Source organism: Lissotriton vulgaris, chromosome 4_1 (genome assembly GCF_964263255.1).
Source record: "Lissotriton vulgaris chromosome 4_1, aLisVul1.2, whole genome shotgun sequence".
Classification (NCBI taxonomy): Eukaryota; Metazoa; Chordata; class Amphibia; order Caudata; family Salamandridae; genus Lissotriton; species Lissotriton vulgaris.
The window spans coordinates 2,058,641,125-2,059,152,240 of NC_141691.1; the positions used below are offsets into that span (position 1 = coordinate 2,058,641,125).

Sequence of the window (511,116 nt, forward strand, 5' to 3'; positions counted from 1 at the left end):
GAATGCCATAGTTTGACGTAAAGTTGGGCATAAGAACATCACAATGAACCCATTGGGAATAGTTGTTCATTGTAAAACTAACTGATTTCTTGGAGAAATCAATATTCAAGCAAGGGGAAGCTCCCTAACTGCTTAAGCCGGTTTTCCAAGAAATCGTTGTGACGTTTGGTACGGGTGTAAGTAGCCATGCCTGTGTTTGGTTCGTATGGGCTATGCCTAAATATGGGTTTGATTTCTATTACTATATTAGGGCATTGTGAATTATACCTATATAAGGGCATGAATCAGGAAAATTCACTCGGAGCCTAAAACGCCACACAACACCCACTCCACTTTATTATGTATGACATTACTAAATTTTAAACACATAAAAACATATCTAAACATGATGTGTTAAAAACCTACCCAAAATACATAAAAATGCATTAGTACTGGTTGTACACGAAAAGAGCATTTGTGCTGTACACATTTATAGGCGACCGTGCGAACGTGCAGCGGTCACGTGCAGCGGGCGCGCCGATTGTGCGCCGAAGGCGCGCCATAGGTAAGCCTGTCTGTGCCCGTCCGCGCCTGGACCGCGCCCAGTGCCAGACCCCCTGGCCCCCACCGACGGATGACGACCCGACTGTCCTACAACGCCACCGAACTCATCGCACTCAACACCGGCGGGATCCCTGGATGCTACCGAGCCACCCCGAAGCACACCCATGGACCCTTCAGCTGCAACGCCTGCAAGTTCACCTGCATCCGGACCTGCCCCACACCAGCACCCGCCAAGCCGATCACCAGCAGCAACCACCTCAAGTGCATCCTGATCAACACCCGCTCCGTCCACAGGCATGCCATCGAACTCTGGAACCTCCTCGACACCACAGCTCCTGACGTCGCCTTCTTCACGGAAACCTGGATGAACGACTCCTCAGCGCCCGACATCGCCATCGCCATCCCAGAGGGCTACAAGATCACCCGAAGGGACCGCACCGCCAACCAGATGGGAGGAGGCATCGCCATCATCCACAGGGACACCATCCACATCACGACCAACACCAACGACACCCTGAAAACTGCCGAACACCTACACTTCCAGATCCGCACCGACCCGAGGACCACCCTCAGAGGCACCCTGATCTACCGACCCCCGGGACCACGCACACAATTCAGCGAGGACATCGCCGACTTCATCACCCCACATGCCCTCCCCTCCGCCGACTACATCCTCCTGGGTGACCTCAACTTCCACCTGGAGAACAACAACGACCGCAACACCATCACCCTGCTCGACAACCTCGACAACCTCGGACTCAAGCAGCTGGTATCCACCCCCACCCACCTCGCCGGACACACACTCGACGCCATCTTCTCATCCAGCAAACACATCGCCTTCAGCCACGCCACTGGACTCCACTGGACGGACCACAGCTGCGTCCACTTCACCTTCAGAAGAATGACGATCCACCACCACCAGCAACCGGTTGCTCGAAGAAGCTGGAACAAGATCACAGCCGACCAGTTCGCCGCGTCCCTGAGCCAGCACCCCCCGCCAGCTCAGCGAACCCCAGCCAGGCCGCCGACAACCTCAGGAAGTGGATCATCAACTGCGCGGACGAACTCGCCCCACTGAGGACCCCGCCTAGCAGACCTGGCAGCAAGAAGGCCCCTTGGTTCACCGACGAACTCAAGAGCTCCAAGAAGAACTGCCGAGCCCTCGAGAAAGCCTGGAGAAGGGAATCAACACCTGACAACATGACCGCCCTCAAGCTTGCCACCCGGAAGCACCACCAACTCATCCGAGCCACTAAGAAAACTGCATTCAAGGACCGGCTGGACAACAACGCACACAACAGCAAGGAACTCTTCAACATCGTGAAAGAGCTCTCCAACCCCAACGCCGGAAACAACGACATCACCCCATCGCAAGACCTCTGCAACTCCCTCGCCTCCTTCTTCCACAACAAGATCGCGGACATACACAACAGCTTCAGCACTCAACCGACGCACGCCACAACCGAACCACCGCCCCCCACCACCACCCTCCGCACCTGGACTCCGATCAGCACCGAAGACACCATCCACATGATGAACTCCATCCACTCCGGATCTCCGACCGACCCCTGCCCTCACCACGTCTTCAACAAGGCCGACGCGGTCATCGCACCCCCACCTGCGGGACATCATCAACACCTCCTTCGACACCGCCACCTTCCCAGAGAGCTGGAAGCACGCCGAACTCAGCGCCCTACTAAAGAAACCTACAGCGGACCCCACCGAACTCAAGAATTACCGCCCCATTTTGCTCCTCCCGTTCCCAGCCAAAGTCATCGAGAAGACCGTTAACAAGCAGCTGGCCGCCTTCCTCGAGACGAATGGATCCCTGGACCCCTCACAGTCTGGCTTCTGAGACAACCACAGCACCGAGACCGCCCTCATCGCTGCCACCGATGACATCCGAGCCCTGATGGACAACGGAGAAACAGCGGCCCTCATCCTCCTAGACCTCTCCGCGGCTTTCAACACTGTCTGCCACCGCACCCTAGTGCGACGCCTCAGCAACGTCGGAATCCAGGAGAAAGCACTGGAATGGATCATCTCCTTCCTCGACAGAAGAACAGAGAGTCCGCCTACCACCGTACAAGTCAGAGGCCACCGAAGTCATCTGCGGCGTCCCTCAAGGATCCTCGCTGAGCCCCACCCTCTTCAACGTCTACATGAGCCCCCTCGCGGCCATCGCACGCCAACACAACCTCAACATCATCTCCTACACTGACGACACCCAGCTGATCCTCTCCCTGACCAACGACCCCGCCGCCGCCAGAGCCAACCTTCACGAAGGGATGAAAGACGTAGCCGAGTGGATGACGACCAGCCGCCTGAAACTGAACTTAGACAAGACGGAAGTCCTCATCCTGGGTTCCTCGCCCTCTGCCTGGGACGACTCCTGGTGGCCCCCCGCCCTGGGCAGTGCACCCAAACCGACAGACCACGCATGCAACCTGGGCTTCATCCTGGACTCCTCCCTCACCATGACCAGACAAGTCAACGCCGTCTCCTCGTCATGCTTCAACATCCTGCGCATGCTACGGAAGATCTTCCGGTGGATCCCCACCGAGACAAGGAAGACGGTCACCCAGGCCCTCGTCACCAGCCGACTGGACTACGGCAACGCCCTCTACGCCAGAACCACCGCCAAGCTCCAGAAGAGACTCCAGCGAATCCAGAATGCCTCAGCCAGACTCATCCTCGACATCCCACGACACAGCCACATCTCCGGACATCTGAGAGACCTGCACTGGCTCCCCGTCAACAAAAGAATCACCTTCCGCCTCCTCACCCACGCACACAAAGCCCTACACGATCAAGGCCCCAGCAACCTCAACAACCGCATCAACTTCCACGTTCCCAAACGACGTCTCCGATCAGCCAGCCACGCCCTCGCCGCCGTCCCCCGCATCCGGAGAACGACAGCAGGAGGAAGGTCCTTCTCCTACCTGGCCACCAAGACTTGGAACTCCCTTCCGACCAACCTGCGCCTGACCCAAGACCACCTCTGCTTCAGGAAGAAGCTCAAGACCTGGCTGTTCGAGCAGTAGCAGCACTCCCCCCCCCCCTAGCGCCTTGAGACCCTCCGGGTAAGTAGTGCGCTATATAAATGTCTGTGATTGATTGATTGATTGATTTAAAGCAATGTGTCATTTAAAACATATAGATGACATTTGAAATGCTATCCGAATGAATCACGAAAATACATTCATTAAATGGCTCTGAAATACAGAAGAAAAAAGTTGAGACCATTTCATGGCAGAATATAGAAACTGTTTGAATGTAGACACGGTCAAATATTGTCTCTTAGAAGTTTTCAAGTAATTCTAGTTCTACTTTTAGCAGATTACATTGTGCCAAACAAGGAAAAAATACAAATTTGGAAAACAAAAATTTATCATAGGAAAAAGAGTTCCAAAGTTAGGACTTTGTTTTGAAAAAATGAAGGTCAAATTCAGAGTCTTTCAGAACACTGCGTGGCAACATCAAAATTCAGTGTTATTCATTGGAGAAAACATCAAATCTTCTAAGTCTGAAAAGAATTTGCCTACCATTGTAGGTGAACGTTGGATTACCTCGTTACGAAGATCAATCGCACATAGATGTGAAGCATCGCCGTCAACGTTGGTCACATAAGCAATGTTCGAAGTAGATGATACCAGTGTGCCTTTCGCTTCTCGTACCTCACCGTCAGCATTTTGCGTCTGTGGGATCTCAACGAATGTCGTCAGCAAAATTGGTAGCCGTTGGGGACAACACAGTGAATGAGCAGTCACTGGTCCAAGCAAAGTATCAACATCCATTGGCATGACTGATGGGAGTGTCGGACAGATGTCCAGCACGCATTCTTCTCTGCCTAGCAAGCAGCGCAGAACTGGTAAGATGCAATCTTATCAAATTGGTCTGAATGATAGAAACCATGTGGTATTCAATTCTCTTAAACAAGTTAATCCCAAAATTTGGAGTATGCGCTCACAAAACTTCATCGCCAGTAGAGTGTTCTCCACGGTGAACTGGGTATCGCTGGTGATTTGGCTTTCCATATCGGTGCAGTAGGAGCAAAAATAGTATACCTGTTGCACGTCCCAAAATGAGAGGCAGTCGCCAAACACAGAGTGCACGAAGTTTGGAAATATTCCTAGGACTGCTTCAAAGGGTGGCAACAGTCCTGAAAAAATTGTCCTAAATACATGTACAATACCACTCATATCAGATATGTTTAAGATATGACCTAACATTTCTGAGAAATGTATAGGGCAATTTGTGGATAAAAGGGCATGTATCTATGCTGAAGTCCTTGCGACTTGCAGATCATACGTCTCTTTGGTCGAGGTCAATGGCAGAGTTTTTTGTGGAAGAATGGCTTTCATGCTGCATAAAGTAATAATTTGTATAGAAGAGATGTTCAGTGAAGGCCATAATGGTGACTCCCGGTCTGTCTTGGTTTTCGGAAACAATACTTGCATACAGCAAGTGACCCTGAATGACACAGTTAAGAGATAGGGTATTCCTGGCAACATGCCACAGCAGCTGTGATCATTCAACATAATGTAAGTTCCATTAGAAAGTTGTCCAAAAATGAGATAAATCACCGCAGCTGTTGAACCTTGCAGGTGGCAGGATAAGTTGTTCGAGGAACGATCGCAGGCCCCATGTAAATTAATACCCTGACAAAGGAGAGAACCGGTTAGTGTGTTTTCATAAGTTTTTACCACTAAGAAACACTTTTTTCCCCCCACTCCAACATCTGTGTGTGTATGGTAATTCCCAGGATGTCTTGATGTATTCTTTACCCAACCTTTCATTAATGCCTGCTGGTATATGTTTTAAGCAATACTGAAAATGGAAAATTGCAACAGGCAGAGTGATTGCACCGTGCATGATCCATTCTTTTGCTGCTTTCTCAGAAACAGTTAATGGCAATCTTTCCAGTCTTTCAACGCTCAGCACTGTATAGTCTTCTCCTCTCTGTGCCAGTTTGATCTGTTTATCTGTGAGATTAAACTCAGAAAACAGCGACGTGGTGTTGATTAGACGCACATAGCTTGAATGTAAGTCTTGTAACGTCCAGCCCAATAGCAATATAGAACACAATTGCGACTGACCATGTTGCAACATGACCATGTCCTGTTCCATTATGTCTATGGCAGAGGATACTATGCTGTACAAAGAATATATCCTGGATGACAGAGTCATTAACCCATTTTCAACTACAGAGTGAGATTTCTCTAAATTAATATGATTAATTTCTCGTATTCGTTCTGCAGTATCTGCTTGCATAATCTTCCACGCTTCATTATATATAGCATAGATACCGGCGTATATAAAACGTTTATGTAGCGGTTTAGTAGGTCCTTGTAAGAAGTCCCTCAGATCAACGCCATCTTTAAGTAAAGATAAGTGTTGTTTTACTTCCTTTAGTGTAGATTTTTATAGCCACTCAAGGCATGGTTTCCCTACACTGTATTATGTTACTATTCCTGGATGCTGTCTTTGAACATATCTTGGATTTGCCCTAGTGAATGTGAACCCCCTTGTTTTATTCAGGAATATATCTTGACAAGTGTTTGTGTCTGTAGGCCAGATTAACCATTTTTTCCAATCTGGATTTGTTTTGTTGTGATGCAAAATAGTATGTATGTCGACCACCCCCTCTGAAGTGTTGTTACTATTAGGTGTACGTGTAGGTATGGACGGATTGTTTAAATCTTTTATCTTGGCTAAGCCAAGACAAGATGTCTGTTGGACAGCGTCATTCAAAAACATTATTTGCTCTGGGATGATACAGGCTCGAAATAAAGCTTCTATCCCCTGTACCTGCCAGTCTTTTGTGCCCCCGAATGTTTTTGTCTCAATGTTGTCTTTCCAAAAGTCAAAACCTAATGTAGACAGCTGAGCATAAAAGTTTGCAGCATAAATTTGCTATGGTATTTGTCTACATACTTTTCATTCCTGTCTTATTAACATTTTTAAAGTAAAATGATTCTGGATTTGAAACATTAAAACTTGAAAAGTATGGAAATTTGTCATCAAATGTTTTTGAGCTACCCATTGGTGGCGTAGGACAATGTTCCCATTGGTTATAAGTTAATACAGTTCTAGGGTTTGCAAATTTGTGCATGAAATGATGACCATAGTGATTATAACAGTACATTTGTTCACAATCTGATGAACCTTCTAAGTATTCATGATTTGTACATTTTGCAGACATTTCTAAGTCTGATATCATATTATTAACAGTCCCAATCATCAGAAAAGGTACTAGATGAAAAAAAAGTCACTCAAGGAAATCTTGAATTGGTGAGGAATCTTCAACAGCTCTGCAGGAACAAAGATGCCATAATCAGTTCTGTCCTAAGCTATACCACCAGGTATAGAAACGGCTGTGATGTTCACTGATGACAAGTCTCTTTGTTCACAATGAGATGATTTGTGTGGCTTGAGCAGTAAGTTGATGTTCTTACTTGCTGTGTCCTTTTTAACATATCTTTCATTTATCAGCATTCCCAAGGTAAATACAAGAGTCAACCAAAGTAGAAGGAAAAGTACACCCAACACAATCGAAAGTTCAATCCATGGTGAAACTAGATAAGTCTTTTCCTGGTGATGAAAACGTTCTGTTGCTTGTTCTTTGAAAGTTCTTTTAGCTGGCGTTTTTTCAGGTTCGCTGGGATCCTCTGAAAAAGTATCAAAGTTAATGAAATAGCCAGAGGCAGTTCTGTCAATTGTAGGGATTACATCCGGATTCGTTGAAATCGGTGGAACCACTTGATCCCTTGTTACGTTTGTATAGTCAGTTGCTATTTCATTGTAGACAGGCATTTCTTGGCAAACTGTTATTTGGGTCTCAAGAGGTACAAGTTCCATAGCTTTGTTGCTTAGTCCTTCTTTTCGCACTGGAGATTCTTCAAAGGTGATGATTCTTTCAGTTTGAACCTCTTGGATAGTAGCTAGATTAGGGCATCTGCTACATCTTTGGAGTCCACTTGGCCTACTACTTATGATCGGCCACATGATGTGGTTTGACCAGTTAGATGGACACAAACTTTTTTTTCCTTTTTACCAGCAAGGGACGGAAGTATCACTGTTCTTGATCCGTGGATGGCTTGGCTCAGTTGTCTGTAAGAAGGCCCAAATTCCTTTTTGTCCGCAATTTTTTTCTCTAACTAGATCCCCAATCTTTGGAATCCTGACAGGCCATGCTGGGACGGATGTTTTTTCTTCAGTGGTTGTTGGCTTCAGAAACATGTTACTTGGCTTTTTCTTATTTCATTTATGTCCTGCAAAACAGCCAAACGATCTTTGATATCAAAGGGTTTTAGTTCTACCACTGAAGTGTGACAATCGAGGTCTGACACAATCATTCTGGTACCAAAAAGGATTTCATATGGAGTGATTATCCCTAGAGATTTTCTAGGCAGAATATTAAGACTACATTGGACACTTATTAGTTGTTTGACCCACCCGTCCCCCAAGCCTAATACCCTAGCTGTTATAGATTGCCTTACGTCCCTTTTTTTTTCTCCACTACTGAATTTCCCTCAGGATGGAATGGACTAGAATACCGCAATGCAACACCCAATTTGGCCATGACCTCCTTTTAAGCTTTTGAGCTAAACACAGGACCCTGGTCAGAATGTAGTGTACCGACTGCGTATGTAACGATAAAGACTCACAAATCTTTTAAAACAGTTCAAGCATCAGCCGAGCACTGAGGCCACTGCCAAGTGAATCTTGAAGATGAATCCACTGTGACCATGATATATTTATAGTTGCCATCCCTCTGTAAGGGACCGTAGTGGTCCAGGTTACCGGAGGCTAATGGTTTATCAGAAATAGCAGGGGTGTCTGCGCAGGACGTTTCACTGTAGAGACTTTCATCTTTTGGCAGATTTCACTTTCCAAAACATAGTTTCTGGTCTGTTTCCTCATGCGCGGCCACCAGTGTCTTTGTTTTAATAATGACACTGTGGCGGAAACACCTGCTTTTGCAGAGGCAAGATCTTCATGTGCTGCTAAGATTAGTCCTAATCTATGTTCCATGTTTGCAATTACTCTATACCCCACTCCAGGGATTCGAGCAAACTGAACATTACTCGCATCAGTTATGTATGAGTATTTCAGTGGAAGGCCTTTTGGTAATGTTTTACCACTGTCTTTGCTTGAAGCATTGACAGCTTGCATTATTTTGCAGTCTATATTAGTTTTTAAACGAGTGATTGCAGCTACGGAAGCCGTTTGTACAGCTGCCTTCGCGGCTTCATCAGCCAATGAATTCCCTGCAACGTGAACGCCATCACGTTGATGACTCAGTGTATGTATCACATGAACCTTTTGTAGTTCTTGTCGTAACAGAACTACCTGTTCCCAAAGCAAAGTATGCTTGATTGTGCCACCTTTTGCATCTATGAAACCGTTTTGAATCCAGTTCTTTAAGTATTTATTGTTAGATTGAACACATTAATAGGAATCGCACACAATAAGTGTGGGGAATTCGCGATCAATATTTTCAAGCCCCATCTTAAATGCTTGTAGTTCAGCTTGCTGAGCTTCACAATCTCCTAGAGATTGAGTTTTAGTGACCGTAGGTCGGAATTTGCCATCTCGCCAGCGACATTTAACAATCGCGCACGCAGCACTATAAGCTTGTTTACCCCCAGTAGCAGGCTGTGCTGATCCGTCAGTATAAATTATACATTCATACTTTTCTAGAGGCAGAATTTCAGTAGGCAGAGGACATTCTTGTTCGTATTGTAGAAATTCTTGTGTTTTCAAATAAGGGTCAAAAACGTATTCAACGTCTGTTGCAGCAAGATAATTAACCCATTGTATCCACCTCAGATGTAAAGCCTTAGCATTCGGAATGCTCACTTTTGTAACTGCCCCTAAGGCAGGTACAGGAGTAACAACCATTATGTGCTTACCCTGTGCGAGTGCTCTCTCTTTTGCTACGGCAGTTTGAAACATTGTCAGAATTTCTTCTGTTGAAGTGAATTTCATTTCTGCTTGTGTGTACAAGTGTGATTTGTAAGCTATTGGTACTTTTTCTCCTTCGTTAAAGGTTAAGAATGTGAATCCACATTGTCCTGGAATGATTCGGATCACTAAATTGCGTACTTTTACGCGTGCTTGTAAATGTTTTGTTACAAACATGTCTGTTTACAATGAATGCTAAATTTCTGTACGTTTTTGAGTCCAATTAACTGTTTTGAAATCAGGTTTGATTAATTTGTAGAGAGGCTTAACCCTTTCTGCGTAATTTAGAATGTAAGTTCTTCCAAAATTTAGGAAACCTAGAATTGATTTCAGCGTTTTTGGAGGTTGGAGCAGCACACACTTTTCTAAAAAGTTGTCTGCCAGGCTTTTGCTTTCACCTGATAACTTGTATCCTAGAGAAAAACGTTGGGGTGGGCAGTTCTTGATTTTTTTAAAGTTGAATTTATACCTTTCAGAGGCGAATCCAAGTATAATGGTATTCACTCCGTTCAAGTGCCGGTCCAAGTCATCGTCTGTTAGATAGATGTCATCCACATATGATAATGCCTCATCATCATAGGTTTGTAGTAACTCTTGTTACCCTTGTTGAAAGTAACCCAGGACTAATCTTGAATCCCTGAGGGAGACGACAGAAGTGACGCTGTGTCCCCATAATTCAAGGCGCTGACGCCGGTAGACGCGGAATTGACGCCGCCATCTTGGGAAGGCATCAAAAACAACAATGGTCCTAGACCTATTAATTATACAGATTGACTTAAATCAATAGTCTCAAAAATGTTTAGGTAGAGCAACCACAGTCCATCTGCTCTATTGTACTAGAAAAAACTTTTTGTACCACACAAAAACCTAAACCACCAACAAGAGATTACTTTTGATTTATTAACTTATTCATCATATTTCAAGATATTTTTTATGTTTTTACAGTTCATATCATACACAGATATTTCATTTCATTTCCAAATTGATAAAAACACAGAGGTTGCCCGAGAAAAGATTTGTGCGAAAGAGGTGATCAGAAGTGTGAAAGCAAGTGAACGGAAAGGAAACAAAATTAAAGAGTGTAGAAACAACTATTCACATTATTTACAAAGCAATAACAGACTTTCTGCTCAGTCATATTTGGACCCTGGCCAACTGTTTTGGAGTTTTTTAGAGCATTCTTTAATTAGACATATGTCTGGAAATTATTTTGCACTATATACAGTTCTTAAGTTGGTCCAAGGGTAATTAGGGATACTGTCGACGTTTCGACTCGTCTTATGCCCAACCGGTGATTTGAACCTTGGGATTGCGAGTCTTCATCCGGACTGGAGAATGAACGTGGGCAACCAAGGGATAATAATAACCCTAAGGGAGATAAAATTGGCAATTACTAACTTAGGTGGATAGGTTTTTTAAGCTTATCATGGCCGTAGCCAGAGTGAGGTATATTCTTACCCTTCAATAGAATGAAAAACAAGAGGAAGTGGTCCTGAATTCCAACTTTCCTATCGGTACTCCTTATTGTGTGGATTCCATTGTCACCACATCTTGATGAGGATTCAAAGTTTCATACAGGCACCATGGTAAAAATTACCTGCAATTAATTATACCTGTATCAGTATACAGTACACTAGATTAAATTAAGATTCACCAGTGGAAAGAACAAGGATTTAATCCAAACCGATTTACCTTAGAGAATTGGGATAATTCGCAGATTCTAGATAGCTCCAGTAGTTGAGTCAGGTAGATTTAAATAGAGACAAAGAATAGTCTCACCAAACATATCCAGCATTGGAACAAAGAAAGATAAAATGGCAAAAAATCGGGTGTCAACCCCGTTTACCTTGTCAGCGCATTGGCGTGCTCAGAGTGGGGTTGCCTATTCCTCGGTTCGAGATTCTATACACTGGAGGAAGGGAGAGACACAGAGTTAGATGTCTCCCTAAACGTTACGAGCAGCCTGGGGATTCAGGGGCTGGAAAGACGTAGTCAAACCAGAAACGTCTTACCTGTCTGCCGGTGATTGCAGCCGGTCAAACCTCGCCTGTTCCGTGGACGCCGTTACTGACCCAGCGCATGCGCATGTACTTAAGCCTCGCGCCTCTGCCAGTGCTGGACATAGAGAGCGGACTACATGTTTAAAACCGTGTAGCGGAATACACCTGTTCTTATGCTTGGCGTGCTGTCAGCGGCCAGTGAATGTGAATAAAAATTAATTGTGCGCATAGTGCAGGTCATTGTGAAAATTATCAAGTCAATTAAACGATGACAAAATTTTTTTTAAACAACGACATTTTTGGAATTATTAACGCATCATATACAAGCATTTGTCAGGCTCCAATTGAGTGAATTGCTGGTATTATCGAATAATGTCCTAGGACGCCATACTGTAAAGGTCAGCTTCCAGCAAAGAGACAAACAAAGGACAACTCGCACATCATAGCCATTCCAGTAAACAGTTTTCAGTTTACAGTGCCGGTAACCAGATTAACAGGGCCTAAATCGATTGGATAGGCAAAATCGTCTGATGACACACAGTATGGTTAAGTTTTCCATAATTATGCATACAATGAAACACACTTTTTTGTACTTATAAATGATTAACAACATGACTAGATACACATACAGTCCTGCATGTTTCTCAAGGGATGAATGCATACGTGCATATAGTGTTATTCAATCTGAATGTACCTTGGGGAAGTAATGTATACATAGACATGTTCCTGAACACATTGGTACTCATATTTCAAGCAGGGCTACTTGTCTATTCATTTCCTCAAGTTCGTTGAGTCCCTTGTTGACAGTGTTAAGCGAGTATATCCACTTACATTCCCTTCTGTTACCTCCCACCTGGATTATGCCAACAGTTTATATGCGGGGGCCCCTCTATACCAAATTGAACGTCTCCAGGTGGTGCAGAACGCTGCCGCAAGATTGATTGGCAATATCCCTTACAGACATCCTATCTCAGCGTTTCGTAAAGAGCTTCATTGGCTGCCTATAGCCAACCGTATTAAGTTCAAAACGCTCATCCTCGCCTTTCGAGCTTTGAATGGAACTTGCCCAGATTATTTAAGAAAGAGACTGAGATTGTCCCACTCGGTTAGGGATCTCCGTTCCAACAATCTGCGCCTCATGTTTGTGCCAAGATTCCGTCGCACAAGAATGGGTGGTAGAGCTTTTGCTGTCCTTGCAGCCAAATATTGGAACAGTTTACCGGTTGGGCATAAGACGAGTCGAAACGTCGACAGTATCCCTAATTACCCTTGGACCAACTTAAGAACTGTATATAGTGCAAAATAATTTCCAGACATATGTCTAATTAAAGAATGCTCTAAAAAACTCCAAAACAGTTGGCCAGGGTCCAAATATGACTGAGCAGAAAGTCTGTTATTGCTTTGTAAATAATGTGAATAGTTGTTTCTACACTCTTTAATTTTGTTTCCTTTCCGTTCACTTGCTTTCACACTTCTGATCACCTCTTTCGCACAAATCTTTTCTCGGGCAACCTCTGTGTTTTCATCAATTTGGAAATGAAATGAAATATCTGTTTATGATATAAACTGTAAAAACATAAAAAATATCTTGAAATATGATGAATAAGTTAATAAATCAAAAGTAATCTCTTGTTGGTGGTTTAGGTTTTTGTGTGGTACAAAAAGTTTTTTCTAGTACAATAGAGCAGATGGACTGTGGTTGCTCTACCTAAACATTTTTGAGACTATTGATTTAAGTCAATCTGTATAATTAATAGGTCTAGGACCATTGTTGTTTTTGATACCATTAAATGCCCAGGTCCATACCTTATGGGTTACCCCATTTTCTTAATGGTTATCTTGGGAAGGCAGGCACGGAGGGTAGCGGTACAGCTTCTCGACCACTCCCACCCTCCTGTCATGTGTAAAAGCAATTACGCATCTCGTCCGCGCAGCGGGCGCGCCGATGGCGCGCCGAAGGCGCGCCTAAGGCAAGCCCGTCTGCGCCCGTCCGCGCCTGGCACGGGCCTAGGGCCAGTCCCCCTGCCCTGGTCGTGAAAGAGACCCGCGTCTGTTGGACTAGAGAACAGCTGCTACAATTAGGAGCGGGCTCCTGTTCTATATCTGAGCGCTGCTCCCCTAATGATTTAGATGGCCATTCCTTTAAATGTTCCCATTGCTTCCTATCTCTCCCCCCATGGCGCGAACGCGTCCGTCCTCTACCCGCCGCTTTGTCATCTTGTCTTTTAAAACTTGCATTGATTAATTGCCGATCCCTCCCCCGTCATGCCAATGAAATTTGGTTGACCCTTACTAATCATAGTTGGTATATACTATTCCTTATGGAATCATGGACTAAAGATACCTCAAACCCGGATATCTTCTTAGCCACCCCCCCAGACTATCGCTTTTTGGGCGTTAACCGGGAGGGAAAGACAGGAGGTGGTTTGGCCATCTTGTTTAAAACCCACCTGAATATTACTATTAAGAAAATCACCAATATTGGTCTGATTGAAGCCATTTATTTTTCTGTTGCTGATTCTGCCGCAGTCTACCTTACCGGCATCCTAGTTTACAACCCCCCAAAAGCCTCTCCCTCTGCCCTATCACAACTGGTGCACGTCATCACGGACCTATCCCTTAAGCACCCACACTTTATAGTTTTGGGTGATTTTAACCTCCACGTTGACGACCCCACCGGTACCCAAGCCACACGTTTTCTTGACTCTCTCCAGAGCCTGAGTCTGACGCAACTCATCCATGGTCCGACGCACGTAGCGGGCCACACATTAGACCTGATTTTTTCCAACCTCCCTGGGACCATTACTCATCCTTCCCTCCCCCTCACATGGTCCGATCACTTTTTGCTTGCGTTCGACATTCCTATCCCTCAGGCACCTATCCCGGTGGAACTGGGTTCAGACTATAGAAGAAAATGGCATAAGGTCACCTGTATTACCCTAGAGCCAATATTCAGCTGCCCTTGGAGTCTTGCTTAGGAAATATTGATGCCTGTGTTACTAAGTTTAACATGACCTTATCGGCTGCGATCGATGAAATTGCTCCTTGTACATCTATGTCATCTGCAAGATCCCGCCCATCTGCTCCTTGGTTTTCAGATGCTCTACGTAAAGAAAAAAGCCATTGTAAAAAACTCGAACGTAAATGGAGACTTACGTATGACTCTGAGGCAAAAACTATCTACAGAACGGCCCTTAGGAAATTTACTAAATCAAAAAAACTGGCCATGAAAGAGTTTTTTGCCTCACAAATTAAAGACGCAGACAATTCGGTAAAAACACTGTTTAAAATTGTCAAGGATTTTGTAAAACCCCCTGCTATGACACCTAATAATCTTGCCAGTCAGTCTCTTTGTAATGGACTATCAGACTTCTTTCAAGAAAAAATTGACAAAATCGCATCCTCCTTCCCTCCAGCTGGAGCTCCTGACCTTTCCCTTTCCCCGGTTGCAACTAATCAGGACACTGCTCCTACATTAGTGGCCTTTAAGGATCTCACTCCTAATCTTGCACGTAAACTATTATTACAGTGCAAATCTGGTTCCCCTTTGGACCCGGTTCCCTCAAAAATTATGAGTGAGTTGTCTACCTTACTGTTAGAGCCACTCACTTCCATTTGGAACGCCTCTCTACAACTAGGCCAATTCCCCTTAGCCTGGAAGGAAGCTTTGCTTGTGCCCATCTTAAAGAAATCTGATGCCGACCCCACGCAATTCAGTAATTATCGGCCTATTTCTCTCCTTCCGAAACCTGCGAAGGTTTTGGAAAAGGCAGTCCAACTACAACTAGCAGAATACCTAGAGACCAATTCTCTTCTGCATGACTCCCAGTCCGGCTTCCGTACTGGATTCAGTACTGAGACCGCACTGCTAGAAGTATCGGAGACTGTGCGAGAGTGTGTGGACAAGGGCGAGGAGGCCATGTTGGTCCTCCTCGACCTATCCGCCGCTTTCGATACGGTGTCCCATAAAATCCTTCTTGACCGAATGGAGCAGATTGGATTGAGCGGCGTTGCCCTATCGTGGTTGGGTTCCTTCCTCCAAGGACGATCACAGAGGGTTCTTCTCAGACCTTTTGAATCAGAACGTAAACCTCTGGTACGCGGAGTCCCACAGGGCTCAGCGTTAAGTCCTTTGTTCTTCAACGTTTACCTAGCCCCGTTGGCCAAGGTAGTAGAGGCATGCAGAGTCAGAGTGATCTCTTATGCTGATGATACTCAGCTCATATTTTCTTTTAGCGATCACTCTGACTCCAGCCTCTCCAGTTTCCGCCACTGTCTTGGCGAAATCTGTTCCTGGATGTCCACGAACCACCTGCGACTTAACACCGATAAGACGGAGGTTTTTGTTTTTCAATCAAAAAATGGCCATCCCACCTTCACTATGGTGGCCAACGATACTCAACCCCCCCCCTACCCCGGTTCACTCTGCCCGCAACCTGGGGTTTATATTTGATGATACGCTATCCTGTAGCTCTCAAATCAATAAGGTCACTTCGGTTTGCTTTGGTAAATTAAAAATGATGAGGAAGATCTTTCCATTTTTGCCAATTGAGGCACGCAGAACTGTCACCCAGGCCTTAATTACCTCCCACCTGGATTATGCCAACAGTTTATATGCGGGGGCCCCTCTATACCAAATTGAACGTCTCCAGGTGGTGCAGAACGCTGCCGCAAGATTGATTGGCAATATCCCTTACAGACATCCTATCTCAGCGTTTCGTAAAGAGCTTCATTGGCTGCCTATAGCCAACCGTATTAAGTTCAAAACGCTCATCCTCGCCTTTCGAGCTTTGAATGGAACTTGCCCAGATTATTTAAGAAAGAGACTGAGATTGTCCCACTCGGTTAGGGATCTCCGTTCCAACAATCTGCGCCTCATGTTTGTGCCAAGATTCCGTCGCACAAGAATGGGTGGTAGAGCTTTTGCTGTCCTTGCAGCCAAATATTGGAACAGTTTACCGATTGATCTTAGATTTGTTCCATCTGAAGCGCTATTCCGCAGACGCCTGAAGACTTGGTTATTTTCATCTATTTAGATTACTTCCTCTTCTCCTGCTGACAGTTTTAGCGCCGGGACACCCCCGTTGGGGGTAGCCGTGCGCTTTACAAAATCCGTAAATAAAATAAATAAAGCGGTTGAATACCAACTTTCTGGTGCAATGTTTTGACAGAAGAAACCGTTAGAAATATCTAATGTGGTTTTATATTTTTTATTTTCAATGTTATTCATTAGTGCTGCACTGTGTGCATTTTGTACTGCAAAAGTTTTGCAACAAGAGTTTAAATGTCTGTACTCCAAAACTAGACAATATTTATTGTCTGGTTTGGAGACAGGAAACATAGGATTTTTCATGGACGCTGTGCATGTTTCAATCACCCCTTGGTACTCAAGTTGATCTAAAATCTCCCTGACCTGTTTTTTAGCTTCTTTCTTAACTGAGTACTGCCTTTGTGCAGTTGGTTAAGTTTTCAATTGGATTTTATGGTGAGAGAATCCTCATCCCATCCAACATGATTTTTGTATAATGCAGGAGCCTGGGCAAAATGAATTGGAATGTGTTTAGAGAAGGCTGACATAATGATGTCTTCGCCATGTGGGCACTTCCTGACAAATTCAGTTGGCCAGTCTTGTTCAGCTAGAAGAATGTCATAACCCTGAGAGAGTCGCTCCCAAAAGGGTGCTCTTATTTTTCCAGTTATGCCCCCCTCCATCCGGAGTGTTAATTCATATAACTTATGTGGGACACTGACCCTGGTATCTGCAGTTTCAACTTGGATGTACTCATTCAAGTCCACTGTCTCCAGATGATCCTTCAAGTTCTTGCGAGCTATGGTGACTTTGGGTGCGCTGTCCAACATATTTTGAGCCCATTCCCCGTTCCTGAATTGTGTCCTCAAGATCCTCGGCATATCTGATTTTTAGACCTGCTACCTTCTATTTGGTGAATTGAGTTTTCCTATTTTTATGGAACGTGTTGATCGTCTTTGGACTTCACATGTTCTTCCTTGTGTTCTGACCGCCCTCTTCTTTTCGATTTCAGTGACAAAGTCTGGAAGGTACGAGAGGAACATGTATCAGTATCTTGATATCTATCAGGTTTTCTCAAATTATCCCTGTTCCTGAGGTTATACCTCCTTTTCCGATGGCTCCTTTTGAGGGGTCCTAACTCTGGATTGAGAAAGCTTCTCTTTAGAAGTTTGTTTAGTGTTCTCCCACTTCTTTTTAGGACTAGTAGAAGTGTTTTTAATAAAGACCTTTTCAGGTCTTTCAGTCAGTTGGGGTTTCACTGGTTTACCACCCAAACTGTCTCTGCCTAATTCTTCATAGAATTTTCAATTATTCTGGCCAGTTCCTGAGGAAGCTCAGTTACATCGAATTCCCTTAACTTTTGGCGGATCGCCATTGAAGCTGCTTCACCTTAAATATTAGCTAATATTATTGTTGGGACTTGTTTGAAATCTTTCAGTAATTTCAAACCTAAATTTAAAGCAGACTCTGCCCCGAATTCATTTTGAATCTGTTTCAGGACGTCTGTCGCAGTCCTCCAGGTGTGGTGCGATCCCCATTGGTAAACAGATTGTTAGAATTATGTGTTTCTCATGAGTGGTGGAATCAGGAAATACTGCTTTGATTTGAGTAATTTGTTGAGCTATCCAGAATGGAATTTGTTCCCATTTTGGGGTTAATTTACCAACAACTGAATGCCGAGTCTGTGGTGTAATTTTATTTGTGTTCCCCTGGTAAGGGGTGTGTTGTGGAATCCTTATAGGAGGTTGGACTGTTAGAGTCTGCATGACATATTGAACCAATTGTCTATGGATTTTGATTAGTTGTTTTAGTTGAACTAATAATTCCTCATCTGACATTTCTTCAATGGCAGGATGTGGTGTATGGCTGGCTAATACCGGCCATGTTGCTCATGGTCTACCTAGTGCACCGAGCCTGGTAATGTTATTTAAATGTTTTAGGGTGCCTATAAACCAGAGCGCATGCTCATGGTATGTTAGTGGAATTTCAATATCCTCAAAAGAAATGTATTCCTCTGGTAGTTCATCTTCCTTGTAGAAGTGAAACACTTTAGTTACTGGATTTGCTTCAGGGAAGATAATCCATGAATAGAATACCTCTGTCTGATGATATTCATGTGCCTCTATCACAAAAATTACCCTATCACCTCATGATGATAGGCCATTTCGTATTAGTTTTATAGTGAGGGCTTTCCTTAAATTTTCTGGAATGCTTATAGCATCCTCGTCGGCTTCATTAAGGCCTGTAAAGTTTAAAGCTGCTATGGCTGCATCTGCCGCATCTCCACTGGTTGCGGTGTTGTCACCATTAATCGACATTGTTTAATGAAAGTTGCAAAGCAAGTTCCAAGGAAACAAAGAGAAGGTGCACAATATTTTGGAACACTGTATCCTTCAACGTTGAAAAACCAAAAACTAATTCATAGGATTTTTTGTCCTACTCAGCTATGGTGGATATTATCCCTTTACCAAATCCAGATGTCTATTGGAGTATTTTACTGTTCAATAAAAGGTTTATTGAACAGTCTTCTTTCTCCTGCAAGAGAAGTGAACTGCTCACTCATTATGCGGACTGCAAAGTATAATGCGTACAGCGTACAGCGTAAACAGTAATATGAAATATAACTGTAAGAGCATTGTATGGTTTCTAAGCCATATAAAAATACTTACATAAATACACAGACTAAAATACTCAACTGGTGCTTCTAAATACGCCTACCTCGATGTACCTAACCTAAGTCTAGTATGCTGGAAGAAGTAAGTATTGTGTAGCATAGGTTTTAGTTTTCTTTGCCAATAATCTACCAAAGGTTTTTCTAGGTTATAATCAGCTCCATACCTTAGTTAGAATGAAGGAGGTCTGGTATATCTGTCTCAGGACTCGATTTCTCAACACCCCGCAAGGGGAGCCGGAAACACTGGAGTTGGATTCTCGGCAGGAGAAGAGCAGTTTTCTGATCAGTGCGTCAGCTGGAGAGTCGACTTCCTTCGCCACTTGCTGGAGTGAGCTGCGTCAGGCAAGTAGATAGTCAAACTGCTCCGAACCACCTTAGTTTGCTATAGCAAGTGAAGGTATATTTATACCTTGAAGGTGTTTAAGAATGCCATAGTTTGACGTAAAGACGGGCATAAGAACGTCACAATAAACCCCATGGGAATAGTTGTTCATTGTAAAACTGAGTTCTTGGAAAAATCAATATTCAAGCAAGGGGAAGTTCCCTAACTGCTTAAGCCGGTTTTCCAAAAAATCGTTGTGACGTTTGGTACGGGTGGAAGTAACCATGCCTGTATTTGGTTTGCATGGGCTATGCCTAAATAAGGGTTTGATTTCTATGCCTATATTAGGGCAATGTGAATTGTACCTATATAAGGGCATGAATCGGGAAAATAAAATGCCACACAGCAAGGGACTGTGCTGTGTCTAGATTCAGAGTCACCGTCACTGCAGAGAAAAGATTCAGAACTAGAGATTTAAGCTGCAGCGCAGAGGACCAATCACAATGAACCACACTGCACTTTACACTGCACTAGACATCACCCATAGGGAATGAGCACGATGTACTGTACAATATACTGCCCTAGACAGTACCTAACTGGAAGGAGCACACTGTACTGTACAATATACTGCAATATACAGCTGCTACATGGGCCTCGTGGTCTCTCTGCAGAGTGAAACAAACAGCACACTTAGCTGCTGGACAGACTGCACACATGTGTTTCTAGGAGGTGCCTTTAGTTTTGTTTTCCGGTGCTGCTGACACCACCACAAGTGACTGGACCCACTGAGGTATCAAGCTGCAGCCTTGTTTTTTGTTTTTTACTTGCGCACCAGAAGCCAATCAATGAGCCGCCCTTGAGCAGAGAACTGAAAGACATCTCCCTTGTTTGTGAAGACAGTACGTTGTGCAGGCTGCACGGCATTGTGTCTCGAATCCTGCAAGTAGGCCATGTACCCCTCCCCCTCTTCAGACCCCCAGAAGCCTTGCCAGAGACACTGCTCTGTGGAGTTGTCTTCTTCTTCCCTAATACTTCTAATGCCACCGGCAGCAAATACAAGCGTTGATCTACTTCCGGAGCATGGATCTTAGTTTTTGCAACAATAAAGTAACATCGATCACTTGGTCTTACTATGAATATATCCTAGTGTAATAGGACAGTTTATGTTTCGCTCAATTTCAAAGCTCCAAGAGGTGGGATTTTCTGAACAAAGTTGGAACGAAATGTGATTTGTGTGACCTACAGACATTTTCAGTCGGCGAGTACCGAATGCAAGGCACAGAGTGTGAGTCGATGAACAAGTCACGAAATATATAACTCTCTTCATCTAGCTATTGATTGTACTAAAAGCAAATGAATGTGGTGTCCTGTTATGTGAGCTTTAAATAATGTTTCTGTAGTAGCTTATATCGCACAATAACTCACAATCCACAACTTCTTTAGTTAGCAAAAAAGGCCACTTTATTAAGACAGTTGCAAAGTATACTTTCTCAAAACACATTTTGCCATTATATGATAAAGCAAATCCCCAAGCTTATCTTAACCTATCTCCAAAAACATAACCCCCAATGTTCACCCCTAAGCAAACCCAAAGAACTGACTCCTGTTGAGAGATCCCCCTCATTCTCATTTCTTTTCCACGTGACTGTGTACCCCACCTCCCCCCTACCAGTTTTAAATGGCTAAGAGAAAAACCTGTCTTATCGTGGCACAAAAAGCATGACACCTCTGGCAGTAGCCAAGGCTAAGTACGCTTGCCCCATCTGGGACAAATGTACCCCATCCTCACGAAAAATATGCCCCTCAGTGCTATTTATGTTAGAGTAAAATAGAACCTTTATTCCAATGCCCTCACAGTAAAGTCTCATGGTTCTATTAAGCTTTTGTCTTGCCTTCTCCAGAGCTGCATGGATTCTTGCTCCTCTCCAGTGCAGCCTCGTTATGAATTCAGTCCAGATCACTGTGGTGCCTTCCCAGTTGGACTTGATAACACCCAGATCCAGTTTCATTAATTTAATGAGAGTCAGGCCAGATAGGTTGACAAGATCATTCTCACCAAGGTGAATGACAAGCCAATTCGGAGTGCCTCCCCCTAAAACACATCTGAGACAACATGGGAAACAAACACCCCCCCAACGCATTCCCCCTTTACCCTTCCATACCACCTCATGACTAACACTTGTAAGTCCAAGCGATCTCCCACAAATCCGTTTCTCAGCGTAAACAGCAGCTGACTTTAAGAAGGAGTGTCCTACTAGCCATGCTGTAAATTTCAAACTTACAGGCCCAGGAAACCGACCTAGGTAGAAAAACAAACATTACCACGGGGACAAGCGATGCACAAAAATCATTTATGAACATATTTTTCGCAACATTTGGATTTCCATCTCCCAATCCTACGTATGTCTGACAAGACCACCCTAATATTGAAGCCTCCATGGCTGCCCTAATACAGAAGGTGCGTGTGCCAAATTGTAGCGGATTCTACCCTAAACTAATAGGCACCTTCCTAATCACCGCCAACAGCTGAGCAATGGAAATCTATCGCCCATGCTCATTGCAAAATATGCTTCCTGATGTGGAAAAACTAGAAGCTTTGAAAACCTCCCATTCCCCCACAGGACAGCACGCCCCCACTCGCTCCTGTTCAAGAAAACCCATTTTCCCCCAATTGATCCGTCTTGGAAGCCCTCAACCAGATTCTCAACCTGTGCTCTTCTATAAAGACTTTGTCACTGCTTATGCCCACCCTATGGCGCAAACCTAGTAACTCAGATGCTCTGAATGCCCCAAAAAACAACCATACAAAACATAACCTAAACTTGCGACACTCAAACTCATTGTAACAGCAAGAAGCAACTTTAACAACATCCTTTGCAACAAATCAAATGTCACCAGCTGACATAACGGCTTGCTACCAGCATGTTCCCTACTTAAACCTTCAATAACCATTTCACTAACACCCCTCCCACCGGGTCCCTCCCCCACCTTAACTGCCCATAAAACAAAATCCCAGCCAATTTGCCAGAAATAGTTGTGTGGGAAAAACCTTTATCTATCAGGTGCAACACAAAACCTAACAAAAACTGTTCATCATCCATCATCCTCCCATGCGCAACAAACGTGTTACCATATCTTAAGAACTCGTTCCAGAATTGTTGATAGCTTCTTCTCGTGGAGGCTGCTACTGATTTCTCTACCAATTCAACAATTCTCATTCCCCCCACTCCCAGACACACTGTGGGATCTGAGTCTTGTTGGGTTCTGCTCCCGGAGCCAGCTTGCGAAATTTCGCCCACTGAAAACGAGACAGAGCATCCGTTGTACAAATATTGACTCCTGGAATATGTCTCGCTTTAAAAACAACGTTAAGCTGCATACATTTGATCATAAAGGCACGTAACAACCTCAGAACTCTCTAATTCTTGGCCTTTTGTTTATTGATCAATTCAACCACAGCTGGATTGTCAACATTAAACAGTTCTGGTCTATTCTGGAATTCCTCTCCGCATACATACAATGCCATGAGTAACGGAAAGAACTCTAAGAAGGCGATGCTGCAACCCTGTTGTAGCCAATGCACTGGGCAACCTTCAGCGTACCAACTCCCCTCCCAGAATACGCCAAAACCTTTCGCACCAGACGCATCCAAGTAAATCTGAATTTGCTAAATCATGTCTTCATCTGCTAAAAACAAAGACACACCATTAAAGTCTGCCAGAAAAGATCGGCCCTAGTGGCTGCTGAAATACCCACTCTGTGGTGAGGGAGATAGGCCCATGACATGGACATTCCCAGCCTCCTACAGAAGGTTCACCCAGCCCTGACCACCCTACATGCAAAGTTTAGGTAGCCCAACAATTTTTGCACCTTCCTGAGCTCCAATTTACGCTCCTCAATCACAGATGACATAAATGCTGAAATATCCTGTACTTTTTCCGCTGGTAATCTTGCTACCATCTCCATAGTGTCAATTTCAATTCCCAAGAAAGTCAGTTTTGTACTAGGACCTTCAGTTTTGTCCAGTGCCAACGGCACACCAAGCTCCTGAGCCATAATCTGGAAAGAGAGCAAAGCCTTTTGACATTGTCCTGTGTTCTGAGCACCAATGAACAAGAAGTCATCTAAATAATGACAAATGGGGTTGTGCCCACTAATGTAAGTAAAACGCCACTGCAAAACAGTGCTGAAGGTTGCAAACAGTGCACATGATACAGAAGACCCCATGGGAAGAACTTTATCAACATAGAATGCCCCTGAAAGTGCATGCCTAACAGCTCAAAGTCAGAAGGATGAATGGGTAATAGTCGAAAAGCAGATTGTATATCACTTTTAGCCAATTGTGCAGCTCTCCCCACTGACCTAACCAACCTCAAAGCATCGTCCACGGAGGCGTAAGACACACTAGCATCTGTTTGTGATATGAAGTCATTAACAGAGGAGCCCTTAGACCATGACAGGTGGTGTATCAAACGGAACTCCCCAGCTTTCTTTTTAGGCACTACCCCCAGAGGAGAGACAATCAAATGGTGCATTGGACAATGAACAAAATGACCAGCAACTCTGTCTGCTTCTACCTCCGACCATAACTTCTGTTGAACAACCTGCAGAAACTCCTTAGCTAACTTCAGATTGTCAGACCACCTGCTCTGACGGGGACCCTGGTAGCCTATCTTAAACCTGACCTTGAAACCCCTAAATAATCTGGTGGCAGCCTCAGTGTCTGGATAGTCTTCCAGCCAGTTTGCCAATATCTCCCACCTAATTGGGGTATGAGCTCTTTGGTACAAATTGGAAAGCCTGACCTCTTCCCCTCATCCCTACGCCCCCTTCCATGATCACCCCATCTCTGACCAGCGAAACATTGTGTGAAGGGTTGTTTGCTACCACATTGGGAGTACTCATGCTTCTACCTGCAGAATTGCCTACTGCAAAAACCTCTGTTGAAGTTCCAACAGGCCCCGAAAACAGTTGTCTGACCCCTGCCACTAAACCCCGCCCCAAGCTGGGCGGGACGATACTGAACGGGCTGATAAGATACCTGCAAGCCACTTGCAGTATGAGTGGTAGCAGGAGGCTGAGAAGACGCCATCCATTGTAATCACAACTCTGAGTTCACATCACCCCTGGGTCTGTCATTAAAAACGCTCATGCGAGCTCAAAACTCCTCATCATATGACAACCCAGCATAACCCACAAAATAACTCTGAGCTTTCCTTATGATATCCATGTACTTAAACATTGCTACCTCTCTATCCTAAAGTTTTTCACAATAAATGCTAGCGTAAATAAGAAATGCAGATGTCTAGTTCTCAATAGTTTTTACAGACCCTAAGTCTTCTGGCCAATTCCCATTCTTCCTCCTTTGAGCCTTCTTTGGCCTATGTATACCGATGTAACAACTTAAAAACATCCACAAATTCATGACGCCAAATTCCGCTTTTGGTCTTCTCTGATAAATGAGAGCCTTATGGCATACCAATCCCCATGTAAGGTAATTTCTTGTGGATTTTTTTATCTTCCTCTGCTGTCCCTTTGTCCTCTTTTCCCACTTCCTTGGCCTCCTGACCACCTTTATCAGAGTTGCTCCCCACCCTTACCTCCTGAAAATTACTTTGATGAACAGCCCCAGAGTGAACCCTGTCCAAAATCTTCTCCCCCGACCCCAATGGACCTGGTTGATTTCTGGGGTTGATCCCCTTGTTGCCAAACTGATCACCATCCTGCCTTGCCTTTTAGCAACTGAGCCGCTATCTTGTGGAAGTCATGAGGGGCATCCTGTTGGTGACAGGTAGCTGTAGATTCCTGTACCATTGCTTGGTCTGTACTTGACTTCTGCAAGAGACTAAGAACACTGTTTTTCCCAATGCACCTCTCTTATCCCTCACTGAAATCAAAAACTCCTCCCCCTTGTCCCCACAATCCCCTTCTCTCATTCACCTTCTTCCAGGTCATCACTGTCTGCATCCAATATCAATGGTTTGCCATATCCACCATAATTTGCCCCACTTCCCCCCAGCAATTCCCCATCACCAACCCCTCCATCATAAAACTGCCAGTGAATATATTTTGTAGCGGTTGTTTTGGCTGTATGCAAAGGGAAATCCACTCCAGATCTCCCTCCTTCCATGCACCCCCCTCACAGAGCCGCAGCGTGCTCTGTCCGCAACTTCCTTTTGCCAGTCGCTTTCTTCTTTGCGGAAACTGGCACCTTGCTTCTCAAGCCGCTCAGACCTGCCAGTTCTGTGTCACCTGATGTACCCCCTATGCCCACACAAACGTCACCATGTAATGTAATGTAATGTAAAAATTACTTATAAAGCGCGCCATTCACCGGACGGTTTCTTGGCGCTATTCACTTTATTCAACAAGAGGCAGGGAGCGGGGGGAGAGGAAATTATGAATAAGTGCCATGGAAGAGGTGGGTTTTTAGGAGAGATCTGAAATGAAGGTGAGAGGAGGAGAGTCTCAGTTCCAGTGGTAGTGAGTTCCAGAATGAGGGTGCCAGAAAGGAGAATCTGAGACCTCCGTGTTTTTTGCGCTTGAAGCGGGGAGTTTGAAGGAGCGCAAGATGAGAGGAACGGAGGTTCCTGGAGGGGGTATAAGGGTGCAGGAGGGAAGAAATAAAGGAGGGACCGGTGCCGGCTAGAGATTTATGAGTCAGGCAGCCAACCAGGCAGCCAACCATGAACCTCTCTGGACGTACCACCATTACCCACCCAGACCCACTGACCCCCCCTTGGGCTCCTGCACAACCTTCTGGAATGGCCCTCCCAAGCGCAAAACCTGATGACCATCTACTATTGCTGGGCTGGCAAACTGCCGAGCCTCTTGACCTATGCCAGCCTCGTGTGAAACCAGGGACCCTGCTTCATGAAAATGTTGTGTCCAAATGGGCAGCTGCAATGCCTCCGCACCGCCCTGCACACTTGCCTGCATAAATACTTCACCACTGTTAGAAGCCTGGCCTGCCAGAAAGCACTTAGGGCCAAGATGACACTCCCTTGTGGCACTATTCCTGTCTGCCCCCACTGGAGGGGCCTCCATGGGCAAAGCTGGGGGATATCAACATTGTAACGTTATTTTTTGCCAGAAACCTTCGCGGGAGTGTACTCAACAACTTCCCAAAGTTTCATGGCGATCGGATGAATGGTGTAGTAATGCATAATTCTGCCCATGCACTTTTAGCAGCTGAGCACTAGCAGGCAACACCAAACCCGCTTGCGCAGCTACAGGAGAATTGACCTGTTCCTGCAGCTGACAGGGTGAAACAGCTGCTGCCTCGGGATTCTTTGCCCGCCTTCCCCTCGTGCTACTCATGTCCCGGCACGCAGTCCGGCCCAGGGCGCCTCCCCTCAGCCTACTGGCCTGGCCTGCCCCCTCCTCCCACCCACTTTAGCGCGCCGCCCGCCTACAGAGAGACGAGCTGCCTCACATACCTGCTCAATCTCAGGGGCCGCCTCGGGGGGGGGAGGGGGGGGGGAGGCAACAAGCTCCTCCAGCCCCACATTCTCACCTTTTGCCGGCACCACGGGCATGGCAGCCGAGCACTCCTCTTCTTTAAGAGTCCACAGGCTGACTTTCGTTGTGAGCACGCAAGCCCCACCCATCCCTCGCCCGGTACTCCGGGCTTCAGCAGGACATCTCTGCCAGCCGCGCAAATCACCCGGCCTCCCACGCTTCCTCATTTGCAGACATCTCGACACCCCAAACAATAAGGTGAGTGACGCAGTAAAAGGGGCAGCCGGATGCAACAAAATTGAAGTCCCCTCCTCCAGCCTCCCTTGGGTACAATGACTTTCCCACCCTGCCAGCCTTCTATTTATAACCTTCTCCTTGCGTGCCTCCTGCCGCCATAAATTGCCCCTGTCGACACCGCTCCATTGTGTGAAACTACCCAGGGGGAGACCCGCTCGCACCCAGCTCCCCCTGAGTCCCTCCTTTTAGAGATTCAGAAATGCAATCAGTCTCTTTCTGTGTTGTATAGGAACTGAGAGACTGAGTTCAGTATGTCAGTAACGGGAGGGCGGGTGCGTGATCAGAAACATGGCTAAAAAATAACATTCACAATCAATATTTTGTTATACTGACCTGCCACATTTAAATAGCACTTATAACACCTGAATAGGGCCTTGAAGCACTTGCCTCCATAGCAGAATAATACACCATTTAGGGTATGTGCTTGGAAAGCTGACACGGCTAAATCGCTGACCCAGCAACCGAACCGACCCCCTGTCACAAAACCGGCCCCCACCCCCTCCATCCTACGAGGGGATTGCCCGGTGCCCGGACTTACCAGTCCGGCCCTGTTGTGCTTAAGAACCACCAACGTGCAGTTACAGCGTGATGGTGGATGAAGAAATGTGAGAGGGAGAGAGAGTTGCACATTTAATGGTTTTCAGCAAAGTCGTGCACAAGCTGTCTCCATCTCAGCCTATCATCAGCACCACCCGGTGGCACTCCTGACCTCTCCGCACCAAGACGCCCTAGCTCAGCCTGGCAGTCAATGGGCAGCACCTGAATCTTGGCACAGATGAGCTAATTCAACAGAGGGAAAATTAGAGCTTAACTGATGGCTCAAAGGTTGAAATCAGCTCAGGGGTACATGCTAGTGTGGTTAAATCAATAGTGCAAGTAGTAGTCAGTGGTGGTGTTGCAAGCTCCATTGCTTGGTTTTACTCACGTTAAAGTGTCACTTAAAGTATTGCATATTTAGCAATGAGATGTCACTCATGCGTTCACCGAAACCAATAAAATGTCACACATAAGTGATGTGAAAACTTGGCAGCTATGCGGGTCCCACAGTGCCCTTCCATTTCCGGTGATTTGCAGCACTTTTAGGATCTTCTTACAGTTTCTTGTTGCACAAATGGGTGTAATTTCTGATATGTATATGTTATCTTTGCCTTCATTGCTTGATTTTGCTTGCAAGAAAGTGTCACTCATAGTCATTGAAAGTCACTAGTAATTATGCAAACATTATAAAAACATCACGCATAAGCAATCTGAAACTCTGGCAGCTATGCTGTCATGTGTGTGACACTTGGTCTGTGTGTTTCGTAGAAGGGTACGGATTGGATGAACATGTAGTCAAAACAGCTAAATGAGAGTCACTTTACTAAACGGTGACTGCCTTCTGCCTCTACACGCAGAGCAATCAATTGTGCACCAACATGCACATCCATCCATAATCTTTACTTGCCCAGATATCTACAGGCAACTCTGTCCACAGCATGCACTATACAATAGTCAGATGTTCCACCCCCTCCCCGCATAAAAAACTACAAAAACACATTATCTGGAAAAATATATATTCTTCTTACGGAATGCAAGATCATGTAAAATGTGAAACGTAAACAGGGACTGCATCATGGGAATGGATTACCGAAAGAAAGGCCAATGATTGGATGTACATGTGGTCTGAACGCCTTCATGAAGAACAAACAGGCACTCTGGGAGGATCTCACTGCCTTAGACCTCACGCTAGATCTCTCAGTTGTGCTCCATAATGCACACCACAGATAAAGTGAACTCATTATCCTGACACTTAGAGGAGACTCCGTACACCTTGTGGCTATCTGAGCTTTCTCTATTCCAGTCGCTATCTGAGCTTTCTCCATAAGCACTAAGAGACCTGCAGGTGATTATGCGCTACATAAGCGATAGTTATCAACACATAACATATACGAAAGTCACATGTTGAATTGAAATAAACTCCAGAGACAACTCTGGTAAACATTCATATTTATATGGAGCTAGCTTACCCGTTGCGCGTTGCTGCGATCTCAGAAGAAAGGAAATTTAAGGAAACTTGTTATGATAACATTCAATTTACATTGTGTCATTTTTATTGAAACTTATTCATTTTAATATGGAAAATATTTTAAAGTGTCGTTTTAATCCTGTTTATTTATTCGAGCGCTTGTGGATACACAGTATTTTTTGTTTTTCGGTCTGGTGCGTACACGAATAAATCAGAAGGTTTTCCGATGCGTGAGCTGGCCACATACAGTTGTCCATGTGAGAAGCATCCTTACCTGGGCGCTCCCGAAGCGACCCTTACCAAACTGCAGACAATTCAGAACACAGCCGCCCGGATTATCACTAACACCCCGGCCAGATCATCTGCTAAACCCGCCCTCAAACTCCTCCATTGGCTCCCCATAAGGGAGAGAGTCAAATTTAAGGCCCTATGTCTCGTCCACAAAACGCTGCATAACCAAGGGCCTCCGGTCCTCAATAATTTTGTCACCCCCTACAGAAACTCTAGATCCCTCCGTTCCAATGCAGAAAACCTTATCAACACCCCTAGATTCAGGAAAACCCGAACAGGAGGAAGACGTTTCTCGGTACAAGCCTCCCGCCTTTGGAATTCACTTCCTCGTAATCTACGACTTGAACCTCAATACCTGCGCTTCAGGAAGCTGTTAAAAACCCATCTCTTTCCCTAAACCTGTGCACCCCCCCTGACTCTGTTCCTCCACCCTCCCTTTCTTCTATCTCAGCTTCTTGCTCCGCTGATTTGGTGAATTCAGGGTTCCTCAGCGCTGGGATACCTCCGGGTGACTATCGCGCTTTATAAAAATAAATAATAATAATAATAATAATAATAATAATAAAGCACTGATTCTCCAAATGTAGTCCAAATGCTTGCAGCGATTGTCCTTGTGCTTTGTTGATGGTCATTGCAAAAGCGAGTCACACCGTAAACTGTAAACGTTCAGTATTGTAAAGATTATGAGGGCCCTGGGGAGCCGATATTTTTTTTTGCCAGAAACCTTCGCGGGAGTGTACTCAACAACTTCCCAAAGTTTCATGGCGATCGGATGAATGGTATAGTAATGCATAAAGGACAAACAGACATACTTTTGTTTTTATATATATAGATTCAAGAGTAAGTAAACAGGACCCACATTGATTACCTGGTTTAAGCTCTGAAAGATCTACCTGGGGTCGCTGTGCTGAGGCTAAACATCCAAGCTGCACCGCCTGGCTGCTTCTGTGCGAGTGATCTGACAGTCTCAGTCTGGACTAGTAAAGTAGACCCATGGGACAAAATGCCAGTGAGAACCGTTATATGTGTATAAGCTGAATAAGCTGAATGGGTGTTTTGTAAAGTGAGGGAGACTACACACCTTTAAGCTTTCAGCAGGCAAAGTTGTCATAAAAGGGACATCAACAGTATAAAAAGCACCCGAAACATTCTGTAAAACAGGTCAACAAAGAGCCAAAAACTGGCCAACACCAACTTTGGCAAACCGGCCCTTCTGGCCCTGAGAGATTACCCTAAAAGCCAGTCTGTCTCAGGATTTGATGACAGGGCCGAGCATAGAAGCTCGCTCTCAAGAGCAGTATGCCGTGAAGATTATGTCTGTGGGTCTCTGCAGACACTTTGATTGTTGTTTCGGACGTGCACCGGAAACAATTTATATAAAACTTAACAAACTGGACAGTGAGGAGGTTTCCATGGTAACCACAGTCACCTGTTGTCTGTGTTTGGATCACACTGCCTAGAGATTTAAAAACACAAGTGCTGGTGGTACTTAAGCCAGCTGAAAGCAAAATATATGCATGAAAGCTACATTTGAATGCAGTAATTTGCACTAAATTGGTATGCAATAACCCCGGACGCAGTTCAGAGTCTGTCTGTGGGTATTTGCAGACACTTTGATTGATGTTTGCAGACGTGTGTCAAAAACAATCTATATTAACTGAAATGCATTGCTATAACTTCTAATGTGTGGTACTTGGAAGCTCTGCCCATGGGGCTGGGTGGTGGAGGGAACTGCAACTACACCATCCTCAGCCCTAGTCCTGGGCAGAAGAGACAGAAGAGCGGGAAGAGTCTCTCTTTGAAGGCGGTCTCAGGGAAAGTGTAGAGAAGCTCCATGGAGTCCGCATTGTGCAGGAACAGGCTCCCCTCCTCGTAGTCCAGATACATGCCCAGCTTCAGGGGCTTCGCGCAAGGGGACAGAGGGGTCTCAGGGGAGGTGAGAGCCCAGTACTGACCATCGCCCTCCTCCCTCTCAACAGCCCAGACTCCTCCCTTAGGTGACCATGTGATCTGTCCCTTCCTCTCCACAGACTCTGCTGCGACCCCCACAGTCCATCCTTCTTCCTGAAGCAGTTGCACCTCCCAGTAGTGTCTGCCTGAGGTGAACCCCTCACTCCCCAGCACACAGGGTTCATAGGAGGTCAATCTCTTGGGGGTGTCCGGCAGGGGCTGTCGTGTGTCTGTCCATGTTACTCGTCTCCCCCCCTCAGACAGGAGGAGCTCAGGATGTGCTGTGTCTGGATCCAGAGTCACCGTCACTGCAGAGAATAGATCCAGAATGAGAGATTTAAGCTACAGTTCAGCGGACCAATCACAAAGAACCACAAAGTAGTTTAAACTGCACTACACAGCACCTACGAGGAAGAAGCTCAATGCACTGTACTGTGGAAATTGAAAATAATTGCATTTAGTATGAGCTGAAACTGTCGCAGGGTTTCTGCTCCTACACAGAACTGTGCACAGAGACCCCGGACCTCAGTGAATTGTGGTGTACCAAAAAGCTCACCTTCGTGCCTAGAAACCCTAACCAGCTAGCATCAGTGTCACATTAGCTCTTCGTCCTATAGCAAAGCAACCAATGATTAGACAACCCAAAACATGCGACTTAGGTTATACTCAGGAATGGTGGGAAGCAAGAACACTCTTTCATTATACTCTCATACCAGTCCACAACAGGAGTAAAAATAAAACACGGGAAGGGTTAAAATTTTTCTTTTAACAACATGCTCTAAGATGCAGTATCTTTGCTAACATAAGCAGACATATGATTAGAAATAATATGATCAGCATTGTTACAATTCCATAAAACACAAAAGGAGAAATCATATTATAATGATGGTGAAAATAGGTACTATAGCGCCTAGTAAATCACCCTCCCTAGCTAGGAACAATGTTTTATAAACTAAAGAAGGCCTCTTAGGCTTGTTTGGGGGACCCCATACCTCTAAGATCAGCAGGGATGAATCACATCAGGATCTGCAAAAGCTCTTTCTCTCTGAAAACAGAAATCTTCCAAGTGCCTGAAATCATGCCTACAGTGTGATATTAAAGGCGCCAGAATCATATAGGCTTGCAGCTGCATATATGTTATGGCTAGAATGTGAGCCGATAAGCCCGGACAACAGCTACCTTGTTATGATAACCTTGGAGGCTTTAGCACTCAGTGTGCAGACTAGAGTCACAATGTAAGTCTAGAGATGCTGAAAACAAACCAGTCTCATGTGAAGCATTTCACACACCCTAACTCACAACAATATATATGCAGTGTTGTGTGCAAAAGCAGCAAAAAGGAAAGATGGCGTTTAAACTTCTAATAAGCCTATGCTAACTGAACAGTGTGAATAACAAGGCCCAGCCCACACTACAAAACCATCTTGGTTGTGGCATACATTTTTTTATCCTTGTGATTCTCCCATCTTCACTGTTGCTTGCCTTTCTATTCTGCTTGAGTCATCATCTGTAGTTAACTCCTTCTGTACTGAGCTGGAGCAATGTATGAGCTTGGAAAGGCCTCTAGCTGCTAGACTGCACCTGTTTGAGAATGCCACTGTCCAACATGTCTTACTGACGTAAGCAGTTTTGTCTCCCCTCCCACTTTGCTGACTAAGTGATATCCATCTTACATCCATGTTAGTCGATAGCTATTCCTGTGTATGCTTGTACCTTCTATTTTGAAACTACATGCTTACTCTGCAACAATGTGTATAAAAGGCCCATGGTTTCTGTATTCCATGTACTGCCTCCCACAGCGCCTGAGCGTGTTGCATTGATGTAGTCCCACTCATGAGTGATTAATAAACTTGTTAATGATATTCTAGCTTCCGTGCTAATCTCTATTTTGTTGGTCTAAGGACCCTTGGACAGATAAGGGTGACCCCTGCACTGGTGTGCCCCTAAAAAGGTACATGTCCACAGTTGGTGCCCGACTCTTGAGGCTCATCGGAGTCACTGCCATCCGAAGGAGTGGTCTTGATGGAGAAATGGAATCTTACTGAGGAGACGTCCTGCATGAGGAGACCCTTTATCTGTGCAGATTGAAGTGCTTTTCCAGTTTTCCGGAGTTGTCCCTCGGTGGCCGGTCCCAACTTAGATCTCCTTTGGCGCAGGTTTTGCAGTGACCATTTGCTCAACCAAGAGATTGGCAGTTGGAGGTTGGAGACTTTTGTTTGGTAAGGCCATTGTAGCAACTCTCTTGATATTGGATTTGCTTGGCCGAGATTTTGGTTTGGTTTGTTTGTTTATTGCAATAAATATAGGCTGGTAATGTGGAGATTTCTCTCTACTTTGGGATAAGTAATATTTTACTACACTTTGCTAGCATGCCTGCTCTTAGCACACTTCGTAGGTTGTTTTGCTGTCTTGGTGGTAGCAAAATGGACTTAGAAACTATTTAGCCGGCTCCCTTAGAGGGGACACCTAATCGATACATGTATATTAAATATGATATTTCTTTCATAATGTACAGTACACTGTGGAACAAATATACGAAAAAGGATCCTGATCTACGATGGCCAGTAAATAGGTTATTTGATTTAAAAAAGATTCTGTATGTTGAGCAGTGTTTGTTTAAGCGAAAGAGTTGACAATATATGTTTGATCGTGTACGAAAGTGGGAGAAAGGAGTGCATGAGAGAGTGAGGAGAGAAGAAGCTATAGCAGAAAAAGAAAAGCACAAAACGATAAATCAAAAAGCATTGGAATTGAAAAATAAGGAAATGAAGGAATTAAAAGATAAAGAAGATAGGAAGAATAATTCAGAGGTAATTGGCCAGTACCCTATTAGACGCCCCATTTATCCCATATTTAATAGACCTCAAGATGATTCTATTTTGTTAGATCAACCTCCACCCCGTATAAATTCCCTAGTGCCCCTGAGAATGAAGGTTCGGATGAAGAGCTTTTGTCTTCAGAAAAAAAAGATGAAGATAAGCAAGTTGGGCGGAAGACTCTCTCTACTTTAACTACTGAATGCACGGCCACTCTTCGATCCGCTGCTCTTAAAGCAGCTCGTGGGAGTGCCTCCACCCCAGAACTCATAGCAATGGTTCAGCAATGGACAGATTTTGAGCAGTTATAATTTGCAGAGACGTTTACTTGGGAGTAATACTCAGTTTTAGAAAACATGCAGGTGCTCTAGAGCCCTCTGATATAAATTCTGGATATAAACAGTTAAGTGATGGTGCCTTTCTTTCTTCACAGGTGTCCGATCTAATTAGGTGAGTGGTTAAATTGCGAACTGACGCATTCCGTTTGTGAGAGGAGAAAAGGGCAGCTGGTACAGCTACAGTTGAACAAACAGTTCAGATTCCAGCTTGGCAAGAGGGAGATACAGGGACAGATAAAGACACTAGTGATACTGTGATTACTGTAAAACCGATACATGAAGCTGCGCCTTTGTATGTTCCTCCAAAGGGAGAGGGAACAAGTGACGATAAAACTTCAGATAATGCGAAGGGATATTTTATTTACAATTGGTTCTTTACCCCTTGGAGTAGAGCAGACGTTATGGCTCTTAAAGCTGCTTTGCCTGATCCACGACAAAATCTGGCCGCTTTTTATAAAGAAGTAGAAGGCGCTATTAGCTCCTGCACTATGACATTGCCTGATATCGACATGTTTTTTAGGACTTATTTTACCCCCAGATCAGTGGAGCTCAATTCGGAAGGTAGATGATAATGTAGCCTATGGTGATACTTGGGTGCAATTAGAGGGAATCAATGCTGCTAGAGAGCCTGCGCAGAAACCACAACAGCTGATATTAGATTTTCCTAAATCTATTGTAACTAAGTTGAAAACTCTTATACCCCTAAGAAAATAGATTGGACTATGTTAGCGTCTTGTAAGCAGTAGCAGATTAGTCAGTTTCTGATTTCTTTACGTGATTCAAAGAGACATTCCATGACTTTAATCAGCAGTCATTCACAGATGACACGAGCAATCATCTGTTCATTGACAGACTTGTCAGTAACATGTTGCCAGAAATAGAAAGTCGCCTAAAGGCCAGCGAGAGTTCATGGACTACGTCTTCTCCCGTCTCCCTTTTGACTATGGCCCAGTATTATGAGCTACAGGGAATTGGAAGCAAAAAGCAGGGAGGATAAAAAGGTTAAGGATCTAAAAACAAAAGTTATGGTGGCTCATGTCTATGGTCCCTCACTTAGAAGTGGTGGTAGAGGTGGACGTGCAATGTTTCGCCCTGGTGTACCCCCTTTTTCTCGAGCAACTTGTCTTCTGATCAGTGTGCTTATTGTAAAGAAATTGGACATTGGCATTCTGAGTGCCTCCATTTGCGAGGTCAGCAGTATCAGTGGGGTGGAGGAAGTATGAGAAGCCACCCAAGGAACACAGGAAATAGGGGAGACATGGATAATTGTACCAGGATTGAAGCAGTTGAACACAATCCAAATTCTTTTAATACCTTTTATAGACGGAACCAATACCAAATGTCTGATTATTCGGCTGATGGTCCTAAAGATTCTGATTATGCCTAGGATGGGGTAAGGAACTGGTTGAGGTCCCTGTAGATCAGAGGGGTCCCTATGTTGATGCAAACGTCTTAGGTTCAACTGATCAATTTCTGGTTGATACAGGAGCTACCTGTAATGCTCTGTCTAAACAATTGGTTCCTAGTGCTCCCCTGTCTGGCACATTGATAACATCGATAGGATTCGATGGGACACCTTCCCTTTGCCCCATGTCACAGCCACTTGCATTTGGTCTTGATAAATGCACTGCAACATGTCCATTTCTGCTTTCCCCTAACACGCCGGATAACATTGTGGGTATCGATATGCTTAAACATTTTCGTGCTACAATTCTTTGTTTTCCCGAGGGGACCCATGTTATTTTAAATGATAACTATCCCGTGGGTGGGAGATCAAGTCTTATTAAAGAGGATATTGCATTTGCATTGCTACCTAGTACTTTGCGGGCCACATCAGATACTGATGTGGGAAAAATGGTGAACCCACCAGTACATATTCAATTGACAGAAGGTGCTTCGTTGCCTCGATAGCCCCAATATAAAATATCACTGGAAGGCAAGGAAGCACTGATACACATTGTCTAGGATTTGATTAAGGTGGGGGTTGTGGGAGAAGTCCCTTACAATACCTGTAATAGCCCTATTGTTCCTATTTTGAAAAAAGACACTGATTCTAAAATGTATAGATTCATCATTGACTTTCGAGAAGTCAACAAGATTGTAATTCCCCAATATCCAGTAGACTCTGACATCAAAACACATCTTACTATGGTTCCTCCTACATTCAGTGTGCTTGATTTCAAAAATGCATTTTTCTCAAAACCTATTCATCCAGACAGCCGTTATTTGTTTGGCTTCACTTCGATTATTCAGATTTTGTAGAGCTCCACATGGGTATACAGAGAGTCCTAGTATTTATAGCCAGACATTGAAAAGACAGCTTGATTCTTTCCATGTACCGAAAGGTTTGGCTCTTATTCAATAAGTCGATGAAATCTTGTTAGCTGCTGATACCCCTGAGCAGTGTGAGGAAGGACTTGCCTCTCATCAGCACAAAGTCCCTCGGAATAAATTGCAATATTCTAGACAGCAGATTACCAACCTACGTCACCTTCTGTCTAAGGAGGGACGTACACTCACACCAGACTGCATTCAAGCTATTTTAGACACACATTTACCACATAATCAGAAGGATGTTTGTGCACTGATTGGCCTTACTTCTTTCTGTAGGCAGTGGATCCCTAGCTTTTCTCATATTGTTAAACCCTTGTTGGCCCTTTTGACTAAAGACACTCCAATGCCTCTCCCATGGACTACTGAATGCCTGCATGCTTTCCAATAGTTACGTCAAGCTCTTTGTTCTGCACCTGTATGAGGAACTCCAGACTACACTAAGGCCTTCACACTCTATGTACACGAGATTGGCGGTTGCGCTCTCTCAGTTTTAACACAGACACACAGTGATAAGCAGCGCCCTTGTGCATATTTCGCAGCTGTACTTGATTGAGTCGCCAGTGCGTTGCCTAGATGATTTCGAGCGGTGTCCGCGACAGCTGTGTCCATTCGTCAAAGTGAGGGAATAGTATTGTCACATAGATAGCTTGTGCTAGTACCCCATTCAGTTGCTCTTTTAAATCAAAAGAAAACACAACATTTGACTAGTGCCCGCTTGACAGGATATGAATTGACACTTTTGGCCTCTCATATCACACTGAAAAAATGTTTGACTCTGAACCCTGCTATGTAATTGCCATTTTCAGCCATTCAGTCTCAGTCACAAGAGTTACATGATTGTATGAATCACTGACAAATTATCGAAACTACAAAAATCGATATACAAAATTATTGTGTCCTAAATATCGATAAGAAGTAAATCGACACTCTATATATAACTATGAAACAACTTAAACATCGAATAAATAATATCTTTGAACAAAAAGATCGACCCCATAAAAATCATACACACACATATCGAATTTAAAAATATCAACAGTTAAAAATAAATATAGCACATAACAAAAATATTGAAAACAAAAATATAGACATAAATATTATCGACACAACCAAAATATCGTCATCTCTAAAATAAAAATAAATAATTATTAAACACACTAGAACTTTAAACTATTAAAAATACACTCATATAACTAATAATAAACATACCAAACACACTTAAAAAATATCTTTCCCTAAAAATATTATTTAAAAATATTAAATAAAGGAAAACATTTTACACAAACACTTTTAAAATATACACATTTTTAAATTAATAAAATACATTTTTAAATGCAATACAACTTCTAAAATCACTTCATAAAATAAGGAAAAGACAGAAAATCTCGACATAACAATTTCACATACAACTAACATAATTAGGTTACTCAAAAAAATTCAAACTAACCAATAGAAACACATTCAAATGTATCTGACCAATGACAAACAAAGATTAATTAAAGACACACTATATAAAGAATTAAACTCAATACTCTAACACAGCAGAAAAAATTCAGCAAGAAGAAACTCTGCAAAATTCTGGACAACCTTTAAGACTAATCTGATAACCGACACACTACAGATAACAAAAAGTAAGTAATCATATCTTTCTAAATAAAATGTAAAAGCACATGTAACTTCCATTTCATACTCAAAACTTAAAAACTAAATTATATTTCTATCTTTTTATATTTCCACAACAGATTCAACTTTAAGAAAAATAAGAACATTTTCTACCAACTAAAATAACAAACTGAAAAAGTAAGTATACTAAATTAACTTTTTTTACACTAAGGAAAAGCAAAATAAAATGCTGAAATGTTATAACCATCAAAGAAACTCCTAGTTTACTTCCAACATTGTCAGAAAATGTTTAAAAGAAAGAAAATCTAAAAAGATTGTTTAAAAATATCCAACTTCACATATAAATACAAATCATAATATAAAATATACTTTTATTTCTTTCCACAGACCACTTAAAAAAGAAAAGACGCAATATATCAAGAAACCATCAACATTATATACCAAATAAAGAACACTTGGTAAGTAAATGCATGTACTATTATTTCTCTAAAAAATATAAGAATGTTAAAATTAAACTTGACTAAATAACTATCATATTTTTTAAGAAGTTTATAAAATTTCTATAAAATAAATATAACTTATTAATAATAGAATAGAATATCCTACAAAATGTTAAACCAAAATACACATGTAAACATTCACTAAAATATACTTTATTTCCACAGACTACTAAAATACAGAAAAGCATCAACCAAAATAGAGAATTCTACATTGCAAGTCAACTAAATTATAATTGGTAAGTACATAACATCAGTACATATATTGTAAATTATTCCTATAATATAAATACATTTTCTCACAATATTTAATACATGATTTCCAGATTTAAGAAATCCACAATGACTGAAAATGCAAAATTTATTACATCTCAGAAAGGGAAACTTTTGTTATGTATATGGGGTATATTTATACTCAGGAAAAACAAAAAGACCTTAAAGTAAACTGGAAATGAACTTTGGGCCCCATTAGGATGACAGGCGGACATCGTCCGCCCATCACCCTATCGGAGAACGGGACCTCCCGCCATAAGGGCGGGGGTCCCGTGGGGGGAATTAGGATGTGCCCGCCTCTGTAGCGGGCACAACCTGTAGTTTAAGTATTGTGGCGGGCGGTGCACTCTGCACCGCCGCCACAATGCTAAAAATGCTTTTGCACATTTGCATATGCAAAGCGGCAGGCACCGCACGGGTCCTGCCGCCTTGCATATGCAAATGTGGGGGGGTATGGTACCCCCCATGTCCCCCTCCACCTCTTTCATCACATGGGGGCCCCGCAGGGTAACCCCGCAGCAATTGCCGCCTGCCTTTCCGTGGCGGCATTGCCGCCGCGGAAAGGCTTCTGCATATAGCCATTGTAATATGGCTGGCGGTGTCCATTGGATACCGCCACCATATTGATCTATTACCACCGCGGTCGCAAGGCGACTGCGGCGGTAAAGCGGTGGACGGTCTTTCCGTCCGCTGCTGTCCCCTCTGCCCTCCTAATCTGGCGGGGGGAATCAGGACATGGATGTCGGGCGGATTGCCTCCGCCAGTCCCTAAGTATTACTCAAACAAATGTTATAGGCGTGCAACAACCAGAGAAACAAGTGCACAACTGAACACAACCATCCACCTAATATCTCAGAAATAGAGGTTAGATCTACTATAGAATATATTAAAGAATTAAGCAGCACCTTAGAACTACCACCAACAAGTGTAATACTTAAAGAAATACTACCTACAGTACCTAGAGAAGCAATAGGTCAATTGCCAACAATAGCATCTATAAAAAGAACTATAGCTAGAACAAAAAAATCCACAAGATCAATAATACCAACACCTAAAACTTTTGAAGAGGTAATAATTCCACCTGACCTTACCATAACTCATAATGTTGAACCTTTCATCTTCTACGATAACAACAATAAAGATAAAAGGATAATAATGTTTGCTACAGTAAACAACATTAAACAATTAAAAGAGAGTCAAAAATGGATGATGGATGGCACATTTACCATATGCCCTAAACCATTCTATCAATGATATACCAAACATGGACAATACCATAACACTTGCATACCATTTATCTATTGTTTGTTACCAAACAAACAAACTTCAACATACACAGAAATATAAACAAAATAAAAGAAGAAACAACAGACTTCTTTCCCCTAAAAATAATAATAGACTTTGAACAAGCCATGATAAATTCCATCCTTTAAATATACCCTCACACATCCATACAAGGATGTTATTTCCACTTCAACCAATGTCTATGGAGACATTTACAAAAATCAATACTTAGGGGCCCATTAGCAGGGGCAATCCGCCCGCCATCCGCACCTAAATACCCCCCCCCATATTAGGATGACTGCAGGACCGCGGCTTAATATGGTGGCGGTGTCTGTTAGACGCTGCCAGTCATATTATGATGGGCTGCTTTAGATGCCTTTCCGCAGAGGCGATGATGCCACGGAAAGGCATTCGGTCTTCACTCTGCAGGCCCACTCTGGGCCCCCAGAGTGAAGGAGAGGTCAGGGGTGCACACGGGGGGTACCTGTGGTACCCCCCTGTATTTGCATAGACAAAGCTGCAGGCACGGCGCGGTGCCTGCCGCTTTGTCTATGCAAATGCATGAATGCATTTTTAACATTGTGGGGGGCAGTGCTGAGAGCACCACCCGTCACAATACTAAAAATGCAGAATGTGCCCGCCACAGTGGCGGGCACATCCTAATACCCCCCTCGGGACCCCACCCTTATGGCGGGCAGTCCCAATCCCCGCTTGGATGATGGGCGGACAAAGTCCGCCCGTTATCCTTATAGGCCCCTTATTGTTGAATATGCCACCAACATCACTTTGGCATACCAAATAAAACACCTAATAGCCCTAGCATACGTGCCAATCACCAACATGGCTGAGCACTATAACCTTTTAGTAGAAAGTCCATTCTAAACAAAAAATGAACAAAAACTAGCTTCCCTTCTCGATTATTTCAAGGACACCTGGGTGGGGAGACTACGCAGGTCAGGCCACAGACGCCAAACAAAGTTCCAAATACTTTGTTGGAATGTATATCGACCAACCCCTAAAGCAAGAAGCCAAAACAAACAACGCAGGGGAGGGTTGGCATAATGTCTTCCTGTCTTCAACTGGCCGAATAACTCCTACACTACACAAACTCCTAATGGCAGTACAAAAAGAACAAAGTTTTCAAGAATTAAGAATGGAGCAATCTGTCTTACAATTAAAACCTAAACTATCACAACAAACTGCCCAAATGTACCAATATTTACAACAACAAGTACAACCTTATCCTACAACAAAAGGACTAGAATACTTAAAAATTATTGCCAAAACACTAATCTAACAATACAAACCATATAAACTAAAAATAAGCCTAAATGTCCCTAAAATATAAACACACACATTTCCTTTACAAAAATTACACATTTATTTTGTCTAATACATTTAAATATCTTACAATATGTAGGCAAAATAAATATGTAACTAAACAACAACTGTATAAAAATAGGACATTTCCCAACCCACAATAAAATTATTATAAAATCACCTACCTTTCACAGCAACGTAAATAGCAAATCCAACTGGTCCAAAATAATCCAGGTAATAATAAATCCACATGAAAAAAAACCCCAACAAAATGCAAAAATACAACTGTGCCAAATCCATCGAACATCCCAAAAAATCGATAATCCAGAATCCATCAAAAACCCGAAAAGGTTAAAAAAGAATAAAAAACGCTCCAGGAAACCTGAATAATAAAGGAAGTGTAAAATAAATATTAGTTGAAACAGACTAAAATACACTTCCTTTAAATAAAAAAACGTTCCCGGAAACGAAAAGGCTGTATTCAAAAACCGAGAATAAAAAAAATAAACATTCCCACCGACAGAAAACGTAAAACTATACATTATTAATCAACACTACATACATATTGAAAACAAAAAGTAACTAAATACACACAAACACAATAACTCCAACTAGGCAGTAAATCGAGAAAACACAGAGAAAAATTAAAACGTAAATGACCAACTACAAACATCCTAACTCTTAATACACAAGTCCACACACCCTAAATAAGAAACTACTACCATCGAAACATACTTAAAATAGTTCAAATAAAGAATAAAACTCTTACCTTCTCTGACGCGAAGTAGCTTCCAACCGCGAGCTTTAATCTTCCCAAATGACAAAAAAAGACTAAGGGGGTCATTAGGATAACGGGCGGACTTTGCCCGCCTGCTATCCTCGTGGTAATCGGGACCGCCTGCCATAAGGGCGGGGGTCCCGTGGGGAGTATTAGGATGTGCCCGCCACAGTGGCAGGCACATCCTGTATTTTTAGCATTATGGTAGGCGGTGCTCTCTGCACTGCCCGCCACAATGCTAAAAAAGCATTTCAGCATTTGCATAATCAAAGCAGCAGGCACCGCGCGGTGCCTGCCGCTTTGATTATGCAAATGCAGGGAGTACCACAGGTACCCCCCGTGTGCACCCCCGTCCTCTCTACTTCACTCTGGGGGCCCCCTGCGGGCCCCCAGAGTGAAGACCGCATGCCTTTCCGTGGCGGCGAGACATCTACCAAAGCCCATTGTAACATGGCTGGCAGTGTCTAATAGACACCGCCACCATATTAAACATTTTCCGCCCCGGCCAACCAAAGTTAGCATTAACCGCGAGGATTATCATGCATTTAAGATTATATGGTACGGCTATATCATAGAACAGCTATAAGGACATGGTTCTGAAAGCTGCAGAGGGGCTCAGCTCATGCTAGGGCACCCTCTCACATAAAACCAAGCACTCTGCCTCCAGGATTGTTAAGGCCTGCCATAGATTATTATGTGTCTATATATAAGGTAGATATAGATATACTATATCTAAGTAAGGGGTGATTACACCACCTTACCTAAGCTGAGTGATAAGCCTGCGGTGTCAGTTTAGATGGCCAGCCAGGGGTGGCATAATACCTGCTGCAGCCCCTGATAGGCATTGGATGCACCTATGCCCTGGGTACCTATGGTACACTATACTGGGGCTCACAAAGGTGACCCAATATCCAATCAGGTATGTACCTAAAGTACATGGTATCAATTTAGAGAGAGAACAGCTGTGATGTCGGTCTGATTAGCAGGCCCACAGCCACACTAAAGTCGAAAAACCAGAGAATCGCAGCAAAAAGTGGGGGTGACCATAGGAAGCAGACCCTACTCTCCTAAACAACCCGCCCCCCCAAATGTAGGGACATTAAACTAACCTTGACCAGTTGAGTCTTCATGTTCTAAGTGGAAATATCTGGAGAGTCCATCTGCATTGGCATGGTCAGTCCCAGGTCTATGTTCCACTGTAAAGTCCATCCCCTTTAGGGAAATGGAACACCTATGCAGTTTGGGAGTTTCACCCTTCATCTGATTTAGCCACAAGAGGGGCTTATGGTTTGTCTGAATCTTGAAGTGAGTACCAAACAAGTATTGCCTCAGCTTCTTCAGGGCCCAAACCACAGCAAAGGCCTCCCTCTCAATAGCTGACCAACGTTTCTCTCTAGTGGTCAGCCTTCTGCTAATAAAAGCTATTGGCTGGTCTTGACCATCCTTATTCAATTGTAAAAGAACTGCACCCACACCCAATTCAGAAGCATCTGTTTGAACAATGAATTCTTGGAGTAGTCTGGACTTTGCAGAATAGGTGCAGTGCACATGGCCTGCTTCAGGTCATCAAATGCCTTTTGACAGCTTACTGTCCACTGAACTTTCTTTGGCATTTTCTTGTAAGTTAAGTCATTAAGGGGAGTTACAATGGATCCATAGTTCTTTTTTTTTTTTTTTTTTTTTAAATTTTTGAAAACCTTTATTGTGCATCAAGAAAAGAACAAATACGGGCCCACAACCACCAGGCCGGCCACAGATACTCATGAAGCACCAGTGCATGCAATACGGCGACACAGTAATACATCATTACCATCAGCAGGTATTTAAGAGTTACACTGTAAAAAGCTGTGATACCATGTCCCAGGATCAATGAAGGTTAATTTTAAATTTTCCTTGCAGCTATTAAATTCAATTTGTACTTTTTCTTAATCATAAAAGAGAAATAGTAGGCGAGGAAGGCAGAGTCCGTGCAGGTGGAACATGACATTCGCTACAATTCACCACGCAGTATAACAACCCAACAGTCAAGTCCCCACCCAGGCAGCATGGCAGCTAGAAGTATATGCAACAAGGGTATCAGTCCTAACATCCCACCCAGTGTTCGCCGCCACCCATCCCCTAGTAGGCCTAGACACGGACCCAGACAGAAGAAAGAGGAAAAACAAAAGTGAAGAGAAAAAATGAGGCACCATAGAAACTAAAACTAGAAACTAAACTTCTAACTCCCCACCCTACACGCATGCAGAGGCTACGGCCTGCCCCCACCCCAGCAGTGTGTCTGTCGCCCAATAAACCCAAAATATAGCGAGAAGAAGGAAGAAAGGAAAGTAAAGAAAGAAAAGAAAAAAGAATGCTATAACATCCAAAATATAGAGAGTGAGAAAAGAGCTTCCTAATCATCAACTCTCAAAAAACACAAATGAGTCGGGAGGAGGATCAATTCTAGATGTTCCCGGTCCCCCCAGCCACAAATACATCCTCCACCCTGAATGTAAAGTACAGTAGCAAACATCAATGCAGATACAGGAGTGGAAAGCCAAATCGCAGTGTGCGTCTAAAATAGATGCAAAACAGTCCCAACCCCGTCTCAACCAGCCAAGAAGCCGATAGTAAAGAAAAGCAGCCTAGCCCTGGCCCGATCTTGGATGCATCCCCAAATACACTCCCCGAGGAAATCCCGCCCCCTCTGAAACAAAGAGACAATATGGCCACATAGAGAATGAGAGTGACTCAGGAGCACAAAATGGCCGTCGAGAATCACCATAAAATCCATTGTCCGTCATAGAAAGTTCCTCCGGGACATACGGAGAGTATGGGCTCCTCAATAATAAAAGTGAAGGCCACGAAGAAGGAGCCATCGAGGGGGACAATAGTTGCATATACAGGTCCCGAGTCACTCGCGATGTTGAAAGCAACAATGAGGCAAACCCCGGAGGAAGGGGAAACAAAGTATCCCAGGCGGGCCTGTCGGACGGCCGGTCGCGGGCGCCAGTAGAGTCTAAAGCAGGCACATCTTCCCTGTAGGCAGGAGGAAGCACTGTATCCCCACGAGGCTCCGGCAGAGGCAAATCAAAGCTTTGTTGGGTCCAGACATTGCGCCCCTGTCCCAGATCAGACGCCATGTCGTCCAATTTCTCACCCAATACGTGGTAGCCATTGTACATTTCTGTTCGGAAGTCGCGCAGGGCGATCAGGATAATTTCACAAGAAAGTGGTGGCTGCAGCCCCTTCTTCTCGATCCCCCGGGAGGGTGCTTGTGAGCCGGACCCTAGCGCAGGCGGGGTAACACAATCCGCGGGCAGGGATGGGCGCTCTCCCCCGTGCCACGAGGCACCAAACAAAGCCATGGTCCCGAGAGTCCAGAGTAGTCGCTGGGACGGGTGCGGCACGGACGGGCGCCCAGCCAGAGCTCAATATCACCAAAGTTAATGCCAATCGAGCACCCGCCACCTAGAACTGCCTCGCATCAGGCTGACACATCGAGACAAGGAAGCAGGCAGCCGATGCCGAGCAGACATGGCCGAGCGACCCATGCCGCACACCTCCAGCCCCAAACAAAAGATTCGTACCTTAAAAGCGTCTCATCCCAGCAAGCACTTTCAAGACACAGCTTGCGATGGACCTCAACAGGCAGCGCGGTCAGGATTATGACCCGTGAGAACGACACCACTATTCAAGTCCTCGGCGCCTAGCGGGTAGTCCGGCCGCCACTAAGCCTCCGAGGCACGGCGGCGAGCGGCAATGCAGGCGGGTCCAGGGCTGCAACCAGCTTCACAAATATCTCCGGCCGCCGGGCAAGCCGAGATTCCGGGGAAACACGAATGAAGTCAGCACTGCATCACAAACGTTCCGCCGCCAAGAACCACCAGGATAGAAGTCAGGATATCGGTGCGGAGGAAAAAGGCTGGTGGAGCCGGGAGCCTACAGGTCTGCTCCGGTCGCCATCTTGGCTCCTCCCTCAAGATCCATAGTTCTTAACAAACTTCCTGTAGTACCCGGACAGGCCCACGTAAGCTCTGACCTGTGTCTGGGTGGTGGGAGGAGTCTAGTCCTTTATGGTCTGGATCTTGCTCTCCAATGGTGGAACCTGACCTCCACCTACCAGGTGGTTCAGGTATACAACCTTGCTCTGCCCTATCTGGCCCTTAGTAGCCTTGATAGTTAGGCCTGTCTTCTGCAGGGCCTCCAAAACATTCTTCAGGTGGATCAGGTGATCTTCCCAAGTGGAGCTAAAGACAGCAATGTCATCAAGATACGCTGCACAGTAGCCATCCAGACCTGAGAGGACTTGGTTCACCAACATTTGGAATGTGGCAGGTGCATTCTTCAGACCAAAGGGCATTACCACAAATTGCTAATGACCTCCTGGGGTTGAGAATGCAGTTTTGGCTTTTGCATCGTCAGCTAGTCGGATCTGCCAGTAGCCAGCTGTCAAGTCAAATGTACTCAAAAACTTGGCAGAAGCCAATCTGTCAATGACCTCATCTGCTCTTGGTATTGGGTGGGCATCCGTCCTAGTGACAGCATTGAGGCCACTGTAGTCCACGCAAAACCTCATCTCTCTCTTGCCATCTTGGGTGTGAGGTTTAGGCACAAGGACTACAGGACTGACTCAAGGGCTCTCTGAGGGCTCAATTACTCCCAACTCCAACATCTTTTGGACCTCTGTCCTGATACAGTCCCTGACATGGTCAGGTTGCCTGTAGATTTTACTCTTCACAGGCAGACTGTAAACAGTGTCCACCTCATGGGTGCACCAGCTAGTCTGATTTGGAGTCAGTGAAAATATATGTCTGTAGGACTAGAGAACTTGTCTGCAGTCCCTCTGTTGCTGATCAGTGAGGCTGCCTGCCAAGGCTACACCATCAACTGATCCATCATCAGGGTTCTGAGAAAGCAGGTCTGGGAGAGGGTCACTCTCCTCCTCCTGTCCCTCATCTGTAGCCATGAGCAAGCCCATGTCTGCCCTGTCAACATATGGTTTCAATCTGTTGACATGAAGCCCCCTTTGGGGGCTCCTGGGAGTTCCAAGATCAACCAAATATGTTACCTCTCCCTTCTGTTCAACAACAGTGTGGGGTCCAGACCATTTACCTTGGAGTGCTGCTGGGGTCACTGGATCCAACACCCACACTTTCTGCCCTGGCTGGTAAACAGTCATTACAGCCTTTTGGTCATGCCAGGCTTTTTGGAGTTCCTGGCTAGCCTCAAGGTTTTTGGATGCCTTTTTCATTTACTCAGCCATCCTGGAGGGGAGACCCAGTACATAATCCACAATGTCTTGTTTAGGCTTTTTGAGAGGTAACTCCCATCCTTCCTTCACAAGACAAAGGGGTCCTCTCACAGGGTGCCGAAACAGAAGTTCAAAAGGGCTATAGCCAACCTCCTTCTGTGGGACCTCTCGGTAAGCAAACAAAAGGCAGGGCAGAAGGATGTCCTATCTTCGCCTAAGCTTTTCAGTTAAACCCTTGATCATGCCCCTTAAGGTTATTTCAACTAGACCATTGCACTTTGGATGGTAGGGTGTGGTGAACTTGTAGTTCACTCCATACTCTTTCCACATAGCAGTCAAATATCCAGTCATAAAGTTAGTACCTCTGTCTGAGACAACCTCCTTTGGAAACCCCACTCTTGAGAAAACTCCCAGGAGGGCTCCTGCCAAAACAGGTGCTGTTGTGGTCCTTAGGGGAATAGCTTCTGGGTATCTGGTGGCATGATCCACTACCACCAGAATAAACCTGTGCCCGGATGCTGTTTGGGGATCCATTGGTCCAAGTATGTCTATCCCAACTCTTTCAAAGGGAACGCCCACCACAGGTAGTGGGATTATGGGGGCCTTTGTGGTGCCACGTGATTTGCCACTGGCTTGGCAGGTGACACAGGAGCGACAAAACTCCTTGGTGTTTTATGACATGTGGGGCCAATGAAAGTGAGGGACAAGTCTGTCCCAAGTCTTGTTCTGTCCAAGTTGTCCTGCTAAGGGAATATCATGGGCTAATGTAAGAAGGAAGCCCCTGAATGCCAAAGGTATGACCAACCTCCTGGAAGCACCAGGCATGGGGTCTCTAGCCTCTGAATACAGGAGCCCTTCATCCCAATACACTCTGTGAGTTCCATTAGCATTCCCAGCAGCAGCCTGCTGTCTGAGAGGTTCAAGAGAAGGGCAGTCCAACTGCGCCTGCCTCAGATCTGCCCTTGAAGGTCCCCCTGTCCCAAGAAACTCAACCTGATCAGGTTCAAGCTCTTCTAGGACAGTTCCTTCATGGGTCCCACACTCAGCTTCCTTGGAAGGCGGATCCTCATCCTGAGGCTACTGCTCTTTCTCTTGGTAGGCAACTGATCCATTAACACAGGATCCGGGCCTGTTCAGTTTTGCACTTTTTGGCCTGTGACATGGTCACAGCAAGGACATGTGCGGATATAACTAGAATTTCTACATGAGTCCTATACTCCACTTCAGACCAGACTGAAGATTCCAAGTCATTGCCAAGCAAACATTCTACAGGGAGGGCTGAACTAAGTGCAACTCTTTTGAGGCCAGTTACCCCTCCCCAGGAGAAATTAACAATTGCCATACTATGAGTGGTAGTGACATTGCTTGCATTGGTCACTAGGTAATTGTCACCTAGTATGATCTGTCCAGGGTCCACAAAGTTAGGTGTCACCATAGTGGCACATGTGTCCCTGTTGGCCTGAGCCACTTTGTTATTAATTAAAGGAGTCTGTCTGTACTTGCCCAAATTACTCAGGCTCACAGTAGAGGACATAGCCATATCCACATCACAGACAAGAACAGCTTGAGTTGGTATTCTGACTAGGCCAGAATCCATCTCAGTTCCCAGGGTCAACCCTACTACACCCTTCTGTTGAGAACCACCACTATTAGCTGTACTAGGGGTAACAGTTGCCTTAGGGGCAATGGTGGTTGGATCTGCCTCCTTCTTGGTGCAATCACTGGTCCAGTGAGTATTTACCTTACATACTTTGCAGCATGGTTTTTTAGGACCTTCTTTCTATTTTGCAGGTTGGGAACCCCCACCATTAGAATCTTTTTGGGGACCTTGAGAAGACTTCTGGCCTTTTGCTTTCTCCCTACCCTTTTGGTCTTGCTTCTTCTGATCACCACCTTGGTTCTGTACCTTCTGCTTCACCCTGGTTCTGACCCACTTGTCTGCCTTATTTCCCAATTCTTGGGGAGAGGTCAGATCAGAGTCAATTCGGTGTTGATGCAATAACTGGTTCTGGCAGTTGTTAAGTATTTGTTCTCTCATGATCAAATTATACAATCCAGTATAGTCATTAACCTTACTGCCCAGTAACCAGCCTTCCAGAGCCTTAGCAGCACAATCTACAAAGTCAGTCCAGTCCTACGTCTGTGTCTTATGGGTGTTTCTGAACAGCAACCTGTACTGCTCAGTGGTAGGCCACACCCATCTATCAGAGCACTCTTCAGGACATAGTAGTTGTCAGCATCCTGTTCACTTACTGTCAGGAGCTTATCACTACCTTTGTCTGCAAAGGAGAGCCATAGGATTGCTGCCCACTGATATTGGGGGACCTGCTGTACTTTGCAAGCCCTCACCAAAGCAGTTATCCATTGTAAATGTCATCCCCAACCTGATAGGGAGGGACAATCATATTCAGGTGTCTATGGTCATGAGACCTTTCCTTATCTCTAGGTATATTGCTGCCACCAGTGGGTTCTAACCCACTTAACTTTTTCTCTCTTGCAAGAGCCAGGGTCTCTTGCAAGGGCAATTTCTTGCTTCTAAGATTTACTTCCTTCGTCCTAGCCTTTTGCTCTCTCCTCTGAGGGTAAGTCATTCTCCTTAGAGCAAAGGCATCAGACCCTACTGAGTCATCAGAATGCTCAGAGCCACTGGACAGTGACCTGTGCCTTCTGTGTCTCCTGGTAGGCCTACTTGGAAAGGTAGGAGGGGGCCTACCAAGGCCCTCTCTACCCCCAGATAGTCCTGTGTTGCCCAGGATAGGTTCATCAACCTCATCCTGTTCAGCATCCACCTCCTCATCAAATAGTGCAGGATCTTCCCCAACATACTCCTCGGTGGATGGATGGCCCCCCCTTTACTAACTTGGTTATCTATTTCTGATTTATTATTTATTTATTTATATGCTTATATAGCGCAGGATTCGACCCCCGGAAGGGTATCTCCGCGCTTGGTTTTCCGTAAGTTCATAAAAAGGGCTTTAGGGAGGCACAAGGGTTTATGTCATCAGAAACAAGTGTGTTTTTAGTGTTTTCCTAATCACAGAATAGTTAGCAGTTTGTCTCAGACTGAAGGGAAGTTTGTTCCAGAGGGTAGGGCCCATATACGAAAGTGCAAGGCCACCCTGCCTTGCCTTTCTGATTAAGGGAACCTGTAGCAATAATTGGTTGCTGGATCGAAGGGACCGTCCAGGTTTATATGTGCTGAATTCTTCGACCAGATATTGAGGGCCTATGCCAGAGAGGCTTTTATGTATGACACAACACATTTTCAATTTAACCCGCTGGCAGATGGGCAGCCAGTGGAGTTTTTCCAGAAGAGGGCGATAGGGAATTCTAGGCGGGACATTAAGGACCAGCCTTGCCGCAGTATTTTGGGCAACTTGCAGTCTGCTAAGCACATCCTCATTAGCAGATAAAAAAAGACCATTAGAATAGTCTAACCGACTGATTACAAGGGCCTGGACAAGGGTCTTTCTGTAAATGTCCGACAGGAATGGAAATACGCGTTTCAGGAGTCCAATTACCCGAAAACAGGATCCTGTCACCTGATTTGCGTGTTCTTTTAGCAATAGTCCCTGGTCCAGTCGCACGCCTAGATTCTTCACTGCCTGTTTAGGACAGGGGACGGGTCCCAAGTCCAAAGGCCACCAGTCCGGTGACCATAGGAGGGGGGCCTCCCCAAAAAGCATGACATCGGTCTTGCCCTCATTACATTGTAGGCATTTGGAGGCCATCCATTCAGACTCCGCTCTCATTCCTTCAGCAAAAGCGTGTTTGGTAGCAGGAGTAAGGGTCTAGAATGGAAACAGGAGCTGGGTGTCGTCAGCATACGACACTGGAATGAATCCATATGCTCTCACAATGTCAGCCAAGGGGGCCACATACACATTAAATAATGTGGGGCTTAGGCATGAGCCTGTGGAACCCCCTTGGTGAGTTCCCTAGAGATGGAACGATGGTAGCCCAAACTGACACTTTGTGAGCGGCCTGAGAGAAAACTCTCAAACTAGGACAGAGCCCGACCTCCTATCCCCACCTCCTGCAGACGACCAAGAAGAATATCATGTGATACCGTGTCGAAGGCTGCCGACAGGTCCAACAGCACCAGAATCATTGAGCCTCCTCTATCCTGTGCCATCCTCATGGTATCTGTCACAGAGAGGACAGCTGATTCTGTGCTGTAGTTGGGTCTGAAACCTGATTGCGTGTGGTCCAGCCCTCCCTACGCCTCGATGAAATTAGACAAATGGGTATTCACATGCTTCTCGGTTATCTTGCTCAAATACGGCAGAATGGAAATGGGGCGGAGGTTGGATAGGTCTGTCCAGGGTAAGGCCGAGTTCTTACGGATAAGATTCACTACAGCTTTTTTCCATTCTTGGGGTACTTGTCCTTCATTAAGTGAGAGATTAATCACCGTCTGGATCATGGGGAAAAGTAAGTTGCCTAGAGAGGCCACCATCTTGGCGGGCAGGAAATCTAAAGGGGACCCTGTTTTGATGTGACTTATCAAAGAATAGATATCACCTTGACTGACCTCCAGAAAGACAGTGAGTGTGCCTCCATTATATGTACGTGACAAGGGAGGGGTACTCTTGGCGCAACCTTTGAGGTTTGTAACTTTTGTTATTTTATCATAGATCAACTCTATGTTGTTTTTAAAGAATGAGGAGATATCATCGCACAGGGATTGAGAGGAGTCGTCCGGGCTCTCACAGGCTATAGGTTTCACAAAAGTCTGTAAAATCCTTTAGAGTTCTTTGGAGGAGTTGCCCGCTTCTGCTAATTGCGAAGTAAGGCAGGTTTTCCTAGCTAACCTTATGTTTTTATGATATGAGGATAAGGCAGCAAAGTATTCCTTCCTACCTTCCTCAGAGTAGTTTTTTCTCCAAGCTTTTTCAAGTTTCCTACATCCCTGTTTCTCCAATCTAAGTTGATCAGTGTACCAAATCTCCTGCTTGGATGAAAGTCACTGTTTATGCAAATTCATTGGAGCCAACAAATTGACTGCCTCAATAAGGGTAGTGTTGAACTTAACTAGGGCGGACTCCACATTGTCTTCAGCTAAGATGGTGGGTTCTACATATACTTTCTGTAAATTGTCCAGTGTCACCTTATGCCACTGTCTACGCCACTGGGGCGGAGGAACAGGCTGTTTATTAGGTTTGTGCAGGCCAAGGAGGGAAAATTCAACCATGAAGTGATGTGACCAGTTTACTCGGGTCGAAGGTCGACACAATATTTTGGGACAATTAGAGAAAATTAGGTCCAGAGTGTGGCCTCCTTTGTGTGTAGGGCCACTGTTCTGTATTTGGAGTCCTAAGAGAGCAAGCCAAGGTCAGAAAGCAAAGACAGCGTCTCAGGGAGGTTAGGAAAATCTAAATGGATATTAAAATCCCCAAAAGAAGGAAATCTTCATTAGCTTTAAAATACGGGGCCAAGAGTTCGGTCAGAGATAGAGTAAAGCCCGTGCTCAGCCCTGGAGGGCGATAGACTAGTGTTCCCTTCCAATGAGCTTTGGAAGCTGAGCTAACCTTGAAGATCAACACTCCCATCAAGGAGCAACTTCTTTGTTCGATTATAGAAACCTTCAGTCCTTCTTCGTATACTATGGCAATGCCGCTCCCAGTTTTAGTCGGACGGTCAAGCCTAGAGATTTTATATCCAGCAGGGATCCCCAAGGTGATGGCAGGGACCGTATGCGGTTTTAACCAGGTTTCAGTTAGGAAGCAGACCTGAGGTTTTACCACAGTGATGATGTCCCAGAGCTCACAATGATGCTTGGGCAGGGAACGAATGTTAAGTAAAAAACATTTCAAACCATTTTGAACTATAGTCCCCCCTATGTTACAACCAGATAGGGTAGCAACATGAGATGTCTGAAACCAGCAGTGAATACACGAAAAAGGGCCTTCTGGGCATGGCCAGGAATCACGAACACAACCCATTAAGGGAAAAGGTTGCAGGATTCTAAGGGCTTGGGCTGTGTACCTGATTCGGCGGTCCACCATGGAGTCAGTGCTAACTTGAGCAGCGTCCATAGCCCCTAGCCACGTCCAGTCACGGACGGGCACAGACAGGCTACTCTTTGACTACTCTTTGGCGTGTCTTCGTCTCTCCTGCGAGCGAACGCTGCACGCTCGAGAATAGGCGAGGGCTAAATAGCCCTGGAAATGCACAGCTAGAGCTCTAACCGCTCCAGTGAGAAACAGGAAGTGCCTGGCTATCCCTGACCCGCCCTCCGCGCAACGGTACTGGCTACCGCGTCGGACCGGGGCGGACCGGAGTGGTGATCGAGCCCAGGCTTCCTCAGCTGCCCTGAAGGTACTGTCCCCCCCTCTCAGTTCAGGTTAGGGAGAAGGTAATTTGCAGCAGCGCAACTCGATATAGCGCAGTACAAGCTAGCACACATAAACTTTTAAATCAGTTTCCAAATTAAATTGTAAAATAAGCAACAGAATAAAACGTTTTTAAAATTACTCAGGCACAGCATAAAACATGATTTAGGCACCTCTGGTGAACAAGCGGGTCGGGGAAACTCTGCCACAGTCACCCTACCGATGCATTTTCTGTATCATGAGCCACTAAGATATCTACCAAGTGATTGAAGGTTGGACTCTGTCCTTGTCTCAATTTTCTGAATGCGCACAGGCTTCTACGCTCATTAAAAGTGAATGAGTCATACTTAGAGGGCACCCTCTGGGTGTCTTCTTGAAGAGGTCCACTAGGGCCTGCTTCCAAGGACATTTTCTAGTGAGGTGTGGTGTGTGCACCTACCTACACTGAATGGTTTCGTACTAGAACCTCTCTAGGAGTTGTAGTCAAGGTGTGCTATGCCCTTTCCTCTACAACTGCTAAGCTCAGTAGAACTTAAAGTATTAGAAGAACTTGATTTATATGTACCTACTGGTACCTTAATGTGATCGTTCAAATTATATCTTAAGATTATATGGTAAAAGAACAGCAAGCTCTTATCCCACCGCTGCCACCAATGTGAGAAGTTAGCCTGGCATATGATGTCCACTATTCTAGTGGGCACTTTGCACCAGTCTAAACGACCCTTATTGATGGTGGTTATAAAGTCAACCTTATAGACAAGCTATCCTAGTGGTAGCATGGACCAGCAGTGTTAGGCTAAAACTTCAGAGAGCATGTAAAGCAAGCTGTTTTACCAATTATAATCCCTTGAGTATCAAATGAAAGGACACCACACAAGGTATATATCAAATATATATGTATTTATTTCTAACACAACCCCTCTGAACTCTTTATTAGGTCAGAGATCGAAATACATCACAAGTTACTCATAAAGCATACTACAATTTGCACAAATACTGTTCTGCCCTAGGGGCCTTAAAGAAAGAAGTTACAAGGTTACGGATTTAGGGCATTTCCAGATGGACTATGACAAAACCCCTTTAAACTAGGACACTTGGATAGTCAATACCCACGGGAGCACCAGAGTACTTGAGTTGCCTCACCCAGGGAAGCCGGGGGCATAGGTGTCTTTTAATGTCGGGTTTTGTCAATGCTTTCAATGGAGATCTGCAAAAGAAGTGCTGCAGGCGGCCAAAGGAAGTGTGTCCGGGTAGATCCAAGGGTGGATCGAAGAACTGAAAAACATAAAAGCAGAGGGGACAGAGTCTGGGTCACTAGCCAGTAACCAGGAAGGAACCAGGAAGGAACTAGGCGATGTTGTGATGCAATTGGGTAAAGAGGTGAAGCTTGTCTCTGCAGTCACGAGGACCAGGAGCTGTTGACGACAACCAGGATCTGGATCCAGACTGTCCCACAAAGTATTTAGTTGACTGCGGTGTCGGTATCCAGACTGGACCCAACATACCTTGGCAAACGCAATCCACGCAGGAAGTTAAGATTGGCTTCAGGTCAGACCAGCAAGGTCTGGGGAGCTTCTCCTTTGTAGGGAAGCTGGAGCAAGCCTGGAGCAACCAAGAAAGCAGCTTAGATTCAAAGGTTCGTCTTCAGAGGGCTCACAAGCCAACGGGCTAGCAACTAGGAAGACGAGTTGAGCTGAAATGCAAGAGCGGCCCCCATGCAGTATTTGTGGAGTGTGGAGGGCTGAACTTCGGTGCAAATGGCGCTTGGGTCTGGGGCTTCTCATACCCCAATGCACAACTGCAAGGGTTGCTCGGTAGTTGCACTGTTAGCAAAATACAGAATGTCCAGGGTGTCCAGTTCCACATCTCTCGTGTCCGCCATGGGTCTCAGCTTTGCTGTGGATGTGGGTGGAAGTCAGAGAAGTTTGAGAGTCCAGTTCTTGAGTCGCTGAGTCTTCGGGATGGACCTAAGAAGGGAGTGGTTACACCCCTTTCGCTTTGTCCAGTTTCGTACCAGAGCGGGGGCTAGAGTGCCCCAGCAACTGGTTTGCACAGGGCTATGCATGGAACACATTGCGTGCCCCAGGCAGTGTCTGGAAAAACCTCTTTCCATTCAACACACCCTGCCCCAATACACTACAGGCTGTCTGGGGAGGTGCTAGCATCTCCCTCGACAGGAAACCTATTGTCCAGGCCTCCCTTGCTGGAGTTTCCCACAGCTGCAGGAGATCAGACTCGTGTCTGTGGCAGCAGCATCTATTTTGAGTTCCTGAGTCGCTGAGTCTTCGGGATCCATCAGGAGCATCGACAAAGCAGACCGGCAAGTTACTGGTGGTGTCTGTTTGCACAGGGTGGTCACTCCTTGACCACAAGGGAGATGTCTTCAGTCTTCTAGTCGGTATTGAATGTTGAAGGTCCAAGAGTTTTGTTTCAGAGTTTCGTTCCAGGATAATCTAATGTCTCTAGACACAGTTCCTATCTTTATACTGATTTTAGGGGCTGGATTACTTGCTAAGTCCCTCTTATGGGTGGGCCTGAGAAGGGGGTGTTTACACCTCTTTCCATTTGTCCAGTTTCGTGCCATAGCGGGACTGGAGTGCCCCAGCAAATGGTTTGAACCGGGATATGCATGGAGCACCTTGTGTGCCCCAGGCAGTGTCTGGAAAAGCATCTTTCCATTCAACCCACCTTGCCCCAATATACTACACGACAGGAAACCTATTGTCCAGGCCTCCCTTGCTTGAGTTTCCCCCAGCTGCAGGAGGTCAGACTCGTGTCTGTAACAGCAGCATCCATTTTGTGATGCTGAGGCTCTGTTTAACTTTAACCAGGTAAAGCAGTAACATACATGTCTTTTCCCTCTAGAAGGATGGAATGCTACCCCCGCCACCACAATTGGCGGCGCGGTAGTATTCCAAAGTGTTTGACACGTTACACGATATGTTTTGATAAAGCCAAACCGAAGTTAGTATTATCAGCGAGGTTTATAATGCACTTAAGAGTAAATGGTATGGCTATATCATAGAACAGCTATAAGGATATGGTTCCAAAAGGTGCAGAGGGGCTCAGCTCATGCTCGGGCACCCTCTCACATAAAACCAAGCACTCTGCCTCCAGGATTGTAAAGGCCTGCCATAGGAGTTTATAACAAGAGGGAGAGGTCTTTTTGATAAGGGCGATATCCACTCCTAATGAGTGATAGGACCAACCACAGCAAGTGCCCTAAAGTATGAGTGAGAACAAAGAAGGCCGGGCTGTTCCTCAAGCTACAGGAATGTATGTGTCACTGAAGTGTGTAGGATGTTGTAGGGTCTCGTGGAGTCCTACAATTGGGCATCCATTTTGTTGAATGTAATGCCTTCACACACCCTTTCAGGTGTCATGCTTCATCATTGGGGCTGCTCCTCTTTGGGTCGGCGGTGCAATACCCAACGGGTGACACCTCAAAGAGGGGCTCTTTGGTGGAGATCTTCTATCCAACTGCCGTCAGGTGAAATGCGGGTGTGGGGCCAGTATAGCGTAGACTTGTAGGTGTGGGTTAAAATAAATCTAGGAGTACCAGGATCAAGTTCATTCTGGGGGTCCCCTGCTCTAATTAAAAATGTAATACTAACTGGTACTCGCTGGGAAATTATGCTCCCAATTACGAGTCTCGGTTCAGTTAGTGCTTATGATTCCAGCACTAACTGAACCGAGACTCGTAATTGGGAGCATAATTTCCACGCGATTACCGGTTAGGATTGCATTTTTAATGGTTTAGTGTATCTGCGCACTTTCTCACTGCTGTTCAGTGTTAAAGTGAAAGTGAATCTGTTGGTAATTGTAATCGTGGATTGGTGTTTCCATGATTGACATATTTGATTTACTAGTCAGTCCTTGGTACCGTGCACTGTGTGTGCCCAGCGCCTGTAAATCAAATGCTGCTAGTGGACCTACAACACTGATTGTGCCCCCCACATAACCAGCCTGTAAAGGTACCTCAGATCTGCCACTGCAATATCTGTGTGCAGCCTAGTAATGCGATGCCGACTTGGCAAATGCACTGATTTGCTAGGCCCTACCATTTTCTTTTCTTACATATTAGTCACCCCTAAGGTAGGCCCAAGGTACCCCTGTGGGCAGGGTGCAGTGTATATGTAAGGGATGACATGCCCTGGTGTATGTGGCATGTCTGGATAGTGAAATACTGTCAATTTCATTTTTTCACTATTGCAAGGATACCTGTTCCCATAGGATAGAATGGGGAGTTTATTTATAACATCTTATAAACATAACTACCCCCTTGGAACAATGTAGAAAAATACAGTTTAGTATGCCTGAATTCAGAATATTAAAATGCATCTTTTAGTGAGGATGATTTTTACATTCTGTGTTTGAAAATACCACTTTTAGAAATTAGGTGTTTTCTTGCCTAGCCATCCAGTGTGCCTCTGCTGGCTTTGGGGTGACTGGGGCTGGGGAGAAGCAGTGGCTCCAGAGAGTTTGGATGGGTCTGGGCTGGGCTGACTAGACCAGTGCTGCATTTAGAGTAGGGGAAGGGGATTTCCTTTCCCCTGAATATGCCTGGTCTGCCTCTGAAGGACTGGGTTTTCTAAGACCCAGCGGTGCCAGGGATAACACCTAAAACCTTCATGGGTAACCTGTTCGGCGTACCAATAACAGAGACACGGGACACTTCCTTCGGCGTCAAAGATTCGAGGTTTATTACTGCAGGGAACAGAAGTCACAAGATGTACAACAAGTGTAGGTTCGTGGAGCCTGATTCGATTTGCAACTGTGGATCGCTCCTTTTATACAGTTTTCTCTCATAGGTTAGCATGATACACAAAGGTTTACAACTTGGTTCCCATCGTAAAGACCATAGGGGATCGCTTTCATGTATTCAGGGCCCGGAACATAAGTACAGTGGCATTTGGTAGTTCCCAACTGTAAAAGCACCTCTTCTCACCATAAGTACATTCCAACCAGCAGTAAACAAATCGAGGAAGAGGCAGAAACAGGTGCAGAGGAAGACAAATACAATGAGCAGAACGAAAAGGGTGTAAAAGGGGTGGTATCGGGAAACACGAGCTGCAGGCATCAAAGGGGACGTGCCTAATGAGATGCACAACTAAGACAGTAGACCGGCACGGCAAGATGAGCCTCGAGCGGGGCCATCTGCCTTACAGTGCCATCCCCCTCATCATAAAGACACTTTCAAAGGAAACGTGTCTTCCGCAAGAGTCTTGGGAATCCCAGGGTCGCGAAGCGAACAGCGTCCGTTCGCTGGCTACTTGAGGGCAAGAGACAAAATGGATGCCGTACCTAAGATGGAACCCGTGGGTTCAGATGGAGAAACCCACGAAACAGACGAACGGTTTAGGCTAGCACAGCGAAAACGCGTACACCCACTAAACTCGTCATTTGCGGTTTGTAGATACTAGACTCGACCATATTCGTGCGAGTCGAAAACATCACTTACAATTGTCACGGAACCTCACCTCTGACAGTGCTCTCTCTACCTACTGCCAGGAAACCGCTCCAGAGAGGGCAGAACTGGTTCTCGCTGGGCAATGAAACTCTCTGCCTCCAGAGAATTAAGGATTTTGAGTTATAAAAAATGGGGCAGAAACTCCTAAACTTTAGAACTCTTTTGGTCCCTGAAGAAGAACTGGAGAAGCTGTGAGGAGGAACTACCACTTTGCTGTGTTGGCTTGCAGTGGCTGCTTCTGTCTTGGGCAGTGAAAGGACTGGACTGAACTTTCTGCAACTTCTTTAATGAGTATCGCCAAGGGCATGAAGTAGAGCTGGCCTCCTGTTTGAAGTCTCTGGGACATCAAAGACTTCACCAACCTCTGGGTACCACTCCTGGAACCAATGTTTCAGTTGCCACAGAGAAGGATGGCACCACAGACCGCACCATCTACATCTCACAACACAACCCTGGTCTCACTGGCGACAGGCACGGCCACCACCAAGCTGCTGCTTGCACTGTGACCTGATTACCACACTCCACACTGCCACGCTTCACTTCGCCATCCTGGTCTCACCAACACTGTTGCTGCTGTTGGCTTCGACACCCATGACCGCATCGTGGCTGGGGGCACCACTCATAAGTTTCATGACGCACGCCTTGTTCCACATAGCTATCTAGGCCAACCGACACCAGCTCACACTAACTGGCTCTGTTGCCTGCACTGCAACCTGACAGCACTGCATCGAGCACCGTTGCCCTGCACTGTAAGCCTTGGTCTCACCAACACCGTCTGGATGATTGTCACTGAGCTGCTGCTGCATGACCCGCTTAGAGAGGACACCGCACCCTGCATTGCTTCCAAAATCACTGCACCACATGGAACAATGTACTGGAGGGACCACTGTACAGAGAGAGTAAAGTGCACAAGATACTACTAGCAAGAACACAGTACTGTTTGCAACACTGCTCTAAGAGCGCACTGCCCATGACAGTACAATGCAGAAGACAGCGCGAGCAGGAACACTGTACTAGAGAGCACACTGTACAAGACAGTGCAGTGCACAATTATATCCTAACGGCTAGGGCGGTGGATCTCAAATCTGGGGAACCGGGTTCAAGTCTTGGCAATGAAGCTCAAAATCCTGTGATTCTGGCTAAATCACTTATTCGACCCTGTGCCTAACAAAAATAAATGTGTCCTTGTGTGGGCAACTGGTGCTCATGTAAAGAGCTCTGATACCCGATACCTTTGGGTGTCGTTTGCTCTATATAATACTCCAAAGAAGACAGCATTAACAAGAACACGGAACTAATTGAAACAATACCCTAGAGCGCGCTCTTTAAATGACAGCACACTGCATACAACAGCACGAGCAGGAGCAATGTACTTATGGAATGCAGCACTAGAGAGCACACTGCACAAGACACTGAAACTAGCAAGAACACTGTATTCTATGGAACACTGGACAAGACAGTACAGTGCACAAGACAGCACGATCAAGAACACTGCACTGTATGGAATATTGCCCTAGAGGGCACACTGTACAAGACAAGACAGTGCATAAGATAGCAGTAGCAAGAACACTGCACTGTATGGAGCAATGCACTAGAGAGCACACTGTACAAGACAGCACAGTGCATAGCAGAGCACAAGGAGGAACACTGTACTTATGAAGCACTGCACTAGAGAGCACATTTTACAAGAAAGATAATTCAGATCAGTGACTGGCCTAAGAGGAATGGCTTTGGGATGTCTAGTGGCATGGCCCACTACTACTAGGATGAACCTATTTCCTGAAACTGTGGGATGGTCCATGGGGCCAACAATGCCAATCTCTACCCTCTCAGGTGTCCCCACCACTGGCAGTGGTATCAGGCTTTGCCTCCTGCCTTGACACTGGCTTGGCAGGTCACACAGGAGCGACATAACTCCATCACCTTCTCAGACATCTTGGGCTAGTAGAAATGGTTGACCAGGCTCTCCCAGGCCTTGGTCATTCCCAGATGCTCAGCCAAGGGAATATTATTATGATGTCAGTGTATTTGCATATCTTCCATCTTAATTGTTCTGTAGTAGATTGTAAGACGAAGAGAATTCCATAGTGCCCGTTGAGCGTGGCATCTTGGAGAGGACTAATGCCGGGTTGTTTCTCCAATAAAGCTTTGCCAATGAAGTACATCTATTGGAGTATTGGTGTATCTTTCCATCAAAACATTTGGGTGATGACTTGAACTCATGCCTAGGGGAGGAGGTCACAACCTGGGTGGTCTTGCTTTTCGACCACTTCAATTATGAGGATTTATGGGAATGCGGAGGTGATAACTATTTATAAGTCTATGCTATCTATACAGAGTCTATTTGTTTGCTGGAGTCTATGTGTTTGCTACGGATTGCCATGGAGTAGGCAAGTATTTGTGTATTTGTTTTAAAGCACCTCTGCTCACCATTGGGACCCCTGCTTGAGGGCTTTCCATTGGCAAAAGCAGTAGAACATCATGCCGTTTCAGATTGTCGGTTTCATCAGCAGCATAGCTTTGTGGGTAGGAGGAATGGTGTGCAATCAGGGAGGAGAATCACTGGAATGCAGTGTCATGTCGCCCAGGAAGATTGCAGTGCATTCAGGGTTGAGGAGCACCAAAACACACATAATGCCATTTTGTGTGGGCTGGAAAAGCGGTTTTGCTGTCTTGATACCCAGCTTTGGCAGAAGTTGCATCCGGGGAGTGGTGCCGATGGTGATTGGCACAGCTTTTTGATGTTGGCCGAAGTTCTCTGTGGGGATTGCTGCGCTATCGGAGATCGGCACACCCTTCATAATGTTGAAAGAGGTTTCACCTGAACGGACTGTTTCAAGGCGCTGCAGGCACTACTTTCGGTGATATGCACACCTTACAGAGAACGCATTTATCGTGTTCTTCTACTTCATTTCAGAAGACTTGAGCAGTATTTTCTTTTACGGTGATCTGCACACCTAAGTTACTTTATCAGTCCACATTTTCATTTTAGCCTCATAATGTTGTAAATTTAGCCGTAGGCATGTGGAAACGTGTGCAGGTGTATTTACGGTGATGTGCACACCAATGTTCTTTTGTTCAATAATTCTGTACCATAGCAGTGTTTATCTTGGTCCCTGTTTAACCTGTATCCTAGCTCTTAGGTATAATTCAAAGTATGGCTGCACATAGTAATCACTGCTTCATTTTTAGGTCTCGCCTATGCAGCATGCATGCGCAGCTCTAGGAGGGCCTTTCAGCCATCGGTCTTCACTTTTCAAGCACTGCACTTGTGCTTGTGGCGGCATCCACCTTGCGGGAGTGAGCAGTAGTGCGCCACAAGCACGAGCGCAGTGCTTGAACAGTGAAGACTGATTGTTAGGTCTCGCCTATGCAGCGCGCATGCACTGCATAGGAAAGAGACCTATTGCCATGGATTGCCTTTTTCAGGCTAAAACGTGCACGCGTTCCATTGCCTTCAATGGCAACGTGTGCACGTGTGGCGATTGCCTTGCCATATGGCGCCTGCCAGCTCCCGCAAGTTAAACACCATACATGGACTTCCGGCCGCGTGCCAGTGACACCCCTTTGAGTGGTGCCCACAGCATCGCTTTAACTTTAGCTGCCACGGGCCGTGCTTTTCTTTTTTGCGCTTGTTGTCTATGCCGGCGGCCAGCTTGTGGCGTTATTTCCTGCTTCCCTTACGCTCACCGTGCTTTCGGGCTCGTTTGTCTTCCGGTCTTTCCCAGTCTTAACAGCTGCAGTCGCTGCTTACCCTTGGCAAGGTCTGAAGGTGATGGTACAGCCCATTGTATCCTGAAACTGTTGTCATGCATTAGGTGAAGGAGAGAGACTCTGTTGTATGGTTGTCCCAAAATATTAGTGTCTCCCAAAACGATCTATGGTGAAGGCGGGGGATGGGGAGTTGTTGAATGGCGAGTGAACCACGTAACCTATTTGAAAATGTTGCTTGTTTATCATTGCTGACATTTTCTCATGTTTGATCATTTATTCTAATTGGGAGTGCTGATGTTGACCAGTTTAGTTTATCCGAAATGGGATATGCTGCTGGGGGTCTAATATTTATTTTGTAAAGTAACGAGAAAAAAAATGCAAAACTTTGAGTCACACTGTGTAGAAGCCTGTACCTTTAGAAACAAGTTTAGACAACCCACATACCGTAGTGAGCACCCAATGGGACCAGATTTAAAACTGTACATTGTGGATCCAAGAGATGCGTTCTAATCCCGGTTTCCACTCTCCGCCAGATCTTGAAATCCTGAGCAACGTTTCGATCCTGTGCCTGCCCCCTTTACTTTCCGAACTGTGAGCAGATAATATGTCTCAAATGAAGAGCTCCGCAAATGTATGCATACAGACACAGATAACGCTGTCCTAATTTTAAAATAAAACTACCTTTACTTCGTTTTTGTAAAATGAATATTTTTATAGTCACTCGTTAAAAGCCTAATAGTTAAAACCTTTGTAACTCTCAACTGCCTCTAAAGCTAAAAGGGCACTTTAATTCAACAATTGGCGTTTTACAAACTAAAATCCAACAGTTCCTGTCGATAATGTGTCTTTGTTTGCTTCGATGTTTTATTTACACAAGCTGTGCACACACTATCAATAAAAGGAATACCAAAATATTAGAGTGAAGATTTACGAGAGCTTGATAATGCCTTCTTAAATGATTTCATTTTACAAAATCTAGTTTCAAAAAAATAAAAAGGTCGTGAATGTATGAGGTCGGTTTTCCACCGAACCTTCGAAGAATTGTTACGTATAGAGGCAAATATTGAATGTACTATTGGACGCACATCCAGCTATGACACCCGGTAGATATAAATGGTTCATTTTGTTTCTGCCTTTGGATAGCTGTCTCTCGTCGTCATATGAGAACTGAGCAGTGCGAGGTGATTAACAAAGCTAGCGTAACTCGGTAGGTTAGTGCATCTGCTTTTGAGATCTGCGCGTATAACGAGGAGGCCGTCTTAGAAATTCATCCTCACTAGCGTAAAAAAAAGCAAGTAAAATAACTGCTGATATTTATAACTTTAGGAAACCGCAAATTACTGTAGAAGAGGTATAAATGAATTTATGTTTTGGCGCAGTTCAGTGACTCTAGGTTACAGGGGGTTTCAAAGCCGGCTCTAGGCTCATGGTGGCCCTGTGCAGGGAGCGTAGGTAGGGGCCCCCGGAAGAGGGGGTCCGGACGGGGCGGGACTAACCACATACTACTTTCTCTTACCCTATATTATCAGATTATCATTTAAATGAATTATGAGTCAGGCTCACTTTGCTCTCAGTGAGGTCACTACCGAACATAACAACTTTATAAAGCACCAAGGGGAGAAAGATGACCGCAGCCCATTTCAAATGTTTCTGATTCGGTCTCCAAATAGAAAGTCAAAAATACATGCTACAAATATAGACGTGTTAGCCAATCTCCCTCTTGAAGAATGTTCCTGAGTAAGTGAGTCCCTTCCATTTAGAAGTGATGATACACCACCTATTCATTCAATACCCCAAAATTCAGGATTGGATGCAGTTCTTTCTCTTTCTTTTTTACAAGGAAAATGTTGCTAACAAACCCCGCTGAACTCCAATCCGCTCTTATACAATTGTATTTTTTATGCACAGCAGTCTGCTCCACCATCTGCGTCTTCTCTGAAACTAACCATATTTTTTTTATTCTCTCTCCTGCAATGGCTCTGCCACATACTCTATTCTGAATGCCCTTACTGCTTCCAAAACCTGTGGGTCCAGGCTTACTTTCTCCCATTTCCTGTAAAAGTGGGCATGTCTTTCACCCTGCATTAAGGGGGATATATGAAAGGTATGTTTGCTGCTCTTCTCATTAACTCTCCTTCTTGAAATTGTGGATTTTGGGAGAAGGTGAAAAAGTGGCTGTTGATATTCCTTGCCTTTAGTCAGGGAACTAACCATTGCTCTCCAGGCCACTTCAAAAACATAAACACTTCTAATGTCCCATAGATACTTCTGCAAAGAGACAAAAATGTCCCTACCAAAAACGTAGATATTTATTTGAGTAATGTTTCCCAAAACGTATACCCTGTGCTGCTAAACCCCCTTCAGGTGAAGCCAGCAGTGTACACCCGCTGATCTCACCTGGAAGCCTTTCCAGACTCAGCCACGACGTGATCCCAATTAAGAAAACAACAACTGACAACACAATCGGAAACAAACTGTTTAGGGTTGGCTTACAGAACCAACCATTGTGGTGACACATGACAGGAACAGTCTTACTCTCTCTTCTCAAAAGCAGGCAGGCACTGATGGAGCAAGGATTCGCACGTAAAGCGACTTGCTCCCACTCATGAACCTCGTCTAATGTATAATCATATTAATCCAACTGTTCGTCATTTATTTTGCATTTTTCCCCACACGCGGGTGTCCCCACGCCACGAGGCTTGCCTGTGTGTCTTTTCCATACTAACAAAGCTTGCACTAGAAGAAATGGCTGCTTCGCTGAAATTCAGTCTGCCCATGCGTCGGTCATACCCATGTGATGTGACGCACTCGCATTCTGGAGGGAATCTGTGCTCATGCGCACTGTTGCAAACATGGCCGCTTGTCTCTCATCACGCTCTACGCTTGCTACTGCTGCTTTAGCCTATCTGTCTTTTCGCACTAAACTTTAATACTATAGAAGTTATAAAATAAGGGGTGTGTTTAATTTTAGCCTGGTATACAGTGTGATCATTTTTATACATGATTCTAATTTGTTCTCGCTTACTTTTCATGTATCGCGTCTCTGGGGCTGGGAAAATCGGGAGTGGAGCCATACTTGAGGCTCTGCTGGGCACCGTCATGTGACCAGGGAGAAACCCTACTGCGCAGAAGCTGAAACAAGCCAGCTGGCTCCTGAAGCCCAATGCGCCTGAGAAAGCTCCTCCGAGAGACAGAATCTCACCTTGAAAGAATCAACACTGTTGCTACCTACTATGAACTGCATTGTAGTACTGTATTTTCTCTGATGGGAATGTGAACCCAAGGGGCGGATAATGAAAATTAAATATGTATTATGTGAACTCTGAATTCTAGGAGGTGACAATGTCCAGGCCACCTCTTCTGACCAATCGTAATGTGGGAAGCTGTCACTTGCAACATTGGTGGGTGCTCTAAGGGTCCCCAAACAGTATAACTGCCCTAGTTTAGCTTAGGAAAATTGTCCGACTTGTCCGAGTAGCAGACCTGTCACTGACCCTACGAACTCTATAGGTGATCCAATCTTGAGTGCTGCGGAGCACTCTGTCCATACTTTCCACAAACTCCTAGGGGTGGAAATTGTCTTAAGTGCTGGCGAAGCACTTTGATGGGAAATTCGAAAATCCAAACGGGGTTACTGGCGGATTACTTGCAGAAAAGGGTAACGCAGGCGTTGCTCCTGAAGCTGTGGGTGTTGGTCGTACCTTGGTGAGCCCAGTCCTGATCCCAAATCCAGAGGGGTATCCTGTCCTGACTGTCCGTGAGCTGTACCTGCTCGCCTTCTGGCATTCCTTTTTCTGAGGGTCCTTGTCCCCGTCCTTCCAAACTGACCCGTGGCCAGGGTTGGTCTTCATTCTGAATTAGGTAATTATTAGTCTGTGGGTTTACGTCTCTCTCTCTCTCTCTCTCTTTCTTTTCTTAATAAAGCACTCTTGCACATGATATTGCTCTATTATCTTGAAAGCAAGTTATATGCTATTGTCTATTAGAATTGTTCCACTTTTCTCCCCACCAGTAGGAAATTACCAAACTGTCATATTTTTAGTATGTTCCCGTTTTACCCTTCCCCTTAGTATGGTTGCTGTGAACTTAGTAAGATAGCATAATAGCCTAGATAAATGCTATAGGTCCCGTTCATATTCCATGTCCTAATATAAACTTGCAGTGATTAGTTGGTTCCTAATACTCTTACCCATAGGGTTCACGTATACTCAAATGGTCCTTGCTTTAATTCATGGTTATATTTTGGTTGTGATCCTAATGCTTGACGTATTACTTTGTATTTTGCTAATTTTGACATATTCACTTTGAAATTCTTATATAAACTATTAAACTTATCAGGTGTCTGTGGTCATTTTGCGCATAGTGTGGACATATGTATTTTGGGTTATAAAGTGTATTTTTCTTCTAGGACCCCTGTTACCTTTTCCCTGCTAGCTCCTGATCCGTCTGGAGTAATGTGCCTGTGGTAAGTCAGGTACATGATCAGCAGTGGTGTGAAGTCACCCCCCCGGATTACTGATAGTAGCGTGTAGAAACTCACCCGGTTCACGCCAAACGCGAGTCATTGGTTTAAATGCGCACGCCAGGGCCCAGTGCGTGTGAGAATCGGGAAACCCAGTGACCCGGGTGAACTGCGCGCTCTATCAGTAATTTTCTGGTAGCAGAGGATGGTTAGGACTAGTTAAACTAGGTAGACAGGATAGGTAATAAACGAACCGTGAGGATAAAAATGTGCTGCTAGATTTTATTGTATTGGTTTAAATTTTTGAAATGTTTTAAGGATTTATATGACTATATGTATGAATTTTGCATTGCTGCTATAAATGTTACATGTTGCATTAACCAAGAACTGTTTGTAAGTGTTCAGTGTAGTCCGAATCCCCGGGGAAGTATATAGCTGACGGTGAGTAGAATCCGATCAGCTGGAAAAGTCACTGGTTTGAAGTCATTAGTGTAGGGTGAATAAATACCTGGAAGCACTAATTAGGATCTTTTGTATCTGTATAATTGATAGCCACGCAGTCCTTTGTATAAAACTTCCCTTGTGATATCACCTAGAAAGGGTCACATGTGGGAGGAGTAATAGGGTCTCCGAGGCTTGTCTGGTAAGTAAGATAGTTCGCTGGTGAAATCCTGGCTCAATACATATCCCCGACTAAGGTGGATGAGTCAGAAGAATAACGGGTTCTATATTACTAGTGTGAAGGGTCAGACAAAGAAGTCTATCCAGAGTGAATGAAAAGTAGACAGAAGTGGTTTACTTGTAGTGAAAGAAAGTTTTTCTACTTATTTAGAACACTCAAACATAGTGGCAGACGTTGTGTGTTAGTTACTAAGTTTTGCGCTCGAACTTTGGGAAGAGTTAAAAGTTTCCGTTACCTTGTGAAGGAGGGAGTCGGGCGGGAAGCTGCTCTGACGTCACTCCGTGCCGCGCTGGTATTGGTCAGAACAGCGGGTGTGTAGTGAAGCCGAATTTGCAAGGGAGGGGTGAGTGCCGGAGCGTGAGACTTGGTCTCGCGAAAGGCCGCGCACCCATTGGACAAGGATTTTTGTATTCACAGTGTTGATTGGTGTCTACAAAATAAAAGTCGCGCTAGCATTGGAAGTGCCCGAGTAAACAAAATTAATCAGGCCGAGTTAGAAGCGAGCCTGGAAAGGCACATGTGGTATCCTGAGTTCTTACCTAATCCACAGAACTCAGGCTTCTATAAGGAACAGCTTATACGAGGTAGACCGCACATGATGTACGGAATAAAGAGAAAGATGTCATTCGCTGACAAGATAAAGAATTTCTTTAAAACAGACAAACCCATTAGAACGAGAGAGGGTGTGATCATTCCTCCACCAAATACTCCTGCTTCTTACACGATGTTTGAAAAAGGGTATCATACCTGTGTATGGCTAGAGAATTGGGCAAAGTATACTGCAGATGACGGAGTTCTAGCATTTCCTATTGATGGTACCTTTAATGGTAGGATCCTGTTTAACTTAAGGACCCGCATGAATGAATTGCATCCCAGACCCAGATTGACCCAGTACGAAGCCTTAGAAGAGTGGGAAATTGAGGCTTTGGAGAGAGATAGACCCCGGATGGACAAGGGAGTGAGTAAATGGTATCCGAGGGTCCATAGAGAAACCAAAGAGCAGAAAATGAAACAGTGGAGACAAAGTATGATGACGGAGGGATTGTTTCCAATGATGGGAGTATTAGAACAAAGAAAAGGAAAAAGCACAGAAAAGACCCATCACTTAATGCCCGTAGGGGACTCAGAAGATGAGCACCTAGAAGATTTATTGATGAAAAACCCCCCTCCCTATGCAGCCGAGTCTGAACCTTTAAGTTCACCGAACCCGTTTGCCAAGTATCCCAGATGTCGGAGGGATAGCGAGACAGATGGAACGGGTACAGACAGTAAAACCAGTGAAGGGGATGGGTTTTGCAGACCTAAATCCACGGTCCCGAATTATCAGCCGTTTGGAGAAGGACCACCACGATTGGTTACTCCAACTGCCCCAAGTATTTACCCTCCCTTGGTACCTCAAGTATTGCATGATAATTCCGCAGAAAAGGTTTTACGAGAACAAGAAAAGGAAGCCCTGGCCAGGCAGCGAGATGATTTAGTCCGAACCATAGCCCAGATACATCCCCACCCAGACTCCCTGACTATCCCAGTAACCATTGGACCCGCTATTCCTCTTTATAGGGATAACCTGGTTAGTCCTCATCCTCCTGTTATCTCTCCAATAATGCCTACTCCTAGCATTCCACCCCCGAGAAAGGAGGTATTCATAGATGACGATCAAGAAAGTGAATGTGAGTCAGTGGTTCTGATGGATATGCCCATTAGGGAACCTAGGACTAGCATGTCGGGGGTAAGAAGTCAGACTAGGCCAAAAGAAGTGCTGATTGAAGGTGCATCTGGGGTTAGGAGTGCCACAGTAGTGTCCCCAGAAGAATTAGACAGATGGACCAAAGAGTTGGAGAAAGAGACCACTCCCCAATCCAGACCGTTAGAGATCTATAAGCTAAGGATAGAAATAGAAGAAATGATGGCTGGAAACGTAGGATTAGAACGCCTAAATTCGTACAGTGAAGAAGAGCTACTGTTTATCAGTAAGAATCTTACCCGAAAAGCTAGATTGCTCCATGAAAGGATAATGGACACAGCCACAGAAATGGGAATCGATGTCAGTCGCTCCAAAATCCTTCAGAAACCCTACAGAGTAGACTTTTCGGACAAAGACTTAGAAAGCTTGAACACGGGGGGAAAGCAGATCCAGATAAGAGAATTATTAAAACTACTGCAGAAATGGGGAGAGGTAGGGAAATGGAGAACCCGGTGGGCAAAGAAAAAGGAAGACAGCAGGGCTAAGTCCCAGGCTTCAGAATTCGTGTTAAAGGAGGTAACCCCGACAGAAAAATTATGTCCCATGAGAGACGTCCCGGGAGGAAAATATGTCCATGTCCCTTGGTCCAGACAGGATATTGTGTCATTTACAAATGACTTCCCGAAACTACGGGAAAAACCCGTTGACTGGTATCGACAGGTTGAACGCTTTATAAAAGTTCAGAAATGTCTTCTGAAAGACCTAGATGGGTTTTTCGACATTGTGGTGCCTGTAGATCTGTGGACCGAGTGTAAAATAGAAATTGATTGGCCCAATGAAGAATATCCCAGAGATGAGAAAACAGGAGCTCCCTCACCTGATGTAATGAGGAAGTATGATCAGGTCATACAGTACCTCAAGAAAAAGGTGCCCGCAAAGGAGACAGATTGGACCAGAATAGATAGAACCACCCAAGAACGTGATGAAACTGTACATTCCTTTTATGAAAGGTTACTGCAAGTATTCAAAACTTACAGTGGTATTGATAATGTGGACATGAAAGATATGACCCATTTCAGTTACAGATTCGTGTTAGGATTAAGGCCTGAAATATCTCAATGGATTCGAGACAATAAAATAAGTTGGCAGGGAAAACCCATAGATGATGTCCTGAAATACGCGAAATACTGTGAAGATGAAATCGAAAATAAAAAGAAAGCCCTCAAGGAGAAAGTAATGTGGGCACAAGTAAAATTGGCCGAACAGCAAGAAAAACAGTTAAGTAAATTGAATTCCAATAATAATGTCCAAAATGCCACTGCTGGGGGAGGAGGGAAGCCCCGGGCAAAATTAAGTCGGGAAGAGGCTATGAAAAAGTTCCCCTGCCACGGGTGTGGCCAGTTAGGGCATTGGAGAGACGAGTGTCCACACCTGCAGGCCGGTAACGCCCCTATAAATGGTTTAAATCCACAGGTGCAGAAAGAGGGGACGAAAAGGAACCAACAACCGGTAAAGCTACCTCCAGTACCTCGCGCTCCTAGGCAGAATTACAAGAACCAGGGCCAGCAGAATGAAAGGGCAGAAATATGGGAGGGAGAGAATGGAAGCAATGCAGCAATTCCACAGTACCTGTTGAGTGATTCTTTCCTCTGTGATGAACAAGATTGACGGGGCCTGAGGGGGGAGGACAAGGAGTGCGTGCTTGGCACCTCCTTACCGGTAGACCAGACTGGACCATACATTGAAGGGAAGGTTGAGGGAAAAGACATCACCTTTCTGTTGGACACTGGTGCTACCCGGTCCACTGTGAGAACAGTGGATGTTCCTAACCTACCCCTCTCGGGAGAAGCTATCCAAGTAGTGGGTGTCTCAAATCAGATAATAAGTACTCCAGTGACTGAGCCTATGGAAATCTCCATAGGAAACTTTAAAGAAATGCACAGATTTGTGGTCTGTGATTCCAGTCCCGTGAACCTGTTAGGTCGCGATTTGTTGTGCAAAATGAACTGCACCATCTTTTGTTCACCAAAGGGTGTTGAAGTTCAGACCCCCGATGAAGATGGTTTGTACAAACTAATGTTAGTACGACCTGATGCTGATATTAAAACGATGTCCATTGAAGACTTACCTGAAGAGCTTCAGTTAAGAGTAGTTCCAGAAGTGTGGGATTTCTCAGGAAAGGATGTAGGCTTAATGGCAAATGTGGACCCAGTTAAAATAGCAATTAAGACAAATGCAATATACCCCAAAACGAGGCAGTACAAAATGAGTGCAGAAGTAAAAGCAGGAGTTGCAACTGAAATTACCCGATTGCTCGAAGCAGAGATCATAGAAGAAGCAATGAGCAGTCCCTGTAATTCACCTATCATTGGGATTAAAAAGCCTAGTGGGAAATACCGAGTAGTGCAGGACCTGCGCAAGGTAAACCAAATTGTTGTACCTTGCTGTCCCATTGTACCCAACCCTGCAGTGATCCTGTATCAGATTCCGTGGAACGCAGAATGGTTCACTGTCATTGACCTGTGCCATGCATTATTTTCCATCCCATTGCATCCAGAAAGCAAGTTCCTTTTCAGTTTTGAATTTGACAGCCATATCTATGTCTGGAATCGTGTCCCCCAGGGGTACACTGAAAGTCCTTCGATTTTCAACCAGATATTAAAGAAATGTCTTGAGACCCTAATATTGCCCGGAGAGTCCGTTTTGGTACAGTACATAGATGACCTTTTAGTGGCATCCAAAACTCAAAATGACTGTGTCACCGACACCATCGCCTTGCTGAATCACCTAGGAAAGGGAGGACATAAAGTATCCCCTGACAAATTGCAGTTCTGTAAAAACTCAGTGAAATATCTGGGGCACCAGATAGAAAAGGGGATCCGGAAAGTCACCACAGAGAGGATCAAGATAATTAAAGCAATGGACCTACCCCGAACTCAAAAAGAGGTGAGGATGTTTCTAGGAGTTGTTGGGTACTGCAGTCAATGGATTGTGGGCTTTGCAAACCTAGCCAAACCTTTGATAAAAATGACCAGGAAAGGAGTGGAAGACCCGGTCGGTTGGGACAGCAAAAGCATGTCCGCATGGGTAACGTTGCGAAATTGTCTATGCACCGCACCTGCATTAGGTATGCCAGACTATTCCAAGCGGTTCGAGCTATTCTGTGACACCAGAGAAAATTGTGCACTCTCGGCCCTGACCCAGGAACATGGGCTGGTCAGGCGTCCTGTAGCATATTTCTCAGCTACTTTAGATCCAGTGGCTGCTGGATTGCCCGGATGTCTGAAAGCAGTAGCTGCTACTTGTGTCAGCCTGGAACAGAGTGAAAATATTGTAATGGGACATCCTGTCACTGTGTATGTTCCACACTCTGTTGTGATCCTACTGACAAGAACCAAAACCCAGTATCTCACACCTAGTCGGCTGACTAAGTATGAGAGAATTTTGATTGGTGCTGAGAATGTAACTATTTCTCGGTGCAATGCCCTAAACCCTGCAACTCTGTTACCTGTTCCCCTGGATGTAGATGACGAAGGTGAAATGGAACATAATTGCATTGATCTAACAGAATTCAGCACTAAGCCCCGTCCTGACATCAGAGAAGTAGCATTACTTGATGGGGATCATACAATGTTCGTGGACGGCTCATGTTTGAGACATGAGAGTGGGGGTCTGTGTGCTGCCTATGCTGTTGTCACGTTGACAGACACCATAGAAGCATCTTACCTATGCGAAGTGAAATCGGCCCAAGTAGCTGAGCTCATCGCCCTGACCAGAGCCTGTAAGAGGGGAAAGAACAAAAGAATAACTGTTTACACCGACAGTCAGTACTGTTACGGGGTTGTTCATGACTTCGGCCAACTGTGGTTACAAAGAGAATTCATGACTTCCTCAGGTACCCCTATCAGAAACGGAAAGGTGGTACAAGAATTATTGGAAGCTATTCAATTGCCCAAAGAATTGGCTGTGGTCAAGTGTGCGGCTCACAGATCGGGAGATGATGATGTGACAGCCGGCAATAGATACGCTGACCAAATTGCCCAATTTTGCGCCCGGCACAAAATGTCCCTCCAAATTGGGTTGTGGGGTGGACACAGCTGCCAACTGATGTTGTTTGATAATGTGCCAACATGGGATGAATTGAAAGACTTACAACAGTCAACAGGCAGGGAAGAAAAGGCTAGATGGAGTGAAAATGACTGCAGAATGAGGAATGACGGTGTGGTGGTAGATAAAAGTGGAATGCCCGTGCTACCCGACAGTCTGATAGATCCCATGGTCCGAATGATACATGAACCAACACATATGGGAAGGAATGCCATGTGTCGTGTGTTTGACAAGGTGTTCTATAATTCAAGGTTCAGGAACCAGGCGGAAAGGCTTTGCCAGAGGTGCCTAGTCTGTCAGCAATTCAATGCAGGAAAGAGGACTGTAGTAGAGCAGAGTACCATCGGTAAGGCAGTAGGTCCCTTTGTTAGAATGCAGGCAGACTTCATAACCATGCCCAACTGCAAGGGATATAGATATATCATAGTCATAGTTTGTCTGTTCTCCAGGTGGGTGGAGGCTTACCCAGCGAAGAAAAATGATGCCCTAACTACAGCCAAGCTGTTGCTCAGGGAGTTGATACCTAGGCTTGGGATCCCAGAAACAATTGAAACGGACCAAGGTGGGCATTTTGCCAACGACGTCCTAGAAGAGCTCTGTAAGGCCTTTAAAATGAAGCAAAGATTGCACTGTGCCTACCATCCCGAGGCATCTGGGGTGGTTGAACAGATAAATGGCACGCTAAAGTCCAGACTGGCGAAGATGTGTGATTCCACCAAAATGAACTGGACAGACGCTTTGCCCCGTGTGCTGATGAGTCTGAGAAGTATTCCAAAACTAAAAACTGGCCTGAGCCCCCGTGAGGTACTAATGGGGAGAGTGATGCGACAAGCATGGGTACCTGGAAACAAACTGCTAAGCATTACTGATGATTTGGTGCTAGAATACTGCAAGCAGCTGGGTGACCAAGTGCGTTCTATCTCCCACCAGATTGGAGAGACAGAAGACGACTGGCCCAAGACTCCAGCACATAAGCTACGACCAGGCGATTGGGTGGTGTTAAAGAAACACACCACGAAGAGTTGCCTTGGACCAAAGTGGGGAAAGCCGAGACAAGTGATTCTTGTCACCACTACTGCTGTGAAGTGTGCTGGTGTACCGAAGTGGATCCATGCCAGCCACACAAAGCGGGTAACCGAAGAAAACGCGACTGAAGCTGAAGGCAGCACCGCTGAGGAGACTCCCGAGGAGAGTCCGGATCTTGCTGACATCGAACTGCCAAGCACAAGTCGAGACGTTGAATGGTATCCCGCCGACGACCAAGTTCATGATCCAATACGAACCAGGAAATATTCCTACCTAGACAGTGAGTGGGATAGTCCAGGTGAGACAGAACTAGAAGGAGAAGGTCAGGTCAACAAGACACACATCACACCTGATCAGGAAATAGGCCAAGTAGGGACAGATCAAGACGTCGACGCTCCACCTGAAACTCAGGAGCCTGGAAAGGGACAGGTAGTGGTAAGGGCTGAGGTTCATGCGGAAGACAGTGAAGAGAACGAAGTGCATGAATCAGAGCAGATAGAAATAGATGAACGTGTTCAGGAATCAGACTCCAGTTCACCTAACAGCAAAGAAAACCTACAAAGCGAACCTGAACAGGACCAGCTAGAGGACCAGGCAGAAGAAATAGATGAAAGACCTGGAACTAGTCAGACAGGGAGGGAAATAGACTCTGTCAAGCACCAGAAGAAAAATAAAAGAGTGCACGAGGAAGGTCAAGTGTCCTCAACTACTAAGAGTCACAGAAACAAAAGTACACCCAGGTACGTCAAAAGGCTAAGACTCCGACTAAAAACTGTCGAAGAGAAACTGAAAGACCGTGAAAGGGCTGAAAGTGAACGAAAACCAGCCCGAGGCAAGTTTCTGAGAAAAAGCGACAGATTGAAGAAACAGAACAAACTGTATCGGAGCCCCGAATGGACATACCTGGTGCTGGAAGAAATTGATGAGCCCCATCACAGTGGGAAAAGTGACGAGGAGTCCGTCACTGATCAGAGTTCGGACGAAGACCCTCCTTGAGACAAACCAGAGCGAAGCCTTGCATAAAGAGAAGAAGAGGGGTTGCAAAAGCCACCTGTAAGCTAAAATGTCTGATTCAAGCGTGACTGGGAGATCCAGATGTGGGTGTCTTAAAACTTGCTGTAAGATATGCTTGTGTAGTATAGCAATGTTAATAGTAATGTGGATAGGATTAACCGTCTTTTTACCTTTTATGATAAGTAAAAATCCAAACCTGTCCCCTACCGAACCTGAAATATTAGACACAGACGTTGCACGGACTGCAGAAACTCCACGGAGCTTAGGACGACATGACACTCTAGATAGGCAAAGACACGCACGACAGAATTTAGAAGCATCAGATGAGGGTGAACTGCACTTTCACAAGATGAGAAACCGGACGCATTTAAATGTTTTTGCTAACTTGCTAGTGCATTATGTAGAAGCTATGGAAATAGAAGACTGTTATGTCTGCATGAAGCTACCTACCTCTGTAGCTGAAGGTGTGACATATCACCACTTACCCCTAACCTATGGAATTTCCTGTAGTATATTAGCTAGCTTGTTTTATAGAAGCACTTTACAGTACTACTATTCAAATGCTGACGTAGTGTTTTCTGAACTCCCTATTAGAGGACATCTGAACCTTGTACATATTAAAAGTGACGTAACCCGTTATATGGGAGAATACTTCCTGACTATAGGTGACATAGACTTAGATGAAGCACGACAAGAAAATCTGACCTGTTCTTTACAAGAGCAGGAAAAGATGTTCATAAAAATGGCAGATAGAAGAAGAGAAAAGTTTCAGAAGAAAGCAAATGATGAAAAGGATAGAGTCCCTAGGTGGGCTGAGCACATGGATAACACCTCTCAAGGCGAAGCTAATCCTGCTTTGTTGCTGGATTTTGAACGGAAAGGAAAACTTTGTCTCCATAGAGAAAGGACAGAATATTAAAACAATGTATTCATTGGTTCCAGCGAGTGTGAACATAATTATAAGGTAATTGGAGGTTGGGGTTTCAAAAATGGGTCAGAACCTGTGTTTCCCGGAATATATTATATATGTGGGAACAAGGCTTATTTCAAATTGCCGGATCACTGGTATGGAAGCTGCTACTTTGGCATTGTCTTCCCGAAAATATACCATGTGAATAATGCTGCTGGAAGCAATGATGAAGACACTAATGGCTTAGTGCGTAGAAAACGTGAAAGCGTAGGTGAAATTATAGGTGATATCTTTAGTGCACTGATACCTGGAATGGGGGTAGTTCTTAACACTCATAGAATCTGCAAGTTATCTACAGTAGTGGATCGGTTATCTACTGACACTGCTGCTGGATTCCTGCTGGTCAATACTGAAATGGTTGCGATCAGATCAATGGTTTTGCAAAATCGCCTTGCTCTTGATACCTTATTGGCAAAAGAGGGCGGAGTCTGTAGAATGCTGAAGGCGCAACATTGTTGCACCTACATTCCTGACAAAAGTATCGAATTAAAACAATATGTGAAGAACATTACTAATTTGGAAAAAGAGCTCAAACCATTAGAGGTTGACAGTGCCTGGACGAGACTGACTGGAGGTCTCTCCTCTATAGGTAATTGGTTTTCTAACCTAGGTAGAAACATCCTGTGGAAAATACTGATGCCAATATTTGGAATAGGTGTGATTGTGTTAATAATTTTCATCTGCTGCAAATGTCAAAAATGCAAAGGAAAAACTGTAAACAAAAGAGGGGTGAAGAGAAACATTGATGAATTAGAATTAGAAGAATTAGGGAATGAAATCTACAAAAAGGTAAAGAATCACCACTCCCATAGAGAAGCTGAAAGAAAAATCAATAATAAGTTCGTTGAAATAGAAATGAATGATATGGAAGAATGAAAGTTGGCATCTGTTTCCTTTGTAGTGATGATAGTAAATATCATCAAAGATGGGATTGATGGAGCAAGGATTCGCACGTAAAGCGACTTGCTCCCACTCATGAACCTCGTCTAATGTATAATCATATTAATCCAACAGTTCGTCATTTATTTTGCATTTTTCCCCACATGCGGGTGTCCCCACGAGGCTTGCCTGTGTGTCTTTTCCATACTAACAAAGCTTGCACTAGAAGAAATGGCTGCTTCGCTGAAATTCAGTCTGCGCATGCGTCGGTCATACCCATGTGATGTGACGCACTCGCATTCTGGAGGGAATCTGTGCTCATGCGCACTGTTGCAAACATGGCCGCTTGTCTCTCATCACGCTCTACGCTTGCTACTGCTGCTTTAGCCTATCTGTCTTTTCGCACTAAACTTTAATACTATAGAAGTTATAAAATAAGGGGTGTGTTTAATTTTAGCCTGGTATACATTGTGATCATTTTTATACATGATTCTAATTTGTTCTCGCTTACTTTTCATGTATCGCGTCTCTGGGGCTGGGAAAATCGGGAGTGGAGCCATACTTGAGGCTCTGCTGGGCACCGTCATGTGACCAGGGAGAAACCCTACTGCGCAGAAGCTGAAACAAGCCAGCTGGCTCCTGAAGCCCAATACGCCTGAGAAAGCTCCTCCGAGAGACAGAATCTCACCTTGAAAGAATCAACACTGTTGCTACCTACTATGAACTGCATTGTAGTACTGTATTTTCTATGATGGGAACGTGAACCCAAGGGGCGGATAATGAAAATTAAATATGTATTATGTGAACTCTGAATTCTAGGAGGTGACAATGTCCAGGCCACCTCTTCTGACCAATCATAATGTGGGAAGCTGTCACTTGCAACATTGGTGGGTGGTCTAAGGGTCCCCAAACAGTATAACTGCCCTAGTTTAGCTTAGGAAAATTGTCCGACTTGTCCGAGTAGCAGACCTGTCACTGACCCTACGAACTCTATAGGTGATCCAATCTTGAGTGCTGCGGAGCACTCTGTCCATACTTTCCACAAACTCCTAGGGGTGGAAATTGTCTTAAGTGCTGGCGAAGCACTTTGATGGGAAATTCGAAAATCCAAACGGGGTTACTGGCGGATTACTTGCAGAAAAGGGTAACGCAGGCGTTGCTCCTGAAGCTGTGGGTGTTGGTCGTACCTTGGTGAGCCCAGTCCTGATCCCAAATCCAGAGGGGTATCCTGTCCTGACTGTCCGTGAGCTGTACCTGCTCGCATTCTGGCATTCCTTTTTCTGAGGGTCCTTGTCCCCGTCCTTCCAAACTGACCCGTGGCCAGGGTTGGTCTTCATTCTGAATTAGGTAATTATTAGTCTGTGGGTTTACGTCTCTCTCTCTCTCTCTTTCTTTTCTTAATAAAGCACTCTTGCACATGATATTGCTCTATTATCTTGAAAGCAAGTTATATGCTATTGTCTATTAGAATTGTTCCACTTTTCTCCCCACCTGTAGGAAATTACCAAACTGTCATATTTTTAGTATGTTCCCGTTTTACCCTTCCCCTTAGTATGGTTGCTGTGAACTTAGTAAGATAGCATAATAGCCTAGATAAATGCTATAGGTCCCGTTCATATTCCATGTCCTAATATAAACTTGCAGTGATTAGTTGGTTCCTAATACTCTTACCCATAGGGTTCACGTATACTCAAATGGTCCTTGCTTTAATTCATGGTTATATTTTGGTTGTGATCCTAATGCTTGACGTATTACTTTGTATTTTGCTAATTTTGACATATTCACTTTGAAATTCTTATATAAACTCTTAAACTTATCAGGTGTCTGTGGTCATTTTGCGCATAGTGTGGACATATGTATTTTGGGTTATAAAGTGTATTTTTCTTCTAGGACCCCTGTTACCTTTTCCCTGCTAGCTCCTGATCCGTCTGGAGTAATGTGCCTGTGGTAAGTCAGGTACATGATCAGCAGTGGTGTGAAGTCACCCCCCCGGATTACTGATAGTAGCGTGTAGAAACTCACCCGGTTCACGCCAAACGCGAGTCATTGGTTTAAATGCGCACGCCAGGGCCCAGTGCGTGTGAGAATCGGGAGACCCAGTGACCCGGGTGAACTGCGCGCTCTATCAGCACCACCTCACATAGTTACACATGCGTGTCGTGTCTCGTGTCGTGAACATAATATGGCGCAGACTGAGACAAAAACCAATACCATTCAGTACTATTGATGACTACGCTGCGCTGCAATGTTATTAACAGTACACACTCATCATGATAAATCATATTCATTACTATACTAGTAGGCAGCTCAACTGGGAAGACAGGCAGGAGTCCAGGCGATTATTACAAGTCATTAATATAAATATATTTTGTGAGCACAGTCTCAGTCTCACCGGCGTTAGTCGGACTCTCGGGGAAGAGACTGTTCTAGTGTCTCTATCGACGATGATCAGGCGACAGGAGGAGGAGTCGTTAATTTATTTCTTTATCTGATATGATTTTTAATTCTTCTACACGATGTGACGGTGATGAGCTCAGTCGGAGTCGACGCACCGCTCACAGTGACGCACTCTCCCAGTGAGGCGCCGCGGGGCGGAACATGACGTCGTGGCTAAATTGCGCACTCCGCACAGCGCGCGGGGGCTGTCCCAGGGCCGTCACGTCGTCATAGGGTAAGATTGACGGCCCTGGGACCCAACTGCTGGCTGCTGCCTGGGCAACTTAAGTGAAACCAAACCCAACAACTAAACAACAACAGCGCTCACGCGCGCCGTCGCTGCCATTGCCTGGTCGGAGGCCGCCAAATCCTGTCAGGGGGCCGCCACTGATAGTTCCGTATCGGCCGATCTGAATCCGATCCTCGGCTCGGTCGGGCGTCGTGGCGGCCCCTCGGGTTTGGCGGCCCTGTGCAAGTGCACAGTTTTATGGAACTGCTAGCTGTATACGAGGATCCAGTTGCTTGGTCCGAGAGTATACCCATATACATTTTTTAATAACAAACCACATCCCTTTATTAAAGTAGTTGTTTGGATTGTGAGTTTGTCTTTTAATAAATAACCCTTCTTTTTGGTGATACCCACACAATTCTCTGGACACTGCTATGCTACTCCAGAGGTTACCTCAGGCTTGAGGATGGCATGCAGCACACTAGATCACCCAATGATAAATGCCATAACGTCTATGTGGGGCAGAGAACAAATATAAACCGCACAGCACAAAACATAGCGTTTATGAGGGTTATCTAGAGAACCTTTTTGTAACATAGTTACAAGTGTCCTAGTCCTTTGTGATAAGCATAAATGTTTGACCCTCCACTGGAGAAAACAACAATTTTCTTCTGAAACCCTCACCCACTAGGATTACCCCTTGGTGGCATGCTTCATCATCGGGTCCATCCGTTCCGCTGCGGAAAGCGGTATGATGCGACCTACAAACTACGTGGGAGCACTAAATGTATAATGATAAAGACAATGTTTAGAAATAGAAGTGTGGGGGGTTTAAATGTAGGGTGAAGTTTAAAAATACCTGGCTAGTGGGTATGACTAATTTAATCTGACCCCTAGACGGTATGTTTAAAAAGGGTGGGAGGAAGGAAAGGAGAAATTATGAGTCTACTTTCCTACAAGGTCTACTTGTTTCTAGCCATGCCCCTATTGGCTTATTATCATTACCTAGGGAATCTAATTCCCTGGGTCCATTCCTGCTCTTTATACTTTATGCAAACAAACTTGCAACTAACTCCCTGGGCACACTCCTGCGCTTTATACTTTATACACACAGACTTGCATTGTTAGTAACATATATTTAATTACCACCTTGTTGGTGATTCACCTGATCAACAGTTATTCAGTTGATATATTAGACGTTTGGGCACTGCCTCGTGGTTCCTCCGGGGTAGAGGGGAATTAGTCAGGTTGGCATGCAGAGGTAGAACTTTGGAGGTAGTGCGACTACAAGTTCCCCTCTCCCTGGACCCATGAGGCAGTGCCCAGATGTCTTATGCATTAGCTGAATAAATGTTAATCAGGTGAATCACCAACAAGGTAGTAATTATTTATATTTTACTAAGCATGCAAGTCTGTGTGTATAAAGTATAAAGCACAGAAGTGTGCCCAGGGAGTTAGTTTAGGCCAATAGGGGCACGACTAGAAGCATTTTGACCTTTTAGGAAAGCATAATTTCTCCTTTCCTACCTCCCCCCTTTTTTAAACATACCATCTAGGGGTCAGATTAAATTAGTCATACCCACTCTCCCCTCAGGGTGTTTTTTGTTTGTGCAGTGGTGGCTTGTGCACAGACTGAAGTTGGCTCTGCTGATTACATTACTCACAGGTGAAAGGAGCTCTTTATGTAAGGTTTAATCTGACCACACATTAGTATAAAAAGAAATTAGTATAAAATGAAACATTTCAGCATTTCTACGCAGAGTACCCAGACATTATGGGAGATTATGGGAGGCCTGATTGGACCATGAGTGAACCGACATTTCTAAAGGGGTTGAGCAAGCATAACCTGATTTCTGCAGAGAACATCCTATGTATTTATTTTGTTGTTACATTTATTTGTAGCTGATGGAAATCTTCTTGACGCTTGTGAGTGTGCAAAGACATCTGGCAGGCTGGTCGGCTTGAGGGTGCAGAGGAACACACCTCAATTAGAGCATACTTCCACACTGATTCACCATGGCTGCTAAGGTTTCAGATTTCTAACTGTGGCATTTTCATGATTTCACTTTAATTATGAGTGACATTCACGCAAACTGACTCTGCTTAGTTTTCAGTAGTCTTCTGTGAGCGCACTTTAGTTCAGAGACTTTCTTAGAGTTTCTTGTTGCTCAATGGGTGTAATTTCTGATATTTATCTTTCGTTTGTCTTCATTGCTTGATTTTGTTCGCTAAAAAGTGCCACTCATAGTTGTTGAAATGTCACTCATAATTACCCTTACATTATGAAAATGCCACATATAGTAATCTGACACCTTGGTAGCTATGCCCCTTCTGTTCTCCATATTGCTTGGTTCCTGGCCCACAAGCAGCCAAAGATTTGAGTGTGTCTGGCTCCATCAATTCAATATACTGGCTCGTTAAGCCGTCTGACATCCCGGGTATGATACGGGACATAGTATGCTGCCACTCGCACTTTTATTTTCACAAACCGTAGGCGAGGTTCGGCTCCTAGGCCGGATTAGGCTGATGGTGCCTGGGCCAGCGACGAGTACCTCTCTGTGCCAAATAATTCCGCCCTTCTGCTCTTGCATACGGCTATGATTATTCGTATGGTCGCGTACGGGTAGAGTGTGATATGGTGAAGGCCTATGGTGTTTGAAACTGGGGAAAGAAATGCCGAGGGTGCCTGCATAGAAACTGATTCTAGGCATCATGGGATTTGTAATCTGACCTCAAGTACCCTTTTAAGCTGCGGGCAGTTTGTAAAAAAAACTGACATTTTCTCCTTGTGTATTTACTACGTCCTAATTGGTTACTCAATACTTTTAGATTATTATAATCATGGGAAAGACGTTTCCTATTGAGGTCAGATCATCCTCGTTGCAGCTCCAATTTAAGTGACATTCCTCAGTAACTTCTCCACAGAGATTTTCTTTGTGTGGTTTTTATGGCTATGCCCAGAAACAACCATAGTGCGCCTCTTCAATCCTCTGAGGCGGGGATGGAAGATTTTAATCCTTTCAATGTCCTTCAGGAAACCGTAGAAGACCATATTAAAGAGCCCACTGTCTCCAAAGGGTCTGTTTATCGCCCAGGGGCAAAACATAACGCTAAAGTTCCTTCTGCATCAGCATCCTCTTCTGGCAAACGGGTGAAAGTAAATCCGCCATCTCCCACTAATCCATCCCCATCAATCTCTATGGAGCTTCTCCTTGAGGAAATTCGTGCTCTTAAACCCCATATGGAAGAAACTAATGCCCGATTACAAAACTTGGAGTCTACCTGGACGAGCACTGAGCAGAGAGTCGGTGAATTGGAGAGTTGTGTCGATTTGGTACAAGAACTCACAAATCAGCTCCCTAGTATGTCCAACGAGATAGCTCATCTCAAGCAGCAGATTGAACAGTTAGAAAATCGCAATAGGCATAACAATTTGCGCATTCATGGCTTGGCCGAAGGTCTTGAAGGTCCAACTCCGATATAATTTTTTAAGACTTTCTTACCAACCCTTTTGGGGCTCCCTGACAGTCCAGTTTTGAAAATTCAGCGTGCGCATCGTCTTGAACCACCTTCTCGTTCTGCATCATCTTTTTCAAAACCTAGAGGTGTTATCTTGTATTTTTTAGAATACACCGATTTGCCTAAAGTTCTCCAAGCTGCTAAACAATGTGGAGAGATAACTTGGCATGGATCTAGTCTATTTTTTGCTCAAGATTATGCCAAGATAACTGCTGATCGTAGGAAAAGATTCTTGGAATTGAGGCCAGACCTACGTAGTTTAAATGCTAGATATGGCTTGTTCCATCCGTGCCTCTTCAAAGTGACATATAATAACAAGACAACAACATACGAAGATCCTGATTTACTTCAACAATTCTTGAACAGTTGTAGAGTAGAGTCCATGGAAATTCCTCGGCCATAATGGACTTCTTATTCACTGTTTGATAATGTTTGTTTCTGTATTGTCCTATTACCCCCCTTCCGTTTTGTATCATTATTCTTTTATCTCTTTCCATTTGTATCAAGTGATTCCTTAGTGATATCATTATGTTTTTGCCCTCTGTGAACTTTTGTTGTTTCAGTAGACCTTTGGTGTATTTTGTTGCATAACCTTTCCCTCTCCCTCATTTCCTAGGTAACTGGTCTGTGGTCCCTCATCATCTTTCATTACCTTTGTCTCTCCTGGGAGCTGCTCTCCTCCTCGCGGTCTCGTTTTGGAGTCTTCTGTTCGGCGTTCCATTTCCCTTATGTGGTACCACCACCCCTATTCTTATCATTTTCCCATGGTATATCTTTTGTTGCAATATCTTCTCATTGTTTCTTTTTTCTATTTTGTGTTTTCATGTTTTGTTCTATCTCTACCCTATTTCTATTGTTTCATTTTATCTTTCTCCTGCTTTCCTTTCTTCTTCTCCTTTCCTTCTTTTCTGTTCTTCTTTCTGATCTCACTTTCATCTTTCTACCTTACTGTATTTTGGTCTCTCCTTTTTCGTTGTTTTATTTCCTTATTTTTCCTCTTCCTCATTGCATTTTCTCTTCCTCAATACATTTTCTCTTCCTCATTCCATTTTCTCTTCCTCAAAACAGTTTCTCTTCCTCATTGCATTTTCTTCTGCAGTTACTTCTGGTTTGTCTCTTTCCTATTAGTATATAACTCTCCTCCTCTTACCATGTTTATGTGCAATTTTGAAATGTAGATGTCTTTACAAATAATATCCTGGAATGTTAAGGGTTTGGGTTCTCCTATTAAGCGACAACGTGGGTTGTCTCATTTAGCTAAATTGAAAGGTGACATAGTGTTATTACAAGAAATACATATTAAGGATGTTGAAATTGCTAAACTCCTCGTAACTGGGTTGGTCATGTTTTTGCTTCTCCTGGTTTAGGGAAACGAAATGGTGTTGCTATTCTTTGTCTTAAACGTTTGGATGTCCAACTCCTGGGTCAAGATAACGACTCTGAAGGCAGATGGGTCGTAGTATCCTTGTTGGTTAATAAAATTCCTCTAACTATTTTCAATCTTTATGCCCCCACTATACAGGATAAATTGTTTTGGCCTCAGATTCTCTCCTCATTAATGCAGTATACTGATGATTACTTTATTTTAGGTGGCAATTGCAATCTGATTATGGACCCATTTTTAGATAGGAAATCCAATTCACATTTCTCTCCCTCACCTGTTTATACTCAATTTGCCTCTACCATATCTCAAAGGTCTCTTGTTGACTCTTGGAGACTTTGCCATCTTTCTTTACAAGAATACACATATTTTTCTCCTGCCTATTCTTCTCAATCCCGGATAGATTATATTTTTATCTCCAAGGCCTTCACTCAACACATTGTACATTCCGATATTGGTTCGATCTTAATCTCTGACCACGCCACTATTTCGTTAACCCTGGATTTACTCCCTCCCACAAGAGGTGCCAGGAGATGGAGGTTTAATAACGCTCTTCTCCTAGACTCTAAATTTACATCAGATTTCCTTGCTTTTGCTTCCTTGTTTTTTGCCGAAAAAGAGTCTCCCCAGATATCCCCTCAATTGTTGTGGGACACTTTTAAAGCTGCCTCTAGAGATTTCATTATTTCATTTGGTGTCAATAAAAGATGTTTAGCTACTCAATCTATTCAATTACTTTCCACTCAAATTAAGCAATTAGAACATTCTTACTACCTCTGTAACAATCAAGCTGATTTAAATAAACTAATTCAAGCTAAACTCAATTTTAATAAACTTTCTACTGATTCTGCTAATCTATATCTCCTTAAATCTAGCGCTAAATATTATAGTGCACAAAATAAAGCTGGTAATCTACTGGCCAAATATCTCAAAATTAAAAAGGAACGAATGAAAAAAGATTTTATTGTAACCTCTTCCAACATTACCATACATAAAGACGAAGACATTTTAACTGAATTTAATAACTTTTATCTGCATCTTTATACCCCGGAATTCTCCTCTTTATCTATTGATATTGATCATTATCTAAATTTGCTTCCCTCTCCTTTGTTACCAGAGGTAGACTTTGCCTCCTTGGAAAACGAAATTCTACCTAAGGGTATTTTACAATCCATTAATGTACTTAAGAAGGGAAAGGCCCCAGGACAATATGGTTTCACCATAGAATTTTACTTACATTTTTCTACTCTACTAGTGCCTAAGCTTCATCAATTATTTTCCTTTTTTATTGAATCTAAGAAATCTGAAGGTTCCTTCCAAGAGGCTCTGATTTGTCTCATCCCCAAAGAGAATAAAGATCATACTTTATGCAAGAATTATAGGCCGATCTGCTTAATTACCTTACATTATAAAATATTTGCGAAAATTCTTGCTCCTTATCTCGATAAAATCTTACCGCTATTAATTGGTAAAGAACAATGTGGTTTTATTAAGGGTCTCCATCTTTCGGATAATACACGCCTCTTTTTCAATGTTCTCAGCAAAACCCATTCTAAACATTCATTAGCGGCTGTTGCCTTAGATGCTGAGAAGGCATTTGATAGGGTTAATTGGCAGCTTATGTTCTCAACTCTCACTTGGTTTGGTTTTGACTTGAAATTCCTTTCTTATATTTCATTATTATATTCTTTCCCTAGATCTTTTAATTTAGCTAATGGTCTTGTTTCCTCTTCATTTTCTCTGTTTAGAGGTGTCTGCCAGGGTTGTCCTCTTTCTCCCCTTCGTTTTATTTTGGTATTGGAGCCTTTTATGACAAAAATTAGAATGAATAATGAAATTTCGGCTTTCGCCTATGGAGATAAACAATTGAAACTTTCTGCTTATGCAGATGATATTCTCCTTTTTATCTCTAACCCCCAAACATACTTCTTATATTTCTCTCGGAAGTCTCTCACTGTGCTTTAGTCTCTGGCTATAAACTTGCGGGCCCCAATAATGAAGGAGAGTAGGGGGGTGCACACGGGGGATACCTGTGGTACCCCCCTGCATTTGCACAATCAAAAAGGCAGGCACCGCGCGGTGCCTGCCGCTTTGATTATGCAAATGCAAAAGTACTTTTTAAGCATTGTGGCGGGCGGTGCTGAGAGCACCGCCCGCCACAATGCTTAACATGCAGGATGTGCCCGCCACTCTGGAGGGCACATCTTAATAACCCCCATGGGACCCCCACCCTTATGGCGGACGGTCCCTATTACCACGAGGATGGCGGGCGGGCAAAGTCCGCCCGCCATCCTAATGACCCCCTTAATGTTGATAAATGTGAGATTTTGCCTCTCAACGCATTCTGTTTTCATTCTGATTTTTTTTACTTCCTCTTTTCATTGGAGCCCCACTAAAATTAAATATTTAGGTTTATGGTTTACCCCAGTGATTAAGGATACTGTAACGTTAAACCTCAAAAATCTTCATACACCTTTGACAGATTCCACATCAAGATAGCACCCCCTGTTTTAGTGTTTTTATCTTGGTGGGGTAGACTGGATTCTATAAAAATGATGTTAGTTACAATTATCTTATTTTTCTCTCCAATCTTCCGGTCAATGTTCCCAAGTCCTTTTATAAAACCATCTATTCCATTCTCTCATGATTTTTGTGGCAAAACAGGAAAGCTAGGATGTCCTTCTCCAAACTCAAATGCCCTAAACATATGGGTGGTGTCAATTTCCCGGACTTCTCCTCATTTCATACTTCATTTTTTCTTATTCACTCTGCTTCTCTTTTTTCAAAGTGTTTGCTTGACAGCATTTCTCAGCCATTATGGGTCGAGATTGAATCTTCCTTCTTCCATCCTTTCTCTTTTGAGCAATTCATTTCATTATCACATATCCCAAACAGAATGAATCTCCCTATTCTTAAAAACTCTAGGAAAACCTTCTCCCCTCTTTTTCTAGGTGGACTAGATGATCGTTCTAGTTTCTTGCAATCCCCTGTCTGGTATAATCCTCTTATTAAAACCAAAAATAAGACTCTTTTTTGGCAAGACTGGCAGGATCTTGGACTGTCTTGGACTCATCAACTTTTTCCAGACGTTAATTGTATTCTCTTCTCCTTACTTCAATCTCAATTTTCCCTTCCACCTTCTTTCCACCACAAATATAACTTATTATGTTCAGCTGCTCAAGATAGCTATGATGTTCTCTCGTCTTCCACTCCTCGTACCAAATCCTCTCCTATTACTCTCTCTTTTCTACACTCCTCTGCTTCCGCATCTCAAATCTACAAAGCATTGCGAGAGATTTCTATCACTCGTGATGAATCTAAGATAGAAATTGCCTGGGAATCAGATTTAAAGGACTCTTTTTCCGTCTTAACTTGGCATAAAATTTGGTCTAAAATAAGGAAATCCTCTAGGGCGGCTAATACAACTCAGACCTTATTTTTTATTTACAATAGACTTTTGATTACTCCTGCTAAACTACATACCATTGACTCCTCTATTCCCTCTACATGTTGGTCATGCTCTGCTGCCGTTGCAGACCTTAAACATATGTTATTCACATATCCGTTAGTCCATACATTTTGGTCCAAAGTCTGGCATCAAATCAAAAAGATTTTCTTCACACATTTTCCCTTCAGCTTGTCACGGATATTTCTCGGTAGCCTTGCTGAAATATGGTCTCAAACTACTACTAACACCACCATTGTTGACTTACTTATAGCTGTTGCATTTCAGCAAATTACTAAACAAATTACTAAATCCTGGAAGGATACCTCGAATGTCTCCTTTCAAGCTTTGTGGTTTGGAATTTGTTACAACCACAAGTTAAGTAGAGCCTACGTTTACCCTATTACTCTCGCCATTAAAAGAGATTTGTTATAGTTCCCTGTTACAAATGTTTTGGATTTATCTGCTCAATCCCTCCCTTTGGTTTCCCCATGCAATGAAGAAGTTCCCAAACCGTCTTGATATGCATAATTCTTTGTTTGATTTTCTGTTTTATTTTAATTTCTGTATACATTTTGCAAATGTCTATTAGAGAATTGTTTATGTAACTGTTATTACACTTGATTTCTGGTTTCATTACTGTTTTTGTTCCTACTTCCCCCTTTTTCCTCTTTCCCCTTTCTCTTTTTTATATTCTCCTTTCTCATGTGAATAGTATATATTTATCAACACATTTTTCCACTGTTATTGTATTTAACTACTTCTATTTTGTACTTTAACATATAATACATTTTCTTTAAAACCAATATATATTTGCCTGCAACCTTGGTTCCCAATGGACAGCCCATTGCTGATGTATATAAAGAAAAAAATAAGGGGCAGATGTATCAAGCATTTTGCGAATCGCAAAGGCCGAAATTCGCAGAATTTTGGCCTTTGCGACTCGCAAAAGCCATTTTAGCATTTTTTGATATGTAACAAAAAATCGCAAAATAAGGAATCGCAAAAAATTATTTTGCTTAAGCATTTAAGGAATCGCAAATTTTGTGATTCCTTAAATGAGATGTATGTAACTTTTTGAGATTACGAATTTGGGTTAAGAAATCGCAAATTACCACCAACGTGTAGTTTTTTTAAAAATGCCCTATTTGGCATTTGTGAGGGTGGCATGTGACGCACATACATGCCCTTAGGGCATGTATGTGCGCCACATGCGCACACATTTAAATTTCAGGGGTGCAGCAGGGTGTCTTTGAGACACCCCTGCACCCTTGAAAAAATTCTCAAATTGCGATTAGCAAATTGCGAATTCGCAATTTGAAAATTATTTCACAATCTTTCCTATGGGCCTCCTGGCCCATAGGAATGCATGGGAATTATTCCTTAATAGCAATTTTGTACTTACATTCCATTTTGCGATTTCTAAATAGCGATTCCTTAAAAATCGCTATTTAGAAATCGCAAAAACGTATCTTGATACATCTGCCCCTTAACGTCTGGAAACTAGGGGTCATATTTACAAGGTAAGTGGCGAAGCCTGTCGTTAAGCCAAGAAGGCTAACGACACGCTCTGTCACTTTAGAAGCGCAGGGCAGCACCATTTTTATAAGAATATGGTGCAGCCCTCGTTTCCCCACTGTGCTGGCCCTAAATCAGGCTGTCTAGTGCTAACGTAGGCACCCTTGCATCATAGTGCAAGGGTGTCTGCATTGCAGGGGAGACCTTCCTGCACATAAACAATCTTTAAATGCTGTTTTGTAACTTTTATGTGTGCTGCTCAATGCAGCACACACAGCAGTTGCAAAACGTAATTTTTTTTTAATGACTGCTTATGTGCTGGAAGAGGGACCTTCCTGCACGCTTCAGTTCACTCACATGCCGTTCGACTTAGCGTCGGCTTCGAGTGTTTTTCAACAAATTATGGTGAAATTTCTATAGGGAGAGGAAAATGTTGTCTATTTTTAAGACAACATCTTGGTAATGGAAGAAACTGTGGAAAAACATAGCATCACTTTAATGAATGTCTTGAAGAAGTTAGGGGAGTTTTTGACTGAACAGATAGAATACTTAGGGTACACCATATCCAATGGCATGGTGAAACCCATGCGATCCCTGTTGGATGCACCTACTGAGAAAGATCAGCTGCTGTCGTTTTTAGGACTCATAGAATACTATGCAAAGTGTAAAGATAATTTTGCTCACAAGATGGAGGATTTGAGAAGATTACTGAGTAAATGTGAGAGGTTTACGTGGGAAAAGAATAAACATTTGTGTTTTGACTACATCAGAACTGCAATTTGCAATGCCGAGAGTTTTGCTTTGTTTAACAACAAATTGAAATGTATACTCACTGTGGATGCCAGTTCTACAGGATTGGGGATAGTACTGTCTCAGTTGAATGGGAGACAGGAAACGACTAGCATTTGCCTCACGCACCCTCACTCAGACTGAAAGGAACTACTCAGTTATAGAAGGAGAGTGTATCTGTGAGGATTGTCTTCCATTATGCGTACTGATCACAAACCTCTCATTAAGATCTGGTCTTCTGATGGAGCAGGTAAGAGATTAGATGGGTTGCCAAGTCTTGCAGCTCACCATCAGGAGTATTTTTACACAGTGTAATTTGTGCAGGGTTGGAGGTATGTGCAGGCAGATTGCCTATCTAGGTTGCCCCTGGCATGGGAAATTTTGGATGGTGTGGCGGTGAAGAATTTTCAGTCAGAACGGGCAATTGCCTCTATGAAAGATGCAGTAATCTGTGGCTTAGGTGCATTCACTATGACTTAATGGGAAGATGAAATGGAGTTAGATCAAGTTCTCATAGAGATCTGTATTTTGATTCAACGTGGATCAGTCAGTGAGGCCGTACTGCATGAGTTGTCAGTGTTTGGTCTCAACGTCATTATGAGGGGGATCATGTTATCCATCCAGTAGGTTTGCGATGCAAGCTATTTTATTTAGCACATGAGGGTCACTTGGGACAAGGTTTGACTAGTAAGAGACATAAAAGTAAGTTTCTGTTGACCAGGTCTTGACAGTCAAGTCAAAAGGGTGTTGAACGGTGTGGTATTTGTAGGTAGAGTTAGAAGAAGAGGTTACGAGTAGGGTGCAAAAGAGAAGGAGGGCATATTGAAGATCCTAGTAAGCCCTGACATACCATTTGTTTGGAATGTATTGGCCCCATGGTGGAACTAGCTGCATAGTTGAGGTTTTCTGTTGTAGTGGTTGATGTATATTCACTAAAAGCACTATTTTAGAGTTGGAGGAAATTTTCGTGAAGATGGTGTTCTTTTGGAGTTGGTAACAGATAATTGTACCCAGTTGACTTTGCACAAAATTACAATGTTTTTTAAACAGTATGGGATCAGACATTCACGCACCTCATTATATAATCCACAGGGAAACGGTTTGATGGAAAGGGTCAACAGATTATTTAAGGGTACCATACAATTGGCCTTCACTAATCAGTGTGGCATTTTGTGCAACACGTCACAGTGTTACCCAAAGGGTTCCCTTGCAAGAAATGCGTGTATGTTTACCTGCCACCAAACTGGTTCCAAGCTGGTTCCAGTGCGTAGCTATAGCTTTGCCGCCCACCACTGTGGAAATTATCCTTTTTAGGTGCCAACCGGTGCAGGGGTTCACCCTTATCTGTCCACGGGTCCATAGACCAAGACAAGAGATTGGCACGGAAGCTGGAATTCAAAATAACAAGTTTATTCACTCACGTCCATACAAAACCCTCACGTGTTCCAGGAGGTAGTACTTGAATACACAGACCATGGGCCTTTTATACTAAGTTTTCTGCACTGGTAAGCATGTAGTTACAAATAGGAGGTACAGACCTACACAAGAATAACTACCGAAAAACATGGGCAAATGGCAAATCACTTAGTCAGCAAAGTGGGAGGGGGAGCAGGAGTGCTTAGGGCAGCACTAAGATATTGACAGTTGAGTCTGAGACCAGGTGTTCTGGCAGCTACAAACTCTTTAGTTTGCATATTGCTTTTAGCTGAGTCAGGAGTTTAACTAAAGTAGACAGCACAGGCAGGGAAAAAGACGAGCAGCAGAGGATGGAAGAATTACATAGCTGACAAAATGGATGCCACAAACAAGATGGTTTCAGCTTATGCTAACAGATTTTATTGGCAATTTCCACACCACGATCCCTGTGATTGCCTCACAGTGATGGTGATAGTCCACGATGAGAGGGGAGCAGGAGTGCTGGCTACAGATGACGAGTGGGGGTTTGGAGGGACTTCACAGACGACGACGAGAATTACAAAAAAAATAAAGGAAAGCTAACCTTGCGCTCGCTGGTGCCCCCAAAATCAGTGCGCCTGGGGCATACCACCCTCCATCTTCCCCTAGCTGTGCTACTGGCTGGTTGAGAGAATGGATAAAAAATGGAGGTCAAGGTATAATACAACCCATGGGAGAGGAGCAAATCAAACTTGTGGTAGGTGATTGGGTCAAAGTAAAGTCAGGAAGCATAGCAAGATGTCTCCCTAAACTGAAAGTGCCTTTTCAAATTGCTAAAATGGGAAGTTTTTTGTGATTTTGGAAAAAGACGAGAGGTGGAATTTTAGAAATGTTGCATTGTACCAGAAAGGGGGACAATGTGTGAAGAGAGTGGAAGAGGGATACTCTGGCACTGTGTTCATGAGGGATGAGGAAGTGGAAAGTAGTGGTTGTGGAACAGGTGTTGACCATGTTGGGAGAGGGATGGTTGGTTAAGGTCTGACAGTAAAACTAGATTCCGGAGACCTCCCACATATCTTGAGGACTATATTGTATCTTAGTCTCAGGTTTCTTCCTCTCATTTATTTTATCAAGCTTTTTGTTCTTTGTTTCTTTTGATTATGTATTTACATTATTCGTTTCTTCATATATATATATTATTTTCCTTTATCTTTGAGGGAAGGGAAGGGGATGTGTTATGATGTAAGTGTATTTGCATATGTTACTCACTGATTGTTCTGTAGCAGATTGTAAGGGAAAGAAAATTTCAAGAGTGTCAGTTGATCCGCGCATCTTGGAGAGGACTGATGCCAGGTTGTGTCTCCTATGAAGCTTTGCATATGAAATACATCCATTGCAGTATTGGTGTATCTTTCCATCACAACAGATATCAATGGATGATGTTAAGGAGAACTTCCTGTACTCCTGAGGGACCACCAGCACCGTTCAGGAGTTGGCACAGCTAAGGGGTCAGTGTGCGACCCTGCACTCACCAAATGGGTGACCAGGTCTTTCCACAGAAACAGCTGAAGTTGTAGCTGGTGGAGTTCCACTGAACCTCTCCGTGTGGACAACAAAATATAATTACATTCTTCACAACTCTATGTACCTTTATATTTCTTAATTTCCTCTTCAGGTTTCCAAATATTCACAATTTCTCTTTCCTTTCTTTTCTTAATCTCTGACTCTGGACTCTCAAACGTCACCTTCTTACACCTGGAAGGACACACAGATCATTTTAGTGTTACAGAACGCTAAGAGGCTACAGGATCTGAAAAGACACAGCACAAACACCCTGTTATTTGAAATAAAATACTGCAAGTACAAGAACACCTGTAGAACAGCACTTGGTGTGTTTCTATGCACACACACAAACACCAGCAGCTCTGGGGGCATCCGAAAGTGTCATACATCATCCCTTCCACTTTGAACGTGTTTGGTACTCTTTTGTAAAATGCACACGTCATTTTTCTCTTGTAACACAGTTTGCTACCTCTTACATTTTGTTTGCTTTAGATACTTGCACAAGTACCACCATTGCCTACGTAATGTTTGTTCTTGTGTTTAAGTGCCTGCCATTTATTGCAATATTATACCTCTACTGGTACTTTGTACGCATTTGTAACTTGCACAAATGTCACTTTTTTCCTCCTGTAATGCACCGTTTGCTACCTCTTGTATTATGTTTGCTCACAATTGTCACTTTTGCCTCATGTAATTTACGCTTGCTTTTGTAATTTGTTTACTTGTAATTTTCTCCTCATGTATCATTACTATTCCTATTTTGAAGCGCTCTGACACCTTCGGGTAAAGTCTGCGCTATATAAAAACGCATAAATAAATACAAAAAAATAAAAAAAACCTTGCAGGGACTGGCACCCTATAATACAAGCTTCAAGATCTCGGAGGAAACTGTAAAAAACTCAGCTACTAATCTTTCTCTCCTCCTCTCGCCATTTCCCTTTCTGTCTATTTGTCTGATTTACTGTATAACTCTTTCTTCTTCTTGGACATCGCTTTGTGTTCCTCGCTCTCTCTGTCCCTCTCTGTCAGAAAGCTCCAGAGATCTCAAAGGTAACTGTGGACATTGTCTGTTACTACAAACACTCAGACACACTAACTTTTTCAGCCACTCTAACAGCAAAATCGTAATTGTGCACAACTACAGTTATTACCCTCACACTCTATCTATCTCTGGCTCACCATGTGTATCTCTCCCAGTCCCACTTTGCTTCACTGTAACTGAATAATACTTGTCACTACACACATGCATACTTTCTCTCTGTCCCTCTTGCTAACACTCTTGGTTTGTTTGTCTCTTTCTCTGATAGATCTCAAAGGCTGATCTGAATAATCACATACACTCCATCTCTTTCACTCCCCCTCTCTCTCTCTCTTTGTATAAGTATATGTATGTATATATATATATATATATCCCAATCTTCTACTCACTTCTGCAATATCCTCCATATGTTAGTCTCACTCTCTCTCTTTCTCTCTCTCTCTCTTTTGCTTTTTTCCCTCTCCCGGTTAGACCTCATGTAAAACCTCAGTAGTGATGTGGATTTGTGTCTGGTTTTGTGGCAATTCCTTCCATTTTGCTAAATGCTCAATGTATCGGGGTAAAAGATGTATCAATTTTCCGTACCGATTTTTTGTTAAAGGGTTTAGGGTTAAAAAAAACTCGTACTTTTGCACAATGCACCTTACTGTATCTCCCCCATAAGGGGTGGGGAACGATACTATGTCTATCATTTGGGGTGCAGTTCTTGTGCACTTTCCCCTTCCCTTCCATGTTCAGGATAGGATGGCTATACATAGCAAGGAAATTTAAAAGTTGATCTTTATTATATTTTAAGTTAGTCCAGAACTCTTACACATTCTCGATGTCTTAGATACTAGGTTTACCTTATTGTTAGCTTTATTTATCTCGGACATCCTTATTTTGCTTTTTTTGTAGTGGAGCAGATGCATCAGGCACAAGTGATACCAGGAGCTTGCACTAGATATACTGTGCTTGTTGATAGAAGTGTGTGGTAATGTGGAAACAGATGGCACTAGGCCCTTCCCAAGGCTACATTATTTACTGCACAAGCACAGTTCTTTTTGTTTTTTCTTTGGAGTATTTTATATTATTAATACCTGTGGATTAATGATTTAAATGGTTCTATTCATAGGGGTGAAGGGGGTAGGACGTGCCCCTGGGTGCCAAGTCAAAGCACCTGTTATTGAAGGGAGGCTCCGTATGTGGGGAAAGGGCTACCTCACTCAACAGACAATCCGGAGTGGGCCGGGGAAGAGTGGAAGGGGGTGTAGCATTAAAGAAAAGGAGCGTATAGATAGCGGACAAACTTAGGATAATGGGCTATGTGGCACCAAGTTATATCCAGAGGCCAATGTGATTTTTGGCAGGCTCTATACTCTCAAGGGCTTATATGTAACTTTTCAACATAGTTTGTGCAATTGGAAAATAGAAATATGAGAGAACATAGCAGACTTTTTTTTAAGTGGTATAATCCGACTGACGAATGTCACAACTGCTGAAGGTAATTTCATGTAATGTTAATGGTTTTTTAAATGTACAAAAAAGAGGAGCCGTGCTAAAATGTCTAGAATCCTTCTTCCCGCAAGTGATTTTTTTGCAGGAGACTCTAACTCTCCCAACTTGACATTCCCCAAGAAATATGCCCAAGCATACCTTGCTTCGGCCTATGCTGCAGTGCGTGGAACGGGTATTCTTTTTTCTACAGAGCCCGATTGGGTGGTGGGCAAGGTGATTCGGGATGAGGGAGCCTGGTGGATTTGGATAGAAGGCGAAGTTAATGAGATAGCTGTCACCTGCTTAACTGCTATGGGCCAATCGGAAATGACTGTGTGGGCCTGAAACAGGTATATGACTTGCTGTTGAATGCGCATGGGTATATAATTATGGGAGGAGATTTTAACTTCATACAAGATCTGTGCCTGGATACCTCTAGCAAGGAAAAAAGCAATTAAAACCGAAAACAGACAGGCTTTTAAAAATTATAAAAGAGGATTTTGCCTTACTAGATCCATGGAAGGTAGATCATCCAGGCAGCTCTGAGTTCAGGTCCTACTAAGGGAGATTTAAAACAGCATCCCGTTTGGATTTTCTTTTTATAAGTATTCATCTTACAAGGGCAGACTCTCTGATTCTCTCTAACCCATTCTCAGATCACTCTCTAGTTTCCTTGGTAATACACACGCCCACCCCCAAGAGAAAAAATAACAGGTGGCATTTTGATAAAACATTACTGTCTGACCAAAAATGGATTGATGAAACTCGCAATTTCAATACGTGTTTTTTTTAAGAAAATGTAAAAACGGCACCAGGTTTTATGGTGTGGGAAGCTTTCAGGGCCACATTTAGGGGTCGGGTGGTGCCCTACAGGGCCAAACTTCACAAAAGGAGGAAACTTAAGATTGATGGATTCCAGGAAGGAGTGGAGCGGGCTAGGAGAGAACTTTTGGGTAGGCCAACCGGGGAACTAGAAGTAGAGGCACTCCAGCAGGAATTACTATGGGCAAAGGAGGAGTTCAAAAGGAAATTGCTGGGAGTAAAGCTTCTGGACAGAAGGCCCACAAGGAGAGCCAGCACATCAGCAAATTCCTAGCCTGGTCCACAAAAATGCACCAGAGCAAGCAGTCTATTCCACAAATTAGAGATCCCAGTACTAGATGCCTGGTGAATGATAAAAATGAAATTGCTGAAGTTTTTGTGTCTCATTTCAGTAAGATCTATGCGGACGTCCAGATAGTTAGCCATCAGGCTCTTGTGGACTACTTTAGGTCAGTCCAGTTTCCTACGACCAGCGAGGAGGACTGTATGCACTTGAGTGAACCAATCACAACAGCAGAATTCAGTGAAATCATTAAGAAATGGGAAATGCGAAGGCAAGTGGTAATGATGGGATCCCTATTGAAGTTTACAAGTTATTTTTAGAAGAACTCGCTCCGTTTCTGGTATTGCTATACAACCAAACAATGGCCGGAGTGGGGGTCTCAGATACATTTAAGTAGTCAGTTGTGATCTCTATTTAAAAAAATTATAAGGACCTGAAAGACCCAAGTTCTTACCGCCCAATAAGTCTACCAAATGTAGACTACAAGCTTTTTATGAAAATGTGGGCGAACAGGATTGTGAGATGTGCGCAATATCTGGTACACGCAGATTAAACAAAGTTTTTGCCTGGAAGATCTATGGCTGCAAATACTTTTTATCTGACCCAGGCCATCGATTAATTTTTTGCTAGTTAGGACGGTGCAGCCCTTTTAATGATGGACGCAAAAAAGGCATTTGATTTAGTGGACTGGCAGACCCTTTTCTTTATTTGGGGGAGTTTGGCTTTCCATGCCGTCTGATTGAGATGCTCAGGAGAATTTATAGGGGAGCTATCGCAAAAATCATCATACATTCTGTTCTGAGGAGGTGGGAGAAGTGGCAATAAGGTGGGGTACGTGCCCTCTTTCCCCCCTTTTATTTTCACTCTTTATTGAGCCACTAACTATATAAATTTGTTCTTATGTATCAATCCAAGCTCCCCTGGTAAGAATGGCTAAAATCAAGTTGATTGCCACCAATTTGATCCTGTATCTAAGCCCAGAGAAAAAAAATATCCAGAGAGCGCTGGAAGAAATCCAGGCGTTTATAGAACTAGGGGGTATGAGGTTAAGCAGTCTGAAACTGAGCTTCTCCTATTTAATGTATCAGGAATAGAGTTTTCCAGAAGAGTTACAATTTCTGCCTCTAAAACATATTAGATACCTAGGCTTGTATGTATTCTTCAACTCTTTCCTCTGAATTATGGTACAACATTTGATAAAATAAAAAATCTACTAGGAAGATGGGCACTTTTACCTCTTATCAATAATAGGCAGAGTCTCTTTGATAAAGATGTCGATCCTTCCCCTGCTGATATTGTTATTCTTAAATCTTCCTTTAAAGATACCAATCTCATATTTTAATGAATTGGATAAGGTGATTCATGAGTTTTTCTGGGCTAAGAAAAAACCTTGGATTAAGTTATCTATTTTACAATTGGATGTAGAACAGGAGCGTTTTGCCTTACCGCATTTAGCTACTTATTACCAAGCTGCATTACTTAGCTTAACAACTCAGCTATCGGCCCCTGATTTGAATTTTGATAATTTTCTAATGGATCTTATGTTAACAGAGAGTGCAATTAAGCTACCAGCATTCCTGCATACTGCAAAGCTACCCAAAAAGACAAGATATAAGATTGTGAATACACTCTTAAGCCGCATATAGCGGTTTAATAAAAAGTATAATATTCCATCATGCCATGCATATTCCTCTATTTATGACTGTGAGTTATGGGGCCTTAAGCTCTGGTAAAAGGATATTCAGCACTAAAATATGCTAGGTTTTCATAAGCTATGGGACTTTTACAATGGTGCTAATTTGTTGTCGTGTCATAAATCAATCTGAACCTCAGAGCTGCGATCTTTGGTTTAGCTTCAAGCAGATTACATGCTTTCTCTCGACCAATTATACAGGAATTAGGGTAATTTAAAAGCAGCCTTTGAGGTAAATGTAATTGGCATGGGTAGTTGGTACAGGTTACTACACCAGGAGTTGAATAAGAGCCTGGTGGAAACAATGCTCCCAAAAATTGCGCAGGAAACCAACTGCTGGTTCAATAGCCAGGAATGGCTACGAGTCTGTGAGCTTGGCCAGAGGACTTTAAGGGCTGCCAATTTTAAAAGAATGGATTTCCTTTCTAAATGGTTGGCCTATTATACTCCCTCCGGACTCCATCAATGGTTTCCTACAACACCGAGTGACTGATTTACATGTAATTTGCCTGAAGAAGGAGATTGGACACATACATTTTTTACTTGCCCGAGATTACAATACTTTTGGGAGGAGGTGTGATATGATATGATATGATAAAGGGGATTTGTAGAGCGCACGTTCACCAGCGGTTTCTTGGCGCTTAAGTGGAGGGGCTGAGGGGCACAGCAGTGTGACGGAATTAGTTGTAGGCTAGGGAGAAAAGCCAGGTCTTAAGTGACTTCCTGAAGTGGGCATAGGAGGGGAGAAGGCGGAGTTCTGGGGGAGGGAGTTCCAGAAGAATGGGGCTTGGGAGGAAAATCTCAGGCCACCATGCTTCTTGCGTCTAAAGAAGCAGAGGGACAGGAGATTGGAGCCGGAGGAGCGTAGGGCACCGGAAGGGACCTAATGGTGCAATCAGGAGGAAATGAAAGAGGGTCCCTGGGAGGAGAGGGCTTTGTGGATCAGGCAGCCCAATTTAAAAAGGCTGCGCTGGGCCACTGGGAGCCAATGGAGGCTCCTAAGGAGGGATTTAGTTTGGCTGTACTTGGGCTGGCCATGAATAAGCCTGGCTGCTTGGTTCTGGACGAGTTCGAGTCGGTGAGATTGGTACGTAGGTATACCAGCATATAAAGAGTTTGCATAGTCAATGCGGGACATGACTAGTCCCAGGGAAACCTGGACGAGAGCTTCACGTGACAGCAGTCTGCTAATTTTCCTAATTCGGCGCAGGTGGAAGAAGCAGACGGAGACCACTCAATTAATTTGAGACCTCATGGAGAGGTCGTTGCTGATGGTAATGCCTAGGCTCTTGACCGAATTGACAGGGGATGGAGGGGGACCAAGGGAAAGGGGCCAGAAAGTGGAGTTCCAGGGGTTACCTAGGGGCCCCGTGAGGACCAACTCAGCCTTGTCGGGGTTAAGTTTGAGCTGGTTAGCATTCATCCAAGTGCTGATGAAGGTCATGGTGGATTGGACGTTCTCAAAAAGAGGAGGGGGAGGGGTCAATGGTAAAAATGAGCTGCAGGTCATCAGCGTAGTTAAAAATGACCACTGATCCTTTCTGGAGTTCGGAGATCAGGGGAAGGATATACAAGTTGAACAAAAGGGGGGAGAGGGAGGAGCCCTGAGGGACTCCACAGGTGAGTCGTTATCCTTCTGAGGTGAAGGGGGGGAGGCAAACGGCTTGGAAGCTGTCTTGGAGAAAAGAGGTGATCCATCTCAGCAGAGGACCCCGGATGCTGGCGCTCTCGACCCGATCGAGGAGAACAGCGTGGTCGACGGTGTGGAACGCCGCAGACAAATCCAGGAGCACCAGTGCTTGTGAGGTGTTCTGATCGGCTCCCTTTCTGAGCTCATCATGGACGGCCAGCGCAATGGATTCAGTGGAGTGTTGAGGCCTAAAGCCGGCTTGGTGGGGGTCCAAGTAGTGGGCGGATTCCACAAAGGTACTTAGGAAATTTGCCACAAAGGCCTCCAGGATTTTTGCCAGGTAGGGGAGAAGTGAAATTGGGCGAAAGTTTAGGTTTGGCTTTATTTGTTGGTTTTTCCTCTGTAGCTGGTCAGGTTTCCATATATAGACAATGTGTTTTTTCCTAGCCATAGGGATAGCCAGATCTTTAATATCACAGAATTCGAGATCTCAGAAAATCCCTACATTGGCTCAGTGGCTACCTAAGCTGGAAAGGACCTATAGATTCAAAGAGGCCTACATGAAGAGGATTGGAGCTCTGCTGAGATTTGGATTGACCAGGGAGGGATATGTGGCAACCACGCAAACAAACAACACTAGGTAATTTAAATGATACGTTATATACATTTTACATCAACAGTTAGTAACCTCTACATGCTTCCAGAATAGTTAAAAGGCGGGTAGTCCCCAGGCGATAGCATGGGGTACAGAATCAAACTAATTATGAAGTTCCCCTTCTCAACAAATTAAATGAAATTACATAGGTCATTAAGGTAGGGGTTACCCTTTACTGCCGAGCTGCTATGTAGAATGCTGGTTTTGCACATCATGTAAAATGGTATAGGAATTTGCGCTTTTTTTTTTACACGTCCTAAATATGAGACTTGATATTTTATAGATTTTATCTTTTTCTGTATATCCTGTTTATCATATTTGTCGTGTACAAATGGATGATGACATTTTATCTATTTGTTGTCCGGTTTTAAAATGAGATTGGGGATTTTGGAATTTTGTCAGTTTCTTGTATCTTGGTTAATATGCCTGCTGTGTTTTTACGCTCAAAACAAAAAAGAGTGGAATCTTTGGATCGGTGCACCTTAGAATCTCTGAATACCCTGCACTTTCAAATACCAAAGATCTTGTATCTTGAAATCTTTGAAGTCACACACTATGGAACATCCAGAGTCATGTTCCGTGGAATCTCTGCATTTTTGCACCTTGTAATTTCTGGATCCTTATACGTAGGACAGACCCTTGAAATCTTTAAACAGATAAACATTTCACTCATTTACGCCCTGTATCCTAGAGTCTCTGGGATTCTGCACGTTAATTCTCAGGGTCCCTGTACCTCTGAATCACTGGGACCGGACAGTGGACTCACTAAAGTTCTGTACCTTGGAATTTATCAAACCCTGCACCTTGCAGGCTCTGATGTACTGCACCCTCAGGACTCAGAGGTCCTGCACACGAGGACTTGCACCTTAGGGACTCTGAGGTCCTGCACCTTGGAGTCTTTGAGGTGCTTTACCGTGGAATGTCAGAGGTCCTGCACCCTGGAATGTCGAAGGTCGGGCACCTTGGAGACTCTGAAGTCCTGCAACTTGGAGATTTGGAGGTCCTGCAACTTGGAATGTCGTAGGTCCTGCTCCCTGCACTATGGACCCTGGTGCAAATTCTGTTTATGGGCATCTCATTTTAAGGCTAAGACGTTTGGATTGACTACTTTTAAATGGCTGCTTCTAACACCTCCCAAAGATGGAGCCTCATCTTTTCATCATTTTAGAGTTACTGGGACCCTGCACACTGGACTCACTGAAGTTCTGCACCTTGGAGGCTATAAGCTCCTGCACCTTGGAGTCTATGAGCTCCCACCCCTTAGAGGCTCTGAGGTCCTGAACATTGGAGACTTTGAGGTCCTGCGCCTTGGGGACTCGGAATTCCTGCACCCTGAGGACTCTGAGGACCTGCACACTGTGGACTCTGAGATTCTGCAACTTGGAGACTCAAGGGTCCTGCACCTTGGATCCCTGGGGTACTGCACCTTGGAGTCTCTGAAATCCTACAATTTGAACCCTGCTGCAAATTTGGTTTGTGAACATCTAATTTTGAGGTAGGGCCTTTAGTTTCACTACTTCTTGCTGGCTGCTTCTAACACCTCCTTACGAAGGATCCTCAACTTTCTTCTATTTCTTGTTGCTGCTCCCAGGTGGTGTTCTCTGAAGTATCAGAGGATTAGGCCCTCTCTTAGGACCCAAATTGCTTTCAGATTACCATAAACTACATGCACCGGATATTCACTCCAGGACTTCTCCAATAGTGAAATGGTTCCTGGCTGGGTCTATTTTGGTCACCTCCTCGCCAGCTTCCTCTGCATCGCTCCCTTCACCTCATTCCATTCCTGTTCATCTGCCTTTGTCTCTTCTTCTACCTCTCTTTTCACCTCCTCTATCCTTCTGAATATGTCAGTCCCTATCTCTCCCCCACGCTTCTCTGATGCCAGAAGTGAGGGTTCTAGACACTTTAAGAGGTTTGAAGATTTATTTGATGCTGACTACTGCGGATGGTGTGGACTGAAGAGAAGTAATTGTGGGTCAAAGAAAGGTTTCTTACCACCAGAAGCAAATCTGAAGAACAGAGTTGGGTTCATGAGGAGTGGAGGAGCCCTTTGAGAACTGGAGAGATATTACAAAAGAATGATTACTAATAGAAGTAGGCACAAATTGAAAAAGTATTTAGAGGAATTAAAATCTACATTGAAGGAACAAAGGGCCTGATTTAGAACTCAGGAAATGGGTTAATCCAGCGCAATGGTGTTAGATATGCCATCTGCAAAAATCTAAATCCTATTCGATTCTATGGGATTTTGATTTCGGCAGATAGGCTAGTTTTCACCGCTGTGACGGAGTAACCCAGAGTTTTCCGCTGAGTTCCAGCCCTAAATCTGAGAATCTGCGGAACAGCGCAGAAGCTAAAAAGTTTTCGTTTTTTAGAATGGCCATTGGACCTATTTGTACCTGTATTTCGGACAATTTGTGAATCAGAGACAGGTAGGAGCCCCTTTCTGTGCACAGTGTTCTAGTACATGTAGTACATTTTAGTTCAACTGCGAATTTCAGAAGTTCAGAGTAGAATCTATTCCTTCATGCACATCTTTTTGACACTGAAAGTACAATTTATATTGTTGCCTTTTCTAACAAGCGCTCCACTCCACACATTTATCATTATTGAAACTTTTTTATGCTCTCACTGTGGCTGAAACTAACAGACACACTTGCAGTGTTGGGCAAGCATAAGACTATAAAAGTAGAGGTTTGCTTTCAATTTTAATAACTGCTCTAAAGTCTTCCCCTTGTGGAAGCCCTAGTGTTAATCACAAGCGGTTGAAAAGTGTTTCGGCACAGCCTTCTGAACATAAAGCATCTGTATACCTTTGTCTCAGCTTGAACAATTGAAGTACTAGTCTTTCTACTATACCCAGTAATCCAGAATTCCACTGTTTGTCTTCATGTATCTCCCATTTTAATTTCGAACATGCTACCCTTAGTGGGTGGAATGTTCTAATAGTCTTATACCCCTCCTGCCTTAGGATTTAACAGTTGTTACAGGCTGCTCCCTCATTATAGGCCCTCACCAATAGCTCGGACCTAAATCAATCAATCAATCAATCAATCAATCAGGTATTTTTGAAGAACACTACTCACCCGTGAGGGTCTCAAGGCACAGGGGGGGAGGCTTCGAGCAGCTCCGTGGTCATCAGATGAGCTAGGTCTTGAGATTCCTTCTGAATAGGTGCAGTGTTGGGCTTCATCTGATGTGAAGGGGGAGTTTGTTCCAGGTCTTGGCCATGATGCAGGATAAGGATCTGCCAACCGCTCTGACCCTTTGCATGCTAGGGACTGTGGCAGGGCAGAGGTTTCTCTGTAGGCGTGTGTGAGCAGCTTGAAGGTTATTCTTTTTTCTACGGGGACCCAGTGGAGGTGGCGGAGGTGTTGGGTGATGTGGTCATGTCATAGTCCGGTCTGCTGGTGATCAGTGTGTCGGTGACGATCTTCCTGGAGTCAAGGGGGGGGAATCCATTTGAAGGTCTTGCAGAGTATGCGGAGGGTGTTTCATCATGTGAAGGATACAGAGTTGATCTGGCGGTTCATGGTGACGTCGGGTTCCTTGGTGAGGGAGAGGATGAGCTGGGTGTCATCATAGAATGAGACTATGATGGGGTACTCAGCATCTGATATCTGTAGATTCGGAGAGGAAGGGTGGGAGTATTAATATTTGTATTCCACCTGAGGGGAAAAATCTAATCCAGTCTAAGGCGGTTTCCTGGATGCCGGCATTGTGGAGTCTGGAGGCTAGTGTGTAGTGGGAGATGGTGTTGAAGTTTGCTAAGAGGTCTAGGAAGATGAGGGCTGCTGTGTGACCTTGGTTTAGGATGGAGCGGATGTTGTCAGTGGCGGCTATGAGGGCAGTTTCGGTGCTGTTGTTGCTGCGGAATCTGGATTGAGAGGTGTCGAGGATGGTGTAGGTTTCAATGAAGTTCGCTAGCTAGGTGTTGACGACTTTCTCGATGACTTTGGTGGTGAAGTGGAGAAGAGAAATGGGCCTGAAGTTCTTGAGGTCTGTTGCGTTTGCGGAGGGCTTCTTGAGGAGGGGTTTGACAACAGCGCATTTCCAGTCATCGGGGAATGTGGCGGTCTCGAGGAAGCAGTTGACCGCTTGTCGTACTTCAGGTGCGATGATGGTGGCTGCCCCATGGAAGATGTGGGGCGAGTAGGGGTCAGTGGGTGCTCCAGAGTGGATGCCTTTCATGTTCTTTGTGGTGTCTTCTGTGGTGAAAGGGGTCCAGGTGAGAAGGGTTGGCTGGATGGTGTCGCTGGTGAGGTTGGGTGTTGGGTAGGTACTGTGGATTTGGTTGTCGAAGTTGTCATAGAGGGGGCGTGGCTAGCCGAGCAGCGAGATGGCCGCTCTCTGAGTGAGCTCCGCCGGCTACTTTTACTAATCCTTACCTGATCCTGTTCCTGGTGACTTCGGACCCCCATTCCTTCGGGGTTCTGCTCCTAAGACCAGGCTGCTCCACCAGCCCGAGTTTCGAGCGCGGGGGCGGCTGCCCTCGGAAGCAGGACCGAACTCCGTTCTCACCGACCGGCGGACTGATCCTGTCCCCAGCCGGAAGTTCCTGCTACTGGGCGTCGCTGGGCGCTGTGGGCCGCGGCTGCATAGGCCCTGACCGTTCGAGGACATCCTGCCGGGGAAGAATATCGCGCCACTACAGGGGCGCTGCCGGAGGCGGATTGCGGCTGTTCCCCCGCTGCGGCCGCCGACGGTTGCATCTGGTGCGTGGCCACGGGGAGGAAGCGGAGACCGGAGCGGCTGATCGGGTGCTGTTGCGCCGCGGTGGGAGCGATCCCGCGGCTGCCGGAGATCGCGCGAGCGCCGGCGGCGCCCGGTGGGGGACAGAGTAACCGCGCCTGCACCATCCTCGCCATTGCAGTGCGGGAGCGGAGGTGAGCGGGTGCTGCTGCAGAGCTGGGAGTTTCAAACGGTGGAGTACACTGGTGAATGGACGCGCCTGGCCCCCCCGCTGCTCTAAGACACGGCAAACCTCAGCACCACACGCTTGAGCGCCGACTTGCAGCCCTGATCCCCTGAAACTCTTGAACTGCACTTTCTTAGGTGGGTACCCGACCATACTGCCAGCGCCCGCCATTTTGGACCGCGTGTAAGCCCTGGCTACGCGCGGACGACTTTACAGCGATTTCCAATTAATGCTGAGTGGAAGTAGTCTGGAGCGCACTGGCAACACCTGAGCAGCTGAGGTCACACAGAGCGCTTGATAGCTGAGACGCATTGAGGCGCTGCCCCACTACGGAACTGGGGGATTACTCTGTTAGCGGCGATGGGGAAAAATGACGCCAAGCAGTCAAAGCTGAGCTTTGATAATAGAAAACCGCCAAAGACGACGACGGTGGAGACTGATGGCGGCGCAACGTCGTCGCAAGGGGGTGCCCAGGACATAGATTTTGGAGCCCTCATCATGGAGGTGAGAACCAGCTTGAAGAGCATTGACGCCAAGCTAGACAATATGGCGGCACAACTCGAAACCGTGAAGACGAAAGTGGACACTCACGAGAAAAGGCTGGACTGTCTCGAGAATAGACAAACTGAGTGTTGTGAATTTCAGCAACAGGCCAAGAAGCACATCACGGCACTGGAGCGGGAAATGGACAGCCTGCGCGCCAAGTCGGACGATTTGGAAGCGCGTTCCAGAAGATCCAACGTTCGCATTACAGGCATTCCTGAAACTACAAACACCGGGAAGATGGAATCGTATGTGTCAGACCTACTCCATGAACTGTTTGATCCGGATCTGTCCCCGGTCTTCACGGTGGAGAGGGCGCACAGGTCCCTTGGGAAAAAGCCCCCGGTGGGCGCCCCACCGCGCCCAATTCTGGCTAAATTGCTCAACTACCAAGATAGAGACGTCATTCTACGCCTGGCGAGAGAGAAGGGTACAATCACACATCAAGGGAATCACATTTCCTTCTACCCGGATTTCACCCCACTGGTACAAGCGGCACGTAAGGAATTCCTACCGGCGAAGAAGGTCCTACTGCAAGCTGGAGTGCCCTACTCACTCTTATATCCGGCGAAATTGAAAGTCCATTACGATAACACCTCTCATTTCTTCACTGACGCCAAATCAGCCCTCAAATTTGCCAAACACATATGTGCTGGGGCCAGGAGAAAATCGCCACGACTGGAGGGCGCCTCGGAGCAACTCAGCGACAACGACTGAAACCTCTACAACGCTCATACTGCACGGACTCTGAACTACTTGTCCCGCTGGGGCTGGGGGACCTGATACGGTCTTCCGTGAAGGTATGCTCCTGCTGGACTGGCTCCTGTTGGGTAAGTCATTGAGCCGCCTTTGTGCTACCTTTTGCTGCAAACTCCATACCTCCGCTGGGACATTGGTTGACTCTGTCACTGGTGGATTACTGGAGGGGGGACGCTGTCGGGTCCCAGGGACATAACACTTTGACTGTAGCCACCCTGTGTATGCGGGGGCGTTAGCCGAGCACGCCACGCCTCATGGGGTGCCTCCCTTTCTTGTTGCTGTTGGGGTACTTCCACGCATTGCGTGCAGACTTTTGGGTTCTATCACGACCTGTTTGGGGGGTTGCTGAGGGTGGGGGGTGGAAGGGAGTTAATCCAAAGTTGCGAGTTCCTGTTTGTATTTGGTGCAATGTACTACTACGATTACTTATGTGTTCGCGTGCTCAGTCTGCAATTATGGCGTCTGGATGCCTGGGGGACCTCATGGGGCGGGGATGTGGGGTTGGGGCTTGTTCCGATTGGGTACTTTAATGGGGGGTATCAAACTCTGGACTTGGAACATTAGGGGCTTGGGGGACTACAAGAAAGCTCGCTTACTGCATGGAATGTTGTCCAGACACAATGTAGATGTATGCTTCCTTCAAGAAACGCATTTGAATGTCGCCCCATCAGCTCGACTGAAAAATTCCAGATGGGCACATGTTTATTCTTCCATCTATTCCAATTATGCGAGGGGGGTCGCCATACTCATTCGTAGGGGGCTGGATTGGCGGGAGTACTCCCAGGTGCGGGATGAGGAGGGTAGGTATGTCCTGCTGCATGGGTCATTACAGGGGCGACAAATTGTCCTAGCTGCAGTCTATGGCCCCAATGTGGACGATCCGGATTTTTTCAGGAATGTTTGGGCGAAAATTGTGTTACTGGACTGTCAGTCGGTGGTGTTGGGAGGGGACTTCAACACTGTGTTGAATGATGACATGGATCGCAGAGGCGTCAGCAGGCCGCAACACACTAGAACGCGCCAGGCGATATCTGATATAATGAGTGAGGGACTGCTGTCTGATGTATGGCGTGCCAGGAACCCGGGAGCGAAAGTGGGGACCTGTTACACCTGCCATAAGGATGCATGGTCGCGGCTAGACTTCTGGTTGGTGTCTCCCGAAGTCGCGACATGGGTTTCAAAGGTTGATATCATGGCTAGATCTTTGTCCGACCATGCTCCATGTATGTTGGAACTGCACCCCCCAGGAGCTACACATAAGGCATTCCAGTGGCGCCTCCCTCCACACGTGCTCACAGACCCCGTATTCGTAGAAGAGATAAGAGACGACATAACCAATTACTTTGCTGAGAATGCGGGTTCTGCCTCATCTGAGGCCATTGTGTGGGATGCCTTTAAGGCTGTCATCAGGGGTCAATGTATAGCGCGCAAGGCAGGGGTGCTGCGTACCATCAGGGATGAGCTGGCTAAAATAGAGGGGGAGTTGAAAGCCCTGGATGTTGAGTTCAGTTCTAACCCGACGTTGGACACTGCAGGTGCTCTAAAAGCCAAACTGCTGGCCTTTAACGAGGAGGCGGAGCGGGAGGTAAAGTTTCTAGGGAAACAAGCAGAAGCGCGCAGGTATGGGGAGGGTGATAGGCCAAGCAGGACCCTTGCTAGACTGATAGCTCCCCGCGCACAATCACATTTTATACACGCTATCTATGATGCCACTGGGCGCCTTGTGGTGGGCCAGGAGGCGGTGTTGAGCGCCTTTGCAGACTTCTATGCTACCCTGTACACCTCACGACAACCCACTACACCGACATCGCTGCGAGACTTTCTTGATTCCATAGCACTAGTATGGTTCAACAACAACCATAGACAATACATGGATCTCACTGTCACAGTACAAGACATCGCCCAGGTGATTAAGAGTATGCCGGCCAATAAGGCTCCTGGTCCGGATGGACTGACCACCTCCTTCTATAAAACATACGTAACTGAACTGGCGCCGAGACTACATTCTGTATTTGTCGAGGCTCTAGAATTGAATTCCCTCCCAGACTCTATGCGCGAGGCTCTGATTATCACGCTCCTCAAGCCGGATAAGGATGAACAGCAGCTAGACTCCTATAGGCCCTTGTCCCTTATAAACGTTGATGCTAAAATATACGCAAAGGTCATCGCAGATAGGTTACAGCCGATGTTGCCTATGATTGCGCTCCCAGATCAATCTGGCTTCATCCCTGGACGCGCGACCTCGCATAATCTCAGGACGATCTTTTCGGTCCTTCACTATTTACACCCGTCAGTACAGGCAGCAGTGGTGTTTCTAGACGCCACCAAAGCCTTCGATTCATTGGAATGGCCCTACCTCTTCAGTGTGTTAAGACGGATGGGTTTCAGTCGGAACTTCGAGACCCTGATAAAACTTCTTTACATGGCACCAAGGGCCCGGGTGAGCGTCAATGGTCTTGTCTCTGAGCCATTCAGTATAACACGAGGCACTAGGCAAGGCTGTCCCCTATCGCCGCTCCTTTTTGCGATTGCGATGGAGCCGCTTGCGGCCAGAGTCAGACAACACCACACTGACAGGGGCATCGGATTTAGTGCTAGAAGCTTACTGATCTCGCTATACGCGGACGATGTAACTCTGTACGTCCTGAATCCCAAAGATAACCTGAGCCCGCTACTCCGGGAATTTGTCCGATTTGAGGGCTTAGCGGGGATATCAATTAACTGGAAGAAGTCAGTGGCCTTCCCCCTGACGGAGAGCACTGAACGCCCCGCTCCTGACTACCCCCTCAGTTGGGAAACGGAAGCTGTCAAATATTTGGGCATCTGGATTAGCCGAGATGTGCAGGAGTTGTGGTTGATGAATTTCGGTAGGGCGGTGGACTGGTTGGAGGGGAAGGTTGAGTTCTGGAATAGACTACCGCTGTCTCTAGTAGCGAGAATTGCATTGGCTAAAATGGTAGTCCTCCCCAAATTCTTGTATTTGTTCGTAAATGTGCCACTGCCTATGACAGCTTGCTTCCACGCCCGGGTCCGCTCACTGCTGCTTAAACTGGTGTGGGCTGGAGGTCAGGCCAGAATCTCCTGGGACCTACTCACGCTTCCGCTCAAGCAGGGGGGACTTGGTGCCCCAGATTTGAAACTTTATGCCCTTTGTGCACAAGCCCAGTTCCTGCATTTCTGGGCATTCCCTACCCCTTTCCAGCCACATGTGGCGGTGGAACTGGCCGTGGTCGCCCCCTTGCCATTACGAGTGGCACTGTACGGTAAAGTTACGTGCCCGTCGCGCGAGGTAGACACTGTGGAGATGGTCCGCTGGTCCTGGCGCGAACTTCAAAAGAGAGCCGGTCTCTCCCTGCTTTATGCACCAGCTATCCCCCTGAGGGGCAACCCGATGCTGCCGTGTCTGACAGCCAGAGGCGACGTCCTCACTATCCTTGGTAAGCGGCTTTTTACCTTTGCGGACTTATATCCGGATGGTACTTTTTTCGAGATGCCTGCCGAGGGAGCCGATCAGACCTGCTCATTTAGTGACAAATTGCTATTTCATTCCCTTAGGGAGTCTTGCAAACAGATAGGGCCGTGCTTCCCGGAGGAACCCTGCACACTTGCCGCCCTCCAAAACTTGCTTTCACGGCCTTCCCCCAAGAAACTGGTGTCCAGGTTATATAATTGTATGCAGGAACAGGCGCCGGCGACGGTGGCCGCGGCCAAAACTGCTTGGGCTGAGGACCTGGGGGACGAGCTGCCAGACGATGCATGGGAGTACTGCTGTGCACAACTTACAGCCCTGTCCCCAAATTATCGTCTGCGGCTTATCCACTTCAAATTCCTACATAGATACTACCGCACTCCGACTCTACTACTCCGAATGGGTGTCCGCGAGGATGCCAACTGCTGGAGATGTGGAAGTGCAGAGGCGTCCTTTCTTCATATGGCCTGGGACTGCCCCAAGCTGACTACATACTGGTCAGAGGTCTTCGCGGCCATGAATCAAATCACCCAAAGGGAGGACTCACCTTCCCCGCTGCTGGGTCTACTGGGGTATGTTAAAAACACTGAGCCCTGCGATAGAAAGCTGCATGCCTTACTCCTTTTGTATGCCAAGCGACAGATCGCATTGCACTGGGGCAGACCGGCCCCCCCCTCGCTTGAGAGCTGGATTAGAGACGTGACTTACGGCCACACGCAATTAACGCACTATTGGGAGACCATGCCCACTGCTTCCAGACCCTCTGACATATGGGGCCCATTCATACAGTGGACCGCAGCACGCCAGAGCTCTGACTCCCCAGGTACCTCACGTGATACGGTTGTTTCAGACGACATGGGCTGAGGGTGCGCACTGCGTAGGTTGAGTATGGTGATCCCGAAGTCCCGCGCTTACACTGACGAGCCCTGACCGGACACACAATGTGCGACTACTGCCCACGCTGACTCGGGTCGAGCCCCTGGCCACCCCGCGCCCCACTGGAAGTCTTGTGTTCTAGCCTCTATCCCTAACCCCCTCCCCCCCACGTCGCCCATACTCCCCTAGTCTGTACTTATCCGGACCAGGTATCCTTACATTCTCGCCCTGTCTGTGCTGGCCTTCTACCTACATGTCCTGAGGCTGGCCCATATGACCTTGTTGTGGACTGTAGTGTTGTGTGGATGTTTTGTCCATGTACTTGCACCTCTGTTTGTTGTGTTTGGTTCAGCTTGCTGGGGGGGTTTGTTGGGAGAAAAAATGGTGCTGACAGACACATCCTTTTCTTGTGCAGTTGTGACGGGGGATTAACCGCTACTTACTTAGGAGCGGCCTCGTTGGCCTTCAATATCTTTCAAATGTCGACAGCACTATGAGAAAAGTAAGACCGTTTACTTGCTGAAGTGGTACCGCGTATGCTCACAATTCTGTTGTGTTTAATGCTTACATCTGTATGTTTTGCCCGGCTGGGTGCAGACCACCGGTCTGTCTCTCAATGATCTCTGTATGAACTTCCTGATAGCGGCCTGCCTCCGGGTTGTTGGCGTGACGCAGTGTACATCTTCCCTATCATTTGTTCAAAATAAATGTCTTACACCAAAAAAAAAAAAAAAAAAAGAAGTTGTCATAGAGCGTTTTGATCTTGTGGTGGAAGAAGGAGTTGAGTTTGTTGCAGAGGTCTTGGGAGGGAGGGAAGTCAGTATTTTTACTGTTGGGCCTGGTAAATTGTTGTATGATGGCGAAGAGTTCCTTTGAGCTGTGGGAGTTGGAAAGGATTCTGTCTTGAATGAGGTTTCTCTTAGTTGATTTGGTAAGTTAGTGGTGTGCCTGGTTCAAGCCATGTAGGCAGATCTTGCTTCTGTTTTTTTTTATTTTTCCTTGTTTTCTCCAGTCATCTGCAAGATCGCTTGGATTCTAGGAGGCTGTGGTGAACCAGGCAGCTTTCCCGTTGTGTCATCTGGCGGAGGAGGGGTAAGAGTGTTGGCGCAGTTGGAGATCTATTGGTGGAGGTTATTTGCTGCTCTGTTGGCATCTGTCATGTTAGGGGGAGGAGAGCAGCTGAGGGCAGAGGTGAGGTGTTCTTCTGTGATATTGTCCCAGTTTCTGCAAGGGAGTTGTGGGTGCGCTTGTGTGCAGTGGGTTTCAAAAAGGAGAAATGGACGCAGTAGAGGTCCGTCCAGAGCGGTTCCATGGTGTGACTAAAGTGAATGTTGTTTCCTCCAGTGAAGGTGGGGGTCACAATTCTGTCCTGTCGTGTGGGTGGGGTTGGAGATGAGTTGCTCCAGTCCAATGTTGGTGAGGCTCTCTGGGAGGGCAGTTGTGTTGGGATCACTGGGGTTGTCTAGGAGGAATTTCAAGTCTCCAAGCAGTATGTAGTTTGTGGAGGCAAGGGTGAAGGGAGCGATGCAGGCTGCAATGGCATTGGTGAACAGGGAGCAGCGTTGGTCCAGGTCTCTATAAGATAGGCGACGATAGGCGAGTCGGTGTTGAGGAGGTCCCAGAGTTCTACGGTGTGTCTGAGCAGGGTGAGACAATGAGGAGGATGCAGCTCAGGGGCTTGTTTACTGTGGCATCTCGTGGGTTGGGGGTGGCTGTCTGGGTCCGAAGGCGGGTGATGGTGCAGCAGCAGTGTCGTCAGGAGAACAGGCCTTGAGAGGTGCTCAGTGGCGAGAGCTGGCAGTTGTTGTTGTGTCCAGGGTTCAGTGTGTGGAGAGTGCTGGAGTCGTAGCAGCGGGGGACCAAAGTCCCTGGCGCTGGTCGCTGTCAGGTCGTGGACGGGCGCAGACAGGCTTTGAGTTTTGAGTACTCTGGGACTGTGGTAACCTTGATGTATTTTCTGTAGACAAAGGTGCTTTTCGTGGACACCGTCGTGTTTCCCTACTCTCAGGGGGTATTTTCATGAGAATGGGAATTTGAAGAGCCTCAAGGTTGATTTTTGAAAACTCAAGTAATGTTCTTGAAAAAAAACAGTTTGCAAAGACTGTGGGTGTTTTGAGAACAAGCTGTGGGGCCTCAACAGTGAATGATGGGACAGTAGTTACAAGGTGGTCTTCATATAATAATTGTATGAGGTGGTATTGCTCTGGCAGCAGAGTGGATTTGTGTGAGCCACATTGCAGCCAGACCTGCTCCGTACACGCTGAGAGGAGAACAATAAACCAGCCTTACCTGTCCAGGGTGCTTCTGATATCCTGCAAAACAGATGAACAAGAAGGAGAACATCAGTTTCAATGACAGATTTTAACTCTCTGGCAGCAGTGTAGATATAAGTTGTACAGTTCAGGGTAATATAACCACACATGCAAGTATCTCACCCAAGGAGACACTAGGGTGACGATCCGGCAACACAACCCACACAGTTTGTGATATTCTGAATAGGGTCACATGACACAGCACAGTTTGTGATAACCCAAATGCGCCCACAAGATAACAGAGTTTTTAAATTCAAATTGAGAGCAGACGACAGTACAGTCTGATATATTCTGAAAGCTTCATGTATTATAGTCAAGAGTTCCTGAGATCAGATGGCATACCTGCTAAAACTCTTGCATCACTAGAAATAATTGGTGATATACCAGAGAAACAACTAGTAACCATACTCAAAGTATACCACGCCAAAATACTTCTAAAGCTCTTATACAGAATTAAATGTACACCTGTAAATAAAGAAGAATTTTGGATAAAGCACAGGATAAGACCCTGAAGCCTCTTGTTTCTGTTAGAAAACGTCTATCCATGCAAGCTGCAACACTAGAACTGTGTATAACCCGTACTCAGGAAAAAGCTCTATGGTCTCCTATACCAGGGGGTTTTCACTCAAAATAGGAGGCTATTAATACTCTCTGAGAAGTGGTCACGCTTAAACTGGAAAAGCTTCAGTCATTAAATTATGTTCTATGTAAAAATGTGGACTTTGCTCTGAACTGTTCTAATTTGAAGAGCAAATTATGAAATGAATGAGCTGACATAAATCAAGTTAGGAAATCTTTAAGACCATAAGGTCTGGATAAACAGCACTGATTACTAGAAAGCATGACACCTATTGTTGATACAGCTGTACCAAAGTATGCAGCCATATTTCACAATGTTACTGTTCTACAGAAAACCTTCTTTCTTTATCTGTGCACACATGGTTTGCCGTTAATTAAAATAAGGGAAGGTGGGACGTGCTAGTGGGACTGACCAAAACTGCAGAAACGGCAGTCTAAACAAGTTAATGCTCACTCTATTTATTTAAGTTTCATTAATAACCAAATGAAGTAGAAATGTATCACATGTGTTAATTTAATGATATTTCAGCTTAGGAATAAAATTCTCACCTTCAGGATATCCCATGCTGGCCCCTCGCATTTCTTCTCTAGATCTGTTATCAGGGCATTAAGAGAAGTGATTTGATTGGACAGTTTGGAGATATTTGTATTTTCTTCCATGGTATTTGTCTTCTCCATCTCCTCCAGTCTCTTGTGCAGTGTCTGCTCTTTATCTCTCAGGAGCTGGTGCAGCTCTTCAATATCAGGCGTAATTTTCTGCTTCTCAGCTCGCATCTTGTTCTGTCAGCATCAAAGAAATGATGGTTAGGCTCTGTGAAGCTTTCAATGAGCACTATCATATGTAGTGTACAGGGTGAGGAGGCACAAGGCATTCTTACAGAAGCCCACAACACTAGGGCTGGTGCCATATTTATGGACGCAGGTGGTGCTAAGCTAAAGCTATGCTTGAAAAGGGTGTTTTTTTGCAGCTGCACAATCTTGCTGCCTTCCCTTCTATTTGTGGCTCCCACCTTCCACCAATTGTTGAGGCGTGGCCCGTGCAGGTAAGAACGTTGGCAGGCTGGAATTCAACATACGACGACGAGGGATACCTTAATATAAAAAAACGTATTTTTCTTTTTTATTACTCGCTGAGCCAACGCGCATGCAACGTCTGCGAGACTTTAGTAAGGCGCTTTTAAAAATGCCCCCAAAGGCTTTTCCAGGCGGATTGCCTACAGTGCATGTGTGTGGGGGCGTGCCCATCGCACACCATTTGGCAACCTGTGAACCTCTATCCGCACTCATGCTGGTTTTCTTGCAGCCGGCATCAGACTTCAAACACTTCAAAGGAATCCGCTCCCTTGCCCCCGCCATTTCTGGCTTTTCATCTCTTCCTCCGCATCGCTGGCTCGCTCTGCACATTTTACACTTTTTTGCTTGTGTTCTGTGAAGTGGGTGCACACAGAGAAAATAAGATTAATTTGCTCTATGCCAACTTTGCAACCAGAATCATGTTTGGTTTTCAAAATCACTACCTAATTTTGGAATAAAAGTTAAATATTTCATTCAAAGTGCGTTGGCAACAGTTAAAAAAAAATTGCTTTCTGGCATTAGTATTTCATTAGATTTGTGGATTCCTTGGTGGCCGCACGGATCTGGCAATAGCTTACCAGCCACGAGCTGAAATCCTAATAGCGTTAGGGGTGCCATTAGGCTGGGTACAGAAATGTGTAATGTATGCCTTCTTTCTCCTACTGAAGAAACCAAAGGTCTTTCAGAAATTCAAGAACAGCCTGCAGTGACAATTTCCCCATGTGCGTTTCAGCACCAGCTGTACACTACTTCTCTTTTCTCAAACAGTCGATTTTATTCGGTACCTGTTTCTGGGTCGTTTTTTACTCAAAATACTTGGTAGAAGGAGGTGCGGGCGTTTCCAGTCCTATTGCCCATCCCTCAGCATTATTTTAAACTTTCTGGAAAACTACTTCTTTTTTCCTTAGATTAATAGAACCGCAAACGTTTAGCCTCCTGCAACTGTTCGAAAAACCTCCAAGCTACCTTAAAACTAGAGGAAATGACTCAGGTACTGTTACTACGCCCTGACCAGGTGTGTTTGCTCCTTGTAATGTCAGGAGCTAGAGACAACCTACCCTATTAGGGCTACATAAATCCTTCATTCATTCGCTCATCCAGTCATTCCTTCATTCACTCACTCCATCATTTGTTTATTTATGACCAGTTCATGTCCTTCGTCAGGAGTCTCAAGAGGGTAGGATTTAAAGTGGGCAGGAGCCAAACCCACCCGGATGCTGAAGTCCTGTGAAGGCATGCCAGGTGATGTCTTGGCTGTCAGGTAAGAGGAGGAAGTGACTCCCGCTGATGACTTTCATAATATGTTTCGACTGAAATGGACCCCTCATTGCAGTTGGGTCTTAATCAGGTGCATTCTTGTTTGATACATCATAATTCCATGCCTTTGGACTCTCTTCTTTCTTAAGAGAAGGGCTTCCCGGTAGATGTAATCTCTGATGAAAGAGTCCCTGGACTCTAGACCCTGCTCTTCCAAGGCGATGCTCTTTTGAATGGGAACATGGTGTCCTGCAGTGTCTCTCCTGCACCATACTTAATGTCATGTCAGATTTCTATCCCAATGAAGAAACCACTGAACCCATACCGTTTAATACTGTCCTACCTCCTCGACTACGGAACTCCTGCATACTCCAGACATACCACGTCCTTTGGGATTCTACCAAAACCGTGCAGACCCTTCAAAGTTAAGAAGCTAATTAGGATCCTGCCTGTAGGCCAGTAGTCTCATTAGTTTATAAAAGGAGAGAAAGTTGAGGTCAGCGGTCAACGCTACCTTTCTCAGAAACACCACAACACTGAAGTATGGAAAACGTGCATTAAACAAATGCAAGCCAACGAGGCCACATATCAACATACATACAAACAAGTAAGGAACTTAGTCGCACGCGCCTGGCCTACGAGTGCCCCATAGCGCCTTTTGTGACTTTGCACATCAAGTTAGTTTACATATCGGTGTGAATATTCCCCAGACGTTTAACCTATTGAATTCTGCCTGATCAGCAGATTGGTAGGGCCGGCTTGCCTTGTCATGTTGTAAGAGACCCGCACAAGGAGCCCTCATGCTGGCCTCCCATTAGTCGCCTCCCATTCCATTCATCAGTTGCACCAGGGGTCTCCTGTGAATCTATTTGTAGAAAAAGCAAGTGGAAATCTATGTTTTTAAATAGACCAATGTTGCTTGCACCTGCTGCTGTTGTACTCCACACTTGTTCTCTACTCTGTAGCCACGCTTTGCACTCGCTTAGGACTTTTTATCATAACTTTTTTAAAATTCTCTAATGTTTTTACGGTTTTAAAATTCTGTCTATGTTTGGAACGTCTGCAGAAGTTGCATTATTTATTAAACACTCGGGGATGGGCCATGGGTGGGGAAGGTGTTATTTGCTTGCCTGATAGCCAATGGCAACCTTTCTACGTCACAGGTGGGCAAGCCATCTCTGTAGTGTAGTGAATCAGCCCAGTAACATATTGCGAGTTGTGCAGAAATAGTTTGGGCGGTGAAACAGCGAGGACTTTGTGCCGTTCGCTCATGATGTCCCATATCAGCTGCAAGTAGCTCTCCCAACCATGATGGTTGCTGTGCATTCTGGTACAAACATGCACTTTTGCGTGTTCCGTTGTGTGCCCAGAAATACAAGTACCAGCATGCAATGGGAAGCACACGGCTGTATGAGCTTTTTATAGCTGACACGAAACAACCTAAAATGTGCACTGTGTGTCTGAAATTTGAAGTTAGAGGGCCACACTTTCAAAGGGAGTGTCTGGTCTTTGAAGTGCGATTTTTAAAATAAGACGCGCTGCCGGTTCCTCGTGTTTCAAAGGCAGACACCTGTGTGGAGGGTACGCTGTACTTTGTAACCCCCAAAGGGGCACAGGGCACTGGCGTATGCTTTAAAGCATGACTCACTACTTGAGTAGACCTGGCAGGGCAGTGTATCACTTCGTTTTACAAAATATTAAAGAGATGAAATGTTTCTTTCTGTGCCTGTCATTGAAGTTTTGTCGGGGCTTTCCTTTGATGACCCCTCCCTCGCCGAGCCATGCGCCTTCTGTATCCAACACCCCCGACCACTCTGCCCCTTTGAAGGTCTGAACATCTGGTTTTTATAGCTTTAATGACTAGAGGACGTCCGAGGCCCCCACTGGAAGCGGCGCATTTTTTATTAGGTTTCGCCTGTTTTTTAAAACTTGTTTTGCTGCGATCTGCGCCAGGGAAGGCTCAGTGACTCAGCCTCCTGCTGTCAAGTTTCTGTTTTACTTTCTTATGGAGTTGTATGCAGGGTTTTATCTTCAGGCTGTTGGTTCTGTAACAGTAACTAGGAGGCTTCCTTCTAAACCGGTCTGAGGTGGAAGCAAATGTGTTTCCTGGCACATCGCTTTATGTCTCTGTGCTCCAGTTTTAATATGTCGACTGGCTTTGGAGATTACAGAAAAAAGCTAACCGTCTCGCAGTAATCAGAGCTATATAAAAATTAAAAAACTTCTGTTGTGTCTATGCCTTTGAGAATGTTGCATTGTGTGCACTTTTTGTTTGCCCTTTCTTGTTGTTTTGAGACATGGAGAGATTACACTGTTTGCCCAGAGTTACAAGATGTTGAGCGGAGCCGACAGTCAAACATGCTGTCCCAGTTACAAAGTCGGCAGCTCTGCTCATTAGAGCATACTCCCTCGTCCAGTTACTCCTCCTTTTATCTGTCTGGAAATACTTACAAACCTGACAGAAATGTCAGACTTCAGACTACAAGCAGAAAAAGTGCCTTGAATGCATGGGCATGAGATAAAATAGGTCTTCCAAGGGCCACAAATAATATATTCTTAAGCAGGGATACGAAGGGCACTGCGATGCCTGGAGTGAGCGCATGCTGTTTGTACGGAAATCATACTTAGCCAGTAGCATAACAGAGGTCATTCACTGTACTAAGGCAGTTTATCAGCTTTGCCAGGTACTTCACCCCAAGCACCATGTCACCTCTGAACTAACGTCTCTTATTTTCAAACCAGCCTTTCAAAATTCCCATGTGTGGGCATTTTCTTTTGTTACTTGCAGGGCAATATATACAGAAACGCGCAATAAACTGGTATGAATATAAAGGCCTGGCGTCATCTAATCTGGCGTTCAAACTTGTACATCGCCTTGGTATAACACTATGTGCTGCCCTGTGTTCTCACTGCAGCACAAACCTTGGTTTGTAAACAGGCGGTCACAGGAAGAAAAAAATACCACTGTCTAGGTGCTCCTAGCTCCTTTTAATGGTAGGGAATCTCCCCCAACCCTGGTGTCCGGTGTACCTTCTAAAATATTTTCTCTTTAACTGCCTGGCAGGTTCAGGTGTATGAAGCAGAACTCTGGCATACATGTTATGAAAAATGCATCGTAATATTCTGTTCTTTCAAGTAGGAGGGCGGAGTCTCCATTTTAACTTGACTCCAAAGCAACCCCAGCACGGAATTAACACAACCACACACACAAACACACACAACCACACGCACAACCACACACAACCACACACACAACCACACAACACAACCACAACCACACACACACACAACCATACACACACTCAACCAACCCCACACACAACCACACACACAAAAACACACAACCACACACAACAACATACACAACCACACTATCAGTGCACACTTTCACCAGGCTCAGAAACCATCAGTCGTCAGTGCACAATTTCACTGGGCACAAACACCACCAGCCGTCAGTGCACGCTTCCGCCAGGCACACACCACCAGCCGTCAGTGCACACTTTCACCAGGCACACACACACCACCAGCCGTCAGTGAACGCTTTCACCAGGCACACACACACATCACCAGCCGTCAGTGCACGCTTTCACCAGGCACACAACACCTGCAAACCAGATCAGTTCATTTAACGGCACGAAATATGATGATTCTTGACTTACTTGAGTTCTGCCTTTTTAACAACTATTTTCTCTTCAATGACAGCTTTTACTTACAACTCCAGGGCACCGCAATGGGTGAAAAATTTGCACCCCCGTATGCCTGTCTCCTTATGGGAGCAGTGGAGCAACACTGGCTATGGCAAGAGAGACCGGAAGATATCGCCGACAACATAATCATGTTGGGGCGATATATAGATATATCCTTCTGATATGACAAGGAACAGAAAACAAACTCAGAACCTTCATCAAATCTCTAACACCTAATCAGTGGGGCATTGACATTACATACAATATCTCAAGAAGAGAAATACAATATCTGGATTAATCGATCTATGTCGAAGATATGAAGCTGCACACTAAAATTCATAGAAAACCAACGTCATCCAATTCTATTCTTCATGCCTCAAGTAGCCATCCCACACACACAATCAGGAATATTCCGGGAGGCTGATATAGACGGGCCCGAATGAACTGCAGCTCAAATGAGGAATACAAAATTCACTCGGACAATATAACACAACGCCTCACACAAAGGGGCTATAAGGAGCCCAAATAAAATTCTTGGAAACTGAAAGATCAACACTGTTACATAAAAACCAACCCAAAGAAAATAAACAGGTTATCCGCTTTAATAACCAATACAACAATGGTCAGTATCACATTCGCAAATCGCTAAACAAACATTGGCACCTCTTGAAGTACAATCCTACAATAACCTCTGCAATTCATGAGAAACCACAACTAGGTTTTTCTAGGAGCAAAAACCTGAGAGACATTCTCTGCCCCTCCTTTCTGAATATCAAGCCAAAACCTAAAACCTTTTTACAACAACCTAGGGGTTTCTTTACTTGCACCAATTTCTCAATATGCAAACTTGGTAAATCTAGGACAAAAGAAGTCCTCATCAATGATCATTAATATAAAATTGAGGATTTCATCAACTGCGAAAGCACCAACGTGGTATACTTGATAACATGCCCGTGTGGACAGAATTATATTGGAAGCTCAAGCAGACCTTTGAAAGTACGCATTCAAGAACATTATCGGAACATCCATAAAATAGACACACGACAACCTCTGGTTGACCACTTCTTAAAAACCACGCTCATCAACTGAGTTTCTCCTTTGTAGGTCTCAAAAAACTGAAATCACATAAACGTGGTGGAAATCAAGAACTGCACCTACGGAGAGAAGAAAGCTCTCTGATCATCAGAATGGACACAGTGGAGAAAGGACTGAACCAAGAACATGAGTGGCACCACTGGATTTAAAACCAAAGACTGTTTTGAGAATTGTATCACCATTCCTAGCATCCCAAGTTCAGACAAATCAGTGTTACTTTAAAAAACATACTACCATCTAGATCTCTCTAAATAAACCTTTCTAATGGTTAAAAACCATGATCATATATGCCGAACCAAAATAATTACTTTAGAAACCCTTGAAAATATTTGAGTGTGCATAGATAATAATACAATCTTGGAATGAGCAAATCCCACTAAAGATATACTATCTTTTAAATCGAGTGGCCCCAAAAATGACATTGCTTCACTAATCCTCAATATAAATACAAAATTAGGGAGGTGCTAATAAACATAAATATAAGATCTATGTCTTTCCTATACTATGTTAAAGGACAAAATGTTTTTTTTTAGCTTCTGTTGTAATATCTAATCATCCTTAGTGATTATACTAGACTAACAACCCTAAAACCTTACCCCTCTGTTTAAACTCAAAATCGAAACATAAAACCCTTCCAAAATGGCCGATCGGCAAGCAACATTGTAAATGTACTACTGAATGTCTGCCTTCTAAGTTTCCTACTTCGAAATATGAGCCGTTCTAAAATTCGAATTGATCCTCAGTTTTGAAAGGGAACATAAATGTAATATGTTAACGTTCCCTGATAATTACACTATTTTGAGGCAAAACACACTAAACCTTGGAAAATCTGTTGAACAACCATGTTAACTTCTTCATGGACGAACTTCCGGGTCATCTGACCCAAATAAGCGTGCATACACGTAGGATTCTCCACTATGGGACCGCTCCATTGCGTTCGGCGCCTTACAGGGACGCTCTGATTCTTCGGGAGATTTAACTCCAAGTAAGTCCTCCCAAAACTTAGAACTCTTTTGCACTTTAAAATCGAGTGCGCTCACAATTCAGTCCCGTTTCTTAGTCCCTTTTTGTTTTGTTATAGTAACACGTACATAGAGTAGCCACAAATTTGACTCGCGCTATGCGATTACAACGTTTGGCTAAAGCAAGCAAAAATAAATAAGGACGTTTAAAAAGCTAACTGCTTTACTCCGCCTTGACAATAGGAACAGGGATATTGCAAAGTGTTCGAGAATAGCTACTTTGGCGCATGAGCATTGTATTGTTCTAAACAAAAACTCTCAGTTTTTCTGGAAGTTTTAACTCCTAGTAAGTGCTTTTATTATTTATTTATTTAAAGGTTTTGTAGAGCGCGTAGTAACCCTAGAGCATCCCAGCGCTAAACCTGAATCTCAGAGGGTTTCAGCAATTGAGGGAGTTATGGGTGAGGAAAAAGGAGGGTCTTTAGTGATTTCCTAAACTGAAGGAGATTGGGTTCTAATCTCAGTCTTCTTGGGAGGTTGTTCCAGTGTTTGGCCGTGTGGACCGAGAAGCCGCGACCACCTGCCCTGGCTTTTTTAACTCTGGGGACTGTTATGAGGTTTTCTCCGCTGGACCGGAGGGCCCTTTCTGCTTTATAGGGGATGATGAATTCCTTGAGGAGGGGAGGGCCGTTGTTGTTAAGGGTTTTGTGGGCCAGACAGAGAGCCTTGAAGGCCACTCTTTCTCTGACTGGGAGCCAGTGGAGAGACTTGAGGGCTGGTTTAGCAGATGATCTTGCTGGTGTACCGGTCAGCAGGCGCGCGGCGGCGTTTTGAACTTTCTGCAAGGTGTTGGGCGTGGCTTCAGGAGCTCCCAGATATATTGCGTTGCAGTAGTCCAGTCTCGCCAGAATGAGGCCCTGAAATAGAAGTTTCTTGGCGTTCGCTGGGAGCAAGGGGAAGACCTTTCTGCAGGCTCTGAGGAGTCTGAAGCATATTCCTGCAGTCTTTTTTGCCTGTGTTCTAAAGCTTAGGTCGTTTTCCATCCAAACGCCTAGGCTTTTGACCTCTTCCTTAGGGGTGGGGGGGTCACCCAAGCAGTCGGGCCAGAGGTGAGGCGGCAGGGAGGGCCCTTTGTGGCCGAGCATCAGTATCTCGGTCTTTGAGCCGTTTAGCTTTATTGAGGAGAGGTTCATCCAGCGGTGGACTTCGGTGAGACAACTGTGGAGGTCAGAGGGGGAGTGACGGGGGTGTGAGAGGGTTACCACCAGCTGGGTATCGTCTGCGTAGTTGATGATTGATACGCCGAACGGACTGACCAGTTTCTCCAGTGGGGCCATGTATACGTTAAATAACGTAGGGCTCAAGGATGAGCCCTGCGGTACTCCACAACGGAGGGGGATAACGGGTGAGTGGCTGTCGTTCTCCCAAACTTGGAAGGAACGGCCTGTTAGGAATGATTTTAGCCACTTCAGGGCCGTACCCCTTACTCCGATTTCTCCCAGTCGTTGGATTAGGGTAAGATGGTCCACAGTGTCGAAGGCCGCACTGAGGTCCAGGAGGATCACTGCCACTGATCCTCCCGTGTCCAGAATGCTTCTGGCCTTCTCCACTGCTGCCAGGAGGGTGATGTCAGTGCCCTGTCCTGGCCGAAACCCTGTCTGGGAGACCCCTAGTAGGTTGTTGCTCTCCAGGAATAGTGACAGTTGTTTGTTCACTAACTTCTCCGTGATCTTACTATTTCCTGGGAGAAGGGAGATAGGTCTATAATAGGAGAGGTCCTGTGGGTCTAAAGAAGGTTTTTTTAGTAGGCCTTTGACCGCTGCCGCTTTCCAGCTGGGGGGTACTATGCCCTGCGAGAGGGAGGAGTTGATCAATGCCGTGAGGGGGAGTGTGATGGTGCTAGTCACTTTTTTCAGGAAGCGGAGGGGTGCGGGGTCGAGGGGGGACCCACTTTTGACTGAGGCCAGTGTTGCCTCAACCTCTACCGTGGTGACTGGACCAAAGGTGTCCAGGGAGTGTGAGGGGCTATCAAGCGGATGGGTGGGATGGGTGGTAGAATTAGTACGATCCCAATCCGTATGCCCCGGTTAGGGGGGGGAATGGCTAAGAGAATTTTTTTTATTTTCTCGTCAAAGAAGGTAGCGAGATTAGTACATTCTAAAACCTAGAACTTTTTTGCGCTCTTAAATCGAGTGCGTTTACAATTCAGTCCCGTTTTACGGTTTCTTTAGTCCTTTTCGTTCTGCTATAGTAACATGTGCATAGAGTAGCCACTAATTTTGATTGTTCTATGCGACTACAACGTCTGGCAAAACCAAATCAAAACAATAGCGACGTTTTAAAATTAGCCGTTTATCGTAATGACTGCGCCTGGGCAATAGGAATGCAATATTGCAAAAGTGATCGTGAATGGCTTTTTGGCGCATGAGCACTGCATTGTCTTGCACAAACCTTAAATTAATAACGGTGTATACTATCTTCTTTCATTGAAAACATGTTATTTTCGAGCTTCATACAAAACTGGAGCCCAAATGGGCCGTATCTCCCTCACTCAGTTTAGACTCAGATGGTCTGTTTTTGGCATTGATGTCTCTTGTTCTAAATGTATTTTCTATTGAGAGCTGAAGAACTCTTAAACCTGTGTGCTTTCTTGCCTCCCTGTGTTGTTCCCCGTTCTTTCTCTCGCCATGCCATATGAGTACCTGCTTATTCAAATGCCTCCTCATAGCAGTAACATCGAATATGTGAATAAAAAATGAACAAAGAATGTATGGACTGCATGTAAATAACTAACACATGTACTACGAAAACGCCCAAGCCCAAACTTCGAACCATTAGAAATACTTAAAATCAGCACATATATCAAACAAAAAAATGGAACATAGTGAACACTTTTTCCTTTAATAGAAGAGTGTAATTCTCTATTAGCTCAGACAAATAGTGATACCTGATGGCTATCACCACCATTACTGAGAGCAAAACTAGTGAGACTAATGGCATGTTACTAAATCAATATGGAAAGGAATGTTATAAAAAGCTATGCTTTTTTTTTAGCAAGTAATGAATCGCTTAAAAGCAATGTCGTAATATTGTCATTTATGATGTTTTGAAAAATATTTTTGAAACATTACAAAATTCCCTTTTCACAGAATATTGAACTGTAATATGATATATATTTTTTTACATATTGAAATATTTAAGGAATTCTATTGTGACATATATTTATTTTGATGCATACTAGAGAATCTAACAGAATGACACTAAGTAATTGAACTTAGGTATTATTTCATTCTCTTGAAGAATATTTTTGTACACTTATTATCCTTCTGGTGCTGGGTGTTTCGTCTTTATCATTCCTCTATTCTTCCATCTTTCCATTCCTTTGGGAATTTTTCTTGAAATCTAGAAAATTAATCATACACACCATTCCCTTTTAATAATGTGTGACTTGCTTAAAACTTTTGTTTTTTTACACCCAACTTCCTAAGTTAAAAATCTGCACTTTGCTCTTGAGCTCTATAGTATAATCTACACCACTATTAAAAGAGAACACTCCCAACTCAGTTGACTTTATTTCTCATTTCACCTGTTCCTGCACTTTTTCGGGTGTTTTTTCCACCCTTCACTTCTCCTGGTTTGGGGTCATTATTTCTGTCACTACTCTTATTTATCTTTACAGCCTTGAGAAAGCCCTGGCGCAATACGCCACAGAGGGCGAAACACGTGTCGGCTGTCAATGTTCAAACTTGCATCAATAAAATTCTATCTTTCTTAAAAATTGGATTGAGCCCTTTTTGAGTGAAAATTTGCACCAATGACCACTGGATTCAACCTTAAATAGTACTTTATTTTGGAAAACATACTCTCTCTATCTAAAACCTTTTAACTTTCAAAACTCTAAAAGGTCCAGAGTTTTTGAGTATGTTGCCACCATTTACATAAAACTTTTTGTGAAAACAGATATAGTCCTGGAATCCCTGGATCTTTCATGCTCAGCTGTTACATACAACACCAGCCATCAGTGCACACTTTCACCAGGCACACACACCACCAGCCGTCAGTGCACACTTCCACCAGGCACACACACCACCAGCCGGTAGTGCACACTACCACCAGGCACACACACCACAAGCCATCAGTGCACAATTTCTACAGGCACACACACCACCAGCCATCAGTGCACACATCAATTGTTAACGCATCCACAATTAACTATTGTAGCAATCGCCGTATGGCGCACTTTACTTTTAAACATATTAATCTAAAGCGCAGCATGCCACCATTGCTACAAAAATAAATAGAAATCTTTTTGGCCTACAATTTATAGACTTTTGTTGCAATTGGTTTTGCGATATTTAGCAATGCCAATAGCTCATACTTAATTATTGCGAGACGTATTACTTTGCAAATGCTTGTTGTATTTAAATGTCCCCCATCATCGTATGTCAAATCCTCTCCACCTCACCCACCGCTCTTACGTATACAGGGCGTGCCTGCAATTCAAAGGAAAGATGGATGCTGAAAAGCAGCGAATCAGCGTTCTCTGTCTGTTCGGGAAGCGGACAAGCTAATTGACTGTTAAACTCTACTGACATAAGTGTTAGACTGAGGCGTGTATGCAGATGTGGTAGATAAAAAACTGTTGCATGTTCAGTATTGGTAAAACAATCCAAACAGCAAAATACCTTAAGAATAGCATTGCAAATATTGAAGCCAAAATAACTTCAGGGACACCCTCTAACCCTACATAAGCATGCATGTCCATGTCTAGCTCTCCCAGGCCTTATGGTAATTCTGTACAGCTATTCAGGTTCCTCCGTCTGCTGTGCGACAACTGCCAAAACTTCCTATCATGTTTATTCCTTCCTAAATGTGCTTAAAAAGGAACCAGTCAGCATGGCAGACGTAAATACGATTATTAGTAGAAACCTCACAAGTGACGGGAGATTAGACGCGCCAAAAGCAATTCACCAGCCTGACTTCGTAAGCCTCTATCACAGTTCTGCGCACCTCCCATCAACACAGCTCATTACTGGGCTGTGCATTTCCCGCCCGGCCACCACCACTGACCTGTGCACTATCCACTCACACAGACCACCATGGATCTGAGCACTGGCCACCCACACAACCCTCCTCGGAGCTGGGCACTGCCCACACACACAAACAGCCCTCCACTGAGCTGTGTACTACACACCCACATAGCCCCTGACTAAGTTGCATTTTCACAACTACACAACCCCCACTGATATGTGCACTGCCCTCCAACATCCCCTAGTGAGCTGTACACTGCTCTCCCATAAAGCGCTACACACATTACCCACAGTGAGCTGTGCACTGCCCGCCCAACCAGAACTCAACTGAGGTGTGCACTGGCGACTCACACAGACCTCCACTAAGTTGTGCACTGACCACCTCCATCCCCTACTGAGCTGTACTGTGCCCACCCGCACAGACCCTCATTTGGTTGTGCACTGCCCATCCACACAGCCCTCCACTGAGCTGTGTACTGCCCACGCATGCAGCCTATGACTGAGCTGCATATGTTCCACCCATACTGCCCCAAATGAACTATGTTCTGCCCAATTACATTCTCAATGAGCAGAACACACCCCATCCACAAATACCCTCACTAGGCTGTGTATTGCCCCTCCACACAGACCCCAACCAGCATCTAGTGCATTGAGTTGTGCAGGACCCACACACAGCTCCCCACTGTGCTCTCTACTTTCCACTGACTTGATTGAGGAGGTATCCAGGCTCCCATTTTACCTGGACCTGTCCTCCGACCAGTCTAGACCCTTTCAGACCCAGCTGCATGCTGTGTATGTGATAAACATGCCTCCTATTTCCACTGCCAATCACCCCGCTTGTTGTTACAACTCGGTTGTTACAACAACTGCGTTGTAACAACAAATACCATTACCCTGCAAGTTGTAACAACAACTTGAGGAGAGGGTGCTGGATGTTGGAATAGTATAATTTACTTTTCAAACTCCAGGCTGTACGGACAGTAGGGAAGGTGTTGGATTCACCCTCTCTATTGTGCTAGTTTGCATTTTTCGCCCTCTCTCTTGTGCCTTTAGCCTTTAGCATTTCGCACTCTCGTTTCTTTGCCAATTGCTTTTGCTTTTCTGGCATACCTCTGTTGCCTGCCTTCCAAAGGCAAGCCCAGTTTGCAGCCTTACAAGCCTGGACCGCATGCAGCACCAGGAACCCTGGCTCTATGCCCCCACTCCCCAGAGCTACACCGCTCCAGGAGAAAAATATCCAAGACCAAAGGGACTGACGTCCTAAATGGTTCCAATACTGACACAGCCACATCCCTCGACCAGAGTGTCAGGAACTTTAACACATGGATCAAAAATTGCGCAGATCTCCCCCATCAAAGACAGCAAACATAGAAGATCCACAAAACAGGTCCGCTGGTACACTGAAGAACTCAGAGCAGCAAAACACATCTGCAAACCACAGGAAAGAATATGCAGCACTAGCGAGGACACCACAGACAGAACCTCCTTCAAGACCGCCCTGAACCTCAACCACCAGCTATTGAGGGAGAAAAAGAGAACAACCCTAGCTGCTCACATCGACTCCAGCTCCAACTCCAACCTTGCCGATGTCTTCTACAACAAGATCTCCACCAACTATAAAAACTTCAAACCCCAGCCCAAGCCTATAGACTTCCTCAACCTAGGCACCCACGCCGTAACCAGCACAGAATACTATTTGACCACATGGAACCTGCTCAACTCCTAGGAAACCGCCATCATAATGAACTCCATCCACTCATGGGCCCTTGAGGACACCTGCCCACACCACATCTTCAACCGGAGAAGTGGCAAAATCAGCAATAAACTCACCTCACTGCTCAGCACCTGGATAAGCAAGGCCATATTCCCAGAAGACTGGAAACACGCCAAGGTAAAATCTGCATTTCTTTTTTAGATCTGCTATCAGGGCATTGAGAGTTGTGATTTGATTGGGCAGTTTGGAGATACTTACATTTTGTAGCATGGTAATTTTCTTCCCCACCTTCTTTAGTCTTTGGTACCGTGTCTGCTCTTTATCTCTCTGGAGCTGGTGCAACTCTTCAATCTCAGACTCAATTTTCTGCTTCTCAGCTATCATCTTGTTCTGTCAGATTGAAAGAAATGATGGTTAGATTATGGGAAGATTTCAATGAGCCCCGCTGTATGTAGTGTGCAGGCTGGGGAGGGAGGGGGGGCACAAGGAGAGTGGACAGAAACCAACAAAACTAGGTCCTGTGCCATATTTAGGGGCACAGGCCATGCTAAACTGAAGCTAAGAATAATTAACGTGTTTTTTGCCGCTGCACGCTCTTGCTACTTTACCTTCTACTGTCTTAGTTCTCTGCTCCCACCAGTCCATCCATTGGTAGTAAAGATGGATGCTGGACAGCAGATAATTAGCACCCTCTGGGGCATGATTACAAGCCCCTATCGCTACCACAAAGTCACTCTTCAGACGTTGTGGTGGCGATAGGGGTATCGCCTCATTTACAAGGCAGCATTAAGCCACTTAACCTTGAAAAGAAGGCACCCTTTCACACAATACTTAGTGTGAAAGGGGAGCGCAATGGGTGTTGTGGTGTCCTTTCCACCGCGACACCCACTGATTTTGACGCTGCAACCATATTTACAAGGGTGGAGCAAATATGGGGCAGGCCCAAAGTTAAGACCAGGGAAAACGTTGTCTTACCCTGGCGCAACGAGTAGAAATGTTTCATTTCTCCTCATTTTTGCTGTTTCCATGAGTGCTGCATTGTGCAGCACAGATGGAAACAGCACAATTCCATTGATTGTTTATGTGCAGGGAGGGAACACTTCCTGCCCATAAAGAATAATAAAAAAAATAACATTTTGCAACTTCTATGTGTGCTGCATTAATCAGCACACATAGAAGTTGCAAAATGTCATTTAAAGATTGTTTATTTGAGCAGGAAGGGAGACCTTCATGCATGTAAACAATCTTCCCCTGCAACGCAGACACCACTAAGCAGCTAAATTTAGCGCCAGCACAGGGAAAACGCAGGGCTGCACCACAATTTTGTAAATATGGTGCAGCCATGTGTTTCAGAAGTGGCGGAGTGAGGCGTTAAGCCAAGGAGGCTAACCCCGCGATCCACCACTTCTATTGTAAATATGCCTCTCTGTCTGTTCTGGGAGCGGGACGAGACAAGTGACTGTGAGACTTTACTTACATGAGCGTTAGACTTAGGAGTGTATACAGATGTGGTAGATAAGAAACTGTTGCATGTTCAGTATTGGTAAAACAATCCAAACAGCCAACTACCTTAAGAATAGCGATACAAATATTGAAGCCAAAATAAGTTCATGGGCACCCTCTAACCCTACATAAGCATGCAGGTCCCTGTCTAGCTCTCCCAGGCCTTATGGTCATCCTGTACAGCTATTCAGGTCCTCCATCTGCTGTGTGACAACTGTCAAACATCCTATCATGTTTATTCCTTCCTAAATGTGCTTGAAAAGGAACCAGTCAGCATGGGAGATGGAAATACGATTACTAGTACAAACCTCACAAGTGACTGGAGATTAGGCGCGCCAAAGGCAATCACCAGCCGGACTTCATAAGCCTCCATCATAGTTCTGCGCACCTAACACCAACACAGCTCCATACTGAGCTGTGCACTGTCTATCCACCCAGTCCCCACTGCCCTCCAAAGAGCTGTGCACTGTCCCCCACACAGCCTGCCCAACCAGCTGTGCACTGAGATGTGCACAACCCACCTTCACAGCCCCCTCTAAACTGTGCACTGCTTCCCCACCTAACCCTGAGCTGTGCACTGCCCAATCACATCTACCCCAAGAGCTGTGTACTGCATACAGCCCATCACTGGGCTGTGCGCTACTTACCCACCACCCACCACTGACCTGTGCAGTATCCACTCACACAGACCACCATGGATCTTTGCACTGGCCACCCACACAGCCCTCCTGAGCTGGGCACTGCCCACACACACTCACATCCCTCCACTGAACTACATACTACCCACCTATATAGCCCTCCACTGAGCTGTGTACTAGACACACACATCCCCCACTGAGCTGTACAGTGCACCCTAACAAAGCTCTGCACATATCCCCCACAGTGAGCTGTGCACTCTCCGCCCAACTAGAGCCCGATTGAGCTGTGCACTGCCCACTCACACAGCCCTCCACTGAGCTGTGTACTACCCACCCACATAGCCATCCACTGAGCTTGGCACTGCCTATCCATGCGTCCCTCAACTGAACTGAGCACTGCCCAATTACATTCCCAGTGACAGTATACTGCCCACCCTTACATACCCTCACTAGGCTGTGTTTTGCCCAACCATGCAGACTCCAAACAGCACCTACTGCATTGAGATGTGTATGGCCCACACACGGCTCCCCACTGAGCTCTTTACTTTCCACCCACCTGATCCAGCTGCCTTCTTGTTATCTTACTGCGCTGTTATCTCACTCCGATCTCTCTCTTCTTCTGTCTTTGCTCTAGTGCATGTATCTCGCTCTCTTTCTGTGTCTTTTGCCTCTTTCACTTCTCACCCTCTCTAATATGCTATTTTGCATTTCTCACACTCTCTTTTGTTCCTTTTTACATTTTTCACTCTAGCTTTCTGCCTTTAGCATTTCTCACTCTTTCTTTGTGCCTTTAGCATTTCTCACTCTGGTTCTGTGCCTTCAGCATTTCTCTTTCTCGTTTTATAGATATATTCTCTAACTAGTTTTTACATTCAAGACAATATTAACAATGGCTACATTTTATATGACAGTTTCCTAAATCACAACACTCGACCCATCAGTGAGTATTGCATCCATTGTAAAGCATTATACATGTAAGAAGACATGCAGTTCTCTGTCTGTATTGAGGCCTCTGTCAACAGTTCTTAATTTTATCAACTTTCTTGACTCAAGTTTCCTGAGAGCTAATGTCCTCTTGCCATCCTTACTCACCCGGGGACTATCCTCAGCAATTGCAATGCCATGACATTTGAGACAAATGAGTTCAGAAGCAGCATGTGTAGAATTGTGATGCACAGCCAACGGATAGTTTGGATTTCCGTTGCGTAAGGCTCTTATGTGCTCTTGAATCCACTCTTTTAATGGGCTGATCGTACTACCTACGTAGATCAGACCGCAATGATAAATAATACAATATACCACAAATTTGGTATTGCAATTAATGAAATGTCGTATATAGTGGACCTGTGCAGTATTTTAGCAGAAACTGAGTCTTTTGTCTGCCGCATATTGGCATACATTGCAAAGAGTACATCTAAAAAAAACTTGGGATTTTTAGGAAGCCAACACCCACCCTGGCGCAAAGTTGTACCTCTATTGTAGGTGATTCTAGTTTTTTTGTGATGTATTTTGATACGCTCTGATCTAGAGTCAAAAGATGCCAATGTTTTTGCAGTATCCTGAAAAGATTCTTGCTATGTGCGTTGAATTCTGTTATGAGAGCCAAATTATGCGATTGTTGCTTCTTCCTTGCCTTTGTTTTTAGAAGTGATTGGCGTGATTGCTAATGAATTTTGAACTCAGCCTGGTCCAGGACTTTTTTTATCATATCCCCTAGTTGTAAATCAGGCTTTCATTCCTTCCATTTCTTTCCTGAACACTGTATCATTACTGTAATTTCATCTGAAGCGTGTCATTTTTCCAAGGTGGATGGCATCTACTATATGCAGACAGCGTGGGCCTGTATAGGTCCTGTGTAGGCCTGCAAAGACTGATCTATACACTCCACTTGCATGCTACACAAAATGATTTCGTCATCAATTGAAACAAGACCAAGGTGATGCTGGTTACAGTACCTGGCATCTTGGAGCGCATGGCCTAGAAACACTAGAGGAATACAATTACCTAGAGGTGTTGCTAGTTGACAAGTGTTAGAACTGGCACCTTGGCGTGAGTCTCCCTTCCACTTTTTGCTGATGTGCCTCAGATGTTTTGCTGGTATTCAACGCTCAGGGCACTGCGCCACGGCCAATCCGTGCCGCAGTGCAAGTGCTCCCAATGTAAAGTGTATACGTGTAATTGATTTCAATGATTGGCTTTTTGGAGTTACTGTTAGTCCCCAGTAAAGTGCACCAGGAGTGCCAGGACGTGTAAATACCGATACTGCTCGTGGCCCTGCTGCGCGGGTTGCGCCACCCACAGAAGCCGCCTTGTAAAGCGTGTCTAATGTCTGCCACTGCAGAACCTGCGTGCAGTCTTGTACTGTCATGCCGGCTGGGTAAGTGCATACACTTACCAGCCTCTGACCCTTCCCTTTACTTCATATCAGTCACCCCTTTGGTAGGCCCACGGGCAGGGTGCATTGTAAGCACAAGGTAGGACAAGCCCCGATGTGCATGGCATGTCCTAATAGTGAATTGCAGCCATTCTCGTTCTTCACTATTGCAAGGCTACCTGTTCTTGTAGGCCAGAATGGGCTGCTGGATTATTACACCCTATAATCCCAGTAGACTCAGGGAACAAGGTAAGAAGTCAAATTTAGTATGCCTGAACTCAGAATAATAAAATACTTCTTTTAGTAAAATTTATTTTAATATCCTGTGTTTGCAAATGCTACTTTTAGAAAGTTAGCATTTGCTTGCCTAACCATCTCGGCCCGCCTCTGCTAGTATGTGTATGTGCTGTCTGGTTTGTGTGAGTGACAGGGCTGGGAGAAGACAGGTGGTGAATAGGAAGATTACACCAGGATGGGTGTGGGGAGTGCCCCTTGACTCTGAATGTTCCTGTGCTCTGCCACCTTAATGCTGGCTCCGCCCCCCTGGGGACCGGCTGACGCCTCTGCCCTACACCTTGTAAGAAGAGAGGGGAAGATCGTCAACAGAGTACTCCTGGGCTGTACTTGTCTTCACAATGCTGGCTCAACCTCCTGCGGAGCGTCAGCGGGGCATGCCCTGCTCACTGAAAGGAAAACCCAGACTTCGCAAAATAAAGTACTCAAGAGCTGAGATGGATTATGCAAAGGCCCCCCTGGCCGGGAAAGACAAAAGAAACAGTGTATAAAAAGAGGAGCTCAGCTCCTACCAAATCAGAACCAGTTTTGACCATGACGAACCTCTGCCTGACTAGAAGGACCAAGAGAAGCTGAGGAAAGGAAAGCAGTGGTGCCTTGCTGAGAACGGAGAGGAAAAGACCAGAGAGGACTTTGAAGACTTGTGCCTGAAACGATCTCCAAGGGCTTGATCTCGAGCTTGCCCCCTGACCTGAACCCCAGGACCATTGGGTTCAATTCTGCCTGTGCCCGTCTGCTGTTGGGCCCTTAAGTTCTTATTCCCTCGCCGGAGTTGTGACTCAGTGCTTTCGCCCTCCCAAGGTCGTGACAGCCTTGGATCCTGGCCGCCCCACCGCAGAGAGCCCCGCTCAAGCCTGAATCGCTCTCCTCTTCAGTGCTGGGCCGCCTGCTCTCCTGACACCTCGCCTGCTACAGAGCTCATTGTGCGCCTCTCAACTTCTCCTGCCGGAATCTGCATGGAGCGCATCTGATAGCCTCGGACGGTCCGGACTGTCTCGCTTTGCCCTTCTGCATACCAATGCCCGTGCCGCACCTCAAGAAGGCCTTCCGTACAGTGGTACCGGAGGCCCGGTGCTGCACCTGTCTGCCCGAGAACAGGTACGACCTGGTGTACTAAGAAGAAGTACGTCCCGCAGGCCTGAACGGCTCCAGACCCCGGATCGCCGCAACCCTCCACCGTCCCGTTCACCCGCCTCGGACCTCAAGGGGACTTCGAGCCGGATGAATCCTCGGAGAACCGCCGGCCTCGTGCCGAGTCTACCCTCACCTGAGGCTGTGCCTGAAACACCTCGGACACCCGCAACAAGGTACACTTGAACTCGATCCCGAGTTCACATCAGATCCAGGGTCCGCAACGTTTTTTTCCCTGTCGTCCATCATTCATCAATGGGTTGCTTCACCAGCGCAGAGCGCGCATCGACCCACAGCGTACTTTGCTGACAAAGAACACTTAAGAACGTTTTGCCTATTTAAATCTGGTGGCCCCAATTGCTAAATGTGTATGGTCTTGTGATAAATCTACAACTGAGTATTTTTATATAAAGTCTACGTATTTTTGCTACAACCTTACGACTGGTGTCTGTTTGTGGTGGGTCATTATATTTACTGTGTGTGATCATAAATGCTTAACTGACTATCGTCCTGAAGATTAGCCTTGTCTGCTCGCGCCACACTACCTAGAGGGTGAGCAAGGGTTAAATCTAAAGGAGTAGTTCTCTTACCCTGACTAGAGGAGAGGGTCCCTGTTTGTCACAAGTGCATACCTGTGCCAACCAGAGACCCCCCGAGTCTAACAATTTGCCCGAACAAAAGCTCTGATGCACCACAAACAAGCAATGCCTTGACCGCCACTTTCAGCATCCTGCGCAAGAATCAGAAAAGCCCAACACTCCATGCTCTCCTAAAAAGTCTTGGCTGCAACACAACTCTAACCTACGGCAGTCTGGCCTCATTCGGTCATGACTTGGCCCAATTGGACAAACTCCAAACAAAATCTTCAGACTCCGTGTTAAACCTAGAGCCGAGTTCCTCTCCAAGTCCAATTTGGCTGTAATTCGGACTAATGAGGTAATCAATAAGGAAACAGGGGGATACTGTCAAATGCTGCTTTCAATTAAAAAAAGCAGAGCCCAACACACTAAATAACAGTCTGTGGTCTCCAATTGACAACATGAGTCACAGTAAGCACAGCAACAGCATTAGAGAACACCCGGACCAATCCTCAGTCAATCTGCACCTCGGGAACCTCTGGGCCTTACCACTGTCGCACACAGCCTTACAGAACACCCAGACCAATCCTCAGTCAATCTGCACCTCGGGAACCTCTGGGCCTTACCACTGTCGCACAAGGCTTTTAACAAACCAGTTAATTCGACAATGGCCAAAATGTCTCTTCTTCAAGATAAAGAAGAGTTTGTGAGAAGAGGTCATTCTTGGATGGTCATTAATGGTTACTCGAAGCTAGAGCAGGCGTCTTACTTAATCTGCACATACCCGCTTCACCGGCAGCTAAAACTGCTGCGGTGTGGCCTGGGCTGCCCACCCACACTAGAGGAAAGTCCAGCATGGCTGTCAGTCGGAGATAGAAACTGCTGCCTATGCAGCTCAAGCAAGGAGAACCTCCTGCACCTAACCTGCATCTGTGCTAAAATGGCAGAGGAGGGGAGGTGCCTCCTCAAACCTTCATTATAAAGCAAAGGGGCTGCGCATGCAGGTAGGACATTCTATCCTGTTTAGAGCCCAATGACCAGATTCTGGCTTGTCACTTTGTGACATTTCTAAACAAATGTGATCAAAAACTACTCCCATAAGTAATTGAGTGCATCAAGGCATAGTCAGACTTCAGTTTTTAACATACTCAAAAACCTTGGCCAGGCTGCTAACCGGAGAGAAAACACCAACATTTTAAAAATGGGCTATCTTGGCACCCTGGTGTTCTCTAAAAGCTTCCAGACGGGACATGAGCACTTGAAAGATGTTCATTTGCACATTAGGGGCCAGATGTAGGTAATTCCGATTTGCCGACTATTAAATACCGACTCATACCGAATCAGTATTTAAGAGTCGGTAAATTGGAAGGAGGCAGATGTAGGTAAAAAATTTCCGATTCTGTAAGAGTCAGTATTTACCGATTTTGTAAATACCAAATCTGTATTTCCCATTGATTCTATGGGCCTTGAAGCCCATATGAATCAATGTGAAATACAGATTTGGTATTTCCAGAATCTGTAAATACCGAATCCTGGCAGGGGGAACAGGGTGTCACTTTGACACCCTGTAGCACACCAAATTCAGGCTTGTGTGCCATGTGGCACACATACATGCCCTAAGGGCATGTCTGTGTGTCACATGGCATAGGTGTACATGCACAGATGTGCATGTACACTGGAATTCGGTATTTTACCACCCAATAGGATTGGGTGGTAAAATAAGAAATCCTAAGGGCCTGTGGCACTGCAAACTGTGCCACCCACATATGGATTTTCAGAATCGGTATATTAACCGATTCGGTAAAATACCGAAGTGGTGAATTTACATAATCGGTAAATATACCGATTCTGTAAATTCTGACCCACCTACATCTCAAAAGCAAAATACCGGTCGGTAACGGCCGAAATCGGCCGTTACCGACCGGTATTTGGCTACCTACATCTGGCCCTTACTGCTTAAAAAGCATCTTCAGCCCCACGCTCCTGAATATGGCTGTGATATGAGAGTCAGGTTGCCAGCCGGGGAACAGACATTAGCATTCAATCCATGCGCATCCATGGGGCCCAGGATCTTTTTCTACAAAGAACGAATGCTCGAATCTAAAGATAGCTGAGTGACTTCTTTTATACTCTCAAAGCAGCCCAACAGCTTCTCTTAATCTGCACACTTGCACTTTTAACTCAGGGTACTGGGTGTACCCTGGACAAGTACAGTTATCCAATTAACAGATGGAGCGATCAAAGGAACCAAAACTGATTTAATGAGCCATTTGCAGTTTCACTGTACCGGCCGTGTGTACTTACATGTGCATGGCTTAATCTTTGAGACAAGGATATGCTACTGCATGATCAAACAGGTAGCCGCACCTGCTGACGGAGTGGGGCCACGTGTCCATCTCCCCGACCGGCAACCTTCACGCAACCCTCCCTCTTGGGAGCCAGCCAGGGGAAGAAGCCCACCCGCCTGCTGCTGTGGAAATGTGCTGGGCTGAGGGGGGTGACGACGTGACGCGCGGGGCCTTCAGACCTGCTGGGGACACGAGCTGCCGGGGCCGCTCGGCCTTCACTCTGCTGGGTAGGGTGAAGCGCCTTCCGCCAGGTGTCAGGCCCTCGAGGTGGACGGTCTATGCGGGGTGGAAGCGCTTTGCTTGAAACAACAGCTTAGACTGGCCAAGCAGTCCATCCCTAAACGGACCGAGAGTGCCCAATCGATCAGAGTACGGCTGGGGCATCAACTGGCAGGCCACCCTGCGCAGAGGGTATGCTGGCTTAGCGTCCCTGCCTGCTCCCGGGGCCAGCAGACTCACAGAAAAATTACCATCGGGAAGGGGATGAGAGGCAGGTGTGTACCCGGGCCCCTGGGGGCTCCAGCGGGCGGGCCTGGGTGCGGCCTTCCCCCGCCTCATCATCGTCGGACCTCACGGAGGTCTGACTGAGCAATCTCAGAGAAAAAGGGCAATCGGGAAGGGGCTGAAAGGCAGGTGAATACCCAGTCTCCTGGGGGCGTGACAGGCAGGCCCGGTTCTGCCTTCCCCTGTTTCAGAATCAGCTGACCTCAGGAGGTCTGACTGACCCTCTCCCTAAAAATCCGGAGAAGATTACCCCCCTTTCTTATAATCTATGCACACGAGGTTACAGTGGAGACCCAAGGCGCAAAATTACCTGACCTCCTGGAGCCCTCGTTGGGATCAGGAAGGTAAATGAACCCTCATCGGGACTTCCAGGGAAGTCTGGCCATCTGGTCACCCCATAGGAAAGCATTGCCACTGCGCCTTTCAGTAGGCCGGGTCACCCCCCCTTGCTCCTGCCGCTACCTGCTCCTGCCGATCCTGCTGGGACTCCCGCCCGCCTGCTCCTGCCGCCGCTGCCCTCCCTGCACCGGAGCGACCCAGCCACAGCTGAGCCGCCCGGCCGCCAGTTTTTCCCACCGCTGACCCCCTGCGGCTCCGCCCACCACCAGCCCATTCGCCGCCCCGCTCCCGCTAACCCAGCTGACCCGCCCTCCCGTCCCCCTACTTAAGGGGTCACCGGGTGTGCTCGGGAGTGACCACTGCGCCTTTCAGTAGGCCGGGTCACCCCCCTTGCTCCTGCCGCTACCTGCTCCTGCCGATCCTGCTGGGACTCCCACCCGCCTGCTCCTGCCACCGCTGCCCTCCATGCACCCGAGCGACCCAGCCACAGCTGAGCCGCCAGCCCGTCCCCCTGCTTCTGATGCCCCCAGAGCGACCGCGCAGCGGACGCCCCGACTGAGCGCCGAAGGTGCACCAAAGGTAAGCCCGTCTGCGCCCATCTGCGCCTGGACCGCGCCCAGTGCCAGGACCCCTGGCTCCCGCAGACACCTGCCCACCCGCCGGACCTACGACGCCACTGAACTCTACGCACTCAACGCCGGTCGAATCCCGGGCTGTAATCGAGCCACCCCGAGACGCACCCACGGACTCTTCTGCTGCCACTCCTGCAAGTTCACCTGCATCCGGACCTGCACTACACCAGCACCGACCAAGCCGAGCACCAGCAGCAACCACCTCAAGTGCATCCTGCTCAACACCCGCTCCATCCACAGACACGCAGTCGAGCTCTGGAACCTGCTCGACACCACAGCCCCAGACGTCGCCTTCCTCACGGAAACCTGGATGAACGCCTCCTCCGCGCCCGACATCGCCATCCCGGACGGCTACAAGATCATCCGGAGGGACCGCGTCAACCAGACAGGAGGAGGCATCGCCATCATCCACAGGAACACCATCCGCATCACGACCAACACCGACGACACCCTCGCACCCGCCGAACACCTGCACTTCCAGATCCACATCAATCCCAAGACCACCCTCAGAGGCACCCTCATCTACAGACCCCCGGGACCACGCACACAATTCAGCGAAGACATCGCCGACTTCATCAGCCCGCACGCCCTCCTCTCTGCTGGACAACCTCGTCAACCTCGGTCTCAAGCAGCTGGTGTCCATCCCCACCCACTACGCCGGACACACACTCGACCCCGTGCTCTCATCCAGCAAGGACATCACCTTCAGCCACGCCACCGGACTCCACTGGACGGTGCACAGCTGCGTCCACTTCAGCTTCAGAAGGACCACGATCCACCACCACCAGCAACAGGTTGCACGCCGAAGCTGGAACAAGATCACAGCCGACCAGCTCGCGACTTCCCTGAGCATGAACCTTCCCACCAGCGCAACAAACCCAAACCAGGCGACCACCAACCTCGCGAAGTGGATCAGCAACTGCGCAGACGACATCGCCCCTCTGAAGACCCCGCCTAGCAGACCCGGCAGCAAGAAAGCCCCATGGTTCACCGACGAACTCAAGAGCTCCAAGAAGAACTGCTGAGCACTCGAGAAAGCCTGGCGCAGAGACCCAACACCGAACAACATGACTGCCCTCAAGCTCGCCACCCGAAAACACCACCAACTGATCCACGCCACCAAGAAAACTGCATTCAAGGAACGACTGGACAACAACGCACACAACAGCAAGGAACTTTTCAACATCGTTAAAGAGCTCTCCAACCCCAACGCCGGAAACAACGACATCACCCCTTCGCAAGACCTCTGCAACTCCCTCGCCTCCTACTTCCACAACAAGATCACAGACATACACAACAGCTTCAGCACTCAACCGACGCATGCCACGACTGAACCACCGCCCCCCACCACCACCCTCCACGCCTGGACCCCGATCAGCACCGAAGACACCATCCGCACGATGAACTCCATCCACTCCGGATCTCCGACCGACCCCTGCTCTCACCACGTCTTCAACAAGGCCGACGCTATCATTGCTCCCCACCTGCGGGACATCATCAACACCTCCTTCGACACCGCTACCTTCCCAGAGAGCTGGAAGCACGCCGAACTCAGCGCTCTACTAAAGAAGCCATCAGCCGACCCCACCGACCTCAAGAACCACCGCCCCATCTCGCTGCTCCCGTTTCCTGCAAAAGTCATTGAGAAGACCGTCAACAAGCAGCTGGCCGCCTTCCTCGAGACGAACGGATCCCTTGACCTCTCTCAGTCTGGCTTCCGGGCCAACCACAGCACCGAGACCGCCCGGATCGCAGCCACCGATGACATCCGAGCCCTGCTCGACAACGGAGAAACAGCGGCCCTCATCCTCCTAGACCTCTCCGCGGCCTTCGACACTGTCTGCCACCGTACCCTAGTGCGGTGCCTCAGCAACGTAGGAATCCAGGAGAAGGCACTGGAATGGATCATCTTGTTCCTCACCGGAAGGAAACAGAGAGTCCGCCTCCCCCCGTTCAGATCAGAAGCCACCGAAGTCATCTGCGGCGTTCCTCAAGGCTCCTCGCTCAGCCCAACCCTCTTCAACGTCTACATGAGCCCCCTCGCAGCCATCGCACGCCAACACAACCTCAACATCATCTCCTACGCCGACGACACCCAGCTGATCCTCTCCCTCACCAACGACCCCGCCACTGCCAGAGCCAACCTACACGAAGGGATGGCAGACGTAGCCAAGTGGATGATGAACAGCCGCCTGAAACTGAACTCGGGCAAGACGGATGTCCTCATCCTGGGATCTTCACCCTCCGCCTGGGATGACTCCTGGTGGCCCCCCGCCCTGGGCAGCGCACCTAACCCAACAGACCACGCACGCAACCTGGGCTTCATCCTGGACTCCTCGCTCTCCATGACCAGACAAGTCAACGCCGTCTCCTCGCCGTGCTTCAACATCCTGCGCATGCTACGTAAGATCTTCTGGTGGATCCCCACCGAGACCAGGAAGACGGTCACTCAGGCCCTCGTCACCAGCCGTCTGGACTACGGCAACTCCCTCTACGCCGGAACCACCGCCAAATTCCAGAAGAGACTCCAGCGGATTCAGAACGCCTCAGCACGACTCATCCTGGACATCCCCCGTCGCAGCCACATCTCCGGACACCTGAGAGATCTGCACTGGCTCCCGGTCAACAAGAGAATCACCTTCCGTCTCCTCACCCACGCACACAAAGCCCTACACAACCAAGGCCCAGGATACCTCAACAGCTGCCTCAACTTCTACGCTCCCACACGCCAGCTTCGATCGACCGGCCACGCCCTCGCCGCCATCCCCCGCATCCGAAGAGCCACCACAGAAGGAAGGTCCTTCTCCTACCTGGCCGCCAAGACTTGGAACTCCCTCCGGACCCACCTCTGCCTGACCCAGGACCACCTTGCCTTCAGGAAGCAGCTCAAGACCTGGCTGTTCGAGCAGTAGCGGACCCCCCCTCCCCTAGCGCCTTGATACCCTCCGGGTGAGTAGTGCAATATATAAATGCTTTGATTGATTGATTGATTGCGTACGACTAGATGGCAGAAGGGAAAGGCTCTGTGCCTCAATGAAAGAGTGGTACAGGGTATGCAGGGTATGCTCAGACGTGAGTTCCTTGCTCACTTTGCCACTGGATTCAAGCAAGCCGGGCTGAAGACGGCTGTTATGCCAGAAACCGGTCCTCGGAAGCTTGCTTCCGGTCCAGGGAAGACATGGCTTGGCAGTTCGGGCTGGACTGTTCCCATGAGGCACAGGGTCAGACTGATTTGCATATAGCCATGTTTGAACTGGGGTGGCAGAGTAGGCTAAATAATGGTGATGGATTAAACCCAGATCTTTTGACTGGGTGTGAGTGTTTGATTCAGATGCTCCGTCCATCACCACCCCCTTTTGTACCGCTTTTGGCCGCCATAGTTGTGGCAGGATATGCTCAGACGTGAGTCCCTTGCTCACTTTGCCACTGGATTCAAGCAAGCCGGGCTGAAGACGGCTGGAATGCCAGAAACCGGTCCTCGGAAGCTTGTTTTCGGTCCAGGGAAGACATGGCTTGACAGTTCGGGCTGGACTGTTCCCATGAGGCACAGGGTCTGGCTGATTTGCATATAGCCATGTCTGAACTGGGTTGGCAGAGTGGGCTAAAGAACAGTGATGGATTAAACCCAGATCTTTTGACTGGGTGTGAGTGTTTGATTGATTCAGATGCTCCGTCCATCACCACCCCCTTTTGTACCGCTTTTGGCCGCCATAAGTGTGGCAGGGTATGCTCAGACGTGAGTCCCTTGCTCATTTTGCCACTGGATTCAAGCAAGCCGGGCTGAAGACGGCTGGAATGCCAGAAACCGGTCCTCGGAAGCTTGTCACCGGTCCAGGGAACACATGGCTTGGCAGTTCGGGCTGGACTGTTCCCATGAGGCACAGGGTCAGACTGATTTGCATATAGCCATGTCTGAACTGGGGTGGCAGAGTGGGCTAAAGAACGGTGATGGATTAAACCCAGATCTTTTGACTGGGTGTGAGTGTTTGATTGATTCAGATGCTCCGTCCATCACCACCCCCTTTTGTACCGCTTTTGGCTGCCATAAGTGTGGCAGGGTATGCTCAGAAGTGAGTCCCTTGCTCACTTTGCCACTGGATTCAAGCAAGCCGGGCTGAAGACGGCTGGATTGCCAGAAACCGGTCCTCGGAAGCTTGTTTCCGGTCCAGGGAAGACATGGCTTGTCAGTTCGGGCTGGACTGTTCCCATGAGGCACAGTGGCAGACTGATTTGCATATAGCCATGTCTGAACAGGGGTGGCAGAGTGGGCTAATGAACGTTGATGGATTAAACCCAGATCTTTTGACTGGGTGTGAGTGTTTGATTGATTCAGATGCTCTGTCCATCACCACCCCCCTTTTGTACCGTCAATGAAAGAGTGAGCAGGCACCAGGTCATGGGGGACTAGAGTTCAGGGCCCCAGCTAGGCCCCAGCCATGGAGGCTGCGGGGGGCCCAACGGTCCCTCCAACCCAGATCCCGTGGACACCTTGACAAGCAGGGGAGTCCTGCATGGAAGCAACGGACCCATGTCCTGGGTCCTTGGTAGAGCAGCAGGCCAGGGAATGGGGGAAAGGGCCCAGGGCCGGAGCACCCAAACCTGGGACCGACGGGGCCCTGGACCCAGCCGGGCCTCCCAGGACCAGAGGCGCAGGGGACGCCTCGCCAGGCATTCCGGATCCTGTCCCTGGCACCCTGCCACGTGTTAGGAGTGGGGTGGGAGGCCGCCCTCCTCGGGGCCCTCGGGGACCCCGGCAGGAGCTCCTGAACCCAGCCAAGCAAGAGGAGGCTCCCCAGGCACAACGGAACCCCCTGCTGGGCCTTTGGCAGTGCAGCAGTGAGGTTCTTTAATTTCGACTCCATCTTGTATTCACCGCCATTTTGTGTTGCCCCCACAGAGGCAGCTCGGCGAATGAAGTGTCTCTGCCCTTTGAACTGCAACATGTTGAAAAAACCCCTCAGTCCTCATTGCGCAACCAATTTCAGAAACCAGCCGGCCTAACACATCCTTGTCTGGACTAACTAATCCCTGTATCAACTATTTGTTCGCCTTTAGTATTCTTCTCTCGCCATATCTTATCCATTGGCCTTCGCTATTCTCTCCTTGTATTATCCTATTTCACAACCTTTCCTTTCAGGCACACAAACATGTCCTGCCATTTCAAAACTGAACTATGGGTACTATTATCAATTAACTTGTGGGGTTGGGCAACTTACAAGATGCAAGAGAAGGGCATTCTGGTTACACAATACCTTGTTTTCAAACTCTTCCTATTGGTTGAAACTTTGTGCAGTGGGAGTGTGTTTGTATAGGTGTATTTTTGCTATAAAAGACTGTGAGCCACGGAGTAAAGTGGCAGTCTCCTGAGAACCTACTTGGTGTACTTCTAGGACAACTGTGCTTAGCTGCAGCTAATAAAACTTGGTTTTCTACGCCCAACAGAGTATTCTGTGTCTCTGTGGAACAAGGCAGGTGAACTCGGAGATTTCAGGCGTTCAGGCTGGAGGATGGGTCCAGGGCTGGAGCATCCGACCCATGGCCCGGCGAGGCCCCTGGACCCAGCCGGGGCTCCCAGGCCCAGAAGCGCAGGGGAAGCCTCCCTGGGCCCGCCGGACACCATCCCGGGCACCCTGCCATGCAGCAGGAACTAGGACAGAGCCTGGGATGGGGAGGCCGCCTTCCCCGTGGCCCTCAGGTGCCCAGGACGGATCTCCTGAACCCAGCCAAGAAAGGGGAGTATCCCCAGGTACAAAGGAACCCCGTCCCAGGCCTTTGGCAGAGAGGCAGGCCGGGGAAAGGGGCCCAGGGCTGGATAACCCAATCCGGGTCTCAGCGGGCCCTTGGACCCAGCCAGGGCACCCAGGCCCTGAGGCACAGGGGAAGCCTCACCAGGCCCGACAGACCCCATCACGGGCACCCTGCCACACGGCAGGACCAAGGACGGAGCCCGGGGAGTGGAAGCCACCCTATCCGGGGCCCCTGGGAGCCGCTGAACCCAGCTGAGCAGCGGGAGGCTCCCTGGGCATGACAGAACCCCTTCCCAGGCCTTTGGTGGGCCGGCAGACAGGGTCCAAAGCCAGAGCACCCGACCTGGAGCTTGCGGGCCCCTGGACCCAGCGGGGGCTAACGGGCCCAGAGGCAAAGGGGAAGACTCCACAGGCCTGCGGGACCTCGTCCGGGCACCCTGCTGCACAACAGGACCGAGGACAGAGCCTGGGGTGGGAAGTTCACCCTCCCTGGGTCCCCTGGACCCAGCCCAGCAGGGGGAGGCTCCCCGGGCCCACCTGACCCCATCCAGGGCTGGGGCAGCATCCTGGCCTGTCCAGCTCCCTGCTGAGGACCGCTAGGCTGGGAGGGGTCCCAAAGTACCATGTCCCTAGTAATCTGGAGGAAGGCTAGTCCCCCTTTCTGGTAATCTGTGTACACCGCAAGACTGAGGGGACCCTAGGCGCAGACAAGCCCAACCTTCCAGAGCCCTGGCTTAGATCAGGGAGGCAAATGAGCTCTCATCAGGATTCCAGGGCGGCCCAGCCATCTGGTCAGCCCATTGGAAAGCATTGCATGTGACCAGATGGCCGAGGGGAAAGATGCGACCAGATGGGCAGGACCGAAATGACTCCCATCTGCCCGCCTGAGCCTTCATGGTAGGGCTACCGCCTGCCCATGCAGGGCTCGGAGACTCCACTTCCCGGGGACTCAGAGACCCCATCTGTGCCTCAGGCATGGGGAGGACCACCGGAGCTCTCGCCCCCAGATGCCTGGGGAAGGACGGCCCGGGACATGAGTCCGCCCCAGGCACTTTACCACGCAGTGGGACGGAGGAGGGAGCTCCCGGATGGAGGGGAGGTGTTGTCCGGGCATAGCCCATCTGGTCCTCGGCAGAGAATTGCCAGCCGGGAGGGGTGTGCAGGCGTACCCTTGCCCCTAGTAATCCAGAGGAAGGCTACCCCTCTTTCTGGGAACCCGCGCGCACCGAGAGACTCAGGGGACCCTAGGCGCAGACATGCCTGACCTCCTGGAGCCCTGGTTGGGATCGGGGAGGCGAATGAGCCCCCATCGGGACTTCCAGGGCCGCCCGGCCATCTGGTCGCCCCATTGGAAAGCATTGCATGCGCCCAGATAGCCGAGGGGAAAGGTGCGACCCAATGGCCAGGACTGAAATGACTCCCATCTGCCCACACAAGCCTTCGTGGTTGGGCTCCCGCCTGCCCTTGCAGGGCTCAGGGGCTCTGCTCCCCGGGGGCTCAGTGACCCCAGCTGGGCCTCAGGCACAGGGAGGACCGCCGGAGCTCTCGGGCCCGGACGCCCAGGGGAGGACTGCCCGGGATCCATTGAGCCCATCCCAGGCACTTGGCCACGCAGTGGGCTGGAGGAGGGAGCCCACGGACAGAGGGGAGGTGTTGTCTGGGCATAGCCCATCCGGTCCCTGGCAAAGAACCACCAGCCCGGGAGGGGAGTTCCGGCATACCAGGCTCCTAGTAATGTGGAGGAAGGCTACCCCTCTTTCTGGGAACCCGCGTATACCGAGAGACTCAGGGAACCCTAGGCAAGGATATGCCCGACCTCCTGGAGCCCTGGCTGGAACCAGGAGCCAAATGAGCCCTCATGGTGACTTCCAGGGCAGCCCGGCCATCTGGTCGCCCCATTGGAAAGCATTGCGTGCGACCAGATGGCCGAGGGGAAAGGTGCGACCAGATGGCCGGGACCGAAAGGACTCCCATCTGCATACCCAGAGCCTTCGCTGTATGTCTCCTGCCTGCCCACACAGGGCTCGGGGGCTCTGCTTCCCGGGGGCTGGGGGCCCCGGCCAGGCCTCAGGCACGGGGAGGCCCACAATAAGCTCCCGGGCCCGGGCACCCGGGGTAGGACTGCCCGGGCCCCATGGAGCCCGTCCTGGGCACTTTTTCACACTGTGGGCCGGAGGAGGTAGCCCCTCGGACGGAGGGGAGGTGTTGCTCAGGCCCAGCCCATCTGGTCCCCGGCTAGGAACCACCAGCCCTGGAGGTGTGACCCAGCATACCCTGCACCAAATACATCGGAGGAAAGCTACCCTTCTTTTTGGGAACCCGTGCGCAACAAGTGATGTATGGGACCCAGGGCGTGGACCAGCCCGACCTCCTTGAGCCCTGTCTGGGATCAGGAAGGAGAATGAGCCCCCATTGGGACTTCCAGGCCGGCCTGGCCATCTAGTCGCCCCATTGGAAAGTTTTGCGTGCGACCAGATGGCAGAGGGGAAAGGTGCGACCAGATGTCCGAGACTAAAAGCAGGCCAATCTGCCCGCTCAGAGCCTTTCGCCGGAGAGCTACAGCCTGCACGTGCCCGTGCAGGGCTCGGGGCTGTGGGTCCTGGGGGCTTAGAGACCACAGCTGTGTCCCAGGCAAGGGGCTGTCCACCTCCCTGGGCCAACATTGTGGCTACTGGGCCCGGACGTGCAGGAGAAGTGAGCGGGCAAGTGGATTTATTTAGTCCTGCCTATCGTAACCCTACTAATCAACAAATGTCACAGAACACTAGGCCAGAACTGCAGAACACCCCTAGGAAGGTAGAATACTCTCCAGAAGGAGAAACTCCATGAAGGATTAACATAGCTCAGCTAAAGACTGAATTAAAAAAGAGATAATTGAGTGAAATGTGTGATTCTACTTTTAGGACACTACACCAGAGACGTGCTGATGTATTTAAGCCGGGAAGCTGTCAGGATAACACAAGAGACATATGCTAAGTTGGAGAGGCTGGCAAATAAATGTGGTGGATATGATCTGATCTAAAGGAAGAACCTGAGGAGAAATTCCAGGAGGCTAATGGCTAACAAGGAGATTAAGGTTCTGAAAGCAAGAGGGTTGAGGACACATGTGAAGGAGTTGATTGGGAGCATCAGAGAATGGGAGATCTGGAGAGGTTTGGGGGACAGTGGTCTAAGGAAGATTAAGTTAATGGATGAACCTCAGAGGTTAGAAGAAGAGAAGGTCACAGAAACAGAGGTAAAAGGGTACCCTTACGAGAGGTGAAGGGAGGAGCTTTTATGCATGTCCCCTGGTCCCCTGGTCTCAAGAGACAGCAGTCACGTATATTGCGGCACCTACTTTTAAGGCAAAGAACAAAGTGGTCAATAATCATCTGAAGATATAGATTCCCCAGAAAGAGATAGATTCAGCCAAGATTTTTAAAACATGACATGAAGCCAAGGAATCAGTATGTGCCTATTGTGAGCATCCGAAGCAGGCTTACAGAGAGCACAAGAGAATGAATGACCCAGTGATAGATAACTTAGTAGGGTTTGTGGCAACGTCTGTTTATACTAAGTTTGCTCAGAACATGGGAGTGAGAGTCATAAAAACATTAAATATGAATGATGAGCTAGATGCTCCTAATAGAATGAACATGATGGGCACTTCAATGTCGTATGGAGGAAGGTTACCAGGTAAGGGAAGAGTAAATGTTACCATTGTTATGATAGTTATTGAAAAAAATACTCCCATGTCACATTTATAACAGGGTTAGAAATTGGAAAAGAGAGTGAAGCTAGAATCCTGACCTTCTTCAGGTTGAGCCCCAGATGACCGAGATGTGAGGGATTCCACAGTGGCCTCAAGTCCCAGCAAACCCCAAGTTTGCAAAGGGAGGAATGTCCCAGGTGTCCATGGCCCCAGATCAGGCGCAAGCACGACGTCCCCAGTTCCAGGAAAATCCCAGATCACAGACAACAGCCTTCCAGCTGCACACACTGCAGGCTCCCCTTATATTTGTATGAACCTGCCCAAAGATGGTGCCTGAGGGGAGAGTGATATTGTGTGCTTAGCGCAATCCTTCATGTAGATCAGAGTGGCCCATATGTTGAAGAAGAGGTCAGTGGTCATCCTGTGTCCTTTTTGATAGATACTGGAGATACTCATATGACCGTAAGGACCGTTGAGGTCCCTAACCTACCCCTTTCGGGAAAAAAGATCCAAGTTGTTGGCATTTCAAATAAGTTGCATATCAGCAAGGTTTCAGTCCAAGTGAGGATTGGCCTGTTAACAGATACACATCAATTTGTTCTTTGTGATACCAGTCCAGTGAAGTTGCTAGGACATGATTTAGTGTGCAAACTAAACTGTATAATTTTTTGTGCCCAAGATGGAGTTGACGTCATTAGGAATGACCTGCAAGATAGTCAATGGAGGACAACTCACTGAATCCTTCCCAGTGAGGACTGGAGTTCTTTGCTCTTATCTTTTCTCTTCCTGCTGGCCACAGACTGGATCATGAAGACATCCAGAGCAGGGAGAAGAAATGGGATCCAGTGGAAACCTAAGATGCAGCTCAATGAAATGCACTTTGCAGAAGACCTGGCCCTACTCTCCCATACCCATCTGCAGATTGACATTGTGGCAGCCACACCCGCACAACTTGGCCTCAACATCCACAGGGGAAAAATCAAGATCCTGAAGGCTAACACTGCCAACACAATCAATCAATCAAGATTTGTAGAGCATGCCTGCTCACCTATGAAGGTATCCGGGCACAGAGTTCTTGCAGGGCTTAGTCAAAAAGTCAGGTCATGAGTCCCTTTTTGAATTCAGAGGGAGAAGGTGACATTCAGAGGTGAAGGGGAAGGCGTTTCCAGGACGGGCAGTGAGGTAGGAGATGGAATGTCCTTCACTGTAGCAACGGCAGATACAGGGTGCGTGCGTGAGGGAGACAGAGCGCAGGTGTCTTGAAGTTCAGGCAGATGGTTGAGGTATGCTGGTCCCTGATCGTGGAGGGCCTTGTAGGCGAGTGTCAGTATGTGTGGGGTGATGCAGGTCCGTAGCGGTAATTTGAGGATGAGTCTGGCAGCTGAGCTCTGCATTGTCTGGAGACTCTTCAGGAATTGGGTGGTAAATCCAGTGTAGAGTGCTTTGCCGTAATCCAGCTGGCTAGTGACTAGGGTTTGAGTGACTATCTTTATGGTGTTGACTAAGAGCCACCTGAAGATCTTGTGGCGCATGCAGAAGGTGTGGAAGCAGGAAGCGGAGACTGCTTGGATCTGGCATTTCATGGTGAGCTTGCTTTCCAGGATGATGCTGATGTTCTTGCTGTGTTCAGTCAGTGGGGGCTTGGATCCGAGTTCAGCGAACGACCAGGTGTCATTCCACGGGAAGGTGTTGTTCCCCTTGTACATGGTGAGCTTCAAGCAGTTGGTCTTCATCCAGTCAGCATCCAGTCAGCATCACTAGACATACAGTTGTTGAATTTGGTTATGGTGGTGGTGGAGTCTTCCATGAGCGAGAGGATGAGCTGGGAGCATAGGATATGTTAAGGCCATGTATTATGACGATGTCGGCCAGGAGCGTCATGTAGATCTTGAACATGGTGGGGCTTAGGGATGAGGTTTGAAGGACACTGCACATGATGCGCTTGGGTTCTGAGATGTAGGGTGGTAGGGGGCATCTCTAGGTGCATCCTGTGAGGAAGAATGCAATCCATTTGAAGGGACTACTGCATTCACTCCTATAGGTGATGCACTTGATGAGGTTGAGGCAGTGTTATAGACAAGCAAGGAGGCAGAGATGCCGACGCCAAGGTAAGAATCAACAAAGCAAGGCTGCCTTCATTCAGCTAAAGAAGATCTGGAGCTCCAAGAACCTAACGCTGCAAACCAAGATCAGCGTAGTATTGGTCTTTCTGTGTGGAGTTGAAACTTGGAGACCAACAGTGAACAGCACCAACAAAGTCCATTCCTTCACCAACACCTGTCTGAGGATAATCCTCCAAATTCGCTGGCCAAACACCATAAAAAACAACAACCTATGGCAGAGGACTTTTCAAATCCCTGCCCATGTAGAAATCATGAAAAGACACTGTGTGGGATAGGTCACATCCTCCGCAAGCCTGCATCAAACAACACAAGGTAAGCCCTGATCTGGAACCCTTAAAGGAAAAGAAGAAGGGCAAGAAACATCCAGCTCTGAGGCCTTGAGGTGGACTACAAGGAATTAGGCTACACCTGGCATCAGATTGAAAGAAAAGACCAGGACAGAGATGGCTGGAGAGTCTTGGTTGATGGCCTATACCCAGGGAGGGATAGTAGGCATATGTAAGTAAGATGGAGTTGCGCTGGAGCCCAATGTGGCAGATGCTAAATTTAAAAAATGTCCTGAGTCTGTAGTTCGACTATTTCAGTCCTTAGCACCAAAGACCTTCCCCTTGATTTGAAGGAGACAGTAAGAGAAGAAGTATGGGAATTCACAGGCAAGGAAATCGAGAGTATAAAGGATTCAGCCCCATTGCGAGACAGATTTAGGTTAGACGCAGTGTATCTAAAGACTCATCCATATACACTGCTCCCCAGATGCAATTGCCAGAATAGGCTCAGTTATTGAGAGAATTATAACATAGGGAATACTGCAAGAAGTCATCGGGAGCTCATGCAACTCTCCAATCTTGGCCAATCTGGCTATACAAAAAGTGAAAGAAAAAATGGAGGATAGTACAGAGCCTGAGAACAATTAACCAAATTGTAGTTCCATGCTAACCTGTGCTAACAAACCCTGCAGTGTCCTATTTTTAATTCCCCCAGAATGGAGTGGTTCACGGTCACTGATTTCTGTTATGCCTTTTTTTCTATTCCCTTGCATGAGAAAAGTCGATATCTTTGCACTTTCCGATTTCAAGAAGACTCTTGTGTGCTGTCAAGCTCCTCAAGGGTATAAGGAGATTCTTCCCTACTTTAATCTGGTCCTCAATGAATCAATCAGGTTTCTTATAAAGCACAACCTCTCACCCGTAAGGGTCTCAAGGGGCTGAGTGCGGGGCGGGGAAGTGGATCTGAAGTTCAGTCGAAGAGCCAGGATTAGAGAGCCTTCCTGAAATGCGGCAGCAATGGTGATTGTCTGAGGTTCAGAGGATGGGAGGTCCAGGACTTCGCAGTGAGGTAGGAGAAGGATCTTCCTCCAGGTGTGGTCTTGCAGATCCATAGAAGGAGAGGTGGTGGTTCAGGTATGCAGGTCTAGCATTGTGGAGGCATGTGTGAGGAGCTTGAAATTAATATGTTTGTTGGTAGGTAGCCAATGAAGGTCTATCTGTTGGCCATTGATGTGGCTGCAGCAGGAGTTGTTTAGGATGAGTCTGGTGGAGGCGTTCTGGATATTCTACCGATTCTTTAGGAGTTTCTGGTTGTTTCAGCGTAGAGTGTGTTAACATAGTCGAGTCTGCTGCTGACGAGCGCATTGGTGACTCGGTGGGGATCCACTTGAAGATCTTATGAAGCAGGAGGATGAAACAGCGTTGATTTGGTGGTTCATTGAGAACGAGGAGTCCAGGATGATTTCCGAGGTTTTGTGCGTGGTCTGTGGGTATTCCGAGCACTATGGGCCACCAGCCGCCATCCGAGGCGGAGGGTGTGAAGCCCAGGATAAGGACTTCAGTCTTGTCTGAGTTAAGCGCGAGGCAGCTATCCTTCATCCTAAAAAAAAATCTTGAGGAGCTGCAGTTAGCATGTAGTTCTACCTTAGTACATTATATCAATGACGTACCCATTCCATCAATGACAGAAGAGGCTCGCAGACAGGACACTATTGCCTTGCTCAACTACCTTTCTCAGAACAGCCATAAGGTTTCCCCAGACAAGTTACAATACTGTCAGAGAGAAGTCAAACATCGGGGACACCAGATAGAGAAAGGAGTTAAGAGAGTTTCTCATTAGTGAATAGAAGTTGTCCTCAAAATTAAATTTCCCACTACACATGTAGGAGTGTAGGATCTGCTTCTTATAATTACACCCACCGTTTTTGACTTAGATTGACTGGGATCCTGCTATCCAGAACCCCAGTCTAGCTGCTTTCTCCTCTAAATTGATTGCCTGTACTTTAGGTACACTCCAGATTGGATTCTGGGGTACCCTTATCAGTCCCTAGCATATGGTATACTATGTACCCAGGGCATAGGTACCTCAGAGGCCTCTCAGGGGCTGCAGCATGTATTATGCTACCCCTGGGAGACCATTCAAACTGACACCACAGGTCTGCTACAGCAACCTGTGTAAGGTGGTGCAGGCACCCCTTACTTAGACATAGGTTCACTATATCTATCCTATATAACTACACATATAAACCTATAAGTCACCTCTATGGCAGGCCTTAATAATCCTGAAGGCAGGGTGCCGGGTTTTATGTGAGAGTGTGCTCATACATGAGCAGAGCCCCTCTGCAGCCTTCTGAACCTATTCTCTGAGGTTGTCTGTGATGCAGCCAACCATATATGTTTAAGTGCATTATAACCTCGCAGTAAAAGCTAACTTTAAAACGGCTGCATGGAAACATGTTGTGTTTGGTGTCAAACACCTTGGAATCCTACCTCCACACCAGTAAATGATGTGGGAGGTGTGATTCCACCCTACTAGAGGAAGAAATATGACAACCCTGGTATTGCTGGTACCAGCTTTACAGAACCTGGCATCACAAAATGGATGCTGCCAGTCACAGACACGAGTCTGCCCTCCTGCTGCTGAATGAAACTCGAGCAGGGGATGGCTTGAAAATAGGTTTCTTGCCACAGGGAGGTGTGACCACCTCCCAGACAGGCTTTAGTGTATTGGGGCTGGATGGGTGCACTACTAGAGTGCTTTGATGTCTGCACTAGGGGCACATTTTGTGTCCCTGTGCATAGTTCAGCTCAAACCGGTTGCAGGAGGCATTTGCTCTTGCTCTGGCAGGAAACTGGACAAAGGACATGGGTATAGCCACCCCTCTGTCCTGACCCTCCCATAGGTGGGTCCCCAGAGTTTGTCCCACCCCTTCTTTGGGTATAAAGTAGGAATCCCTCACTACAGGAATTTAGATTTACCTGGATGAAACTCTACTACAGAAACCATGTACTTCGACGATCTGCACTACACTGGATGACTGAAGAATCTATCTTGGATTAAAGGAGTTACTCCCCTTTAAGGCAGGCACCTTAATCACATCTGACGGGTTTGCATCTCCCGAGCTCCTGAGGACTCTGAAGCTTTCTGGAATACAGGAGGTGGGTTCCCAAGTGTCCCTGAGGTAGAGTCCTCTCTATAATCCTGGGATCAGCATTCCTCGTGTGGGCCATGCAACCCGTACCCCTGTGCACCGTGTCCCTTTGTAGCAGGAAATGCTTTTTTGGCGATACTTGTAGTCCTGAGCCTGAGCAGTAATCCTACAAAAGATTTCCAGCTTACACTCCACGAGTGGTCCGTGGGATGGTATTTTGTGATTCAGCTCGAGGTCCCCTCGCGAACTCTGGTCCGTTGGTCTGTGGGTCCCTGTGAAGGCAACTTTAACTTTCAGTGGGCTTTCCTGGTTGCTCCAGATGTGCCCTGACTCTCCATCGCTTGGATAGTCCCAAGGACCTTGCTGGTCCTCACCGAAGCATCTTTCCTCTACCAGCGTGGGTTGCAGTTGCCAAGGTTTGTTGGTGTTCGATCCGGACACTGATCCCCCCAGCACTCAACATTTTTGTTGGGACAGCTCACCTTTGGACTTTGGTCAATGTCGACATCTCCTTGTACCCGTAGCTGCAGAGTCAAGCTTCACCTCTTCTCACCTGAAACACCCCACATTGGTGGGCATTCGTCCATCATGCCCTTGGTCACTGTGAAGTGACCCAGACTCTATCCCCTCTGCTTTAAGGTTGTTCTCAGCTCTGATCTCGGCTTGGATCACACCGGACACTTCTCAGCTTCCTGGCAGCAGCACTTCTTCGCATCACGCCATTGAAATTAACTAGCGTTTCCGACACTACTTGAACCTTATGCACCGGCTCCTCTGGGATAGGTAAACAGGTACCTTGGTACTCTCAAGAATGCTGACCTTAGAACCTTCTGTGATCGAAAGGGTTTGCTTGAAGTCCTCTCCTAAGTGTCCTTAATCTTTAAAATTCCAACCGCGACTTTCCCATAGAGTTGTACGGAACTCGTGGCTGTGTTCTCACACTGTGCATGTCCTCCATGGTTCCTCTGTGTCACCACCTTGGGTGGTTCCTTTGGGTCCCAGTGATTCTACGTGCTCTAGACACTGTGTCTAGTCAAGTCGGGGTTGTTATACCACTTTCTTTGTATATGGTTCGGTTTCTCCCTGGAGCCTGCTGTGTATTGTGCTATTTACTGTCAATCTAGAGCTTTAATATTGTGTACCTTGTGCTCTAATCTCATAAAGAGATTAGTAGAGAGTGTTTAGTAAAAAATACATATTTTTATAACAACACGTGTGCGGTTCTCCTTTTATTTGGTCATTCAGGAGGTTATGGTTTGGTAAAACAAGCAAGTTCTCGAAAGCCACGAATTCAGTCTTGAGCTTGCCGCGCCCAAAGCAAAGAAAATAGGTGCCACTAGAGCTATTTTACATTTTTTTAGATTACAGTGCCTTCCGGTAGCCACATATGGAGCTGAGGTTTGGGGGTTGGGAAGAAGCCCAGGTATCCAGCGGGAAGAATGTCGATTTTGCAGGAAAATACTGGACGCCCCAATCTCATCTTCTGAATTTATCTGTCATAATGAATTAAACCTCCCCTATGTATGTGATTTTATCAGATCTAGACCAGCTCTATTCTGGGTCAGTATTTGGAGGAATGATTCAGCCACTCTAACACAAAATATTATAAAGGACTGTTTAAAATGCGACCATGGCATGGCGATTCCCTGGCTTTCTGGAGTGTTAAAAACATTGAGTGCCGTGGACAGAGGCAGCCTCTTCTCTGACCCTACTAGGATCGAGCCAAAGGACAAAATTGAGGTTAAACAAGCACTGTACGCACTTTATAAATCTGAACGAATGGGAAGAGAATCATCAAAATCAACTGTTGTAAAATACATGGGGAACGAATTATGTAGGCAACCACTCCCGCACTATCTTACCCTACCTATGACCAACTGGGAGAGATCACTTCTGTTTCGCTTAAGAGCGGGTTCTGTGAAATATCTGTTGGCCTTCCCTCTGGGCTATCAACATAGCACAGAATATAACCCCTGTCCGTGTGATGGTGTTAGCACACAAGATGATCTGCACTTCCTATTCTTCTGTAAATGTTTTTTAAAATATATGAACTGGAAACATAGACCCCTCTCGTTGGGGGAGTGTTACCTATTGTTGGTCTCCCTGGACTCAGATGAACTAACCTTTCGCACTAGCACGTTCTTGAGACTGATAACACGAGTTCGTAAAATGATGGAAAACCCCTGAAATTAGTTTTATCAAAATTGCATTATATTTTTAATCATGTATTTTCTGATGTGTTATGTAAATGAATTGTTTTTATGTGGTACTTTTATGAATTTTATGAAATTCGAATAAAGGTCTTTTGAACTTTTTTGAAAACAAGTTGTTTTACATTCCTTTGAGACTTAGCCTGAAAGCTGCTCTCCATAGCTGCCACTAGGATAGCTTTCAATAAAGGTTGTCTTTAACCTAATCATCAATAAGGGTGGTTTGTACTGGTGCAAGGTGCCCACTTTAATTAGTGTAAGCGTGTAAGGGTATACTCAGACGTGAGTCCCTTGCTCATTGCACCATCAGGATTCAAGCAAGCCGGGCCGACGACGTCTGAAATGCCAGAAACCGGTCCCCGGAAGCTTGTTTCCTTCCCAGTGTAAGAATTGGCTTGGTAGTTTGGTTTGCCCTGTTCCCATCATGCACTGGGACAGGAACAGACTAGTTTGCATATAGCCAGGTTCTGAGCTGGGATGGTGCAGTAAGCTAAAAAACGGTGTTGGATCTAGCCCTGATCTCTTGACTGGGTGAGAGTATTCTGCTTAATTCAGAAACTCTGTCCATCACCACCCCTTGTTGTTAAACACTTTAATTAGTGAACAGCATATACCAGGCCAACTTCTCACATTGGTGTGCAGCGGTTGGGATTCAAGTTTGCCATTGTTTAACCAGATAATCTAATTGAGTGACTAACTAAAAACCACCAAAGGTATTAGGTACATATAAATCAAGACTAGAATAAAGTAAGTTCTACTGAACTTAGAGGTGGGTAAGTCAATGGTCTAGCACACCCTTCCTCCAACTCAAGAGAGTTTAGTAGCTCCCACTAGGTTAGGTAGGTGCCTACACCACATAACACTAGTATGTCTTCTAGGCCAGAAGCCAGTGGGCCTCTGCTAACTAAGTATGACCATATCTCAATTCAAGAATTGAGAACCATGTGTACAGCTAGAAAACTGAAGAAAGGAAAAAACCCAGGCACTCAACGGCTCATAGAGGCTTTGCTTTTAGATGACCTCAGAAAGACCCCAGGGTCTGATGAGGCAGGCAGGTTGGGTGGGACAGCAGAAGAGGAAAGGCCAGGAAGTGAAAACTTCTATGACCTGGACACTGACGCTGGCCAGGAGGATCAAAATGATTCTAACCTGGACAATAAAATTCTTACTGAAGGTGAGGGAGAGCGCCTCAGTGGCCCTCTCTTTATCCCACCTGGAAGGGTTAACAGTTTACCAAGAAGATCAAGATCTCCTTCTCAGGAATCTAATCATTCTGGTTCTTCTGTCAACACCGGAAACCTAACTTGTCTAAACACGAACGACAAGCCTTGGCACAGTTGGCATCAAATGATGAGATTACTATATGCAAGGCCGATAAGGGTGACACCCTCATCATCCTCGATACCAGCTTCTACTTAGGCAGTATAACCACTCATTTACATGATGATACTCTGTAGTGTAGTTCCTATTTTCCCTATAGGCCCTGCGCATTGGAATAACATAAATAGCAGTGTAGACGTAGGACTGAGGTCTTCTAGGTCTCTACTGACTATGTTAGACTTAATTTAGGTTTGCGCCAGATAGCTCAGAGGTCACTGGAAACTTTCTTGACTGAATAGGAAGTGATCAGCTTCCCTGGCTCAGACAAGAAGGAATTCAGCTTCCGACAACCGCATAAACATGACAACTTTGCTCCTCAGAATAAGAGTCAATCTCTAGAGTCGTGTGAAACAATAGACAGCTATTCCACTCAGTCAGTTGTGCAGATTTAATTTCACTAGGGAGAAGAATGAATTGCCACAATTGCAAGACTTGTTATAATGAAAAGTACGTACAGTAATAGGAGTATTACGAAATAATACTGTAAAATCATTGATATGGTTTCTTAGCCATAAGATAGTTAAAATGAATAAAATATATACATTCATATATACATTGGCTAACGACCTCAACTGATGCTTCTAACTACGCCTACCCCGGTGTACCTGACCTAAGCCTAATACGTGGGAGGGAGTAAGTAAGTAGCAGTTTAAGTTAAGTTGGTTTTGCCAGGAGTTTGATTCAAGAATTCTGTCTAAGGGTTTAGTCAGCACCGTACCTCTGGAATAGAATGTAGGAGGTCTGGTATCTCCCTCTCAGGATCCGATATCCCAGTCACCCGCAAGGGTAGGCTGGAAACGCCGGAGCTGGATTTTCTCGGCAGGAGAAAAGACAGCGTCTTTCTCAGCGCGTCAAAGAGGAGGGGCAGCGTCCGTGGGCTTCTCGCATCTGCTGGGCTTTCTGCAAGGGGACAGCTGTTCTGCTCCAGTATTCACCACCACTGTGTGTTTGCTTAAGGCAACGTTGGTATATTTATACCTGAAAGGTGCCGAGTTTGACGTAAGTTTTTGGACATAAGACGTCAATAAAGATGTCACTAAGAACTGGTCGTTCTTACAGTGCTCGCAGGAGTTCTATTACTAATCAAAACAAAGCAAGCGGGGCTTTCCCAGGTTGCTGGGGCTTTGGTATGTCGAAAGAACTTGGTGTGCTCTCTAGGAATCTAAGGAAGTGGCTTCTGCTGTGTCATGGGCTGCAGAGGAGAGTTACTGAAGTATGGCTCTGATTATTATGCCATTATAGGGATATTAATTGATTATAGCCGTATAGGGGCATAAGGTCACAATATTGATCGGGCTCCTAGATAAAACACATCACCCACTCCACGAATTTATGTCCATCAATTACTAAAAACTTAAGCAATAAAGATGCACGTGTATTCCTACCCAACCCAAAATACATTTTGCATATGAAATGGTGTATACGAAATACATGAAAAATGATAATAGGTACTGTACGTTTTAAGCAGAGTAATCATTCAAAAAAGTTTGTATATATTCAGTTGAACGATTTTGCGAAAAATTACATATGAAATGTCTCTCAATACAGAAAAGAAGGGCAAGACTATTTCATCATATATAAATACAGTTGCTGTAAAATGTGCTAGAGGCTGAGGTAATATATTGTCTCTAGATCTACTAAAAATAGAAGCTCTGTTCTTTATGAATAGTTCTACTGTAAGCAGAGTACCAATGCCAGAAATGTACGGGGCAATTTGTTGATAAAAGTGTATGTATCTCTGCCATTGTCCTTGCAACTTGGAGATCATACGTCTCTTTTGATGACGTGATGGGCACTGTTGTCTGTAAAAGCACAGACTTCATTCTGCTTAAAGTATCAATTTGTATAGAAGAGATATTCAACGGGAGTCAAATCGGAGCCTCTGAGTCTCCAGGGCCGTTTGGATACAATGCTTGCATACAGCAAGTGACCATGGAACTGACGCTTAAGAGATATGATTTCCGTGGCACCAAGCCACAACAGCTGTGATCCGTTATTAGAACGTAACTCCCGTTAGAAAGTTGTCGAAAGAATGGCTCTATCTGTGTTGCAGGTGTGCCATGCTGGTGGCATGAAAGGTTATATAAAGTCCCCTCACAGGCCCCATGCAAATTAATACCTTGGCACAAAAGTATACCGCTTAGTGACTGTTTACACTCATTACCACTAAGAAATACATTTTTGTTGTTGTCACTATAACATGTGTGTGTATAAGGTAATTTCCATGATGACTTAATGTATCCTTTACCCAACTTTTCATACTGGCCTGCTGGTATATACTTTAGGCAATTTTTAAATTGGAAAGTTGTTATCGGAATAATCCTGTGTATTATCCATTCAATGACCGGTCTTTCTGACATTGTCAATGGTAATCTCTCAAGTTTTTCAATGCTCAGGATTGTATAGTCTGCTCCTTTTTGTGCCAAGCTGATTTGTTTATCAGTAAGGTTAAAGATAGAAAACAATGACGTTGTGTTAATTAAACGCCATGGCACATAGCCTGAACGCAGGTTTTGCAACGTCCAGCCTAGCTGTACAATAGAACGTAATTGGGACTGGCCATGTTGTAACATTAGCAAGTCCTGGTCTATTATATCAATAGCAGATGATACAATACTGTCCAGTGAATATATTCTGGAGGACAGAGTCATTAACCCATTGTCCACAACAGAAAGTGATTTTTCCAAATTAATACGATCAATTTTTCGTATTTTCTCTGCTGTCTCAATTTGAGTCACTTTCCATGCCTCGTGGTAAGCAGCGTATATACTGGCCGCTATGAAACATTTTTGACGCTGCTTGCGTAGTCCCATTATGAAATCGCGCAAGTCAGCACCATCTTTAAGTAAAGACAAGTGTTGCTTAATTTGTGCCAGTGTGGATGTTTTTAACCATTCAAGGCATATTTTCCCTACACTGTATGTTGTTACTATCCCTGGTTGTTGTCTCTGGGAGTATCTAGGGTCTGGTCTGGTCATTTTTAACCCCTGTATTTTGTTCAGGAATCTGTCTTGACAGTTATTTGTGTCTGTAGGCCAGATTAACCACTTTTTCCAATCAGGATGTGTTCTGTTTTCATGTAAAATGTTGGATACGTCTATTTCAACATCTGCAGTGGTGTTACTATCAGGTATTGGCTTTGGAATAGACGGTTTGTTCAGTTATTTTATCTTAGCTAGGCCAAGACAGGTCGTTTGCTGAATTGTGTCATTCAAGAACATTATTTGTTCTGGGATCATGCAGGCTCGAAATAATGCTTCTAGGCCTTGTACCTGCCAATCTTTTGTACCTCAGATGGTTTTTGTTTCAATGCTGTTCTTCCAGAAATCAAAACCAAATGTAATCATTTCTTCATAAAATTCTTCTGAATATATCAATTTAGTATTTGTCAGCATGGTTTTTGTCCCTGTTTTATCTAACAGTTTATAATAAAATGTTTCTGCATTACTTGTGTTAAACCCTGAGAAGTATTGGAATTTCTCATAGAATGTTTTTGAGCTGCTTTTAGGCGGAGTAGCACAATGTTCCCATTGGTTATATTTCAAAACATTTCTAGGTTGAGCAGATTTATGCAAATAGTGGTCTGCATAATGAGTAAAACAGTACATCTGTTCATATTTCAATGAACCTTGCAAATAATCATGTTCTGTAAATTTTGCTGACAAAACTAAATCCAACATCATATTATTTATACTTTCAAAGTCCCAATCATCAGAGAAAGTACTTGGTTTCACAAAGTCACTTAAAGAAACCTTAAATTGGTGAGGATATTTCAGGATTTCCACCGGGCCATAGATTTCGTAATCTGTTTTGTCCCAAACTACCCCGCCGGGTATTGGAATGGCTGTGACATTCACTGATGATAGTTCTCTTTTCTCGATGTGAGATGATTTGTGTGGCTTCAGAACTAAGTTGATGTTCTGACTTAGTGTGTCCATTGTACTGTATTTTCCTTCAATGAATTTTCCCAAACAAAGTACCATGATGAGCCAAAGCAGGAGGAAAAGTACACCTAGCACAATCCAAAATTCTAACCATGGAGAAATAAGATAGGTTTCTTTGAGTTGATGAAAGAGTTCTGTTGCTTTTTCTTTAAAAGTATTTGTTGCTGGCGTCACTTCAGGGTCGCTTTGATCTTCAGAGAAATTATCGAAATTGATGAAGTAGCCAGATGCAGTTCTGTCGATTGTTGGAATTGTTTTCTCCATTTGGCTTTCATTTGCACATTCTGATGCTACATCATTGTAGACTGGTGTTTCATGATGAACTGTTTCAATTTGGGTTTCAAGAGGTACAAGTTCCATGGCATTGTTGTATAGTCCTTTTTTATTTACTGCAGGTTTATCAAATGTGATTAGTCTTTCAGTTTGAACCTCTTGGATACTAGCAAATTTGGGTATTCTGCTATTTCTTGGGAGTCCACTGGGCCTACTACTTATGATTGGCCACATGATTGCGGTTTTACCAGGTCGATTGATACAACTCGGTTCTCCTTTTTACCAGCAAGGGGCGGTAGTATAACTGGTCTTGTTCCGTTGATTGCTAAGACAGGTACTGCTTTTCTGTAAGAAGGCCCAAATTCCTTCTTCACCGCTATTTTCTCTCTGACCAGATCCCCAATCTTTGGAATCTAGACAGGTCTTCCTGGGAAAGGAGGTGTGTCTTCAGTGGTTGTTAGCTGTTGTTTTAACTTTATGTTGCTCAGGGCTTTTCTTGTTTCATTTAAGTCTTGTAAAACAGCCAAATGATCTTTGATGTCAAAGTCTTTTTTCTTATCTTCTACCACTGAAGCATGACTATCTAAGTCCTGAACATACATTCTAGTTCCGAACAATAGTTCGTACGGGCTGAAACCTTTTAGAGAATTTCTTGGCAAGTTATTAAGACTACGTTGGACACTTGTTAAATGCTGGACCCACCCATAACCCGAACCTAATACCTTTGCCGTTATAGATTGCTTTATGTCTCAGTTTTTTCTTTCCACTACCCCGTTTCCCTCAGGATGGAAGGGACAAGAGAACCGCAACCCAATGCCCATGCTGGTCATGGCCTCCTTATAAGCTCGAGAGCTAAAAGCGGGACCCTGGTCAGAATGAAGCATGGCTATTGCGTATGTGCCGATAAAGACTCGCAAATCTTTTATAACAGTTCTGGCGTCAGCCGAGCGCTGGGGCCACATCCATATGAATCTCGTACAGGAGTTCACTGTGACCATGATATATTTATAGTTACCGTCCCTTTGTAAGGGACCACAGTGGTCCAGGTAAACACATGCTAATGGTTTATCTGAGATGAGAAGGGGTGTCTGTGCCGGTCGCTTCACTGTTGATACTTTAATTCTTTGGCATATTTCGCATTCTAGCACGTATTTCTTAGTTTATAATCTCATGCACGGCCACCAATATCTCTGTTTTAATAATGATATTGTGGCGGAAACACCAGCGTGTGCCGAAGCAAGCCCTTCGTGTGCCGCTGTAATTAGTCCTAACCTCTGTTCCATGTTTGGAATTACTCTATCCCCCACTCCAGGGATTCGATCAAAAGGAACATTATTTGTATCTGTTAAATATGAGTACTTTTCTGGAAAGCCTTTTGGGAGTGTTTCTTTATCATCTTTTACTGACGCACTGACAGCTTGTAATATATCGCTGTCAATTTTTGTTTTTGACCGGGTGATAGCAGCTACGGAAGCCGTTTGCACAGCTGCCTTCACGGCTTCATCAGCCAATGAATTCCCCGCAACGTGAACGCCATCACGTTGATGACTCAGAGTGTGTAACACGTGAGTCTTTTGTAGTTCCTTCTGTAAAAGAACTACTTGTTCCCAAAGCATTTTGTGCTTGATTGTGCCACCTTTTGCATCTTTGAACCCATTTTCAACCCAATTCTGCAAGTATTCATTATAAGATTGAACACAATAATATGAATAGCACACTATAAGTGTGGGGAATTCGCGATCGGTATTTTCAAGCGCCATCTTAAATGCTAGTAGTTCAGCTCGCTGAGCTGTACAATCTCCTAGAGATTGTGTTTTAGTGACCAGTGGTCTAAATTTTCCTTTGAGCTAGCGACCTTTAACAATCGCGCACGCAGCACTGTAAGCTTGTTTACCCCCAACCGCGGGTTGTGCTGATCCGTCTGTATATATGATACTTCCGTATTGTTCTAGAGGCAGGATTTCAATTGGCAGAGGACATTCATATTCATATTGTAAAAATTCCTGAGTCTTTAGGTTAGGATCAAATTCATAAACTACGTCTGTTGCAGCAAGAGAATTAACCCATTGGATCCATCTTGGATGCAGAGCTTTAGCATTTGGAATGCTCGCTTTAGTTACCGCTTCTAGAGCAGGTATAGGTGTAACGAATATTATCCGTTTACCTTGTGCTCGGGCTCTTTCTTTTGCTACGGCAGTCTGAACCGCAGTTAGAATTTTTTCTGTTGAACTGAATTTTATCTCAGCTTTTGTATACAAATGTGATTTGTAAGCTATTGGTACCGTTTCTCCCTCGTTAGAGGTCAGGTATGTGAATCCGCATCTTCCTGGGATGACCCTGATTACAAGGTTGCGTGTATTGTCACGTGTTTCTAATTTTGTTTTAGCTAACATGTCTGTTTGCAGTGCTCTCAAAATTTCTGTGTGTTTTTGAGTCCAGTTGATTGGTTTAAAATCAGGTTTTATCAGTTCGTAGAGAGGTTTAATCCTCTCTGCATAGTTTAGAATGTAACTTCTTCCGAAATTCAGAAAGCCTAGAATCGATTGTAAGTTCTTCAGCGTTTTTGGAGATTGGAGTACAGCGCACTTCTCTAAAAAGTTGTCTGCTAGGCTCTTGCCTTCACTTGATAATTCGTATCCTAAGAACAGGACCGTCAGATGGGCAATTCGAGACTTTTTAAAGTTGAATTTGTAACCCTCTGCTGCGAACCCAAGTATTATGGTTTTCACTCTTTTCAAGTGAGTATCCAAGTCGTCGTCTGTGAGATAGATGTCATCGACATAAGATAATGCCTCCTCCTCATACATTTGTAGTAACTCTGTTACTCTGGCTGAGAATATTCCTGGACTGTTCTTGAATCCATGTGGGAGCCTACAGAAATTTTTCTGTGACCCCATTATTGAGAAAGCGGTTAGGTACCTGCTTTCTGGTGCAATATTTTGACAAAAGAACCCATTAGAAATGTCTAATGTTTTGTATTTTTTGCGAACTATGTTATTCATTAGTGCCGCACTGTGCGATTTTTGTACAGCAAATGTTTTGCAACATGAGTTAAGGTGTCTGTAGTCCAAGACTAGACGATATGAATCGTCTGGTTTGGAGACAGGAAACAAAGGATTGTTCATTTGAGAGGTGCATGTTTCAATCACCCCTTGGTATTCAAGTTGATCTAAAATCTCCCTGACCTGTTTTTTAGCTTCTTGCTTAATCGGATACTGCCTTTGTGCAGTAGGTTGACATTTTAACTGGATTTTGTGAGGAGGAGAGTCCTCATCCCATCCTACATGATTCTTATATAGTGCAGGTGCTTGAGCTACTGCCCATTTTCTAGCATATATGTATTTAGTATGAATTGGAATATGATTTGAGAAGACAGGCATAATCATTTCTTCGCCATGAGGGCACTCCCTGACAAACTCTGGGGGCCAATCTTTCTCAGCTAACAGGATGTCATAGCCTTTTGAGAGGTTGTCCCAAAACAGACCCCTTATTTTCCTAGTCTTATCTCCCTCTATACGCAGTGTTATTTCGTATGTCTTATGAGGTTCGCTAACTCTGGTATCTGCAGTTTCCACTTGAATGTATTCATTCGTGTCCACTGTCTCCAGATGACTCATCAGGATCTTGCTAGCTATGCTGATTTCCGCTGCGCTGTCTAGCATTGTCTGTGCCCACTCTCCGTTTTTCAGTTGTGTCCTCAGTATTCTCGGCATGTTCGATTATTCTAATACTGGCTACCTTCTTTCTTGGAAATTGTAATTTTTTACTTTGAGCAGGTTTCTTGTCTTTGGACTTGATGTGCTCTTCCCTTGGTTCTGATCGTCCTCTTCTTTCCGATTTCTGCGAAAAAGATTGAGAGGGACGTGTATCAACACTTTGATATCTATCAGGCTTTTTCAAGTTATCCCTATTTCTAAGGTTATATCTTTTCTCAGAGGGCTCCCTCTGGGGAGACTGGTGTTCTCGGTTCGGAGTTCTTTCTCTTTGCAGAGGAGACCTTCTTCTGGACTGGAAAACTTTTTCTTTGGTAGTGGATTGTTTATTTCCATCCCAGCTCTTTTTAGGAATGTTCATATTATTTTTAATAAATATTTTTTCAGGATTTTCAAGTAGTTGGGGTTTTACCGGTTTACCACCCAAACTATCTCTACCCAATTCTTCATAGCATTTTTCTATGATTCTGGCAAGTTCAATTGGTTGATCTGTTATATCTGTTTCTTTCAATTTCTGGCGGATCGCCACAGATGCTGCTTCTCCTTTTATGTTGGCTAATAATATAGCCGAGACCTGCTTGAAGTCTTTCAGTAATTTCATACCAAGAGTTAAAGCAGGTTCTGGACTGTATTCATTCTGAATTTGTTTTAGCACATCTGGTATTACCGCCATTGACGGAACACCATGTGTTTTTGTGTAAATGGAAGCAAAGACTGTACCCCAAGTGTCACAGTCCTCCACATGTGTTGCGACCCCGAAGGCAGATAGTCAGAATTCTGTGTTTCTCAATAGGGTTAGTATTCGGGAATACTGCCTCTATTTGAGTTATTTTCTGTGCTATTCAGAAAGGAATTTTTTCCCATTTTGCGGGTGTTTTTCCAAGACATGATTGTATGTTCTGTGGTGTGATTTTATTTGTGTTCCCCTGATGAGGGGTTAGCTGGGGAATATTGACAGCTGTTTGGACTGTTGCAGTCCTCATTACATATTGGACTAACTGTCTGTGAATTTTAATCAGTAATTTTAGCTGTGCTAAAAGTTCTTTGTCTGACATTTTTTCGATGTCAGGATGTGGTGTGTAGCTGGCTAGAACCGGCCACGTTGCTCCTGGTCTACCTAGTGGACCGAGCCTGGTGATGTGATCATTATGTTTTAGGGCGCCTTTAAACCAGAGCAGGTGCTCTTGGTATTTTAATGGGATTTCAATCTCCTCGAAAGGAGTATATTCTCCCGGGGGTTCCTCTACCTTGTAATAGTGGAACTCGTGTGTTGTAGCGTTTGCCGCTGGAAAGTTTATCCATGAATAGAATACCTCTGTCTGCCGATATTCGTGTGCCTCTATCACGAAAATGACTGTACCGCCTTGTGCTGTCAGTCCGTTTTCTATAAGTTTTAGAGTTATAGTTTATCTTATATTGACCGGAATAAGGATAGCATCCCGGTCATTCTGTAGGACACTTCTGTCATCCTCTAGGAGTTGATTTGCTAATATAGCAGCATCCCTTTCATCATCACTGTCTGGCATTTTACTGTCAGAAAGGTTTTTGTTGCAGATCAGGTTTCAAGAAAGCAAAGATTTAGTGCACAATATTTTGGAACACTGTATCCTTCAACGTTGAATAAACCAGAAACTCTACATAGGAGAAGTGTGGCTCACTGGTTAGAGGAGGCAGACCTGGAAGCAGAGGTCAACCCGGGACCAGGGTTCAATTCCCGACTCGGCAGGGTCTTGAGTCCTAAAATGTCCACGGACTCGACAATTCTCGCTCCGGTGCCTACTCGATTCACGGGACACACTCTGCGACTCTGGGCAATAGCTTGCTTAATCTCCACAATGGCCCCTCGCGGTGGGATGCCTGGCTTTCACCTTGTGGATACCCTGCCGGGGTTATCTCACAGGGGAATACCAGGACGGGTTCCCTAAGCAAGCGCTTAGATACCGGGTCGGTGATTTGCGCTATATAAATACATGTACATTTACATTTACATAGGAATCTCTTCCTACTAAGTTCCGGCGGATTTTAACCTTTCACCCACTCCAGACGACTATTGGAGTATTTACGGGAGAAAGGGTCTGTGTGAAAAAGCACGACTGAGTTACTCTAACGTCTTGCGTTAGTTTTATCGCCTTACCAAACGTTGGGCGCCATGTAGTGTAGTTCCTATTTTCCCTATAGGCCCTGCGCATTGGAATAACATAAACAGCAGTGTAGACGTAGGACTGAGGTCTTCTAGGTCTCTACTGACTAGGTTAGACTTAATTTAGGTTTGCGCCAGCTAGCTCAGAGGTCACTGGAAACTTTCTTGACTGAATAGCAAGTGATCAGCTTCCCTGGCTTACTTGATAATACTGTAAAAGCATTGATATGGTTTCTTAGCCATAAGATAGTTAAAATGAATAAAATATATACATTCATATATACATTGGCTAACGACCTCAACTGGTGCTTCTAACTACGCCTACCCCGGTGTATCTGACCTAAGCCTAATACGTGGGAGGGAGTAAGTAAGTAGCAGTTCAAGTTAAGTTGGTTTTGCCAAGAGTTTGATTCAAGAATTCTCTCTAAGGGTTTAGTCAGCACCGTACCTCTGGAATAGAATGTAGGAGGTCTGGTATCTCCCTCTCAGGACCCGATATCCCAGTCACCCGCAAGGGTAGGCTGGAAACGCCTGAGCTGGATTTTCTCGGCAGGAGAAAAGACAGCGTCTTTCTCAGTGCGTCAAAGAGGAGGGGCAGCGTCCGTGGGCTTCTCGCATCTGCTGGGCTTTCTGCAAGGGAACAGCTGTGTTTGCACGAGTTTGACGTAAGTTTTTGGACATAAGACGTTAATAAAGATGTCACTAAGAACTGGTCGTTCTTACAGTGCTCGCAGGAGTTCTATTACTAATCAAAACAAAGCAAGCGGGGCTTTCCCAGGTTGCTGGGGGTTTGGTATGTCAAAAGAACTCGGTGTGCTCTCTAGGAATCTAAGGAAGTGGCTTCTGCTGTGTCATGGGCTGCAGAGGCGAGTTACTGAAATATGGCTCTGATTATCATGCCATTTTAGGGATATTTATTGATTATAGCCGTATAGGGGCATAAGGTCACAATATTGATCGGGTTCCTAGATAAAACACATCAACTATGTACATGGAAATCGATTCTGACCCTACTAAAGAATTCAAAGAAGTTCTTCAAACTCTCATTGACCGTGCTGTACTTTCGGGAATCATCTCAGAACGTGATAACACTTTTCTACTCAAAGATCATCCTCAAACACCTTATCTTTATATGGCCCCAAAAATTCACGAAGATGCCTTAAGACCTCCATTCAGACCAATCGGGAGCACTCGGAACTCCATTCACGAGCTGATTGGCACCTACATTGACAAACATCTTCAAGCCAGTGTCACAGCAAGCCAAGCTATATTCAAGACACCACAGACTTTCTCATGAAAATGAATAACATCATAGTGGATCCCCAACAATCAGTTCTTTTTCTGTGTACTATCGATGTTAACTCATTATACACATCCATTCCCCATAATCTCGGCCTACAAGCCATGAAACTTGCCCTGCTGAACCCACAAAAACCGGTGGAGCTGCCAGTTTTTCTCATGGAACTGATGCAATTCACTTTATATCATAGCTACTTCAAATGCTTGGAAAAATTCAACTTTCGGCAGTAGCCTTGGGGAATTGCGCCGCTCCGGCATACACCAATTTGTTTATGCACCAATATGAAACAGATTACATTCTGACGAACCCAGATTGGTAAGGAAATCAACAGGTCTACTATCTATATATCGATGACATCTTTCTCATGTGGATTGGTACAGAAAGTCAGTTCACTGAAGCTATTGGTCATCTCAACGCAGTTATTGAACGTATACAATTCACTTATACTATCAGTTCTTCAGAAATATCTTTTCTAGATGTCAATATCAGAATTGTAAACCACAAGCTGGAAACATCCATTTACACCAAGCCTACTGATTGCAATAACTACCTGCATTTCACAAGCTTCCATCAAATGAGCTTGAAGAAGCACTTGCCTTATTCCCAATTACTAAGAGCCAAACGCATCGCATCTACTGAGGAATTGTTCAAAAGGGACAGCTCTAAGATCATTACCAAATTCACCCAACAAGGTTACTCTAACAGCATTATTATAACAGAAGAGAACAGAGTACTATTCAAAGGTCGCACTCAGCTTCTCACCAAAAAAGTTACAACAGAAGTCGCAGAAACACGATGCATATTCATCTCTAAATACTCTATCTACAGTACCAAAATCAAAACAATCAAACACTGGCAACTGCTACAACTCGAACATGATCTATCAGAACCAGCCTAACTTGGCCTACTAACGATCTAAATACATCCAATAAATGCTGAAGTCAAGCAATACCACTGTTACAATGTTCAAGGGTACTATTCCATGCTATAATTGTGGCAATTGCAACAGCATCATACCTGGTAACACGATATTGCATCCCACACAAGGAACACCCATTCATCTTCAGGTGAATGCCACGTGCGATACTACCAATGTAGTATTCCTACTCAAATGCCCGTGCGGTTTACCGCACGTGGGTAAAACCAAGCTCAAAATCAAGGTCCGACTTACTGAACATCGCAGCAACATCCGGATGAAAAATCTAAAATCAATAGTGGCAGCACATTATGTCAAACTTGCCCACAATGTTATTCAAATCCGGTTCCTGATATTGAAGGTCGTCAAGAAAACAGAAGGCAGAGACAATTAAAAATTCCTTCTGCAGCGTGAACTGTATTGGATGCACAAGTTAAATTCTCTACACCCGGAGGGTCTCAATGAGACGAGAATTTAGCATTTGCCTTTGAAATTCACTGTATCTGTTTGCGTCTCCCTGTATCTGATTTCTCTCTTTTCTTATACTCATGTTTTATGTGTATTTTTCCAGTGATTTTCTCAGCTCCACTCTACTTTTTTACGCCCTGTTACCACCTGTTTTTGATCTACTCATTGTTCCTCCTGATCCAATCTCTGCGTTTTCTTGTCTGCCCTTTGATTCCTCATCACATATTGTAGCTCACTGCTCCATTTTAAACACATTTTTCTGCTCCTAGTGTGTCCCTACCATTTGGTTACTTGTTTTCCACTCGCTACTTTTCCCTCTCCATTCCTCATCTTTTTTCTGGTTTTTCTATTTCTTTTTCTAATTCTTTCTCTTCAAGTTTCGATTTTCTTGTTCAGCACTGTTCGTTTTTATAGTAACTCATTCATTTTTTGTCACCTGCTTCATACAGCACCCTTGCTTATCACACCTTGAAGACAATTGTAACTTTATTTGTGTCACTACAGACGTGAACACTGCTCCCTCAGTTCTCTTTCTGTTACTACTGTTTGTTGCATTTTAAACACCACGTGACACTTCTTTGGATTACTCACACAACATTGCCTCGCCCGGACGCTTAGCATCTTGCATGTTTCTTTACGTTTAATTTGCGATAAGCTGCAGATATTCCAATATCGCAAAGCAAGCGTTTTTCTGTTACACGTTTTATATGTGTATACTCAGCTGACCCCTCTCGCCACGTTGCACATTCACCCGCCTGGCTCCGCTTGTTTCTAAATCCCAGTTAACTTCATTTTAACACCTTTTTTTAACCCGTCATGAGTTTCCCCTTGATTTATAGCACTTTTCTATTCGTTTTTATCACCTTCCATTAATTAGGATGCCACCACATGAACATATGGGGGGCTCTTTTGGCCAGTTTATCGTTCCGGTAGACCTTCCTTTTCGGGCTTACTTCTCACTGATGATCGCATCTTCGGGCCTTTCACTCGTTTATTTACCACAGCACCACTTCTTTAATGATACATTTCTTTGCATGAACTGTCTTTTTATTCTTTTTTTCTTGTTTACTTTTCATCACTCTTCGCACAAACTCTATGGTCAGCTTCTTTCTTCTAGTTTAAGTACCCACCAATCACACCCGCGTTGGACCACTCACATGCTTAGTATTTACCTAGATGCGTTCTTTCAGGGCCTCTTTTTATACATTTTCTATTTTGTTTATTTTTCAGACATATTACCCCGTGAAGAAGAGCTACGGCTCGAAATGCATTGGGGTTGTTGGTAAATTTGCCAATGGATAACCCACCATGATTACATAATGTTGTATGTAATAAACCTGCAGCAACTTTTCCCAGTCTAACACTGGTGTCTGTGTGTTATTTGCGGGATTTTGGGGCGGGGTGTTCTGTAGACCTGATGGGACTATGCGGCTGCCCGAGGCCATCCTGTGGCCTTCAGGAGGGTGGGCCCTTAGTCCCAGAGGGCTTCCCCCCCCCCCACCTACTATGGTTCCTCTCCTCCCCAGGCAGGAGGCGCCCGGCTGGAGGGTGGGTGGGCTAGTGACGCGAGTCCGGGGCGGCAGGCAAGGCAGGCAAGGCGAGGGGTATATAATATCCCCTCGACATTTTACTAGCCTCTTTGCCACTCCGGACGTTGCTCATCTGGTCTCTGGACACTCTTTTACCCTCCCTACCTCTTACTCTGAGTGTCAGCGAAGGGGGGAGTACCTGGGGGAACTTTAATGTGTTGGACCACTCACATGCTTAGTATTTACCTAGATGCATTCTTTCAGGGCCTCTTGTTATACATTTTCTATTTTGTTTATTTTTCAGACATATTTCCCCGTGAAGAAGAGCTACGGCTCAAAATGCATTGGGGTTGTTGGTAAATTTGCCAATGGATTACAGACCACTATCGTGATCCTATTGTTTCTACTGTACAAAATTACCTAAGGAACTATGTATCATATGACGTAATAGGATTAAATACTTCAGGTGGAAATAAAAGTATACATTTTCATCTAATTGGATTAACGCTTTATCGACTTTATAAGAGACCAGCAGCCCGTCCCGACGTTGTCCGGGTATTAATTGCTGCCGGCCGATTGTCATGCCCATTGGTCACACCCCTTGCTGATTGCCTCGCACATTGGCCACGTCCCCAGAACAGAAAATATTGCCCAATAAAAATTACCATTACAAATGCCTTAATCCTAATATTGCAGCGCCCTCCATAATCTGCAGGAGAGTTGTTTCTATCTCTGGAGGTCGCCAGTCCAGAGTGCGTTGGAAGGACCCAGAAAACCACCTGTTTTGTAGCAGTAGTATATTGTTTTGTAGGATTTCGTTTTGAAAGCATTTCTTATCTTTAACAGGCCTGTGAAACGCTCCGACTCACATTGCACTGCTGATGCACTTAAGAGTGCGCGGTCAGCAGTGTGTGAACTCGAGTTTCCCTACTTTATTTTTCCTTGCAATATTATATAGCACGAACTCGACAACATGGCATGAGCACAATTTACATTGCACAAGAACACATTCATTTGTGGTAGGCATGGGGAGACAAAGCGATTTGCCTGGAATCACAGGCTGTTGAGCTGATGGAGCGATTTGAACCTAGCTCCCCAGCTCTAAAGTTTGCAATTCTAGAACTTCTGGCGAGAGGTGTGTCTAAAAGTGTATGTCGGTGCTGGCCATCAATGAGAGAGACCTGTGCATTTTTCAAATGGGTGGTGAAAAAATATGTGTATGTTTCTGGAGATGTGGGCCGCCGTGCCACCAATGTACTTACCGGGGTAGGGATAGTCCCTTTCTTGCTATTTTCGTGGAGGCGGGCCTTGTGTCCGGATGTGCATAGTGCGAGGCCTGTGCGCAACAGAAGTGGAAAATCTCCAGTGTGCGCTTCAGGCGTCACCGGAAGTTAAGGCGAGATTAGATTTCCTGCACAATGGACCCTGTTTGCGCTCCTTCCGGCCCTTGGGAATAGCGCCATGCCTGACCTACATACAGTAAAGCAGGTGCACGTCACTTGGAGTGCGGGGCAAGCACATCCGGAGCTGGAATGTACAGAACCTGGGAAGAAAAGACAATGAAATATTGGGCACAACGCCCACGCCCCCAGCACACGCCCACAGCACAACGCAGACACGCCCACAAGGGACTACTTTGCTGGCACAGTTCTTTTTCCTTTTAAATGTATATGGTGGGCGTCTGCATAGCCTATGTCCTTCTGCTGCAACTGCCCTTTCCAACGCTGTATTGGGTGTTGTGATTGGTGCAGCGGTTATTGAGATTACCCACCTCAAAAGTTTGGGCTCTCTCTGTTTATAATATTAGTATGGATATGGATTGCAATTCATTTTGCCTACAGACGTGCTCACGTTTATATCCTTACACTCGTAAGGCTTTTCATAGAGACTTCTGTAGGGACCTCTGCTTCTCATAAGAGGAAATCCTCTTATGATAAGAAGTGCCAACTGCTTGAGTTTGAGAGAGCTAAGCTCAGAATCAAGAGAGAGCTATTGGCCTTACGTTAGGGAATCCCTGGAGCTTCAGAAAGCTTCAAAAAGGTTGGGGCTAGAGCCCCATGGTGGCAGCAACAGTATCGCTAGAGGTAGAGAACCTACTCATGACAATAGGAACCTGAACAAGATTGTCCCTCCCTACCCAGTGTGGATGACTTCCACAAATGGATAACTGCGCTAGAGAGGGCCTATAAAGTACAGAAGGTCTCTCAGGAGCAGTGGGCAGCAATCTTGCAGTTCTCCTTTGCAGACAAAAGTAGAAAAGGTAGATACAAGCTCCTCACTGTTAGAGAAGAGGATGCTGAAGATTACAACGTCTTGAAGAGTGCACTGATTGGTGGGTTCGGCTTAACCACTGAACAATTCAGGATTAAGTTCAGAGATACTCAGAAGGCACAGACTCAAGACTGGGTTGACTTGGTAGATTGTGCTACTAAGGCTCTGGAGGGCTGGTTACGTGGCAGTAAAATATGTGATTTTACAGGTTTGTACAATTTAATTATGAGGGAGCAGATCCTTAATAATTGTCAAAATCAGTTGCATCAGTACCTGGTGGACTCTGATCTGACCTCTCCCTAAGAATTGGGCCAGAAGGCAGACAAATGGGTCAGAACGATAGTGACGCAGAAGGTTCAGAACCAAGGTGGTGACTCCAAGATGCAAGAATCTAGAAACTCTGATTAGGGTGGGAAGAAGGGTAAAGACCAGAAGTCTTCTCAAGGGCCCCAAACATCTGCATCTGGTGGGGAGTGACAATCCAACAAGGGAAAAGGCAAGAAGAACCCATAGTATCAAATCTGTAAACAGAAGATTCATTGGACGAGTGATTGTACCAAGTCAAAGAATTCAACTCCAGCCACCATTGCCCCTAAGGCAACTTTTCCCCCTATGTACAGCTCCAAGTGGTGGTACTCGGAATAAGGGTGTAGTAGGGTTAACCCTGGGATCTGAGGTGGACTCTAGCCTAGTCAGAGTTCCTACTCAGGTTGTGTTGATACCACAACCTGTCGTAGGGGTTCCCTTTGAGAGGGTTGGGATTGAAATTGTTGGTCCCATGGATCCTCAAACTTCATCTGGGCACAGATTTCTACTGGTGGTGGTGGACCATGCCACTAGATATCCGGAGGCAATCCCACTTGCTACCACAGCTCCTGTGGTAGCACGGGCCCTCCTGGGAATCTTTTCCAGGGTGGGTTTCCCTAAGGAGGGAGTATCAGACAGAGGTGCAAACTTTATGTCTAGTTACTTGAATGCTATGTGGGAGGAGTGTGGAGTAAATTACAAATGTATCACCCTGTGAGGAAGAGCTTTCCGGGACCTCAGCAATGGAACACTTTCTCCATTATCTTTCATCATCTCTTCTCCTGTATTTGCAGAACTTGCCCGAGGAGTGCTGGTTCTTTAAGGCGTCATGCTTCCCAGGTCCGTTGACTGGGTCACGTGGTGCAGAGGACTTCAAATTGGAAGTCGTCAGAGAGAGCTTGCGTTCACTGGGACCAGCGGACGGAGAACGCCAGGAGAAGACGCTTGCAAGGACCTATCTGGTGACCCAGTGGGACAAAGCAGGAAGCCTTCAAGGGGAGCAGAAGACTCACCAGTCGAGAAGAAGAACCGGAGCAGGACGGGCCCAGCCGAGGAAACAGACGGGCAGCGAGACCCTACCTGGCAACGCGAAGACTAAAGCCACGGCCCTGGAGGGACGTGGCTACACAAGGTACGGTGTGTTTCAAAACAACAAGGGACCCCAAGTAAATCAGCAAAGGACCTCAGGGAGCAATTTTTTTTTAAAACAACAGCAGTCCCAAGCAACACAGGATGAATCATACAAATTAATACAGACACAATGGATTTTGTATTTCAGTGACTTGTCCAGCCGGACAATGGTCATCAAGTATATTTACTTCATAGCACAAATTAGAAAGAATATCCTTCAACAGTCTCACGGTGTGGGGCACAAGCCTGTACCTCAATTACACATAGACACTTTAGTACACTCAAAGTGAACAGGAAAGGGCTTTTAGGCAAAAAGCTAAATTGTTCTTTAAATCATAGTGTGAACAGATATTCTAAGATGCGCAATTACATCAACATCGTACATGGTATACACACTGTATATGGCACATGAATTTGGTCGACGGCGTTTCGATCCCACATTTAAATCACAGGGATCATCATCAGGACATTTCATAAATGCCTAATAGTTACAAGCCTCTGAAACAGGGGTCTCCAAACCGGTCCTGGAGGGCCGGATCCATGCCAGATTTTTTGGATATCCCCATTGAGATACATGTAGTAATTTAAAAAATCTGGCATGGATCCGGCCCTCCAGGACCGGTTTGGAGACCCCTGCTCTAAAACCTAAAAAGGAGAAGTGGGGAAAGGAGATGTACAAGAGATTATGAACTGAACAAGAGTGATTTCAATCAGTTTCAACGTGGTGGTCAGTGCTTAAGGGGTGTGTATTTAAAAAGCAAGTTGATGCACAAACCATGAAGATTACCGCTGTGATCGTGGCTCCCTCACTGCGCCGTTACCGTTTCTCACCGCGACGCAATTTTAGAACGTTACCACCTCGCGCTTTGGCACGAAATTAAGTGTTGGCAATTATCCTACCAATTGACCACATTGACTAATGGTTAGGACTGCGGTAAATTCCCATTTCACTGCGGACACTACCCCTTGGAATTGCTACAATCACGATCACACCAGTTCCTCGAACACGTGGAATTGACAATTTTTCACCATAACTTCTTCACAGCAGTAGACTCCCACCCACGGGTTCTACTGTTAGTCACATTAAGACAATGTCGATGCTCTCATTGTTCCCCAAACACAGTCCCTCGGTCCCCACGATCACGGCGGTAATCTTCATGGTTTGTGCAAGGCACAGGAGTGGTACAAAAACATTTTATTCCATTTAAAAAAAAAGAAGACTTTCTACTTAGATATTTGCATTTGGAGCTATTGAGATTTCTACTGCTACTCGGAGATTTGCAACCGTGTTTTCCACAATTTTACATCTTTTTCTGACATTCATCTATGGATTTTCAATTGTTTATTTGAATCTATCTTTAGCATCTTTCAAGGACACTACCGTTGGAGTTCTTCTTCTGCTGACGTTCCTCGCTCTTCACTGGTTTTTCAGAGTGCCATTGGAACTAGCGTTGTCAAGCAACTCCCCGTGTCCTACATACGAACTTCCTCACGTTTTCGTCACCACGTCACAACGTCATGTACCACGTCACGCAAATCATCATCGTGTCATGTAACATAGTGTAACGCCATTTTGGACCAGGTTAAACGCTGCCATTTTATTTCAACGTGGTAGAAATATTGGATAAAGTCAAGTGTACGGAAATTTCATTTATGTTAAATTCAACGCCGATGCGCACGACTGCGCATTATATCGGATAGAGTCGGGTATATAGAAATTTCATTAATATTATATTCAATGTCGATGTGAACTACTGCACACTCCTCATTCATTAATTTCAGAACATTAACATCACTTACGCGCCGATGCACACGGTAAAAGAGAACTTTATTGTTACAAAAAAATTACTTTAACCATCATTTTGGCAATTGCATCTTCCTTTTAGTTCAACAACATTTACTTTTATGATTTTTACTCCGAGATATTGAAACTTTGATTCATATATTGTTATTGTGTATATTACATGCTTTTGAAAAAAAAACTTCAACAATCTCATTGTATTGTTTTCTCACTATTCACATAATATGTTTTGTGACATTTTTAGGGGGTAGTTTTTGTTTTTATAAAATTATTATTATCTACCATGCAATTTGAACCCCCAGCAACGATTTTACAGTGTAAAGGTGAGCCTTCCATTCCATGGAAAAGATGGAAGGAGAAGTTTATAATTGACATTAAAGCTATAGATGGTGAGAGAATAGGGGAATGAAAGGAAAAAAAAAATTCTACATTGTTTGGGTTCGGAGGGACAAGCTGTTTTTAGAGCTTTGCCTATAGTTCAAGGAGATTTAAGCCTTTATGATGAAGCACTTTTATGTATGGAAACAAGATTTAAATCTACAACCAGTTTGGCTCTCAATAGATACAAGTTTTTACATGTGCACAAAGCGAGTCAGAGTCATTTGACGACTTTTTAACTGCTCTCAGGTCTCTTGCTGTTTTGTGTGAATTTGGTGGTATGACTGACGAAATGATTAGGGACCAGATAATTGTGAATGTTAGAAATAAAAAGACACAAGAACAATTATGTTTTTTGGGTAAACCTAATTTACATGACAGTATTGCTAACGCAAAAGTCATTGAACAGTCTGAAAAGTGGATGAAAACCATTGAGGATGTAACTGTCAAAGGTGACAAGGGCAATAAGTGCATTGATGAGGTCTGTGCCATGAACAGTTCTACAAAAAATTATAGTACGAACAAAAGTTCTGATAAGTAGTGTGTTTTAGATGTGGTAGTGTCAACCATGTGGCTTCTTTTAAATTTTGTCCTGCAATAGGGAAAGAATGTACCAAGTGCGGGAGAATAGGACACTTCGCCAAAGCATGTAGAGATGATAAGAAAATGAAATAAGGGAAAAATCTGTAGTAAAATTGGAGAAGTCTCTTTTGTGCGTTGTACTCATGTTGCTGATACAGAACGCTCTGAGGAGAAAGGAATGGTAGTTTCTGTAATAGATCTTTGTGCTTTAGAAGGTGAAACACTTAATTCTCCTAAATGTGTGGTACAATTTTGGGGGAAAGATTTGGAACTTATGGCAGACTCTGGATCTTTGTGGACTATTATTATGGAGATTTACTTTAATGAAAGATTTTGTGGACATTTTCCATCAAAGATATATGTTCTCCAGACATTACTGCTCAAGGTTTTGATGGGTCTTCCATAGATTTTATTGGTTTTGTTGCTTCTGAAGTAAAATTCAAAGAAAGATCGTCTTATATAAAACTTTATGTTGAAAAAAAGGTGTGAACGTGTTGGGTTGAAGAGACCAATGGAAACTGAATATTATTTTAAACCCTTGTAACAAAGAACCTGTCATGGTTGTTGAGGATAAAGAAGTTTTTAATCCTATTGAGGATGAGTTTCCTGACGATTTTTCTGCACATTTAGGAAAACTCAAGGTTTTACTCATTTGATAATACTCAAACAAGGTGCGTCCCCTGTTAAACAGAAACTTAGAAATGTTTCCAATAATGTAAGAGAGGAATTAAGTAAAGCTTTACAAGAAATGTTAGATGGTGGAGTGATAGAAGAGGTGGAGTCATCGGAATGGGTTTCTCTGATTGTTTTCGCACGAAAAGCTGATCATTTCTTGAGAATATGTATTAATCTTAGAGCCCTCAATGCTAACATATTAGTGGATTGCCATCCATTACCTAATATAAACGAAGTAGTTAGCATGCTAGGTGGTGCCAAAATTTACTCTACTCTTGACCGTCGATCTACATATCATCAGATTTTGCTTGCCAAAGAGTCACATGACAGCTTTTATTACACCCCAAGGTCTGTACCAATTCATTCATAAATCTTTATTTTGGTAATATTATCACCATAAAAGATACACAAGATACATTTCATAAATATTAAAACAATAAAACATTTAAAACATCACAATTCATCCTAGTGCGTGGAAATTTTACAAAATACAAAGTTCCAGGTTTTGCAGTACAGTTAATGACCAGCCTTAAGGCTCTGTATCCTCAGCGGCCACATTGCACCTAAAAATTTGGCTACAGCAAAAACAATGTGGTCAGTCATGTCTGTTTTCAGTACTCTGAACGCGGCCCAGCACTCCGCAAACCCCAGGCTCCTACATATAGGGACAATCCATTTCTTGCGGGGAGCTTTATAGGCCGGGCAAAAAAAGATCATGTGGAGCTCTGTTTCAGTGGCCACTCTACAAGCCGGGCATAAACTAATAGTTGGGTCTCTCCACTTACTAGTTAGAGCTCTTAGTGGGAGGCTCCCATGCCTCCACTGCAGGTAGAGTTTTCTGAGTAATACAGGATAGATTTTTTCCAAGGCTGGTTCAAAACTGTAATGATCCTTGATACATAAAAATGAGTCTGTAAGTGACCCCAGTGTTGCCTGTCGGCAGAGTGCCGCTAGTTTACTATCATAATAGACCTTTGCCAGCCTTTTTCTGGAAATTCATGGACATGCCGTCGAGGGATCAGACCACAGTGTCGGTAGGGCTAGGCCCTCTAGTTCAGTTTTGATGAATTTTAGCCATTTAATTTTCCCAGCATTAGGCATGGCTAGGACCTCTTGTAGACCCTGCCTATAACTGATCAGTTCCGGGACTGCCCACAGCCTCCGCCAATAAACCAAGGGACGCAGTGCCAGTTCTTCACTTAGTGGTCGCAGCCCTAAATCTAGCCTTAGCGGGACAAGGGGTGTACTGGGCGGGAGTCGGGCCACCAGCCTAATGAACTTGTTCTCCTCTTTCACTAGGTCTGGGGAGACTACGTGACCCCATAGCTCACAGCCATACATGGCAGCACCCCTTGCCTGTGCCTTGTAAACCTGGAGTGATGGGCCCATGGGTTTGATAGATGACCTGTTATTTCCTATTAACCTCAAAACCCCTCCCGAGTACTGGGTCAATTTAAGTAGTGCTTTCTGTTGGTGTGTGCACCAAGTCATTTTTTCATTTATCATGACCCCAAGATACTCAAAGGTGTGTACCCTTTCAAGGCTGGTCTGGCCAATGGTAGGTGTAAATCGGAATTTAGGTGGGGAATTAAAGACCATACATTTTGTCTTTAGGGTGTTGATTTCTAAGCCATGTTCCCCACAAAAATCTACAAAACCATTTAGGACACGCTGTATCCCCATTGGGGACTTTGAAAGCAGCAGGGTGTCATTGGCGAACATAATCGCTGGCACCCTGCTGCCTGCCAGCTTGGGAGCGTCTAGGTGGGAATTCCGTTGAGGTGAGCGATTACCCCGTTGACGTAGAGGCAGAACAGGGTCGGTGCAAGCACGCAGCCCTGCCTTACCCCCCTGTCAACGGGGAATCGGTTAGACAATGCCCCATCCTTACCGCACCTCACCTGAGCAAAGTTGGCAGTATGGAGACGAATAATCATCTCCGACAAGCCCCTCGGGACCCCCAGTTTAGCCAGCACCTCCCATAGTTTTCTGCGGGGGACCAGGTCGAAGGCCACCCTCAGGTCCACGAATACAGTGTAGAGGCTGCCACCCTCCAGCTGTACAGTTTTCCAGAAAATGAGGGCAAGCCGGAAGACCTGGTCTGTGGTGGGGATCTTTCTTCTGAATCCCGCCTGAAGTGGACTCAGAATATCATGATCCAAGATCCAGTCCGACAGACGGTCCAAAAGTAGCCTGGTGAAGAGTTTCTGAGAAACATCTATCAGGCTTATTGGTCTATAGTTGGCTGGGAGCAGAGGCGAACCCTTCTTAAATATAGGCACTATCTCTGCCCCCAGCCAAGTTGGGGGGATCATCATGCCATTCAAGATTGCATTGAACAGCATCCTCAAGTACGGGGCCTTTTCAGCCGCGAGACCTAAAATTGCCATATTAAGTTCTCCCAGGGTAAACCCATCCATGTGGGGAAGGGTTTCAGAGGTCCGGTCCATTACAGGTACGGGTGAGTTACCATCTTGGCTCTGATCGTGCGCACTGTACAGGGATTTAAAGTGGTCCTCCCACACAATGGCAGAGATATTTGCATTTACTGCCGCTAGTGGTTCAGCCGAACCGTGCTTGACGATCTGCCAGAATTTGCGGGCATCATGGACTGCTAGGGCAACCATCATTTCCGACCAGTTATCCTGATCCCATTCTATTTTGGCTTTGCAAATGGTGGCCTTGTAGGCCATCCATTTATCCCTGATCTTGCTAGGAGTTTCCAGTGTTTTGAGAGACTCCAGGAGGGCAGCCTTTGCTCTTCTGCAGGCATCATTGAACCAAGAGGCTCTTTTCCCCTTGACCTTTTTCGTCCTGGCCTCCAGGTTCAATACTTTTGCTAGATTGGTACAGAGCTCGGAGTGAATGTCCCCAAGCGCACTGAACTTATCGGGGGTGGGTGACTGAGGAAGGAGATCCCTGACTTTTTCAAGGGCAGGGACCACTGCCTCATATAGCCTCTGAATGTTTTGTGGGTTCTGCACTAATTTTGGCCATCTAATTCTGCGTCTGTTGCTGGTTGCAACTAGACCCTCTGGGGATGTTGAGTTTTTATCTTTGTTTGCTATCTTGACACCATGTACAACCAGTCTCAGTGACAATGCATTATGGTCACTGTCGGACCTGCTCAGTATGTTAAAGTCCCTCACTTTGGCCCAATCCTTGATCGGCACCAGGATATAATCTATCCGCGATTCGTGCCCTGGTCTGTTGAAGGTATGCTGGGGTGGGATGTCTCCCTTAACACGCCCATTGCAAGCCCTCAACAAGTGGGATAGGGTAAAGGATAGTATTTGAGTGACTAAGGGTGACCATGCTTTTACAGGTGGACCCGGCATGGTGGGTATCTCCCAAAGATCATCCTCTTCATTAGTCACCTCTTCCTTGTAATCCGGGAGGGGCTCAAATTGGGTGTTAAAGTCCCCCCCAATTACGAGTGATGGACAGAGGGTGGTGCGATCAATAAATGCAGATAAGTCCTCGATAGTTCCCGAAGTGCCCGTAATGGCAACTGGTCTAGAGTATACGTTTATTAATGCTACTCTCGCACCAGATGCCCACTCTAGGACAACACACTGCAAGTCCGGTGAATTGGTTTCGAGGTTTCTTGCCCTGCATCCCAGATGCGAGCCCACCCAGATCGACAGACCGCCAGACGGTCGGCCCTTCCCACCCCATTTTGCTACTGTCTCAAAGGTTGCATACCCTATACGGGAGTGTTGTTCTCTAGCCCACTTTCCTGGAACAGGCAAATATCCTATTCCTCAATGAATTCCACCCACTCTGCGGAATCCAACTTATTGGCCAACCCAGCCACATTCCAAGAAAGTATCGAGAGTGTGCTCGGTACCCCCTTCTCCTCGGTGGGATTGAAAGGCTGTGTACGCCTATTTATCCTAGACTGTAGTTTGAAAAGGACCACACCTTTGGTGCCGGAAAACAAGTTACGTTGAGGACCTCAGGAGAGTCTTTATCCTTGTTGGTTTGACCAGCTAGGAATGTGCTGGTGGTACTATCTAGATCTTTCACATGCTCAGTGGGTGTGCCCCCCTCAGAGTGATCATCGGCCTGCTTGTCCATATTCAATTCAATTCAATTCAATTCAATTCAGAAATTTATATAGCGCGCTAGATACCCAGAGGGTCTCAAGGCGCTTAGGGAGGGGTGGGGAATTATTTGTAGAATATCCAGGTTTTAAGTTGTTTTCTGAAAGCTAGGTGGTTTTGAGTGAGGCGAAGGTGAATGGGAAGTGAGTTCCAGGTTTTAGCCGCCAGGTAGGAGAAGGATCTGCCTCCCATGGTGGTTTTGTTGATGCGAGGTACAGCAGCCAGGGCTTGGTTGGAGGAGCGTAGTTGGCGGGAGGGGGTGTAGAAGGAAAGTCGTGTGTTGAGGCATTCGGGTCCAAGTTCGTAGAGGGCTTTGTGTGCGTGGGTTAGGAGGCGGAATGTTATCCTCTTATTGACGGGGAGCCAGTGGAGGCTTTTCAGGTGACCAGAAATGTGGTCATTGCGCGGGATGTCTAGTATGAGTCTGGCTGAAGCGTTCTGGATGTGTTGGAGTTTTTTCTGAAGTTTTGCGATGGTACCGGCGTATAAGGTGTTTCCATAGTCCAGTCGGCTTGTAACCAGTGCGTGGGTGACCGTTTTTCTGGTTTCGGTGGGGATCCAGCGAAATTTTTTTTTGAGCATGCGAAGAATGTTGAAGCAAGAAGATGAAACGGCATTGACTTGTCTGGTCATCGAGAGTGAGGAGTCCAGAATGACGCCCAGGTTCCGTGAGTGGTCCGTCGGGATGGGTGCTTTTCCGAGAGACTCTGGCCACCAAGAGTTGTCCCAGGCAGAGGGGGAGGTGCCTAAGATAAGGACTTCAGTTTTGTCGGAATTCAGTTTCAGACGGCTGTGCTTCATGCACTCGGCTACTTCTTTCATTCCTTCATGCAGGTAGGTTTTGGCGGTGTTAGGGTCTTTGGTTAGAGAGAGGATCAGTTGAGTGTCGTCAGCGTAGGAGATGATGTTGAGGTTGTGTTGCCGTGCGATGGTCGCGAGGGGGCTCATGTATACGTTGAAGGGGGTGGGACTGAGTGATGATCCTTGTGGCACGCCGCAAATGACTTCCGTGGCCTCTGACTTGAATGGTGGGAGGCGGACTCTGGGTTCTTCCGGCAAGGAACGAGGTAATCCATTCCAGTGCTTTTCCTTGGATTCCGATGTTTCTGAGGCGGTGTAACAGGGTGTTATGACAGACTGTGTCGAAGGCTGCGGAGAGGTCGAGGAGGATGAGGGCGACTGTGTCTCCATTGTCCAGTAGAGTTCGAATGTCGTCAGTTGCTGCGATGAGTGCGGTCTCAGTGCTGTGTTTGGCTCGGAAGCCGGACTGTGATGAGTCGAGGGATTTGTTAGTTTCGAGGAAGGCGGCGAGCTGGTTGTTGACAGCTTTCTCAATGACTTTGGCCGGGAATGGAAGGAGCGAGATGGGGCGGTAGTTTTTGAGTTCGGTGGGGTCCGCTGTGGGTTTTTTCAGAAGGGCGCTGAGTTCGGCGTGTTTCCAGCTTTCCGGGAAGGTGGCGGAGTTGAGGGAGCAGTTGATGACATCTCGGAGGTGGGGTGCGATGCCGGAGTCAGCTTTGTTGAAGATGTGGTGAGGGCAAGGGTCTGTGGGGGATCCTGAGTGGATGGAGTTCATCAGGCGGATGGTGTCCTCAGTGGAGATTGGGTTCCAGTCATTAAGGATGTTCAAGGGGGGTGAAGGTACGGCAGAAGGTTGGGTGGGTTGGTCTCCGGGTTGGTAGTCGAAGCTGTTGTGGATATCTGCGATTTTGTCGTGGAAGAACAAAGCTAGGGAGTCGCAAAGGGCTTGAGAGGGAGTGATGTGGTTGGAGTTGGCAGTGGGGTTGGTAAACTCTTTGACGATGTTGAATAGTTCCTTGCTGTTGTGTGCGTTGTTGTCAAGTCGGTCTTTGAAGGCGGCTTTCTTGGCAGTCCGGATCAGTTGGTGGTGTATGCGGGTGGCATTTTTGAAGGAATCCTTAGCGCTGGTGTTTTGGTCTTTTTTCCAGGCCTTCTCAAGGGAGCGACAGAGTTTCTTGGATTTCTTAAGATCATCGTTGAACCAAGGGGCGTTTTTGTTGCCAAGTTTGCTTTGACGTTTTTTCAGGGGTGCTAGGAAGTCAGCGCTGTTGGTTAGCCATTGAGTGAGGTTAATGGCTGCTTGGTTGGCGTTCGAAGAGTGGGCAGGGGGGTTTTGAAGAAGCGATGAGGAGATCTGGTCGATGGTGATTTTGTTCCAGTTTCTTCGCAGAGTAGGTTGGGGGTGGTTGTGGGTAGTGGTCTTTTTGTAGACAAAGTAAACGCAGCTGTGGTCCGTCCAGTGGAGAGCAGTGGTGTGACTGAAGGAGATATGCTTGCTGGAGGTGAAGATGGGGTCGAGTGTGTGCCCTGCAATGTGGGTGGGGGTATTAACAAGTTGTTTGAGTCCGATGTTGGCGAGATTGTCCAGAAGGGTGGTGGTGTTGCAGTCGATGCTCTTTTCCAGGTGAAAATTGAGGTCTCCCAATAGAATGTAGTCCTCGGAGGGGAGGGCGTGTGGGGTGATAAAGTCAGTGATGTCTTCACAGAATTGTGCACGGGGTCCTGGTGGCCTGTAGAGGAGGGTACCTCTGAGTGTGGTCTTGGGGTCGGTGTGGATCTGGAAGTGAAGGTGTTCGGCGCTAGCAAGGTTGGCGTCAGAGCTGGTTGAGATGCGGATGGAATTCTTGTGGACGATAGCGATGCCTCCTCCTGTTTGCTTGGTGCGGTCTTTTCGGATGATTTTGTAGCCTTCCGGGATGGCGATGGTGATGTCTGGGGCTGAGGAGGCGTTCATCCATGTTTCTGTTAGGAAGGCGACGTCCGGAGAGATGGTGCCTAGTAGATTCCAGAGGTCGATGGCGTGTCTGTGGACCGAGCAGGTGTTGAGCAGGATGCATTTTAGGTGGTTGGTGTCAGGTCTCTGTTTGGTGTTAGTGGATGAGGAGTTGGTCTTGGTGCCGTCAAACTTGCAGGAGTTGCATGTGAAGGGTCCATGAGTGTGTCCAGGAGCGGCTTGGGCGCAGTTGGGGAATCGACCGGGGTTTAGGGCTAAGAGGGTGGAGGGGTCGTATGTAATGCGGGTGGGGTGGGTGGGACGGGGGCCAGGGGGTCATAACGCTGGGCGCGGTCTAGGCACGGACGGGCGTAGACGGGCTTACCTTTGGTGCACCTTCGGCGTGAATGGGGCGCGGTCGCTGCGCGTGAACGCTGCGCGTAGGTCCTACTGACATAAGTTGGGAAGTGGAGGGGGGCGGAGCGAGGGAGGGAGAGCTGGGAGGCGGTAGCGAAGGGGGAGGGACGGGCTGCAGGCACAACAAAATGGTGGGCTCAATAACAACAACAGGACGCTATGCGAGTGCAATGAGAAGTAACAATCAGCAGCGCTGTGCACACAGGTCGGGTGCAAATCCAAACAAACAAATGCGAGGTCTCAAACAGCAGCGCTATGAACACAGGTCAACAATTAATATTGTAAAGCCCTGAAAGCAATGGTAAACGAGAGTAAGCAGCGCAATGCACACAGGACCAAATACCAGCAATGAACTACGCAATGCGGAGCGCTACGCTGGAAACTGGGCGCTGAATCAAAAATGAAAATGGCAGTGGATAGGCAGCGCTACAATACCACAGTAGCGCTTGTAGGTCGGTAGGTGGGCAGGAGCAACCGCTTCACGTGGAGTTCAGCTGGTCACAGAGGCTCCTCAGCCGAGTTGTTCCTAGTAATTCGTGGGTGGGAGGGGGAGCTGGGAGGCGGTAGCGAAGGGGGAGGGACGGGCTGCAGGCACAACAAAATGGTGGGCTCAATAACAACAACAGGACGCTATGCGAGGGCAATGCAAAGTAACAATCAGAGGCGCTGTGCACACAGGTCGGGTGCAAATCCAAACAAACAAATGTGAGGTCTCAAACAGCAGCGCTATGAAGACAGGTCAACAATTAATATTGTAAAGCCCTGAAAGCAATGGTAAACGAGAGTAAGCAGCGCAATGCACACAGGACCAAATACCAGCAATGAACTACGCAATGCGGAGCGCTACGCTGGAAACTGGGCGCTGAATCAAAAATGAAAATGGCAGTGGATAGGCAGCGCTACGATACCACAGTAGCGCTTGTAGGTCGGGAGGTGGGCAGGAGCAACCGCTTCACGCCCGTGATTTGTTTGCAGTCTCCGGGTAAATACGGTGCTTGATGTGTAGCTAAGCATAACGGGGAGCAGTGTGAATGTGCCAGTGTGTCAATAAACCTATGTGGTGTTGGTGATGCGGGTACATGACAAAGTGAGGGGTCAAGCGGAGAGCTGTGTAGGTCTACCGGGAATGAAATGTCAGTTGCACTATGATGAAGTCAGTCCACATCCTCGAGGCATCCGAATCTATTGTGGGTGGGGGCCCCATTCCACCCTCCATATGTACCTTGCCAGTAGTTGGAAAACCCACCCTGCACACAGTTTCGTGCCGGCATCGTGTTCCAATTCCAATTTCCCCCAATATGGGATTGCGGGCGCGGGGGATAGAAATAAGTTAGTGATCTAGTTGCGATGGGTGAATTGGCTCCATAATTGCTCCATGAGTGGATAAAATGTGCAGTATTGGGATCTTCAAATGTGACTATAACACAATCACTCGAGATAGATTTGTGTGACGTGCCTATCCAAGGGACACGTCGCGCCATGAGAATTTTACTTCTCAGGTGATTGGGTAATGGTCTATTCACATTGAGCCAGTGGGTGACCTTATTTTTTAAAGACCCGAAATCCTCCTGCTGTTGGTACTGAATTTCTGGCACCCCCGTGAGGACTACTACGTATGGTCTTACATCTGGGGGAAGATCAGCATAACCCCTATGACGATTTTTGGAAGATTTTTGTCTCTGTGTATGAGTATTTGGCCCTCGGGCAGCCAGTACTTCCGGAGCTGATGCAGGTGGAGCCGGCATCTCGTTTGCACTACCCGCTACTCTATTGTCATTGGTGATTAGAGGAACCTTGTGCCGGGGCTTGGGAACAGGTTTAGTTATCGGGGGTACTGGTGAGGTGACAACCACTGCTGGGGGAATGTTGGTCACTGCTGGTTGGCTAGATGGTTTGTTACCGGGCATAGTCAGAGTGGCAAGATTTAGGATGCTTTTTTCGGCCTCGAAGAGCTGGGTTTCTATACGGGAAAGTCTGAGTTCTAGAGGGGTTAGCAATTTTTTTAACGTTTCCCACACAATCGTTAAGAATTCAACATCCTTCCCTTCAATCATACAAAGTGGTACCCCATCATTCTCACTTTCAATTACAAGGTTCTCGTATTCCCCCATCGACTTCACTGGACTGGAATCAGGAGCTGGGGGTAACCATTTACCACAGGAGCAAGTAGGTGGGATGGCTGGGCAAGTACCTGAGAGGGTAACTGGGCCTTTGCGACCGTAGCCTTTTTCCTGGAATAGGCGGTCGTGGTGTTACGCTTACTTTTTTGGTTGGAGCCCTTTGGGGGGTTAGTGGGGTTTCTCACACTCCTGACCTTGCATTTGGTAGTTGGTGGTATTTCCATGGGGGGCTCAACTACCCCTCCCACCCTGAGCAGTGATGTGGGGGCTTCATGTTGAGATCCGGCTTCCTCTACTAAGACTGAGGGAGGCAAATCTGGTTGATGATGGATAACTGCCTGTGTAAAGTTTGGTGCTGGACCCAGATTGCGGTCCGGTGTTTTAGCAAAAGCAAAGTGTCCCAGAGAGGATTTCTTGGCGTTGTCCATCTCTTGAGATAGCCTTCTAGCTGCATCAAGTTCAGTGGATACCCTATGCTGCATCTTATTGATCTCCTTGTCTATATCAATGTTGGTTCTGGTGATAAAATCATCAAGTGTTCCATTTTGCAGCTTCCCCTTAGCTGTCCTGCTTCTGTACTCACGTGTAGACATCGCACTTAGTCCTCTGCGTGCACCACTGGCAAATGTAGTGTTGTCAACAATGGGAGTGAGGCCAAGGGATATAGCCCAGTCCGGTCTCTCACGTTCTCGAACGGAATCAAAAGGCCCGCTCTTTGCCCGGTCTTCGCCCCGGTCTGCGTCTCGCATGCGTCTCACGGTCCGCGGGAAAGGCGGGGTTAAGTAGGGAGTGTTGGGGGCGGGAAGAGACACCAGCTGCGCTGTGATCTTCAATGCGCTGTGGATGCTGGGTCTCGCAGTCCCGTCCTGGTCCCCACAGGCGGAAAACCCTTGTCAATAGCTCCTGGAGCGGAGCTCCTCCGGTAGGCGGCAAACAGCAAACAGGCAAGTGGCAGGCAGGCAACGGCTGAGCAAGCAGCACCAGTAGAGCAGGGTCCGTGAGCCGCTTTATGCCTGCGGGAGTGCTGGGGGTGGGAAGAGACACCAGCTGCACGGTGATCTTCAATGCGCTGTGGATGCTGGGTCTCGCAGTCCCGTCCCGGTCCCCGCAGGCGGAAATCCCTTGTCAATAGCTCCTGGAGCGGAGCTCCTCCGGTAGGCGGCAAACAGCAGACAGGCAAGTGGCAGGCAGGCAATGGCTGAGCAAGCGGCACCCGTAGAGCAGGTCCGCGAGCGGCTTTATGCCTGCGGGAGTGCTGGGGGCGGGAAGAGACACCAGCTGTGCTGTGATCTTCAATGCGCTGTGGATGCTGGGTCTCGCAGTCCCGTCCCGGTCCCCGCAGGCGGAAATCCCTTGTCAATAGCTCCTGGAGCGGAGCTCCTCCGGTAGGCGGCAAACAGCAAACAGGCAAGTGGCAGGCTGAGCAAGCCTTTTGGATTGGCATCTGCAGCTTCTGTTTTCCAGAGATCCATGTGTCATCTTTTTAGAAATATGCAATTGTTTGTGAAATGCTTTCAAGATGACTAATATTGTAATCGGATAAAGAGACACACACAAAGCATCTTAGAAATGTTTGTAATGTTTTGAAAGAGCATGGTTTGACTTTAAAAAAAAAACAATTGCAAATTGTTTCAAGATTCAGTGGAGTATTTAAGGCATACATTGTCTAAAGATGATGATGTACCCAAAAATGGTCTTGTTGAGGAGATTTTAAAAGCTCCTGCACCGGATTGCAAACACAAGCTACTTTCCGTCTTGGGATTGTGCAAATATCACAGCATTATTGTGGACTTTGCTTTTTAAATGGAAGCTCTGAGGGAATTGACAAAGAAGAATAAAGAGTTTGTTTGGGGAGAAAGGCAACAGAGAGCTTTTGACAATATTAAGAAAGAAATGATTGCTGCTCCTACCTTACAACCTTCGTGTATGAACAAGACCTGTATTCTCACGGTTGATGCAAGTCTTTATGGTGTGTTTTGTCCAAACATGCTGGGAATAAAGAGTGGAATGTGGCATTTGTGTCCCGTACACTTAATATGACAGAAAGATGTTATGCAGTCTTTGAAAGAGAGTTACTAGCATGTGTGTGGAGTGTTGAGCATTTCCGTAATTATATATAGGGTGCACGTTTTGTTTTGAGAACAGACCATAAACCTTTCGTTTCAATCTTATCTCCTGGAGAAGGACACAATGCTACAGCTCGCATTGCCAGGCTGATGTCCCAGTTACAAGAATATTTCTTTTCAGTGGAATATGTATTGTGAAAAATTAACGTGACTGCTCATTGTCTCTCTAGGCTTCCTTGTGAAGTAAGAGAAGAATGCGAAATTGAAGAAATTGTTGCTAATGTCAGTGAAATACTTTGAGGAGTTTCAGGTTGATATCAGAAGAGATGTGGAAAAAGGTGATGCAAAATGATGTAATTTTGTCTAATGTTATAAATTATATTAAAGAGGGATGGCATGTTAAGTCTAAAATTTAAGTTGAACTATCTCCTTACTCGAAAGTTTCCGATGAGCTTGTTGTTAAAGGTGATTTATTTTTTTGTAAGGGTAAGTGTATTCCCCCAGTGTCCCTTTGTGATCATATTTTAAGTGTAAGTCACAAAACTCATTTCGGAATGTCTTCCATGAAAAGATTGATCAGAAATGTGTTTTGGTGGCCAGGTTTGGACAGGTTTGGGGACAGAGTTGTGAGAGAGTGTTATGAGTGTGTGAGTAGCGAAAACATTCTTAAATGTAATGCTGCTCCCCTCATACCAGTTCGTTGGCCAGAATTTTCCTTGGCAAAAGGTAGGTTTTGATATTGCTGGTCCATTACATTTTTTATCTCAGGATTGTAGATTTAACCTTGTTATGGTTGATTACCACTCCACATGGCTGGAAGTGAAGTTGGTTCCTCATGCTAATTCTGAGACAATCATTTCATTCTTTAAAGAAGTGTTTGCTCATGAAGGTTATCCTGAAGTTCTCATTACTGACAATGGAGTGCAGATGAAATCATGTGAAATGTCAGATTTTCTTAAATTCTTGAACATTCGTCACCTGACTACTACGTTGTATAAACCGCAAGGTAATGGCCAAGTGGAGAAATATAATAGAATAGTTGTGGTTGTACAGGATAACTCCTCAATCTACTACTGAAGTTTCACCTTTCTCTTTGCTTAAAGGTAGAGAGCAGGTTTCTAAATTGTGTCCTTGGTGGTTTAAAAAACCTGTGAAGAACCAAAGATCAGTAGTTGATAAAGAGGTAGTGGCAGGAAGAGTATAAAAGTAGCAACAAGTAAGCAAATTTGGGTATGATCTTTGCATGAAAGGGAAAGAGCCTAGTTTTGTAGTAGGTGAATGGGTCTGGATACGTAAACCTGGTATTCTACTCAAGGGAGAAGCTAAGTTTGTAAGACCAATGAAAATTATAAGATTTAATTGTAACAGCATTGTTACACAAGATGGTAAAGTGTGGAATGCCAAACGTATAGCAAAAAGTGTCAATGTGTAATATTCTGTTACCAATTGTAACGTTTCTATTGTGTGTGCCTCTTCTTAAGTGAAGAGATGAGTTATATTACTATTTATATTTTCAATATTTATTCTTATTTTCATTACATTGTTCCTTCCCCTTTAAGTATTTGTAACGGTGCGAGGCGGAGCGCTACCGAGGAATGGTGGTCTCCCATTACTGATCCTTTCGTACCTCCTTCCTTACAGACTGACCCCTGGGATACAGGACTGGACGACGTGGAAGAAGAGCACGGCGCCTTTAATTGGGCGTATTCTGAGGAGGAGGCGACCCCTCCTCCTGTATTTGTCGGCGAGGCCAGATTGGATAAAGAGCAGGAAGTACGGACAGAAGCGTGTGACATCACCCCGGAGGAGGAGCAGGCGAGGAGCGGCGTCGGAGAGCGGTTGGAGAGACGCGGAGAAGTCGGTAAAGAAGGACACCGAAGGAATTCCGAAGAGCAGGCCGAAAGAGACGACCCCCACGGAGAGCCAGGAGGCCAACGACCCTGTGAGCCGCCGTGCCACTCTCCCGGGGGAGGAGCGTGGCTATCCCAGGTACGGGACCGTATGGCGGTGTGGGTGGGAAGACGGCGTGCGTGTAAATAGTGTATAGAAAACCCCGTCTGTGTTTCCTCGTACCCCCCCCCTCCTCTTGTGTTCATTACCCCGCGCTTATACCTCACTGTCTGTACCCTCCTCACTTCACCGGAGACATAGTAAAAGAGTTTATCACTGGTGAACTTCCCCACTGCACACGGCCCCAAGGTGCAAGCCCCCAAAAGACTGTCGAACTAACGGCTCCCTCTCTGTTGGTCTTCCTTTGCATGGGCTCCGGAACAACGAGACCCCCCATTGACCAGACCTGGAGGACAAGACCAGAAGACCACAGACCCCGGAGAAGGAGAACGCCACGGTTCAAAGACGGATCCCAGTCAATTTGCTAGGGAGAGACTAACGTTTAGGACCAGGAGAACTTTGCAGCCAAACCCTAAACGTCCTATACCAATAAAACCCTCCTTACTCCCAAGACCTGTTGTCCATTCCGTTTCTGATTCGATACCGGGTTTGCCTGTCAGCCCTGTCCCAGAGCCTAATTTCGGTCCTACGGTTAACCCCTCACCCCTACACCCGGTCACAGTATTTTATATACTTATGATTGTGGCACATGCGTTCCAGTTTGACTTGATTCTTAATAGAAGGTCTATCCATTCATTCTGCAACTGGACCTGATGACAGCAGTACTGTGCCTTCTGGACTAAATCTTACACTACACTATCTTTGCTTTTTGGATCTTTTTCATTCTTGAATTTTACAGTTAGGCGCAGATGGGACATACTTTTGCCCTGCCTTCTCTTTGCCTACAGAGAGGTTCCTCAGATGGTTGTTGGTTAGAGCCCTTTTGAACTTCTGTTTGGACATCCAGTTATGGGTAGTCCATTATGTCTAGTGAAGGAGGGATGGGAGTTACCTATCAAACCCCCAAAGCAGGATATTGTGGACTATGTACTTGGTCTCTACTCCAGGATGGCTGAGTACACGAAGAAGGCAACCAAAAACATTGAGGCTAGCCAGGAATGCTGAAAAAACAAAATGTAACAATGGGTCAGAAGAAAATTAGTGTAGCTATCAAGGTAACTGTGTGTATATTGACAGGACACAATCCCTGAATCCAAGGTTTTCCTGGTGAAAAATATGTTCCCATCAGATACCCTTCCTGTGCCACCCCACATCATTTGGGATCCTTCGCCCGAAGTAAGTGGAATCGAATCCACTGTGGATTAGGTAGATTGTGTCCAAATCGAATGTGAAGGATTTTGTGATGTATAAATGAAAACTAAGTGGTGGTATCAGGGGGTACTAAAATTAGCAGTGCAGAAAGTGCTCTCTGTAGCGTGTAATAGAGTGAAATTAATATTGGGTTGTGGGAGTGGAAAAAGAGTTTTATTGGGATCCTACCCACACCCAAGACTAAAAAACAGTGCCAAGTAGTATTAACAAATAACTACTGAGGTATTTTTCTAGGTCGACATGTTTCTGCAGTTTGTGGTTCACAAGATACCCATCTGCTTCATCAGGACCTTTATGATTAAATGCTACTGCTGATAGACGTGAAACAAGTGTATAAAATCCTATCACCTGGAATAGCCGGTTGAAATGATCCATTTGGACACCAAGGGACAAACAGACATATACACAAATAAAAATACACACAGTTAATAGCGATAGCCACAAATGCACAGAGAATCTCTCATGTTGTTAATTATGCTGCCAAGTAATATTGGTCAGAGGTTGTTTGAGAAATCAACTACATGGCCAGGTGGAGACATCCTGGTAATGAAAAAGGTTGTAACCACTCACCCACGGTCTGGGGAATGAACTCTCCACCTCACCCGGCTACAGCTCAGGTACAGAATGGAGCACCGCTCTAATGAATGTGAAAAGAAAAGAAATTATGAAAGAGGAAGAGTTCGCTAGAACTACATCGGAAACACACATTTTTTCAGCCTGTTAACTCCACCGCTATTTTGAGATTCAGTCCGGTGCAGGGGAAAAGGTATGAACATCTCAATTTAGCTTGTTTGGTATTCTAAAAGCAACTGGGTTGCGTGTATACTTTGGAAGATAGTGCTGCATCGCTTCGTTGCAGAAAAGCGAATACCCGACTATGTCTATCTTGTATATGGGCAAAGTGAAAGATCGACTATCTTAAACATGCAACAAATGGTTCTCCCTCTGAGATTGGAATCCCTTAGTAAATAGAGGCGTTAGGCATAGCCCCTTCCTGCGTATTAGTCCTGTGGCCCCCGCCCGCTTACCTGTCCGTCGGTACTCCTCGCCTTCCTCTAGGCTGACAGTGGGAGGTACCGACCGGGCAGGAAGCGGAACCTTTAAACCAATCCTCATTGGTTAACGTGGACCCACGTGACGCGCGTCGTCGCGTGCGTCTGGGAACTACAAAAGAACCGGGAAATGTAGTTCGATTAGTCTAATTCTCGATCAGAAACCCACGTGGCGGGCATAAACTACAAACAAACTGGGAGTTGTAGTTCGCTTGTTATAAGCCGCGCCCTTGATTACAAAAAGCCGTTTTTATGACAAAGTATGGCGTAGTAAGTTATGACTAAAAAACGCCTGATCTATTAATTAGTTGTTTGTTTTTTTGAGCAGAGAGTGCTTATTATGAAAAGTAACACTTTGCGAACCGGGGTTACAAGTGAAGTTTTTTTGTCCCATATACCCACGGACTGCACCGCAGTTTGAAAGTGTGGTTTAATTGGTTGTGATTGATTGATCCACTTTATTCGCCATTGGGTTCTGTTAAAATGTTCAGGAGGGCCACTAGGCTTTTATCATTCAGGACCCAATGAATAGCTTACATCTGTTCTTATTCTTCATCTCCATGATCATAAAATAAACAGTTGGAGGATGGTAGAGCAGTAAGCATATTGGAATCTCTGCCCTATTCTCGCTCATAAGTACAGACCTTCAACCCTGGCTCCCACATGTTCCATGGACAATAGCCTATAGCGACATCCACGGGATGTTCTCATTCAGACCTGTTACATCAGTATGGAGTTTGTATACCCATCTTTGTTCTCTTCGATGTAAGAAAGTACTGATATCTGTTATGTGTTTAGGAATTATTGGCTGTTCCAGCACCGTCCATTGTAAATCTGTTGGAGCATGTTGAGCCGGGAAACATCCTTTACCACGCAACCGGTACAACGCGGTATGTAACAACGTGGTTTTAACAACGCAAGTCATTATGTCGACTTGCACTGGAGGGCGCTCTAGACTAAGGAATAGTGTGAATTACTATTCCAACACCTTCCCTACTGTACGTAGGCTGGAGTTGGAATAGTAATTTGCACTATTCCTAAATCCAGCACCCTCCAGTGCAAGTCGACATAATGACTTGCGTTGTTAAAACCACGTTGTAACATACCGCGTTGTAACGGTATGCGTGGTATCGACATACATCCGTTGAGCCTCTAAAAAATGTTTGGTCATTCGTGTTGTCTGTTTATTGCAGCGTATTGAGCTCTTATGCTCTGAGATCCTGGTCTTTATTTTTCTCGCGGTCATCCCCACATATTTTTTGTCGCAAGGACAGCTGATTAAATATATGAGGTTGGAACTATTACAGTTCGTGAACCTCCACTGTTCCCACGGATGTTCTGTCCCAATATCAAGTGTTGTGGATTTACGGGTCTGGGGGCATGCTGCACACTGTCCACAAGGGTGGTGTCCAATTACAGCAGGCATGTCCCACAGAGTGCCTCTTGCTTTCGGGGCATCAATCTTGGGTCTTGTATGGACCAATTTGTCCTTAAGGTTTTGTCCCCTTTTGAAGGCAAATAGGGGAACAGGTAGTTTATCCTTGCCTGTATTAAGAATGCCCCAGTGTTTCTTGACGATGCTGGTAATTTGGTTTGATAGTGTACCAAATGTCGTCACACAGGTCATTCGTTCTGTCTTTTGTTTAGGAGGCATAATTTCCAATAAGCTAGCTCTGTTATTGTTTTGTGCTCTTTTTTTAGAACGATTTACCAGTTGTTTCGGGTAATCTTTGTCCAAGAGGTCTTTTGTTAAATTTTTTGCATGTGTTGCAAACGATTCCCTATCTGAGCAGTTTCTCTGTATGCGCAGAAACTGCTCATAGGGCAAATTATCCCTAAGGGACTTAGGGTGGCAACTGTGATAATTTAACAAGGAGTTACGGGCCATAGGTTTTTGATAGAGCTCCGACTTTAAGCCATCCACTGTGCCAATGATCATAAGATCTAGAAAAGCCAATCTACATCTGTCGAATTCCATGGTGAATTTGAGGTAACGATTTTTTTGGTTCAGCCACTCTTGGAATTCTTTTAGTTGGGTTTCATTCCCACGCCACACCACAAGGATGTCATCAATGTAACGTTTCCACGCCCGCAGACACAAAAGATGGGGGTTAGTGTCTGCGAGCACGTGCTGTTGTTCAAATTGGTGCACGTATAGATTAGCGAGACTAGGGGCAAAAATGCTGCCCATACTAGTCCCGCTAATCTGTAGGTAAAGGGAGTCCTCAAAGGCAAAAAAATTCTCCGTCATGGCCAATGTGGCCAGGGTCATGATGAGTCTGACTGGAGTTATGGAGTTTAACTCCCGTGATAGTAACAAGTCTTCTATCACCTGTAGAGTCTCCGTCTGGGGTATAGACGTATACAGACTTTCGACATCAAATGACACCAATAAATCTGTATTGATGTCATATTCGATGTCGGGTAGCAGTCTTAAGACATCTTTGGTGTCTTTTAAGTAAGAGAGCATCTCTCGCACCATAGGTTGCAGGAACACATCGACGAAGGTCGACAGCGGTTCCAAAAGCGAACCTATCCCAGATATTATGGGTCGGCCCGGTGGTGGACGTTGGACCTTATGTATTTTTGGTAATTGGTAAAAATACGGGGTGACCGGATTGGATACTTGTAGGTATTGGCCCTCTTTTGGAGTCAGCCAGCCTTCTGCTAGAGCTTCCTCAACGATATGAACTATAGCATTGGTAAGTCTAGCTGTCGGGTCTTCCTTGAGCTTTCTATACGACCGACCGTCGTTAAGCTGGCGTAAACACTAATTCCGATATGTTTCTCAATAGAGAAGGTGTACCCATACACCAGCGATACTTTCTGTCCCACAACCCAAAAAACTGGATACAAAGGCGGGTCCAATTATGGGAGCACTAGCTCAGATGGAGTCTCTAGTGACTCCGATGGATCAAACACCAGTGAGGACATAAGGTCCAACGTCCACCACCGGGCCGACCCATAATATCTGGGATAGGTTTGCTTTTGGAACCGCTGTCGACCTTCGTCGATGTGTTCCTGCAACCTATGGTGCGAGAGATGCCCTCTTACTTAAAAGACACCAAAGATGTCTTAAGACTGATACCCGACATCGAATATGACATCAATACAGATCTATTGGTGTCATTTGATGTCGAAAGTCTGTATACGTCTATACCCCAGACGGAGACTCTACAGGTGATAGAAGACTTGTTACTATCACGGGAGTTAAACTCCATAACTCCAGTCAGACTCATCATGACCCTGGCCACATTGGCCATGACGGAGAATTTTTTTGCCTTTGAGGACTCCCTTTACCTACAGATTAGCGGGACTAGTATGGGCAGCGTTTTTGCCCCTAGTCTCGCTAATCTATACGTGCACCAATTTGAACAACAGCACGTGCTCGCAGACACTAACCCCCATCTTTTGTGTCTGCGGGCCTGGAAACGCTAAATTGATGACATCCTTGTGGTGTGGCGTGGGAATGAAACCCAACTGAAAGAATTCCATGAGTGGCTGAACCAAAAAAATCGTTACCTCAAATTCACCATGGAATTCGACAGATGTAGATTGGCTTTTCTAGATCTTATGATCATTGGCACAGTGGATGGCTAAAAGTCGGAGCTCTATCAAAAACCTATGGCCCGTAACTCCTTGTTAAATTATCACAGTTGCCACCCTAAGTCCCTTAGGGATAATTTGCCCTATGGCGCATACAGAGAAACTGCTCAGATAGGGAATCGTTTGCAACACATGCAAAAAATTTAACAAAAGACCTCTTGGACAAAGATTACCCGAAACAACTGGTAAATCGTTCTAAAAAAAGAGCACAAAACAATAACAGAGCTAGCTTATTGGAAATGATGCCTCCTAAACAAAAGACAGAACGAATGACCTGTGTGACGACATTTGGTAAACTATCAAACCAAATTACCAGCATCGTCAAGAAACACTGGGGCATTCTTAATACAGGCAAGGATAAACTACCTGTTCCCCTATTTGCCTTCAAAAGGGGACAAAACCTTAAGGACAAATTGGTCCATACAAGACCCAAGATTGATGCCCCGAAAGCAAGAGGCACTCTGTGGGACATGCCTGCTGTAATTGGACACCACCCTTGTGGACAGTGTGCAGCATGCCCCCAGACCCGTAAATCCACAACACTTGATATTGGGACAGAACATCCGTGGGAACAGCGGAGGTTCACGAACTGTAATAGTTCCAACCTCATATATTTAATCAGCTGTCCTTGCGACAAAAAATATGTGGGGATGACCACGAGAAAAATAAAGACCAGGATCTCAGAGCATAAGATCTCAATACGCTGCAATAAACAGACAACACGAATGACCAAACATTTTTTAGAGGCTCAACATGCTCCAACAGATTTACAATGGACGGTGCTGGAACAGCCAATAATTCCTAAACACATAACAGATATCAGTACTTTCTTACATCGAAGAGAACAAAGATGGGTATACAAACTCCATACTGATGTAACAGGTCTGAAAGAGGACATCCCGTGGATGTCGCTATAGGCTATTGTCCATGGAACATGTGGGAGCCAGGTTTGAATGTCTGTACTTATGAGCGAGAATAGTGCAGAGATTCCAATATGCTTACTGCTCTACCATCCTCCAACTGTTTATTTTATGATCATGGAGATGAAGAATAAGAACAGATGTAAGCTATTCATTGGGTCCTGAATGATAAAAGCCTAGTGGCCCTCCTGAACATTTTAACAGAACCCAATGGCGAATAAAGTGGATCAATCAATCACAACCAATTAAACCACACTTTCAAACTGCGGTGCAGTCCGTGGGTATATGGGACAAAAAAACTTCACTTGTAACCCCGGTTCGCAAAGTGTTACTTTTCATAATAAGCACTCTCTGCTCAAAAAAACAAACAACTAATTAATAGATCAGGCGTTTTTTAGTCATAACTTACTACGCCATACTTTGTCATAAAAACGGCTTTTTGTAATCAAGGGCGCGGCTTATAACAAGCGAACTACAACTCCCAGTTTGTTTGTAGTTTATTCCCGCCACGTGGGTTTCTGATCGAGAATTAGACTAATCGAACTACATTTCCCGGTTCTTTTGTAGTTCCTAGACGCACGCGACGACGCGCGTCACGTGGGTCCACGTTAACCAATGAGGATTGGTTGAAAGGTTCCGCTTCATGCACGGTCGGTACCTCCCACTGTCAGCCTAGAGGAAGGCGAGGAGTACCGACGGACAGGTAAGCGGGCGGGGGCCACAGGACTAATACGCAGGAAGGGGCTATGCCTAACGCCTCTATTTACTAAGGGATTCCAATCTCAGAGGGAGAACCATTTGTTGCATGTTTAAGATAGTCGATCTTTCACTTTGCCCATATACAAGATAGACATAGTCGGGTATTCGCTTTTCTGCAACGAAGCGATGCAGCACTATCTTCCAAAGTATACACGCAACCCAGTTGCTTTTAGAATACCAAACAAGCTAAATTGATATGTTCATACCTTTTCCCCTGCACCGGACTGAATCTCAAAATAGCGGTGGAGTTAACAGGCTGAAAAAATGTGTGTTTCCGATGTAGTTCTAGCAAACTCTTCCTCTTTCATAATTTCTTTTCTTTTCACATTCATTAGAGCGGTGCTCCATTCTGTACCTGAGCTGTAGCCGGGTGAGGTGGAGAGTTCATTCCCCAGACCGTGGGTGAGTGGTTACAACCTTTTTCATTACCAGGATGTCTCCACCTGGCCATGTAGTTGATTTCTCAAACAACCTCTGACCAATATTACTTGGCAGCATAATTAACAACATGAGAGATTCTCTGTGCATTTGTGGCTATCGATATTAACTGTGTGTATTTTTATTTGTGTATATGTCTGTTTGTCCCTTGGTGTCCAAATGGATCATTTCAACCGGCTATTCCAGGTGATATGATTTTATACACTTGTTTCACGTCTATCAGCAGTAGCATTTAATCATAAAGGTCCTGATGAAGCAGATGGGTATCTTGTGAACCACAAATTGCAGAAACATGTCGACCTAGAAAAAGACCTCAGTAGTTATTTGTTAATACTACTTGGCACTGTTTTTTAACCTTGGGTGTGGGTAGGATCCCAATAAAACTCTTTTTCCACTCCCACAACCCAATATTAATTTCACTCTATTACACGCTACAGAGAGCACTTTCTGCACTGCTAATTTTATTACCCCATGATACCACCACTTAGTTTTCATTTATACATCACAAAATCCTTCACATTCGATTAGGACACAATCTACCTAATCCACAGTGGATTCGATTCCACTTCCTTCGGGCGAAGGATCCCAAATGATGTAGGGTGGCACAGGATGGGTATCTGATGGGAACATATTTTTCACCAGGAAAACCTTGGATTCAGGGATTGTGTCCTGTCAATATACACACAGTTACCTTGATAGCTACACTAATTTTCTTCTGACCCATTGTTACATTTTGTTTTTTCAGTATTTCTAGGGACCATAACAATGCTAGGTCAATAAACATTTCCCTCACATGCCCCCTTATTGTATTAAAGCTAGCCAGGAATGGCAAAAGGCCTGGCATGACTAAAAGGCTGTGCTGACTGTTTACCAGCCAGGGCAAAAAGTATGGGTGTTGGAACCTGCGGCCCCAGCAGGCCTCTAAGACAAGTGGAGTGGCCCTCATACAATCATTGAGCAGAAGGGAGAGGTCACCTACCTGGTGGACCTTGGAACTCCCAGGAGCCCCCATAGGGTGCCCCATGTGAACAGACTTAAACCATTTGACAGGACAGACAGGGGTCTGCTCATGGCTACTAATGAGGGACAGGAGGAAGAGAGTGATCCACTCCCTGACCTGCTCTCACAGAACCCTGATGATTGTTCAGTAGATGTGTACTCACTGTCCAGCAGGAAACTGAGTGAAGGAAGGTCCTCAATCAGTTCAGCCATATGTTCTCACTGACTCCAAGTCAGACTACCTGGTACGCTCATGAAGAGGACACAGGTGCAAGTCTGCCTGTTAAAAACAAGCTTTACAGGCATCCTGACCATGTCAGGGACTACATCAGGACTGAAGTCCAGAAGATGTTGGATTTGGCAGTGATTGAGCCCTCCGACAGCCCTTGGGCTTGTCCAGTAGTCTTGGTACCCAAACCTCACACCCAGAATGGTAAGAGAGAGATGAGGTTTTGTGTTGACTCCAGGGGTCTCAATGCAGTCACTAGGACTGATGCCCACCCAATCCCTAGGGCAGATGGGCTTATAGATACTTTGGCCTTAGCCAAGTTTCTGAGCACATTTGACCCATCAGCTGGCTACTGGCAAATCAGATCAGCTGAGGATGCAAAGCCAAAAACAGCATTTTCTACCCCTAGTGGGCACTACCAATTTGTGGTGATACCCTTTTGTTTGAAGAATGCACCTGCCACTTTTCAGAGGTTGGTGAATAAACTCCTTACATGCCTGGAACCATCTAGTGCTGCTTATCTAGATGATATTGCTGTCTTTAGCTCCACTTGGGAGGATCACCTGGTCCACCTGAGAAATGTTTTGGAGGCTCTTCAGAAAGCAGACCTCACTATCAAGGCCATCAAGTGGCAGATAGGGCAGAGTCAGCTTGTATACCTGTGCCATCTTGTGGGTGGAGGCCAAGTTCAACCATTGCAGAGCAAAATCCAGACCATCATGGACTGGGTTGCTCCAACCACCTCAGGTCAGCCTGCTTGTGCCTGACTGGGTACCAAAGGAGATTTGTCAAAGGTTATGGATCCATAGTGACCCCTTTGAATGACTTAACTTCTAAGAAAATACCAAAGAAAGTTCAGTGGCCAAAAGACACTTGATGAACTGAAGCAGGCCATGTGCACTGCTCCCATTCTGCAAAGTCCTGACTATTCCAAACAATTAATTGTACAAACAGATGAATCTAAGTTGGGTGTAGGGGCTGTGTTATCACAATTGAATGATGAGGGTCAGGATCAGCCAGCCCAGTAGCTTTAATTAGCAGACGGCTGACCCCCAGAGAGAAATGTTGGTCAGTTATTGAGCGGGAGGCCTTTGCAGTGGTTTGGGCTATGAAGAAGTTGAGGCCATACTTGTTTGGCGCTCACTTCATTGTTCAGACAGTCCATAAGACCCTCTTATGGCTAAAACAGATGAAGGGTGAAAACCCCAAACTTTTGAGGTTGTCCATTTCCATACAGGGGATGGACTATACATTCGAACATAGACCTGGGAGTAACCATGCGAATGCAGCTGGACTCTCCAGATAATTCTACTTAGAACATGAAGACTGAGCTAGTCAAGGTTAGTTTAATGTCCTGACGTTGGGGGGAGGAAGGGCTGTGCAGGAGAGTAAGATCTGCTTCTTATAGTTACCCCCAACTTTGTGCTGATGTTTCACTGTTTTCGACTTACATTGACTGGGATCCTGCTATCCAGGACCCCAGTCTAGCTGCTTTCTTTTCTAAACTGATTGCATGTTCTTTAGGTACACTCCAGATTGGATTCTGGGTATGCTCATCAGTCCCTACTACATGGTATACTATGTACCCAGGGCATAGTTACCCCATAGGCCTCTCAGGGGCTGCAACATGTATTATGCCACCTTGGAAGACCATTCAAACTAACACCACAGGTCTTATACTGCAACCTGTGTAAGGTGGAGTATGCGCCGCTTACTTTGATGTGGGTTCACTATAACTTCTATTTCACTACACATATAAACCTATCAGTCACCCCTATGGCAGGCATTAACAATCCTGAAGGCAGGTTGCTGGGTTTTATGTGAGAGGGTGCTCATGCATGAGCAGAGCCCCTCTGCAGCCTTTTGAACCTATTCTACTGGGTTGCCTGTGATGCAGCCGACCATATATGTTTAAGTGCATTATAAACTCGCTGTAAATGCTAACTTTAAAACGGCTGCATGGAAGCATGTCGTGTTTGGTGTCAAACACCTTGGAATCATACCTCAACACCATTAACTGGTGTGGGAGGTATAATTCTACCCTACTAGAGGGAGAAATATAACAACACCGGTAATGCTGGTACCAGCTATACAGAACCTGGCATCACAAAATGGATGTTGCCTGCCACAGACACGAGTCTGCCCTCCTGCTGCTGGACGAAACTTGAACAGAGGACGGCTCGACAATAGGTTTCCTGTCACAGGTAGGTGTGACCACCTCCCAGACAAGTTTTAGTGTATTGGGGCTGGGTGTGTGTACGACTAGAGTACTTTGATGTCTGCACTGGGGGCACATTTGGTGTCCCTGTGCATAGTCCAGCTCAAACTGGTTGCAGGAAGCATTTGCTCCTGCTCTGGTGCAAAACTGGACAAAGGACATGGGTGTAGCCACCCCTCTGTCCTGACCCTCCCACTGTTGGCTCCCCACAGTTTAACCCACGTCTTCCTTGGGTATAAAGTAGGAACCCCTGGCTACCAGACTTTAGATTTACTTGAACGAAGATCTGCTATAGAAACTAAGTACTTTGTTGATCAGCACTACGCTGGATGTCCGAAGAATCTCCCTTGGAGTAAAGGAGTTACTCCCCTGCAAGGCAGGTACTGTGGAAATCGCAAATAATCTTTGTTCGCATAAACTAAAACCATCTTGTTTGTGGCATCCATTTTGTCAGCTATGTGAATCTTCCATCCCCTGCTGCTCGTCTTTTTCCCTACCTGTGCTGTCTATTTTAGTTAAACTCCTGACTCAAATAAAAGCAATATTCATGCTTAAGAGTTTGTAGCTGCTAGAACGCCTGGTCTCAGACTCAACTGTCAATCTCTTAGTGCTGCCATAAGCACTCCTGCTCACCCTCCCACTTTGCTGAGTAAGTTATTTGCCATTTGCCCATGTTTGTCGGTAGTTATTCTTGTGTAGACCTGTACTTTCTCTATTGCTAACTACATTCTTGCCAGTGCAGAAAACTCTATTTAAGTCACTACCTCCTGGAACACTTGACGGTGTTGTTCGGACATGATCTCATTCATGAGTGAATAAACTTGTTATTTAATATTACAGCTTCCATCCTAATCTCTATTTTGTTGGCCTAACGACCCGTGGACAGATAAGGGTGAACCCATGCACTGGTGGGCCCCTAAAAAGGCTCATTTCCATAGTTTGTCGCCCGACTCATGGGGCTCATCGGAGATGCTGTCGTCCGAAGTAGTGGTCTTGACGGAGGACAGGAATCTACTGAGGAGGTATCTTGCACAAGGAGACCTTTCGTCTTTGCCGATCAGCGTGTTTTTCTGGTTTTCCCTATCTGACCCTCCAGGTGGTGGCTCATCCCGACTGAGATCTCCTTTGGCGTAAGTTTTTGCAGTGACCATTAGGTCGACCCGGAGCTTGGAAGGTGGAGGTTTGAGAGTTTGATTTGGTAAGGTCGCTGAAGCGACACTCTTGGTTTGGATTTGCTTGGCCACGATTCTGGTTTTGTTTGTTTGTTGCAATAAACAAAGGCAGGTAATGAGGAGATTTTTTGTCTCTACTGTTAATATACTTGGGATAAATAATATTTGAATATAATATTATAGCTTAATATTTTTGGCATGCCTGCTCCTAGCACACTTTGTAGAATGTGTTGCTGTCTTGGAGGTACCAATATGGATCTAGAAAGTAGTCAGCCGGCTCCCCTAGAGGGGACACCTAATAGGTTTATGTATATTAAATATGGTATTTCTTCCATAATGTATAGTACACTGTGGAGAAAATATACGAAAAAGGGTCCTGATCTACGATGGCCAGTAAATGGGTCATTTGAATTTAAGAAGATTCAATATGTTAAGCAGTGTCTGTTTAAACGAAAGAGTCTACAAGATATGTTTGATTGTGTACGAGTGTGGGAAAAAGAGGTGAATCAGTGAGTGAGGAGAGAAGACACTATAGCAGAAAAAGAACAGCAAAAATGATATATCAAAAAGCATTGGAATTGAAAAATAAGGAGATGAAGGAAATAAAAGATACAGAAGATAGGGAGCCTCATTTAGAGGTAACTGGCCAGTATCCTGTAAGGCGCCCCGTTTATCCCTTACTTAATAGACCGCAATATGATTCTATTTTGTTAGATAGACCTCGGCCCCCGAATAAATTCCCCAGTGCCCCTAAGAATGAAGGTTCTGATGATGAGCATTTTTCTTCAGAAGAAAAAGATGAAGATAAGGAAGTTGAGCGAACAACTCGCTCTACTTTAACTAATTAGCGCAAGGCCACTCTTAGATCCGCAGCTCGTAAAGCAGCTTGTGGGAGTGCCTCAGAGCAGTTATATTTTGTTGAGACGTTTACTTGGGAAGTAATACTCAGCTTTAGAAAACATTCCGGTGCTCTAGAGCCCTCTGATATAAATTCTGATTATAAACAGTTAAGTGATGGCACTTTTCTTTCTTCACAGGTGTCCGATCTAATTAGGCGAGTGGTTAAATTGCGCGCTGACATATTCTATCTGTGAGAGGAGAAAAAGGCAGCTGGTAAAGCTATGGCTGAACAAACAGTTCAGATCCCAGTGCGGCTAGAAGAAGCTACAGGGACAGATAACGACACCAGTAATCCTGTAGTTACTGTAAACCGATGCGTGAAGCTGGGCCTTTATATGTTCCTCCAAAGGGAGCAGGAACAAGTGACGATAAAACTTTAGATAATGCGAAGGGATATTTTATTTATAATTGAGTGTGTACCACATGGAGTAGAGCAGACGTTATAGCTCTTAGAGCTGCTGTGCTTGATCCGCGCAAAAATCTGTTCAAAATCCAGTCGCTTTTTATGGAGAAGTAGAAGGAGCTATTATCTCCTTGTTCAAAACAGGTAGCGTGGTGCAGACCGGGCGGGCCAAACTTCGGAGGAAATATGTAAAGCATCCGAGCAGCATTCACAGGCGACACACCCGGCAGACTCCACGCCAGATTGAATGAAAAATAACTTGTGTATTATACCAAACACAGTAGGATGCAATCACAGTGGTGAACACGGAGCCAACTGGCACAAGGTTGTCATGTACAGGGGGATTATTTACAGGGCAGGGCCAATTGGGCCGCTGCCAGAACCATTACAAGGTACAATTAGGGTAAATGTAAAGTCCATTAATAATAAGCATATGCCCGCCAGTAACCTCAGGCAAGTTTATACACCTAGCATAAATCACATTTGCACTCAAGCATGAACAGAAGGCATGAATCATGTAGGCCTCAACATACAGCATAGGGAATAAACCTGTGAGCACCGAGGCATCATTATTAGGATAAACGCATTAAGCATAGATGCATTATATAGACATCATGGCATAAAAACAAGATGCGTCTCATTAGGCGTCACCACATTAGATCTTGTACAAACTCCTTATACCTTCAACCAGCAACGTAAGCATTAGGCACAGCATGAGCAACACCGTGGGCATAGCATTAGCATAAAACCTGCAATGAAAACATCATGGCATCACAATAGGCAAAATCACCTGCAGTAGGCATCGCCATGAGCCCGAACACCTCAGGCCTTATCAATAGGTAGGAAACACATTATACTTCATACCACCACAAGGACCTAGGGCATCTCATTAATATGAACATTAGGCCAGAACATTAGCATAATGGTGCACCCCTGGTAACATCACATTAGTAGTTGGTGTGGAAACCTGTGGGCATAAACATTAGGCAGAAGACCACATTAGGCATAAAACGTATTCATCATGAGGCAGAAATCCTTAGGCAGCAACCTGAGCATAAGGGCAATATACAGATCGCATAGGCCCATTATGCATAACCATATTAACATCCGAGGGGCATAACATCATGAACATGGTGCATGGTCAGCAGGCAGAACATCAACCACCTGAAGGAAGTAGAACAAGGCTGCACACAGTACCAGTGCAATCAACATGGTGGGTTAGCCTCTTGGCGCCACCGTGCCCTGGGAGCCCTAGGTGTAGCACTCACGAGGCGCTAGGAGGCATGAAAGCAGGGACCCACACAATAAAGTAGCTCCTTGGCAGGACAGTGCTGCAGACGTTAGCTCCTCACTCCTGGGCAGTCAAAGGGCTCACAGGGCGCCATAAAGCAGGCAGAATAGGAGTGTAACACTCACAAGGTGCCGCTAGGCAGTCAGGTAAAGCGCTCTTCTTTTCCAGGAGCTAGCCAACAGGCAGGGCACAGTTGTGGCGCTCACGAGGCGCTAGGTAGGAGAGCAGCAGGCACTACTGGGCAGGATCAGCGGTCAGTGGGCACTCATTTGAACAGAGTTGCAGTTCCTAGGAACCGCCATCCTCTGTAACGTGGCACTCCTCCTGCTACAGCAGTCTTTACTCCAGCAGCGGGCTCTCACTGGCCCTGTGGACAGCAGAGGGGGGACAGATGGGCACAGTGGCCAGCACACAGGCTCTCCTGGCAGTATGTCCCCTCATAGTCAAGTCCACGCTCAGTCTGAGCACATGGCATCCCAGCTCCGCTATTTATACACCCCTCATCCCACCTACGAGACAGAGCTGGAAGCTTCTAGAAGGTTCCCTGGGGAAGGTGTAGAGCGCCCTGGGTGTGAGGCTTCCCTCAAAAAGCTGGGGGTGCTGGGAAACAAACAACTAGACTGGTAACCCACCTAAGACAGGCTTGCACCATCACACAGCAATGGCATCCATTTCAAAAGTGACATTTTACACAATGGGCAACATAAACCTGCGTACACCATTGCGCAGTATTTATTATTTCCCACCTTAAACATCAAACGTACATATTTATTGTGTTTTCTTTCAAACCACCAATTCCAAGTTAGCAAAAAAACTAGGGGGAAAGGCAAAAAATTTCGGGATGACCCTGCAAGCTGGGTCAAGCCCAACACTCCTGCACTATGACGTTGCCTGATATTGACATGCTTTTTGGCCTTATTTTACCCCCCGATATATGGAGATCAATTCGGAAGGTAGACGATAATGTAGCTGGGTGCATTTAGAGAAAATAGTTGCCGATAGAGAGCCTGCGCAGAAACCACAGCTGATATTAGATCTTCCCAAGGCTATTGTAACTAAGTTGAAAACTCTTATACCCCCTAAGAAAATAGATGGGACGAAATTAGTGTCTTGTAAGCAGAAAGCGGATGAGTCAGTTTCTGATTTCTTTACACGATTCAAAGAGAGATTCCATGACTTTAGTGGGCAGTCATTGACAGTTGAAACAGGTAAGCATCTGTTTGTCGACAAATTTGTCACTAACATGTTGCCTAAAGGCCAGCGAGAGTTCATTGACTACGTCTTCCCCTGTCTCTCTTTTGACTATGGCCCAGTATTATGAGTGTCAGGAAATGGAAGCAAAAGGCAAGGAGGATAAAAAGGTTAAGGATTTAAAAACAAAGGTTATGTTTGCTCAAGTCCATGGTCCGTCATTTAGAGGGGGTGGTAGAGATGGACGTGCGATGTATCACCCTTGTGTACCCCCTTTTCCTCGACCATCTTTGTCTTCTGATCAGTGTGCATTTTGTAAAGAGATTGAACATTGGCGTTCACAGTGCCATCATTTGCGAGCTCAGCAGTATCAGCGGGGTAGAGGAAGTACAAGAGGCCACCCGGGGAAACACAGGAAATAGGGGAGGCATGTATTATCGTACCAGAATTGAGGCAGTTGAATACAATGCAAATTTTTTTATTACCTTTGTTAGGCAAAATCAATACCAAATGTCTGATTATTCGGCTGATGGTACTAAGGATTATAATTATGCATAGGAATGCCTAGGATGGGGTAAGGAACCGGTCGAGGTCCCAGTAGATCAGAAGGGTCCTTATGTCGATGAAAACTTCTTGGTTTCTAGTGATCATCTGGTTGATACAAGAGCTATTTGTAGTGTTCTTTCTAAACAATTGGTTCCTAGGGCTCCCGGTCTGGCACAACGATAACTTCAATAGGATTCGATGGGAAACCTTCCCTTAGACCATTGTCACAACCACTTGCATTTAGTCTTGTTTATTTTACTGCAACATGTCCATTTCTGCTTACCCCTAACACTCTGGATAACATCATGGGTATCGATATGCTTAAACATTTTTGTGCTACAATACGTTGTTTCCCAGAAGGTGTGTGTGTCCTTTTAAATGACAACTATCCAATGGTTGAGAGGTCTTCTCTTATTACAGTGGATATTGCTTTGGCATCATTACCTAGTACATTGTGGGCTACATCAGACACCGAAGTGGGTCAAATGGTTATCCCACCAGTACATTTTCAAGTGCAGGGAGGTGCTTTGTTGCCTCGATTGCCCCAATATAACATTTCTTGAGAAGGCAAAGAAGCATTGATACACATTGTTCAGGATTTGATCAAAGTGGGGGTTGTGGAAGAAGTTCCTTACAAAACCTGTAATAGCCCTATTCTTCCCATTTAGAAAAAAGATTCTGATTCCAAAGTTTATAGATTTATCATTGACTTGAGAGAGGTCAACACGATAGTAGTACCCCAATATCTGGTAGTCTCTGACATCACAACACTTTTTACTATGGTTCCTCCTACTGCAACTACATTCAGTGTGATCGATTTGAAGAATGTTTCCTTCTCGAAACCTATTCATCCTGACAGACATTATTTGTTCTGCTTCATTTTATATAATCGCTCATTTAGATCTTTTAGAGCTATACACGGGTATTCAGAGATTCCTAGCATTTATAGCCAGGCATTGAAAAGGCAGCTTGATTCTTTCCCTGTCAATATGCCGATGAGATCCTGTTGGCTGCTGATACCCCTGAACAGTGTGATGAAGGAACACTGTTATTGCCATAATTTCTTGCATCTCATCATCACAAAGTTTCTTGGAAAAAATTGCAATATTGTAGACAGTAGGTTACCTACTTATGTCACCTCCTGTCTAAGGAGAGACGTGCACTCACACCAGACCGTATTCAAGCTATTTTAGACACACCTGTGTCACGTACTCAGAAGGATGTTCATACACTGATTGGTCTTACTTCTTTCTGTAGGCAGTGCATTCCAAGCTTTTCCTACATTGATAAACCTTTATTAGCTTTTGACTAAAGACACTCTGATGCTCCTTCCATGGACTCGTGCGTTGCCTGGGTGTTTTTTAGCGGTAGCGGAGACAGCTGTGTCTATACGTTACAGTATGGGAATAGTATTGTCACATGGATTGCTTGTGCTAGTACCCCATGTGCTAGTACCCCATGACGCCCTTTTAAATCTAACGAAAACTCAGCATTTGACTAGTGCTCGCTTGACAAGCTATGAATTGACACTTTTCACCCCTCATATTACACTGAAAAGATGTTTGACTCTGAATCCTGCTACGTTATTGCCATTTCCAGCCACTCAGTCTCAGTCACAAGAGTTACATGATTGTATATCCCTTATTGAAGAACAAACAAAGGGTTGTGTTGACCTACAAGATATGCCCCTTTCCAGTGTTGATGGGGAATTGTGGGTCGAAGGGTCCTGCTTGAAATTGCCTGATGGCAGGACATCAGCTGCTTACGCAATTACAACACTTCAGACAGTAGTCGAGACAGCTCGCATCCCACAGACGTCAGCTCAGGCAGCTGAGTTGATAGCGCTAACAAGAGCATGTGAGCTTAGTACTGATCAGTTTGGTAACATCTACACCGACAGCTGATATGCTTTGGAGTGGCTCATGATTTTGGGCAACTCTGGAAGGAAAGAGGCTTCCTTACATCACACAGGACACAAATAGTGGCTGGGGAATTAGTACATAATCTCCTTACTGCGTTGACATATCCTAAGAAAGTAACAATTTTTAAGAGTAGCGCACACAAGAAAGTGACTGATTTAATAGGACAGGGCAATGCCTTTGCGGATCACACAGCCCATGAGACTGCAATGCAGCGAAGTACTACATCTATGTATGTGGTCAAGTCACAGGCTGAATGTTGGCATGATGCCAGGCAAGAGGTGCTGGAAATGCAACGATCTGCCTCTGCTGATGAATTAGACCAATGGTCTAAGGAGGGAACATTGGATGAAGAGGGCTGTTGGAGGAATAAAGAAATGACCACATGGAAATTGCCTACAGCCTATTTATATCCTATGATTCACATGGCACATGGACCGGCACCTGTTGGAGCATCCTCAATAGCAAAACTACTTATGCAAGTTTGGGATCATCCAGATATTGCCGGCACAAAAGATAATTCAGGCTTGCCTGATTTGTCTCCAGTAAAATCCTGGAAAGGGAACACAAACTCCAACAGGAGGATTTGCAATACCAACTGCACCTTTTGAGGTTCTGCAAATGGATTATATCCAGCTTCAACGATATAATAACCTTAAGTATGTCCCAGTAGTGGTCTCTGCCTTCAGTAAGTGGATAGAGGCATACTCTTCGAAAAATAATACAGCTCTCTCTACAGCAAAAAGTCCTCTGAAAGGAGTTCTTTCCTGCTATGGAATTTGTAGGGTCCCTTGGAATGACAACGGACCCCATTTTATTGGGCTAGTTGTTGAGTATGTCTTGAAAGGATTGAGGATTAAGCAGAAATGTCATGCTGCTTCTCACCCACATTCGGCAGGGCTAGTGGAACGTTACAATTCTGCCCTAAAGTTAAAGTTGGCTAAAATCCAGGCTTTCACGTCTTTGAAATGGTCTGATGCCCTAACCCTAGCATTGCTATCTATTAGATCGATATCACATACACAATCTGGCCTCACACCGTATGAGGTGGTTTTTGGGAGGCCAATAAATATTTGGGGTATTCCTAAGCCATGCAATATACATGATGGTCCCCATGTGTTGATGAGTGACTATTTGTCACAGTTGACTGATAGTTTGCTTTCTATTCATCAACAGGTCCGAGAAGCTCTTCCTGACAGGTCTCAAGGTGACGGTCATGATCTGCGGCCCGGTAAAGGTGAAGATGTTCCAGAGATGGAGCTGCTTGTAATCTCGGTGGCGGGGACCTGAGCAAGTTCTTCTGGCGACCAGAACTGTAGTCCGAGTGACCAATCGGAAGAACTGGGTCCATTCTACCCACTGCAAAAGGGTGCCGTCCGCCTTGGTGGAACCTGCTTTGCTGAAAGATCACTGTGATATCCTGAACACCGAGAGAGGCCGTGCTGCGTCACCTAAGGTAGTCTTCCTGGACAGCACGATCCCTGGTACATCGCAATATTAGCTGGGACCCCGAAAGAGAGACACTTCATTGCTGAAAAAGACTGGTTGAGTCCCTGTCCTGGGTAGTGAAAGCCTGAGTAGCAATGGGGGGTTTTCTATTAGTGATTACTCATCTCAACCTCAGTGAAGAAACCAATGTCTGCCCAGGACCTTAGTGTGTTATCTGTTCTGTTGTCCAATGTCAAGATGAACATGCCTACGGAGGAGAAATCAACTACTACAAGACTTGTTATTGAAAGAGTATGTTCATTATTGGACTCTCTTCAATTATTGTTCTGATTGCTACAATCACATGGTTGTAGAGGGAGTAACTCCTGCTAGAAAAAGACTGACTGTCACTACTCCTGTCCCCATTGAGCACCACTATTTTTCTCTTTCCAATCATGAGCGGCAACATAGGAGATCTCACCTCAACAATACGTTCATTCAAATGTTGCATCACACCCACAATACTACGAATACTACGAACTGTTGGGTATGTGGAATGATACCAGCTCATCAAAAGACGGGAGGAACGCCTCTTATTCCTCTGCCCTTTTCCCATAATGGCTCCTGCAGAGCATGGTTTGCACTGCTTAGGGCTTTCCTAAATTGCTAATATTACTGACACCGGTGTAGGAGAACTCAATGCTCAGCTAAATAAGTCTGCTATCCTGATAAAGGAGACCCACAAGCCAAAGGAACTGTATGGGGCTGGAAAATAATGACAGCCCCATGTATATTTGTTGCAATCCTTTTTACCTGCTGTATCCAATGTGGCCCGGTGCTCTGTTCCCTATGTGCTTCTACTTGTACCTCATGAATACCAGTTAAATGAAATGTCACAAATATAAATGCTCGCTTGGCAATGGGCCAATAAATTACTGAATTAATGAAGATAGATGTGCAGAATGTTTTCCGTACTCCCTCAAAAGTATAGGAAGATGTCTTCGGCATATGCTTAAAGGGCCATCTGTGGAAATCGCAAATAATCTCTGTTAGCATAAGCTGAAACCATCTTTTTTGTGGCATCCATTTTGTCAGCTATGTAATTCTTCATTCCCCTGCTGCTCTTCTTTTTCCCTGCCTGTGCTGTCTATTTTAGTTAAACTGCTCACTCAGCTAAAAGCAATATGCATGCGCAAGAGTCTTTAGCTGCCAGGTCTCAGACTCAACTGTCAATCTCAGTGCTGCCATAAGCACTCCTGCTCCCCCTCCCACTTTGCTGACTTAGTGATTTCCCATTTGCCCATGTTTGTTGTAGTTATTCTTGTGTAGGCCTGTACCTTCTATTTGTAACTACATGCTTACCAGTGTAGAAAACTCAGTATAAAAGGACCATGGTCTGTGTATTCAAGCCACTACCTCCTGGAACACTTGAGGGTGTTGTATGGACGTGGTCTCACTCATGAGTGAATAAACTTGTTATTTGATATTCCAGTTTCTTTGCCAATCTCTATTTTGTAGGTCTAAGGACCCTTGGACAGATACGGGTGAACCCCTGCACCGGTAGACTCCTAAAAAGGTTCATATCCATAGCACCTTAAACGCATCTGACTGGTTTGCATCTCCCGAGCTCCTGAGGACTCCGAAGATTTCTGCCACACAGGAAGTGTATTCCCAAGTGTCACCGAGGTTGACTAGTGCTCTCTGCAATTCTGAGACCCGCATCCTTCGTGGTGGCCATGTAACCCGTACCCCTGTGCACTGTGTTCATTTGCAGAAGCATATGCTTTTTGGTGAACCCTGAGGCTGTGCTTTGTGCTACTTTTAGTCCTGACCCAAGCAGTAATCTCACCAAAGACCTCTGGCCTATACTCCACGAGTATTCTGTTGGCTGGTATTTTGTGAGTCAGCTCGAGGTCCCTCGCGATCCTTGGTCCGTTGGCCTGTGGGTTCCTGTGAAAGCAACTTTAACTTTCAGCGAGCTTTCCTGGTTTCTTCAGACGTGCCCTGACTCTCCATTGCTTCGAGAGTCTCAAGGGCCTTGCTGGTCCTCCCCGAAGCATCTTTCCTCTGCCTGCGTGGGTTGCAGTTGCCAAGGTTTTTGATTTTCAATCTGGACACTGACCCCCCCAGCACTCGACATCCTTAGCGGGACACCTCACCTTCGAACTTTGGTCCTTGTCGACGTCTCCTGGTGCCCGTGGCTGCATAGTCAAGCTTCACCTCTTCTCACCTGAAACACCCTACATCGGTGGGCCTTCATCTTTTCGTGCCCCTGGTCACTGTGAAGTGACCCAGACTCTGTCCCCTCTGCTTTCAGGTTCTTCTAAGCTCCGATCCAGGCTCGAGTCACACCAGACACTTCTCATCTTCCCGGCAGCAGCACTTCTCCGCATCACGCCATTGAAATCAACTAGCGTTTCCGACACAACTTGACCCCTATGCACCTGGTTCCTCTGGGACAGGTAACACGGGTACCTCAGTGATCTCAAGGGTGCTGGCCTTAGAACCTTCTTTTTTTTTTTTTTATTCACAGCACATAATGAAAACTTGAACAAAAGCAATACATATATACCATCATAATCTTTACATAGAGCTATACAGAAAGGCTTGACATATAAACTAAGAAAAAAAATAAAATATCAAATCAGAGAATATACAAAAATTCAAATAAAAAAAATATATATATATATAAGAATAACATAAAGTCCCTGCAAAGAGGGTTTTAAATAAAATTGTCCCAAATTTTATCAAATTTAAGCATAGATCTGGTATCCCTTATTCGAGTTAATCCAGCTTCCATGTTGTGGATTTCATTAACCAGGGACCATCACTGCATAATCTGTGGTGGCTGTGGCGAGATCCATGCCCGTGCTATAATGAGTTTGGCACAGGATAACAAAATAGTAATTAAAGCTTTTTGAGGTAAGGTAATACTATGTATATCTAAAAGTACAGCCGAAGCTGACAGTACTGGTGGTCTTGCTATTTTAAATTTCAGAACCTTATCTAGATTTACCCAAAAGTCCTTCAATTGCGGGTAAGAAAATAACATGTGCTCTATATTTGCACCCACAGTATCGCATTTGGGGCATTTGGTACGATCAGTATATAATGAATTTGAAGACCATTTAAGAATCACTTCTGGGGTATGATATAGCAAACAAGAGGTTTTGAACTGTTGCAATCGAAGGCTAGCTGAATGAACCAAACTGTTTATTTTAGATAGGGAGTATGAGATCTGATCCGGATAGATCGTAGTTCCAAGTTTAGAGCTCCATTTCTTGCTAGTTTGGAGCAGTCTTGTTTAACATAAGAAATTAAACAGTTATAGCCAGTGCTTATTATTGATTTATTTTTAGAGGAATAGAGGCAATCCCAGATATCAGATTCTGAGACGGTTAAAATTTTCATCCGCGTATCAGACAATCATGTATCTGGATATATTTAAACCTCATAGATTCTGTCAGATGATACTGATGTTTTAGTGTCTCAAAATCTAAAAAGCCGTAAGTACCATACATGTCCCCTATGGTTAAAATACAGCGGGTTGCCCAAACACTAGCCCTACTATCATTAAATATCCCCGGAAGTCCTGGGTTATCCATAGCCTCAATTTTTAGTGATAAAAAGAGGTTTTACAAAAAAGCATCGTACCAAACCAGATCTTAGCAATGTCTCGAGCTGTCTTAAATTTAACTCTTTTGTAAAAATTTGGATCGTTCAATCTAAGCAGAAACATTCTTGCATCTAAATTCAGCATTATAGTATAAAAAAAAATTATTAAGCTCAGGATTAATTAAGGAATGAAGGCGCCCTATAAAAGTTGCCCAAAAATAAAGTTTAAAGTCTGAAAAGCAAAGACCTCCCAAATCAGTAGATCCTTTTAATGAAGATAAACTTTTTCGAGCTTTCCTATAGCCCCAAATAAAGCTGCTAAATATTCCGTCTAGCTTTTTAAAAAAAATATTATTCAGTGCCAAAGGAATTGAGCGGAAAAGATAAAGACATTTCGGCAGGATCTTCAGCTTAATTAAGTTTATTCTGCTTATAATATTTAATGGTAGGTTGTGCCATTTTTTAAAAAGCTGCTTAGTTGATTTGACCATCACATCATAGTTAATGGGAATTATATCACTAATCTTAGATGAGATTTTAACCCCCAGATAATTAGCTGCCCTACAAGCCCCCATAGTTCCCCCAATAATTTATAGTTAACCACTATCTGAGTTTTATTCGTATTTAATTTGTAGCCAGAGACATTGCCAAATTTTTCTGCTTCAACCATGATACCCTCTAGTGCTAATGTGACATTTGATGAATATACCGCGATGTCGTCCGCGTATGCCGTAATTTTCAAGCAATGGGGTCCGGAACTAAATGGGATTATCTTGGGTTGAGCCAGGAGTGCTGATAGAAATGACTCCATAGAGATTGAAAAGAGCAAATGAGATAACGGGCACCCCTGGCGAATGCCACGTGCGATGGAGAAAGCAGAGGATAACAAACCTGAGTAACTGATTTTAGCCATAGGTTGATCATATAAGGCCCGGATCCAGCTGACTATGTTACCCCTGAGACCAATGAAAGACAGCACAGACCACAGATAATCCCACCCCACTCGGTCAAAAGCCTTTTCGGCGTCTAATAAAATCATGCCGAGTGGGGAGTCTTCAGTTTCTGCAATGTCAAAGGCTGTGATAGCTGTATTGATGTGAGTTGTTGTATCTCTGCCCAGTACAAAGCTGTGCTGTTGTTCACTAACAATCCCAGGGATAATCAGGGCCAATCTATTTGCCAACACTTTGGCGAAAACCTTCGTATCAGAATTGATCAGAGAAATTGGCCTGTACGACCTACATTCCTCCGCCGGCTTATCTTTTTTTTAAAAGAAAATTATTTTTGTTATATTCCAAGAGTTCGGGGCTTTCCCAGTTAACCCTATATGCTGTGTAACAAGGAGAAAAAGAGAAATTATTTCTTCTATACAAATTTTATATACTTCCAAAGGAATTGAGTCCTCCCCTGAAGCTTTCCCTGTTGGCAGAGATATAATGGCATGTCTCAATTCCAGCTCGGTAATATCATCCGAGAGATCTTCTGAGCCTGGTAAATTAGATTTTCCCTTAATATTACTTTCTAGGTATTTTAATATATCAGATGTAAGGGGTTGTTTCTCCAGAGTGTAGAGAGTATTATACTAATCTCTGAATTGAGTCAAAATCTGTGCCGGTTGATTATACATAGTTTGATTTGTACCTTTAATACATTTGATACGAGTCTGGGCTCTGTCATCTGCTACTTTATAGGCCAATAACTTACCGATCTTATCCTCTCCTTCATAGCACACAATTTTGGTCTTAAACATTTTGGCACCGTTTTTTCCATTAAAGTGGTTTTCAGATTAGATTTTAATGATCCCAGTTTTAGTTCTATTTCTAGAATATTGGTAGATCGTAAACAAAGCGCCTTAGCCAATAAAATTTCGTATTCTCTAATATCTGCTATTAATTTTGTATTATCTTTCCGACGTTCAGAATTCTGTTTAAGAATATATTGTTGCGCATGGCCTCTAATACTAGCCTTACATGTGTCCCAAACACAGGGAGGCAGTATGAAGATTTATCTTGATGAACTCAGACAAATGAAGTTTAAGTTGAGAGATATAAACTGTGTCTGTCAGTAGATAGCGGGGGAAAGAAAACAATCTGGTGTTATTTTGACCCTCATAATAGCTATAGGTTAGTAAAATGGGGTTGTGATCCGAGGACACCCGGGGGCAGATTTCCATAAAACTGTTCTGAATAATTAGATCTGTTGCCCAAGCCATATCTATCCGCGTACAGAGTTTATGGGAAGCTGAGTAAAACGTATGACCAGGAATATCAGGATAAAGAGAGAGCCATACATCCTTAACATTGTGTACCCTGCTTAAATCTAAAATGGCAGCCCTAACTTTATGCATGCGTTGAAAAGTCCCCGGTCTAGTAGTATCCTGTTTGTAATCAATAATGCAATTAAAATTCCCCATCATGATTAGTTAGCCCTCCAAACCCAATAATTCCACATTTAGTTCATCAAAAACAAAAGCTTCATCCCTGTTAGAGCCATAGATTCCACATAGTACATATTTACAATTACCAATACAAACTTGAGCGATCACCCATCGACCCAATTTATCGGTGCCAGATCTGATCGTTTCAATTCTAGATCTTGTATCCTTTAATATAGCAACCCCCCCTTAGAGAGACCATTTGAGAAGAGCAAACTATAACCTCGTAGCCCAGCTGATTAAGTAATTTTCTGTCTTTATACGATATGTGTGTCTCAGATAGAAAAATTAACTGAGAATTGTAAAGCCTTAGTTCTTCAGGTATGAGTCTTCTTTTATTCTTATTATTTAGGCCGGCTACGTTCCACGCTACACATTTTAATGTATGCATTTTTGTGGATAATCTAAATCACTTATGCCATACTGTATATTATAAAGCAATGAAAATAGACAAACAAAACAACAGTGCAACCCTTTCAAGTTTAAACTTTTATCATAATGTGCTGAATTTTTAGATATTTGAACCCTTCCCAAACCACCCGACCCTCGGAGAACCTGGGCCCACCCCCCACCTCCCTTCTCTCTCAGCCCAGAACTAAAGGGAGCCCCCTCCTTACCTGCCGCTGTTCAAAGGGTGAGAAAAGAGAACAAGGGAGACCCTACTCATGACGGAACCAGGGTAATGTGTTTATCCAAAGAACAGTGGTTCCTGTGGCATAATTACTTGTACAATTTTTATTTAGTACAACAGCTTAATAGCACTTTTATTTATCAGAGAGGGGTTGGCAAAGAGAAAAGCACACTCATGCCGTTCAAAGGGCAGCACAGAACACAGTAGCACGGGGCTGTCGGGCCACCCACTCTCCCTCGTTTTTTTTTGTCTCCATCTCCTAACCATCGTATGTTTGCTCAAAATCTGAGCGAACAAATATAGACATATTCTCATATTTTATAGGAGAGTTGGGGCGTGCTTTAAGAGCTACTGCCTCCCTCAAAAGAAAATATCCCAAAGTAAATTATAAAAGGCCTAGGGTATTTACTATCTCTCTTCTTCTGAAATGGGGGGAGACGGTGGGCTCTCTGAACCTGAGAGTCCCAATCCCAGTCAGCTAGATCAGGTAGAGTTTTCTTTAGTAATGCCTCCACATATCCCCTAGCATCTGACCCTTCCACACCCTCCGGTACACCAAAAAGTCTCAAATTTGATCGGCGTAGACGATTTTCCAAGTCCTCGACCTTCAACTGTAGTGCCAGAATCTGGCTCTCATGTTCCTTTAGTGAAGTCTCGGTGTGGGCTGAGCACTCTTCAATACCGACTACTCTCTGTTGAAGTTCTTCTATTTCCTGTGATATCCCGCCTAACTTGGAAGTCATTTCAGTCAGTGATTTCTGAAGTTTGGTATTGCCCCCCCGTAGTTGCAAAAAATGTTCTTGCCCCTCAGCACGATGGTTAGTTAAGGTACGTAGGATAACCTCAAAAGGGGACATCTCAGAGCAGTTTTCCTCAGAGCCATCTGGGATGATATTGCAGGAAGAGTCGGAAGGCATATAAGTAGATGTGTCGGGGCCATGGCAGGATGGTTCAAGGCTTACAGGGGGGATTACCAGTGTAGAACTAGTTGTTAGACAGGTCGGGTTCGAGAGCAGGACAGAATCTACATCGAGGGCTAATACTGGCACCGGCGCAGAATGAGCTTGGGGTGAAGGATAAGTGCCCAACTGTTTTTCTTGAGATTCATAAGCAGAAAGGGCAGAGCCTGAGAGTCGAAGAGTCATACTCTTCACTAGTCCCTTAGCCTGTATCCATTTTCTGAGGGGGCTATTATCCAAATTAAGATTTTTTTTTTGTAGTTGAAGCAAGATTAATTAAGGATAGACCTTCTGCTGGCGTTCTTTTCCCTTTCTTGTTCTTATTTTTGGACTTTTCTTTGTTTAGCTTTGCCCCTTTGATCTGCCATTAATTTGGCTATTTCTGCAGCAGTTCCGCCCCTTGTCTCATGCTCTTCTCCCTCTTCGTACTCGTACTCAGAATCCTCGGCAGAGCAGTCTTCTTCAACCTCGCCTTCAACCTCATCATCCCGAACCACAGCCCCCACTGAGGGTAACACAGTCACGATTGTTGAGCTGATAATGCTTTTCCCCATAGTAGTCCCCGGGGGATTGATTGAATCCAATTCCGACAAACAGCTACCTCCCTTACGTTAGAACCTTCTTTGTTCCAAAGGATTTGTCTGAAGTCCTCTCCTAAGTGTCCTTAATCTTTAAAATCCAACCGCGCCTTTCCCATAGAGTTGTACGGAACTCGCATCTGTGTTCTCACACTGCACGCGTCCTCCGTGGACCCCTGTGTCACTACCTTGGGTGGTTTTGTGTGGTCCCAGCGATTCTACCTGCTCTAGGCACTGTGTCTAGTCAAGTCGGGGTTGTTATACCACTTTCTTAATATATTGTGTGTTTTCCCCTTGGAGTCCACTGTGTATTGTTCTATTTACTGCCGTTCTAGTGCTTTAATATTGTGTAACTTGTGCTCAAATCTCATAAAGAGATTAGTATAGAGTGTTTAGTAATACATACATATTTTTATACTAACACTTGTGTGCCTTGCTATCTCAAAGCGGGTGCAGCGATTATGTTGAGTATCCAATAAACAGAGGGAATTGTCATGGGTCACCCATTGATAGTGATGGTACCACATTCAATTAAGATCCTACTGACCAAGAAGGGTATGCAGCAGCTAACGAACAGCCGCCTAACCCGCCATGAGAGATGCGTTTTGGCCACACAGGCCCTTAGGCATTGTAATGTTCTGAACCTTGCCAAATTGATGCCCAATACATATGAGGAGGATGAGACTGAATTTACTCACAACTGTGTTGAAATGACCAAGTTATGCACAAAACCAAGACCTGACATGCTGGTACATGTCTAAGAAGTGTTTAGATATCACGCGATCAGACTTGAGAGAGTTACTGTGATAGTGAGCAGATGCAACTGTTTCTTCTGTCTTAATCCCTATTGGATGAGTGTATGAGAGCACCGCACTAATTTAGTAAATTATGTTTTGAAATTAAAGGGAAGGCCGTCGCCGACTGGATGAAGAGCAGCCGTCTGAAGCTGAACTCGGACAAGGCGGAGGTCGTCATCCTTGGATCCACCCCCTCAGCCTGGGATGACTCCTGGTGGCCGACCACACTGGGAACAGCACCAACACACACCGACCACGCACACAATCTAGGATCGATCCTCGACTCCTCCCTCTTAATGGCCAAGCATGTCAACACCGTCTCCTCCTCCTGCTACAACACCCTCCGAATGCTCCGCAAAATCTTCAAGTGGATCTCGACCGAAACAAGACGAACGGTGACACAGGTCCTCGTCAGCAGCAGACTGGACTACGGAAACACACTCTATGCAGGAATCCCAGCCAAACACCTATGACGACTAAAACGCATCCAAAATGCCTCCGCCCGACTGATCGTCAACATCCCCCGCCGCAGCCACATCACCCCCCACCTGAGAAACCTACACTGGCTCCCCGTCAACAAGAGGATCACCTTCAAGCTCCTCATTCACGCACACAAAGCACTGTACTACACCAGACCAGCCTACCTGAATAGCAGACTCAGCTTCCACAACCCCACCCGCCAGCTCCGTTCCGCCAGCCTCGCTCTCGCCTCTGTCCCCCACATCCAGAGAATGACCTCCGGCAGCAGATCTTTCTCCTACCTCGCCGCCAAGACCTGGAACACCCTCCCCACCCACATACGGCAGGCCTAAGACCTACTCACCTTCAGAAGACTCCTCAAGACCTGGCTCTTCAAGCTGTAGCAGCACACTCCTCCCTTCAGCGCCTTGGGACCCTCACGGGTAAGTAGCGCGCTTTACAAGTACATTGATTGATTGATTGATTGATTTCTCCTGCTTAAGATGAGACCCTTTCCCCATTCTACGAAGGAGAATCTTGCCCAATTTTGTATTAAATCTTGCTGTCTACTACATACAGGCACCATGGCAGGGTATATGTTGCTGCACCAACTACCAATGTGTTTTCTACGTAAATCACAAAGAGTTCAATAATGCTCCAGGCATTTGCTAACAAACAATGCCCACCTCTCAAAACCAGCCCCCCACTATAGTTTCAAATATAGCACAAGAACATAAGAGATGAGAGAGGCAATATTGTAAATGCAAACATTCATAGGGTTCTAATCCCACAGAGGATAAAGGACAGCGATGACAGTAATAATCATCTTGCTGTACTTCATTTACTTGCTAGCTTGCTTATGACTAAGTGCAGTACTTGCACTCATTCTGAGGAAAGCTTTATAAAGTAGAACAGTTTCTGTTATCTAAAACTGGACTACTTTATTTAAGTTATTGCCTCCAATTGCCACCTCGGTTGCGAAACAGGTCCAGTGGGGAAGGGTCAACAAAGTCCTGGCAAGGGACTATACTGCTTCCGATCCAGAATAGTTTGTGCGCAGCCCCTGGAGGTGAGACAATTCAAAGGGCCCAGGCACAGGGTTGCACACTGACAGAGGGATGCCCAAAATATGCTCCTTACATATATAGATTTGGTATGTTGTTGCAAATTCGAACTGTGTTTCTGCAACTTGTTCCTGAATAGCAATTTGGGTTTTATACGTAGAAAAGTGCCTTTTGCATTCTTCTAATCAAACCTTTTGCTAAGGCAAAGGCCTTCGCACATCTGGCCTAAGACTCTTAAACAAGAGAACATCTTATGTAAGCTAGAGAAAATGGTTGTGAGAGACCAGGTTGCCAGACATGAGTTGCTTGAAGAGTGAGATAAGTTATTAGGAATCATAGACCCGTTAACAGGATGCGATTATCGTAGCTACATCACCAAGGAGCAGAAATAAAGAGATAAAGCTGGGGATTGCTCGCATATATAGCTAATCCTATAAGAAAGGCTCCTCAATGGTAATGATAGGAAATGGTGAGAAGCAACCAGTTACAGGGAGAAATACAAGCAACTTTCAGGGACTATTATACACAGCTATTTGCTGTGTCGGATGCTCCTGATTCTCAAGCATTGCATAACTATGTCTCAGTGGATAAGGCACCTAGACTGACCAGTGAGGATGCAGCCTTCTTGGGTGGTGACATATAGATTTAGGAAGTGCGGGTTCTATTACAACCTGAGCCAGAGTAAAGGCCCCTGGGTCCCATGACCTGCTAACTGAATCGTATGCAGCTTTTCTAGATGATTGGCTTCCATATTGACAGAGTTGTATAATGAATCTAAAATACTGGGCTAACTCCTGCCAAAAATGGGTGAGAGCTCACTCCGCCACCCCAGTTCAGACATGCCCATATGCAAATCAGTCTGACCCTGTGCCTCATGGGAACAGTCCAGCTCCAACTGCCAAGCCATGTATTCCCTGGACCGGAAACAAGCATCCTGGGATGGGTTTCAGATTCATAATCCTCATCAGCCAGGCTATCTTGAATCCAGTGGCAAAGTGAGCAAGGGACTCACGTCTGAGCATACCCTGCCAACTTAGGGCGAACAAAGCAATACAAAAGGGGATGATGCACGGAGCATTTGAGCAAATCAAATACTCACCCCCAGTCAACTGATCTGGGTTTAATCCATCACCATTCTTTAGCTCACTCTGCCACCCCAGTTCAGACATGGCCATATGCAAATCAGTCTGACCCTGTGCAAAGGGTCAAGGCTGATTTACATTTGGCCATGTCTGAACTGGGGTGGTGTGGAGTGCAAAAAACAATGGATTTAGGCCCAGATCTCTGTACTGGGGTGAATGTTGACATTGTTCTGCATTCTGTCCATCAATTGTTGTTTTTGCATTTGTCACCCCGAGTGGGATGGGTATGCTCAAACGTGAGTCCCATGCTCTCCACACCACTGGAGTCAAGCTATCCTGGCTGAAGACAACTGATAGCCAGAAACCGGTCCTAGGATGCTTGATTCCAGTCCAGGAAAGACATGGCTTGGCAGTTCGGGCTGGACTGTTCCCATGAGGCACAGGGTCAAGGCTGATTTGCATATGACCATGTCTGAACTGGGGTGGTGTGGAGTGCAAAAAACAATGGATTTAGGCCCAGATCTCTGTACTGGGGTGAATGTTGACATTGTTCTGCATTCTGTCCATCAATTGTTGTTTTTGCATTTGTCACCCCGAGTGGGATGAGTATGCTCAAACGTGAGTCCCATGCTCTCCACACCACTGGAGTCAAGCTATCCTGGCTGAAGACAACTGATAGCCAGAAACCGGTCCTAGGATGCTTGATTCCAGTCCAGGAAAGACATGGCTTGGCAGTTCGGGCTGGACTGTTCCCATGAGGCACAGGGTCAAGGCTGATTTGCATATGGCCATGTCTGAACTGGGGTGGTGTGGAGTGCAAAAAAACGATGGATTTAGGCCCAGATCTCTGTACTGGGGTGAATGTATGACATTGTTCTGCATTCTGTCCATCAATTGTTGTTTTTGCAAAGATTTCTAAGGCCTGACCTCTGAAGACTGCACCATCTGAAACTACAGCCCTGTGGATTATCTTGCTGAAAAAGAACTAAAGAGTGGACTCCCTGGAAACTATAGGTTAAAAGAGCTCATCTGGAACATCACCAACTAAATCTTCACCTCGGAGAACCACCAGTGGATTTGTAAGGGTGTTGTACTAGTGGATGGTACAAGTGGATGGTGCCTAATGTCAATTATCGGTGGGAATTTCTTCGTATTAATGAGGTCTCATTATTAGACAGGCATTCACATTCAAGTTTGAGTATGTTTGTTTTAGGATTGCCAACGTCTCTGTCTTTAATTAGTGTTTGTGGTCTAGATAGGATTCGGTTATTCCTCTAATTACTGTTTTAAGTGTTTCCCATGATGTGCACCAGCCCGCCTCATGAAACAATCACTGGCGATGGTTTTCCGCTGCTCCAACAGTTCTTCTAGACTCACCTAAATCTGGAAATATTCACCAAAGGTGGATCTGAACTGTTTGAGCATTACCTGAGACCTATTAAGAACAGGAAATGCCTCTGCTCTCTGATCTCAGCTGGACTTCCAGTTCCATAAGGCCCATCTAGGAGAGGAAACAATCACTGATGTTGGATCAGTTCTTCTAAACTCATCAAGAGCTGGAACTATTCACTAACAGTTTACTTCAACTTATCCATCAGCTCTACAAGCCCCATGGAGAACCAAAAATAATCACTGGTGGCGGATACAGCTGATCGAAGCATTACGTGTGACCAATCAAAACACAAAATAATAACTGTAAGTCGCAGCTGGTCTTCCAGGTCCACAAGACCCATCAGGGGGGAGGAAACAATCACAGACATTGGATCTCATTTCTTTTAACCTGATTAAGAAGTGGAAATAATCACTGATAGTGATTCTCAGCTGGTCCAAATGTTCCACAAGCCCCATCAGTAAATTTCATTATTCCCAGTTAGAACTGATTTGAGGCGTACATCTCTTACCCAAGGAAATAAATCCAACAGCCCTTAGAATCAGAAAACTGACCCTGCATCTTCACAAGCCTTAAGCTCAGAATCTCACCCCCATAAAAGTCACCAAGCTCAAATCTTAGCAATAAACGGTCAACAACACAATATTGACAACAATAACACATTGCCATCTCCAAGCATATTCTGTAGTTTATTACAAGCTGATATTGAGTACACGTCATCAATATTGCAGTCAAGATTCTAGAATCAAGATTTATTCATGTTGATATTTTGGAGCTCAGATTATGACTGCAGAACAAGTATAAATACACAAAGAAAAATGTATATACACATTCCCCACATGGCTGCATGCAAATATGCAGTCTCCAGGGGTACCATTAGGTCATTTTCTAAGAGGAGTGCTTTAAAGGTGTGACTACACGCCCCTCTACCCCTGCAGATCATGAGGCATATTTCTGCCTAAACAAAAATACAGCATGTCAGTGCATAACAGTATGTATTCAATATCTGGTGGACACACATTAGGTGTGCACCCCATTGTTTTCTATTCACTGGATTGTTTGTGAGTGGTACGCATGGGGCTGGCCCTCGTGTGGTCCTGAAGAAGAGCTTTAGGCAAAAGCTCAAAACTTGTCGACCCAGTACTTGGGACGCCATACTCATTACAGTTAGGTCTAGTATTACCTCTTGTTTGAAAACATACCGACTAGGAGCTGGAATAAAATATTAGCTCACTAGCTAGATATTTTTGGTTTAAATCTTTTATTTAAGTTTTAACACAATAGACATAGGACACATCAACAACACGGGCGTGCATGTGGTCGCCCTGCCAAGAACAGTTATCCCGCCTCTCCCCGCTGGCGGGGCCCACTGAAGCTGCGTAGAGTGTGTCTTTGAGAGCTGGGGAGGCCCCGCAATCGAAGTGAGGCGCTAATCCGGTCCCATGAACATCCAACCATCCCACCCCCTCCCCACTCCCTCCCTCCTCCCACTCCCATTCCCCCTTCCCCGGTGTGGTAAGTGCGCTGATACCAGTTCCCTCAGTGCCGGTAGGATAGGTGGCGTTCAGGTAGGTGATCGAGGTTCCCCTTGGAAGTCGCCTGGAAGCCTGAGCACCTTGAGGTACTTTGGGCAGGTGATTTCATTCAACTCCTCTGATAGGAGAGAGACGAGGGGTTGCCATGTATCGAGAAATGTGTCCCGTGTTTGGGTATGGGAGGCCTGTATCTTCTCCATGCTCATGATATACCACAGGCGATGGAGCCACCCCGTGTGGGTAGGTTTTCTAGGGGTGCCCCAGAGAGATAGGATATGTTGGGTGGCTGCCCTCATCGCTAGCCCCATCTGTTTACCCCTGATCGATTTGAGAGGGAACGTGATGGCGTTGGGAAGGCCAAGGAGCGTGTATGCCGGGAATCGGGGAATTTTGGTGTCAAAATGCGTGTGGAATCTCTTGAGCACTTCCTCCCAACACCCCTGAACCTCTGTGCCTTCCCATAGGATGTGAGTGAGTGTCCCTTGTTGCCCGCACCCCCTCCAGCACCCAGGGTCCCTGCGTGGGTTGCCTTGATGAAGCCGTGCCGGTGTGAGGTGCCAGTAGTACACTATTTTCACCGCTGCTTCCTTACTGGATACGTTGCGGGCGGTGTGATGAGCCCTGAAGTATATGTCCTGCCACTCCCTATCTGTGAAGGAGCGCCCCAGTTCGCGTTCCCATCTAATCTGTCCCGCCGAACGTACAGCAGGGGGAGGTGGGCCAAGCATCATGTATAGGTCAGTGATTGCGTGTCTGTCCGTTTTTTTCGTGTGGAGCCATTTTTCATAGTCTGTTAGGGGTCTGCTTACGTGAGGTTGCACATCCTTCTCTGTGAGCTAGTGTCTGATCTGGAAGTATTGGAAGCGTTGTATTTGTGGGAGTGTGTAGCAGTCTTGCAAAGTGCGAATTTGCATGCAGCCCTCGGGGTCGAAGAGATCGCCGGCTGCTTTGCATTCTGATTCCCGCCACTGCGAGAAAGACCCGGGGGCCAGTCCCGGAGGGAACGCTGGGTTCTCAAACAGGGGGGACATCAGGGACGGGAATGTTGTAAGGCCTTTCGGTACCGCTACTTTGTCCCATACCTGCATTACTGTCCTCGTAATGGGGGATTTCTTGAGGTATGAGGGCCTGTCCTTGCGTCTCAGGAATGGGATTTTCCATAGGGACATCTGACCCATGGCTCGATCTTGAAATAACCACAGTTTTTCCGATTCAGGCCTGCTCCATTCTAGGAGGTAGCGAAGTTGCGTTGCATGAAAGTAGCGAAGTAAGTCAGGTACGCCGAGACCACCGTCCGCTGTAGTCCGCGTGTTTAGGTCTCTGCGTAGACGTGGACGCTTACCTGCCCACACAAAGTGTGTGATGGAGTCCGGCAGTTGTTTGAGCACGCCAATCGGGGGTGTTACCGGAATGGTCTGGAATAAGTACAAGACTTTGGGGAGCAGGGTCATTTTTACCGCTGCCACTCGTCCTAGCCAGGAACGCGGTTGACGGCGCCACCTTGCGAGGTCCCCCTTGAGGGCAGCCAATAAAGCCGTATAGTTCCCCTCAACTGTTTGGGTTGTGCTCTGGGTCAGAGAGATGCCCAAGTAGGGTATGGACATCGGAACTCGAAGGTCCCCATATGTTTGGTGGCCGCGCCGCGATGCTTTTGCATTCTGACCCAGAGGAAAGATTAGGGATTTCTCCATGTTCATCTTGAACCCCGATACCTTCCCGAAACTCTCTATTTCTGACAGGAAAGCTGGTACACATGTCGAGGGGTTCTCTAGGGCCGCTAGGACGTCGTCTGCATACAGGCTTATGGTCTGCTGTTCCCCGCCAAAACGGACGCCCGTTATGGACTTGTTGTCTCGGATTCGTTGAGCTAAGGGCTCGATGTACAGAGCAAAAAGCAGGGGTGAAAGAGGACACCCCTGCCTGGTTCCCAGTTGGATGTCTAAGGGTCTCGAGCGCACCCCATTAACCGAGATCCTGGCCTGCGTGGCGGCATAACAGCTAGCAACCCACGTGCGGAACCGGTCTCCGAATCCGTAGCGCGCCAGGACGGCATCTAGATATCCCCAGTCCACCCTGTCGAACGCCTTCTCGGCATCCACCGACAGGAGGACCGCTTCGGAGTCATTGTAGTGGGTTTTATCAATGACATGAAGCAGTCGCTTGGTGTTGTCCGCACACTGTCTATTGGGGATGAATCCCGCTCGGTCCGGCTCAATGATTCCCGGTAGGCACGGGCCCAGTCTGGCAGCCAGCACGCTTGTGAATAGTTTTAGATCGAGGTTAAGGAGGGAGATGGGCCTATATGCTTTGCACTGGGATGGGTCTTTGCCCGGTTTAGGGATGACTACGATGTCAGCGTCCAGCATGTCCTGAGGGATAGAGCCCCTGCCCTGGAAGGAATTGAAGAGTCTGGTTAATAGCGGTGCGATTTGGGGGCAGAAAGCCTTATAGAAGCTGGCCGAAAAGCCATCCGGGCCCGGGGCCTTCAGAGGCTTGAGACGCGCGATCGCGGAGATGACCTCCTCGGTTCTGATGGGAGCTTCGAGGAAGGCCCTGGTGGGTTCATCCAGGGGTGTTATCTCCATGTCACGGAGATAAATGTCGGTGGGTGTCTGTTTGCCCAGCGGTTCCGCCATGCACAGCGAGGCATAAAACCCGTGGAAGGCTTCTGCTATTTGGACATCGTTCCGGGTGACTGTCCCATCTTGGGCATGGACGGAGGATATTTTCGCCCTCAGTGTCTTAGCCTTGATGCAACTCACTAGTAGGCGCCCTGTCTTGTCCCCCCCCACATAGTACGTATGGCGCAGTCGCAGGCCTGCGTATTCTGCTCTATCCAGATCTAAACTGGCGAGCTGTGAGGTTCCGTGACAATTGTAAGTGGTGTTTTCGACTCACCCGAATATGGTTGAGTCTGGTATCTATGAACCGCAAATGACGAGTTTAGTGGGTGTACGCATTTTCGCTGTGCTAGCCTAAACCGTTCGTTTGTTTCGTGGGTTTCTTCATCTGAACCCACGGGTTCCATTTTAGATATGGCATCCATTTTGTTTCTTGCCCTCAAGTAGCCAGCGAACGGACGCTGTCCGCTTCGTGACCCTGGGATTCCCAAACTCTTGCGTAAGACACGTGTTCCTTTGAGGGTGTCTTTATGATGAGGGGGATGACACTGTAAGGCAGATGGCCCCGCTCGAGGCTCATCTTGCCGTGCCGGTCTATTGTCTCAGTTGTGCATTCATTAGGCACGTCTCCTTTGATCCCTGCAATTGTGTTTCCTGATACCACCCCTTTTACGCTCTCTTCGATCTGTTCGCTATCCTCGTCTTCCTCTGCACCTGTTTCTGTCTCTTCCTTGATTCGTTTACAGCCGAACGGAATGCACTAATGGTGGGAAGATGTACTTTTACAGTTGGGAACTGCCAAATGCTACTGTAATTATGTTCCGGGCCCTGAATACATGAAAGCGACCCCCTATGATATTTACTGTGGGAACCGGGTTGTAACCTTTTGTCTGCCATGTTATCCTATGACGAAAAACTGTATAAAAAGAGCGATCCACAGATACAATTCGAATCCGACTCCGTGAACTTACATGCTATGTACTTCTCGTGACTTCTGTGTTCCCTGCAGTAAATAAACCTTGAATCTTTGACGCCGGAGGAAGTGTCCCGTGTCTCTGTCATTTGTACGCCGGAACAGGTTACCCACGAAGGTTTCAGGTGTTATCCCTGGCACCGCTGGGTCTTAGAAAACCCAGTCCTTCAGTTGGGCCCTGATCGCCTTAAGCTGTCTCCATATCCTGGGAGCCCCGGTCCGACTGTGAGCTTGCTCGAGTTCAAGCATTTGTGCGGACAAGGATTGCTTCTTTTCCTTCCGAGTCTTGGGTTCTGCCGCGGCCACCGAAATCAGCTCCACCCTCGCTACCGCCTTAAGTGCCCCCCATACCGCAGCTAGGGAAACCTCCTGAGTGTCATTGGTCTGTAGATATTCTGTGATGCGGTCATGAAGCCTCTGCGTCACCCCTTCGTGTTGCAGGAGGGCGTCATTGAGGCGCCATCTACCTTTCCGTTGAGTGACTATAGGGGTTTGCATGCGCAGCAAAAGCGCATGGTGGTCCGACAACGCCGCCGGGAGCACCTCCACATCACCTATCAAGGAAGACACGTCCGTACTGCCGAAGAAATGATCAATGCGTGCGTATGTGCGGTGTACGTGGGAGTAGAAAGTGTATCCCGGGGTGACGGGATGGTTTTTGCGCCATAAGTCCACGAACCCCTCCTCCGACATCCAGTGGCTCCCCTCCTGTGTGATCGCCCCGGCAAACCCCTGTCGGTGGCCGGACCTGTCAATGTTGGGATCCATCACCAGGTTTGTGTCTCCACCCACCAGTATCGCCTTAACATTAGGTTGCAGTGCGTCTGCTAGTGCCCCCTTGAGGAATGGTTCTTGCCTGGTGTTTGGAGCGTAAAGAGAGCCTACAACCATGTCCAGCCCCCCTATGTGAAGTGTGTGGGCTATGAATCTCCCCCTAATTTCAGGCACTTTGTCCCCTACTGTCCCCTTAAAGTGACGTGCCACCAGTAAGGCCACCCCTGCTTTCTTCTCTAGGAATGAGGAGTAATGTTGGATTGGGAATGCCCTTGAGCGCATCCTGTGCCAGTCCTTGGAGAGTAGGTGAGTTTCTTGGAGCAGACAAATTTCCGCACCTGAGTTTTCTAAAAAGGACAGGACAGCCCTGCGCTTAATAGGGTTGTTAAGCCCTTTCACATTTAAGCTGAGAACCTTCAGTGGAGGACTAGCCATTCAAGTTCAGTAGAATCCCTGTTCATTCGATGGTTAGGTTTCTAATTCTGGTATTCTGGAAATTGTGGAACTTTATGTATGCATGTACAAACTCACTCAAGATGATTCCAGACCCTTTTAACACACACCCACTGGTGCACAAGCTCACCCAAATGCACATGTGCACTCATAAATCCTTCCACACTCGAACAAGCACAAAACTATAGAGAGACCGGTACAAAGAGACACACATGAAAGTGCACACTCACAAAGAAATGACTCGACTCACACAAAAACACACACACACATATACATGCAAAAATCTTTGTTACTATGCACATACAAACATACCAACAGACACATGCACGCACGTAACAGACACACACCTACATGCACACTTCCAGCCAGATGCCTATGGTCCATGCATACTCACTCTGACACAGACCATGTAGGTATATGATTACTACATAATGGTTGGGAGGTAAATGCTTGTTTTTGATTCTTTGACTCCCCGCCCAGTACATTTACCTGGTAGAGGCACGACCTAGGCTTGAGGTTGAATCATTGGCCTCTCTGCATCTCTAACCTACAAAGGCACAAGCACCAGCCTGAACATACACAATGACAGATCTATAACTCCACAGGACTCACAGCCACCACTCACCCTCAGGGTGTGATCTTTCTCCTCCTCCTGGAGTTTAGACTCCAAAATGTATTTTCTTTCTCCCCTCAGAAGGCACAGCCAGTCCAGGAGTTCCATCTGTGAAGAGCAAAGCACACAAGTGACAACTGTAGATCTGTAAAGTGTAGTTGTTCATACAATAATAATCACCCCATGATCATCTAGACGTGCAGATTAAAAGTACCAGCTACACATTCACTGCTTAATCAGCAGACACACTTATAAGGTTTAGCCACAGGTTCCCAAATCAGAAGCAACAGCCGCACCAATCCAAGCCACAGATATACTGATGTTAAGTCCAGATTGTAGGTACCGGCCAGGTGTTTCCAGACCATAGGTACCAGGCACACACATCCAGACAGAGGTTTACAAGGCGCTCATATCCATATTAAATGTCAAGGACAGTCTAAGTCTAGGTGTAAGGGCAAAAACAGATATCTAGATTGGCCCTGAAGATGTCACAAGTCATGTCCTCAATCCTTGATGCCCCTCTCTCTACTTGCAGGAGTTTTGTGTGTAAGACGGCCTCAGAGCCTGTCTTTTTATATCAATTTCCTTTCAAGGAACCCATTACTATTACTACACATTACAATGGGGCAAAGGCAGTGAGAGAAGAGGAGGCATTAGTCTGTGACCGGCAGGCTACAGCCATTGAAGGGTCTGTGAGAGAGAACCGGCAGCAGCCCCAGAAAGTGCAGGCACCAGCCTCATGCAGAGCCTGTGCCATGGAAGAGGCAGTCATAACCAGAGAGAGCAGAGGCCAGTCCCATACAGGCACAAAACATAACATAGCATGTATTTGTAAAGAGCATGATTACCTGTAGGTCTCTTGGCGCTGAATAACAGATGTTTATTGCTACCCAACTCAATTGTACTCATTTTATCAACCTCAGATGGATGAAAGACTGAGTGGAGCCACCAGGATTTGAACCTGTGACCATGAGGTCGAACACACGCCCCTGCATTGGCTGCTTTAGTCCACTGAACCACCAGACCCGGCTACAAGAGAGAAGACACAGGTCCACAGCAACCAGGCATCAGGAAAACAGGCAACACTATGTTAAAGTGTCTGCCACAGGAACAGGCTCCACCCCTCAGACAGCTTCTATAACAGGGCGGCAGAAGGAACGAGGGCATAGCCACTTTCTCCTTACAGGAGCCTTCAATAAGGGCCACACTGTGGAACAGGCAATCTCCATCAGTGTCTGCACCAAGGAACAGGCAGACTAAATGGGAGATTAAACACTATCCTAGTACAGGGCTAGCAACTTGGACCTGGCAGATAGAGAGAGGGGGGGGGCAGCAGCCTAAAAAATCAGGAAGTAAGAGGCAGCCACAGCAATGATGCAGAGTGTTTGACAATGAAATAGGAAACAGCGCGAGAGAGCAAGCACTGGCCCTAAGCACAGTCTGTTGCAACAAACAGTCACCAGCCTCATGCAGGGTCTTCTACAAAGAACAAGCTGCAAGAGTAATAAAGCAGACACCAGCCTTATAAAGTGTTTACAAAAGGGAACAGACACCGGCCTCACAGAGTGCACCCATTCTTTGGAATCAGCACAATTGTAAAAAGCGAGACGTGCACCCTCCGCATGCTGGGTCTGTGACAAGGAAAATGCAAAGCAAAACCAAAGGGGATGATGGACGGAGTGTTGAACAATGCAAACACTCACCCCCAGTCAACTGATCTGGGTTTAATCCATCATCATTCTTTAGCTCACTCTGACACCCCGGTTCAGACATGGTCATATGCAAATCAAAGCAGTCCAGCCCGAATTGCCAAGCCATGTCTTCCCTGGACCGGAAACAAGCATCCTGGGAACAGTTTTGGTTTCATCACCCTCATCAGCCAGGCTATCTTGAATCCAGTGGCAAAGTGAGCAAGGGACCCACGTCTGGGCATGCCCTGCCAACTTAGGGCAAACAAAGCAAAACCAAAGGGGGTGATGGACAGAGTGTTGAACAATGCAAACACTCACCCCCAGTCAACTGATCTGGGTTTAATCCATCATCATTCTTTAGCTCACTCCGCCACCCCAGTTCAGACATGGAAATTGCAGACACTCACAGACAAATAGTGTAGTCTTTGACCTCCTCCTGAATAGAACCTAGAACAACTCTAAGAGGTCTCCAAATACTCACGGAAACTTCCAGATAATGTCATCAAATGTCCTGAAAACACCAGTGCCACAGTTTATAGAAATATGGCACCAAGAGGCAGAGCACAGTGTAGAATCTTGACAAGAGGAAAGGTTGATGGGTAGAAAGAGGAGAATTGGAGGGTGATGAGAAGAGGGTGTGAGGGCAGAAAAAACAAGAGTAAGAGAAACAAAACAAAGAAAAAGACAAAGGAAAGTGGTGGATAAAATATGACTAAAGGAGAGAAGGTGATGAAGATGGTGTGACAGGTGGATGAAGGAGGATGATGATGATGATGAAACAAGTAAAACAGGAGGAAAGTGGGTGATGGGAGTAGGGGGATGAGCAGTAATAGCACGGAAATCATGCTGTAATCTCTGTTTGGAAAATTTAGTAAATGTGACACAATTACCTTTAATTACAATTACCCTTTTTCCTCCCAAATTGTATTCTCAAGGTGAGGAATCTTTGCCACTTTATTTTGACTGAAAGAGCTCCCTCATACACACAGGCAAATAAATATTTTAGTACATAATGAGTTTTGAGTAGTTTTAAAGGGTTTTATTCTCTAATTAAAGATTAAAATTCTCTGATTCTTCATTCATTAGTGAAATATGAATCAGGTTGCAGAATTGATAATAGAAAAACTAAGTTAGTGCAGCGCATAGTACTATGTGCACACAACGCGTTCCAGAAAGGGTAGGATTCCTATTTGAAAAAATAGGCAGAGTGGGCGTGGCCAAGATTGCGATCTAGTAGGTCGCACGTCTCCGGGGCGCCTCACTCCTGGCCTTCCCGCCGGGCCATTTTTTAGCTTTTAACACCAGCACGATAGCCAACAGCAACGGCAAGGTTAGTGCCAGTGAAGAGGCGACCTGGTACATGGGAATATCGGGTGCTCCGGTCCTGTTTTGCGCCTTTGGACGGACTGGAGAAACAGGCCACAAAGTGAGAAAATGGCACCTGGATGGCACAGAGAATAACCTGCCTGCTGAGATGGCACCCTGAGACCCCTAGTGGGCCGAGTGGGGGTGCCGGCGACAGAATCACATTTCAGTAACCGGATACCTGAAAATAGCACTCACAGCGTGCATTTGGCCGGACGGCGGTGGGGAGCGAAGCTAGCGATCCACCTACAGAGACTGAACAGCCGGTGGGGAGTCTTCAAGAGGTGTGCTGCGGGGGCCTGGCGTGAGCGGCCTCCGGCGTGGAGAGGAGCGGGTGGTAGCCTCCCAATGCCAGCAGTTGCAGGAGGGGACAGAGCAAGGAGGGCTTCCTCGGCTCACCACCCGGAGAGCGCAGAGACAGAGGGTGCCTGGACACGTGGGGAGCACTGAGGCCTCTGGGGTTCTCTGCGGGACTCCTCTGAAAGCAGAGCTGGGTTCCAGCGGCGAACACGCCCCAAGCAGTCTCCCCATCACAACTGACGCCGGGTGAGTATCAAGGGGCTGCTTAGTGGGCCTCCGGTTGTGGTTTTGATGTTGGGACTGCTGGTGGTTGACAAAGTGGTGGGCCCTGCGCCCGGGCCTTCGCCAGCGACTCGGACTGAGGAGCAATAGCAGAACTACGAGGTGAGGAGGGCTGAGGTGGAACCAGAGCAGTGGTGGAGCAAAAGGGAAGCACTTACCCGGCCAGGGCAGTCGCCTGGTGCTGGGACGAGACGCTGGGAGGAGAGAGAGGGGGGCCTTGGGGGAAGACGCATAGGGGAGCCGGCGGTGAGGCTCCCCCAGCGCTGCCATAAAGAGCCATGGTCCTGCTGTCTACGGGGCCTAACGTCAATGGAGAAGTGTGTCCTACCAGCGGGCCCCCCTGACCCAAGTTACCTTGAAGCTGGTCGCAAAGGCCGACCAGAGCGGGAGGCATGGAAGGCCCAACGCAACTGAGTCCCTGCAAAGTGGATTTGGTGCCAAGAGAGCAGCGGCTACTGGAAAGATGAAAGCTGTGTAGTGCCGGAACACAGAGCAGACTTGGTATGGCCCCCTGAGAGAGACAAGAGGCTAAGAATCGAACTGCTGCCAACATCTTCCACAGTGAGCAGACACAGAGTACTGAGGTCGGCTTGAGCAAAACTGAGGAGGCGTCATGTGGGGCCGTTGACATCCCTTAGGGAAGAAGAGACTGCAACGAAGATATATTTCGGAACTGGGCCTACAGCGATGTACAAGGGCTCTCTGGGCCGAGAGAAGTGCGGGGGAACTGTCACCCAACCAAAGCACTTGACTAGTGGCAGAACGTAGAATCGGCCACAAGGACACCGAACACCCATCCGACCAGAACACTCTGGAGGTAGAGAAGCAACGGGGTGGCCACACACACACAAGATTGGCCACTGGGCGAGAGTGGGTGGCTGTCAGAGAGGGGTAGACTCTGCCGCAAGGGGGCAGACACTCGGGCAGAGCCTTCGGCTGCCGGAGACAGTCAGCATTGACTACACCCGCCTACCAGGGGGGGCCACACCTGCGACAAGAGGGTCCTGCGCTGGGAGTGAACTAGGAGACGACCACCCGAGACCCCAGAACACTACCAGCGTAAGAGGGTCTTCCTCAACAGACGGGGTGCAACGAGGGGGCTGTTGCATTGAGGGTTGAACACGGAGGTGGGGAGGCAATGTAGCCAAACGATGGTGATCAGCTACCGGATAATACGGAATTTAACTCGTCTTCCACTAAAGGAGGAGTGATATACAGCCAACTCCATCGTGGGGTTCTTGGGGTTGCCCCCCCCCCCCTTGACAAACGACCCGGTGATGGCCTCGATGAGGAAGAAAGGAGAAAGATCTTTGAAAGACATGCTCGCTAAAGGTCCCCTTCCCGGGGACAAAGAAAGTAGAATGTCCACTAGTCCGAAAACACCTGCGGGTCTGGACGACGGAGAGGTCTCTATTACACGCTCCTTCCCAGAGTCGCTCTTCAACGTTCTCAGAAAGGACTTCAAAACACTTAAAGACGAGGTGAAGAGCGAAGTACAGGAGATCCGCAGCAATTGAGGACCAAGAGGTAACCAAGGGAGAAGAAATCGAACAACTCCAACAAGAGGTGATCCGTCAGCGTGATCAACAACTAGATCTGCAAGCACACATGGAGGACCTCGAGAACCGCTTACGACAAAATAACTCAGACGTGAGTCCCTTGCTCACTTTGCCACTGGATTCAAGCAAGCCGGGCTGAAGACGGCTGGAATGCCAGAAACCGGTCCTCGGAAGCTTGTTTCCGGTCCAGGGAAGGCATGGCTTGGCAGTTCAGGCTGGACTGTTCCCATGAGGCACAGAGTCAGACTGATTTGCATATAGCCATGTCTGAACTGGGGTGGCAGAGTAGGCTAAAGAACGGTGATGGATTAAACCCAGATCTTTTGACTGGGTGTGAGTGTTTGATTGGTTCAGATGCTCCGTCCATTATCACCCCCTTTTGTACCACTTTTGGCTGCCATAAGTGTGGCAGGGTATGCTCAGACGTGAGTCCCTTGCTCACTTTGCCACTGGATTCAAGCAAGCCAGGCTGAAGACGGCTGGAATGCCAGAAACCGGTCCTCGGAAGCTTGTTTCCGGTACAGGGAAGGCATGGCTTGGCAGTTCGGGCTGGACTGTTCCCATGAGGCACAGGGTCAGACTGATTTGCATATAGCCATGTCTGAACTGGGGTGGCAGAGTGGGCTAAAGAACGGTGATGGATTAAACCCAGATCTTTTGACTGGGTGTGAGTGTTTGATTGGTTCAGATGCTCCATCCATTACCACCCGCTTTTGTACCACGACGAAATAACATTTGCGTCCAAGGAGTCCCCTCGAAAACGGAGGGGCCGAATGTAGCCCACTATTTACAGGGATTGTTTAGCAACATTTTGGGGAGCCACAGAATTAGGCTGGCCAGATGGGCCCCAGCTCCTCTCCGGACATCCTTGCCTTCCTACCAGACTTTCCTCTCAAAGAAAGAAAATTGTGGGAAGCCCAGTCGAGACAACCCATAACTTATCAAGGGCACTCTGTGGACCTGTACCAGGACCTGGCCTCCATCACCCTGCAAAAGAGGAAGGCTTTCCGAGAAGTGACTGCTCACCTGAGGGAAAAAGGAGTGGTGTACTCCTGGGGCCACCCCTTCCATCTGATCTTTAAACTGAACGGCAAGCTTCATCATCTCCGATCTCTTCAAGATACTTGTTCACTGCTTGGATTGGAACATCGAGCCCCGTAAGAACAGTCAAACGCAGACCTGGTCGAGCAACGACTGGCAGAAAGTGGGCCGTAGATGCTCACCCCTCCCAGAAAGACGCCCAAACTCGAACACTATAGCACAATAAAGATTGGCAGCTCTTGAAACAGTCCAGAAAGAAACCACTGCGACGGACTACTCATGATTCCTATGACAGGGTTTGATAAGCATTGATATCGCCAAGGATGGGGGGGGCAGGGGGCCTGGGATGATTGGACCACACACTAACCTTGATTTTCTACTCACCACATGCCCACTTATTGGTACCATGGGCAATGGACCGTAATGGAACTTTGGGGTCTCCAAGTTGGGTTAGGGAGGGAATGGGCTGGGGGGCCAGTGTGCTAAACAAGATGGGGTCCCTTTGGGGGCACACACTCTCAAACGACGAATGTTGAGAACTTATGGGGGGTCAGGTGGATAAGGGGGCCTACCCATCCAACTTAGCCAGATGTTTTTGCCAATAATATTACGGTAAAGTCCACATTGCAGATACTCACCCTTAATGTGAAGGGACTGTACAACCATATTAAAAGGAGAGCCAATCTGTCCTACTTGGAGTACTCACGGGTGTCCATATGTCTGCTACAGGAGACTCATCTCCTCCCCAAAGATTGGCATTGTATGAGATCTTGTGCCTTTCCCCACCAGTTTTACTCCTCCACCCCAAATAAGAAAGCAGGTGTGGCCATCCTCATAGCTAAATCGTTCCAAGGTAAGGTGGGGTGCAAAACAGTGGAAATAAAAGGCCGGCTACTGGCCCACATAATTTGGGTGGGGTCATCTCCTTATTGGTGGTCTCTATCTACGCTACACACTCGGGACAAGAACAATTTCTGAAGATGGCAATGTCAGAGGTCCTGGGGTCACACGAACGAAGAGTAGTGGTTGGGGGAGATCTAAATTTGGTCATGGACGTGGAGTTAGACCGTTCAGGTCAGCGCTATGGCCAAACAGGGGCCCTCTCCAAGACAGGAAGGGAATGGTTGGGAGACAGGGGCCTGCTAGACTTGTGGAGGGTAGCCCACCCTCAGCTCATCCAATTTTCCTTTTATTCTCAGGTACATCACACTTATGCCAGACTAGATCTCTTTCTAGGGTCCAGAGAAGTCGGTACTTTGGTGGACACAGTGAACATTATCCCGGCAGCCCTATCAGATCATGACGCAATGACGCTGACTCTTTCTATACCAAAGATTCATAGACCCCCCCGGAGGTGGGGACTTAGAGAAACCTTGCTCTCTAGACCAGGGGTTATCCAACAATTGCATAAATGTATCCCAAACTAGCACGCAACAAATGACTCACCAGACATGCCTCTGTCGGCACTTTGGGGGGCACTAAAGGCCGTGGTAAGAGGAGAACTTATTGCCAATTCCGCGGCTGAAGCCCAAGACCGTAAAGAAAAAAGGGAACTCCTTACCGCCCGGGTGCTGGAATTGGAAAGAATACACCAGCGAATTTGCGTACCTCGGCTGTGGAGTCAACTAAAAGCAGCCAGAGCACAGTTGTCGGCAGTCGAACTGGACAGGGCTGAATACGCAGCCCTCCGGCTGAAGCACACTTACTATTTAGGAGGCGATAAAACGGGTCGTCTCCTGGCCAACACACTCAGAGCCGCCCACGCTCAGCGAACCAAAATACAGGCCCTCCAGAATGTCACAGGGGAGAGGGTTGAGGGTGACGAAGAGATCGCTGAGGTCTTTCGGGACTTCTACGCCACACTATATGGTAAAGCCACGCAGCCAGGTGACGACGTGGAAACGTCCCTTAAAGGAGCCGCTACAACAGCAGTGAACACTAGGGGAGCTGAAACCCTAGACAAACCCATTAGAATTGAGGAAGGTATTGGAGCGGTCTCTCGTCTTAAGTTACTGAAGTAGCCAGGCCCTGATGGATTTCCGGCAGGCTTCTATAAGGCCTTCTGCCGACTATTAGCTCTGATTCTAACACAGCTCTTTAACACCGTTCAAGGCCCTGGAACCATTCCCCCGGACATGTTGCCTGCTGACATCATAGTCATACCTAAACTGGAAAAGATGTGACCCAATGAGGTGCATAACGCCCGATTTCCCTTCTTAACCTTGGCCTCAAATTGTTCACGGGAGTCCTGGCTGCAAGACTGGGCCTGCGACTTTCCGGGATTATTGAACCTGATCAATCCAGCTTTATTTCTAATCATCAAGGCTCCGACAACACTAAGCGCATATTACACCTGATAGACAAAGCCCACCACACTAACATGAATGCTCTACTCTTGTTGGTCGACGCCGAAAAGGCTTTTGACAGAGTCCGCTGGGGGTTTTTAGATAAAACCCTGATCCACTTTGGCGTAGGGGAAAGATTCAGAGCTTGGGTGGCGAGCTGTTACGACAGACCCACAGCAGTCATCAGGGTAAACAGGGTGCCTCTGGTCTCTTTGAGATACAAAGGGGCACGAGACAGGGGTGCCCTTTGTCACCACTTTTCTTTGCACTGTATGTGAAACCCCTAGCACAAAGAATCCGGGATAACCTCAACATTCTAGGTATCCCCTTCGGGGGGAACGTCATACCGTGAGGTTATATGCTGAGGATATCCTGGCTACTCTGGAGTCTCCTGAGCAATCGGTACCAGCTTTCTACAGGAGCTGACCGCCTTTGGTCGGGTCTCTGAGTTTAAAGTAAATATCGGGAAATCCATGGTCTTACATCTGGGTAGTGGAGCAGACTGACGTGAGTGTGAGAGGCCTCGATACGGGGAGCTTCAGTCCTGCGATACAAGTACCTATCTAGCGATAGACCTGACCTCTTCCGTTCTCAGGACGGTTTCACAGAACTATGCCAATCTCCTCTCCCAAATTCAGAGGGACCTCCGACAATGGCAAAAACAACCCTTGTCGCTTTTTGGCCGCATTGCAGCCATTAAAATGAAGACTCTACCCAAAGCCCTGTACATCTTTCAGACTATACAGGCTTGGCCCCCACCATGGATCCTTCAAAAGAAACAAAAGGTGGTGCACCAATTCATTTGGGCAGGGACACGCCCTTGTATGCGTAGAGACCTGTCCTTCAGACCCCAACGAGGGAGGGCTGGGTATCCCGAAATTCCTTGAATACTTTAGAGCATCACAGCTCCAACATTTGGTGGAGTGGAACAGACCTGAGTCTGATAAACAGTAGCTATTTCAGGACCGGTCGATCGCGGGTCTCTCCCTGTGCAAAGTGCCCTTCCTAAAGCAACCCGATAGACCCCCAAGCGTCGGGAGATCCCCAGTCACAAGGACGATGCTTAGGGTTTGGGATACGGTGGCAGTTTCACGTGGACTTACGTCCTTCCCCTCGTTCTTGACACCTCTGTTAGACAATCCTGACTGCCCACCTGGGCTCGATGAACGAGCGTTCCCACAATGGAGGGCGACAGACTGCAAATCAGTGGGGCGCCTCTTCGATTTAGACGAGTTCCTCACACTTGCAGAAGTGCAACAGTCCTACACCATCACTCCACCATGACGGTATCAATATTTCCAAATCCGTCACTGGCTCCTACACCCAGAGGTACGACTGTCGGTCCAAAGGAAACTCACCACGTATGAGAAATGGCTCATAACAAAAGCTTCAGATAAAAAGATGATTTCTGAGCTATATAGTATGCTGCGTCCACCAGCTTCTTCTTCACCCTCGGCGGGGCAGAGTCGCTGGGAGCGGGAACTCAAGAGAGAGCTAACCGAAAGAGAATGGAGAGAAATATATTTTCTTGCTAATCACACAGCTCGCAACACAGCTAGTAGGGAGGCAGCAGTGAAGGTGTCCACTTAGTGTATCTGACTATAGCTCGACTGAATAAAGGAAATCAGGATCGAAGCCTGACCTGTTGGTGGAGCTGTGATGAATAAGGTACACTGACTCATCTACTGCCCTGAACTCTGCCGCCACATCGTCACGCTGCAAGTGCAGCCACCACTGCCCGGCCCTGCATTTCGTCCTGCATTTGGCCACCATACAACCACAGCTGACCGCCACCGGACAGGACTGCAAGTCCCAGGGGGCAGTGCAGTCTCGCGGTTGGAGCCGCATCATCCTCGTGCCAAGCCAGGCGCATAAAGCAACGGAAGGGCTACCTTGGGCGCGGCAAGAGTGCGGGCACCCTTGGGTGAAGCCTGGGCCAATGGCTGGCCCGTCCTTGCCCGTCATTGCCCGGAAGAGGCTGGGCTGGGCCACGGCTCTTGGTTAATTGCTGCAATACTATTTCCCGAATAGGTACTGTACTGCACAAACTAATAAAGGGATTTCCCCCATCATATATCGGTGCTTAACGTATTGAAAACTGGGATCACTGACTGACTGGCTGCGCAGTTGTAATAACGAGGTATTCTGTGTAAATAGTGACAGATTATATTGTATGAAACGTAGGATCAGGCATGATTGAGTCCTGTATTAGTAATTGAGGAGACTTTCTATATTTATTAATATACTAAACGTGCTAGTGGGTCAACATTGGGAAGAGAAAAACATCAACTATACCAAAGAAAAAGCAGAGTAAATCTGGGGAATATCCCTGTTTATCTTTATTGAATTATCTAACAGGTGCGATGGTGGCAATAGGTAAGCAAATTTCAACAGTAGAGGAGGCTATGAACCCAGATAAAAATAATATAGTAGAGGGCCCCACCATAACTGTTAGTGTCAATGATAAGGTACTGATTGAAAATCAGATCGGAAGGAGTTTTGGCCGAGAACGTAGTAATGGATGTATTGTGAATATATTGGATCACGTCATAGGCAGTGACTCTGAAAGTAACCCGCAAATGCCCCCGAAACAACCCAGAAATCCAGATAATTTAGTTAAGCAGAATAGAAAGACCAGTTCAAAGGTCCCTGTAGTAACAAATTCAAAACAATCCTCTGCACTGAATAAAATGTGTGGTGGGAAAGGCGTTAGCTAGCTCAGATGCCCACACTCAGATTGAAGTCCAAGAAGTGAGTAGTAAATTGGAAGCTCTTGATATCTATCTGAGGGAAACTTTAAATAAAATAGTTGGAAGACTGGGGGCTATAGAAGAGGCTCTATTTAAGTGTCATAGTGGGTGTAAGTTACCATCTGAGACAAATGACATACAGTGTGCCCAAAGAGCACACACTCATTTAGAACTTAGTATTAACTCAAACTTACATATTCCATGTGTGCAGCCTCTTAAAGGAAGTGGAATTTGGACGTAGCAACCTCAAACCAAATTCTGTAAAGGAAGTATAGACTACCAGATAGAAGGGCCTAAGGTAACGGAAGATTGGAGAGCAAAGGATGTGTTGGAGTTCGAAAAACAAGTGGCATTTATAGATTTACCCCCGGCGGCAACTCCATATACCATAGTACTTGCTAATGTTCCTAGGCTACAAAAGGGGATGGTTGAGCCATGTGAAAGTTTGAGAAACTAAGCGCTATCCTGGCTTGGGTCTAGGACTGATCTAACGGATAGACTCTTTAATGAGTTTAAGATGGCAAGAAGGGTAGGCTGGATAGGAAGGGGGAGTAATAAATGATAATAAATTTCAAGATCCCACACTTAATTCAGTCAATATTGAGTAGGGTAGGAAGCAGACCAATCCTAACAGACCAGATTAATGTTGTCCCACTGGGATATTTTTATAAACCTAGCCACCTTGATGGTGGTACCAATGATAATTCACAGTATTGTATATGGTATACCTATTCATATTCGTTTCAACGCTCTACCCAACTTGGAAGAAATAGCTTGACAGAAGGGATTGGACAACTATGAAATTAAAACAATGTATTTGAATAATATATTTGAGAATTCTATGGTAGTCCCAGTCCCTAACATGAGTATTGTGGAAGAAGTACTAACGATTTGTGAGGTTGAGAAATTTATTGGGGGAGCTGACTCACTCGGACTACATGATACTGTTGCATGTGATGATACATTAGATATAGACTTGCTAGAAAGCTCCTGGAGGGGGAAATACTGCTATTATTAATGATGTAAGTCTAATTATGCCTGTACCAAAACTGTTGACCGTAATGGAGGACAACTTCTTGAGGTCAACTACAGAGGAAACTCTGGAGTTCAATGTTTGTGACAAAGGAAATGGGAAATGTAATTTTATGTTCTGGAATATTGCTGGCTTGAAATCAAAGGTGACAAATGGTCTGTGGGAGGAGTTTATTCAGAAATTCGATCTCATAAGTCTGCAGGAAACCTGGGTGGTCGATCCAATTCATATTGCCGGCTATAAAACCCTACATTCACCTGCGATAACCTCTCTACATGGCAGGGCTAAAGGGGGCTATGCACCGATATTTCTAATGCAGCAAATTTTTTTAAAAATGACATGCTGTTTGAGGATTGTTTTTATCAGATTATTAGATTAAGGGTAAATGAAAGCTACCCAGTAATATTAGTGAATTACTATAATGTCCCGCCTAACCTTCTTGAAGGGATTGTAAGCACTATATGCTCCCACTTGTAATATTTGCAGGAGGTAGGGAGTAAAGATTTGATTAAAGTTGGGGGGGCCACTTTAATACCTCTCTTTGTTGTTATGCTGACACTTGGGAACTGTGGAATTACATATGATAAGGAGACTACCTTTTCCCATTTACCCCACACAAGGTTTGGCGAAAGTTTAAATGAAATAATTTTTCAATTTGATTTGGGTTTTGCCAATACATTAAGTACTCCACCTGTTCCTTTTTGCCCTATTTTTAATGGTTGCAGACCTTTCCTATAATAGGTTTTATTCTGTTTTCAAACCAGTATAGCTAACCCCATAATGGAGAATATTTTATTATCTGGGCAAAACGGTTACTCCTTAAGCTGGGATAAAGTGGAACCCAAAGATTTTATGGCCGATGTAATGATCTGTTATGTCAATATTATGGCCTGCCTGGATGATGCTACTTCACCAAAGGGGATTGTCGATGGTTTTACTCATATCACAGACTATATTAAGAGGGCACTTACTGTCAATGTAAATACTAGGAAAAAGAATCAAAGGTAAAAAGGGTGGTTTGATTCAAACTGTACTAAGGCCTGTAGAAAGCTTAAGAATACCTTAAATAGGGAAGTAATGGATATGGACAAGATCAGAGAGGCCTGGAGAGAGTATACGTATGCTCTGAAAGGGAAAAGAGATATGCTAAGAGCAGATGCATGGGTAGCCTTGGGTAGCCTTGCGTGAAGCCTCCAGTTCAAGAGATCCCAGCACCTTCTGGAAGGCAGTTAATATACCATTTCTGAGGGACCAAGATATAGCAACAATTGAGGTGGCAATTCCAGAGCATCAGTGGATAGAGCACTTCTCCAAGTTGTACCATGAGTTATGCTCAGGGTCATATGAAAATACAATTACTACGTTGGAGCAAGGTATTTCTTTTAGGGATCAAGAAAATTTGCTCCACTTTGAGTTAAATGAGGTAAATTTAGCCATTGCTTCAAGTATGGGTGGGAAGGCAGCAGTGCCTGACGGTGTCCTTGTTGGCATCTTCAAAGCTAACACCACCTTATGGGGCCCATTGCTGACACAAGTATTTATTTCGTCCGATATCGTTGTTGGACTCAACTGTGAAAATTATTGGCCGGGTCATAGTGAATGGACTTCAGGATTGGGCGGAGGACACGACTGTGACAAGTAATTTGCTGTTTGGCTTCTGTAAGAAGCTAGGCACAATTGAGCCAGGCATTAATTTAGATATTATAATGAATAAATATACTAAAGCCAAAAAGGAGCCCTGTATTTGACATTTGTCAATTTATCATCGGCGTTTGATTGCGTAAGGCACAACCAATGATGGATGATTTTAGAGGAGCTCGGTGTGGAACAAGTTCTAATTTCCTTTTTAAGAGAGTTATATGTAGGGGCAAAGGCCGGGGTATGATTCGGGGTGGGTGAAGAATGCACGGGCTACCTTAATGTGAGACGTGGTGTGAGGCAAGGCTGCGTCCTCGCTCAGTTTCTTTTTACCTTATAGATAAACGATCTTGAAAAGGTTTTAGTCCAGGAATGTAAGAAACTGCCAGAGGCTGGTAAATGCCCTATCGCCGCATTGTTATACACTGACGATGCGGTCCTAATGGCCCGTACACCTCTAGGACTTCAAAGAGTTGTAACCAGCTTTGCGAACCTTATGACAAAACGGGGCCTTACTAATAATTCAACTAAAACTTTTACTATGATCTGTGAAACAGGATGCATTAAGACGGATCAATTTTTATCGAGGGAAAACGTAATAAGATATTTTCCTATTTAGGAATTTTATTTGACCATACGGGGTCATGGGTGCAGGCTGTAAAAACAAGGATCTTATTATACATAAAAACTTTATCTGCACTCTCGAATTTCAGCAGACTTCCCACAGTGGAATTATTAAATATTTATAAGGCGAAAAGTGTCACTGTAGCATCATATGGAGCGGGTATATGTGGGTATGCTGAAGTAAGCTCTCTTCAGGCAGCCGAAAATATGTTTCTGAGATTTTTGTTAATGGTCCCCAATGGTACCTCCTCCTTCATATGCCACGCAGAACTAGGTTTGCCATATTTGGAAGATACTATAAAAAATCAACCTGTTCTGTTGTGGCATAGGATATGGACAACAGTGGGATCCTAGAAGACTGCGTGGGCTTGGATGGAGTGGAAAACATTAGATGGCTGTCTTATGTTAAAATGTTTTTATACAATTTAGGCCGTCGCGAATTTTATGATGATCCGCCCACTATGGCAAGGTTCTCTAGGAAAGATCTCAAGAACGAATGTTTAAGCTATCTGAGCGAACAGAGACTTAGTGCTGAAATGAGTAAAGTTACGGTACGAGTACGACTATGATAGATTTTTATTGATGCGCTTTCGCATGGGGATTCTGTATAGATCATTAAGTTTTCCAACGATTAATGACTGGTCAAAACAGCTATGTAAATGCCCGTGCATCGACGTCTCTGATCAGTCCACCATACACATCCTATTTTTCTGTAGATCTTCCTCCGTTCAGAGAAAAGCGGGATCATGCCGGTTTTAAAAACACTTGCCATAAGGTTCTGTCGCACAGCTTTTTTGGCTCTCCAACAATTAGATATAGAATTCATCATAGCCTCTGTTACTGTTTATTTAAAAAATGTTTTTAAATACAGGAAAACGCTTGTGATGGGATAATTACAACAATGACATTTTGCTGTGTATGCAGAACCATGTTAATTGGTGTAAATATTGATATTTTCCCTGTATATTTTATTAATGTTTTTATTATGTGATTTTATGGTTATTTATATGTAACCGAATAGAGTAATATTGACTTGACTTGACTCATCTATTTTGGGAGTGTCAGGAACTAATGGACTATTGGGGTACTATTCTAGACGACATAGACAGGCAATTTGAGACAGAAATCCTCTGATTCCCTGCCTACACATTATTAGGGCTCCCTAATCCACTCACATATCACCTGAAATTGATTAAAGGAAAGCAGATGGGCCTAGCGATGGAGGCAACCGTTCAACATATCCTTTCACTATGGGGCACACAGACACAACCGACCCACTCAGGATGGTTACATAAATTATGGTATATCGTAGGCATGGAACGTATCCACGCTAATCTGACGAACTCCACAGAGTCTTTTAGGAAAATAAGGCTCCCCTTGCTGTTTCTACTGGCACTGAAAATGAATGAGGTGACGCCCCAAATATCTCCGCCTCCTTCGGCTCACTGATATGCAACCCGCAGAAGACGTCCCTAGATCCGCCTCTTAAACGACAACACCTACGTAAGATTTTCAGGAGGCTTACACTTATTACACTGGTTCAGGGAAGAGGAGAAAGGGGGTTAGGGGTTCATGGGAGTTTGGTATTCTACCAGTTTTTTAATTCCTCGACATGCTTACTTAGACCAAGCCCAAGGGACCCCTTCTGTGCATGTATCTCCCTACTTATCCACGGAGGAGCTCATGGGAATCGTCAATGAGCACAGAGGTTCGGATGGGATGGGGGGGGATGATAATCAAAAGATCATAATATGAGATTGTCTAAGATGTACATTGCTGATTTTATCAGTTTGCAAAATAATAACAAGCATTTGCAATGCAATAGGTCTCGCATTTATGAGAGTTTGAGCTATTGGTATTGTAAAAGGCAATGCCTTTTATTTATGTGTTGTTTTTAAAACAGATAAATAAAAGGCATTGTCATTTACAATGCCAACAGCTTCAACTCTCACAAATGTGAGACATATTGCATTGGAAACGAGTGCTATGAAAACTTTAAAACGCGTTAAGAGACAGTGACACAAGCCAATGAAAAATGTGAGTGGAGAGGGGGCGGAGATTCAAGTCCCTATGTCAACACAACATGCCTCGCACAGCTGCGCATGCACTGCTCAGACTTGACCTGAAAATGCATATGTGTTGCCCCCCACTGAACATCTGTAAATGCCTGGATACAGTGTATTACATTTAAGGCGTTAATATTACAGGCCTTCCCAAGCTCGAGCACATGGTTTCACTAGAACCCTCCATCCCACTAGATACAGTGCACTGGAGAAACACGTCTTTACAGAAGATCACAGGAGACATGGAGCTTCCTCTCATGCTAAACTGAAAGTTGCATGGATGAAGAAATGGATGAAGGGTAGACCTTTGATGAGCCTAAGGCACCAGAGGGCAGCCTACCTGTTGAGTTTAGGACATTAACAAGGTATGCAGGATGGGCTGGGCATCATCTACTTCTCTAAATATGAAGATGAAGTATTCAGGGTGGTACGAAAGGGGGTGGTGATGGACAGAGCATCTGAACTAATCAAACACTCACACCCAGTCAACAGACCCGGGTTTATTCCATCACCGGTCTTTAGCCCGCAGGCGTAGCTAGAGCTTGTGGTGCCCGGGGCTATTACAAATTTTATACTTTGTGTGTCTTAATAAAAATTGAGTGCTGCTCACCCCACGTTACTTTCACTCCCTCCCGCACTGCCACCGCGAAACCTCCAGCCAACTAGGAGCTGCTCAGGGATTCACGCGAGCGCCATTTTTTCGTCCTGTTTGGGGGTGACGGTATAGTTGTTTGTTAGATGCCCGCCCCCCTCTCCCTTCTATATATGGCCACCACCAAACGTCCACGCAGCGGGCAGGCGCAGCGGGCGCACCGGCGGCGCTCCGAAGGCGCGCCAAAGGCAAGCCCGTCTGCGCCCGTCATCGCCAGGTCATCGCCTCTGGCCAGTCCCCCTGGTCGATCGTCACAGGAGCATATTGTCTATGACTGAGAGGTACATTTGGCTATGAATTCTGGTAGGGAGGAATGTGGGACACTGCAAAACCAACTGGGTTTGTCAGGTTTGACCTGCTCCGTTTGTAATTTTGCTGTCCCATCATCGGACCGAGTGAGTGTCATTAGGAGTTTGGAGACATACACTCAAGTCACTGTACTTCAGCTAAACGTCAGATAACTTGCCAAGCACCATCTGGAGGTATATACACTTATTGAGGAAGAATCTCTTGATGTCTTCTTTATCTGCGAAACGTGGCTTTGAGATGAGGACATGGCAGGCATAGTGAACCTCACTCTCCCCGTGGGATATTTGATCGAGACACTCAATAGGAATACCAGAGGGGGTGGAATCGCAGTTATCTATAAAGCCCAATACCCCTGCTCTTTTGTCAAGGAGGATCTATGTGGTAGTGAATGTGCCCGCTTTAAGATTACTATTCGTGCACAATTCACACTCTCGGGTCTGTATATTTACCGACCTCCGGGGCCTGTCATGTAGTTTATTGAGGCTCTGTTGGAAACTGTTAACCCTCTTGTGTTGGGATCCACCAATTTCACTATTCTGAGAGATTTGAATCTCCATCTCGATCAAACCCAGGATCCTACTATTTGTAAATTACTGGCGGACCTGGCCGCCCTCCAGCTAGATTTATTGACTAACAAGGCTACGCATCTGGCTGCTCATAATCTGGACCCTGTGTTCTCGAACTTTTCATTTATGAAAGGGGAGGCGCCTAAGCCTATGGGCTGGTGGACCATTTTTTTGTCAAAATCAACATGGATATCCCAGAGAATTTATTGGTGAAGGGGGTGTACAGAGTCCAAAAAAGGCCTTGGCACAAACTCAAATTGGAGGACTTCCATGCTTCTTTAGGAGCATTTCCCCTTCAAGATCTAGCTGACCCGGAGGCGGCGTATACTGCCTTTTGCGACTGGATTATGAAAGGTTTGGATGCGCTCATTCCTGTCAAATGGACTAGGGGGCGCAGGTCCATCTCAAACCCATGGTATAATGATACCCTGAGAGCTCTAAGGAAGCAATGCAAGAGAGCCGAACGCTCTTGGAGAAGGGACTACAAAGAGGGTGATAAAGCAACCTATCTGGCAAAAATGAAGGTGTATCACAAGGCGATCTGCTCTGCGCGTGTGACCTCCCATGCAAAGGAAATAAAATCCAGCGTGAATCCCACCAAATGTATTTTCAAAATTGTGCAAGAATTAAAGAACTCTAGATCCAGGATATCTAAGATATCCTCTACACAGCAATGCGAACAACTAGCTGTCTTCTTTATCGAAAAGGTGATTAATATCTATAAGACCTTCCTGCTGCACCCTCCTGGCCTACATGATTTTGCAGACATCAGGGCGGGAGACACCACTTTAACATCTATCCCAGAGATTTCTGGAGAAGAGCTAGTCAAACTTTGCAGGAAAATGAAAGCGGGCTCGCCATCTGATCCTATGAGACCGGCGCAATTTATGGAGTCCCTGGTGCACCTTCAACAGCCGATTGGGGCAATACTCAACCTGTCCTTCTCAACTGCCATAGTTCCTAAAGCCTGGAAACAGGCACAAGTTACTCCCATCATTAAGAAACCTTCACTAGATCCCTCCAAACCCGAAAACTTTAGGCCAATCTCCCTTCTCCCGTGGATGGCCAAGATTGCCGAGGCCCATGTTAAAAATGTTCTTTCTGAGTACATGAGCCAAAATATTATTCTGGATCCGTCGCAAAATGGATTCAGGCCTGGCCATAGCACGGAGTCCGCCCTTCTTGCCTCTACTGAACATTTAAGGCTGATCCTTGATGCCGGTCAAAGTGCAGCGCTGATTCTGCTAGATCTCAGCGCTGCCTTTGATACGGTTTCCTATGAGATCCTTCTGCTCCGATTGGAGGTGGTTGGGATTACGGGAGCTGTCTTACAGTGGTTTCGATCCTTCCTAAAGGAGAGATCCTTTCGGGTTTCGGCACCACCTTATATTTCTCAGTCACACTCTATCGGCCAGGGAGTTCCGCAAGGTTCGGCACTTAGTCCATCATTGTTCAATTTATATGTGCAACCCCTGGCGGTCGTGGCTAAAGAGTGGGACCTTGAGCTGGTATCATATGCGGATGATACACAGCTGGTCATTACTGTAGCTGAAGGGCCATCGGTGTCTGCCACGAGGTTTAGAGATGGCATGGCAGCAGTGGCCCAGTGGATGTCTGAGAACTGCCTGCAGCTTAATGCCAGTAAAACTGAGGTTCTGCTGGCAGGGAAAAACACTGCCCTCTGGAATGAACGTTGGTGGCCGGCATCGCTGGGTACTATACCAACGCCCAAGCCCCTAGTGAAGAATCTGGGAGTATGGATGGATGCCTCGCTTAGCTCTCAGTCCCACACAAAGAGAGTGGCAGCTACTTGCGTGGGCTTGCTAAGAGGCCTAAAATCTATCCTGAAGTACTTTGAGCCAACAGCTCGCCAGCTCATAGTTCAAGCCACGATCATCTCTCGCCTGGGCTATGCTAGCGTGCTGTTCCTAGGGGCGAATAAAGCCGAGATTTTATGACTTTAACGAGTCCAGAATCTGGCAGCTAGATCTTTGATTGGGCTCCCTCGCAGGTGATCTGCTAGAGCAACGATTGGAATACTACACTGGCTCCCGATTGTGTCGTGGATTAAATTTAAAGCCCTTGTCATGGCTTTTAAAATCCTTAAAACCGGGACACCGGTTCTACTACGCCCATTGCTGACCTGGTACAGGCGAACCCGGAGCCTGCGCTCTTTGGGGCAATACTTGGTGGAGGTTCCACGTACTAAACTCTGTCCATAGGTGGCCGTTCCTTCTGGTTGTTAGCGGCCAAACTATGGAACACCTTGCCGGCCCACATCCATGGTATTGAGAATCTGCTGGCTTTTTGTAAAGCCATCAAGACCATCTTGTTCTCACTGCCATAGGCTCCGTATTTGCCTGACTGTCCTTGAGCATGTGTTCTTTCCGATCTAGCAGCGCCGGGACGCCTCTTTGCTGGGGCAGCTGTTGCGCTTTACCAAATCTCTAACATAACATAACATAACATGTTTACAGTTCATCTTCATTACATCTTTCATTACAGTAGAGTGTTTTCTATTTTTTGATTTATGAGCTATATCGTTCCAAGACAACAAATTAACTTCTATTCAAATAATAAGGCATCCTGTACCTTTCTTCTGACTAATAGCATTGAGTCTACACACATTTGTTTTAAAATAAGATTGAAGTAGAACATAAATAAATCCCACAGGACTATTGATGGAATATAATACAATTACCCTGCATCTCGTTTAATCAAGGCTTAGTTATGCTGCGCAACGCACTTTGGCTGCCAATGATGATTTACTATCGGTGTCGTGTTGATTCCGATACTACTGAGGCATAGCTGCCAAGGTTTCAGATTGCTAAGTGTGAAATTTTTAGAATTTCAGTGAATTGTGAGTGACATTTCAACAACTATGAGTGACATATCTCCATCACCACTGACCAGAGTCACCCCACCGTCACCAGCGAGTTAAGTGCGACTTTAACTATGCGGCATGGCTGAGGGCTCCTGAAAAGTACTGTGCACTAGTAATGTACAATAAAGTAAGTTCTGATAACATATGCATCTGTCTACTGATATAAACTCATCAGCTGAGCCTAAACCCTTCTGCCAGAGCTAAGGTGGGCCCCAATATCCACAGCTTTTATTTATAACCCAGCACAATTGAAAGGGGGCCTAGCCTTATCGAAAGATTACTTGAATACACTGACACATAGAAAGGGTGGGTGGGGTGGGGTGTGATCTCTGATACCCAAAGTTCAGTAAAATGTGGAGCAGTGGTCTAGGCAGTCAGGGTTTTGTTTCAGTGCAGTTTTTACTTGTGCACTAGATGTGCCATTCTTTTGTACCACAAACACACTATATTACCATAAGAATTTTCGGGGCTATTGCTCTCAACCAGTCAAAGTTGTGATAGTCCCCTGAAGATAAAATCACAGGCCAACTCAAAATTAAGACTAATATGTTACTGCCAGCGCAATTAGCTTTTAGGAACTTGAAATTGTTTTAGTGGAGCCAGCCAGGCCCTTAAATGAAGTGGTCGTGTGATTTAAGACCCACACAGACAAATGGGCACAGGTGCAGGGTATCGCCGTTCACTCAGGCGAAATACAGCTTCAATCAGTCCACAAAAGCACCTCCATTCCCACACAGCAGAGTTCTCTCTGGCGCCGTTAAACACACTGTGTCGTCCTCCTGCAGTAATTACGTTGGTGAAAGGGACACGCTCAGTGTGAACTAGTCCCGATGGTCTATGCAAAATAGATGCTGTAAACAGCATGTACCCGGCACTGGATTTGGGCAAGATATCTTGACAGGCAGCTGAGGTACACACAAGTCACAGCTGCCCGCCAACACTAGCATCAGTGACAAGGGCAAAAATACACTGAGCAGCAGGCTGCTGATCGCGCACTAACACTCATCTAAAAGTAAATTTGGTTAACAATAAAACACTGAGTCTGGCCCTCTCTTGAATACTTACAAACGTGTGCCAGCCGCCCGGCCGTCAGACTCTCTCTCACTCAGAGTCAGCAGCAGGGACAGCTCAGTTGCACAGAATTGTTCTTCATGCGCTCGCTGGGTCAGTGGATTTGGTCCCGAGGTCGCTGGGTCATTTATTACAAGTACCGGCCGAGCAGCGCCAGCACTGCTAACCTTTACCGGCCACCAGCCACAAGCTTAACTGCAGGCAGCGACAGCATGTCAGTAGGAGATGATGTGACGTCCTGTGGCGCGCAGCGCACTTATTGGCCACAGTACTGCCTCCTGACCTGACGTCAGTCACAATAAATGCAGCACAGGGAAATCTGAGTGAGTTAGCAGCTACTAACTCGGCTCGGTCACTGTCAGCCCCCAAGCCTGCCAGGAGCAGCCTCATGACACAGCGCGCTGCCACTCTTTTAGATTAATCGGCACTATCAGAGAGGATGCGTGACAATGCATTTTATACTTGACAGGGCTGCTGAGATGCCGCCCGGCCACCCCCAAAACAGTGCCGCCTGGGGAGGACCGCCCCCCTCGCCCCTCGCCCCCCCCCCCATAGCTACGCCAGTTTAGCCCACTCTGCCACCCCAGTTTAGACATGGCCATATGCAAATCAGTCTGACCCTGTGCCTCATGGAGACAGTCCAGCCCGAACTGCCAAGCCATGCCTTCCCTGGACCGGATTCAAGCTTCCTAGGACCAGTTTCTGGCAGTACTGTCGTCTTCAGCCTGGCTGAAGACGGCTGGAATGCCAGAAACCGGTCTTAGGAGGCTTGTTTTGAATATGGCCATGTCTGAACTGGGGTGGCAGAGTGGGCTAAAGAACAGTTTCAATAGGAAATATCGTCAATGACACCATGCCTCAGACACTGAAAAGAGTATCCGAGAAACCTAAAAATCCTTGGTTCAGTGAGTCACTAAATGAGGACAGGCGTAAATTGAGAATGGCCGAAAGGAAATGGAGGCAACATCCCTCCTCTCCCGAGCTCATAGCCCTCAGGAATACCAGAAGCCAGTATAACAAGAAGATAATTAAATCCAAAAAAGATTTTATAAAAGCTGAACTTGACAATGCCTCAAACAGACCCCGGAAACTCTTTGAGATCCTAAAACAACAATCGAACAAGCTAGCTAAAACAGTTCACGAGAATCCAAAAACTCCCTTAAGTTGTGAGGAATTCTCTACATTTTTCATGGAAAAAACGAAAATGCTTGAAGTGGAACTCACAACGGCCGCAATCAACATCTCGACCCCTACCTCACCTACAGAAGAGGCCAATGAGCCAGCAGAGAGTCCCCAAACAAAAAATAAGGCAAAATGGGACACATTCGAACTGTATGACCAAGATAAGATCACCAAAACGCTAATGGGAATCAGACCGAACAACCACTATCAGGACCCTCTACCGGCAAAGTGCGTTACAGTAATTAGCCATACCCTAGTCCCGATCTGGACTGACATAATAAATGCCTCACTTACCCAAGGGACCCTGCCCGACTGCCTAAAAACAGGCCAGGTTGTGCCCATCATCAAAAAACCGACAGCGGATGCAACTGACCCGAACAACTATCGACCAGTGACCAACATACCTTTATTGGCCAAAACTATTGAGAAATGCGTACAAGTCCAACTGAGTCAACACATTGCTAAGTTCTCACTACTAGACGATTGCCAATCTGGATTTAGAGCTGGGCATAGTACTGAAACTGCGATCCTGCACATTGTGGATGACGCCCTACAAGCCCTAGACAGAAATCAAGCATGCCTACTGATTCTCCTAGACCTGTCATCTGCATTTGACACGGTAAATCATGAAATGTTGATGACCAGGCTACAAGAAAGGATGGGCTTGTCGGGAAATGTACTGAATTGGTTTAGATCTTTCCTGCAAAATAGGACCCAACGTTTCCTGGTCAATCAAGCGACCTCTTCCCCTTGTCCTACTGCCGTCGGGGTCCCACAAGGTTCAACACTATCCCCAGATCTATTCAACCTATATGTTGAACCTCTTACGGAGATCCTTCGGGGATCACAGATACCCTATCACATGTATGCAGATGACACGCAAATATACATAAAGATCGCCTCCCGAGATGACATTGACCTAATGAACAAGACACTAAAGAGAGCTCTACAGTGGTTAACTACGAACCATTTGAAACTAAATGCCCATAAAACTGAATTCCTGTTAATCTCACTGACAAAGAACCGTCCCGAGGTACAGGAACTGACGAAACTGGTGACAGCACTGAACTGCACCCCGACCCTAGTTAAGTCGGCTAAATCACTTGGAATTACCTTGGATGAGAACCTTGACATGAAAGACCACATAAACTCAATGGCCAAGGGTGCCCGCTTCCATCTGAACTATCTAAGAAAATTGAAACCATACATCTCAAAGACGGACCTAAAACTAGCTGTACAATCCCTAGTTATCTCAAGGATTGAATACGGTTGCACTACGTTAGCGGGTCTACCGAAATCATCCATAGCACCGCTAAAAGCCTGTCTCAATGCAGCGGCAAGACTGATCACGGGATCGAGGAAATTCGACCACATATCCCCTCACCTGAAGACGCTAAACTGGCTACCCTATGAAGCCAGAATTCAAATGAAGATTGCTTGTATTACCCACAGAGCAGTTCACTACAACATGCCGAGATACCTCGCCAAGAAAATTAAGCTATCAGGAAGCAACAGACTAACGAGAAGCGCTAAAGAACTGCTACTGAGGCCAGCCTTCTTCCGTAAGAAAAAGACCTACAACCGAGCGTTCTCAGGAGCCGCCCCCAGAGTCTGGAATTCACTACCTCCCAACATCAGGAAGATTAAAAACTTGGTATCATTCAAACGCGAACTGAAGAACTACATGATGAGCAAATACCTCTCTTAGGGAAGAATAATGGTTACTGATGAGAATATCTTCACCAAAGAGAGACAGCCTCGACTGGAACTTCCTGAAGATCAACTATCTGCTATCAGATTGATTCCATGTTATACATTGGACACACACGTTACTACTAACTTAAATCACAGGGATCTGATATCCATAACTCTCAGACAATACGATGTACCCTCTACCTCACTTTGTTTTATTGCCTAGGATCCCGGATACATGGCAATACTTTTTACTCCTTAATGCTATTTACACATGATATTTGCACTGCTATGCTATACAACCCTACCTCACTCACCCCCTAATACTAATTGGATAGGCCGAATAACTCTTACTTATAATCCCCTTATAGCTGATCGCCTTAGACCTTATACCCATGTATATCTGTTGTTACTATTGCCTCCATAATTGTCTGTAACCTATCCTTACATGTGAAGCGCTCTGATACCCACGGGTCTTGTCCGCGCTATACAAAACTCTATAAATAAATAAAATAAATAAATAAAATAAACAGTTATGGATTAAACCCAGATCTGTTGACTGGGTGTGAGTGTTTGATTGGTTCAGATGCTCCGTCCATCACTACCCCCTTTTGTACCACGAAGTATGCAGGGTGGCATTTTCATTGCCGTTCTTTGGCGCCTTCAGATGCAGCGCATTTGTATCATGCTCCAAAGTGGATACTGCCAGGAAAGCGGTAGGAGTGCAGGACACTGAGGCCGGGGACAGTCAGTGTCAAAGTGAGGCAAGGTGGGGCACCGCTATCACTTTATGTGCCCTAGATAGGAACAATTACTGCCCAATCACAAGAGTGCAACAATACATGCTAATAAGCCCATGACCGACAGGCTTCTTGTTCATATACATTGACACTACACCACTCACCATATTCCAGCTTTGTTAAGAATTGCGGGGGCAACAACGGCATTCGAGGAGAGTGTACCAAGGACTGAATCAAATGCATTGGCGACTGGATGCCTGATAAGTTCAAGCTGTATCTGAGATACGAAGGCCAGAGTGGGAGTTCACAGTCACATCCCAACACCACAAACAAGGTGAAGCTAGGATGCAAGTGGGAGAAAGATAGCCTACACCAGAATGTCAAGGACTCTGGAGCAGGAGCGTTTTCATTTGTAAAAAGCAACAGAGCACATCGGCTAAAATGTGGCTATCAGGGTGTTATCAGCATAGCCCTGTGCCCAATTACGATCCGCACAGAGCAGCAGTGGCGGGATCTCAATCCCTGTCACCTGAAAGGGTTCTGCTTCCACCCTGATCCTTGATCCTCAATAGGGAAAGGGACTGAAGTTGTCCTTTCTTTTGTTTATCTTGCCCCTTCTCCTCTGTCTGGCTCCTCAATTGCAGTACAAGATTACTGCATTGCTGCTTTCATGGAAGGGTCACCAGCAGAGAAAGCAAGGTGTGCAAAAAGTATTTTACTACTGCTCTGTGCATGTGTGAGTCAGAATGCGAGTATGAGCAAGAATGGATGTGTGTGAATAAATGAGTACAAATGAGTGAGAGTAAGCATGAGTGAGAAGGAGTGTGTGAGTAGAGGAAGAGGACGTATGTTTGAGTTAAAGTGAGTCAAAGAGTGAGATGGACTGAATGAGTGAGTATGAGTGATAGCATGTGAGTGAGCAAGAGAAAGAATGGCTTATGGAGGAACTGATGTGAACAAGTTGAAGGCCCTGGCATGTGGGAGATAATTCTTGGCATACAGTGGCATCAATGGCAAATGTAAGCCCTGGCGAAATGGAGTGGATACTTGGAATAAGGCAGGATAACCCTGGCAAATGGGGTGCCTGGAAACTATAACAAAGCACTGATTATGAAAAACTGGAGGTAATTTTTGACATAACGGGTACACATGATATATATGCACACATCAATACCAAAATCCAGGCACTGGCATATTGAGGGTAATTTTTGGAGTAAGGTAACATGACAAAATGCTGGTCTTCAATACTGCAGGTAATTTCTGACATGTAGGACACCAACAGAAAATTAGGGGGAAAAAAATTTGTTGAACCTCCAGGGAATGTCAGGGGTCTTTGGCACACCACAACATTACTCAAATATTTTGTGATTGCGCTTTCACAGCACATGGCTTTTCAACAAATGTATATGAAAAGTGTGTTCTAAAAAGCACTTATTGACACAATTTAAAATAAAAACGATTTAAAAAAAACTATTTAAAAAACCTTTGCAAACAAGTAGTAATACTCACTTGCTTTGCTCTTTAAAATGTGGCACAAGTATTATGCTTCACCATTTTCAAACATAACCAGCCGCCATTTCCAGAGACTGCTGGCAAAGCTTAGTACCGTCATGCCAAAATGTACAGTAAGAGATATTACTGGCAATTAACTAGGGGCCGAATGGTTGGGTCTCAAGTAGTACAACATACTTCTTGCACCCTCCCAGTCCAATGAGTGGAAATACATCTCAAAGTGAAGTAGAGATCTGAACAGAGACACTGTGAGAAGGAATGGGGATATGTTATTGAGAGATGATACAAATACCATATCAGACAGTGCATCTTACGGAGTCAGCACTTATAATCGTGAAGTGGGGGGTGGCAACACCCGACAAGCTGTATAAAATAAACTTTGAAACAGAAGAAAAATGTTGGAGAGGTTGTGGAGGCATGTGTAAGGAGCTCCACATATAGTTGACATGTCTACTCCTGAGCACATACTGGAAAGAAGGTGCCACTCACCATTAAAGATATGATAGTTTCTCGACGGGAAAGAGCACAGCTACGATTATCCTGGGCCTCCTCCGGGCAGGATAGGAAGAGGTTTATGAATGTCCAGTCCTGGAAATTAGTACAATTTGATCCAAATAAACAACTACTCTCCACGTTTGATATCGAATAACTATACACAAATATACCACAGGATGATGTCCTGAGTGTGTGTGAGCTTGCCTTGGATTTGAGGCAGCGTCCCCATCAAGTGCCGACTGAATTCATTGTTCAACTGGCTAGGATCTGTCTGAAAAATAATTTCTTTAATTTTAAAGAAAAGTTATACCTTCAGATCTCAGGAGTGGCAATGGGGTGCAGCTTTTCACCAGAAATTGCAAATTCAGTCATGGACCAGTTTGAAAAGAGATGGATATATAGCGACACCAACCCATTTAAACATCTATGTGGGCTCTGGTGTCGCTATATAGATGATATCTTCATGATTTGGAATGGGGATTCAGACCAATTGACTGAAATCCATACTTGGTTGAACAACAGAACCCAAGAGTTCAAATTTACGGTGTCTAGCGATCCCTTGAAAATAAACTTTTTAGATGTCTACATTGAGCACGAAGAAGGGAAACTGATTGTCAGTTTATATACGAAACCGACAGATCGTAATACCTTACTTCATTTTAGTAGTGGACATCCTAGGTCACTGTAAGAAAACTTGCCGTATGGGCAGTTTCTTCGTATTCGAAGAAATTGTAGTAATAAAGATCAATACTTTCTACGTGCCAACCATCTTAAAGAGAAATTAATTTCTCGGGGATACCCCAAGAGATTAACCAAAGTGGCACTTAAAAGAGCATGATACACACCTCGTGAGACCTTGTTGATACCGAAAATTAAAGAGCAGAATGAAACCCCATTAACTTGTGTGCTGACCTATGATTCGAGAGCTAACAAGGTAAAAAAGATAATTAAAAAAAACTGGAAACTGTTAGGGGACATTGAAATACCTAAACCACTTTTTGCTTTTAAGAAGGGCTCAAATATGCGTAATCAATTGGTAAGAGCCAAAAGTAATCCCACAAAACCGGCATCTACTACTATTAGGGATTTACTCCAATTACCTCCAATAGTTGGCCATTTCAGATGCCATAATTGCGTGGCGTGTGAGATGGCGAATGATTCCAAAGAGGTTAAGATTAACGGACACTCACACATTCAGAAGCATTTTTCTAACTGTGATGCGAAAAACCTTATTTACTGCATCATGTGCCCATGTAATCGCTTTTATATTGGACAGACGACCCAAGTTGTGAAAGCGAGAGTTTTGCAGCACAAATCCAGAACTAAATGTTTGACCTTAGGGGCTCCTTTGGTCAACCATTACCAGACATTTAACCACTCATTCAATGACATATACTGGTCAGTACTAAGTGTGGTTAAAAACAAAAACAAAACAGATACTGAGACTAAACTGAACCAACTGGAGGCAAGACTCATTGAGAAATACCAATCCTCGAAAACTGGACTGAACGATAGAGATGAAATATGGTCCCTAATAGGCTGATAGTTCTTAAGGGAGAATTTACTTGCAATTGCATCTATGTAGGTGGAGTAGTACTTTGAGGTGTTATTGTGTACACTCCGGATGAGATAATAGATTTAATAACCACCATGCAGATTGATTGTACATATTGGATGTTATGTGTACTTTTAATGTAATGCCACGGTCTTTTTCTATTTTTCTAAAATTTGAGGCTAAAGATTGTAAGAGGGGCACGGTCTCACACAGGTGATGATGTATATAATTTCTGTTATAATTTGGTGTATCTTTATTTTATTTATTTACTAGTTTTTAGTAATTATAAATGGGTTACTTTTGGTTTCTTCCCTGCATGTCTCTGATTAATATTTCAGACTGACCTGAGCCTATTAGGTCCTGTGTAAATGAGTTCGTTTTTTATAATTCTCCATAATAATGACGAGAGCTTCCCTTTGAGTAGCGGCCATCTTTATTTGGGCTCGTTAGTTTGGTGGTCCCTCTTCGATTTCGTCCTTTTTGAAATAGGCGCGGATATCCGCGTTGGGCTCCCGTAGCGTTATGTTTATCCCTGGGAGACTGTGAGGAACTAGCGAAAGGATACCATCAGGCGTGATTTAGAGACGCTTTCCGGTGCGGACACTTTGGGGATTAAGTCTTCGTGTGGATTCGAACATTTGGAGAAGTCACGCATTTTGGATACAAGGTACAGTAGATAATTGGAGTTTAGCAAAACGGATATAGTCGAGTAAAACTAGCTTTCTTACTAGTCGATAGCATGTTCTCACACAACGCCAATTATTATGGCGAGGTTGATGTGTTGAGAACACGGAATGTTACAAGAGAATGAGATAGACATTTATTTTGATTGTAGAACTTAGAGATGTAGCGAGAGGGTGCCCAACTAACAGCAGCCATGCATAATGTGGCATATGAGTTGGATGTCGACTTTGCCAATTTAGAACGTGTCGGAGCTTAGAAAAGGGGAAACAAATATAGAACATAGATATGTCGCAATACATATACAAATGCCTCAGGGACCGGGGTTGGATTTATGAGATTTTATGATTACGATTAAGTGAGATTTAGCTTTATTTATCTTTTGCTCATTGATATTACAGGTTGTTTCACCAATATGGATAATTGCCATATCTTACGCTTGGTGTAAGATATAATTGTAAATACGATTTTGAAACTAGGCTGGGATTTCTACCGACTGTGAATGCGGTAGGTAATGTACACAGTTTCACGTAGGGTGATTTGGTGTGACTACTGGAACATTGGTTGGATGTTTGGCTAAATGGTGCCTTTTGGTTTTAAGGAAGAGCTTCAACTCTCACAAATGTGAGACATATTGCATTGGAAACGAGTGCTATGAAAACTTTAAAACGCGTTAAGAGACAGTGACACAAGCCAATGAAAAATGTGAGTGGAGAGTGGGCGGAGATTCAAGTCCCTATGTCAACACAACATGCCTCGCACAGCTGCGCATGCACTGCTCAGACTTGACCTGAAAATGCATATGTGTTGCCCCCCACTGAACATCTGTAAATGCCTGGATACAGTGTATTACATTTAAGGCGTTAATATTACAGGCCTTCCCAAGCTCGAGCACATGGTTTCATTAGAACCCTCCATCCCACTAGATACAGTGCACTGGAGAAACACGTCTTTACAGAAGATCACAGGAGACATGGAGCTTCCTCTCATGCTAAACTGAAAGTTGCATGGATGAAGAAATGGATGAAGGGTAGACCTTTGATGAGCCTAAGGCACCAGAGGGCAGCCTACCTGTTGAGTTTAGGACATTAACAAGGTATGCAGGATGGGCTGGGCATCATCTACTTCTCTAAATATGAAGATGAAGTATTCAGGGTGGTACGAAAGGGGGTGGTGATGGACAGAGCATCTGAACTAATCAAACACTCACACCCAGTCAACAGACCCGGGTTTATTCCATCACCGGTCTTTAGCCCGCAGGCGTAGCTAGAGCTTGTGGTGCCCGGGGCTATTACAAATTTTATACTTTGTGTGTCTTAATAAAAATTGAGTGCTGCTCACCCCACGTTACTTTCACTCCCTCCCGCACTGCCACCGCGAACCCTCCAGCCAACTAGGAGCTGCTCAGGGATTCACGCGAGCGCCATTTTTTCGTCCTGTTTGGGGGTGACGGTATAGTTGTTTGTTAGACGCCCGCCCCCCTCTCCCTTCTATATATGGCCACCACCAAACGTCCACGCAGCGGGCAGGCGCAGCGGGCGCACCGGCGGCGCTCCGAAGGCGCGCCAAAGTCAAGCCCGTCTGCGCCCGTCATCGCCAGGTCATCGCCTCTCGCCAGTCCCCCTGGTCGATCGTCACAGGAGCATATTGTCTATGACAGAAAGGTACATTTGGCTATGAATTCTGGTAGGGAGGAATGTGGGACACTGCAAAACCAACTGGGTTTGTCAGGTTTGACCTGCTCCGTTTGTAATTTTGCTGTCCCATCATCGGACCGAGTGAGTGCCATTAGGAGTTTGGAGACATACACTCAAGTCACTGTACTTCAGCTAAACGTCAGATAACTTGCCAAGCACCATCTGGAGGTATATACACTTATTGAGGAAGAATCTCTTGATGTCTTCTTTATCTGCGAAACGTGGCTTTGAGATGAGGATATGGCAGGCATAGTGAACCTCACTCTCCCCGTGGGATATTTGATCGAGACACTCAATAGGAATACCAGAGGGGGTGGAATCGCAGTTATCTACAAAGCCCAATACCCCTGCTCTTTTGTCAAGGAGGATCTATGTGGTAGTGAATGTGCCCGCTTTAAGATTACTATTCGTGCACAATTCACGCTCTCGGGTCTGTATATTTACCGACCTCCGGGGCCTGCCATGTAGTTTATTGAGGCTCTGTTGGAAACTGTTAACCCTCTTGTGTTGGGATCCACCAATTTCACTATTCTGAGAGATTTGAATCTCCATCTCGATCAAACCCAGGATCCTACTATTTGTAAATTACTGGCGGACCTGGCCGCCCTCCAGCTAGATTTATTGACTAACAAGGCTACGCATCTGGCTGCTCATAATCTGGACCCTGTGTTCTCGAACTTTTCATTTATGAAAGGGGAGGCGCCTAAGCCTATGGGCTGGTGGACCATTTTTTTGTCAAAATCAACATGGATATCCCAGAGAATTTATTGGTGAAGGGGGTGTACAGAGTCCAAAAAAGGCCTTGGCACAAACTCAAATTGGAGGACTTCCATGCTTCTTTAGGAGCATTTCCCCTTCAAGATCTAGCTGACCCGGAGGCGGCGTATACTGCCTTTTGCGACTGGATTATGAAAGGTTTGGATGCGCTCATTCCTGTCAAATGGACTAGGGGGTGCAGGTCCATCTCAAACCCATGGTATAATGATACCCTGAGAGCTCTAAGGAAGCAATGCAAGAGAGCTGAACGCTCTTGGAGAAGGGACTACAAAGAGGGTGATAAAGCAACCTATCTGGCAAAAATGAAGGTGTATCACAAGGCGATCTGCTCTGCGCGTGTGACCTCCCATGCAAAGGAAATAAAATCCAGCGTGAATCCCACCAAATGTATTTTCAAAATTGTGCAAGAATTAAAGAACTCTAGATCCAGGATATCTAAGATATCCTCTACACAGCAATGCGAACAACTAGCTGTCTTCTTTATCGAAAAGGTGATTAATATCTATAAGACCTTCCTGCTGCACCCTCCTGGCCTACATGATTTTGCAGACATCAGGGCGGGAGACACCACTTTAACATCTATCCCAGAGATTTCTGGAGAAGAGCTAGTCACACTTTGCAGGAAAATGAAAGCGGGCTCGCCATCTGATCCTATGAGACCGGCGCAATTTATGGAGTCCCTGGTGCACCTTCAACAGCCGATTGGTGCAATACTCAACCTGTCCTTCTCAACTGCCATAGTTCCTAAAGCCTGGAAACAGGCACAAGTTACTCCCATCATTAAGAAACCTTCACTAGATCCCTCCAAACCCGAAAACTTTAGGCCAATCTCCCTTCTCCCGTGGATGGCCAAGATTGCCGAGGCCCATGTTAAAAATGTTCTTTCTGAGTACATGAGCCAAAATATTATTCTGGATCCGTCGCAAAATGGATTCAGGCCTGGCCATAGCACGGAGTCCGCCCTTCTTGCCTCTACTGAACATTTAAGGCTGATCCTTGATGCCGGTCAAAGTGCAGCGCTGATTCTGCTAGATCTCAGCGCTGCCTTTGATACGGTTTCCTATGAGATCCTTCTGCTCCGATTGGAGGTGGTTGGGATTACGGGAGCTGTCTTACAGTGGTTTCGATCCTTCCTAAAGGAGAGATCCTTTCGGGTTTCGGCACCACCTTATATTTCTCAGTCACACTCTATCGGCCAGGGAGTTCCGCAAGGTTCGGCACTTAGTCCATCATTGTTCAATTTATATGTGCAACCCCTGGCGGTCGTGGCTAAAGAGTGGGACCTTGAGCTGGTATCATATGCGGATGATACACAGCTGGTCATTACTGTAGCTGAAGGGCCATCGGTGTCTGCCACGAGGTTTAGAGATGGCATGGCAGCAGTGGCCCAGTGGATGTCTGAGACCTGCCTGCAGCTTAATGCCAGTAAAACTGAGGTTCTGCTGGCAGGGAAAAACACCGCCCTCTGGAATGAACGTTGGTGGCCGGCATCGCTGGGTACTATACCAACGCCCAAGCCTCTAGTGAAGAATCTGGGAGTATGGATGGATGCCTCGCTTAGCTCTCAGTCCCACACAAAGAGAGTGGCAGCTACTTGCGTGGGCTTGCTAAGAGGCCTAAAATCTATCCTGAAGTACTTTGAGCCAACAGCTCGCCAGCTCATAGTTCAAGCCACGATCATCTCTCGCCTGGGCTATGCTAGCGTGCTGTTCCTAGGGGCGAACAAAGCCGAGATTTTACGACTTTAACGAGTCCAGAATCTGGCAGCTAGATCTTTGATTGGGCTCCCTCGCAGGTGATCTGCTAGAGCAACGATTGGAATACTACACTGGCTCCCGATTGTGTCGTGGATTAAATTTAAAGCCCTTGTCATGGCTTTTAAAATCCTTAAAACCGGGACACCGGTTCTACTACGCCCATTGCTGACCTGGTACAGGCGAACCCGGAGCCTGCGCTCTTTGGGGCAATACTTGGTGGAGGTTCCACGTACTAAACTCTGTCCATAGGTGGCCGTTCCTTCTGGTTGTTAGCGGCCAAACTATGGAACACCTTGCCGGCCCACATCCATGGTATTGAGAATCTGCTGGCTTTTTGTAAAGCCATCAAGACCATCTTGTTCTCACTGCCATAGGCTCCGTATTTGCCTGACTGTCCTTGAGCATGTGTTCTTTCCGATCTAGCAGCGCCGGGACGCCTCTTTGCTGGGGCAGCTGTTGCGCTTTACCAAATCTCTAACATAACATAACATAACATGTTTACAGTTCATCTTCATTACATCTTTCATTACAGTAGAGTGTTTTCTATTTTTTGATTTATGAGCTATATCGTTCCTAGACAACAAATTAACTTCTATTCAAATAATAAGGCATCCTGTACCTTTCTTCTGACTAATAGCATTGAGTCTACACACATTTGTTTTAAAATAAGATTGAAGTAGAACATAAATAAATCCCACAGGACTATTGATGGAATATAATACAATTACCCTGCATCTCGTTTAATCAAGGCTTAGTTATGCTGCGCAACGCACTTTGGCTGCCAATGATGATTTACTATCGGTGTCGTGTTGATTCCGATATTACTGAGGCATAGCTGCCAAGGTTTCAGATTGCTAAGTGTGAAATTTTTAGAATTTCAGTGAATTGTGAGTGACATTTCAACAACTATGAGTGACATATCTCCATCACCACTGACCAGAGTCACCCCACCGTCACCAGCGAGTTAAGTGCGACTTTAACTATGCGGCATGGCTGAGGGCTCCTGAAAAGTACTGTGCACTAGTAATGTACAATAAAGTAAGTTCTGATAACATATGCATCTGTCTACTGGTATAAACTCATCAGCTGAGCCTAAACCCTTCTGCCAGAGCTAAGGTGGGCCCCAATCTCCACAGCTTTTATTTATAACCCAGCACAATTGAAAGGGGGCCTAGCCTTATCGAAAGATTACTTGAATACACTGACACATAGAAAGGGTGGGTGGGGTGGGGTGTGATCTCTGATACCCAAAGTTCAGTAAAATGTGGAGCAGTGGTCTAGGCAGTCAGGGTTTTGTTTCAGTGCAGTTTTTACTTGTGCACTAGATGTGCCATTCTTTTGTACCACAAACACACTATATTACCATAAGAATTTTCGGGGCTATTGCTCTCAACCAGTCAAAGTTGTGATAGTCCCCTGAAGATAAAATCAGAGGCCAACTCAAAATTAAGACTAATATGTTACTGCCAGCGCAATTAGCTTTTAGGAACTTGAAATTGTTTTAGTGGAGCCAGCCAGGCCCTTAAATGAAGTGGTCGTGTGATTTAAGACCCACACAGACAAATGGGCACAGGTGCAGGGTATCGCCGTTCACTCAGGCGAAATACAGCTTCAATCAGTCCACAAAAGCACCTCCATTCCCACACAGCAGAGTTCTCTCTGGCGCCGTTAAACACACTGTGTCGTCCTCCTGCAGTAATTACGGTGGTGAAAGGGACACGCTCAGTGTGAACTAGTCCCGATGGTCTATGCAAAATAGATGCTGTAAACAGCATGTACCCGGCACTGGATTTGGGCAAGATATCTTGACAGGCAGCTGAGGTACACACAAGTCACAGCTGCCCGCCAACACTAGCATCAGTGACAAGGGCAAAAATACACTGAGCAGCAGGCTGCTGATCGCGCACTAACACTCATCTAAAAGTAAATTTCGTTAACAATAAAACACTGAGTCTGGCCCTCTCTTGAATACTTACAAACGTGTCAGACTCTCTCTCACTCAGAGTCAGCAGCAGGGACAGCTCAGTTGCACAGAATTGTTCTTCATGCGCTCGCTGGGTCAGTGGATTTGGTCCCGAGGTCGCTGGGTCATTTATTACAAGTACCGGCCGAGCAGCGCCAGCACTGCTAACCTTTACCGGCCACCAGCCACAAGCTTAACTGCAGCCAGCGACAGCATGTCAGTAGGAGATGATGTGACGTCCTGTGGCGCGCAGCGCACTTATTGGCCACAGTACTGCCTCCTGACCTGACGTCAGTCACAATAAATGCAGCACAGGGAAATCTGAGTGAGTTAGCAGCTACTAACTCGGCTCGGTCACTGTCAGCCCCCAAGCCTGCCAGGAGCAGCCTCATGACACAGCGCGCTGCCACTCTTTTAGATTAATCGGCACTATCAGAGAGGATGCGTGACAATGCATTTTATACTTGACAGGGCTGCTGAGATGCCGCCCGGCCACCCCCAAAACAGTGCCGCCTGGGGAGGACCGCCCCCCTCGCCCCCCCCATAGCTACGCCAGTTTAGCCCACTCTGCCACCCCAGTTTAGACATGGCCATATGCAAATCAGTCTGACCCTGTGCCTCATGGAGACAGTCCAGCCCGAACTGCCAAGCCATGCCTTCCCTGGACCAGATTCAAGCTTCCTAGGACCAGTTTCTGGCAGTACTGCCGTCTTCAGCCTGGCTGAAGACGGCTGGAATGCCAGAAACCGGTCCTAGGAGGCTTGTTTTGAATATGGCCATGTCTGAACTGGGGTGGCAGAGTGGGCTAAAGAACAGTTATGGATTAAACCCAGATCTGTTGACTGGGTGTGAGTGTTTGATTGGTTCAGATGCTCCGTCCATCACTACCCCCTTTTGTACCACGAAGTATGCAGGGTGGCATTTTCATTGCCGTTCTTTGGCGCCTTCAGATGCAGCGCATTTGTATCATGCTCCAAAGTGGATACTGCCAGGAAAGCGGTAGGAGTGCAGGACACTGAGGCCGGGGACAGTCAGTTTCAAAGTGAGGCAAGGTGGGGCACCGCTATCACTTTATGTGCCCTAGATGGGAACAATTACTGCCCAATCACAAGAGTGCAACAATACATGCTAATAAGCCCATGACCGACAGGCTTCTTGTTCATATACATTGACACTACACCACTCACCATATTCCAGCTTTGTTAAGAATTGCGGGGGCAACAACGGCATTCGAGGAGAGTGTACCAAGGACTGAATCAAATGCATTGGCGACTGGATGCCTGATAAGTTCAAGCTGTATCTGAGATACGAAGGCCAGAGTGGGAGTTCACAGTCACATCCCAACACCACAAACAAGGTGAAGCTAGGATGCAAGTGGGAGAAAGATAGCCTACACCAGAATGTCAAGGACTCTGGAGCAGGAGCGTTTTCATTTGTAAAAAGCAACAGAGCACATCGGCTAAAATGTGGCTATCAGGGTGTTATCAGCATAGCCCTGTGCCCAATTACGATCCGCACAGAGCAGCAGTGGCGGGATCTCAATCCCTGTCACCTGAAAGGGTTCTGCTTCCACCCTGATCCTTGATCCTCAATAGGGAAAGGGACTGAAGTTGTCCTTTCTTTTGTTTATCTTGCCCCTTCTCCTCTGTCTGGCTCCTCAATTGCAGTACAAGATTACTGCATTGCTGCTTTCATGGAAGGGTCACCAGCAGAGAAAGCAAGGTGTGCAAAAAGTATTTTACTACTGCTCTGTGCATGTGTGAGTGAGAATGCGAGTATGAGCAAGAATGGATGTGTGTGAATAAATGAGTACAAATGAGTGAGAGTAAGCATGAGTGAGAAGGAGTGTGTGAGTAGAGGAAGAGGACGTATGTTTGAGTTAAAGTGAGTCAAAGAGTGAGATGGACTGAATGAGTGAGTATGAGTGATAGCATGTGAGTGAGCAAGAGAAAGAATGGCTTATGGAGGAACTGATGTGAACAAGTTGAAGGCCCTGGCATGTGGGAGATAATTCTTGGCATACAGTGGCATCAATGGCAAATGTAAGCCCTGGCGAAATGGAGTGGATACTTGGAATAAGGCAGGATAACCCTGGCAAATGGGGTGCCTGGAAACTATAACAAAGCACTGATTATGAAAAACTGGAGGTAATTTTTGACATAACGGGTACACATGATATATATGCACACATCAATACCAAAATCCAGGCACTGGCATATTGAGGGTAATTTTTGGAGTAAGGTAACATGACAAAATGCTGGTCTTCAATACTGCAGGTAATTTCTGACATGTAGGACACCAACAGAAAATTAGGGGGAAAAAAAATTGTTGAACCTCCAGGGAATGTCAGGGGTCTTTGGCACACCACAACATTACTCAAATATTTTGTGATTGCGCTTTCACAGCACATGGCTTTTCAACAAATGTATATGAAAAGTGTGTTCTAAAAAGCACTTATTGACACAATTTAAAATAAAAACGATTTAAAAAAAACTATTTAAAAAACCTTTGCAAACAAGTAGTAATACTCACTTGCTTTGCTCTTTAAAATGTGGCACAAGTATTATGCTTCACCATTTTCAAACATAACCAGCCGCCATTTCCAGAGACTGCTGGCAAAGCTTAGTACCGTCATGCCAAAATGTACAGTAAGAGATATTACTGGCAATTAACTAGGGGCCGAATGGTTGGGTCTCAAGTAGTACAACATACTTCTTGCACCCTCCCAGTCCAATGAGTGGAAATACATCTCAAAGTGAAGTAGAGATCTGAACAGAGACACTGTGAGAAGGAATGGGGATACGTTATTGAGAGATGATACAAATAGCATATCAGACAGTGCATCTTACGGAGTCAGCACTTATAATCGTGAAGTGGGGGGTGGCAACACCCGACAAGCTGTATAAAATAAACTTTGAAACAGAAGAAAAATGTTGGAGAGGTTGTGGAGGCATGTGTAAGGAGCTCCACATATAGTTGACATGTCTACTCCTGAGCACATACTGGAAAGAAGGTGCCACTCACCATTAAAGATATGATAGTTTCTCGACGGGAAAGAGCGCAGCTACGATTATCCTGGGCCTCCTCCGGGCAGGATAGGAAGAGGTTTATGAATGTCCAGTCCTGGAAATTAGTACAATTTGATCCAAATAAACAACTACTCTCCACGTTTGATATCGAATCACTATACACAAATATACCACAGGATGATGTCCTGAGTGTGTGTGAGCTTGCCTTGGATTTGAGGCAGCGTCCCCATCAAGTGCCGACTGAATTCATTGTTCAACTGGCTAGGATCTGTCTGAAAAATAATTTCTTTAATTTTAAAGAAAAGTTATACCTTCAGATCTCAGGAGTGGCAATGGGGTGCAGCTTTTCACCAGAAATTGCAAATTTAGTCATGGACCAGTTTGAAAAGAGATGGATATATAGCGACACCAACCCATTTAAACATCTATGTGGGCTCTGGTGTCGCTATATAGATGATATCTTCATGATTTGGAATGGGGATTCAGACCAATTGACTGAAATCCATACTTGGTTGAACAACAGAACCCAAGAGTTCAAATTTACGGTGTCTAGCGATCCCTTGAAAATAAACTTTTTAGATGTCTACATTGAGCACGAAGAAGGGAAACTGATTGTCAGTTTATATACGAAACCGACAGATCGTAATACCTTACTTCATTTTAGTAGTGGACATCCTAGGTCACTGAAAGAAAACTTGCCGTATGGGCAGTTTCTTCGTATTCGAAGAAATTGTAGTAATAAAGATCAATACTTTCTACGTGCCAACCATCTTAAAGAGAAATTAATTTCTCGGGGATACCCCAAGTGATTAACCAAAGTGGCACTTAAAAGAGCATGGTACACGCCTCGTGAGACCTTGTTGATACCGAAAATTAAAGAGCAGAATGAAACCCCATTAACTTGTGTGCTGACCTATGATTCGAGAGCTAACAAGGTAAAAAAGATAATTCAAAAAAACTGGAAACTGTTAGGGGACATTGAAATACCTAAACCACTTTTTGCTTTTAAGAAGGGCTCAAATGTGCGTAATCAATTGGTAAGAGCCAAAAGTAATCCCACAAAACCGGCATCTACTACTATTAGGGATTTACTCCAATTACCTCCAATAGTTGGCCATTTCAGATGCCATAATTGCGTGGCGTGTGAGATGGCGAATGATTCCAAAGAGGTTAAGATTAACGGACACTCACACATTCAGAAGCATTTTTCTAACTGTGATGCGAAAAACCTTATTTACTGCATCATGTGCCCATGTAATCGCTTTTATATTGGACAGACGACCCAAGTTGTGAAAGCAAGAGTTTTGCAGCACAAATCCAGAACTAAATGTTTGACCTTAGGGGCTCCTTTGGTCAACCATTACCAGACATTTAACCACTCATTCAATGACATATACTGGTCAGTACTAAGTGTGGTTAAAAACAAAAACAAAACAGATACTGAGACTAAACTGAACCAACTGGAGGCAAGACTCATTGAGAAATACCAAGCCTCGAAAACTGGACTGAACGATAGAGATGAAATATGGTCCCTAATAGGCTGATAGTTCTTAAGGGAGAATTTACTTGCAATTGCATCTATGTAGGTGGAGTAGTACTTTGAGGTGTTATTGTGTACACTCCGGATGAGATAATAGATTTAATAACCACCATGCAGATTGATTGTACATATTGGATGTTATGTGTACTTTTAATGTAATGCCACGGTCTTTTTCTATTTTTCTAAAATTTGAGGCTAAAGATTGTAAGAGGGGCACGGTCTCACACAGGTGATGATGTATATAATTTCTGTTATAATTTGGTGTATCTTTATTTTATTTATTTACTAGTTTTTAGTAATTATAAATGGGTTACTTTTGGTTTCTTCCCTGCATGTCTCTGATTAATATTTCAGACTGACCTGAGCCTATTAGGTCCTGTGTAAATGAGTTCGTTTTTTATAATTCTCCATAATAATGACGAGAGCTTCCCTTTGAGTAGCGGCCATCTTTATTTGGGCTCGTTAGTTTGGTGGTCCCTCTTCGATTTCGTCCTTTTTGAAATAGGCGCGGATATCCGCGTTGGGCTCCCGTAGCGTTATGTTTATCCCTAGGAGACTGTGAGGAACTAGCGAAAGGATACCATCAGGCGTGATTTAGAGACGCTTTCCGGTGCGGACACTTTGGGGATTAAGTCTTCGTGTGGATTCGAACATTTGGAGAAGTCACGCATTTTGGATACAAGGTACAGTAGATAATTGGAGTTTAGCAAAACGGATATAGTCAAGTAAAACTAGCTTTCTTACTAGTCGATAGCATGTTCTCACACAACGCCAATTATTATGGCGAGGTTGATGTGTTGAGAACACGGAATGTTACAAGAGAATGAAATAGACATTTATTTTGATTGTAGAACTTAGAGATGTAGCGAGAGGGTGCCCAACTAACAGCAGCCATGCATAATGTGGCATATGAGTTGGATGTCGACTTTGCCAATTTAGAACGTGTCGGAGCTTAGAAAAGGGGAAACAAATATAGAACATAGATATGTCGCAATACATATACAAATGCCTCAGGGACCGGGGTTGGATTTATGAGATTTTATTATTACGATTAAGTGAGATTTAGCTTTATTCATCTTTTGCTCATTGATATTACAGGTTGTTTCACCAATATGGATAATTGCCATATCTTACGCTTGGTGTAAGATATAATTGTAAATACGATTTTGAAACTAGGCTGGGATTTCTACCGACTGTGAATGCGGTAGGTAATGTACACTGTTTCACGTAGGGTGATTTGGTGTGACTACTGGAACATTGGTTGGATGTTTGGCTAAATGGTGCCTTTTGGTTTTAAGGAAGAGTGAGACCTGAGATTTGATCTTTTGAATTTACGAACGCACGCACTTGGTGGTGGTTTTTTACTATATTCACATTTCATTTCGGTGTATGAGACCCTAACCTCAAGGAACTTCTTCCTCTATAATGGTAGTGGCACCCTAGGGTACCTGTGTCCGTGAATTTAACTGTCATGATATTGTAACTATTTTAGATGAATCTTTATTGTATCTTTTGATTTTTGTCTTAGGTAAAGTACTGCTTATTTTGTTTGCCCATTGTCCTGATTAGGCCTGAAACTGCTTGACAGGCCGAAACGCGTCGACAGTTTATCATTGATTTCGACACCTTTTGTTTGACCTGGAAACAATATGGGATATATTCCCTAGGAGTTGGATTGACTTGAGAAGCCATAAAACATTTAGTTGTGCTTCACTTACTCCTATAGATACTTTGGGTGTTCGAAAAAAGGAATTAAGGTTACAAGAGACTTTACCAATTTTCCTTATTTGCAAATGACTGGGCTTCAGACACAACCCATGGATTAAGGGTCAACGAGTGTACAACCTTTTTTTTGTTTTTTTGCTTGTATGTTGGGTTGAAAATTGCTCGACACAAGAATATATATTGTGTGATTCTTTGATGTGTATGACTAAAATACTGAAGATCTTAAAGAGATTCTTAAAAGATTACTAAAAAAGTATTATATAATATTTATGTGTTTTGTATTTCTTTTGAAAATAGCCACAAGATGAACATCTAAATAGGACAGTCGATTTAGTCAATATAAATGTGTATGGTGGAGATAGATAATTGATGGTATCTGTTTCTCCAAATAATTACGTTTAAATTTGAATACCATTGGCATCACTTGTATTTTGCTAGTCTGGAAATTAGTACATCAGATGTCATCAGTGGTAAAAATGGCCATGGCACAGCACTTGAAACAACGGACCAACCCATCTTGGCATACTTGCTGGAGGATCAGGGAAACTGTACCAGGTGAGAGGAAAGAGGAAACATTTTGGCAATAAGGCTGTCCGTCTTGAAATACATGGAGGAATAGAACTGAAAAGCAACATGTCCATGTATGACACAATTTGGCTTGTTGAAATGGGTGACGTTTCTAGTCATGACTACGGATGCTCTATGGGTACATTGAGACCTTTGTTGCTGGCACTTGGGTTAATCGCCCATCCGGCGGGGGGTACTGTTCATTTGGTTGAACATTTCAATTTATTTTTTCTTTTTGATGCACTATGGAATACAAACACCGCGAAAGTCATCGCGATCGAGAGGAATGTGTAAGGAGCTCCACATATAGTTGACAAGTCTACTCCTGAGCACATACTGAAAGAAGGTGCCACTCATCATTAAAGATATGATAGTTTCTCGATGGGAAAGAGCGCAGCTACGATTATCTTGGGCCTCCTCCGGGCAGGATAGGAAGAGGTTAATGAATGTCCAGTCCTGGAAATTAGCACATCAGCTGTCATTTGTGGCAAAAATGGCCACGGCATGGCACTTGAAACAACGGACCAACCCATCTCGGCATACGTGCTGGAGGATCTGGGAAACTGTACCAGGTGAGAGGAAAGAGGGAACATTTTGACAATAAGGCTGTCCATCTTGAAATAAATGGAGGAATAGAACCGAAAAGCAACATGTCCATGTACAACACAATTTGGCTTGTTGAAATGGGTGATGTTTCTAGTCATGACTACGGATCCTCTGTGGATACATTGGTACTTTGATTCTGGCCCTTCGGTTAATCACCCATCCGGCGGGGGTGCTGTTCATTTGGTTGAACGTTTCAATTTATATTCTCTTTTTGATGCACAATGGAATATCAACGCCATGAAAGTCATTGCGATCGCAAAAATGAAATTTAAAAAAAACCCAAGTGGTGCACACGTGCGTAACCACAAGTGCTATCTTGCCGGCCACCAGCTTGCTATTATGCACATGCACGCGCACAACGGGAAAAAGTGCTGTGCACGTCGCGCTCGCTTGTGCGCGTTCTAGCAAGCTGGTGGCTGGCAAAGTAGCGCTTTTTGAAGCAGCTACTAAATGTCTCTCCGAGCAGCGCATGAAATAGCCATGAGACATTTAATTGGCTATTCAGTAATACTGTTTTAAACATTGTTAGCATTATTAAAATGAATATATATATGCTATGTTACTGCTCATCCTGTCTGATGTTTTAATGAGAGGATGAGTAGTCTACATTGCTGTTCCCTTATTTGACCTTTATGGGGAGTTAGATGTGAGTAGTTCTGTTCTAAAATTTGCAAGTGATAACACCATTATTGTAGGTTATTCTCATGCTACATAGTTTGCAAGGGCATTGCTAGTTTTTATTAGCTAGTCTGTGTAAATAGGCTGACAGTGCTTATTAGAGCTGATGTTGCATAGTTTGGATTGTGAAAAGTAGAATACAGGAAAGACGCCCATGTGTTCCTTAGCAAACATTCTTGAAGAAAATATTGTTTTATAGGAGTTGGTCACAACATGTTCTGCTGGAGACAATGTACCCACTAGAATACCTGTTAAATTAGCAGTTTGGGATTTTCCTGCTGCTCCTATAGCATATGAGCATGGTCCTAAGCGTACAATGTAGGTGTTTTTATTAAGAGAAATAATTGTAGAAGGTTCTGGCTGTGTTTGATTGAACGGGAAACATATTCCTTTTCAGCAGATTTGTTTCTATTTTGGCCTACAGCAAATACCAAGTGTTAAGCAAATGCAAACTCCAGTGCAACTTGTTCTAAAAGAAAAAACATAGATATAATACCTGCTTGTAATGTTGAAGAGTAGTTTAAACAACTTAAATTCCTTTATAATAATTAAATATCCTAATTCTGCCATTGTAGGGTACAACACTTCAGGTAAATGTAAATGTTGCTCTGATGATGTCTAAATCTATAATGTGCTTAGGGAAATTAGGGTCAAAATTAATTCTCAATTTATGGTAATAATATTAGGGATATCGCCATTAGTAATTTAACTACATTTAATGAATGAAAGATTGTACATAGTTGTTTCAGTGAAATAAATTATGACCTTGATTAAGCCTTCCTGAATATATTAAATACATAAATATAATTTTGCAACAGTATATATATATATACTTTTTTTAAATAAATGTAATATACTCGCAAATACCTAAGAATAGGTTAGAACTGGGCAAGTACTGCTTACAGCTTCAGTAAGGATTCTCTGTTGTATACAACCTCTGTAGCGTACTTAGGGATGTGTTGAGAGAAGATGAATGATGCTGTTAGACTGCAGTGTGTTACATATGAATAGGAAATGGATGGATGTACAAATAACTAACAATAAGGTTATTGATCTAGGGAATGGAGAGGTTTGGAAAAATGCCCTCACTATAAAGTGATATTTAAAATAAATAAGATTTTAAAAAGGGAGAGGCTTGTGAAAACATGCTGTCCCCATAAAGTGATTACCTTATGAACTTGTGGTTCCCTTAGAGCCTGTTGTGCCTGACACCAGTAAGATATTATTAGTTATACCTGTAGAGGCAGAGTATTTTTCTCTCCCCAGTGGGTTTTAGCATTAAAGTCCATCCATTGGGTAAAAACCTCAGTGCCGTCATACTGGGATACCAAGTCCACTTAGTTTACTGTGAGTCTCAATGCCAATGCGCAGGCAGTAAAGAGAGACTTGGACCACCTATGCTGATAACCTCCTTGTGACATCTCCATCACTTGAGGCCTGTGAAAGCCTGGGACAAAAGACACTGTAGCTCTGCTGAACTACCTCCAGGAGAGAAGAGAAGCCTCATTGTCAAAATTCCAATGCTGCTAAAAAGAGGTGACTTGCCTGGGTTTTGTGATATTCCCAGGTACACGCTGCATATCACCTGACATAATTAAATTGTTTCAGGGCATTCAGCTCCTGCCCACCAAGAAAGGAATGATGTCCTTCCTGGGGATAATGAACTACCGCCACCAATGGATAATGAATGCAGATGCTATGACTGTTACAAAATGAACTTGCAAATTGTTTCAAGAAATTGAAAGAGACATTGTGTACTGCACCTTCATGGGGACTGCTGGACAACAAACTGCCTTTCCATCTCCGTTTCAGAGCAAAATAACATTGCAAATGAAGAGATGCTGCCAATGGTGTGCTGACACAGCTGTAAAAGAAAGGCCTGTTGGACACATCTATGTGACTTTGCTTTCTGCAGTGATTAGGGGTCCGCAGCTGTGATGATGGAGAGGACGGCTCTCATTGTGTTGGACTATACCTGTATTGTCAAGGTGCCATATTTGGTGCAGTTGTTGCTGTCTGGATCGACACAACATTTTTCTGCTAGCAGGCATACAGATTATAATAGCACCATGTAAGATGCCCACCTGTTAATTTGGCAAACGTATTACTTTCAATAGGTTATTCTGAGGAGAACCATTCTCTTAGAAAAAGATATGACCCCTAAGTAAGTTGGTGTTGAGATTGTAGAAAACTGCACCATGCCAGGATTAGACACTATTAGTAAAGACACACTATTAGTGGTACACTGATGGTTTCTCTAGCAGAATGATAGACACTGATTACAGAGCAGGGTAACTATAGCAATAGCTGAAGTGCAGCTCTGCCACTTGGAACATCTACCGAATAAGATGAGCTGTATGCTGTAACAAAGCATGAATACTAGTCCAGGGTAAAACTGTTAACATTTACACTGACTCACATTATGCGTTGCAGTTATTATTTGTGGCCAGCTGTGGAAGTCCCACGGATTCGTAACAGAAGCAGGGCGCCTTATTAAAAATGGTCCTTTAGTAAGGATCTTGTTAAAAGCAATACTATTATATGCCAGGATAGCGGTTATAAAACTGTGAAGCCTACACAGAAGCTAAATATAAAAGTTAGACAAAGGTGATGCCATTGCTGACACAGCATTAAATGAAAGCATTTTACAGCCAGTTCAGATGGGACTATTGAACAAAGCATTCCAAAATCACAGCTTATTCAGAGACAATTGCTGTAAGCTAATGTAAAGGAAACACAATGGTCTCCAACAACAGATAAACATAGAGGGAGGATTGATGATGGATATAAGCTGAATATTGAAGAGAGTATGGGTCTACCAGGATGAGATGCCTGTGTCCCCATGCAGTATGTTCCTTTCCCTTACAAGACTGGAGAAGGGACCCTCTGATATTGCACAAGGGAGGATGAATGTGCAGATGTGTGTTGCTTCCCAGTGAATGGATTTCAATAATTGCTGGTGAGGGTGGATATGTCTTCAAAATGAATGGAGGTGTATCCAACAGGAAAGAATGGTGCAGTAACTGAGGCACAATACTTCAGTAAAGCCATCTCTCCAAGGCTAGGGACCCACCAGGGCATAAATAGTGATAAAAAGAGATCACTTAGTGACTGCATTTATGCTGAAGAGGTTGTTTTGGGGAATAAAGTATAACATGAATACCCCATACCACCCTCCAACTTGATGCCAGGAGGAGTAAATGAGCGCCAAAATACAAATAAAAAATTGATTATTATTAAAAGCAACTGATGGAACAGGCCTGAAATGGCCTGGTGCTCTGAATTTAGTACTGCCTGCAATGTGGCAAAGACTTCTAAAGTGATTATGGATACATGGTCATTGCGAGAAAAATGAAAGCTTTTTCTTTTAGTTCTAGGTGGACTGGACCACAGACAGTGAACCAACGCCATGAATAGATTGAGGGCAGAAGATGCATGGCAGCGCCCAAACGCCTGGGAGGACGGTACTAAAAAGTGATGAGCATCTGTCACCAGAGGACCTGAGCAACACAGCAGTCAAGAAGAGGACAGACCAGACCATTTCCACGATCCATGAGGACCCATCATAAAGTATCAGAGGGACACAAGATCTACATCTACTGATGCTGTTGAGTGAAGTACACATGATGGTCTGCACCAGCAGAAAAATAGACTGAAGAGGACAATGCAGGGCAGGTCCGTGACACTGCCCCTGAACAAGACAACTGCGGACTAGGAGGAGAAGCAGATGACCTCTCACTGCGTGCCTTTAAATTACTGACACTTGCTGAACGTGCCCAGGAACTGAGGGACTGAAGTGACACTGTAGAACTATGCATTGCACAGAGAAAAATATTTGTTGGACACTTACTGCCGGTATCACAACAGCGTGCTGATATAATATTGATCTCATCACGATGTATCAATGTGACAATACATGCATTGTATGCAAACACTGTGTAATGCCATCCAAAGATATGGAACTAATGTTTCCCTCATATATATATAAATATATATATGTATATATATATATATATATATATATGCTCACGGGGAATGACCAAAGCTGGAGGAACTCGCACACCACAACAGCTTTACCCAACAGCCTTTATTAGGTACAGAACGCTGCTTTCACCGGTAAGTGGGCTGCTTCAACCGGATGCGTTTCGGGCGTCTCCCTTCCTCAGCGGCATAACGTCCTTGAGACACCATGAAGCTCCGCCTCCATATAGAGCCATATCGCAAGCCAGGGATTGGCTGATCTGCATGATCAGATTGCGTTGCTTTGTGGGAGGCGTAGTCAGTTATTGCATGATGCTCGATTGCACTGATTCAAAGCTCCATTGAGCCCCACCGCGTGGGCAGCGTGATAACGTCCTTGTGGCAGTGTCCCACATGTGAAGCCACTGAATGTAGCTTCGTGGCCTCCTTTTCTTGAGTGGTGCCTTCCCAGCGGCAGGACGGCCGCTAATTTATTCACGCTCACGGGGAATGACCAAAGCGGAAAGGAACTCGCACACCACAACAGCTTTCCCCAACAGCCTTTATTAGGTACAGAACACTGCTTTCACCGGTAAGTGGGCTGCTTCAACCGGACGCGTTTCGGGCATCTCCCTTCCTCGGCGGCATACAGTCCTTGAGACACCATGAAGCTCCGCCTGCATATATATATATATATCTACACCGGTTTCCACAACAATGTAACGGGCTAAATCCAGCCGCAGCACCGCCAAGAAACAGGAGACCCAGATTTCCGTGAGCAATTTACTTTATTTCTGCAACGGGCAGCATAACGTTTCGGCCTTCCAAAGGCCTTGGTCACATGGCGCCATAGAGGGCGGTGGCAGAAATTTAAAGTGCAAGTGCAAGTGAAATGAATGATTTCATTGGGTGTCATTTAAAAGCACAAGGAACATAGAAATACTACACATTTTTCCTTAATTTTCATTGTGCTTCTTAAACAAAAACAGTATTGGGATCAATCCCTATAAGCTTAATATTGCACATAAACCGACATAATGAATCAAATAGCATGACACTAGTAATCTGGCGCACGCTAACCTCATGGTTAAACACAGTATTTGGATAAATCCCTAACCAAAACATTTCATTTCAAACATCATGAATCAATAAGCATAATATTTTTGAAACCTAACATAGGACCAAAATTATTTATATTGGTAAATATTACATGCATTATTGAACAAAATATAGCAGAATAAATAGTTATTTAGCTATAAAAAAAAAATATATATATATATATATATATATAAAATACATAAAAATGCTTGGCATGTGATAAAAGTTGACCTAAAATCCAATTCTTTATATATACAAAAAGAATGAATAAAAATCAATACTGTGACATAAGTCAGTTAACCTATACATATACATTATGTCTATGTGCAATTTCGCAAATTTATATCCTGTATCATGACACCCACATGAATGAATGAGTGAAGAAAATTATAAAGTGCTTGATGATGTGTGCAATAGATGGTAGGATATGTAATCAATGAAAATCATCATTTTTAAAAAGAAACACACCCACCAATTACTAGTTGCATTTTTATGAGAAGAACTTGTTTTCTATTAAAAAGAAATTTTCACATCTATTTGTGTTATGTGGATGAGATGTTGTTCAGACTGGTCCAAGTCTGTCATCCTAACACACAAAGTGGCACATTTTACAAACAAAACGGATGGCTTAAACACCAGTACAAGTAAAATCTTACACCAACCAGTTGGTATTTCAGTGGGTTGCATTGACTTTACGTGTAAGATGACTTTACAGAATAATGTTGGTAACACAGGCTGACTAACATTCAGATAACCATATGGCATGTTTAGGAGATAGAGTTTCTTCAGAGACAGGTGTAAAAGTCTTCCAAAGCATTAAGCCCCTGTGGTACCTTACTGTCCAACATCAGAATATACCTGGTTTCTAATTTTCTGAGTGCAGCATCCCTATCGCCTCCTCTTCTAAGAGGTGCTACTGAGTCTATGGCATAGTACTTCAACAGAGTACTGTTACTGTTATGATACTCCTTGAAGTGTCTAGCCACTGGATAGGAAGAATCATTGGTATATATATATATTCACTGAAAAAACCATAGGTTATAGTCCATATATAGTTAGGAATTTGCATTTACAAAACCTTGAAAATTCAATGAAAAAACCATTGGTTTTAGGCCATATATAGTTAGGGATTTGCATTTACAAAACCTTATTTTACTCGCATAAAACCATTGAAATTCCATATATAGTTAGATGCGCTAACTATATATCGCGCACCCGCAATCCACTGCTGATGATGTCACATATTACATCATTCATGACATGGTCAGTGACATCACTGATGACATCACTGATGACAACTCAAATGACATCACTGATGACAACATCCAGTGACTGGAAGTTTCTGTAAAGTTAAAATATGTCTTACATATTGAAGAATGAGTGGATGTATAAATGTCTGGATGAAGGATTTAGTAGGTGCATGACTGACTGTATGAGGGAGTGATTAAATGTGTCTCACTGAGTGCATAGGTTAGTGATTAAACTGTATTAATTTGTGTATCATTATATCTGTTGTTCTGTAAACTGCTGCATGTGTTGATCAGTAGCTATATAAATAACTATATGGGTTATTGATTGGTTGCTCAAGTATTTGTATGGGAGACTGAGTATGTGTGTGGGTGGCTGGGAGGTGTGTGATTCTGTGCATAGATGTGTAAGCAGTTGATTCACTAGGTGTATGAGTTCAAGAGTGCATGTGGAAACAGCTATATGGGCGGTTGACTGTGTGCATGAGTGTATTGGTGAGTGAATGGATATCTCAGTGCTACATGTCAAAGTAAGTACATATGTAAAACACAGTACATGTGAGAGTTAACATATATAAATAACTGTGCATAACAGCCAGTGAATGTGTGAGTGGCTGTATGGATCATTGTTAACATGTATCAAGGATTGTATAAGAGAGTAAATATGTATTAGAATATGTTTCAATAAGTAAGGTGTGTATAACTGTATAGTTGAGGAATTGGAGGTGTGTTTGATTCTTTGCATGACTGTCTAGGTGTATGAGTAACTCCATGGATGAGTGACAGTCTGTGAGTGTCTGTTTTCACTGAGTGTATCTAAGGATATATCAGAGTCTGTAGAGGTTCATCGTATTAACACATGAATGATGTCATCTGTGATGTTGTCAGTGATGTCATTTGAGTTGTCATCAGTGATGTCATCAGTGATGTCATTTGAGATGTCATCAGTGATGTCATTTGAGTTGTCATCAGTGATGTCATCAGTGATGTCACTGACCATGTCATGAATGATGTAATATGTGACATCATCAGCAGTGGATTGCGGGTGCGCGATATATAGTTAGCGCATCTAACTATATATGGAATTTCAATGGTTTTATGCGAGTAAAATAAGGTTTTGTAAATGCAAATCCCTAACTATATATGGCCTAAAACCAATGGTTTTTTCATTGAATTTTCAAGGTTTTGTAAATGCAAATTCCTAACTATATATCGACTATAACCTATGGTTTTTTCAGTGAATTTCAATGGTTTTTTAATAGCAAATATGAAAAGCTTTAAAATGTCAAGTACGTGATAGATAAAAACATTTTCGTATTTATGCACGCTGATGTGCTTTGAACGCTGCACCCCCCCTCCCCTCTTTTCTCTTATTAGTACTCTCTCTTTGCAGATAGTGAACGGTAGTTAACGCAGACCTTTACCCCCGTTGTAATCCGTCGTACCTGCTTGTCTCTCCATTTGATTGATTGTTATCCAAGCATTTACTGTTTTCCAATTGATTCTCTTTAGTTCATTCTCTATTTACAAACAAGCACAAAGTCGCAATACTCTGTTTAGTCTTTGCAGATAGTGAAAAATCGTGAAAAATCGTGTAAAAAAATAAAAGTAATCGAGCAAAATCAGTAGGCCACTAATTGGATCTCTTTTTGACCTCGCTAAAATAGAAATATTAGGAACAACCCTTCATGAGAAATACGAAAATAGTGAGATGAACTGAGCTCCACACCATGAGGGCTGCAAGACAGCTCGGCTCCGTCACCCATCCCGCCCAAAATAACGACAAACCCTATGCAAATATTAAAAATATAGACAACACACCAGCAAAGAAACAGGGTAAAACATTTTATTAAATAACTATTTACATAACGTTGGTTTATAAGATGATGTCAGTAGTGGACCGATGTGTGAATAGGTCGGAAGTAGCACAAGGCGCCAAGATCCGGATGGAAAGTCCTGGATGTTGGGTGCCATAGTTCAGAGTTCTGAGTTTGAGCCTTTTTCAATGCCTGTGCTTTGTTGTTTCCCCTCCATCAAAAACAAAAAAAAATATAAAACTGTGCAAAAATACAAAAAAATCAAAAAATGTTTACAAAAGCAGTGCTTGTAAGACTGTCTGAAGCTTATTTCCACCTACTGCAGCTTCACTATTCTCAAAGTAAGTGAGGGTCGTTTGTGGACCTGACTGCATTTGAAAACAATGTTATATGGTACATCCCTAAACCGCTTGACGGAGGCCCCCGAGGGGCGGTGTGATGGCACGGACTCGGAGAAGACGCTTGGCTCCGACCCCCTCCCCAAGTCTTATAGCACTGGTGTAGCCTGAGATCGCCCCCGACATAGGCGGCCGGCTCCCAGGGTCCGGCGGAACTTTTTGCCTTTTGATGACTCTTCTATTCTGGACTTTGTCCCACAATCCGTTTGACCTGAAGACACGCTGTAGTGGGGCGCCCCTTTACCGTTTTAGTTGCCATTCCGCCCGCTTTTGCTACACTGTGCCTCTTCCGCCATTCAGCTGTTTACCGCCCGCTCTTGCGACTACAGCGTCTCGCTCACCATGTAGTTAAGTTGCTCCCGCTCTTGCGGTGCAGCGATAGGCGGCTGCCACAGGACTCTCAAAATGGCGGCCGGCTCTTCGGTTTTAGGCCTGGTCCACTAAAATGGCCCTGGGACACCTTGGAACTCGGACGCTTCCCTGATAGGGCTTGGGTCCCATTCTCGAAAGCGTCCCCTTAGCCTTGAAGATTCTACAAAAGTCTTGGGGGCCCCCGACTCCCGCAGGCTTCTGGTGGGGAGTGGCTGCCATGTCTGCTCGTGAAATGGCCACGACGGAGCTACAAGATGGTAGTGCTCTCATGCTGACGCCAGCTTTAGTCTGAAACATCCAGAAACACTGTAGTCTACCAATTCGATCAGTTCCGGTAGCGCCCCAACATGACCCGGAAGAGAAGAACTTGCCCTCCCCTCTTTGACTGATGGTTCTTGTTGCCTGTCCCCTCTGTTGTCATTTAACAGAACTTTTTGGACTGCTGAAAGGGGTTGTGTTCCGAACGCTGGTTGGTGGAGACATTTTGACTATATTCTTGACCTACGTTGTCGCGTAATGCGTTATATGACACGCCGCGTTAGCGCACCCGGAAGTGATCCGGGGCGCGGCGCGCAGCGCGTAACGTAAGCATAACAGGTCATGTGACTTGTTAATAAAACTTTTTATTGGTTCATTTTACTTTTGTTATTTTAATAATGAAAAGCTTGGTCATATGACCTAAAAAATACGCTTTTTATTGATTTCGAACTTTTTTTTTTAAACATATATGTTATAATATTCCAGGCTAATGTACTTTCCCGGAAAATTTACAACTGTCCTGCAAGTAAAATATATTCCTTTTTCGAGAAAAAGGGCGTTTCTTCGTTCCATGATGGAGCCGTTGAGTAAAAGAGACTCGGCCTGCTGTCTTAGTCGCCGATACGCCTGATTATCAGATTCTTATCGATCACTTTATGTTGCAGGAGTGGAAAACACAACTGCCCTTGACCATTTATCTTTACTGCGTTCCTACGTATTATACCTTTTATCCGTCATGTAATTGGACTGCTTTATTTCACTTGCCTTTTACTGATTCGAAAACAGTGACTAAAAGTAAAAACTTTACCAATCTAAATACTACTACCGTGTTTTGTTTTAAAAACCTTTATTGTGAAAATGTCAGTATACAAATACGGGCCTATAACCACGTGGGCCGGCCACGGAGCAAACTGAAATCGTATATGATGAGGAGACATTTACACTGTAGAGGAACGTAACGAGCGGGCCATTAGGTTACAAGAACTAAGGTGTCTAACAGTTGCGGAATCGGTGGACGTACATTTTGTAATTAAAATAACACAGGGCCACTTACAATAAAATTTTCTAGATATACATTTGCGGGCAAGGAGTTACGAGTCCCATTTATACCGGCGCCATTTTGGGCGAGGCCGGGCAGGTCCAAGATATAGTCAAAATGTCTCCACCAACAATCGGCCAGACCAGAACCCCTTTCGGCCCTTTATGCTACAAGATGGTGTCTTCCATTCAGAAAATATTGTTGGCAGCATTTTGAAAGGAAAGATAAACAGCCGTTCTCCTAGTGAGTCTCACATTGTTACATTTAGGAAGAATGTTGAAGAGTAATATGTGGAAAATCTGAAGCCATTTTTCTACAAACTCTCAATCAGCCTTGGATGGAAAAAAAAATCCTGAAGAATGTACAAACTGAAAACCAATTTTTGTCTGTATAGCATCAACAGCAACGCTTGAGTCAGCTTTGTGTCAAGTCGCCATTTTCATTCAATCAATAGCATCCCCCTGCACACATTCAGGAACCTGGTCGTGTCTTCAGGTGAAACGGATTGTGGGACAAGCAGAAAGGAAAAGGAAAAAAGTTCCGCCGGACCTCGGGAGCCGGCCGCCTATGTCATGGGCGATCTTTGGCCACACCAGGGCAATAGTGAAGCTGCAGCAGGTGCAAAAGAGCTTCAGACAGTCTTACAAGCACTGCTTTTCTAAACATTTTTTTGTATTTTTGCACAGTTTTATATTTTTTTTTTGTTTTTGATGGAGGGGAAACAACAAAAAACAGGCATTGAAAAAAGCTCAACAGTGCAGGGCGCCTTGTGCTGGTTCCGACCTATTCACACATCGGTCCACTACTGACATCACCTCATAAGCCAACGGGGCACCCCACACTGACTTTCGGCGCAGCATTGTAGGATGGCCACACCAGTGCGGCAACTTGCTGGACACGACCTCGGTGCCATCCGGATCTCGGCGCGTTCGAATCACTGTACCGCAAGAGTGACCGGAACTCAGCTGGTCACGCCGTCTTTCGGCGCAGCATTGTAGGATGGCCATACCAGTGCGGCAACTTGCTGGACACCACCTCGGTGCCATCCGGATCTCGGCGCGTTCGAGTCACTGTACCGCAAGAGTGACCGGAACTCAGCTGAACACGCCGTCTTTCGGCGCAGCATTCGGCGCAGGATGGCCACACCAGTGCAGCAATTTGCTGGACACCACCTTGGGCAATAGTGAAGCTGCAAAAGGTGCAAATAAGCTTCAGACAGTCTTCAACTTAGTCTGATTCTTATAATAAACTTCAGATAGTCTTACAAGCACTGCTCAGAACTCTCAACTATGGCACTCAACATCCAGAACTTGCCATTCGGATCTTGGCGCCTTGTGCTGGTTCCGACCTATTTACACATCGGTCCACTACTGACATCACCTCATAAGCCAACGGGGCACCCCACGCCGACTTTCGGCGCAGCATTGTAGGATGGCCACACCAGTGCGGCAATTTGCTGGACACCACCTCGGTGCCATCCGGATCTCGGCGCGTTCGAGTCACTGTACCGCAAGAGTGACCGCAACTCAGCTGGACACGCCGTCTTTCGGCGCAGCATTGTAGGATGGCCACACCAGTCCGGCAATTTGCTGGACACCACCTCGGTGCCATCCGGATCTCGGTGCGTTGTGCTGCCTTCGGCCTACTGTAGCCGCAAGTGCGGACGCAACTCAGTTGGACGGCGAGTGAAACGCTAAGGGGCGCCGCACTGCAGTCGAGGAGCCTCCATCTTGGGGGAGACGCACAGCCCCCACTGACTGACACGACCTCACAGGCCAACGGGGCGCCCCACGCCGACTTTCGGCGCAGCATTGTAGGATGGCCACACCAGTGCGGCAATTTGCTGGACACCACCTCGGTGCCATCCGGATCTCGACGCGTTGTGCTGCCTTCGGCCTATTCGCACATCGGTCCGCTACTGACGCCGCCTCACGTGCCAACGGATTTTCTACGCTTTTTGTAGCCCTATGCCGCATAACAGGTCATGTGACTTGTTTATAAAACTTTTCATTGGTTCATTTTACTTTTGGTTTCCTAAAGATGGAAGGCTTGGTCATATGACCTAAAAATAACACTTTTCATTGGTTTAGAACTTTTTTTTTCCCAAACGATGAAAGCCCCACCTTGTTTCTGGATCATTCAGACTGAAGCTGGCGTCAGCATGAGAGCACCACCATCTCGTGGCTCCGTCGTGGTCATTCCGCGAGCAATCATGGCAGCCGCTCCCCACCGGAAGCCTGTGGGAGTCGGGGGCCCCCAAGACTTTTGTAGAATCTTCACGGCTGAGGGGACGCTTTTCGAGAATGGAGCCCAAGCCCTAGCAGGCAAGCGTCCGAGTTCCAAGGTGTCCCAGGGCCATTTCAGTGGACCAGGCCCAAAACCGAAGAGCCGGCCGCCATTTTAAGAGTCATGTGGCAGACGCCTATCGCTGCACTGCAAGAGTGGGAGCAACTCAACAACATGGTGAGCGAGACGCTGTAGCCGCAAGAGCGGGCGCAACTCAGCTGGATGGCCGCCACCTGGGGAGGCCCGTTCACGCCGCCTCCCCCACGCCCCCCCCCCCCCGGGCCGCCCCACGCCAATTTTCGGAGCAGCATTGTAGGATACCAAAACCAGTGCGGCAGTTTACTGGACATCACCTGGGTGCCATCAACATCTCAGCGCGTTCTGCTGCCTAGGGACTATTCGCACAACAGACCGCTACTGACGAGGCCTCCCCCCGCACCACCCGGGACGCCCCACGCCAATTTTCGGAGCAGCATTGTAGGATCCCAAAACCAGTGCGGCACCCAGGCGACATCACCTGGGTGCCGTCCAGAACTCTGCACGTTGTGCTGCCTTGGGACTATTCGCACAAAAGACAGCTTCTGACCATTGTTGCTTTTTGGGTGAAAAATGTTTAAATGTTTTTACAGTTTTTGTTCCGTTCATTATATTTAAAAGTTAATAAAGTTTTATAATGTTACTTTGTTGGAGTGTTATACATTTTTTTAAAAACGGGTGAATGGGGCCTTGAATCGGGTTATTGTCATGTGTGGGCTTTGCAAGTGTACTGCTACAGGATCGGACATTTCAAACTCAAATGCACGTTCTTTTTCTTACCTTTCCGAAGCATGGAGCGCAATAGCAGGCAGAGAAAGGGTGATGCACGTGTTGAACACTACCTGACCTGGCAAGTTGCTGGCAGTGCCCCCCCGCCCGCTCCTGAAAGAGGGCACACACACACCGCCGCCCGAGTACTTCACAAATCTTTAAAAGACCATGCGCTTGTTCATGAGGCTTAAATGGTTTATCACCTCTTCTAGAACACCTGCATCGACCCTCTGACGTTTCCTGGAAAAATTACCACGTAACACAATACCAAGCCCTGTCAGCTGAAACCCCCGAGGAATCGTGGGGCATATTATCAAGGGGGTTTATCTCCGCTTTTTTGGCTTTAAAAGCCATGAAAGCGGAGATAAAATTATCTCCCTATTACCAAGCTGTCGCTAACACCAGTTAGTGACAGCTAAAAGGAGATAGCGACCATCTTGGGCCCCGCTTTGCATGTCAGTGATACTTATCACTAATGACATGCAAAGTGGGCGTGCCAAGATGTTAGCGACTGGAAACAGTCCCTAACATCGCTATCTCCTATTACCAACTTTTGGAGATATTCGCGCTAAACGCGAATATCTCCAAAAGCTAACACCTGCCCTGAGCAGTTCTTAGCCATGTTATCCAATGGGAGGTGGATAACATGGCTAAGGTGGAGAAGTGTGGCTCACGGTGTAGAGCAGGCAGACCCAGAAGCTGAGGTCAGACCCGGGACCAGGGTTCAATTCCCGACGCGGCAGGATCTTGAGCTCAAATGTCCACGGACTCGATAATTCTTGCTTCGGTGCCTGCTCTAATCATGGGTTCTCACTCTGCAACTCTGGGCATTAAGCTTGCTTAATCTCCACAACGGCCCCCCTGCGGCGGGATGCCTGGCTTTCACTTTGGGGATGCCCTGTAGGGGCTATCTCACAGGGAAAAGCCAGGACGGGTTCCCAAGGCAAGCGCCGGGAAACCTCCGGGTAGCTGTGCGCTCAATAAATGCAATAATAATAATAATAATAATAAGAGCATTTGCTCGATAATACATGAATATCGCTGACTTTTCTGCGATAATAGCAAGGTTTATCTGCGATAAAAATCGCCGATGTGCGGCGAAAATTTTTGTCTCTAAACAAGTTAGAGACAAAAATTATCGCTAGTTGTTCGTAATATGCCCCCGGGTTTTTGCTTGCAGAAATCGGGAGGCGGGAGACTAGCACTGAAATCAGTAGTCTCACGCCTGAATCGGGAGGGTTGGCATGTCTGGATTCTCTTTAGCTGGGGCCATAAACTACATCCGCAGGGGTAAGTGATAGCCTGGGACCAGCCTGGCATCTAAAATGGCTGCCGTGCACGACAAAATTGTGGCATTGGAAAAAAGGCAAGATGGCGCAGACAATGTTTATCAATAAGGATTCATTTATAACAAAATATTTTATCGCAGTGACAAATTGGCGGTCAACACTTCCTGATTTCCATCGAATCGAACGTTAACAGACGTCACGCAGCAAAAAAAATAAAAAGCTCACGCACAGCCGCTGGAAAAGATGTATCAACATATATGAGCCTCCTCAGCCACCCTCATGAAACATAGGGGATTAGGATACGTCTCCCGCACCCCCTTATACCTAGTAATTTAATTAAAACGAAGCACAAAATGGCGAATTCCCGTTTCGCTACCAGTTTGCGGCCCAGTTCGCGGCCCGTGAAGCGCTTCTACCGTGAAAAATCATTTTTTTTTTTATTTTCCCCACGGGACCCTTTAATAACCCCAACAACATTCCTAGGGGGTCAAGAGGGGTATACCTTGCCCCCTTTCATTAAATTCCCCCTTCGTTTTTCACCTCTTCTTCTCTCTCGATCCTACTGAGAGATAAGATGGCGGCCGCTCCGGACTGTCACGCAGCAAAAAAAAAAAAAGCTCACGCACAGCCGCTGGAAGAGATGTATCAACATATATGAGCCTCCTCAGCCACCCTCAGGAAACATAGGGGATTAGGATACGTCTCCCGCACCCCCTTATACCTAGTAATTTAATTAACGAAGCACAAAATGGCGAATTCCCGTTTCGCTACCAGTTTGCGGCCCAGTTCGCGGCCCGTGAAGCGCTTCTACCGTGAAAAATCATTTTTTTTTTATTTTCCCCACGGACCCTTTAATAACCCCAACAACATTCCTAGGACGTCAAGAGGGGTATACCTTGCCCCCTTTCATTAAATTCCCCCTTCGTTTTTCACCTCTTCTTCTCTCTCGATCCTACCGAGAGATAAGATGGCGGCCGCTCCGGACTGTTTAGAATGTTGACAGACACCGGAGAGCCAATCAGCTTTCTGCGCTCAAAGTTCCGTTTCGCGAAAAGTAAGCGAACCGGAGCGCAGCCTGGAGCGCTGTTACAGATATATATCTTGTTTTAAACGTTAATTTCTCAAAAACTACTGGAGCACATATATTGAGACCTAGCAAAGGCACATCGGGCTAACAGTCCCTACAATTTTGCCAAGTTTCGGGCAAATCCATTCAGCCGTTCGAGCTAAAAGTGAGTCCAACCGCCCTATGGAAATTAACATGGGAAAAACGTGTTTTGGGACCCCCCTTTTTTCTCAGCCCCCCCTCGACTAAACCCCCCCAAATTTTCAAGGGCTGCTCAGAAACAAAATGTGCCATTTTCCTGAAAATTTCAGCCAATTCCGTCCACAAACGCCAAAGTTATTAGACATAGAATTTTCAAAAATGCCATAGGGAAAAAATCCTAACTATATATACCTACTGGCGATAGCCAGTAGGTAATATATATATATATATATATATATATATATATATATATATATATATATATATATATATATATATAATATATATATATATATATATATATATTCAATTAAAAAACCATAGGTTATAGACCATATATAGTTAGGGATTAGCATTTACAAAAACTTATTTTACTCACACAAAACCATTGAAATTCACTTAGATAGTTAGTTGCACTAACTATATATCGCGCACCCGCAATCCACCGCTGATGATGTCACATATTACATCATTTATGACATGGTCAGTGGTTTTTTAATTGAATTTTCAAGGTTTTGTAAATGCTAATTCCTAACTATATATGGTCTATGTTTTCTTTCAGTGAATTTCAATGGTTTTTTAATAGCAAATATCAAAAGCTGTAAAATGTATTCTTCTTTTAAAGGAAAAATATATTTTATATGTTTTTAATATAATTTTTTTATGCATCTGCCAAACCCTGACCTCTTAATAGTGCACTGTGGTGGAAATGATTTGGGCACTATGACTGGGGTTGGTCTGGAAATGCTTTTAAAGAACACCTTTCATCAATTGATGACACTTTTTCCCCAAACTGCCTTGGTATATTCCAATATATGTCAAAGACAGAAATGGAAGTGGTCCAACCAGTTTTTTTCACAATTTGAGAAAGCACGGAAACATGTGAATAAATCTGTTTCTGCTTACATGAGAGACTATGGAATGGGTTTAATATACAACAATAACTTGCGTTACAACATTCGAGACATCTACAGAAGAGATGGTGTGCACTTCTCCGATGAAGGGAATAGAATATTCGTCTTTTATTTAAAACTGTGCATTGGAACCTACTTGTAGGTACCTAAATTAGCCACAGAACCCAATAGCTCTTTTCAGAGCTACCCTACCTCTGATCATTCAAAACGTTTATCTTTTTCTAACTTTTTTTTTTTCACCAAAGTACGCTCCCCGGTTCGCTTACCGGTGTGCGTACCGGGCGCTCCCCCGCGAAATTTTCCATTTTTTTATTTTTTATTTTTGCATATATCAGCGTCCTAAACCCCCCTCAGAAAACCTAGAGGGTCACAAAGTGTCTACCGTGCCCCCTTCTACCCATTCCGTACATTGTTTGTCCTCCATCTTGTGTCTCAATTCTACTGATACACAAAATGGAGGACTCCCGTAACGCTGCCGGTTCGCGTACCGGGGAGCGCACCGGTAAGCGCTCGATAAAAAAAGGTGGGAAAGTCATTTACAGAAAAACCACTAGAGACACTTTCATCAAATATAGAATAGGCCCTCCTGCATAGCAGTCCCTACCATTTACCCGAATTTGATGGAATTCCATTGAGAAAATTATGCTGTAGGCCTGACTAAATATCCTGAGGTAAATTACCTAACAAAAACACTTATGAAGTGTTAGAATTGACAACCAATTAAAATGCTATTTTCAATATCTTCTATTATTTCATGACATTTGATTGGTTATGTACCTGAATATATATAAAGAAAGAGAGAGAAACACAGCCATTTTGACTACTACTTCCTGAAGTACATATCAAGTGCATTTCAACTGAGAACTTAAACTTCTTTTTGAAAGGTAAGATGTTATTTTAAAAACTGAAGTATGTTCTGCACTTTAAGTTAATTAGGAAAACATTTTCTGATAGTTATATACTATCCCTCTGTAATAGTTATAGAATAAGATAGACTTCTCTGTTTTAGTTATGGATGGAGTTAGGCTTGTCTTGTATAATTAAGAATTTACTTAGGCTTTATCACATACATTTTGTTATATTTCTACTTCCAGTCTGATACCATACACTGCCCAAAGATAAAATCACTGTTTAAAAAACCAAACTACCTGTCTGTACTTAAACCCAACAGTGCCCTATCTGTACTGATATATTTTTTTTAAATTCAATTTACAGCACAAAAATGGAAGGAGAGCAAAAAAATACCATGGAAATTGTTCTGGAAAGCAACAAAGATACAGAAATTGAACCCAATGACTCTGAATTCTTTGATGAATCACAGGACTTTGAACTTCTGCAATGTGTACAATCAGTAGATTACCTGATTGAAAATAAGAACATTTCTGACAATCAATTATTAGAAGTTATTTTAAATTTTGAAAACGAATCAGAGAAATAAATTTATATTTAATAATTCAAAAATAGTTTGAGACATTATTCATTTTTATATGTATTTTTTAAACTAGTACCAAATTGATTATAATGTAAAATCAGACTTTAAATATACTGTGCAACTTTTTTGTGTTACATAATAAGTTTGCTCATAGTTACTTCCTTTCTCCCACTATATGATCTCCAATGTGTATTTAACATCTCTTTATCATCTCCTGCCTCCATGGTGTTTCTGCTTTCCTGACAGACTACGCTATGAATTCCATATACCACAATAACTTCTGAAACAACATGCAAGATATCTACAAAGGAAACGGTGTATTTTTATTTTTAGACTCTGCATTGGTACCTACATGTAGGTACTTAAATAAAAAAAATAAAAATAAAAATACAACACAAAGAACAATCAATACATACATTATTTGAACATTCTTTCATTCTATTTTCCCTATATTACGCTCCCCGGACCGCTTCCCGGTGTGCGTACCAAGCGCTCCCCCCGCAAAGAAATGATAATAAAAATTATTTTTTTTTCCCCGCAGTGCCCTTTTAAAGCCCCCTCATCAAACCTAGGGGGTCAGGGAGGATGTAGTCTGCCCCCTTATGCTCATTTCCCCCTTTGTTTTTGCCACATCTTGTGTCTCGATCCTACCGAGACACAAGATGGCGGCCGCTCCGGAATGTTTAGACTGTTCACAGTCACCGGGGAGCCAATCCGCTTCTCCTAGCGAAGTTCCGTTACGCGTCAGGTACGCGAACCGGAGAGCTAACCGGGACACTGTCACAGATATATCTGTTTTTTAAAATGTTAATTTCTCAAAATCCACTGGAGCACATATTTTAAGACATAGCAAAGGCATGTCTGCCCACCTCTCTCGTAATAATATTCTTGACGAGAGTCAAAATGGGTTTCGCGCACAACACAGCACTGAAACAGCTTTGCTCTTTATGACCGAGCATTTGCGTTCAGTGCTGGATGCGGGGCAGACTGCGGCGCTCCTATTGTTAGACCTGAGCGCCGCGTTCGACACGGTGTCTCATGACATTTTGATGCGGCGCTTGGAGGAAGTGGGTATTGAGGGGAAGGCTCTTCAATGGTTCCGCTCTTTCCTTTCGGACCGGTCTTTCAAAGTAGCCATTCCACCTGGCCAGTCCTCTTTCCACTCTCTGGGACTGGGAGTCCCTCAGGGCTCTGCCTTGAGCCCCACATTGTTCAACCTGTATGTGAAACCGCTGGCTGCTGTCGTCAGGCAATGTGGCCTTACCATGACATCGTATGCCGACGACATGCAGCTGGCGGTGACACTCAGTGGGGACCCTGAGGTGACTGCGCCCAGATTCCGCGCAGGACTTATGGCTGTGGCAAATTGGATGCGCAGTAACTGCTTACAGCTAAATGCTAAGAAAACCAAGGTCCTGATTTTAGGGAAGCAGGCGGAACTTTGGGGAGATCAGTGGTGGCCTCCCGAATTGGGGGTGTCCCCCATCCCAGCGGCCGAAGTTAAAAATCTGGGGGTTTGGCTGGATCCTAACCTCTCTTTTACCAGCCACACAAAGAAGACAGCAGCTACCTGCTTTGGTATTCTGCGAGGACTGAGACCTGTCCTCAAATTCTTCGACCCTCCCACTCGGCAACTGGTGGTTCAGGCCTCTATCCTCTCCCGGCTGGACTACGGGAGTGCCCTGCTGCTTGGAGTTAATCAGGCTGAGGCTACTAGGCTTCAGAGGGTGCAGAACGCTGCTGCACGGGCCATTGTTGGCCTTCCGAGACGGTGTTCTGTCTCTACTGTCCTGACCTCCCTTCACTGGCTTCCGGTCAGACAGAGAATCAAATTTAAGGCTCTCTGTCTGACATTTAAGATTTTGAAGCTTTCCTCTCCTCCTGCCCTTGCGGGCCTCATCTCTCCCTATGTCCCCACGCGGTCTCTCAGGTCTGAATCTCACCATCTGGCAATTAAGCCTAGGTTCAGACTGAGTAGGATGGGAGGACGCTCTTTTCGTGTTCTGGTGGTTGGACTATGGAATTCCCTTCCTGTACATATTCGTGCCCTAAATAGCCTGACTCTTTTTAGACGCGCTATTAAAACCCACCTGTTTGCCTCTGCTAATTGATTCCCTTTCTTTTCAGCTCTGACCTGTTGTGTTGTGGTACTTTATCTGGCGCCAGGACGCCACTTCGCTGGGGCAGCTGTGCGCCGAATAAAAGTTATTAACATAACATAACATAACACGTCGGGCAAACCATATCTACAATTTTGCCAAGTTTCGTGTAAATCCATTCAGCCGTTCGAGCTAAAAGTGATTCCAACCGCCCTATGGAAAAATGAATGGGAAAAACGCGTTTTGGGACCCCTCTTTTTTCTCAGCCCCCACTTGACGAAACCCCCCCAAATTTTCAAGGGCTGCTCAGAAACAAAATGTGCAATTTTCCTGAAAATTTCAGCCAATTCCGTCCGCAAAGCCAAAGTTATTCGACATAGAATTTTCAAAAATCCCATAGGAAAAAAATCCTAACTATATATACCTACTGGCGACCGCCAGTAGGTAATATATATATGTTCGCTCAAACAACACCACGAGTACGAGTCACTCTAAAAGCGGGTGCCAACAACGCGATGGTGTCCGCGTCTACAAATCCAAGCTCCAATTCCCTCGAACATACCCAGCCGGGTTAGAAGTAAAGTCAGCACTCACAAAAACAGCAGCAGCAGTTTCAGCAGAAAAGTTTATTTATCGAACAAACGCGTTTCGGGAATGAGATCCCTTCGTCAGTGTTAACATCGGAATACATTGCGCGGCACCATTATCTATGTTTGCAACCCTTATTGAAACAAACAACGGACTAAGGTGATTGCACTCAGAATGCGCGCCATCTTGGATTGTGTTCAAATTGCACAGATAACCATAGAAACATTTCGCATTTCTTTTAGCTTCAACATGTATGACATTTCTAACCATTCATTATTTCTTCGACATAAAGCACATTAGGGCAATATTTGTCTTAAGAACGGTTGTTGAATAAACAATTATGCCGTGGATCCGCTACCCATTACTGCATCCTATGAGAAATTATATCCCACATAAATATTAGATACAATTGTTCATAAAACACCTCTCTGAGCAAATTGGCATTGCACAAGACAATGCTCATTGTATACTGGATGTATCAAATTTAAGTTAATAAACAAAATCTAGTTGTGGATCGGCAATTGCGGCCTCTCTGGCCGCTAGCATCTCAGAGTTATGTTAAGAAACAATGTCAAGCTTTACAAACAGTTTTTTGATCATCAAGCAATTTCATTATAGTACATCCTCGAGTTAAAAATCAGAGTTTCCATCACTTTTATGTTTAGAATATTAAACAAACACATACATGCTAAGCATATATTATTCAACCCAAGTGGGTTGACAATTCTTCCCCAATATTCAGTCCCTTCGGGGCCCTAGTTTCAAGATCAATATTGAAACGGGACTCCAATCTTCTCAATGTCTGTAATCTATTCCCCCCTCTGGGATTTTCTACAACTTGATCTAAACAGAAGTATCTGAGGAGATTCCTGTCACTATTGTGTTTGATAGCAAAATGCCTGGCTACCGGGTACGTGAAATCCTTGTTCGTTATAGCCCGCATATGCTCTAACACTCGAAGTTTAACAGGATTGATGGTACTCCCTACATATCTATACAAACAGGGACACATCAGGCAATATACTGCATGATCCGTATGGCAGGACATAAATTTGGTTTTTTTTTCTCCCACCTTTACAGCCTGTGACTTCATACGACAACGTTCTTTTGCTAGCAAAACAGGCTTTGCATTTTCCGCAAGGAAAAAAGCCCTTAACGTCCTTTAGTGTCCCTATCTGTTTTTCTTGTGGTTGTAAAAAAGTGTGAACCATCTCATCTCGTAGGGAACGTGCCTTCCTGAAGGTTATTAAAGGTTTCTCTGGAATATCAGACCCTACTATTGGGTCGGATTTGAGAATATGCCAGTGTTTTGATAAAATAGATCTTAATTTAAAGGAATCCGCAGAGAAAGGTGTGATCATGCGGAAGTTCGTTTCTTCAGGGGACTTAATTTTTTTATTCTCAAAAAGGGTCCTGCGAGGTATCGTTCTGACTTTCTTCAAGTATCTTGAAGCAGGTTCAAGTTATATCCTCTATTACAGAATCTCTCTATACTGTCAGCGGCTGCTGTTTCAAAATCCTCATCCCGTGTGCAGTTGCGTTTAAGTCGCATGAACTCCCCGTAAGGGATATTCTTAATTAGTTTACGGGGATGACGGCTAGAAGCGTGTAAAACGCTGTTGCCAGCGGTCGGCTTACGATAGAGTTGGGTGCAAATGTGCCCATTTCTCGCAGTCACTTGGAGATCAAGGTAATTTACCCTTTCTTTATGGATTTCTCCTGTGAATTTGAGATTGCACTCATTATCATTCAGCACTTCTATGTACCGTTTAGCCTCATCTATGGACCCATCCCACACTAGGAACAGGTCATCAATATACCTGCTCCATAATACCACCTTATTGTTCCAGGTTTATTCAACAACCGTTCTTAAGACAAATATTGCCCTAATGTGCTTTATGTCGAAGAAATAATGAATGGTTAGAAATGTCGTACATGTTGAAGCTAAAAGAAATGCAAAATGTTTCTATGGTTATCTGTGCAATTTGAACACAATCCAAGATGGCGCGCATTCTGAGTGCAATCACCTTAGTCCGTTGTTTGTTTCAATAAGGGTTGCAAACATAGATAATGGTGCCGCGCAATGCATTCCGATGTTAACACTGACGAAGGGATCTCATTCCCGAAACGCGTTTGTTCGATAAATAAACTTTTCTGCTGAAACTGCTGCTGCTGTTTTCGTGAGTGCTGACTTTCCTTCTAACCCGGCTGGGTATGTTCGAGGGAATTGGAGCTTAGATTTGTAGACGCGGACACCATCGCGTTGTTGGCACCCGCTTTTAGAGTGACTCGTACTCGTGGAGTTGTTTGAGCAAACATTAATTTGAAACGAGTGTACCACCGTTACCGGACAGCCTGAGGGACGAAGAACTACATTCCCCTGGAATTGAAAAGTGGCATCCGACGGAACCTACGAGCAGTACAAGAGCCGGCACAACCTCAGAAGCGGTAAGCCTGCTTGCTTAATGTATTGCCCTATGCGGTTCCAACACATGTTCTCAAAACGGTTAAGCGAGAAAACTAACAACAGCAGGCAGACAGACTGTGGGTATCGTCTCCCGGGATCGGGATACTGTACAATACATAGAAATTGAACATGTTTAACATGTCGGAACGCCGAGATGCGGCTGGAGACATCTTCAAAAATAAAAATCCGGACATCACTAAACCCACACCAACAACCAATGTGGCAGTCTCCAACACTCTAGCAACCCAATTTCAAAAACTGGAGAAATTATATGAACGCGAACTCCGCAAATGGTGGGAGAGCACATCGTTGCAGGGGTACATTGAGGTACAGAGGGTGCCTAGAGGTCTTCGGATCTTTACTGTACCCGCATACGAGAACCCTGACCCCCTACTGTTAGAAACATGGGCGGCGCATATAGCCAACTCCTGCAAAGGTATGCTGGAGATTTTGGTTCAGTTCGCGTGGAGCGACCGTGACAAGGTCGTGAAATAAATAGAGGAGTTGGAAGAACTGATCGCACAGGATACCAACAAGGAAGAACAAGAACAACTCAGGGCTAACATGAAAAAGAGACTACAAAAGTATGAAACTAAAATCAAGCAGCGAAAACAAGAAAAATTTGACCGTGATGAACGGGACTATGCAATGGGGAGGGTTTTGACTTTTTCCAAGAAATATGATCAGCCACGGAAAGAGGTCGCGAGAAAAAACCTCATACCGAAAGGCAATATGGAAACAAGAGTTGAGACCTCCGACTCAGAAGTCACCGCAAGTGAGTTATCGGAAGATGAGATGGCAAACATCACTGCAGCACCCTCGACTTCAACCACTAAGACCCCTTTTCAAGAGGAGTTTACAGTCATCCAAGAGAGCTGGCTCCGAGACGGCAAGAAGAAGCCCCCAGAAAAAGTAGACAAACCAGAAGGGGAGGCTGGAAAGGGAAGAGGCAGAGGACAAACAAAAGCAAATGCAAGGGTTACCAGAAGTCAAAGGAGAGGCAGATGGTAAATGCCTCGAACCAGCTAACCATTGTAAATCTATCACAGAGACAATTAACAACCACTGAGGAGTCCGTTCTAAAATTGGGCCTCACGTTTTGTACCCATAAAAACTTGGAACATACACAGACAAGAATTGATCTGTACAAGTTTGTTCAAAAAGTCAAATTACACAAATTCTTTAAAACAAAACCTACTGCCAAAGAAGCGAAACATCTCAGAAATAACAAAAAAGACACTGATCTAATATGTGTTAATGATCTGACTGCTTGTGAGGTTCTACAGAACCTAAGACGAGAAGCTGACATGGAACCATATACAACAAGCGACTCTCTGACACAAAGACTGGTTGGAGTGAATATTGCTCAAGAAGCACCTGAGACTGACTTCAAACCTGCTTCTAGATTTGTCCCCCAAACTGCCATGGATGCCATCGACATCTTTTCGGATGTAGTCATCAGGGATCTGATGATGATGAGGATTGGACCTAATTATCGGAACAAACATCATAACATCACGAAGGAACAACGAATGGCGATCAAGGGTTTGACAGAGGACAAAACGATCGTATGTAAACCCTCTGATAAGGGGGGCAACATTGTTATCATGTCCAGACCACAATACGTTGCAGAAGCCATGCGCCAGCTCCAAGACACGTCGTGCTCTGTTACCATCACTAAAAAGGAGTATTGTGCAAGCATTGAAGAACTACACAACTTGCTCAAGAAATGGCACGATAGACAGATGATTGACCTTGATGAATACCTTTTTCTAAAAACAATGAACCCTACTCTTCCCTGTTTCTATCATTTGCCCAAGGTGCATAAGAACATTGAAACACCTCCGGGCAGACCCATCATTTCCTCCATTGGAGGCCTCACTGAGAATCTGTCGAAATTCTTGGACCACTTTTTGTTCAACTTCGTGTTGTCCCTGAAATCTTATATCAGAGACACTACGGACTTTATAAAGAAAGTGGAACCTCTGGTCTGGCAATCCTCATACGTACTAATTACCTTAGACATAACAAGTCTTTATACCTGCATAGACCACGAACAAGGTCTTAAAGCTGTTGAATTTTTCCTGGATCGAAGAGAAATGAAATTTGCCACTCATAATAAGATGTTATTAGAACTCATAAGATTCTGTCTATATAATAACATCTTTCTTTTTCAGGATGTACTATATAAACAATGTTCTGGTACGGAGATGGGCTCCTGCTTCGCCCCCAGCTATGCAAATTTATTCGTAGGCTGGTGGGAGGAGCAGGTAGCCTGGGCCCCCAGGAATGCCACCTGGAACAATAAGGTGGTATTATGGAGCAGGTATATTGATGACCTGTTCCTAGTGTGGGATGGGTCCATAGATGAGGCTAAATGGTACATAGAAGTGCTGAATGATAATGAGTGCAATCTCAAATTCACAGGAGAAATCCATAAAGAAAGGGTAAATTACCTTGATCTCCAAGTGACTGCGAGAAATGGGCACATTTGCACCCAACTCTATCGTAAGCCGACCGCTGGCAACAGCGTTTTACACGCTTCTAGCCGTCATCCCCGTAAACTAATTAAGAATATCCCTTACAGGGAGTTCATGCGACTCAAACGCAACTGCACACAGGATGAGGATTTTGAAACAGCAGCTGCTGACAGTATAGAGAGATTCTGTAATAGAGGATATAACTTGAACCTGCTTCAAGGTACTTTGATACCTCGCAGGACCCTTTTTGAGAATAAAAAAATTAAGTCCCCTGAAGAAACGAACTTCCGCATGATCACACCTTTCTCTGCGGATTCCTTTAAATTAAGATCTATTTTATCAAAACACTGGCATATTCTCAAATCCGACCCAATAGTAGGGTCTGATATTCCAGAGAAACCTTTAATAACCTTCAGGAAGGCACGTTCCCTACGAGATGAGATGGTTCACAGTTTTTTACAACCACAAGAAAAACAGATAGGGACACTAAAGGACGTTAAGGGCTTTTTTCCTTGCGGAAAATGCAAAGCCTGTTTTGCTAGCAAAAGAACGTTGTCGTATGAAGTCACAGGCTGTAAAGGTGGGAGAAAAATCACCAAATTTATGTCCTGCCATACGGATCATGCAGTATATTGCCTGATGTGTCCGTGTTCGTATAGATATGTGGGGAGTACCATCAATCCTGTTAAACTTCGAGTGTTAGAGCATATGCGGGCTATAACGAACAAGGATTTCACGTACCCGGTAGCCAGGCATTTTGCTATCAAACACAATAGTGACAGGAATCTCCTCAGATACTTCTGTTTAGATCAAGTTGTAGAAAATCCCAGAGGGGGGAATAGATTACAGACATTGAGAAGATTGGAGTTCCGTTTCATTATTGATCTTGAAACTAGGGCCCCGAAGGGACTGAATATTGGGGAAGAATTGTCAACCCACTTGGGTTGAATAATATATGCTTAGCATGTATGTGTTTGTTTAATATTCTAAACATAAAAGTGATGGAAACTCTGATTTTTAACTCGAGGATGTACTATAATGAAATTGCTTGATGACCAAAAAACTGTTTGTAAAGCTTGACATTGTTTCTTAACATAACTCTGAGATGCTAGCGGCCAGAGAGGCTGCAATTGCCGATCCACGGCTAGATTTTGTTTAGTAACTTAAATTTGATACATCCAGTATACAATGAGCATTGTCTTGTGCAATGCCAATTTGCTCAGAGAGGTGTTTTACGAACAATTGTATCTACTATTTATGTGGGATTTAATTTCTCATAGGATGCAGTTATGGGTAGCCGATCCACGGCATAATTGTTTATTCAACAACCGTTCTTAAGACAAATATTGCCCTAATGTGCTTTATGTCGAAGAAATAATGAATGGTTAGAAATGTCATACATGTTGAAGCTAAAAGAAATGCGAAATGTTTCTATGGTTATCTGTGCAATTTGAACACAATCCAAGATGGCGCGCATTCTGAGTGCAATCACCTTAGTCCGTTGTTTGTTTCAATAAGGGTTGCAAACATAGATAATGGTGCAGCACAATGCATTCCGATGTTAACACTGACGAAGGGATCTCATTCCCGAAACGCGTTTGTTCGATAAATAAACTTTTCTGCTGAAACTGCTGCTGCTGTTTTCGTGAGTGCTGACTTTCCTTCTAACCCGGCTGGGTATGTTCGAGGGAATTGGAGCTTGGATATATATATATATATATATATATATATATATATATATATATATATATATATATATATATATATATATATATATATATATATATATATATATATATATATATATATATATATATTTTTTTTTTATATATTTATTTATTTATTTTGGTTTTACACTAATGTTGGATAGGTCTATCCAAAGGGGGGCATTGATATACAATATATATGAATATCCATATAAATTCATGTGCATGCACTTCAAAAGGTTTCATACTTATATGAGATCACATTAAAATGAGGCCTGGAGCTCAAAAGGGCTTCCTATCTGACCTTGACTGGACAAGCTTCAACAAGCTAATCTGTACCCCCTTACAGGTCACCTTGCTTGTCTTGACTACATGATATGCAAGTGTTACACAGTGCAGAGCCTGCCTTTCTGGTCTTCCCATATGTGGCGGTTTTGTATGGTGCAGAAATTGCACATCCATGTCAGCCATATTTAACTTGGTGCCTTATTCTAGTTCCGCTGACATGGCATTACTTTAGGTATATAGCACCTAGAAATCTATCACTCTGTGAAGAAGCGGTCTGAGAGCCCCTAAGGTGGCAGATCTGACTTCTTCCTTGCTCATTACCAATGATGCATGCTTTTGGTACCAATACATACATTTCACTCTGTTTCTGAGCAAACATGCTATGTCTGGTGAGTTTCATTCAATTGCTCCTGGGAGGGTGCCAGTATTTCCCCATCAGAACCCCTTCAGTACTGGACACTTCGAGAGTCAAGACCCACGGGAGCACCGAAGTACTTGCATAGGTGTCTTTTTGTGTCGGGTTTCTTTTTGTCGTTCCCAATGGAGAGCTGCAAAGAAGTGCTGTAGGCGATCAGGCGAAAAGTGTCCGGATGGATCCAAGGGTGGATCGGAGATCTGAAGAACCTGAAAGCAGAGGGGACAGAGTCTGGGTCACTAGCCAGTGACCAGGAAGGCGACAAGAAGATGCCAGCCGATGTCAGGTGCTTTCAAGGGAAGTAGGGGAAGCTTGACTCTTCAGCCACGAGGTCCAGGAGGTGTTGACGACAACCAGAAGCTACATTTGAGCAGTCCCATGAAGGGTCTCGAGTGCTGCAGCGTCGGTATCCGAACTGGACCCAACAAGCCTTGACAACAGCAACTGATGCAAGATGACAAGATTGGCTTTGGTGCAGACCAGCAAGGTTTGAGGGACTCACACTTTGGAGGGGAGTCAGGGCACGTCTAGAGTAACCAGGAAAGCCCAAGAAACAAAGTAGATTCCTTCGTGGGGACCCACTAGCTAACCGACTAGGAATCACAAAGGCGCCTCGAGCGAAAATACTGAAAGCGAGCCTACGGAACACTCGTGGAGTGTAGCCCCATAATCTTCAAGGCAAAAGATGCTCATGGATTGGACTACACAGTAGCCCAATGCACAACTTTGGGAAAGCTCGGGAAGTTGATGCACTAGCAAATGTGCAGGATGTCCAGGAGTTCCGGCCCCATGCCTCTCGTGATAGCTACAGGTCTCCTCTTTGCAGGGGACTCCTGTCAGCCTCAAAGATGTCTAGAAGTCTGTGTCACAGATGCTGCGGGATCCGGCGGGAGCCTAAAAAATGCAGACCGGCAAGATGCTTCTTTGGTGCCTGTTTCTTGATCCCAAGAGAGATTTCTTCCATCTTCCACTCGATGTGGAATGTCGAAGGTCCAAGATTTCTGTTTCAGAGTTTCGTCCAGGGTAATCTAAAGTCCTAGGGACTGGGTTCCTATACTTATACTAAGTTTAGGGTTTGGACTAACTCTAGTGTCCCACCTATGGGAGGACCTGGGAAGGGGGTGGTTACACCCCTTCCCCTTTGTCCAGTTTTGTGCCAGAGGTGGGGCAGAGTACCCCAGCAACCAGTTTGAACTGGGAAATGCACCGGGACACCTTGTGTGCCAGAGACACTGTCTGAAAAGCATTCACTGAATGCAACCCGGCCTGCCTCAATACAGTACAGCCTGTCTGGGGAGATGCAGGCACCTCCCTGGACAGGAAACATATTGCCCATGCCTCCCCTGTCGGAGTTTCATCCAGCAGCAGGAGGTCAGACTTGTGTCTGTGGCAGCAGCATCCATTTTGTGATGCTGAGGCTGTTTTAAAGTATTACCGGGAAAGTAAGTGTGTACATGTCTTCTCCCTCTAGAAGGGTGGAATGCTACCCCCCACCACTAGAACTGGCAGGGGGTAGTATTCCAAAGTGTTTGGCACCAAACACGTGATGTTTTGATAAAGCCAAACCAAAGTTAGCATTAACCGCGAGGATTATAATGCACTTAAGAGTATATGGTATGGCCATATCACAGAACAGCTATAAGGAAGGGATTCCAAAAGCTGCAGAGGGGCTCAGCTCATGCTAGGAAACCCTCTCACACAAAACCAAGCACTCTGCCTTCAGGATTGTCAAGGCCTGCCACAGGAGTGACTTATAGGTTAATATGTGTCTGTTTTAAATGGTAGATATAGGTATACTATATCTAAGTAAGGGGTGCTTAACCACCTTACCCAGGCTGCAAGTGCAGACTTGTGTTACTATTTTGAAAGGCTTCCCAGGGGTGGCATAATACATGTTTCAGCCCCTGGTAGGCCTCTGGGGTACCTATGCCCTTGGTAGTTAAGTTGCCATATACTATGGACTCACAAGGGTAACCCAGTAACCAACCTGGAGTGTACTTAATGTACAGGGAATCCATTTTAAAGAGAAAGCAGATAGGCTGAGGCCCTGAATAGCAGGATCCCAGTCCAACTAAGTTGAAAACCAGCAAAACACAAGGAAAAAAGTGGGGGTAACCATATAGTCAGGTTCCACCTTCCTACATCTCTCACACTGTTTCTCTCTTTCTCTCTCTCTTCCTTGTATCTCACTCTTTCTCCCTTTCTCTTTCTCTTCCTCTCTCTCTCACTCTTTCTCTCTCTCTTTCACTATTTCTCTCTTTCTCTGTCTTCCTCTCTCTCTCTCTCTTCCTCTCTCTCTCACTCTTCCTCTCTTTCTCCCTCTCTCTCTCCTTTGATGGACGCATGACGCACAATCTCATTTTGCTTTTAGTCTTGAAGGCTGTGATTCACAAATGGTCCAGGGATGTCATGCCATGGCTGTACCTAGTTTTATTTGTTGTTGTTTTGTTTAAATTAAATGTTTTATATGTAAATCCATACATGACTGTGATTCTTATTTCTCCAACCTCACATACGTCTTCTTGATTATAATTGTGCGACATCAGCCAATTTGTTACATTCAAGATTTCCTAAGGTTGCTGTCACCTTTGTTTGTGGGGGGTAGGGGGGATGGTGGATAAGGGGCTGGTGGCAGGGGTTGTCGGAGCAGTGTTGGGCGTCCGAGCTGAATGATTGTTGACTCCATTGCATCTGTTGTCATTCAGGTGTGACTCTGGGCTTGGCTCCCTTTCATGTTGCAGATTGTAGTCAGACTATACAACACCTCAGAACAGGTGTAAAATTCCTGCTACTAATGCACCATATCACCTGTTTTGTACTCTCTTCAGCGATCTTACTGGTGGCTTTTTGCACAGGAACGCCTACTCTACATCTCATCCATGACAATGCTTTTTGAGGCTGCTATCGCTGGTAAACTGGTGATTTGGGCTGTTTGCTCCGGCGTGTGAATGGTGCGTTAAACTTTTCACCATTTTGGTTGCAATAAAGTGCCGCTAACTCGGCCTTGAGAATATACCCCTCGGTGTTTGAAAGACTTAAGAAGTATTCAAGTGCCAGCCTGAGAGCCACGCACCCATCACTTTCACACGAGGGACCACGCTGAGAGCCGCACTAGAGTAGCGACTAAAATAAAACGTCCACTTTCCCTAATTTACATTTGCCTCAGTGACCCCATCCCCCAAAGCAGGCCGACATGTTCATTATTTAAAAAAAAAAACAATTAAATATGTCATCAGTTATGTCAAGAGTGATGTCACTGACCACGTCATGAGTGATGTAATATGTGACGTCATCAGCAGTGCATTGCGGGCGCGCGAGGTATAGTTAGCGGAACTAACTATAACGGGGGAATTTCAATGGTTTTGTACGAGTGAAATGTCCAGCTAACTAAAACGCCCCTGAAACCTATGGTCTTTTCAGTGAATTTCTAAGGTTTTTTCAAAACTAATTCCTAACTATAACGTGCCTGAAACCTATGTTTTTTTCAGTGAATTTCAAAGGTTTTTTAAATGCTAATTTCTAGCTATGCCTACAAAGATAGGACATGTGAAGAAAGCAGAAAAAATGCACAGAAAGAAAAAAAAAGAAATGCAGAGAGCAGCAACAGAAGTCCTCAAAGACGAAGAAAAGTGCAGGAAGAAGCAAGACATGTGCCGAAAGAACCAACAGAGGAGCAGAAAAAATCCTTGTTGCAAAATCATCCTGTACCCTCAACTTTTTCAGATGGATACAGGTGGTAACTGAGTCTGACTAACCAGTCCTAGAGCCAATGCTATTGTAAAAGACACTTAGAATACAGTGAAAACACCTACATACACTAGGGAACACTATGCTTTGGGGTCCCCTGTAATTAGCATGACCTCCTCTATAAGCCCCTAGCATATAATATGGCGGGGGGAATTAAAACTACCTCTTAAAACATGCCACAGAGCTTGTTTGCACACATCACCTCAGGCCCGGTCCCCTACATTCACCACTGTGTAAACACACCCTGTGGCTGTTCTAAGTTGGGAGATGAAGTCCCCTTAAATCCTAATGATCCCTATGGTCAAACTAGCCCACTAGGTACCTCCAGTAAGCGCCATACAGTTGTGTTGCAGAGTGTTGTAAAAAGGGGCGGGGGCTCTGAACACCTGTCTGCAACGTAGCTCCCTGGCACATACTGGAGGATCCTGGTGGGTAGTTGGCCCCCAGGGACCCCCGGTATTGAAGGGAATTTAATTCCCCAATTTAAAACACGCCACATGTAGGTTTGCAGAGTGGTTCCTTGGGAGGGCAGGGCCTAGGCACAATCTCATATCTTTTTTATTTATTTATTTTTTTGGAAGGGGGGCTGTGTAGCCCCACTTCATTTTACTTTTTTTGGGCCTTGTGGACCCCATCCCACGGGGCCCTCCATTGCTTTGTATTTTTTTTTAATTAATATTGAGGAGGGGGGCTGCGTGCCCCCCTCCCTAGCCACTTCTGACCCCGGGTCCCCATCCCCCGGGGCCTGGCCAACTGGTTGGGGACCGTGGGGGGAGTCTCAATGCCCCCATGGTCCCAGTTGGCTCCCCTCCTCCTGTGGTAGCCGGCATTGCTTTTTCACATGGGGAGCTGCTAAGATGCAGCTCCCCGTGTGGAAAAGCAATCTGCTCTGCTATTTGGAAGAGAGAGCAGGTTTCCTAATGGTTTTTGTGAACATTAGTTTCAATATTAAATCCACAGATCCAGTCTTGCTTGACCTGAATGTCAATGACCTCTGTTAACCTTTCTTAGTCAGGGGTGCACAGTTTTTGTGGATTATCATTAGAGCCCCTTTCCCAGCAATGAAATTGTCAGTTGCTTGTAAGCTGTTGAAAGATAAAGTAAAGTTGCCACATTCCGCTTACCGAATCTGCTTCCCTCCCGTCTCAGTCTCGAGTTTCCTCCTCCTTGTGGCCAAACGTGCCATGGTTTCCGCTTCTCCTGTTTCTCTCGCACAATACTTTGAAATCTTTTCAAATTGCGGAGGTTGCCAGAGTTCAAAAGCTTTTAAACAAATGTGTGATTCTCCAAAGCCCTTCGAAAGGACTCCGGCGCTCTTGCTGTGGGGCGGTGCGTATTCTCTGCGGCAGGGTGGCTGGTCAATATTGCAGCAGGGTAACTCTGTCACCAGAAGGTATTACGAACAAGCATTGGCATAGCCAATAGATCTCGCTTTTGGGACCTTATAACTATTTAGTTATGCAGCACAATATCCTTGAAGCAACAACATCAACTGTTGCATAGTTAAGCACTTATAAGGTCCAGAAGGGGAGACCTATTGGCTGTGCCATTGCTTACTCACGCTTGGATCGTCGCCACAAAGTCACTTCAGCAGCGGTGTCAGAGCCCTGTTCCACAGACATACTGTCATAATCCTCAATTCTTTATTTTTCATGCCATTATTCCTTTATATTATGTAGTTTGACTAATGAGACGCCTAGACACAATTCATACTACAATATGTGACAGTGTATTCTAACTCTGATCTTGCTACAAGTTTTCCAGCTTTGCAAAAGCATGAAAGCAAAAATAATCTGTTTACAGGATTCTGATGACATCAATAAACCTCTCAGCCTCATAGCTGTTGCCAGAGCACTCAGAGGGGCTGTAGGGCGCCAGTCCAGGACTGCCACGTATTCCTAATTTATAAACAGACATATAGACAATATGGTAGTGACATAGGGCCACTATAGTTACAATTCTGTTAATTTTCCGTATGGAACTGAAAATGTACTTTTCTGGCAATAACTTTTGACAAAAGTTTATTAAAAAGCTCTTGAAATCCACACTTTCCAGCACATGTCAAGCTTTGTCAAAACTTAGTAGTATGTGTTCGCTAGTGTTTGAAGACCCTTTGGCCTGGTTAGCTGGGCATCTTTCAGTTGCTTATTTATATATTTAGCTGTTAAACTGTTACAAATGAGATGATTTTTTTTTCCCCAGACAGTATTACTGCATGTAAAAAATACAAAATAATAAAATAATACTATCAAATACTGTGCCGCAAAATTTCCTTTTTTTTGCCCATAATGTAATCTACCCCGCTGCATAATTTGTAGGCCTGGGAGGTAAATTCCGTTCTGTTCGCGGAATTTGGGTAATTTCGCATTCCGGGGAGAGCGAGAAATTGCCCAAAATTCTGCAGTCCGCGATTTTGTGAAATTTTTTGCTTGTTTGGTTCTCAAATGCATGTTCGCGAGATATTTCCCCCCCGAGCACGCAAACAGCGATTGCGAACAGTAAAAAAGCATTGCGAACAGGCAATTCCGTGTGTTTGCGGAATTTCTGCGTGTTCGCGTAGATTTTTTTACAGTTTTGCAGAGATTTGCGTAATGCGATTACGCAAATTCAGCTCACCCCTAATAATTTGGTGCTCCTCTACCACATAATTCCAATGGCCCTGGTTATGACTAAGAACACCTAAACTAGAACCTGAATCTTTAACTTTTAAACGCCTTCTTCTGCACCTCACAACTTTCATTTTCGTGAATTTGAATCCAAGCTACCATTTGGTTGATTATGATTGCAGTGATTCACAGAGGACTGCCGAGAATCCTAAAGCAAAGGCAGCTCTTCCTGCTAAAACAAAAATGTTCGCTGCATAAGACTTTGCTGCTTCCCGGAGCCTGTATGTGATGTAAGAAATACCCAGACAAATAAATGCGCGTGTTCAGTGAGCAAGACAAGTCCGCACTCCTGTGTCCAACTTGCACTTGGAGAAGCGGAGAGATGTGTAATCTCCCCCCTGATTAACGGTCAGAAAGATGTTGTCAGGCCTAGAGCGGGGTCCCCCACTTCTTCTCTGATAGAAAAATGCTTGTGGGCACAAAACAGCCCCAGTCACAAGTTTGCTACATTTCATTTATTGGGGCATATGCCGTGTTCGTACTAAAGTATTCGTTTCGGATAAGGAACAATATTGTGGGCTATTTAGAGATACAGATGAGTTCCATTAATCATCTCCTGCTTACGGGCTGGTACTTAGCACCCCTGCCTGCCCAAAACCAGCAGGGGCGGGCTTCCTGATGAGGATCTACGAGCCAGCTTAGAGCCCCCGCCATGCCCTGCTTCCACTAATATTTTTGTCAATAACCACCCCGCGGGGAAGGAGCGCTGCCACGAGGCCGAGAGCTTGGAAACCGGAAATGGGGAACCTACATACCAGAAGAGCCCCCCAGCCTAGTTGCAAGAACGGATGGAAGCTCACAGCAGGGAGCAGCCAATAAAACACAGCAGATGAACCTGACAGCTACAGTAGGGGCTCAGTTAACTGGATTATTCAGAAAGACAAGCATTAACCATGCAGCAGTAAAAGTAACGCAGCGCAGTCCTGAAAATGAAAGTCATCGCGATCACTCTGAAAGCAAAAGTGATCGTGATGACGCGCAAAAGCACGCTAGGGATGTGTGTGCAGCAGCGCACGTGCTTGTGCAGTTACTAAATTTTCTGGCCAGACCAGCGCATGCGCTGTATCAGGTGTTGAACTGCAATTAAAATGACCCACAAGACTCCATTTTGTGTTGCTATGCTCTCGGCAACCTGGTGAAGAATTGCTTTCCACGTCCCTGTTAAAAATTGCTCAACCCTCCCCACTCCTTATGGTCGAGCCGATTCCGAGAAGCTGCCTGTGTACCTCACCCCCCCAGTTGTGCCAGAGACTCAGCCACATCCTGCCCACCGTTGGTAACTCAGCCTGGCACAACCAACTCCTGTGCCCTGTGACCACACCATCTGATCAAGGAAGCACGAGGCCGTGCCCCGTGTCCACACCAATTGAGCAAGGAAGCACGAGGCTGTGTACATTGTGCAATCAGAGACAGATGTCCCCTGGCCACGATTACGTCCCATAAGACAGACGAAGAACTTGCCTGATGAGGAACTTGTCAAAATGAGGAACTTTGTTTTGTGCAAATGGGCATGGCTAGCGCTATAATTATGTGTGCGCTGCGGAGTAAAGCAGCAGTCTCCATAGAATTGTCTTGGTACCATTCTGGGACCCTGTCCTTAGCATGAGCTAATAAATAACTTACTTCCCTCCACGGCTGGTTGTCCTGGTCTCTTTGGTAATATATGATTTAGGCAAGAAGAACCCGTAGATTCTAGGTATCCCGTGCACCGCTGGCTTTGACTCTCCCAGTGGGGAGGGGTCTCCAAAAAGCCGGTTTTACAATTTGGCGCCCAACATGGGGCGTCTTCGGTGGTCGTCATCGAGCCTGGGGGTCGTGAGGAGTCCGTGATCGAATTCTAAGGGAGGCACACCACTACATTGGCTGAAAATTGTATTTGTGGGCCCGAGGTCTCCAAATGCATGATTCCTCCATCCAGTGGGCTACCTGACTGCGGCCCGGACTGACGCCCCAGTTCTAGTTCCTAGTTTTGGGAGATCGGGACCTTTGTGACACTTGTTATGTGATGGAAGATTAATGGTCAGGGAAGAGTAGGAGTGGCCCACTTCTTTGGTGAATTGTATTTTTGTTTTGAGTATTGTACGACTTTTGCAAAAGCCGAAGCCAAAAGGTAAGTACAGTTATATGCTGTAAACATTAGATTTTACCCTTTGATGTTTGGAACCAGGATACACGTCTAGAGATGCCTGGATTTAGTAAGTTTCGGAAATGGTGTTGTTGTTATTGTACACAGGACTCCGGATTGGAGGAATCTTGTCCGATTCCTCCTTGGGGGACCCCTAATCATGAAGTTTATGCTAAACATGGTGTTGGCCCAATTATGTTTTTCTCACTTTGGCATAAGTATACAAAGGGTAATGCTGAGTTACAATGGCCAATATGTGGTAGTTTTGAACCTCCTGTACTAGATAATTTAGAGGAGAAGTTGTTTCAAAGGAAAGCTAGGCCTGGGATGTTTGATTCCTTTCGGGTTTAGTGCAAGGAATCCAAACAGAAAGAAATCAAACTCAAAAAGAGCGATGCTAAAGTAATGCCCATGAGTGAGATTCAGAAAGCCCAGAATCATGATAATCAGAGAACAGAAGAGGGTGTAATAATACATGATAGATTACATCGAATGCAGGTAGATGGATGTTACGTTACAAAGAAGGTTCCCGAAAAGGCCCGGGACAGGGAGGATGACCCTCTAATGTCCTCCATGTTGACCACGCCTCTACCCTACCCTATACCCCCACCATGTATCCGGCCCTTGCTCCAATTGTTGCCCCTGCCCATGCCCTGGTTTGTACGATTCCTCAGACACTTGTTCCCAAACTCGACTGTTCAGGCCACTGTACCAATGGAAGTCCACCTTTCCCTTCCCCTTGTTGCACCTTCCACTGGTCCCATACCTGTCCAACCTAACATGCCTTCAACCCTCGTTGCAACCAACCCATTTCTTGTTGACAGTCATCCGACACCTTCCCCCAGTGCAGGCTTATTAGCGAGTGCTTGGTCAGCGGTCCGTGATTATATCCCTTATGTAACTCTGCATAGACCACCCACTCCCAGACGATGCACTTTGCGGAGACTGATAGGCAATACACAGGAACAACTCACTATGGGTCAACAAGCTCGTAGGTGGATGGAAAGTAACACTATGTACACCGCTCAGGATATATAGATGACAATGAATCAGGGGACACGCATCCAACAGATTGACATTTTTTGTGAAATGTGTGATATACTGATCCCAATGTGGGAGGATTTTGTACAATCAGGTTCACCCCCAGGTCTGTCTGACCTTCGCCATAAGGTTGAAAAGGGGGACATACAGGGCCCAGCATTATTATGCGATCTAATCACGCTAGTAACCTACAGAGAGTCCTTATCTGGTGTTACGTTAAATAAGGGTTTTCCAATGAGGAAGGTACAGCCTGTTTGGAGGGACCGTGCTGTTGGTATAGATGGCCACACTGACACCCCGGCAGGTTTTAGACAGATGTGGGTCCATGTCCCTTGGAAAAGATCTGACATCCTCCAACTGAAAAGCCAATTGCTGACCCGCGTAAAAATCCAGCAGGTTATCATAAGGAATTGACTCAGAAACTCCAATCTTGCGTAATGACTTTAGCAGATATAGATATGTTAATGGGACAGGTAGTACCGACTGAAGTATGGTCCAAAATACGCCATAATGATCAGACAGAATTTGGCCATACTTGGAAAGAATTTGAGGAAGCTGACAGGGCTCGAACTGGTGGTGAGAAACCTGATCGCATTATCTTAGCCCTTCCGGTCAGATATTTACTGCCATGAAAAAGTTGTTGACACCTCACCGTATTAATTGGGACAGATTAGCTGCTTGCAGGTAAAAGAAAGATGAAAGTGTCTCTGACTTTTTCACACGATTCGAAAGCAGATTCTCCGACTATAGTGGACAGGACATGACTTCAGAAGGGGGACAGCGACTGTTTGTGGATAAATTTGTGTCCAATCTGTTACCAGAGCTTGGGACTAAGCTTAAAATGTCAGAAAGTGCATGTCCCATCTCCACCCCGATTGGCATTTTGACAATGACCCAGTACTATGAGAATAGGGAGAATGAAAAGCGAGATAGAATGGATAAAAAGACTAAAGACTTGAAGACAAAGGTCCTACTCCAACAAGCATACCCAACCCCGACCCAAAACAGAGGTGCCCCTAAGTTTCAACGAATAGCTCAGAGACCTGCCCCTGTGACTCCTCGCCCGCCGCTGGGACCCAACCAGTGCACTTATGGTCAACAGGAGGGTCATTGGCGCGATGAGTGTCCCTTGTTGGCTCAGACCAACTCTGCCCCTGCTGACCGCTTCACAGGCCAACGTCCCCAGAAAGGATGAGGACGAGGCGGACCTAGAACGCAGTTACAGGACAGGCGCCCCCTTATGCAAGAGAATAGGTTTGATACCGCTAATTATGAAGACCGCAATTATTTTACTGAGGATTATGAGCCTAAAGAAGGGACGGGGTTCCTGTCCCACTAGGATTGCCAAGGACAAGAGAAGGGACCCGTGCCTATTCCTGTTGACCAGAAAGGACCGTATGTCCATGTTACGACACTGGGCTCTACGGAGAAATTTTTGGTCGACACTGGTGCAACCAAAAGTTCTATTGCTAGGTCTAAAGTCCCTGGGGATCCCTTGTCTGGCCTTAATAACATTTCTGTAGGGTTTTCTGGTACCCCAGTATTTAGCCCCATTTCACAACCACTGGAACTATCGATAGGACCCTGCACAGTTGATTCCCCTTTGGTTTTGACTTCCACATGTGGCGAAAATTTGTTGGGTTTAGATCTGTTAAAAAGATTACATGCCACCATATACTGTTCTCCTGATGGGGTTTACATCACTATGGGTCCCCCTACCACACATCCAGTATATTTAGCCTCCTCAGATCCAAATCTCCAGGAACATCAGAATGTCCCCCCTGCTCTTTGGGCCCAAGGTGCAACTGATGTTGGCCTTTTGTCCATATCCCCCTTTTCTGTTACCCTGAAGGAAAATTCTTAACCTCCCCGACTTCCCCAATACAAAATACCCAAAGAAGGGGAAAGGGCATTACTCCAGATCATTTCTGAACTTGTCGACAAGGGTGTGGTTGAAGAGACAAGAGGAAATATGTACAATAGCCCAATTTTGCCTGTCCTAAAACGCACAGATCCTTCCAAACCCCCTGTTTATCGTTTTGTCATTGATTTTTGCGAGATAAATAAAATAAAAGTTCCCCAGTTTCCTGTGGTCCCAGATATCACCACCCTACTTACTATGGTTCCTCCGTCTGCATGTTTTTCTCTGTCATCGACTTAAAAAATGCTTTTATTAGTATACCAGTCGATGAACAGAGTAGGGATCTTTTTGGATTCTCTTTGGCAGGATGAAGTTTCCGGTTCTGCAGAGCTCCACAAGGTTATACAGAGAGCCCCTCAATCTATAGTCAGGCCCTCAAGGGCCAACTTGATTCTCTGACCCTACCCAAAGGTAATGCATTACTCCAGTACGTTGATGATTTGCTTATAGTGGCAGACACCGAGGCATTATGTAAAGAAGCTACAATGAAATTGCTCCTGCATCTAGCACAGTTCAATCACAAAGTTTCGCTCTCCAAACTCCAATTTTGTCGACATGAGGTGACCTACTTAGGTCATCTCCTGTCGAAGGAGGGACGCCGTCTCACCCCTGAACGAATACAAACAATCAGTTAAATGCCCCCATCAAAAACGCAAAAAGAGGTCCGTGCTTTTATTGGTATCACCTCCTACTGCCACCAGTGGATACCCAATTTTTCTTTACTCATTAAACCTTTATTGAGCCTCACACTTAAAGATGTTCCACACCTACTCCCTTGGACAAATGAGTGGCAGCATGCCTTTGAAGAACTAAAAACAGCCTTGTGTGCGGCCCCGGTGCTAGGCACCCCTAGTTATCAGAAGCCCTTCACTCTTTTTGTTCACGAGCATAATGGTTGCGCATTGTCAGTGCTAACACAGTGTTTTGGTGACAGACAATGCCCCTGTGCATATTTTTCTGCAGTACTAGACCCCGTGGCCCGCGCACTACCCAGTTGCTTGAGAGCAGCAGCTGCAGCTGCCATATCCATACGCCAATCTGCTGGCCTGGTCCTAGATACTGCACTTACAGTTATGGTTCCTCATGCATTTGACACTTTACTAAATAGGACACAAACTCAACATCTTACTGTTGCACATTTGTCCGGATATGAATTGACTCTCTTAGCCAGTCATATCACCATCCGCCACTGCACTACGCTCAACCCAGCTACATTGTTACCCTTTGTTGATGGTGACACTAATTCTGATCCGCATGATTGTGTCCTCTGGACGGAGGAAGAGACTAAAGGCCGTGTGGATTTGACTGACACATCCCTCACTGACCCTGATGGTACCCTGTATGTGGATGGTTCTTGCTTCAAACTTCCTGATGGTAGCACAACTGCTGCCTATGCTATCACCACGTTACAGGCAGTAGTGGAGAGTGAGAGAATACCTTACCAATCAGCACAGGCCGCCGAGTTGGTTGCACTGATAAGAGCGTGTGAACTGAGTACAGGGATGGCCGTCAACATCTACACTGACAGCTAGTACACCTTTGGCGTGGCCCAAAATTTTGAGCGACTATGGGCTGAGCGGGGATTTTTACTTCTCACTGTACTAAGATACAGCATGGTCATCTGGTCAGCAGGCTGTTAGAAGCATTGACTCTTCCTTCAAAGATAGCTGTGGTCAAATGTAGCACCCACAAGAAAGTAACTGATGACATAGGAAGGGGTAATGCATTTGCTGACTAGACTGCAAAGGAAACAGCTAAAGATGTCTCTACCCATATGTATGTAGCTGGCCCCTCAAACTGGTACCGGAGAAGGGGATGCACGAGGATACTATTTTAGAATGTGAAGGAAATACAGGCAGAGGCAACTAGAGAGGAAAAGGCTCTCTGGGAAGAACAAACAGGCCTATTAAATGAGAATGAATGTTGGACGGACCTGTCTGCACAACAGAGATGGTTTGTTACCCAATGCCTATGTTTTGCCAGTGTCACTATGGCTCATGACCCAGCTCACATTAGTGCAAAGGGCATTTGCAAATTGCTAGCTCCGGTATGGCAAAACAAGCACATCCCAAAATATGCCGAGGGGTTAATCAGGAATTGCATGATTTGTTTGATGCATGACCCGGGAAAAGGCAGGCCAACTCCTGCTGGGAATTTTGCACCCCATCTTACCCCTTCGAAGTGCTCCAAATAGATTACATACAGATGGAAAGATGCAACAATCTCTGATACGTCCTGCTATTTGTGTGTGCCTTTAGTAAGTGGATTGAGGCCTAGCCCCTTAAGGACAACACTGCTGTAAGCACCGCCAAAATACTGTTAAAGGAATTCTTTCCCAGATTTGGGATGCCCAGAATTATATGGAGCGACAACGAAAGACACTTTACAGGAGAAATAATGAAGAAAGTGTGTGTAGGGATGGGGATCAGACAAAAATTCCATGGTGCCAATCACCCCCAGTCAGCGGGTTTTGGTTGAGCGCCACAATGGAACACTGAAATTAAAAAAGGCAAAAATCCAGGCTGACACAGGACTATCCTGGCCGGACGCCCTGCCCCTTGCCCTCCTATCAACTAGAGCCACAGCACATTCTTGTACTGGACTATCTCCGTACGAACTAGTGTTTGGTCGGCCAGCAAATGTTTGGGGAGTACCCCGCCCAAAGAAATATTCTGATATTGAATACCCGTTGTTGATTGATTATTTACATGAATTGACCACTTACCCACGTCTCCTTCATCGTCAGGTACAAGACATCCTGCCACCCAAACCCGATGGCACTGGTCACACCATCCAGCCAGGCGACTGGGTCTGCATCTGCAATTTCCAGAGAACAAAGAACTTGGAGCTGAGGTGGAAGCCTCCCCAGCAAGTGTTGCTAGCTACCAGGTCTGCAGTGAAGGTGGCAGGAAGAAAAAATTGGGTTCACGGAGTGCACTACAAGAGGGTGCCTCTACCACTACCATACAACCGATGGGTCAAGGAAGGCCTGGGAGATGATGAATTTGAGAAAGTCCCGCTCTTTGTACCCTTCAGTGATGCCAACATTGCCTGGGCTTCATCTGAACTAGAGGACGACGACATCCTGCAATCTGCCGTTCCTCCGCATCTGAGGTTGCGGGACACTCAACAGCCAGAGCCTTTGTTTCCTGATCAAACAACACCCAGGTCCACCCGGTACAAACTCTGACCCAGAAAAAACGACTGAAGAGACCAATTGTCTCTGCCCTCTGCTTGCCATGGTCCGACAAATCGCTGCAGGGCTGTGATACACCGGCGCATTTGACCGGAGCTGGTGCAGCGGACCGGAGTGTGCCAATAGGAATGCCTGGAATCACTGACTGGTGAAGCAACTATCAATCACAGGCAGCAACTAGGGAAGACCAAGTGAAGCAGACGGTGACCAAAATAAAGCCTGAAAGCTTGAAGAGCAAAGAAATTAAAAAACAAGAGTACATAAAGACAATACGTGGACGGTACTCAATCTGTCTAATCGTACTCATTACTATTTCACTGGTACTGGCCTGCCTCGGGTGGGTAATACACGCTGCCCTTGCAGCACCTGAGCCTCCTACCTCTACAGAATCACCTCATCAATATGTGTCATTACCCACCCATGAGATAAACAGAAGGACTGGTTTCTTCAACAACACTTTCATTCAAATGTTACACTAGCACCAGCTTATGGTGAACACAACAAACTGTTGGGTATGTGGGTTGCTGCCCCATACTGCAAGCACTGGGATGTCCCTGATTCCTGCTCCTTTTTCTCGAGCTGGTTCAGCCTACGGCTGGTACACTGTGTTCTTTGACCTATTCTATTCAGGTGACACATCCACACGATCCCTGGGGAAGATCAGTAGCAGACAAGCATTCCGCCACATCATGGCTACGGAGGCGGCCAAGCATGGATAAAGATTCAGCAAAAAAGAATGAATATGAGAGCAATCATGGGTCTTTTTATCCATCGAACATCTACAATGGTGGGGGAAAGACAAGACTACCACCTCTCTGGAACCTCCCTGTCTACCCACATCCCGGAAAATACTGCATGAAAAGCAATGGAACATTATGGGTGGGGCAAAGTGACTGCGCCTACACGCTCCAGCTCAATGGTTCGACACTCCCAGCTCTGGTGTCCTCACTAAATACGTACTTTGTGTGTGGGAGCAAGGCCTACACCTGGCTGCCCAAATCTTGAGTCGGCACCTGTTACATTGCGTGGTTGCACCCCCCCACCTACACAGCCGATGCAACACACCACATCCAGAAGAGAGGTGTGATTGACGCTGAAGGCACAGCTGGCTAAGAGTTTGGGGACTTTGCTAAAGGGTTCCTCCCCTTTTGGGACCCTATGGTCAATAGTCACAGTCTTCGACATCTCACAAGGGTGGTAGAGGCCACCATCAATGCAACTGCTGGTGCCCTCGGTAACATCACAGCGGAACTTCAAGCGGACCGCCTCATGACTTTAAAGAACATAATGGCGCTTGACATAATACTGGCAGACCGTGGGGGAGTCTGCACATTGATCAGAACGAGCTGCTGTATATACATACCTGATAATGCACCAACAGTCTATCAAGCAATACTGAGACGGCATAAAATTGCTTCCGACATCCATCAGGATGAGGGTTCATGGTCCCTAATTGGCTGGTTTTGAAGCATGGTATCTCAGTGGGGATGGAAGATAATGATTTTCATTGCAATCATTTCAGCCGCATTTTTCTCTTGCTGCCTTTGTGTTTAATGCATGCCCACGCTGTGTGGGCTCTGTTCCACCTCCTTGGCACCCAAACAAGTGAATTCACATCATCACAATCCCATGATGATGATCAAGAAAGAGGTCCAGGAGATGATGTACGGTGACCTAGACGACGACTGATTGTTGCCTCTGCATGGCAAAAGGAGGGACTGTTGAACTGTAATTAAAATGCCCCACAAGACTCCATTTTGTGTTGCCAAGCTCTCGGCAACATGGTGAAGGATTGCTTTCCAGGTCCCTGTTGAAACTTGCTCAACCCTCCCCGCTCCTTGTGGTCGAGCCGATTCCGGGAAGCTGCCTGTGTACCTCACCCCCCCCAGTTGTGCCAGAGACTCAGCCACATCCTGCCCACCGTTGGTAACTCAGCCTGTTACAACCAACTCCTGTGCCCCGTGACCACACCATCTGATCAAGGAAGCACGAGGCCGTGCCCCGTGTCCACACCAATTGGGAAAGGAAGCACGAGGCTGTGTACATTGTGCAATCAGAGACAGATGTCCCCTGCCCACGATTGCGCCACATAAGACTGACTAAGAACTTGCCTGATGAGGAACTTGTCAAAATGAGGAACTTTGTATTGTGCCAATGGGCGTGGCTAGCGCTATAATTATGTGTGCACTGGGGAGTAAAGTAGCAGTCTCCGTAGAATGATCTTGGTTCCATTCTGGGACCCTGTCCTTAGCTCGAGCTAATAATTAAATTACTTCCCTCCACTGCTGGTCTCTTTGGTAAAGTATGATTTAAGCAAGAAGAACCCGTAGATTCTAGGTGTCCCCTGCACCTCTGGCTTTGACTCTCCTAGTGGGGAGGGGTCTCCAAAAAGCCAGTTCTACACAGGCAAGACCTAAAAACGCACTCACTCGGGATCCAGTTCCTTAACTTTTTTTTATTTTGTGAAAGTGGCAATAGCCATGCTCAATGCGTTTCGGTTCGAGCCTCGAACCAGGATCACAGGATATGTTTTTCTCACTTTAGGACAAACAGGCATCATTTATTTCTATATCATGATGCATTTCCTGTTTTCTCTCTCACATAGCATCATGGTATCTGTAGTGCAGTACATTACATTTTATAAATTAGTTACACTTTTTTGTATATTTTGTGTTAAAAAAATTAACAATTAGTTTAAAGTGCTTCAGTGCTTATTAGTGCAAATATTTTAAAGAGGAAATATATGTGCAAAATAGTGCATAGATTTAAAATGACATCATAAACAATCGTTTCAATTTTTCTAAAGAGATTTTGAGGCAAAGGAAAAAGTTCCATATGTAATTGCTTTTTTACATTTTTGCCATTGCACTTAATTGTTCTTCAGTCTCTTCTCCCTAGTGAGTGTCCATACAGTGTTATAAAATACATCTCTTTCTTATATTTATATTTATACATAACCTTCAAATATAAATTTTATTTTTATTATAGAAAAGTTCTATTTTTTAGGTTCCAATATTCTTTTTGATTTATTCATCACACCGATGTTGTCATTATTTTTCCTTTTTATTTCTGCAGTTAGTCATTTCTCTCTGGTGAGTATTACATTTCTTGGAATCCAAATGGCATGTTTTGAGGGTTTCTGACCAATCCTTATTATAAGTATTTTTAAAATGTACATATAATTCCTCGTATTGATTCAATCCCAAAGGTGTTAAAGTGTGAAAATAAATATACGCACATGATTAATAAGGTCTGTTTGGAATGACAATACATCTCTTATATATAGATTTAAGCAAGTTTAGGGAATGTTGCTAGCATTTTGAAAAGTACATGAAGACAATATTAAACACATCAGAATGGATATGCAGCTCCCCTGTCCCGGGATCATTTGCATAAGCCAATGAACACTCATTTCACCACCGGGGGCGCTCGAGGGCACCAGTGGTGGTAGAGTAGGTAGCCTTTAATCCATTAAGTTAAATGTCCACAATGCTCCCTCCACAAACGCCTGCAATGCTGGTCGCTGCTGATCTACTGCTCCGTTGCTGCAGCCCTCTCGCCTTGCTCTACAAAGATACAGGCCCTGGCATGAGCGTCAATACACAACTGTTCAATCACCAAGATCACACAAAAAGGATTAGGACTCTTGTGGTGGCACCTTCCCTGCTGGACACCTCTCTGCCACAGACATCGATTTAAACAAAGCACTAAAAATTAATGTTGTTAGAAGGCCTTAAGGCGCACTGACATAACATTAGTGGATCTGCAGGGATGCACCCATCTGCTACATGGATGCAGACAAAATCAAAAATAACAGTCTGTACCGTCCACACAAAAAAAAAATCATGTCCCTCTTTTAAGATCATCACGTATGAAGCAACCAGTTAAAAGTCCCCTCACTGCTGGGTGAGTGGTCTGTTAGCATGTGAATTTATTATTTAATTTCTGAAATTTTATATAGCATGGACATGGGCTCAAAGGCATCGGAGCACTTTACAACGAGCATGATACAAGGGTTACAGGGGGTTACAGTAATAGTAATTCAACTCGGGTGTGTGCAGGAGTTATCACAAGAAACAGTTACAGCAAATGAGCAGGGGAAACACACAGTTAAAGCCTTGATTTAGATGGTGGGTGCATATAACAAGAGAAGGCAGTAGGGAGAGTACTGAAGTCCGGTTGAGGGTGAATTAACCAAGATGTCCGTCAAATAGGAGGAGCTTGAGGTCCTTTTTGAAGGTGACTAGGCAGGTGGTTAGGAGGAGGGAGGCAGAGAGCTCCAGATTCTAGTGGCACTACCAGATAAAGACTGGTCCATGTATCATTCTCGGCTGAAGGTGGGGTGTTCCAGGAGCATGGATTGGGCATTTCTGGAACCCCTATTTGCTCCAGAGATTTTCAGTTTCTCATTTAGATAGGAGGGAGAATAGGAGTGCAGCACTATGCGGGTAATGCAAGTGGTTTAGAATTGGGTCCAAGCTTCAATGGGAAGCCATTGGAGGGTCAGCAGGGCAGGAGAAATCTGGTCATATTTCTTGAGACCTGAAACAAAGCTTGCTGCAGCGTGCATTGTTGCTCCCAGTGGGCCTAGATGAACTTTGGGAATGCCTGAGAGTAGAAAAATGCAATAGTCTAGTCTGGAGAGAACGAGAAACTGCACCACTGTTTTGAGGTCTTGTTCTGGAATCAATTATCTGATGCCTCAAAGCTGCCCAAGTTGGTGTGCCCTGTTGGCTATGGCTGCCAGGTGTCTGTGAAGATTGATATGATTTACAAGGATTAAGCCAAGTGATCTGGCACACTGCACAATGGCGGGAAGTTTGGCCATCCATTCTTCTACTGGCATTTGTGCTTTCGGATGTGAGATCGAGAGAAATTCTGTTTTAGCTGGGTTGAGTTTTAAATGGTTATTCAATGGTTTGATCTTTTAGTGTTTTTGAAAGCAGAAAGAAGTCTTCTGGGGATGAGATTTTCAAGTATATTTGGGTGTTGTTGGTGTAGAGGTGGAAGATAATCCCAGAGTTTCTAAGAATCACGCAAAAAAAAATTCTAGGTAGAGGTTAAAGAGGGTTGAGGACGGAGTCGAGCCATGAAGGATTACTTGGTGAATACAGACGGGTCTCAAGAGCGAGTTGCTCAATTTCACAATTTAGGAACGGTTATATAGGTATAGAAGAACCAGTTGAGGACAGTGCCTCCACATCCTATGTGAAACTCAATTGTACAAAGGAGGTCCAGATGGTTGACAGCGTCTAATGCAGCGAATAAATTCAGGAAGCAGAAGTTGCCGGAGTCGAGGTCTCTGAGCGTGTCATTGACTATTTGAAGAATCACAGTTTCTGTACTGTGACCCCTGTGGAAACCTGATTGAGGAGAGTCTAGGAGGTTGTTTGTTCGAATGTGTGAAACTAGTTGGGATGCTACGCAACTTTCGGTGACTTTGCCTAAGATAGGGCTTGTGGAGGTTGGCAGTAGTTGTTCAGATTCTCAGGGTGTTTTGATCCATTTTTAGTCAATCTGGTAAGAGTCCCTGTTTGAAGAGGAGTTCACCATGGTGGATCATATGAGGAGAAGGTGTGCGGCAAGACATTTACTGGTAGAACTTTGAATGGAGTCCTGACGGTGGTTTCAGGGTGATACTTTGAATATTGTTAGTTATAGGTCCTGGTCAGAAAATGGAGAGAGGGATGGTCATGATTGGGGTGCCTTGTCTCAACCGAATCAAGGCATTAGTTTATAGGCAGCGAGCTATGGATGTCTCTAATTTTTATATTAAAAAAATCCATGAAGTCGTAGTAACAGGCCACGGATGACGTAGGAGCCCTAGTGGTTAGTAGTCTGTGTAGTGACCTCAAACCGGCGCTTCGGTCTATTCTTTGCAGAATTCGCAATGGCTCTCATATGGGAGGATTTGACTCTCAGGATTTGGTCTTTGTATTGTTTTCTTGCTTTGCGAAGAAAGTAGTTAACTGCCTCGGGACCACAGTTCACACACTCTTGAACTGAAAAAAATAGCCTGAATCTCACAAATACGAAAAGAGAGAGTATGTGTCTTCAATCTAAAGAAGGTGAAACCAAAATCCCCCCAATGCCGTCTGGAGCAAGACTCGCCAAATGAAACTAGCTGCAGCTGACCAATGAAAGCAAAAGAGATGAGAGTAGAGCTAGGGAGCGAATGGTAGGTAATGGTCTAGATTTTTTTTTAAAGAATAATAGACTTGTAAGCGGCAGCACATGCGCTGTCTCAGTTGAGACCTAATCATTGCACTTCAGAAATAGTGGCCCAGACCCCCAGCTTTGGTGCATTACAGCTTTGACGTACGCGGCCCATTTGATAAGGTTCACCATGTATTATGTTGTTTTTTTTCTACTGATTGTTTGCCCTCTCAGAATGCCTGCTCCCACTATACTCTTAAATCTATGCATTAAACACTGACTTCCTTTCTCTTTTCTCCTCTCCTTTCTGTCTTCAGAGTGACTCTCTTCTTACCTTCCAATCTCTGCGGCCTTCTATGTCTGAGAACAGCCTCCTCTCTGCCTCCTCGCAGCCTCCTCTCAGCCTCCTCGCAGCCTCCTCTCAGCCTCCTCTCTGCCTCCTCTCAGCCTCTTGCCTGCCGGCGTCAATGCTTCTTATTATTCTGACATTTTCTGATACCACATTTCATTGATCACAACCTCTTCTCTGTCCAACCCTTTTCCTTTTCCCTTGGGTTCCAGAGCAGCTTCAAGTGCTTCAATGCCTCATCAGTGGGAGGAAACAGTATACATTTGCAATTTTTAACCTGCAACTTTTACCTGTGAATCCCATGACAACGCAGCTGTCAGAGCCTGGTCCAGGGGCTCCTTTCCTATGAAAAGCCAGGTTTAAAGCTCCTGAGGAAATGACACCAGTCAGAGGCTGACCTGGCCTCAAGGCGCGCAGCACCCTCCCCCTCATCCGAGTGCATTGACACCAGGGAACCAAGGCCAATCACGAGTCAGAAGGTATCTAGGCCACGACCCCAAACCCGAAGCCAAAGCACAATGGGGCAGATTTACAAGCCCCTTGCACCTTATTTACGCCGCCGTTGCGTCACTTTTGTGACGCAGCGGCGGCGCAAATCCTGCACCATGGTGCGGGGTTATTTACAACGTGACGCATCTGACAGATGCGACACGTTGTAAAGCCCTGCGACACATGTAGGCGTTTCTGGGCAGATATGCCACTATCACATCTCACACCCACCAACAGCTAAAGGCAGGGGTGTCCAGCAAAACCTTCACTTCCACACGTGAGCCCCAACAAATACTCATCCTATGGCGGCTACAAGGCAATCCACAGAAAGTCTATGACATTAGCCCAGTGGATTCCATTTTTAGCATGCATTGTAAGAGTTGTGTTTATTTCTTGATGCTGTGAATCCAGCGATAAAGTGAAGCACTATCTAGAAGAAAACTGCACCAAAGAAAGATTCTGAGCCTCTTACCTTGTACTCCTGCTCGGCCTCGGTGACGGGGGTCACACGGTGCGCTCTGTGTGCCCGGGACTCTCTACAGACCACACACAGGAGTTCACCATCAGTTTCACAGAAGAGCTGCAGCCTCTCCCCGTGCTCCTCACACTGACTTCCTGTGTCAGGGTCTTGACGTGCGATTTGCATTCTTTTCACAATTTCTACCATGTTTGCTAATCTCATATTTGGCTTCAGTGATTTACCCAGGACAAACTTCTTCCTGCATTCTGGACAGTGTTTGTTTAAATCCTCGCTGGCCTTGTATGTGGCGAGGCAGGAGAGACAGAAGCTGTGTCCGCAGCCCAGGGTCACGGGGTCAGTGAACAGCTCCGTGCAGATGGAGCAGGTGGCTTCTTCCTGGAGCTCGGCCCCGGGGTCTGCGGCCGCCATGTCTGCTCTGCGCGTGCCTGCTCCTCGCGTCTGTCAGGAATATCCTTATCAGGACTGGTGTAAGATGTGTTCTACTCAGAGCAACCTTTGTTCTGGTCCCATCACGGGCTGGCACGGGTGATAAGCTGTTCATCAAGACAAAGGGTGCAGGTGACCCCGCCCTCGGGGCTGCAACGCAGGGCAACTTCAAGAGTAAACAAGCATGTTCAATGCAATAGGTCTCGCTTTTGTGAAAGCTAGTGCTTTTGGTGTTAAAAATGGCAATGTTTTTTACTTTTGTTTTTTGTATGTAGCGGAATGAGAATATTTGCAAAGTGCTATTGTTATTCGTATGACCTCATTGAGCTAAAGAACCTTAAAATGAGAAGTAGGTTATAAGGGAGGGGAGACAAGAGTAATGCTACATTACTTACCGGTAATCCTCATTACTCCTGGTCCCGTTGTCCTCGGCGCATTCATTACTAATGGAGATTACTATCTCCTGACAGAAAATAAAAAACAAGAGGAATGCTGGGATATACGTACTGCCCCTCCCCCCGGGAGTATAAAGGTAGTACCTACCCAGCAGACCTCCTGTACTAACAAGCCCAGACAGGAAGGCTGGCCGCCCGGGAGGGAGGGAGGGGCGTATGAATGGGCCGAGGACAACGGGACCAGGAGTAATGAGGATTACCGGTAAGTAATGTAGCATTACCCCCAGGTCCCTTATGTCCTCGGCCCATTCATTACTAATGGAGAAATACCAAAGCAGTAAAAAGCCGGCCTTCCCAACCCAACAGAAGCCAACCCAGGAAACCACACCAAGGCAGCAACCGCAGAAGGAAAAAGGAAGAACCGGGGAAACCCCAGGCAGAGCCCCCGACAAGAGGGACCCCTACCAGACCAGCAGACACCCAACAAGAGCAAGGGCGCACAGCCAGACGACCAGACCGGCCACCACAGAGGCCAACCAGCCCACCGCAGGAACACCCGACAGCCAACCAGCGACAGGGTGAACACAGACACCCAAGACACCACAGGCAAGGGGACAACAGCAGAAGAGAGGCCAAACGAAGAGAAAGGCCACGAACCACCAGGCCAAAAAGCCAGAAACGGGCAGGAGAAGACAACCCACACCAGAACCGGCAGGAGACAAGCGGACTAGAGGAACCAAAGGCCCAACCAAGAAGAACAGCGGAAGCCCACCAGACCCCGACCCGAAAGGCAAGACCGAGCCCAAGGCCAGGGAAAGAGAGAAACCCCAGACACCAGGGAACGAAGAGCAAACCCGAGGAAGCCAAGCCACCAGGTCCCGCAAGACGAGGACACAAGGCAAAGGGAACCCGCACCTCCAGGAAACCCGAGCAGGAACAACCAACAAGGGCAACCAACCGGGACAAGAGACCCGGAAAAAGAGGAAAGGGAACCGAAGGAACCCCAGGAACCCCAAAACAGAACTCCAGCCAAAGCGGAGGAAACGGGAGCAGGAAACAACAGCCCGAAGAAGGCAAACCTGAACACCAAAGCAGGAGAGCAACCGGACGGGCCAAGGACCCGGAGGACCCAAGACAACAGCAAGGGAACCACGAAGGGCACAACAACCACAGCCAAGCCAAGCCAAACCAAAAAAAAAAGGCCAGGCACAAAGACCCCAAACAGTCCAAGCAAAGGGCCGGCGCAGAAACCCAGAGGCCAGAGAGACAGAGGCAAAACCACCCCAGAGGACCTCACAGAAGCAACCGCAGCCAGGGAGGAAAGCCCAAGCAAACCACAACCCACAGCCCGGCAAGACCCAAGGCAGGGCCAGCACAGGGGACGAACCCCGCACGGCTAAAGCCGCAACCAGGGATACAGGCAGGAAGCTCAAGCCAAAGCCAAAGCAACCCGCAGAACCAACCCAAACAAGGGAAGGACAAAGAGGGCAAGACCCCAACAGAGCACAGGCCCGAGAGCCAATAGCCCCGCCGAAGCCCCAACGAACCCCAGAAGAGACAAGAAGGGCAAACAAGAAGGCAACAGAGTGACGGCCAGAAACAAGAACCAGACCGGAACACACCACAACCATAAGCAACCGAAACCCTGCAGGGACCAGACACCCCACAGGCAAACAGGGCACCTGCAAAGAAGCGCCAAGCCACCCATGAAACTCCCAGAAGACACTCCACCCGGCAGGCCAGGACCGCAGAAAGAGCACAACCAGGCAACCCAGAGCAGGACGCACAAACAGAAGGCAGACCAGCTCAGAACAGGAGCCAACAGGGAGGAAGCCCAAGGCAACAGGCAACCACAGAAAGCCACGGCCGAAAGCCAAGCAGAAGCAAACGCAGGCCACAGCAACCAGCGCAGCGCGCCACCCACACGGCCAAGCAACGGGGAGACGCGCAGAGCGACCCCGAAGAAACGGGGAGACGGTGCCCCCGCCCAAAAGGGCCGAGAACCCGGAACAACCGGCCAGGAGGAAGCCATGCCACCCAGCAAGCCCGGCAGGCCGGGAGGCAGACCCAGCAGACATCCAGTGAGATAAGAATCCACAGGCCCAGGAGAGGCAACAACAACCGCCACCCTGCACCACACCCAAAACCAGAAGAGGCAGGGAAGAAAACCAAGGAAGAGGCCAATCGCACCCCACAGCTCCAGGCGGCCAGGCAGAACCAACCAGGCCAGACCAAGTCACCGAGCAGAAAGCGGAGCGCGGGAACAACCACCAACCCCCAGAACAGGAGGCATGACAGGACCCGGCAGCCGCCAGGAGACATCAGGCAGACCACACAGCAGACATAGGAGGGGACGCCAGGAAACAGCAGAACCCAGCAAAGAGAAGGCCACAGCACCAGAAGGACCAAGCAGGCCCCCCACCACGTATCACGCCCGACAACAGGCGCAGGCCGGGATGAACAGAACAGCCGGCCCCAAGGCAGCAAAAGCCACCCAAGCAGAGGCAGAGGGGAGAGAGCACCCCAAAGAACCAACGGCACCTCAAGAAAGGAACCAGGCGCAGCCAAGGCAAAGGAGGGAAAGGACCAGGAACCCGGAAGGGAGAACCAGGATCCCCAAGCAGGGCAGAGGCCACAACAGCCAGCCCGCAGAGGAGGCAGACTGCAGGCCCACCCGAACGAGGGGAGCCCACAGGACCCACCGCGCAGAGGACCAAGAAGCAGGAACAACGACCCACCACCAGACGGGGTAGAGAGCCGGAAGTAGAAGGCACGCAAACCAGCAGGCAGGGAAACCCCAACCACACAGGGAACCCACGAGCAAGCAAAGGCAGGAGCAGCAAAAAGAACCGGCCACCACAGAGGCGACCGGAACCCAATCCAGAAACAGAAAGGGCAAACACCCCCAGAGGCGCCAAGAGCAGGGGAACCCCCGAAGAAGAGAACCAAGGGAACAGACCCACGGAACGGCAACCACCGGAGAACCGGGGCCAGCCGAAGGCAGCGCGGACCCCGAAACAGCAGCAGCAGGAAACCCCCAAAAGGGAAGAAACCGCAAACCCCGAAGGGAAGAGGTCCACAGAGCCACCAGACTCAGAACAAAACAGTGGCCAAGGAACAGCCAAACCAGCCACCACGGCAGGCAGCAGCGCACACACCCAACCAGACCTGGGACCAGGAAAGCACCCCAGAAACCGAGACCCAAAGGCCAGCGCCGCACACAGAAGAGAGTCGACAGGAGGCATGAACCAAGGGCGACAGCACCAAGATGGGAGGGGCAGCCGACAGAACACAACCACCCCCAACACCGAGGAACCCTGCCAAGGCGGAAGAAACCGCGAGAAGCGAGAGCCGCCCAGAAATACCGGAGGAAGAGCGCCCCCGCCGAGACAAGAACCAGGACCACCCACCGCCAAGGCGTCCGCTCAAGTCGAAAGGGCGCGACAGGCAGAGTCACAGGGACAGAGCAGCCCCACCACATAGGCAGGCAGCACACCCCCTCCCCCCCCCCAGACCCGGGCCCAAGAGAGAAAGGGGCAGAGCAGCGGCCTAGCCGAAAAGCAACCAGCAAACAGCAGAGGCCAAACAAACCCCCGTCGCACACCCCCAACCTAGACCCACCAAGAGGAGGCGATCAGAGTGGGCGTAGGGCAGCATGTAAAGTCCCACACACATACGCAGCCCCGGGAACAGGTCCAGCAGCCAAGAGGGGGCATGCAAAGGAATAGACCCCCTAGCAAGAGCAGAACCCCAAGTCCAAGCACAACAAAAACAGTGCAACGGACAACGAAAACCAACAGCAGAACCAGGCGAGGCACGAACACACAACCCCGGCCCGGCAAGGCCCAGCGTAAGAACTGCAACCGAACGTGCCACAGGAGCACACATGCAACACACAAACACAGGATGTGGAGCCTAATGCCGAGGACCGAACACGTGACACCAGCATCAAGTCGGCAGCATCAGAAGGAACGCCCCAAGCACTGGCACCACCTGGAACAGTACAGGAACAGAAAATCTGCACCCTAGCACCCTCCGGGGGAAGGCAGGGCACTGCAGCCGGAGAACGAGCACCACGCACCCAGGCAGGCCTCAGCGGCAGCCTCGCTCATTCACACCAAAAACTGCACACAGTATCCCGAGTGTTGGGTGTGGGGGAGTGAATTACGGAGCTGTGGCCAGAGCCGAGCCCACAGTAGAGGCTCTCGGTATCCGGGTTCAGGAGTCATCCATAGAAACAGCTCTGAACCCCACCAGCTCCCAGGACAGAAAGTCTGGCCCTGGAAGAAAAAGCGTAAAATGGGTTACACCTCCGATGGGACACAAACCCACAAACCCTGGCACAGGAGGTATTCAGTTCCGTGGGATATCGAGCTCAAGACCTGCCGAGGCGGGGAATCTAACCCTGGTCCCGGGACAGACCTCCGCACCAGGGTCCGCCGCTCCAACCATAGGGCTACACCACTCCACTAGACATCCGAGGCATGCAAAGGCAAACGCTCCAGGAATCCAACGCCCCGCAACAAACAGCGGACAGAGTCATAAATGTACAAAACACCGCAAAAGCGGGACTCACCCGGAGCGGGGGCCCGAGTAGCACCATCAAGGCCCCCACACACCCACAGCCGGATCCGGGAATCGAAAGTCAGCGCAGCGCGTCTCCCACCCGGCCAGGCTCGGGGAGACGCTCCCAGCGACCCGGAAGGAACCGGGAGGCGGCGCACCAGCCGCAAAGGGCCAGTAAACCGGAACAGCGGCCGTGGAGAAGTCAATCCCCCCCAGCAAGCCCGGCAGGCCGGGGGGGAGACACAACAGGAACCTCACCCCTGCCCGAGAAGCCAGGCAGCCGGACAGGAGGAGCCACAGGAGGACCGAACGCCACTCAAGCCCAGCAGGAGCAGGTGCAGTCCCCCCACACCAACAGCATCCATCAGCCATTTCTGTCGAAGACAGAAAAAAAGAACAGGAGGTCTGCTGGGTAGGTACTACCTTTATACTCCCGGGGGGAGGGGCAGTAGGTATATCCCAGCATTCCTCTTGTTTTTTATTTTCTGTCAGGAGATAGTAATCTCCATTAGTAATGAATGGGCTGAGGACATAAGGGACCTGGGGGTAATGGGGAAAAAGTAACACCAATAGAATTATATGTTCCTGAAGCCACATGTTTTTGAAGAGGACTATGTATTTCATAAACAAGACACATAATCTACAACCTACTGGATAACCTCAGAGGAGAACAACAAACACATCGTAGCTCAAATAAAGGCAAAGAAAAAAGCATGACACGTGGTGCTGGGCACTGGCATGTTCTCTCAAAAGTTTAATATGTCACTGCACATCTGCTGATTGTTGAATTCAAGTACTAAAGGTTTATGTTTTCAGCAGCCTGTGGTTATTGTTACAAATATTGTTTTTATTAAAGCACTGCCGCCCACCCCTGGGGCCTTTATGTGCATTAATAACAACTTTCAAAATAAACATAGATGCACAGATAGACACACACAAACATACAAGCACAAATACAAAAAAAACACGCATACACAGACACAATCGCACACATAAATATGCACACATTTGGAAACAGGAACCCTCAGCTGCATACACTGATAGGTGCAACCATATAGGAATCTATACACACACACATGCACACATACGCATGCAGGCACAAGCACATATAAACACAGACACACACATAGATATGCACATAAGGAAGCATGCACATATATACAGCATTACCAAGAGGAGCTACATTTACACACAGTGATAAAGAGGCCGAAAGACTTACCGCCGGGTCACAATGGAGCGGACATTCCTGTATCTGGAGTCAGCCTAATGCACCCTGGGACTTGGAGGCAAAAGCGGGTTTGCGCCAATTACCCTTTCCGTATGCTGTTTCCTCACAGCGAGAGCCGAGGACGGTACCGGAAGAGGGAGGAGTTGAACCAGGAAGAAGTTGTCAACAGCCAATGAAAGTCAGAGGAGACAGGAAGGAGTTGTCGTGGACCAGCAACGAGGAACGAGGCGTGACGACGGAGAACGGAGGATAACAGAACGACCTGGACGAAGACGACGCGGGAAGACAGAAGAACGCAAAGGCTGCAGGAGTCCAGGAGGAAGAAGGCGAACCTGACGAGCGGTGGTCCGAAGAGTGGTGGAACCCACCGGAAGAGGCTGGAGAGCGGCCGCAACTCTGGAGAGTTGCGGCAGAGTCTGTGAGTCCTACCGTCTCTGAAGACACGGGAGGGTAGAGAGGGTGGCAGGAGGAAGGTTTGGGATAAAGGGGTGAGTGTAAAGGGTTGTGTTTGTGCTTTGCTAAGGAGCTTTTGTCAGGAATGTCTTGAATCATTTCGGGGACACTTATTTGCTGTTTTGGTTAAACCAGGCACTTGTATCTCAACCTTTCACCACCCCTTTGGGTCCTACTCACCAACAGCATATATACCTGCTGCATATCAACGTTTCAGTCCGTGGTTCATTTCAGTCTTCTTTATCTACAAAGCCTTTGAATTCCTTCTTCCCCTCCCCCCTTTTTTTGGGTGTACAAGTGCACAAGCTCCTTTACCTTCACTCCCTCACTCCCAGGTGCGGTGACTGGTGGCGTAACAAACCCCTTTCCATAAAACAAATTTCTGAAGGCTCTATTTTATCTTCTCTCCTATGAGCCTCCGGGGAGATTCCATCAAAAAGCCCAAAGAGGAGCCTGAAACACCTGCCAGGGAAACTGCCACCAGCTCCCCACCAAGTACATCTGGAGCAGGGGTCTCCAACCTTTTCTGCGGTGAGAGCTACTTCTGATCCATGAAAATCATTGTGAGCTACTAAAGGTCCAGTAACTTGTACATTATTCCTAAAGTCCCTCCATACCCAGCTTCATTGATGAGGGATAAACAGACACCCATTTAGTGTCTGCAATGCACGATATGAAACCAGTGAGCCTGGTATTAGTCCTGGCTTTCCTCTTCAACCAACTGCATACTCCTGACCTCTGTCATAACCAGCTAAGAAACTACAATCATAAGAAATCATATGGCCGTGTAGTGCTGTTCAAAGCTGCAATCATACTAAAAGCCATAACCTGCACAACTGTCTCTCACTCCTTTTCATCCAACACACTACTACGTTTCATAACTCGGTAAAAGAACATCGATGGTCATCATGCACAACATGGAACACTTCCCACATAGGCTCAAAAAATAAAGACAACACCCTTCCCACCACAAACTCTACATGGATTGGCTTGCAGGCTAGTAAGCATTATAAACAAATGCTGAAATACAATTAGTTTATTACATCATACCTCCTTTTTCTACATCATCACATGACCAGACCTTGAAATGCCGGAGTTCAGGAAGAGCACTGTACAAATTCTTTCATGACAGACTTTAAATTTGTTTCATGTAATTATAACCTATTCCACATATATGGTGCACATGACTTGCCACTCAGTTCATTATTATAGAATTAATATCAGGGGTGGTGGGAGTCAATGATTGGTTCATGTTCAGTTATTACTTCTAAAAATGCCTCTCAATGTAAGTACTCTAATATGCTGTTCATCCGAAATGCTAATGTATGTAAAAGAAATAAACATTGTGATTTTCTAAAACATTCCAATATATTTTTATATGCCTTTTGTGCCTCTAATTGCATTATTTTCAATTCTTTGCTCACACAAGGAAGGGGCCACAGACCTTAGCCTGGCCTATGCTCAGCGCTCCTAGCTAATTTATTTGTCTCGTTCACAACAGAAACATATGGCCACTGCAAGGGTGAGGAACTTTTTAAAATGGGATACATTAAAAGTGAATTGTGAAGCCTCTATTCCTTGTGCTTCAAATCAACACTCCATTTAAAATTACTTGCATGATATCATGACACTACTAAAGGCACCGTTTTACACATATTTTGTGTTTTTAAAAAAAAGCACCTCTTGGAAGTTCTATCTGGGCACAAACCAGAGCCAGTAACTTAATTTTACATTACATTTCTTCCATTATTTAAATAAAATGTAAAGAAAAGTCATGTAAAATTATGTTTTCGGTTCCGTTTTGAGGCCAGGAACAATGTGGCGGCCCATTCAGGCTTCCCTGGACAAAAGAACACCACAAGCCAAAGCATCACTGGAAACACTTCTGAGAGTAAAAGAAGAACTATCCATTGACAACCGGGGATGCCTACTGAGAGGCCCACGGATAGTGATGCCAGCAAGCCTGACCCAGCAAGCCATGGAGCTAGCCCACCGAGGACACCAAGCTATGGTGAAGACCAAGAGCAGACTCCAAGCCAAAGTTTGGTTCCCAGAAATGGACACCATGGTGGAACAAGTAGTCAGAACGTGCAGATGGTGCCAAGCTGCGGGGAAACCCGAGCGACCACCCCCGGTCCTCACTGAAGACAATCCGCAGAGGCCATGGGAGTGTGTCAGCGCTGACTTCGGACACCTACCGGATGGGAGATACGTACTCGTCATCATAGACGACTTCACCAAGTACCCAGAAGTTGAAGTTGTAGAGACTCAAACAGCCAAAGATGTCATCGCCAAGTTCGATAAGACCATAGCCACCCACGGCATCTTTGAGAAGGTCAAAACCGACAATGGACCACCGTTTCAGGAGCAAGAATTTGCTGAATACCTCAAAAGCTGGGGAATCCATCACCGGAAGATAACCCCCCGCTGGCCTCAAGCCAACGGGGAGGTAGAGAGATTCATGCGGACACTAAACAAGGTCATAAGAATAGCCCATGCAGAGGAAGCCCCCCTGGAACGGGCGATCTATAGTTTCCTGAGGGAGTATCGGCTAACACCACATCGAACCACGGAAGCGGCACCAGGTCCCTCCGCCCTCGGACGAGTGGTCAGGGACACCCCCCCCAGTCATCCTGACTGGGCTCCAAACCGCGTGGACCCGCAAAAGACCCTCTCCAACAGGACCCGGTCCAACAACTATGCAAGCTTCCGTCGCAGGGCCAAAGAACAGGATATCCAGGAAAGAGACCGAGTGTACGTGAAGGACAGGTATCCAGGGAGCAAGTTCCGACTCACGTTCGAGCCACGACCATGGACTGTCCTGCGTCGCACTGGTACAATGGTAACAGCTCAACGAGGACCAGAAACAGTCACACAAAACGTGTCCTTTTTCAAGAAGGCCCACCCTGACACTGTTGACCCCCAGGACAAGAACATGGAGAGGAGACATCGAGTCAACCAGAAGAACCAAGCTGGCCTGAGGGCGATGAGTGCGATTGACCGGGCGAGGGCGCTGAAGCAAGTCCCTTGACACCTGGGACCCCCAGGCTGAGCTTCACCCAGTCTCCAGGCACTCCCCAGAGCGCCCGAGAATCCCCTCAGGTGACTCCGCGGAGAGCCCCCGCAAGAGGAGAAGCTGCAGGATATGGATTGCGGAGAAATCCAGCTCCGTCCTCCCAACTGGCAGACTTCGCCGTGGGCTGAGCTGGGACCACCTGCTCGCCAGACTGGTGAATGGCCGGATGGCCCTGTTTTTCGAATACTGTGACTTTTGTGCTTTCTGTTTGTTTTTCTTTGATTTAAATAAAGGTTAGAAGGAATGTAATGTTCGAGACCGCAAGTCAGCGGTCTAGTTAACCGCGCACCAGAAGGTGCGCACACTCGAGCGCGTGACGTAACGCGCTCGCCTATAAGATAAAGGGGGCGTGGCCGGGAAGTTAGTCCGGACCACGCGACAAAGTGAATAACGTGTCCCGAGTGTTTGTTCGTGTCGCAGCGCCGTATCCACATAGCGCCTGCGGCCTAGGGACATGACACAAGATACACTATTTATTTCAAAATAAAAGATGCCTGTGAAACTCTGCTTTAATTTAATGTTTACATTAAAGCAGAGTTTCAGATTGATGTATGTCTTGTTCGAACTACTGCTCATGTTTCAGATGCCTCGAGTAACGGCATGCACAGGCCACAAACCTGATAGCTGTCCGATTCTGCTTCAGGTGGCTGGCACTGCGTCTCCAGTATTTCAGCATAGAGACCCAATTATGCATTCTAGGCTGCGCTCCGGCCGCAAAATGCAGGGGATCAGAGCAGGAAGGCATGCATACAAAAGGCGCGCATTGTGGTTCTCTGTGGGCAGCCAACACTGCCCATGCGCTAGCAGACATCAACAACTTCTCCCCGCCCTAGATGAGCTCAAATTGCAGTTGGTTCCTACCGCGGCAGAGAACCTCCTGGAAAAATACCTAAAAATTAAACAAAACGACAACAACAGGCTACTAAAGTCGCGAGCTACTGCCAGGCCATCTTCGAGCTACCGGTAGCTCGCGATCGACTGGTTGGCGACCCCTGATCTGGAGGAATGCCACAGGAGATTCAGGCAGCCCCCAGTGATAGTTTACTTGATAATTAACTTGTTGGCAAAAAACAACATTTGTTTGGAAAATATATTCAGCCTCCTCGCCTGTTTATCAAACCCGCCCTCCCACACACACTGACCTATGCATGCGTTTGTACAAGCACACACACAGGCATTCCTAGATGCCTATTCATATGTTTTGTGCTCAAACATTTGAAATTGACATTTATTAACATGTAAATTAAGTAGTAAAGTTAAATTAGGGGCACTAATGCAAATGTTTACAGCCTTCGACTTTCTAGAGGTATGACTGCAGAAAGATATGTGCTTAGAAAAGCCTGCCAGAAATGCCAACCACTTGTAATTATAAGAAATGCCCTTCTATAGTTCAGTATTCAATACTCGTGTAAATTTGGCGACTGTGTCAGAAATATCAGTAAGAAATGTTCAGTGTTGGAGCTGTAACTCCAGCTTTAAGGAGATAGCCAGGTCAAGAATAATTGTACTCAGTATCAAAACCACAAAAGTTTGACAAGCCATTTATACAAATTAGAATTATTAAAAGAAATGTGTTCATTTAAAAAAGAGGAAAACAAATTCACATATAAGGTACATCATTGGCCATGAAATTTCATATTCGTTAAAAATTAGGCCATAACATCCTATCATCTTTTCTTCCAATTTATCAAGTTTCATAACATTTTCTAATAGCTATAGGGGTTTTGATATAATTTAACACCACACTACAGATAACAGGCCTGGACAGCAACTGCAGGTGCCTAAACACCTCAGTGTATGTACAGGGGCTAATATTCCTAAATACTGGTACCAAAAATATTTTCTTAGGTTCCCTGAAAGTGAGCAAAATAGAATAAAGTGTTGTGTGCTCTGAGTTGCCATACTATCACAAGAACAGGGGGAAAGGTTGTCGGATCATCCATATTTTCTGGGAAGTACCACCAAAAAGTGCAAAGTGCCTGGGCGTAATCTTGTTAGATGGAAGCGTGTCTGAGTCTGCGTAGTGAAGGATAAATAAAATTGCTGTTTTGGCATGAAAGGGTGACTGGGACATGACTCCTTTAATCAAGTATGACGCATGGTAGCCCAGGTATAATGTGCCTCTTTTACGGTGGATTTGGCATTCATGGGAATACTCAATGGGGTGTCAAAATACTCACCAAAGCCAACCTCAAAAAACCTATCCCTCACAAAACAGAGCCAGGGGATCATCAAAGAATTATCTAAATTAATACAGTCTTCGATGATCTCCCTGGAGAACAGTAACTCTTCAGACATCCACATTTTTATCCATAAAGGCAGGGGGTGATGCCAATGCGGTCTTCAACATATTCCATCCCCAGTTCTTGGTGGGAGAAAGAAGTGGCAGAGCTATTTCGAATCATCAATAATCTTTTTGTAAATTTATTTCCAACGACTTGTAACCTGCGGTTTTTATAGTATCCCCACACTCCTGCCCCATATTTCGCAACTTATAGGCATTTTGCTTTGTATAAGGTAAAGATATTGGGTACCGGCTTAGGGCCTAACTTGCAGGCGAACCTAAATAGCCCCTCCACAGCTCTGCTTGTCTGATGGGCTCTTGCAGTGACCAGTGGTTCCCACTACAAATCTTTGTTAAACGTATTCTCCAGATATGTAAATACTTCCACCTTTTCAATAACCTTACCTCTAACAGGAAAGTTTTGATTTTAGTTTTCTTTCGGGCCACATACCATTGTGTAATGTTTTATGAAGTTGACCCTTAGGTCAACAGCCGACAATATCTGTGAAGACATCCAGCGAGGTTTGTAAACTATTGGTCGTCAAGGCCATAAGCACGATGTTGTCCACATATGCGAGAAGCAGGACTGGTTTATATCAATGTGGGGGAAACCAATTTTCTTTCCCAGTAAAAACCCTTCCAAACTATTTGTGTAAATCAAAAAAAGAAAAGGGGCTAAAATGCATTCCTACCGGACTCCTTCTGTGGAGGAGAGGGGCTTTGTCCTTTCTCCCTGCGTGCCAAATCCTATGCAAATGGTAGTGTCAGCGTGGAGTCTTCGGAGAAGCCGAATCAATGCTTCCTCTAAGCCCATTTCTGCCATCAATGCCCACAATGTCTCCCTGTTAAACAGTATTGAATGCACTTGACAAGTCCATGAAGGCAAGGTGGATGGACCCCCCCTTGCCCTCATGTACTTGCCCATGATCAATGACAGATTTATGCATTACTCTGTGATGCCCATCCCTAAGAAAGCCATATTGGGTTTTTGAGATAATCATTTGCTGGGAGATGGAACTTTATTCACCAATAAGGGATTGGTAACAATTGAGGCTAAAATGTCTAGTTTCACTAACTGGGGCATAACCGTTTCACATGCACATTTGTTGAGATGAAAAAGAGTTGGATTTGCATAAAACTATGAAATTAAAAGAAGATACACTACCGTTGTGTTGTGTGTTAAACAAATAAACAGCCTTCAGTGAATGAAAGCAAACAAGACCACAATCTAAGTAACTGCTACTCGTGCTTTGTGCAGATTTGATTTAGGGTACATATGTTTACATATTTTGGGACACTAGCCAGTTATAGTTGCTGAAATAGAGGACTAAATACAAAAATCAGGGACGAATAGCAACATCCCCTCCATAACTTCAACCCATCCTTCCCATTTATGACTACCCCTCACAAAGCCCCTCCCCTGAGAGCACAATGTGAAGAATGGAAGCACGGTTCTAAGAGTCATTTCTAGGTCGCAGCCCTGAAATGCATAAACAAACAAAAGCATCCAGCAGCCAGTCCTAAAGTGAAAGTGCACCATGCATATACAAACAAAAAAGCAGCCGGGAGCTATACTAAAGTGAAAGTGCACTATGCCACACACTAGTATAACATTAAGTAGTCCCCAAAGAACACATAACATTTACAAGTGTAAGGGAACTGTAATTGGCCGATGCTCCTCGCGTAAACACCAAAAGGATGTATCAGAGCACTAACAAATAACCAGCCAGGAAATACGAGCGTCGCAAAAATTAACCAATTGCAAGCAGTAGGCTGGATTACACTCTGTAGAGTGATTACAGCAGGTCTTGCAGACAACTCATGCACGCTGATGCTCAGTCTAAAAACATCAGAGATGAGAAGGATGTACGTGACACAGTCAGGTCACTGCAACACACAATGACCTTGGAGAAAAAGATCAGAGGTGAGAAAGGTTGTGCGTAACACCCTCAAGTCACTGCTGCACACAGTGACATCAAAGTAAAACATCAGCGGCAAGAAAAGTTGTATCTGACACCCTCATGTTCCTGGTGCACTCAGTGACCTAAGAGTCAAATATCACAGGAGAGAAAGGTTGTAAGTGACACCCTCAAGTAACTGCTGCACACAGCGACTTCTAAGTAAGTGACCTCCGTAGAAATGATTTTGAGGGGGAACATAAAGAGCCACTATTAGAACTGATGGGGACCAACTATACTGGTCAAACATGAAGACTGTCTACACGTGTGTGCGTGTGTAACATAACCCATTTCTTCCCAGTTGTTACTTCAACTGTTCTTTCTTCCATGCTTTTCTTTCCTTTTTCTTTTACTTTCATTATCTGATTTCTCTTTTCTGTCATCGCTTCCTTCATTTTTTTTCTCTCATTTTCTTTTGTAATGCAAACACAGCTGCATTTTCTTTACATATTTCTTTCAATCTTCCCCTTCCGTTTACTCTCTTATTATATTCATGTATTTGTTTGAGTATTAGGGCCAGGCCAAAATTATGAATCACAGAGAACTGAAAGCATCACAGTGACCAGTACAGATGCAGCAAAAATTTTAAAAGGAAAGAATCTGAAGACACATTCTGTCCTATGTCATAGACTCTCCAGGGCATTATTAAACATGCCTGTTGTAAACGTATCTAGGACCCTAATTAAATATTCCCGATTCATGCCCTTATGCGGTTATAACAAATCATATCCTTATAAAGGCATAAGAATCATATCCATATTTAGTCATAGCCAATGCAGTCCAAATACGGCAAGGCTACTCCCATAGACTCCTAGAAAGTACAACGCGTTCTTAAACAAACCAAGCCTCCAGCAGCCCGGGAATTCCCCCTGCTTTTGTTTTGATTTGTCCTAGAACTCCTGAGAGTCCTGAAAGAACTGAAAGTTCTTAGTGACGTCTTATGTCCAACCTTACATCAAACTCGGCACCTTCCAGGTATAAATATACCAGCATTTGCTTAAGCAAACACACGGTGATTTGGAGCAGAGCGGCTATCTACTTACCCAAAGCCCAGCTGATGCGAGTGCCGAAGGAAGCCGACCCTCCCATTTGACGCACTGAGAGAGACGCTGTCTTTTCTCCTGCCGAGAAATCCGGCTCCAGTGTTTCCAGTCACCCTTGCGGGTTGCTGGGAGATCGAACATAACCCATTCCTTCCCAGTTGTTACTTCAACTGTTCTTTCTTTCATGCTTTTCTTTCCTTTTTCTTTCACTTTCATTATCTGATTTCTCTTTTCTGTCATTGCTTCCTTCATTTTTTTTCTCTCAATTTCTTTTGTAATGCAAACACAGCTGCATTTTGTTTACATATTTCATTCAATCTTCCCCTTCTGTTTACTTTCTTATTATATTCATTTATTTGTTTGAGTATTAGGGCCAGGCTAAAATTATGAATCACAGAGAACTGAAAGCATCACAGTGACCAGTACAGATGCAGCAAAAATTTTGAAAGGAAAGAATCTGAAGGCACATTCTGTCTTATGTCATAGACTCTCCATTAAACATGCCGATGTTAACACTGATTGTTAGACCTGGCACCATTTCTAGGGGTGGATCCGGGAGACAGGGTGAGTCAGCACTAGGCCTGAATAAGCTGTGCCTGCCTTCCACAATGCTGGCTCCACCTCCTGTGGTGTGTCTGATGACCCTGGCCCCCACTGACAAAGGAAGACATTGTGCACTGGCAGAATGCACCCAGAACTGGTTTGTACTAGGTACAGACACTCTCTGCCTTCAGAGAAAAATCATTTGTGTGTATAAAAGGGGGGACCCAGATGCCAGAACTTTAGATCACTTCTGGGAATTAAGACAAACCTTTGCCAAGGAGAAAAACTAAGGAATCTGAAGGAGGAGACTGCCCCTGTGCTGTGCTGTTGGCCTGCAGTGGTCACTTTATTGCCAAGGAAAGGAGAAAAGGAACTTTGGGCCATATGTATCATGCAAAATCGCAATCACATTTGCCGAAATTCGCAGAATTTTAGCCTTTGCGAATGCGAATTTGCTAAATGGAATGTATGATGCAAAATTGGTGCAAAATAAGGAATCGCAAAATTTGAGATTCCTTATTTTGCAATTGCATTTAAGGAATCGCAAATTTTGCAATTCCTTATATGCAATGTATGTAGCAAAAAAATTTAGCAAAATGCCCTTAAGGAATCACAAATTACCACCAACTTCTAGTTGCTAATCACAATTAAGGAATTCTAAGGAATCACAAAAAAAATGCGATTTTGTACATACATACCCATTTACGATTCTCAAATAGCGATTTCTTAAAAATCGCTATTTGAGAATCGCAAATGGGTATCTTGATACATATGGCCCTATGTTTGTACTTTTACAATCTTGAGGAAGATCTCCAAGGGCTTGAAGCTGAGCTTGACTTCTCTTCTGAAGTCTCAGGGATACAAAGACTTCACCACCAGCTCCCCCTGAATTTCCTTGCTGGGAATTCTGCTTGCAGAGAGGTGCCTACTGTTTGGGCCCTCTGAGAAGACTGCGTGTCACTGGGAGCTGGAAGCGCGACTCAAAGAGGAAAAGCGTGTCACCGCCGCAGCAGTTTTCATCGCATCGCCGAAGAAGCGTACAGCTGCCGCAGATGTTCGCCATCACGTCATCGACGAAGCGCGTCGCATCACCGGAGAAGCGTGTCGCCGCTGTAGTGGTTGCCGCTGCATCTCTGGAGAAGCATGTCGCAGAGCCTGTCGCGGCTAAGAAGTTACCAAGTTCGCCGCATAGCCGTCGGGCGTGCACATCACCGGGCCGCAGTAGGAAACGGCAAATCATCTCCCCACACAGAAAGAAGCGAGCCTCAACTCCCCTGCGCAGCAGTATGGAACCAACGCATCCACTCCCTTGAGTGTAAGGAACGGCGCATCAACTTCCCTGCGACTCTTTTGCTTGTTTTGCATGATGCATCTAAGCTACTTTGAGAGTAAAGTGTTGCATTTACCCTCTACCTTGAACTAAGCTATTTCTACCGTTTTAAAGTCTATTTTTGATTACAGTATTGTGGATTTTTGTCGTTTGGTCTTGTGTTAAGACAAGTAAAGATAACTTATTTTTCTAAACTGGTGGTGTGTCCATTTGTAGTGTTTTCACTGTATTACTGTATGTGTTCTCAAACGCTTTACACACAGCCTCTGAGATAAGCCTGTCTGCTCGTGCCAAGCTACCAAGGGGGTGAGCAGGGGTTATTTTAGAAGTGTAGCCCCTTACCCTGACTAGTAGCAAGGGTCCCTATTTGGTCACAGATACCTACCTCTGCCAACAAGAGACCCCCAGTTCTGACACTGATCTGGTGTCATTAGACTCTACAGGGCTTAATTAAACATGTTGTTGGTAACAGGGATCTAGTGGTGCAGCCTCACCAGAGCTCTATTAAATGTGCCAGTGTTAAGAGGGATCTAGAGTCACAGACTCATTGGGTCTCTATTAAACGTGCTACTGTTCACAGAGATCTAGTATCGGACACTCTCCAGGGCTCTATTAAACGTGCCGGTATTAACAAGGGTCTAGTGCCGGAGACCCCCTGGGGCTCTATTAAATGTGCTGGTGTTAACAGTTTCTAGTGCAAGAGACCCCCTGGGGCTCTATTAAACATGTTGATGTCACCAAGGATCTAGTGTCACAGACTCTCTGGCGTTCTATTAAACATGCTAGTGTTAACAGGGATTTAGTGTTACAGACTCTCTGGGGCTCTATTAAACGTGGTGGTGTTAACAGGGATCTAGTGTCACAGACTCTCTGGGGCTCTAGTAAACATGCCAGTATGAACATGGATCTAGTGTTACAGACTGTCCAGGTCTCTATTAAACGTGACACTGTTCATTGAGATCTAGTGTCGGACACTCTCCAGGTCTCTAATAAATGTGCCGGTGTTACCAGAGATCTAGTGCCAGAGACCCTCCGGGGCTCAATGAAACATACCAGTGTTTACAGGGATCTAGTTTCACAGACTATCTAAGAGGGTCTAATAAACGTGGTGGTGTTAACAGGCATCTAGGGTCATGGACTCTATAGGGCTCTATTAAACGTGTCAGTGGTAACAGGGATCTAGTATCAGACTCTCCAGGGTTCTATTAAATGAGCCAGTAGAACAGACCCTCCAAGGCTTTATTAAACGTGGCGGTGTCACCAGATATCTAGCGCCATAGACTCCACAGGGCTCTTTTTAGGTGCCGATGTTATCAGGGATCCAGTGTCAAAGACTCTCCAGGGTTCTGATAACATGGCGGTGTTAACAGGCATCTAGTGCCGGAGACTCCGAGGTTCTCTTAAATGTGCAGGTGTTAACAGGGATCTAGTGTCATAGATGTCTCTGGGGCTTTATTAAGCGTTCCGGTGTTAACAAGGATCTGGTTCCAATGATTATCTGGGGCTCTATTAATATCTGGGGCTCTATTAAACGTGCCAATAATGTGAACAGGGATCTGGTGTAGAGACTCTCCAAGGCTCTATTAAACCTGCCAGTGTTACCAGGGATCCGGTCTCCTAGACTCCTCAGGGCTGTATTAAATGTGCGAGGGTTAACAGGGATCTAATGTTGTGGACCCTCCAGGGCATCTACTACATGTGCCAGTTTTAACAGGGATCTAGTACCAGACACTCCCCAAGGCTCTATTAAAAGTGCTGGTGTTAACAGGGATCTAGTGTCATAGGGGCTGATTCACAGAACTAATCTGAGACAAAATACTAAATTTACTACTTTTGATATTCACAGAAGGCATTTAGTAGTAGTAAAGTTTTTTGTCTTAAGTTAGTATTTTGTCTTAAGTTAGGATTTTGTCTTAAGTTAGCATTTCGTCTTAAGTTTTGGTTTTAAGACACAATCCTAACTTAAGACAAAATCCTTACTTAACACAGGATCAGCCATATATCAAAATCAATCAGATATTTTCACATTACTTTCATTATGCATCAAAGAAGATAAATGTAAACAAAAAGGTGTAATAGCGTTGACGTTTCGGTCTCTCTAATGGTCTAAAAGATCCACAAGACCATCTTCATATGGAAGAAGTCAGTATTATATTGGTTGCCGTACATGATAAATTGATTGTTTTTCTAAAATTGGATTAAAACAAATATTTATAAAATACTGCTCTTTGAGAAATTCCCTGGTTGTTAAAAATGTGGTTCACGTTTTTGAAATATGAAATGATAGACAAATGATTCCTCTAGGGATGTTTGTATTTTGTTATTGATTATACCCAGTCTCAAGGGGATTATTGTGTTGCCCTATTTTGTATAACCAATACACTAAAGCCTGTCTGGGAGATGGTCACTCCTCCCTGTGAGAGGAAACCTATTGCCAAACCGTCCTCTGCTCGAGTTTTGTCTTGCGTCAGGAGGGCAGACTCGTGTCTGGGGCTGGCAGCATTCGTTTTATGATGCCAGGTTCTGTAAAGCTGGTACCGGGTGTACCGGTGTTGTTATATTTCTCCCTCTAGTAGGGTGGAATCATACCTCCTACACCAGTTACTGATGTGGAGGTATGGTTCCAAGGTGTTCGACACCAAACACAACATGTTTCCATGCAGCTGTTTTAAAGTTAGCATTTACCACGAGGCTATAATTCACTTAAGTATATATGGTTGGCTGCATCTCAAACAACCACAGAATATAGGTTGTGAAGGCTGCATGGGGGCTCTGCTCATGCAGGCAGACCCTCTCACATAAAACCCAGCTCCCTGCCTTCAGGATTGATAAGGGAAAAGGGGGTGGTGATGAACAGAGTGTCTGAATTGAGCAGAGCACTCTTACCCAGTCCAAAGATCAGGGCTTGATCCATCACCGTTATTTATCTCACTGCCCCATCCCAGCTCAGAACCTGGCTATATGCAAATCAGTCTGTCCCTGGCCCAGTGCATCATGGGAACAGGGCAGACTAAACTACCAAGCCAATTCTTCACCAGAAAGGAAACAAGCTACCGGGGACCGGTTTCTCATTGCACCATCAGGATTCAAGCAAACCGGGCCGAAGACGGCTGTAATGCCAGAAACCGGTCCCCGGGAGCTTGTTTCCTTCCCAGTGTAAGAATTGGCTTTTGTAGTTTGGTTTGCCCTGTTCCCATCATGCACTGGGACAGGAACAGACTAATTTGCATACAGCCAGGTTCTGAAACTGGGATGGTGCAGTGAGCTAAAAAACGGTGTTGGATCTAGCCCTGATCTCTTGACTGGGTGAGAGCTTTCTGCTTAATTCAGAGACTCTGTCCCTCACCACCCCTTGTTGTAAATATTTTTGTCCACCCTAAGCGTGGAAGGGTATTCTCAGATGTGAGACCCTTGCTCATTGCACCATCAGGATTCAAGCAAACCGGGCCGAAGACGGCTGTAATACCAGAAACCGGTCCCCGGGAGCTTGTTTCCTTCCCAGTGTAAGAATTGGCTTTTGTAGTTTGGTTTGCCCTGTTCCCATCATGCACTGGGACAGGAACAGACTAATTTGCATACAGCCAGGTTCTGAAACTGGGATGGTGCAGTGAGCTAAAAAACGGTGTTGGATCTAGCCCTGATCTCTTGACTGGGTGAGAGCTTTCTGCTTAATTCAGAGACTCTGTCCCTCACCACCCCTTGTTGTAAATATTCAGGATTGATAAGGCCTGCTATAGGGGTGACTGGTTTATGTGTGCAGTTATATAGGATAGATTTAGTGACGCTATATCTAAGTAAGGGGTGATTGCACCACCTTAAACAGGCCGCTGTAGCAGACCTGTGGTGTCATTTTGAATGATATTCCAGGGGTGGCATAATACATGCCCTGATAGGCCTCTGGGGTACCTATGCCCTGGGTACATAGTATACAATATACTAGGGACTGATAAGGGTTCCCCAGAATCAAATCTGGAGTGTACCTAAAGTACATGCAATCAATTTAAAGGAGACAGCTAGACTGGGGTCCTGGATAGCAGGATGCCAGACAATCTAAGTCGAAAACAGTAAAACATCAGCAAAAAGTTGGGGTAACTATAAGAAGCAGATCCTACTCTCCTACACAACCACCCCCACATACGTCAAGACATTAAACTAACCTTGACCAGTTGAGTCTTCATGTTCTAAGTGGAAATATCTGGAGAGGCCATCTACATTTGCATGGTTACTTCCAGGTCTATGTTCCACTGTATAGTCCATCCCGTGTAGGGAAATGGACCACCTAAAATGTTTGGGGTTTTCACCCTTCGTCTGTTTTAGCCATAAGAGGGGCTTATGGTCTGTCTGAACAATGAAGTGAGTGCCAAACAAGTATGGCTTCAACTTTTTCAGAGCCCAAACCACAGCAAAGGCTTCCCTCTCAATAGCTGACCAACGTTTCTGTCTGGGGGTCTGCCTTCTGCTAATAAAAGCTACTGGCTGATCCTGACCCTCATCACTCAGTTGGGATAAGACATCCCCTATCCCCAACTCAGATGCATCTGTTTGGACATTGAATTTTTTGGAATAGTCAGGACTTTGCGGAATGGGAGCAGTGCACATGCCCTGCTTCAGGTCATCAAATGCCTTTTGACAACTGACTGTCCACTGACATTTCTTTGGCATTTTCTTAGAAGTTAAGTCATTCACATGGGTTACTATGGACCCATAACCTTTGAAAAATCTCCTATAGTACCCGGTCAGGCCCAAGAAAGCTCTGACCTGAGTCTGGGTGGTTGGAGCAACCCAGTCCATAATGGTCTGGATTTTGCTCTGCAAAGGCTGAACCTGGCCTCCACCCACAAGGTGGCCCAGGTATACAACCTGACTCTGCCCTATCTGGCACATGGTGGCCTTGATAGTGAGGCCTGCTTTCTGCAGGGCCTCCAAACCACTTCTCAGGTGTACCAGGTGATCCTCCCAGTTGGATCTAAAGAAGACAGCAATATAATATGAATAAGCTGCACTAGGGGCTTCCAGGCCTGTAAGGACTTTATTCACTAACCATTGAAAAATGGAAGGTGCATTCTTCTAACCAAATGGCATCACCACAAATTGGTAGTGCCCACTAGGGGTAGAAAATGGTATTTTTGGCTTTGCATCCTCAGCTAATCTGATTTGCCAGTAGCCAGCTGTTGAAACTTGATTGAGGCCAGAGTATCTATAAGTTCATCTGCCCTGGGTATTAGATGAGCATCAGTCCTAGTGACTGCATTTAGACCCCTGTAGTCAACACAAAAACGCATCTCTCTCTTACCTTTCTGGGTGTGAGGTTTGGGTACCAAGATTATTGGACTAGCCCAAGGGCTATCTGAGGGTTCAATCACTCCCAAATCCAACATCTTCTGGACTTCAGTCCTGATGCATTCCCTGACATGGTCAGGCTGCTTGTAAATCTTATTTTTAACAGGCAGACTGTCCCCAGTGTCCACTTAATGAGTGCACCAGTAGTCTGACTTGGAGTCAGTGAGAACATATGTATAAACTGCAAACAGTCTGCTGCTGGCCAGTGAGGCTGCCTGCCAAGGCTACACCATCTACTGATCCATCATCAAGGTTCTGTGAGAGCAGGTCAGGGAGTAGATCACTCTCTTCCCCCTGTCCCTCATCAGTAGCCATGAGCAAGCCATGTCTGCCCTGTCAACATATGGTTTGAGTCTGTTCACATGGAGCACCCTATGGGGGCTCCTGAGAGCTCCAAGGTCCACCAGGTAGGTAACCTCTCCCTTCTGCCTAATGATTGTATGAAGGCCACTTCACTTGTCTTGGAGGGATGCAGGGGCCACATGCTCCAACACCCATACTTTCTACCCTGGATGGTAAACAGTCAGCACAGCCTTTTGGTAATGCCAGCTCTTTTTGCAATTCCAGGCTAGCCTCAAGGTTTTTGGCTGTCTTCTTCATGTACTCAGCCACCTTGGAGCGGAGATCAAGTACATAGTCCGCCATATCCTGTTTAGGGGGTTTGAGAGGTAACACCCATCCCTCCTTCACTATACATAATGGACCCCTAACTGGATGTCCAAACAGAAGTTCAAAAGGGCTGTAGCCAACCCACTTCTGAGGAACCTCTCTTTAGGCAAAGAGAAGGCAGGGTAAAAGTATGTCCCATCTGCGCCTAAGCTTTTCTGGGAGACCTTTAATCATGCCCTTGAGGGTTTTATTGAACCTTTCAACTAACCCATTGCATTATGGGTGATAAGGGGTGGTACATTTGTAATTTACTCTACACTCCTTTCACATAGCAGTCAAGTACCTAGACATGAAGTTTGCATCTCTGTCTGATACTACCTCCTTAGGGAAACCCACCCTGGAAAAATTCCCAGAAGGGCCCTTGCCAACACAGGAGCTGTGGTGGTCCTAAGTGCGATTGCCTCCAGATACCTAGTGGCATGGTCCACCACCATTAGTATAAATCAGTGGGGGCATTTCTTGGGAGCATTCAGCCAGCCGTGAGGGGAACAGCGTCCCAACCATCTCCTCACCTTCCAATCTCGCTGTGAGGGGAACGGCTCCTGCACTTGCCGCCAGTCACCCGGTGCCTCACGCAGCTGGGGAACCACAACACCCAGCTGCCCCGGGGCTCGCGCGGCAGGAGTGACACTCTTCATGCGCCAGGAGGTGGCATATCAGCAGGAGCGCCAAAGCGCTCGTGGGGTATTTCTTGGGAGCATTCAGCCAGCCGTGAGGGAAATGGCATCCACACCACCTCCTCACCTTCCAATCTCGCCGTGAGGGGAACGGCTCCTGCACTTGCCGCCAGTCACCCGGTGCCTCATGCAGCTGGGGAACCACAACACCCAGCTGCCCCGGGGCTCGCGCGGCAAGAGTGACGCTCTTCACGTGCCAGGAGGCGGCTTATCAGCAGGAGCGCCGAAGCGCTCGTGGGGCATTTCTTGGGAGCATTCAGCCAGCCGTGAGGAAAACGGCATCCCAACCACCTCCTCACCTTCCAATCTCGCCGTGAGGGGAACAGCTCCTGCACTTGCCGCCAGTCACCCGGTACCTCACGCAGCTGGGGAACTACAACACCCAGCTGCCCCGGGGCTCGTGCGGCAGGAGTGACGCTCTTCACGTGCCAGGAGGTGGCTTATCAGCAGGAGTGCTTCTCGCCCCCGCGAGTCACGCACGGGGGCGACCGGGAGAAGCCCGGGACAAGGGTGGGACCGTCTGTGGCCGTCAGTGAATGGAAGAGGACGGGACGGGCCACCCCCCTTTCATCTGCCAAGGATTACCTCTAGGTGCGGACAATTCACAAAAGGTACTGTTATTCGGATTCAAATCCTTCGGGCTAAAACGTACTACAACAGTAACCTACCCTGCAACCTTGAGGGAGCTTGCCTACCTGATTGGGCTCTTGCTGTTTTATTTTTTCCCCACCCAGTACTACTGATCCCCTAAGAATGATTAAAGCGGGGAAAAAAACACAAACTCCTGATGCTACACGACCAAACACTAGACTGCAAGCAGCAGTACCACAACCCCTTCCTAGCTTAACAGCAATCAACAAGATGCTTCAAAAAACTATTGGGGTTGTGGTGGCAGCAATCGAAAACACTTAGAGAAGGTTATCAACCACATCCACTCTATTACTGCAAAGTCAGGATGGAGAATGCTCCGTTATTGCAACTGATATTCCGGACCAAAACTCCTATTTAACATCATCTTATGTACAATTGCCTTGTGCACAGGTATCCATAGAGACCCCTGTAGTTGTAGAGGACTCACCTATTGTTTCGACCCCCCCCTCCTCAGGAAAATTGCTCCAGTAGGGAAACCACGCCCCAGGAGAAAGAAAGAGAGCCCCCCAAAAAATCGGGCAAAAAGAACTTGACTAATCAAAACCTGGTGACCCCAATTTCCAATACGTCCCATCCGAATCTAGGAATTCCGTGCTGGGTCACCAACTTGGTGGCTGATTTGCAAGCATGCCTGGAGCGGACTATTGTTACCCACGTTAAACCGCTGGTGTCAAAGCTAGATAGAATATCCTCTATCTTAAATGATAAGGGAGCAGGAATACCAAACCAAGTAACTCCACTGGTAAACCCTGCACCCTTATCTGATTCTGACTGTGGTGGCAGACCTAATAGTATGTCCAGTGATAGGGTCGCTCTACAAAAAACACATAAAAACTGACTAAAAACCCAGTACCTTCAATAACCCACACTGAGTCTACACATACCACACCATCCCTTTCACCTAATAGTAATGCACATGGCCAAACCCAAGTGACAGTGGGAAATTCCACGGACAATTTGATAAAACTGATCCAAAGCCAAAGGGGGGTAAAAATGAAAGTAAAACTAGTATTCCAACAACTAGGAATGTTCTACCCAAAGCCCCTTCCTGTCAGCTACCAACAATTAACCTACCCCCGGAAGCACAACCATATGTGGTTGCCCTTACAGGAGTCCCAGTCCTAAGTGATGGGAAAAGAGAAAAATATATTGACCATTAAAAATAAGTGCATTCAATGGTTAAGCACAAACAGACCTCTACCTCCAAATGTCTCCGGGTAAATAATGGCAGTAAGAAGAATAGGCTGGATAGGGAGGGGACCTAAAACAGTGTCAGGAGACGTTGTAATAATAAATTTTAGGGAGCACCTCTGCTGTGGATTTCATCTGTAATGCCGCCTATCGCAGATCAAACTCCCAAATATGTCCATTACATTTATCATTTTCTACCCTACCCCTAAATGGAGATTAAACCACTCCAATGGGACTCACTATAACAGGGGAATCCACCTACCACCAAGCCGAACCCAGAATAGGCCAACATTTGGGGAGGACTTGTTTCCACATAACCGTACACACCTCCTTCAACCCCATTGGAATAGGTTTAGTGTGCTCAAGGAGGTGGATTGACTTAAAACGAAGGGAACTCCCCACTACAAACTACTAATAAAGAGACCATTGGGAGACGGGCAATGGAGGAAAGGGTAACATCCACCACCACAGGGGAGGATTCAACGCTTTACTCTTTGGAGAAGGAGGGGTCTGGAGAAAAGGGGAACCTGGACGCCCCCCCCTGTAAATAGACGGAGGGAAACACAAGGCTTAGATAAACCAGTGGAAGGTTGCTTAAAAATAATCTCCTGGAACATTGCCGGGCTAAAAAATACATTGCACACACCAGAGTGGCATTCTTTTATGGCTGCTCACGATATCTGCCTTATGCAAGAGACCTGGGCAATGGAGGAGAGCAAAAGCCCGGCCTTTGCAACCTATGATGTTCTAGCAGTATCAACAGGAAGAGGCCGCCCTTCCGGGGGACTGTCAATATGGATAGGTACCCATTGAGGCATCCAGGCAAAACAAATGCAAACTAATTCCCTGGATGTCCAGTGCAACCTACTAACACCCCAAAGTAACCCACAAGTAACCATAATAAACATCTACTCAAGGCCAGTAAAAAAGGGGCAGGAATCAAATACAATTAAGGCACTTGATCAATTTATCCAAGGTCTGGACCCCGCCATTACGATAATTTTGGGTGGAGATTTTAACTGCCAATTTGAGCCTCTGGGTTGTATGGAGTCTTGTGAACAAGACAAGGTAGACTCATTCTGGCATATCCCAGATCCTAAGATCTCCCCAGTTAGAGCGTGGACACCGTTGGTGCTCCAGATAAAATCTTTCACCCTTCCAACTTCTATGCGGTCGTGCAATGGGAGATTGGACCCCAACTGTCCAGGAGTAGTCACCTATAACAGGGCAAACCATACCTCAATCATAGATTACATCATGATGGAGGCAAAACATTAGGATAGGCTGAAGGAATTTAGGGTTGTACCAAGGCATGATAGTGATCATAATGCCTTGGTTCTAACTCTTAAGCCTGGGTCTTTTGGTCTTACAAATCCTCCCCCAGACCCAGCCAAGGCAAGAACACCTCTCACGGTAACTAATAATAGGAAAAGGGTAAAATGGCCGTTCTTTGCGAATTCTCCCACCAACCTCGCAAAAATATACCAGATTGCAATACCGCGCATAAGCGAGATGGGTGAACCAGCTCCTTGCCGGCAACCCGTACAAATACACAAACATTTAGCTACTACACTAGGGGAGGGTCTTTACCCGGTTAGTAGAAACAAACGAAGTACTCCTAGGTCGCACCCTTGGTTCGACTACCTGCAGGAAAGTCAAGAGGGATCTCTCTACAGCAATAAAATCCAAAGATATTCCATTAATTAGGGCAACTAGATTGCGGTATAAAAAGGAGATCACCAGGGGCAAGAGAGAGTGGGAGGAAGCCAGGTGGGAAGAACTGAGACAAGCGCTCCTTTTAAAGGATGCTAAACTATTCTGGGTTCTAATCAATGCTGGTACAAAAGGGGGGGGTGAGGATAATTTCCAGAATATAGCCCCCTCAGTGTGGGAGTCACACTTTGCAGCCCTTTACACAAGCCCGAAGACTGGTGATGATGTGCATCATAGACAGGCCCAGTTGTTAGGGGCAGATAGGACACTTCGGACTTCCCCGGCATCAGACCCCCCGCACGAGTATCGACTGTCGGGGGTCTCGGGCCTGGGTCGTCGGAGGGGTCCGTTGGATGATCGGGAGATGACTTCCTTTCAAAATCTAGAGAGTATTTCCCTAAAGGAAGTGGAGTCTGCTATTGAAAGATTGCTCCCAAATAAAGCCCCAGGTCTTGATAAACTACCTGGCGACCTCTTTCGCTCCCAGCCCAAAATCTGGACTCCGTATCTTGTAGTCCTGTTTAATTCGATCCTTTGGGGTTCCGAGATACCGGAGACTTGGTTGGGAGCTGAGATCGTCCCCATTTACAAGAAGGGCTGCCCGTTATCCCCGTCCAACTACAGGCCCATTAGTCTCCAAGATACTACCCAAAAACTAATGGGCCGGATCCTATTGGATAGGATACTGGGTTGGATAGAGGAACACAAAATACCGTCCACCCTCCAAGCCGGATTTAGATCAGGCATCTCCACCCTGGATCAGATTTTTAGGCTGCAGGTCCTTTTTTGGAAAACCGCAAGAGTAGAGGGTGGCAGTCTCTACCTTGTTTTTGTGGACCTGCGGGCTGCCTTCGATCTTGTGCCCAGAGAGAAATTATGGAGAGTAATTGAAGAACTAGGCCTCCCGTCTTACTTACTAGATATCTTGGTCCGACTCCATGCGGGGAACTATGCCCAGGTTAGGTGTGGAAGGAACGGTGAACTTTCGGCCCCCTTCCCAGTAACCAGGGGTGTACGTCAGGGTTGTGCCCTTGCCCCTACACTCTTCAGCCTCTACGTCAATGGCTTGATAGAAGAATTGGATGGAGTTAGGGATAACGATGCCCCGAGATTGGCTACTGGAAGGGTGCCTGCTCTGATGTTCGCGCATGACACTCTGCTATTATCTCGAACATCAACAGGCATCCAGCGATTTCTGGATGGATTTTCAACCTTTTGTGCCACAAGGGTATTGGAGGTCAACTTGGATAAAACCAAGTTTATGGTTTTCAATACCCCAAGGCACACCCGCCCGAACCCTGTCTTGAATGGCACTCCGCTCGAGCGGGTGAAAACCTTTGTTTACCTGGGTGTCACATTAACTGAAGACTTTGACTGGGGTCACCAGGTGTCTAGATCTGCCCTGAGACTTTCACAGATTACAGGGGGGATTGGGAAATTTCATAAAACTTCACAATTTAAACCAGTCGCCCCAGTCCTTGAAACTTATAGAGCCCAGACCAGGTCAGCAGCTACGTATGGCGCAGAATTATGGGGGCACAAGAACGTACTGAGTCTGCTCAAGGTGGAACAAGCTTTTATGAGAAATCTGGTAGGCTTACCCCAAAGCACCCCTCTTATACAGTTGCGGCTAGATATGGGCCTTGAGTCCATAAAAGATCTGATAGCTGCACGTCCTTTGCTCTACTGGAGAAGGCTCTGGACTGTACCGGAACTTGCTGACTACAGAGCGGAATTGGGGGCAGCTCAAGAACAAAAATATACCCTGGCTATCCCACATCAAGGTCCTGCTTTACCAAATTGGCTTGCCTCAATTGTGGGAGTCCCCGGGGGAAAGCTGCCCTAGGTTCCAGAAGTCAGAACTGTTGGCTATCCTGAGAAATTATAGCCTCAACTTACTTCACAGATCCCCAACGCTGGGCAGGCTAACAACTGAGTTCCTGCAGGTGAAAACTGGGCCCAAGAAGGAGGAATTCCTAGATTTAGTGCAGCCTCCTATTGCGAGAAAACTATATACTCAACTGAGACATGGCTGCTTGCCCATCAGGGCGCTGACCTCTAAATGGACTATCTCAAATGAGGGATCCTGCCCAGGCTGTAATAATAGCATTGAAGATATCACCCATGTCCTGTTTTTCTAACCAGCGTATAGCATAATACGTAAATGCTGGTTGGCTCCACTGTGCAGAAACTTGGGACTTAGACAATGTGTACAGGCCTGTAGAATTTTTACTTATGATACCTCCCCTCCCACTGTGTTTGCTGTTTCCCGCTTCTTACATGGCATGTGGCGTAGAAGGACCACCTTTCTGATAAGGACTTAATTGGAGCAACCCCCCGCTATTAACCCTTTTCTCATTTTACTTCCTCTTTTTTTTTGATAACTTTTGACAAATTGCATGTTTAATAACTTTTTAACCGTTTGTATTTATGGATTTTATCATTGTGCTTGTATGTATTTTATCCACACTTTTATGGTCAATGACCAAAATAAAGTTATCAAAATGAAAATAAATCAGTGCCCAGATGCAGTTTGAAGATCCATGGGACCTACAATGTCAATCCCAACCCTCTCAAAGGGAACTCCCACCCAGGTAATGGTATCAGTGGGGTCTTTATGGTGCCACCCACCTGAGAACTGGCTTGACAGGTGATACAGGAGCGACAAAACTCCTTTGTGTCTTCAGACATGTGAGGCCAATAAAAATGTGAATGATAATCCTGTCCAAAGTCTTGTTTTGGCCTAGGTGACCTGCTAATGGGATGTCATGTGCCAGTGTCAATAGGAACCCTCTAAACGTCAGAAGTATAACCTACATCCTGGTAGCACCAGGCTTGGGGTCTCTACTCTCTGCGTAAAGGAGTCCATCATCCTAAGTAGATCTTATGGGACCCACTGGCATTCCCAGCAGCCTCAGAAGCAGCTTGCTGTCTGAGTGGTTCAAAACAGGGACAGCTCAGCTGCTCTTGGCTCAGATCTGCCTAGGAAGGGCACCCTGTCCCCAAGAACCCAACCATATCAGGCTCAAGGTCCTATGGGACAGTTCCTTCTTCAGGACTAAGATCATCTCCCTCAAGAGACTGATCTGCACTCTGAGTCGGGGGGGGGAGACACTACCTTACCCCTACTGCTCCTCCTCTTGTAAGGTGCCTGGTCCATTTTTCTAGGATCCAGGGTCTGTTCAGTTGAAGAAATTTTTGCCTGTGACCTACTCGTAGCAAACACATCTGCAGGGATACCCAACATTCCTGCATGAGTCCTGAGTTCCAATTCAGCCCAAGCTGAAGTTTCTAAATCATGGCCCAACAAGCATTCAACAGGGAGGTCTCCCCTTACCACAAATCTCTTAGGGCCAGTTACCCCTCCCCAGGTAAAATTAACAACTGCCAAGGAATGGTCTGTCCTGACATTGCTAGCATTTGTCACTTGGTACATCTCACCAAGCATGATTTGCTCAGGATTAACAAGATCTTTTGTCACCATTGTGACACCTGCTCCTGTGTCCCTGAATGCCAAGGACTCTTTTCGATTTATCAAAGGCTGCTAATTGTATTTGCCCAGATTACTGGGACTGACAATTAAAGAGGCCTTATCCATGCCTCCATCACAGATCAGTACAGCCTGAATAGGGACTCTGACTATGCTAGAGTCCACCTCAGATACCAGAGTTAATCCTATTACACCCTTATTCTGAGTACCACCACTTGGAGCTGAACTAGGGGGAACAGTTGCCTTAGGGTAATGGTGGTTGGAATTGAGTCCTTGGACTTGGTACAATTACTTATCCAGTGGGTCTTCTATTTACAGATGTTACACCATGGCTTCCTCTTGCCTTTTCCTTTGTTGTATTGTGACTCCCCACCAGATGAAGATTTTTAGGGCTCTTGAGAAGACTTCTGGTCTTTACCCTGCTCCCCACCCTTATCAGAGTTTTTAGAATCCTGCTTCTTGGAGTCACCGCCTTGGTTCTGAACCTTCTGCCGCACTCTGGTTCTGACTTGTTTGTCTGCCTTCTGGCCCTATTCTTGGGGAGAGGTCAGATCAAAGCCCACCAGGTACTGATGCAACAGGTGATTTTGAAAATTATTAAGGATCTGCTCCCTCATAATTAAATTGTACAATCCTTTGAAATCACACACTTTACTGCCAAGTAACCAGGCCTCCAGAGTCATAGTAGCACAATCAACACAGTCAACCCAGTCTTGACCCTGTGCCTTTTGGGTATCTCTGAACTTAATCCTGTATTGTTCAGTGGTTAAGCCAAACCCACACTCAGAGCACTCTTCAAGCCTTTGTAATTATCAGCATCATTTTCTCTCACAATGAGAAACTTGTCTCTACCTTTGTCTGCAAAGGAGAGCCAAAAGATTGCCACCCACTGCTCTGGAGGGACCCTCTGTACTTTACAGGCCCTCTCCAGTGCAGTTATCCGTTTGTGGATTTCATCCCCGCTCTGGTAGGGAGGGACAATCTTGTTCACATTCCTATGGTCACAGGTATGTTTCGTACCTCTAGGGACACTATTGCTGCCAGTATGGGACTCTAGCCCCAACCTTTTTGAAACTTTCTGAAGCTCCAGGGATTCTCTATGTAAGGCTAATTGCTCTCTCTTGATTCTGAGCTTAGCTCTCTCAAACTCAAGCAGTTGGCACTTCATATCATAAGAGGATTCCCTCTTATGAGAAGCAGAGGTCCCTACAGAAGTACCAGAATTATTTCATTCCTGTGAAGGAGATCTTGATCCTCTTGGTAAATTGTTAACTCTTCCAGGTGGGGTAAAGAGAGAGCCACTGAGACCTTCTCCCTCACCTTCAGGAAGAATTGGATAGTCCAGATGCACAGGGGAACGTGTTACACGGTCCCCAGGAGGGATGCGGGTCTCCGGATTGCTGAGAGCACTAGTTAACCTCGGGGACACTTGGCAACCCACCTCCTGTGCTGCAGAAATCTTCAGAGTCCTCAGGAGCTTGGTAGATGCAAACCGGTCAGATGCCTTTAAGCTGCCTGCCTTGCAGGGTAGTAACTCCTTTACTCTAAGGGAGATTCTTCAGTCATCCAGCGTAGTGCAGATTGTCGAAGTACTTGGTTTCTGTAGCAGAGTTTTGTCCGGGTAAATCCAAAGTCCTGTAGCCAGGGGTTTCTACTTTATATCCAAGGATGGGGTGTGACAAACTCTGGGGACCCACCTATGGGAGGGTCAGGACGGAGGGGTGGCTACACCCAAGTACTTTGTTCAGTTTTGCATCAGAGGAGGAGCAAATGGCTCCTGCAACCAGTTTGACCTGGAGCATGCACAGATACACCAAATGTGTACTTCTTTTTCCTTAAATTCAGGAAGCGTATAGCAAGTATAAGATGTAGTTTGGGCAGTAAGCACATGGATGGAAGCTTCAAGAGTAAAACTGGTCTGCTTAAGCCCATGATTGGAGTTGAAGTTGTTTAAAACATGCGACTCTTTCATCCAATCGCTTCACAATATTGGATTTTTTGGTACAAAGAAGAAAAATGATTCCTCCAAGCCATGCAAATAAATCCCAATTTCCAATTTTTTGGGACTATGCTTCCCCATCCAATCAGGTCCCTGAATTTTCTTGTATTTTTCTCTTGGACTGCTGAATGAAGTAGCCGCCTTCCATTGTTTTTAAAAAGTGCCTTTTTTATTTTAATTAAGAGCTTGTATTTTTCCTAATGTTTTTCAAGTATTTGTTTACCTTCCAGAGATTGTGCCTTTGCCTTAATGCAGAAGACACTAACTTTTATGGGACTGGCATTTTGAGTCAAACCACTCTAACATTGAGTCGCCAATTCTACTCCTCGGTCTATTTGTCAGTTCGCTCCCAGTTCTTAGGCCTTTAAGATCCTGTACTGCTCCTCTATTCTGTTGCTTGTCCAAGTCAAGAAGTTCACAGTATTTCTGATTAGAAAGCTTGTTGTTTTCTTTCTCTAGTGCCATCTATAATGACATGATCGTTGTGGGCTCACATGTGAGTGTTTTTTGGTCAGGCCTGAGTTTTAATTTGCCTTGGTGTGGGGCCCATGTCATCTTCTGCTTGCTTGGTTTTTGGCAGGAAAGGAAAAGATCAGAAAGTTAAGGGTCATGGTCGCTTTCAATCTGTTTGCTACTTTTCATATCTGTGACAGTGTGCCATGCTTCTAAATTGGTACAAAAGGGGGTGGTGATGGATGGAGCATCTGAACCAATCAAACACTCACACCCAGTCAACAGATCTGGGTTTAATTTATCACCGTTCTTTAGCCCACTCTGCCACACCAGTTCAGACATGGCAATATGCAAATCAGTCTGATCCTGTGCCTCATGGGAACAGTCCAGCCTGAACTGCCAAACCATGCCTTCCCTTGGCCGGAAACAAGCTTCCTAGGACCGGATTCTGGCATTACAGCCGTCTTCAGCCAGGCTTGCTTGAATCCAGTGGCAAAGTGAGCAAGGAACTCACGTCGGAGCATACCCTGCCAACTTATTGTGAACAAAGTGGTACAAAAGGGGGTGGTGATGGACGGAGCATCTGAACCAATCAAACTCTCACACCCAGTCAACAGATCTGGGTTTAATCCATCACTGTTCTTTAGCCCACTCTGCCACCCCAGTTCAGACATGGCCATATGCAAATCAGTCTGACCCTGTGCCTCATGGGAACAGTCCAGCCCGAACTGCGAAGCCATGCCTTCCCTGGACCGAAAACAAGCTTCTAAATTTAGCATGATATAATCAGTTAAACGTTACCTCCTTGTCCGTTGCTGTATACAGGTTTTTTTATATTGTGAAGGTCTTCTTGTGCCACATAGTTTGCGCTTGGGTCACACACAGATCTGTACATGACTCTGTATTTGCCGAGACTACATCATTAGGATGTTTAGCAGTGTTAGAACTGGGGGTCCCTAGTTGGCAGAGGTAGGTACCCGTGACCGAATAGGGACCCTTGCTTCTAAGTCAGGGAAAGGGGATTGCACTACTGGATAACCCCTGCTCAGCCCCTTGGTAGCTTGGCACGACCAGACAGGCTTATCTCAGAGGCAGTGTGTTAAGCATTTGTGAACACATACAGTAATACAGCGAAAACACGACAGATGGACATCACAAAGGTTTTAAGTATTCTTTATATAGACTTAACACAAGACCACAAACGACAAAAATCCTTAAAACTGTCCTCAAAATAGACTTAAAGATGGTAGAAGTCACTTAATTCAAGTTGATGATAAATGCAACAAAGTTCTCACAAAAGTACCTGGATGCATAACGCAGAACAAACAAGAGGTTCGCAGGGATGGAGATGCGTCGGTTCCTTGCTTCGGGGGAGAAGATGCGTTGTGCCTCAATGCTTGCGCAGAGTAGGAGATGCGTCTTGGTCCTTACCGGAGAGGAGGTGATTCTTTTATTCTCGTACTGTGTTCCGGTTATGATGCGAGAAGATGGTGCCTCAATAAGATGCGACAATCTTGTGCGATGTGATAAGATGGCACCCTTGATGCGACAACATGAAGACGATGCTTGCATGCCAGGTGGCTGTGCGGCGAACTCCGTAACTTTGGAGCCGCGAAAGGCCCTCTGACATGCTTCTCCGGGGATGGGTCGGCGACCTCTGCGGCGGCGACACGCTTCTCCGGTGAGTATGATCTGCTTACTATGGTTACGCACACTTTTTGCTGGTGTTTCAATGTTTTTCGACTTTAATCTGGCTGAGGTCCTGCTATTCAGGACCCCAGCCTAGCTGCTTCCTCTCTAAATTGATTGCATGTACTTTAGGTTCACTCCAGATTGGTTACTGGGTTACCCTTGTGAGTCGCTAGTATATGATACCTTAGGTACTAAGGGCATAGGTACCCCAGAGGCCTAACAAGGGCTGAAGCAAGTATTATGCCACCCCTGGGAATCCTTCTAAAATGGCACCACAGGTCTGCTACTGCAGCCTGGTTAAGGTGGTGCATGAACCCCTTACTGAGACATAGGTTACCTATATCTACCTTATATCACTGACACTTATAAACCTATAAGTAACTCCTATGGCAGGTCTTAACAATCCTGAAGGCAGAGTGCTTGGTTTTGTGTAAGAGGGTGCCCATGCATGAGCAGGACCCCTCTGCAGCTTTCGGAATCACTTCTCTGTAGCTGTTCTGTGAAGTAGCCCGACCATATACTCTTAAGTGCATTATAACCTCACGGTTAATGCTAACTTTGGAATGGCTGCTTGGAAACATGTCGTGTTTGGTGTCAAACACTTTGGAATCCTACCCCCCACCAGTTCTAGTGGCAGGGGTAGAATTGCACCCTTCTAGAGGGAGAAGACATGTACATACTTACTTAACTGGTAATAGTTTAAAAGAGCCCTGGCGTCACAAAATGGATCCTGCAGCCTCAGACACAAGTCTGACCTCCTACTGCTGGAGGAAACTCCGGCAGGGGAGGCCTGGACAATCGGTTTCCTGTCACAGGGAGGTGTAACGACCTCCCAATAAGCTTTACTGTATTGGGGCTGGGTGGGTGCATTCAGAGAATGCTTTTCAGACAGTGCTGGGGGCACACTTGGTGTCCCTGTGCATACCCCAGTTCAAACGGTAGCAGGGGCACTCAGCCCCTGCTCTTGCATGAAACTGGACAAAGGGAAAGGGGTGTAACCACCACCACCCGGGTTCTCCCACAGGTGGGACCCTAGAGTAAGTCCAACCCCTAAATTTAGTATAAGTATTGGAACCCAGTGCTTAAGACTTCAGATTACCCTGGATGAAACTCCGCAACATATATCCTGGAACTTCGACATTCTATTTTGACTAGAAGATGGAAGAATCTCCCTTGGGGTCAAGGAGTGACTCCCCTGTTCAAACTGGCACCAAAGAAGCATCTTGCCGGCCTGCATTTCCAAAGCTACCTCCGGATCCTGATGGATTTGTGACACAGGACCCAGACTTCCAGACTTCTCCGAGGCCGAAACGAGATCTCAGCAAAGCTGAGACCCGCAGCCCTCACGAGTGACGTGGAACCGGAAACCCTGGACACGTGCACATTTGCTAGTGCATCAACTTCCCGAGCTTTCCCAAAGTTGTGCATTGGGCTACTTGTAGTTCTAACCCGAGCACCATTTGCACCAAAGATTGTAGGCCTACACTCCACGAATGTTCCGTGGGCCCACTTCTAGCATTTTAGCTTGAGGCTCCTTCGCAATCCCTGGTCCGTCAAATGGTGGGTCCCCATGAAGGTAAATCTTCTGTTTCTTGGGCGTTCCTGGTTGCTCAGACGTGCCCTGGCTCCCCTCCAAAGGGTGAGTCCCTCAGACCTTGCTGGTCTGCACCGAAGCCAATCTTTGCTTTCTGTGTGGGTAGATGTTGCCAAGGCTTGTTGGGTCCAATCCGGAAACCAACAAAGCAGCACTCGACATCCTTTGTGGGACAGTTCAAATCCAGCTCCTGGTTGTCCTCAACGCCTTCTGGTCCTCGTGGCTGAAGAGTCAAGCATCACCTTCTTCACCTGAAATCACCCGACATTGGTTAGCATCTTCTCCTCGCCTTCCTGGTCACTGGCTAGGGACCCACACTGTCTCCCCACTTCTTTCAGGTTCTTCAGATCTTCGATCCACCCTTGTATCCACCTGGACACTTTCGACTTGGTTGCCAGCAACACTTTGCAGCAGATTGCCATTGAAAACGACGACAAAACCTGAGGCAAAAAGACACCTATGCACCCAGCTTCCCTTGGTGAGGTAAGTTGAGTACTCCGGTGCTCCCGTGGGTTTTGACTCTAGAACTGCCTAGTTCTAAAGGGGTTTGCTCCAAGTCCTCTTCTAAGTGTCCTTTATCTGTCATTTCCCAACTGCGACTTTCTCCATAGAAGTTAATAGTGATTCGCGGCTGTGTTTAGACACTGCATGCGTCCCCCGTGGGTACCCTGTGTCACTACCTTGGGTGGTTCAGGGTGGCTCCAGCAGTTCCAAAGGCTCTAGGCCTCATATCTATGTCCGTCGTGTTTCTTATACCACTTTCTTAGTATATGGTTTGTGACACCCCTAGGGCTAATCATATATTATGCTAATTTACTGTGTGCTAAATAAGTTCACTGAATGTACTTTTGCCTCTAGCCTCATAAAGAGACTAGAGGGATGTGTTTAGAATAAATACATATATTTTATATAAATACCTGGTGTGGTTCTCCTTTCATTTGGTCATTCATGAGATTATAGACTGGTTAAACAAGCTGCTTTACATTCCTTCAAGACTTAGCCTGAAGGCTGCTCTCCACAGCTACCACTAGGATAGCTTTCTACATAGGGTTTTTTTAAACCTACCATCAATAAGGGTCGTTTGGACTGGTGCAAGGTACCCACTAGAATAGTGGACAGCATATTCCTGGCCAACTTCTCACAACGAAGGCACGCTTCTCTGGTGATGCGGTGGCAGCGACCTCTACGGCGGCTACACGGTTCTCCAGCGATGCAACGGCAACAGCTGCGACACGCTTCTTCTCGTTGAGTCGTGTTTTCAGATCCCAGCGACACGCAGGCTTCTGCAGACAGAATTCCCAGTAAGGAAATTCAGAGGGGAGCTTTTGGTGAAGTCTTTTGTCCCTGAGACTTCAGCAGGAGGCAAGCACAAGTTTAAGCCCTTGGAGTAATATTCTGCAAGATGATGAAAGTCCTTTGAAAGTTCCTTCTCCTCTCCTTGGCACTGAAGACACCACTGTAGGCCTACCCAGCAACACAGCACACTGGCAGGGGCATAGTTCAACTCCTATAGCTTCCTTGGTTCTTCTCCTTGGCAGAGGTTTGTCTTGTTGTTCCAGTGATCTAAAGTCTTGGGGTCTGGGTCCCCATATTTACACTACTAAATCCTTTGTCCTCTGAAGGCAGAGGTGCCTGAACCTAGTCCAAACCAGTTCTCTGCAGTCCTGGAGCACTTTGTTTACAGGACTCCTTCTTTCCTTTGACAGTGTGGGCCAGGGACATCAAGTGCACCACAGGAGGTGGAGCCAGCATTGTGGAAGGCAGGCACAGCCCTATTCAGACCCAGCTGCTACTCCTCCCACCATTCTAAATGAAGATAGGTCTATTCAGGACTGTGCTGACTCACCCTGTCTCCTGGAATCCCCCAGTCCCTGTCACTCACAAAACCCGACCACACAATACACAAGCTAGCAGAGGCAGGCTGGATGGTTAGTGTAGAAAAGTCACACTATCGGCAGGAATACGAAGAGACTCAGTAAAGTTAAACCAAAATGGTTTATTGAGAAAGATACAAACAGAAGACCCCAGCCACAGCTGTGATCGCAAACCGCTCCGTCAATGCTCCGTGCAGTGAGCTCACCCTAGAACGTTGGCCACTGTGACATTCTGATGACTGTCACAGTGGCGCATCCCAACCGCACATAGGATAAAGGGTGAGTGGCACAGGAAAGGATCCCCCCGGGGCGGAGGATACCACACATCCCCCTCCTCACAAATTTGAAGTACAATGCAGATAAGGTAAAGAACAAAGTTACAGACTATTTGTCAACATAAAGTTCCAAATACTTGGGGCGGCAAACCTTCCTGCCACTCACCCTGGGAAGAGTGTTAGCCAGTCTTGAACACCCCTGCTTTTGGCCCTTGTCTCTGCCCAGGGTACTGTTCTCATTCATAGAGGCGTTGTAGGTGTCTACAGTGGGAGCACTGTATTTAACTAACCTCCCCAGGTTCCGTATTTTCCCTTCTTGTGTCTTAACAGCATTCGTACACAATTTTACAATCTTGGTGGGTTCAGTGTAGTGGGACCAGTATGCTCTGCCCGTGGGTGCTTTGACTTTGACTAGGTCTCCCACCCGGAACTCCATCTCCTTGACCACATGCTGTCTGTCAAAATCTATTTTCCTCTCTAACATTGCCTTGCGCTCTCTGTCCTGCCATTGTGATTCCTTATTGTGACTTGTCCACCCTTTATACCACTTCATCCACCCTGGAACTAACTTTGAGTTTTGTTTTCTTGCTTTAAGCAACTCAAACGGAGTCACACTAGTGGTTTGGTGTGGTGTAAGTCTGTAGGCTTCTAGACGCTTCAAGACCTCATCTTTCCAACACAACCCACTGGCCTTCGCTAGTTGGATGCCCTCCTTAATAGTCTTGTTGAAACATTCAACCATCCCATTTGTCTCTGGATGGTATAGTGCACACCGCTTATGTACAATGCCATTACATTTTAGAAATGCTCTCATTTTCTTTGGGCAGAGCTGCACCCCATTGTCTATCAACAAACTGCTTGGCAATCCTTCCCTGATGAATACTTCTAACAAAAGTCTATGACCACCCTGGTCATGATTTCTGACACAAACATCACTTCGAGCCACCTGGAGTAGAGCTCAATCCGCACCAATATATAGGGTGTGCGGTCAGAGGACCTACAATGACCAAAGCCATGTCCACCCATGGACCCCCAGGCAGAGGCTTACAGTGCACCGGTGGTGTGTGTTATTTTAGGACCTTGTCGCTAGTAGAGCATGGCACACAATCTCTTACTCTCCTCTCGATTTCCAAGTCCATCCCCGTCCACCAGTAGTCCAGCCGCAACATTTGTTTTATTTTTGTGACTCCCATATGTCTCTCATGGGCTAGGTTCACCAGGCTCTCTCTCAACACTTCAGGGGAGATGAGCCTTTTGCCTCTGAACAGACAATTTTCGGCAAAGGATAGTTCATCCCTGACCATCCAGGATGGCTCAAGATTTTCTTCCTTCTTGTCTTGGTCTACCCAACCGCTCTTGGTTTTCTCACAAAATCTCTGCAGGAGTGCATCGGCACTCAAAGCTTCCTTCTACCATTCTTCTTCAATGGCACCCTGGGTAATGACGCACATATTCTCCACTTGCATTTCCTTGTCCGACACATCGTCACCCTCTACTTCGTGAGCCTCATTGTGATCTTCACTCACCAGGCAAGAGAGACAGTCAGCTGCGAAGTTCCTCACCCAGGTACGTATTCCACGTCGAACGTGTATTCCTGCAGACATATTACCCACCGTCTGATCCTGCTTGATATGGCATTGAGGCCCTTCTTGCTGAAGACTTTGACTAAGGGTTTATGGTCTGTCATCAGGTGAAATTTCACCCCCCATACAAAGTCTCTGAATTTATTGATCGCTCAATGACCTGCCAAAGCCTCTCTCTCGATCACCAAGTAGTTTGACTCTGCCTTGCGTAATGAGCGTGATGCGAACACTATCGTCTCCTCCCCGCCTTCTGCCATTTGCATCAGGACTGCCCCTAGACCTAAGGCACTGGCATCGGTGGTCAGCGCGGTCCTTCTGCCTGGAACGAAGGATTTGAGGTGGTTGGATGCTTCAGATAACGCCTTCTTGGTGTCTTCCAACTCTTTTTGACACTCCGAACTCCACTCAAACATCACTCCTTTTTCTTAGTAGGTTGCGGATGGCATACATGCACCTGGCAAAGTTCTGCACAAACTTGTTGTAAAAGTCTACCATGCCCAAGAAGGATTTAATTTCGTCTTTACTTTTTGGTGCTGCGAGTTTGATGATGGTGTTTTGCAGATCTGTCTTGAGGCGGATGCCGTCCGTCGTCACTTTGTGTCCCAGGAATTCCAACTCTGCACACCCAATCTTGCACTTTTCTTGCTTCATGGTGAGCCCCTGTTCCTGGAACCTTTTCAGGACTTGTCTGAGTCTTCATTCATGCTGTGTCGCATCTTCCCCAAAGACCAGCACATCATCCTGATAACATAACCCCAGTGATGCCATTTATGAGGTTGCTCATAATCCTCTGGAAAAATGCGGTAGTGGATACTAGACCAAACTGCATCCTCTTGAATTTATAGGCCCCTATGGGCGTGATAAATGCTGTAAGTTCTTGTGAATCGGGGTGGAGAGTGACCTGGTAGTGGGTAGATGTTGGGTCAAGTGTAGAGAAAACGTTCGCCCCAGCTAACCTGCTTATCATCTGTGTAATGTTCGGTATAGGGAACTTGTCAACTATGACTTCTTTGTTTAGAGCCCTCAAATCAATACATAGGCGTACAGAACCATCCCCCTTCTTGGCTACAACTACTGGAGCTAACAACTCAGTGGCCTCCACAGGTTTGATCATCCCCAACCCACATCATTTCTCAAGTTCATTTCTCACTGCTTCTTGTATGGCAATAGGAAGGTTCCTGACCTTGGCTGAGACAGGCTTGCAATTCTCTGTGTTTTATTCTGTGGACGTAGTGATTTAGGCTTCCTAGTTTGTCCATAAATACATCTTTGAATTCTTCCTCTATCCCTTCTAGTGTTCTGCCCACTTCTTGTATCAGTATTTTGGGGTTCTTGTTGGGATTGAGGTATACTCCCAATTCTTTCTGTGCTTGCCACCCCAGGATGTTATCTCCTTTTCTAGACACATATATTTTAGCAACTGTCAGTCTGTCTTTGTAGCCTACTGTGCCCCAGAAGTAGCCCAACATTTGTATGGGTTGCCCCCCATAGCCTCCCGGTCTCACATCCATTCTCTGCAATTTCAATTTAACCTTAGAGATTTTCTCAAAGTCTTCCGCAGATATAACAGTCAGTGTTGAACATGAGTCAAACATTGCTTCAATTTTTGTCTCCTCTACAGCTATGACATCTTTAGGGTTGTTGACAGATTCACTCTCAACTTGCAACACAATTTCATCACATGCGCAGGTGTTGTCGCCCTTGAAAGCTTTTCTGTAATTAGGGTTGCTTCTACAGCATTGTCTAAAGTGTCCCCTCCTCCCACACTTATTATATGTGGCCTTCAATGCTGGACACTCTTTATTATTCGCTAAATGTCCCTGCTTTTCACACCTGTAACAGCTTCCCTTGAAATTCCATACGCTTTTATTCTCCTTTAGTTCTTTCTTCTGGGCCTTGACTGCCAGTACATTCTCACTTTCTGTCGATACTTCGCTCACCTTAGCTTTAACCTCGCAATCTTGCTTTATCTCACTCACACATTCCATCATGTGTTCTATTTGTTTCGCCGCAATGTGCACATCCCCCAGGGGCTCAACCACAACTCTTCACGTATACGTTCAATTTTACACTTCACCAGGAATTGATCACGTATTCTCTTCACAAGCACCTCCAAACTTGCACGTTGCCTCTAATTTCCTTAACTCTGATACAAATTCTTCTACCGTTTCCCCTTCCTTCTGCCCTCTCTTCACAAAATGGTAACGTTCCATTATCGTGCTGATCTTTGGCAAGAAATGGATATCTATTTTTTTCTGGCTGATTTCGTATTTATTCAATCCTCTTGCATCATTTGCATTCAACTCAGGCAGATGTTCCAAGATTTCCTGCCCCTCTGCTCCTAGATAATGCAGGAGAAGTGCCACTTACCTTTCCAGCCCCAAGTTAGGTCCACAAACCACTGCATAGTTTTGAAAAACTTTCTTCCACTTGTTCCATTTTAGGACTGGCTGCCCTGGGGTGGATAGGAAAAAAGAGGGAAGAGTAACATTCTACATGCTGTTTAGGAGATATTATGGATGATTATTGTGAATGTTGTGTGCAACCCAAGTGACTCAAAGTTTGTGATATTTCAACTCACCATTAAATAATTTCCTACACACCAGAACTTCCACCTCCTTTACACAGGACAATCGTTTTTCCTTTTGTATGGGTAACTTAAGGAGCCACACAAGGAAGAAGGAAACAGTGTTTTCTAGTTTGTACCTTAGTAGACGAAAATCATTAAAATGAACAGTAAGGAGAATGCACAATTTTAACCACTAGGTGGCAGGATATGCGTCAACTTCGCCCCAACCCACGACAGTTTTTGCAAAGTGAAGACATAGACTGACTCAAAGCTGCGCTCAATCTCCACTCAAGTGCCAAACCCCCACTCTCAAGACTGGCGGTGTGTCTGAAAGAGAGCACACCCGGTGGGGCAATACACACAACCCCTTGACTTCCATCTGCTCTATGTTTACAGTTAGAAACAGTGGGGCCCCTGCTAGGCTGATGGAAGGCGGTCCCAACGAGCAAAGTACTTCTCAATCCTGTTGATCGTCGCCAGTGTAGAAAAGTCACACTATCGGCAGGAATATAAAGAGACTCAGCAAAGTTGAACCAAGATGGTTTATTGAGAAAGTTACAAACAGAAGACCCCAGCCACAGCTATGATCGCAAACCGCTCCGTCAGTGCTTCGCTCAGGGAGTTCACCTCAGAACGTTGGCCGCTGTGACATTCTAATGACTTTCTCAAAACCAAGAAAGTTACCCAGGTATACCAGAAAGTACCGGAATGGCAAAGTAATAACAAAAATATCTTCCTTTCTGTGTTCCTCCGTGTTTATGGGATCAATATCATCAGATATTTACAGAACCCAAGAAAAGTGTATTTGGAGAATCTAGCAACACGTTACTTGATATTATTGATTTATTATTAATTTTTTAGCAACAGTAAAAAGATTTTGTGACACTTGATACAATGTGACAACAAATTAAAACCACATGATTACAAATTAATACAGATCAATTTCAAAATTGCAGTGAACTCCAATCTCAAGAAGAATTTTTTCCTTTAAGAGATTTCTTTACAATAGTTTTCACAATCATGAATAGCATTGAATTACAGCTATTTCATATAAAAATAATCACATCATAAAAGTTTAAAAACATTACATTACAACAAAAAAGTTATATCCTTTTGTCAACGCATTTCGGTGAATCCGCTTTGTTTGAAAACACCTTCCTCAGGACTAGTACATTAAAATCACAGTCTTCTCACTGTGCCAATCAACATATCTAAACATTAGTATATACAGTTAAATATTTGTTAAACGTGTCCTAGATTTACAATTTATAGCTCTTCTCCATGGTTCTATGTATTTAGCTTAGTGGTACTATCTACCGACAATTCAATTTGGGCCTTGTGATTTCACTTTATACTAAAAGAAATTTCAAATTTATCTTCATAGTCTAACGCCAGTTTCTTATTATTTACTCAAACGTGCACCTTCTTCTTACGGTCACAGTATCTACTTGGATTAAGGACCTAATCCTAATATTCGGTCGAGAAAATACATGGTCTTCTGCTAATACTGCTTGAAACATTTCTTTTGACTCAATCATGCTGCATATCAATCTATTAATATAATGTAATTAATGGCCCCCCTTCAAGTTCGTGACCTCAGTTCTTACCCTTTTCCATAGGTAAGTATTAGATGAAATTCTTTTCATGAAGAAGTATAGTGGTTCCTTATATCTCCATGTCAGTAATATCACATGTTCATTAATCTGTGAAATAAGTGAAAAGGTGTAACTATCTTGATCCTATTCTATTTATAGAGATGGTCTATTTATCATTTTCACTATTTAATAACACATACATCAATAAATCTTCATAAAAATCCCATTTGCGTGAACAGCATTAATGGCGTTTCTTTAAGATGATTCTCACCCCTTCAGTTGCAGCTATTATTAGTGGTTTCTTTATTTAACCTATAGTACAAAAGGTTAGGAGTATCTATTATATTTTGTATAGATGATGTTTAACCTATTAAGAATAACTACTATTAGGCTAAAGGCACTTACCACGTGTATATATTTTCTATCCCTCTTGAGAGTTCCCTCATGGGGTTGCGTTTTTTCTACGTTTTGTAATCTGTTTCGGTCTCCCACTTTCATCCAAGTGTAAACCTCCTTTCCAATATAGGGTGACACTGAATCTTTTCTTTTTTTTTTTCTTCTGAAACATTTCTTTTCCCTAAGGCGAAAAGCTTATGGCTTTATTTTTGGTGGTCTGTACTTCAAATTAAATAAAATACTGCCTATAAGTATAGACATCCTCTAAACGGCTTCATATTAATGAAACACAATCCATTATTGGTATTAAGTTTCAGGATCCACTAAACTCGTTAGGGATTGTCTGCCGTTGCCTGTAACTATAATATATCGTGGAGTAACAATGAACGCCAGACATAGAGCCGATAACTATATTTTCTCCCTGTATTCCCCAAAGTTATCAAGAAATGTAGAGAGAATTCCGGACGTTCTTTCTTCAAAATTAATCGGAAATCACAATTACTGCTTCATAGTCTTTTAACAGAAGCAGTACGCGCTATGGCTCATATGGTTGTCATTTATGGCTGTGTATATTCCGTTCAGTTAAAACAAAAAACATTGTCACTAACATTTAGAATTAGGCATACTCTTATATTCCATTTCCTATATTGCGCCACCCAATAGTCTATAACAAGTTCCAGATCTAACTCCTAACTGTCCAGAAGTGTCTAAGGGCATGGCTCCTCACCTCAAGAGTCCTCATGTTGGTCGCCTCGGGGGGTTCTGTTCGCGTTGAAAACGGAGCACTGTGTACATCCGCTTTTTATGTATGCTCGGTTAGACGTAGTCGCATTTCCCGACCAGTCTCCCCTGCATAACCGTTCTGGCAGGGCCAGATGATAAATTATACTACATTTTTAGTTCGGCAATTTACCAGATCGCTTATCCAATGTGTTGTTCCATTTAGAACAACTTTCTGCTCTCTGATAATGGATTTACAGTGTGTACAAGCACTACATGGGAAATTACCGCTGACCTTATTACCATCCTGAATACTCATTTGGCTACTCATCTTGGGTTACCTAAAGGTTTTAACTAAATGATTGTGAATTGTCTTATTCCTACTATATGCAAATGTAGGTTTGCACAAAGGAGGTTTTTTAATTTGTTGCTCATTACATTATAATTGGATACCATCACAATATTTGACTCTGTCTTGGTAGATCTCTCTTTATTTTCAAAAAGGCTATCTCTATTCAAATATTTAGCCCTTTTGTAGGCCTCTTTAATGAGTCTTTTTGGATATCCTTGTTGTAAAAGTTTTTGTTTGAGGGTCATAGCATGTATTTCGTAATCTTTCATATCACTACAATTCCGCCTAATGCGCAAAAATTGGCTGAAAGGAATTCCATCCTTTTGACATTTTGGATGGTAGCTTGTGTGGTGCAGCAAAGTATTCCTATCTGATGGTTTCACAAAAAGTTCAATCGACAATTTACCTTCCTTTTCCTTAATTTTAATTTCCTGAAAATCTACACAGTTCTGACTTTTATTGGCTGTACATTTTAGGTTGGAATCACCACAATTAAGCCATTCCAGAAATTAATTGATGTCAGTTTCATCACCATCTCAAATGAAAAACACGTCGTCAATAAATCTAGACCACTGCCTGATGTTTTCAAAAAAGGGACTAATTTCATTGTAAAGATGTACTTCCTCAAATTTCCCTACATAAAGGCAAGCCAGGCTGGGAGCACAGGTGGCTCCCATGCTGGTACCCTTGATTTGGCAATAAAAGTTGTTATTGAACAAAAAAATGTTGGTCATCAAAAGGATCTCAATGCAATCAACAATGAATGCATGGTGGGGAGAAAGATCTAGTTCATCTTGACTCAATATGTTGCTAATCATGGCCACTGTGTCTCGTTGGGGGAATATTGGTGCATAAGGATTCTATGTCCAAATACACCAACCATTGCCGATCTTTATTAAAATCAATACCGTCAACCTTAGATATCATATCGGTTGTATCCTTGATATACGAAGGTAATTTTTCAACCAAAGGTCTGATAAACTGATCAACGTATTTACTTAGGTTCTCAGTGATAGAATCAATCTCAGAAACAATGGGCCTCATTGGTGGATCTTCAAGACTTTTGTGTACCTTTGGAAGCCCATAAAGGGCGGGTATCATGGGATATTCATTCAACAAAAACCTGAGCTCCTCTTCACATGTTATGTCATCTTCCTTTTCCAAATTAACTAAATTCCGGACTTTACCTTTAAGTTTATTCCATTCCTCAACATTCGATTTTCTATAATGAGACAGAATATCAAGAAATGCCTGCATTCTCCTATTGTAATCTACTGTGTCAAGAACCACTATACTCCCACCTTTATCTCCAGGTTTAATAGTAATAGTGTCACACTCTTGAAGCTTTTTTAAGGATTCACGTTGGGTCCGTGGCAAATTGTTTTCCACCCAAGTATCTTTTTCTAATAGTTTCTCCAATCCACTAGTTATTACTCTTTCAAACGTGTCCACCTCCTATCCTACTAAACAACTAGCTGGTGTCCAGGTGGCTGCTGGCTTAAGGCCTGATTTGTTGGTTGATAATCTCTGTTCTTACCATCAAAGAATTTTTTTATCCTCACTTTTCTGAAAACGTCACGTACATCCTTTTCTATAGAAAATTTGCAACCTTGTGTGCTGGGGGCAAAACCTAAACATTTCTCTAATACAGAGGTTTCATCTACACTCAAATCCCTACCTGACAAGTTGATGATGGGGGCTTTAAATGACTCTGAATTTATTCCCAGTCTTTGTGACTGCGAGTCATCATGCAATGCCTCCTGATACCTGATTCTCTCTGTTGGTTCCCAAGACGGCCCCTCCCCTCGTTCTGGGGACAGTCAAGGGCCTTCTCTTGGATTCCGGCTTCTGGGAGGCGTGTCGTTAGAGTGTGATGGCAGACCTTGTCGAAGGCAGCTGACAGGTCCAGGAGGATGAGGGCTGATGTTTCGCCGTTGTCTAGTTGGCGCCTGATGTCGTCTGTGGCGGCGATGGTGGCGATGAGGGCTGTCTTGGTGCTGTGGTTGCATCTAAATCCGGACTGGGACGGGTCTAAGATGTTGTTGTCTTCCAGGTGGCGGGCCAGTTGCATGTTGACGATTTTCTTGATGACCTTTGCCGGGAACGGGAGCAGGGAGATGGGCCGGAAGTTCTTGAGGTCCTTGAGGTCCGCCTTGGGCTTCTTGAGGAGGGCGTTGATTTCAGCGTGTTTCCAGCGAATGTCGCTGTTTTGAAGGAGATGTTGATGGCCATCCGTAGTTGGGGTGCGATGGCAGCGTCTGCTTTGTTGAATACGTGGTGTAGGCACGGGTCTGACCGAGATCCTGAGTGAATGGAGTTCATGACCTTGCGTGTCTCGTCCTCGTTGACGTTGGACCAGGAGGTCAGGCGGTTGGTGCTTGTGGTGTTCACAGGGGAGGTGGGGTCTGGCGTAGTCTGGACGGTCATGGTATTGAACCTGTCATGGATGTCATCGATCTTGCGGTGGAAGAAGATGGCTAGTGAGTCGCACAGTTCTTGTGAGGGCGGGTATGTTGTTGGCGTTGCCTCTGGGGTTGGAGAGTTCCTTTACGATGCTGAAGAGCTCTTTGCTGTCGTGTGCTTTGTTGTCCAGGCGGTCTTTGAAGGAGGATCTCTTGGTTAATCTGATTAGGTGGTGATGTCTGCGGGTGGCGTCCTTGTGGCTGCCTGGTTGCCCGGAGTGCGTTCTTGGAGCCATATCTTCTCCAGTTTCCGGCATGCACGTTTGGAGGCCTACAGCTAGTCAGTGAACCAGGTGGCTCTCTTGCTGGCGTGGTTGTTGGAGGGTTTCTTGAGTGGAGCGAGGGTGTTGGCGCAGTCTTCTATCCACTGTGTGAGGTTGCGGGCTGCGATGTCTGGGAGGGTAGGGTCAGTGGGTGGGTTTTGGGCGAGGGTGGTGATCAGCTGGTCTTCGGTGACTTTGCTCCAGCAGCGGCGAGGTAGCTGTTGGGTGCGGTGGTGCGTAGTTGATTTGTTGAAGGTGAAATGGATGCAGTGGTGGTCGGTCCAGTGGAGTTCGGTGGTGTGGTTGAAGGTGACGTGGGTGACTGTGGAGAAGATGGGGTCCAACGTGTGGCCGGCGGCGTGGGTGGGTGCGGTGACAAGTTGTCTAAGGCCGAGGTTGGGGAGGTTGTCGATCAGGGTGGTGGAGTTGGCATTGTTGTTGTTTTCGAGGTGGAAATTCAGGACCCCGAGGAGGATGTAGTCCGTGGAGGCGAGTGCGTGGGTACTGGCGAGGACGGCGATGGAGTCGCTGAATTGGGTTCGGGGTCTGGGTGATCTGTAGATGAGTGTTCCTCTGAGGGTGGTGTTAGGGTCCGTGTGGATCTGGAAGTGCAGGTGTTCAGGGGTGTTGAGGGTGTCGTCTGCATGGGTGGTGACCATGAGGGTGGACTTGTGGACGATGGCTATTCCTCCTCCGATTCCGTTGGCGCGATCCCTGCGGGTGATCTTGTAGCCGTCCGGGATGGCTATGGCGATGTCGGGCGCCGAGGAGTCCTTTCCACCAGTTCTCGGTCAGGAAGGCCACGTCTGGGGCAGAGGTGTCGAGCAGATCCCAGAGCTCAACGGTGTGTTTGCATGCGGAGCGGGTGTTGAGGAGTATGCAGCGGAGGTGGTTGGGTCCAGTCCTTGGGAGTTTGGTGGTTCTGTCGCTGGTGAAGCTGTAGGTGTGGCAGGAGAAAGGTCTGTGAGTCCGTTTAGGGGCGGCTTGGAAGCAGGTGTGGTTTCGGCCGGCATTGAGTGCATGGAGGGTGCTGGCGTCAGAGCGGAGTCTGGTGTTGTGGCATTCGCGGGGTTCGGGGGGTCCAGGGGTTCTGACGCTGGGCACGGTCCAGGCACGGAAGGGCGCAGACGGGCCTGCCTTTGGCGCATTTGGTGCGCCAGCGGCACAGCTGCTGCGTGGCCTCCATAAGAGGGGGATAGGGTGGGAGGAGCAGCTGGGAGGCGGGAGCGGGGTGGCAAATGGGGAGCAGGGGGGCGGGCCGGAGGGACGAAGCGACGGGAAAGGATTGGGAAACGGCGGGAACCAGTGGGAACCAGCGGGTGGCAGGAAGCAGGACAAGAGGCAGCCGGCGGCCGTGTGGTGGTGTGGGGAGCGACCTGCCTGTGAGCAGGGTCAAAGGTCGCTCCTATGCCACTGCACTGCCCCGTTAAGAGGGGGATAGGGAGGGAGGAGCAGCTGGGAGGCGGGAGCGGGGTGGCCAACGGGGAGCAGGGGGGCGGGCCGCAGGGACGCAGTGGCCAGAAAGGATCGGGAAACGGCAGAAACCAGTGGGCGGCAGGAAGCAGGACACGAGGCAGCTGGTGGCTGTGTGGTGGCATGGGGAGCGACATACCTGCGAGCAGTTTGTGGAGGAAGGGCTGGTATTTCATTAGCCTCCATCCCTTTTCCATTTATTGTTTCTTTCTGCTGATGCTATTTCTTGTACTGCCCTTGTTTGTGTGTCTAGTTCAGATGCATAGTAAGCGTGGGTGTAAAATCCGTTTCGGGGGCGAATTTGCGAATTTTTGACGATTTTGCGATCCGCGAATCTCGCGAATTTTCCCAAAAATCTGCAAATTCGCAAGCTACGAATTATTTTGCTTGGTAGCGCTTGAAAAATACAATATCGCGCGCGCGGCGTTGACTCAGCCTGCCGAGTTGTTTTTCTCCCGGTTTTGCGTGTGCTGCGCCATTTTCGATCTTGCTGCGTGATCGCGCGAGAGTTTTTCGAACGCAATTATGTCATCGCGGCTTGCCATCTTGCACGACGAACGCGAGTACGTCCTAAATGCCCGCAATGACTTCCGGCGGGAGGTTCGAACAGCTCGCGTTCCCGAAATTGCAAAAATTGCAATTCTGCACCAGAAATCCACCACAGGAAGCATAAACCTTGTTAAAATGTTGATTTTGATCAGAATACCTCCTCAGATTGACCTTTGACTGCACTTTTTGGTGCAGGAGTCCATTTTTGGGGTGGGGTGAGAGGAAGGAAGTGCCTCAGAGTCTCCAACGTCCTGTTCCTGTCCAGCAGGCTCTTCCCAGTGCTTTGTGCAAGTACTGGTCACTTTTCATTTGGCTGTTGAGCTGGAAGGATTACTTTCTGTGACTGCTGCTGGATTTGTATTTGAGGACTTTTTGGACTTTGGAGTTTGGATCACTTTTGGACGTGAGATTTTACAAGTAAGTTGGTGTTGTTTGTTTGGAGCATTGCAGTTGAGGCAACTACAGTTCTAAAACTTTTTTCACAACTTTAACAAAATATATATTGTGGTGGGTATCCACAGCATCCAGTAGGCCCAGGATTAGTAATGGATGCATGATACAACTGTTTCTCTGATTTTTTTTTACTTAATTCTCATTTATGTCATGGAATTTTAGCTCACTGTTATATGTTTTTTATTTTTTATTTTGGGGTGCCTGTAAAGCCTCACCAGCCAGTAGGGCCAGTGGTAGTGAGTGGTGCATGGACCAAGTCTTTCTGTGGGGTGTCTTGAATTTAAACATCATTGAGGGCATGGATGGCATGGGATTGTGGTGATTTTTATGTGTTTTTCGATTTTTGGGGGTGTTGTTGGGACTGGCCATGTGGGTGGGGGCCATTTTGAGTGCTGGTACAGGCAGGGCCTGGCCATGTGCTGGGGGGAAAGGGGCCATTTTGAAGGCAGGCAGTGTTCTCAGGCCTGCACCCATTTTGCCTAGCTTCCATCCATTATGCCTAGCTTTCATCCATTATGCCCAGGGGTACTCAGTGGTGCATGGGCCTAGTCTTTCTGTGGGGTGTCTTGAATTTAAACATCATTGAGGGCATGGATGGCATGGGATTGTGGTGATTTTTATGTGTTTTTCGATTTTTGGGGGTGTTGTTGGGTCTGGCCATGTGGGTGGGGGCCATTTTGAGTGCTGGTACAGGCAGGGCCGGGCCATGTGTTGGGGGGCAAGGGGCCATTTTGAAGGCAGGCAGTGTTCTCAGGCCTGCACCCATTTTGCCTAGCTTTCATCCAATATGCCCAGGGGTACTGAGTGGTGCATGGGCCTAGTCTTTCCGTGGGGTGTCTTGAATTTAAACATCATTGAGAGCATGGATGGCATGGGATTGCGATGATTATTTGTGTTTTTTTATTTTTGGGGGTGTTGCTGGGACTGGCCATGTGGGTGGGGGCCATTTTGAGTGCTGGTACAGGCAGGGCCTGGCCATGTGCTGGGGGGCAAGGGGCCATTTTGAAGGCAGGCAGTGTTCTCTGGCCTGCACCCATTTTGCCTAGCTTTCATCCAATATGCCCAGGGGTACTCAGTGGTGCATGGGCCTAGTCTCTCTGTGGGGTGTCTTGAATTTAAGCATCATTGAGGGCATGGATGGCATGGGATTGTGGTGATTTTTATGTGTTTTTCGACTTTTTGGGGTGTATAACTGATGTTCCTCTGTCTTCCATTGCTTTTAGGTGCACACGAGAACCACCAGTGCCAGGAAGAAGTCCTGTAGCGGTGTGTGCAGCATTACGACACGCGACGTCAAGTGTGGCCACAGACAAGACAACTCTGCAACTCGTGCAACTGCGGCCTGCTATTCTGACATCTGAAGAAGATGGGCCCAAAGAAAGGTGGCCGTAGTGCCTCAGCGAAGAAAGTTGACAGTGTCACTGCCAGTAAGAAATAGCAGAAGAAGCAAGTGGCACCACCTACCAAGGAGACGGGTGTGCCCACCGACACCTTTTTTGGGAGAAAAAAAACTACGGCTGCAGGAGCAGTGGTATCCGCCGGGAACCAAGCCGGAAGCAGCACCTCCGCCTCTTCGGGGTCAGTGCCACCACGCCAAGCTAGGCCCAAGCCCATGAGTGCCGCAAAGGCAGCCACTTTGGTTGTTCAATCACCATCGACCAGTGATGTTGGCTCATCACAAGAAAGTACCATCCAATCAACGCCAGGTGTAACTCAGCTGGCGAGTGTTCAACAATCACAGCCGCAACGACAACCACAAGTGCAACTAGTACAAGCGCAAGTACATGGGCAAGGAGAGGCGCAAGTACATGGGCAAGGAGAGGCGCGAGTACATGCACAAGGAGAGGCGCAAGTAGAGGTGCATGAAGAGGTGCCACTAGAGGTTCATGGAGTGGCACAACTGCCTACAACGCTTGTTCCATATGCGAAAAAATCCTAGGACGTCTAGGTATATAGGCGTACAGATAAGACAGGCCAGTTGTCAAGAAGGAACAGTAGGGGAGGATTAACGAAGTTGTATAAAAAGTATATTTTTATTTTGTATGTTTAAAATCATATTAGAAATGACAGGAGGTCAAACTAATGTGATGGGTATTAAAAATAGCTTTGTCAAAATTACATACAATAGTCATAACGAATTAACATAAAATTCATAATACATAAAATAAAGGAATATATTAACAAAGGCATACAAATCATCACATCAATAATAAAACAAGCATAGGAACTCGACGCGCGTTTCGGCAGGGGACCGCCTTCTTCAGGAGACACAATTTTAATTCCTGAAACACAATTGTGAAAGAATATCTATGTTATCTAGACATCCATAGAGATTATAATAACAACATGTACAAGCATTATTACAAATAAATTTAAAAACCTACATTCCTGACTTGAGAACTGACCATGACTATTGTTATGTACACTCAAGGCCTTTGATGGGCAAAATATTTTGCCAATTGTACAGTATCTGACTCATTTAATGCTAACGTATCTTGGTTTATAAGAGCACCCCCTTACAATGAAGAGAGATACATTTAGGTCTCATTCTGAAAAGCTAAAGTAGAATCACTTCTAGGTTCTTATATATCGGAATGAATCTTTGTAGTTGATAGCATACGGTAACTACATAACATATTGTTCCAAAATAACTGTTTGTTGAAAGAATAAAACAAAGTTATAGATCCAAAGCAACAGTGCTCAATTCACAGGGTATACTCACAAAGGTAGAATTCTATCCATACAGCAAAAACACCCAAGGGGAGTCTTCATACAGACGTGATGCGTTTATGGAATAGGTTTAGGTACAGGGATTCCTAATGATGAAATTCGCATTGTTAACGGGTGGTCATATCAATTTATACTTCTTACTAAAAAACACACATTTGGCGTAACAATTTGCTCTTGACATGTGGAAGGCACTATGGGATTTATTTTTCTCATGATGATGGAACAAAATACTGTGCCTGTTCATACACATAGCACCCACTAGATGACTCTGTCCTATAGTACTAATCATATTACATGTGTCAGATAGCATCTCAGGTGTTTACAAGACACTTTCAGGTACGATCTATTTACTACTAGGCAAAGGGGAGCGATGGTAAAGGAAGAAGGGACAGGTGTTGACTAAATAACATTGTTAAATAATATAGTGCACCATAAAGCAAAAGAAAAGGTAGTGTCAGTTTTGTACCTTATGATTCCATGAACGATGGATGAATATTGCTGACGAAATTATTCATTAAATAAACACTTGATGACCATATTCGAGGTGTCCCAGCACTATGGGTACCGTAAAAACACTATGGATAAAAAACGGAGACAGAATAGACTCATTCCTCATATATTATGACCATGGTCACTGCAATGGTAACTGCAATGGTCTAGAAATTTGAATGGATGTATGAAAATAAGGGAAGATATAGTAGTTACCTATAGCTAGAGCCTACATTAGATGGTAGACTTGACGCTTGAAAAAAGGTCGCTGTTGATGGCACCTTATCTCGTAGATAGTTTAACAGGCTCTAAAAAAACGAATTTCAAATTTGTAAGTTATGCTTTAATACGTCTTGAAATTAGTTACTAAGGTAGTATTCTACACATCCGGGTAGTATTGGCTATACTAGCCAATCCCCAAATAGTTTTTAGTTAAGGTTACCTTGGTGTATTTAAATGAAGTAGTGCCTGTGTTCGACGCAATTCTGAAAGGTGGCTTTAAAGTCGCGCCTTGTAGTGTAGAATAAAATAAGACACTCTGCAAGAAATAAAGTCAGAGTGTTCAATTAGTTGCTAGTAGATCTAATGGCAATATTTCAACACATTACGGCACAACAGAAAGCTTGTAGCGATCTGAGCGTACTTTCGATCTCTCCCATGGCCAGGGCTTACCGTAATGTGATTCGATACTGGCGGACAGCAAGATGTAGCTGCTTCGTCTTCCGGCGTGTGGGGACTCGTCCTCCCTAGAGATACAATGTATCTAGCGTTGGAAAGTTTCCGTCTTTTAAAGAAATTGATTAGCGCGCGAAAAAATCGCGGAGGATGCTGGAAGTCAGATCGAAGAAGGACTATGTTCCCACAACTCGATCCTGATTCAAAATGGCGCTCAAGAAAAGCGCAAACAGTGTCAATAGCTCGAAGATTTCCTTATGTTTAGTAAAAGGTTACAATTTGCGATGTAACGTTTATCATATATACGGAGGTAGGACGGCTACAGGAATTCGTATAATAAGACAGAACAAAAAATATGGCATGTACTATTTAACTCGAACTAAGTTGTTAGTATTATTTAATTATAGCCACGATGGCACGTAACTACATTACCAAAGTAATGAGAAGCACTACATATATTTTTTATATATACGGTGGTTATGTCAGATAAACATGGCGAAATTCATCAACAGTCCATATTTGTAACCGATATGACCTAACTCGAACTATAGGGTATATAATCGATAAGGTATATAATCTATTGTGTATACAACACAGAGGTGGCTACATAGGTTACCTTTTAGAACATCAAGAGCTAAATATATCCCAATTTGTTCTGGAGTTATTTTAGGTTTCATGATACAGGTAATCTGAGATTATGTGAAACCTATAGAGAATTCAATCGGGAAGGCAGCAACATAGGTTATTATTCATACATTCAGAAGATCGAAATTGAAGTGTCTACAGGATGGCGTTCTCCCAGGGAATTTCAGCATTGAGACCTCGCTTGAAAGTTCCAAGGGAGAAGATCCAAAATACTTCCCTCTTTTTCCTGACTTGGTCTCCTCCTTTGCTACTGGGGAGTCTGATTTTCTCCAAAATGCGCCATTTAAAATCGTCTGGGGCATGATTATTTTCAGAAAAATGCTTCACTAAAGGCGCTAGCTGTTTGTTGGTCCGAATGGCTGACCTGTGTTCTGTCAACCTTATTTGTACGGACCTAGAAGTCTCACCCACGTAACCAAGCTGGCATGGGCACAAGATAAAATATATACAGTTAGTAGTCTTGCAATTCCACATGTCAGTAGCACAGGTGTGACAGCCATTGTGTTCGAAAAACTCACCTTGAATGATGTTGCTGCAGGATTTACAGGCTGAACATTTAAAAGTACCTTTAACAGGAAGGTTGTTGTTAATTGACCTCTGTATAAATTCTGACTGCGGATTGTTGGTTGTAAATCGCGAATGGACAACCAGGTCTTTGAGATTTTTATTCCTCCTATGTGCAAAGATAGGTTTCTCTATTTTGTCGCAGGAGGGATTCGAGTTCAGAATGTGCCAATTCTTATTCACAATATGCCGTATCGTATTGTCTAAAGTCGAATGTCGGGTTATGCATACTAGTTGGTCGTTAGTTGCTGGAGGTTTCGTTCTAAGCAGGTGGTCCCGGTCATAAAATCTCGCTCGTTTGTATGAATCCCGGATCAACCTGTGTGGGTAACCCCTATTGAGGAATTTCTGTCTCATGACTTGGGCTTGGGCATCAAAATCCGCCAGATTTGAACAATTTCTTCGAACTCGAAGAAATTGTGAAAACGGGATACTCTCCCTTTGGCACCGCGGGTGAAAACTCTTAAAATGAAGAAGAGTATTCCTCGCTGTAGGTTTAACAAATAAATCTACGATAAGTTTGTTGTCTTGGTTCTTGATAATTATGTCCAAGAATTCGACTTGAGTATCACTATATTGTGCTGTAAATTTCAGATTTGAGTCAGTTAGGTTGACCCATTCCAGGAATTCTAAAAGAGAATCTCTCCCACTGGTCCAGATAAAGAAGATGTCATCAATATATCTGGACCAATGGGAGATAGATTCGTAGAATGGCGCTATCTCATTGTATACAAATCTCCTTTCAAAGGCCGCCATGTAGATATTAGCGATGGAGGGTGCCACAGACGCCCCCATACTCACGCCCTTTGTTTGGCGAAATAACGAGTTGCCAAATTCAACAATATTTTCAGATAACACAATCTGAAGCAGTTTTAATAAGAAATCCTTTGGGCATGCAATATTAAAGGTGTCAATAAACCAACTGGTGGTTGATAGGGCTTCCCTCTGCGGTATATTACTATATAGGGCTTCAATATCCATTGTAACCAGGAGGTTTGTAGTGGGATCAAAGGGCAAGTTCTCTATTTTTGTTATCATAGCCCCTGTGTCCCTAATGTAGGAAGGGATATTGGGTATATGGGGTCGTAGATAAAAATCAATGAATTTAGAAAGTGGTTCTATATTGGTACCAATTGTCGAGACAATCGGTCTAAAGGGGGGGTCAATCAGATCTTTATGTATCTTGGGCATGCCATATATGCATGCGGTCTTATGTTGATGGCTATTAAGGTACTCAAATTCTTTCTGATTAATGTCTCCAGATGTAAGAGCTGTGCGTGTAAGACTCAATATTTTCTTCGAAGTTGCGACTAAAGGGTTAGTGTTAATTTTAGAATAGGTGGTAGTATCCGATAGCATAGTTAGCATTTTTTGTTCATACTTGTCACTGTCAATCAAAACGATACCGCCACCTTTATCGCAGCTTTTGATTATTAACTCCCTATCCTTTCTAAGAGTCTGAAGGGCTTTTGATTCTTCTTTGTTCAGATTATAAATAGGTTTAGGTATGAATCGAAGAGATCTTTCCAGTTGTTGCAGGACAACCAGTTCAAAACTGGCCACCTCTGGCCCTAGTTGGTCTAGCGAGGGGTTGAAGGTGGAGGGTAGGGATAGCTGACTGATTCTTTGGGTCACGTCTATATTATCTGGTGCAGAGGAGGAGAAAAACTTTTTTAGTCTAATCTTTCTGAAGAAACAGATGATGTCTTTCTGTAGTTCAAATACGTTGACATGGGCATGGGGGACATAGGATAGACCTTTGGAAAGTAGAGACTCAGTATGAATGTCTAACTGTCTGGAGGACAGATTAAAAATGGGGATTATATCCCCTGGCCCCAATATTGGCGATTCCGTGTTTCCCGTATAAATTGGGGTTCCTGTGGTTGGTGAGGATGTTGATGATGTTGCTGTTGGTGATGGGCTTGTTGGAAGTTGCCCCTGGACTGGGTTTGGAAGTGGACCCTGGGTCTGCCCCGTCTTGGGCCCCTGTTGGCTAAAAAAGGCTGCTTAGTACGTGGGCCGCTATATTGGTTATAGTTTTCTGCCTCGTAGTAATTACTTTGTCCCTCATTTTCTGAGTCTGAGGAGTCGGTAAAGTTGTTGACTCTTTGTGGGGTAGGTCTAATCTCGTCAACGTAATGGTTTTGTTTGTAGAAATCTTGCTTCAGATAAGGATAAGTTCCTTCCAATGTATAATAGCGTTTATCCTTGCTTAATTTGTCATTTTTTCGTTTATTAAGATAGGCGCTAAATGACTCTAATTCTTTATTAGCTTCCTCAATTCTTTTGATTGCATCATCCACGTTACCAGAGTTCCTAAGTTTGGTCTCTAGCTCTTCAATCTCTTTTTTAATATCTACAGCTAGCTCTTTCGCAGTTTCGATTATAAGAATCATTAGATCTCTGGAACACCTATTCGCTATTAAGCTCCATTTTTCTAAGAATGGCCTGTGATGGACAAAGAGGCCAGGAATGTTCCGTACTTTGAGACCCATGGGGATAATACCATTCTTCAAATATGCTAGCATAAACTCCCCATGGGCTTCCATACGTGTTAATTTCTTTTTGAGTTCAACAAGTTTACGGCTGTCTTCGTTGTTGGTAACATTAGGTGTATTGCTACTGGTGGCTACGGAGCTAATTCCGACAAGGGTAGCGAACACCTCGTCTGAGAACCCAAAAGTTGGTAATTGGGCCATACCGAAAAGGTGGTAAAGGTGTGTATCAAGTATATATGAATATATATACGAGAGGGGAAGGGAATAAGCTAGAGTCAGTACTGACAATCGTTGATATAGTATGTAGAGATACAGACGAACAAAGCCCTACACAGACAAGCTGTGGGTAGACAACTGAGAATAGCAAGGACCCCCTGGGTAGTAACAATCTATAGACTCCTAGGGCAGGGTAGCAACATATGCGAAAAAATCCTAGGACGTCTAGGTATATAGGCGTACAGATAAGACAGGCCAGTTGTCAAGAAGGAACAGTAGGGGAGGATTAACGAAGTTGTATAAAAAGTATATTTTTATTTTGTATATTTAAAAATCATATTAGAAATGACAGGAGGTCAAACTAATGTGATGGGTATTAAAAATAGCTTTGTCAAAATTACATACAATAGTCATAACGAATTAACATAAAATTCATAATACATAAAATAAAGGAATATATTAACAAAGGCATACAAATCATCACATCAATAATAAAACAAGCATAGGAACTCGACGCGCGTTTCGGCAGGGGACCGCCTTCTTCAGGAGACACAATTTTAATTCCTGAAACACAATTGTGAAAGAATATCTATGTTATCTAGACATCCATAGAGATTATAATAACAACATGTACAAGCATTATTACAAATAAATTTAAAAACCTACATTCCTGACTTGAGAACTGACCATGACTATTGTTATGTACACTCAAGGCCTTTGATGGGCAAAATATTTTGCCAATTGTACAGTATCTGACTCATTTAATGCTAACGTATCTTGGTTTATAAGAGCACCCCCTTACAATGAAGAGAGATACATTTAGGTCTCATTCTGAAAAGCTAAAGTAGAATCACTTCTAGGTTCTTATATATCGGAATGAATCTTTGTAGTTGATAGCATACGGTAACTACATAACATATTGTTCCAAAATAACTGTTTGTTGAAAGAATAAAACAAAGTTATAGATCCAAAGCAACAGTGCTCAATTCACAGGGTATACTCACAAAGGTAGAATTCTATCCATACAGCAAAAACACCCAAGGGGAGTCTTCATACAGACGTGATGCGTTTATGGAATAGGTTTAGGTACAGGGATTCCTAATGATGAAATTCGCATTGTTAACGGGTGGTCATATCAATTTATACTTCTTACTAAAAAACACACATTTGGCGTAACAATTTGCTCTTGACATGTGGAAGGCACTATGGGATTTATTTTTCTCATGATGATGGAACAAAATACTGTGCCTGTTCATACACATAGCACCCACTAGATGACTCTGTCCTATAGTACTAATCATATTACATGTGTCAGATAGCATCTCAGGTGTTTACAAGACACTTTCAGGTACGATCTATTTACTACTAGGCAAAGGGGAGCGATGGTAAAGGAAGAAGGGACAGGTGTTGACTAAATAACATTGTTAAATAATATAGTGCACCATAAAGCAAAAGAAAAGGTAGTGTCAGTTTTGTACCTTATGATTCCTACTTCCTCCAGAAGTAGGGGCACATGAGGAAATTGATATTCAAGTGGAAGAATCATCCCAGGAATCCACTCCTCTTGAGGATGATCCATTGCTTTCCAGGTCCCAAGCAGGAAAAAGGTTAAGGAGGGCTGCTACTACTACAAGTTCTTCTTCAAGCCCCCTTCATTCTGATGACCTTGATCTTGATTGGAACCCAGCAATGCAGTCTGACAGTGAGGCACGCCATGAGACGACAAAGGTAGCTACGCCTGAAAGGAAGGTTCCCGCAAGGCTTCGACTTATGGGTGATGACAACGAACAAGAAGTGGTGTCTTGTGCTGCTGATGAACAGTCTGATGACGGCCCAGTCATCACAGACGTCACTGCAGCCCCAGCGGGCATGCAGCAGTCTAACATTTTAACCCTATCCCGAATGGCTGCTGAGCGGGATGATCATGTGGGCGGCGTGGCACTGGTACCACCACCAATGCAGTTAACTACAACACCAAAACGACCTACAGTTTCCATATTTTCTCGTCAGAAGGGCCGACATTGACCTCCATCCAGCTTGACCTCCATTACCTCAAGTAGTGGTGCTGTAAGTCAACTACAGAAACAAATTCAGCCACACCCATCCTCCACTTCATCTGGCATTGAAAGTCAAAGTTGCTCCTCCACCACCAGCAGACATCTCCAGTCCCCAGTTTGGGACTTCTTTACTGTTAGCAAAAAGGCGGGAAAACATTGTCGTTTGCTTGATTTGTAAAGTATTAGTTAGTCGGGGTAAGCTTGGTTCCAACTATGGTACCGGAGGCCAGAGAGGTCATCTCAAACTACACCACCCTATCCAGTGGTATAAGCACCTAAGTGACATTGAGGAAGCCAAAACAAATCCAAATGTATCCCTTCATATTGCATCTGATGATGATAAGAGGCTGATCGTGCAGGGGGGAAGTGAAGAAGCGACAGACATTTTTTCTGGTACACCCAGTACCCCTGGTAGCAGCACTGCAGTGGTAGCGCCCACACCCTCTACCCCTGCAACATGCATGAGGCACACTAAGAGTCTGAGACAGACACCAATGCCACTGAGCCTAACTGGTTTGAAGTCTGCATCATCATCATCATCATCACGTAAAATGGTCCAGTCCACCATTACCAGCATGTTTTAGTCGGAACCGCCATTTGAACGCAACCACCTAACGGTGCGTCTGTATAACACCAAGCTGGCTAAAATGCTAGCGCTGGGTCTTCTCCCTTTCTCTTTCGTGGAAGGGGTGGGTTTTCGTGAATTGGTGGCAACAGTCTGCCCTAAATGGAAGGTTCCTAGCCGGTACTATTTTGCAAGGGTTGCTGTTCCAGCATTACATCAAGATGTGCTGGAGGTGATTGGCGCAGACATGTGGACCAGTTGCCAAGCCCTGGATTACATGTGCATCACTGCACACTGGGTCTCTTTTGCAGGGGTCGAAAAACAGTTAAAACACAAAGATGTTGACACAGAGGAAGTTTTTCAAGCTACTCGCAAACATGCAACAGTAGGCATGTTTGCCATTGAGAAATCTCACACTGCACCTAACCTTTTGGATGAGTTTAACAGGAAGGTCAAAGAATGGCTGCATCCAAGAAACCGCACAGTTGGTTATGTTTCCACGGATAATGGCAGTAATATAGTTAAGGCCATGGACAACAGTGGCTATTTCAGAGTGCCGTGTTTGGCGCACAATATTAACATCGTGGTCCAAACCTTCTTGAAAGCAGAAGAGGCAGTCGTCAAAGTACTGACCACCTGCCGAAAAATCTGCACCCATTTCAACCATTCTTTTAAGGCCCGGAAGCAGCTGAGGGGCCTTCAATATGAACGTAAACTGCCAGTCAAAGGACTAATCCAGGAGGTGGCAACACGTTGGAACTCAACCTTTTACATGCTTGAGCGTCTGTCTGAGCAGTGGGAGGTAATACATGAGTTTGTCTTTAAACTGGGTGCTGCTCACAAAGACTTGATGCTAGAGTTGGAGGAATGGAATCTAATTGCATGCCTGACAGACATGCTTCGTCCTTTTGAGCTCTTCACGCGTGAAGTCAGCAGGGAGGACTGTTCTTTGAGCAAAGCTATCCCATTGTTGCGCATGCTAGAGCACCAACTGAAGGAGGTGTCTTCAATGTTCCGAGATGATGGTGAAAAGCGAGAAGCACATGGTTTGGCGCAGAAGTTATTATGGCGCCTCCTTGACAATGAACGGCTTAAAAAGATACATACAGAACAACATTACATTTGTGTCACTATTCTTGATCCACGGTACAAAAAGGCATTGGCCAGCAAATCATTCATTCCTTTTGATGAAGCAGATGTTTCAAAGTACAAACATTGGCTAGCTGTGTCAGCCAGGCGGTTCGAAAAAGATCGACAGAAAATTCAAGGAGGCAGCACAAGTACAATTGAATCAGCAGGCCATCCGGCGTCAAGTTCCACTTCTCAATCCGTGGCCGAAGGGAGTCACTTTCCCTCACAGCCGTTAAGGACACCAGCAACCATATCATCATCCTCACCTGCACCAGGCCGCAAACCAATATTGTTGGAAGGGGATTGGCTAACTCAGCAAGGGTTAGCTCGGTCCACTGATGAAAAGGTCGCAGATGGTGCGTGAGTGGATCAACCCTGGAGAACCTGAGTCGGTGGTGCAGGCCTATCCGGATGACCCAACAGAGGTCTGTCATAATGAGAACCCATTGGGATATTGGTATACGAAAAGCTCAAAATGGCAACTGATCAACAACCTGGCTCTAAATTATTTGTCTTGCCCACTCGCAAGCGTGTCTTCTGAACGTGTTTTCAGTGCTGCTGGTGCCATGGTTACTTCAAAAAGGACCCGCCTTTTTCCCAAAAATGTGGAGAGGTGAACAATAATCAAGATGAATCAGCACTTCATACCACCCGATTACAAAATACGTGAATGCACGCAGGAAGAAGAGGACACCGACTTAGGTGACGACGACGACGGAAGTTCTTCTCGGTCACCAGACCTACTCCCGTCTCAATTCATAGACTTGGAGGACAAGCTCTGCTTCCCTGACAAAGAGGACTGAAAATTACTTCCTTTTTTTCCGTACTTATTCACTTTTATTCCTGTGTGTCTTTCTTTGTTTTGCTACTTTTACCACAACAAAAATCTAATCAACTAATCACAATAAGTCCATCATCAGCACTGTCTTCATCTTATTTTCTGTATTGATTTGATGGTGCCGCAGTCTGCATTCAGATGTTCACAAGTTCACAACTCAATCATGCTCCTCTATCCTCCTCCTCCAGACACCCCCTATCCATTTCCCTCAAGCCAGATGGATGGAATATGGAGAAAAAACAAACTTTGTGTTCGTAGACGAGTCCCCTCAAGTGGGACTGAAATAACTGACTGACTACATGCTTGCTGATTGTTGACAGACCTACTTCTGAAATTTACAGGAGAGGCTGCCCTGTGGGCCCTCACTTTCCGAAGAAGTTGCAGACATAAAGTAGAACAGGTAATGAATAATGAGAAGATGGCATGCAGTGGACAGCAATGATTGTCTGTCTCTGTTGAAACCAATTGCTGTTTGTTTTTTGTGAACAGCGCAATTTGCCATGTTTTCAATATACCAGTATTGCAGGTTTTTGGGTTTATTTGGGGGTGTTCTAGATTTGCGGTGCTGGGTCAGGGGGTCTGGGAGCCCTGCTGGCACAGTCTAATGTTGATTGCATTTGTTTTTCAGGAAATTCATGGTGGAAAGGGGGAGTTAGTGCCTAGCTGCACAGCGCGTTTGGACTGAATTCCAGGTTGGCCCGAAATTTGCTAAGTCTCACTTTTTAAGGTTTTGCTTTATGGCTGTTTGGGTGTCTTCTACTTGTTTCCGCCTGGGTTGACGGGTCTGGGGGCATTGCTGGGAAGATCTAATACCGGATAAAATTGTTTTGGAGAAAATCAGAGTTGAAAAAGTTTTTGCCTTTTTGCTCACTATCATGTTTTCGGGGGCCTGTTTGGGGGGGTTCCTGGTGTTTGGGGGTGGGTTTTGGGGTCTGGGAGCACTGCTGGGTATGGATACTTTTGATTGCAAGAGGTTTGATGCAAATCCATGGTGGCAAAGGGGAGTTAGGGCCTAGCTGCAGAGCGCGCGCGGAGTGATTTTGGAAATTTGCCTGAAAATGTCACAGTCCCCTTTTTTGTAGTTTTGCTTTTTGGCTGTTTGGGGGTCTTCTACTTGTTTCTGCCTGGGTTGATGGGTCTGGGGCCATTGCTGAGAAGGTCTAATACCGGATACAAGTGGTTTGGACAAAATCGGAGGCGAATTATTTTTGCGTTTTTGCTGACTTGCTTGTCTTTGAGGTGCTGTTTGGGGGGATCCGGGTGTTTGTGGGTGGGTTTTGTGGTCTGGGAGCACTGCTGGCACAGTCTAATGTTGATTGCATTTGTTTTTCAGGACATCCATGGTGGGAAAGTGGAGTTATGACCTAGCTGCACGGCGCGTTTGGACAGAATTGGAAGAAGGCCGAAAAATATTGTAAGTATGAGATTTTCCATTTTTGCTTTTTGCCTGTTTGGGGGTGTTGTGCTTTTTTGCGGGTGGGTTGGCGGATCTTGGGGCATTTCTGGGAAGGTCCAATACCGGATAAAAGTGGTGTGGAGAAAATCCATGAGGAAAATAGATTTTGCATTTTCTGACATTTCGCTCACTTTAGCGTTTTTGGGGGCCTGTTTGGGGGGCTTCCTGGTGTTTATGAGTGGGGTTTGGGGTCTTTGAGCAACGCTGGGTATGGATACTTTTGATTGGAAGTGGTTTGAAGAAAATCCATGGTGGCAAAGGGGAGTTAGGGCCTAGCTGCAGAGCGCGCGTGGAGTGATTTTGAAAATTTGCCTGAAAATTACTAAGTCCCCATTTTTGTAGTTTTGCTTTTTGGCTGTTTGGGGGTCTTCTACTTGTTTTCGCCTGGGTTGACGGCTCTGGGGGCATTGCTGGGAAGGTCTATTACCGGATAAAAGTGCTTTGGAGAAAATTGGAGGTAAAAAAGTTTTTGCGTGTTTGCTCACTTGCTTGTCTTTGGGGTGCTGTTTGGGGGGTTCCTGGTGTTTAGGGGTGGGTTTGGGTGTCTGGGAGCACTGCTGGCACAGTCTAATGTTGATTGCATTTGTTTTTCAGGACATCCATGGTGGAAAAGTGGAGTTATGACCTAGCTGCACAGCGCATTTGGACAGAATTGAAAGAAGGCTGAAAAATATTGTAAGTATGAGATTTTCCATTTTTGCTTTTTGCCTGTTTGGGGGTGTTGTGCTTTTTTGCGGGTGGATTGGCGGGTCTTGGGGCATTGCTGGGAAGGTCTAATACCGGATAAAAGTGGTTTGGAGAAAATCCATGAGGAAAAAGTTTTTGCATTTTCTGATATTTCGCTCACTTTAGCGTTTTCGGGGGCCTGTTTGGGGGGCTTCCTGGTGTTTGTGGGTGGTTTGGGGGTCTTGGAGCAAAGCTGGGTATGGATACTTTTGATTGCAAGTGGTTTGAAGAAAATCCATGGTGGCAAAGGGGAGTTAGGGCCTAGCTGCAGAGCGCGCGCGGAGTGATGTTGGAAATTTGCATGAAAATTACTGTCCCCATTTTTGTAGTTTTGCATTTTGGCTGTTTGGGGGTCTTCTACTTGTTTTCGCCTGGTTTGACGGCTCTGGGGACATTGCTGGTAAGGTCTAATACCGGATAAAAGTGGTTTGGAGAAAATCCATGAGGAAATAGTTTTAGCATTTTCTGACATTTCGCTCACTTTAGCGTTTTTGGGGGCCTGTTTGGGGGGCTTCCTGGTGTTTGTGGGTGGGTTTTGGGGTCTTGGAGCACTGCTGGCACAGTCTAATTTTGATTGCATTTGTTTTTCAGGAAATCCATGGTGGAAAACGGGAGTCATGGCCTAGCTGCACAGCGCGCTTGGAGTGATTTTGGAATGAGGCCTAAATATTTCCATGTGAGCTTTTCCGGATTTGCTTTTTGCCTGTTTGAGGGTCTTCTACTTGTTTCTGCCTGGGTTGATGGCTCTGGGGGCATTGCTGGGAAGGTCTAATACCGAATAAAAGTGGTTTGGAGAAAATCCATGAGGAAAAAGTTTTTGCATTGTCTGACATTTTGCTCACTTTAGCGTTTTCGGGGGCCTGTTTGGGGGGCTTCCTGGTGTTTGTGGGTGGGTTTTGGGGTCTTGGAGCAACGCTGGGTATGTATACTTTTGATTGCAAGTGGTTTGAAGAAAATCCATGGTGGCAAAGGGGAGTTAGTGCCTAGCTGCAGAGCGCGCGCGGAGTGATGTTGGAAATTTGCATGAAAATGACTAAGTCCCCATTTTTGTAGTTTTGCTTTTTGGCTGTTTGGGGTCTTCTACTTGTTTTCGCCTGGGTTGATGGCTCTGGGGCCATTGCTGGGAAGGTCTAATACCGGTTAAAAGTGGTTTGAAGAAAATCCATGAGGAAAAAGTTTTTGCATTTTCTGACATTTCGCTCACTTTAGCGTTTTCTGGGGCCTGTTTGGGGGGCTTCCTGGTGTTTGTGGGTAGGTTTTGGGGCCTTGGAGCAACGCTGGGTATGTAAACCTTTGATTGCAAGTGGTGTGAAGAAAATCCATGGTGGCAAAGGGGAGTTAGGGCCTAGCTGCAGAGCGCGCGTGGAGTGATTTTGAAATTTGCCTGAAAATTTCTAAGTCCCCATTTTTGTAGTTTTGCTTTTTGGCTGTTTGGGGGTCTTCTACTTGTTTTCGCCTGGGTTGACGGCTCTGGGGGCATTGCTGGGAAGGTCTAATACCGGATAAAAGTGGTTTGGAGAAAATCGGAGGTAAAAAAGTTTTTGCGTGTTTTCTCACTTGCTTGTCTTTGGGGTGCTGTTTGGGGGGGTTGCTGGTGTTTGGGGGTGGGTTTGGGGGTCTGGGAGCACTGCTGGCACAGTCTAATGTTGATTGCATTTGTTTTTCAGGACATCCATGGTGGAAAAGTGGAGTTATGACCTAGCTGCACAGCGCGTATGGACAGAATTGAAAGAAGGCCGAAAAATATTGTAAGTATGAGATTTTCCATTTTTGCTTTTTGCCTGTTTGGGGGTGTTGTGCTTTTTTGCGGGTGGGTTTGCGGGTCTTGGGGCATTGCTGGGAAGGTCTAATACCGGATAAAAGTGGTTTGGAGAAAATCCGTGCTGAAAAGCCTTTTGGCACTTTTTGTAACTTAGGGTTTGTTAGGAATATCACTAGCAGCAGTATTCCATGTGTTTGGGGGTGTTCTAGATTTTTGTAACTGGGTTCTGGGGTCTTAGAGCACTCGTGGGAATGTGTAATTTTGGTTGCAAGTGGTTTGAAGAAAATCCATGGTGGGAAAGGGGGGGTTTGGCCTAGTTAAAGAAAGCGTTGCCACTATTCTTAACTTAGGGCTCGTTAGGGTTAGCAGTATTGTATTGCATGTGTTTGGGCGGGGGTTATAGATTTTTACGACTGGGTGGGGTCTTGGAAAACTTGTTGTAATGTCTAATTTTGATTGCAAGTCGTTTGAAGATAATCCATGGTGGGAAAGGGGGGTTTTGGGCATACTTTCTGAGTGCGTTTTGACACGATTTGAAATTAGGCCTCTGTGAGGTAGCAGCAGTATTCTGCACGTTTTTGGGAGGGTAATATGGGGTGTTCTAGATTTTGGGGATTGTCATCTCTGAAAGTGATAGTATAATTTTTGCACTACACAGCGTGCCTTACATATTTTTTTCTCTGAGGTGTCCTTAACACTTACTGTTGTGTTTTTCCATCATCAATTACAGACAGGCTTTTACCCTGTGCCATCGATGTACTACTTAGGCTTACAATTAGCGATCCGCAAATCCGCATCAGGCAGGCAGGGGACAGTGTGTCTGGTCACCAAGATTGATCGACGGAGCATCCGATGGAATGAAGGAGTACCGCGAATAATAAGATTGGCTGGATGCATCGACTTCACAAATTCAACGAGACAACTACAAAAAACAGTAACAGTATCCAAAATTCTCCTTATCTTTTAAATGATATTGTTGTGAACTTGAACTTACTTCTACGAGTGTGACTCTGTGCGTTTGTTTGATCTCTGCTTCAAATTCATCCCTCCCTCCATCAATTTGATACATCTTTGCTATGTTTAACACTAATTTAATGTTCTAAGTGTTTATTCTCTCTGAGGGCAGAGAGGCAAGTGAAATTGCGTAATGACTGCAGCCCTGTAATGTCAACTTGTTTCTTCGTAGTTACTAGTAAGTTGCAGTAAGTAGTAGTACTACTTTTCAGGACCTAACCATCCATTTAGTACTTCTGGCATGCAGTAGTGCACTTCCTTTATGTCCCTTTCAAGATTTATCAATATCTTCTAATCCAAAGATTTGTTTCTCTTCATTTGTTGATTGACTGTCCATGCTGTGTTTTTTTTCCTCTCTACCAAACTTTCCCAAAAACCCCCATTCCCATCCAATTTTCAAACCCTAATCCTCTTCCCCCGGGCTGTGTGGTATTTCATTGAGGTGTGACTGACAACAACAATAAATTCCATACACTTGCTGGGGAGGATAAGGTCAAAGCAACCAGAAGTTCATGTGCGCCATCGTGGATTGATAAGAACATCCTCCTCCTACATGACGTGAACAATGAAATGATTAATGCTTACCTTACGTTGGCACTGCTTAGGCTACAATTTAGGGCACTGTTCTGTACCGTACTATCTATTGTACTCTTTCTAATGCTACGCTCAGGCCACTCAATGTTTAATTTCCTCTTTTTTTCATATGGTGATACTGCCAGTGTGTACCACTACTGCTACCAGCACAACAATGATATTGCATCCGTCGAGGATTCAAGTCAGCAACCAACCTTATTCACCAACCGTGATTCACAAATCACAGGTAAGATAAGCATATTGGAGAGGTAGTAGAATAATAGGCTAGGACTAAGTTGGGAGGAGAGCAGAGACTGACAGTACTACTAGTAAAGTACAGTAGTAGGGCTACTGAATTGACTAACTCGGTTACTTGCATTTTGGTACATTTCAGGACAAGATGTTTCATTCATGCTGGTAAGTTTGAAAAACCAAACGTCCAGTAACCACGGCCAACCCCCACACAAAATAATATGAGCGCGTATAATGTGTTTTGGAATGAAAATATAATTATTAAGAAATATAAATTATGGATGTTGTTGTCACAAAAATAAAATAAATTACCCCAACTCACCCCCTCCCTAACCAAACCAATGTCCAAAAATCAAAAAGTACCCTTTCCCAAAAACCCAATTCCCACCCCCCCAACAGTCTTTAAAAAAGGGGCAAGGGACAGTCACTTCCTCCGGTGGCGTAGTGTGGACAGCTGGTGCTGCACGTCCCACAGCTCTTTGCGGAGGTCCCGGAGCTGGCGCTGATGTTTTTCGGCCAACCGCTCCAGGTAGTCCACTCGCTTTCGGAGGCGGCGCTGGGGGGGGGGGGCAGCTGTTGTTTTTGCTGCTGTGCGGCAGCGGCGGGAGGCTGTCGGGCCATAGCTCAGTTTGGCTGGAGGCTTGTGGCTGGTGGAGCCGGGGGCAGTGGAGGAGGATGTACTGGTGGTTGTTGTAGTGTCCTCCTCATGCTCCCGAGCCCACAACCGTCGATACTCAACACAAATAGCCTCCAGCTTACCAGCCCTGGCCCGGACAGCCATCTCCTTACGGGAGAGATTTTTTGGAGTAGCATCTATGAAAAAAGAAAGAAAAATACTGTAGCCAATAGTCTTTAACATAAAGTCAAAATAATTCAACAGAAAGTTGACACTCAGTAACACCAGCATCAGTAACACCAGCAAGTAGCAAACACAGTATAACATTTTGAAGATAACGGACCAGGTTTTTTTTGATTGTCGATCCACAACTGGCGCCTCCCGTATGTGACGTTATTTATAATTTCTGACCACTATTTTGAGGGTGCCCCAGATATGGGGAAGAACCTAAACCTCCAATTAGGACCAAGATCCAAACATAATTGATACAACAGGTATCTGTGCATACGTCGCCCTTTACAGAGTAAATACAGTAGGTAATCAAACAACACAACCAATAGACAAACAATGTGGAAGTAGTCTTGATAGAAGTTTTTCTTCAATTCAGATTTTATTTTTATCCACCATGCCCAGCCAACACTTGTTTTGTCAGGGCTAGTAGCCCACGACTTCATCAGGGCTCCCGCGGGCAGCGGTTCCAAAGCTATTGCCACAATGGCTAGGTGCTGTCAGCCGCTTCCAATTCCGACCCGGCTACCGGGTACTGTGGAGGTTCTCGCTGACTTGTCTCAGCAGTCTCAGCTTTACAGCGTCTCCGCGTGTAAACTGTAAATGACTTCTGCATTTACACGTGGAGACGCTGGAAAGCAGTACAGCTTAACCTGCCGCTCACACGGATACTCCTATGGTGTGTTGCATCTTTGGTATTAACCATCACACGGACGGCTGAGACAAATCAGCTAGAACCTCGACAGTACCCGGTAGCCGGGTTGGAATTAGAACCGGCTGAGAGCACATAGCCATTGTGGCAATAGCTTTGGAACCGCTGCCCGCGGGAGCCCTGATGAAGTCGTGGGCTACTAGCCCTGACGAAACACGTGTTGGCTGGGCGTGGTGGATAAAATCTGAATTGAAGAAAAACTTCTATCAAGACTACTTCCACATTGTTTGTCTATTGGTTGTGTTGTTTGATTACCTACAGCATTTACTCTGTAAAAGGCGACGTGTGCTCAGATACCTGTTGTAACAGTATAACATTTTGGCATGTATCTTTCCGCCATCTTTGTAAGCCTGTGACCTTACCGGGAGTTTCAGGAATTCCACTAGCAGCATTATGAATGGGGTCACTACTACATACATAGTCAGAGGGTCATAAAAAAGGGCCTTTTTTTACTTTTTTTACTCTTGGGTTGCAAAAGAAATCACTGGTACGTGAACTTGTGCTAGCCGCCATAATGGCAGCTCACTCAGCTTTCACCCAAGAAATACAGACACAGGCCATGATGATGCAGACTCGCAGTACTTTAAGCAGTACATGCAAGTGGGGATCTGAATGTCTTACTTTTCTATAGGGGTGGCACTGCCACTGGCCATACTTCTTCCACTTAGCGTCTGCTCTACTACATCATACACCTCTGCTATCGACGAGGAGGATAAAGAAGATAACATCCAGGCTTCGAAAGTACGTCTACGATTCTTCTTAATGTCTCAAATGTACCAAAATTTCTTTTAGTCAAAAACCAACTAACACCCTTTTCATTATATTTTGGAAACGCTGTCTTCTTATGTTGAATTGCATTCAACAAAACCATTCTTTACAGTCATAAATATTAAGACTCGCTCGTCCTTCGTTTCACCCTTCTTTAACTTTTCGTTCTTCACATCCCTAAACTTCATCTGATATGACTTGGCTTCACAATAAAAATTTGCCAGCTGTGTTGAAGTGAAATAGAGGGGGCCATTGGTTACCAGAGAAGTACCGCCGCTAATGCTATTAAAAGTCAAGGTTGACTGTCTTCTCCGTGATAGGCCAAAAAGTAGTTCTAAATTAGTAAATGTTCTTGACAGTACAGTGTACTTATACTAGTGTACTGTGTACTACTGTACAGTACATCATACACTCCTTTGCGAGGCTACTCAAAAAAATTTCAATAAGTAAGGAGTATAATAACTTACCACCGTCCGCCGCCGCTGAGTCTTCCCCCCAGCTCCTCCTGTTGGTGCCGCCGCATCCTGAGTGGACCTCTCCGCACTGCTGGCCCCGGCACTGGTGGTCATCTGTGCCGCGTCAGATGTTGTGACGTCTAGGAAAAATATGTCATATTTTTAGATGCCATACACAACCCCCTATTTTGTCTCGTAACGGAAGAAAATGTTACATAACACATTTTTTTATTACTGGGATTTAAAAAAAGTAACGGTTTTGGGAGGGTGTTAACCTTTTATATGCTTATTCCATTAAATGCTACACTTCTTCTTATGACAACTGATGAATGCTTGCTTAACGGGCACCATTTTTCTCATTACAGAAAGAAGATTCCATTGCCCTTCTGCCAGACAATTCACCAACTACTACTAAGTCATCACCAGCAGTACTTTAAGTACTTTAAAGAAGGTGGGGGCTCCCTCACAGTTATTCTAATAATTTCATGTGTCTGTTAACTATTATTAATTTTGAGTCATACTAATTTCATTCATGGGAATGTTGTTGCAACTTTAAGGTCATCTTCATCCATCAGAATACTACGCTATTAAAAATAAAGAAATAGTGTTTTCATTTCTTAATTGAAAATAAAACTTCAAAAACTCTGTGGTTTTTGTTTACGAGTGAGTGAGCGGAAAGGTTTGAACTACTGCACTTGACATTCATGTTTCAGTGACTCAGATGGGCCGGGACTCGGAGGTAGTCTTCTTCTGTTCTTCTGGGTCGTAAAATCATTGGTCAGACATTCTAGATAATCGGACAGGGGATTGGGGGTTCAACTTCGGTTCGGACTGAGGTATGTCAAAAGTCAAACTGCACCTATCATCTTGTCCATACTTCTTTGTGTGCAGAATAGTCCCTGAAACGCTAGCGGTATGGGATGTGCTCCTCTCAAATCAAAAAGGACACTGCTACCTTTTACTTGGTGTAAACAATTACATTTTGTTGTTGCAAACTGTCAAAGCACTTACATTAAGAAGACTGGAATAGACAGCAAGGGCAACCCAGAGGACTGCACTCAGTGCCTAGAGCTATTGCTGTATCAGAGTTTTCTTTCACACCGTTTGCCGAATGGGCAAGCTTAGCTACCTACACAGACCGACTCATAATTGTAAATAGTAGTAGCACAGAGAGTGATGGTAGAGGCAGGATAAGAATGTAGAAAGTAGTCTACATTAGAAGATCAAAGACTATTTTGTAAAACATAGAATTATTAGGAACCAGTTTATAATGAATAGGAGCTGTAAGAGTTAGGGAAGTATAAGTATTAATATAACAATAAAACAACTTACTGGGGCCAGCAGAAGAGCCTGCAAGGGACTGCTCCTGTCCAACTTCTGCCACCGGAGTCTCTGTCGCTGCCGTCGCCTTGCCCCTGGGAGTTGCTGGTGATCATGAAATAAAGAAACACAACATGGATGATTGTTTTTTGGGAAATATTTGATTTCTTTGTACTCAATCTAAAATTATGTCGGGGAAACAAATTAACATCAATTGCATCTGAACTGGTCAACTAAGAGGATAGTAGTACAGTTTTGCAGGATTCGCAGATCGTCTAATAGGAAAGTTATGTAATTCACTAACCATATCAATAACAAAAAGGTGCTACTACGACTGCCATCACTCAGCAGCACGAGACGTCGCGTGACAGACACAGTCCGTTATCATGATTGCAGACCACTAACAAATGTCCTAGAACAAGTAATAAATAATATACTCAACATATCAATCCACCACTATCTCTTCAAAGTGGCAGCAGCAGGAGTACAAAGAAGGACTAGACTTGAGTCTACTGTCTCTAGCATTACGTAGTAATGCTCTCAAATGACTAAAAAGTTGCAAACAAGTAAGCATAGTAGCAACGCCAATAACCAGGCGAGCACCTGCAATGACAGAACCTATTTAAACATTAATTTACCTGCAATGTAATCTAATCAGCAGCATTCGTACTCTTCAGTAAAAAAATAGATTAGCAATATAACAGAGCAGAAGGAAAAAAAGTAGGTATTAAATAGCTACTTTCCAAGCCCAGGGATCTCCACACCGAGCAGGTCGAGCATGTCATGCTCCCGGTCCAAGATGTCACTCCACTGGTGCGTCACTTGGTGGTAGGTGCGCTGGACCCCAGACTCCTTACACATGCGCCGGCACACCTTCTCTCACAGCTGGCGACGCTCCCGGAGGATGTAACCGGAAGCAATCCGCCTACCTGCTGCCACGGTCTTAGGGAGGTGGACCTGGACAAAAACCATCAAGGCTGCCACCTCCACCGCAGAGAAGATCTCCTTGGGCTGCACTTCCTCCCCCCTCCAACGCCCGCAAGGGAGCCAGGTACGTGGCGCTGGGCCCTTCCCCTTTCCCTTGTCGCCTCCCTTAGCCATGGTCCTGGGCACAAGAAGAAGGAAAGAAGAATAGGTGTGAAAAAAATAAGAGAGAGAGCGAAAGAAATAAAGTAGGTAATAAAGTAACAAAAAGTTAAAAAAAACACAAAATATAGATGTAGGAAATTGAAGAGAGAGATAATAAGCAAAAAAAAAAAAAAAGTTCAGAAAAACATAGGATTACAAAGATGTAAGGTGGATAGAAAGGTAGCATGCCCAAAACCATAGCAGTGAATGAAAAACAAGATGCCCGCGCCCATAGAGGACCGCATGGGTAAGTTTGCGCGATATTTCCCCCGCGAGCACGCAAAAACGTCCACAAATACCTAATCGCGCGCAGCATACGACGCAAGCATGCAACGAGCACCCGGAAATGGAAACATGTCACGCAAACAAGATGGCCGCGCCCGTACACGACCGCATGGGCAACCTCGGGGTCGGTGAGCTTCAAGCGATCCGCAAATAAGCAAAAAACCGCCCGAACACGCAGAATAAAAGAAAAACCGCCCGAGCACGCAAAAAAAAGAGAAATCAGCAAATTCGCACGAATTTGCGGATTGCAAGTTCGATTTCGCGTCCCGCAAATCTCGCGAAATGGCAGAAAAACTAACTTTGGAAAACTGAGAGCACTTAGCAGGTGCAAAAGTTCAAGCTAATTTGTAACCATTCCCTGTAGTGCTTTCTGAGGGGCCCCTCCAGAGTTCAGTTGCCTACTTTCAACTATTCTCTGACCCTGCTCTGACCCTCAAAGCAGGGTCAGAGAATAGTTACAAGTATGGCACAATGCTCCTGTAAAAAAAATAACTGCAACAGGAAGGTCTTACAGCTAAGGAAGCAGGTGCCAGACTTGAGGCACAAATTCAGTGACACATTAACAAGCCCAAAATTAATTCATCTCAGTTGAGGCTGGGAAGGTGTGCTTTGCTGTCCCCCCATAATCTACAGTGGTGAACAAGAGTGTGGCAGTGATCAACCAGGGGGTGGCAGTGATGAACCAGATGGTGGCAGGGATGAACCAGAGGATGGCAGTGATCAACCAGAGGGTGGCAGCCTTGAACCAGAGGGTGGCAGTGATGAACAAGAGGGTGGCAGTGATGAACCAGAGGGTGCTGTGATAAACCAGAGGGGGGCAGTGATGATCCAGAGGGTGGCAGTGGCAAACCGGAGGGTGGCAGTGATGAACCAGAGGGTGGCAGGGATGAACCAGAGGATGGCAGTGATCAACCAGAGGGTGGCAGTGATGAACCAGAGGGTGGCAGGGATGAACCAGAGGATGGCAGTGATCAACCAGAGGGTGGAAGCATTGAACCAGAGGGTGGCAGTGATCAACCAGAGGGTGGCAGTGATGAACCAGAGGGGGACAGTGATAAACCAGAGGGGGGCAGTGATGATCCAGAGGGTGGCAGTGGCAAACCAGAGGGTGGCAGTGATGAACCAGAGGGTGGCAGGGATGAATCAGAGGATGGCAGTGATGAACCAGAGGGTGGCAGTGATGAACCAGAGGGTGGCAGTGATGAACCAGAGGGTGGCAGCCTTGAACCAGAGGGTGGCAGTGATCAACCAGAGGGTGGCAGTGATGAACCAGAGGGTGCTGTGATAAACCAGAGGGTGACAGTGATGATCCAGAGGGTGGCAGTGGCAAACCAGAGGGTGCTGTGTGTGTGAGAAGTTGGCCTGCTATATGATGATCACTATTCTAGTGAGAACCTTGCACCAGTCCTAACAACCCTTATGGTGATTGGTTGTAAGTCAACCTTATAGACCAGCTATCCTAGTGGTAGCATGGGCAAAAGCAGTCTTAGGCTAAATTCAAGAGGGCATGTGAAGCCAGCTGTTTTACCATATGCAATTCTTTAAATACCAAATGAAAGGACACCACACAAATTATATATTATAAAATATATGTATTTATTTCTAGAATAATCCCCTTAACTCTTTATGAGCACAGGAGCACACGCGTTAAACAAAGAACACAGTATAACATACAATAAGAGATGCACAATTATGGATAGGCAGGGTGGCCACTGAAACCATATATTAAGAAAGTGGTATAAGTACCACATCACGAACAATGAACAGGCCTAGGGCCTAGGGAATTGCTGGGCCTACACTGGACTAACGAAGGTTAGGACATAGGAGGCCCACAGGATGCGGGTGCAGTGTCTATAGGCAACCGCGTTTACCATGCAAGTCAATGGTGCGTAAAAATCAGAAAGTTATAGGTTTAGGAGTCTTCCGACTGGACTAGAACTTAGCCACTAAAAAGTAGGACACTAGAGGTGTAAACCACTATAGGAGCACTGGTGTAATCTCGTTACCTCAGCCACAGGAAGCGGGTGCATAGGTGCGAAAGTGCGTTGGGTTTCTTCGTGGAGTTCTATGGAGCCTTGAGGTAAAGATGCTGCAGGCTGCCAGGAGAGAAGAGTCCGGTTGGATCCAAGGGTGGATCGAAGATGTAGAGTCCCTTGCTCATTGCACCATCAGGATTCAAGCAAGCCGGGCCGAAGACGGCTGAAATGCCAGAAACCGGTCCCCGGTAGCTTGTTTCCTTCCCAGTATAAGAATTGGCTTGGTAGTTTGGTCTGCCCTGTTCCCATGATGCACTGGGCCAGGGTCAGACTAATTTGCATATAGCCAAGTTCTGAGCTGGGATGGTGCAGTGAGCTAAAAAACGGTGATGGATCAAGCCCTGATCTTTGGACTGGGTAAGAGTGGTCTGCTTAATTCAGACACTCTGTTCATCACCACCCCCTTTTCTGAATCATTTTTGTCCACCAAAAGCGTGGAAGGGTATACTCAGATGTGAGTCCCTTGCTCATTGCACCATCAGGATTCAAGCAAGCCGGGCCGAAGACGGCTGAAATGCCAGATACCGGTCCCCGGTAGCTTGTTTCCTTCCCAGTATAAGAATTGGCTTGGTAGTTTGGTCTGCCCTGTTCCCATGATGCACTGGGCCAGGGTCAGACTAATTTGCATATAGCCAAGTTCTGAGCTGGGATGGTGCAGTGAGCTAAAAAACGGTGATGGACCAAGCCCTGATATTTGGACTGGGTAAGAGTGGTCTGCTTAATTCAGACACTCTGTTCCTCACCACCCCCTTTTCTGAATCATTTTTGTCCACCACAAGCATGGAAGGGTATACTCAGATGTGAGTCCCTTGCTCATTGCACCATCAGGATTCAAGCAAGCCGGGCCGAAGACGGATGAAATGCCAGAAACCGGTCCCCGGTAGCTTGTTTCCTTCCCAATATAAGAATTGGCTCGGTAGTTTGGTCTGCCCTGTTCCCATGATGCACTGGGCCAGGGTCAGACTAATTTGCATATAGCCAAGTTCTGAGCTGGGATGGTGCAGTGAGCTAAAAAACGGTGATGGATCATTCCCTGATCTTTGGACTGGGCAAGAGTGGTCTGCTTGATTCAGACACTCTGTTCATCACTACCCCCTTTTCTGAATCATTTTTGTCCACCACAAGCGTGGAAGGGTATACTCAGATGTGAGTCCCTTGCTCATTGCACCATCAGGATTCAAGCAAGCCGGGCCGAAGACGGCTGAAATGCCAGAAACCAGTCCCCGGTAGCTTGTTTCCTTCCCAGTATAAGAATTGGCTTGGTAGTTTGGTCTGCCCTGTTCCCATGATGCACTGGGCCAGGGTCAGACTAATTTGCATATAGCCAAGTTCTGAGCTGGGATGGTGCAGTGAGCTAAAAAACGGTGATGGATCAAGCCCTGATCTTTGGACTGGGTAAGAGTGGTCTGCTTAATTCAGACACTCTGTTCATCACCACCCCCTTTTCTGAATCATTTTTGTCCACCACAAGCATGGAAGGGTATACTCAGATGTGAGTCCCTTGCTCATTGCACCATCAGGATTCAAGCAAGCCGGGCCGAAGACGGCTGAAATGCCAGAAACCGGTCCCCGGTAGCTTGTTTCCTTCCCAGTATAAGAATTGGCTTGGTAGTTTGGTCTTCCCTGTTCCCATGATGCACTGGGCCAGGGTCAGACTAATTTGCATATAGCCAAGTTCTGATCTGGGATGGTGCAGTGAGCTAAAAAAAAGTGATGGATCAAGCCCTGATCTTTGGACTGGGTAAGAGTGGTCTGCTTAATTCAGACACTCTGTTCATCACCACCCCCTTTTCTGAATCATTTTTGTCCACCACAAGCGTGGAAGGGTATACTCAGATGTGAGTCCCTTGCTCATTGCACCCTCAGGATTCAAGCAAGCCGGGCCGAAGATGGCTGAAATGCCAGAAACCGGTCCCCGGTATCTTGTTTCCTTCCCAGTATAAGAATTGGCTTGGTAGTTTGGTCTGCCCTGTTCCCATGATGCACTGGGCCAGGGTCAGACTAATTTGCATATAGCCAAGTTCTGAGCTGGGATGGTGCAGTGAGCTAAAAAACGGTGATGGATCAAGCCCTGATCTTTGGACTGGGTAAGAGTGGTCTGCTTAATTCAGACACTCTGTTCATCACCACCCCCTTTTCTGAATCATTTTTGTCCACCACAAGCGTGGAAGGGTATACTCAGATGTGAGTCCCTTGCTCATTGCACCATCAGGATTCAAGCAAGCCGGGCCGAAGACGGCTGAAATGCCAGAAACCGGTCCCCGGTAGCTTGTTTCCTTCCCAGTATAAGAATTGGCTTGGTAGTTTGGTCTGCCCTGTTCCCATGATGCACTGGGCCAGGGTCAGACTAATTTGCATATAGCCAAGTTCTTAGCTGGGATGGTGCAGTGAGCTAAAAAACTGTGATGGATCAAGCCCTGATCTTTGGACTGGGTAAGAGTGGTCTGCTTAATTCAGACGCTCTGTTCTTCACCACCCCCTTTTCTGAATCAGTAGAGTACCTGAAAGCAGAGGGGACAGAGTCTAGGTCACTATCCGTGACCAGGACGGAACCAGGCAGTGTCGGGTTGCGATCAGGTGCTGTCGAGTAGTTTGTCTCCGCTGCCACGTGGACCAGGAAGGATCGAAGATGACCAGCTGGTGGACACGAGCTGTCCCACAAAGGCTCTTGCTGTCGGCGGTGTTGGTTCTCGAATTGGAGTCACAAAACCTTGACAAATGCAACCCAAGCAGGACTCGAAGATCTCTTTTGGATCGGACCAGGAAGGTCAGATCGATGGCTCCTTTTCAGGGGAGCTAGGGCCAGTCTGGAGCAACCAGACCAGCAGTGTAGTTTCAATGGATCGTTGTCACAGAGGCCACTAGCCAACAAGCAAGCGACCGGACAACGCGGCAAGCAGGAAAAGTGCAAAAGGGCCCCACGCAGCACTCGTTTAGTGTGGGGGGGTGATCTTTGGAGCACACGCTGCTTGGGGCTGGGGCTTCTCAAACCCCATGCACAGCATCGAGGGTGCCTCGGGAGCTGCACAGGAAGCACTTTGTTGACTCTTCCAGATGGCCGGTCCCACATCTCTCGTCGCCTCCATGGGTCTCAGCTTTGCCAGGACTGTGGATCGGGCTGTTGGATGTCTGGGAGTCTGGGTCTTGTTGATCTCTGTCATTCGAGCTCCGGCGGGAGCAACAGCAAAGAAAGTCTTGATGCGCTGATGGTGCCTGCTTGCACAGGGTGGCCACTCCTTGACCACAAAGGAGATTCGTCAGTCTTCCACATCGAGTGGGATGTCGAAGGGTCCAGAGTTTCATTTCAAAGTTTCAGTCAGGGTGATTTGGTTTGCATTGGCACAGCTCCTACCTTTATTCGAAATCTAGGGGCTGGATCTCCACTAGGTCCCTCCTATGGGTGGGACCCAGGAAGGGGATGGTTAGGTTACACCCCTTTCCCTTTGTCCAGTTTCGTGCCAGAGCTGGGGCTGGAGAGCCCCAGCACCGGTTTGAACTGGACTTTGCACCGGACACCTTGTGTGCCCCAGGCAGTGTCTAGTTTCATTCAGCCCTCCCTGCCCCAATCCACAGCCGTGAACCAGAGGGTGGCAGTGATGAACCAGAGGGTAGCATTGGTGAAGCAGGGGGTGGCAGTGATGAACCAGAGGATGGCAGTGATCAACCAGAGGATGGCAGTGATCAACCAGAGGGTGGCAGTGATGAACCAGAGGGTGCTGTGATAAACCAGAGGGGGACAGTGATGATCCAGAGGGTGGCAGTGGCAAACCAGAGGGTGGCAGTGATGAACCAGAGGGTGGCAGGGATGAACCAGAGGATGGCAGTGATCAACCAGAGGGTGGCAGTGATGAACCAGAGGGTGCTGTGATAAACCAGAGGGGGACAGTGATGATCCAGAGGGTGGCAGTGGCAAACCAGAGGGTGGCAGGGATGAACCAGAGGATGGCAGTGATCAACCAGAGGGTGGCAGTGATGAACCAGAGGGGGACAGTGATGATCTAGAGGGTGGCATTGGTGAACCAGAGGGTGGCAGTGATGAACCAGAGGGTGGCCGCGATGAACCACAGGGTCGCAAACAGGCTGGACACGTAGAAACAACAGGGTCGTGACCGTTGCGACCACACAAGTAAGTTCGCGTTCCAGAACTTGTACAAAACCCTCGCGAACTGGCAAAAACAGCAAATTCGCAAATTCGAGTTCGCTATCGCACCAATTCGCGGATCGCGAATTCTCAAATTTCGCCCATGCTTAATGCATAGCATAGATAGATATCATAGCACACAAACAGTGAACACACACTATTGAATGTACATTCACAAGCACAACACCCTCAACCATCACAACAACAAAAATACTTTTCAAGTGTCAGTACCTCGATAAGTTGTAAAATAAACACTAAAGCATTACACATTAAACAAATTGCATGTAAGAGCAATGGAAAAATTACATGAGGCTATAGCAAATGTTGACACACAATTCGTAGTAGGACAGGTGTAAAAGAAGCTTCTCATAGATCCCAGCGACAACGGAAGGACATGGACACTGAGGTTCAAGATGGAAACGGAAGTGGGAGCTAGAAAACAAGGTAAGTTTCCACCTCATTTCCTTTGATTCTGCCAGCTCAAGTTGAATGTATACCCACCACAGTTTCCTCTACAGAAAGGCACATTGTGAACGGCCTGGCGGAAATCTTGGCTGGACTCTGTCCCACAGTCACTTTTGTCTATGACACTGTTGACATAGGAGGAACCTTTTCGCGGACACAGCGGCACTAAGACGGACTTTTGTCCATAGACCTGTGTTGTAAGGAAATGCGTATACAGTAAGAAACTTCTTAGTAGGTTATAAGATAGGTTTATTAGGGCAACCCCTCTAATAACTACCACTCCCGGCACAGCTCGCCCCGAAGGCTTTGACAGCCTATCTTCTTAACACCAGATCCCTGGCCAAGCATCAGCTTGAGTTCTTCTCATTTCTGGATTCAGTTAGGTCTGACATGTTGTTTCTAACCGAAACATGGCTCTCTGATTCCTCCCCTGACATCCTGGCGGCTATCCCCGATCCTTATTATGATCTGCGCTCCGATCAGCCAGTTTGGAAATCTGGAGGTGGTATGGAGATTATTATCCATTCAAAACTCCATTTTCTGCCGATCCCCTCCCTAGCCATCCCGGCAGTAGATTACCTTATTATTAGATCGGCCCCTTTAAACTGTGCCCTTTTCTACCGCCCGCCACAGTCTTTGCCCCTCTTCTCTCATGCAATTGGGGAAATGCTGGCCACTCTTGTTGTCAATAATTCTCGCCTTCTAGTGTTAGGCGATTTCAATTTTTCACCTTCTGACCCCCGGGAGGATTCCTATTCGAAAGATTTCACTGATCTCCTTTGTAATTTAATTTTTCACAGCACATACACTCCCCAACCCATATCCATGGTCACATCCTAGACCAGGTTTGGTCGGCTAACTTTTCCATCCAGACCATTAGCCCTTGCCTTTAGTCTGACCATCATTTCATTTTCTTTTCCTTTGACCTCAAGGAGGTGGGCAAACCCTCACCCCCTTCTAACACCTGGGTCCGTAACTGCGGACGTGTGGACAAGTCCATACTTTTCTCCTCTCTCTTATCTTCTTTCCCTGACCTATCTGGCTTTTCTCTCCACGACCAGGCTACGGCCATCAACAACTGGCTTTCTTCTGCCTGCGACCAGTTGGTACCCCTAAAACTACTTAAGACTCGACGCCTTCACGATTCAACCACAGATGGTTTTCACCCAAGTTAAAGTTAAAAAAACTGGCCCTTAGGCAAGCGGAGCGTCAATGGAGGCTTAGATACTGCCCCACCTTAGGATCTGTGTATCTCACCTTACTGCATGATTACAAAAAAACTATTCTTTCTGCCAAATCGCACTATTTTACATCTAAAAAATGTTCTTTCCTCTAAACCTAAGGATATTTTCTCCATTGTTCACGACCTCACTACATCTGCAATGGTTACCCTTAAACCCTCCCCTTCACAAGCCCTCTGTAACTCCCTCAATGAGTACTTTATTGACAGAACCATCACTATCAAAGGGAATATTCCCTCTCCTTCTCCCAACTTTTCTTGCCCTGCTCCCCAGTCCAATATCCATCATCTGGAACAGTTTCCTCACATTTCTGGGAAAATTTTCTCATCTTGCTTTCCAAAGTAAAATCGGGATCCCCCATTGACAGCTGCCCTGTCCTTCTACCGAAAGAGGTCTTTTCTGCTTGTCCTGACACCCCTCTTTCACTTCTTAATAATTCTCTCACACTGGGGACGGTCCCCAACCTTTTCAAGTCCGCTAAAGTTATACCCATCCTGAAGAAGACAGTGGCCAACCCCTCCGTTCCCAGTAATTTCTGCCCTATCTCTCTGCTCCCCTTCCTGTGGAAGCTTTTAGAGAGCCATGCTACATCCTGTTTAAGTTATTTTGATGAGACTTTGAAACTTTTTGACCCCCATCAAGCGGGCTTCCATCCTGCGCACTCAAGGAGTCTGTTATCCTCACTGTTCTTGAGGAACTTAGATGTGGCACCGATGATAACTCTTCACAGGTCTTGGTTCTCCTGGATCTCTCGGCTGCATTTGACACGATCGACCACGCTACTTTGGTCGACCGTGTCAAGAGTGCAGGTCTACGGGGATCCTCTCTAGCTTGGAACTCCTCATTCTTAGAGAACCGTCAGCAGGCCATTCAGTTAGCTGGCTTTTCAGCCACTGCCTGTTCCATCTCTTGTGGTGTCCCCCAGGGTTCTTCTCTCTCTCCCCTCCTTTTCAATCTTTATATCCTTCCTCTTATCTTGGCCCTTCACAAACTGGACGTCACGGTATTTAACAATGCCGATGATCTCCAGCTTATTGTTAATATTTCTTCTTCTCCTTCTTCCATCCTCAATTTTCAATCTGTCATGACTTTTCTCAGTGACTGGATGAGCTCGAACCATCTTAAGCTCAACCCAGAAAAGACCGAGCTGGTACTCACCAGTGGCGCTCCGAGTCCCTGTTCTTCCATCTTCTGGCCCCCTTCCCTTGGTTCTTCCCCCTCTCCCTCCAAAACTGTCAAAAGCCTAGGCATTATGGTCAGCTGCAACCTTTCTATGCATCACCAAGTTATCGCTGTGGTTTCCTCATGTTTTCTTAATTTGCGCATCATACGCAAAATTTCCCGCTTTTTTTCCATCGAGGCGCTTAAACTAATCTTGCTAGCCATGGTTATTTCGCGTTTGGATTACGCAAATGCTCTGTATGTCAGTATACCCGCCTACGAGCTTTGCCGTCTTCAACTTATCCAAAACCAAGCGGCAAGGTTAGTTTACAAACTTACCCCTCTTATAAAATCCCTTCACTGAATACCCCTCACTGAACGTTCTCTGTTTAAACTGGGCTGCCTGATCTTAAAGGCCTTAGCCGGTTCCGCCCCGTGTTTGTATCTGCCAAACTCAAGTTCTATGTCCCTACTCGTGACCTTCGATCCTCCACCAAAAACCTCCTGCATATCGCTCGCTTCAAAAGGAAGAAACATGGTGGCCTGAGCTTCTCTTATCTGGCCCCTTCCTTCCTTAATGAGCAGTTCTCCTTTTACACTTGTCCTCAGCACCAAGAAACCACATGGTCAACGTGCGCTTAACAAATCCTTTCAACTTCAACTTCAACTTCAAAGCACAGCAGAGCGTTACACCTTGCCAGCTGACCAGACCATCTACTGACCAGAGTTGAACACTCGAGTACAAAGTAGAATGCACACAGGAATTCTGGGAGGCTTAGGAGATGAGAACATAAAGAAAGGTCTAATGACCAAAGGTGGCCATGTTGCAAGAAACATAACTTCACTACACATCTTCCTCCTTTACCTAAAAAAGAATATAAACAAAAGAACTACAAAAATAACGCAAACATGAGAGACAACAACACTAGTAATTGAGACAGATAGAAAATCTGAACGAATTGAACTTTCAAATCACAAAGGCAAATGGGACTCTGAAACTCTGTCCTAGTTGAGGGACCATCTTCCCGCTTCTGGTATCAGGAATAACACTGGGATGAAAGAAATGCATTAAAAATGCAAAAATCATGAATACATAAAAATTGCCAATACCATTACTGCACTCCCCATCCCCCTCCCTAGGGAAAGACAGAAAACAAGGCAAAGCTACAAGGTAGATCGCTCCCCCTCCGCACAGCATTGCCTGTGTCTCCCTGCCCCAGCTGCCACTGCTGAGGAAGTTCGAGGCCCTCCACCACCCGCAGGCTACTACCTGCGCATCATCCCTGGTGGCCAGTGGTAGGCCATAGGTAGGTTTATTCATCCTCCGCTTTATTGCTTTTATTGTATTGCCTGTATTTTCATTGTTGTGTCTGTTACTGCTGTTGTCCGTCTTTCCGCACTGCCTGTACATGGTCCGTGCCCCTTTTTCTTCCCACTGCTCCACTCGCTGTCCCCCTTTTTGCCTTCTGTGCCACTCGTTTTTCCCTCGTTTTTGTGCCCCTTTTGCCTTCTGTTCCACTCGTTTTTTGTGCCCATCTGCCTTCTGTGACACTTGTTTTTCCCTCGTTTTTGTGCCTCTATTGCCTTCTGTCCCACTCGTTTTTTGTGCCCTTCTGCCCTATGTTCCACTCGTTTTTCTAAGCCCTTCTGCCCTCTGTGCCACTAGTTTGTCCCTTGTTTTTTTTGTGCCCTTCTACCTTCTGTTCCACTCGTTTTTTGTGCCCTTCTGCCCTCTGTTCCACTTGTTTTTTTGTGCCCTTCTGCCCTCTGTGCCACTCGTTTTTCCCTTGTTTTTGTGCCCCTTTTGCCTTCTGTTCCACTCGTTTTTTGTACCCTTCTGCCCTCTGTGCCACTTGTTTTTCCCTCGTTTTTTGCGCCCTTCTGCCCTCTGTTCCACTCGTTTTTTTGTGCCCTTCTGCCCTCTGTGCCACTTGTTTTTTCCTCGTTCTTGTGCCCCTTTTGCCTGCTGTTCCACTCGTTTTTTTGTGCCTTTCCACCCTATGTTCCACTCGTTTTTCTGTGCCCTTCTGCCCTATGTGCCACTCGTTTGTCCCTTGTTTGTTTTTTTGTGCCCTTCTGCCCTCTGTGCCACTCGTTTTTTCCTTGTTTTTGTGCACCTTTTGCCTTTTGTTCCACTCATTTTTTGTGCCTTTCTGCCCTCTGTTCTACTAATTTTTTGTGCCCTTCTGCCCTTTGTGCCAGTTGTTGTTCTCTCGTTTTTTGTGCCCTTCTGCCTTCTGTTCCACTCATTTTTTGTGTCCTTCTGCCCTCTGTTCCACTCATTTTTCTGTGCCCTTCTGCCCTTGCTTGTCTCCTTTCTGGTGAAGAATTGGCTTGGTAGTTTAGTCTGCCCTGTTCCCATGATGCACTGGGCCAGGGACAGACTGATTTGCATATAGCCAGGTTCTGAACTGGGATGGGGCAGTGAGATAAATAACGGTGATGGATCAAGCCCTGATCTTTGGACTGGGTAAGAGTGGTCTGTTTAACTCAGACACTCTGTTCATCACCACCCCCTTTTTGTAAATCGTTTTTGGCCACTATAGGTGTGGCAGGGTATACTCAGACATGAGTCCCTTTCTCACTGCTCCATCAGGATTCAAGCAAGCCGGGCCGAAGAAGGCTGAAATGCCAGAAACCGGTCCCCAGTAGCTTGTCTCCTTTCTGGTGAAGAATTGGCTTGGTAGTTTAGTCTGCCCTGTTCCCATGATGCACTGGGCCAGGGACAGACTGATTTGCATATAGCCAGGTTCTGAACTGGGATGGGGCAGTGAGATAAATAACGGTGATGGATCAAGCCCTGATCTTTGGACTGGGTAAGAGTGGTCTGTTTAACTCAGACACTCTGTTCATCACCACCCCCTTTTTGTAAATCGTTTTTGGCCACTATAGGTGTGGCAGGGTATACTCAGACATGAGTCCCTTTCTCACTGCTCCATCAGGATTCAAGCAAGCCGGGCCGAAGAAGGCTGAAATGCCAGAAACCGGTCCCCAGTAGCTTGTCTCCTTTCTGGTGAAGAATTGGCTTGGTAGTTTAGTCTGCCCTGTTCCCATGATGCACTGGGCCAGGGACAGACTGATTTGCATATAGCCAGGTTCTGAACTGGGATGGGGCAGTGAGATAAATAACGGTGATGGATCAAGCCCTGATCTTTGGACTGGGTAAGAGTGGTCTGTTTAACTCAGACACTCTGTTCATCACCACCCCCTTTTTGTAAATCGTTTTTGGCCACTATAGGTGTGGCAGGGTATACTCAGACATGAGTCCCTTTCTCACTGCTCCATCAGGATTCAAGCAAGCCGGGACGAAGAAGGCTGAAATGCCAGAAACCGGTCCCCGGTAGCTTGTCTCCTTTCTGGTGAAGAATTGGCTTGGTAGTTTAGTCTGCCCTGTTCCCATGATGCACTGGGCCAGAGACAGACTGATTTGCATATAGCCAGGTTCTGAACTGGGATGGGGCAGTGAGATAAATAACGGTGATGGATCAAGCCCTGATCTTTGGACTGGGTAAGAGTGGTCTGTTTAACTCAGACACTCTGTTCATCACCACCCCCTTTTTGTAAATCGTTTTTGGCCACTATAGGTGTGGCAGGGTATACTCAGACATGAGTCCCTTTCTCACTGCTCCATCAGGATTCAAGCAAGCCGGGCCGAAGAAGGCTGAAATGCCAGAAACCGGTCCCCGGTAGCTTGTCTCCTTTCTGGTGAAGAATTGGCTTGGTAGTTTAGTCTGCCCTGTTCCCATGATGCACTGGGCCAGGGACAGACTGATTTGCATATAGCCAGGTTCTGAACTGGGATGGGGCAGTGAGATAAATAACGGTGATGGATCAAGCCCTGATCTTTGGACTGGGTAAGAGTAGTCTGTTTAACTGAGACACTCTGTTCATCACCCCCCCCTTTTTGTAAATCGTTTTCTGGCCACTATAGGTGTGGCAGGGTATACTCAGACATGAGTCCCTTTCTCACTGCTCCATCAGGATTCAAGCAAGCCGGGCCGAAGAAGGCTGAAATGCCAGAAACCGGTCCCCGGTAGCTTGTCTCCTTTCTGGTGAAGAATTGGCTTGGTAGTTTAGTCTGCCCTGTTCCCATGATGCACTGGGCCAGGGACAGACTGATTTGCATATAGCCAGGTTCTGAACTGGGATGGGGCAGTGAGATAAATAACGGTGATGGATCAAGCCCTGATCTTTGGACTGGGTAAGAGTGGTCTGTTTAACTCAGACACTCTGTTCATCACCACCCCCTTTTTGTAAATCGTTTTTGGCCACTATAGGTGTGGCAGGGTATACTCAGACATTAGTCCCTTTCTCACTGCTCTATCAGGATTCAAGCAAGCTGGGCCGAAGAAGGCTGAAATGCCAGAAACCGGTCCCCGGTAGCTTGTCTCCTTTCTGGTGAAGAATTGGCTTGGTAGTTTAGTCTGCCCTGTTCCCATGATGCACTGGGCCAGGGACAGACTGATTTGCATATAGCCAGGTTCTGAACTGGGATGGGGCAGTGAGATAAATAACGGTGATGGATCAAGCCCTGATCTTTGGACTGGGTAAGAGTGGTCTGTTTAACTCAGACACTCTGTTCATCACCACCCCCTTTTTGTAAATCGTTTTTGGCCACTATAGGTGTGGCAGGGTATACTCAGACATGAGTCCCTTTCTCACTGCTCCATCAGGATTCAAGCAAGCCGGGCCGAAGAAGGCTGAAATGCCAGAAACCGGTCCCCGGTAGCTTGTCTCCTTTCTGGTGAAGAATTGGCTTGGTAGTTTAGTCTGCCCTGTTCCCATGATGCACTGGGCCAGGGACAGACTGATTTGCATATAGCCAGGTTCTGAACTGGGATGGGGCAGTGAGATAAATAACGGTGATGGATCAAGCCCTGATCTTTGGACTGGGTAAGAGTGGTCTGTTTAACTCAGACACTCTGTTCATCACCACCCCCTTTTTGTAAATCGTTTTTGGCCACTATAGGTGTGGCAGGGTATACTCAGACATGAGTCCCTTTCTCACTGCTCCATCAGGATTCAAGCAAGCCGGGCCGAAGAAGGCTGAAATGCCAGAAACCGGTCCCCGGTAGCTTGTCTCCTTTCTGGTGAAGAATTGGCTTGGTAGTTTAGTCTGCCCTGTTCCCATGATGCACTGGGCCAGGGACAGACTGATTTGCATATAGCCAGGTTCTGAACTGGGATGGGGCAGTGAGATAAATAACGGTGATGGATCAAGCCCTGATCTTTGGACTGGGTAAGAGTGGTCTGTTTAACTCAGACACTCTGTTCATCACCACCCCCTTTTTGTAAATCGTTTTTGGCCATTTGGTGTGGCAGGGTATACTCAGACATGAGTCCCTTTCTCACTGCTCTATCAGGATTCAAGCAAGCCGGGCCGAAGAAGGCTGAAATGCCAGAAACCGGTCCCCGGTAGCTTGTCTCCTTTCTGGTGAAGAATTGGCTTGGTAGTTTAGTCTGCCCTGTTCCCATGATGCACTGGGCCAGGGACAGACTGATTTGCATATAGCCAGGTTCTGAACTGGGATGGGGCAGTGAGATAAATAACGGTGATGGATCAAGCCCTGATCTTTGGACTGGGTAAGAGTGGTCTGTTTAACTCAGACACTCTGTTCATCACCACCCCCTTTTTGTAAATCGTTTTTGGCCACTATAGGTGTGGCAGGGTATACTCAGACATGAGTCCCTTTCTCACTGCTCCATCAGGATTCAAGCAAGCCGGGCCGAAGAAGGCTGAAATGCCAGAAACCGGTCCCCGGTATCTTGTCTCCTTTCTGGTGAAGAATTGGCTTGGTAGTTTAGTCTGCCCTGTTCCCATGATGCACTGGGCCAGGGACAGACTGATTTGCATATAGCCAGGTTCTGAACTGGGATGGGGCAGTGAGATAAATAACGGTGATGGATCAAGCCCTGATCTTTGGACTGGGTAAGAGTGGTCTGTTTAACTCAGACACTCTGTTCATCACCACCCCCTTTTTGTAAATCGTTTTTGGCCACTATAGGTGTGGCAGGGTATACTCAGACATGAGTCCCTTTCTCACTGCTCCATCAGGATTCAAGCAAGCCGGAACGAAGAAGGCTGAAATGCCAGAAACCGGTCCCCGGTAGCTTGTCTCCTTTCTGGTGAAGAATTGGCTTGGTAGTTTAGTCTGCCCTGTTCCCATGATGCACTGGGCCAGGGACAGACTGATTTGCATATAGCCAGGTTCTGAACTGGGATGGGGCAGTGAGATAAATAACGGTGATGGATCAAGCCCTGATCTTTGGACTGGGTAAGAGTGGTCTGTTTAACTCAGACACTCTGTTCATCACCACCCCCTTTTTGTAAATCGTTTTTGGCCACTATAGGTGTGGCAGGGTATACTCAGACATGAGTCCCTTTCTCACTGCTCCATCAGGATTCAAGCAAGCCGGGCCGAAGAAGGCTGAAATGCCAGAAACCGGTCCCCGGTAGCTTGTCTCCTTTCTGGTGAAGAATTGGCTTGGTAGTTTAGTCTGCCCTGTTCCCATGATGCACTGGGCCAGGGACAGACTGATTTGCATATTGCCAGGTTCTGAACTGGGATGGGGCAGTGAGATAAATAACGGTGATGGATCAAGCCCTGATCTTTGGACTGGGTAAGAGTGGTCTGTTTAACTCAGACACTCTGTTCATCACCACCCCCTTTTTGTAAATCGTTTTTGGCCACTATAGGTGTGGCAGGGTATACTCAGACATGAGTCCCTTTCTCACTGCTCCATCAGGATTCAAGCAAGCCGGGCCGAAGAAGGCTGAAATGCCAGAAACCGGTCCCCGGTAGCTTGTCTCCTTTCTGGTGAAGAATTGGCTTGGTAGTTTAGTCTGCCCTGTTCCCATGATGCACTGGGCCAGGGACAGACTGATTTGCATATAGCCAGGTTCTGAACTGGGATGGGGCAGTGAGATAAATAACGGTGATGGATCAAGCCCTGATCTTTGGACTGGGTAAGAGTGGTCTGTTTAACTCAGACACTCTGTTTATCACCACCCCCTTTTTGTAAATCGCTTCTGCCCTCTGTGGCACTCGTTTTCTCTCATTTTTTTGTGCCCTTCTGCCTTCTGTTCCACTAGTTTTTTGTGCCCTTCTGCCTTCTGTTCCACTAGTTTTTTGTGCCCTTCTGCCCTCTTTGCCACTTGTTTTTCCCTCATTTTTTTGCCCCTTTTGCCTGCAGTTCCACTCGTTTTTGTGTCCTTCTGCCCTCTGTTCCACTCGTTTTGTTAGTGCCCTTCTGCCCTCTGTGCCACTCGTTTTTCCTCGTTGCTGTGCCCTTTTTTCCTTCTGTTACCTTTGTTGCCCCTGACAGCCCTCGCCGCTGCGTCCCCTGCGGCCCACTCCCCTGACTGCCCACTGCCCATTCCCTACCCCCGCCTCCCACCTTCCAGCTGCTCCTACCTCCCACCTCCCCATATATGCCGGCCGCTGTGCGGCTGCACGCAGCGCGGCTGCACGCAGCGCGCGCCTAAGGCAAACCTGTCTGCGCCCGTCCGCGCATGGACCGCGCCCAGCACCAGGTCCCTGGCACCCGCACCTGCCACGACGACCGCCGCCACTACAACGCCAGCACTCTGCACGCTCTCAACTCCCGACGGAGCCACACCTGCTTCAAGGTCGCCCCTTCACCTGCCGGAACTGCAGCTACAATCGCCTCAGAGCCGACGAACCACCCGCCAAGAAAGACCCCAACCACCTCCGATGTATACTACTGAACACCCGCTTCGCACGCAAGCATGCCATCGAGCTCTGGGACCTGCTCTACACAACATCCCCGGATGTCGCATTCCTGACAGACACCTGGTTTAATGACTCCTCGGCACCCAACATCGCCGTAGCCATCCCAGATGGCTACAAGATCACCTGCAGAGACCGCATCAACGGAGTTGGAGGAGGAATCGCCATCGTCCACAAGAATAGCATCATGGTCTCGACTAGCACTGACCGAACACATGCATTTGCAGATCCACACAGACCCTAACTCGACCCTCAGAGGAACCCTCATCTACAGACACCCCGGACCCTGCCCCCAGTACAGCGACTCCAACGCCGACTTGATCAGCACGCACGCCCTGACCTCCACCGACTACAGCCTCCTCAGAGACCTGAACTTTCACCTTGAGAACAACAACGACAACAACTCCATAACCCTGATCGATAACATCGCCAACCTCGGACTGAAGCAACTCGTCACAACGCCTACCCACTCCGTTGGCCACACGCTCGACCCGGTCTTCTCCGTCAGCCACACCAAGAACTCCTCTGGACCGACGATCGCTGCATTCACTTCGCCTTCCGGAAAACCACCACACACCACCGCACCCAACAGATCCCCCACCGTTGCTGGAGCAAAATCACCGAAGACCAACTACACGCAAACCTCGCTCTCAGCCCACCCACTGTACCCTCCAACACTGACAACGCTGCCCACAGCCTCAGACGCTGGGTCGAGGACTGCGCCAACACCCTCGCCCCGCTGAAGAAACCCCCCCACAGAGACACCAGCAAGAGGGCCAGCTGGTTCACCCCAGAACTCCTAGCCTCCAAGCAAGCCTGCCGGAAACTAGAGAACAAATGGCACAGTACACAAACTCCTGACAGCCACGCAGCACACAAGGACACCATCCACAACCACCACCACCTCATCAGGGCGGCCAAGAGGGCCTCCTTCAAAGACCGCCTCGACAACAACGTACACAATAGCAAGGAGCTCTTCAACATCGTGAAGGAACTCTCCAACCCCAGCTCCAACACCAACGACATCCCGCCGTCGCAAGCCCTTTGCGACTTCCACCGCAGGATAGCAGACATCCACGACAGCTTCAACACCCAGACAGCTCCAACAGACAGCAACACAACAGACCCTCCGCACACCATCGACCATGACCCACTGCTAGCCTGGGCCAGCATGAGCATCAATGACACCATCAAGGGATCTATGACAAAATATCGATTACAAAAATATCTACCTACAAAAATATTGCAACAAAAATATTGATTACAAAAATATTGACATCCTATCTCTAACAAGGTATGTACAAAAATATCGAAAAAAAATATAGATGTCCAAAATATCGTTTTAAAAAAAAATCTCGTTTTTTTAATTTAAAAAAATGTAATATAAACAAAATAATACTTATAAATGTAATAAACATAGTTAAAAATATATTATAATATTTTAAATTTATAAATAATTTAATAAGAAACAAATAATAATATAGATAAAATACATAGTATATACTTCATTAATAATAACTCTAAAAAATTATATTAATAACTTATAAATAAATAAAAATATAATAAATTACAAATAAATGTATACACATAAAATAATAACATAAATACCAATCAATAAAAATGTAAAACAAATTTTAAAAAGTAAGTAAATGTTGGATAGCGTAGGGGTAAAAATTACTATTCCCACTCCAGAGAGTGCAACAGTAGGGAAAGTGCTGGATAGTGTAGGGGTAAAAATTACTATTCCAACTCCAGAGAGTGCAACAGTAGGGAAAGTGTTGGATAGCATAGGGGTAACAATTACTATTCCTACTCCAGAGAGTGCAACAGTAGGGAAAGTGTTGGATAGCGTAGGGGTAAAAATGACTATTCCAACTCCAGAGAGTGCAACAGTAGTGAAAGTGTTGGATAGCGTAGGGGTAAAAATTCCAATTCCCACTCCAGAGAGTGCAACAGTAGGGAAAGTGTTGGATAGCGTAGGGGTATAAATTCCTATTCCAACTCCAGAGAGTGCAACAGTGGGGAAAGTGTTGGATAGCGTAGAGTTAAAATTACTATACACACTCCAGAGAGTGCAACAGTAGGGAAAGTGTTGGATAGCATACGGGTAAAATTACTATTCCAACTCCAGAGAGTGCAACAGTAGGGAAAGTTTTGGAGAGTGCAACAGTAAGGAAAGTGTTGGATAGCGTAGGGGTAAAAATAACATACTTATACATAAATTTATTTTTTAAAATAATAAAAAACGTAACTATTAAATAAATATAAACCATTTACAAATACCAATACATAATTATTAAAAACATGATTAGCAATAAATAATTCACAAAAAAATTAATAATAAATACCAATTAATAATAATTAATTACCAATTAATAATTAATTAACAATAATATAAGTAACAAAACAATGAATTAAAAAACATTATTACTTAATTACATTTAAATTACTTCCCACCCTATTCTCCTATAAACCCACAACCCACTACAGAACATAATTATCAATTAATCAATTAATAAAAATTAATTACTAATTAATTAAAATTAATGACCAATTAATTAAAATTAATTTATAATTCCTAATAATTAATAGTTAATTTAGTATAATTAAATTACTTCCGACCCTATTCCCTATAAACCCACAACCCGCTACAGAACATAATTATCAATTAATCAATTAATAAAAATGAATTACCAATTAATTAAAATTAATTACCAATACATTAAAATTAATCTATAATTCCTAATAATTAATAATTAATTTTGTATAATTAAATTACTTCCCACCCTATTACCCTATAAACCCACAACCCGCTACAGTACTAAAATATAAAATGTAATTAAATGACATAAATATATATTAAAAACATAATAAATACATAATAATATACATACAAATAATATAAAAATCGATATTAGTAACATCGGAATTATTAACATCGATATTACTAACATCGATATTTAAAACATCGATATTACTAATATCGATATTAAATCTATTGATATAACTTACCTTCTATATTATGTCCCTTCAATATTTAAACATCGACATTATTGTATGTCGATATTTAAAAATCGATATTTTGTCTGCATACCACCATCAAGACAATGTGCACAATCCACTCCGGCTCTCCGTCAGACCCATTACCGCAACAGAGCAAGCAGCTCCATCGCACCCCATCTGCACAAAGTCATCAATCTCTCCCTCGGGCCGTGAGCTTCCCAGAGATCTGGAAACATGCTGAGATCAACGATCTACTCAAAAAACTTAAGGCAGACCCAAGAGACCTCAAGAACTTCTGGCCCATCTCTCTGCTCCCCTTCCCGGCCAAGGTCATAGAGAAAACCGTCAACGGACAGCTAACCCGATACCTAGAAGAAAACCGAATCCTGGACACTTCCCAGTCAGGGTTCCACAGCAACCACAGCACAGAGACTGCCCTCATCGCCGCCACCAACGACATCAGGACCCTGCTGGACAACGGCGAGACTGCAGCACTCATCCTGCTGGACCTCTATGCCACCTTCCACACCGCCTGCCACCGCACACTACGCGCACGCCTCCACGCCGCAGGAATCCGAGACAAGGCTCTGGATTGGACCACCTCCTTCCCCTCCGGCGGAACCAAGCACGTCCGCCTCCCCCATTCCGTTCCAAAGCCTCCGAGATCATCTGAAGCGTATCCCAGGGATCCTCCATCAGCCCGCGCTGTTTAACCCTGCTGACACACGTAGCCTGACAGCACAACCTCAACATAATCTCCTACACCGACGACACTCAGCTGATCCTCTCCCTCACCAAGGACCCCATCACCGCCAAAGCCAACGTCCACAAAGAAATTAAGGGTGTCGCTGACTGGATAAAGACCAGCCGCCTGAAGCTGAACTCGGACAAGACGGAGGTCCTCATCCTCGGCTCCAACAATTCAGCCTTGGACGACTCCTGGTGGCCGACGGCACTGGGGGCAGCCCCGACACCCACCGACCATGCACGCAACCTGCGAATCATCCTCGACTCAACGATCTCAATGACCAAGCAAGTCAACGCCGTCTCCTCCTCCTGCTTCAACACCCCCTGCATGCTCCACAAGATCTACAGATGGATCCCGACAGATACAAGAAAGACAGTCACCCAAGCACTCATCATCAGCAGACTCGACTACGGAAACGCCCTCTAAGCGGGTGCCCCGACCACGCTCATCAAACAACTACAACGCATCCAAAACGCCTCGGCACGACTGATCCTCGACGTGCCACGCCACGGCCACATCACCCCCCACCTGAGAAACCTGCACTGGCTCCCCGTCAACAAGAGGAAATCCTTCAAGCTCCTCACCCACGCACACAAGGAACTCCACAAGACCGTCCCAGCCTACCTCAACAGACGGCTGTCCTTCTACATCCCCAACCGCCAGCTATGCTCCGCCGACCTCTCACTCGCCACCGTCCCACGCATCCGAAGAACAAGCGCCAGTGAGAGATCCTTCTCCCACCTCACCGCCAAGACATGGAACACCCTCCCAATGAGCCTACGACAGACCCAAGACCTGCTGACCTTCAGGAGGATACTCAAGACATGGCAGTTCGATAAGTAGCACCCCCCCACCCCCACCAGACCCTTGAGACCCTCACGGGTATGTAGTGCACTTTACAAATGATTGATTGATTGAATGCAACAGAGAAGGGTGGTCACACCCACAACCTCCCCAAAAGAAAAGAGTTCACTCTATATATAGTCTCACAACACACTTTTCATGAAAACTGTTTGAGGGACTGACTACCCATTAATAATACAACAGTTTATCATCTGTGGTGATGTTTGCAATAATTACATGGATCTTTACTTCAAGTTCGTTGAGCACAGATTGATCTATTGCTGGTTCAGTTACAACTTTTTGTAAGAAAAGCAAGATTTACTTTTTGCTCTCCAACTCTCTGGGAATCTGCTGTGCTCTACGACTGCTGTTCTGCATGACACACCCGATTCTTCTACTCTTTTTACTCTCAAACTCTCTGGGAAGTTTCTCAGCAAGCATGTGAGGATTAAGTATTATCTCTTCTCTACCGCTTTCATCAAACTTCTGGGCTCGTATCATTTACTGCATGAAGTATGTCTCTTGGCTGATGTTGTGCTCCACGACTGCTGTTCTGCATGACACAGCTGATACTTCTACTCTTGTTTGTGAGGATCTTCTCTCTTCTTCTCATGGCGCAGCTGTCCGTCTATCTCAAGCATCTGCTGATGATTCTGCACACTCAGTACATTCTTCTTAAAACCCTCCACTCTCTTTAACGGGTGGACCTCTCCTAATCCCTGGTACTAATGTCCTTACTTATTTCTGCAACAGACCATCCAGAGCCCTTCAGTTGTTCACGCTTTTTGTGCACATTTGGCAGCCTACCATGATTTGCTTGTTTATGTCAGCCACCACATCACCTTTAAGGAGATCAACAGGAACCCTTAACTTGACAAGAAAACATGCCAGGTGCCTTCTCTTTTCCCACAGGTCATGGGCTCCATGCTCCAACTTAAGACTCTATGCCCCGGTTCTAGGCATTGTTGGTTCTGGGTTTACTCTGGCTTAGCACCTGTTGTTCTATGTCAATTGACCTGCTTCTGGTTCTTGACTTTTCCAAATCGCCTTCCCACTTTCACCTCAACTGCTTTAGTTTTGCACTGGTTTGCAAAACAAATCCATATTGTTACCACCCAGGTCTTGATTATATGAAAAGGAGCCACATATTAAATACTTCCAAAATCCACAAGGGAGCACTGTTGTCAAGGGGTTCACACTGTTACATCCTTTAAATGCACTTATGAGTGCACACAACATCCAATTAAATATGATTATATGTCCAAGTTGCAACAACGTCTCACAAAGCGATTTAATATATTCTTGGAATGAACAACATCTTTGCAAATTATCGGAATTGGAAGGACATTTCTGCATGCATCATGAACATAAACTAATAACAGTGTGTCAGCTTACAATCGCACCATGCATCACATCGGCACGTCTTGTGCTTTGATATCCCCTTAACGTTTCACCAGCTTCATGGTGTCTCTTGCTTTTAGAAATACCGAAACCGGCTGTGGATATGAATTCTCTAGTGGAGATGACTTGTTATGGGGTATTGACTACCAACAAAACAGAATTTCCCCTAAGAAGGGTACACCACAGAGTACTCACTCTGGAAATCTGAAAACTACAACCTCCCCTAAATAGGGTACACCACAGGGCACTCTCCCTGGGAAACTGAAACTGAAAAGGGTACAGCACAGGATCCTCACCCTGGAAAACTGAAAACTACAACCTCCCCTAAATAGGTACACCACATGGTACTCACCCTGGAAAACTAAAAACTACAACCTCCCCTAAATAGGGTACATCACAGGGTACTCACCCTGGAAAACTGAAAACTACAAATCCCCCTAAATAGGGTACATCACAGGGTACTCACCCTGGAAAACTGAAAACTACAACCTCCCCTAAATAGGGTACACCACAGGGTACTCACCCGGAAAACTAAAAATTACAACCTCCCCTAAATAGGGTACACCACAGGGTACTCACCCTGGAAAACTGAAAACTACAACCTCCCCTAATTAGGGTACACCACAGGGTACTCACCCTGGAAAACTGAAAACTACAACAGCCCTTAAATAGGGTACGCCACAGGGTACTCACCCTGGAAAACTGAAAACTACAATGTCCCCTAAATAGGGTACACCACAGGGTACTCACCCTGGAAAACTGAAAACTACAACCGCCCTTAAATAGGGTACACCACAGGGTACTCACCCATGAAAACTAAAAACCACAACCTCCCTCAAAGAAAAGAGTACACTCTATGTTTAGTCCCACTACACACTTTTCATGAAAACCAAATTGGAGCACTGGGCACTAACCGCCCAGTCAAGACACTATGATATAAAGTGAATGGAGATATTTAGTACCCCCACCCCTTACACACCAACACAGGAAATGCATAATGAGTATAGGCATAATAATCAAGGAGAACTTCACACAGCTACCAGCATCCAATGGAGTGTAGTGAAGATAAAACATTAAATAAAAGAATGTATGACCCCACAAAGGAATATCTCAGCAAGAGAACAGCCTCTCTATGGAACATCGTCATGGGAAACAACATTCCTAATAAAACATCGTTTTAGGGAAACAATACTCCCTATGGAACACCATAAGAGGGGAACAAACCTCCATATGAAAGACACACACCACCCATAACACCCATCATTAGTAAGCTGAACAAACCTCATACTGTTCCACAGCACACTTCTAAAAGACTTGGGATGGAGCAGTCCACCCCCCACAACGTACTACTCTTGAATAACTGAAGTGTCGATATAAGGCATCAACAGGGTAACACATTACATGGGCTACAAACAGATATAATACGATACCAGAAAATCACCAAACACAGTCTCTTCATGTTGATCGTTTCATTTGCTGCCAATAGAGGAGAGATGGAATATTCAATGTTTCTTGGTCATGTGGCTTGTAAATGTTGTATCCGACGGTGACCTTCCAATTAATGCCCCTTTATTGACTTGAAACTACAGTTCTGTGAGGGATGCAGACAGTCGGAAAGCAGCAGACCGAAATCCCTTGACAAAACCAAATGTACCAGAACAGTTGACTGGCATCAGAGAGCTGTCAAAGACTCAATACTGATTTGTGAAAACGTTGTTGAGGCAGGCGTTAACCACAAGGTTGGCACAAAGAAGGAAAGAACACCATGAAGGACTAGGTGCCACCACCAACCCTAAGATGGCGGCACGCATTTTAACGCCACGACGGGTGGGTAATGGCATATGCGTGCAGCTCAACGGTGTGCAGTAGCTGGCTGTGACGACTCGTGGAAGACTGCAGACCAGATGTCCCCGTTTTCCCTGGACTATCCCCGTTTTTGGAGAAGTGTCCCCGTGGCCCGACACTTTTCTCCAAGTGACTCAAATGTCCCTGTTTTCAAACAGTGTCCTGGTAAAACACAGAGATGTCAGTTTTTCATTGTTCTGGTTGAGCATGCGCGTGCATGCTCTCTTTGCACTGTTTACGGCGTGTGTCATCGGCCAGCCTTTGCGATTCTTGAGACCCTAAGGCAGTAATACCTGGAGAGAAGTGTTTTACTTACATTGGTCCATGGCTACCCTTTGGCAATTTAGCATTCCGCAGTTTATCTCCCATGCTTTTCTGTCATGAGCAACTGAGCAACATTAGTGAGTTTACGTGGTGCTGAGCGCAGCTATAGAAACGAGCATTGATAAAGCTAGTAAATCAGGCGTTTGCTAGCCTGTGATGTTTTATTGATTTTTGGCAAATATATGCTATAATCCTTAAAAGTGAAAATGTAATAAAAAGTACTAATGCTGCTGCGTAAAGGAGAGGGATGCCAATAAAAGACCTCGGATTTGTTGTCTGTAATGCTTAATCTCAGTCTGTGGAGGGAGCTGTCCTTATAGTCCCTTTTCTATGTCAATGACAGCTGTCAAATAGTCCTTCTTTTATGTCGATGGTTACTGCAAACCGTAGTCCTACTTCTATGACTATGACCTGTCCCATTTTTAGGTCTCGGAATAGCGTTGCACTGCGCAGCAGTGCTCGCGCAGCCGAGATTTAATGTCTCTTAGTAGGGGGCTTGAAGCAGCCCCTCTTCTCCATTGGCTGGCTTCCTAAACGGAGACCAGCCATTGTAGGAGAGGGGCGTCACTCGGTTCAAGCCCCGTCTTTTCCAGATTCGGGGGCGTGTTTTTTCTCTTCTTTCTTGTTTTCGTTCTCTCCTCTTCCCATTGGCTGTAATTTTACCTTCCAGCTAATGGGAAGAGGGGAGAACGAAAACCACAACCCCGAATCGGAAAATGTTGGCGCTTTGCTGAAGCCATTTCAGCCCGACCGCAGCCGGAAGAAATCGTCCTCAGGTGAGTGCTTGCTGTCCTGCCCCCCTCGTTGCTCGTGCTTGCTATCCTGCCCCTCCTTGTTGCTTGTTTTAACTTTAAGCGTGAGGCGCGGGTGCAGCCAGTGCTTGTTTACAGCCTTACACGCTCTCACAAGAGCCTCGCTCTTGCTGTCGCCTGCGCGCGCACTACTCGCATATCGTTTTCACGGCGGCCGCGTTGCTTTCATGGCAGTGCGGCCAATGCTTGTTACTGCAATATGATTTGCCCTTCACTCTGACCTGTATTTCCCATGGATTCTGCAGTATTTCTTTTATGTTCATGCCGAACTGCGCGCTGTCTTATTGGCTGATTGAAGAGCTTTCCTCCTTTTACCCTTGGCGGAGTCCTGCCCCCTGACTGACTGCCATCGCACGAGCAGATCATACTGCAGCTACACCGGTAGCAAAGATGGTGGCATTCTGGAGACACTACGGACTCAGGTAGAGAGATTGCCCTGACCTATTTGGGGCTTTTAAAATGAGGGTTGGGGGTGCTCTTTCAGTACTTGCCTTTTGGCCCAGTTGCAGGGTTTGTTGGAGGTTCTGTTGTAGGGTTTGGATCCAGAGCAATGACAGTGTTCGCTAAAGATATGCGTCTGAGATACGTACTAACCGGGGTCAGTTGGCGATCAATTTCCAGTGGACGTTTACTTACATTCCCGGATTGAATTACCCAGAGTGAGGCAGTTCGGGATTCAGATCTCGAGTGGTGATAAGGAGACATAGTATAGTTGCCGCAGAGTGCTGTCTGGTTTCCAAGTAATATACGCTCTCCTTGATGCACTTTTTATTATTCTGGTGTGACAGTTAGCCAGCCGCCTACAACCTAGTTTTACCGATTTATTAGAGTTTGCTTTGGCTCCCCTAAACGCTTTTCTTCTTACCTCGTGGTGTTGGCTGTTTGGTGTATCATTCGTCCTCCTGTGCGGTGCTTTTATTGCAAAAGTTCAAGGGCTACTCTCCAGCTCAGCGATACGCTGAATCCGCGCACTTTAAATTCAGTATCTCTCTGACAGCCCTCTACATTTTGAACAGGCTTGGATCGTACAGAGACAGATGCACCACACTCAAAACCTTTTTGAAGAGGTTGCCACTTTGTTGCTGGTATACAGCATAGCTAATTAGTCTGTGGGAGGCTGCTCAAATAAAACAGACTTGCTAGGTTACTGCAATTTTTCAATATGTGGAAAAGTAAAGAATCAACACAAACAGTAGGCTTCTGAGCGACTGCAGCAGGATTTTCAGAGTGCTGCGTGAAATATTTGAGAGAATGGGAAAGAACTCACATTTTCACCCATTCATCCTCCTAAATATTGCTCTCGGTGATTTAAGCTCTCGGGAGGGCTGCCTGTAAGCTACTTATCACTCCTTAAGTGTACATGTTCTGTGAACGATGAAAGCTTGTACAACTCTGCCCTGCTGGATCAGTGTTGCTGGGAACCGAAAGATTGCATTTACTGACTTCTGAGACAGAGGGAAGCTTGCTTTGCTTCTGCCATGCTGTCCCTATCCTGTAACTTAGTGAAGCTTGCATTGCTACTGCCTAATTTGTAACTGCCCAGTAACGGAAAAGCTTGTGCTGATGCTACCATAACTATTCCTGTCCTCTGAAGGAGAGCAACTTGCAGTGTTCCTGCCCAATGGTGTAGTTGTTCTATGAAAGGGGTGTTGCCACAGCTGGTTCTGCATCACCTTGAAAAACATGTAGATCTGCATTAGTTATCCAGGCCAGTCAGAAGCTTTTATTGGACACAGACCAAGACAAGTAGCGTGTCTCTGTCTGTGTGTGTGCATGGCTCTGTGTGTGCGCGTGGCTCTGTCTGTGTGTGTGCGTGGCTCTGTCTGTGTGTGTGTGTGCGTGGCTTTGTCTGTGTGTGTGTGGCTGTGGCTCTGTCTGTGTGTGTGTGCATGGCTCTGTCTGTGTGTGTGTGCGTGGCTCTGTCTGTGTGTGTGTGTGTGGCTCTGTCTGTGTGTGTGTGTGCTGCTCTGTCTGTGTGTGTGTGCGTGGCTCTGTCTGTGTGTGTGTGGCTCTGTGTCCGCGAATACTCTCTTCTACTCTCTACTGCTCATCTATTGCCATTGTAAATGACAATACCATTTTTTTTTTTTATGGACATTTTTTTTATGAGCAATGCCAATAGCTCTACCTTTAATAATGCCGAGACCATTGCATTGTAAATGCTTGTTTGTTTTGAGAATCTGGTCACCCTATGCAGCAAGAAGTCAAGTAAGGGTGCGCATGCAGACAATGGTTCGTGCCTCCGTTTAAAAAAAATCAAAAAGGAACCAACTGGCACTGCTGGCAAAAGGGCTCAAAGGACTCCCAACAATAATAAACGTAAACTATCTCACCTCAGATATCGAAGTTCACAACGAAGAGAAAAAAAACAACTTTTTGAGTAGAGCCAGTCAGGTTATACATGTGGCTTCAATGAATGACAGTCACTTTAGTACGCTCAGATTTGTGCTGCACACGGCTCCCAGCAAATTCAAAGAAACAGTCATCGATGCAATAGATTGCGCTGCATGCATCGCTCCTTCAATCCAAAGATACACAGTAACTGCCGATTTCTTCACAAATTACATAGAATGTGCTCACCGCGAGATTTTCAGGCTGTCACGATGTACCCCACAGTAATTAATTTACTGCTGAGCGCTGCCCACTAAAAATGACAATTCTCTCCAATGGCTTCTTAGTTTGAAGGCTGTAAAACTTTGCTTTAAATGTAACGCTTCACTTGAGTGCCAGTTTCCCTCAACAATGCCAGTGCCAATTTCAAAACACCATTAGCTACTGGCAATTCAATGTGACTCACAACTGTAGTAAGGCCAGCCAGGCAGGGGCAACATTTCTAAGGCAGCAGGGTGGCAGCAATCTCCGCAGTTGGTACACGACTACAGGCAGTAGCAAGACAAACACCCTGGGCTGCAGGCTGTCCAGATGATAAGGGACAGTGGTGAGGCTGACCAGGGCGTTTTCGTTACTTTTCCTTTTTCTTTTTGCAACCTCTTTAGTAGTTCCAATAGTAGGCGTTTCTGTAGTAATTCTATTTCTTTGGGTCCAGTACAAACGTTTCAGTTACTTAGTAAAATCCTTAGTCCCAGTCAGCAACATCACTAGGGTTGGTGTCACCCAGTGCGGGTAACTCATGGTGTCACCCCCCCCACGACTTGCTCCATGTCACTTCCTTTCTCTGCACACCCGTCTTCCCATATTAGCCGCACCCCATTCCCAGTTCCCATGGCCAGACTCTCAGCAGTCCCTGTGTGCCCCTTCTCTTACCTCCAGCCCCCACACCCCTCCAGCAGTCCCAGTTTGTCCTCTGTTTCTGCCCACAAATCACCTTTCAGCAGTCCCACAATCGCCTTCTGCCCAACCCCCCTCTAAGCAGTCTTGTTTCCCACCTCTATGCTCCTCACCCCTTTCTGCGGTGCAATATGAAGCTCGCCCCACTGTGCCCACCACACCCCATCTGCACTCTGTGGTCTGTATGTGCGCCCACCTGCTCCACAGACCTCCCCCCGAATAAACCTAAATTAAAAGAAATCCCACCAGATTGCAAATTCCCCCTGTAGGACGTAGTGTGTGTTTAAAGATAAATTAACAAATTAACAATGAATGTACTTTTCGTAAAAAACTCTTTATACTTTAATGTGGAATGTGTAATTCATAAAACTAAACAGAGAAGAATATCTTAAATATATACTTACTAACACTTCTCTTTATCTGTAGAAAAACGATCTCAAGTTTCGTCACTATGCACACTCTGTGGAAATTGAATTAGAGTTTCTACTTCACTCTTGTACCACTGCGAAGTCTTTAGCAAATATTAACAGTGTCCAATTCCTGCTTTAGCAACTATTATAAACTTTACTAAACAAAGTCCTTACTTAGGAATCCTTTCTGGTCTGCCACAGGTAAACCTCAAACATAATGCGCTAATCCTAGTTTTTTAAAAAGTTCACATTAAATGTTAAAATAGTTCAAAGTTTGTTTCCACCAGACAACTCGACTTTCCAAAATACTTCTCTGTATTCCCAATGTCCTTCAAATATCTCCAGAGTAAGCAATTATTCTGTACAAAGGAAATCCTGAATAATTGCTCGGTCCTGGCTGCATCAACATTTTTTTTTAATGTTTTTTTTTCTTAATATTTTTTATTGAGAGTTCAAATATAGCAATACAATATAGGAAGCTGGATACAATTGAAATCCAATTGATACAGTACGAGAAAGAATAATACAAAAAATTATTCATGCAAATTGTCATTTTAACATTTAAGTTATAAAGTGCAAGGTTGTGTAAGAACAAACAATTAATAAACTGTCACAGATATACAAAAGACGTTGTTAGAATTAAATCAGTACGTAGCAGTCAAATACAATACGCGTTTTCTCCGTTAATAATCCAAAGCTGAATTGTAAAGTGCAGCGTGCGGAGACAAGACAGTCATAATAGACTAATAAATAAAATATACATCAGATTAAGTAATAGCAAGACGAATTTAAATATCAAACACACTCCAATATTTGTCATATTTTTTGAGAGCTCCTATTCTAAGGGCGTATTTTCTCTCCCTACCCTGGATTCGAAGTAATTTTGCCTTCCATGCCTGGAAGGATGGAACAAGATCTGTTTTCCAGGACTGCAATATAAGGGATTTAGCTATTAAAGAAGTTATAAATAGGGGCTCATCATGCCGGGTGTGGATTGGAGAGCAGCCTAGGAGGGGAATTAGATCGTCAAAAACAATATTAGTTTCAAGGACAATTGAAAGATATTTTTCTATTTCCTTCCATAAAACCTGGATTTTTGGACACTCCCAGATAATGTGTTTCCAAGTGCCTTTTTCTTCACATCGAAAGCATTTATCAGCTACTTGGGGGGAAAATATTATGTAAAAAGGACGGTGTTCTATATATTAACCATTTATTGTAGAGTTGCATAAGTTTAAAGTTTGCTCCTCGAAAGATGGTTTTATTGAATTTATTTATATTGTCCCATACCTGTTGATTAATTATAATATCTTCCCTCTTTTTCCATCTTTCAGTAATCTTACTGTAGAAGTCAAGGTCATTACTTTCTTTTAATATTTTAATACAGATACTCATTTTCTTTTGTATTTTGTTATTGAGGATAGTGGAAATATTTTCTTTATTGAATACATTTCCTATGTTGAGTTCTCTAAGTTTTGGATTTATCCTAATAAAGGACCAGTTCAGCGTTGAGTGCAAATGGATTAACTGGCTATAAATTTCATCCCAAGATTTCCACCTATTTCCCAACAGGAAATCTTCAATTTTCTCAAAACCATTCTCCTTCCAAAGAGTTAATATATTTTTATCCATACAGCTAGCATCTCCCAAGCTAAAATTAATTAAAATTGTCTTATTACTTAAAATCGGTAAGTCGTAACATTTTAAAAACTGAATTTTCACCTTAAAAATCCACTGCAAAGATTTATATCGTACTTTTTTTTGATCTTTCGTGGTTCTAACCGGGTCATAGATTTTCAATTCCAACAACATCTTTTAAAAAAAAACAGTTATCTGTCTCGTGAGAATCTAAAAAAAAAACCACTGTGGCTATAATGTGCAAAAGACGCAAAGTAATATTCTTTGATATTTGGGAGGGACAGCCCTCCTTGTGTAGACAATAAATATAAAGTGCTCAGTGCAAGTCTAGGGGATTTTTTTGCCCATAAGAAAGAGGAGATCAGAGCTTCTATTTTTTTAAAATAAGAGGCCTGGATTGCGCAGGGAATCGCACTAAAAAGGAAATTAAAAAGGGGTAACACCGACATTCGAATTAGCGATGCCCGCCCTATAAGAGACAGGGGTAATAAATTCCAGCGATCTAAAAGTAAACCCACCTTTTTTAATAAGGGTAAAAAATTTAGTGAGAAAAGGTCATCTAGGCTATCCGATATAAATATTCCAAAATATCTTTTTGAATCTGTATTATATGTCTGCCTGATTTCTGGAGCTAAAGTGTCTATAGTGCAGTTGAGTAGAATAATTTCCGTTTTATTTACATTAATTTTATAACCCCCTAGCTTTTGAAAGTCAGAGAAGATTTTTAAAATCTTCTATTGACTTGAGGGTTTAGAGTCTATAAAAAGGGCAATATTATCCGCATATAATTTTATATTTGTCATTCCTGAAATTGGGGCAGTGTCAGCTTTGGTATTCCTGATGGCGATCGCTAGAGGTTCAATAAATAATGTGTATAGAATTGGAGACAAGGGGCATCCTTGTCGCGTGCCTCTAGTGACCTCAAATGACCCAATATTAGTATTATTGACAATAATTTGTGCCCTAGAATTCATATACAATTGTCGTAAAAGAGAGATAAAAAAGTTCAGGAAATTAAAACTGCGTAAGATTGCAAACAAACAATCCCAGGACACCAGATCGAAGGCTTTCGCCTCATCTAAAAACCAAATTTGAGCCTTCACCTTATTAGTTTTAAAATAATCTAGCGCCTCCAGTAAAAATTTAGTATTGGAATGGAGATGCCTGCCTGCAATAAAACCACACTGATCATGGGCTACCAGAGATCCTGCTATTTTATTTAATCGGTTTGCTAAAAGTTTTGTAAAAGTTTTGTAGTCTGTATTCAGAAGGCTGATCGGTCAATATGAATTTATATTTTCCTTGTCCTTTCCTTTTTTTAAAATACTGACCACCACCACTGTATGAAAGGAGTCCGGAGGGGGACCTCCTTGAAGTAAATTGTTAAATAATTCCAAGAGTTCCTTACGCAATGTTCCCCCAAATCTTTTAAGAAATCAATTGGTAGGCTGTCCTCACGGTTGGCCTTACCATTGGGGAAGGACTCTATCACTTCGTCTAATTCTGATAATGAAAAATCCTGTGTGCGGTAGTTCTTACCCTCAACATCAATTTTAGGTATTTCCAGTGGTTGAAGGAAATCCGTGATAGAGTCAAGAGTAGCCCCCGAACGTGCTTGATATATCCCCTCGTAGTGTTTTAAAAACAGCTCACCGATGGAAGTGGTGGTCTTAACTTGTATTTTAGTAATGGGGTCTGTTAACTGATCTATTCTATTACGAACCTGCTTTTCTTTAGATTGCCAGGCCAGAAGCTTTCCTGTGTACTCACTTTCCTCATAAATCTTTTGTGCTTGTAAATTACTATTTGTCTCACCTAAATCATAATAAAAATCCTTCATCTTGCACTTCGCCTCTTGAAGTTTGTGACCAGAGATCTTAGATCTGACCCTATAGTGCTCTTGAGTAGCCTGCGATAATGCAGTTTGGAGTTTAATTTTCTCCTCCCTTCTTGCCTTAAGCTTGGGAATCTCTTTAGATGTAGTTATTCCACGTAAAGTGGCTTTAAATGCATCCCAGATTATATTTAATGGGGCTGTACCTCTATTCTGTGTAAATAATTTCTCAATCTTTTCGTTAATATCAGTGCACCATTGTTGGTCAAGGAGGTTGAGTTTGTTAAAAAACCATCTGCTTGTAGGTCTTGCTTCATAATTCCCCAAATTGACCTCCATGCAAAGAGCTGCGTGATCTGAAAAAGCATTGGGTAGATGGGCTTAGTTATAAAATTCTAGGTCATGGTAAGCTAAAAAAAAATCTAGCCTTGACGCAGAATTATATTTTGCTGAATGGCATGTATACTCGCGCTTGGTAGAATTTAAGTTACGCCAGTGGTCAGTAACGAGAAGGTCTATTTTACAACTTTGAACAGCTAGGGAAACTTGAGGTTTATTCTGTCTGCGGTCTTTCTTGGAAGAATCCAATCGAGGGTTTTGTAGTAGGTTAAAATCACCCCTCTAAATTATTGGCCCAGAGAGACCGGTTACTGCCTGTTTGACCTGTAAAATAGCCTGTGGGTCGTCCAAAATTGGTGCTGGCAAGGATAACATTAACATTGTTTAATTTACCGTGTGCGACTGCCCATCTACCTCTAGGGTCTATGCACATCACTTCAAGGTTAAAGCCTACATGTCTCCCTATTAGAATGGAAACTCCTCTCTGGGCCAGCAGATATGTTATATCCCGCACAGCTTTTAAAGAGTTTAGCTGACTCTGCCTGGTCTTTGTGATGGGTATCTTGCAAATAGATGACGTCGGGTACAAGGTTTTTTAACCAGCACTCAATAGCTTTCCTTTTACGAACGTTATTCAGGCCATTAACATTTAAAGAAATACATTTCACCATGTTATTTTATGTTCAAGATATTGGACGTCATCCCCAGCTAATGTGCAAGTATGCAAGAATGTGCAAATTTACAAGCAGTAGCAGCAGCATATAGAACTGATAGATAATATAACAATATAACAATAAAAAGCAATAGCAGCAGAAATTCATAGAGATATTCATAAAAAATTTCAATGTGCAAATATGCAAGCGAGCAGCAAGAGTGTAAAGTGATATTGCTTAAAGAGACGAAGCAGGAGATATTAGAAAAGGACTCAAGAAGAAGCTAAAATTCAATGTGCAAATATCGGAGCGAGCAGAAAAAATGAGAAATTATATTATTTGAGGAGACGTACCATTCCTAATGGAAGACATGGAGATAGATGACGCATTATAAAATCTTATCTTATATATAAAAAATAGACCGTATATAAATATAATATCATCAGATGAAAATAGAATACCATTGTCTGTGCAAATATGCAGCAAAAAAGAACAAAAATAGAAGCTCGGGCTTGAAGGTTTAAACACCTCCCAGTGCAAAATAGGCCAATATACTTATAGGGTCTTGTCATCAAAAGTGACAAGTGCGAGATATTATTTGTGCTGGATAAAGAAAAAAAATAAATAGGTGAATAGCCTTCCTCATACCGTCAATCAAAAAAGTGTGAAAAAAACATATTGCATTTGAACTCTCTTTTTTCCCTCATGCGACACCCCCCTTCACCCCCCTTCCCTCCCCCCTTGAGTGGACGGAGACCCCAGTGTCCCACTTCCGTCCTTCTCTGTTGTCCCTTCTTTTTGGATGCCTTCTCATTGTATCCTTGTGTGCTTCCTGTTTCCAACAAGTATCCGCCGTGCAGTAGTGGTAGATTCAGCAAACTTCATCAACTTGATTTGTTAAGCCCCGAGGCCATCGAGAAGTGTCTGGGCTTCATGTAGGGCCGTAAATATAAAAAAATGTCCTTTAGCCAAAACTTTGAGTTTCGATTGCTGCACTATCATGGCTTGGGCTCCTTTGCTCTTAAAGGAGTCAATGAGTTTCACAAAGTCCCTGCGTCTGTGAGCAGACGTAGCTGACATGTCCCCAAAAATCCTAAAATTATTCGCCCCTCCACATTGAAAGTTCTTTTAGAAAATGCGGTGTTTAGGATTTTTTCTTTTACCCTAAAGTCTGAAAAGTTGAGGAGGATTGTACGGGGGTATTTTGAATTAATAGGTTTATGTGCAGGAACTCTGTGCGCCCTTGTTATAGTCAAGTCACCTTGCAGCTCAGGGATAGCTTTTTTCAATAAAGAATCTGACCATCTAACTACATCCTTGTCTTCAAGGTCCTCTGGTATGCCTACTAACCGTAGATTCGATCTCCTATTGTAAGTCTCAAGGTCCTGCAGCTTTTCCTCTAAGTGGGATTTCTCTCTATTAGCCTCCACAAGATTTTTCTGGATTGTAGTCAGTGAGTCCTCTAGAGATGATATCCGAACTTCGGCTTCAGAGACCCTCAGATGAATATTTCCAAGGCACTCCTCCATCTTCGTGAGCCTGCTGTGCAAGAGTGAGATTTCCTGAGCCTGAGATAGTTTGAAATCTCTTAGTTCCTGAAGAATAGTAACTAGGATATCTTCCATCTTGTTTGCTTTTGCGGCACTCGGGAGAGCAAGCAAGCCGTCATCCTGGAAGTCGAAGAGGCCTCTAGGTTTAGGACTTGACTTGGAGCTGTTGTAGTTTGCTTGCTACTTGGGGCTGGGCTTGAGCTTGAGGTCAGCGACAACAGGGGGTATAAGGGAGGGGCTGCATCCGGAAAGATCGTAGTGGGTAATGCTGCTACTCCTTCTGGCCTTGTTGCCCCCGCAGTGTTTGGTATTGGTGTCTTCTGCGGTGACTTTTGCATTGTAGGGCTACTTGCTCTCCCTACCGTGTTGGAGGCAACCTGCTCTAAAGTGGCACTTGAGGTCCCTTGTTTTATCTCCCCTCGTGTAGGAGTACTCGAAAGTTGTCCCTGCTGCAGAAGAGGTTTTGAAAGGAGTGGGTACTGTTTGGGGGTAGATCGACTCTCAGGACGCAAAGAAGGGGACGTATTAGCAGCCTTAACCGTTTTGTCCACATTGACCATTTTTTCCACGTTTTTCCCCCCATGGTCCGTTTTTGTTTCCTTAACTTTCCCATCCTCCTCACCCTTGTCGCCAACAGCGAGCAAGCTCAATTCTGCTTGAAGTTCCGACAAGGTCAGGCTCTCTGCCTCTTCATCCTCTTCACCCTCTTCCTGTTCATTGTCCTCGTTGACATCATTATCTTCCTCCATCTGTTTCCTTAATACATTATACTTGTTTTTCCTAATTTGATCATTGAGTTCCATTGCTTTCTGTTTTAAAGCTTCTTTTTGTTGATTTTTCCTTCTGGTTTTTCTCTCCCCCTTTATAATTGATGGAGAGCTGGTCGAAATAGGGAGTTTTACCTCCTTTCCCAACTCTGGCTTGGACTGTTTGCCCCTCGCTCTTGCCGCCATCAGAATTCGTAGCTCGCAAGTGTCGGTTTATAAGGTGCACTGGACTTTGCCCTAAGAAATTTGAGCGAGAGGATTTTTCTCCCATCAAAACTGTGCCTGACAGCAACAAGCTAATGTCCAGATCTCCTCAATGCAAATATAAGGATATAGGAATATCACAGTATTACAGAAGCCAGCCTAGCACCTTCATGACTTCAAAAGTTCAAGGTTCGGAATCATCAGACCAACAAGTGAGAGGGTATAGAATAAAGCGTTTTTTTTCCCCGAAGCGCACCAGTAAAGGAGGGGTCACAAGAAGGGCGCGGTGCAAGAAAAGCGAGCGCGAACTGGGTAGAGCCCTGCCCAGCGCGCCTTACCTCGCAGAGCGTCCAGAGTCTGTAGTCAACATCCAGTGTCCCCGGTTCCTGGTAGTTCGCCGCCCATTATGTAGGACCCCCAGCGGTGTTTTGCGGTGCTCTCAATCACTTTCACTTTTCCAGCACAGTCAACGTCACTTTCGATTACCCTTGACTTGGAGCTGTTGTAGTTTGCTTGCTACTTGGGGCTGGGCTTGAGCTTGAGCTTGTGGTCAGCGACAACAGGGGGTATAAGGGAGGGGCTGCATCCGGAAAGATAGTAGTGGGTAATGCTGCTACTCCTTCTGGCCTTGTTGCCCCTGCAGTGTTTGGTATTGGTGTCTTCTGCGGTGACTTTTGCATTGTAGGGCTACTTGCTCTCCCTACCGTGTTGGAGGCAACCGGCTCTAAAGTGGCACTTGAGGTCCCTTGTTTTATCTCCCCTCGTGTAGGAGTACTCGAAAGTTGTCCCTGCTGCAGAAGAGGTTTTGAAAGGAGTGGGTACTGTTTGGGGGTAGATTGACTCTCAGGACGCAAAGAAGGAGACGTATTAGCAGCCTTAACCGTTTTGTCCACATTGACCATTTTTTCCACGTTTTTCCCCCCATGGTCCGTTTTTGTTTCCTTAACTTTCCCATCCTCCTCACCCTTGTCGCCAACAGCGAGCAAGCTCAATTCTGCTGACAGTTCCGACAAGGTCGGGCTCTCTGCCTCTTCATCCTCTTCACCCTCTTCCTGTTCATTGTCCTCGTTGACATCATTATCTTCCTCCATCTGTTTCCTTAATACATTATACTTGTTTTCCTAATTTGATCATTGAGTTCCATTGCTTTCTGTTTTAAAGCTTCTTTTTGTTGATTTTTCCTTCTGGTTTTTCTCTCCCCCATTATAATTGATGGTTAGCTGGTCGAAATAGGGAGTTTTACCTCCTTTCCCAACTCTGGCTTGGACTGTTTGCCCCTCGCTCTTGCCGCCATCAGAATTCGTAGCTCGCAAGCGTGGGTTTATAAGGTGCACTGGACTTTGCCCTAAGAAATTTGAGCGAGAGGATTTTTCTCCCATCAAAACTGTGCCTGACAGCAACAAGCTAATGTCCAGATCTCCTCAATGCAAATATAAGGATATAGGAATATCGCAGTATTACAGAAGCCAGCCTAGCACCTTCATGACTTCAAAAGTTCAAGGTTCGGAATCATCAGACCAACAAGTGAGAGGGTATAGAATAAAGCGTTTTTTTTTTTCCCCCGCAGCGCACCAGTAAATGAGGGGTCACAAGAAGGGCGCGGTGCAAGAAAAGCGAGCGCGAACTGGGTAGAGCCCTGCCCAGCGCGCCTTACCTCGCAGAGCGTCCAGCGTCTGTAGTCAACATCCAGTGTCCCCGGTTCCTGGTAGTTCGCCGCCCATTATGTAGGACCCCCAGCGGTGTTTTGCGGTGCTCTCAATCACTTTCACTTTTCCAGCACAGTCAACGTCACTTTTGATTACCCCAATTGCTGAATGGGATAAGGCAGAGCAAAACGGGCGCCGGGAAAAGGCAGAGCAAAACTCTTCCCTTCCCGCGGGGCTAGCACGGCTCTTGCCAAACCTCGGGGGCCGCAGGACCAGCGCGCTCCTCCTTCCCGTAGAACTCCAGGGCCAGTGCGGCTGCCTGCCGTCACAGGGAAAGCCCACGCACCTCTCTGCACTCGGCGGTCAGCGTCTCTTCACCTCGGCATGCCTCGCAGCGCTGGTGATCGTGAGACAGCTAGCGAGGGAGCGGCGGCTGCTGCATGGGCGTGGCTGGACACGGAAACACGGAAACAGGAAGCACAGCGGCGGCGTGGGTGGGTCCGAGTCAGCCGTTCATCCCTCCTCCTCCAATGCTTGTTTTAGGACTGCATCAACATTGTATCCTGATTTGGTACCAAAGATGCTGTGGGCCATGTGCAAAGTTATACACAAATATTCCAGATGGCTGCCGTGTCTCCATACTACGTTATAGTTTGTGGCCTAGTATTGGCAAATGTAGTTTGTCATCGCAGAATTGTTGGTGAGGGGTGGAGGGTAGGGGGAGGGGTTGGCAGGGGGTTTCGTGCATATAAAGCTTCACACTAGATGGTGATGACATTCTGAAATGACTGCAGGCTTTTCCTTCCCCCAGAAAGCCTCCCCGTAAACAGGGGTTGTATTATCGCATCCCCGCGCTCGCTGAGTCTTAAGCTGTAAACCATTCATTTCTAGTCCTAAAAATTAACATCTGTGGCTCTGGTGAGCTCTATTTGCTAGCTTTGATGAGTGACCAGGGCCCCATGCCAAGCCATTGCACTCGTGCCCTGCTTTCCAGCCTTGCGTGACTGGAGAGTTACACAAAGGAGGAGTATGACAGTGGCCGTCAGCAGGTTTAGAAAGAGTTGTAATAGAGGTAGTCAACTTCCCCCAGCCATGTGTGGCCTTGTCGCCCTTAGTAGTCGCAGATTACACGCAGCAGCCAATAAAACGGGGAGCTGTCTGCTACAGCCACAGAGGAGTCGCGCTTCCTTACCTGCTGCTGGTGATGAGATGATGCTGGACCGCCTGGAAAAAGAAACAGCAGTGGCAGTGCTTACATTTCAAGCATTTGTAGTTGTGGGCGTGGGCGGGCTGATGAAAACTGCGGGTCCGGAGCGGTCACGTCACGTGAATGACGTTTCCAACGTCGTCTACGTCATATTATAGCTAAAATGTAACTGGACAATAATCATAGCAGAGTCAGAGACAGAATCGAAGGTGTCACCCCATATGATGGTGTCACCCGGTGCGGTCCGCAGCCCCCTAGTGACGCCACTGCATTTAGCTGTTTGGACTACATGTTCATCTAGGGTGACCAACTAGCATAGGTGCAAATTCAGGACAGTGAGTGCAAAAATTCAGGACAAAGGGTCAAAATTCAGGACAAAAATTCAGGACAGAAGGTCAGAATTCAGGACGAAAATTCCAGACAAAAGGTACATTTTGCATAAACATCAGAGGAAGTCCCGCAATAGTGCATAAGTAAATAGACAACCAACACAAGCACAAGTCAAAATAAGTTTGTTTTAGGTTGAGAGAACCTTGCACTCCCTGCATCTGTTGTGTATGCGAGTCAAACACACCTGCATTTGCATATTCAAAAAAACAAAAAGTGAAGCACAGCTGAAGACTTCTCAGATCTTACATTCCCATAGCTGCCAAGGTTTCAGATCAGTGCAATTTTGAGTGACATTCAAAGACTATGAGTGACACTTTTTCAGGAGGAGCAAAATCAAGCAATGAAGACAAGGAAAAGATATAAATATCAAAAATTACACCCAGCACCAGAAATGGAAGGGCAGTAGGATGTGTGAGAGGCCCCCGAGTGGAGCCTGAACCAGCCTCACTGACGCTGAACTCAACTTTGTGCAGACTGTGACTGAAGTGCAGAGCTCAGCTCAGGCACTTACTTAACTCATCCATTCTCTCATCTGCTTGCACACTCATTTGTCCATCAATACAATCGCTTAATCTATTCAGCCATCGATCTGTTCATGCTCTTAGTAATCTCTGCATGCACACAGTTATTCCTTGATCCATGTTTTCTACTATTCATTCACTAATATATCCAAGTAGCACTCATTCATACATGCACACACTCATCCATTGACTCAGCCACCATGTCATTCATCTGTGCACTCACCTCATCTCCTCTTGCATTCATTCATCTACCCACCAATAAACTTGTCCATCCATCTATCCTCACCCATTAATACATTCTTGCAACCATTCACATATCCCCCCAAAGAGACTTACATGCAGAAACTCGCCAATCAATGAAAAAAACACTAAACAAAAAGCTATCACCCATATTTTAAATTGTTTGAAGTGTTTTACTCACATATCTGCCAAGTTTTCAGTTTCGTTATGAGTAACATTTCCATTTCTGCAGCTTGCTTATGTGTGACAGTTAAATACATTCTCTGTGACACTTTAAGGGACACTTTATAATGTACAGAATAAAGCAGTTAATTTCTCTTTGGTTCAACGTATTTACCACAGAGGGCTTTGAAACAGGTACAGCGCTCACTCACCTACTTCATGCTTCTAACATTGTAGCCCTAAAAGCATATGATGTCATAAAAACAGCACAAGTCATTTGTGACAAGACCTCCAAGGACACCCGGTTTATCTTTCCCACTTTGCAGAGTCCCTTGTGACAGTGCCTTTGCACGGATCCTTTGTCACACAGTCTGTTCTTTTTTTGGAGACACCATGGCCCCTTCCACGTTATTGCTTTACCAACACTTGACATTCTTATTATGCCAAAGACACATTGCGTATTATACTGTAACCCTTTCCATACAGAGATGCCCGTCACACTATATACGTCTACCATTTTCAAGGACTCATGACAAACCTCTTCAGAAGCCCCCATTAAAGCACTAACGTTGTTTCCAGCAGGCATGTAATAGTTAAAACCTCAGAGATGCTGAAAGGGTTTTATTTATTTATTTCATCAGGACGTTTCGATTCCTTCCTCACCCCCACTGGAAAAAAACACTGGACCCGAAATGCGGTCACTGGGCAGAGAGGCCAATTATCATTCTGTATGTGATAATTAGGGCAACATACAGAATGATAATGGGCCTGATAGCAATCTGTGCCAGGTCGGGGAGGGGCTACTGCAGGCCACAGATCACAGCAGGAGCGTGAGCTGACCCCTGCAGTGAGAGTTACAGGACTCTCAGACTGCTAGCAGGGGGCAGCTGAAATTACGGACAAAAGGCGTCAGTGAAAGAAACCTTCACAGACAACGGACAAGAGGCCCAAATTACGGGCAGTCCATGAAATTTACGAACGGTTGGTCACCCTATGTTCATCCAATCCGTGCCCTTCTACAGAGCGCACAGACCGAATGTCACACATGTTACGGCATAGCTGCCAAGGTTTCAGATTGCTTTGCCGTGGCATTTGCATAATTTCAGTATAATTATGAGTGACATTTAGCGACTATGAGTCACAAAATCAAACAGTGAAAGTGAAGGAAACCTATATATCAGAAATTACACCCATTTGAGCAACAAGAAACTCTAAGAAGATCTTAAAACTGCTGCAAAGTCCCAGAAATGGAAGAGCGCTCTGGGACCCGTATAGCTGCCAAGTTTTAACATTAATCTTGTGTTACATTTTGCTGGTTTCAATGAACGTTTGAGTGACATACCATTGCTAACTGTGTGACACTTCGAGTGACACTTTCACACAAGTAAAACCGCTTGCAGCACAGTGCCGTGCCACCGCAGACTACTTGCACTAGTAGTTAAACCCCCCAGCCCGTGCCCCTGAACTGATCATGACCTTTGAGCCATCAGTTAAGCTCTAATTTTCACTCTGTTGAGTTGGCTCATCTCTGCCGAGAGTCAGGTGCTGCCCACTGACTGTCTGACAGGCTGAGCCAGGGCGTCTTGGTGCCAGACTGGTCAGGGGTGCCACGGGTGGTGCCGTTTATAGACTGAGGGGGAGGCAGCTGGTGCACGAGTTTGCTGAAAACCATTAATTGTGCAACTCTCTTGCACATGTCTTCATCCATCATCTGCACCTGGGTGGCTCTTATGCACAAGAGGGAAACTCTTCTCCCACACAGGATGAAAACAAAGACACAAGGTTTCCAACCACACTCCCTAAGCGGTGTAGTATTCTGCCCATGGAGGCTAGCGCTTCAAGGCCCCATCGAGGTGTAGTAAGTGCTATATGAATGTGGCAGTACAGTATAACAAAATATTTATTGTAAATGTTCTTCTTATTAGCCACGTTTCTGATCACATACCCACACTCACGGGACTGACCCACTGAACTCAGTCTCTCGGTTTCTATACCGCACAGAAAGGGACTATTTGCTTTTCCAAATCTCTGCAATGTGAGCTGCTACAGAAACATTTATTAACGAAAACATAAAACAACACTGCATTTGCTTGCTTCTAGTACAATCAATGACTAGAGGAATAGAGAGTTATATAATGGTAACGCATTCATCACAGTCCGATTTTAAATTTTTTTAAACATTGAATGCTTTTTAGGTTGAGCCTCGCGCATGCGCTGCTCTATGGGGAGGCCTCTTGGAATCACTCCAGACTTTCTCGAAACTTGTCCGTGTGGTTTTTCAACTTCCACACATTCTATTAGCCTTTGCGTGTGACTTCAAATGAAAGCACGCAATTGGCCAAAGTCGGGTGCATGTCCCACCTTTTCTGTAAATGCTCACTCCCACGGCATCCAGCTGTCGGGAGAGAGCTACGGCGCACAGGGTGCCAGCTGCATTCCTCATTGTGGATCATTAAACACAGCGTGGACGCTTTCAGTTTAGCATCTGCGCTTGTTTTTTTCACTCCCATGGCATCCAGCTGTCGAGCGAACAGCAGCGGGCAGGGTGCTAGCTGCATTCTTCGTCGTGGATCATTAAACACAGCGCGGTCGCTTTCATTGTATTTATTTATTTATTTATTAAGCTTGTTAAGCCCGACAGCTACCCAAAAAGGATTTCCAGGCGCTGGATGGGCAAAGTGCTTAGTAACCTAACGTTTAACACAGTGAACAGCGTTATTGGTTGAAAAGCCAGGTCTTAATGCCTCTGCGAAAGCATATGTAACTAGTTTCTTTGCGGATCACCAGGGGGAGAGAGTTCCAGAGTGTGGGGCCTAGGTAGGAAAAAGATCTGCCACCCATCCTAGCGAGTTTGATTCTCGGTACATTAAAGTTACCTTGGGATGAGGACCGAAGGTGACGAGAAGGAGTGTAGGGACGAACAAGGGATTGTAGGTACAGTGGAGCTGAGCCCAATTTGATTTTAAACATGTAGCTCAGGGTTTTGAATTTAATGCGGCTCTCTACCCTGACCCAATGCAATTCTCTGAGGTGTCCAGAGATGTGGGCTGTTGTGGGAATTTTGCATAATAGCCTTGCAGCGGCGTTTTGTACCAACATTAATCGTCTTATCACTGTCTTGTTAGCACCTAGGTAGAGAACATTTCCGTAGTCCAGCCGGGAAGTTATAAGGGCATGGACCACGGATTTTTGGGTGTCGCTTGGCAGCATCCAGATGATTTTCCTGAGCCACCGCAAGATTGTAAAGCAGGTGGCCGAGACATTGCTTACCTGTTGGTACAGGCCAAGGCATTATCGATGGTAAAACCCAAATTACGTACATGGTCTGATGGGAGAGGGAGGGTGCCCACACGGCAGGCCAATGTCTAGAACTCCATAGGTCTTGTCTTTGTCCCAGAATCAGTACTTCGGTCTTACCACCATTCAATTTAAGGAGATTGTTGTTCATCCAGGTGGCAATTTTCCCTAAGCCTGACTGCAGGAGGGAGGTGGAGCTAGGACCATGGTTTGAAAGGGAGAATGTGATCTGAGTGTCATCAGCCTACCTGAATAGGGTGAGACCTGCATGTTTGGCGATATGAGCCAATGGTCTGAAATACAAATTAAAAAGTAGGGGGCTGAGCACAGAGCCCTGGGGAATGCCATAGGGTAAAGCATGAATATTGGAAGTTGCCGTGTTCGAGAAGATTTGAAACGTGCGATGTGTGAGGAAAGAGGAGAGCCAGTTCAGTGCTGGGCCGCAGATGCCCAGTGAGGTTAATGTCTTTTGAGTTGGTATGTGAGATACTGTTGAATGCTGCGCTGAGGTCAAGTAATATAAGCGCAGCTGTATCTCCTCTGTCAAGGTGGTGACGCAGATTCTCCATAACTCCCAGTAGTGTTTCGGTGGAAAAAACGGTTCTGAAGCCGGATTGCGAGGTATGAAGAATATGAATAGATTCTATGAACTGGGAGAGATGGGAGTGAATGTGCCTCTCAAGAATCTTAGAAAAGGCTGGCAGAAGAGAAATAGGGCGGTAGTTGGATAGGACGCTTGGGTCTGCCGTAGGCTTTTTCAGGAGAGGTGTCACCATGGCGTGTTTCCAAATAGACGGGACAGTAGAATCTTGCAGGGAAAGGTTAAGGGTTTTACAAATCATGGATAAATGGGAGTTGTCAAGTTGTTTTAATATTGGGATGGGGAGTGGATCTTTGGGTGAACCAGATTTTAATTTACCTAAAATATTTATCAGGGCGTCCAAGTTGAGAAGTGGCCATGAATCCAGGTGTGCAGTAATGCCAGGCAAGTCAGACATTACGAAGCAGGTAGTGGTATTCGAAGTGGTTGTCTGTGAGTGCTGGGTCATATTTGAAAAAGAGTTGGCTATATCCTGGTAAATACTTTCGATTTTTTTTGTGAAGAATTGGGCGAGCTCTTCGCACTGGTTGTTGTTCAGGGGAGGCGGTTTAGCTGTGACCTCGGAGCCCGCCAGTTCTTTGACCAGTCCAAAAAGAGTTTTGGATTGGTCAGTGGCCTCAGAGATAGTTTTAGAGGCAAAGCTAGCCCTAGCTAAAGCGCATAATTTGTGATATTGTTTTATTCTTTTTTATAGGCATCCCTGGCTTCAGGGGGAATAGTCTTTCCTCCAACTCCGTTCTAGGTGCTTACATTTGGATTTTACAGCTTTTAATGGTTCGCTGAACCAGGGAGCTGGAATTCTATGGTCATTTCGTTTTTTTCTGTGAAAGGGGATGGCACCCTCGAGCCAATCATCAACCTTTCCTGATACAGTTTCTATATCTCCTAGAGTGGTGTCTGTATTGGAGAGAGTTGAAGGAGAAAATGAGTCCAGGACCTGATTAAGGGTGCTTATATCTAATTTTTTCCAATCTCTTCTGCAGACATAAAGGGTTGAGCTGGGGAGGTAGGGGCAATAGGGGGGGCGAAACTGAATTTGGATAAGAAGTCGTCAGACCAGTGCAAAGGAAGTGCGGGAGTGCAGTGAATATAGGGAAAGTGGGAAAAGATCGGGTCAAGAAGATGGCCGGCACTGTGCGTGGGACCTGAGTTACAGAGCGTGATATTCATGGCAGCTAGATCAGCTATAAGATTGCTGCTCGTTGAGTTATGTGGGTCCTCTAGATGTAGATTTAGGTCACCTAGGATTGAGACGTTTTTAGAGTTCAGGAGGAGAGAGGCTGTTAGATTAGGGAATGATAGAGCCCTCGAGTCCAAAGGGCCAGGTGGTCAGTAAACTAACAAGCCTGAGAAGGTGAAATTAGGGTGTAGAGAAAGTTTGAAGAGGGCAGCCTCACAGTTAGGGAAATTTAGAGGGTCGAATTTACATTGTAGAGTGTTTTTAAAGATTATTGCTATGCCACCTCCGATTTTATTTAGTCTATCTTTCTTGAAGATAGCATAATTGGGTGGTAAAGCTTCGGCGATGTCAGGGACAGAGCTTTCATGTAGCCAGGTCTCTGTGAGGAATAGGGCGTCAGGCTGTTTGTCAGTTATTAGATCATAGATGTCCCTTTTGTGCTTGGGTAAGGAGCGGCAATTGAGACTGAGAAAGGTGAAGTTTAAGGTGAACTGGGTAGGTGATGAGGGGTTGGCCTTCGTCGCGGGCGCAAAGAGGAAGCATGATTGTGGGGAATCAAAAAAGAATTTGCACATGGGCCAAAAACTGGAGCAGAATCTGTCCAATTGGAGCAAAGTACAGCCTTGGTTCTCATGGGGCCTAAGAGCATGGAGCTGATCAGCAAAATAGACAATCCGTTCTGCAGGATATCGGGCAGGGGTCGTGGCCCCTGGACCCGGTTGGGCGCGGACGGGCGCAGATGGGCTTACCTTGGGCGTGCCTTTGGCGCGCCTGTGGCACGCCCGCTGCACCAGCGAAATGCCATTAGTTTTAAGTAGGGTGGAACTCTAGGTCATGTGACCGTCAGAGCACACCTCCACCGAGCCCCGTCAGCTGTAAGTGGTTCTGCCGAAGTACAACGCACGTCACCCTCCACAACAATCAGGGTAGGAGCCCTGTAGTGGAACGTGGTGAGAGCGCCCCTTCAGAGCGAAAATGTGAGCAGGTACTGTTTTAAAGCACAGAAGGTTTCCAAAGTTTGTTTTAAAAAGCCAGGCAAAGTGAAAATAAAATTAGAAATTATCCAAACGGCAGCGCTAGGTAACACTGACCTTACACCATCCGCTGCGCGTGAGAAATGGCAGGTTTCAAGTAGGGTGGAACTCTAGGTCATGTGACCGTCAGAGCACACCTCCACCGAGCCCCGCCAGCTGTAAGTGGTTCTGCCGAAGTACAATGCACGTCACCCTCCACAACAATCAGGGTAGGAGCCCTGCGGTGGAACGAGGTGAGAGCGCCCCTTCAGAGCGAAAGTGTGAGCAGGTACTGTTTTAAAGCACAGAAGGTTTCCAAAGTTTGTTTTAAAAAGGCAGGCAAAGCGAAAATAAAATTAAAAATTATCCAAAAGGCAGCGCTAGGTAACACTGACCTTACACCATCCACTGCGCGTGAGAAATTGTAGTGTAGTTCCTATATTCCCAATAGGCTCTGCGCAATGGAATAATATAAACAGCAGTGTAGACGGAGGACTGAGGTCGACTAGGTCTCTACTGACTATATTAGACTTAATTAGTTTCGCCAGCTAGCTCAGAGGTCACTAGAAACTTTCTCGAATGTTCAGGAAAGAGTTAACTCTCCAGATTAGACAAGAAGGGATTAACTTCTGACAACCGTACAAACATGACAACTTTGCTCCCTCAGAATAGAGTGTATCTCTACAGTCGTATGAAAACAATAGGCAGCTATTTCACTCAGTCAATCGTGCATACTTAGTTTCACCAGAGTGCAGAGAAATAGAGAGACGGGCGTTTTCAATAAAAGGTGGTATTTATTGAGCAGTCTTCTTTCTCATGCAAGAGAAATGAATTGCCACAATTGCAATACTTATTATGAAGTAAAGTGCGTACAGTAAAAGTAGTATTACGAAATAATACTGTAAAAGCATAGATATGGTTTCTTAGCCATATGATACTTTAAAATAGATAAAATATATATATACATACATAAAACCAACGACTAACGTACTCAATTGGTGCTTCTAACTACGCCTACCCCGATGTACCTGACCTAAGCCTAACACTTGGGAAGGAGTAAGTAAGTAGCAGTTTAAGTTAAGTTGGTTAAGATTGTTTTTGCCAAGGATCTGAATCAAGATTTCTCTTTAAGGGTTTAGTCAGGTCCGTACCTTGGTAATAGAATGTGGGAGGTCTGGTATCTCTTTCTTCAGGACTCGATCTCCCGGCAACCCGCAAGGATGACTCGGGAACACTGGAGCTGGATTTTCTCGGTGTGAGAAAAAGTAGCTTCTCCAGCGCGTCAAAGGGGAGGGGCGGCTTCCATGGGCTCTTACATCAGCTGGGCTCTCGGGCAAGTAGATAGCCGCTCTGCTCCAAACCACTGTGTGTTTGCTTAAGGTATCTGTTGGTATTTTATACCTGAAAGGTGCTGGGTTTGACGTAAGGTGGGACATAAGACGTCACTAAGAACTAACAGTTCTTGCTGGACTCCAGGAGTTCTTGTTCAAATCAAAACAAAAGGAGGGGGGAATTTCCCGGGCTGCTGGAGGCGTGGTTTGTTTAAAGAACGCTTGTGCTTTCTAGGAGTCAATGGGAGTAGCCGTGCTGTGCTTTGGACTGCATGGGCTATTACTGAATATGGAAATGATTCTTATGCCTTTGTAAGGATATAATTGATTAGAACCGCACAAGGGCATGAATCGGGAATATCGAATTAGGGTCCTAGATAGAAATACAACACCCACTCCACGGATTAATGTTCATCATTACTAAAAAAACTAAGCAATAATAAACATGTAACAATGCATGTGTGTTTTCAACCCACCCCAAAATACATATTTTGCATTTGAAATGGTATATGGTAAATACACGAAAAATGAGTATTGGTACTGTACGCTTTTCAAGCAGTGTCATCATTCATTAAAATGCATATATATATTAGCTGAATGATTTGCGAAAATTTACACATGAAAAGGCTCTGAATACAGAAAAGAAGGTCGAGAACATTCCATCACATATTTATACAAAATGGTGTATGTGCTAGAGGCTGAGGTAAAATATTGTCTCTAGTATCCTAAAAATAGAAACTCTGTTTTCTAAGAATAGTTCTACTTTAAGCAGAGTACCATGTGCCAGAAAAAAAGGTAAATATTTTGGAAATGGAAAAAATAATTTCGTTTTCAGGGAAAAAAATAGTTCCACATTTTTGCAGTAGCTTTGTTTATCAAAACTGAAGGCCAAATTCAGAGTTCCGGGAACGCTGTGTGATCATTGTTTTTAAGGATTATTCTCGTTGACTGGAGAGAACATCATATCAGACCCAAAAAATGGTCTACAACATCAGGTGAAAGTTCGACCAAGTTTGAAAATGCTGCGACTGTGCAGTTTGGAGCGTGATTGCTATCATCGATGTTTGGATCAGCAATGCTCACAGAAGGTTGTACCTGTATGGTGCTGCTTTCCTCTCGTACCTCACCGCCACCTACTCGTAGTGGTGAAGTCTCAACGAATGCCGTCATCAGAATAGGTAGCCGCTGGGGACAACACGATGCATGAGTCGTTACCGGACCTAGCAAAGTATCGATATCCTTTGGTACTGCTGATGGTAGTGTAAGACAGATGTCTAAAACGCATTCTTCTCCACATAGCAGACATCGAAGCACAGGTAAGATGCAATCCTGCCAGATTGGTCTAAATGAAAGAAACCAGGTTGTACTTAGATCTCTTAGCCGGGCCAATCCGAGGACCTTAGTGATACGGTCTCGGTATCATATTGCTAGGATCGTTCCTTCCATCATTGCTAGGGTCTTATCTGTGGATTGGCTTGCCATATCGGAGCAGAAGGAACAAAAATTAAATTCCTGCCACGAGTCCCAAGATTAATGGTAGGCCGCCAAAGACAGAATGGACAAAATTCGGGAAGATGCCCAGAACTGTTTCAAAGGGTGCTAACAGTCACGAAAAAACTGTCTTAAATACATGTACGATGCCACTGGTATCAGACATGTTTAAGATTTGGCTCAACATTTCTGCGAAAAGCGCGGGGCAATTTGTCGATAAAAGAGAATGTATCTCTGCCGATGTCCTTGCCATTTGCAGATCATACATTTCTTTGGATGACGTTAGAGGCACAGTTGTCTGTAAAAGAATAGACTTCATTCTGCTTAAAGTATCAATTCGAATAGAAGAGATATTCAATGAAGGCCATAACGCAGCCCCCATATCTGGATTACTGTGTGGATACAATACTTGCATACAGCAAACGACGCTGGAAGTTACGGTCACGAGATAAGCTTTCCCTAGCAGCATCCCACAACAGCTGTGGTCACTTATTAAAATGTAACTCCCGTTACTAAGCTGTTTGAAAAATGACTCTATCTGTTTTGCAGGCGTGCCATGCAGGTGACATGAAAGGTTATTTGAAGACCCTTTGCAGGCTCCATGCAAGTTAATACCTTGACACAGAAGTGTACCGCTTAGTGATTTTTTACATTTGTTACCACTAGGGAATACATCAGTTTTCCCTTCACTATAACATCTGTGTGTATAGGGTAAATCCCATGTTGATTTGATGTATTCTTTACCCAACTTTTCATACCGGCCTGCAGGTATATACTCTTGGCAGTAACTATCCCTGGATGTTGTCTTTGGGAGTATCTTGGGTCTGGCCTGGTCATTTTGAACACCTGTGTTTTGTTCAGGAATCTATCTTGACAGTTATTTGTGTCTGTTGGCCAGATCAACCACTTTTTCCAATCAGGGTGTGTTCTGTTTTGGTGAAAAATATGGGTTATGTTTATCTCCACATCTGTAGTGCTATCACTATCAGTTATGGATTTCGGAATATAGACGGTGTATTTAAGTCTTTTATCTTACCTAAACCAAGACAAGTAGTTTGTTGAATTGTGTCATTCAACAATATCATTCGTTCTGGGATCATGCTGGCCCTTAATAATGCTTCTAGGCCTTATACTTGCCATTCTTTGGTACCCCAAATCGTTTTTGTTTCAATGTTGTTTTTCCAAAATTGAAACCAAATGTAGACATTTTGTCATAAAAATTTTCAGAATAAATCAATTTAGTATTTGTCAACATTGTTTTCATTCCTGTCCTATTTAACATTTTAAAATGAAACGTTTTTGGATCACTGTTGTAAAACCCTGAGAAGTACTGGATTTTCTCATAAAATGTTTTCGAGCTGCCTTTTGGCGGTGTTGGACAGTGTTCCTATTGGTTATAAGATAAAACATTTCTAGGCTGTGCAGTTTTATGCAAATAGTGATCACCAAAGTGGTTATAACAGTATAACTCTTCATAATTCGATGAACCCTGTAAGTAATCATGTTCAGTACATTTGGCTGACATTACTAAATCTGACATCATATTATTAATGTTTTCAAAGTCTCAATCATCAGAGAAAGTACTTGGTGTCACAAAGTCCCTTAATGAAACCTTGAACTGGTGTGGATACTTCAAGAGCTCAACCGGGCCAAAAATGTCATAATCAGTTCTGTCCCATGCTACCCCACCGGGTATTGGTTTTGCTGAGATGTTTACTGGTGACAGTTCTCTTTTCTCGATGTGGGAGGATGTGTGAGGCTTCAGGACCAAGTTGATGTTCTGACTTGCTGTGTCCATTGTACTATATTTTCCATCAATGAATTTTCCCAAACATTGAACCATGATGAGCCAAAGCAGGAGAGTAAGTTCACCTAACACAATCCAAAATTCAATCCATGGTGAAATCAGATATGTTTCTTTTAGTTGGAGAGAAAGTTCAATTATTTTGTCTTTGAAAGTTTTTGTTACAGGTGTTTCTTCATGCTCACTTGGATTTTCTGAGAAGTCGTCGAAGTTGATGAAGTAGCCAGATGCAGTTCTGTCAATTGTTGGGATTTTTTCCGGAATTTCATTTGCTTTTGCATTTTTCTTTGTTTCATTAAAATAATCAGAGGCTACATCATTGTAGATTGGTGTTTCTTGACGAACTGTTGCAATTTGGGTTTCAAGAGGCACAAGTTCCATGGCATTATTGCATAGTCCTTTTTTATTCACGGCAGGTTTATCAAATTTGATTAGTCTCTCAGCATGAGCCTCTTGGATTGTAGCAAATTTCAGTATTCTGCTATTTCTTGGGAGTCCACTGGGCCTACTACTTATTATTGGCCACATGATTGTGGTTTTACCAGGTCGATGGATACAACTCGGTTATCCTTTTTACCAGCAAGAGGCGGTAGTACAACTGATCTCGTTCCGATGATGGCTAAGACAGGTACAGCTTTTCTGTAAGAAGGCCCAAATTCCTTCTTCACCGCGATCTTCTCTCTGACCAGATCCCCATTCTTTGGAATCCAAACAGGTCTTGCTGGGACAGGTGGTTTTTCTTCAGTGGTTGTCGGCTGTTGTTTCAATGTTATGTTACTCAGGCTTTTTCTTGTTTCATTTAGATCCTGTAAAACAGCCAAACAGTCTTTGATATCAAAGCATTTTTCTTCTACCACTGAAGTGTGACAGTCAAGATCCTGAATTAGCATTCTAGTACCGAACAATAGTTTGTATGGAGTGAGACCTTTTAGAGAATTTCTTGGCAGATTATTAAGACTACGTTGGACACTTGTTAAATGTTTGACCCACCCATCACCCGAACCTAATACCCTTGCCGTTATAGATTGCTTTATGTCCCGTTTTTTTCTTTCCACTACCGCATTTTCCCTCAGGATGGAAGGGAGAAGAGTACCGCAATGCAATGCCCATGCTGTTCATGGCCTCTTTGTAAGCTCGAACGCTAAACGCAGGACCCTGATCAGAATGTAGCATGCCAATTGCGTATATGCCGATAAAGACTAGCAAATCTTTTTATAACAGTTCTGGCGTCAGCCGAATGCTGCTGGTCTACATATTCAAGTTAATTTGTCTTAATAATTATTGGGACGTATTTCTCTGGTTGGATTTCTGTACCATAGAAAGCCTGAAGCTTTCTAACAAAGATGTCCGGGCAGTAGTCTGGTCCGGTTCACAGCTGCGATCTCTGTTGCAGTCTGGACAATCCATTGCAAATTTGTAAATTTGCACGCTCATTCCCGGCCACCAGTACTCTGATTGTAATTCTACTAAAGATTTCAAGATCTCTTGGTGCCTCGGACCCAGTCCCATGTGTGCACTTTCAATCAAGAAAACTCTCCGGTTCGTGTTTGGAATTACTCTATCCCCCACTCCAGGGATTTGAGCAAACGGAACGGAGTTTGCATCAATTATGTATGTATTACTGAGTGGATAGTTGAGAGGTAATGCTGCATAACTGCTTTTTAATGAGGCTTTTACCGCCAGCATGGTTTCCCCATCTATGTGTTTTTCTGAACGCTTTTCAGTGGCTACGGAAGCGGGTTGAACTGCTTCCGCTGTGGCTGTGTTAGCCAATGAATTCCCTGCAACGTGAACGCCATCACGTTGATGACTCAGTCCGTGTATCACGTGAGTCTTCTGTAGTTCTTTCTTTAAAAGAACTACTTGTTCCCAAAGCATTTTATGCTTTATTGGGGCACCTGTGTCATCTTTGTAACCATTTTTGCTCCATGTCTGCATGTCACTGTTGTAAGACTTGACGCAGAAATGCGAATCGCACACTATTAGTGTCGGGAATTCACGATCGGCATTTTCAAGCGCCATCTTTAAAGATCTTATTTCAGCTCGCTGAGCTGAACAGTTTCTGATTGATTCAATTTTGGTAATCATTGGTCTGAATTTACCAGAGCGCCAGCGACCTTTAACAATCACGCACGCTGCTTAGTAAGATTTTTCCACTACATTGTAGTGTTGTGCAAATCTGTCCATGTAGATTACACAAGTGTACTTTTCTAGAGGCAGAATTTCTATTGGCAGAGGATATTTTTGTTCGTACTCTTGATCATCTAGTTTCTTCAGTTTCGGGTCAAAATAGTATTTCACGTCCTCTGCAGCAAGAGAATTTTCCCATTGTATCCATTCTGGATCTAATGCCACAGCATTAAGATTGCGTGTGCACGTTAATGCCTCAAGGGCTGATTCTGCTGTAAAAACAGTTATCCTTCTGCCTTGGGCTTGGGCTCTTTCTTTTGCTACAGCAGTTTGAACCGCTATCAGAATTTTTTCTGTAGATCTGGATTTCATTTCAGCTTTAGTGTACAAATGTGATTTGTAAGCTATAGGTACCGTTTCTCCCTCATTAGAGGTCAGGTATGTGAATCCGCATCTTCCTGGGGTGACTCGGATTACAAGATTGCGGGTGTTTTCACGAGTTTGCAATTTTGTTTTAGTTACCATGTCTGTTTGTAGTGATCTTAAAATTTCTGTGTGTTTCTGAGTCCAATTTATTGGTTTGAAATCAGGTCTTATCAATTCATAGAGAGGTTTAACTCTCTCTGCATAATTTAGTATGTGGAATATGCTACTTCCCAGTATGCATCTGTTCTTGGCATGTAGGGCTGCTGACATTCAAATCTGTGCATAGATCGCCGCCTAGTGTTGGGTCCGGATGATTGCACATTGTTGTCCTGGAAGAGTCTTCGAAGTATCACGAGATAGGTGACTCCTCCCCTGGACTACAGTGCGCATGGGCATCCTCTTCATCCTCAGATTGTTTTTCGCCATTGTGGCAGAGATGGAGTGTGATACAGTAAGTGATGACCATGCCTGAGAATAATTCTGAGTGCTACAGCTGCGACAGGCACCGGGGAGGAGGGCGGGCAATATGCATGTCAGCAGCCCTACATGCCAAGAACAGATGCATACTGGTAAGTAGCATATTCCGTTCGAGGCATGTGGGCTGCTGAATTCATATCTGTGCATAGAATAAATAGCAGTTTCCTCCTTAGCGGTGGTTGCCTGTGCCAGCTGCAGCAGTCTGAAAAAGAGTTCTGAGAACAGCCTGCCCTACAGCAGCTTGCTGTTTGGAGTGTACATCCACGCAGTAGTGTTTGGTAAATGTATGTATGATGGTCCATGTGGCTGCTCTACATATATCCTCTAGAGGCATGTTACCTAGGAAAGCCAAGGATGCCCCTAACTTGTGTGTGGAATGCGCTCTTGGGGGAACTGTTAATGTGCGTTTAGCCTTTTGATAACAGATCTGTATGCACTTAACAATCCATCTGGCTATACCTGATTTGGAAATGGGGTTGACTTTGTGCTGTGGAGAGAAGGCAACAAACAGTTGCTTAGTTTTTCTGAAATCTTTTGTCCTGTCTATGTAATACAGGAGAGCTCTTTTAACATCTAGTGTGTGCAGTGCTCGGTCTGCCACTGAATCTGGATTTGGGAAGAATACTGGCAGTTCTATCGTTTGGTTAATGTGGATCTGTGACAGCACCTTAGGCATAAATTTAGGGTTGGTACGCAGCACTACCCTATTAGCATGAATCTGTATGAAAGGCTCTTGAATAGTTAGGGCTTGAAGCGCACTAACTCCTCTTAGCGATGTGATGGCTACTAGAAAGGCCACTTTCCATGTCGGAAACTGTATCTCACAAGAGTGAAGAGGTTCAAAAGGTGGTCCCATTAGTCTGGTGGGAACTATGTTTATATTCCAGACAGGTGAAGGCGGGTGTCTGGGAGGAATTACTCTTTTGATTCCCTCCATAAAAGCTTTAATAGCAGGCACTTTGAAAAGGGAAAGGTGCTGTCTGTTTTCAAGATAAGCTGCCATCGCAGCTAAATGTATCCTGATGGAACTATATGCCAGAATGCATCTGTGTAGATGCAACAAATAACATATAATGTTTTGCGTTGATGCATCTAGCGGATTTATGTAATTATTGGAACAATAAATGACAAATCGCTTCCATTTTGCCGCATAGCACGCCCTGGTTGTAGGTCTTCTAGCCTCCTTGATAATGTTCATACAGTCAGGGGGCAGGTTCAGGTAGTCAAACTCTATGACCTCAGGAGCCATATTGCAAGGCTCAACTGTTGCGGATCTGGGTGCTGAATGTCTCCACGGCTCTGAGTGAGGAGACTGGGTGTGAGTCGCAGTAGTTGGTGAGGCACCACTGAAAGTTCTAGGAACGTGGACTACCATGCCTGCCTTGCCCATGTTGGAGCAACTAGGATGAGTGTCATTGAGTGCTGCTGCAGTTTGCGTGCCACCAACGGTATGAGTGGTGCTGGAGGAAAAGCGTACGCAAATCCGCCTGACCAATTCATCCATATCGCATTGCCCTGAGACTGCGGGTGTGGGAACATGGTGGCGAAGGTTTGGCATTTTGAGTTTTCCTTTGTGGCGAATAGGTCTATCTCTGGATGACCCCACTGCTGGAAATACGGTTGTAGCACCAAGGGATGTATCTCCCACTCGTGCATCTGATGGCTGTGCCTGCTGAGCAGGTCCGCCATCTGGTTGTCCTTACCTGGGAGGTGTTCCGCCATGAGGAACATGTTTTTTTGAATGGCCTACTTCCACATGCTCTGGGCTAGGTGTGACAATTGTGGAGAGTGTGTCCCTCCCTGCTTCTGGATGTAATACATGGCAGTCATGTTGTCCGTCCGGATAAGTACGACTTTGTTGCACAAATGCAATTTGAACGCCTTCATCGCCATGAAGATTGCCATCAGTTCCAGCAGGTTGATGTGCATCTTCTGCTGCCGCGTCGTCCATAGTCCCTGCACTGTGTAATGGAGGACATGCGCTCCCCAGCCCTGGAGAGATGCGTCCATCCTCAGCACTATCTGTGGTACAGGCTCTTGGAATGGTCGTCCCCTGCAAAGGTTTTGTGTGTTCCACCAATGCAGATAGTTGTATGCACGACCGGTTACCAACACTAGGTCTTTTAGATGTCCCTGAGCCTGGTTCCACTGTTGTGCCAAGCACTCCTGAAGTGGACGCATGTGTAGCCTCGCGTGAGGGACTATGAAGATGCAGGAGGCCATCATGCCTATCAGCTGCATAAATACTTGCGCTGGGAGTGAGTGTTGGGGTCTGAATTTCTGAATCAGCAATTGCATGCTGTTGATTCTTGCTGAGTTTGGCTGTGCTGTTGCTGGGCTGTTGAGTGTTTATTTTCGCTTCTAGGTACTGTTGTACATGTGTGGGTTGAAGATGAGATTTTGGGTAATTCAGTGAAAATCCTAGACTGTGTAGGAGGTGAATCGTGCGGGACATGTGGCTGGAACATTGCTGGGCTGACTTTGCTTGGATAAGCCAGTCATCCATATAAGGATAGACATGGATGTGTTGTCTCCGAAGGTGCGCAGCTACTGTCGCCAAGCACTTGGTAAACACTCTGGGGGCTGTAGTGACCCCGAAAGGCAGGACCTTGAACTGGTAATGCTGGTTGTTTATGGTGAACCTGAGATATTTCCTGTGTCCTGGGTGAATTGGAATGTGGAAATATGCGTCCTTCAGGTCTAGGGTTGCTAGGAAATCTCCCTGACTAAGCAATGGTAGAACTAGCTGCAAAGTGAGCATGTGAAAATGTTCCGACAAGATGTATTGGTTCAGGGGTCTGAGGTCTAGAATGGGCCTGAGAGACCCATCCTTCTTTGGGATTAAGAAGTACAGTGAATACACCCCTGTACCCTGTTGTTCTAAAGGCATGAGTTCTATGGCCCCTTTTTGCAGCATGCAGATGACTTCTTGCTGCAATAAGTGCATGTGCTCTGCGGACATAGGACGGTGCCTTGGGGGTATGTTGGGTGGAGTGGAGGTTAGTTCTAGACAATAGCCGTATTGGATAAGTTGTCTCACCCACCTGTCCATGGTAATGCCTTCCCAGACTGGCAGGAACTACTGAAGTCTTCCCCCGACCGGTGTTATGCGGTCTGGGGGCAGTGACAAGAGGTCACTGTTTATTGGTGGCGGAGGATCTGGCATTATTATTTCCTCGTCTTCTGCCTTTGGAGCTGTTCCCACGGTATCCACCCTTATTGTTTTTGTTATAGTTGGTCTGTGTTCCTCCTTTGTTGTATTGGGCTTGCTGTGATGCTTGACCTCTAGAGGCTCCCCTGTTACCGGAGCGACGAAAGGAACCGCCCCTGAACTGTTGTGACTGCAGAGCTCCCATGGATTTGGCTGTCTCAGTGTCTTTCTTAATTTTTTCTAGGGTCGTGTCTACATCGGGACCAAATAGAAAGTCAGAGTTAACCGGCTGATTGAGTAAAGTTGTTTGGATCTCTGGCTTGAAACCAGAGATGCGTAGCCAGGCATGCCTTGTGAGCATCACACTTGTGTTGATGGCCCTAGCTGGTGTGTCTGCTGCATCTAGCGCACATTTAATGGATGCATTTGAAATCAGCTTCGCCTCCTGTATCAGCATTTCTGCTCCCTCCTTATAAACATCAGGCAGGTGTTGTAGTAGCTGCTCTAACGTGTCGTAATGAGCCCTATAATATCTGGCTAATAGGGCCTTTGTATTTGAGATTCTCCAAATATTTGTCGCTTGAGCCGCTACTCGTTTGCTAGAAGCTTCCAAGATTTTGGATTCTTTGTCCGGAGGAGAAGCATCACCACTTGTTTGAGAGTTCGCTCTCTTACGAGCATTAGCCACAACTAAGGAGTCCAATGGGAGCTGGCCTTTGATATACGTAGGGTCTACAGGCGCAGGCCGGTATTTCCTTTCAATTCTTGGGTTCACAACCCTTGGCCTTGTGGTTTCTTTGAAAATGTCACCAGCGTGTTTAAGGACACCCTTTAGCATAGGTAATGTCTTTACTGATCTTTCTGAAGTTGAGAAAGTGTCAAACAAAAAGTCTTCCTCTACCGGGTCAGTGTGCATTTGTACATCATGGTTATTGGTTGCCCTTTCAATCAATGCGTTAAACGCAGCTGTATCTTCAGTAGGCGAGGTTTTGACTGTATTGGACTGAGTGTCAGGCGTGGTGTGTGGCTCTCCAGGGTCAACAGGGTCAGTCCAGGTTTGAGACTCCTCTTGATCTGTGTCAATAGGATAATTAAATTCTTCCTCATTGTATCCTTCCCCAACATCCTCATTGGTACGTGTGGGAGAATAGGTGTATTCCTGTCCATAGGACTCTACAGGTTCAAAAAGAACAGGTGAGGCGGCAGAGTCCCTCTTCTTTTTGAGTGGGATCTTGTATGACTCTATAGGATTCTCTGGAATGATCTTTCTTTTATAAATAGTGAGTCTGCCAGAATCGGAGTCGATGAATAGTTTTGACTGATTATCATAGGAGGGCGCTTGGAATACAACGTCCTCTTCTATGGGCTGATATCTTGAGGCTACCGACACCTTTTTGGCTGTGTCGGTGCTTTTTTGTGGCTCAAACGCCTTAGGGCGTGTGGTCGGGGGCAGTCCGTACTTTATTGGTGGCGTAAGCATTGGAGACGGACTGACCTTCTTCGAGGGTGGCGCCGTCTTCGATCCGACCGACTTCGTCTTATCACTAGTTTGTTTGTGGCCTTGCATCGACTCGAGCTCTTGGTGCGCAGCAGGCACGCTCTTCTGCTTCGACTTGACATGCTCTTTCGGGTCGATTTTGGTCTTCGACTCGAAGGCCTTGACTACCAGTGGCTTGGATGCTGGAAGCTTCGGATCAAGAGTCTTCTGAGCCTTGAGTCCCTTGTTAGTGTCGCCATCTTTGGACGTCGACGTCGACGGCGTCAGTGCGACGTGCTTGACCTTAGATAAAGGCTTCGGCGTCCCGATTTTCGGGCCGACACCCCCTTGTGACCCCGAGGGGTCGATGAAACTCTTCAATTTGATTGGATCCGATGAATCCGAAGTCGTCGATCCGATGACTGTCTTTAGCAGTTTTGGTTTCGATTTAGCGTCTGTTGGTTTCGGTTTAGATTTTACCACTGATTGTGGTTGATCGACCGATGGCTCCTTGGAAATATTCTTTGCCGGGCCTTGACGCGGGATCTATAGAATGTGGATTAAGATCCTGGCTAAGGCCTTCCGGCGATGCCTCGACCTGAGCCTTTGAAAGTACAGTGTCATTATCGGGCCCCGCGACTGCGGTTGGGCCTTGCTCATCGCTCGAGTCGTCATCGACGGCTCCGATGGCCTGTACGTCGTCTCCTACCTCGATAACGTCTTCATCATGGACGTAGTCTTCTTCTTTGTCCTCATCATAGTTAGAGTTCTGCTCTGACACAGGATCCAACTGTTGTTCAGGATCCTCTTCTTCGACGCCCTCGTTGTCTTCAGCATCGAAGATGTTCTCCGGGTCGGGCGCCATTTTCCGCGCGACTGTCTCGCAGCGCGTCGAAGCCGAAGTGTTTTCTTTGACCTGAACCCAGAACAGGCCATGCAGCTGGCCTCGTTGTGGTCCAGGGATAGGCATTTATTGCACACCGGGTGCACATCGATGTGAGTGTATTTAGAGTTGCAAACAGGGCATCGTTTGAACAGGCTCCGTTCCATCGTCGAGCGTTGATCGGGCCTTTGGTGTCGAAAAAGGCAAGAGGCCTTTGACGTCCGGCTCGAAGAACTGGAACAAGTACGTGGCACCGAACTAAAGACAATACCGACGCCCCAAAGGCCTTTTTGCCTTGTGAAAAAGTGTTTTATATCGATTCCGAACTTGAGTTAAGAAAGTACATCCGAACCCAATGGTGGAAAAAAACAATCTGAGGATGGAGAGGATGCCCATGCGCACTGTAGTCCAGGGGAGGAGCCACCTATCTCGTGATACTTCGAAGACTTTTCCAGGACAACAATGTGCAATCATCCGGACCCAACACTAGGCGGCGATCTATGCACAGATATGAATTCAGCAGCCCACATGCCTCGAACATGTTCTTCCGAAAATCTGGAAACCTAGTATTGATTGTAAATTCTTCAGCGTTTTTGGGGCTTGGAGTACAGCACATTTCTCTAAGAAATTGTCTGTTAGGCTCTTGCCTTCACTTGATAATTCATATCCTAAAAATAGGACAGTTAGATGGGAAATTCGTGACTTTTTAAAGTTGAATTTGTAACAATCTGAAGCGAACCCAAGTATTATGGTGTTCACTCTTTTTAAGTGAGTCTCCAGGTCATCATCTGCGAGATAGATGTCATCGGCATAGGATAATGCCTCATCGTTGTATATTTGTAGTAACTCTGTTACCCTTGCTGAGAATAATCCTGGGCTATTCTTGAATCCCTGTGGGAGTCGACAGAGGTGTTTTTGTGACCCCATTATTGAGAAAGCGGTCAAGTACCTGCTTTCAGGTGCAATGTTTTGACAAAAGAATCCATTAGAGATATCTAATGTCGTTTTATATTTTTTTTCACACAATGTTATTCATTAGTGCAGCACTGTGTGAGTTTTGTACTGCAAATCTTTTACAACAGGAGTTAAGGTGTCTGTAGTCCAAAACTAGACAATATGAATTGTCTGGTTTGGAGACAGGAAACAAAGGATTGTTCTTTTGTGAGGTGCATGTTTCAATCACCCCTTGATATTCAAGTTGATCTAAAATCTCCTTGACTTGCTTTTTAGCTTCTTGTTTAACTGGGTACTGCCTTTGTGCAGTGGTTTGATTTTTTAACTGGAATTGTGGTGAGGTGAATCCTCATCCCATCCTACATGGTTTTTATATAAAGCTGGAGCTTGGGCTACTGCCCATTTTCTTGCAAGTGTATATTTTTTATGAATTGGTATGTGATTAGAGAAGGCAGGCATAATTATTTCTTCGCCATGAGGGCACTCCCTGATAAACTCCGGTGGCAGGTGTTTTTCAGCTAACAGGATGTCACAGCCTTTCGAAAGATTATCTCAAAAGAGACCTCTTACTTTCCTCGTCTTGTCCCCCTCTATACGTAATGTTAGTTTGTATATTTTATGGGGTTTGCTAACCCTGGTATCTGCAGTTTCCACCTGCATGTATTCATTCGTGTCCACTGTCTCCAGATGATTCATCAGGATCTTGCGAGCTATGGTCACTTCTGCTGCACTGTCTAGCATTGTCTGGGCCCACTCTCCATTTTTCAGCTGTGTCCTCAGAATCCTCGGCATGTTTCATCTTAATACTTGCTACCTTCTTTCTGGGATATTGTGATTTATTACTCTGATGAGCAGGTTCCTGGTCTTTGGACTTGACGTGCTCTTCTCTGTGTTCTGATCATCCTCTCCTTTCCGATTTCTGTGAGGAAGATCGAGAAAGATTGAGTGAGAGTGATCGAGAGGGACGTGTATCAATATCTTGATATCGATCAGGTTTTCTCAATTTATCCCTATCTCTAAGGTTGTATCTTTTTTCAGAGGGTTCCCTTTGGGGAGACTTGTTTCCTCGGTCTGGAGATTTTTCTCTCCGTTGAGGAGACCTTCCTCTGGACTGGAATCGTTTTTCCCTGGGAGTGGACTGCTTATTACCCTTCCAGCTCCTTTTTAGAGTATTCAGATTATTTTTAATAAAGGTTTTTTCAGGATTTTCAGTTAGATGGGGTTTTACCGGTTTCCCACCCAAACTATCGCTTCCTAGTTCTTCATGGGATTTTTCTATGATTCAGACAAGTTCAAATGGTTGTTCTGCTATATCTGTCTCCTTCAATTTCTGGCGGATCGCCACAGATGCTGCTAATTGAACTAATTCTCTGTATGCCTTCGTTAATTCTTTCAGTTTAACTAGGAGTTCTTCGCTTGACATTGTTTCGATGTCTGGGTTTGTAGCGTAACTGGCTAGAACCGGCCCCGTTGCTTCCGGTCTACCTAGTGGACCGTGCCTGGTGATGTGATTATTATGTTTTAGGGCGCCATTAAACCAGAGCAGGTGCTCTTGGTAATTTAGTGGGATTTCAACGTCCTCAAAAGGAGTGTATATATCCGGAGGTTCCTCTATTTTGTAATAGTGGAATTCTTTTGTTATAGAGTTTTCTGCTGGAAAGTGTATCCATGAATAGAATACCTCTGTCTGCCGATATTCATGGGCCTCTTCCACGAATATGACTGTACCACCACGTGATGTCAGTCCATTTATTATAAGTTTTAGAGTTATAGTTCTCCTTACGTTTTCCGGGATGCTGATTGCATCCTGGTCGTTATCAATAAACCCTGTAAGATCTGCACCTGGTTGATTCACACTTACTGTGACATCTCCGGTTTCGTTGTTGTCATGTTCTGACATTGTTTCATGAGAGTTTTTTGTAAAGCAAGTTTCAAGGAAACAAAGATTAGGTGCACAATATTTTTGGAACACTGTATCCTTCAACGTTGACTAAACCAAAAACTAATACATAGGAATCTCTTCCTACTAAGTTCCGCCGGATATTAACCTTTCACCCACTCCAGACGTCTTTTGGAGTTTTTACGGAAAAAGGGCTCTGTGTGAAAAAGCACAACTGACTTACTCTAGTGTCTTGCATTAGATTATCGCCTTACCAAACGTTGGGCGCCATGTAGTGTAGTTTCTATATTCCCAATAGGCTCTGCGCATTGGAATAATATAAACAGCAGTGTAGAAACTTTCTTGAATGTTCAGGAAAGAGTTAACTCTCCGCATTAGACAAGAAGGGATTAGCTTCTGACAACTGTACAAACATGACAACTTTGCTCCCTCAGAATAGAGTGTGTCTCTAGAGTCGTGTGAAAACAATAGGCAGCTATTTCACTCAGTCAATCGCATACTTAGTTTCACCAGAGTGCAGAGAAATAGAGAGACGGGCGTTTTCAATAAAAGGTGGTATTTATTGAGCAGTCTTCTTTCTCATGCAAGAGAAATGAATTGCCACAATTGCAATACTTATTATGAAGTAAAGTGCGTACAGTAAAAGTAGTATTACGAAATAATACTGTAAAAGCATAGATATGGCTTCTTAGCCATATGATACTTTAAAATAGATAAAATATATATATACATACATAAAACCATCGACTAACGTACTCAACTGGTGCTTCTAACTACGCCTACCCCGATGTACCTGACCTAAGCCTAACACTTGGGAAGGAGTAAGTAAGTAGCAGTTTAAGTTAAGTTAGTTAAGATTGTTTTTGCCAAGGATCTGAATCAAGAATTCTCTTTAAGGGTTTAGTCAGCTCCGTACCTTGATAATAGAATGTGGGAGGTCTGGTATCTCTTTCTTCAGGACTCGATCTCCCAGCAACCCGCAAGGGTTACTCAGGAACACCGGAGCTGGATTTTCTTGGCGTGAGAAAAAGTAGATTCTCCAGCGCGTCAAAGAGGAGGGGCAGCTTCCGTGGGCTCTCGCATCAGCTGGGCTCTCGGGCAAGTAGATAGCCGCTCTGCTCCAAACCACTGTGTGTTTGCTTAAGGCAACTGTTGGTATTTTATACCTGAAAGGTGCCGGGTTTGATGTAAGGTAGGACATAAGACGTCACTAAAAACTAACAGTTCTTGCTGGACTCCGGGAGTTCTTGTTCAAATCAAAACAAAAGCAGGGGGGAATTTCCCGGGCTGCTGGAGGCTTGGTTTGTTTAAAGAACTCGTTGTGCTTTCTAGGAGTCGATGGGAGGAGCCATGCTGTGCTTTGGACTGCATGGGCTATTACTGAATATGGATATGATTGCTATGCCTTTGTAAGGATATTATTGAATATAACCGCACAAGGGCATGAATCGGGAATACCGAATTAGGGTCCTAGATAGAAATACAACAAAATGGCAGGCTTCAAGTAGGGTGGAACTCTAGGTCATGTGACCGTCAGAGCACACTTCCACCACAGTTTTGCAGCAGCGCTTGTTTTTTTCACTCCCCACCTCTCCTCTCTGACCATGCCTCCCTCGTCTTCTTCCGCCCCCACAGCCTCTCGACCTTATCCAGCAGTTTCACATCCGTATTCTCTCAATTCCACCTCTTTTCTCGGTTTGATTTCCCTTTACATCTTCAATTAATGCCCCCATATGCCTTTCCCTCACCCTCATACCCCCAGCCCATCATTTTAACTGAGTCTTTACTTCCGCTCACAAATTCCTACCTCTGCTCTGCCTTGCCTCCCTCGGCTTCCCTCTATTCCCTAAGGTCTCTCTCACCCCACAGCCGTAGATGCTTTCCTCGCCCACTTCACAACCCCTAACTTCCCCTCCCATGTCGCTTCTACGAAAACCACTCCGCACTACCATTTTATCCCTCACCCTGAAAATATATTCTAACTCCCACACATTCCCTCTCGCACTCCCTTTTGCTGCTCTCCCGTACTCATTTGCCCCAGACAGTACAATTCTTTGCTCAAGTCCTATCTTGCCTCCACAACCCTCATTGGGTCCCCATCTCACTTCCACGTCCCTCCCCTCGTGCATTTACCCCCTCCTTTTCCTACCCACCCCATCCTCATCGCCCTACTTTGCCTCCCTCATTCCTCCTCTCCTCCTTTACCACCTCCCCTCATCCTTCATAGCCACACCCATTCCTTCACTCACCTACACCCTATTTACCAGCCATCAATCACCCCTTCTTTCCCTCATTCATACCCAGCTCCCTTCCACTAAGATCCACTCATCCCTTTCTCCCACATCATACTAACTTACTCCACACCCCCTCATTCCTTCATCCATAGTGTGTCCTCTGTGTTGTACGTATAGCACGTGCTCCATATTTGCTTTGCAATGTGTGCTTAGCTCGGTGTACTTCCTTCTACTGGTACTTTATTTACGTATAGTCTGATGTTTCTCTCTCTTTTCACCCTTTTTATATGCACTACCACCACCTGAATTAGTTCCATATCAACCTTGCATGCTGTACGTGTACTCTGTGCTGTGTGATAGTCGTGTGCGTGTGCTTTGTTCTCTGCATGTTTTCTGTGCAATATACTACTATCTTGTGTTTTGTGGCCTGCCTTGTTCTGTGGTCTTGGTGCTGTTCATCTTCTGCCCTCTTACCTGTGTTTTAGATGCACCCTTTCTACCCCGGGCTTTGCGTACACTAAGCTCTAAGTATGTTTCGCCACAACAGGGCCCTACTGTGAACTCTGCTGTGCATATATTTTACAACATATTACCATGTGCTCCATGTGAGCTGTATATTCTGTGTTCTACACTTACTCTGTGCTATATATACATGCACTGTGCTCAACGTACACATTTCCCAGGTTTTGCATGTATTTGTGCTCACTGCAGGGGTCTGTGTTTGACCTCATAGTCACAGGTCCAAATCCCAGCAAATTCACTTAGCCTTTCATCCTTTCTGAGGTCGAGAAAATGAGTACTATTGACCAATAGGCGTCTGTTATTCAGCGCCAAGATGCCCCTTTGCAGATGAATGTACTCTTTACAAAGTCACGTTATGTTATGTTACTATGATGAACTGCCCCCACCTAGCAATAAAAACTATAACAAAAAAGCATTAGAACAGGCAGGGAAAAATTTACAGCATTGTATAAACAAAAAAACTAAGACACATTTTTGGTGTTAATTCTGGTTTTTATTAGGGTACTTCAATTGTACATAATGTTTTCTAGGTTACATATAAGGTGACAAAAATGGTTATAACACTTTTTTTTATTATAACTTTTAAACATGCTGCACAACATTCATAATGCTCTACAACACATATTAAAAACGTTAACAAAGCTGATAGCTCTGTCTAAACACTTTTAAGGCCCCAAAGGTGAGACCTATTGGCTATGCCAATGCTTGGTAAACAGTGTGAAGAACACCTCTCACTCTGTGCGTGACATTCGGTACTCGCTGATTGGAAATGTCTTTAGGTCACCTGGATCGTATTTTGTTCTAAGATAGTTAAGATAATCGGAAATCCCACGTCTTTGCACTTTCCTAGTGAGAGAAGCATACACCGACCCATTACACTTGGTTGTATTCAAGTAAAACAACGAGACTGATGATACCTTTTGTTGTGAAAACTAAGATCCCTCCTCCGGAAGTAGATCACTGATTGTCATTGCTCCTGGGGCATCACGAGTATTAGGAGAGAAGTTGACGACTCCACAGAGCAGTGTCTTTGGCAATGCCTCTGGGGGGGCTGAAGAGGATGGGCACATGGCCTCTGGGGGGATGAAGAGGCAGGTCACATGACCTCTGGGGGGCTGAAGAGGTGGGCACATGGCCCCTTGGGGCTGAAGAGGCGGGGCACATGGCCTCTGGGGGGGCTGAAGAGGATGGGCACATGGCCTCTGGGGGGGCTGGAGAGGAGGGCACAATGCTTCTGGGGGCTGAGGTGGGGGCACATTTTATTTATTTATTTAATGCATTTTTATATAGCTCAGACTTCACCCAAAGGTGTCAGAGCGCTTCACGATAGAACTAAGTACGTTACATGAGGAGAATATTACATATTTACACATTACAGAAACAAATGAGAAACAAAGAAAGGTAAAAAAAAAAACAATAGATGGTAGTCACACAATAAACACAATAAGATAAAGATTGTACAGGCATAGATTACAAATTTACAATAATAAAAGAACTTCTTTGAGGGACATGAAAGTTCTCGAAGTGTCTTTGGAAGAGAAGAGATTTGAGATGGGTTTTGAAGGTCCGGGTACAGGTGGTGCTACGGAGTAGTGGAGGAAGCGAGTTCCAGATTCCCACCGCATTGCCTCAGAAGGATTGAGCCATCACTCTTTCCCTTTTGAAGGTGGGGGGCTCAAGCAGTACATTTTCCGCATTACGAGACAGTCTAGAACCTCCAGAAATGTTCTGTTTATTTGGCAGGCATCGAGGGGAGGAAGTCTGCAAGGCTTTGTGGGTGATACAGGCAGTCTTGAAGATTGATCTTGCCTCGAAGGGAAGCCATCGAAGAGAAGACAAAATGGGTGTGATGTGGTCACTTTTTTCGACCACAAATATAAAATGAGCCGCTGAATGGAGAACAGATTTAAGAGGAGAAAGGTGGGATTTGGGGAGGCCATCAAGAGGAGAATTGCAATAGTCCAATCTAAAGAGAACCAGAGATTGTTCCAAGGTTTTTAGGTATAGCTCCGGAAACAAATGTTGAATCCCTCAGAGAAGGCACAGTTGTTATTGTGCATTCTTTGCAATAGAATTGATGTGGGAGAGTAGATTGGGCCTTTTGTCAAATATGACACCAAGGGATTTTGCGCTGTTGACAACGATATGTTAATTGTTGAGTCAATGGCCTCTGGAGGCTGACGAGGCGGGGCACATGGCTTCTGGGGGCTGAAGACAGGGGGACATGGCCTCTGTGGGGCTGAAGGGGGGGCATGGCCTCTGTTGGACTGAAGAGTGGGGGCATGGCCTTTGTGGGGCTAAAGAGGGGGGCACATGGCCTCTGGGGGCTGAAGGGGGAGGCGCATGGCCTCTGAGGGGCTTAAAAGGGGGGCACATGGCTTCTGGGGTACTGAGGAGATGGGGCACATGGCCTCTGGTGGCTGAAGAAGGAGTATATGGCCTCTGGGGGGCTGAAGAGGGGAGCACATGGCCTTTGGGGGCTGAAGAGGGGGGGCACATGGCCTCTGGGGGGCTGAAGACAGGGGCACTTGGCCGTTGGGGGCTGAAGAGGGGAGTACGTGGCCTTTGGGGGCTGAAGAGGGGGGGCGCATGGCCTCTGGTTTGCTGAAGAGGGGGCACATGGCCTCTGGGGTGCTGAAGAGGGGAGCACATGGCCTTTGGGGGCTGAAGAGGGGGCGCACTGGCCCATCTGAAGGATTCAAGAGGCAGGCAGGGGATTGGGTTCCAGCCCCGGAAAAGGAATGCCCTGCAGCAAACACAACTTAGTGTCTTCACAATATGAACAAGGGGGTTGTCCTCCAGTTCTCTGCTCAGGGCCAGCTCATTGATTGGCTGCTGGTGTGCAAGTAAAAAGCAAAGCTGTAGCTTGACACCTCTATATCCATCTGTTGGGTCACTAAACTCTGCGTGCAGTCACTCGCGGTGGTACCTGCACCACCGGAAAACAAAAGCAAAAGGCAGCTCCCAGAAACATGTGTACTGCAGTCTGACCGGCAGCTAAGTGTGCTGTTTGTTTCTCTCTGCAGAGAGACCATGAGGCCCAGGGCTGCCCATTGCACCCAGAGGCTGAGTCGGGCTGGACCTGAAGCCGAGGGCGGGCCACTGTGACTGTAAACACAGACTCGCCGCATACAGTATATGAACCTTTCTGACACATGAGCCATTTTATTTGACAAAGGCATGGTTCAGAACAAGCCAATGTTACCGTACTGGCAGGCTGTGGTTATGCAGCTGAAGTTCAGCTCTGCAACTAGCTCGCCTCGTGGTGGGTGATCCCAGTGCTGCTCTAATCCGTGACTCATTCATTTTAGTGCTGCGATGGGGACACCAACTCTAAATTGGGTTAGTCTAACCCCTAATGCGTGGTACCTGGCAGGGCTGGTGCCAGTTGTAATTACCATTTTCTGGGAAGGGGTCTAATAGTGCTGCCATGCTTACAGGTGACGGGAGAGTGAGTAATGCAGAAAGAGTGAAAAACTGGTGATGAGGAAGGAGATGGTGTGAAGTATGCAGATGGAGGATTTCTGAAAAATGTGAGGAGGAAAAAAGAAAGTGAGTTTTTTGTAGACTGACTCTTTGTAAAACAAGGACCCCCTGATTCCGTGTATAGTTCCTAGGACAGGGTAATTATCAAATATTTAAAACTTCCTAGGCAACTAAAAACCCAAAATGAGTTAGGTGCGAAATATGACTGAAAGATAACCAAGAGCCTCAATATATGTACTACGAACAAGATTCTAACTTTGATAAAAGTTATTTTTATTCATAAACTTATTTGTTTCTCACATAAAAAAGACAATATAATTCACAATAGATAAAAATCAAGATATCAAGTGTTAAAATACATATGAAACCATGCAGGCAATATAGGTACAATCCACGGTTAAAAACTATCACAGTGTGAAAGAGTTTGCAAATAAAAATTCTGTAACAATTAAGACATACAAGTATTCATCCCTATATATCTAATATCATCATCAATCTTGCAAAAATGACAGTTTCAAGCATACACACAGCAATGCCCCTGCGCTATACAAGTATATGAAACATTAAAGAAATAACATATGTAGCAAAATAACTTCAGTAAATATCAATCCACACTTTAGGAGTCGTATTTGTGAGAATCAGTTACTCCAGGTTCAGGTACAAAAGTTCCGAAAAGAAAGAGAAATGTTCTGTCCTTGGTGTTAAATCATTGGTTTATTGTTCCTTTGTTAATGCCAACACGTGTTTCATTCGTAGAACGGCACCGGGAACCTCGAGAGGGAGTACAATACTGATAAGGTGCACCCGCCTATCAAAAGAATTTTGGTCTCATACCGAGACATCTCGGAGACACACAACAACTCCTCCCGGGTTTTGACTCACACCAAACTAAACAAGATCCCCCAACCACGCAGACAGCGTGCTACTTACCCTGATCCTACTTACACGAATTCGGTCCTGACACGGACTTGCCTCTCTAAACTGATATTTGTTGTCATACTTTCCTGATTAAGCCCTGAAGATTCGCAGTATGTTCCCTGCGATGAAACACGTGTTGGCATTAACAAAGGAACAATAAACCAATGATTTAACACCAAGGACAGAACATTTCTCTTTCTTTTCGGAACTTTTGTACCTGAACCTGGAGTAACTGATTCTCACAAATACGACTCCTAAAGTGTGGATTGATATTTACTGAAGTTATTTTGCTACATATGTTATTTCTTTAATGTTTCATATACTTGTATAGCGCAGGGGCATTGCTGTGTGTATGTTACTTGTGCGGATCTTCTTGATCCAACATTGGGTGGTTTTGTGAGATTACCGCCCGCCCTTTTGCCTGTACCCACTACTTTACGGTGCTCTTTACCGTGCGGACACACTGGTGTGCGCCTAATTCCCTGGTTAATTTGAAAAATCTCCTTGTTGCTTACATGACAGTTTCAAGCAGTTCGCCAATAAGTCACTTCTTTTATTCGTTATGGGTTATAAGGTGCACACTTGGGGTGTCATCATATGTATTCTATGCCCCTTTAGTTCTTTCTTCCTTTCAAACAGCATACGTATCCTTTGCCTAGAGTAATTGAGTAGCTTGGTCATCCTCAACTAAGCTTAGCGTTCTAGTGTACCTGTATACGATTATCATCAGTTATAAGAGCCTCAATGTATGACTATGTTATGACATATGCAACATTCGTTGTTTTCTATTTTTTAGACTTGACAAGTGAATCTCCCGAAGAAGGCGGACCTCCCCCGAAATGCGCGTAGAGACTGACGATGAAACACTGTATATAATTAGGAATAATTGCATTTTCTTTATTTCTATAGCGACTTATTGGCGAACTGCTTGAAACTGTCATTTTTGCAAGATTGATGATGATATTAGATATATAGGGATGAATACTTGTATGTCTTAATTGTTACAGAATTTTTATTTGCAAACTCTTTCACACTGTGATAGTTTTTAACCGTGGATTGTACCTATATTGCCTGCATGGTTTCATATGTATTTTAACACTTGATATCTTGATTTTTATCTATTGTGAATTATATTCTCTTTTTTATGTGGGAAACAAATACATTTATGAATAAAAATAACTTTTATCAAAGTTAGAATCTTGTTCGTAGTAAATATTAGAGGCTCTTGGTTATCTTTCAGTCATATTTCGCACCTAACACATGTTGGGTTTTTAGTTGCCTAGGAAGTTTTAAATATTTGCTTATTTGTAGACTGAGACATTAAAGTGGCATAAAGGAAAAAACAGGAGTGATTGAGACATTTGATTATCAATATCCCATCCACAGTCCTAGCAGTTTTCAATATAACATTTTCTAGCTATGGCATCAAAGAATTTTCAGTTATACTAAGGACACAAAGGTGAGAATTATACTTTCTTTTACTTAAATACAAACCCAGCATTCAATAAAAACAACTGGCTTACAATGTAAATACTTAATGTTCCGTGAACACTTCTCCGGTGGACCTGGCCTCGCAATCATATCTATGAGTCTCCTCAAAGCCTCCCTGCGTGGCTCTGCATGGCCTCATAGATATGGAGTAAGGCAAGGCAGCACAATACACTGTGTTGCCGTACTCTGCGTCAATGCGGCATTCCGTGGGCAACACCCATGGAATTCGACACTGCCCCAGATTGACAAAATCACCTAAACCAGGGGCAGTGCCAAAACCTTAAGCCTCCCAGAGCAGACGTAACGAGGAGAAATGTTATCCTTTTTACAAGGTTTTCCTCTTTCCATGTGTGCTGCTCAGCACACAGAAGGAGGAAAACACCTCCATAGATTGTGTTTGTGCAAGAAGGTGCCCCTTCCTGTGTTGACCCTAGGCACCAAATTGTGCGCCGGTGCTGGCTGAAATTACAGGAATGCACCCTATCTCTTAGATACGGGCCATTCCTGCCCTTTCAAATTGGCATAGGGCAGGACCGTAAACAGACGTACAGTGCTGCCCTATGCCATTCTTTTGTAAATGAGCCCAAAGTGTTTTGCGCTTCCAATTGGCCGTAGAAGCGTCATCCTGCGAAATGTCAGATTTGGAAGAATGGGACAAAGCCTCATCTGATCACCTTTAGAAAGCACTTTTGCAGTAGATGTGCCAGGAGGGTGAAGAGCCCCATAATCGCGATTGGTCAGAGCTTCATGGGCCGTACGGTGCTGTGTCTGCTTATGGGACCAAGAAGGGTCAGAAGTAGGGGCAATAGACAAAGAAGGAGAGAGGCCTGATGCTCCATGACCCCTTTCACGTATCGCTTAGAGCTTTAAGGAGCATCGGAACGGATCAGAGCCACCGCCAAATCTGTATTAACAGACTCCTGAACAGAGTCATCCATTGCTCCCACAAGTTGCTCCTCCTGCTGATAGTCGGAGGGATCATCTTACTCATAGAAACCCTAACACTCATCTTAGGAAAAAAAGAGCCTTTGAAATCACTGATGTAAGTGCCTTACAAGCATTTAAAACCCACACAGGTGGAGAGGGGGGGTCAACCCCAGGCAGGCTAGAACATAAGCCAATAAAGAGAACTGCAGTTAAATATGGAAACAATCCGAGATTTAAGTCTGGGGGTAGCCGCCTGCTGACCCCTAGAGCAGATGTTTTTTAGATCGAGCCTGGAGTCAGCGCGTGTTAGAAATGGGATTCCTGGTTGGCTAGGACTTGCGCCAAAGCCAAGCAGAAACCACCATTCTAGTCAGGGCAAGGGATTCACACGCCAAGATAACCCCTGCTCACCCCCTTGGTAACTTGGCACAAACAGACAGGCTTATCCCGGAGGCGATGTGTAAAGCATTTGCACACGCACACAGCAACAACATCTCAGGCACACCATAAAAGGAACTCCACACAAGGTTATATAAAAATTACTTTTGTATTATCAAAAACACATCAGATAGTATCACACAATATACATTGTGCCAACTGGAACAGGCAATATTCACACAGGATTATTCACATAGGACAGGGCCACATGGGCCACTGTCAGGAACAAGCACTTGTTAGAACTAGTATTCAGAACAGTTGTAGCACAAACTGACAATTGTAGAACACCACCAGTAACCACTGGTAAAGGTAGGTACACACTTCGCAATACTAATAACCATAGGCCTAGATCACGCAGGGACACAAACTCACTAGTATAACATACTAGGCAAAGCAAACTTCTAAGCATGAGCACCTTTAGAAGTATAACACAAGCATAAAGGCAAAGCACATTACGCAGCAATCACATTTAGGCCTAAACAGTATAAATACAGTAAGCAATCTCCTCACTAGCCTAAACACATTAGACTCTGCCTCCTAAGAATATATCACATTTAGGGGCGTAACTCACAAAGTGAAAACATCTCAATAGCATCAACCTCCACAGGTAAAACCATCTCTAGAGGTATCAACCCAGGGTGCGTCAAACATACTAAATGCATTACATTTCCTAGCACCACATCACTCTAGATATCCATAACTCACATTAGGCAATTATCATCACAAACATAGTAAGTAAAATCACATTGCGCAAAAATCACATTAGGGCCCTGCACCCTATCCATATACCAGCCCCCCTGGCCAGCTGGCCTTCTCAAGGAGGGGCTCAAATGCTCTGTGTCCCGAATGTCAGGGCGCGCTGCAATCACAGCGCCAGGCAGGGGTGCGCCACTGGCACAAACCTAAACGTTGCAGCTGCCCACTACTTGCTGGGCAGCTGAGAACAAACACAAGGGCCTAAACGCTGCAGCTAACACTAAGTGCTGCGCAGCTGTGACAGACCAAGCTAGGGGCAAAGGAGTGCGCCTCACTCCTGAGTTCACCAAGAACAGGACCCCTGAAAGAAAAGAGCCTAAACCGCGCAGCTGCCCACTAATTGCTGTCTCCATTGAAACTCCGAAGCAGATGCGGCGATACTGCCCACACTCACTGAAGTAATGCGATTGTGCATTCTCCAACAGCTGGCACACAGCACCCAACAGGACTTTCTGCCATTAAGCAAACAGAATTGATCCCGCTGGTGCCAGCAACCCCCAAAGGCCAGATGCTGAGCGCCCTCGCGCCTATGGTGAACCGTTGATTCTCTGCCACCTTAGTGTGCCTTAACCAGCTCTGCCTCTGCAAACCGCCAGTCTCCATTGAAACTCCGAAGCAGATGCGGCAATACTGCCCACACTCACTGAAGTAATGCGATTGTGCATTCTCCAACAGCTGGCACACAGCACCCAACAGGACTTTCTGCCATTAAGCAAACAGAATTGTTCCCGCTGGTGCCAGCAACCCCAAAAGTCCAGATGCTGAGCGCCCTCGCGCCTATAGTGAACCGTTGATTCTCTGCCACCTTAGAATTGTAAAAAAGGTGTGATACATCATTATCAAGACAGCAATGCATTATTTGTTTGTCCTGAAGATGATGCCCTATATCTAATGTTGGCATCGAAACGTCGTCGACACCCAAACACCCTATGCACCAGACTCAAGCTATAACACATTGTGCAACGGTGTTAAATGATTAATTTGTGTCTGTCTATACTGAGTACAAGTGTACAGACCCATTTTGGCTTGCCTTTTGGACAATTCTGTGTTCGTTGTTCTGTCTTGTGTTCTGTGGGTCACGGCTGTGCCCACTTGTCATTTGAATGTTTTATTTGATACTACGTTTGAAAAATATTATGAAAATAAATTCTTGTCCGCCTGGACAAAAGACATACATTCTATTCTAGTGTATGGTTATCTATCACGCTGTATTCCCCCTGTATAGGGACCACAATTCTCTATAACACTAATTGCTGGGCAGCTGGGAATCAAGAACTGCGACAGGGGCTCTCACTAGCCCCTCATGACAAGACTGCGCCAACTGTCGGAGCCCTCAGGCTCTGGGACAAGGCTGTGGCACAGGCTGGAGCCATCTAGGTTCTGGACATAGCTGTGCCCCAAATCACGTGGGAGCCCCGCTCGGGGGACTCAAAGAACAATGTCCCCCATAGGTGGGAGCAGCCCGCTGCCAACGGTGCCGCTCTAAACACTGGCATTGCTCTGTTATGGGCACGGGGGGTTACAGGCCCCACGGGGCCCTTGAAATCATTATGGCCACACCATTGGAGCGGCCCACTATCACGTGGGGCCGCTCAGCTCGGCCTCCCCCCTCGCGCTCCACACTCACCGGCCACTCGTATGCATGTCTTCTCAACTCGGGGCTCTCTCCTCCTGACGAGAGCCCCGCCTGTAATCTGGGTCGGCGCGCGGAGCTACCTTCTTGCACCGGGAGCCCCAGAGGATTGTGGCCGCATCCTGTCTACCTCCGCGGCGGGGGCCAGGCACCGGCACTGTGCCTCGGGCCCCCCGTCAGTGTCACCATAATTGCAGGCTCTCCTAGCTCACTGGAGCCCCGAAATCCCTTCCGGCCGGCCGATCTTCACTTCCTGCCAAATCGCAGGCCCCGTCCCGGGCAAAGGCGCCTGACTTCTGGTTGTTCGGCCTGGCCGCTGTGGTGATTTTCTTTGTGCAAAAGGAGCTGTGAACACCCTCGAGGTTCAAAATGAAAACAGAATTGGGGTGGGCACCCGTTAAGACATATATAAAACGGGGTGGCACCCTTCATATTTTGTATCAATAAACGAAGCCGCAGGGTGGACATCTGCGCACTCGGGGGGCATACTAAGGGCAGGAGCTCTTCCCTTCGAGGGAAAACAACAACGCTCGGCCCAGGAATGAAAAACAAAGCGCTCACAAGGCGCTGGGGCATGGGCAGCACCAAAAGGCCCCGGAGATGACCCCTGCAAAAACCACAGTTGATGGACAGAATGCAGAACAATGTCATACATTCACCCAAGTACAGAGATCTGGGCCCAAATCCATCGTTTGTTTGCACTACACACCACCCCAGTTCAGACATGGCCACATGCAAATCAGTCTGACCCTGTGCCTCATGGGAACAGTCCAGCCCGAACTGCCAAGCCATGCCTTCCCTGGACCGGAAACAAGCTTCCGAGGATTGGTTTCTGGCATTCCAGCCGTCTTCAGCCCGGCTTGCTTGAATCCAGTGGTGTGGAGTGCATGGGACTCACGTCTGAGCATACCCATCCCACTTGGGTTGACAAATGCAAAAACCACAGTTGATGGACAGAATGCAGAACAATGTCATACATTCACCCCAGTACAGAGATCTGGGCCCAAATCCATCGTTTTTTTGCACTACACACCACCCCAGTTCAGACATGGCCATATGCAAATCAGTCTGACCCTGTGCCTCATGGGAACAGTCCAGCCCGAACTGCCAAGCCATGCCTTCCCTGGACTGGAAACAAGCTTCCGAGGACCGGTTTCTGGCATTCCAGCCGTCTTCAGCCCGGTTAGCTTGAATCCACTGGTGTGGAGTGCATGGGACTCACGTCTGAGCATGCCCATCCCACTAGGGGTGACAAATGCAAAAACCACAGTTGATGTCTGAGCATACCCAGAGATGACCCCAACACCAAGAAGGGTCCCAGCAATTCAGGACAAGGCTTCTGGGGCAAGGAAAAAAATCCCCCAGCCATCCGCAGGCAGAAGGGACCAAAAGAAGTCATCCAGGGCATCCAGGGACTGGTAGATTCAAGTCAGGAAAACAAGAACACTGACATGGGGTCACAGCCCCTCATTTATACAGCAAAATCCTTTGTCTAGCAGGGTGTAGGCATTGTGAGAACCAGCTACAACTGGTTATGGGGGACTCCCTTCCACTGGCCAGGCTACGGACATCAGACGCACCACAGGGGGTGGAGCCAGCATTGTGTGGGGAACGCCCAGCCCTATTCAGGTCCCAGGTGCAGCCCCTCCCTCACATCAGCATGCTAATCTCAACACTCACCACTGGGGCAGACCCATCCTGACTCCTGGAGCCAGGCTCACCAGCCAGCTCCAGCCAATCACACACCAGACACAAATATGCCAACTTCTAGAAGTGGCACTTCCACACTAGATACAATCATGCCGCATACATCATTGCGCAGCATTCAAGCTCACGAGTTTGCACATACCAAACTCGACCCTGCACTCCCCACACATCAGGAACTACCATGGTCACACATATTCCCCATGCATTCCTATGGGAGGGCAGGTCACTCTCACCACACACACACACACACAGAGCGCACACACTTTACACTGGACCACAGTGAAAAAGTGCGCAGAGACCTAAAATCACCAACACCAGGTTACAGAAACAGGCTAGGCAAAAGCAAAAAGTTTCGGGGCGAACCTGCCAAAAGGGCCAGGTCCATCAGCGCGAGACTTGTTGTGATAGAGTGGTGATTAGAAGCCCTGCCCGCTCTCCACCCACATTTGCCATTGGCTTGTGTCATTGTCCATCCTAAATGCTGGCTTCTGATTCGAAACTTAGCTGGTTAGTCCCTCCTTAGTAGAGCCACTTCTTCATTTGTCACCTCCCATGGCGACTGGCCCCTTTACTTCAGTTGTTACACGGTACAAGTTATTTGGGGCCCGATGTAGGTGGCCGTTTCAGGCCATTTACCGACCGGTAACGGCCGATTTCGGCCGTTACCGACCGGTAAATGGCCAATTGGTATGTAGGGGCCTAAATCCAAGGCCACATGTAGGTAAATCTACATTTACAGAATCGGTAAAATTACCGATTCAGTAAAATACCGAATCTGTAATTTTACCGATTCTGTAAATTCCATATGTAGGTGGGACTCTTCTGAGTCCCAAAGGCCTTAACGAATCGGTATTTTACCATGAAATCCAACTTCATGGTAAAATACTGATTCCGGTGTGCATGCACATGTGTGCATGAACATCTATGCCATGTGGCAGGCAGACCTGCCCCTAGGGCTTGTATGCCTGCCACATGGCACCCAATCCTGTTTAGGGGGTGCCAGGGGGTGTCAAAGTGACACCCCCTGCACCCTTGCGAAATTCGGTATTTACTGATTCGGTAAATACCGAATCGGTAAAGCCTATTGATTCCTATGGGCTTTGAAGCCCATAGGAATCAATTGGCTTGACCGATTCGGTATTTACCGAATCGGTAAATACCGACTTTTACCGATTCGGTAAAAGGGAACATCTGGATTCCCTACATACCCACCCCTCACATTTACCGATTCTTAATTACCGAATCGGTAAGATTCGGTAATTTTCGGTAATTAAGAATCGGTAAATGTTACTTACCTACATCTGGCCCTTAGTCTTATAAGCACTACTCTCACACAATGTCGGGCGCAACGCGCACCTCTCCTGGGATGGTCAGCTTTTCTTCCAGGCACTCCATCATTTGATTGAGCCCATAAGAGCCTATAGCTGTATTTCACTTAGAAGGGGCACAGGGTTTATAAATGGCTCTATAACAATGTACATGCAGCCCGCGTCTCTTGTCTTTTTAACCCACAGCCTCAGCTGTGCTGCATGCAGGACCACAAAATATTTTTGCTTCGTGCACCAATTAGCGTAGTTGCACTGGCTGAATGAACGATGTAAACTGGGTAACAGTAACACTACAGCTGCTGGTTACAGGCTTTGAAATGGCTGGGGTGCAGCCCGTGCCTCCCTCGCTCGCTGCTAGGCACTACTAATGAAGCAAGCACACCGGCACACACATGCTGCAGTGTGGAATGGGTTTACCGTCGGTAATTACGAAATAACATTTCATTTAGGGTACACTACATTAAATGATAATACATGGAAACTGCCGCGTGCATTCCATTTGGAAAACTCCACTTCAGGGATAGTAAGTGGGAGCCATTTCATGTTGTGCTATTAGTTTTATTGGGCGTGTTATCCACACACATTTAATAATGTATTTTACTGCTTATGGGCGACTGCTTGGGCTCGGAGGCTTCGCTTGATCTTTAAAAACGGCAGGCTGGCAGTTAGTATCCTGCCCGGCTGCTTTCCTTCTCCCAGCTCCTCTCCCTCGCTCTTGCCTCCTGGCGCTGCAGACTCAGCTGTTGCCCTGCACTTCCTGAAGATCACTACGCTCCACTCAGGTACACTTTTCCTCCAGAATGAGTCCAGGGTTCCGGTAGCTGCCATAGGGCAAACCCTTCTCTGCACTCCTGCGACTAACGGCGGAGGTAGCTGCCCCAACCCCCTCCCTTCCCTCCCCTCAACCGAACTCCAGAGAAGGCTTCTGTTCTACCTACGTGTCCAGGAGGACACTACACTCGCCAAACTCTTTAAAAAAGGTGTTTCTTTAATGCAGCTGCCTCGCCAAACTCTTTTCTTTAATATTCTGTTTTTTTCATGCAACGCGGTATGCCACAATTGAGCCTTTATAATAATAGTAATGCTTTCTCAACCGTGGAAAGCATGAAAGTCCGAGTCAGCCCTGCTTTGATTTGAACCTGTGACTGCAGGGTGCTCACAGATTTCGTCAGTACACCCGGTGACATTTGCAGATGTAATCTGGGGTTTGGCACGCAGGGTGCGTGCGAAGTTCTGCAGCAGACTGCTCTACTCTGAGTCATTGTTGTATGGAGGGTAGGTCATTGTCGACATTGCTAAGTTAGCATGAGCTCCGTTGCCATGAGGTTGCTTTTGCGCACGATACTACATGCCTTTATTTTGCAAGACTTTGTTTGTGCCTCTCACATGAGAACTGTCTGCTTTCCGCATTCTCTGCTGTTCTCTGAGGTTTAGTCTGCACACGATGTACAAGGTCGATAAACAATGCTCCTTGTTATTCTGTTCTGGTCAGTCCCTCGCACCTAGACATAACATGACACACGGATGCACTACTGAAAGACGTGTGCTTTAATATTACAGCGAAGCATGTTTTTCACAAACTTGGAGAGAGACCTTTCCAGAGAGAAGAGCTGTGCTGGTCCTGAAATGTAAACCTTTCATCTAGGCCTTGAACTATGGGGTTTGCTGACAAAGCCCAGAGGTCTTCTTTTTTATAATAAACTATATCTTATCACGGGGAGGGTGGTTAGGTACTATAACCCGTTTCCACTGTCTTTATATAATGACATCCCCTTTTGTATTCTATGGAATTGTAACAATGCTGACTGTATTTTGTTTATGCATTTTGCTGCTAGTAATGGCTCGTGTACTGCATCATAGAGCCCGTTAGTTAAAATAAACATTTTACTCTATACAGTGACTCTGATTACTCTTATTGTGGACAAGTATGAGTGAGTGAGCGAAAGAGTTCTCTTGCTACCGCAATTCCTGAGAGAACGGGGGTGTTGTGTTCTGGGTTGTCTAAAGAACGAATGAGCCACTATAGCTAGTCGTTTTTGGGGGATTTTGGGCACGAGGTGATTGGATGGGACACCACCATACACCAAGGTCCTGGTTTCCTGCCCAGAGTTCTGTATATGTGCAGAATCCCTGCAACATGGCGCTACCAACGTTTGGTCTGGGTTTTATCTGCGAGACGCTTGAGTAGTGCTTGTGCTTGTCCCCTCGCTTCTGTTTCCAGAGACAGTCGTGACGGTGTATCCTCCTATATTACATGCTTTTATAGGTTTTTCAAGCTTGAATTTTAAAAGGTCTTTTTCTTTACTTGTTATACTCACTGTCATGCTGCCGCACATGAGTTGTCTTTCTCTATTTTTTTAGGGTATGGCGGCTGTTAATATTCCGCAGCAGAATAGGGCTGCTGTCAGAGCTTTTATGGCTCTACATGGAGTCCCTGACGCTGGAGTCGTGCTTATATTCGTGGTTGAGGCGAATGCAGCTTTTCCTTTCGAGGTGTTTTATTCTTGGGTCAGGTTTCCGGCAGTTGACAGAACAGATAATCTTTTTCACGATTAATCTGCCACGGCCCTTCCTGTAGGCTATCACCCATACATGTCTCTTGAAGTTCCGCTCACAGCTTGGCAACACCAAATTTAGTTTAATGGCGCCCTTCCTCACCCCATAACGCTGGTCTGTTTGAGCACCTTATCCATTGATGGGGTCACGTGGCCCATTTTGGCTGGTTATCCTTTACACCTGTGTTATGCTACTACTGCTACATTTGTGTAGCTTTGTGTGTTGCATGCATAGTTGATACGCATACATAGGGCTGTTGTTCACTTTGTTTTGCGCAATTTCCAGGCGGTCCTGCCTGGGGCTGCAGCCCAGCAGGCGGGGCCTGGGCGGTTAGCATCAGTTCCGTCATGATTCATTCTCTAAAGGGCAAGTGTCCCCAAAATAAGGACAAGTTTCCTTATTGGCTTTCAAAAAAGTTTAAGCAGCTCGAGGCAGTCTTTTCCAACACTACGCCTGTAGAAAAACACAAGATTTTGACAGTTAGCTTAACTAAAGATCTGGTTCCTGATTTAGCTGACTGCAATACTTGGGGTAAAGTGTTTGCAGCAGTGTATTCGGTGTGCTTCTGCACCCTTTCCATGACCGTACTCCACTCTGTGATTAAGCGTGTTCAGGATGAGCACGGAGCCGAAGCGGCTGTGGAATTGGGTATGCGACTGGTGGGAGTGTTTGACGTAGTGGCTGATATGATCCTTGCTAATGTGAAGGGGGATGCCGTGGGCCACCACAGCTCCCAGAAAATGAAGGGGCCTGGGGAGCAAAGGCAAAGCAAGTCTCCGAGCAGGTGGCTTCATGCATGCCACTACAGCTGTCAGATAATGAAGGGGCTTGGGGGAGCCCAGGCAAAGCCAGATTTCCTGTGGGTGGCTTGATGCGAGCCACCACAGCTCCCAGAGAATGAAGGGGCGTGGGGGAGCTTAGGCAAAACCAGTCTCCCTTCTGGTGGCTTCATGCAAGCCACCCGAGCTCCCAGAGACTGGAGGGGCCCTGGGGGGCAAAGGAAAAGCCAGTCTCCCAGCTGGTGGCTTCATGCGAGCCTCCACAGCTCCCAAAGAATGAAGGGGCCTGGGGGAGCAAAGGCAAAGCCAGTTTTCCCGTGGATGGCTTCATGCAAGCCACCAAAGCTCCCAGAGAATTATAGGGGCCTGGGGGAGCAAAGGCAAAGCCAGTTTTCCCGTGGGTGGCTTCATGCGAGCCACCAAAGCTCCCAGAGAATGAAAGGGGCTAGGGGATCAAAGGCAAAGCCAGTCTCCCCGCTGGCAGCATAACGTGAGCCACCACAGCTTCCAGAGAATGAAGGGGTCTGCGCGAGAGAAAGCAAAGCCAGTCTCCACGTGGGTGGCTTCATGCGAGCCACCAAAGCTCCCAGAGAATGAAGGGGACTGGGGGAGCAAAGGCAAAGCCAGTCTCCCCGCTGGTGGCTTCGTGCCTTAGCACTGGCCGCAAGGTAAAGGTGAGGATAGGCTAAGTGGGGGAGGGGTTCAGTGACAGGTTTTTTTAGGGACAGGATGAGAAGAGTTTGGTCTCTTGGTGACTCCTCTCACCACATGGGCAGGAATGAAATGTTTTTAGAGAGGTACGCATTTTATGTCGGCCAACGGTATGGTGAGGGTCATACCTTTCGTCGGGGAGGGTAACAGTGATAAGGTAAGGGCCAAAGTAGGTAAAAAAAATTTTTAATGCAAGAAGATGCGGAGGTGGGGCAGGCGCTGCACACCTCGTGCACAGCAGGGACAGAAGACCTGATAGCACCAGGGGTATGGAGCAGACATGGGTGGGCATGGCGAGGCCTCACAAACGTGCATCTGGTGGATTAGCAGCGTCTATTGTGGCTTGCGCTCCCCATATGGATAAGCGTAGAATCAGAGGAACAAGTGTTCATAAAAAGAAGGCATCGCCGGGTAAAACGGAAGCAACGCCTACTCATGGGAGATATAGCTTGCCAGATAGGTTACTGAAGTGAGTGTCAGGAATCAGCAGATTGAGGTTTTGAATCCAGCAGCGGACGAAGGGGGATTTCAGTCGATCACGTGTGAGGTGGAGAGTACTGACAGCAGCCGGGGAGCACAAGAGGTGGGGGCTCTGCAGCATCAGGCGAAAGGCAGAGGAAAAGGGCATCCTAGGAATTGTAGTCTCAGCGTCCCAAAGTATGAAAAAGGCAGCCCGTTCTTACAGAATTGATGCCAGAAAACAAAATAAATGGCAGTCAATAGACACTGAGAGACAAATAAGAGGCAGTCTGAAGCACAGTGGGAGAAGCTGATGACAAGACAGAGCAAAGACTGATGGAAACCACAAGTAAAGTTAAATAAAAAAGAGCAGAGGGACTCAGGATGCCACAAGAAACACAGGTACACTGTACTTTTAATAGAGATCCATCCTCAGCGCCTTGAGACCCTCACGGGTGATTAGTGCGCTCTACAAATGATTGATTGATTGATATGGGTACAAGAGAAGGCAGAAGAGAGCGTAGGGATAGTGTGCGCTGCTGTGGCTTAGGGGGTCCGTGGTGAGGGGGGACCTTCAGATTGATGCACATTCCACAATGCCAAGGGGAGAGATTGATGGAAGGCCGGTGAGGTCAATCGAATTGTCAACTGGTCTGGATCATTGTCCTCAAGTAATGCAGGGAGTAATCGACAGCCTTTCCCACATCACAGGATCGTTTGAATACAAAGAAGCGCACACAATGCATCAGACCGGAAAAGGTTTGATAGTGGCGTGGGTGATGGTGAGCGCCCAGGTACAAGTACATGGGGGTGAAATGCATGGAGAGGACGAGTTGGTTTTGGATGATGGCGATGACAGTGGTGAATGGGAGGAAGGAGAGCTTGGAGGGTTATGGAGCAATGAAGCATGCAGTTTACTCATGGGTGGGAGGGAAGGATAAGACCGAAATAACAGACAAGGAAAGGTGGTAACTTTCAAAGCTCACAAGCCGACAAAGGAAGCATCGCAGAAGTTCAAATTGTAAAGGATGGAGTGCACCGGTGAATAGGGAGCACGGAGGAAGACTAGGACTTCTTCAACAAGGGAATAGAAACTGGTGGTCAGTGAGGGACCTGGGCGATTCAAAGTTTGGAAGACAAATATGTAAATTGGTACGTGTGGTGGAAGGCATAACTGAAAAGGGAAGTGAAAAGGACAAAGCTAAGGGACTACAAATTTGGGAGTAATGACAAAGGAAAAAGGTGAAGCAGGGGGAAAAACATTGTGTGATAAAGAAAAAGAGAGTGAAATTATGGATGAAGAGAAGGAAGAAGAAAATAAAGATGGAGGGCAAAGCAAGGATGAGTTACATCATAAAGAGAAGTTACCACACATGGTACTTGCGATGCCTTTAGGGTCTCATTTATCAGAGAAAATGAAAGGCCGTATTCAGAAATATGAATATGTGGATATGTTTAAAATATTACCATAGAGACATCCAGTCTAGGAAACGAACCAAGGAGGAGTAGGAGCTGGCACGGTGTCCTAGAGTACCGATAAATATGGAAAATTGGAAATCAGCATTTCTAATACCTGCCAGCCTGTACTGTGAGAAGCGTACAGATAGGGCAGTGGTGTTCTTTAAATATATGGATATAATTAGGAAATCCTGGATGCATTTTGGGGGATATGCTTGGTTGTGATCTGATGAGGGGTTCAGGTCTAGGCTCAGCTGGAACCTAGATAAGCCATGGGGGCTGTGGGCTCGGAATTATGGTTACAATGGATGTCATCTACACATCCTCCGGCAACGACTTACACAGCAAGTGGCCTCCCAGTTACATACCGGCCCTTTAAATCTCACCCGTACACCAAGGGGCAGCGGGGGGTATGCTAGAGATCAAGGACCAATTTCGGGGGCATCCTAGGGTTTCAGCAGAGGTTTTTGCCCCAGACGGTTTTGCAGGTTCAAGCATGAGTGTTCGAATGTGAGAGTAGACGTCCAATTGCACAATGTTTCTCAATGGATAACACAGGAGAACAATGGAGGCCACTCAGAGGTAGGGGATATCAGGCCCAACCTACGCCAAAGGGCTCCTACACCTGTTAAAGTTGACAGATTAACTGAAATATCGAGGGCATACTCAGACTGGGAGCCTGCGGGTAAACCTGATGGGCTTTAAGGAGGGGTTCAGACCAGGTTATCAAGGTCCCAGAGGGCAAAGTTAGGCAGATAATTTACAGTCTGTAAATGTAATGAAACACGTTGTGGCAACAAAACTTGAACAAGAGGTAGATGAAAGGAGGGTAGTGGGTCCATTTGATGAATGTCCTATGTAAGGACTGATAGTTTCTCCTGTAGGCATAGTTCCAAAGAAAGGTACAGGGGATTTCAGACTGATTCATCATTTATCTTGCCTGAAGGGGTATCAGTTAATGATTTTATTTCAATTGAATACAGTAGAGCGATGCATGCATCTGTTGGTGACGGACTGAAGCTGGGCAGGAAGGATGAAGCAAGGGACGAGCTGGCAAAATGTGACATCAAATCTGCATTTAGACTATTTCCAGTACATCCAAATGATTTACACTTTTTAGGCATGTAATTTGAAGGGTCAATTTATGTGGACAGAGTTTCACTTTTGGGCTGTGTGATATCTTGTTCACTATTCAAGACATTGAGTGCCAGTCTGCAGTGGGATTTTTTTACAAAAGTGTGCACAAAGGTGGTTCACATTATCTGGATTACTTTCTGTTCATTGGTAGCTGCTGTTGCTCTTTTATTAGGGAGGAGGAGCATCCCCCCACTAAATAAATTGCTGCTGAGTCGAAAAATAAAACTGATAAAGTTAATTTATTACCATTTTATTTTTCACTACTGCCGAGTCTAGCGTCCAGGCTGGCGGGCAATTGATGCTGAGTTGCAGCACCAGGGAAGAGAGGTGGGCACTTAGGTTTAGAGTGTGCATGGCACTTTGGCAGGCTGTCTTGCAACAGCCAGTCAGACATGCACATGTTAAACCTTTCCAACCCAAGCTGTCTCAGACAGCTGGGTAGAGCAGGCACAGGCCCCCAGTGCCTGAGGGAGCATCGAGCCAGCATGCTCCAACCAATTCTAGCACTCCTTGCATGCAGATTAACATTATAAGCATCCTGAGAGCAGCATCTGGAGTGGTTATGGATGTTGGCCCTCAAACCAAGTGCTCCCCATACGACCCTGTTCCGATCCAATGGACAAGTTTCATAAAACTGTTTGTTCTGCAGTGGTAGTAGTCGGTAAGAGCATCTTGTGGTGATGCAAGTGCTTTTACCCAAATGTGCCACTACTGCAAGAAAAATATCCCTAACCTCCAACAAGAGCATAGGAAAGGAAGCCATGGGCCATTACCATGACTCATATGCAGCATTTCATGTAGTGCCACTCAGGAGTTATATATATACTATTAATGAATGGAGGGCACTCCCCCACCACCCGCTTCAAGGCAAGGGCCAGAGTTTGGGATCCCCATGCACTTTTCAAAGGTCAGTCATCCACAAGAGAGACGTTATACTTCCCCAGCCCCCTTCCTTCCACCTCCCCGCTCAGCGAGCACTGAGACATTTCCAGTCCACTATTCAGCTCGGCTGCGGTGAAAGGAGAACCACACAGTGGGCACTACCATGCCTGTTAGGCTCTGGATATTTACAACAAGGGGTGGTGAAGGACAGAGTCTCTGAATTAAGCAGAAAGCTCTCACCCAGTCAAGAGATCAGGGCTAGATCCAACACCGTTTTTTAGCTCACTGCACCATCCCAGTTTCAGAACCTGGCTGTATGCAAATTAGTCTGTTCCTGTCCCAGTGCATGATGGGAACAGGGCAAACCAAACTACAAAAGCCAATTCTTACACTGGGAAGGAAACAAGCTCCCGGGGACCGGTTTCTGGCATTACAGCCGTCTTGGGCCCGGTTTGCTTGAATCCTGATGGTGCAATGAGCAAGGGTCTCACATCTGAGAATACCCTTCCACGCTTAGGGTGGACAAAAATATTTACAACAAGGGGTGGTGAAGGACAGAGTCTCTGAATTAAGCAGAAAGCTCTCACCCAGTCAAGAGATCAGGGCTAGATCCAACACCGTTTTTTAGCTCACTGCACCATCCCAGTTTCAGAACCTGGCTGTATGCAAATTAGTCTGTTCCTGTCCCAGTGCATGATGGGAACAGGGCAAACCAAACTACAAAAGCCAATTCTTACACTGGGAAGGAAACAAGCTCCCGGGGACCGGTTTCTGGCATTACAGCCGTCTTCGGCCCGGTTTGCTTGAATCCTGATGGTGCAATGAGCAAGGGTCTCACATCTGAGAATACCCTTCCACGCTTAGGGTGGACAAAAATATTTACAACAAGGGGTGGTGAAGGACAGAGTCTCTGAATTAAGCAGAAAGCTCTCACCCAGTCAAGAGATCAGGGCTAGATCCAACACCGTTTTTTAGCTCACTGCACCATCCCAGTTTCAGAACCTGGCTGTATGCAAATTAGTCTGTTCCTGTACCAGTGCATGATGGGAACAGGGCAAACCAAACTACAAAAGCCAATTCTTACACTGGGAAGGAAACAAGCTCCCGGGGACCGGTTTCTGGCATTACAGCCGTCTTGGGCCCGGTTTGCTTGAATCCTGATGGTGCAATGAGCAAGGGTCTCACATCTGAGAATACCCTTCCACGCTGTAGTGTAGTTCCTAGTTTCCCACTAGGCCCTGCGCATTGGAATAACATAAACAGTAGTATCGACGTGGAACTGCGGATATTCCAGGCCTCCACTGACTATGCTAAACTTAATTGGGTTGTGTTACCAACTAGCTCAGAGGTCACTGGAAACTTTCTTCTCTGCATAGGAAGTGATCAGCTTCCTTGGCACAGACAAGAAGGGATTCAGTTTTCCAACAACCGTGCAACATGACAACTTTGCTCCTCAGATCAAGAGTCGATCTCTAGGGTCGTGTGAAACAATAGACATAGATTTCACTCAGTCAGTCTGGTGCAGTTTACTTTCACAGTATGTAGAGAATAGAGAGACGGGCGTGTATCAATAAAGGTTAACATTTATTGAACAGTCTTTCTTCTCATACAAGAGAAATGTATTGCCACAATTGCAATAACTGTTATTATAAAAAGTACGTACAGTAAGATAAGAATTGCGAAATAGAACTGTAAAAGCATTGATATGGTTTCTTAGCCATACAATGGTTTAAAAGTAATAAAACATATATACAGTCATATATACATTAGGCTAACATACTCAACTGGTGCTTCTAACTAAGCCTACCCCGGTGTGCCTGACCTAGGCCTAACACGTGAGAAGGGGGAGTAAGTAAGTAGCTTAAGTTAAGTTGGTTTTGCCAAGGTTTGTTTCAAGAATTCTCTTCTAAGGGTTTAGTCAACACCATACCTCTGAATAGAATGATGGAGGATTGGTATCTCCTTCAGGGGTCTCTCTCGATATCCCAGTCACCCGCGAGGGTAAACTGGAAGCGCCGGGACTGGATTTCTCTGCACGAGAAAGGCAGCGGCTTCTCTCAGCGCGTCGGGAGGAAGGAGGGGTGACGGCGTCCGCGGGCAGCTGGGCTGGATGTCTTCGCAGAGGACGGCTGCACGGCTCCTCAAGCGTACTGAACCACAGTTCGCGCTGTAGCGGCGATAATGGTAATCAGTAGCTTCACCACCACAGGATAGCAGGCTGCAGCGACAGAGTGCTAGTTTTTACCAACACTGGTCATGCAGGCAGCTGGCATCAGCAACAGTAGCTCTCGCTCATTGCTTACAGCTCACATTGCTTAAGGCAACGTTGGTAATATTTATACCTGACAGGTGCCGGGTTTGACGCAAGTTTGCTGGACATAAGACGTCAATAAAAGATGTCACTAGGAAGTGGCAGCTATCAGTTGCTCATTAGAGTTCTATTACTAATCAAAACATAGCAAGCGGGGATTTCCAGGTTTGCTAAGTTTTTATCTTGTTGAAGAACTCGGAGTGTTATCTAGGAATATCAGATAGTGACTGCTGCTCTGTCATTGCACTAATTGGTCGCAAAGGAAGTAGCAGAGAGTCATGCTGGAATGTGGCTCTGTGGCTCTGCTCGTGTGAGGCCAGAGATGACTTTTCAGAAAATCGCACTTGAACGGTTATGCCAATATAGGGAATAAAGGGCTTTATAGCCGAATAGGGGCATAAGGTCACAGTATCGATCAGGAACCTAGATAAGCACATGACACCCACTCCACGAATTCATGTCCATCAAAATTACTAAACTAAGCAAATAGATGCATGTGTAACATTGTGTAACATAGCCCACCCCAAAATACATAAATGCATTCGAAATAGGCGTACTTGTAATACATGGAATTTAGGTGCTGTACGTTGTTTTAAAGCATAGTAATCATTCAAAAGGTATTGCATATAAAATCAATGAACGATTATGCAAAAAGAATTACACATGAAGTATCTCTGACAGAAGAAATGCGAGATAAATCATCACATAAAAATGCATTGTAATAACATGTGTGCTAGAGGCTGGTGTAATGTTGTTATGTCTCTAGATGTGTTTAGAAATAGAAGTGTGAAGCTTCTGTTCTCTAAGAATAGTTTTTACGTTAAGCAAAGAATTGTTCGTGCCAAAAAAGGTCAATATTAGAAAAATTGTCCAATTCAAAGAAAATAGATTTCCAAAGCTCCTGGCAGTTTTTTGTTGATCAAAACTGAAGGCCGAATTCAGAGTTCATAGGAACGCTGTGTGTCGGAAAGCTTCTCAAAGTTATTGTTTCTCTATGGGTGAGAACATCGTATCAGACAGGCTCGCAAAGAATTGGTCTACAAAATCAGGTGATAGTTCAACCAAATTAGATAGCGCTGAAACTTGGCAGGTGTGAGAATGATTGCTGTCATCGAAGACAGTACCAGTCCCGCTCACAGAACGTTGTACCTGGATGATGTTGCTTTTGTCACTCGCTCCACTGTTACCACTTGGCTGTAGTACAGGAGTCTCCACAAATGCCGTCATCAGGATTGGTAGCCGCTGGGGACAACACAATGCGTGAGCCGTTATTGGACTTAGCAAAGTATCGACGTCCATTGGTACTGCTGATGGAAGTGAAAGACAGATGTCCAACACGCATTCCTCGCCGCAAAGCATACACCGTAGCACAGGTAAAATGCAATTTTGCCATATTGGTCTGAATGAAAGGAACCAGGTCATGTTTAGATCTCTCAGCCTGGCCAATCCGAGGACGTTAGTTATCCTGTCCCTGTAGCGCATTGCTAGGATTGTCTCTTCCATTCCCATGGGAGCTATGTCTGAGCCGAGGCTTGCCATAACGAAGCAGGAGGGTCAAAAATAGAATCCCTGCGATGAGTCCAAAAAATAGTGGAATACCACCAAAAATGGAGTGCACAAAATTAGGAAATATTCCCAAAATTGCCTGGAAGGGTGTTAGCAGTCCCGTAAAGACTGTCTTAAATATGCCTGGGATGCTCGTGGCACTAGACATGTTAAGGAGTCGCTCGAGCATTTGTACGAAATGCACGGGGCAATTTGTTGATAAAAGGTCATGGACCTCAGTAGCCGTCCTTGCGACTAGAAGATCATACGTCTCTTTAGATGACGTTATAGGCACTGTTGTCTGTAAAAGCACAGATTTCATTTTGCTTAATGTATCAATTCGTATAGAATAGAGATTCAGACGAGGCCAGATGGGAGTCACTATGTCTGGAGGCCCGCTCGGAAACAATGCTTGCATACAGCATTTGACCATGGACGTAACTTCTACTAGATAACTTAGTCCGGGCGCGAGGCCACAGCACCTGTGATCCGTTCTTAGAATGTAACTCCCGTTTGCGAGTTGCATAAAGAAGGGCTCTATCTGAGTTGCAGGTGTGACTAGCTGGTGGCATGAAAGGTTGTTTGAATTTCCATCACATGCTCCGTGTAAATTAATACCCTGACACAAAAGTATACCGCTTAGTGAATGTTTACAGTTCTCACCACTAAGAAATACATTTTTGTCGCTGTCACTATAGCAAGAATGAGTGTATGGTAACTTCCATTCGGATTTTAAGTATCCTTTACCCAATTGTTCATATTGGCCAGCAGGTATGTACTCAAGGCACTTTTTAAATCGGAAAGTTGTTATCGGAATTGTGATAATTCCGTGTATTATCCATTCAATGACAGGGCTCTCTGACATTGTCAATGGTAATCTCTCGAGTTTCTCGATGCTCAAAATTGTATAGTCTGCTCCTTTCTGTGCCAAACTGATCTGTTTATCAGTAAGGTTAAAAATGGAAAACAATGACGTTGTGTTAATTAAACGCCAAGGCACATAGCCTGAACGAAGATTTTGCAGCGTCCAGCCTAGTTCTATAATAGAGCGTAATTGAGACTGGCCATGTTGTAACATTAGCAAATCTCTGTCTATCACATCAAAGGCAGATGATACAATATTGTCCAAAGAATATATTCTGGAAGACAGAGTCATTAACCCATTGTCTACCACAGAAAGTGTTTTCTCCAAATTAATACGATCTATTTCTCGTATCTTTTCAGCAGTTTCAATTTGCTTTACTTTCCAAGCCTCGTTGTAAGAAGCATAGATGCTGGTCGCTATGAAACGCTTTTGACGCTGTTTGCGTGGTCCAAGAATGAAATCGCGCAAATCAGCACCATCTTTTAATAAAGACAAGTGTTGCTTAATTTCAGCCAGTGTGGATGTAGCTAGCCATTCTAGGCAGAGTTTACCTACACTGTATGTTGTTATTATTCCTGGATGTTGTCTCTGGGAATATCTTGAGTCTAATCTGGTCATCTTTAAACTCTGTGTTTTATTCAGGAATCTATCTTGACAGCTATTTGTGTCTGTAGGCCAGATTAACCACTTTTTCCAATCAGGATGTGTTCTGTTGAAATGTAAAATGTGTGACACGTCTAACTCATTATCTGCAGTTGCATTCTCAGCTATTGGCTTTGGTATAGACGGTGTTTTCATTTCTTTGTTCTTAGCTAGGCCAAGACAAGATGTTTGGTGTACAGTGTCATTTAAAAATAACATTTGTTCTGGTATCATGCAGGTTCTAAATAGTGCTTCTATGCCTTGCACCTGCCAATCTTTTGTACCCCAAATTGTTTTCGTTTCAATATTATTTTTCCAATAATCAAAACCAAATGTCATCATTTTGTCATAAAATGCTTCTGAATATATCAATTTAGAATTTGTCAGCATTGTTTTCATTCCTGTTTTATCTAACAGTTTGTAATAAAACGTTTCTGCATTACTGGTGTTAAACCCTGAAAAATATTTGAATTTCTCAAAAAATGCTTTAGAACTGCTTTTAGGTGGTGTAGAACAATGTTCCCATTGATTATACATAAAAACATTTCTAGGCTGTGCAGATTTATGCAAGTAATGATCCCCATAGTGGGTGTAACAGAATAACTGCTCATAACTAGATGAACCTTGTAAATAATCATGATCTGTGAATCTAGCTGACATTACTAAATCAGACATCATGTCATTAATACTGTTAAAGTCCCAATCATCAGAGAATGTACTAGGTGTAACAAAGTCACTTAAGGAAACCTTTAGTTGATGAGGATACTTCAGGATTTCGACCGGACCATAGATCTCATAGTCTGTTTTCTCCCATACTACCCCACCAGGTATTGGAATTGCTGTGACATTTACTGTTGACAGTTCTCTTTTCTTCACGTGGGATGATCTGTGTGGTTTCAGGACTAGGTTGATGTTCTGACTTGCTGTGTCCATTGTAATATATTTTCCTTCAATGAATTTTCCCAAACATAGTACCATGATGAGCCAAAGCAGGAGGAAAAATACACCTAGACCGAACCAGAACTCTAGCCAAGGGGAAATGAGGTAGATTTCCTTCAGTTGATGAAAGAGTTCCTTTGCTTTTTCTTTAAAAGACTTTTTTGTTTCTGGCATTACTTCGGGCTCATTTTCATCTTCAGAGAAGTTGTCGAAGTTGATGAAATAACCAGAGGCAGTTCTGTCAATTGATGGGATTGTTCTTTCAATCTGTCTCTCGGTAGCACTTTCTGATGCCACATTAGTGTAGACTGGTGTTTCTTGACGAACTGTTTCAATTTGTGTTTCAAGAGGCACGAGTTCCATGGCTGTATTGCATAGTCCTTCATTGTGCACTGCAGGCTGATCGAATGTGATTAGTCTTTCAGTTTGAACCTCTTGGATTGTTGCAAGTTTGGGTATTCTGTTGTTTCTTGGGAGTCCACTGGGCCTACTGTTGATTATAGGCCACATGCTTGTGGTTTTACCAGATCGATGGACACGATTCTGTTCTCCTTTTTACCAGCAAGGGGCGGTAGCACAACTGATCTTGTTCCGGTGACTGCCAAGACAGGTACTGCTTTTCTGTAAGAAGGCCCAAATTCCTTCTTAACCGCGATCTTTTCTCTGACTAGATCCCCAATCTTTGGAATCCAGACAGGCCTTGCTGGGGCTGTTGCGGGTGGTGCCTCGTCAGTGGTATTTGGCTGTTGCTTTAACTTTATGTTGCTTAATGATTTTCTTGTTTCATTCAGTTCCTGTAAAACAGCCAAACGGTCTTTTACTTCAAACTGCTTTGTTTCTTTTTGTACCACTGACATCTGACTATCGAGGTCCTGAACGTTCATTCTAATTCCGAACAATAGTTCGTATGGGCTGAAACCTTTCAGAGAATTTCTTGGCATGTTGTTAAGACTAGTCTGGACACTTATTAAATGTTTGACCCACCCAGCGCCTGAACCTAATACCTTCGCTGTTATAGATTGCTTTATGTCCCGGTTTTTTCTTTCTATCACACTTGTGCGACGGACAAGAATACCGCAACCCAATTCCCATGCTAGCCATGGCCCCCCCATAAGCTCGAGAGCCAAAAGCAGGACCCTGGTCAGAATGGAACGTGGTAATTGCGTATGTGCCGATATGGACTCGCTAATCTTTTATAACAGTTCTAGCGTCAGCCGAGTGCTGGAGGCCTCATTATTTAAGTGTATTTCGTCTTAAACGTTGTACACTGGGACGCGCTTCTCTTCTTTGATTGCGCAGATAGACCGCCTTATGCTGTCTAGAAGGGATCCTGAAACTACACTGGCCTGTTCATTACTGCGATCTCTGTTGCAGTCTTCACAATTTTGAGCAAAACATTGGATATCTATACTCATTCCTGGCCACCAGTACTCTGATTGCAATTCTTTCAGAGAGGCTTTGATTGTTTGGTGTTTCAGTCCCAACCCCATGTGTGCTTCCAGTAGGAGGAAGCCCCTCCTGCTCCTGTTTGGAATCACTCTATCCCCCACTCCAGGGATTCGAGCAAAAGGAACGGAGTTTGCATCGATTATGTATGCATAATTGAGTGGATAGTTTACGGGTAGTGCTGCACAGTCGCCTTTTACGGTCGTTCTTACTGCCAGCATGGTTTCCCCGTCTATATACTTATCTGTACGCTTTTTTGTGGCTACGGAAGCCGGGTTAGTTGCTTCCGCGGTGGCTGTATTAGCCAATGAATTCCCTGCAACGTGAACGCCATCACGCTGAAGACTCTGTGCGTGAATCACGTGAGTCTTTTGTAGTTCTTTGTGTAAAAGAGCTACCTCGTTCAAGAGCTTTTTATGCTTTATTGTGGCACCTGTGTCATCTTTGTAGTCGTTTTCGATCCAACTCTGCAGTTTGTTGTTGAAAGAATTGACGCAAAAATGAGAATCGCACACGATAAGTGTGGGGAATTCGCGTTCTGCATTTTCGAGCGCCATCTTTAAAGATCTGATTTCAGTTCTTTGAGCCGAACCGTACTTAACTGATTCAGTTTTTGTTATTTTCGGTTTGATTTTACCGCACAGCCAACGACATTTAATGATCGCACATGCTGCATCGTAGGATTTTCTCTCTACATTAAAATGCTGTACAAAGCTATCTGTATAGATTATACAGGCGTATTGTGGGAGAGGCAGGATTTCGATTGGCAGAGGATATTCTTCTTCATATTCTAAATCATTCAGTTCTGTGTATTGCGGGGCGAAATAGTATTTCACATCTTCCGCTCCTAGAGAATCTATGCACTGTATCCATTTTGGATTCAGTGACACTGTAGGCAGGTTTACTGGGCTGAATAGCGCTTCGAAGGCGGATTCCGCTGTAAGGATATTAATCCGTTTGCCGTGTGCTAGTTCTCTTTCATTTACTAATGCGATTTGCACTGCGTTCACAGTTCTTTCTGTGCGACTGAATGTTTTTTCTGCTTGTGTGTACAAGTGAGATTTAATTGAAATTGGTACCTTTTCTTCTTCATTAGAGGTTAGGTACGTGAATCCGCATCTTCCTGGGATGACTCGGATTACCAGATCGCGTGTGTTGTCGCGTGTATCCAATTTTGTTTTTGCTAACATGTCTGTTTGCAGTGATCTCAAAATTTCTGTGTGTTTTTGAGTCCAATTGATTTGTTTTAAATCAGGTTTTATTAGTTCGTAGAGAGGTTTAACCCTCTCCGCGTAATTTAGGATGTAAGTTCTTCCGAAATTCAGAAAACCTAGTATTGATTGTAAATTCTTCAGCGTTTTTGGAGCTTGGAGTACAGCGCACTTCTCTAAGAAGTTGTCCGCTAGGCTTTTCCCTTCACTTGATAATTCGTACCCTAAAAATAGTACTGTCAGATGGGCAATTCGGGACTTTTTAAAGTTGAATTTGTAACCCTCTGCTGCGAACCCAAGTATAATGGTGTTCACTCTTTTCAAGTGAGTATCCAAGTCGTCGTCTGTGAGATAAATATCATCTACGTAAGATAATGCTTCATCATCATAGATTTGTAGTAACTCTGTTACCCTAGCTGAGAATAGTCCTGGGCTGTTCTTGAACCCCTGTGGGAGTCGACAGAATTTTTTCTGCGACCCAAATGCGGAGAAAGCGGTCAAGTATCTGCTTTCTGGTGCAATGTTTTGACAAAAGAAACCATTAGAAATGTCTAATGTCGTTTTATATTTTTTCCTAACTATGTTATTCATTAGGGCTGCACTATGCGAGTTTTGTACTGCAAAAGTTTTGCAACATGTATTAAGATGTCTGTAGTCCAAAACTAGACGATATGAATTGTCTGGCTTGGAGACAGGAAACAAAGGATTGTTCATTTGAGAGGTGCATGTTTCAATCACCCCCTGGTACTCAAGTTGATCTAAGATCTCCCTGACCTGTTTTTTAGCTTCTTGCTTTATGGGATACTGCCGTTGGGCAGTTGGTTCACTTTTTAGTTGGATTTTGTGAGGCGGAGAATCCTCATCCCATCCTACATGATTTTTATACAATGCAGGTGCCTGGGCTACTGCCCATTTCCTTGCATATGTGTATTTTTTATGAATCGGAATGTGATTCGAGAAGGCAGGCATAATCACTTCTTCGCCACGAGGGCACTCCCTGACAAACTCCGGGGGCCAATCTTTTTCAGCTAACAGAATATCATAGCCTTTTGAGAGTTTATCCCAAAATAGACCCTTAATTTTCCTAGTCTTATCACCCTCCATACGCAATGTTATTTCGTATATTTTATGGGGCTCGCTAAGTCTGGCGTCGGCAGTTTCAACCTGAATGTATTCATTCGTGTCCACTGTCTCCAGATGACTCATCAAGTTCTTGCGCGCTATACTGATCTCTGCTGCACTGTCCAACATTGTCAATGCCCACTCCCCGTTTTTCAACTGTGTCCTCAGTATTCTCGGCATGGTTGATTACTCTAATACTGGCTACCTTCTTTTTAGGAAATTGAGATTTCTTATTTTGAGCAGGTTCCTTGTCTTTGGACTTGGTGTGCTCTCCTGGGTCTGACCGTCCTCTTCTTTCCGAATTCTGTGGAAAAGATCGAGAGGGACGTGTATCAATACTTTGATATCTATCAGGTTTTTTTATATTATCCCTATTTCTAAGGTTATATCTTTTCTCAGAGGGCTCCCGTTGGGGAGACTGGCGTTCTCGAGTCGGAGTTCTTTCCCTCCGTCGAGGAGACCTTCCTCTGGACTGGAAAACTTTTTCCTTGGGAGTGGATTGTTTATTTCCATCCCAGCTCTTTTTAGGAGTGTTTAAATTATTTTTAATAAATAATTTTTCTGGATTTTCGAGCAGTTGGGGTTTAACTGGTTTTCCACCCAAGCTGTCTCTACCTAATTCTTCATAGCATTTTTCTATGATTTTTGCAAGCTCAACAGGATCTTTTATATCTGTTTCCCTCAACTTCTGGTGAATCGCCACAGATGCTGCTTCTCCCTTTACGTTGGCTAATAATATAGCCGTGACCTGCTTGAAGTCTTTCAGTAATTTCATACCTAGATTTAAAGCGGGCTCTGGACCGAATTCATTTTGAATCTGTTTTAGCACGTCTGGTATTACCGCCATAGACGGAACACCGTGTGTTTTTGTGTAAATGGAAGCAAAGACTGTACCCCAAGTGTCGCAGTCCTCCACGTGTGGTGCGATTCCCATAGGAAGGCAAATGGTCAAGATTCTGTGTTTCTCAATAGGGGTAGTATCAGGAAATACTGCCTCTATTTGAGTGATTTTCTGGGCTAACCAGAAAGGAATTTGTTCCCGTTTTACGGGTGTTTTACCAAGACATGACTGTATGTTCTGTGGTGTAATTTTATTTGTGTTCCCCTGATGAGGGGTCAGCTGTGGTGTATTAACAGCTGGCTGGACTGTTGCAGTCCGTATTACATATTGGACTAATTGCCTATGTATTTTTATTAATGTGTTTAGCTGTGCTAACAGCTCTTCTCTTGACATTCTTGCAATGTCAGGATGTGGTGTGTAGCTGGCTAGAACCGGCCACGTGGCTCCTGGTCTACCTAGTGGACCGAGCCTGGTTATGTGATCATTGTGTTTTAGGGCGCCATTAAACCAGAGCAGGTGCTCTTGAAATTTAAGTGGGATTTCAATCTCCTCGAAAGGAGCGTACTCTCCCGGAGGTTCCTCTATTTTGTAATAGTGAAACTCTTGTGTTATAGCGTTTACCGCTGGAAAGTTTATCCATGAATGGAATACCTCTGTCTGCCGATACTCGTGAGCCTCTATCACGAAAATTACTGTACCACCTTGAGGTGGCAGTCCGTTTTCTATAAGTTTTAAAGTTATAGATCTTCTTAACTGGACCGGGATGATAATAGCATCCGGGTCTGCTTGTTCCGGACCTTGCTGAGTCGCATCTACTGCGGCCCCAGAGGTTCCGTTGTTCTCTACTGACATTTCAAAAAATGCAGGCTTTTGCAGAGTAGGTCTCCAAGGAGACAAAGATTAGATGCACAATATTTTGGAACACTGTATCCTTCAACGTTGAATAAACCGGAGCTTTACATAGGAATCTCTTCCTACTAAGGTCGGGCGGATTTTAACCTTTCACCCACTCCAGACGTCTATTGGAGTATTTACGGGTGAAAGGGGTGTGAAATATGCACGACTGAGTTACTCTACAAGTCTTACGTTAGTTTATCGCCTTACCAAACGTTAGGGCGCCATGTAGTGTAGTTCCTAGTTTCCCACTAGGCCCTGCGCATTGGAATAACATAAACAGTAGTATCGACGTGGAACTGCGGATATTCCAGGCCTCCACTGACTATGCTAAACTTAATTGGGTTGTGTTACCAACTAGCTCAGAGGTCACTGGAAACTTTCTTCTCTGCATAGGAAGTGATCAGCTTCCTTGGCACAGACAAGAAGGGATTCAGTTTTCCAACAACCGTGCAACATGACAACTTTGCTCCTCAGATCAAGAGTCGATCTCTAGGGTCGTGTGAAACAATAGACATAGATTTCACTCAGTCAGTCTGGTGCAGTTTACTTTCACAGTATGTAGAGAATAGAGAGACGGGCGTGTATCAATAAAGGTTAACATTTATTGAACAGTCTTTCTTCTCATACAAGAGAAATGTATTGCCACAATTGCAATAACTGTTATTATAAAAAGTACGTACAGTAAGATAAGAATTGCGAAATAGAACTGTAAAAGCATTGATATGGTTTCTTAGCCATACAATGGTTTAAAAGTAATAAAACATATATACAGTCATATATACATTAGGCTAACATACTCAACTGGTGCTTCTAACTAAGCCTACCCCGGTGTGCCTGACCTAGGCCTAACACGTGAGAAGGGGGAGTAAGTAAGTAGCTTAAGTTAAGTTGGTTTTGCCAAGGTTTGTTTCAAGAATTCTCTTCTAAGGGTTTAGTCAACACCATACCTCTGAATAGAATGATGGAGGATTGGTATCTCCTTCAGGGGTCTCTCTCGATATCCCAGTCACCCGCGAGGGTAAACTGGAAGCGCCGGGACTGGATTTCTCTGCACGAGAAAGGCAGCGGCTTCTCTCAGCGCGTCGGGAGGAAGGAGGGGTGACGGCGTCCGCGGGCAGCTGGGCTGGATGTCTTCGCAGAGGACGGCTGCACGGCTCCTCAAGCGTACTGAACCACAGTTCGCGCTGTAGCGGCGATAATGGTAATCAGTAGCTTCACCACCACAGGATAGCAGGCTGCAGCGACAGAGTGCTAGTTTTTACCAACACTGGTCATGCAGGCAGCTGGCATCAGCAACAGTAGCTCTCGCTCATTGCTTACAGCTCACATTGCTTAAGGCAACGTTGGTAATATTTATACCTGACAGGTGCCGGGTTTGACGCAAGTTTGCTGGACATAAGACGTCAATAAAAGATGTCACTAGGAAGTGGCAGCTATCAGTTGCTCATTAGAGTTCTATTACTAATCAAAACATAGCAAGCGGGGATTTCCAGGTTTGCTAAGTTTTTATCTTGTTGAAGAACTCGGAGTGTTATCTAGGAATATCAGATAGTGACTGCTGCTCTGTCATTGCACTAATTGGTCGCAAAGGAAGTAGCAGAGAGTCATGCTGGAATGTGGCTCTGTGGCTCTGCTCGTGTGAGGCCAGAGATGACTTTTCAGAAAATCGCACTTGAACGGTTATGCCAATATAGGGAATAAAGGGCTTTATAGCCGAATAGGGGCATAAGGTCACAGTATCGATCAGGAACCTAGATAAGCACATGACAACGCTTAGGGTGGACAAAAATATTTACAACAAGGGGTGGTGAAGGACAGAGTCTCTGAATTAAGCAGAAAGCTCTCACCCAGTCAAGAGATCAGGGCTAGATCCAACACCGTTTTTTAGCTCACTGCACCATCCCAGTTTCAGAACCTGGCTGTATGCAAATTAGTCTGTTCCTGTCCCAGTGCATGATGGGAACAGGGCAAACCAAACTACAAAAGCCAATTCTTACACTGGGAAGGAAACAAGCTCCCGGGGACCGGTTTCTGGCATTACAGCCGTCTTCGGCCCGGTTTGCTTGAATCCTGATGGTGCAATGAGCAAGGGTCTCACATCTGAGAATACCCTTCCACGCTTAGGGTGGACAAAAATATTTACAACAAGGGGTGGTGAAGGACAGAGTCTCTGAATTAAGCAGAAAGCTCTCACCCAGTCAAGAGATCAGGGCTAGATCCAACACCGTTTTTTAGCTCACTGCACCATCCCAGTTTCAGAACCTGGCTGTATGCCAATTAGTCTGTTCCTGTCCCAGTGCATGATGGGAACAGGGCAAACCAAACTACAAAAGCCACTTCTTACACTGGGAAGGAAACAAGCTCCCGGGGACCGGTTTCTGGCATTACAGCCGTCTTCAGCCCGGTTTGCTTGAATCCTGATGGTGCAATGAGCAAGGGTCTCACATCTGAGAATACCCTTCCACGCTTAGGGTGGACAAAAATATTTACAACAAGGGGTGGTGAAGGACAGAGTCTCTGAATTAAGCAGAAAGCTCTCACCCAGTCAAGAGATCAGGGCTAGATCCAACACCGTTTTTTAGCTCACTGCACCATCCCAGTTTCAGAACCTGGCTGTATGCAAATTAGTCTGTTCCTGTCCCAGTGCATGATGGGAACAGGGCAAACCAAACTACAAAAGCCAATTCTTACACTGGGAAGGAAACAAGCTCCCGGGGACCGGTTTCTGGCATTACAGCCGTCTTCGGCCCGGTTTGCTTGAATCCTGATGGTGCAATGAGCAAGGGTCTCACATCTGAGAATACCCTTCCACGCTTAGGGTGGACAAAAATATTTACAACAAGGGGTGGTGAAGGACAGAGTCTCTGAATTAAGCAGAAAGCTCTCACCCAGTCAAGAGATCAGGGCTAGATCCAACACCGTTTTTTAGCTCACTGCACCATCCCAGTTTCAGAACCTGGCTGTATGCAAATTAGTCTGTTCCTGTCCCAGTGCATGATGGGAACAGGGCAAACCAAACTACAAAAGCCAATTCTTACACTGGGAAGGAAACAAGCTCCCGGGGACTGGTTTCTGGCATTACAGCCGTCTTCGGCCCGGTTTGCTTGAATCCTGATGGTGCAATGAGCAAGGGTCTCACATCTGAGAATACCCTTCCACGCTTAGGGTGGACAAAAATATTTACAACAAGGGGTGGTGAAGGACAGAGTCTCTGAATTAAGCAGAAAGCTCTCACCCAGTCAAGAGTTCAGGGCTAGATCCAACACCGTTTTTTAGCTCACTGCACCATACCAGTTTCAGAACCTGGCTGTATGCAAATTAGTCTGTTCCTGTCCCAGTGCATGATGGGAACAGGGCAAACCAAACTACAAAAGCCAATTCTTACACTGGGAAGGAAACAAGCTCCCGGGGACCGGTTTCTGGCATTACAGCCGTCTTCGGCCCGGTTTGCTTGAATCCTGATGGTGCAATGAGCAAGGGTCTCACTTCTGAGAATACCCTTCCACGCTTAGGGTGGACAAAAATATTTACAACAAGGGGTGGTGAAGGACAGAGTGTCTGAATTAAGCAGAAAGCTCTCACCCAGTCAAGAGATCAGGGCTAGATCCAACACCGTTTTTTAGCTCACTGCACCATCCCAGTTTCAGAACCTGGCTGTATGCAAATTAGTCTGTTCCTGTCCCCGTGCATGATGGGAACAGGGCAAACCAAACTACAAAAGCCAATTCTTACACTGGGAAGGAAACAAGCTCCCGGGGACCGGTTTCTGGCATTACAGCCGTCTTCGGCCCGGTTTGCTTGAATCCTGATGGTGCAATGAGCAAGGGTCTCACATCTGAGAATACCCTTCCACGCTTAGGGTGGACAAAAATATTTACAACAAGGGGTGGTGAAGGACAGAGTCTCTGAATTAAGCAGAAAGCTCTCACCCAGTCAAGAGATCAGGGCTAGATCCAACACCGTTTTTTAGCTCACTGCACCATCCCAGTTTCAGAACCTGGCTGTATGCAAATTAGTCTGTTCCTGTCCCAGTGCATGATGGGAACAGGGCAAACCAAACTACAAAAGCCAATTCTTACACTGGGAAGGAAACAAGCTCCCGGGGACTGGTTTCTGGCATTACAGCCGTCTTCGGCCCGGTTTGCTTGAATCCTGATGGTGCAATGAGCAAGGGTCTCACATCTGAGAATACCCTTCCACGCTTAGGGTGGACAAAAATATTTACAACAAGGGGTGGTGAAGGACAGAGTCTCTGAATTAAGCAGAAAGCTCTCACCCAGTCAAGAGATCAGGGCTAGATCCAACACCGTTTTTTAGCTCACTGCACCATACCAGTTTCAGAACCTGGCTGTATGCAAATTAGTCTGTTCCTGTCCCAGTGCATGATGGGAACAGGGCAAACCAAACTACAAAAGCCAATTCTTACACTGGGAAGGAAACAAGCTCCCGGGGACCGGTTTCTGGCATTACAGCCGTCTTCGGCCCGGTTTGCTTGAATCCTGATGGTGCAATGAGCAAGGGTCTCACATCTGAGAATACCCTTCCACGCTTAGGGTGGACAAAAATATTTACAACAAGGGGTGGTGAAGGACAGAGTCTCTGAATTAAGCAGAAAGCTCTCACCCAGTCAAGAGATCAGGGCTAGATCCAACACCGTTTTTTAGCTCACTGCACCATCCCAGTTTCAGAACCTGGCTGTATGCAAATTAGTCTGTTCCTGTCCCAGTGCATGATGGGAACAGGGCAAACCAAACTACAAAAGCCAATTCTTACACTGGGAAGGAAACAAGCTCCCGGGGACTGGTTTCTGGCATTACAGCCGTCTTCGGCCCGGTTTGCTTGAATCCTGATGGTGCAATGAGCAAGGGTCTCACATCTGAGAATACCCTTCCACGCTTAGGGTGGACAAAAATATTTACAACAAGGGGTGGTGAAGGACAGAGTCTCTGAATTAAGCAGAAAGCTCTCACCCAGTCAAGAGATCAGGGCTAGATCCAACACCGTTTTTTAGCTCACTGCACCATACCAGTTTCAGAACCTGGCTGTATGCAAATTAGTCTGTTCCTGTCCCAGTGCATGATGGGAACAGGGCAAACCAAACTACAAAAGCCAATTCTTACACTGGGAAGGAAACAAGCTCCCGGGGACCGGTTTCTGGCATTACAGCCGTCTTCGGCCCGGTTTGCTTGAATCCTGATGGTGCAATGAGCAAGGGTCTCACATCTGAGAATACCCTTCCACGCTTAGGGTGGACAAAAATATTTACAACAAGGGGTGGTGAAGGACAGAGTCTCTGAATTAAGCAGAAAGCTCTCACCCAGTCAAGAGATCAGGGCTAGATCCAACACCGTTTTTTAGCTCACTGCACCATCCCAGTTTCAGAACCTGGCTGTATGCAAATTAGTCTGTTCCTGTCCCAGTGCATGATGGGAACAGGGCAAACCAAACTACAAAAGCCAATTCTTACACTGGGAAGGAAACAAGCTCCCGGGGACCGGTTTCTGGCATTACAGCCGTCTTCGGCCCGGTTTGCTTGAATCCTGATGGTGCAATGAGCAAGGGTCTCACATCTGAGAATACCCTTCCACGCTTAGGGTGGACAAAAATATTTACAACAAGGGGTGGTGAAGGACAGAGTCTCTGAATTAAGCAGAAAGCTCTCACCCAGTCAAGAGATCAGGGCTAGATCCAACACCGTTTTTTAGCTCACTGCACCATCCCAGTTTCAGAACCTGGCTGTATGCAAATTAGTCTGTTCCTGTCCCAGTGCATGATGGGAACAGGGCAAACCAAACTACAAAAGCCAATTCTTACACTGGGAAGGAAACAAGCTCCCGGGGACCGGTTTCTGGCATTACAGCCGTCTTCGGCCCGGTTTGCTTGAATCCTGATGGTGCAATGAGCAAGGGTCTCACATCTGAGAATACCCTTCCACGCTTAGGGTGGACAAAAATATTTACAACAAGGGGTGGTGAAGGACAGAGTCTCTGAATTAAGCAGAAAGCTCTCACCCAGTCAAGAGATCAGGGCTAGATCCAACACCATTTTTTAGCTCACTGCACCAGGCTCTGGAAGCAAGGATCATCCCCCAGAGTGTAAGGAGCAGCTCACAAGTGTGGTTCTCCCCTAGAGTGTAACGAGCATAGCACATCGACACTTTGGCCGCAGCCGCATCAAATAAAAGACCTCTGGACACAGGCGCCCGTGCGGCTTGCAGTACTCTCCTAGGTATAAAAGCATGGAATCTACTCTATCTGGTAACATGTAGAGATGTATATAAGACAGGATCAGGGAGCCGGCAGACATATCATGCGAGATCACCCTGCCCGAAAAAACACATTCCAACCAACAAACTGGTGGCGTCCCAAAGGGCTGAGGAGAAGAGGTCAGGAAGGGGCGCGCCAGTGGGTATGTCCCTATTTTATTTTTTATGTTATGACCCACTGACACCCAGGCACTGTGAGAAACTCACACTGCCTTCAGCCTCAACTCCTGAGCCCTCGGTCAAGGTCACTTATAAATGCTGTTTATAACAAACCATAACTGAGAGCTTTGGGATTCGCCTTAAGGCATTCAGAATGCCTGTCAGTCGGTCAAAATGACTGATTTGATTGCCAGCCACCAGGAAGGATACAGAAGAGTGTAATAGAGCGTTACAACATTTTGAAGATATGACATTGGCGTTCGGAGTACCTTTAGCTCCAGAGAAAATGGGAGGCCCAAATACAGTGTTGAAGTTTTTGTGCACTGAGCCAGGCACACGGAAACTGGTGGCAAGGCTGCACATAGCAAAGTTACAGAAATGCAGGATTTTCTGGTTGAAGTAATTGACTCGAGAGTGGGCTTGAGACAGGAACAGAACCCTTTGGGTTTTGCATGTAGAGTAGTAAGATGTGGCAGAACATTTTGTAGGAGACTATGCATAGGAATGTCAGGGGTAAATTTACCACACCATAGAGCCAGGATTCTCATGTCAGCAAGAGCTGATTTGTGCATTTAAAGTTTAAAGGACAGTTTGGGAAGTTTTAATGGGGTGTCTATGTTTGTCCTGGATGACAACACAATTTGGCAATTGGGCTTTTTTTCGGACTCATCAGGCCTTTTTCTGGGATGGAAGATGGAGTGCTAAGAAATAATCGGAATATTGGATGAGACAAGAAGGAGCATTGCCTTTTTTGAGGTCTTCCCTTTAATAGTAGCTCTAGTTAAGCGGGTAAAGAATTATCAAATAGATCAGTGATGTTTAATGTAGACAACATGACGGTTGTAGAATTGGTGAACAAACAGAAATCATGTGACCTTAGTGTATTGAGGTTGTTGGGAAAATTCATGCTAATGTGTTTAGAGCTCAACATTGTGTTTCGGGCGCAGGATGTACCAGGTGTGAACAATAAAATGGCGGATGCTTTATCTCATTCACAGTGGACCCCACCTTCAAACGTGAAAAACACGGTGGCTTCAGAATTTCCTTCCTGTCCCCTCACTTCTGGAACTCTCTTCCTATCGGACTGAGATCAGCAACTTCTTACACCCAATTTAGAACACTTCAAGACCTTTCTCTTCTCTCAGGCATATGAGTAAAGCTTCTGTCATCATACCTCTGCCGCCCTCCCGCGCTCAGCACCATGAAACCGCTTGGTGTAAGGGCGCTCTGCAAATATTTTTTACATTACATTACAAAGGATTTCGAAGGCTGGCACCATGAGCAGAAGACAGGAAGACACAATTACCACACAACCGTTGGGCGTTGGCGGAATAAGAGCCAGTGAAATGGTGGAAAAGCAATAGCTGAATCCACAAGGGGGACTTATCAGCAAACATAGCACAAGGTTAGGTTTTGTGTTTTAGAGGAGCAGTTACTGGATAATGTTGAGCAAGAGTCACTGAAAAAGGGTTTGATAGGATTTTTTCTGCAAGCGTTCATCTCTGTCTACAAAAGGTGGGAAACTAGTTGGTGTGTCATTTTATGCAAAGTGTACTGGGACTATGATCCGGTAGATAGAGAGTTGGTAAGGCGGATATTGAGTGGTTGGGGCAGGAAGTGCAGAACAATCACTATACTAAAAGAACCAGTATCGTCTGGACTGTATATCAGATATTGTACCGGATTGCTATTATAAATTCTTTGAAGTTACTGTCTTTAGATTATGCATGTTGTGGATGTTTTATGGAGTCTAATTGCTTGTCAGTGATGAGAATGGCTGTGTCCAAACCTGGTGTAAAACCAGGCAGGTATGGGCCGCGTTCATTCAGAACTAGGGTGGTCTGAGAAGCAGCTGACCTAAGGTGGAACTGAGGACAGATAAGACTGATAGCGAGATGGAGATCAAAATGCTGTGAGAGATATGTAAGGAAATAGAATTTAAATGTTTAGTAGTTAGCCAATTTTATGGTTATATGCTGTATTTTTGTACTTACTACAGGTTGTGTGAACAGCCCCATGAGAACTTAAGACGGCAGCATGGATAGTTGGACTATCGTTTGTGAGTTGGGCAGCTATATATGCAGATGAGCCGATCTACAGAAGAAGTCTTGGACTACTACCAAGTAGCAAACACAAGGTGATATAGTGGAGAAGAAGTGGTATGCGTTGGGGCAGTTTATTGCCTTTCTTAGCGGACCTAGTTTCGGAAAGAGGTTCCCCTGATACGTTGTTAATACATTTGGGGAGAATGATTTGGTCAAGCTGGCAGGTTTAACACTGCTAAAGCCAAAAAGCAGGATCTACAACTATTAAGGAGAAATTGTACAGGGAC

General features: G+C 45.5%; 1 protein-coding gene across 2 annotated transcripts; it reads right to left on the reverse strand.

The window, feature by feature from the left end:
- Window positions 1-30,162: 30,162 nt before the first annotated feature.
- On the reverse strand, window positions 30,163-329,852 carry LOC147724962 (E3 ubiquitin-protein ligase TRIM39-like). Of its 2 annotated transcripts, XM_086966453.1 has the most exons (7): window positions 329,338-329,852; window positions 234,592-234,687; window positions 130,787-130,918; window positions 116,260-116,490; window positions 115,109-115,131; window positions 94,742-94,848; window positions 30,163-31,850 (listed from the first exon to the last, which is right to left on the reverse strand). In XM_086966453.1, the coding sequence occupies exons 1-7, from the start codon at window positions 329,752-329,754 to the stop codon at window positions 31,330-31,332; spliced, it is 1,527 nt and encodes a 508-aa protein (XP_086822579.1). In that variant the 5' UTR covers window positions 329,755-329,852; the 3' UTR covers window positions 30,163-31,329. The 2 variants fall into 2 exon arrangements, with proteins under 2 accessions (XP_086822579.1, XP_086822580.1); XM_086966454.1 differs by lacking the exon at window positions 234,592-234,687 and having other exon boundaries at window positions 31,202-31,850; window positions 329,338-329,781.
- Between the last annotated feature and the right edge of the window lie 181,264 nt (window positions 329,853-511,116).

Excerpts from the sequence above, each read along its gene's own strand:
- LOC147724962 (XM_086966453.1), bottom strand. The coding sequence starts at position 329,754 with ATGGCGGCCGCAGACCCCGGGGCCGAGCTCCAGGAAGAAGCCACCTGC. Across the intron at positions 130,919-234,591 it reads AGAAAGATCACACCCTGAGG|AACAAGATGATAGCTGAGAA; the intron begins GTGAGTGGTGGC and ends TCAATCTGACAG. Across the intron at positions 115,132-116,259 it reads CAGCATGGGATATCCTGAAG|GATATCAGAAGCACCCTGGA; the intron begins GTGAGAATTTTA and ends TCTGTTTTGCAG.